Source organism: Rhinopithecus roxellana, chromosome 4 (assembly GCF_007565055.1).
Source record: "Rhinopithecus roxellana isolate Shanxi Qingling chromosome 4, ASM756505v1, whole genome shotgun sequence".
NCBI classification, from domain to species: domain Eukaryota; kingdom Metazoa; phylum Chordata; class Mammalia; order Primates; family Cercopithecidae; genus Rhinopithecus; species Rhinopithecus roxellana.
Window position 1 is genome coordinate 103,347,102 of NC_044552.1, and position 576,716 is coordinate 103,923,817.

Here is a 576,716-nt window from a genome sequence, read left to right on the forward strand (position 1 = left end):
GGCTATGCTGAGTGGAGAGCGCCGGGCATTCATTTGTCAGAGAAGTTGAAAGGTTTTCTTTGCAGGAAGCTGCCTCTTGCCTGTACAAGTGGAACTGTGGGCATGTCCCCAGTCCCATGAGTGGAGGAGATTTCTTTTATTTAAAGATACTTAACTATTTCTAGGCTCATGAAAGACGCCAACCAGTAGTAGGGGTCCTAAGCCTAAGGGCTGTGTGTCAGATCTCTCTGAAGTGAGGTTATATTGAACCAACACAATATTTTGTTTTGTTTTGATGAATTTGCAAGCTCTTGCAGTCTAAGCACGTCTTAGTTAAGCATAGTATCCACTACTCTGTATTTAGCTGGCCAACTTCATTCATTTACATTGTCTGCTGCTCCTTGAAACCAGGTGGTCTGTCATCTCTGAAAGAGTGGCTCCTATTTGCTGGGCTTTCATAGTGTGCTATACACTTTACATCTTATCCTCAAAACAGAACTGTGAGTTAGGTATTAGCATCTCCTATTTATGAGTAAACTGAGGCTTAAAGGGAAAAAATAGCCCAAGGCAAGATAACTAATAAATACCACCATTGATGACTGAGCCTTAAGCCGGTGCCCTAATAATTCTCATTTTACTTGGTTCTGTCTGTGTCATCTGGTCCCTGGACTTTTTCTAGGAAAGTCTATATAAAGGACCACTTGAGCCCATGACTTGGGCTCACTCTTTCATTTGAACAACAAGACACCTTATTGGTTTTATTACAGATGTCATCATCACCTAGCCTTCAGCGACTCAAGGTGTCATTTTTTTCTGCCTTCCTTATACCCACTGTGTTAATTTCTGGACCCCAGGTTTTCAAGCGATTGACAAATTCAGTGTGTCTATAATGTCTCCTTAGTGATTACTGAAGGAACTTGTTATGTTAGCCAAGAGAATACCTGGGGTGGTACTAGGATAATACCCACCTTCAAACAGAAGAATATTCAAGAGTGGACAAATGTCTATGGTTCCTAAGGGCAAAGCCAGGCAGAGTGAGTCCTGCAGAAAAGAATGCCCATTAATCAGGGCTGCGCAGTAATCCTAATGTCAAAACCACGCCCCAGGACCTCGATTTCTCTCCAGACACCAACTCCAAGATCCTCCACGGGGATGTGGGATTTGAGTTTAGGCGCTTGCGTCTCACTGCAGCCAGACGCCCCAGAGCCCGTCCCCAGGGACCCGCCCCCGCTCTCAGGGTCGCCGGACGCCGGACGCCGTATCCTGGCAACGCAGACGCTGAGCCTGAGCGCGCCCGCAGGCTCTTTGCTCAGAGCTCAGCCCTACATAGATCGGCGTCTGCCATGGCCTCCAAACAAACCAAAAAGAAAGAGGTGCATCGTATCAACTCGGCGCACGGATCGGATAAATCGAAAGAGTAAGGGACCTCTGCCTGCCCGTCCATCCCTTGGCCTAGTCCCTCGGCATCACCACTAGTTCTGGGGCTGCCTCCCCGTAGCAAACTCTGCCAGGGCAGAAGTTTAGTGGCCTCCTGGCAGCTTGTCTTCTCTAGTAAACCAGATCCAGGAGGTGCTTGCTCTCATACTTCTCTCTTACCTGTCTTGATTCACTTCCTTTCCCAGAACCCCTGATTTTCTTGCTTTGGATGCTCGACTCCCATGGGTGAATCTCCCACCCCTCCTCTGCTTCATAGCCCTCTCAGACAGTTAGAAAGGCCATAGCTTTCCTAAGAAAGAGGCATATCTCAAAGACTTCTGGTTAAAGCCACATCTGCATGGCCCCAGAAATGATACAGACAGAGAAGGACAGACAGACACACATGGACACATTTCACCTTAATGGTGATTTGCTAGTATGCATCTGCCCAGTCCAACGACTCCGACCTTTAATCAGATATAATCAGACATGAAGTGGCTTCAAAACCTTCAAATAGCATAAATGTATAGTTCATGCTACTAAGGTTTACTCTGAGAAAGTAGAAGTAGACCCTCGATCAGGGAATCTTTATGGTGCCTTTGTCCTGGGCTGGTGTTAGGTGGTGTGTCTTAGGATGTACTTTCCCACGTTTATTGTTTTCTTTGGTCGGTTTCCCTAGAGATATCCAGTTATCAGCAGCACAGGACTGGGGCTATTGTTTGAACTTATGCCATTTCTAACGTTCATTCCCACTTGACAATCCCAGCTGCCAACCCTGCTTCAGTGGGATCATTCATGTTCTTCACGCTCTGCCTGATGGGAAGGGTGATGCAATCAATCATTTCAAATTGAAGTTTTACATCCTTGATGCCTGTTTCTCCATTTCCTTCCCTGGCTGAAAAATTCCACATTGGACTGATCCCGAGGATTCACTGATCCCTAGGATTTAAACTCTTTCTCTTTGTGAATTCTTCTCCCAGACTCATTCCCATGTCTGTGAATCTCTAGTCTCTTAGTTCTAACCTCTCTCATAAGCAGGTTTCCAATTACCTGGCAGATAATCCACTCCTTTTACTAGCTTAAATTTTAGATATAACATATATAACTAATATTACATATAAAATTGTATATAGATATTACATGTCTAATAGGATTGCTCTACTTCTGTGTACCAAAGTCAGGTCTTTTCAGCATTGTCTAAGGGTTTCCATTCCTCTAGGTCCAAGGCCAAGGAGGCCCATCAGAATCAGGCCTCTATTACCTCTCTAACGTTACGTTCCACTAACTTCCTCTCCACTCCCTGAGTCATCTCAGGATTGTTCCCACCGCAGGCCTTTACACTTGCTGTTTCCCGTATTGGAAAGCTTTTCTGCTCAAATATCTATATGGTTTTCTCTCTCCCTTCCTTCAGTAGTTTACCTAAATATCATTTTCTCCCGTTAGCTTCTTTGGCCACATGATTTAAAATTACAACCTCTACTTCTCTGCCAAAACAAAACAAAACAAAACAAAGCTCCCTGTCTTCCTTCACTCCTTTGTTTATTTTCATTGACTTTTTTTTTCTCATTTAACATGCTATATATTTCACTTTTTAAAAACTACATTTTTTTTTCATTTGTCTTCCCAATAGGGAAGGCAGGGATTTTTCCTTTTCTATTTTATATACTGTTGAATTCTTAGTACTTAGAGTAGTTCCAAGGTCATACATAGTAGCTCTCAAAAGTATTTAGTGAATGAATGAGTGACTCTCTTAACTAGGAGACATTAAAGGATTGCAAAAGAATTTTGAATACACGCCCCCCCTCCATACACACACACAAATAACTAAGTCACTGATGTTATAAGTAATACACATTGAAGGCTCACAACTCTTTAGGAGCTTTGGGAAAATCTTGGACTTTAATGAATTTATATCCTGAAAGAGATGTGACTGTTAACTCCCATAAAGAAACTTATCAAACCAGACACCATAAAACACATTACTTATCCTGATCCTGTGATGGTTGTATTACACAATAGAAACTAGATTCCCACTGGTAAGATGCAAACTCTCTTCTTACTAAGAATTCTTATTTCTTTTTGAGATAGTAATAAATGTCTAATATGTTTTTTCTAGAAAATATGTGAATTATATCAATAAAAATGTATGCATATATTTATGAAAATAGAAGAGGAAGGGCAAAGAGTTATTTTTTAAAAGCTAAGATTTGTTAGAAACTATCTATTGAGCATCAAACACCAAATCATTAGATTTTTCTGTAGCATTAAATGATAGGATGTTAAGTTCATTATAAATCAAGTCTATCTTCTAAGTTTAACTAAAGAACTAATCACAGAACCTAAGCTCACCCATAGATGTAGGACAGACAAAGTGTCACTTAGTATGAGGCATAGAGATCAAAGTCTAGCAAGGCCCTTTATTTAAAATACACTAGGAGATTTAGAGTAAGTTTTTATGTCATTTTACCACACCTTGTGTTTACACATCCAATAAATACCACCAACTCTAACATGGTCCTGGATACAGAAATAAAAGAAAGTCTTCAGAGCCTTGAAAATGGCTATGCAATAGAATCTTATTCTCCTAGAGATGCCATCTCTGGCATCTCTCTTTTGCCCTAAAATTATGTGTCAGACTGGGAATAAGTGTCATGTTTGGCTTTTGCCTCATATGGCAACTAGCACACAAAAAAAGTCACCATGTGTTTATTAAATGAGCTCATAGTTATGTTATCCGCCTTGGTTTTCATTCCTTCTGAATTTGATTGAAGCCCAATTTTCCTTCTCTTTCCTTTTTGATCTGCCATTGGCAAAGTTCAAAAACTGAGATGTTACAACTGATTACAGTAGAATCATCTATGTTCACATTAATAAGTAAATATAACTTTGAATCACCAAGAAAAACTATTCCAGGTAACTAAGCTGTAAGTCTTTTACATTAAACAATTTCTATTTTATCTATTTCCTAGTTCTCTGTATCAGCCAGTATGAAATCACTATTCTAGGGTGATTCACTCTGGCATCAGTTTTTTGACATTGGACAAGTCATTTTCTATTCTGACATTTAGTTTTCTCTTCTTTAAAGGGGGAGCCCTTTAATTAAAGTTGCTCTTACCCCAGCATGTCCTGTTCTCCCTTCCCTGCTTTATATTTTCCTCCAGTTCTAAGTTTCCATGATTTTATCAGATAAATGTTTTAACTTCACTGGACCCATAATTGGTGAGGGGATTTTGTTACAGTGAAATGTTTAAAATCACGGTTTAATTGATTGTCCTGTTAATCATCTTTTAACATAACAATTTTTAACATAACTTTAACATAACATCACAACTGTCACAGATTTTAACTCTCGTTATCAGTATCTTAGTTCGAGCTACTGTAACAGAATACCATAGACTGGGTAGCTTAAACAACAAACATTTGTTTCCCGCAGTTCTGGAGGCTAGAAGTCAACAAGCAGAGTGCCAGCATGGTCAGGTTTGGGGAAGGCTCTTTACTTCAGGGATCCCCACCCACTGGGGCTGTGGATCAGTACCAGTCTGGTCCATGGCCTGTAAGGACCTGGGCTGCGCAGCAGGATATTACAGGCAGGGGGGTCAACATATCCACATTTCCACCTGACCTCCCCCTCCTGTCAGATTAGCAGTGGCATTAAATTCTCATAGGAGTGCAAATGCTATTGTAAACTGTGTATACAAGGGATCTAGGTTGTATGATCTTTACAAGAATCTAATGCATCCCCCTCTCCATCCGTGGAAAAAAATTGTCTTCCATGAAACTGGTCCCTGTGTGCCAAAAGGTTGGGGACGACTGCTCTACTTAACTCACAAGTATCCGTCTTTTTGTATCCTCACGTGCTAGAGAGAGAGAAGGCTGGTTAGTTCTGTTACTTTTCTTATAAGGACAATAATCGCATCATGAGGTCCCACCCTCATAACCTAATTACCTTCCAAAGACCCCATGTCCTAAAACTATTCCATTGAGAATTAACATTTTAAGATGTGTATTTTGGGAGGGGAGTCACTGATATGCAGTCTGTAATATAAACTAATAACAAGTAGCAATTATAAACACATTTAAATTAATTGATCAATCTAATTGATTTGAAAACTAATAGGTGCTACAGAGATTCATTCACCAGTTAGATGCCACTGGATTGATTTGTAGTGATATCAAGACAAAAATTTGATCTTCTTGGAAGTACTAAATATAATTCTTTGTGTATATCATAGACAACACAACAGAGACAAAAGAAGTCATGCAATTTAAGTATTGACAGTATTAATGTATAAACTTTATACACTAAAATACTTGGAACCTTAATGGGAAGTTTGAGATAGGGACACAATTTGATGTTTGTAGTCATAAAATTTTTTTCACTTCCAAAAGGACATTCAAACCAAGATTGAAAAACAGGTCATCTGTTAAACTAACAAGAACCATATAGCCTTGTAGATTTGTACTTATAAAATAATATTAAGCCTCTTTCAAAAACAGAATGAAATATATTTCATAATTTTCAAGTTATCTAACTTATGACTAAAACCAACATCTAAATTTTATAGAATTTTCAAAAATGATCAGCATGTCTCTCTATAGGAAATTTGAAAAGGATACTATTACGAACGCTGAATTCAAGATTTAGTACAATGAAAACCAACATAAAATAGAAGAATAAATATCTTGCTGTGTATTAGATTAAGTGAATTCTTTCTTGGTTGTCTGAGGCCCAAGAGGGAGATAATCCAATGAAACTATGCAACAGAGGTTGGTACCTAATATGTTCCTCTACCTGCAGCGTTCAGAAAAGAAACCTCCCCTAAGTCAACAGGACACATTAGGGAGGTCCTCTCTGTAACCCGTTCGCATAGCTCACACCAGAAGGCAGAGGTAAGAGGTGAAACTGTTAACAACCCAGGGGTCACCTGAGTCTTGTGATTTCCCCAGGTGACCTGTGTGGAACTCAACAACTATAGTCAATTAACAAATTTAAAAAGTCGGTTGGAATGAGCATCCCCCAAAGTTCTACAATATGGCCAAGGACTTTGATTGTACATTGTTCTTTTTTTAGTAGCCATTCCAAATATCGTGAGATGCATTGTTACAGGAAGTCCCTTGTCCTCCTAAAAGCCACCTCACTTCTCTCTAAGGAGAATGGCCCAGTCCTTTCCCAAGTCCACAAAGGGGAGGTGATAGCATTGCTTTCATGTAAATAATGTAATGCAACATTTTTAAAATCTTCACCTTAATACTTTTGTGTTTAGTTTTATTTTGAATCATCAGCCTTTTTGGTCCCCCTTTTTTGTCCCCCAGTTTGAGATGTATAAAGGCTTTTGCTCTCCCTGGGAGAGGGTGGAGGCAGCCAGGGCTTACCTGTACATTGACTTTAGACCAGTTGTATAAAAGTGCACCTTAAAAATGGGAAAAAAAAAAAAAAAAAAGATCAACTTCAGTGACAGAAACTTTCCCAGAGGATAGCTTATTCTTTATGCCTATTTCCCAATTATTTATTGAGCATTGCCCATGCCTAAGTCACTGGTAGGCCCTAGGTAATAAGGAATTCTGAAACATGATGCTTTCTGTCAAGGGATTTATACTCTGGGGCCAGGGAAGGGAGGATTCATATAGAAGTAACTAGGAGATACAGAGTAATGCCACATTTGACAGGAGAAACTTGTTGGAAGTCATAGAAGGAATCATGCGTTGGTGTGAGGGTAAAGTAGAGAAATCATGAGACTCCTAAAATGAGTTAGAGGAGAGGAAGAACACTTCCAACTGGGGCTGGTTTTTCATTGCCTCTGTCTAATAGCCACTCTTCCATTTCAAAAGGCATAGGTTAGTGGGGTGGTCAGTGCAGGCAACAGGAAAGTGGGGCACAGGTTATCCAAGTTGAATCATAAAGCATCTAAGATGAGTATCCAGCAGAATGACAGGGCTAGATTAAATAATTCAAACTATATATATTGGGGAAATACACATGGTTTCAAACATCAAAATGGTAATTTATGATGTACAATTTGACAATTGCATAGAATTTATGCTGGATTAGAAATCACTATAAGAAATAGTGATAGTCTGAGATAATGGGGGAATGCGTGATTCTTGATCCTCCTGACGATAGTGAGGAACATATTAAATGGGATGTGAGTGTGCACCGTGCACAGCAGATCTGTAAGATGATTGTGGTTAAAGACTATACAAGCCAAGTTTCCAGTCTCCAGTTGCAGTTTTAATATATGATGATGATGTCCAGGCCAGGATGCCATCCTGTCTGAAAAAGAAAATAAAAAATGTTTAGATAAAATTCAGTGACAGATTTCTGAATGCCTTGCCTTACTTATTTTGCATTCTCTCTAGGGCCTGAATATATATTTTATATTTTATATTATATATTTCATAAATGCATGTGTAACTTAATTGAGTTGAACAGCAAACTCAGTGCAGGAGCTAAACCATAAACCCCCTGACTCAGAACCAGAGAGAAACTGGGAGAGCCCAGAGGGAAAAGGCCCTGTCACAGTCATCTGCAGCACCCAGGACAACACTTGGCACAGATTCGGACACTTTACAAATGTCAGTTGTATGTTTTTAAGTATAAAAAACACAGCAAAATTCCATGTTTAATGAGGATACCCCTTTATTTTTAATAGGGCCCTTAGTTCTCCCTTTGAAATAGTCTCAATCTGAGCATTTGTTTAGTAATTTGGCACAATTTAAGAATTATCTCCGGTAATGAAATCTTTTCTTAATCATCCAATTGGTAGTTTTGAGGCAGAAACAATTCTGTTTATTCTGTAGAATTATTATAGAGGTAGAATTAGACTGAAAAGACTTAAATTAACAAACTAATGGAATTAGCCCTTCGTTGTTACCTAAAAACATAATCAATTTTATTCTTTGAAACTAATAACACTCTTGCTAATACTTTTAGATTAGTGGTCCCCAACGTTTTTGGCATCAGGGAGCAGGATCGGTTTTGTGGAAGATGATTTTCCACCAATGAGGGTGGGCAGGGGGGAATGCAGTATTTCTCATAAAGAGTGCACAACCTAATAGCTTCTCATAGGAGTGCACAACCTCACATGTGCAGTTCACAATAGGGTTCGTGCTCCTATGAGAATGTAATGTGTTCACTGATCTGACAGGAGGCAGAGCTCAGGCAGTAGTGCATGCTCACCCACTGCTCACTTCCTGCTGTACGGCCCAGTTCCTAACAGTCCATGACCTGTACTGGTACTGCAGTGACCTAGGGGTTGGGGAACCCTGTTCTAGATGAGCAAAATAATAGTAACTTAATCAAAAGGGGCTATGTAAAGATTTTAATTGACTTTAATATTACTTTGACACTTCTAGGTCACCAATTACGTATATCTCCTAATGCTATCCCTCCCCCCTCCCCACAATAGGACCCAGTGTGTGATGGTCCCCTTCCTATGTCCAAGTGATCTCATTGTTCAATTCCCACCTATGAGTGAGAACATGCGGTATTTGGTTTTCTGTTCTTGCAATAGTTTGCTGAGAATGATGGTTTCCAGCTGTATCCATGTCCCCACAAGGGGACACGAACTCATCCTTTTTTATGGCTGCATAGTATTCCATGGGGTATATGCCACATTTTCTTAATCCAGTCTGTCACTGATGGACATTTGGGTTGATTCCAAGTCTTTGCTATTGTGAATAGTGCCACAATAAACATACGTGTGCATGTGTCTTTATAGCAGCATGACTTATAATCCTTTGGGTATATCCCCAGTAATGGGATGGCTGGATCGAATGGTATTTCTAGTTCTAGATCCTTGAGGAATCGCCACACTGTTTTCCACAATGGTTGAACTAGTTTACAGTCCCACCAACAGTGTAAAAGTGTTCCTGTTTCTCCACATCCTCTCCAGCACCTGTTGTTTCCTGATTTTTTTAATGATTGCCATTCTAACTGGTGTGAGATGGTATCTCATTGTGGTTTTGATTTGCATTTGTCTGTTGGCAAGTGATGATGAGCATTTTTTCATGTGTCTGTTGGCTGCATAAATATCTCCTTTTGAGAAGTGTCTGTTCATATCCTTTGCCCACTTTTTGAAGGGGTTGTTTGTTTTTTTATTGTAGATTTGATTGAGTTCTTTTTTTTTTTTTTTTTTTTTTCTTTGAGACGGAGTCTTGCTCTGTCGCCCAGGCTGGAGTGCAGTGGCCGGATCTCGGCTCACTGCAAGCTCCGCCTCCTGGGTTTACGCCATTCTCCTGCCTCAGCCTCCCGAGTAGCTGGGACTACAGGCGCCCACCACCTCGCCCGGCTAGTTTTTTTGCATTTTTTAGTAGAGACGGGGTTTCACCGACTTAGCCAGGATGGTCTCGATCTCCTGACCTCGTGATCCGCCCGTCTCGGCCTCCCCAAGTGCTGGGATTACAGGATTGAGTTCTTTATAGGTTCTGGATATTAGCCCTTTGTCAGATGAGTAGATTGCAAAAATTTTCTCCCATTCTGTAGGTTGCCTGTTCACTTCGATAGTATTTTCTTTTGCTGTGCAGAAGCTCTTTAGTTTAATTAGATCCCATTTGTCAATTTTGGCTTCTGTTGCCATTGCTTCTGGTGTTTTAGACATGAAGTCCTTGCCCATGCCTATGTCCTGAATGGTATTACCTAGGTTTTCTTCTAGGGTTTTTATGGCTTTAGGTCTAACATTTAAGTCTCTAATCCATCTTGAATTAATTTTCATATAAGGAGTAAGGAAAGGATCCAGTTTCAGCTTTCTACTTATGGCTAGCCAATTTTCCCAGCACCATTTATTAAATAGGGAATACTTTCCCCATTTCTTGTTTTTGTCCACAAATTATTTAAATCAAGGAATTTGTATAATATGAAAGATTGGATAGAAACATTACTAATCTTTCTTATTTTCAACCTTGATAATGAATGTATGCATATGCTGTCATGCCATGGTACACAAGTGGCCAACAAGGTGCTTTGAAATTTTATTTTAGCATTACTTCCCAGGGTAGCTACAAGCTAATTAAGTACAGGTTTTTAAGGCTATAGCTATGTTAATTTGTATGGCTGAATAAGCACATAGTACATTTTTAAAGTAAATAAGCATATATTTATTTTTTCTTTTCTTATTTTTTGGGGTCTCTTTTTTAGTTGTTGGTGGTGTCAAAATGAAGGCCATAATCTAAATATTTTGTAATTTTTTTTCCATCTTTCTGACCTGGAGATATTAATTAATTAATATATTAAACATCAGAATTTAATACATTACTTCAGTTGGATTCTCAGAAGATTAATATGCCCATTTTACCTCTGTTTCCTCACCTCACCGTCTCCAGTTCAGCGTACTTTCGGACCGATCTGTCCACAGTTGCTTGCTTTCCAGAGATTCTCAGAGGCCAGGGTCAACCCAAAGCTATTGCTCAGCTTCTCATCAAAGTTTCTGCAGCATTTGTTTCTGAGTGGTACTATTTAGAAACTACTATTTGTGTGTGTGTGTGTGTGTGTGTGTGTGTGTGTGTGTGTGTGTGTGTGTATAGAGCCATATTCAGCGGAGCTATCTACTAAATCCAAGGGCATGATATGTATCCAGGTGAATTATTAAATTAATTAAAAAGCTACAGGTTATTAAAACTTTATGGATAGGCCGGGTGTGGTGGCTCACACCTGTAATCCCAGCACTTTGAGGGGCTGAGCCAGGCGGATCACGAGGTTAAGAGATTGAGACCATCCTGACCAACATGGCGAAACCCTGTCTCTACTTCTCTACTAAAAATACAAAAATTAGCTGGGCTTGTTGACACACGCCTGTAGTCCCAGCTACTTGGGAGGGTGAGTCAGGAGAATCGCTTGAATCAGAGAGGCAAAGTCTGCAGTAAGTGGAAATTGTGCCATTACACTCCAGCCTGGTGACAGAGCAAGACTCTCTCAAAACAAAACAAAACAGATCAAACAAAAAACCTTACGGATATAAAGGGAAAGGGACAGAAAGTAGGAAGAACTGAGAACTATTTTCCTTGCTTTTGTCCCAGGTATGAACCAGAAATACCTGGGAAAAAAACCGAGTTTAATCAGGTAAGGTTAAGGTCAAGGGTGAAGGCTGTCCTGTGCAAATTGGCAATGGGGCCCTTTCAGCATACTGAAAAATGCAAATTAATTAATTAGAAATTTGAGACAAAGCCTCATCTTTGTTCTACCTTGAGTCAGGGTCTAAGATCAATTTGGAACTACTTTGTACCACAAAGAGGTTATGAGCAAAATGGTTGGCAGTTCCTTTTTTTTTTTTTTTTTTTTGCTTCTTTACTTTTCCCTTCCAAATTTAGTTTCAATGATACATGTGCAGGTTTCTTATATGGGTAAATTGCACATTGCTGGAGTTTAGTTTACAAATTATTTCACCAACCAGGTCCTCACTACAGCATCAGATAGGTAGTTTTTCCATCCTCCTCATCCTCCAACCTCCACCCTCAAGTAGGCCCTGTTATCTATTGTTCCCTTATTTGTGTTCTATGTGCTCAGTGTTTAGCTACTATTTATAAGTGAGAACATGTAGTATTTGGTTTTCTGTTCCTGTGTTAATTCACATAGGATAATGGCATCCACTTCCATCCAGGTTGTGGCAAAGGACATAGTTTCATTTTTAATGACTGCATAGTATTCCATGTTGTATATGTACTATATTTCCTTTATCCATCCCACCGTTGATGGGCACCTTGGTTGATTCTATGCCTTTGCTATTGTGAATAATGCTACAATGAATATACACATGCATGTGTCTTTATGGTAGAATGATTTATATTCCCTTGGGTATATACCCACGAAAGGGATTTCTGGGTCAAATGATGGTCCTGTTTTAAATTCTTTGAGAAATCTCCAAATTGCTTTCTTGGAAATGGCTGAACAAATTTGCGTACCCTCCACCAATGTACAAGTATCCTCTTTTCCCTAAACTTCACCTGCATCTGTTATTTTTTGATTTTTTGTAATATCCATTCTTAATGGTGTGAGATGATTGATTGGTATTTCTCTGATGATTAGTGATGTTGAGCATTTTTTCATATGCTTGTTGGCTGTCTGTTTATGTCCTTTGTCCATTTTAAGTGGGGTTATATGTTTTTTGCTTGTTGATTTAAGTTCCTTATAGATTCTAGATATTAAACTGTTGTCAGATGCATAGTTTGCAAATATTTTCTTCCATTCTGTTGGCTGTTCATTTACTTTGTTGATAGTTTCTTTTACTTTGGAGAAGCTCTTTAGTTTAATTAAGTCCCGCTAGTCAATTTTTGTTTTGTTGCAATTGCTTTTGGAGCCTTCATCATAAAATATTTATGTCCAGAATGGTATCTCCTAGCTTTTCTTCTAGGGTGTTTTTTAAACAGTTTTACATTTTCCATTTAAGTCTTTAATCCATCTTCAGTTGCTTTACGTACATGGTGAAAGAAAGGGGTCCAGTTTCAATCTTCTATATATGGCTGGTCAGTTATCCCAGTACCATTTATTGAATAGAAAGTCCTTTCCACATTGCTTGTTATTGCTGACTTTGTCGAAGATCAGATGGTTGTAGGTAGGTAACTTTATTTCCATGTTCTGCAACCTGTTCCATTGGTCTGTGTGTCTGTTTTTGTATCAGTATCATACTGCTTCAGTCACTGTAGCCTTGTAGTATAGTTTGAAGTTGGCAAACATGATGCCTCCAGCTTTGTTCTTTTTGCATAGGATCGTCTTGGCTATTTGGGTTCCTTTTTGGTTCCATATGCATTTTATGATAGTTTTTTTTCCAATTCTGTATAAAATGACATGGGTATATTGATAGGAATAGCACTAAATATCTAAATTGCTTTGGGCAGCATGGTCATTTTAACAATATTGATTTTTCCTATCCATGAGCATGGGATGTTTTTCCATTTATTTGTGTCATCTCTGATTTCTTTAAGTAATATTTTGTAATCCTTCATGTAAAGTTCTTTCATCTCCTTGGTTAGCTGTATACCTAGGTATTCTATTCTTTTGTGGCTATTGTGAATGGGATTGCATTTTTAATTGGATCTCAGCTTGGATGTTTTTGGTGTATATAAATGCTACTGATTTTGGTACATTGGTTTTGTATCCTGAAACTTTGATGAAGTTATCAGGTCTAAGAGCCATTGGGCTGAGACTTTAGAGTTTACTATGTATAGAATCATACAGTCTACAAAGAGAGATAGTTTGACTTCCTCTATTCCTATTTGTATGCCTTTTATGTATTTTTCTTGCCTTATTGCTCTGGCTAGGACTTCCAGAGCTATTTGGAACAGGAGTGGTGAGAGTAGGCATCCTTTTCATGTTCTGGTTCTCAAAAGGAATCTTTCCATCTTTTGCCTATTCAGTATAATGCCGGCTGTAGTTTTTCATAAATGGCTCTTATTATTTTGGTGTATGTTCCTTAAATGCCTAGTTTGTTCAGTTTTTAATGTGAAGGGGGTAACAGATTTTTATCAAAAGCCTTTATTTAGTATATTGAGATGATCATGTGGTTTTTGTTTTCAGTTCTGCTTATGTGATGAATAATGTTTATTGATTTGCTTTTGTTGAACCAACCTTGCATCCCATGAATAATGCCTACTTGATTGTGGTGAATCAGCTTTTTGATGTGCTGCTGGATTTGGTTTGTTAGTATTTTGTTGAGGATTTTAGCATCTGTGTCCATCAAGAACATTGTTCTGAAGGTTTTGTTTTGGGATTTTTTACATTGTGTCTCTACCAGGATTTGGTATCAGAACGATGCTGGCTTCATAGAATGAGGTAGGGAGGGTTCCCTCCTTCTTGATGTGTTGGAGTCATTTCAGAGGGATTGGTACCAGCTCTTCTTTGTATGTCTGGTAGAATTCTGCAGTGAATCCATCTGGTTCAGAGTGTTTTCTGGTTAGTAGGGTTTTTTTTTTTTTTTATTACTGATTCAATTTTGGAACATGTCATCGGTCTTTTCAGGATTTCAGTTTCTTCCTGGTTCAAATTTGGTAGGTTGTATGTTTCTAGGAATTTATCCATTTCTTCTAGGATTTTTAGTTTGTTTGCATAGAGCTGTTTGTAATAGTCTCTGAGGGTTTTTTTTTTTTTTTTTTTTTTGTTTTTTTTGTATTTCTGTGGAGGCAGTGGTCATGTGTTTTTTTATTAGTATTAATGTAGCTAACAGTCTGTCAGTCTTATTTATTTTTTCTAACAAAATAACTTTTGGTTTTGTTGATCATTTGTATGTTTTTTTGTGTTTCCATTTCTTTCAGCATGTCTCTAACTTTGGTTATTTCTTCCCCCTTCTAGCTTTGTGGTTGGTTTGCTATTGTTTTTCTAGTTCCTCTTGTTGTGATGTTAGATTGTTAATGTGAAAAGCATCTAACTTTTTGATGTGGGCATTTAGGAATATAAAATTCCCTTTTAACACTGCTTTAGCAGTGTCCCAGAGAGTCTTATATGTTGTATCTTTGTTTTCATTAGTTTCAAAGAATTTCTTGGTTTCTGCCTTAATTTCATTGCTTACCCAAAAGTCATTTCAGGAACATGTTGTTTAATTTCAACTTAATTATATGAGTTTTAGAGATCTTGGTTTTGATTACTTCTTACAACGCTGTGGTGCAAGAGTGGTTGGTATGATTTCAAAATTTTTTCAATTTGTTGAGAATTACTTTGTTGTCTAAGACATGGTTGATTTTACAGTATGTGCCATGTGAAAATGTGAAGAATGTATATTCTGTTTTTATTGGGTGGAGTGTTCTGTAGATGTCTGTCAGGTCCATTTGGTCATGTGTCGAGTTTAGATCCTGAATATCTTTTTTAATTTTCTGCCTTGATGATCTGTCTAATACTGTCAGTGGGGTGTTAAGGTCTCCCAGTATTATTGTGTGGTTATCTAAGTCTTTTCATAGTTTTCTAGGAGCTTGCCCGATTGCCCCAGTTTTGGATGCATATGTTTAGGATAGTTAAGTCTTCTTTTTGAACTGAGCCCTTTATCATTATTTAATCGTCTTCTTTGTCCCTTTCGATTATTGTTGGCTTAAAGTCCATTTTGTCTGAAATAAGAATAGCAACTTTTGCTCTTTTTTGTTTTCTATTTGCTTGATAGATCTTTCTCTATCGCTTTACTTTGAGCATGTGGTTGTCATTGCATGTGAGATGGGTCTCCTGAAGATAGCATGAAACTATCTTAAGTTCTGCTTCTTTATCCAACTTACCACTCTGTGCCTTTTAAGTGGGATGTTTAGCCCATATATATTCAGGGTTAACAAGGTGTGGATTTGATTCTGTCATCATGTTGTTAGTTGGTTGTTATGTACACTTGTCCATGTAGTTGATTTATAGTATCAATGGTAGACTTTATTGTGTAGTTTATTTATCGTGTAAATTCCATAGCTGACTTACAGTGTCAATGTAGGTGATTTATAGCATCAATATACTTTACCGTCTTTTTGTGGTGGCCAGCAACAATCTTTCATTTCCATATTTAGCACTCCCTTAAGGACCTCTTTTAAAGGAGGTCTGGTGGTAACGAATTCCCTTAGCGTATGCTTGTTTGAAAAGGATTTTATTTCTACTTCAGTTATGAAGCTTAGTTTGGCTGGATGTGAAATTCTTGGTTGGAATTTCTTTTCTTTAAGGATATTGAATATAGGCCTCCAATTTCTTCTGGTTGTAGGGTTTCTGCTGAAAGATCTTCTGTTAGACTGATGGGATTCCCTTTTGGCAGTGAATCCATCTGGGCCAGAGCTTTTTCTGCTTGGTAGATTTTTTGATTATTTAGGCGTAGGTGACCTGCCCCTTCTCTCTAGCTGCCTTTAATATTTCTTTTGTTTGCATGAATCTTGGAGAATTTGATTACTATATGTCTTGGGGATGGTCACCTTGTGTAGCATCTCTCAGGGGTTCTCTAAATTTCCTGAATTTGAGTGTCAACCTCTCTATTGAGATTGAGGAAATTTTCATGGACAATGTCCTTAATTGTTGTTAATACTACTGATTGTGTTATGAAATTCCTGTAGTGAGTTTTTCAGCTCTGTCAGATGAGTTTGGCTTTTCCTTAAAATGGCTCTTTCATTTTTCCGCTCTCAAATCATTTTACTGGATTCCTTAAATTTGTTGGATTGGTTTTCAACTTTCTCCTGAATCTCTGCAATCTATGTTACCATCTAGAATCTGAATTTTATGTCGGTCATTTCAGTCATTTGAGTCTGGTTAAGAACCATTGCTGGGGAGCTAGTATGGTCATTTGAAGGTAAGAAGACACTTTGGCTTTTATAATTGCTGTGGTTCCTGTGCTGGTTCTTTCTCATCTGTGTGGGCTAGTATTCCTTTAATCATTGAAGTTGTTGTCATTTGGATGGAGCATTTTTCTTTTATATTCTTTGATGCCGTTGAGGGTTTGACCATGGTATAAGTTGAGTTTAGTCAACTGGCTTCATTTCTGGTTGATTTCAGGGGGACATAGCCAAGATCAGCACTCCTGGGCTGCATGCTCTAACCCTGGGTGGCTGGGACCAAGCCTGTGATTTTGTTCTCTGGCTCCTTGAAGTTAAGCACCTGCTGCATTGGAGGGGCCAAGATATTCCCAGTCAGCTAGCAACAACACTCCAATGGGGGGTGGTTCACAGTAAAAGCATTTCATTGTGGTGGTGTCACAGTGAGGTCTGCTATAAATGTGTGCTGGTGGTAAGTTGTCAAGGTCCACATGCATGTGCCCATGCTGCTGGCTGCAGGGTGGCAGGATCCATTCACACATGCACGCTGGCATGAACAGACCAGTGGCGGGGTGATGGGGTCTGCATGTGTGCTCATGCAGTGCTGGCAGTAGGGTGGCAGGGTAGAAAGGTCCACATACACCTACATATGCCAGCACATTGGTACGGTAGTCAGGGGAGGCTGCAGGTGAGTGCATGCTGGCAACATTGTGTTACGGGGGTTGTAGGCAGGCACATGCTGGTGGGGTCCCATCTGTAGGAGCTCTCTGATGGCTAGACAGGGCTTTTTGGTGAAAGTGGTCACTAGAAAGCCACCCCAGTTGAGCATCTGAGGCTGTGCTGCAAGCAGGTGAAGCCAGGCAGGGACTCTTGGAAAGACTGGTAGACAGGGAAATGCTCAGATTAGACTGTTCCCATTCAATGGGTAACATAACCCTGTTCTGTTCAGGTTCAGCTGTCAACAAAGGCCAAAACCACCTGGAGGAGCATGGCAAGTCTTGAGGGCTGGGCTCCCCTGTAGCCATTCCTGTGCCAAATTTTCTGGGCTCCTGATAGGCTGAAGTCCTGTCCTTGCCACCTCTCCAGGAAGCTCTCTATGCCAGCTCAAATGTCTGTGGGCATCGTGGGGTCTCCTGCAGCTGGGATTCTGAAAGTTCATGGCAAGAGTGGACCACTCCATGCCTATTTATCTCACTCCTTCCCCCAGGAGCTGCTCAGGGCCAGAAATGAGTCCTGGTGTTCGGCAACCCTATGTAGGGTCCCCAGCTTCCACCTCCTTCAGTGCAGGGTCTGTGTCCTCCCCCCATCTCCTCTCACTGCCCTCCTTCTGAAGATCTGTTCATAATATGTCTGGCTTCTTGATGACCTAGTCTCTTGGGCAAACCTCTTCCTGATGCATCTAGTCAGCCTCCTTGGGAATTGTTTTTAAAAGGGATTAGTTTGAGCCTGCACATGTACTAGCCTTTGGGTTCTACAGATCTATTTTTTTAACGGATTTTGATTAAAGTCTTTATGGAAACCATTTCATGTATTTGCATACTTCTTACAAATGTTAACTTTGCTGCTGAAAGGTGGCATATCCTGGGAAATGCCAAAAGCTTAAGATCTTAGTGGCCAGCATTACTTTGCTTGGAAACAGAGTAGCAGAAGCAGCCTGTGTCCCAGACTGCTCTCCTGGGTCATTGTCTCTCACAAGGATTCAGGTGCCTTCAGGGGAACATAAGGCACTGCAGCCTGATCTGGCCTCTTTTATCTTTTCCTGGAGTTTTCATCTCTCTCCCATCTGCCTCCTGCCTTGTTTTCTGTCTCTTACCTATGAAATTAAGTCATTCTCTGATGGTCTTAGTTTCTCTTCTCTCCCCTTTGATTAAAACAATTATTCTTTACTTAAGATTACTAAATTAACATCTCTGAACCTTATCATGCGATTAAGCTCATGTTCAAGTGGACAAATATATCTGGATGTGCTCCCCTACTCCAAATTAAATCAGTCTAAATGGGAGTCATCCTTTTCTCTCCCAACCATATACACACTTCTTATGTTGCTATTTTTAGAGAATATTACTTCTATCTTCCCTGTAATCTTGACTCTAGAGATCAGTCATCTTTGACCTCTCCCTCTCTTTTACCCATCACATCCACGTGGTTTCTTTGTTCTTTCAGTTGTTCACCTTGGCTCCACATTCACTTTCTTCCCTGCCATCCTCTAGTTGAGGCCCTTTTAAACTCTAGGTGGAACCACTTGAGAAAACATTCTCATTCCCTTTTCTTTAGTCAAGGCTTTTCTTATCCGAATTACTTTATATATGTAGTGCTGTCAGTAATCTTTGTAATCTACCATTTTGCTGGTAGAATGGTCCTGCTCTTTTTGAAAAAAGAAGAATGAAAGAAGGGAGACAGGGAGAGAGGGAGAGAGAAAAAGAGAGAGAGAGAGAGAGACAATGCTCTCAGCAATCAGCTCACAACTAGCTTCAGCTCCCACCTATTCTCTATATCAACTAAATGCTACCATCCTATTTATCATTATTCCACTTTTCTACTTCTACCCCCTGCCCATTTCCTTTTCTATGTTTGTAGTAACTTTTGTGCTACACCTAATTCCATCCCTATCTATGAAGCCATAAAGCCCACATTTACTTTCCAAGTTGAAAACAATTTTTCTCTCTCTTCTGTACTAATAAAGTACTTTGTTTTAAATTTTGTTATAAGTCTCTTCATTTGTGCCTTTGCATTTTAATTATTGCATTATTTATTCTCATTCATTTTATTTGAGAATAGAAACTGAATCTTTGCATTTACCCAAGCACGATCTATTGAAAAATAAATAAATGTTGAACTTTTAAAGTTAAAAGGCCATTTAAATAATTTTTGTTAAACCAAGTGAAACTCAGAATGCCCTGACCCAAAATAGTTCAATTATCTAATTCTATTCATATTCTGATTCCGTGAGGGTATTAGCTGACACTACTTAAGGCAGCATGCTGGTTGCACATTGTATGAGTAAATTGCCTCCCACTATGAATAAAATCATGTCCTTACACTGAACAGCATGCCTGAAGAAAACAATGGCAAAATTTCAGACTCTAATGTTATTGAAATTTTAACATCCCTACAGTGAATTACTTCTATGAAATAATCTAATTAAAGCAAATATATGAATGCATCAGTATGTTTATATGTGCATATAAGCAAGATTCTGCTGTGTTTCTATTGCTTCAAAGTCTGTAGTGGCTTTATGCCTTTGTACTATATACTAATTTTATTATGTATAAAGACAGTTTTCACCTTTCCCAACTCCAGATTATGTAGGATATTTGATATGCCAAGAATAGATATATATATAAAACAATATGTAGACAAAACAAATTTTATTGCATATGACTTAGGTAATCAACAATATAATAGAATGTCGATTTAAATGTAACTATTTATTAAAAGTTTAGTAACAGATATTCCTGCTATCATGAAGTGATGTTTGTAATTTCCTGAAGTTGCCTTTTAAAATCCCCAGACTTGTTTTCTTTCCCTCCCTCCCTTCCTTCCTTCCTTCCAACGGTTTTATACATTGATATACAATGCATTGCACATGTTTAAGGTATGCACTTTGATAAGTTCCGATGTGCATCTATACACATGAAACCTTCACCACTATCAAAACATAAACAGATCTATCATTTTAAAAAGTTTACTTCTGCCCTTAGTAATCTTTTCATCCTGTCCTTTACTGATATCGGTTCCCAGAAACCACTCTTCTGTTTTCTGTCATTTTATTAGTTTGTATTTTCTAGAATTTTATATAAATGGAATCAAACCTATGTACACGTTTTGTATGGCTTCTTGTAATCATAATTATTTATTTTATTTTTATTAATACATAACTGTACATATTTATAGGGTTATGTGATATTTTGGTAAATGCATACAATGTGTAATGATCAAGTCAGGGTAATTAGGATATCCGAGTTAGGCCATTGTTGCATTGCTGTAAAAGAATAATGGCTGGGTAATTAGGAAATGAGGTTGAATTGGCTCACAGTTCTGCAGAATGTACAGGAAGCATGGTGCTAACATTTGCTCAACTTCCGATGGGGCCCTCAGGAAGCTTATAATCATGGTAGAATGTGACAGAGAGCCAGCATGTCACATGCCAAGAGCAGGAGCAAGAGAGTAAATGGGGAGGTCTCAGACTCTTTTAAATAACCAGAACTCAGGTGACCTGAGTAAGAACTCACTCATCACCAAGGGGATTGTGCTAATCCATTCATGAGGGATCCACCCCCACAGTCAAATCACTTCCCACTAGGCCCCATCTTTATGACTGGGAATCACATTTCAACATGAGATTTGGAGTGGACAGACATCCAAACCATATCACCAACACCTCAAACATTTATTGTATCTTTGTGTTGAGAACACTCCAAATCTTCGCTTTCTGCTATTTTGATATATACGATAAATTATTGTTAAATATAGTCACTCTACTGTGCTATCAAACACTAGAACTTACTCCTATCTAACTGTGTTTTTGTACCCATTAACCAATATCTCTTTGCTCCCCCTAATTCTTACCCTTCTCAGCCTTTGGTAACCATCATTCTACTCTCTACCTCCATGAGATCAACTTTTTTAGCTTCCACCTATAAGTGAGAACATGGAATATTTATCTTTCCGTGTCTGACTTGTTTCACTTTATATAATGTCCTCCAGTTTCATCCCTGTTGCTGCAGATTACAGGATTTCATTTTTATGGCTAAATAGGACATTTTCTTTATCCATTCATCTGTTGATGGACATGTAGGTTGGTTCCATATCTTGGCTACTGTGAATAGTGCTGTAATAAATATGGAAGTGCATATATCCTTTTGATATACTGACTTCATTTCCTTTGGATATATATCCATTAGTGGGATTGCTATATCATATGGTTGTTCTATTTTTGTTTTTTTGAGGAAACTCTGTACTGTTTTTCATAGTAGCTGTACTAGTTTACATTCCCACCAGCAGTGTGCTAGCCTTCCTCTTTCTCAGCATTCTTGCCAGCATTTGTTATTTTTTTGTCTTTGATAATAGTCGTTTTAACTGAGGGTGTGATGGTGTCTTACTGTGGTTTTGATTTGTATATCTCTGATGATTAATGATGTTGAACATTTTTTATATACCTGTTGGCCATTTGTATGTCTTCTTTTGAAAAATGTCTATTGAGATCATTTACTCATTTTTTAATTGTATTAATTGGGGTTTTTTGGCTATTGAGTTGTTTAAGTTTTCTATATATTCTAGTTATTAATGGATAGTAAGGTAGATGGTTTGTGAATATTTTTGCCCATTCTGTAGGTTGTCTCTTTGCTCTGTTAATTTTTTCCTGTACTGTGCAGGAGCTTTTTATCTTGATATGATCTCGTGTGTCTATTTTTGCTTGTGTTGCCTGTGCTTTAGAAATCTTATTAAAATACATATATTTGCTCAAACCAATGACCTTAAGCATTTTCCCAATCTTTTTTTCTAGTAGTTTTATAGCTTCAATTCTTACATTTAAATGTTTAACCCATTTTGACTTGATTTTTGTATATGGTGAGAGGCAGGGGTCTAGTTTCATTTTTTATGCATATGAATGTCCAATTTTCCCAGTGCCATTTATTGAAAAGACTGTTCTTTCCCTCAATGTATGTTTTTGGTGCCTTTGTCAAAAATGGGTTGACTGTAAATGTGTGGATTTATTTCTGGGTCCTCTCTTCTGCTTCATTGGTTTATGTGTCTGGTTTTGTTGTTGTTGTTGTTGTTTTGCCAGAATCGTGCTTCTTTGGTTATTACAGCTTTGTAATCTATTTTGATGTCAAGTAGTGTGATGCCTCGAGCTTTGTCCTTTTTGTTCAGGATTGCTTTGGTTATTCTGTGTCATTTGAGGTTCCATACAAATTTTAGAATACTTTTTTTTTTATTTCTCTGAAGAATGACATTGATATTTTGGAAGGGATTGTATTGAGTCTGTAGATCACTGTGCCTAGTATGGATATTTTAACAATAATAATTCTTTCAATTTATAAGAATGAGAGTTTTTTTCATCTTTTTGTGTGCTTTTCAATGTTTTAGTATTTTTTCAGTTTTCAGTATTTCAGTTTTCTTTATAGAGATCATTCACTTCTTTGGTTGCATTTATTTGTAGGTATTTTGTTGTCTTTTAGCTATTGTAAATGAGATTGCTTTCTTGATTTCTTTTTCAGTTGTTCACAGTTAGTGTATGAAAATGCTATCTATTTTTGTATGCTGATTTGTGTGCTGCAACTTTCCTGAATTCGCTTTTCAGTTCTGTAATTTGGTGGAGTCGTTAGGTTTTTTCTAAATATAAGATCATGTTACCTGTGAGCAAGTATAATTGGCTTCCTTCTTTCCAATTCGGATGCCCTTTCTTTCTTTCTCTTGCCTAATTGGTTTGGCTAGGACTTCCCATACAGTGTTGAATGAAAGTGGTAAAAGCGGGCATCATTGTCTTGTTCCAGATCTTAGAGGAAAGGCTTTCAATTTTTTTTTTCCTATTCAGCGTGATGCTAGCTGTGGGTTTGTTATATGTGGCCTTCATTGTTTTCAGGCATATTCCTTCTATGCCCAGTTTATTTTTTGTCATGAAGAGTTATTAAATTTTATCAAATGCTTTTTCAGTTATCTATTGAAATAATTATATGGTTTTTCTTCTTGATTCCGTTGATGTTATGCATCTCTTTTATTGATTTGCATATGCTGAACCATCCAAGCATCCCTGGGATGAATCCCACTTGATCACAATATATGCTTTTTTTAATGTGCTGTTGAATTCGATTTGCCAGGACAGTTTTCCTTTGAACAACATGGGGCTTAGAGGCACCAACTCCTGCACAATGGAAATTTTTGTATAACTTTTGAATCCCAAAATCTTAAATACTAGTAGCTTACTGCTGAGTGAAAGCCTTACCAATAACATAAAAGTTTGATTAACACATATTTTGTGTGTCATATGTGTATGTTATATATACTGCATTCTTACAATAAAGTAACCTAGAGATAAAATGTTGTTTAGAAAATCATAAAGAAGAGAAAATATATTTACTGTTTATTAAATGAAATTGGATTATCATAAAGGCCTTCATCAGAACACCAATTTGTTGGTTTACAGTTGTCCATAATAGTCTCTAATTATCCTTTGTATTTTTGTAGTTATAATGTTTCCTTTGTTGTCTCAGATTTTGTTTATTGGGACCTTATTGTTTTTTTCTTAGTCAAGCTAAAAGTTTCTCTATTTGTTTTATCTTTTCGAAAAACAAACTTTTTATTTTGTGGCCTTTTGAATATTTTTATTCATCAGAAATAGCACTGATATTTATTATTTCTTTTCTTCCACTAATGTGGTGTTTGGTTTGTTCTTGCCTTTCTAGTTCCTTGAGGTGCATTTTTAAGATATTTGGTCTTTCTTCTTTTTTGATGAGAAGTGTTTATTCATGTAAACTTTCACCTTAGAACTGCTTTTGTCATATCCTGTAGTTCTTGTGTTTCCGTGTTTATTTGTCTCAATAAATTTTTAAATTTCCTTTTTAATTACTTCAGTTACACATTTGTTGATCGGGTGCATGTTGTTTAATTACCATGAATTTTTACAGTTTCCAACATTCCTTTTGCTTTCATTTTGTTTTATTCCATTATAGTCAGAAAAGACACTTGATGTGGTTTTGATTGTTTTAAATGTGATAAAACTTGTTTTGTGACCTAACACATGGTCTGCCCTGGAGAATGTTTCATGTTCTGTTGAGAAAATGTGTATTCTGCAGCGGATGGATGAAATGTTATGTAAATGTCTGTTAGGTCCCTTTCATCTGGAGTGCAGTGTAACTCCAGTGTTTCGTTGTTGATTTTCTGTCTTGATCATCTGTCCAATGCTGAAATCCTCTCCTGGTTTGAAATCCTCCATTATTCCTGTATTGCAGTCAATTTCTCTTTCTATGTCTATTAATATTTGCTTTATGTATCTGAGTTCTCCAGTATTAGGTGCATATATTTTCACAGTTGTTACATCCTCTTGCTGTATTTACCCCTTTATCATTATGTAATGACCATATGTATAAAGATTCTTGACTTAAAGTCTGTTTTATCTGAATAAATACAGCTATTTCTGCTCTTTTTTGGTTTTTATTTGTGTGGAATATGTTTTTCCATCTCTAAATTTTCAGTATGTATGTGTCCTTAAGGGCAAAGGGAATTTGTTATAGACAGAATATTTGGATCATTTTTTAAAAATACATTCAGCCACTCTATCTGTTAATATGATAATTTAATTAATTTACGTTCAAGGTTATTATTGATAGATAAAGTTTTACTACTGCCATTTTGATACTTGTTTTTGGGATTTTAAAACAGATCCTTTCTTCCTTTTCCCACCCTCTTACTGTATTTCTTTATAGCTAAGTAAGTTTCACTAGCAGTATGTTTTGATTCTCTGCTATTTATTTTTAGTGTATCAATTATAGGTTTTTGCTTTATGGTTACCATGAGGCATACAGAAAATAACTTACAGTTATAGCACATTATTTTAAACTGCTAATGACTTAATCTTGATCACAGTGAAAGCAAAACCAAAACGCTAAACTTCAGTATCATCCCCATCCCAACATTGTGACTTTTTCCTATTTCAATTTATGTCTTTTTCTATTTACTATTTACTAATTAACTGTTGCTGTAATTATTTTTAATACTTTTGTCTTTTAGACTTCATATTAAAGATATAAATGGTTTACTTACCCCAGTTACAGTTTTAGAATATTCTGGATGTCTGTTTTCTTATTTTACCAGTCAGTTTAATAACTGCAGATGTTTTTGTTATATGTTAGCATCCAGTTTCTCCTGTATTGAAAAACTCTCTTTTAATACTTCTTGTAAGACAAGTCTGGTGTTGGTGAATTACCTCAGTCTTTGTCTGGGAAAGTATGTCTCCTTTGAGTTTGAAAGATTGCTTTGCTGGGTATAATCTTACTCTTTGGCAGTATTTTTCCTTCAGCACTTTGAATATCACATTCCAGTATCTCCTGACTTGCGGGATTTCTGCTGAGAAGCCCCCTGAAAGTTATATCAGGACTCCATTGAATGTGATATTTTTATTTTCTCTTGCTGCTTTCATTATTCTTTGTCTTTAATTTTTGATAATTTAATTATGATGTGCCTTGGGGAATCCCTCTTTGGGTTGAATTTAATTGGTTATGTCTGAGCTTCCGGTTTTTACCTGAAGGTTGTAATCTTTCTCCAGGTTTGGGAAATTTTCAGCCATTATTTCTTTAAATATGCTTTCTAGGCATTTTTCTTCCTTGTTTCCTTCAGAAATTCCTATTACACAGAGATTAGTTCACTTGATTCTCTTATCCCATAATTCTTGTAGGTTTTCTTCACTCACTTTTATTTTTGTTTTCTTTTTGTTTCTCTGGTTGGATAATTTTATGTTCCATTTTCAAGCTTGCTAATTCTTTCTTCTGTTTGAGAATATCTGTTGTTGAAGCTTTCTAATGAGTTTTTTTTCAGGTCAGTTCTTTTATTCTTTATTGCTAAGACTTCTATTTGGTTTTTGAAAAAGTGTTTCTATTTCTTTGTCATATTTCTCATTTTGTTTTTGGATTGTTTTCAACATTTTATTTAGTTTTCTGTCAGGTATTTCTGTGATTGTCTGAACCACTTTAAGAGAATTATTCTAAATACTCTGCCAAATGTCATAGATCTTCAATTCTTCTGGGTCAATTACTGGAGCTTTGTTGGTTTATTTTCACGGTGTCATATTTCCCTGAGTTTTCACAACTCTTGCATCTTTATGTTGATTCCTGAGCATTTGATGAGACTGCCACTTCCAGTTTTTGCTGATGTTCTTTGGTGGTTTTAGACCTTTACAACTTAATATTGACTCTTAAACACTGCTCTACTCTTGCTTTCCATCCTGGGAAGAGCTTATGTTGAGCACCAGAACTGAAACACTGCACTATAATTAATATGTTGCCCTGTTACTGTTTCCTCTTTTAGAAAAAACGTACAATGAGCACCAGAACTTAAAACTTAGAACCATAACTATATTGCAACCCTGCCATTGTTTTCCAGTCTTGGGAAGACTTAAGTTAGCACTATGTATTAATCCCGATCTTTTAGTTTTTTTCCAGGCCAGGAAAATCCAGCTAAGGATTTAGGCATTCCCATGGATTGTGCCATCTGTGGTGCTATGGCACTGCCCAGTCTCTTTATTGTGGCACCCCCACTGACTGGAGCACAAGGTAGCTACCAAAATCCATGCATCAGTTACTGTGATTAGTGCCCAGTTCATCACGGGTAGTTCAGCTTTCTTGGTACACCCAATTGCTCCCCTGGAAAGGAGTCAGGGTGGGCTTCCCATGAAGATTCCAAAAGGGAGGAGATCAACCATCCACCTTTCATTTCCTCCAATCACCATGGAAACCACAGATCTAGAGAAATTCTCTTTGAGGGGTTATGCCAGCTTGGGAGAGGGGCTGGAACAGTCTAAAATGACTATTTCTCTTTCTGGTCACAATGTCTCTGCTACCCTAATGGGTTTCTCTACTTTCCCTCTTTGCTCTGGTGAATTTTGGGAGATATTCTTGTCTTTTAATAGTTTCAAGTTGAATTTCTGTGGGAGAAGTGATGATTCTTGGAATCTTCTATTCTGTCATCTTATTGTCACTCATAATTATTTTAATATTCAAAGTCCATTGAATGGATATTCCATGATATATTTTTTTTCATTTACCTGCTGTTGGGCCTTTTGGACTCTTCCCAGTTTTTTGCTATTACAGACAAAGCTGCTATGCACATTCATGTATGAGTTTTATATGTACATGCACTTTCAGTTTTCTTGAATTATCTAGGAGTAGAAGAACTACATCATATGGTATTATGTATGTTTAAACTTTTAAGAAACTATTGGACCATTTTGCCAAATTCTATATTTTACATGGCCGCTAGCACTATATGAAAGTTCCAGTTGTTCCACATCCTTTTCAACACTTGACATGGTTTATCTTTTTCATTTTAGCCATTGTAATAGGTATACAATAGTAGCTAATTTTGGTTTATTTTGAATTTCCCTAATGACTAATGATGTTGAGCACCTATTCATGTGTTTATTTGCCATTAGTATTCATTTTCTATTGCTGTAAAACATTACCAGGAACTTAGTTACATGAAACATGAGCCATTATTTTCTCACAATTCTGTAGCTCAGAAGTTCTGGTGGGCTCAGTTAGTTTCTCTTTTTAGGGCTTTACAAAGCTATTTATCAGTGTATCAGCTGGGCTGGACTCTTACCTGGAGGTTTTGGGAAGAATCCACTTTCAAGCTCAGTTACGTTTTTATGACAAGATCAGATCCACGCAGACAATCTCTATTATCTTAAGGTCAACTATCCCGTATATCATTGCATAGTCAACAATGTGACGTCATATTCACAGCTTTGATGATTAGCTGGATTTTATTTGAGAGTCCATTTTAGAATTTCTCCATGCCATACAACTCACATGTACTCTTTGTTAGAGTATCTGATCAAATCTCTTGCCAATTTTTAATTGGGCTATAGGGGTATAAACCTTTTACAAGGTATATACTTTGCAAATATTTTCTCTCAGTTTGTGGCAGTCTTTTCATTCTATTAATAGTGTCCTTTGAAAAGCAGAAATTTTCCATTTTGATGAAATCTAAACAAATTTTTTACTTAACGGATTTTGTCTTTAATGTTATATTCAATATATCTTTGGCATATCTTAGGTAACGAAGATTCCTGTTTTCTCTTAGAAGTTTTACAGTTTAAGTTTTACATTTCAGTATGTTTGAATTTGTCTTTGTAAATAATGCAAAGCATAAATTGATGTTTATTTTACATATGGATATTCAATGTTTTAGCACCATTTGTTGAAAATATATTTCTCTATTCAATTGTTTTGTTACTTTGTTGAAAAATCGGCTGTCCATATGCATGTGGGTCTATTTTGTTACTATTTTCTGTTTCTTTGATCTGTTTATGTATCTTGATGCCATTACTTTGCCCTGTTAATATGAGACTTGAACTGTTAGTCTTTGAATATGTCTCCCCTGTAACAAAGTTGTTTTGCCTATTCTAGTTTCCTTATGTATCCATATGAGATTTAGAATCAACTTGTCAAATTCTTTATATTAAAAAAGCCTGCTGGGATTTTGATTGAGATTATCTTAAATCTGTTGGTCAATTTGGGGTGAATTGATGTCTTACCTATATTGAATCTTTCAACATATGTATATGGTCTGTTTATTCACTTATTTAAGTATTTATTTAATTTAAGTAATTTATTTAATTTCTGTCACCAATGTTGTATAGTTTCAGTCTACTGATCTGGAACAAAAAATATTACATTCATTCCCAAGGATCTCATATATTTATATTATTGGAAATATTATTATTGATTTTTAATTTTGAATTCTTCTTGTCAATATGTAAAAGTTCAATTTATTTTCCTGTATTACCTTGTATCCTGAAACATGGCTAAACTCACTTATCATTTACAAAAGTTTTAATACATGACATTAGATTTTCTACATAGTTACAATCATGTCATCTGCAAATAAAGACAGTTTTTTCTCTAATTTCCAATCTGCATTTCTTCCATTTCTTTGTCTTGCCTGCATGCACTGTCTACAGCCTTCAGTAAGATATTAAATAGAGTGAGTGAGAATGTATACTCTTGTCCTATTTCTAACTAGGTGGGCAAAGCATTCAGTCTGACATCACTAAGTATGATGTCAGTTCTAGGTTTCTGTAGCTGTCCTTTATCAGGTTAAAGGAGTTGCCTTCTATTCTTTGTTTTTTGAGATCAGGATTGGCTGCTGGAATGTTTTCAAATGTTTTTTCTCCACATATTGAGATGATCATAATTTTTCATAGTTTGTTAATAGGATGAATTACATCAATTGTTTATCATATATTAATCAATGATGTATGTATCAATGATCAATGTATCAATGTATCAATGATCAATGATCATGATGTATTTTAATGCACATATTGTAGTATTTGATCTACTCTATTTGATCTGCCTAGATAATTTTTGCATCTGTGTTCATGAGAGATATTGGGTTCCAGTTCTCTTTTATTTTGATGTTTTCTCTGGTTTTCTTTTTTGGGTAATGCTGGCCCATAGAATGAATAAGGAAGTATTCCTTCTTCAATTTTCTGGATATGTTAGTGGAGAATTGGTGCATTCCTTCCTTAAATATTTAGTATACTTAACCAGTGAAGGCATCTGGGTCTGGAGTTTTCTTTGTGGAAAAGTTTTTAAATAACCAATTTGTTTTATTTAATAGATATAGAGATATTCATATCTCCAATCCAATCTATTTCTTCTTTAGTGAATATTGTTAGTTTTTATATTTCATAGAATTGATAATTTTATAAGTTATCAAATATTTGGATAAAGAATGATTTGTAATATTTTATTATCCCTTTGATGTCTGTGGGATCTGTAGTGATGTCTTCTCTTTGATTTCTGATATTGATAGTTGTGTTTTCTCTTCTATATTCTGGATCAATTTGATGAGAGGCTGTTATAAATTGTGGTCTTTGATCTGCTTTATTATTTATATACTCAAATAACTGGATGTTTGGTTACATTTATTTTTAGAGAAAAAATGTTTCTATGTTTTCTAGTCTAATGATTTCTGCTCTGATTCTTATTATTTACTTACTTTTATTTACTTTGGACTTGCTCTTTTTTTTCCTACTTAAGGTGGAAACTGCTGTATTTTGAGACTTGACTAGGTATTTTGTCCTCTAAATTTCACCCTATATGTTGCTTTAGTGGCATTCCACAAATTTTAATTTGTTGTGTTTTCATTTTTATTTTATTCAAAATGTTTTCTAACTTTTGATATCTTTTTTAATACATAGATTAATTACAGTGTGTTATTTATACTCCAAATATCTTGGAATTTTCCAGATTATTTTGTTTGTGTTTTCTAGTGTAAACCTCTTTGGTCAGAGAATGTACTTTGCATGACTTGAATATTTAAAAATTTGTTGAGACATTCTATATATTAAATTATGTTTTATCTTGATAAAAATGCTATGTGCACTTGAAAAGAATGTGTATTCTGTTGTGATAGAGTGTTTTATAAATGTTAATTAGGTGAATTTTGTTGATACTTTTCTATATTCTTTATCTTCTATAGCCTTATTGATTTTTGATTGGCTTATTCTATCAACTATTAAGAAAATCATATTGTGATTTTTTACTGTGTTTATAAATTTGCCTGTTGATTGTTGTACTTATGTTATTGTTTCATGTGTTAACAAGCTCTGCTATTAAATTCAAAAAGTTGTAGGATTATTTTATGCACCCAGTGAATTTTCTTTTTTGTCAGTATGAAATCATATTCTCTTATTACTGGTAATATTCTTTTTTTTCTGAAATCTACTTTTTATAATGTTTGTTTTGTTTAGTGTTAGCATGGCATATATTTTTTCATTCGTTTATTATTGGCATCTTTATAAAGTAGATTTTCTAGAGATAACATATAGTTGGTGGTATGGTTTGGACATTTGTCCTTTCCAAATATCATGTTAAAATGTGAGATGTTTGGGTCATGAGAGTGGGTTCTTCGTGAGTTTCTTGGTGCCTTCCTTGTGTTAATAAGTGAGTTCTTGCTCTGAATTCACATGCAATATGGTTGTTTTTAAAAGTGTAGTACCTCCTCCTCTTTCTCACTCCCTCTCTTGCCATCTGACATGCCTGATACTGCTTTGCCTTTTGCCATAAGTAAAAGCTTCCAGAAGCCAAACAGATGCCAGCACCATGCTTCCTATATAGCCTACAGAACCATGAAGCAATTAAACCTCTTTTCTTTATAAATTACCCAGTCTTCAGTGTTTGTTGATAGCAATGCAAGAATGAACTAATCCAGTTAGATCTTGTTGTTTTTTAAATCAATCTGACACTCTGTTCCATATATTGGGTTAAATTACATTTAATGTGATTATTAATATTGCTAAAACTGTTTAAATTTATCATTTTGCTGTTCATTTTCTTTTTGTCTCCCTTTCTTGCATTCTTATCATTTTATTCCTCTGCTATATTCTGGATAGATTATATTTTTAAAATTCTACTTGTCTCCTGGATTGACTTTTTGCTATATCTGTTTGTTTTGTTATTTTGGGTGTTTCTGTACAGTTTATAGTACATAACTTATCACACTCTACCCTCTTGTGATATTATATCAACTCACATAGAATGTAAAAAACTTTATAATTGTACACTTATCAACTCCAAGCACTGTACTATTATCATCATATATTTGATGTTATGTATATTATGAACCTCATATTACATCATGCATTTATGTAAGCAGTGAATTGTATTACAAAGATAGTTTTAAATAAAATAACTTGTATATTTTGAAATGTATTTACTAAATAAAATTATCTTTATTTGTTTGGCAGATCCATATTTCCATCTGCTATCATTTTTTCTGCCTTGAGGCCTCCTTTTATGTTTTTATTGTGTTAACTATTTTCTGCTGATGAATGTTTTCAGCTTTTATATGTCAGAAAATAAAGCATTTTATGTCCCTTTTGCTTTTAATAGACATTTTCAATAGCTGTAGAATTTTAGTATGACAGATTTCTTCTTATCTTTCAGTTATTCAAAGATGTCACCCATTATCTTTTCATTTGCATTATGCTTTAATGAGAACTTTGCTGTTCTTCTTTTCCTTTTTCCTCTGCATGTAATGTTTATTTTTTCCTTTAACTGTTTTTAAAATTTTCTTTTTACCACTGTTTTTAAGTTACTTCCTTATGTTGTAATTTGGCATGGCTTTTTTTCATCTTTCTCTAGTTTGAGTTTTATTAAAATTCTTATATCTGTATTTTTATGGTTTTTGCAAATTTTTTAATGACCATTATTTCTTCAAATAGTGTTTTTTGTCTTTAATCCCTTCTTGGCGACAACAATTACACTTATATTCGACTGCTTTAAGTTATGTCAGAATATACTGATGCTCTGCTTATTTCCAATTTTTTTCTTTTGAATTATTTTTTATCTTCTAAAATTCATTAATCACCTACAATGTCTAATCCATTAATACTCTTGTTGTGTGTTTTCTTCTCATTTTAGTTTTTATTTAAGGTCTTTCAACCATTTTTTTTTATCTTCCTTGTCTCTACTTAACATTTTGAAAATATGGAATACAGATACTAGTTTGGTGCAAAAGTAATTGCTATTTTTGCCACAGCAATTACTTTTGCACCAACCGAATACAATAACTATATTAGTATGATTGTAAGTTTATTCTGACACCTGTGTCGGTTATGTGTTTAAGTCAATCAATTGTTTTCGTCGTTGTTTTTTCTCTCCATTAGTCATATGTTCTTATTTTTTTATGCCTGGTAATTTTTTATTTTATGACAGACATTATGATTTTACCTTGTTGGATGCTGGATGTTTTTGTAGCCCTATAAATATCCTTGAGCTTTGAGCTAGAATACATTTAGTTGCTTAGAAACAGGTTGATTCTTTCATATCTTGCTTTTAAGATTTGTTACATGGAACCAGAATCATGTTTAATGTAGGGGCAATAATTCTCTGAATGAGGCAAAATACTTCTGCCTCTCTAGGTGAGGCAAGATACTTTTCCCAGTGTCTTGTGGGGCTGGCCACAGTAATACCAGTTCTGGTTCAGCATGAATCCTCAAATTCTCTCAGGTACTTTTTTTTCCCCTGGCTTTGGGCAGCTTCCTCATGCACATGTGCTAACAAGTACTTTGCTAAATATTTGTAGATGACTCTGTTAAGATCTCAGGAGTTGTATCTGTGAAACTCTCTCTTTTAGGATCTTGTCCTTGAAAGTCTACCTAGATGTCCCCCAGACACTCATCTCCTTCTGTATGCAAGAAATATGCTGGGATTTGCCTGTGTTACCTTGCAGTCTGAGAACTCTCTCAGGGCCGTATGCTGCGGCTGTTAAAAGGGCTCACATCATTTGTTTCTCATTTTTCAGGGGCCAATGACCTGCATCATTTCATGACCATGTCTTTAGAATCAATTTCATATATTTTGTCCAGATTTTGTATTGTCTTAGGTGACAAAAATCCAGTCCTTGTGACTCTAACTAAGATGGAAGTGATATTCCTCAGGCTTATTTTTTTAATTTTATATTTGTTTTTAAATATTAAGATGAGAGATTTTAAAGTCATATTTACAAGCATGTATTCACAACTAATATATCACAGGTTTGGATAGAAGTTTTTTATTAAATATGGAATCTCAAATTGAATGGAAGTGGCATTGTATATTATATTATTAAAAATTATTTTTTTCTTTATTAGAAACATCTCCATATAAGAATTTCCACTAGAAGAGTTTAACTTTCAGATCTGATGAAAATTACCTTAAATTGTTTTGAATTATTATCATTATTGTGCTCATTTTTAAGTTGTATTTCAATATCTGTTTTCCTCAAGTTTCATATTTGAAACCACCAGTAAATATTAAATAATATATATCTAAGAATAAAATGTTTATCTCTATATAATGAGCAAAGTCAACACTGACTAGAAAACAAAGTTCAAACTCTTCAGCAAGGCCCTCAGTGAGGAGCTGCGTGCCTACCTTTTGTTTTTCTGTAACCTTATCTCCTCTTCCCTGCGTTGAACTATAAGCTTGCATAGTACTGAACAGCTTATAGAACTCTGCACCTATTCTGCTGTTTCTTGCCTCTGCACTGTCTTGTATGCTGTTCTTTTCTCCTAGTGATGCCCTTTTCTGCCTTTTTTAACTTGGAAAATTTGTAGTTATATTTTGAGGCATGTCAGATGCTATTTTCTGTAAGAAGTTTCTCTGAATTGCCTCACACTGAGCACAATGCCCCCTCTTTATCACCTGGGAAGGCATCCATCTCTGCACACATCATTTCATATTGAAATTATCTGTCTACCTGTTTGCATTCCTAAAATATTCAAAAGCAGCTATATGTACTTATAGGCTGGTAACCCCATTATCAAGCAGAATACTTGTCACAGAACAGGTATTTAGTAGGTGGTGTTAGAAATAAAAGAACTGTTGGTTGAGTGAGATTCTTTCTCATTCTGAGTATGTATTTTTCTCAAATGTTTTAGAAAGTTTACTTGTGTGTGATTTATTTATTTGATGTACTTACTGTCTTTTCATAGTTTGAGTTTCTTCTTTTGCTTTGTAATTTTATTCTTTTAGTTCTTTTTTTGTAGATACTTTGAACTTGTGCATACTGTTCTCTGTCATGAGTTTGCATGACCTTCTAGGATGGTCAGCTTTCTACCCATTGGTGAAATGCTGTTGGTATGCACTCCTGAAAAGGACAAGTTAGTTGTTATAGTATGGAAATACTTCCTTATCAGTTTACAAGCAGTTGCTTTTTAAAACTCTCTCAAAGAATATTTCTATCCTGAACTCTGGCCTATCTCTGGGATCACCAGGAGCTATACATAATTCAGCTACTAAATAGTATTAACTATTTAATAATAGTTAATTATAATTAATAGTTATAATAATGTGTAATATATAATATAGGGCTTATTTCACTGTGTTAAAATACAAGAGCAGAGTTCTTTCTGATTACTGGGTGCATTTACCATAAACATTTTAATTTGTTAAAATATTACACTTGCCCCCATTTAAGTCTTAAGTCTTAATATTGAGAGGTTGGACACTTTTCTGCTATGCCAGAAGTGCTATCTACCACTTATGGAGGTAGAGGGTTTCCTTGATCCTCAGTTATTCTCTTTTGGCCAGCCTGTATGTTTTACTGTGAAATCACAGAAAAGTGATGCGTATACCATAAACTATGGGGGGAGTTATGCCAATCTTAGTCCTAAGCTAGGAATTTATCAGTAACTTTAACCACTTGTTCCTCCATGAAGCCTATTTCTGGCCTCCTAATATTTACAGGGTAATTATAGCTTCTTTTCTAGGATAGACAGAGACATTTAAGCTTGGCTTGCCACTTTTTCAAATCCATTTCCCAGTACCTACTTGGGGATTACCCTATTTCTGGCTCCAACCTGCCCTATAGGCTCTTTCTGTAATTAGTCCACTAATATTTGTCAATGGCTTTTCAGTCCTGATCACTTCTTTCATTTATGCTTGCTCCCTTTTGTCCAGGAGCACCTTCATATTTTATATTTCTACTCTAGAAAGCTATCTTCTTGGTAGCCATTTGAAAAATTTCCTCCCTTCAAATCTCACTTTGCTTTGGAATATCCCATATTGGTCATTTGGAATGTAGAGATTTTACATTAATTACTAACTTTTACTGTTTTGAAAAAAATGGTAACTATCCACAAATCTGTAGTATACACAGATTTCTAGTCTCTCTTGAAAGGGTTAGTGAAACTCCTGGTGCCTCAATAACATTTAAACTCACTGTATGTGGAAGGGCCTTTAACCCCATACTTTTATAAGATATTGTTTTTGACCTTTTTAATACAATTTGCAATTTTAATGAATTAAATAATTTACTAGTATCTGGACACGTTGCTATGTAAATAAATTAACTTTGTGAGTAACTCTGATTTTTCAGTTATTTCAGGTTTGAATTTTCTTAAATTCAGTAACATTTATTTCCCTGTGTTGCCAGTTCCTAAATCTTCCTGGATTACTTTCATGTTGAAAAATCATCTTATTCTCAGAATTAATGAGACCAGAATAATGCACTTTGAATACTTAAAAGATCCCAATTATGCTAGAGCAGTGCGTATATTCTGCCAGTGGACTTCAAAGGCAACGGTGCTGAGAGTTTCAAAAGCAAGACTTTACATGGTCATTTGAAGTCCACACCATATTTCACCTTGAGCTGCATTTCAGCTTTGTTTATATTGTGTGTATAACACTGTAGGTGATCTATTGGGCTAGTATGAGACACCTCTAATGAGAGTCTTTTTAAGTAATCTTCAATATAGATGGACACATATTTGATGCATTAGAAGGAAAGTAGGCCAATTAGAGATAAAGCTTAATAGCTTCAAGGAGGGAGCTGGAAGATTTACTTACACTTGACAGTGAAGAAGCAAAACATAATCTTAGTAAAACCCTTATATTTAAGAAATGATACCTTCCTTTAAATAAATAGATTTTCAGATTTTGAGCTTCACAAATGAAGTAATTTTATCCTGGTTTTGATGAACAAAATCATCAATTTCTTTTTATCTGTAGGCTTGTATCAATACTCTATAAAACACGAGATATTGTAATATGCTAATTTATGCCTTGATTTTTCCATTAATACTATGAAAAAAGCTTCATTTTTCCCTGAAAACTATTCTAGTCATCCTTACTCCTTTATAATACATTCTTACATGCTACTTAGGAACTCTCTTTAACAATGTACAAATCTTCAGACTTTCTTTTCTAGGATGATAGTAGATTAATATTTTAAAAGAATAACAATACCTATAAATGTGTGTATAAAGAAAAAAAGCTGGCTAGGTGCTGTGGCTCATGCCTGTAATCCCAGCACTTTGGGAGGCCAAGACAGGTGGATTATCTGAGGTCAGGAATTCGAGACCAGCCTGGCCAACATGATGAAACTCCATCTCTACTAAAAATAGGAAAAATAGCTGGGCATGCTGGCAGGTGCCTGTAGTCCCAGATACTCAGGAGGCTGAAGCACGAGAGTTGCTTGAACCCAGGAGGCAGAAGTTGCAGTGAGCCGAGATCACACCATTGCACTCCAGCGTGGGTGACAAGAGTGAAACTCCGTCAAAAAAAAAAAAAAAAGAGAGAGAGAGAGAGAGAGAGAGAGAAAGAAAGAAAGAAAGAAAGAAAGAAAGAAAGAAAGAAAGAAAGAAAGAAAGAAAGAAAGAAAGAAAGAAAGAAAGAAAGAAAGAGAAAAAGCTGGGCAGGATCACACATGCTTATAGTCCTATATACTTGGGAGGCCAAGGTGGAAGGATCACTTGTGCCCAGGAGTTAGAGGCCAGCCTGACAAAATACTAAGGCCATAAAAAAAAGAAAAGAATACAAATACTTATAAATATGTATATAAAGAATAAAAGCCAGGCATGTTGGCACTCCCTGCTACTTGAGAGGTTGAGGTGGGAGCATCATTTGTGCTCAGGACTTACAGACCAGCCTGGACAACATAGTGAGACACTGCTTCCTAAAAAACAAACAAACAAACAAAAGAAGAATAAGGATCTTCAGGCTCCAGAAGTGAAGAGAAAAATTGAAGATCGGAGTGCCATGGCTCTGAGGGAAGTCCTATCAGTCTTAAAAAATTGGAATCTTTTGTTTCAATATGTACAGGACATGGTCTTGTGCCCAAATGAGGAAAGGAAGTATTCTCACCTTAGATGAAAATATGGCTTTCCGAGAGTTTAATTCTCTTTAAAGAGATGAATGAGAAAATCCACCTAAACACAGAAAGATTATAAGAAAGCTAACTTTTCACTGAGACTTATGTAGGTTTGTGACTTGCTTTTACATTATCTATGGGTTCCTAGATGGCTTATTCATTTGGGGTTTCTGACAGAAGAAAACTCAATGTTATATTGGAAGAACATCTTCTCAACACAGGATTGCTTTGGAGGAAGAGGATTGGAGGAGAAGAAAACCCTGATAAGTATAAGCTCATAATTAAAGAATATACGAAATATTGGCAGAAGTCACAACAAACAAGAGAATCGAAAATTGAAAGTTTAAGACAATAGAAGAATAATCTGTAATATAGCATACAAGTGCTTATAATGATTAAAGATATGAAAGAGGAAATCCAAATCCTAAGAGTATAATTGCACTCTTTATTTGAGCCAATGCTATAGTATCAAGACACCAAATCTCATTGACTTAATACTACAAAGAATATTTCTCATTCATACCAGAGTGTGACCAGGTATGTAGTGCTGGCTTTGCATGTGCTGAATAAGAGTTCCTCACTCCTTTCATTTTGTGTTATAACCATTTTGTAAGGTGTCCTCATAGGACTCGGGCACACATTGAGCAGGAAGAGAGGGAGAAGTATCTCACAGAATGTTTATGAACCCAAAGCTGGAATACAACATAACAGTGCTAGCCAAATTGCAAAAGAAATGGAAACAGGATCGGTAGGCGTCTGGTCAATCTCTACCTACATATAAAAATTTGACAGAGTTTCAATTAGATATTATCAGAAATGTAAATTGTAGGCATTCGTTGTTTCATTTCATATAAATAGATGTTACAGAGATAGATTTATTACTTTGTCCAGGTACCATCCCAGTTACTGGCGATGGAGGAAATGAACAAAAAAATCCCATGTTCCTACCACAGTAGAGTTTACAAATCCTGCTTGTGGAGGCACACAGTGAGCACATAAAGGATTAGTGAGAGTATTGAGTGGTATAAAAATGAAGCAATATGAAATGATGCAGAGAAGTGTGCCTTGCTATAATAGGGTGTTCAGGAAAGTCCTCCTCTAGCCCTCACCTCCAGGAGGTGATATTTGAGAGACATTTCCTTGTTGCTAAATTCAACATTTAGTTGTTTTCACTTTATCGTGCTTGATCTGTTAGCTGCATTTAGGTCTCCTGCTCATGTCCTCATTTAAAAAAAAAAAAAAAGCTTCACTTGGTTTCCAAGGTATCACCTTCCACTGTGCTTTTCCTACCTCAGTATATTAGTTTCTTATGGCTGCTGGAATAAAATATCACAAACTTAATGGCTTCAAAACACACACATTCATTGATAAATTCATTTGGAATTCTCGAGGTCACAAGTCCAAAATGGGTCTCACTGAGCTACCAACAATGTTTCAGCAGGGCTGCCTTCCTTTCTGTAGGCTCTATGAGAAAATCCACTTCCTTGCCTGTCTACCTTCTGGAACTTGACCACATTCCTCGGCTTGTGGCCACTTTTCTCTGTCTTCCAAACCCAGTAATTTTCCCTTTTTGCTTTCTTCAGTAGTCACTTTTCCCTCTAATCTCCTCTGACTCCTTTTTCCACTTTTGAGCACTCTTGGGGGTTACACTGGGACCCCCAGATAATCCAGCATAATCTCCCCATGTCAAGATACTTAATCACATCTACAAACTCCCTTTTTCCATGGAGGGTAACATACCCACAGCTTCCAGGGACTAAGATATGTATGCATTTGAAGTAGGAGTTGGTGGTTATTCTGTCTACCACATTCAGTGACTGCTTTCTTTTCTCAGTGTTCAGAGTTATTTCCTCCTTATCTCTCTGACCGTCACGTATAGAGTACCAGGGCAGAAATACAAGTCTGTTGATTACTAGAATCTTGAAATATTTTTATATTCCTCGGTAGGTAGTCTTAACAATTACCAATAACTCTGAGTTCCAGACATTTCTGCCTTTTGCCCTAAGTCCCTGACTTGCCCTGAGGACTTTAAATCTCTGCTCTTGCTACATAAAATACAGAATAAATGTCTGGCTTAGTTTGAGGCTTTGAAGACACTGACCCAGCATTGTGGTCGGGGTCCATTTAGAATTGTTCTTGCTCAATCTATACAAGCTGTTAGCATCCCTGGGTGTTCCCCTTCCTTAAGTAGTTATTTTCTTGATGATTTCATCCAGTCTTAAGACTTTAAATACCACCTAGATGTTGATTACTCTCAAAGTTTCACTTGTTGTCCAATTTTTCTCCCAAACTTTAGAGTCTGACATCTAATTACCTACTCAGTATCCTCAAGGCTGTGTTTTTGGCATCTAAAGCAAAATCTCATTTATCAGTGCACTGCTGCTTTATGCCCCCTGCCTCAATTTTTCTCCATATCACGGTCTTCTGTCTGTAAGGAAATATCAACTCTGTCTGCTTTCTCTATCTTAAAGTATACACAGAATCTATTTCTTGCCTTCTCTTCAGTTACCAAGCCAATCCAAACCCCCGTTAGCTCTCTCCTCTTAATTCAAAGCCTTCTACATGGTCTCCCTTCTTCCTTTGGTCTTTCTCAACATAGCAGCAAGAATGATCATCAAATTCTAATAATATCATTTTGGACCCCTGCTCAGAACCCTCCTTTGGCTTCTTATCTCACTCAGAGTAAAGATCCTTCCCCTGGCTTAGGTAACCTTGACAATCTTCGCATGTAGTAGCTCTCTGCAATCAACTTCCATTGCTTTTCCTCCCACTCACACAGCTTAAGGCATACTGACATCCACATTACCCTTAAACTAAGTTAGGATGCCCTCTGCATCTGGAATACCCTTCCTTCCTGTATCTGAAGAATTCTTTGATGGACAGTCACATAGCTTGATCCCTCACTTTCTTTCATTATTAAAATATTACCTTACTATATAAATTTTCCTTAACCACTGTTTTAAAAATTGAGTACCATAACTCATCAGTTCGCCTGTACTGTGTTATATTTCCCCTTAAGAGTTTCATGTTTGAATACAATCACACACCTCATAACAACACTTCGGTCACTGATGGGCCTCATATATGAGAGAGGACATCTAGTAAGCTAAGGTTAATTTATTATTGAAGAAAGAAGTTGTTTTTACAAATTTAATGTACCCTAAGTGCACAATATTTATAAATTCTTCAGTAGTGTACAGTAATGTCCCAGGCCTTCACAGTCACTCTCAAATCACTGACTCATTAACAGCAACTTCCTGCAAGCTCCACTCATGGTAAGTGTGCTATACAGGTGTACCATTCTGTTTTAACTTTTATGCCATGTTTTTACTGTATTTTTCTATGTTTAGATGTGCTTGGATACACAGATGCTTACCATTGTGTTACAGCTGCCTGCAATATTCAGGACAGTAACAGCTGTAGAGGTTTATAACTTAGGAGCAATATACTGAACCATATAGCCTAGCTGTGTTGCAGGCTGTATCCATTGTGTGGTATGCTTACTAGGTCTGTATAAGCACACTCTATTGTTTGAAGAATAACAAAATTGCCTAACAATGGATATCTTAGAATGTATCCTTGTTGATAAGCAATGCGTTATTGTATATTGTATATTTTACTTAATTTAAGATATTTAATATGTATCTAGAACCCACTAGAATATAAGCTGTATAGATATTTTAGTCTGGCTTTTTAACTGCTTATCCCATGGTCTATAGGCAGTGTTCTAGCCTCACAAGTAGTTAAAAACTTGAAAATTGAATAATATTCCTATTTTACACTTTAAAAATCATGAAAATGAACAAAAAGTAACATTCAAGGTTTAGCAATATGGGAACTGTAATACACATATATTTAAAGTTGGAAACAAGCCCAACTTTTCAGTAGGAAATTAGTCAAAATCTATCACAAACCTTAAATATGCATATACTTTGGAATAGGAAGTCTCCTCATTAATATCTATCGTAACAAAATAATGTGAATGTACGCAAAGATTTTGCAGTAAGAACAACCACTATAGTCTTGTTTATAAAAGTGAAGAATTTAAAAATTTAAAAAATCGACTCCCCCAAATTTCCAAATATAGAAGCTTAGTTAAATGAAATGAAGTATATTCATACAAGAGGATCTTGTACAATCCTTAAATTAATATTTAGATAAATATTTAGAACATGAGAAATATTAACAATATGCTGATAAGTGGTACAAAGCAGTTTAAAAAGTATATGCAAAATGATTTAATTTTTGAAAAAATACATGTAGACTGATAGATACATAGACAGGATTCTACATATCAGTCTGAGAAGATAGCTATTTATCAACTATATGTTGTTTGTGTTTATGATATTTGATAATACTGTATATCATTTTTTAAAAATTCTTGCTTCAGTAAGTAGGGACTAAGACTCCACTTTAGTTTATGTGATAAACTCTTTGGGGTTATTTTAGTCTTTAGAACTTTAACATGTAGAAGCTGCCTAGCCACAAGTATGATTGTATTAAAAATGTAGTTAGTATGACTCAGCTGAGAAGACAGATTTATGTTATGCAGTTAATCCAATATTTGACCTCAGAGATTTTAATTAAACCTAATCCATCACTCTCTGTCTCTGTCTAGTTTCTATCCTTTTGGCAGTAATGTACAACCTGGTTCTATTGAACAAAAGAAGGGCAAATTCCCAATCTGGCCAGAGTGGAGTGAAGCTGACATAAATTCAGAAAAGTGGGATGCAGGCAAAGGTGCAAAAGAAAAGGACAAAACAGGAAAAAGCCCTGTATTTGTAAGTAGATGTGAATGTGACTAGGTTTCAATTTGGTTTTTAGTTTTATAATGGAATGAGATTTGTAAACATAAGAGGGTATTCATTCTTCTCCACAATCTCCATTCAAAAGGGAAATTTTTTATTTGTCTATTGGCCCCACCTCCCAACACTCCCACTCTGTTTTTCCAAGCCTTAGTCCTGAGCTTCGGTGAATCATATTTGGGTAAACTGGAAGAAAGTGATGTGACCAAAGAATCATGATGAAATAAAGGAAAAATTAAGAGAGAAGGCAAGTTAGCCAGTGGACCTTGGACAGAGTTTGGAAACAGGCATTTATAAAGAGTGGTTTAGAAAACGAAAATCCACAGTGGACTTGTAAGCTATGACCTGGAGATAATAGGAAAGATAATTTTTCAAAAGAAATGTTACTGTGAGATGAAAACTGTATTCCTCCTACTATCTCCTCAAGATATGTGAATAAAGATCCTAACTGCTCTTCTTTTACTTTTGGTCACATAAACATGGCATGTCCCTGAGATTGGCGCTAAAATGTAGAATTTCTACATTTTCCAATTATGTTACTTTAAGTTATTTTGCCTACTTAAAAATGTTTACTCTATTTCTAAAGACTTCAAAGTTGAGGCTATGGGTCTGACTTGGCATTTAAAATATGACCTACTTATTGGGTGCAAGAATTCATTTAAAAATATTTATGGAAAACAATATAAATTTCTAGACACAAACGTAAGTGCCAGAAGGGTTTAGTTGAATTTTGCATAAAGTGTTCTGAAACAGTAAATCTTAGCATGTATGTTTTGATCACAAAATACTGTCTCACAAATTGCATGATTCATATTGGTCAAGTTGTTAACAAAAGGTATTCAGTAAAAGTATTGCTAACTCCGTTAGCACCTAAACAATTTCCAAATTAGCAACATGTAAGGGAACAAATTCTTTGCACTACATCTATTTTTTATTTTTTATTTTTTAATTATACTTTAAGTTCTAGGGTACATGTGCATAACGTGCAGGTTTGTTACACATGTATACTTATGCCATGTTGGTGTGCTGCACCCATCAACTCGTCAGCACCCATCAATTCATCATTTATATCATGTATAACTCCCCAATGCAATCCCTCCCTCCTCCCCCCTCCCCCCTCCCCATGATAGGCCCCAGTGTGTGATGTTCCCCTTCCCGAGTCCAAGTGATCTCATTGTTCAGTTCCCACCTATGAGTGAGAACATGCGGTGTTTGGTTTTCTGTTCTTGCGATAGTTTGCTAAGAATGATGGTTTCCAGCTGCATCCATGTCCCTACAAAGGACGCAAACTCATCCTTTTTTATGGCTGCATAGTATTCCATGGTGTATATGTGCCACATTTTCTTAATCCAGTCTGTCACAGATGGACATTTGGGTTGATTCCAAGTCTTTGCTATTGTGAATAGTGCCGCAATAAACATACGTGTGCATGTGTCTTTGTAGTAGAATAATTTATAATCCTTTGGGTATATACCCAGTAGTGGGATGGCTGGGTCATATGGTACATCTAGTTCTAGATCCTTGAGGAATTGCCATACTGTTTTCCATAATGGTTGAACTAGTTTACAATCCCACCAACAGTGTAAAAGTGTTCCTATTTCTCCACATCCTCTCCAACACCTGTTGTTTCCTGACTTCTTAATGATTGCCATTCTAACTGGTGTGAGATGGTATCTCATTGTGGTTTTGATTTGCATTTCTCTGATGGCGAGTGATGATGAGCATTTTTTCATGTGTCTGTTGGCTGTATGAATATCTTCTTTTGAGAAATGTCTGTTCATATCCTTTCCCCACTTTTTGATGGGGTTGTTTGTTTTTTTCTCGTATATTTGTTTGAGTTCTTTGTAGATTCTGGATATTAGCCCTTTGTCAGATGAGTAGGTTGCAAAAATTTTCTCCCATTCTGTAGGTTGCCTGTTCACTCTGATGGTAGTTTCTTTTGCTGTGCAAAAGCTCTTTAGTTTAATTAGATCCCATTTGTCAATTTTTGCTTTTGCTGCTGCTGCTTTTGGTGTTTTAGACATGAAGTCCTTACCCATGCCTATGTCCTGAATGGTACTACCTAGATTTTCTTCTAGGGTTTTTATGGTATTAGGTCTAACATTTAAGTCTCTAATCCATCTTGAATTAATCTTCATATAAGGGGTAAGGAAAGGATCCAGTTTCAGCTTTCTACTTATGGCTAGCCAATTTTCCCAGCACCATTTATTAAATAGGGAATCCTTTCCCCATTTCTTGTTTCTCTCAGGTTTGTCAAAGATCAGATGGCTGTAGATGTGTGGTATTATTTCTGAGGACTCTGTTCTGTTCCATTGATCTATATCTCTGTTTTGGTACCAGTACCATGCTGTTTTGGTGACTGTAGCCTTGTAGTATAGTTTGAAGTCAGGTAGCGTGACGCCTCCAGCTTTGTCCTTTTGACTTAGGATTGTCTTGGCAATGCGGGCTCTTTTTTGGTTCCATATGAACTTTAAAGCAGTTTTTTCCAATTCTGTGAAGAAACTCATTGGTAGCTTGATGGGGATGGCATTGAATCTATAAATTACCTTGGGGAGTATGGCCATTTTCACGATATTGATTCTTCCTATCCATGAGCATGGTATGTTCTTCCATTTGCTTGTGTCCTCTTTTATTTCACTGAGCAGTGGTTTGTAGTTCTCCTTGAAGAGGTCCTTTACATCCCTTGTAAGCTGGATTCCTAGGTATTTTATTCTCTTTGAAGCAATTGTGAATGGAAGTTCATTCCTGATTTGGCTCTCTGCTTGTCTGTTACTGGTGTATAAGAATGCTTGTGATTTTTGCACATTAATTTTGTATCCTGAGACTTTGCTGAAGTTGCTTATCAGCTTAAGGAGATTTTGGGCTGAGACGATGGGGTTTTCTAAATATACAATCATGTCATCTGCAAACAGGGACAATTTGACTTCTTCTTTTCCTAACTGGATACCCTTGATTTCTTTCTCTTGCCTGATTGCCCTAGCCAGAACTTCCAACACTATGTTGAATAGGAGTGGTGAGAGAGGGCATCCCTGTCTTGTGCCAGTTTTCAAAGGGAATTTTTCCAGTTTTTGCCCATTCAGTATGATATTAGCTGTGGGTTTGTCATAAATGGCTCTTATTATTTTGAGATACGTTCCATCAATACCGAATTTATTGAGCGTTTTTAGCATGAAGGGCTGTTGAATTTTGTCAAAAGCCTTTTCTGCATCTATTGAGACAATCATGTGGTTCTTGTCTTTGGTTCTGTTTATATGCTGGATTACGTTTATTGATATGCGAATGTTGAACCAGCCTTGCATCCCAGGGATGAAGCCCACTTGATCATGGTGGATAAGCTTTTTGATGTGCTGCTGAATCCGGTTTGCCAGTATTTTATTGAGAATTTTTGCATCAATGTTCATCAGGGATATTGGTCTAAAATTCTCTTTTTTTGTTGTGTCTCTGCCAGGCTTTGGTATCAGGATGATGTTGGCCTCATAAAATGAGTTAGGGAGGATTCCCTCTTTTTCTATTGATTGGAATAGTTTCAGAAGGAATGGTACCAGCTCCTCCTTGTACCTCTGGTAGAATTCAGCTGTGAATCCATCTGGTCCTGGACTTTTTTTGGTGGGTAGGCTATTAATTGTTGCCTCAATTTCAGAGCCTGCTATTGGTCTATTCAGGGATTCAACTTCTTCCTGGTTTAGCCTTGGGAGAGTGTAAGTGTCCAGGAAATTATCCATTTCTTCTAGATTTTCTAGTTGATTTGCGTAGAGGCGTTTATAGTATTCTCTGATGGTAGTTTGTATTTCTGTGGGGTCAGTGGTGATATCCCCTTTATCATTTTTTATTGCATCTATTTGATTCCTCTCTCTTTTCTTCTTTATTAGCCTTGCTAGCGGTCTGTCAATTTTGTTGATCTTTTCAAAAAACCAACTCCTGGATTCATTGATTTTTTGGAGGGTTTTTTGTGTCTCTATCTCCTTCAGTTCGGCTCTGATCTTAGTTATTTCTTGCCTCCTGCTAGCTTTTGAATGTGTTTGCTCTTGCCTCTCTAGTTCTTTTAATTGTGATGTTAGAGTGTCAATTTTAGATCTTTCCTGCTTTCTCTTGTGGGCATTTAGTGCTATAAATTTCCCTCTACACACTGCTTTAAATGTGTCCCAGAGATTCTGGTATGTTGTATCTTTGTTCTCATTGGTTTCAAAGAACATCTTTATTTCCGCTTTCATTTCGTTATGTACCCAGTAGTCATTCAGGAGCAGGTTGTTCAGTTTCCATGTAGTTGAGCGGTTTTGATTGAGTTTCTTAGTCCTGAGTTCTAGTTTGATTGCACTGTGGTCTGAGAGACAGTTTGTTATAATTTCTGTTCTTTTACATTTGCTGAGGAGTGCTTTACTTCCAATTATGTGGTCAATTTTGGAATAAGTGCGATGTGGTGCTGAGAAGAATGTATATTCTGTTGATTTGGGGTGGAGAGTTCTATAGATGTCTATTAGGTCTGCTTGGTGCAGAGATGAGTTCAATTCCTGGATATCCTTGTTAACTTTCTGTCTCGTTGATCTGTCTAATGTTGACAGCGGAGTGTTGAAGTCTCCCATTATTATTGTATGGGAGTCTAAGTCTCTTTGTAAGTCCCTAAGGACTTGCTTTATGAATCTGGGTGCTCCTGTATTGGGTGCATATATATTTAGGAGAGTTAGCTCTTCCTGTTGAATTGATCCCTTTACCATTATGTAATGGCCTTCTTTGTCTCTTTTGATCTTTGATGGTTTAAAGTCTGTTTTATCAGAGACAAGGATTGCAACCCCTGCTTTTTTTTGTTCTCCATTTGCTTGGTAGATCTTCCTCCATCCTTTTATTTTGAGCCTATGTATGTCTCTGCATGTGAGATGGGTCTCCTGAATACAGCAGACTGATGGGTCTTGACTCTTTATCCAGTTTGCCAGTCTGTGTCTTTTAATTGGAGCATTTAGTCCATTAACATTTAAGGTTAATATTGTTATGTGTGAACTTGATCCTGCCATTAGATATTAACTGGTTATTTTGCTCGTTAGTTGATGCAGTTTCTTCCTAGCCTCGATGGTCTTTACATTTTGGCATGTTTTTGCGATGGCTGGTACCGGTTGTTCCTTTCCATGTTTAGGGCTTCTTTCAGGGTCTCTTGTAAGGCAGGCCTGGTGGTGACAAAATCTCTAAGCATTTGCTTATCTGTAAAGGATTTTATTTCTCCTTCACTTATGAAACTTAGTTTGGCTGGATATGAAATTCTGGGTTGAAAATTCTTTTCTTTAAGAATGTTGAATATTGGCCCCCACTCTATTCTGGCTTGTAGAGTTTCTGCCGAGAGATCTGCTGTTAGTCTGATGGGCTTCCCTTTGTGGGTAACCCGACCTTTCTCTCTGGCTGCCCTTAAGATTTTTTCCTTCATTTCAACTTTGGTGAATCTGGCAATTATGTGTCTTGGAGTTGCTCTTCTGGAGGAGTATCTTTGTGGCGTTCTCTGTATTTCCTGAATTTGAATGTTGGCCTGCCCTACTAGGTTGGGGAAGTTCTCCTGGATGATTTCCTGAAGAGTGTTTTCCAACTTGGTTCCATTTTCCCCCTCACTTTCAGGCACCCCAATCAGGCGTAGATTTGGTCTTTTTACGTAATCCCATACTTCTTGCAGGCTTTGCTCATTTCTTTTTCTTCTTTTTTCTTTTGGTTTCTCTTCTCGCTTCATTTCATTCATTTGATCTTCAATCGCTGATACTCTTTCTTCCAGTTGATCGAGTCGGTTACTGAAGCTTGTGCATTTGTCACGTATTTCTCATGTCATGGTTTTCATCTCTGTCATTTCGTTTATGATCTTCTCTGCATTAATTAGTCTAGCTGTCAATTCTTCCACTCTTTTTTCAAGATTTTTAGTTTCTTTGCGCTGGGTACGTAATTCCTCCTTTAGCTCTGATAAGTTTGATGGACTGAAGCCTTCTTCTCTCCTCTCGTCCAAGTCATTCTCTGACCAGCTTTGATCCGTTGCTGGCGATGGGCTGCGCTCCTTTGCAGGGGGAGATGCGCTCTTATTTTTTGAATTTCCAGCTTTTCTGCCCTGCTTCTTCCCCATCTTTGTGGTTTTATCTGTCTCTGGTCTTTGATGGTGGTGACGTACTGATGGGGTTTTGGTATAGGTGTCCTTCCTGTTTGATAGTTTTCCTTCTGACAGTCAGAAGGACTGCCTGTTGGTCTGTTGCAGATTGCTTGAGGTCCACTTCAGACCCTGTTTGCCTGGGTATCAGCAGCAGAGGTTGTCGAAGATAGAATATTGCTGAACAGCGAGTGTACCTGTCTGATTCTTCCTTTGGAAGTTTCCTCTCAGGGGTGTACTCCACCCTGTGAGGTGTGGGGTGTCAGACTGCCCCTAGTGGGGGATGTCTCCCAGCTAGGCTACTCAGGGGTCAGGGACACACCTGAGCAGGCAGTCTGTCCGTTCTCAGATCTCAACCTCCGCGTTGGGAGATCCACGGCTCTCCCCAAAGCTGTCAGACAGAGTCGTTCGCGTCTGCACCGGCTCCTGCTACTTCCCCTGTTGGTCTTCAGCTGTGCGCTGTCCCCAGAGGTGGAGACTACAGAGACAGGCAGGCTTCCTTGAGCTGCTGTGAGCTCCACCCAGTTCGAGCTTCCCAGCGGCTTTGTTTACCTACTTAAGCCTCAGCAATGGCGGGCGCCCCTCCCCCAGCCTCGCTGCTGCCTTGCGGATAGATCGCGGCAGACTGCTGTGTTAGCAGTGAGGGAGGCTTCGTGGGCGTGGGACCCTCCCGGCCAGGTGTGGGATATATTCTGGTGTGCCTGTATGCTTACAGCGCAGTATTGGGGTGGGAGTTACCCAATTTTCCAGGTGTTGTGTGTCTCAGTTCCCCTGGCTAGGAAAACGGATCCCCTTCCCCCTTGCGCTTCCAGGTGAGGTGATGCCTCGCCCTGCTTCAGCTCTCGCTGGTCAGGCTGCAGCAGCTGACCAGCACCGATTGTCTGGCACTCCCTAGTGAGATGACCCCAGTACCTCAGTTGAAAATGCAGAAATCACCGGTCTTCTGTGTCGCTCGCGCTGGGAGTTGGAGACTGGAGTTGTTCCTATTCGGCCATCTTGCTCCGCCCCCTGCACTACATCTAAAATGATTATGGGACTTCTAGATGCAGAGGGCTTTGAATTCTCTGGGTTCAAATGAAAATTGGCATATTCTATGTATTTTTTTTAGTGATTCAAAACTTACGGAGAGAAAGAAAGAGAGAGAGGGAGTTATGTATTTTTTTTAGTGATTCAAAACTTATGGAGAGAGAGAAAGAGAGAGAGGGAGTATGTGTGGGTGCGGGTGTGTGTGTGTTTAGCCTTCAGAATTTACATCAGAAAGATAGAGTGTGCAAATCCTCAGTTGAGCAGTTGAACTCTGGAAAAGTTCTAGAGATGAGTCATTCCGAAGTCTGGAGAAACTACAGACAGGGAAAGGCAAAAGTACTTGAAATTTTTGAAATAGGATATAAAAATAACATTTTAGGGAGCTTGGAGAGCAAGCATTCCTTCATCACATGACTGAAAAAGTTTTTGCAAATCCCTGGAAGGTTGGGGGTCAAATACTGGGATTTATCAGAGTTATTAAACCAAGGGCAAGTCTATTGGATGAACATTTATTGGAGGAAAATCAGAGATACTGGAGCACTAACAAGTGTGATTTCAGTGTGTTGGTCACCTGATGTCCATTTCATTTTGGGCCAGCATATGCAAATGGGGCTTCCTGACATTGGACCCTAAAGTAGATACTGTGGCCCTTGTACTAAGGAGCTTTATAAAACTACATAGTTTAAAAAAGCACTAGGCCAACTCTTGCTGTGAACAGGGCCTATCCATTAGAATGTGACAATTGAGAACCTTAACCAACATCCTGTTCTGTCACTTTAGCTTTCAAAAGTAGGAGAGCACCAGGTCAAACCAAAATGTAAAGTGGTAAAATCTAGAATAGAACCTTACTTTCCACTTCCGGTCTGTCACAATCTCACCCATGGCTCATGAAGCAGCAGTTCCTCCACTGGAGTGAGTGGTGGACAGTGTCCAAGCCTTGTGATTGCATCTGCATGAAACGGTTGCATGGTAGCTCCTAGCCCTGATTTGCAGCATCAATGTTTTACTAAGATTAATTTCCTTAAGCATCCAACTATAGCAAGAATACTTGGAGTTTTGCAGAAGGCCACTTCCCTAGATGTGAGGCTAGTCATCAGGAAATCAGCCTCAGATGAATTCACCCTTCCCTCTAAGTCCAGAGAAGGGTCTCAGTTCTTTAGCTAAGTGATGAGAACTAAAGGATGTGATGGCTGTATCAAATTGTGAATATATTATGTGGTACTGTAAGGTCATTATAAGGGACACAGTTAAAGAAAAATAATGTAGAAAGATTACCCTTAACTTCTTAATGAGGGAGGCCCAAGTCCTGGGGAAAAGAGAACCACAACAAGGTCAGTTCCACATTCACCTTGTTCTTTTTTTATTTATTTATTCCTCTCTCAAGTACATTTATTAATTCAAGACATGAAGATTAGGAATCAAGTGCAAAGTAGTGTCCTGGGACCTGTGTCAGTTTCTTGAGCTGGAGAGAGAGAGGATATTGCCTAGGACTGCTAAAGCAATCCAGACTTGAACCTAAACCCCAGGACTAATGGCAGAGAAGCGATCTGAAAATTTTGCATATAATTTTATTTCAAGATATTTACTCAACTCCTAAACTATGTATGAAGGAAAAGCTATGGAGCACATGAGTAAACAGCAGCAGCTCGAAGTTGAAGTAAAAAACGATTTAATGGTGCTTTGGAGATAAATTTAGGAACATCAAGGTAAAGGGACCCTGATAAACACTCCAGCTTTTTTAGACAGTGCACCAGACCAGCTAAGCATTCTGTATGAAGTAAGGGCAAATCAAATTTACACCAGCCCTACCAAATCCTGAAACCCAGTGGTTTTTTTTTTTTTTTTTTTCATGTTTTTATTATACTTTAAGTTCTAGGGTACATGTGCATAACGTGCAGGTTTGTTACATATATATATGTGTGCCATGTTGGTGTGCTGCACCCATCAACTCGTCAGCACCCATCAATTCATCATTTATATCATGTATAACTCCCCAATGCAATCCCTGCCCCCTCCCCCCTCCCCATGATAGGCCCCAGTGCGTGATGTTCCCCTTCCCGAGTCCAAGTGATCTCATTGTTCAGTTCCCACCTATGAGTGAGAACATGCGGTGTTTGGTTTTCTGTTCTTGTGATAGTTTGCTAAGAATGATGGTTTCCAGCTGCATCCATGTCCCTACAAAGGACGCAAACTCATCCTTTTTTATGGCTGCATAGTATTCCATGGTGTATATGTGCCACATTTTCTTAATCCAGTCTGTCACAGATGGACATTTGGGTTGATTCCAAGTCTTTGCTATTGTGAATAGTGCCGCAATAAACATACGTGTGCATGTGTCTTTGTAGTAGAATAATTTATAATCTTTTGGGTATATACCCAGTAGTGGGATGACTGGGTCATATGGTACATCTAGTTCTAGATCCTTGAGGAATTGCCATACTGTTTTCCATAATGGTTGAACTAGTTTACAATCCCACCAACAGTGTAAAAGTGTTCCTATTTCTCCACATCCTCTCCAACACCTGTTGTTTCCTGATTTTTTAATGATTGCCATTCTAACTGGTGTGAGATGGTATCTCATTGTGGTTTTGATTTGCATTTCTCTGATGGCGAGTGATGATGAGCATTTTTTCATGTGTCTGTTGGCTGTATGAATGTCTTCTTTTGAGAAATGTCTGTTCATATCCTTTGCCCACTTTGTGATGGGGTTGTTTGTTTTTTTCTTGTATATTTGTTTGAGTTCTTTGTAGATTCTGGATATTAGCCCTTTGTCAGATGAGTAGATTGCAAAAATTTTCTCCCATTCTGTAGGTTGCCTGGATAAGAGCTATTTATGACAAACCCACAGCTAATATCATACTGAATGGGCAAAAACTGGAAAAATTCCCTTTGAAAACTGGTACAAGACAGGGATGCCCTCTCTCACCACTCCTATTCAACATAGTGTTGGAAGTTCTGGCTAGGGCAATCAGGCAAGAGAAAGAAATCAAGGGTATTCAGTTAGGAAAAGAAGAAGTCAAATTGTCCCTGTTTGCAGATGACATGATTATATATTTAGAAAACCCCATCGTCTCAGCCCAAAATCTCCTTAAGCTGATAAGCAACTTCAGCAAAGTCTCAGGATACAAAATTAACGTGCAAAAATCACAAGCATTCTTATACACCAGTAACAGACAAGCAGAGAGCCAAATCAGGAATGAACTTCCATTCACAATTGCTTCAAAGAGAATAAAATACCTAGGAATCCAACTTACAAGGGATGTAAAGGACCTCTTCAAGGAGAACTACAAACCACTGCTCAGTGAAATCAAAGAGGACACAAACAAATGGAAGAACATACCATGCTCATGGATAGGAAGAATCAATATCGTGAAAATGGCCATACTGCCCAAGGTAATTTATAGATTCAATGCCATCCCCATCAAGCTACCAACGAGTTTCTTCACAGAATTGGAAAAAACTGCTTTAAAGTTCATATGGAACCAAAAAAGAGCCCGCATTGCCAAGACAATCCTAAGTCAAAAGGACAAAGCTGGAGGTGTCACGCTACCTGACTTCCAACTATACTACAAGGCTACGGTAACCAAAACAGCATGGTACTGGTACCAAAACAGAGATATAGACCAATGGAACAGAACAGAGTCCTCAGAAATAATACCACACATCTACAGCCATCTGATCTTTGACAAACCTGAGAGAAACAAGAAATGGGGAAAGGATTCCCTATTTAATAAACGGTGCTGGGAAAATTGGCTAGCCATAAGTAGAAAGCTGAAACTGGATCCTTTCCTTACTCCTTATACGAAGATTAATTCAAGATGGATTAGAGACTTAAATGTTAGACCTAATACCATAAAATCCCTAGAAGAAAATCTAGGTAGTACCATTCAGGACATAGGCATGGGCAAGGACTTCATGTCTAAAACACCAAAAGCAATGGCAGCAAAAGCCAAAATTGACAAATGGGATCTAATTAAACTAAAGAGCTTCTGCACAGCAAAAGAAACCCAGTGTTGACTGAGTCAGGTACATCTTGTACTCTGCCTGCCAAAAGGAAGTAAAATTCTCCTCTCTAGAAGAAGACATCATTATCTAGAGCCCATATTAATTTTTATACTCAGTCTATATCATTCATCAAAACTTATTGAGCATGTGAATTCTACCAGATGTACAAAGACAAGCTGGTACCATTCTTACAGAAACTATTCCAAAAAATTGAGAAGGAGATACTCCTCCCCAACCCATTCCGTGAGAACATTGTCATCCTGGTAACAAAACATGACAGAGACACAACAACAACAAAAAACTTCAGGCCAGTATCCTTGCTGGACATCGATGTAAAAATCCTCAACAAAATACTTGCCAACCAAATCCAGCAGCACATCAAAAAGCTAATCCACCATGATCAAGTAGGCTTCACTCCCAGGATGCAAGGTTGCTTCAACAGACACAAATCAATCAATGTGATTCATCACATAAACACAACTAAAGACAAAAGCCACATGATTATCTCAACAGATGCAGAAACAACTTTTGATAAAATTCAACACCCCTTGATGTTAAGCCATTTCCCATTTACAAAAAAGTGCAGCTCACTTTCTGCATTCATTTAATTTTACATAAACATACTCTTTGAGGCTGAAGAAAATCTGACTAATTTTCAATGTGAAAATAAAACATAAAAAGCTGTTCTTAGAGTTATTTCTAAACAGAACTTCTCTCTAATCTTAATGTAACAGAAATGTATATGATGATCAGTATTTAATACTTTTCTTCATGTGATAAATTTCAAAGCACAGAATAACACAAAGTGGAGCATCACATTCTGCAAAAAAACAATGTATTTCTCTCCAGATGTTATTACCGTCCTTGCTGTTGTGCAAACCTCAAACTTTGCAGTGATTACTTGGATTTCATTTCATTTCCCTGATATTGGTAGTAGGCTTTTGGGCAAAATGTCTTCCAGACAGGTGAAGATGTGTGGCATCATCAGAACATGGGTGACCTTGAAGATGTTGCTGCCCTGGGGTGTGATGCTTTTCCAGCATTCTTTTAATCAACAGGAGTCTGAGGTTTACCTGGTTAATCATGTGCTCAGGATTGTCCTTCTTGAACAGGATGTAGGAATTCAGTGCTTTGACGTTTAGAGGTGGTAAAAGAATTTCTTATACCAAACGTGTTTTATCTTGGAATAAACACTGCAACTGCAAGCACTGCTGGTGAGTATTCTTGGGTGCAAGTGGGAAATGGTTAAAAGCTCTCAATAAACTAGGTATTGAAGGAACATACCTCAAAATAAAAAGAGCCATCTATGAAAAACCCACAGCAAACATTATACTGAATGGCAAGAGCTGGAAGCATTCCTCTCGGAAACTGGCGCATGACAAAGATGTCCTCTCTCACCACTCCTATTCAACACAGTATTGGAAGTTCTAGCCAGAGAAATCAACTAAGAAAAAGGAATAAAGGGCACCCAAATAGGAAGAGAGGAAGTCAAACTATCCCTGTTTGCCGATGGCATGATTCCATATCTAGAAAACCCCATAGTCTCAGACCAAAAGCTTCTTCAGATGGTAAACAACTCCAGCAAAGTTTCAGGATGCAAAATCAGTATACAGTGCTCACTTCAGCAGTGCATATACTAAAATTGGAATGATACAGAAAAGATTTGCATGGCCCCTGCACAAGCATGGCCCCTGCACAAGCATGGCTCCTGCACAAGCATAGCACACAAATTTGTGAAGAGGTCCATATTTTTAATTAATAATCTAACTTCACAATTGAAATAATTAGAGAAGCTAGAACAAATTAATCCCAATGCTAGCAGAAGACAAGAAATAATGAAAATTAGAGCTGAACTGAAGGAAATTGAGACAGGAAAAATAATTTCAAAGATCAACAAATCCAGGAGCTGTTGTTTTGAAAAAATTAGTAAAACAGACCACTAGCTACACTAATAACAAAGAAAAGAAAGAAAATCCACATAAACACAATTAGAAATGATGAAGGGAATGTTACTACTGACCCCACAGAGATAAAAACAACTATCAGAAACTACTACAACCTCCTCTATGCACACAAGCTACAAAACCTAGAAGAGATGGATAAATTGCTGGACACATACACCCTCCTAAGACTGAGCCAGGAAGATATTGTTTTCCTGAACAAACCGATAACAAGCTCTGAAGTGGAATCAGTAATAAGGGGCCTACCAACCAAACAAAAGCCTGGCACCTGATGGATTAACAGCTGAATTCTACCATATGTAGAAAGATGAGCTGGTACCATTTCTACTGAAACTATTCTAAAAAATTGAGAAGGAGGGACTCCTCCCAAAGTGATTCTATGAGGCCAGCAACATCTTGATAACAAAATCTGGCAGAGACACAACAAAAAATGAAAACGTCAGCTCAATATTCTTGATGAACGTCGATGCAAAATTCCTCAACAAGATACTTGCAAATCAAATTCAGCAGCACATCAAAAAGCTAGTCTACCAGGATCAAGTACTCTTCATACCCAGGATGCAAGGTTGGCTCAACATATGCAAATCAATAAACGTGATTCTTCACATAAACAAAACTAAAGACAAAAACCACGTGAATATCTAAATAGATGAAGAAAAGGCTTTTGATTAAATTTGACACCCCTTCATGTAAAAACCTCTTAATAAATTAGGTATTGAAGGATCATACCTCAAAATAATAAGAACCATCTATGACAAACCCACAGTCAACATTATACTGAATGGGTAAAAGCCAGAAGCATTCCCCTTTGAAAACCACCATAAGACAAAGATGCCCTCGCTCACCAGTTCTATTTAACATAGTATTGGAAGTCCTAGCCAGAGCAATCAGACAGGAGAAAGAAATAAAGCGCATCCAAGAAGACAGGAAGTTAAACTATCTCTATTTGAAGACGACATAATTCCATATCTAGAAAACCCCATAGTCTTGTCCCAAAAGCTCCAGTAGCTGATGTTGCTATCATTCAGCAAAGTTGCTGGATACAAATTCAATGTATAAAAACCACTAGTATTCCTATACACCAACAATAGACAAAATGAGAGCCAAATCAGAAAGGCAAGCCATTCACAATTGTCACAAAAGGAAGAAAATACCTAGAAATTCAGCTAACCAGGGAGGTGAAACAAATATACAAGCAGAACTACAAAACCGCTCTAACAGAAACAAACAGGAAAACATTCCATGCTCATAGATAGGAAGAAGCAATATCATTGAAAAGGCTATACTGCCCAAAGTAATTTACAGATTCAATTCTGTCCCTATCAAACTACCAATGACATTCTTCACAGAACTAGAAAAAACGATTTTAAAGTTCATGTGACACAAAAAAAGAGCCCAAATAGTCAAGGCAATCCTAAGAAAAAAAAAAAGAAGAAGAAGAAGAATAAGCTAGAGGAATCACGCAACCTGACTTCAAACTATACTATTATACAAGGCTATAGTAACCAAAACAGCATGGTACTGATTTGAAAACAGGCACATAGAAGAATGAGGCAGAGTAGAGAGCCCATAAATAAGACCACACATCTATGACCATCTGATCTTTGACAAAGCTGACAAAAACAAGCAATGGGGAAAAGACTCCCCATTCAATAAATGGTGCTGAGATAGCTGGCTAGCCATATGCAGAAGATCGATGCTAGACCCTGTTCTTACACCATACACAAAAATCAACTCAAGGTGGAATAAAGACTTAAATGTACAACCCAAAACTATAAAAACCCTGAAAAACAACTTAGGCAATACCATAGCATCCTGGACATAGAAATGGGCAAAGATTTCTTGACAAAGCCACCAAAAGCAATTGCAACAAAAGCAAAAACTGACAAGTGGATCTGATTAAACTTAAGAGCTTCTGCACAGCAAAAGAAACTATCAACGGAATAAACAGACAAACTACAGAATAGGAGAAAATATTTGCAAACTGTACATTTGACCAAGGTCTAATATCCAGTATCTATAAGGAACTTAAACACATTTACAAGAGAAAAACAAACAACCACATTTAAAAGTGGGCAATGACATGAACAGACCTGAACTTCTCAAAAGAAGTCATACGTGCAGCCAACAAGCATGTGAAAAAAGCTCAATATTACTTATTGTTAGAGATGCCATCTCACACCTATCAGAATTTGTATTATTAAAAAGCCAAAAAAAGTAACAGATGCTGGTGAAGTTGTGGAGAAAAAGGAATGCTTATAGTTCAACCATTGTAGGAAGCACTACGTCAATTCCTCAAAGAGGTATAAGTAGAACTACCATTTGACCCAGCAATCCTATTACTGGCTATATACCCAGAGGAACATAAATCATTCTACCATAGAGATACATGCATGTGAATGTTCATTGCAGCACTATTCACAATAGCAAAAAACCTAGAAGCAACCTAAATAACCATCAATGACAGATTGAATAAAGAAAATGTGATACATATACACCATGGATACATATACACCATGTGTACGCATACACTATGAAACCATGAGAAAGAACAAGATCATGTCTTTTGTGGGAACATGGATGGAGCTGGAGGGTATTATCTTTAGCAAACTAATGCAGGAACAAAAAACCAAATACCACACATTCTCACTTCTAAGTAGGAGCTAAATCATAAGAACTTATGAACACCAAGAAGGAAACAACAGACACTGGGATCTACTTGATTAGGGAGGCTGGGAAGAAAGAGAGGAGCAGAAAAGATAACTATTAGGTAGTAGGCTTAATAACCGGCTGATGAAATAATCTGTACAACAAACCCCTGTGACATGAGTTTACCTGTGGAACAAAGTTACTTATGTACCCCCAATTATAAAATAAAAGGTTTTTTTAAAAAAATTACAAGATATGGAAAGAAACAGAACCAAGCGACTGAAAACCAAGAGGAGAAATCAAATAATAGAAATTGATCCATGAACACTTTAGATTTTGGCATTGTTAGATAAGGGACTTTAAAACAACTAAATATTTGCAATACAGGAGGGGAAAATGACGTGAGGAAACCCCAGAAGTGTAGCAACAGCTCCTGGAAATTCAGTCAATTTTTCGATGATTCACTTTTTGAGAATCTTGCCTGGATGTTGACATATGCTTTGTCTTCATTCAGATTATTCCAGTATCTTAAAGGTGACAATAAACTACATCTTAAGATAAACATATATACTTACGATGTTCAAACTGTACACAATGCCCTCAAATATAACCTGTTTCTCAGGCCACACCAGATTTAGGGTAAAAACGTGATTACTATGAAAATCACAAAACAGTATTTATTTATCCCTGTCCTTATTAACTCAGGTGAAGCTTAGTTGCTCTTTTTCCTGTACAGATGGTTTATATTCCCAAAGCAATTTCATTTATAAACTGGCAATTTTAATGTTATGTTTTATAAGAAGAACTCTTACATAGTACTTGCCTGAAGCACTTCTAACTTACTAGATTGCTAGCATTTGAGACTATGCATTTGGATATTATTCTTTCTCCAGAGCTCACTAATTGACCCATAGTAAGAGTTCAAAAATTAATGAATTAATTGCATTCTTGGGCATTTATCTTAGATAAATGAAAACTTATGTTATGCAGGTGTTCACAGCAGCTTTATTGGTAATAGCCCAACCCTGGAAACAGCCCAGATGCTCTTCAATAAACAATTGGTGAAAAAACAAATGTCTATACATGAAATATTACTCAGCAATAAACAAAAACAAACTATTGATACCTGAAACAACTTGGATGAATCTCCAGAGAATTATACTGACAGAAGCAAAACAAATCCAAAGGATTTCATACTTCCTTACAATTATACCACAAATGATGTGATTTCATCTATATAATATTACTGAATGTTATATAGACATTTAATATATAATGACAAAATTATAGAAATAGAGATCAGAGGATTGCTGCCAGGTGTTAGGGATGGGGTATGGGATGGGGAGTGGAAGCATAGGTATGGCTATGAAAAAGCATAGGAATGGTACTTGTGATGATAAAACTGTTCTATATCTTGACCATCTATGTCAATATCTTGGTTGTGATACTGCTTACAGTTTCACAAGATGTTACACTTGGAAAAATTGGGTAAAGGGAATACAAGAACCCATTGTATTATTTCATACAGCTGTATATGAATCTATAATTATCTCAAAGGAAAGAGATTAATTTTTAAAATTGATAAATGAAAATCAGGTCAAACATCCAAGTTTTATTTATATATAATCTTGTTTATGATTCCAATAGTTGAAAATTAAGTAAATATTTTTAAATCTTCTCCATTCAGGTAAAAAAATTTTTTCAACGGAGAATGTGGCCATGTCTGGCCCCTCGTAAATTGCTTTCCTGCCATATCTAATTTACTTTCCAAAGCATCTCATGCTTGTTTGGGCTACCTCATATACAATCAAAATGCAGCTCAAAAATCAATGAGCATATTACATGTAATCAATGAGTATATGTTAATTATATACATTATTGTTAAATTCAGTATTTTTAAAATACTCCATGAATTAGCTCTTACGACAAGGACACAAACTGCTCTGTAAAGGCTTATTGATTGACCAAATCAATTTGTTTCTTTTTTATTAAAATTCAGTTGTTTTTATTTTAATAAAACAATATGGAGAAAAAACTCAATTTATTTTTATATAGCATTTTTTTGAAGACCCTGAAGGAAAGATTGAGTTACCACCATCGTTGAAAATTTATTCCTGGAAACGTCCACAGGATATTTTATTTAGTCGGGTAAGAAAGTTTTTTCTATTGAATAAAATACTTACTATGTGGATGTATTATCCTAGTGATAAAAATTGCATTTTTATAATGATTTAGGGTAATTTTCTCTTGTGGTATTCAGTAAAAAAAGTAATTGCTTTTTGGCAACTAATCAAAAATAAATGTTTATCAATATAGTTTAATATTTCTTGTACTGGTTTCTGAGATATTATTGAATTTTTGTTTAGAGCCTTGATTTTTCTTCTTCTCTCCAAAACGTTACATTATCACTTAAAATGTTGTGTATGAAGTTATTCCTTAATTTCTGACTGACACACTTCTTTCTGCTTCTTTGCACGAACATTCATAGCATGGAGATCTGTTTTCTCCTGTGTTTATTAGCATTAATTTTCTGGTCCAAGAATTTTGCACTTAGATATCTCTATTTCAGGGATTCTAGAAGCATTTTCCAGAGAACGCATTTATTTCTGGATCTCACACCCAAACACTTGAATCATATTGACTGGAACATCACTCAATAAACTTTCATTTTTAAATAGCACTTATAGAGATTAAATTTTTAGACACACTGGTCTATCTTCATAACAGCTATGTTAGTTTGAATATATTTAGATTTTCCAAGGGTTAAATTACCACTAATGCCTTTGTCCTTCCTTGAATCTGCTATTATTTTCACTTAATTCATAGGAAACCAGTGGGCTAAATGATTTAGAAGTAGTCAAATGATGGTAATAAACCTGATTGTTCTGTACATTTGTGGAATCCATTAAAATTATGTATATATATAAAATTTATTTTATTTCTAAAAGTTTTAGCCTCATTAGAACTACTACTAATTCAAGAAAATATAATATATCCACCATATTTTTCAAGTACTCTTACTAGTTGAGTAAATCAGATGAATCTAAATTCAAAGATTCACTAAAACACAAAAATAATATTCTATCTGCCAGAGTATTTTTTGAATGCCTACTTATAAGATATTTGAAATAAAATAAAATATATATGAACCACACTTTTATGTTACTTATAGTACTAGATAACATTGACATGAAGAATATAAATTCTGTGATATTAATATAATGTACTTAATATTAATGTGTTACTAACAATATTCAGTCTCTGCTCAATATAAGTACATGGTTTACATTTCATACAAATAACGGGTATGAATTGCACAAGATGATGCTGTTTTAAATTTGTATAAACATAAAAGTCTTTTTCCTGAGGTTCCCTTGGTCAAGGAGGTGGGTCTGCCCAGTAAGTTGGGGAAGCCTTAGGATTTTACTTTTCAGTATATATTCCCCCTTTCCTTTTTGGGCAAGATATGCCAGAGGCAGTATCAATGGTCAAGGTTTTATTTTGGTTCATATTAATGTCAGGCTGGTGTGACTACCTGTGCCAGGCCATCATGTTCCTTGGTGGCACCCCTCTGGCCAAGGGACTTAGAGTCAAAAGACTTACAGCCGATTACCCATTTTAGGCAAGATAGGAATGGAGGTGGGCAGGTGTTTATTAATTATTAAAGCCCTTTTAAGTAATATAAGAGCCCAAAATTAAAGTCAAAAAGCAAGGGTACCAAATTGACCTGTCTTTAAGTTTTATGCATTGAGCTATCAGCTGTTTAGGCATCTGTGTGCCCAGGAGGCAAGACTCTGTAACTTAACAGCAGAATGATTAGTTAATAGCACCTGATAAGAAATCTTTCAGTGGGGTGAAGGTATTGATAGTAGTCCATGACTTGACTGGAAATTGTAAAAATATTTTACAACCTTGTAGTGATTAATTTTTATACTTTTGATAAGTTTCAGCAACAAATCTGAGACTTAATTTAGAAAAATTTAACTTTTGATGACATTTGTCAAAGACGTTAAAGGGCTCAAAACATTTGATCAAAACAGGATCACATGCTGGCTATGGTGGCTCATTCATGTAATCCCAGCACTTTGAGCACTTTGGGAGGCTGAAGTGGGTGGTTCATTGAGACCAGCTTGGTCAACATGGTGAAATTACATGTCTGCTAAAAATATGAAAATTATCCAGGTGTGGTAATGCATGTCTGTAATCCCAGCTACCCCGGAGGCTGAGGCACAAGAATCACTCGAACCTGGGAGGCAGAGTTTTCAGTGAACTGAGATTGGACCACTGCACTCCAGCCCAAGTACCAGAGCAAGACCCTGTCTCAAAAACAAACAAATAAACAATAACAGAATCATGGGCCTGATAGTTAAAAGACTTTAAAGGCAATATAAAAGGTTACATGAATGTAAAAACCTTAACTCTTTTTAATCGCAGGGTTTTATGCAATCAAAAATCTAATAATAATAATAATATAGGAATTATCTTGGTAAAATATAAAATCTTATTTTTTTAAAGCCAGTTGCCCAAAAGGCAAAGAGAAATCTTTTTTAGTGTGATTGATTTTCCTTATGGAAAACCCCTTTAGATAACCTGGAAGTCAAACGTGATGAAAAAAAAACTTTAATTGAATCAGACACCAGAAAAGTGTGTTCAAGGTTATGAGTATAGTAGGGGAATACACAATTTTTAGTAACTGCATGAGAAATTTTGTGATTTCATTGAAAAATTTAGACATATTTAAAAAGCCAAGAGTACAGAATCAAGTTATAGTTTTGGAAAACATTGCATTTACTTTATACTTTATTGTATTACATTTATTTTATTTTTAAGATAAAACATTTTAGCATCAGGCCACAACAACAACTAGAACCAGATGAAAAAAGTTACAGGATCTGATGAAAAAGCTGAAGGAGAAAGTTATCATCTCAGTCTTTCTGAAAGGGAGAAAGAGTTAAAAGCAGCAAAACAAACAACAAAGTTGAATTTTTGAGATATGATTCTGATAAGTTTTTAAAATAAACAAATAATAGAATTTAAATAAAAACTTACAGTAATTTTATTGAGTGCAAATAAATACCTTAAGAAAACCTTTTTTTTAACATAGGGGTCCAATTTTAGAAAGACTCTAGAAAATAATTTATGTACATTGTCACAACTTACACAGACCATATATGACATGTTTGGACTTTCTTGTTTTATGTGGTTTTCTTTTTTAAATAATAAGTCATTTTATTTTAGGCCAAAAGTTTACCATCTAAGTTTTTTACATAAAATTATTTTTATAACCTTTTTTAACCAAAAATATATTTTCATATTTATATAAATATCTCTCTTTTATTTACTTTTTTTTTTTTTACTTTATTTTACTTTCAGAGATAGGATCTCACTATGTTGCCCAGGCTGGTCTTGAACTCCTGTACTCCAGTGATCCTCCTGTCTTGACCTCCCAAAGTGCTAGGATTACAAACATTAGCCACTGTGTCCAGCCACTGTATTAGTCCATTCTCACACTACTATAAAGACATACCTGAGACTGGGCAGTTTATGGAGAAAAGAGGTTTAATTGACTCACAGTTCCACAGGCTATATAGGAGGCATGGCTGGGTAGATCTCAGGAAACTTACAATCACGGCAGAAAGTGAAGGGGAAGAAAGCACTTATTCACACGGTGACAGGAGAGAGGGAGAGTAAGGGGGAAGTGCATAAGCTTTTAAACCATCAAATTTCATGAGAACTCCCTCATGATCAGGAGAGCAGCAAGGAAAAAATCTGCCCCCGTGATCCAATCACCTTCCCACTGTGCTCCTCCCCCAACATTTGGAATTACAATTCAACATTAGATTTGGATGGGGACACAGAGCCAAACTATGTAAGTCACCTTTTTAAATAAAAAACTTGTAAATAACCCCTAAATTATGTAAAATTTTTTTAAAATAAGAACACAATTTATGGAATTATATATTAACAAAAATTTATATTTTTAGTAATGTTAAATTTTCATGAAAACCTAAGCAGCAAGAAATCCTTAACTGTTTATCAGATATTAGCATTTCATAAATGAAACCATTTCACAAATTTTAGAAACACGTATTTTTTATATTAAACCCTTTTTTAGTTGGAAATGACCAGATATCCAATGAGCATCCAAAATAATTTTAAAATTTTAAATTACACAAAAAATCTTCCTCCAAGCATTTATCTCATTTTTATGTACTCATTTTTTTTTTATTTTTAACAGTGTATAATAGATTAGTCTTGAAAACTGAGATATTAAACAAAGGTAGTCATCATTTAAAGTTTTTTTTCTAACCATTTATCAAGTCTGTGAACATTGGTTATTCACCTAAATAAGAATCTTAAAGTGAAATACGTAGGCATTTTGCTGATAACTCAGAAGATTTAGTCATTTTTATTGAAATAACAATATTAAGTTAGTCTTATTTGTTTACAAAAAAAAAGTCACACAAACAAAGATTGTTTTGTTTTTGGCTGGGTTGATAGTCTCACAATCTTTGTGCCAAACTCTGACACCTTAAAATAACTAGCAGAGGCAAACATAAAACATATCTAGACAAAAATGTATGCTGATGATTCTGAAGACATTTTTAGTTTTATCTTACTAATTTTATTTTTTGAGACAGGATCTCACTCTTGCCCAGGCTGGAGGGCAGTGGAATGATCATAGCTCATGACAGCCTCAACCTCCTGGGCTCAGGTGGTCCTTCTACCTTAGCCTCCCAAGTTGCTGGGACCATAGACACACACCACCATGCCCAGCTAATTTTTCTATTTTTTGTAGATACAGAGTTTTGCCATGTTGTTCAGGCTGGTCTCTTAATCCTAGATTCAAGTGATCTGCCCACCTTCACCTCCCATAGTGTTGAGATTACAAGTGTGAGCCACCTTCCCTGGCTTTATTGTACTAATAATTTTAAAACAAGTTTTGTTTACCAAAGATTCATTTGAACTTGAAAAGCATTTGGACTTATTTTATGAATACTCATTTATTCACAAGCCAGTTTGGTAGTATGTTAGACACAACAAAAAGCATAATACAGGTACATATACATAAACATATCTAAACATGTATATGTATATGTGTGTATGTATACACACACACACACACGCGTGCACACACACACACAAAGACCCAGTAGTTTTTATCTCAGGACTCTAGCCATGAGAGAACATCAAAAACTCAGTGGCCTATAAAAGATAGCTGGATCCATCTTATTTTTGAGAAAATTGAGACCTGTCCACGTGGCTAAACTTTGCTTGCCCTGGTAAGTAATCCTGTAATAGCTCTGGACCAAAATTTTGGATAAAGCCGTTTTCATTTTTAAAAACATGTTTTATCCTTTTGCCTTCAGTTTTAAATGAGTTTCCAATGTTTAAGTTTTAGCTGAAACTGGATGAACTATATAAGAAAAATAAAATGTCCGAATAACCTTGAAATCATATGTTTTATGTCAACACCATTAGCTTAATAATAGCAGATTCAAAACAGGCAGAAAAGAAAAATAGATAGAGAGCTTTAGAAGGTTCTACTTAACTCTAAAGTTGCAGGTTAAGTATTTGAGCTCTGATTCTTTTTTACTGTAATTTGCCATCAGTTTTAAAATTTTCACACAAGCAAGCCCAGTGTGTAACCAGCTGGAGTCTCAGGTAGACTAGAAAATAATTCACATGGTTTTTTTTTCCTGCACAAAGCTTGACACAGATACAATAAATACTCCTGAGTGCCCGCAAAAATCAGGGGCCAGGATTTTGGAAAGGGTTTGTTCCCTAGTGAGGAGAAGCCTGTTTTGCTGCATTCTGACAATCAGATGGACCTGGTCTTGGCTGGTGCGATTGAGACCATTCCAAAGCACCCTCAGAAGTAGGGGTCAGACTAAACAGACACAAACACGAACGGATCTGACACAGATGGAGCGCCCCAAACTGATCCCTGAAAGATGATACTGCAGAAATATCCTGAGACCTTGTCTCAAACGCAGACAGCACCACAGTTTAATTGTCCTGCATTAAGTCCAGATGTCACAGAGGCCAACACAGCAGCACAGATGACCTACACTAGGACAAAGAGCTAGAGAAACCAGATGGCAGAGACAGAGGATTTTCAGGTGCATTCCAGTTGACTTCCCCAGTTCTTGGAGCCTGTTGACTTCCCAGGTGTTGCTTTCCTTACACCAACAGAGAGTGATAGCAAGAGCTGATGCCATGAAAAGGAGGGAAGGGAAATTCCCTGAGACAAAGGCAGTCTTGGTAACTGCTGGTCCCAGGTTTGGGGACAACTAGCCATGAGCTGCTGGCATTTGCAAGCGGCCCCTGCCCTGACTGGTAGCATTAACAAATAATCCCTGGCACACTGCTGCAGGCAATTGCTCCACTCATTGGAAACCAGGCATACAGGCTGAGTCACTTGAAGCACACAGTTTTTCACAAAGGGCACCAAATTAGTAACTGACTCAAGTTTGGCTGCTCACTGCCCAGAGGCCAGAACACAAGAAACAAGATGTGGTGAAAGTAAAGTAACTGTATTCAAATGCTAGAAGTTGGGGAATGGCCAGGCTTATGCCCTTAAAAGACAATTTTTGCTTTGGGGGTTAATTGAGGGAGTTTAAGAGGGAAAACTTGGTAGGCGAAACATGTCCAGGAGGATGCAGGTCTGCAAGTCTCTTCCAATGGCTATCTTGAATATTTGCCCATCTGCAGTTCTGGTTGATATCATTGACATCATCTTGACTTTGGCCTGATAATGGTAGACTAATTGTTCATAACTCCACTTAAGCAGGAGAATTCTGCAGCTGGATCTCTATGCCTGGTTTATTTCAAAAGTAGCCCCTGGGATTTTTAAGCAAGCGCATACTTAGATAAGTGAGCACTGTGCATCGGGATGCCTGGTGGGAAAGGAGGGAAACTAAATTTTACAGAATATTTTATGGCTAACAGAAATAAAGGAAAAAAAGTTTCAAAATGCATTTTGAAGCTAAGCTACTCGATTACACTATCATAAAGTACCTTAAAATCCTGAATTTAGGATAGCAGAATAAACATGAGCCCTTCCAACCAAGAAGGTTAACAAGTTCTGATCACAGAATAATTTACCAGACTTGTTTATTTCTGAGAACTAGAAACAAGTGGCCCAGACACTTGAGTACTGAATATATTGAATAGATTAGGATGTCTGAAGATTTATCCTGCCCCAGGTACAGATATAGGTAGTAGAAGTGTGAAAATGCCATTGTAGAGACCTCTGCCTTAACATTTGTTGTATTTTACAAACTTAATTTCTACTTTTCACTTGTCAGCAGGAGGCTATCAAGACTAATACTGCAAACTTTAGGTATCTAATACTTATTAATGTATAGATTATCAACTTTGGTAATCACTGAAGTACAGGGGCATTTCAGAAGCATTCCATCACAGTCAGTCAAGCCAGAAGAAACTATGTTTATAATTTATGATCTGCAGAGTCAATTTACGCCTTTAAGGCAGTTTTAGGTAAATTTTTTTCTAACTTTTTTTATTGACTTTTCAAGATGCTACTTGTATAGATGAGTGAAAGTAATTGATGGTGTTAACTTCCTTAAAAACCTGATTCTGTAATCAAAATCATTTTCATGTTAATTTGGTATGTTAAATATATATACTTGATATGAATTATAGCTCATTTTTCAAAAGTTACAATTGGTATTTCCCTATTAGTTTTACTTTATTATTATTTATTGGTACCTGATTTAGATGTGTACTAATTAAATAATGACCATTAAAATAATTTTTTAATCTAACAGGATATTAACTTGAACTAGATTTTAAAAAGCTATCACAATCTCAAACAAAAATTTAAGACTAGCAAAATAGACAATAATCATTAAATGGGAGAAAGGCTATTAGGCTAATATTAGTCATCCAAGATGAAGATATTTTCCCTGCTATCAGATGTTAACTAAGTTTTCAGGTTTAGTTTCAGTGGTTAATTTAGATTTTAAAGCAGTGGTCCCCAACCCTGGTCCATGGACCAGTACCAATCTGTGGCCTGTTTGGAACCGGGCCACACAGCAGGAGGTGAGCGGCGGGCTAGCAAGCAAAGCTTCATCTGTACTCACTGCTGCTCCACATCACTTGCATTATCAGCTGAGCTCCGCCTCCTGTCAGATCAGCAGCAGCATTAGGTTCTCATAGCAGTGTGAACCTTATTGTGAACTGCGCATGCATGTGAGGAATCTAGGTTGTGCACTCCTTATGAAAATCTAATGCCTGATGATTTGTCACTGTCCCCAGTCACCCCCAGATGGGACTATCTAATTGCAGGAAAACAAGCTTAGGGCTCCCACTGATTCTACATTATGGTGAGTTGTATAATTATTTCATTATACATTACAATGGAATAATAGTAGAAATGAAATGCACAATAAATGTAATGTGCTTGAATCATCCCCAAACCATCCCTGACTCCTTGGTTCATGAAAAAAATGTCTTCAATCAGGTTGAATCAGGTTGGCCTATTTCCAGCACCAACCGATTTATGCCTAGCATTCCATTATTGGAACTAAGCTTGTAGGAGTTATTTATATCCTACTGCTCAAGGTCATCACCAAGGTCTGATTGCAAAAATTCAAAAATTGCAACCTCAGGCATAAATGGATTAAAACTATTTCATTAAATTACTTTTTTATTATTTTTCTTAAGAAGTAATATATACATATATATATTTTTTTTTCAGACTCCGGTAGTTGTGAAAAACGAAATAATGTTTGACTTATTTTCAGCAAATGAACATTTACTCTGCAGTGAGGTATGTACAGAACTATGAACTAAAGTCTCATCATGAATTGCCTTCCAGTCCTACTTAAACCATTCCCAGACAGTTGATTTCAACTCTCCCTTGTTCACCTTTAAGTTTTGGTATTATATATACATATATACTACTGAAAACTATATATGGGGGTTGGTGTTTGAGACAAAGTCTTGCTCTGTTGCTCAGGCTAGAGTGCAGTGGTGTGAACACAGCTCAGTGCAGTCTCAACCTCCTGGGCTAAAAATGATCCTCCCACCTCAGATTCCTGGTAGCTGGGACTACAGGGATGTGCCATCACCCCCAGCTAATTTTAAAATTTTTGGTAGAGATGAGATCACACCACATTTTCCAGGCTGGTCTCAAACTCCTGGGCTCAAGCAATCCTCCCACACGGCCTCCCAAACTGCTGGGATTACAAGCATCAGCCCCTGTTTCTGACTAAAGATTGTATATATTTAAGGTATACAACTTGATGATTTGATATACATTGTTAAACATTTATCACAATTAAGCTAATCAACATAACCATCAACTCAGTTATTATTGTGTGTATCAGTTAATACTGTGTATTATTGTGTGTGTTATTATGTATGTGTATATGTGTGTTAAGAACACTGAAGATCTATTCTCTGAGCAAATTTCAGGTATACAATACAATATTGTTAACTATAGCTGCATTGTTGCAAGTAGATCTCCATAACTTATCTTTCAGAACTAAAATTTTGTACCCCTTACCAACATCTTCCCCATATCCCCTTCCTTCCAGACCCTGGTAACCACCATTTCTCTGTCCGTTTCTTAGACTTTTGTATTTTTAGATTCCACATCTATGTGAAATCATGTAGTTGTTTGTCTTTGTTTGTCTTATTTCACTTAAGGTAACAGTATTTTACACACCAACATTCAAAAGGAAAATGAAGTCTCTTTGCCTGAGTTTAGTGAGCCTCTATTCTCCTGCCCCCAGTCTCAGAGTAGCTGTACTCTCTCCCTCTGGGCTTCTCCCCTTGGGATCCATATGACCAGCATTGGACATGAAGTGGCTGCCCATCTTGTCCTATGCCACATCAAGAGGGCGGGTACAGTGATGTTGTATGATGTGATAGTGCAAGGGAAATTGGAGTGTACTTGGATTGCAATACAGTTGTCCTACTTCTGGTGGGAACTCATCTCCCCACCTCCTACTCTCCACCTCCCCGCCCCATGTTGGGTCGGGTTTTATCCATACAAGCAGGCCTGTTCCACTCCTCTAAGTTAATTAAATCAGAAACAAGAACTTTTAAAAATTATTTTCTCCTAAGACTCAGAGGAGTGAGGCATAGTCAATATTGATTGAAATACTTTTTCTTATCTTCAATATCTTGACCAATATTAAAATCAAAATGTTATATTTCTTCAACCAGTTATACATATTAGTATGAAATTATCTCTAATATATTTTATGTTTTAGTATAAAATACACCTATTTTATGAATCCTAAACACACTTAGACTTTAGCTTTTCATTTTTCAAGGGAAGGAAAGTATAAAATATTCTACAATAAAATTTCCAGATATACAGGAGGATACTTGCTTTGTCTTTTTCTACTTTACCAAACATTAAGAATTTCCTAGATAACTCAAATTAAGAGAAACGTAAATCTTATAAGGCGAATATTAAATATTTAATTTCCTTATAAACCAGGCAATTAAACATGAGATGAATATTTCAGAAAATCAGATACTACTGAGGTAACAATGACTTTATTGAACACCCACTGTGACCTAGAGATTTCTTACATACTGCTTCTAGTCCTCACAAAAAAATGCTGAAAAATAGTTACCATTATCTACATTCTACAGATAGGAACTGCAACTTACGAGGTGGAAGCAACTTTCCCAAAAGCAGAAGGCTGTGAAGACCTGAAAGAGGATTCAAATTTTGGTCTCTGTTTCCACTCTGAAGTCCATCGACCCACCGGGTCTTCCTGCCTGTTAAAAACACTGCAAGGGGACGTTTTACTTAGAGCATTTCAACAGTTACAGATCAACCCATGACATATGGAATTTACAGTATATTTACATGTCTACCCCATTTTAATTCCTTTAGATCTCATTCCTTCTCTAATTGGTCCTATTGACATACAAGAGATAATATCCTTCTCAAATATCTCAACATTTACAAAAGAGTAGCTCACTCATTTGTCACAATTATCAGAAGATTTCTCTCTCTCTCACACATGCACACCACTGATATGAATGTCAGTGTCAAATAGAAGTCGTTGCCAAATCACCCACAGTTTACTTCAGCAGACAGCTTTCTTAGCTACGAGTATGTTTAGTATGAGACATTTTAGTTTGTATTGTGACTGTATTTCCCGAAAACAAAAGCAAGACCTATAATTTTATTCTGTAGATCAGAAATGAAAGTATGGAATACATAACATGTATAATTGGATATTATTCTTGGAAGTGGATTTCTTTTTACTGTATTTCTTCCTAAATTACAGTACTTACAACTGAAAAATAACCAATTAACACTAATGTTTTTTGTCTCTAGCTGATGAGATGGATTATCAGTGAAATCTATGCAGTGTGGAAGATCTTCAATGGAGGAATTTTGAGCAACTATTTTAAGGGGACCTCAGGAGAACCTCCTCTTCTCCCCTGGAAGCCCTGGGAACACATATACTCTCTGTGCAAGGCTGTGAAGGGTCATATGCCTTTGTTTAATAGCTATGGAAAGTATGTTGTGAAACTTTACTGGATGGTAAGTTCATTTTCACGTGCATGAAAACTCATGAGTCTTTCGTATTGAAATATACTTGGCCTGGTGTGGTGGCTCATGCCTGTAATCACAGCACTTTGGGAGGCCAAGGCTGATGGATCACCTGAGATCAGGAGTTCACAACCAGCCTGGGCAACATGGTGAAACGCTGTCGCTACTAAAAAGACAAAAAATTAGCTGGGTACGGTGGTGGGTGCCTGTAATCCCATCTACTCCGGAGGCCGAGGTGGGAGAATTGCTTGAATCTGGGAGGCAGTTTGAGTGAGCTAAGGTCACATAATTGCACTCCAGCCTGGGTAACAAGAGAGAAACTCCAGAAAAAAGAGAGAGAGAGAGAAGGAAGGAAGGAAGGAAGGAAGGAAGGAAGGAAGGAAGGAAGGAAGGAAGGAAGGAAGGAAGGAAGGTTGGTTGGTTGCCTTGCACACCATTACTTAGGCTAGTACAAGATAATGCAGTTTTTATAGGATATCAATTGTGTAGCTACAGAGAGAAACTGTCCTGAATGTGTAATTTGTCATTAATGAGAAACACAGTTGCTTCTCCTGTGATGCCAGTCCTATGGGCATTTTAAACGGGTTCTGCCTAGACCACTGAGGTATGACCACTCATTGTAGATGCTGATCTTGCCGCTGCCTCTGCACTCTCATGCTGAGGCAAGCGGGGCAGGCAGGTGGATGCACCGGGCTTCCCCCTTCCTCTTTCTTCTCTGATCTGGTGTAGGGTCATGGGCAGGAGGAAGTGCTAGCCTGTGGTCCAGTCCCTCTTCTGGCTTTTGCTGTAGCTGAGGGGCCTGATCCCATCAGCAATTTGTCCTGAACTTGAAATTTGTTTTCATGCGAACAGATCTTACTCTGAGACAGGAAGATGTTATCTCTGCCTAAAAGGAAAGCAAATGGAATAGTAGGAAGTATGAACAGGATCCAAAACCCGTTATAAATATGGCAAAGCAGACTCACACTAAATTAGCAATGCTAGATCATATCAAATGCCTTTGGGTTTTTCTTGGCCCTTGTCACTGGAAAAAAAATGTTCTCCTTGAACATTTAAAGGAATGGGAAAGTATTCAAAGTTAATAATTCCATTATATATTTATGAAAATGTGACTTTTTCTTTCATAGGCCTGAGCCATCTGTCTTCCTGGGATGGGGAATGTTGAAGGGCCAATAATGAGGAATTACTAGGATAATTACAATGGGAAGGGAGAAGGGAAAAGGGTAATATAGCTTCTAATATCCAAAACTGGATTTTTGTTTTTTAAACATTCACAGCAAGAAAATTGGCCTTGAAATTTTGTTAGGAGAGAAAATAACTTTCTAAGTTACTTTATCTTATTTATTTACCAATCGAGAGTACTATTTTCTAGACTAGACTTCAGAGTTTTAAATCTGTGCAGAGGAGCAAGCAGAAGGCTGCTGTACTAAAAAGGTGAAAAACCTAGTGGATAGTGTTAAGGGAGTATAGAAAGAAGGTATGCAGAGGAAAAGTGAGGAGGTAAAATGCCTGGGTTCCTGTCCCACATTTGTCTAAACTTGAGGTGGGAGGAAGGTCAAAACTATGAAGTGTTTTAAAACATTAAACCAACCCTGTTGATTTATTTCTCATTTTCTCTTTCTGCTTCCTGACATCCCTCCTTAGTTTTCAAATTTCCTCTTGCATAGGAGTTAACATTCATTAACATCACCTTCCATTTTGCAAAGAAAATGTGACTTATTTCTCCTTAATCATACTGATTCTTCACAAGCCCAACTCCACTTGGTTCAGAAATTTCTTTAAAAATGTATTGAGGCCACTTTGGAAACCTCAGTCTGGTCCAGTCATTTAGGCCATCTCTAGATATTTAGCCCTTTAGGGAACAGTGTGGTAGAAACTGGACCTCAGCTCCACTAGCTCCTTCTGTTTCCTCAGTGGTCTCATCAGAGGAATGCCTGTAGAGGATGCTGTGAGCACTGACATACCTGTTCCCTATGGATTATTTTGGTAGGCATGTGATAGAGAGGCGGCTGCCTGGTTTTCTGATTAGTAGAATCTGTTCTCTCTAGGCTAGGGGCAAAAATTTTTATTTCTTTCTATCTGATCCCCAGTTGGTAGGGCTGAGTCAGTATCTGCATACATATTAACATTAGTAAGAAGTTAGAGTCAATTCTTACATGAAAATACTATGTTGTTGTTGTTTTTATTATTTTCTTCCCTTTCCAGACACACACATGTGATTTTGATTTTTTTCTCCTCCAATTCTAGTTCAGCATTTGTACATGTCTGTCATTTGCTTCTGTCTGTGAATATTTGGGAAACATGTTTATAAAATATGCATTATTACTTCTACTTCTTGATTTGGTACGATACACTCCTGATTCATCTTATACCCTACATTTATTTTCTTTCCCATTTCCTATCTTGTGAGACATGATGAGTCTTCTTCTCACTGTTTTTCTTCGTTAGCTTCTTGAGGCATTCTTGCCTTTTTCTTATTAGAAATTGCTTTTTCTTCTCTGCCTTATCATAAATATTCTTCTCCCTCTTTCACTTTGTCCTGTAAAGCATTTACCTTTATCAATTATTTGAGGCAAACCAACCTCTCAGACTCTCTCTGCATGACATTTAAAATTCTGATTTTCACACCAGCTTATCAATTTTCCTGTGAAAGTATTTTCGTTATTTCCAGTTTGAATTCAAAGTAAATTGCATCAAGGGTCTTTGACCTCAGCCAGGTAAAAATGTATTGAGTAGCATTAAGAACAAGGTTATGACACAGAGCAGCTCTCTCCTCTCCTTCACCTGGTAATGATGATACTAATGCTGGGACACAGATCATCTCGTCAAGTGCCTTCCAATGGCAGCTTTCCTTTGGGCCCCTGAAAGAAGTAGGTTAGCTGTTGCTCTCCACTTGAAATATGTATTGCTGTTGGCAGCTTTTCTCTGAGTGTCTCTGTGCTTTCATTTGTCTCTGATAAACAGAGAAAACACACACATTAGGACCAATACTTTTTCCCAGTTGTCATCAATATATTTACATAAAGTATGCATTTGCTTTATCTCTGATTGAGCCTTATACTGCTTAACCATAATGTTATTGCAGAATTCAGAGTTTCCTAACTATGGGCTGCAGAAACCCCCCAACATCAACTAGCTGTGGTACCTCTTAAACATCTGCTTCCCGTGCCTCGCTCCAGACTTCATGAGTTTGAATCTCCAGGGTAGAACCTGCAATCCTGCATTATAAGTAAACTCTCTCATCCAGTGACATTTTTGTTCATTAAATTTGAGGAACAATGTTTTCAAGATATAAACTATGAGAAATTATTTTTCTATCATTCGGTTACTTTGTTCCAAAATGAAAACGCTTTATTTCATTATTTATAATATTATATATGCTTTTAATAAAGGAAATTCAAATACTATTAAAATGTTAAAAGTATGCAATGAAAGCTCCCTGTAGCTTTACCCTATTTAATCACAGCAAATGGTTTATGTATATCCTCCTAAGCTTTCTTCTATTCTTATAAACATACATACAACTATTGTATATAATTCATAACAATAGGGTCATAGAAATGTATTATTCTGTAAACTATTATTTTCCCTATACATAGGCATTTTCTATGCTAATATATATTGATCTACTTTGTACTCCATTGTATGAGATATGTAAATATAATATATATTGCTCATTTCATATTGGTTAACATTTAGGTTTGGACCAGTGTTTTACCAAAACAAACAATGCTGTAAAATTTCATCTTTATGTATATAGTCTTTGACCATTTGTAAGGACTTTTTTTAGGATTTCTACCATATGGAATTATTTCATCAAAATATTTGCAAATTCTTAATTTTTGATAAGTATATTCAAGTTATGCTTGTATTTTAATTTGTCTGTATCGAACATTCATATTTGATGTAATTAGAATTGAAGTCTGTGATTCTATTATTTGTTTATTCTTTGTTACCTTTCTTATTTTTTGTGTGTTACTTTGTATTTATTGCATTCTTAATCCAATTTCCTTTAATCCTGCATGTTTCTTGGGCATTCCTTAGGATTCCATTTTGATTGACCTATAGTGCTTTCAAGCAAATCTCTTTGCTCTTTGAATTAAAATATACATGCATAGCTTATCACAGTCAACTAATATCAGCATTTTACCACTTAAATTGGTATATAAATACTTTACCACCAGTTAGTCCCCCTTATATTCCTCCTTTTCTAGTATAACTTTCTTTTTCTTTTTTTTTTTTGAGATAGGATCTGACTCTGTCACTCAGGCTGGAGTGTGGTAGCACAATTATAGCTCACTGCAGCCTCCAACTCCTGGGCTCTAGTGATCCTCTTGCCTCAGCATCCCAAGTAGCTAGAACTACAGGCATGCCATCATCACGCCTGACTAATTTTATTTTTTATAGAGACAGAGTCTCACTATGTTGTGCAGGCTTATCTTGAACTCCTGACCTCAAGTGATCCTCCTGTCCCGGCCTCCCAAAGTGTTGTGATTACAGGTGTGAGCCACCACACCCAACCACTGATATAGTTTTCTTAAACATTTACTGTGTATACATTGATAACCTCATCATAAATTTTGCTTTTATATTCAAACACAATATAAAAAACTTGAAGAGAATATTACCACATTTAGTCATATATTTATTTTTTATTTTTTAATTTTAAGTAAATAGTTTAACAGGCATGTAAAATTTTTCCTTTATGCTTTATCATACTTGATGCTCCATTTGTCCTTTAATTCTCCTTTCTTTTTATTTCTGAAAAATTTTATTTCACCATTCCTTTCGAGTCAGTCTGATGATGACAAATTATCTTATCTTTCCTTTATCTGAGAATGTGTTTATTTTACACTTAATCCTAAATAATATTTCCCCTATGATACAATTCTGAGTTAGCAGTACTTTTTTTTTACCATTTGATACTTAGTGTGCCATTAATTTTCCAGCCTTCTGGAATTATCCTCCAGGCCAGCCAAAATTATTCTTCTGACTTCCCTGGCTCCTGGAGAGCAATCTGCCCTTCCGCTCTAACGGGTTTTCTCTTGCTGCTGGCTTTCAAGCTTTTCTTCTTTTGTCTTAATTTTTAAGAAGTTTGAATTTGATGTGTCTGGCTGTAGAATTCTTTGAGTTTATCCTATTTGGTTTAGTCTGATTTCCTTGAATTTGTAGGTTTATGACTTATGACAATTTGGGAGAGTTTTCAGCCATTATTCCTTCAAATATATTTTTAGCCCCACATTCTTTTTTTTTCAATGACTACAATGACATGAATATTATATCTTTTTGCAATATCCACACAGGTCCCTGAGCCTTATATGATTATTGATACTATATTTTCCTGTTATTCATAATTTCTATTGATCTAAATGTCTAGTTCACTAATTTCTATGCTATCTGCATTCTGCTATTGATCTCATCAACTAAGAGTTGCTTTTTAGTTTAATTTTAAGTTTAAAGTTTCTGTTTCTTTGCTGAGAGTTTCTATTTTTGAATTTATTTCAAGAGTATTCATAATTGCTTGTTGGAATATTTTTATGAGAATTGCTGTAAATTTCTCATTTAATAATTCTAATTCCTCTGTCATTTTGGTTTTGTGCTCTATTGATTATATTTTCCCATTGAAATTGAGACTTTTCTGGGTTTTGCTTATACAGTTTCCTGAATATTTGCAGTGTTATGTTTAACAACTCTGATTGCTAATTAGTTTTATATATTATCAAGTAGTCAACGTGTTTAGATTGAGAAGGCACATCCTGGCTCACATTTATAGGCTGTGTCTGAAATGCCAGTTTAGTTTATAAAGCCTCTGATGTACTATTCTGGTCTACCACTTTTGTTTGCTACCCAGATAATAAGACTTCATTCCACAATCTTCTTATATATCATATATATATATAATATATAACTTAATAATGTTATATATTGCATGTATGAATATACATGCTATAATGTATATACTATATACCTTAATCTTAACAATATATCTTGATAATAATATATACATCTTAATAATGTAGATCATAATAATCTTAATATTAAGGTCATATATGTATATAATTATGTAAATATATAATTACATTATAAAATATAATACATATAGAATTATATTATAAAATATAATAAATATAGAATTATATAAATATATAATTATATATAAAATAATATTAAGGTTTTATATATATATATATAAGTATATATAACCTTGATAATATTAGTCTTGTAACAACTAAGGCTGCTATACCAGAATACCATAGACTGGTGACTTATAAACAACAGAAATTTATTTTTTATATTTCTGGAGGCTGGGAAGTCCAAGATCAAGGCACTGGTAGATTTGGTGTCTGCCAAAGCCCTGCTCCCTGGTTCATAAATGGCTGGCCATTTTCTTGCTGTAAACTTACATGGTGGAAGAGAAAAAGTTTGATTTCTTCGGCTTCTTAAAAGGGCACAAATCACATTCATGAGGGCTTTACCCTCCTTTTTATCTAGTTATATCACATTGGGCATCAGGATTTCAACACATGAATTTTGGGAAGAAACATTCCATATGTATACACACATACACACACACAGACACACACACAAATGTATTTTTTTATGTTCAGAATAGTTATGTTATATATATATATATATATATATATATATATATATATATATATTTAGAACTCATACAGTATCCTTTTGCATCTGGCTTATCTCTCTGTAGTTTCTTGTTGATTAAGAAATTAGGCCGGGCGCGGTGGCTCAAGCCTGTAATCCCAGCACTTTGGGAGGCCGAGACGGGCGGATCATGAGGTCAGGAGATCGAGACCATCCTGGCTAACATGGTGAAACCCCGTCTCTACTAAAAATACAAAAAAACTAGCCGGGCGAGGTGGCGGGTGCCTGTAGTCCCAGCTACTTGGGAGGCTGAGGCAGGAGAATAGCGGGAACCCGGGAGGTGGAGCTTGCAGTGAGCTGAGATCCGGCCACTGCACTCCAGCCTGGGCGACAGAGCGAGACTCTGTCTCAAAAAAAAAAAAAAAAAAAAAAAAAAAGAAATTAATGAGGAGTAGCAATAATATAAGAATTGGAAGTGTAAGGTCAGTGAGGATGTATCAAGCAATAATTACTAAAGTTATATTTGGAGAATTTGTATTTTGACTATATTAAGTCATTTGATTATGTCCAAGCTTATTCATGGTTGTATAATGTTTTGGTTCTGCTACTTGAAACACCTTAATTTACTTCATTATGCAGTAAGAGGCTCCCAAGAATTTGTGCATAAGACCTCATAAATAAGGACAATATTGGTATAGACATGGGTGTGCTGTGATTATGTAAAATAAAACAATAAGCTAAAATATTCAACCAGAGTAGTATTGAAATTCAGTATCTCAGTCTTTAAGTGTAAGAAGCTAAAATAAAATTGGAAAACAGTAAATAATAATGTCAGTCATGTGCAATAATTTACGAGAGAAAAGACTGTAAGTCATTGATGGTATTACATTTCTTTCATCTTATTTTTAGGGTTGCTGGAGAAAGATAACAATTGATGACTTTCTGCCTTTTGATGAAGATAACAATCTATTGCTTCCAGCTTCAACTTACGAATTTGAACTGTGGCCAATGCTTTTGTCTAAAGCTATTATCAAGCTGGCAAATAATGAGTATGTAATGACACATTGTCACTCACATGAATAGAAAAAAGCAAACAAAAATATTAACTATACATTCATATTGCATAGCTTATTACATAACCAATGTAAATGTTCTAGTATAAAATCAAATGTGCGAAAGCCACTGATTTGTTCTATTAGCTTAACAGTAACGCAAAATTCCTCCAAGAAAAAAAATACCCAGGAATTATTTTATATTCAATGCTGACTTACTATGAATGCAAAGTTGATCATGAAAAATAATACTTCCTTTAATAGGAGAAAAAATTGTTTTGTGGAAGAAAAATATTGGTTCATCTAAAAACTGAATAATATATCCTGAAATCTAGTTAAAGTTTTAGGTTATGTATATGCAGCAATAATTTAATAATCTTGAAAAACCTGAACTTTTCTGGAAGATGTCAATGTGCACTTCATGATTTTGGTAACATTGGTCACTTTTGATATATTCATGATGAAAACTACTTATATTTTCTTCAATATTCTTGCAAAATTGGCTTCTGTCTTATATTCCTGCCTGACTTGTGCACCAACGTATATGAGACACGTCTGCTATGCTCTATTCTCTCAGCTTACACTTCCAGAGAAAAGAAGTCATATCATCCTGGCCCTAAAAATACAAAAAAGCTTTTATGATTGAGTTGGAAATGCATGGCAATTTTGCGTCATTGTTCACTGGAAGAATTTTCACATACATTGCACAGGCTGGGATTTTATACACATCCACCTCCTGCAGTTTGTCAAAGATTCTTGATATTTAATAGAACATACCCACATGCTTTAACAGTAGATGTTAGACATTTGCTCACAGCTCAGCCCCTTCCCCTTCTATAAACATTGCAATGTCATTGCAATGTCAGTCAGAAGCCAGGTCTGCTTTGTGTGGATTTTCTTTAGGCACAGTTTCATTTTTCTCTCCCAAGGCTAAAAAACAAAAACAACCATTCCTACTCCCATCCTCTTCATTTCTGTTTTTCTCTTACCAGCCCTCAGTTTTCCTTTGGGAATTAGTTTCACCCAGCTTTTAGCACTTAATTGCAATGATCTTTACAAAAACTCAGCCCAGATATTTGTAGGTAGCTGAATATCACTAAGTATTCATATTGGTGGCATGTTCATTTATTTGGGGAAAAATATGTTCTGAATGTTTCTAGTTCTCAGACATAATTTGAAGTTCTGAGAATCAGAGCCGCTAGAGCAGTGAGGCATTGAATACATGACCTGGATAATTGGAGTCATATTTTATCTTTCTTAAAGCTATAGTTCAGTAGAACTTTACAGCAACATAAGTATAGGGGTTATTATGATTTTTTTAAAAAAATCCAGTTAGTAAACAAAGCAACAAGCTAAGTGTAATACATTTCTTGGGATTTCTAGTGGAAAGTTGCCCTATGTGGAACAATTTATATTTTTCCATAATTTTTTTCAGATTTTTACAGTACATAGTGATCTGAAGTACATAGTGATATGAAGTTTAGCTTACTACATTTTCCAAATTAACACATAGTAACTTCAATGTCAATGTGAGATATGCAAACAAAAGAACATTATTTCTATTTGATTTGCAAAGTCACTTCATAAATTTATCCAATGAGGAGTTTAGACTAGTCTGGAATCTATCCCAATAGACACTTATTATCTTTGAAATAGGTAGACATATAGAAATTCGTAATCTATAAACAACAAACAGTGCACATTTTAAAGTAATGGCGCATGTGACTAAGATAGTAAGATTTCTCTCTGAAAAAAAGCACACATGTGTTGGTAATGCCATTAACACCACCATTGACATATAGTCAGCTGAAGCCGTGACTCCCGGGCAGAAGGGAGATATGGCATTTTTGTGTGTAAATGTAAATAGACTAATAACCTCTGGGGAAAAAAAAGAGGCCTGATGAGAATAGTGACATTGGTTAATCACATCCTCATTTTACTTTATGCTAAGCTGACAGTTTCACTCTTCTGTATAGGACAGAAGAGATGTTTCTGGTTTCTCCACAGTTATCTAAGGATTTCTGATGCCCATCTTGACTTGCCATAGATGAGACTGATCTAACACACAGCTTCAAAGACATCTTAAAATAATTACTGAAATCAGAATGATGAAAGAGACTGTTCTGTTTTTAAAAGAAGTCTATAAAAATGGATTATATACTAATTATATATTTTATAATACATAATGTGAATATATTTTATGTATGTAGCATTAATATTACTTTTAGATCTTAAAAAATGAAGCATATAAGTATGCTTTGCAAATACAAATGAAATTAATTATATTATAAATCCTACTTCAGTGTTTTAACAAATGATTTAGCTTCTGGGATAGTATTTTTAATGCAGATGGTAATGAATAATCAGAATATATTGCAGTTTATTAATGATCCCTAGTTCTTATATATCTTTATGTGTTTTCAAATGTTGCTACCTATAACATTATGCATTTTCTTTTTTAGCATCCATGTAGCAGACAGGAGAGAACTGGGGGAGTTCACGGTTATTCATGCACTCACAGGGTGGTTACCAGAAGTCATTTCTCTTCAGTACGTTTGATTATTAAATTGCTTATATCTAATTTTTTCTTTCTTCCCAAGACTTCTTTAAAATACTCCTAGTCTTTAAGAAAATTTCAAGAAAGGTCATGTTTTGCAAAATTTGGGGAAAAATATCATTTTATAGTATTACATAAAGTTCCTTGGGAATTTCAGGGTAAATTCTATGTCCTTATATAGGAGAAGAATGACCCCCATAGGTTCTTCATTGGAACTGACTCCTGTAACAGAATACACATTAACAAGAGAAAAACACACAGCAGCTTATTACCATGTAGATTTCCATGGGAAATATACCACAAAGAGCAGTCAATTTTTACAGAAGTGACAAGACAAAAGAAAATGACTTTGAGCCTCTACAGGTGGCAACTTGTGGGAAGGCAAATAAATGATAGATAAAGGCTAGTTAAGAAAGTTTGTTCATGTACATTCCTCTGGTACAATTTTCAGGCCAGTAAGGGTCCAAAGCTGTCTTCAGTGGTTAACATCTGTTCTCTCTGGTACAAGGCAATGAGGGGCAGGATGCCTCTCAGTTTTTGTAAATCTATGTCTTGCTTTTAGGTAAATTGAGGGAAAACAGAGTTTCTGTGTATCTGTTTCTTCATAATTGCCTGTAGCTCAGCAATCCTTCATATTTTGGGGTGGCATGTGCAGGTCTCCCACACTTATATATATACTACAAATTTAATCTTTAAATATCTGATGTACAAATATTAAAACAATGGTAATTATTTATTATAGTAAAACATTTGCAAACTTCCCTTTATACTTATAAACCTATCACACTTACTTCAATATAGAAACATAAAAGCAACTTTTAATTGGCCACATCTATATGGAAATAATCATAAGAAGACAGCTATTATGCATCAAGTAATTTAGTATATTACTTCTCATTTAAAAATCACAGTCCTGAAAGGATAGTCTCCTTTAATCATCCATATGACCCCATCAACTAGGTGTGCATCATTTCACATGAGGAAACTAAAGCTCAGAGAGGTTGAATTCCCCCAAACTAGGAACATGTAAGTCTTGCTGGTCCAAAGCCCACAGTCTTTCTTTCATATGATTCTAGATATATAGAAATTGCTTCTTTATGTCCAAAAATAGCTATTAGGTAAAGAATAGAATAGAGACATTGTTCAATTTAATACTGACTTATAATTTCACAATAGTTTTATTTAATACATAAGGAATATAGATGCACTATTTTATCATTTTACCATTGACAGTTGGAAAAAAATCAAGATAAGGTGCATAGAAAAGAATTATAACAATAGATTTGAATATACCATTAATTCAGATACTGACTTTTACAAGATGATTAAATCCACAGTACAGTTATCAACCTGGACCATCTCTGATCTTTGACTGGTAATAGGAAGCTGCAATTGCCCAGGGTCAATAGATATTAGAGGAGGTTGAAGACAGGCTCTAGTAACTTGGATTCTGCCATCTTAACCATATTTCCAGCAGGATAAACTAGGGGTTGCTTTGTTCAAATAAAAGTATTTTCAGGGGAAAAAAAAAAACTGGAGGGTAGGAACTGATCTTGTTTTTATCTTAGGAATGGCCAAGATGGCACTCTTTTTTATCTTCTATTGGAAAACCTTTTCCTAATATCTAAATGACTTCCTGACATAATGTGGACAATGTTAGTGAGAGAAATAGAGAGACAATGAGATTTTGAAAGTATGGAGCTCTCTAAATTTTTATACTTAGTGTTGATGGAATGTTTACAGTTTTTCCTGTGCAAGTGCAATTTTCTCTGTGCAATAGTTAGTAGAGACACCAGAGACATGAAATCGTCAGAATTCTACCAGAGGATGATAAAGAAACAAGATATCAGAGTAATTCACACCAAGAAAATTCATAAAATTTTACCTCTGAAAATCAAAACAGAGTATCTTCTAATTTTCCATGTAATAATAGAAGCAGAGTCAATGACATGTCTGGGTGGGAATTCGAAATCCAACCATTTCAAAGGACTCTTGTTGGCATGTGTCTCTGATGCATGGTCTGTCTGTGAACATGACACTCTGCTGCCCTGTCTTTAAGCCTAATGGTCCAAGAAGTTATATGGTCTTATTCCATGGTGTTTCAATAGGTCTTTTTCATAGTGTAGTATATTTTATATGGTAGATGGGAAATACAACCTAGATTTTGGATTCAGAAAGGTCTGTTCCTATCCTGACTCAATTATTTGCTGGTTGTGTGATGCCATACAACTTAACAACCTCCTAAACATCAGTTAAGACTGTATAACCTATGTTCCAGAGTTGTCATGGGATCAAATAAAAAAAAATAAAATGTGCTAAAGGCCACTCTACTGGGTAGTGGGGATCCAGGGATGAATAGGAGGCAGTTCAGGGAGTTGAGCAGATCAGAGATGTTCAGGGAGTTGAGCAGATGAGAGATGCACAGGGAAACAAATTATTATTTTCCAGCCACCAGTTCATTTCTCTTGTTTTCCTCAGAAAAAAAATCTAAATAAATGAGTGGTTTATACACACAGTCTTCATCTCCTCAACTCCCCATTTCTTCTCATCTGACTCTTTGACCTTCCCTCTCCACCACACCAGTGAAATGACTCTTCTTAAGGTCAACAAAGTCCTTAACGTTGTCAAATCCAGTGGTCACGTCTCCTGCCTCATTTACTTGCATCCCAGTATGTGATCCTCTTAAACGAGTTATTTCCTTTTGCAACACTTGCTTCCCTTGGTTTCCACAGCAACACACTCTCTGAGTTTTTTTCCTTCTTATTTTCTGCTCTTTCTCAGCCTTCTAGGATAGTTCCTCAACCAACGAACAGCTGCTAAGTGATGGTATGTAGCAGGGCTCCTGTCCTGTAACTTTAAATAACAAACTGTTTGACAATGACTTTCAAGTTTATGCCTGGTCAACATTGCCTGAACTCTAGACTGTGTTTATCTACAACTGCCTAAGTTACATAGCTATGAGGATTTTCAAAAGTGTATCTTAAACTCAGAATATCCAGAAAGGAACACTTGATTCTCAACCTCCCAAACTGCACCTTCCCTAGAATGCATCATCTCAGTGAATTTCACTACCATCCACATATTTATTCAAGCTAAAGAAAAAAACTTGAAGTCATCCTTCAATGCTCATTTTTCTCACCTCTCACATATAATCTCTCACTAAGCTCTGTCAACAGTACATTCTCTACTTACTCTGAACCAATTTGTTTCTCTACATCTCCATTATTAGATTTATAACTGGTCTCCCAGGGTCTATTTTACCCTCCTTTAGTTAAGTTGGTAATCAGAATAATTTTCTAAAGTATAAATCAGATCATGTCATTCTCCTTGCTTAAAACCTTTCAGCGTTTAACTGTTACGCTTGAATGAAGTTCTACAGTCTTGACCATGATCCTCAGAGATCTGCACTGTCTGATTCACACAGTCTCTGACCACATCAATGTCTTGGCAACAGTTTACTGGTCACCCAAGTCTTTTTTTCTGTTTCTGAAATATATGAAACTCACTCTACCTTGCGGTTCTTTCATGGGCTGCTCTTATTTTTATTTTGTTTTTTTCTGCCTCGAATGATCTTTCATCAGATTATTCACTTAGCTGGGTATGTCACATTTGGGTCCCACCAAGCTTAACCATCAACTCCTTAGACAGGCCTAGTTGAGCATCCAGTGTAAGTTATTCCTTCCCCAAGTTATGCCACACCTCAGCTTCCCTTATTTCATTTTCCTCATGGAAGTTATCACTGCTGTTATTCTCTCTCTCTCTCTCTCTCTCTCTCTCTCTCTCTCTCTCTCTCTGTTGTATCCATCCATTGGATGTAAAATTGTCCATAAGAACAGGGACCCTCTTTTGTTTTGCTCAATGTATTGCCTTCTGTGTAATTCCTGCAGGAGGTAATACTTGAATTGATCTCAAAGGATTAGTTGAAATGAATGAAGCTGATTGAGGTGGGAAATCCAACTCACAGAAGAAAAAATATCAAGGAAATAGAAGAAGGTAGAGTGTAGTCCCAGAAAAATACATGGTTCTGCATAACTGAATTTCATGCTATGGAATTCTAGAGGAGGAATGGGGTGTGGGACAGGAAAGGTGGATAAGAGCCGGATAGCTAGAGAGGCCTTTTATACTATGCTGAGACATTTTTACAACCTCCTTAAAATGATCAGATGTCATTAAGGGATTGTAGACAGGAGGATGACTTTATCAGACTCATGATTTTGAAAGATTGCTCAGAACCTTAGGACAGCAAATGGCAGGAGTGGAGCAGCGACACTGGCTTGTGCAGTATTCTTGCGGGGGGGGGGGGGGTCTTCTGAGGGCTTCTCCCGAGGAAGTGGTGATGAGAATGGAGAAAAGGTGATCCACTGCACTGAGAAAAGGTAGAATCCAACTGACATTGTGTTTTATTTGAAGGAAATTTTAAAGAGAGAGTCTTGTTCATTCTCAATTTTCTGCTTTGAGTACCAAGTAGAAGGTGATGCAGGGCATTTTTGTTTACTTACTTTGTTTTTTATTATTTGTTTGGGACAAATACCGATTAGGTGGTTGTATGTGTGAGTCTGGATATCAGGAGAAAGGTTTGAGCTGGAACTAATGATTTAGAGGTTACACACATTTATGGATAAACTCAAAATATGAGGAAATACTACGTAAAATGGCAAGAACACCAAGAGGAGAGCCGTGGGAGAAGACTTAAATTGTCAACAGAGAGCAGAAGAAAGGGAGTATTCCAAGGAGTCTGCAAGGAATTTCTTTAACAACAGAAAGAAAACCAGGAAAGAGGGATGTTATGGAAGCCTCAGGGAAGAGTTAAAAGAGGAGCAAGAAACAACACTGTCACATTCCACAGAGAAGCCTAGTGAGATAAGGACCTTCTGCATAAGTGATCATGCATGCGAAAGTGTCTGCCACTTAATAGATGCTCAAGGACATGTTCTTTCCCTGTCATGGTTGTTAACATGATGAGCTTCCCTGCCAGGGTGAGTGATCTCTGAGATAACACTGTGGTTTTGGTCGCTTTGATTCAGCAAAGCCCAGCACACAGTAGGCACTCAATGAAAGCTGGTTGAATGTCTAATATATAATGCTGTTTCTTTTAACCAAAAATCTGAGTAACAATTGAAATTATTCATTAAATAGCAAGTTGATTTAGCTGTCAGTAATTTCTTGCAAAGTTCAAGGAAGAAAAAAAAAACATCGTTTGGAAATTAATGTTGATTTCTTTTCTCTTAGCCCGGGCTATATGGACAAAGTTTGGGAGCTCCTGAAGGAAATATTGCCTGAGTTTAAGCTGTCAGATGAGGCCAGCTCTGAAAGCAAACTAGCAGTGTTAGATTCTAAATTAAAAGAACCAGGGAAAGAAGGGAAGGAGGGAAAAGAAATAAAGGATGGAAAGGAAATTAAAGACATGAAGGAATTCAAACCTGAAAGTTCTTTGACAACACTAAAGGCTTCTGAGAAAAGCGACAAAGTTCCAAAGGGTAAGATATTTTACATCAAAATGTGATTCAATATGGACATTACATATAAATGCCTTACAATCGTATTTAATGTGTGGCTAGAAATAGTGGTTTTGAGCCACACCCCAAGAGAGCATTCTTGATCTCACACGGTAAGGAATTCAAGACAAGTCACTGAGTCGAGTAAGAAGAGATAGTTTATTGAAATCTCCTCAGTTACAGAGTAGGGCATCCTCAGTAAGCAAAGAAATGTGCTCTCTTTTCTTTCTTTCTTTCTCTCTCTCTCTCTCTCTCTCTCTTTCTTTCTTTCTTTCTTTCTTTCTTTCTTTCTTTCTTTCTTTCTTTCTTTCTTTCTTTCTTTCTTTCTTTCTTTCTTTCTTTCTTTCTCCTTCCTTCCTTCCTTCCTTCCTTCCTTCCTTCCTTCCTTCCTTCCTTCCTTCCTTCCTTCCTTCCTTCCTTCTTTGATGTAGTTTCACTCTTGTTGCCCAGGCTGGAGTCTTGGCTTACTGCAACCTTCATCTCCCAGGATCAAGCAATTCTCCTGTCTCAGTCTCCCAAGTAGCTGGGATTACAGGCACACGCCACTACACCCGGCTCATTTTTGTGTTTTTAGTAGAGATGGGATTTCACCATGTTGGCCAGGCTGGTCTTGAACTCCTGACCTCAGGTGATCCACCTGCCTCAGCCTCCCAAAGTGTTGGGATTACAGGTGTGAGCCACTGCACGCAGCCCAGTTTTTCTTATCTAGGAATCTTATCTATGTAAAAGCCAAGCTAAGCTAAGCTGTCCTGACAGCATGACAAAATGTAGTATTCTATTGATTTAAAGCAAGTTCAACTTGACATTTTAGTGCATCAAGTACATCAAAGCATAACAATAATTATCTTGAAAGGATACATTGTTATGGGCATTGGGACATATGGACATATTGCTATGGGTATTGGCACATCTGGACATTCTGCTGTTGTAGGAGTGTGTCCCTTGCAGGTATCATTAGGCTGTATCTTCAGCTATAAACATGTAACGACGGTGGGTCATGACTGGCACGAAATGTGTCTTGTTAGTCTTAAGATGGAGGTGAACTTAAGCTGGGGTTTCTCGGGACCTCTGAGGCTCCTACTTCCCTAAGAAATACATCTTTATTGTCGTTATCCTTTCTTAAGTTTTTGTGACAACTGCCATGTAATTAAGATCTTTCTTTTCTAGGACTTTAGGACTTATAACGGTGTTTACTGTATGCTAATTATTATTCCACATTTTGCTTTCTTTGAAAATCTAAGGCAATTCTCTACTTTGATGCTACTAAATTAATCTAATATTAATTTAGGAAGATACATTAAGCTCTGAATTTCCATTAAACACATATTTCTCCTATTTAAAAAGTAAAAAGTGGCAGAACTTGACAATGATGACTGGTGGAACTGCGAGCTGCAAAGCACGATAGATGGTGGTACTGTTTAGGAGAGATCACAAAATGATTTCAAATATATTGAAATTGAGGTGCCTTTAAGACAACCTAGTTGATTTTCCATGTCAAGACTCCTAGGCTGGTGATATACACTTGGTCATTGACAAATGCATGCTAAATTAAACCAAGAATGATATTTCCCAAGGAGACGGTATAGAGTGAGCAGATGAGGGAGGCTGAGACTGAGTCCTGAAGAAGCAGAACATCTAAGAGGTTGATATAAAATGACGAGTTGCTGAATGAAGAGTAAGGACCGGCCAGGGGAGCAGGGACAATATCAGCAGAGTATTTTGGCATCGGGGCCAAAGGAAAAAGTTCCTTTGGAAAAAGTCCTTGGAAAAAGTTCCAAGAACCAGAGATTGTATTAAATATGGTGGGAAGATGAACTATGGTGAAAATTTAAATTTCTCAATTATATTTTGTGATATGGAGGTCATTGCCCACTTGTGAGTTGAAGGGAGTAGAAGAGACATTGGAGGGGAGTAAGAAGGAAGGAGGAAGTAAAATAATGTATAAACAACATTGTGTGAAGCTTGGCCTTGAGGAACAGGAAATTGCAAAGTGGAAACTGATAGGGAAAAATGTGGGATGCAGACAGAATATGTATTTGTGAATCTCGTGAAGGAGAATTGAGTTTTTTAAAGTAATGACTGAGAAGATCCCACTGAGATGACTGCAATAGTATACATTTTCTGAGATGAAGGAACAAGTTCCACACCACAGCTCCAGGGGGATTGGGCCAACCCAGGGAGAGCAATGGCTCCTCCATTCTCATAGGTGGACACAGATCATGGGGGAGTGGATACAGGTGTAGGTGGGTAAACAGGTTTGGTAGGAGAAGATGAGGACTTCAGACCAAAGACTTCTACTTTTTGTTTATATACAACCTAGTTATGAGCTGAAAGTGAGGTGGAGGTGGAAGATGTAGACTCTCGCAGAGATTTAAAATAGATGTGGCAAGGTTTGCAGAACGACAGGAGGATTGCTTCCAGTGGGACTCAGCTGCCAAGTTTATTCAGAGTGGGGTTTTGCCAGATGGGTGGGATGAAATGACAGAGGAGCAATCCTTATATAGGGTATTGGCAAAAACACATTTCGGTGAGCACTGTTGTATACTATCCAAATTTCTATGTGAGACAGTTTGATTTTCTTCTATTTATAATTTTTATTATGTATTATTTTTAAGTCACAAATTCTGAATAGAAGTTTGAAAGCTCTTGAAGTCCTATTTGAAAATTATACATGCACTCAAATATTGCTTCCTAAAATCAGTTTTATTGAATTAAGGTAATATATACAGAAAATTCACAAATAAAATTCTGATAAACTTTTAAGAACCTAAATTTCCTGGTTAAATGTTTTATCCTATGATTGAAGTTATAGTTATCTTTATTTTTATATCTAATTTCAGTGTTAAATCTACTGAAAAAGCTAAGATATGGGCTGGGCATGGTTGCTCACGCCTGTATTCCCAGCACTCTGAGAGGCTGATGCTGGCAGATCACTTGAGCCCAGGAGTTCAAGACCAGCCTGTACAACATGGTGAAACCTTGTGTCTATAAAAAAGAAAATGAAAAGGAAAATTAACAAGGTGTGGTGGTGTGCACCTGTAGTCCCAGCTATTTAGGAGGCTGAGGTGGGAGAATTGCTCGAGCCTGGGAGGTCAATGCTGCAGTGAGCTGAGACTGCGCCACTGCACTCCAGCCTGGGCAAGCAGAGTGAAAGCCTGTCAAAAAGAGAGAAAGAAAAAAAAAGCTAAGATATGAAACATGTCTATTTTGGATGTTCAGAAACATTATAAGTAATGAGCAACCTGACCAATGATGATTACAAACTCAGCAAATGATGCATAGAATGAAATGACAGAAATCTATAATTTCTGTCTCTGAATTGAGAGAGATTTGTTAGGGAATTTAAAAAATCTTTGAGAAAAGTATTTTAAGTTGAAGAAGAATGTTTTATAGATTGAGTATATGAATGAGGATTCAAATGGTGGGAATAGTTCTGGATACAAGAGCTTTATTACCCAAGCCATGTAGGCAATAAGATGCTGGTTTGGGACTTTGGTTGGAGTCTGGGCTCCACAATAAAATATTTTGGAGTCACAAAACTGTGTTTCCTATAAGTGGAGGACTCAAATAAGGAAAATCTGAGAGGGCTCTACATTTAGGACTTAACTTTCAGTACAGGCTTTGCTGTGTTTTGTTTTTATTTTTAAAATGAGAAAATTACCTTGATACTATAACCTTATATGAATAAAATATATTCAAATAATTATCTTCATGAAACAAAATTATGTGCAGTAGATAAAAGGCAATGCTGCATTTATTTCATAATATATCCAGTTTTCAAAGTTCTCCCTGGCTTTATTGTGGTGTTTCTAATTAGAGGGATCATGTTTTAGAGAAATTATGGCTATACTTTTACATTTAAATAATACTATTATTTTGGCCTTTTTTATTTAAGACAATGACTGAATAAGAAATATAGCTTGAGGTTGTCTAGTTAAAATATTTATTTTGATTTTTTTCATATGTTAGAGAAAGCAGATGCAAGAGACATTGGGAAGAAGAGAAGTAAAGATGGAGAAAAAGAAAAATTCAAATTCTCACTTCATGGTTCAAGACCCTCATCAGAAGTGCAGTACTCTGTGCAGTCCCTATCAGATTGTAAGCTCCTAATTTCTTAGAATAATAACTAATTTAGTTGTTTCTTAAAATGCTGGAAAACCTTGGAACATAGAAATACACTTTTTCTTTTGAAATAACTAAATAAACTTATTCAAGGTTGCTATAAATGCTGGGTTCTCTGATGGGTGGGTATGTTGGGCCAAAGTCCTACCAATGAGACAGAAGCCTGCTTGTCCAAATTAGAGTGCAACTGTCACGGAAGAAGTATCCACATATGGGAGAGGGTTCTGCTGTCACTTTCAGGTATTTCTCTAAAAAATACTCAGGTTAAATTTATCATTCAAATGAAGTAAATTCAAAGTTACTTGTTTGAGTGGTTAGATGCCAGCCACCAAATGAAACAAAAAGTCTACATCTGGCTCCTTGCTCACAATGGGCCTCCAGATCTTTTACTGTGTTTTAGAAAATAACTGTGAGGCTGGAGACTCTAGAAGTCATTGTTTATATCACGATACTGACCACCACACTTTTTTGTGTATCACATTGTGACTGAGTGGATGTACAAGATCTATTTATGATAGCCTCATTGTATAAAGGTCAAGTATTTTTGTGAAAATGCTCGGGTTTCTCTGTCTATCACTTAAAATCACATTGGAGATCTTTCGTTTTAATTAATATCTTTCCAATTTGGACTTACGAATTATCTCTAAAGACCCCTAGGCTACCGCACTTTTGTCCTCTGTACTACCTAAAACAGTCTAGGTATAGAAGCCTTTAAACAAATTGTATCAGGTTGAAAGAAAACATGCTGTAAAAAAATGATACCTCAACCTATTCAGGAGGAAGACTAGAGTGTCTCTTTTGAAGCTTTGTAGTCTCAGCTTTGACTCATCTATCTTGGTGCTTCCAGAGTGCAGGTTATCATTTTCACCTCATCCTTCATTAGCTACTCAAAATACGTATTTTTACATCTAGTAGTGTGCTTTATTAATAAATTTTTATATTTTTTCTTAATATATTATGATGATTTGTATGAGGACATTTTAATAATTATGGTTTTTTACTTTTACTGAAACATGCCTAGTGATGTGGATAGAAAAAAGTCACTATTGTATTTTTAATTCTACATTAAAAATCATTTTCTTTTTTTTTTTTTTTTTTTTTTTTTTTTTTTTTTTGAGACGGAGTCTCGCTCTGTCGCCCGGGCTGGAGTGCAGTGGCCGGATCTCAGCTCACTGCAAGCTCCGCCTCCCGGGTTTACGCCATTCTCCTGCCTCAGCCTCCCGAGTAGCTGGGACTACAGGCGCCCGCCACCTCGCCCGGCTAGATTTTTGTATTTTTTAGTAGAGACGGGGTTTCACCGTGTTAGCCAGGAAAAAATCATTTTCTTATATTGATATTTTAAGCAATATTTTTTGATAGTAAGAAACATTACATTAGCAGACTTACTGATGGTTCTTCATCTTTGTGAAAATGGCTAAAACTTTCTCTGACTTCTTCCTTTGTGAAAACAAAAGTAATGATGCCTCCTTTCTCCTGCTGAACTTATAGTTAGGGTCATTCCAACACATAGAATGTGGTTCGGTTTGGACTGTGGAGTCAAGCTGCTTGAGTTCAATATCTGCTTCAACACTGAGTGTATAAGTATCAGGCAAGTGATAGAGCCTCTTTAAACTCAGGATCTCTATAAATCAGCATCATTGTTTTGGTGAGGGTCCTTGTGAGAATCAAGTGTTGAATCCAGGTAAAGTGCTTAGCACTCGTTGGAAGAGTTACATTTTAGCATACTTACTGTAAAAGACTTTGCTAATTCTTGACTGTGCTAAAGGTACGGTATTAGAATGAACTCTATAGGAGTATTTTGTTTGGCATAAATAAAAGGGTGGCCATGTGAACTTCCTTCTCCCACAGAGTTAAATCTAAGTGCATTTCTGATGGTGTTATAATTCATTTCCTGCAATCAGCTGCTTTGGTTTCACTTGTAAAGGAGATAATTGATAGACAGTAAGCATTCAAGAGATAACTGAGTTACAATTCAAACTCATATGGAAAAAATAACATGACATTTATATTGTTTGTTTGTTTGTTTGTTTGTTTATTTGACACAGAGTCTTGCTGTGTCACCCAGGCTGGAGTGCAGTGGCGCAATCTCAGCTCACTGCAACCTCCACCTCCCAGGTTCAAGCAGTTCTCGTGCCTCAGCCTCCCAAGTAGCTGGGACTACAGGTGCATGCCATTACACCCGGCTAATTCTTGTATTTTTAGTAGAGATGGAGCTTCACCATGTTGGCTAGGCTGGTCTCAAACTCTTGACCTCAAGTGATCCACCCACCTTGGCCTCCCAAAGTGCTGGGACTATAGCCATGTGCCACCACGCTTGGCCTATATTCTTTATGTTTGATTTGATATTAGATGTGTTGTAATTAATTCTGATAAGTCACTTAAAATTTAATATAAAGAACCCCTGTTTTATTAATTTTTTCAAAATAGCATATTTATCACAATGGTCATTAAAATAAAATGGTACTCACAGTGTTAAATGCCATAGGAGATATAGTTTTATAATGGCAGAAGACATGCAGAGATTTATGTATATATTTATATGTCATCTAATATTATCCAATGCATACCCTAATAATGACTTGACATTTAAGATTTCATTTTCTTATTTCCAAAATAAGTGTATTCATTTAGGTACACTAGCTGGCATGCCTAACAAATGACTCTGATGTCATATATATTTCTTTCTCAATTAAAATAAAAAGACTAGTGTTAATCACTGGCAGGAAGTTATTTTCTAGATGGTATTGAAGACACCCATGCTCCTTCCATTTTATGCCTTTTATACCTCTAGCATTCTAAAGTTCTATACCAGTAGGAAGAAAAAGAGCTTTGAGGATTGCAGGAGCAAGGTGTCTGAAATCAAAAAAGCTATATTGTATATCACTCTGGTCTCATTGTATTGAAGATAATTCAGTCCAATGACCACACCTGACTTTAAGAGGAGTTGGAAAATATGGAATGTGGAATGTGCTAAAGATCGATCATTTCAGGAGAGAGAGGATGCCATTTGGTGAACAATGATCAGTCTTCACCACATTTCACTTTCCTGATCACCAGATACCCATTTCACTCTTCTTCTTACATGTATATTCAATACTTTCCAAGAGTCCCAATCCAAATTATTATCCAGTAATTGCATCTAGTTAAAATATCCAGGATCTCCAAGTCATGTACATGCACACACATGCTTACAGATACACCCATATGTATCCACTCCCATCTCTCATGTAATGTTTTCATTAATATCTTTCCGATTTGGACTAACGACCAACCTGACCAATGATGATTACAAACTCAGCAGATGATGCAGAGAATGAAATGACAGAAATCTATATAAGTCACAAATTCTGAATAGAAGTTTGAAAGCTCTTAAAGTCCTATTTGAAAATTATACACGCACTCAAATATTGCTTCCTAAAATCGGTTTTATTGAATTAAGGTAATATACATAGAAAATTCACAAATAAAATTCTGGTAATAAACTTTTTAAAAACCTAAATTTCCTAAATTTAAAAACTTTCCCATATGAAGAGGAACACAGTAACTGCAATATAAACTCCACTCATAAAACAAAATAGCAGGGGACACATTGTAGTCACTGATCATTCGCAATTCTAAAATTCGGCTGAGAAAGTCCTGTTAAGACCTCTTTCCTGGTATAGAGGGGAAGTTCTTTGGCACTGATTCTGCTCTCTTGGAGGAACTCAAAATTATAAAGTGTAAAGTGGGTTTATGAACCTACACAGTCTTACTCCAGAGTTCACACAACTACTGTGTTATCTCTCCTCTCAAAATCTATGAATGTTAATAGTTTAAACTGTAAAACTTATTGAAAACTTTTATTCTCCAAATAGCTAAATTTAAAATGTAACTTAAAAAGAAACTTTGATACAAATGATGACATTAATTACAAATACCAAAGTTTTATAAGAATGAGTAATCAGATCCTTCCAATATTTGAGATAAAATGATTATCAGAAATATTAGAGATTTGAGTTTTGCCAATAACTTATTAACTACAGGGTAAGTTAGAATTTGTGTAGTAATATAGTAATAGAGTTCAGTATCATAGTAACTTTAAAAAAATTGTTTCAAAAAAGCAAAAATCAATACCATTAGAATATGACTCAGTGTAAGCTGGATATTTTCTGACTGTGAGAAATACTGCTAGCTTTTCACAATTTCCTCCTCTTCCTAGGAACACAGTTGTGCTATATTTTCCCAGCCTCTTTTAAATGAGATGTGGCCTTCTAATTTCTAGCCCACAGGACATGAAGCAAAGTGATACATATGAGCTGTAGACTGACCTATACCATGTTCTCAATTGCAATTCCCCTTCTGTTAGCTCACTGCTGTTGAGAGCACAGTGTTAAAGATGGCAAAACCACAAGGAGGGACACAGCAGGAGTATGTGAATCACTACCTGGAGATCTGCTTGCTGGTCAAGAACGTTCATTTTGTACTTTATATGAACGAAAAGAAACTACATCATGTTTAAGTCATATTTTTTAGTGTGTTCATTATAGCAGCTACAATTACTTCATGATAAACTAACTCTTGTCAGAAGTAGAGTACTAATAACAAGATGAAATTATGTGGTGTTTGCTTAACAGTAGAGTAGAAGGCAGTGAAGAAATAGTATCTCAAACTTGAGCAAACCTGGGGATCTACCTCACACAGCTAAATATTTGGTAAAACCAGAACCTATGACAATTTTTTTTTTATTATTATACTTTAAGTTCTAGGGTACATGTGCATAACGTGCAGGTTTGTTACATATGTATACTTATGCCATGTTGGTGTGCTGCACCCATCAACTCGTCAGCACCCATCAATTCATCATTTATATCATGTATAACTCCCCAATGCAATCCCTCCCTCCTCCCCCCTCCCCCCTCCCCATCATAGGCCCCAGTGCGTGATGTTCCCCTTCCCGAGTCCAAGTGATCTCATTGTTCAGTTCCCACCTATGAGCGAGAACATGCGGTGTTTGGTTTTCTGTTCTTGTGATAGTTTGCTAAGAATGATGGTTTCCAAGATGGATTAGAGACTTAAATGTTAGACCTAATACCATAAAAACCCTAGAAGAAAATCTAGGTAGTACCATTCAGGACATAGGCATGGGCAAGGACTTCATGTCTAAAACACCAAAAGCAACGGCAGCAAAAGCAAAAATTGACAAATGGGATCTAATTAAACTAAAGAGCTTTTGCACAGCAAAAGAAACTACCATCAGAGTGAACAGGCAACCTACAGAATGGGAGAAAATTTTTGCAACCTACTCATCTGACAAAGGGCTAATATCCAGAATCTACAAAGAACTCAAACAAATATACGAGAAAAAAACAAACAACCCCATCACAAAGTGGGCAAAGGATATGAACAGACATTTCTCAAAAGAAGATATTCATACAGCCAACAGACACATGAAAAAATGCTCATCATCACTCGCCATCAGAGAAATGCAAATCAAAACCACAATGAGATACCATCTCACACCAGTTAGAATGGCAATCATTAAGAAGTCAGGAAACAACAGGTGTTGGAGAGGATGTGGAGAAATAGGAACACTTTTACACTGTTGGTGGGATTGTAAACTAGTTCAACCATTATGGAAAACAGTATGGCAATTCCTCAAGGATCTAGAACTAGATGTACCATATGACCCAGCCATCCCACTACTGGGTATATACCCAAAGGATTATAAATTATTCTACTACAAAGACACATGTACACGTATGTTTATTGCAGCACTATTCACAATAGCAAAGACTTGGAATCAACCCAAATGTCCATCTGTGACAGACTGGATTAAGAAAATGTGGCACATATACACCATGGAATACTATACAGCCATAAAAAAGGATGAGTTTGTGTCCTTTGTAGGGACATGGATGCAGCTGGAACCTATGACAATTTAGAAGTTAGCCATGTACTCAGTGCACCTGAGTCTCTAAAATAAGTGATTGAAAATCTACTATTCTAGGCAGTGTTAGTTTGTAATATCTACTGTTAGCAAGATATTTCAAATAAGAAATGAGTACAGGGAAGAATTGTCTGTTTTTCCAAAATAAATGGGGGAAAAAAAGAGATAAATTTTTGAGATCACAGAACATACAACATTGAAAAAAAGGCTATTTCTTGACCACAATTAATTGGAGATAAGGCTGGTGTTGAAGAGAGCCATGCTCCTACCTTTTTATGCCTCCTATACTCTAGCATGTGAATTCTGAAGTTCTATACCAGTGGGAAGTAAAAGAACTTGGAGGATTGCAGGTGCAAGATGTTTGAAGTAAAAACAAGCTGTATTGTTTATATCTTCTGTTCTCATTCTGTTGAAGACAGTTCAGTTCCATGGCCACACCTAAGTATTAAACAACAAAGCTCCATGATATATTTTGGATGTTTGTCCTCGCCCAAACCTCATGTTGAATTGTAATCCCCAGTGCTGAAGGTGGAGCCTGGTGGGAGTTGCTTGGGACCTGAGGGCAGATCCCTCAAGGCTTGGTGCTGTCTTCATGACAGTGAGTTCTTGCAAGATGTGGTCGTTTGAAACTGTGTAGCATCTCCCCCTACTCTCTTGCTTGCTCCCATTCTCACCATGTGAGACACCTACTCCCCCTTTTGCCTTCTGCCATGAGTAAAAGCTCCCTGAGGCCTCTCCAGAAACAGATACCAGCTCTAGGCTTCCTGTACGCCCTGCAGAACCATGAGCCAATTAAACCTCTTTTCTTTATAAATTATCCAGTCTCAGGTATTTCTTTATAGCCACACAAGTATGGCCTAATACAGTCCAGTAAAACTTAAACAACACACCTGGTTGTGTCAAAGATTGTTAAGACTGTGACCTCTTTGTTGCAGCTATCTTCAAAGTAGCCTCTATGAAGCAAAAAAGCAAAGAAATTAGCCTTGGGAATTATGCTCAAGAAAGAATATGGACATGTGGAACTGATACAACAAATAGATTAGAAGCCCACTAATATATATTTTTTAAAAACTTGAACTAAGAAATTATGGGCCTGGTATAAAAAGTGTTTTACTTTTCAGCCTTGCTTCAAATATTGGAACTGCAAACATTTTCTGGTAGGAAGTGGGCCAGAAAACACTCTAGTCATTATCCTCTTTAGATACTGCCACACAGAAAAATAGATACTAAAAAATTGCCAGAAAGACCAGGGATTACTTTATACTTCACACTTCTTAACTGTGTACTTGACATGTTACTCCACCTATCTGTAACTCAATTTACTTGCCTGAAAAAAGCTGTTAAAAATAGAATTTATTCATAGGGTTTATGTGAACTGACTCATATAAAACACTTAGGCCTTAGCACAGAGTAGGCATTTACTGAAGGTTAGCTATTCTAAATTGACTAAATATCACATCATATAAATAAAAATAAAAATCATATAATATTTAATAAATACTTCTTAAGGACTTGTAGTAATTTGGGGTTCATCTCACTGGGACTCATTTCAGGCTGAAATTGTTATAGGTTCAGACAGTAAACATTTAACATAAAATAAAATCAATGATAGAAGTGGTATTTAAGTAATCTTACATGTTTTATTGCAATCTTCTGAAATATGCTTATAGAAGGCAAAAAGAGCTGTATCACATGTAAAATAAAACATGGAAATCATACAAATGTAGCAAAAGCTTCTTTTAGGCAATAAAATATAATAAGTATGGCAGTTGTAGGCCATATAAGGCTCATAATTAATGTACAAAATATTTTAAGGCAGTTTTAGAGACTGGGGTGTAAAATTCTATCTCATTACTCAAGAGTATATTTCTTAAATTTCTTTCTCAATAATTAGACTTTATTTTATATGCAGCTGTGCTAATTCAATGAAAGTTACTCCAACTACTGGAAAGATAAAGACATTTCATGGTTTGTATCATTGATAGTTCACTGAAAGAAATCATAGAGCCCCTGGATTTAAACATTTGCCTTTAAGATCTTCTGAAAGAACTTTTATCCATATATAATAAAACCAGAAAGCATTATGAGTGTTCTAATACTGCAGAATCACACAACATATTTACAGAGAAATAATAGAACAAATAGAAATTATCCAAGGCCCTTTAGACACTTTACAAATAATTCGCATCTTTTATTGGGTAATAAACTTCTTTGAAAATCTTATAAAAATTATGAACCATCTCTGTTTTTCCAAATTCTTCGTACTCTTGGTTGAATGTGTCTTCTAAAGTCCATGTGCTAGAATTTTGATCCCCAATGCTGTTTGGGGATCAAACAGCTAACCTCCCAACACTGTTTGCTCCCCAGTGTTGGGAGGTGGGGCTAATGAGAGGTAATTAGGCCGTGAGGACAGAGGGAATGGATTAATGCCATTATCATGGGTGTGATTAGGTATCCTCGTGTGGGTTTGTTATAAAAGGGTGAGTTTGCCTATGGGATGACGTGCTTATTTGGCCATGGGATGGCACAGCAAAAAGTTCCTCACCAGATGCCAGCATCTTGATCTTGGGCTTCCTAGCCTCCAGAACTGTGGGGAAATAAACTTCTGTTCTTTATAAGTTACCCAGTCTTAAATATTTTGTTTTAGCAGTACAAAACAGACTAAAGCAGTTAGTGTGCACACAAATCTGCAGTGTTTTACGTAATAGTTCACTGAGTTCCTGGGCCCCTGAATCTCATTTATAAGATGTATAAAACATAGTTTGAAAATCTCTATTTAATAGCACATTCTTATCCAGATTTTACAGACTGATGTTTAGCTAATAGCACCAGTATAGTGTTACCAATATTTATAATCAGCTTCTAGTCTAATTAATCTGTGTCCATGCTATACCACTTATTAAATATTTAAAACTTCACCCTTGACTAAACATTGGTGTTATTTTTTAAAATTTCAACATTAAATATTACAATCTCATGTAAAATGTGTGATTATCTTAAAATTTGGAGGAACTATTTTTTGTCATCAACATCATTTCTATAATATGTCAAGACCACATTCTTTACTTCAAGTTTCTAAAGTTATTTTTTTCCAAGACCCCACCTGGAATTCCCAAGTTTCCATATATTTGATTACATAATGCTATAAAGTAAATGAGAACTTTTTTCAAAATGCTTACATCACAAACTTTATTTTTAATATCATAAGGAAAATAAAAGTTCAAAAGACTTATTAAAGATCAAGGGCAAAGTACTTAATGTGATCATATTAAATATCAAACTTTAGAAAATTTTAGGGAAGACATCAAAATTTCTAATGCATAATGTACAAATGTGGGATATAATTTGGACCAAAATACTTTTACACTTGATGATTTTTAAAACAAGATTTAGAAAAGAGTTAATGAAATGGATCATTAACTTGAAGGAGCCATGGGGTGCCCAGATATTTGGTCAAATATTATGTAGAGTGTATATTTAACATCTGGAAACTCAGCTGACTTTTGTAAAGAAGCCCAGTCCTGCTCAGTAGCCAGGCTCAGAGAGGAATCCTCACTCTTCTTCCCTCTACCTCTCATGCTTCATACTTTCCTAAGCTGTAGAGAGTCAACTGCTTAATCTTGAACCTGAAAAGTACATTTAATCTTATCCTCTTCCTTGAAAGTTCTGCAGATAGATAAAAAACTGATTTTTAAAATTTTATCCATTTTTAATATTTAGCAGTCATCACTGTCAGGAACTTTCTCTCCATTACTAGCCTTCAACTCTCAGCTGACACCTAAAGACATTTCACAATCTTTCTTTTGATTAGAGGACTTATTGGAGGGCTTCTATTACATTGATCAGTGAGAAAAGTAACTAGACTGTAAATTACTGGTCACTGCAGAGGGCATTCTGGTCAATGTGGGTATCTCAAATGGTTTTATCTGATGATAGGAGTGCATGAAAAGTATTTTCATTAACATTCATTCTTTTTAAAAGGAATAATTATTTTACTGCATCCTTAAACTTAAGATGATTATTCATACTTAAAAACATATTATTTCATACAAGTTATCACACAATACAGTGTACCTTGTACTCCACAAGGAGTAAACCAAATTATTAACCAAGCCTCTGCAGACAAACACCTTAAAAGTTAGTTGAGGAGGCAGCATCCATGGACATTAGATGATAACTAACATCATCAAAAAAAATGTAGCATAGGTAAATGAGTAATGTAGGGAAAAAGCAATCAATATGTGTTGGCAAAGTGTATGAGAAATGTAAATATTTCAATTTTGAAATGTAAAAGTATGTTTCTATAAGTTTGGCAGATTTTCATATCTCTATTGTAGAGATATACTGAGCTGACAACTAATTTATATTCTGTGGTCTTAAAGATATTATTCTTTTGTAAACATAGTATCAAATATAGTTAAATCTCAGTATGTAAATTTGTAAAAAAAATTTAATTAAAAATAAAAAGAGGCTAAAATAAATTGACTTCTATTTATTTGTCCAAAATATTTGCAGGACCAAAAATTACTGAATAAAATAATCAAATAGAATAATTTCAGGGATAAGAAAAACATAACAAACAAATAAGCAATGCTCAAAAGTAAATTCTTCCTGCATTAAACACTTCAAGCTAAATTATTTATGCCTTACTTCTTCATGGAAAAATTCATTTTACTTATGTTTTCTTTCTTTTTGAAATGACAAAGGACATAGAAACTCCTGGACTTTCTGTAAGTTCAACACAGAATAAAGATTCTATCTATGAAAGTAAAGAAATACCTCAATTTAAAAATAATTCCTTTTGAACATTCTCATTTGTGGACCATTCTATGTTGCACTGACTAATAACTAGAGTATAGTTATATAACAACTCTTGGTCATGAGGTATAATAAGGTCTTAAATTATTAAATAGTAATAATGTTAACCTTAAATGAATGAGACAGGCTGTAAAACAGATACATCTTTAAGATTTAACATCTGTTAAATTCATTTTGCATCCTTTATGTATTTTTCGCCAGCCCAAAGATAAATTCATTAAGGCAATTGAACAATCTGGAGTGAGTGACTGACAGATCGATTTTGACTAGGTTTTTCATGACATAATATATGTTTGTTTTACAGGTTCTTCTGCAATACAGACCTCTCATATGGTCGTATATGCGACATTCACACCTCTCTATTTGTTTGAAAACAAGATCTTTTCGTTAGAGAAGATGGTAAGCATTCAAGCTTAGGAAACAGTATTATTTATTTTGGGTATGTGGGTGCATGTGTGTGTGTGCACATATGTGTGGGTGATTACTTTCTGTGGTAGAAGGCACATGAAAATTTAATTAAAATTCTATCTGTGGATGTAAGTTTCCTTATCTTCAAAATTAGATACTCGACCTAAGGGATCTGACATATCCAAAATTATCTTAGATGATTGCAATAGCTCTGGCTAATTATAAAAAAGGAAAAGAAAAAATATATAGTTACATTTAATTTTTATAGATCCTTCTGTTATAAGCGAAAAGAAAGATACAGTATTTATGTATTTCAGTGAAAATCATAGAAATTATTCCTAGGTAATAATTAATGACCTTCCCATAAATAGGCCACATATGTTTTCTTAAAATAAGATGATATTAGTGAATTCATCCTCAGGCTGGAGAGATACTGCTATGACCTTTCTTGTATTATAAAATAATACAAAATAAATGCCATTTTTTAATACAATTAACAAATTGTAGAAAATTTAGAAAATGTAGTGAAAGGAAATGCAATTAAATATAGTATAAATGGTAAGGCATAGGCCCTATTAACATTTTGTCATATATACTTTGATTTTTCTTCTATACTCTATTCTGTGTTTGTATGTGTATACCTTTTTTACTGGAATCACACTTTATGTTACATTTGGAAACCAGCTTTTCACTTAACAAGATATTGTTAACATTTTTTCATGATGCTAAATTTTAATCAATATATTTAGTGCTTGCATAGTATTTATGCATTTTCATAATTTTTAAGCTATCTATTTTTCTTGGACAGAAAAACAACTTTTCTCCTTCCCTTGTGATGGCAAAGTCCATCAAGTGATTAACAATTTATTTAAACAAATGCCCTACTGCTTTTGGGGTTTTTGAATCCCAATTCTGTTTGGGGACTCTAGATATCTAACACTTTATTACTAGGATTTCATAGTCTGAAGTCACTATATTAAAGTATACAACTGCATGATGCAGCAATATGATTACATATGAATGTTCATTTAGTTAGTTAGAAAGAGCTATGTTTTAAAAACTTGAACAGAAATTGGCTTGAAACATAAATATTCCAGTTGACTGATTGTTATACTTTACTATGTGCATTACATTTGTCTTTTAGATTATGCTTGGGGGGCATGTTGCTAACATTTTTCCCCTTCTCTTTCTTCCCATTCTTTCTTCTCCACTTTTTTAGATAAAAATAATTTCTTCCAGCAAAAATTTACTATGCAATAGTGTTCACATTGTAAGAGGATAAGGTGCCATCCTGAATATGGCAGTTTCACTATTTTTAATCCAAAGTTAGAAAACATTACACATGGTTAAACAGCAGAAACAGCAATTTGGACTGAATCTAAAAACCAGCAACATTCAACAATCTAAATGTACTTCTAAAGCCTCTCCCAAGTCAAGACTCTTGCTGAGATTAGGGCTGGCCTTCTCACACCTGCCTTTCTTTTAACCTCTTTGCATGCTACTGGCCTATGTGCTGTCTCAGATATGCTAGCGAGTAAATGCTCTAACTCGTTGGACTGCTGAAGAATACCATTAATGCCCCATCAGTGGTAGACTGAATAAAGAAAGTATGGTACATATGCACCATGGAATACTATGCAGCCATAAAAAGGAATGACATCATGTCCTTTGCAGGGACATGGATGAAGCCGGAAGCCATTATCCTCAGCAAACTAATGCAGAAACAGAAAACCAAACACCACATGTTCTCACTCATAAGTGGGAGTTGAACACTGGGAACACATGGACACAGAGAGGGGAACAATACACAACAGGGCCTGGTGCGGGATGGGGTTGAGGGGAGGGAACTTAGAGAATGAGTCAATAGGGGCAGCAAACCACCATGGCACACATATACCTACGTAACAAACCTGCACATTCTGCACATGTATACTGTTTGGTTTTTTTAGAATAAATAAAGAAAAAAGAATACCAGCAATGCTTTATGGAGTGCCGTAGTCTCATGTCTGCCATGAGAAGTACTCAAACTCCCTTTAAAACCACAAAATGTAAGCAGAGGATAAAAGCATTATCCTGTGCTTTCTGTATGCCATAAAAAGAATGGGGTGCAAAATAATCCTTTTGAACTTTGGTAGTGCTACTGAGAAATTAAAATTTAAATGCTGATTATTTTTAATTTTAAAAACTAAGACTAAAGACTAAAAACTCACATCTGTTTGTTCATTGATTAATTCAACAGATTTTATGAATTATCTATTATATGCTATTCTATGGTAAACAATATGCTATGTTTTGAAGATACAGTGATAAGAAAGATTGACAAGGTCCTCCCCACAAAGCTCAGAGTCTAATGAGGAAGGCATACAATTGAGTGAACTGCAATAATACAATTAGAACAGAAGGCACACAAGGTGCCTCCCACATAGTAGGTGTAGGTGAATTAATATTTGTTGGAGGAGTAACCAAGTGAAAAAATGGTTAAATGAATGAAAGACATAACAGAAACATGCCATCCTTTCTAATGGGTAGCCAGGGAAGTCGTCCCTAAGGAAGAACTGTTTAAGCTGAGACTTTAAAGAAGTTAGGCAAGTAAATGGGATAAAGTGTGTTCAAAGCAGAGAGAATCTTATGTTGGAAAGTTTGGAGATGAAGAAGATTCCACTGGGTTCAAGGAACTACTAGATATTGAAATTATAAGGGGAGAAGACTTAAAGGCAGCTTGAGGCATGGGCGAGAGTCAAGGCATAAAGATTATTATAAATCCTCCCTTTGGGGAAGTTTAAGGCTTAAGGTGCCCAGAGGTTCTGGAATTAACCCAGTGTCTGGAACAGTAAGTGACTTCCAAGGCTGTAATGAACTGACTAGTGTGTCACCATCTTCTTGTCTTGTCTGCTGATTCTTTTAGGTTAGCATCCTGTGAGGGTGATCTGGTTTCCCTGGTAAATATGAGAACATAACAGAGATACAATGTCTTAAGAATATACCTATAGGAAACAATTTCTATCTTAATGAAATGTTGTTAAATGGAGTACATTGCTAAAAGTTACAGCCTCAAAGACAGTAAGATCAGCAGGTAAAATAAAGTCAAGAACTTACATTTATATAAAGAAGTGGTAAAAAAAAAAATACAAGAAAATCAAGAACAAAATTGAGGAAGGAGCAAGATGTTATAAATTACATTATCCAACTTCTTTCTCCTCTTGGGTATTCTAATGGTTTTAGTTTTATGTAGATCTGGGAGTTTTACTAAAGCCTCCTTCACCTGTCCAAATCCAACTCTTGCACCTTTTAGAATGTTTGAAATGAGCTGAAATAAAAAGAGTGAAAGGGTCTTAGAAAAGGAAACTTCTAATTTAAGTCTTATGCATGAATTATGCAGCATATGTATATTGAGTGCCTATGAAAAGCTCAGTGTTTCAGGCACTATTGTAAATTTCTCTCTTTCCCTAATTGTAACCTAAGGAACTTTGAAATCCTTGAACAAACTTTCTCAGCACGAAACTATGACTCTTATTAATAGCATTACTTTACATGAATCAGAAGTATTGTGTAGTACATTAAAAATAAAATGAAGTATGTAGAATTGTTGTATTTAAATTCCTTGTGCCAAAGTCATGTTAGTACTTTGGCAGATTATTCAAATTATAAATAGGTGCTAATACTGGAATTTGTTATTTGGACCAGTTCTTTACATTTCCAAATACTTTAAATCATGTTATTTTCTAATGCTCTACAGTTTAAAGAAAGGCGGCGGGGAGTTACACTAAAATTTGTTTCAATGGCAGGAAGAAATTAACTCATGTAGACCAAAAATTATGACTAGTAAAATATCTGGAACTTATTCAACTTTTAAATACTACTTTGAGTTTGACTTCTATTTTGGATATTATTCAAATGTAACTTTTGCAGTAATTCACCTTTTATAACTACTATGCCAAGGCATTTTCTTTCCATTGAAAGAATTAGTTTCAGGTATTGGCTTGACTCATGAAAACTTAAAAATTGACAGGGTTCAAGTTATAGAAAAAGGTTTATATTTAAGAATATCTATGAAAAAGTTTTTTAAGGCACTCTAAGACATAATTCTAGAGTTTTCTGAAATTTTTTAGTAGCTTGCTAAAATATACAAAAGGGATAAAAAGAAAATGACAGTTTCCTCCATTACTTCAGTGACTTAAAAACTATTGCATCACTTTTGTCTGTATTTTGAATGTTTACAATACTTTAAACCATTCTGCTGGACACACGAGTGCACTGATTAACTCCTTCTTAAAATTATTATCCTGATCTTGGAAGGACTCTCCTGTCTCACGGGTCTCCTACCTCGGGGAAGATTGAGCTCTACAGCAGAGTCATGAGAGCAAGGCAGTTTCCAGTTGAAGTGATAATTTGCTATAGGCTGATAAGTGGATTTCTGGTTCTAATTTAAGTGTCTGTTTTGTAAATTTACAATCTGGTTTGTGGCTATTGCATAGAAATCATTGAGACAACATAACTAGGAAGAAAAATAGTTATTGACAAAATCGATCAAAATTGACTTTCATATAGTTAATATTTCATCTTATTTTACTTTAAATGTTAAAGTAAGCTGTGAAAGTCAGAATTTGGCTATAGTATATATCACTTTAACATTCACATACCTTTTTATTTCCTTTGGCATGGTTCAGCCATAAATCAGTAACGTAAGTTCTAAGTAGAACTCAGGTATTATTCTGAATTATTCCAAAGCAGACTGGCTTCAGGAGGTCTTACATTAGAATATGAGAAGTATCTGCCTGGGCAGCGCCTTGATTTGGCAGGACAAAGGACAGCCTCTTCTCCCTGCTCTTCTCCGGATTCCTCCACTGCCATGTGTAATCATGGGGATCTTCTGTGGAGGAACACATTGTTAGGGGAGGAAGGGTAAAGTGTAGACAAGACAGTCACTTACCACTTTATTTACCTGAACACATTCAAGAAAGGAGCCTTTAAAAAAATTAGGTAGCACCTAAAAAGCAACGGCAGCAAAAGCCAAAATTGACAAATGGGATCTAATTAAACTAAAGAGCTTCTGCACAGCAAAGGAAACTACCATCAGAGTGAACAGGCAACCTACAGAATGGGAGAAAATTTTTGCAATCTACTCATCTGACAAAGGGCTAATATCCAGAATCTACAAAGAACTCAAACAAATATACAAGAAAAAAACAAACAACCCCATCACAAAGTGGGCAAAGGATATGAACAGACATTTCTCAAAAGAAGACATTCATACAGCCAACAGACACATGAAAAAATGCTCATCATCACTGGCCATCAGAGAAATGCAAATCAAAACCACAATGAGATACCATCTCACACCAGTTAGAACGGCAATCATTAAAAAGTCAGGAAACAACAGGTGTTGGAGAGGATGTGGAGAAATAGGAACACTTTTACACTGTTGGTGGGATTGTAAACTAGTTCAACCATTATGGAAAACAGTATGGCAATTCCTCAAGGATCTAGAACTAGATGTACCATATGACCCAGCCATTCCACTACTGGGTATATACCCAAAGGATTATAAATTATTCTACTACAAAGACACATGCACACGTATGTTTATTGCGGCACTATTCACAATAGCAAAGACTTGGAATCAACCCAAATGTCCATCTGTGACAGACTGGATTAAGAAAATGTGGCACATATACACCATGGAATACTATGCAGCCATAAAAAAGGATGAGTTTGTGTCCTTTGTAGGGACATGGATGCAGCTGGAAACCATCATTCTTAGCAAACTGTCACAAGAAGAGAAAACCAAACACCGCATGTTCTCACTCATAGGTGGGAACTGAACAATGAGATCACTTGGACTCGGGAAGGGGAACATCACACACTGGGGCCTATCATGGGGAGGGGGGAGGGGGGAGGGATTGCATTGGGAGTTATCTGACGAGTTGATGGGTGCAGCACACCAACATGGCACAAGTATACATATGTAACAAACCTGCACGTTATGCACATGTACCCTAGAACTTAAAGTATAATAAAAAAATAAATAAACAAAACAACAAAAAAAATTAGGTAGCAATGGTTAGTTTTTTTAAAATACATATTAAGCACTAGTGTTAAAGCATTAACCTGTAAAAATAATGACTGATTAATTTTGGACTAACTGATGTGCTTTTTGTGCAATCTCATACAATCTTAAGCTTTTAGAACTGAAAAGTATATTCTAGTTCCATTCCCTCATTTTGTAAATAAAGAAGCAGGGCTCCAGAAAATTTAAAAGATGGAAAGAAATACAAATGATAATAATGCTTTTATTAAGAGATTTAGAGATATTGGATGATTTTTTTCTTATTACCACCATATTGCTCTGTTGGTGATAGTACTTTCATATTGGAAAAAGTATTACTTTAAATGGAAGAGAATGCTTTTCAATCTACTTTCCATCTTTTAGGCAGATTCTGCTGAGAAACTTAGAGAATACGGGCTTTCCCACATCTGTAGCCATCCTGTGCTGGTGACCAGAAGTAGGTCTTGTCCTCTGGTAGCACCACCAAAACCACCTCCTGTACCTCCCTGGAAACTCATTCGTCAAAAAAAGGAAACCGTTATAACAGATGAAGCTCAAGGTATGTATCACATCATTTTCAAATCCTTCTAGTTAATGTATGAAAGTCTAACAGTTTCATTTGTGGTGTAAGATGTATGTCAAGGTAAATCACCCAACATTTCATCTAAAGCCTATGTTTAATTGTATGCTCAAATTTTATGTCTTTAAAGGATGAACTCTTCACATCTCAGAAGCTAAAAAGTTTGGTTAATGTCTGACTTGACCACATATATCAAGGTCATTATTTGAGTGACAGCATTGTTATTATTAGTGTGATAGAAAAATCGTTGTAGCAAAGTGCAAAAACTTCCCAGCCTTTTGTTTGTTTTTTTCCTTCCTTCCTTCCTTCCTCCTTCCTCTCTCCATCCCTCCTTCCTTCCTTCTCTCCTTCCCTCCCTTCCTTCCATCTTCTCCTTTATTGTTTCTTGAACCAAAGATCAGCATCCATTTGACACTTGAGAGGAAAACAAAATCCTTTATTTTAAAATGTTATATTTGGGTTAAATTCACAGAATTTCTTGAAACAGTTATTCATTCAGGGCATCAAGGAATAGTTGAATGAAAGGAAGAATAGTGAACATGTAGGTAACTTCTGATTTTGCTACTGATTGTTGTGTAATTCTATGTAAGCAAATACTCTTTTATAAACTGGGGTTACAAATCTAACAATCGGTAGGATGCTGTAATGTCAGTAACCTACCTAGAGGTTCTTCACATAATTTTCTTTCTAAATTGAAAATTAACAGAAAATGGGCATAGAACAGTCAAACAAAATTTACGTATTCCATGTCCCTGTCCCTTTTTTTTCCCTAATAATCACCCCTAATGTTTAATTCCATTGTTCACCATGGTAATCACGTGCTGTGTCCTTTACTCATTGAGAATTTCTTTCTTCTAGATCAGCCTCAGACTCTTTAGGAATATCCACAAATCCTCTCCTGACCTGCTGCTTTCTTTTTACCGCATGGTCATTACTTTGCTACAGTTTTGGTTCTTCCACTGCCGTATTCATATGGTAGTTCACATTTCCTTCTTATATCCTAAGCAATTGTGTTACAGAGGTTAACTAAGGGAACTTTTTTTTAGTAAAATACTTTTATAGAAACTCATTCCTGTACTTGAAATAGCAAATGCCAAGTAATAATTCTGTAAGACTTTGCTAACTTTCTCCCTTGAGACTTAATTGTTTCACATAATCTGGAAAGAAATCGAAGAGTAGACAAAAGGAATTGAGTACTGGAAAGATCTATAAACTCTTTCAATAAAAGCTTCATGTATGGTTTTACATTCCTATTTCACGCTATTGAAATTTGCTGAGTAAATAGTTAATCTAACCAGTACTGTATTAAATGTTAAATTCTGTATGCAATTCGGAAAGATTTTTTTAAATATACATCATACTTTCTAACTGCTACTTTTTAGAGTTAATAGTAAAGAAGCCTGAACAATTCCTTGAGATTTCAAGCCCATTTTTGAATTATAGAATGACTCCATTTACAATTCCAACAGAAACGTAAGTATATAACATTCTTCCTCACAAATGTGTTTTGTTACTAAATATTTTGTGATGTGTCTGGTTAAACATAACACCAAATGGGAGCATTTTGAAGAACGGTAATTTTAAAATAAGCCCAAATAGATGTAAAAACTTTAAAAGGACATTTTCTTGACCTTTTATAGATTGTAGCTACATTAATCCACTTAATTAACAAATACTTTTTGCTAATTTCTTGTGTGTGTTACGAGCTGAATGTTTGTATGCCCACTAAATTCATAGGTTAAAGTTCTGACTCACCAGTGTGGCAGCATTTGGAGATAAGGCCTCTAAGAAGGCAATTAAGGTGAAATGAGTGATAAGGCGGGGGTTACTGATCTGAGAGGATTGGTGACTTGTGAGGAGAGACACCAGAGAGTTCTCTCTCTCTTTGTCTCTTTCTCTCTCTCCAGGCACACACACAGTGGAAAGGCTATGTGAGCACACAGAGAAGGCAGCTGTTGGCAGGCAGGAAGGAGAGTCTTCATAAGAAACAAACCCTGCTGGCACCCATCCTGACTAGTCTCAGACTTCCAGTCTCCAGAAATGTGAGAAAATAGATTTTTCCTATGGAAACCACCTAGCCTGTGGTATTTTGTTATGGCAGCCCGAGCAAGCAAATACAGACTTTGGTATGGAGAAGTAGGGTGCAGCTGTAACAAATATCTGAAAGTGTGGAAGTGGCTTCCACATTTTCCTTGTTCTCTTTCAAATAGGCTTTCTCATTTTTCCCTATATGGGTGGGCTGAGAATTGTCCAAATCTATTTCTCTTTTCTAGCACTTTACTATAAGGAGTCAAGAGAAGCCACACCGCACTTTTAACACTTTGCTTAGAAATTTCCTCAATCCAATATTCAATTTCACGGCTCACAAGCTCTACCTTCCGCAAAACACTGGAACACAGAAAATTCAGCTAAAGTCTTTGCCTAACAAGGGTAGCTTTTCCTCCATGGCCCAGTAACATGTTCCTCATTTCCATGTGAGACCTCATCAAAATGGCCTTTACTATCCATATTTCTACCAGAATTCAATTCACAGACACTTATGTATTTTCTAAGAAGATTGAGGCTTTCTCTATACCTCTCCTCTTTCCTTTTTGGGCCCTTTCCAGAATAGTCTTTAAAGGTCCGTTCATGGCTTTCTTTAGCATGTACCTCAAAACTCTCCCAGCTTTTATTACCCAGTTCCAAAGCTGCTCCACACTTTTAGGTAGTTACTATCCCAATCCCACTTGTTAGCATCCATTTTCTGTCTCAGCCTGTTTGGGCTGCTATAACAAAATGCCACAGACTAGTGGCTTGTAAACAACAAAAAAAATTATCTCTCATACTTCTAGGGGCTGGAAAGTCCAAGAACTGCATGCCAGCAGAATCAATTTCTGGCAAGGATCTGCTTCCTTGTGCATGGCATCTTCTCACTGTGTACTCACATAATGGAAGGGGTGAATGAGCTCTCTGGGGGTCTTTTACAAAGACACTAATGCCCTGCATGCAGGCTTGAGTCACCTCCCAAAGGCCTCACCTCTTAATACCATTATTTCAGGGTTTAGGATCTCAACTTACAAATTTGATGGGGGAAGTGTACACATACCTGCAGATCACAGCACCTTCCTTCCCCTTCATCTAGTAAGTAGTGTGTTCTGTCGATGTGTTTTGTAATTTAATCCAGTTCTTCCCCTAAAAGGAATAATATTTAAAGTTCTGAAAATAATACATTTCAGTTTTTTTTGTTGCCTATCTACATGAAAAATCTTCAAATATTTGACAACATTTATGTATGCACCACTCCATTCTCTTATTATTAGGTTTCTAGATGTGTAAAAGAACACTGTGTAAGTTGTTTTCCAGTCCCACTGGACATTTCAGTTACAAAAACCAATGGAATTTCTATTCCTATTAAAACTACTATGAATTAGCCTTCTGTCACTTGGACACAAACAGTCCTAACTGATACTGCAATATAATAGAAATGCAATGCAATATTATCAACAGTGTCATTAATTTAGTCAAAATTTGGGTGATATTAACCACTTGTAATACACACATTATTAATATATTAAATAATGTCTTTCCTTCTGAAGTAGAGCATACTCAAAGGCTTCTTTGCTTCCTGGATGAATCATACTTAGCATTATTACTATACTGTCTTCTAACAGAGGGACCTCAAGGACTTTGAGGAACAATTACCCCAACATTCAATGACCTGAGACCACTGGGTTTTCTGGGGCTTTGTTTCAGTGATTGGCTTAGTTGCAGTTTTAATTTTGCTTTCCTAGAACTAATGATGTCTTTATCAGTTCTTAATATTGTCTGCTTCCAATAGCCTTCCCGTCTCCAAATTTGTCTCTAATTTTCTGGGTGTAATGAGAAAATTACATCACCAGATTTTTAGAATTAGTTAACGCGGGGTTGTATATACTTATAATAAAGACATTAGGGTTAGCATATGGGCTTTGTATCTACATTGTAACATTTGGATATTTAACGTAGTAACTTGGAAATCATAGGTATTAAGTAAATATTAATTGAATTGAAAATATTTTGAAGCACCTGAGTTATTCAGGATTTTAAATTATGTTCTGTCCTTTATGGTAGGCACTAGGCACATGTGGCTATATAAATTTTTTAAGTTAATTAACATTATATAAAATTACAAATTAATTTCCTTAGTTGCATTAGCCACATTTTAAGTTCTCAGTAGTCAAATGTTCTAAGTAAACATTTTTATCATTGCATAAGTTTCTTCTAAATATTAAAAGGAATGAACAAGTGACCTGCCCATAACTGTAGCATTTTACTGTAACAGTATTATTATATTATTTTTAGTTTTTATTTTAACCTATATTCATAGATTAAAATGAAAAGCTCATCCATTTATATAATACGACATAACTAAGTGGCATTTTCTTTGCCCCGTTAAGAAGACCAATTGAATGTAATTGTCCTAATACGATAGTTGAAACATTTCAACCTTTTAAATCAGTTTTATTTAATAAATAAAAATGTATGCTTTGATGACAAATATACTAAAATTTGTGTCATTGCAGTGATTATACAAAAGCAATATTTCTTAAGTTCCCTTTTATAGTAAGAAATACTTTTTTTTTTTTCCCGAAATGGAGTCTGCTCTGTTGCCCAGGCTGGAGTGCAGTGGCGCAATCTTGGCTCACTGCAACCTCTGCCTATCGGGGTCAAGCAATTCTCCTGCATCAGCCTCCCAAGTAGCTAGGTTTACAGGTGTGTGCCACCACACCTGGCTAATTTTTGTATTTTTAGTAGAGGTGGGGTTTCACCATGTTGGCCAGGCTGGTCTCTATCTCCTGACCTCAGGTGATCCACCCACCTTGGCCTCCCAAAGTGCAGGGATTACAGGCGTGAGCCACCATGCCCAGCCAGAAATACTTATTTTAAGATAAATTTTGAATTGGTTGGAATAAGGCCAACTTCAAATGTTCTTTAGCATCACAAAATTAAAAAAAAAAATTAAATGATCCCCCTTATCCCAAGGATATTTAAATAAAGGATTGAGGGGACACAGAGGATTAACTAGCAAGGGCACTGTTTTCGTGAGGAAAAATTTATTAATTAATCAATGAAAACTCTGACTGCAAAAATAAAGTGATATGAAAATATTATATGTAAAACAAAGATACTATTGAAAAATGCCCTCACTTTTCTCTTTCACATTGTCTGTTTTACTGCTTTGGTGAGATGACACAGCTGCTCAAATTATGTTCCTAAAAGGAGTAGACAATATAAGAGTATAAGCTGGTGAGAGATGAAAGGCAGTGATAAGAAGTTGGGATATTGCCTGGAGGCAGAAGAGAGCCAGAGAGGCTTGGAGTATTTCATATTTAGAAGTACTCTAATTTTTTTTCTTGTTTCTAGTAATTATGCTGATGGGAAAAATCTGTCTGGCTTTACAGATTTGGCTACTGTTTTAGAACAACAAAAAAGCATCTTATCTACTTTAATCATTAGCACTGATGAATATTTTCGGTTACTAACAGCTGATTAAATTACAAGATTAAATGATTGTCATAGAAACGTGGAAAACCGGGTGTGTCACTCTTAGGGACAAAAAAAAAAAAAAAAAAAAAAGACTAACTAAATACAACAGCAAAGACAATGAAGAACAATGAAGAGAAAGGGAGAAGGACGAGGAAGAGGAACCCAAATTCACTAATATTTGAACGTGACCATAGGGATAGAAAGAAAGACTGTGAAGTTGAATCTGAAGTTTTTATTGAATCAGAAGAACTTTACAAATAGGAATAACTGGTGTATTGGATGATATTAGTGCAGGGTATGATGGTTGCCATTAAAATTGTGGTAATTTTTAATGCAGCAATAGGTGGCTAATACATGGTTATACACATATATCAAAGACTAGCAAATTTACACTTTGAATGTGGACAATTAATTGTACTTCAATTATGCTGTAATAGAGTGGTAAAAATATAAAAAAGAAAGTATGTAAAGGGATTTAAAAAATGAAATAGAAATTCTAGAAGCAAAGAGTATAATGACTAAGACCCAGAACTCAATAGATGTGCTTAAGAACACATTAGATACAGACTAAAGGAGAATAGGCAAAATTGAAAATAGATTAGAAGATAATATCTAGACTAAAGCATGGAGACAAAAAAAAAAAAAAAATGGGGAAAAAAGTACACCTAAGACCTATGAGACACATTGAACATGAGCAGCGTACTTGCCAGTGGTTCTCAGAAGTAGAAGATAAAGAGATTTGGAAATAATTAAATCATCAAATCTTAATGGCCAAAAGAATCCCTAAAGGGAAAAGTTTAAGTCAAGATTCAGGAAGTCTTAGAAAGACTAAGTAATATAAATACAAAGAAAACTGCAGCTGAACATATCATAGTAAAACCAAAGACAAATATAATGCAATAATATAAAGCAATAAAAGTGAAATAAAGACTGCTATACAAAGCAATATGGATGAATCTCACATACACTCACAAAATTTAGACCAGATGGTACACAAAGTACATGGTTAGTTTTCAGTTATCCTATTAATATACAGTAAGAAAATAAAAATTTTAAAAAGCAATACATGGTGTTGTAAGTAACCAGTGTGGTTGTCTGTGGTGAGGAAGGTTGGCCATGATTGGGACATGCCTCTAGCAGAGTTTGTGGGTTGTTAGTGATACGAAAAACACTTGATCTGAATAATGGTGATATGACGATGTTTACTTTGTGATATTTCAGCAAGTGTATATTCACTGTTTAACAACATTTAAACATGTATTTTAAGCTTCAATAAAACTTTATTAAAATTATTGAATGGTCTGTACCATCAGTCACACATATAATGGCCATTAAATATGTTTTTAGCCTTCTCTTGGATAGACTATAATCTATGATAGGAATATAAACTGATAAGAGAAAAGCAGTCAAAATTTAGATATGTAGCATGTTCATTGTGCTTTACTACTTTTAGATACTCTTTACATCACAGGCAGTTAATTTACACTTTTATTTATTCTATTTAAGTTTATAATACTAGGGATATTCTTCAAATAATTTACCTTTAAGACTTTGTCAGTTCTATGCATCGACAAGTGAACGTTGAAAAGTGGGTAGGGAGGGAGCACTACACAGCACTACTAGACAAATATTGGCAGTTGGCAATGTCAAGCCATGCAGCACAGTTTTATAACCAGAAAAAAACATTTCCTGCTACTTTGGTTTTAAAATTTTGTCATTGTTGCAAATTAATAAATCTAGTTTTAGTCTCAAACTTTTGGGTTTTTGTTTTGTTTTGTTTTTTAAGATAGGGTCTTGCTCTGTTACCCGGCTGGTCTCAAACTTCTGAGTTCAAGTGGTGCCTCTTGCCTCAGTCTCCCAAATAGTTGGGACTACAGGCATGTTCCACCATGCCCAGCATAAAATTTGTGTTATAATTTCTAATAAATCAATGTAGTAATCTCTATAAACACTTAAATTAGTTAAATTTATTTAAATATTTTACATTGCATTTGCAACTTTACTAGTTTGTTTTCTCTTCAAGCATTTTAAAAGCCAAAAATGAAAGCAAAAAGTCTTCACAAGTATTTAAATCATTACAAAGTCAAATAATCAAAATCATGTATTTGTAGAAATTTAATTTTTCCTATACATACTATTCGTGTTTACAAACCAAAATTTTCCTACACCTTTTAACTTAAGCATATAGCTAAAATTAAATATTAAGCTATACATTTAAAGGCCTAATTTCTAGATTATATAACATGCTAAATGCTTTCAAATATTACAAAAACTCACACATGGTTTCTTAGTCTGTTCTGGCTGCTATAACAAAAATACCATACACTGGGTGGCTTATAAACAACAGAAATTTATTTCTCACAGTTCTGAAGACTGGAAGTCCAAGATCTGGCAGACACTGGCAGATTTGGTGTCTGGTGTGGGCTCACTTTCATAGATGGCTTCCTTTTCCTCTATAGCCTCACAGGGTGGAAAGGGCAAAAAATTTCTCTGTGGTCTGTTTTGTAAGGATTCTAACGCCAATCATGAGGGCTCTACCCTCGTGACCTAATAAGAGACTCCACCTCCAAATACCATCACACTGGGGATTAGGTTTCAACATCTGAATTTTGGAGGAACACAAACATTTAGTCACACACAGAATTTTTCTAAACTTAACATAAAAATGTTAATGCTTCATGATTTCTGATTAATGTTATGCTTAAGCTACCCACTGTTTTAGTCAGGGTTCTCCAGAGAGACTGAATAAATGCGGAATATAGACATCAACACAGATATAGATAAAGATATGAATATAGATATATGACAGGAGGTTCATTAGAGGAATTGGCTCACTGGTTATGGAAGCTGAGAAGACTCAAGATAGGTTGTCTGCAAGCTGGAGAACCAGGGAGGTCAGTAGCACGTGGTTCAGTCCAAAATCTAGAGGCCTCAAAACCCAGGAAGCTGATGGTGTAACTCTCAGTCTGAAGACAAAGGTACGAGAACCCAGGGAGTTGTCAGGGCAAGTCCAAGAATCCAAAGGGCAGAAGCCCTGGGCTTTTGATGTCTAAGGGCAGGAGAAGAAGGGCATCCCAGCTCCAGGAGAGAAAGTGAATTCACCTTTCCTCTGCCATTTTCTTCTGCCTAGGCCTCCAGGTAATTTGATGGCACACATCTACATTGAGGGTGGATCCTCTCTCAGTCCACCGACTCATACGCCAATCTCTGGAAGCACTCTCACAGACACACCCAGAAATAATGTTTTACTAGTCACCTTGGCAGCCCTCACGCCAGTCAAGATGGCACCTAAAATTCACCACACTCACTAAGATGATGATTTTGCTATTCAAAATAATTTTTGTTTATCTCTTCAGCTAGTTGAGTTTGCGTATCAGAGATTTTGTGGGTTGTAAGAAGTAGAACTGCAGACCTCAAGGACAAATTTTCTTACAATTTGAATAGTCATAGCCAGCCTTTTAGAATCTCTATGCCAATAGGGACCCCAAATGGGCTAGTTTCATAACCTAAATTCCCTGAGTGACTTACGTTTTCCTTTTGTCTTCTTTCAGCTGTATTACTTGATTGAAGTACGTGAAATTCTAATACCCAGATACAGGTGGCTTCATCACCTGATTGGATTCGACTTCTATTCACTGCTTGAATCTGTTATTAATTCATTTACACATTCATCTCTGACAGAGCCAAATTAGAGATATGTGAATGTCATTTCATCCTGCATGGCAGACATGCCCCTTGTCCTGCTTTGCTGTCTCAGGTCAACATAAAAGCAAACCTGTGTTTTAATGAGCCTTTGAAAGTGACTGCTGTCACGGCTTTCTATCTTAGGAACATTGTCTTTGTAGCAACACTCCGGTACTTACACATTCTTGGCTCCTGGCCATGTCTGGGAGAATTGGAGACTCACAACCAAGTTTGTGCTACCCTCTAGTGGCAGTTTTGTGTAAATCAGAGAAGTTTAGTTACAAGTGAATTTTTATATAACACTAACTGGAAAAAATACCCAAGTTGATGAAGTCTATATACATGGAATTTAATTTTATCTTTGAAACACACTTACTTAAAAAATACATATACTACAAAAATGTCTTTACGTACCTATAAAATCCTAGCAATATCAACGGCAATTTGGAGTCATACCAGCAATTACTTGAAAGGAAAGACTATATGCTTGAGTAGCTGGTATGAATGTCACAGTGATAAACTTAAGTGCTCAAGGCTCATAATTAAATTTCTGACGCTTAGTTCTGTTTCACTGATACATCACTCTGATACTTAATTAAATCAATTCCACATATCAAATTTCTGTTTTGATCATCAAAATCTAAAGTTGACCACCAAAGCTTTAAAACAAATAATGTTCTAGAATTTTTACGTCAATTTGTTGACTAATATACAATATTTTTAGTAGCATAGAAAGATATTCAATGTTTTAACATGAGATAAAAAAACATTACTGGTAGTAAAAGAATGAGAATGACAAATAGAACACAATCAGAACTTTCTATTGTTGACAAAAATGCAGTTATTTATTAATAACTATAAGCAGAAGATCAAAAACAATAGAAGTTTGGGGTTTGTTTTTCTCTTAGGCATTATGTGCGCTCCTTAATTAAGAAAGGAATACCTCCAGGATCTGATTTACCTTCTGTCAGTGAAACTGATGAAACTGCAATGCATAGCCAGACAGACTTGAGTCAAATAACAAAAGCTACATCTCAGGTAACAATGTTACTCTTACTATTGGCCCAACTCTTAATGACACAAGATTTTTTCCTTATATTGTGAAACATAGTATACATACAAAATAATGTATAACATGGATCTGAACAGTATAAAGAATAGTGTTAAAATAAATATCTTATGTATCCATCACCTAGGTTAGAAAATGGAATAATCATCTGCTATGGAAGTCCCGTGTGTGTTTCTTCTTGGTTGTATTTTCTGTCTGCCACTCAGATTTTGCTAATAAACAACTTCATACTTTTCTCATTTTGCCAATTATAACTTAACATCTTGTTTGTGAGATTCCTCCCTTTTGTTTTGTGTCTGATTCATTTCACTAATAGTATTTATTCACCAATAGTATTTATTGTATAAAATTATGCTACAGATGGTTTTTAATCTATCACAGTGTTAGTGGCTATATTAGTTGCTTCTTGTTTCTTACTATTGTAAGCAATAGTATCATGATTTTTCTCAAATATCCCTTGATATGTCCTCTAGAAACAGGTACAAGAGTGTCTTCGGTTTCAGAGTTTATAACCCTTTACATGCTATGACTTCCCTTAACAATTTTTTTAAAACTCTAGCACATTGAAAATAACTCATCTTTTTCTCCATATTAATTAACTGAGAATTGTTGTTAAGGAACATAATTAACACTGAGAGAACATACAACTTCACTATTTGGTGGCTGAATGACTACTAAGCATAGTTGCTCTAATTGTCTATCTATATAGGTCACAGGAGTATCCGTAGACAAGGAAATATGACCACATGAAATACAGCAGTAGGTCTAATACCTGCTGTAATTTCAAAGTGGTAATCAGCTTACATATTCTTGTAAGATATTTGCAACAACTATAATGTAAAATATTGTGACATTTTGTGGATAGGGTCACAGTTATTGCTCTCAACATTGTGACTGCTTGCCTGTATTGACAAATTAATAATTGAAAAACAAATGCTGAATGTCAGTCAAACATGTAATGTCTTTCTAACCATCCACATTAATGGATTCATGAAATTAAACTATGAGCTTCATTGGAGATCAGATTAGGAAACCCTGTTCTAGGATATGAATCTGGCAGTGTAGTTAATAGGACATTCATTCATCTGCTTGACCCTACAGTAAAATGCCAAACCATTTTCCGAATGGGTGTAGTAATACCCACGCCTGTCAGTACCAAGAGTTTTCTTTATGACAGCATTTGGTAATGTATGATATTTGCTAATGTGGTGGTTATAAAATGGTATTTTGCTTTTTATTAGAAATGCATAATTTATTGACATATTAACCCATATATGCCTGAGGTTGCAATTTTTCGAATTTGAAAAATCAGACCTTGGCAATGACCTTGAGCAGCAGGATGCTTAGCCTTCCAATGCAAAACAAATGTAAAGAAATCTTGCTTCCATTTATGTACCTCTCCATCCCATTTTCACCATTCTGCCCTCTGTAGGAAACTTTCAGGATTTTTTTTTTTTTTTTTTTTTTTTTGAGACGGAGTCTCGCTCTGGAGTCAGTGGTGACTCCCGGGCTGGAGTCAGTGGTGCGATCTCACTGCAAGCTCCGCCCCCCGGCTTCACGCCATTCTCCTGCCTCAGCCTCCCAAGTAGCTGGGACTACAGGCGTCCGCCACCTTGCCCGGCTAGTTTTTTGTATTTTTAGTAGAGACGGGGTTTCACCGTGTTAGCCAGGATGGTCTCAATCTCCTGACCTCGTGATCCACCCGCCTCGGCCTGCCAAAGTGCTGGGATTACAGGCGTGAGCCACCGCGCCCGGCGGAGGATTTTTTAATGTAAATGCAAAGAAACACACACACGATATTTCACAAATTCCTTTTTTTCCCCACTCAAAATTCAATAATCTTAAAACAATACTTAATATATGCTGGAGATATTTCAGTCTATACCTAAAGAGCATCTTCATTCTGAAAGCTTCAAAATTTTTTATTATGTAAATTAACCATAGTTTATTTCTATCAATTTCTATAGATGGAATCTTGGGTTGAATTTGCTCTTTTGCTATTATAAATAATACTGCTATGAATGAATTTGTACATGTAGTGGGATTGTTTGGTCAACAAATAAAATTCTATTGGAATTTTAAAATAATTATTGCTAAATATACATGATAAGATTACACCCAGGTTGTACGAATGTTTCCTTATAGCCACATGGAGTGTGTAGAAGTTTTATAAAAATTTTGCCAATCAGATTGGTAAGAAAAAGTAGTTCATTTTGCTTTTCCATTGAATTGATTGTTATTGTGACTGAACATCTTTGTATACATTTACTGCTATTTCTGTTTGTGCTGCTGTGCATGCCTACTTATGTCTTTTGCTTGATTTCCATTTGGGTTGTATGTTCCTGTTTAACCAATTCATAGACATTCTTTGTGAAATATGGAGACTTATTCTTTACTTATTCTTTATTAGCTATGTATTTCATATGTTCTAAGTTTATCTTTTCAATCTTATTTATGTCTTTTTAAAATTTATTTTTAATTGATAAAAAATTTTATATATTTAGAGTGTAAAACATGATGTTTTGAAATATATATATAGCTGAATAACTAAATTGAGCTGATTAATAAATGTATCACTTCACGTTCCTCTCATTTTTTGTTGTGAGAACACTAAAATCTTCTGTCTTAGCAATTTTCAAGAATACATTAACTATAGGCCCCATGTTGTAAACTGGATCTCTTGAATTTATCTTTACTAACTGAAACTTTGTATCTTTTGGCCAGCATTTTCCCAATCACCCACACCCAGCCCCTGGTAACTACCATTCTACTCTCCACTTCTATGAGTTCAACTGTGTTAGATTCCACATGTTAAGTGAGATTATGTGGTATCTATTTTTCTGTGTCTGGCTTATTTAACTTCACATAATGTCCTCCAGGTTTATCCTAGTTATTGCAGATGATAAAGTTTCCTTCTTTTAGAAGCTGAATAGCATTCTAATTTTTATATATACCATATTTTCCTTATTCATTCATCTGTGGATGGACAATTTGTTTGATTTCATATTTTGGCTTTGTGAATAACGCTATAATGAAGATGGGAAGGCAGGTATCTCTTTGCTTTTTGACACACTGATTTCATTTCCTTTGGATACACACTCAGAAGTGGGATTGCTGGATCATATGATTGCCCTATTAGGTTTTTTTTCAACCTCCATACTGTTTTATACAGTGACTGCACCATTCTACCTTCTCACCAGCAATATACAAGGTTTCCCTTATTTCCACATTCTTGCTAACACTTACCTTTGTCTTCTCGATAACAGCCATTTTAACAAGTGTGAAGTGATAGCTTATTGTGGTCTTAACTTATGTTCCTCGATGATTAGTGATGTTGAGCATTTTTTTTAAACATGTATGTTGTCCATTTGTATGTCTTCTCCTGAGAATTGCCTATTCAGATTCTTCGCTTATTTTTCAATTGGGTTGTTTCCTTGTTGATGAGTTGTTTGAGTTCCTTATATGTTTTGAATATTAACCTCTTATCAGATGTATGATTTGTAAATATTTTCTCCCATTCTATAGATTGTCTCCTTATAATTGTTTCCTTTGCTATGCAAAAAGAAACATTTTAGTCTGATGTAATTCCTTTTGTCTGTTTGCGATTGTTGCCTGTGCTTTAGGGATTAAAACTTGTTGCCCAGGCCAAGATCTTGGAGCTTATCCCTTATGTTTTCTTCTAGTAGTTTCATACATTCAGCATACATTCAGGTCTTACAATTAAGTTCTTAATCCATTTTGAGTTAATTTTTGTGTATGGTATGAGGTGATTTTCCTCTTTTGTAAATGGATATCCTAACATCATTTACTGAAGAGACTCTGCTTTCTTCCATTGTGTGTTCTTGTCAATCTTTTTTGACCATAATAGCTTGAATTTATTTTTGACTCTCTACTCTGTTCCACTGGTCTATTTATTTTGAAGTCAGCTAGTGCAATGCCTCCCGCTTTGTTCTTTTGCTTTGGCTATTTAGGGTCTTTCATGGTTTCACATGGATTTTAGGATGTTTTTAATATATCTGTGAAAAATCTCATCAGAATGTTGATAGATTACATTGAATCTGTACATTGCTTTGGCTCGTGCAGCCATTTTAACAATATGAATTCTTCCAATTCATGAACATGGGACATCTTTCCATTTATTTGAGTCTTATTTTATTTCATCAATATTTTATTTTATAGGATTCAGAATATAGGTTTTCACCTCCTTAGTTCAATTTATTCCTAAATATGTTTTGGTAGCTATTGTAAATGGAATTATTTTACTGATTTCTATTTTTGTTTTTTGTATGTTGATTTTGTATCCTGCAACTTTATTGAGTTTATATATTAGATCTAACAGGATTTTTTTTTTTTTTTTTTTTTTTTTTTTTTTTTTTTTTTTTGAGACAGAGTCTCGCTCTGTCACCCAGGCTGGAGTGCGGTGGTGCAATCTCAGCTCACTGCAAGCTCCACCTTCCGGGTTCATGCCATTCTCCTGCCTCAGCCTCCTGAGTAGCTGGTACTACAGGCGCTTGCCACCATACCTGGCTAATTTTTTGTGTTTTTAGTAGAGACGGGGTTTCACCATGGATCTAACAGGATTTTTATGGGATTTTAAGGGGTTCTATATATAAGATTGTATTATCTGCAAAGAGGAAAATTTCAGCTTCTTTCTTTACAATTTGAGTGCCTTTTCTTTATTTTGCCTAATTGCTCTAGTTAGGACTTTAGGTGATATGTTGAATAGAAGTGGTTATTTTCCTTGTCTTACTCTTGATCTTAGAAGTAAAGCTTTCAACTTTTCACTGTTGAGTATGTTAGCTATGAGTTTGTCATATATGGCCTTTATTGTGTTTAAGTACATTCTTTATATTAGTTGTCTTTTGAGAGTATTTTTTATCATAAAAGGATGTTGAATTTTGTTAAATGCTGTTATTACATCTATTCACATGATTGCATGTTTTTTGTCTTTTATTCTTTTAATGTGGTATATCATATTTATAGATTTGCATATGTCAAACCATCCTTGCATCTCTGGGGAAAACCCCACTTAATCATGGTAAATGATCTTTTTAATGTGCTGTTGAATTATGTTTACTAGTATTTTATTAAGGATTTTTGCATGTATGTTCATCAGGGATATTGACCTAAGGTTTATTTTCTTATAGTGTCCTTGTTTGGCTTTGGTATCAAGATAATGCTTGCCCTGTATAATTAGTTTGAAAGTATTCCCTCTTTGTGAGATTTTTTGGAAGAGTTTTAGAAGGATGGTAGTAATTCTTGTTTAAATATTTGGTAGAATTCAGCAGTGAAGCCATAAGGTCTTGGACTTTTCTTTTATAAGAGACTTTTTATTTAAAGATATAGGGTCTTTCCCTGTTGCCAAGGCTGGAGTGCAGTGGCATGATCATAACTTACTGCAGCCTTGAACTCCTGGGCTCAAGCAATCTTCCTGCCTTACCCTCCCAAGTAGCTGTTACTACAGGCATGCACCACCACACTTGGTTAATTAAAAAAAAAATTACAAATAGGGTCTTGCTATGTTGCCTAGGCTAGTCTCAAACTCTTCGCTTCAATCCTTCTGGCTTGGCTTCCCAAAGTTCTGGAATTACAGGCATAAGCATTGCACCTGGCCAACATGGGTTCAGTTTTTTGTTTTGTTTGTTTGTTTGTTTGAGATGGAGTCTCGCTCTGTTGCCAGGCTGTAGTGCAGTGGTGCAGTCTGGGGTCTCTGCAACCTCTGCCTCCTGGGTTCAAGTGATTCTCCTGCCTCAGCCTCCCATGTAGTTGGGGCTGCAGGTGCATGCCACCACACCCAGCTAACTTGTTGTATTTTTAGTAGAGATGGGATTTCACCATGTTGGCCAGGATGGTTTCGATCTCTTGACCTCGTCATCTACCTGCCTCAGCCTCCCAAAGTGCTGGGATTACAGATGTGAGCTACAGTTTTTATTACTAATGTAATCCCCTTGCTCATATTGTTCTGCTCAGATTTTATATTTTTATGATTCAGTCTTGGTAAGTTGTATATGTCTAGAAATTTGTTTCTTCTAGGTTATCCAATTGGTTGTCATGTAATTATACATAGTAGATTCTTAGGATTGTTGGTATTTTTGCAGTATCATTTGTAATGCTTCCTTTTTTATTTCTGATTGTGTTTGAGTCTTCTCTACTTTTTCTTAATTAGTCTAGCAAAAGGTTTGTCAGTTTTGTTTATCTTTTCAAAAATCAGCTCAGTTTTCTTTTTTCTTGTTTATTTCTGCTCTGAGCTTTATTATTTCCTTTCTTCTACTAATTTTAGGTTTAGTTTGCTTTCTTTTCTTCTAGTTCCCTGAGGTGTAGCCTTAGGTTTCAAATTTGAAATTCTTCTTTAAATTTCCCAATTAGAGCTTTATTTGCTGCATCCTATAAATTTTCATATGTTACTGTGTCAATTTTCATTTGTCTCAAGACATTCTAAAAATTTCCCTCTTAATATCTTGTTCAGAAGCACATTGTTTAGTTTACATGTATTTGTGAATTTTCTGAAATGCCTCCTGTTATTGATTTTTAGACTCATTCCATTGTGGTTATAAAAGGTAGCTATATGATTTCAATCTTCTTTAATTTGTTAAGACTTGTTTTGTGGCCTAACATATGAGTATCCTGGAGAATGTTCCTTGTGAGCTTGAGAAGAATGCGTATTCCACTGCTGCTAGATGCAATGTGCTGTATATATCCATTAGGTCCATTTGATCTAAAGTGTAGTTTAAGTCTGATGTTTTCTTTTTGATTTTTTGTCTGGATGAGCTATCCTTTGCTGAAAGAGGAGTATTGAAGACTCCAACTATTATTGTATTGCAGTCTCTCTCCCCCTTTGGATCTATTAATATTGCTTTATACAGTTAGGTGCTCTAATGTTGGATGCATAAATATTTATAACTTTATACAGTTAGGTGCTCTAATGTTGGATGCATAAATATTTGTATCCTGTTAAGCAATGGACACCTTTATCATTATGAAATAACCTTATTTGTCTCTTCTTTACCGTTTTTGGCTTACTGTCTATTTTATCTGATATAAATATCGCTATCCCTGCTCTCTTTTGCCTTATATTTGCACAGAATATCCTTTCCCATCTTTTTATTTTCAGTCTTTATGTGTCTTTAAAGGTGAAGTAAGTCTCCTGTAGGCAGTATATAGTTGAGTCTGTGTTTTAAATACATTCTGCCACTCTATTCCTTTTGATTGGAGAATTTAATCCATTTACATTCAAGGTGATTATTGGTAGGTAAGCACTTACTACTGTTATTTCATTATTTTTTTTTTTTCTGGTTGTTTTGTAGACCCTTTGTTCCTTCTCTTCTGTTTTCCTTTGTGATTAGGTTATGTTTTCAGTGGTTTGCTTTGATTTTGGGTATCTACTATAGGTTGTAACTTTATGAATACCATGAGGCTTACATAAAACATCTTATGGTTGTAACAGCATATTCTAAGCTGATAGCAACTTAACTTTGATCGCATACAAAAACTCTACACTTTTACTCTGTCTCTCTTATGGTTTATATTTTTGATGTAACAATTTACAATCTTTTATATTGTGCATCCCTTGACAAATTATTGCAGTTATTATTATTTTAAATATATTTTTTCTTTTAACATTCATACTAAAGATGTAAGTGATTTAAACATCACCATTACAGTATTAAAGTATTCTGAATTTGACTATGTATTTACTTTTACCAGTGAGTTTTAAACTTTCATTTTTTTAATGTTACTGATTATCATTCTTTTCTTTCAACTTGAAGAATTCCCTTTAGTATTTCTCGTAAACAGGTCTGGTGGTGATGAATTCCCTCAGCTTTTGTTTGTTTGGGAAAGTTTTTATCTCCACTTCAGTTTTGAAGGACATATTTTTAAAGTATAGTATTCTTGTTTGGTGTGATTTTTCTTCAGTACCTTGAATATATTGTCCCATTCTCTCCAAGCCTGTGAGGTTTCAACTAAGAAATTTGCTGATAAATTAGAACTCCTTATTTGCTTCATTTCTCTTGCTACTTTCAGAATCCTCTCTTTGTCTTTGATTACTGACAGTTTGATTACAGTATGTCTTGGTGTATAGTCTTATTTGGATTTTGAAGACCTTCTACCTTATTTGGATTTTGAAGACCTTCTACCTTATTTGGATTTTAATCTGATTTTGAAGACCTTCTACCTTCCTCTACCTGGATATATATAACTTTCCCCAGATTTGAGAGGTTTTCTGCTATTATTTCTTTAAGTAAGTTTCTACTCCTTTGTCTCGGTCTTCTCTTTTTTGAACTCAAATATTTGCTCTTTTGATACTGCCCCATAAACCATGTAGTCCTTTTTCATTCCTTTCCTTTTTTCCTCATTTGAGTACATATTTTCCAATAGCCTGTCTTCAGTTTTACAGTTTCTTTCTTTTGCTTATCTGCTTGATTGATTCTGCTGTTGACCTTCTCTTTCATTTTTTGTTTCATTTCATTCATTGTAATTTTCACCTCTAGAATTTGTTTAATTTGTTAAAATAATTCCAACCTCTTTGTTAAGTTTCTTGTCTTAGTTGTTCATTGTTTTCCAGATATCACTTAATTGTGTTTTGGTATTTTTTTAAGTTCACTGAGTTTCCTTAAAACAATCATTTCACATTTTTGTCAGGCAGATTATAAATCTCTATTTCATTAGAGCTGGCTTTTGGTGTTTTATTTTGTTCTTTCGGTGGGGTCATGTTTCCATTATTGTTCTTGATGCTTGTAACCATGTGTTGCTGTCTATAAATTCAAAAGAGTAGAAAATTATTCCAATTTTTGCAGACTGACTTTGTCTTTGAAAGCCCTTCACCAGTCAGATCATCTAGAGATTTCTGACAGGTTGCCCACAGGCAGGTTTGTCACTGTATTCCTTGAGCAGTCTGGTCTAATGCCTAGATCAGCAGGTGGGCAACCCTGGCACTTGGGTCTACAGAACAGGGCCTAATGTGTGTCCCTGGAAACCAGCCTGAAATCTGGGTCCACAGAGGCTAGACTTATGCTGCATAGGCTTAGAGTACCAGCTTCTGCAAGGGTGGGCCTGGGGCCTCAGTTTATGGGGGCCAGCCAGCCACTAGGGTCTACTGGGTGGCCTGGACCCTAGGCCTGGTAGGGATCTACTTTACTGCTTTACTGGTCCAGCCTGTGTTTAAGTCCAAGGCAAACTCCAGTCCTTACTTCCTTTTTTTTTCTTCTCCCAAATAGAGGGTATCTCCCTTTGCCTGGGATTGGGAGTGATGTGTGTGATGCAATACTGTCCTTCCTACCCTCTTCAATGTGTCTTATTTCTGTGCTACATTCAGTTGCTATAATCTTTCACCAAGTTTCTTTAGCTCTTATGAAGATATTTTCTTATGTGGATTATTGTTTAAATTGATGTTTTTGCAGGGGGCAAATACAGGAAAGTCCTGTTCTGCCCTATGACTGCTAAGATCTCCTGAATATTGTGTCTTTGTATAAACAAATTATTTGTATTTTTAATGTGGTTGAATTTATTTATATATTCATATACAAATCTGGTTCCTTAAACCAGATCTAGAAATCTCCATCATATATAATCATATTGCATATATATAATCATATTATGATTATATATGATGGAGATTTCTAGATCTTATTTAAGAAATTTTCCCTATTCTTAGGTCCTAAAGCTATTTTTCTAATCATCTCGTACAATGTTATAGTTTTACTTTTATAAAATCCAATTAATTTGGAACTGATTTTTGTGTGTGATATAAAATGATGAGTCCAATTTTTTTTTTCTCATATGGATACACAATTAATTGTTTTTAGAGGAATTATTATGCAACTTTCAAACTTTATAATGAAATTTCAAGCCATTACAAGATGATAATGCTTGTAAATATAATTCTAAGTTATAATAATAGATTCTTGGAGTTGAAAGGTATCCATAAACTGATGTTCCAAATCATAATAAAACTTTGAAAAACTGGTCTTTAATTGGTTTGGCTTTTATTTGTTGAATGTGATAGCATATGTGATGGTATAAGATATCTGGAGGGCACATCATCACATACAGATCAACAAAACTATTCGTGTTAATTAGAAAGTAGAGACTAATAGGTGATTGAGGAGAATGAATATCTGTCAACATTTTTTGAAGTTTTTTAAATTTAAATTATTGATTGCATTAGTTTTAAAGAGGTAAAGATCATCCAGAAGATCATCATAAAATAATAGCCAGTGTGCTCTATACCTACTCATTTTTCAATCTTCTTCTCAAGAGTCATGCACTTTTATTTTATTTAACTGTTTCTTCTGGTATGTATCTCCATAATTCTAAATAGTAGGCTTCATGAGGGCAGAGAAATTGATTTTATTATATTTTGTTTCTCCCTCAGCACCTGTAAAAATGCCTAGTATATAGCAAACACCATGACATATTTGTTGAATGACTACATGCTATTATATCTTGATCTGTTAATTTAGACGTTATCTCTTGACTTCCTGTAATGGGAGATAAAGATTTAGCACACCTGAACTCACTTACTATCCCATATCTACACTTTCGCCTGTCTTCAAGATTTTGTCATTTCATAATCTTTGGTTGAATCAACATTCTTGTTTTGTAAGGATTATTACTGCTGAAGCAAATATTATAACATTTCTTACGCAAGGTTTTATACAAGCAAATTACTGCACTGTTTCCTTTGCTCACTTTACTACAAGAAGCATTAGGCCAGGCGTGGTGATTCACGCCTGTAATCCCAGCACTCTGGGAGGCCAAGGCGGGTGGATCACAAGGTCAACACATCGAGACCACAGTGAAACCTCGTCTCTACTAAAAATACAAAAAATTAGCCGGGTGCGGTGGCGGGCGCCTGTAGTCCCAGCTACTTAGGAGGCTGAGGCAGGAGAATGGCATGAACCTGGGAGGCGGAGCTTGCAGTGAGCCCAGATTGCCTCACTGCACTCCAGCCTGGGCGACAGAGCAAAACTCCGTCTCAAAAAAAAAAAAAAAAAAAAAAAAAAAAAAAAAAAAAAAAAAAAAAAAAAGAAGCATTAGTAGGTCTTTCCAAACACTACAAAAATTAAAATATCTCTATACATCATTTTCTACATAGTCAAATACATCTAATATTTTATAAATGCCAGTTCTTTTTTCTTTTTTTTGGAAACATCACCCATGCACTCTTTTGCTGTCTTGCTTCAGTGCAAACTGAGAGAACTTTGCTCCTGGTACCACTTCCTTTTGTCTCTCTTCTCTGATGGATTTCCTATTTTTGGTCTCTCTTCTTTCATGGTTTAAACCCTAATTTTAGTGTAGCATATCTTCCAATACTTCCTCAGAAAAGATGTACAGGAAGTAAAATATATGAGAACTTGCATGCTTGAAGATGCCTACATTCCATTCTCCCACCTAATTTATATTCTGGCAGGATATAAAATTCCAATTTAGAAGTCATTTCTTCAAAATTTTAAAGGTCTTATTTAATCCCTTGTCTTCTAATTTTAAGCATTGCTCTTGATTTAAAGATGACATTCTGGGTTAGGCATGGTGTCTCACACCTGTAATCCCAGCATGTTGGTAAGCTGAGGCACGTGGCTTGCTTTAGCTAAGGAGTTTGAGACAACCTGCACAAGATGGTGAAACCCCATCTCTACAAAAACAAACAAACAAATAACAACAACAAAAACCCCACAAACATTAGCCAGGCATAGTGGGGCATGACTGTTGTCCCAGCTATATGGGAGGCTGAGGCAGCAGGATGGCTTGAGCCCAGGAGTTTGAGGCTGGAGAGAAATAAGATCATGCTACTGAACTCCAGCTTGGGCGACAGAGCCAGATCCTGTCAAAGAAAAGGCATTCTGATATTCTGGTTCCTAATCTTTTATATGTGACTCTTTTAGGACCTTATTTCCATTCTTGGCATAATGAAATTTCACTCATTGGCCTTGGTATGGGTGTTTTGTTTTGTTTGAGACATAGTCTCACTCTGTTACCCAGGCTGGAGTGCAGTGGCGCGATCTCGGCTCACTGAAACCTCCACCTCCCAGGTTCAAGTGATTCTCCTGTCTCAGCCTCCCAAGTAGCTGGGACTATAGGCACCCACCACCACGCCTGGCTAATTTTTTTTGTAGTTTTAGTAGAGATGGGGTTTGGCCACGTTGGCCAGGCCAGTCTTAAATTCCTGACCTCAGGTGATCCACCCACCTTGGCCTCCCAAAGTCCTGAGAGGCGTGAGCCACCATGCCTGGTCCCGGGTCTTTTTTTTTTTTTTTTTTTTTTTTTTTTTAACATGAATTATTCTGCATACTCCATGAAACGCTTCAACCTGAAGTCAAATTATTCAGTTCTGGAGAAATTTTTATACCACTTCCTCAATCATTTTCTCTCCTCATTTTTCTCTGCTTTGTGGATCTTCTATTATACTACCTTTCTCCCAATTCACTCTCTAATGTACTTGATTTTTTTCTCATTTATTTAAATATATTTATCCTTATTGATTTTAAATATTTTAAAACTGTTTAGTTTTAGTAAAATACACGCAACATAACATTTGCCATCTTAACCATCTTTAAGTGTGCAGTTCAGTAGTATTGAATACGTTTTCACTGTTGTACGACCAATCTCCAGAATTCTTTTCATCGTGCAAAAGTAAAACTCTATCTGCATTTAAAAGCTTCTGATTGTCCCCTCCCCACAGCTCATGAAACCCACCATTCCACTTTCTGTTCCTATAACTTTGACTATTCCGGGTACTTCACATAAGTGGAATAATAAAGTATTCCTGCTTTTGTGATTGACTTATTTCACTGGGCATAATGTTAATGTTCTCAGGCTTCACCTATGTTTGTACATGTGGCAAGATTTCTTCCCTGTTTACGACTAAATGATATTCCATTGTATGTGTATGTCACATTCTGTTTATCCAGTCATTCCTCAATTGATATTGGGTTGCATCAACCTTTTAGATATCGTGAGTAATGCTACTGTGAATTTGGGCGTACACCTATCTCCTTGAGACTGCTTTCAGTGCTTTTGGGAATATATCTAAGAGTAGAATTGCTGGATATGGTAATCGTTTGAGGAACCACCACACTGTTTTCCATAGTGACCACACCATGTCACATTCTCAACAGTGCCTCTCAAATTTCTCTACATCCTTACCAACATTTATTATTCTCTGTGTGAATTGTTTATGGTAGCCACCTTAATGGGCATGAAATGGTGTCTCATTGTAATTTTGGTTTGTATTTCTCTAATGATTCATGATATTGAAAATCTTTTCATGTGCTCTTGGCCATTTGTATGCCTTCTAGAAGGGTCTATTCAAATTCTTTGCCCATTTTTTAATTGCATTGTTTGGGTTATTTTGTTTTTGTTCTTTTTAGAAATTCTATGTGTATTATTATATTTTCATCTTATCAGATATATAATTTGCAAATATTGTCTCCCAATTTGTAAGTTGCAGTCTGACTCTGTTGATTGTGTCCTTCAGTGTACAGAAGTTTTCTTTTGTTACTTTGATGTTCAACTTACCTATTTTTTATTTGTGTTGCCAAATCCAGTGTCATGAAGCTTCCTTCTATGTTTTCTTCTACGAGTTTCGTAGTTTGTCTGTATCAGCTTCAGTGCCTAAAACTTATATTGTTTATTCCACTTATTCTATTTTTAGTTTCTAAGAGCTCTCTCATTTTTTATTTTTTGTAGAAGTTCATTATTTGATAGATGAGTATCCTCTTATTTTTCTACTATTACTAATCTTTTAAAAATTGCTCCACATAATATTGTTTCTGTTTTCTGTGAATCTTGCCACCCACAATTGTTAGCTTCTTTCTTTCATATAAGAATCTGTCCTCAATTGTTTGCCAATACTTTGTTGTACATATATATTTAAGAAATTTAAGACACCAAATAGTTGCTGATTAGAAGCAGCTCAATGGCATGGCCAGAGCTTATCAACTGTTGGCTCTAACTTAATTGAGGATGAATGAGTTTTATATGGAGGTAGGGCTGGCTGCCAAAGTGTATCTTGCAGCTTGAGCTTTTTTCCCTGACTCTGGTGAGTTTCTCCAGTTAACGGTCCTCTAAGGTTGATCACAGGGAATGATATATACTTGTCCATCCATGAAGGCCAAGCACAGGGAAGCTGAGAGTCTCAGCACTTAGCTTGTGAACTTTCACTTAATTCCTCTGTACAGTAGACTCTTCTACTTCCAGAGTATCTGTGAATTCAGATTAAGAGATTTCTCATTTAATTTCTCCACTTGAAGCAATTTCAAGTGTGCTGTTTAGGCAGAAGATTGGATGCTGAACCAGAAAGATTAGGGAGAAGAAGTGGAGTTCCTTGTATAGACATTCAACCCATGTCCATGTTTTCAGCCCATATCTCATTCTTTCCTCCTGAGATACCTACTAATCCACTCATTGCTTCTGAGGTCCTAAGGCATGGATAGGCTTTGCTTTGCACTTAGTATTTACCTGTCACTACTTTGCTATCTCTTCCATCCACTTTACATAATCAAAAAAAAAATTGACATTACCTGTAATTAGCCTGTATGAGTTTTTGCCATTTTACTTTTTACATTTATTTTTAATTGTGTTCCAGAACACAATTATTTGATATTAAATAATTAAAACAAAATTTATATACACATGAATTCAATTTAAATTCCTTGTTAAAACTTTCAGGAGTCATTTTTATAATTGAAATCAGCCTCTTTAGGTTCTGTACATTACTTGCCAGTCATAATCTTACTAATTTCTCTATATTAATGGCTGGTACCTTGTGCCAAGTAATATGTCTACTTAGGGATATTACTGTTTTAATTTAACTCTTGTTACATGATTCAGTCATTTAATAAATTAACATATTCTGTGTCTTAATGTGACAAACTTAAATACTCAGTCAATTATTTAATTCAATTCATGTCCTTTGACACTTAAAGTTAAAAACAAATTTTTTGTTGGTAGGTTTTAGCAAATTTTCACAAAAACCTATTTCTTCAAGGTTTAAGAAACTATATTAGCTCTTTTAGTAACGTTGGTGCTTTGGATAGCTGTAATGTTTTGTTGAATTCAAAATGGTTTCAAAATGTGTTTATTTTAATTCATAGGGAAATGCTGCTTCACAAGTTATACTTGGAAAAGGTAAATTAATAATTTTCCTGTGACTTTTTTCAATGTACATCAAGATACAGAGGGGTGTCTCTGCTTCTTCACAGCTTCACTTCTGGCTCTCAGCAGGCTTTCTTCAGTGTCTCCTTTGATTTGCTGAGCCTAGTCTGCTCTGGGCTTTAAAAAAAGAGATAATTTCAATTGTTAAATTGAAGCTAAAAATAAAAATAAAAGAAGATCTGATTAAAGACCCATGAATAAAGTTCATCTGTTTTAATGCTGCACCCTGAGATCAAAACACTGAAACCATTGCAAATTTCTTAGTTTCTAAATAAAAAACTTGAATTCAAAATTATATATATAATTTTGGATCCAGAAGTCTACAGGAATGCTATGCTGGCCAGGTGCGGTGGCTCACGCCTGTAATCTTAGCACTTGGGGAGGCTGAGTCGGGCAGATCAAGAGGCAGATCGAGACCGTCCTGGCCAAAATGATGAAACCCTGTCTCTACTAAAAATATAAAAATTAGCTGGACATGGTGGTGTGTGCCTGTAGTCCCAGCTACTCAGGAGGCTGAGGCAGGAGAATCGCTTGAACCAGGGAGTCAGAGGTTGTAGTGAGCTGAGATTGTGCCACTACACTCCAATCTGGCGATAGAGCAAGACTCTGTCTCAACAAAAAAAAAAAAAAAAAAAAAAAAAAAAAAAGAAAGAAAAAGAAAAATGAATAGTATGCCACATTACTTGGCAAATACAAAATAAGGCTCTAGAACCACTGACTGTGGGGAGTAATTAGATGTCTTACTGAAACACATTTGTTGCACTAGATCTTTCAAGTTTTTATTTCCCTTTCTGTTGTCTAAGCCATCCCCTGCTATAAGAATATGTCCATCAATAGCAGATTTTAAGTAAAGAATCTAGCTAATTTCTGTTGTAACTTCACAATCTCTAAAGAATCTATGAACAAATTTATCAAAGTAATTTTGAAATTTCTGAACACTCTAATATGCATAGAAATTATTATTAAATTCTCCTATGTGTATGAAGTGTGTCTCTGTGTGGACCTCCATAAATGTATGAAGCCTGGATTATCTCAGTAAATATTTTCCCAAAAATAGACTTTGATATTTAACTTTCCCTTTATCATTTTATGTATCTCAATAACTTGTTGTTTAACAATATAAGGTGTGTTTGACATGTGTGTCTTCTAGGCACAGAGGAACAAACCGACTTTGGATTGGGTGATGCCCATCAGAGTGATGGATTAAACTTGGAAAAAGATATAGTCAGCCAAACCACAGAAACACAGGAAAAATCTCAGGAAGAACTTCCAATGACAAATAATGGTGTTTCTAAAGAAATATGGTTAGATTTTGAAGATTTCTGTGTTTGTTTTCAGTAAGTATCCCAATGGGATCAATCTGACTATGTCGTAGTGGTTAAACCCTGAGCTGCATTAGTATACAAAGTCACATTAGGATTTATTGTTGCATATTTAATATAGTGGTTATACAACCTCTTAATTCTTAGCATCATTCAAAATAAGCCAATAACAGCCTAGTATTGGTATAATATCAAATAAACATTATAAAAGGGAAAATAAGTATATTGATTATCCATATAACACATTAATAGCCAAACCAATTTAGGCCAGTTTCCACTTCTCCTCAAAAGCTTGTTTCTTAATTAAAATGAAGAAATTTTATTCACAGGAATCATTCTTGTCCCTTTAGGGCAACTGACCCAATACTGTTGTTATTTTTTAACTTTCTTCTTACAATTATTTGATTATAAGAAACTTAACATGTAGTATTAATCTTTAAACTTAACATGTAGTATTAACCTATAATGACAATAACCTGTTAAAAATGTCTTTTTTTTCAGAAATATATATATTTTCCACAAGTCAAGTTCATATTGCCTTAACTTTCAAAAATCAGAATTTAAGGTAAATATATTAGAATCTTTTCTATTCTCTTTAAATTTTTGGTAGAATCACACCAGTGGGAAACATCTTCAAATTTCTCAAAACATTTCTAAACTTGTAACATAATTATATTTTTAAAAATTATTTTTTAGAGTCTCCCACTAACCCTTATTCAAACAATAAGGAAAATTCCACTAGCTCATAACCACAAATGTGGTCCTTCTGACTGTGTTGAATTCTGGCCTGAATTATTACACAAATACACATTAAGAAAAATTTGATTTATGAAAAAAATGAAGGACATGCACAAATAAATTCACTAGATTTGGTTTCAATTAGTATTTATGCTTCCTAAAACATAAGGACACTCCACCATTATGCCTGCATTTTCTCCCCCATATTATCCCTCTGCCTGGAGTTTCTACCCTTTCATCCCTGTTATCCTCTTTGCTCTTGTTCAGCTAATGCCTAGAAATCCTTCAGAATAGCATAGATGCCCTTGACACTGTGAGGCTTCCCTTCCCTTGCCATGGAGTCTTGGTTAAGAGGCTCAGCTTCACCAGCCAGACCAACATGGTGAAACCCCATCTCTACTAAAAATACAAAAATTAGCCAGGCCTGTTGGCGTGTGCCTGTAATCCCAGCTACTCAGGAGACTGAGGCAGGAGAATTGCTTGAACCTGGCAGGCAGAGGCTGCAGTGAGCTGACATTGCACCACTGCACTCCAGCCTGGGCAACAGAGTGAGACTCCATCTCAAAAAAAAAAAAAAAAAAAGAGGCTCAGCTTCATGCCCTCTGTATGCTCTATGTTCCCCTGGCATTTGCCTCCCACCCTCCCAACTTTCTGATTGCTTCTCTGTGCCCGTCCTTCCCCCTACTTACTGTTAGCATGATTAGAAGGGCTGTATCCTTTTGTTTACCAATTATAAGAACATTCCTGCCATGAGGTAGGAACTGAATTTAAAAATTGTCAATTAAGGTAATTAACAAACCACATATTGAGCAGAATTTTAAGAAAAACTAAGGCACATATTCTGGGAAACTAAACTGTACTAACATTTACATATTGTCCTTTCATAGGACAAGGCCACCCAAGCGCCTAATAATAATCTCACACCTCCATGAGCAGTACGCAGAGGTGGGGGAAGTAAGGAGTCCTTGAAACTTTTCCATTGCACTTGTAACGGATGAAAATGGGCAGAGAAACCTTTTTTTTTTTTTTTTTTTTTTTTATTATTATTATTATACTTTAAGTTCTAGGGTACATGTGCATAACGTGCAGGTTTGTTACATATGTATACTTATGCCATGTTGGTGTGCTGCACCCATCAACTCGTCAGCACCCATCAATTCATCATTTATATCTTGTATAACTCCCCAATGCAAGCCCTCCCTCCTCCCCCCTCCCCCCTCCCCATGATAGGCCCCAGTGCGTGATGTTCCCCTTCCCGAGTCCAAGTGATCTCATTGTTCAGTTCCCACCTATGAGTGAGAACATGCGGTGTTTGGTTTTCTGTTCTTGTGATAGTTTGCTAAGAATGATGGTTTCCAGCTGCATCCATGTCCCTACAAAGGACGCAAACTCATCCTTTTTTATGGCTGCATAGTATTCCATGGTGTATATGTGCCACATTTTCTTAATCCAGTCTGTGAGAAACCTTTTGATCAGACCTCAAGAGCTGCTCTGTTGCTGGCTACCTACTATGAAAATAAGAATAGTGACTGGGGGAAAGAAATCCTTCACCTAGTCCTAGAGTATGTGAAAACACCTAGAGAAATACTTTGACTTTATAGAATAACACAACAATTAATTGGGAATAGTTGAACCCAGAGTATGATATCAGCATAATGTACAGTCTACAGTTTAAATTTAGGCATAGTTCCATATTTAACCTATTGCCAATGTTGAAATGACAATGGTTTACAGATGTTGTAGGCCCTTAGGTTCTTTATTGCATTTACTCCTCATAGCAAACCCTGTGAAAGAGATATTATTCATCAAATGCTCATCATCACTCGCCATCAGAGAAATGCAAATCAAAACCACAATGAGATACCATCTCACACCAGTTAGAATGGCAATCATTAAAAAGTCAGGAAATAACAGATGCTGGAGAGGATGTGGAGAAACAGGAACACTTTTACACTGTTGGTGGGACTGTAAACTAGTTCAACCATTGTGGAAAACAGTGTGGTGATTCCTCAAGGATCTAGAACTAGAAATACCATTTGACCCAGCCATCCCATTACTGGGGATATACCCAAAGGATTATAAGTCATGCTGCTATAAAGGCACATGCACACGTATGTTTATTGCAGCACTATTCACAATAGCAAAGACTTGGAATCAACCCAAATGTCCATCAGTGACAGACTGGATTAAGAAAATGTGGCACATATACACCATGGAATACTATGCAGCCATAAAAAAGGATGAGTTTGCATCCTTTGTAGGGACATGGATGCAGCTGGAAACCATCATTCTCAGCAAACTATTGCAAGAACAGAAAACCAAATATTGCATGTTCTCACTCATAGGTGGGAATTGAACAATGAGATCACTTGGACACAGGAAGGGGAGCATCACACACTGAGTCTTATTGTGGGGAGGGGGTAGGGGGAGGGATAGCATTAGGGGATATACCTAATGTAAATGATGAGTTAATGGGTGCAGCACACCAACATGGCACATGTATACATATGCAACAAACCTGCACTTTGTGCACATGTACCCTAGAACTTAAAGTATAATAATAAAAAAAAAAAGATATTATTACCATAATTTTACATCTAAGGAAAATGAAGCAGATCAAATGTGAAATAACACATGTAAAACACATAGAAGAATGCTTATTGGTAAGTGATATTAAATGTTGGCTGTCATTTACTAAAGACAGTTGCATAGTAGCTTTTGGTACATATAACCATCCTAATTTAAAAGTGTATGTGGTAAACTGGTCAACTGTTCTTTATTCTGATCTTATTCTTATGAGGTGATGATAAGCACAGTATTTTTTTTCTCTTTTAAATGTCTCAGCTTGGTGAAATAAAATTATGACATTCCTTTTTATTTCCCTGAATTTTTTTTAAAATTAATGGTGTGAAAAAATAACTTTCTTGGAAGGCATTGTAATATAATCTTATTGGCATTTAGTATGGCCTGAAAGGAAGGATCAGCTGTGGTCTGAGGCCAGACACTCCAGACCTTAGTGGCCTGCTGAGCTGGGGACACAGAGCCCGAAGCCTGTCCTCAACACAATCCACAGATGTTCCCTTGGTGTTCAGTGAGAAGTTAGAGCAGGGTCATTTCAAAGGTGCCATGAGCTGACACCAGGGCAGAGGCCCCTGTGTGGCCTTTAGGAGCACCCCACCCTTCAATTTTCAGGCCCTTGAAAATGACAGAAAATGAGCTCCAGGCAGAAACTCCTCCTCAGGCATGCATGCCAGGCTCACAAGTCCAAGGGTCTTTCATATTTTCAGATAGTGTATATTTGAAACAACACTCTATATCATCAACATGTCACAGCTGATGGGAAACAAATAAAATAAAGTGCCAAATGAAAACAAATGGAAAATAGGGAGAGGAGTAATCATTTAAGTCATGATTACATTGTATCAAGCATTTCTAGCACTCTTTGTTATACTTGATTAAATAACAAGGCTTCCTTTTTCATAGCATTGCTACATATTTGTCTTTCATATATTAACTGGTTTTTAAATACTGTGGTAGAATATGAAAAACTTTTAAAGTATAGTATATTTCAATTAAGTTAATTGAATACGTTTAGTGTGTGCCATCCCTCACAATTATGTTGAAGCACTGAGAACTTGAAAGGCAATAATAATGTATTAGACAAGAGTGCCAGCCTTAGAGTCATGCAGATGGCTATACCTACTTTTTTCTCGCATCTTTGCTACTACAAACTCTGTGACCTTTGGTAAATAGCTTACCCTTTCTGTGTAATTAGATACATTAATGTATCTAAATAATTATATTAATTATTAAGTATTATTAAGTACTATCAATGTGTAATTAGATACATTGATAGTACTCATATAGGATGAACTGAAATTATATGCATGTAACCTTTATGCAACTATCTTTTAATGGAAGTTTTGATTTTACTAAGCACTTTATTCCATCTCCAAAATAAAAACCCACAGCCCACTGTGTCAGCAAGCAGTGGGTATTGAGTTAGTCCGTTCTCATACTGTTGTAAAGAACTATCTGAGACTGGGTAATTTATGTAGAAAAGAGATTTAATTGCCTCACAGTTCCACAGGCTGTACAGAAAGCATGGCTGGGAGGCCTCAGGAAATTTACAGTCATGGTGGAAGGCGATGGGGAAGCAAACATGTCTTACCATGGCAGAACAGGAGAGAGAGAGAGAGACAGCAAAGGGGGAAGTGCCACATGCTTTCAAACAACCACATCTCCTGAGAACTCCGTCGCTAGAAAAGCAAGGGATAAGTCTGCTCCCCTGATTCAATCACTTCCCACCAAGCCCCTCCTTCAACATGTGGGGATTACAATCCGACATGAGATTTGGGTGGAAACACAGAGCCAAACCACGGCAGGTGTGTATCTGAAGCTCCTGTGGAAAGAAGGAAGAGAGTGTTTATTTCATGCACCACCCTGTAAAATAACTTAAGACATCCAATTGGCCATTCCCATTATCTGCCACAGTTACTTACTCTGTGGCCTTCCTGCCCATCAAAGACCCATGCTTGAGTACTACTCTGCCCTGGGCTCAGTCTCTTCTCTTTCTTATTTCTGGAACAAGTGTATCCCTTTTCTTTCCTCATAGAGGAGAGCTCTGCCTCTCTCTGATATGGCGGCTAGTAGTCTAACACAGCGCTGCAATTTCCACAGAAGGTTGCCAACATTCACCCAGTATAATTTTCTTCATACAATTAGATTCATAAAGTGTTTATTTTGACACTAAGTTTCCTGTAAATTTTAGATGTTATACTATGTTTTCATTACAAGTGAAAATAATAGCATTGATCAACTGATATTAAGTATGACAACTGCTCTAATTTCTTGCAGTTTTCAGAAGAACGAGTGTCCTACTATCTATTTGTAGATAGTCTAAAACCTATTGAACTACTGGTTTGCTTTTCTGCATTGGTACGCTGGGGGGAGTATGGAGGTAAGAGGACTCTGAGAAAATGATAGCCTTAAAGCCCAGATCATGTTCAGGCTAGGGAACATGCAATAATAAGATTTTTAGAGGCCAGGTGTGGTGGCTCACACCTGTAATCCCAGCACTTTGAGAGGCTGAGGCGGGTGGATCACCTGAAGTCAGGAGTTCTAGGCCAGCCTGGCCAGCATGGTGAAACCCCGTCTCGACTAAAAATAACAAAACTTAGCAGGGCGTGATGGCAGGCGCCTGTAATCCCAGCTACTCAGGAGGCTGAGGCAGGAGAATCGTTTGAACCCAGGAGGCAGAAGTTGCAGTGAGCTGAAATCGTGCCATTGCACTCCAACCTGGGCAACAAGAGCAAAACTCTGTCTCAAAAAAAATTTTTTTTTAATTTAAAAAGATTTTTAGAAGACCATGAGTGAAGGAACTTCCTCCCTTTCCAGAGTTTCTCCAGAGTCCCACTGGACCACCTACACCACCTCCTCTGATGCTCTTACTCTGCAGACACCAAGGATTATGCTCACTCCTGCCACCCGCACCTTTTCTGGTTGTACTAATCTGTTCACTTTTTTGGTGTACTTAGTCAATCTGTTGTTGCTGTCGTTGTTGACCTGCAAATGTCATCGTTCTTAATTATTTCAACATCTATTGAAAAACAAACTATTTGTTTTCGATTTGATGTTCCAACAATCTTTTCCTCTATCCAACAATCTTTTCCTCTATCCCACCTTGGTCTCCTACTTTCATGGTTACTCTGTAGACTTTAAGGTTACTTTTTTTTTTTTTTTTTTTTTGGTGCATCATCTGAATCATCTCAATTTCAAGCACCCGACTTCCCCCCTCACTGCTTGACTCTCTAGTTCACTCTACAGAACTCCCACTCCTACAATTTTGGAAATACTGGGACTTTCATTACTCTCTACCCTGCCACTTTTTTTTCTGTCCATCACAGAGATACCCTGCACACATTTGCTCTTTTTACCCCCTCATCTAATTTTCCTGGAAAAACTTCACTATTGGTTAAACTTGATGCTATATCCAACTCGCAATTTCAAGACAGCAGTTGAATGTGATCGGAGGGGAGAAAAACAAACATACTGGCTAGCCTTGCTTAAATTTGAGGAGCGCAAATCTCAACAAGGCCTTAAGCACTGCCAGTATTTCTTTCGTTCATTTATTCTCCCACTCTTACTTATTTCTGTAGATGACTATTGCAAACCCTCAAACATGCTCTCTCTCTTCAAATATTCAACACCTACTCTTACTCTCACTCATGTTCAGCTGATGACCTTGCTGCTAATCTCACTGAAGAGACAGAAGAAATCAGAAATGATTTCTGCTTTCAGAATTTCTATCTCCCTTTCCCGCAATGAACGCTCTCAAAATCTAGGCCACCTTCCTTCTGTTCTAATGGATAGAAAATCTCTGCTCTTCTGCAACGCCAACCCTTGCATAAATATGCACACACAGGAACACACTCACAAAACTTCATTCTTTTATTCTTTGGCCTGTTTTGCTAATTTTTTTCTTTAGCTCAAATTAACAGTACATGGCACTGTAAGTGTACAATAAGTATTTCCCAAATGCTTGATACTGAATGTTTGTCAACATGTAGGGCGGGGATTTTTTTTTTAAACTGAAGTATTGTCAACGTTTTGAATGGTGTCTAATGTAGAGTAGGTGGCTAGAAAATACTTGTTGTATAATAAATTTTCCAAAATTTAGTGATCTAAGTTTAGTGCATCTACCAAACCAAAACCTCTGAAGCCACACCACATCCCAGAACATTTAAATTCTATAGGCATGAAGGCATTTCAGGTAATGTTGTGACCTTTATCCTCAATTCCAGTGTTTTCTGGAAATAGGGGAGAAAGTATTTTGCCCTCAGCCATTGATGAACAATTAGCCCGTATTATTTATCCATTTTTAAAGAAAAACTTGATATTAAATTCAAACTTTGTTAATTGCCTGCTTTCTACATAATGTCAAAGACTGAATCAAAGGTAAAAATTTTGATAAACAGGCTGGGCATGGTGTCTCACTCCTGTAATCGTAGCACTTTGGGAGGCCAAGGTGGGCAGGTCACCTGAGGTCAGGAGGTCGAGACCAGCCTGGCCAACATGATGAAACCCCGTCTCTACTAAAAATACACAAATTAGCCAGGGGTGATGGCAGGTGCCTGTAATCCCAGGTACTCCACGGACTGAGGCAGGAGAATTGCTTGAACCCAGGAGGTGGAGGTTGCAGTGAACCGAGATTGCACCACTGCACTTCAGCTTGGGTGACAGAGTGAGAATCCATCTTTAAAAAATAATTTTTTTTGATAAACAGTGAGTTTTTTTTTAGCTATTTTTATGCTGTTTTAGAGAAATCTCTTATTTTTCAAGATGTAATATGTTTTCTTCCTTTAAAATTGAATCTAGAGGGATACTGTAGTTACTACCATAGAGATAATAAAAGCGATGCTATACTACAATGAAAAATGTCCTCCTACTTCTGATTTTCCTATTCCTGGTTTCTTCACTTGAGAGGATTGTTATAAGGAAGAACATTGAGCAGGCAGGAAGACCTAAGTGTTTCTTTCTAGTAATTTACCTGGAGCAATTTCTAATGTTTTGTGAACATTCAATAATATTTCTAATGCTTGATTATTATTATTTATGTTGTTACTTAATTAAAAAAAAACAGTACTAGTGAATGCCAACTGCACTTTCACAATCAAATTTTGATACCTTTTTACTTATCTTAAAGCCTTAACGAAAGACAGTCCTCCCATAGAGCCTGGGCTTCTCACAGCTGAGACATTTTCTTGGAAATCTCTGAAACCAGGCAATCTTGTTCTGAAGATTCACACATATGCTACCAAGGCTACAGTGGTTCGTCTGCCTGTTGGGTATGAAGTGACTTCATTTTTCCCATAATAAAAATGGTTTGAAGCCTTGCAAATTGTTGGTTACTAAAGAAGTAAACAATATAGAGTCTAAGATATTGTTTCTTAAAGTAATTTCTCAAGGCATAGGTCCATCATTATTATTCGTGAGAAAAATAATTCCAAAAAACTACATTGAGAAATACTGTACAATGAATACCCCTTTGGGAGATTCATAATTGTCAAAGATTCTGGGAATATATTTAGTCAACAATACTGCGTAAGCTTGTTTAACCCAGCATTTTCTAAAATTAATTTGTAAGTATTATACACATAACACTGATAATATTTTAAATATTATGAATTTTCTCATAAATATTTCTTACAGTTTTCTCACCAATATTATAATACTTAGCAAAAACCTTGATTCTATTTAAATGCAAATTGAGAAATATGCATTTTCCGCTGCCAATCTAGATTTTCCTGTAGCTGATTTTTGTTAAATAATATTTTTAATTCAGATAAAGCTGGTTAAACACATTAGTTTCAATTTTAGAGAAAATACATATAATGGAAATGTTTTTTATTTTGATGAATAAAATTCAAAATATTACCTCAAATTTCAGATGAAATAAATATTTTCACTAGGCTTTGAAATAAACATTTTCACTAGCTTTTACTTTTTCCCAAGATCCATCATGCTTATTTTATATGATCAACAAAAAACTATGGCTTTTATGCAAAAAGCAAAGCCTCAGCAACAAATGCTAAAATAATTGTGTCAGGCATCTAGTACTTCTAGAAAATAATACATTTTGAAACTTTAACATTTCTCACATCTCCCCTTTATACTCCAGCAAATCAAATTACTCTGTCCGAGTGCTCATTCATTGAGACAACCGAGGACAAGGAATTTAATAAAGAATCTTCTTATATACGCTTTTTCCCCCACAGAACCTAAACCATCAGCATGTATGTTTTGAACATGCTCTAAATCTGCAGTCCCCAACGCCAGGGCCATGGACTGGTGCCGGTCCGAGGCCTATTAGGAACTGGGCAACACAGCAGGAGGTGAGTGGTGCCTGTGCTCTGCCTCCTGTCAGATCAGCAGCATTAGAGTCTCATAGGAGCGGGAATCCTATTGTGAACTGCACATGCAAGGAATCCAGGCTGGACGCTCCTTATAAGAATCCAATACCTGATGATCTGACGTAGAACAGTTTCATTCTGAAACCATCCCCAAACCAAGTCCATGGAAATATTGTCTTCTGTGAAACCGGTCCTTGGTGCCAAAAAGATTGGGGACTGCTGCTCTAAATGCTCAATAACTGGAGGAACTTGAATATCCCTGCTCTCACGATACAACAACCTGGTAGAGGAGACGCAATTAACATACATGAAATGATGCATTCGTGAGAAAAAGACTATGAAGCCTACACAGCTCTATACCGGCCTGAGTTCTTCTTGTTGTTAGGGAGAAATCAAGACTAGTCTTCACACCATGACTACAGTGTGTGGGAGGTCACTCCAGCGTGCACTAGAGAGAAGTTTGGCATTTAGTCTAACTATGTTTGTCCTACATAATAAGTAAAGTATAGATTTCGTGATCCTGTAGGGTTCTTATAGAGTGCAAATTCAAAGATCCTTATCTCATCTGTGTTAAAAATTGAACTCTTCACTAACCTTTGACTTTGTTTGAGTTCCAAAGTGTGAACAAGCAACTCACAGGTCAAATGCTACCACCCAGGAAGCACTCGGTTCTCATCCAGCACCCCTTCTCTTTAAGGAGACACATGCTACTCTTCAACGCATACTCCCCAGTAGGACACGCCATACACATCTGCAGCATGGTGTCATTTGTCATTGGGGATGAACACGTCGTACTACCCAACTTCGAACCAGTGAGTATTTTTGCAACAGCTATTTATTTATTTATTTATTTAGAAGTGGAGTCTCGCACTATTGCCAGGGCTGGAGTGCAGTGGCATGATCTCGGCTCACTGCAACCTCTGCCTTCCAGATTCAAGCAATTCTCCTTGCCTCAGCCTCCCAAATAGCTAGGGTTACAGGTCATGCCACCACACCCCGCAATTTTTTTTTTTTTTTTTTTTTTTTTTTTTGTATTTTTAGTAGAGACGGGGTTTCACTATGTTGGCCAGGCTAGTCTCAAACTCCTGACCTCATGATCTGTCCGCCTCAGCCTCGCAAAGTGCTGGGATCACAAGCGCGAGCCACTGTGCCCAGCAACAACTGCAATTTTTATGTGCTTTATTTTCAAAGATTTTGAACTAAACACACTTTTATTTTATATTCAACTTACTCATTTTTTACCTTTTAAAACAGTTAAGTATACTCTGCAAGAAATCCCCACACACAACCATAAAGTCTATAATGAAGTCTGAAGCCTGTAGGTATACAAGAGAAATATGTATACTTTTCTCCAACAACTGCTCTCACCTCTACTCTGTTGAATGTCTTTTCATTTCTGTTAATATCTTAGTTAGATCCCGTGGTATCATTGGTTCTTTGGGGTATAAAAGATCAGTGTAGTCGTTTTTAATACAGTTTAAAATTTTGGTCTCTTTCTCTCTTTTCATTTCTTCCTTTACCTAAGGAATTTGGAGCATGTGTCTCCAGGATTTAGCAGGGAAAGAGTAGCTCAGAAGCTTCAGTCTCTTCACCTTTGTCTCCTCTCACTCTTCTTGGTCTTTTCTCCTTGGTTTCTCTTGCTTCTCTGTTCTGATGGGGTCCGAAAGAAAAGATGAGGTCAATGGGACCAGTATGCCCCCTGAAATCTTCTCTTGGTTTTAGATGTCCTTTGTGCACGTGCATTTGGGAGAATATTTGCAGACGACCTTCCCACTGTAAAATTCCTGATGCTTCCTCAGCTCTAACCCTTTCCCACCAAAAAAAAAAAAAAAAAAAGAAAAAAGAAACAAGCAAACAAAAAACAATTCCAAATAGCACAACCTTGTATTGATGGGATTCTCTAAGCCAGCCAGCAAATTTTGTGGCAAACAGATGGCTCCTACACATGTCACACTCATGCATTCTTCCTTGTCTGAGCAGTGGCTGTGCAAGAGTTCCCAGGGCTGCCTCCTCTGTTTGCTGTACCACCTCTCACTAGTTCTCTTTCTCTCTTGCTCAACAGCCACAGCAAGATCACACCAATCAGCAAGTTCACTTTAGACACAGATGTCACTTATTTCCCTAACTAGGTTTATCTTGCTTATTTCAAATTGTGTTTTTCAAAAAAATAATTCTGCTTTATATGGTACACATTGTCAGTTTGTTGTCTCCCTTTAGATAATTTATCTCCCCGGGTGTTTATTTATTTTGGTCTGTGGGCTCACATTTCCCTGGAGATATCACTTCCTGATGTTGAAAAGATTGTTGGAGCTCAAGTCCAAGAAACAAAAAAGAATAGACTGACCCAAGGGCAGAGAGACTAAAGCTACGTAGAACCATAATTCATCCCTATCTAATATTTGACCAGAGAACTTTTCTGGTCATGGTTTCACCTTAGGGAGAGATACCACTGAGATGAAGCTTTCTGTAGGTTTTGTCAGGATTCTAAGTCAGTGTGTTCCAATAATGAGTCAGTTGCATCTGCTTTCATCAGTTTCTCACCCTAGCAAGGCATCTGTGCTCCAGGCACACTTGCTGGGCCATTCCCCAAAATTTCAGGACAGAATCGAGAATCATGTTTGCACCATGGTGCCCTCTAAGGGGAAAAAATATTTTATTTTTTTTTGTTTGTTTGTTTGTTTTCCAATTTTACTTTTTTCATGCTGCTGCCAGGCAACTCCAGGACCACCCACCATACACCAACAACAACAGCTCCAAACACCTCATAGTTTTCTCCGATTTCTTAAAATTGGTTACTTCCTGAAATTCCTGTCTCCTTCTTCCTTTATGATTTTTTTTTTTTTTTTTTTTTTTTTTTTTACAGTTTATAGCAGGAGAGAGCCACCAGCCCATGCCAGATCACCCTCTCATCTTTTTTACCTTTCTGGCTTTCTCCCTGAAATCTCTGTTTGTCAGTCCTCAAACTCCACACAGTTTTTTCTCAGGCTAATCCTAAATGTCCTCAGAACTACGTCTGGTTATTAACGTGGTGGGGAAATTTTCCATGATCCCCAATATGAGGTGAATATTCCTCCTACAGGGTTCCCACTCAGGTAAGAATTGCATTCCTTGTTTTTTATCTCTGAGATTGCAGAATTTAGTAAACTGCCTTGATGTCAAATCCTCTATAAAGAATTATTGAATCAGCCATACAGCAGAGGTTTCACATTTTAACAGACATTAATCTGTATAAACTAAATAACACTTAAGGATGAGTGAGGGTGGCTGCCATGCTTTGTCTTCACAGGAGAGCTGCCGATTTACAGAACAGTCTCTGTTGATTATGAAAGCTATTGGAAATGTGATTGCTAATTTCAAAGATAAGGGTAAACTCTCTGCAGCTTTGAAGGATCTGCAAACAGCTCACTACCCTGTCCCCTTCCATGATAAAGAACTAACTGCACAGCACTTCAGGGTAAGCTTCTTTGGAATATGATGTTCAGAAGAGGAAACTTTCTTTTTGAAATGGTATGTCTTCCATTAGGTGACCTCCCAAATCAGAGCCAGAGAAAATATTTTGGATGAAAATAATATATTTGGGAGGTGATTTCAGAAAGCAGAAATGAGGGAGTAAAAATAATGAAATGAGAAAGAGAAAGAAATTGGTTAAAGGACATGACAATTACTGCTGTGGTTACTGGGAATCAGCCGTGCAGGGTGTCCTGAGGAATTATGTGGGACATCCCTTTAAAAGTTCCCACTCAAGGATGGCAAGATGTGGTTTTCCTCCACCAACTCTTTTCCCCAATGTTAGGTGGTTGCCCTCGAGGGCTTTGACTTCCTCACACTTACAACGTGTGCCTCTGCCAGGCCAAGTAGCATTCTGGCTTCACGGGCAGCCATGAGGGGATGAAGCAAAGAGACTTTCTGGTAACCCCTTCACAAGGCACATATGGACCTGTCTACTGCAGTTGCACTAAAACCAGGTGGGCTTATGTCTGGCTTTTTAACCCTCACACTATTAACATTTTGGGTCAAATAATTATTCTCTCTCCTTCAATTTTTTTTTGGAAGAGATTTAGAAGGATTTGTATTAGTTCTTCTTTAAGTGTTTTGTAAAATTCAACAGTAAAGCCATCAGGTCATGCACTTTTGTTTGATGGGAGACTTTCTCTTTTTTCGAGAGATGAGGTCTTGCTCTGTCAACCAGGCTGGCTTGCAGAAGCATGATCATAGCTCATTACAGCCTTGAACTCCTGGGCTCAAGCTATCCTCCTGTCTTACCCTCCCAAGTGGCTAGGACTGCCGGCATGCACCACCACACCTGGCTATTAAAAACAAACAAAAATTTAAGAGATGGGGTCTCACTATATTGCCTGTGCGGGTCTTCAACTCCTGACTTCAAGCAATCCTCCTGGCTTAGCCTCCCAAAGTTCTGGGGTTAGCGGCATGAGCATTGTGCCTGGTCAACATGGGATACTTGTTATTACTAATTTAATATTGCCTCTATGTGTCTAGGAATTTGTCCTTTTCTTCTGGGTTAACCAACTTGTTGGCATATCATTTTACATAGTAGATTCTTATGATTCTTTATATTTCCACAGTTCATTTGTAATGCCCTGTAGGATGTTTAATAGCATTTCTGGTCCCCACCCTTTAAACACCAGTAGATTCCAGTTGTGACAACTGAAAAAGGCTTCAGACATTGCCAGATGCCCCTGCAGGGAGGGGTAGCATTGTCAGATTTAGTAAATACAAATACAGGACACCCAGTTAAACTGTATTTTGTGTGTAAACAAACCATATGTGCAATATTTAGGACAGAAGTATACTACTGTCCCAGTATACTTATAAAATTACTTATATAAAATTTATTTTATCCATTATTCAAAGTTGACTGGGTGTTTGGGGTTCTTGAGGAAATATAATTAGAAATAAAATCTCCCAACCTAGATGACCTGTTCACAAGGCAGAAGAGAAGGAAAACAATTTATCGTTGAATGAAGTTTAAGCCAGAAGATGATGCACATCATAGGCAATCTGCTAAGAGATTGCAAAGACAAAAAACAAACAAAAAAAAATCTTACCCCAAGCAGATACAGCCCATTTCACACAAACTGTCAAGATAAACAATATGTAGTCCTCAAGGAAAAGGACTCCATAGTACCTCTTGCCACACAACATAGTTCATCCCAAATTCACTTGGTATAGGGGTGACCATCTGTGTTAGGTAATTAGCTTTATCAAAAGAAAAATACTTGTAACACCTTCATATCAGCAAGGTACCTACCAATGCTAGTCTCCTACTCTCCCAATGAAACTGGGAAATACTGGTGTTATCTTCCATGATGATTAACATTTCAAAGAAATGGTTCTCAGGTCCTGGAGAAAAACATTCCTGGGCTGTTAAATGGGCAAGAGGCTTACTTAGCTTTTTAGAAAGATTTACCGGCCAGCGTGGTGAAATTCCATCTCTACTAAAAACAGAAAAATTAGTCACATGTGGTGGTGGGTGCCTGTAATCGCAGCTACTCGGGAGGCTGAAGCAGGAGAATCGCTTGAACCTGGGAGGCAGAGGTTGCAAAAAGCCGAGATCACGCCATTGCACTCCAGCCTGGGCAACAGGAGTGAAATTCCATCTCAAATATAAATAAATAAATAAATAAGATTTACATACATTTCTGAGAGAAAGAAAGAGTAAGAGAAAGAGAGGAAGAGAGAGAGAGAGACAGGCAGAGAGAGACAGAACTTATCATTACAAGTGTTCTGAATACAACCTCTTTCCTTCTTTTTATAGGGAGTGATTAAGTCTCTTATTTTTTGATTTGTACTTGCCCTTATAGTGTAATGTATTTAATTTGGCAATGCTGCTTGAGGGGCAGATCAACTCCAGTTGAGAACTTCTCACCTACAGCATGAGAGTAATAAACAAGAAATATTTACCATAATTCACCTGTAGAACAAGTCTGATAGTGCCCCCACATTTAAGTAAACTCTGTCATCCATACTTCAGGTTGGTAGCTGGTCACAAGGTCTAAAATTAAACAAATAAATAATTAAATCACCATATGACAAAAAAGGCTGTAGTCTCTATAGCTACCACTGGCCCTGAGGCCACAATCAGTATTCAACACCTCTCTCCTCTGCCACCCATTCTAGATTGCCTTCTTTTGCAGCCAGTTCTTCTAGTGGCTCACCGGGTGGGTGATCCAGATTCTCCATCATGATGGGTGCAGGATCTTGGCTGCCTTACTGTTAGCCAGGCCATGGTTGCTGCAATTACTCATTCACTATGGAAGCATCAAGAAATGTCCCAGCAAGTTTCAGACTAAATTCTCCCTGCTCCCTCAATGTAGCAGAAACCCTAGTACTCATGATAAGCAATGTGAATTCTCCTCCTATCCTGTTATATTAACTCCTTTTTTTCTGCTTATCTGCCAAGATGAGAGGCCCAAAGCAACTTCACATATGTCATAGTTTAGGTTTGTCGTAAATAATACCGTATTCTCTGGTAGGATTATCCCTTGTTTCCTTCCTTCAAGAAATGTGTTCTGTAATCTAGCAAACCCGTTATTGTGGGGGAATCGGGCACGGATTCTGCAAATGGGTCATGTCAGATGATGGGGAGGGAGGCCAATCTTACTTGCAACTTTTGAATCTCAGGCCTGTGTGTTTTAACTATGCAGATACAGTACCAGATACTGGTCTTTGATTTCATATGTACGTACTTCAAGTGTCATCTCCAGGCTGGCTTTTTAACTGAGCCTTCTATGTGTCATTTCAATCTACCAGGAATTTTATCAATTCTATGTATGGTATATGTTAGGACCAACATGTTCCAGACTATTCCCAGTGGTTAAATCCTTACTCTATAATGCAACTCTTGGTCCACGGGTATTTTAGCTGAATCCCATGTTTGCAAACCAGATTTTCTATAACCTCTTGGATAATGATGCTGGCCAAGGTACCAAGGACACAGAAAGCAAACTCATAGCTGAGGCAGGAGTCAATTCTTGTAAGGAATCGGTGACCCACCTAGTGGACGTCTAATCCACTGAAGCAGCTTGCCACCAAGTAAATGGCCAGACTTCTCAGGGGACAATACCATATCAAAGACCAGGGTCAGTTTCTACTGCTGATAGGTTAGATGACTGAGCCTGGATGAAAGAGAGCCCATGTGGTTGGTTCACCATTTCATGCTACCAAGATGACTCCGCATGTGCCCAATGTAGCTGGCCCTGATTTAATATGTAAAGGGTCTTGGTGAATGAATCACTTATGCAGAAGGAAGCTATTTTGGTTAAAAAAAAAAAAAAAAAAAAAAACTCCATTTTATACTTTGATAATTACACAACTATGTGACAGATGATGAAAAAGCTTTGCCTAAGTCTAAAAGAGTTTTTTTCAATATGAGATTAGTACCACTACTAAATGATTTAAAAAGCTCTAAGAAATATTTCTTCATTTTAAGTAGCATATGAAATAATAATGTGTCTTACAATGGATGGCATCTTAGAATCAATAAAATAAGCTATTTAACTTGCTTAAGCACAAGGATAATGCTATTTTTTACCTTATTCTTTACCTCCTCTACCAGTTTAATGCTGTATTTTAATTGAGCCTATATTATAAACATTGTTGTAGTGATTACATTTTATTAAATTAGAAATAATCAAATGATAATTTTGGTATCTTACTGGGTGAGTGGGACTTCAAAGAATCTTCTGTTCGGTTGTGTGTATATCTGAGAAATGGTTATTTTCTTGCTATAAAAAAATTAATGTACTTTATCTGTTTCAGGTTTTTCATCTTTCTTTATGGCGTTTAATGAAAAAAGTTCAAATAACAAAACCTCCTCCAAACTTCAAATTTGCATTCCGGGCTATGGTTTTGGACTTGGAGTTACTCAGTTCCTCCTTAGAAGAGGTTTCTTTAGGTACCCATTAACTGTATATATTTAATCAAGGAATTCCTAGTTTTAAGTAAGGTAAATAATTTGAGAAATGTGTTTGTGGAGTAAGTGGAATAGATCTCCGTGGACTGTCATGGAGTTCAAGCAATGCTCTAAAAGCTCAAGGGGCTCCGAGGACCTGCTGGGGATCCCCTACTCCTAATCCCCACCACATATACTTCCAGGGGAGCCTAGAACTTCCCTGTTTTATTTACTCCTAACCTTAAAAATATGGAAGTCACTAATCTATATGGTTTGATTTGAATAATTCTGGCAAGATCCTCTGACCCAAGTAACCCTACTTTCCTCTTCTTCCCATCATTTTGACATGTCTTTTATTTTTGAGAGAAATCTCTGGCTATATTCACACAGAAATCAATAGTAGTTCACTAAGATGTCCGTATTTTGTGTGTTTTTCCCTCCTGCAGAATACTTACATTCTAACAAGAACCACCTAGATCTGGCAATATTAAATATGATGCTAACCCTTGGAATGTAGAATTTTATATGTTGGAGGGCTTTAACAGCTAAAGGCATTGAAACTTGGGGAAGGGATTAAATATAATTTCCAGTCCAAAGTTTATTTTTCCCTTTCCAGTGGAATGGCTGGACGTTAAATATTCTATGCCCACAAGTGATAAAGAGTATTCTCCTGAGGAAGTAGCAGCAGCAATTAAAATTCAAGCCATGTGGAGAGGAACTTATGTTAGATTACTCATGAAAGCCAGAATACCAGGTATGTATGTCCAAACATTTATAAAATGACCTTGTTTATATAAGAACAAGTATTTATATGTGTTAATAAAAGTATTTTAGAGTCACCCCACTTTATGGCTCAACTAATTAATTTCAGTCCTCTAAATAATGAAATTATTTGAAATCAGGAAGTATGTCCAATACACTGAGTGTCTTGTTCTCAGGATTGGCACAGTGCCTGGTGCATCATAAGCACACAATAAATACTTGCTGAAAGAATGAGTGAAAAAATGAAAGAATGATCAGCTTAGTTTTCCCAATCTATTGCAAATTCTTTTAAAACAGGGAACTGATCTTTTTCTGTATATATCGCAACTACCTAGCACTGTCCTACCTCAGTCAGCCTCAGCTAAGTCATGATATTTTCACATTTCCAGATGATTTTTCAAATGAATGAATAATTAAGTGAATGAATAAACTAATGCATAATAAAGAAGCCACCATGTATGTCCATAGTAACATACATCTAGAAGACATAAAATGCATTTTAACTGTGTTCTTAAATTTATTAAATCAGATACATCTATGTATACGAATCAAATAGTTTTGCCAGAAGGTCTATTTTATCAGCTTAAAGTAAAACATGGCAGATGCAAAACTTATATTCAAGCATTTTCAGAGACTGAGGTGGGCAGATTTCTTGAGCTCTGGAGTTCAAGACCAGCCTGGGCAACACGGGGAAACCATGTCTCTACAAAAAATATAAAAATTAGCTAGGCATGGTGGCATGTGCCTGTAATCCCAGCTACTTGGGAGGCGGAGGTGGGAGGATTGCTTGAGCCCAGGAGGTGGTGGTTGCATTGAGCTGGAGCTGAGATCACACCACTGCATTCTAGCCTGGGTGACAGGGTGAGATCTTGTCTCAAAAAAACAAAAACAAAAACAAAACACATATATTCAGTCCTTTTCATTCTGTGGTTTTTGCTGACATTTTGATAGGAGAAGCCTTACCTCCAATAGAATTCTTTACATATATTGAAACATTTTCTTGTAAAAAAAAAAAAAAATGGATCCATTTAAAACATTTAATGATAATGTTTAAGCCATAAAAACATCAGATACACAATGGTTTAAAAACCCTAAATTACATAATGACAGTTGTCTAATATAATTTTTTTTCCTCCCATTACAAAACATATGCATTCATCAAGCTCAATATAGGATGTCTTGGTTTATTTAATGGAATACCAAAGACCAGGTTACTTATAAAGAACAGAGATTTATTTCTTACAGTTCTGAAGGCTGGAAAATCCAAAATCAAGGGCTTTGCATCTGGACAGAGTCTTTATCCCATGAGGAAGGTGGCAGGGTGAGAGAGCACATTCGTGAAAGAAAGAGAGAGAGAAAGAGGGAGATAAAGGAGGGATTGAGGGAGTCAGAACTCATCCTTTTATCAGGAAGCCACTTTTGAGATAACTAACCCACTCTTTCAATAATTACATTAATTCATTCATAAGGGCATAGCTCTCATGAGCTAATCACCTCTTAAAGATTCCACTTCTCAATACTGTTACTTTGGGAATTAAGTTTCTAACACATAAAGTTTGGGAAATACATTCAAACCATGCATATGGTACAATATGCTTTTATTGTACATATATGTTGTAAAATTTTTCATATAATGATTTTACTTCCCTTTTTAGAGACTGAAAATATGAGCAATTCAGTAATGTACTTCATAGAGTTTGTGTTCAACTACTCAAAATGTTTTTTTGAATAGTGTTTGCATTTTTTTCACTCAACATATATTTATTGAATAACTCTTGACTGCACAGCAGTGCTACATATTTTGGCCTTATAGCAGTCAATAAAACAGACAAGATTTCTACCCTGATGAATTTTGTATTCTAGTGAGAGTAAGCATATAATAGACAAGTAAATATATGAAGATATCAATTTTAGATGCTGATAAATACCATGAAGATATTAAGATAGGATAATTAGTAAAAGAATGTTAGTTTCTGATACAGTAAATTTGAGGCTCTTAATATGGATTCACATTTTCTTGGCAAATTATCTACTTTTTTTTGTTTGTTTGTTTGAGACGGAGTCTCGCTCTGTCGCCCGGGCTGGAGTGCAGTGACCGGATCTCAGCTCACTGCAAGCTCCGCTTCCCGGGTTTACGCCATTCTCCTGCCTCAGCCTCCCGAGTAGCTGGGACTACAGGCACCCGCCACTTCGCCCGGCTAGTTTTTTGTATTTTTTAGTAGAGACGGGGTTTCACCGTGTTAGCCAGTATGGTCTCCATCTCCTGACCTCGTGATCCGCCCGTCTCGGCCTCCCAAAGTGCTGGGATTACAGGCCTGAGCCACCGCGCCCGGCCGCAAATTATCTACTTTTAAACCATTTGCAGATAATGCAGTAGACAGAGCTCTAGTAAAATCCTATTAGCCATTGTTCTTTAGAAAAATTGGATGGATTACTTTTTCTGAGATAAGGCCTGTCACAAAAAATGTTTTACTGTAAACCCTTTGATGACTATCTTAAATTAGGTCAAGCAATATTTTAAGACTTTAAAGATGAAGGGAAACAGCATAATACAATGAGCAGAGCTCTTGACTAGAAGTTTGTGGCTCATATTTTAGACCTATTTTTTCTGCTAACGAAGCCTATGACTTTGAATACCATCTTAGTTGTGAGTTTCAACTTCATTTGTGAAGATGAAGACTTGGAACAAGATGATCTTTCAGGCATCTTAAAGCTTAACGTTGTTATTATTTATTATTATTTTTAGACACAAAAGAAAATATCAGTGTTGCAGATACTCTTCAAAAAGTTTGGGCTATATTGGAAATGAATTTAGAACAGTATGCAGTTTCTCTCTTAAGGTAAAGCAGTCAAATGATATTTTTATTGCAGTATATTGTCCTTTTGTCAAAGTCCAGTTTGAATACTACCATATTTGTTGAGTGCTCCCCGGTCATTGCAGCTGGAACCACACCATTACTTTGGACCTTCCACAATATTTTATCTGAAACATTTCTGTGGTACTTGTTACTTTTTCTTTATATTTTAATTGCACGGAACTAAAATTCTAAGCAGAAAACTTCTAGGAGCAGAACAAAATTTCCTTAAAACTTATGGTGCTGAGAAGACAAAATTAAAGTTTAGGACCTGGTAAGGGATGAGATCCCAGTTAACAAATAGTCAGATGAAATCCTTGGAGGGCAACACTTTCTAAACAGGGGCAAGGCCTTGGTAGATTGAACCTTAGAAAAACTGCATTCTAGCCATAACTCATGTCCAACAGTCCAGCTAACCTGAACAAAACAGAAAAAAATTACACACCCACCCACCTCCCCCCCATATATATATACACTGTACATTATGGAAAATATGTGGAACCATACCCTCTGGCAACTTAGATTTCAGAGGTGGCAGAAGAAAAAAACATCTAAACATGACTGTTATGAAAATGAGCAAGAAAATAAATAATAAAAAAGAGAAAATAGACTAAAAGTTTGAGCATTTAATTAATAAAACACAGACAAATGGAAAGTACCTCAATGAACATTTTAATAACCAAAATTAGGAACTCATTAATAAATTTAACCACAGGTTAGGCATAGTAGAAGAAGAGTTTAGTGAACTGGGTAATATATCAATAAAAAGTATCCCAAGTGAAGCTAAGAGAAAATGAGTGGAAAATAGCATAAGGGACTTGTGGGGCATTCTCAGACAGCTTAGTGTGTAAGTAATTGGAGTGACAGAAAGTACGAAGATAACAGGTGAGAACCTTCCTAAACTGATAAAAGACATCAATTTACATTTTCAAGAGACTCTGCAGACCCCATGCAGATTACTTGATTAATCTTTACTCCAGAACCCATTTCCTAAAAGGGTTCCACTTTCGCCTAATGTTTTAATTGTTTGAATGCACATAAGGAGCACAAACCCTCTTTTCCAACCTGCTTTTGTATTTTGGGGCTACCAGGAGGAGATCTGTAGGTCAGATCCTACACCAAATTTTCGTGAAAATGATGTGCTAAAAAGTGAGCGCCCCTATTAGGGAATAGTACAACAGGGAGGTGTATTTGAAACACTAGCATAATACCTTCAGGAGGTTGCTGTTCTTCTCCATGTGATCTTTCCACTACAGTCAAGACCATTTCACAGACTCTCAGCTCATATCTGATACAGAGGCCATGCTCTTTCAATGCTTTGAGTTCTACATATGCATTTCTTGGACAGATAAAACCAAAATGTCTGTTATTTAAACTCAAATGCCAGTGGCATCCAAAGCTACCTTATCCTAGCAGGCATTAATTCTTTGGTTAAGAGCACACAATTTGACACAAGACCTGAAGCTAACGCCAGCTCTATTAATTATTGTTATCTAAGATAAGATTCTTATCCTCTCTAAACTTAATTTTTATATGTAGCATAGGGATAATAATATCTACTGTCTAATACTATTCCCTCATAAATCTGTAAAGATAAATGAAGGTAGACAGGTAGACTTAGCACAATGCCACAGATTGAATCATTACAGAAAAGTAGCCATTGCAAACATTGGTATTGTCATTACTACTACATGTGGAAGTTTGAGGTTCTGAAACCTAGCCTTTCATTCGCAACTCTGAAGGGGAAGAACTTTCCCCAAGTCAACTGGGAAGACTAAGTTTACCAATTTATGATTTAGTCTTAAGATTGAATCCCATTTGAATCCCATTTCATCTTTTTTTTTTTTTTTTAGACGGAGTCTTGCTCTGTCGCCCAGGTTGGAGTGCAGTGGTACAATCTGGGCTCACTGCAAGCTCTGCCTCCCGGGTTCACACCATTCTGCTGCCTCAGCCTCCCAAGTAGCTGGGACTACAGGCTCCTGCCACCAGGCCCGGCTAATTTTTTGTATTTTTAATAGAGACATGGTTTCACTGTGTTAGGATGGTCTTGATCTCCTGACCTCGTGATCCACCTGCCTCAGCCTCCCAAAGTGCTGGGATTACAGGCGTAAGCCACCATGCCCGGCCGAATCCCATTTCATCTTAACAACCCAATCCAATTGTGTGGACACACACAGAGAGAACAGACCCTCTTGTACAAGTTACTTCTGCATTCTGAGGCCTATCATAAGAAAATACGTGGGTAATATCTTGCACCCAATTTTCTTGCAAATGATGTCTAAGAAACAAACTCTCCTATGAGGGCATTGTATCAGATAAAAATCTGACTAAATTAAAACTAATTCTTAATTAAGACTAACTCTTCCAACTCAGTCGGGTATATCACCCTAGGTCATTCAAAATATTCTATATAGTTCATCAGGATTTTGAAAGCCTTACATTCATGAAAAGGGTAGAATGTTTAACAGGAGCAGTGACATCTGGGAAGACCAGAAATCACCCTCATTTTAGAATGGTGCAGGTCCCGTTCCAGTCAATTCCCACTGTGACCAGCTTAATTCCCATGTTGGTTGAGCCAACATCCTTGTATAGATTAGGCCAGCCCTGTGTGATTTGCGGGGGTGTCCTGCATTGACAGATCTGCACTTTATAGCTCCTAGTTAGAATTATCATACCATTGATCATCCAAACTAGGACATTAACAAGAAAAGATGGAGAACTGTTAATAATTAGTCCAGTACTGTAAGTATAAACCACAGCTATCCCAGGCAAACCAGATATATGGTTACCCTATTATTTGTCCTTGTCACCATTTTAAAAGGTCTTTTAAACCCCTTCCAAGTATAATCCTGTTAGTTTCCTCCTACCAAAAGCCTATGATCAACAAAAACCTAACAAAAACCAATGATGAAATGGAGTATGTGACTTTTGTCTTCCATGAGGACCACCATGTCTTTGCTTTCCACTGACAATCAATGAAAACCTCTGCCTTCTGAAAGACAAGAACATCTCTGGCTCTGTGTACACCTCTAAAAGAGAACCATTTGCTATGGCTGTAAGACTTCCATCCCAGCTAATACCTGAGACATTGTATACAGGGCCTTATATTCCCAGTGCTACTAAGGGCACATCCAGTTTCTGGCCAAATGGGAGGGATAAGACCCGGAAAATCCATCACATCATCACTCCCATTATGTTCTGGAATATGTCACAGTCTTCTAGGGGGAAAACATGGAGAAACCTCAGCTCTATAATTAGTTTAGCAGTGTATGCTCTACTCCCTTATACCCTCAGAAATCATGCAGGAGGAAAGCCAGCACTCTCCACTTGTGCATGGCCTTAGATTTTTAAAATCTATTTTCCCAAACGTATTTCTCACTTTAAACTCCATTTCAGTCTCCATTCTCTACTTTAATTCCAGGCCCTTCAGTGACTCTCACCCAGTTTTATTGCTGGTTTGCTTGCTTCTAGTTTTTCTATCCTTATAGCTTCAACTTTGGTTCTGGTTTCCCAGCTATAAACTTTACTCCCTCAATCATGGATCATGTTCTCCTTTAAGAGCCTCAGACAACCTTGGGCACCTTTGACAGATATCTTTTGTGAGTGACCTAAAATGGGTCCCCATCCTTTGGCACCATGTCTCAGGGACTACACAGATTCCCTTTGATCAAATCTCAATCTAGCAAACAATGACTTGCAATATCTTACACTATTTTTATTTCTTTTTGTAAATAGAGTTTATCTTTAAAGTGGCTTTTGCCATTGATACTTAATTTATTTTTATATTTCTAGACTAATGTTTAAAAGCAAGTGCAAGTCTTTGGAATCTTATCCATGCTATCAAGATGAAGAAACTAAGATTGCTTTTGCGGATTATACTGTGACTTATCAAGAGCAGCCACCAAATTCTTGGTTTATAGTATTCAGGTAAGGTTATTATAGAATGACAAATATGTCTCTAAATGGCTTGCAGTATCTATATTTATCAATATTTATTTATGATAGTAGTAAAGGTATTAGCTTCTGGGTTGCTTTCATAAGTTAGTTAAAATTCTTCCACACTTGGCATTTTAAATGAGATATTATATAAATTTTTATCTATTCATCAAAATATGAAGAATGTTTACTAATTATTAGAATCTTTTAGGTTCATGATAAAAATAATATAACAAATTAATATGCTTTTAGAATAGAAAAAGATCCTTCAATTTCTAAGCAATAGCATATCTGGTAAAAGTCACAAATTACTTATAAAATTGAATTTTTTAATAGAGCTTGCATTTACTTGACAAAATAGCATATGAATAGTAATTTTGAAAAGAAAATAATATGTGTGCCTTTTAGTTATTTGGAACTTTGGAGTTTTAAAAAAAATTTCTTAGCATTAATACAAATTTCAAACTTCCTTTAAGATTTATGTCAAGGGAAAGTTCATGCTTTTGTAATTACAGAGAAACATTTTTGGTTCCTCAAGATATGATTTTGGTTCCCAAAGTATATACTACACTTCCAATCTGTATCCTACACGTTGTTAATAATGACACAATGGAGCAAGTGCCCAAGGTGTTCCAAAAAGTGGTGCCTTATCTTTATACCAAGAATAAGGTAGGTATAAACTGTATTCTCCACATATGATAGAATGGCAGTGAAAAGTCACCAGCTTGTAGAGGGTCCTGAAGGGAGGGCAGAGTTGGTTTTAATCTACTTAACAGGCAAATAAGGCCCTGATCTTTCACTATAGAAGTCTCATATATTTAACAGTAGGAGGCATTTAATGTAAATGCTAAAGCATTCTTCACCTCTCAACCCTCTTTCTTCTCCTCCCCAAAGAAAACATGGCAAAAAGAAAGCACTGGAAATTCTAATTATTGAAATTTAAGAAGCACATAAATGCTTAAAATAGAAATGAATCTAAAGAGCTCCTTTAGCCTTATCCCAAAACCAAATCAGATGATTGTCTTTGTTTCCCACTGGGTTTTTATTCTACTCCTGTATATTTCAGAAAATTGTGGTCACATAGCCACCAACCATCACCACCTCATTTTGAGGGCTACATAAATTCCTTCACCAGCCAGAGGTACTTGGGGACCTTTCTGTGGCTGAATGATAGACCCTGATCTCTGACCTTCACTCAAACCACATGCTTCTCTGTTTATTTAAATCTCATATTTGCCATTCTAACCGGTGTGAGATGGGATCCCATTGTGGTTTTGATTTTCATTTCTCTGATGGCTAGTGATGATGAGCATTTTTTCATGTGTCTGTGGCTGCATAAATATCTTCTTTTGAGAAGTATCTGTTCATATCGTTTGCCCACTTTTTGATGGGGTTGTTTTTCTCTTGAAAATTTGTTTGAGGTCTTTGTAGGTTCTGGATATTAGCCCTTTGCCAGATGAGTAGATTGCAAAAATTCTGTTGGTTGCCTGTTCACTCTGATGGTAGTTTCTTTTGCTGTGCAAAAGCCCTTTAGTTTAATAGATCCCATTTGTCAATTTTGGCTTTTGTTGTCATTGCTTTTGATGTTTTAGACGTGAAGTCCTTGCCCATGCCTATGTCCTGATTGGTATTGCCTAGGTTTTCTTTTAGGGTTTTTATGGTTTTAGGTCTGACATTTAAGTCTCTAATCCATCTTGAATTAATTTTTGTATAAGGTGTAAGGAAGGGATCCAGTTTCAGCTTTCTACATATGGCTAGTCAGTTTTCCCAGCACCATTTATTAAATAGGGAATCCTTTCCCCATTTCTTGTTTTTGTCAGGTTTGTCAAAGATCAGATGGTTGTAGATGTGTGGTATTATTTCTGAGGGCTCTGTTCTGTTCCATTGGTCTATATCTCTGTTTTGGTACGAGTACCATGCTGTTTTGGTTACTATAGCCTTGTAGTATAGTTTGAAGTCAGGTAGCGTGATGTCTCCAGCTTTGTTCTTTTGACTTAGGATTGTCTTGGCAATGCGGGCCCTGTTTTGGTTTCATATGAACTTTAAAGTAGTTTTTTCCAATTCTGTGAAGAAAGTCATTGGTAGCTTAATGGGTATGGCACTGAATCTATAAATTACCTTGGGCAGTATGGCCATTTTCACGATATTGATTCTTCCTATCTATGAGCATGGAATGTTCTTCCATTTGTTTGTGTCCTCTTTTATTTCATTGAGCAGTGGTTTGTAGTTCTCCTTGAAGAGGTCCTTTACATCCCTTGTAAGTTGGATTCCTAGGTATTTTATTCTCTTTGAAGCTATTGTGAATGGGAGTTCACTCATGATTTGGCTCTCTGTTTGTCTGTTATTGGTGTATAAGAATACTTGTGATTTTTGCACATTGATTTTGTATCCTGAGACTTTGCTGAAGTTACTCATCAGCTTAAGGAGATTTTGGGCTGAGACAATGGGGTTTTCTAAATATACAATCATGTCATCTGCAAACAGGGACAATTTGACTTCCTCTTTTCCTAATTGAATACTCTTTATTTCTCCTGCCTGATTGCCCTGGCCAGAACTTCCAACTCTATGTTGAATAAGAGTGGTGAGAGAGGGCGTCCCTGTCTTGTGCCAGTTTTCAAAGGGAATGTTTACAGTTTTTGCCCATTCAGTATGGTATTGCCTGTGAGTTTGTCAGAAAGCTCTTATTATTTAAAAGTCAGGAAACAACAGGTGCTGGAGAGGATGTGGAGAAACAGGAACACTTTTACACTGTTGGTGGGACTGTAAACTAGTTCAACCATTGTGGAAGACAGTGTGGCGATTCCTCAAGGATCTAGAACTAGAAATACCTTTTGACCCAGCCATCCCATTACTGGGTATATAACCAAAGGATTATAAACCATGCTGCTATAAAGGCACATGCACACGTATATGTATTGTGGCCCTATTCACAATAGCAAAGACTTGGAACCAACCCAGTGTCCATCAATGACAGACTGGATGAAGAAAATGTGACACATATACACCATGGAATACTATGCAGCCATGAAAAAGGATGAGTTCATGTCCTTTGTAGGGACATGGATGCAACTGGAAACCATCATTCTCAGCAAACTATCACAAGAACAGAAAACAAAACACTGCATGCTCTCACTCATAGGTGGGAATTGAACAATGAGAACACTTGGACACAGGAAGGGGAACATCACACACCAGGGCCTGTCATGGGGTGGGGGGGGAGGGGGGAGGGATAGCATTAGGAGATATACCTAATGTAGATGATGAGTTGATGATTGCAGCACACCAACATGGCACATGTATACACATGTAACAAACCTGCACGTTGTGCACATGTACCCTAGAACTTAAAGTATAATAATGAAAAAAAAAATTACACACTCTCCCCCCCCAAAAAAATGAATAAAATAAATCTCATATTTGTCTTTTCAGTCATTTCCTCTAAGAGAGAATCACACAAATAATAATGTATACCTAGCTGGATATGAAGAGGGCTGTTTTAGCTCTGATCTTCCATTCTGCTGCTTTATGTTTTTGAACCTCTTCATTTTTCTTTTTTGAGTTATGTCTGTACTTGACTTCTGAGATTCATTTCAGCCTATGATTCTATACATTATTTTATGTAAATTAAAACATACTTATCTCATGAATACTGCTTTCGTTTAAAGGAAGGATAAATTTAAAAATGTATTAACTCCATACAAATACTTTGCATACAAATCCTAATGGCTCTTTCATGCTGTCTTAGAGATTTTAGGAAACATTTTAAAAATAAGGGCAATTAAATTTTTGATGAAACTACTTAACCCCGTTGATACATATGTGTGTGTATATGTGTATATTATATAAATGTATAATCTGCTTTTTTGAAAGTTTTTAAATAATTTTATTATAATTTAAAAGTTGTATATGTTTCATTAAATCCTTAGCATGTTTTTCTATAATTTTAATAAGATAGATTTTTTATATTGCAATCAGATTTTATTAAATTTGAAGATATTAGCAAATTGTAACTTGGGCTTAAATTCCTTTTATTTTGTATTAAATTTGGCAAGTTTAACATTTACATTTTATAAGCAAATCTGATAAACATCTATATTTTTGTGTACAGTTATCTATGTTTGGAATTATACACCTAAACATAATATTTAAAAATTCACTTGATTAAAGTCAATGCATCAATATATTATTTTTACTTATTATTCTTGTTAATTACCTTGAAAGGGCATTTACATATCACTTAAAAACAGAATACTTTGCTAATAAAATTCAATTTCTGTACATCAAACATGTATTTCCAAACTTTATTTGACCCACACAATTTCCTTTTATACTATATTTATTCTTCCCTATGTCCTAACAAATGATATCTCTAAACCAAGCTTGTCCAACCCACGGCCCATAGGCTGCATGCTGCCCAGGATGACTTTAAATATATACCAACACAAATTCGTAAACTTTCTTAAAACACTATGAGACATTTTTGTGATTCTTTTTTTTTAAGCTCCTCAGCTATCGTTAGAGTTAGTGTATTTTGTGCATGGCCCAAGGCAATTCTCCCACTGTAGCCCAGGGAAGCCAAAAGATTGGACACCCCTCCTCTAAACCTGACCTTTCTGCAGCAGAACGCCTTGGGTTAAACCAAACTATAGAGCTAGTTCTTCACGAACAAATTTGTCCAAACACCAGTGGATTACTTTTTGAATGTTTGTTTTTGAAGTTTGAGCTAGACTTCCTTTTGAATAGAAACAATTTATTTAATTTGTGATTAGAATTCAAAAGTCACAAAGATTAAGAGAAAGAAGATGATTTAATTTAAAGGGAGACTCTATCAAGGTTATAGATGTCATCAAATTCTATCTATGAATTCTGTATTACTTGATAAATAGACTAATGCTAGTCTTGAATACTTCATTTTGGAAGAGATCTTTAAAGAATATTTGGTTGAGCCAAGTACGAATCTGACTGTTATTTACATCTAGCATACTTCTTTGGGTTGGGTTGGGTTTGGTTTTTGTCTTAGAAACTTCATTGTAGACCTCCCTCTCTTGATTAAGCTTGAATTTTTCAGATAGTTCTAAGTGATACATTTTGAGTCAACGATCAGAAGAACATTCTAGCTCCATTTAACTATTATTTTTAAGTTGTAAATTGAGATTGCAGCAAACATCTTCCTATCTCATATTTTATCTCTTCTATCTTCTCACTCTAGCCAGCTCTGTTTAGAAAGAAAGTTAAGGCTGGGCGCAGTGACTCATGCCCATAATCCCAGCATTTTGGTAGGCCAAAGGGTGGATCACCTGAGATCAGGAGTTCGAGACCAGCCTGGAAAACATGGCAAAACTCCATCTCTACTAATAATACAAAAATTAGCCAAGTGTGGTGGCGTGTGCCTGTAGTCCTAGTTACTAGGGTGGCTGAGGCAGGAGAATCACTTGAACCCAGAAGACGGAGGTTGCAGTGAGCCGTGATCATGCCACTGCTCTCTAGCCTGGGTGACAAGAGAGAAACTCCATCTCCAAAAAGAAAAAAAGTTAAAAGTGGAGAAATTGTGGAGGAGAATATCAAGCTGTGTGAATAGAAAAATAGCTTCAGTGGTCCCTTTTGTCCTGTAGTTTTCCTCTCTTCATAATTCGTGATCTTTGAACATTTATCCAAACAACCTTTGTGTCTGCTAAAATGTGGTTCCCAGAACTGAATGCTGCCTCTGAAAGTAATTCTGACCCACAAAATGTAAAGAGGATCATTGCTCCATTGTTTTGTACCCTGTGACTGTGTCAGTCTTTTGGTACCTACAAGGCATATTAATATGGTGGACTCAGGAGACACCTCAAGAGAGAACATCTTTGGCTGATTAGACAATGTCTAAAACACCATTGAGCAGTTATATAACTAGCAATCTTAGGTGGAAATTTTGTGGCTAATTCTGCCCAGCAGGCTCATCAAGAGGCATCCTGGCTCATATGAAATTCACCAGAGGCCTTGACATATGCCTGCATGAAATTCATAAACCCCATATCTGCAACTTTTACCTGATGTTGTGTCTTCTAATCTTATGAAAAAAGTAAATAAGTTTTTGTTCCCAATAAACTCATGTTGCTTTTAAGAATAGGTTTTATCTTTGAGGTTCACATGAGACATCCTTTCTATGAGCTACGGCAGAACTTTGATAAGCACTATTATTAAACTTACTAGTCTATGGTTTGCAGGGTATATATTCTTCTTAAGTTTGAAAAATCAGAATTGTTTACTTTATTTTTTTTCATAAATACTCAAGACCATACACTGCAATTCAGAATACTAGTCTATAGGATCCCTCAATACTCAGTACTCAATTATATAACTCTTTTACTACTGAATCCATTTAGCATAGCCAAGTTCTGTCTTGTAATCCTATCACTGATTTAGCTTTGGATTTTCACTTACCAGTATCTATCCCACCATTTAATAACTTTTTCCTTTGTAATTATTCTGAGTCGAAGCAAAAACAAAATAATTTTGCTTTGCCTCTTTAATTCATTAGTACGATAAACTCAAATAATAATAAAAATATCAACACATATGTGCATTACACTTTGCAAGTTAAAATGCTTTATTATACTTTTTTTTTAACTTGCCCCAGACATAATGTCATAAAGTCCTTGTTGGTGTTGCAATTCTCATCTCATTATAGGGATTGGAATTCCAGCTAATATTTCTAGATGCATATGAAACTTTTAAAAAATTCATTCTGGCATATATATATATATATATATATATATATATATATATATATATAATTTTTACTTCTGGAAATCTAAACCTACCAGAGAGCTATCTGTGGACAGAGTACAGCTGGAAGACAAATCTATCCTTTTATTCTTTATTAGGGGCATCTGGAATTATAATCTCAGAATTACTTTGAACATTTACATCTGTTATGATATCATGCTTTTGATTCACTGACTTCTTAGCCAGCTGTCCAATTATGTTAAACCAAGCTCTTCCCCATCATAAAGTAAGCCATCCCCAGGCTCTTGAGCTTCCCGTTTTCTGCTATCTAAAGAGCTCATCCTCAATCACACATCTGGGTTCTGTGGAAGCAAATCAGCTATTAATTTTATAGTTTTACCTGTCATATCAACAGAATACATTTCTTTGAACTCTTCTGTCTTTCTTACTTCAGTATTCCAGAAAGATGGATCTGGAAGACAGGAAAATCAAGTAAGAAGCTTTTGGGCTACTCTGGGATGGTGCAATGATAAGAATTTGCCATGGGAGGCATTAGAAGAGGACATAGTAATCATCTATTGTGGTTAAGCACTTTATTTTATAGTTAAGGAACCACACAAAGGAAAATATCAGCTTATCGTTTTCCTGAAAACTTTGTAGGATAGTGCTTTCTAAGAGAAATTCCAAACATAATCCTAGTGGCTCTATGTTTATTAAGAGATCTTGGGACCTATAGATAATATCATAATAATAAGACATTTAGTACTATTAGATATTGTACATTTGACAGAATAATAATGTAACTCATTTCTGTGTAATTTATCTTTCTTATAGAAGGGATACACTTTCGTGGCAGAAGCATTTACAGGTGACACGTACGTAGCAGCCTCACGATGGAAACTGCGTCTCATTGGTTCTTCTGCTCCACTGCCATGCCTGTCTCGAGACTCTCCATGCAACACCTTTGCTATAAAGGAAATCCGAGGTTACTACGTACCCAATGATAAGAAAATTTTATTCAGGTACAAGTATATGACAGAAGGGGAAAGGCGTTTTTTAAAAAATATTAATATTTTAGGATAAAAATAAATTCTGCAGTAAAATCCTGAGTCGGTTTTGAACTTCAAATTTTATATTCTTTTTGGAAACAATTAATTGAGTGTAATGTGATTATGTGGGTGTTATGTAAGATTAAGCCTGCATGGCTGCATATAATAGTAGTGAGATTTCCTTAGTCTTCATTCTACTTGGCTTTGATTAAAGATTCTTCATGACATGACTTCCTCTTACTACTTTCTTCCTCTTCTGCTCCATCTCTGGCTAGTATTTTGTGGGGGTTTCTTTATCAACCAACTCAGTCTTCCTTTCATGCTCACCTATGTGCAGTGTTCTCCTTAAATAGCCTAATCATAGATTCCACTGTCTTTCATTAATCAGTCTTCAATGTTCCTGCACTATGTTCAGCCCTCATTACCTTCGGTCTATAGAATTGTTTTGTTTCTGGAATCCATGACTCTATTGTATTCCCTTTTCTGCATTTAATCAGTTTTTTCTCTCTCTCCATATCCATTCACATACTCATCCTTTACTATCACAGTAATTGCCTTTCAACCACACATATTTAAACATGTGATTTGCCTGCTTTAAAACCTTTGATAACGTTCCATTGGCTACAGATCAACTCCAAAGCACATAGCATGTTATTTAGCATTCTTGAACAGATGTCTAACACAGTGCACTCTCCTGACGGAACTAACGACCACCTCCTGATATATATGCCCAGAAATTGTATTTTGCCCAAACCTTTCCTCTTGTCTCATGTGTCCTGTCACCACCTCTCCACTTAAAAAAATTTCATCACCTTTAATGATAATTTTCAGTAGTAAAATTCTTTGTGATTAAACCTTCAAATATAATTAGTTGGCTCTCGTCATGTTCCTATAGTCCTTTGTTCTCTCTGAGACTGTGACATATCAAATTCTATCTAGTTAACTTCACATTGGCCACTATGAGAATCAACATTGATTGAAGGCAAGAATCATTTATTTTCAACATAGGACCTAACACAGTGTCTGATACATAATTGGCCTCCATTAACAACGTGTTGTTATTCAACATGTTGTTGGAATACTTATCTTCTCATTTTAATATACACTTCTCTGCACAGAAAATTTGGAAAATATGTGCACTCTCAAGAAGGAAAGAAACATACCAATAACTAAAAATAGCAATTGTGATAAAATATTTTAACTACTATGATAGGAAACCATCATATCACATGGCAGGACCCCTAATAGACTAAAAAGTGACATTTAACCTACTACCTAAATGAGTCCCAGAAGCTGGGTTAAAGTCAAGCTGAGTGGTGAGGAAGGTGAACAGGGAGCTGCTTAGGTAGCACAAGTGAAAGTTCATAAATTAAAGGATATACAACCTTTTCTGGAAACTCAAGACATTGTTTTTTGTTTGCAGAGTTGGGTTTCAGCATGCTATAGTAAGAAGTAAGACCAGAATGTTAGCAAAGGCTTTCTGAGAAGAGCCTCACTGGACAAGAAGTATGGATTTTTACATTAGGAGCAAGGGGACTCTTTAAAGGATTTTAAGAAAGATTACATTATCAGATTTGTGTTAAAAATTATGTCTGCATAGCATGAATTTTAAAAAGTACATTTTATATATATATATATATATATATATATATAGTTTTTTTGAGACAGAATCTCACTCTGTCACCCAGGCCATAGTACAGCAGCATGATCTTGGCTCATTGCAACCTCTGCCTCTGGGGTTCAAGTGATTCTCATGCCTCAGCCTCCCAAGTAGCTGGGATTACAGGTGCATTCCACCAAACCTTGTTAATTTTTGTATTTTTTTTTTTGTAGAGATTGGGTCTTACCATGTTGTCCAGGCTAGTTTCAAATTCCTGGCCTCAAGTGATCCACCTGCCTCGGCCTCCCAAAGTCCTGGGATTACAGATGTGAGCAACTTCTCCCAGCCCATTAATTATATAACAGAAAAGATGTTAGAACTTTATTATTTTTAAATTATATTTAATCATAAAAGACATGGAATATGAAAAAAAGAAACTTCACTCAAGGCAGCAGTGTGTTGAATGAATGAAAGGGGAGCACAACCGGAGAGGGGGAAACCAGGTAAAAGCTTTGCAATAACCCAGGAGTGAGATTATGGTAGTCTGAAGTAGGGCAGCATATTGACCTGCGAGGACTCTGCCATAACAAAAGTCCACACGCTAGGTGGGTGGCTTCAGCAATAGACATGCATTGTTGCAGAGCTGTGGAAACTACTAACAGAAGTGTGAGATCAAAGGGTCAGCAAGATTGGTTCCAACCGAGGCTGTGGGAGACAACCTGTTTCATGACTTTTGCCTGGCTTCTTGTGGTTTGCTGGTAATCTTTGGTTATCCTTAGCTTTTAGAAGCATCACATCTATCTCTGCCATCATCTTCACGTGGTGTTTTCCCCTGTATGCCTCTGTTTCCAAATTTCCCTTTTTTTTTTTTTAGAGACAATCTTGCTTTGTTGCCCAGCTGGAGTTCAGTGGTACAATCATGACTCACTGAAAACTCTAACTCCTGCCTCAGGCAATCCTCTCACCTCACCATAGCTGGTACTATGGGCATATGCCACCATGCCCAGTTAATTACTTTTTAATTTTTTGTAGAGACAGAGTCTTGCTATGTTGACCAGGCTGGTCTCAAACTCTTGGCCTCAAGCAATCCTCCTCCCTTGGTCTCCCAAAGTGCTGGGTTTACAGGCACGAGCCACAGTGCTCAGTCCTAAATTTCCCCTTTTTAAATGAGGACACCAATCATACTGGAGTAGAGACCACTCTAATGACTTAATTTTAACTTGATTCTCTGCAAAAGACCCTATCTCCAACTAGGTGACATTGTGAAGCACTGGGGGTTAGAACTCCAACAGATCTTTGGTGGTAGGAGGGGACGCAATTCAACCCATTACAGCCAGTGACAGGGAATCTGGAGAGAAGAAAAAGGATTTTCAGATATTGAGGTAAAATTGACAGCTTTGCTGGAGTTCTAGAGTTTGGCTTGGGAAATGTTTGCATGATGTCATTTACTTAGAGGGGAGAAGCTCATTTGCAAGGTGGGCCATAGGAAGACAACTGATTCCTTTTCAGTTTTTAAATGTGGTGGTCTAGTGAAATAGCCAAGTGATACTGCATAGGTAGTTCCACTGTAGACATTGATTTGGGAGTCATGATTCTGTTACTGTTCCTGAAAGTGCCAGGAAAGTTTGTAAAATGAGAATCAGACCCAGGACAGAACATGAAGACTCTCTGATGTTTGTGGGAATGTCTGTCAATGGAAGCAAAGCAGCCCCCAAATAGGAGGGAAAGTATAAAAGTTGCTGTGCTCATAGGGGAAGAGTTTTTAAAGGAGGAGGAAATCCGGGTCCAGAGAACACTGTCAAGTTCTCCTGAGAGGTAAAAGAAGAAGAGAACCAAAGTTTCTATAGGATGGTCACAAACTCCTTGAAACCTTGGCAAGAGTAGGTTTAGCACCTGGTGTGTTAGTCCATTCTCACACTGCTATAAAGACATACCTGAGACTCGGTAATTTATGGAGAAAAGAGGTTTAATTGATTCACAGTTCTACAGTATGTACAGGAGGCATGGCTGGGGAAGCCTCAGGAATCTTACAATCATGGCAGAAGACGAAAAGGAAGCAGGAACAATCTTCACATGGCAAAGCAGGAGAGAGAGAGAGAGAGAGAGAGAGAGAGAGAGAGAGAGAGAGAGAGAGAGAGAGAGAGAGAGAGAGAAAGTGCTGTACACTTTCAAACACCCAGATCTCATGAGAACTCACTCACTATCATGAGGACAGCAAGGGGGATTTCTGTCCCCATGATCCAATCACCTTCCACCAGGCTGCTCCTCCAACACTGATTATCATAATTCAACATGAGATTTGGGTGGAGACACAGAGCCAAACCACAGCACCAGTGATGGTGATGGAGTAAGCACGTGGAAGATGGTAAGATGAGAAGAGTGGAGGCAGACAACTCTCCTTAGGTGCTGAGCTGGGAAGTTGGCAATGCAGTAGAGGCTGGACTGCAAGGTGGGCTGAAAGTTGCGTTGGTTTGTGTTTTTGCTTTGTTTTAATCTGTCTTAAAGATAGGAGAGAACTGTACTTATACACAAGCTAATTTCAAGGAGAAATAAGGGGTGGGGTCTTTTTAAGATACAGGAGAGGGCCAGGGGTAGTGGCTCATGCCCGTAATCCCAGTACTTTACAAGGCTGGGGAAGGAGTATTGTTTGAGCCCAGGAGTTCAAGAACAGCCTGGGTAACATAGTGAGATCCTGTCTCTACAAAAAATAAAAATTTAGCTGAGCATGGTGGTGCATACCTGTAGTCCCAGCTATATTGGAGTCTGAGGGAGAAATATCATTTAAGCCCAGGAGTTCGAGGTGCAGTGAGCCATGATTGCACCATTGCACTCCAGCCTGTGCAACCTTTTTCATATATATATAGAGAAAAAAGTGTCGTCTTTTAGTATCGTCATATATATGAGAGACATGATACTCAGAAAAGCAAATTTCTAGAGAAATTAAAAGTTGATCGAATCCTGAGCATTTGTGAGGAATCACCTAAAATGAGAACAAAAAGCCAACTCTTTAATTGCATTAAAAGGGGAGTTGGAAAGAATGAATTAGACTACATGTTTCCAGTCTTTTTGCAAGAGGTTTCCAAACTACTGGTGAGGGGTGAAGGTGGAGGTTGTGGCTACTACTTTAATTTCTCTGTATTTTTGTGAATCACAGAAAATGCTATTATCAGTGAAGCTCCAAAGGCTTCTGCCAGGAGTGCTTTTTGTGTAATAGGGAGGGTAGACGTGGTAGTAGTTTGCAGATCTATTAAGAGGTTTGGTGGCTTTTAGGACTATCAAGTTTTATATTTGTTTGTTTATTTTTATTAAGTTCCGGTGTACCTGTGCAAGATGTGCAGGTTTGTTACATAGGTAAACATGTGCCACGGTGGTTTGCTGCACCTGTCAACCCAACACCTAAGTATTAAGCTCAGCATGCATTAGCTCTTTTCCCTGATGCTCTCCCACCCTCAACCTCCCCCAACAGGCCCTAGTAAGTGTTGTTCCCCTCCCTGTGTCCATGTGTTCTCATTGTTCAACTCCCACTTATAAGTGAAAATATGCAGTGTTTGGTTTTCTGTTCCTGCATTACTTTGCTGAGGATAATGGCTTCCAGCTTCGTCTATGTCCCTGCAAAGGACATGATCTTGTTCCTTTGTATGGCTGCATAGCATTTCATGGTGCATATGTACCACATTTTTTAATCCAATCTATCATTGATGGCATTTTGGGTTAATTCCATGTCTTTGCTATTGTGAATACTGCTGCAGTGAACATATGCGTGCATGTATCTTTATAACAGAATAACTTATATTTATCTGGGTATATACCCAGTAATGGGATTGCTGGGTCAAATGGCATTTCTGGTTCTAAATCTTTGAGGAATCACCACACCATCTTCCAAAGTGATTGAACTAATTTACGTTCTCACCAACAGTGTAAAAGAGTTTCCATTTCTCCACAATCTCACCAGCATCTATCGTTTCCTGACTTTAATAATCGTCATTCTGACTGGCATTAAATGGTATCTCATTGTGGTTTTGATTCCCATTTCTCTAACGATCAGTGATGTTGAGCTATCTCTTAGTGTTTTTTGGCCACATGTATGTCATTTTCTGAGAAGTGTCTGTTTATATCCTTTGTATGGCTATCAAGTTTTATAAGTGACTGCTTATTACATCTAAACAAAAAGTTATATGTTTTAAATCTAGGATTTGATGATAATAGAAGTTCTATTTCCTTTTGTTTTACAGTACTATATTGGGATCCCTTGCCAAAGTCTATAACTCCAGTATTTTCAGGATGTTAGTGAACTTTACAAAGTAGTTTTACTTTTAGGTTATCATATCAGAAAATCAGACAGTTTTCCTTACTGTATTGGTCTGTTCTTGCATTGCTATAAAGGAATACCTGAGACTGGGTAATTTCTGAAGAAAAGAGGTTTAATTGGCTCACAGTTCTGCAGGCTGTACAGGAAGCATAAAGCTGGCATCTGCTTAGCTTCTAGGGAGGCCTCAGGAAGCTTCCAATCATGGCAGAAGGGGAAGGCGGATCAGGCACATCACATGGCCAGAGCAGGAGTAAGAGAGAGAGAAAGGGAGAGGGAGATACACATGTTTAAACAACCAGATCTCATGACAACTCACTCACTGTCATGTGAACGGCACCAAGTAGATGGTGCTAAACTATTCGTGAGAAACATGTCTGCAAGATCCAGTTAACCTCTCACCAGGCCCTGCCTCCAACAGTGAGGGTCACAATTTGACAGGAGATTTGGGCAGGGACATATATCCAAACTATGTCACTTACTGACTTGAGAGAAAGACCAACATACTTGCTTATAATGCTAACTCTTTTTTCTTTACAGATATTCAGTTAAAGTTCTAACACCACAACCTGCTACAATACAGGTACGCACATCCAAGCCAGATGCATTCATCAAGCTGCAGGTCCTAGAAAATGAAGAAACTATGGTGAGCTCCACTGGAAAAGGCCAAGCTATAATCCCAGCATTTAACTTCTTGAAGAGTGAGAAAGGTTTGAGCTCCCAGTGTAAGTGTGCCTTTATGAGCAGGATAGTTAGATTCATAAATGGATATTTATATTTTCATGACACTTTAAAAATGAAAATAAAGTAGCAAGTAACCACTTAAATTGTGAAATTTGATAGTACAGTAAAATATTACAAATATAGCATTTGCATGTCAAATTAGGCTCTGAAAATCAATATAGGCTTATTTTAAAGACTTTTCACCTTGGAGAAAATTTACTTTCCTGTTACATGAGCCTTCTTATTAAGAAGTCAAATTCTTATTATTTTGAAAGAATATTTTTACTTTTTAAAATTCCTAATTCATTATTTTCAGAAAATATTCTACTTACTAAAATTAACAAAAGCTAAAGTTATTACTTTCAATATACTATTCTCAATGAGTTATTAAATAAATAAAATAATTTTGAAAATAATGGTTAGCATTGCTACTCTGAGGTGTATTACTTAGTTATGTTAGTAACTTGATTCTGTAAAAGTCACACATTACCAATGTAGAATATTTGGAAAAATAGAAAATTACAAACAAGGGAATAAGAAATGCCTTATAATCATGCTACCCAGGAAAAAAAAGAAGTTAATATTTTAGCTTTTTTGCCAAAACACACTGTAAATATTTTGACTTTTCTGCCTTTATTCTCCATTTTTGTATTTAGATTTTAAGCAAAACTGGGTTCTTATCTATTTGGCCCATTGATATTTCTTCTTTCTTAAATCGTAACTTTTTTTTCCTTTTTGTGGCCTTGGCTGTGACCTTCAAACCAAGGTTAAATACGTGATGATGATGTATTTCCTTTTCTTAAGTAGGAACACTTGTGACATTTATCATTTATTATCTTTGTGGGTGGCTTCTAATAATTAGATTTTATGAAACTTGAGAAATTTTAATATTGAATGAGTTTGGAACATTATTAGTTATTTTTTGTTGTTGTTTATAGAAATCATCCAATTTTACTCCTTTGAGTTTAATAAGTTGAGTTTTAATTTTGAATCACTCTTGCATTCTTAGAATAAAACCTATTTATATAATTTTACTCAGTTTGCTGCATCATAATCATCACTTTGTATCTCTATGAGAGTTTTTTTTCCTCTCTGTGTGTGCACCCATACATTATTCTTTTCCAGTTCTCAAGCTGAAATTATAATGAATTGTTGAAATTAATTTGAGAACTTTTTAGTTTTTCTATTTTGGAGTCTTTTAAATTGTCCGGGATTCATTTCTTTTAAAAAAAAGTTATTAGCTTTGTCCCTAAAACTTTCTAAATCTGATGTTTCTGGGGGAGAGACTTGTTTTTTCTTTTTACTATTTAAGAAAATAATTTCCAAGGTTACTTTTTAACTGCCTTTCATTTTTATAGACTATATTTTTAGTGAAAGTAGAGATTAATTTAGTATTTCCAATTTATCTGCATAAATTTGCATACAAGATTTCTTTTAAAATTTTTAAATATCTTCTCAATAGGTTTGTGTAAATATATTCTTTTTTATTTATTTGTGTTATTCTTAATCAGACTTTTTTGAATTTGCTCTGTACTATTGGTCTTTTCTTGGAAAGAATTGAATTTATTATTATTCAAACCTCAATGGCTCTTTTAGATTTATAATCTACTTCATTAATATTTATATTAATCTTTTAAAACCCTTTCTCTACTTTTAAAATTTAGTCAAATGTCTTTTCCTCTAGCTTTGCTAGTTTCAATTTAGTTCATACTTTAAACCTTGTTTTTAGATAAATATACTTAATGCTATACATTTTTCTAACTCTAGCTACATATATTTTATTATATTTTATAACTTAGAATGCTATAAAGTTTTATATGTAGTGTTATGTTAGCCATGAGCTATGATTTATTTTTGACCTTTTCTTTAACCTTAGTGTTTGTAATATTTTTAGAATTCCTAAGTAATAGAATTGTTTTATTTAGCCTATTTCTGTTAATTTCAAATTGAATTCTGTGAAGTTAGAAAGTGTAGACATATTTTCTACTTTGAGGATTTGATTGGTGTTTTTCCTGTTTCCTGATTCAAATCAAGTTTGATTACTGTCCCACTGAGGTTTACAAAGAACTCTATTTTGGAGGTCGTTTGATGTCTAAATGCACACACACACTTTCATAAAAGACAAACTTGCTAATTACGATATTTAAAATGTCAAGATTATCATTTATATTTTACCTAATTGGTGTGTAAATTTGTTAGTGATGTGTATTAAGATCTTCTATTTTTATTTTTAAAAGTGTGATAACATCTCTAACTCTAATATGTTTAGTTTTACATATTTATATGCCATGTTGCTAGTTATATAAGGTTCATATTTGCTTTATATTTTTTATGTATTGTATTTTTAAAATAAACATAAAGCAACCTTCTCTTAACTTTAACAAGATTTCTTATCACTGATTCTTCCTTTTGTTATTCTTCCTTTTGTTATTATTTGCCTGTTGATGCTGTTCATTTGTTTAGTTTTCTATCCTCGACATGTTTTTGTTGTCAGTCTTTCTCCTGTAAATGGATATTTTTTCTACAAAATGATATATGGACTGGCTTTGTGCCCCACCCAAATCTCGTCTTGATTTATAATCCAAATTGTAATCTCCGCATGTTGGGAGAGGGACCTCGTGGGAGGTGATTAGACCATGGTATTTTCATGATAGTAAGTGAGTTCTTGCAAAATCTGATGGTTTAATGAGAGATTTTTTTCCCCTTCGCTCTGCACTTCTCTCTCCTGTCACCGTATGAAAAAGGATGTGTTTGCTTCCCCTTCCCCTTCTGCCATGATTGTGAGTTCTCTGAGGTCTCTTCAGGAATGCAGAACTGTGTGTCAATTAAACCTCTTTCCTTTATAAATTACCTAGTTGGGCAGTTATTTTTAGCACTGTGAAGACAGATTAATATAAAATGCAAGATTCTTGTCTCTAAAATGGGGGAATGCAGTCCATTTACATTTATTTTGATGCATATGCTTTTTTTGAATTCTTCCATCACATTGTATTTTTTAATTGATTACATCTTCTAGTTGAACTTTTCCTAAGCTATTTCATAATGAGCACCCTTCCTGAACTCTTTTTCCCAATAGTGTTTATTCTAATTAAACGTACAAGCAAATTACTAGAAATAACTGTCATTTTTCTATATGTAAAAATCTTTATATCCCTTTTCTACCTAATATCTGTACTTTTTTTTTTTGTTGTTATGTAAGTGGGCATTCCAGAGCAATACAGATTTTAGTGGTAACACTAACTTTTGACTCCCTGTCCCTATCTCCTTAACAACTACCGGCAAGTTAGGGAGTATGAGCTGAGCAACAGGTCACTGCAAATGCTTTGATATCCCATCATCTTACACAGGCTTCAATAGTGTGAGTCTCTGTCTTTTCTCAGTCCAGTGTTCTATCCAGGAAGTGCTCCTAGCTAGTGGGACGAAGGGAACCACTGAAGGTCTTATTATTTACACTAACTTGACTGGAGGCACTCAGTCTATAAAACAAATCCTTCCTATCATTCTCCCCAGAGCTTTCTGCAAGATAGACCTTGCTACATGTCGCTCTACTTCTGAGTATTTTTTCCTAAATCAGTTTTTGGTTTTGATCACTAACATCGGGTAAGAATCCCATCTCCAAGGAGACAAGGAGTACAGTTCGGGCTGTGACTTTAATCAAGATTTTAACACTGCTTTGAAATCTCTATGCGTTTTTTAATTATCTCATTATTATGATTTATAGAATGTAAAATATTATATATACATACCTCTGATTATTTTCTCCCTATTTCATTCTTTCCATATTTCTAGTCTGACTTTCAAGTTTCTTCTGATTTTATTGCATAACTCAATGTAATTGTGCTCACTAAACATAACTTCTGTCCTCCCACTGTACCAATATATTTCCCTTCTAAATGCCCCCAATAAATAGTCCTGCCCACTCGACATCAACATGTTCATCATTATTTTGTTCCTAGATTTTTAATCTTTTTTTTGAGATGGAGTCTCACTCTCTTGCCCAGGCTGTAGTGATTTCAGATCACTGCAACCTCCACCTCCTGGATTCAAGTGATTTTCATGGCTTAGCCTCCCAAGTAGCTGGGATTACAGGTGCGTGACACCACACCCAGCTAATTTTTGTATTTTAGTAGAGACAGGATTTCATTATGTTGGCCATGCTGGTCTCAAACTCCTGACCTCAACTGATCCACCTGCATCAGCTTCCCCAAGTGCTGGGATTACAGGTGTGAGCCACTGTTCCTAGATTTGTTTTGAATGCCTGTAATGATTTACTCATAATTCATCAACAAATGTGATTAAGGGAATCTGTTAAATAAAACTCTTTGTATTATATGTTGTATCATTTACAAAATTTAACTTGTAAAACATACTTACTTTTATCAAGTGTTTTTTACTATTTGGATTTCCCAATTTGATTTATAGTTATAATAAATTATATGAATATTTTCAATATTCAATAATATTTGCTATTTTAGAATAAGCCCTAGTTGATTGTGGTGTGTTATTCTTTTTTTTAAAATAGATTCAGTTTGCAATTATTTTAGTGGGAATTTTTTATACATATTCTAATTAATACGTATAGTGAACAAATATATTAATAATATATTTATTAAATGCTTATATAGATTGAATTTATCTCTGTTCCTTAACTGCTTAATTCTGCATGGGTCTTTGAACATACTCTATCTCTCTTTTAAAAATCGTATATTATATGATATCCATTTGTAGAAAAGTCTTTTGTTCCTGTTCTTTTAATTACTAGTTACTGTACAATACCCCAAATGGTCTTAGCAGGGAGTTTAACTCCAGCCTTCCATGAATAGTAAATCGAAGCTTACTTGGACAGCAAGATGCACCAAGAAGTAAGGATCCTTCTTTCCGATCCTTAGAATAATTTTAAATTATTTAAATTTAAAACTTTTAAAATGTATTTTTACTTTAAATTTAAATGTTAATGTTTTAAATACTTTTAAATGAATAAGAATCCTTAGAATGCTTTTTATTTGGAAAGAAAAATAGAAGCCCTTAAAGGAGGGCTGTCTTCATCTTGTCCTATTAACCTTGGAAACAACATGTGACTTGTTGTCATAACCGAGGGATATGCCTTTCCAATGAGACTTGGAGGAGAATTAAAGAAATATCACACTGGGATGATATAATTAGGGCACAAGTGCAGTGTTTAAGTTAGAGTGAAGTGGGAAATGCACGTACTATATTAGTAGGGTTGAGCTTGGGCAAAGCTGTAGTACTCTTTCAGTTCTTTTGAGCATGTCATCTTTTCTGCCATCACGTGTCCTTCACCCCTGAATATCTCCTGGGTTGTTTTCAGCACTTATGTTCAGCATTCCTTTGTGGTTTCTCATTCAAACTTGCCCGCACTCCATTTCTAGTTTTTTCTTTAGATATGTTAAGGCCATTAATCAGATAATGTTTTGTCAGTCGGAATGCTGTTTTTAACTCTTTAAAATGGCTATTTTCTTTACTCAGGTACATTTTACACTGGTATTATAGTTTAGTTCATAGAGGGAACTCAATTCCAAAACCTTAGTGGGCACATATGTGCAGCTCTCCTATGCTATTTGTGACCTCATGCTTTTTCTTTAATTAGCTAATTACCACCACCAATTTTCTCTGAAATGTTTAGATTCAAATTCTTGCAGGTAACACTGTTTATAGTTTGTCATCTAGTTTAATCATTGTTTCATTCAAAATTTACCATTTATAAGAGAAGCATACATAAGTGCTTAAAACCAATTTTTATAGGTTTACCTCTGGCCAAGAAAGATACAGAAAAATTGAGCGGAAGGGTAATTGGTTCAGAGATCAGAAATTGATCCAAAAGTAGAGCCAAAATCTATAATGGCTCTTATTTTACACATATTCCTATTTTACAATTAGTATTTCCAGATGAACTTTAATATAGTTTTTCAAGTTTTCTCAAAACACACAGAAATCATTGTTTTTCTTCTGACTGCTTTGAATACATAGATACCTTAATTTAAGGAAAACTGACATTGTTACAATAACGAATTTGCATGTAAGGAAAGGCTATTTGCATTTCTTCATGACCTCTTCTATGTTTCACAGAAAAGGTTGAAAGGTTTCTCCATACAGATTGATAGAACTATTATTGTGCATTAGATAATTTATTCATTTAGGCTTCAAACAGGGTGTTGTTTTAAAATTGATGCTATTAATTTGTGTTTATGAGTGATATAAGCAGACACTGAATTTAAAAATAAACATTTTTCAGTGGCTTCTCTTGGAAACAAATCCATTTATGTATCCTTTACTGTATATATTTCTGGAGTACACCCACCAAAAATAATAATACATGCAAAAACTGTGTGTGTGCGCGTGTTTTTACAGGATATGACACACTACCTTGATAAGTATTCTGTACACAAACACTCTTACCATGTGCTAAAGGAGAGGTAAACTTCATTGCAAGGATGCAGAAGTTCAAAGTCAGTCAGTCACAAAACTTAATACAGACTTCTTTAGGTTTTGTATCATATCATAGGAATTTACAGAATATCTGTATATCTTATAATTCTTCAAGAAGAAAATCCTTTTTTTTTTTTTTTTTTTTTTTTTTTTGAGACGGAGTCTCGCTCTGCCACCCAAGCTGGAGTGCAGTGGCCGGATCTCAGCTCACTGCAAGCTCCGCCTCCCAGGTTTAGGCCATTCTCCTGCCTCAGCCTCCCGAGTAGAGTAGCTGGGGCTACAGGCGCCCGCCACGTCGCCCGGCTAGTTTTTTGAATTTTTTAGTAGAGATGAGGTTTCACCGTGTTAGCCAGGATGGTCTCGATCTCCTGACCTCGTGATCCGCCCGTCTTGGCCTCCCAAAGTGCTGAGATTACAGGCTTGAGCCACCGCGCCCGGCCAGAAAATCTTATATTAACACTTACGCTATAAAGTTAATACAAAATTTGTAATTTTGAATGTTTTGTAAAGTTTGTAATTTTAAAATTGTAATTTGGGAAATTTATAATTTTTCATAAAATTTACATTCTAGATAATTGAGTATTTGGGGAAGCCCTATAGACTAGAAATAATACTGTATTTTATTTCATATGGTTATATAAGGCCTATACAGAGAATGATCTGTGATATGCCCATTCTTTAAAATTCAAGGATGACTTTTAACAAATAACCTGTGTATCTAATTTTCTGAATGTGTACGTACATATATATTAAACAAATGTTTAGAAGTAGAACTACTAGGTCAATGAATGGGTACATGCATTGTTGTTTTCTCATACATTGTCTAGTTGCCCTCTACTGAGTTTGTGTAAATTAATCCTCCTTTATCCATACTCCCCTGATTGATAGAGTTATATTTCTTGACTTTTGTCATCTGAATGCTAAAAGTATTAATTTATGTTTCATTTCTCTTTAGTGAGGTTTGAACATGTTTTTGTGTGTTATATTTCCTCTCTTTGTATTACCTTCTTTGCAAATTTTTAAGTGCTTTCCCATTTTTTTATTGAAGTTGGCTATTTTTTTCTAGTTGATTTGTAGAGTCTCATACATTAGGGAAATGTGCCCTTTTTCCTATGTGTTTCTAATTTTTTTGTAAAAAATGAGTTATGAATTAATGACTAACAGATTGATGGAAGGAAGTAAAGAACAGGACTTTTGTGTCATACATGTTTAATTTTTTATTAAAGCATAATTTATATACAGCAAAAAGTTTAAATCAATGTTTTGATAAGTACATACTTTAGTGTGACCCACACCCCTAACAAGATATAAAATATTTCTGTTAACCAGAAGATACTTCAGGCCATTTTCATTCAATTTCCTCACCCTCAAAGAGGCAATCACTGTTCACATTTCCATCACAATAGACTAGTTTGCTTGTTTTAAAACTTCATAAAATTGGAACCATATAGTATTTATCTTTTGACACTGGCTTCTTTTGCTCAGCATAATTTTTTTAAGTTATATCCATGTTATTGCATATAACACTGTTCTATTTCTATCTATGTTTCTGAGTACTAATTCCATTGTATGGAGATACCACACTTTGTCTACCCATTCTCCTTTTGGGCATACGGGTTTATTAGAGTTTTTTGATATGGTGACTCAAGCTGGTAAGGACATGCTTGTACAAATCCTTTTTTGGACTCATGTTTTCATTTTGCTTGGATCAATATTCAGGAGTTGAATTCGTATGTCAGAGTTTGACATATGTATACATTTATTTTAAAATGGCAAACAGTTTATCAAATGAATTGTATCATGTTACATTCCCAACAAGGTATAGAAGTTCTGGTTTCTCACATTTTTTCTTACATTTATTGTTGTCAATGTTTTTAATCCATCATTCCAGTGTATATATTGTACTATTTCTTGGTAGTTTAATTTGCATTTCCCTTCTGACTAATGACGTTGAGCATCTTATGTGTGCTTACTGACCATGTGTATAACTTATTGATTGCAGGATTTATTCACACATTACACACCCACATTTTTAATGAGGGTGTGTGTTATTATCAACCTGTTCATATATTCTGTATCTTCTGGATGCAAGTTCTTCATCGAATGTACGCTTTGCCAATATGATCTTTTAGTCTAAGCTTTGTCTTTTCACTTCCTTAACAGCAACTTTAGAAGAGCAAAAGCTTTTAATTTTTATAAAATTGGAGTTGTTAAAAAAACTTAGTGCTATTTGTATTTTATCTAAGAAATCTTTACTTAATCTAGGATCATGAATATTTTCTTTCATGTTTTATTCTAAAAGTTTTATAATCTTAGCATGCATGTTTAATTTAATGATGCATCTTGAAATAATATTTATGTATGTTTTAAGGTAGGCAGTCAAAATTATTTTTATTCCCATGTAGATATCCAGTTTTTCTGGCACTGTGTAATGGAAAGATGATATTTTCTCCATTGAATTATCTTGACATTTTAGTCAAAAGTCACTTAACCATGTGTGTATGGGTCTACTTTTGAACTCAGGATCAACAGATCTAAATGACTACTCTTCTTCCAACACTGCATTTTCTTCAAAATTGTAGCTTTTAATTGGAATTGGATTGCATTGAACTTGGGAAGCACTAACTTCTTAACAAAACTGAGCTTTCTGGTCCGTGAACACAGTACATCCCTCAATTTTAGTCTTCAATTTCTGTCAGCAACTTTTATACTGTGAGTCAGCAGATTGTGCATATACTTTACTATTTTCACATTTAAATGTTTTATTTTTAGTGGTGCTTTACCTAGGACTAAAAATACATACTTTATGCAATTTGATATCTGTATTCATTCTCCAGGACTGCTACGGCAAATTACATAAAGCGGATGGCTTAATACAATGAACATTCATTCTCTTACAGTTCTGGAAGGCAGAAGTCTGAAATCAACATGTTATCTAGGTCATACTGCCGTTGAAAGCTCTAGGAGAGAATCCTTCCTCCTTTCTTCTAGCTTTTGGTGGATCCTGGTTTTCCTTGTCTTGAGACAAATTAACTCTGCCTATCTCTGCCAACATCTTCACATGACCCTCTTATTTGTATGTCTCTGTGTTTTACCATTTTTCTGTGTCCTTTAAGGATACCCATCATTGGATTTAGGGTTTATCCTAATCCAGGCTAATGTCTTCTTAGGATCTTTTTCTTAATTAGAACTGCAAACACCCTTATGTCAAATAAGGTCACATTCTAAGTTATTGGGTGGACACACCTTTTTTGGGGCGTCACTATTTCACCTCCCACAATATCATACCATGAATCACTTATCCTCTTTTCATGTTTTTTTCACTCTGTGGTTCTATTTCAATCATTTCTATTGCTTGTATTCAAGTTTACTAATCTTTTCTTCTGAATTTGACAATATGTTGTTTAAGTCTATCCAGATATTTTTTATTTAAGATATAGTCAGATCTGGAATTTCATCTTGATTCTTCATATATTTCATTTTTCTGTGATACTCACCATTTGTTCACTCAGTATGTTCATCTTTTTCCATAAATCCTTAAGCACATTTTAAATAGCTTTTTTAAAGTCCTTGTTTGATGAGTCCAACATTTTTATCAGCTTTGTGTCTATTTCTGTTGACTATTTTCTCAAGTTATGGTCACATTTTCTGCTTCTTCATATATCATATTGACTGTGTGCTGTATATTGTTCGTGCTACACTGCTAAGAGTCTAGATTATGCTCTTTTAATTGAAAGAGTGTTGAATCTTGTTCTCGTGGGCAGTTCATGTATTGGCAGCTTGATCCTGGTCCTGAGTTTATTAAGTCAGTACTAGAGTTGCCATGACTCTAGTGTTAGGGTAGCTGTACTCTTAAAAAGCTTAGCCTTTCTTGGGTCTCAGGTGAATGCTCTGCATATTCATTGAATTCCCTTCATTTTGACAAGTCAGAATTTCAATGTCTCTCAACACTGTGCAACTAACAGAATCTTCATTAAGCTCAGAACCCCCCAGTAGTTATTGTCTGCCTGGTATTGTTCAGTGTTTGTACAAATGAAGTTTAGAATTCAGCTAAAGACTCAAGTGGACCCCATGTCTATTTCTGAGCTCCTTTACTGCTCATATACTCCCTTCTGGTATCCTACCTCAAATTTTAGTTGTCACAGGAGCCCCGCTCACCCATCTTTGTTTCCTAAACCTAGCAACACTGTTGTTCACTACTTTGGGCTGTACCTCCCTGTATACAGTTGGGAAGCTGCTTGCAGGCAGAAATCTTTGGAAATCAAGAGGTCACTTTGTATGTTTCCCTTGTCTCAAGGATCACAGTCCTGGGCTGTATATTTTCCAGTGGCTAAAAACAGTTGCTTTATACATTTTGTCCATTTTTATCATTTTTCGTGGTAGGAGAATAATCCCAATGTCATGGCTGGAATTAGAATATCCCTGGGTCAGTCATTTATGCTTTTTAACTACATGTTTGATGAATTAATTAATAATGTTCAACACATTTCCATTTTTAAACCTATCAGCAGTACTTATATTATCTGTTAATTAGAAAATAACTGAAAATTGAAAATTAAAGAGAAAATCTTTTATAAGTGTGATAATATATATATGTGGCATTAAACACAGAGAAAATCAGAGTGTGTGGCGTTAGCTTAGGGTCATTCAGGAGTTACAAAATAAATGAGAAATTGTTGAACTGCTATATATACTTTTAGAAATAAGTGGTTACTCAGAATATACATTGTTCTGTGCATGTCACATACTATTATAGTAGTTTTCTTTAAGATCAATAAACCAGTCATACTGTTTTTTATCTCATTAAAACAAAAATAATTGGCCTATTCCTTTGAGTGTTTTATAAAGGAATCTAACGAATTTAGTCAGTAATAACTATATATATCACATATTTTAACTTTAACTTTGTATTTCTCCTATTCAGCTAGCAAGCACATTCTTTCATTTCATTCTGCATCCAAGAAAGACCAAGAAGTGTATGTTAAGAAGAAAACTGCTCAGGGAATTCAGAAATCCCCCAAGGGTAGAGCTGTAAGTGCAACACAAGACATTGGTCTACCTCTTTTGGAGGAGGAAACTACCAGTACACCCACAACAGAAGACAGTTCCAGCACACTACCGCAGGTATATTAAAAACAATTGTTCGGTTGGACTGTTCCTAAAATCCTAACATAAAACAAAACAATATTATCCCTAAAAACAGTCAGTATATAATGTGTGGTGCTCCCAATGTATAGCCAGAATTGGAGAATAAGAGAGCCTTGAACAGTTTCTCTGTGCCAAGATCTTTAAATACATGGCAAATGTAATCATCTAATATTATAGTTGGGCTATAAGAGGCTATATAGCTTTGAGGGTCACATATTAATAAATGTCACATATTAAAGGTCATATATTAATAAAACTTAATTTGTGTGTGCTTACAATTAAAGGGATAAAGGACTATGCATGTATTTATAAAACAGCAGACAAAGGCATGACCTAGCCATTGGAAACCAAAAAGTAAAATAAATTTAAATTAAATTAAAGGAATAGAAAAGAAAATAAAATGCCAGAAATAAATGATAATATCACAGAAATTACAATAAATCCAAATAGATCAAATTAATCAACTAAAATGCTAAAATTTTAAAGTTATATAAAAATAAGATCTAACTATAAGTAGTTAAAAAGTGACAATTTTAAACAAAATGCTGCAGAAAGTTTCATAATAGAATGATAGAAAAACATACAAATATGAACCGAGAGAGCTGTGATTATAGTTGTTTTTATGTCTGTTTGTTTGTTGAGATGAAGTCTTGCACTATTGCCCAGGTTGGAGTGCAATGGCATGATCTTGGCTCACTGCAACCTCTGCCTCCTGGGTTCAAGCTATTCTCCTGCCTCAGCTCCCTAAGTAACTGAGATTACAGGTATCCGCCACCACATCTGACTAATTTTTTGTTTTTTTGGTAGAGACAGGGTTTCACCATGTTGGCCAGGCTGGTCTTGAACACCTAACCTCATGATGCACCTGTCGTGGTCTCCCAAAGAGCTGGGATTACAGGCGTGAGCCACCATGCCTGGCCTGATGATAGTTTTAATATCTCGATACATATAGAAACATTATTTTTAAAAAGGTAGAATAAATGAAGTAGATGTGGCCATAACTAATACATAGGCATGTAATTATCTAGACACAATAAATAAAAAGCAATAACTATTAGAACTACAGAGATAAAAATACAAGTAAATTTTGAATAATTGAAGATTTTAACCCATGTCTCATGGAAACTGACAGTTCAAGCTGAAAAACAAAATAAGTAAATGTAGTTGTGAGAATTTGAAAAAGAATCTAAATATAAGCTTAATCATTTAGATATCTATATGGAACACTTTACCCAATAAGCAGAGAATATACTTTTTTAGCGAACATGAGATTTTTTTTAAGTATCCTGTAATAGACAATAAATGGAAGCCTCAATAAAATCCAAACTATCCCTATCATATAGTATGTTATCTGAACATAACGCAATAAAATAGAAACCAATAATTAGCAAGGAGTTTTAAATCTTACAAACGATAAAACTAAATAAAATATACTAAATATACTAAATAATTCTTTCGTTTAAAAGAATATTAGAAAATAAATTATGAAATACACAAGATTCAATAACAATTAAAATTTGTAAACAACATCTAAAATAGTATTTGTTTACTACTACTATTTTTAGTAGTAAAAATACAATGTAGCTTTTAGATTAATTCGTTAGGAAGCAGGGATGATTAAAAACAAATGAGCTGAGCTATTGAAATCAAAATTCAAGAAAAGAACAAAAAAGTAACTCAAAGATAAAAGAAGAAAGGATTTTAATAATGATGAGAGCAGAAATCAATGAAATGTGGAATAAAAAACAAAAATTAATAAAACCCAAGCTACTTTTAAAGATTAATAAAATATACATACTTCTAGTAAAACCAAATAAGAAAAAGAGAAAAAGAGAGAGAAGATCTAAATTAATTAAATACAGAACAAAAAATAGAGTGAAGGTGTAATGACAGACAATGGGTTAAAAAAATAAGAGTATTAGAAACAGCTCTGTGCTAGCAAATTTAAAACCTACAGGGTGGTAAGGGTGAGGGGGGTGGCAGGCGCAGTGGCTCACACCTATAATTCCAGCACTTTAGGAGGCTGAGGCTGGTAGACCACTTGAGACTAGGAGTTTGAGACCAACCTGTTCAACATGGTAGAAAAACCGTTTCTTTATTAAAAAATACAAAAAATTAGCCAGGCATGGTGGCAGGTGCCTGTAGTCCCAGCTACTCCTGAGACTGAGGCATGAGAACAGCTTGAACCTGGGAGGCAGAGGTTGCAGTGAGCCGAGATTGCACCACTGCACTCCAGTCTGGGCAACAGAGCAAGACTGTCTAAAATTAAATTAAATTAAATTAAATTAAATTAAATTAAATTAAATTAAATTAAACCTGAGGGTGAGGGGGAAACACATAACTTCCTGAGGGTGGGGGAGAGGAGAAATTGCAGAGTTGATTCACAAGAAAACAGAAAATCTGAATAAAACAGTAAAGAATAATAAAATTGAAATGGTAATTCAAAGTCCTCTAAGTCTTCCCTTTCCAAAACACCATGGGCCCTTTTGGCTTTACAGGATAGGTCCAACAGACTTTTAAAAAGTAATTTGTTACAGAAAACAAACAATATAACTTTCTAATCCTTTTTAAGAAATTAATGTAAAATTTATACACATAGGTGATAAATTACAAATAACATAATAGATATCCAATTCTAGCACTGTATTAAGCAATCAAACAGAATTCTTCTCAGAAATTCAGAAATCTTTTACCATTAGAAAATCTATCAGTATTAGTCACTAAGGTAATAGACTAGATGAGAATGATTGTATAATCCTGAAACATCTGCTAAAGTTTAACACCTATTTATGGATTTCTAAAATGTGCTCTTAGCAAACTAGGCATAGGAGAGAACTTCTTCATCATAAATGTTACATGCCAAAACTTTACACTTAATGGCCAAATCTCATATACAAAACCATTATACTAATGTGGGAAGTGTAAGTGTGTTCTGATTAAAACTGGAGTCAGAAAAGAATGCTTGCTATCATTGTTAGTATTTAATACTGAAATATTTTGATAATGGAAAGCCAGACCAATGATACAAAGAACAAAATAATTAAAAGATTATTCTAAATAATCATTGAATTATTCGCAGATAATATAATCACATGCCCAAGAAAAAACAACAGAGTAAACAAACTTTAGAACTAAGAGATTTTAGCAAAATTGCCAAAGATATTAATAGTAATAACTAATAACGTATTGACTTACTTATTACTTACTATGCACCTGATCCTATGTGCTTCACACATAGATCTTTAAATCTCCTTATCAACTCTTTTCTTTTCTTTCTTTTTTTTGGTTTTGAGATGGAGTCTCACTCTATAGTCCAGGCTGGAGTGCAGTGGTGCAGTCTCAGCTCACTGCAACCTCCACCTCCTGCATTCAAGCGATTCTCCTGTCTCAGCCTCCAGAGTAGCTAGGATTACAGGGATGTGCCCCCATGCCTGGCTAATCTTTTTTTGTTTTGTTTTGTTTTGTTTTGTTTTGTTTTGTTTTGTTTTGTTTTGTTTTAGACAAACGGTTTCTCTACCATGTTGGCCAGGCTGGTCTTGAACTCCTGACCTCAGGTGACCCGCCCACCTCAGTCTCTTGAAGTAAATATTCTTATTATCTGCACTTCACAGTCAAGGAACCTGGAGGACAGGAAGCTTAAGTGACTTGCTCAAGGCCAAACAGCCGGTTTGTGCTACAGCAGGTCTTCAGCCTAGACAGCTCTAGCTCATGAGGTCATGCCCTTAATCATGATACTGTGCTGCTACCACAACTTACAAAAATCAGTAGCTTCCCTCTACACTGGCACTATGCATTAGACATCGGAATATGATGCCATTAATAATAGCAACAAAATCACAGAATACCCAGAAATTAACCAAAATTATGTCAGTTTTCCACATAGAAAAGCTTAACACTTGAATAAAGGATACAGAAAGTAGTCCAACCAACTGAAGGACAGAGATGGCTTGAATAAATAAAGAAGCATTTCATGCTTTTCAGTGAGATGGCATATCAGTATAAAGATATGTTATCCTCAATCTGTCTTTAAATTCAATGCAATCCTAATCAAAATTCCCACTGTATTTTTCCAAAATTTTCTAAAGATACTTAAAATTCATAGGAATGAATAACAATTCACAAATAGCTAAGGAAACTTGGGAATAAAAGAGCAAAGTGTGTCTTAGTGTTTCCAAAGAGAAAAAGATATAGCAGTAAAAAGAGTATTAATTAATGCATACATAGGTAAATGGAGCAATAAGAGAAAGTAAGATAGAAACAGATCCATATTTTTATGAAAATTTCATATAGAATAGAGGCAACACCATAAACCAATGAAGAAAAGATGGACTATTGAGAAGGTTGTGCCAGGAAAATTACATCTCCATGGAGACAAATAAAACTAGATCACTAGCTAACATCATACATAAAGTTGAATTCCAGATATAGTGAACATTTAACTATAAAATTTTAATCCATAAAAATAATAATAAATAATGTAGGAGACTACTTTTTGTGCCATGATCACGAAGAAGAGAAAACCCTAAAGGCCAACAGCTTTGAAAAAATACTCAAACTCTATAGTAATCTTAAAAATGCAAAATACAATAACAGTGAAATTTTATACCCACTGCACTCGCAAAAATTATAAAGTTGGGTAGTGGCAGGTGTTGGTGGGGATGTGAGGTTATTAAACTTTTATAAACTGTAGTGTTACAGGGTTTTGGAGAACATCCAGCATTATTTAACTAAATTATGACTGATCTGGAAAATTCTGCATTTATCATGTACCTAGCATAATAAATGACATTAGACACATACCATGTGTATTCTTATCATTTTTAAACGTTGCATTTTATTTCACAGAATTACAAGTATATTATACAGTGTTCGGTGTTGTATAACAGTTGGCCTCTCACTGAAAGCCAGCTGACATTTATTCAAGCACTGAAAGACTTAAAGAAAAATAATGCCAAAGGTATGTCACCCTAAATGTTTAAACATGCACTTTACATTTGAATAATATTTAAATATTTACTAATAAATTGATTAGTCATGAAAACATCATTTTATGTTTTATTACACATTATAATTATATCATTTTATGTTTTAATACACAGAAGAATATCCTGTGACATTTCCTGTTGTGTTATTTGATTATATGTTTCAATATTTTTACCGCCTGTTTTATAAGGAAAAAAATATGATTAGTTAGATGTAATGCAAGCACATTTTGTCTAGTAAATAAAAATCACTGATTATACTTTTGAACATTTCAAAAATGTATAAGAAATTTTTCTATTTATAAAATTATATTTGCCCGTATTTGTTGAGAATATATAGCATTACATAAATATTTCACAAATTCTTCAATTCCAGAAGAATAATTTTTCTTTTTTTTTTTAAATTATACTTTAAGTTCTAGGGTACATGTGCACAACGTGCAGGTTTGTTACATATGTATACATGTGCCATGTTGGTGTGCTGCACCCATTAACTCATCATTTACATTAGGTATATCTCCTAATGCTATCCCTCCCCCCTACCCCCTCCCCATGATAGGACCCAGTGTGTGATGCTCCCCTTCCTGTGTCCAAGTGATCTCATTGTTCAATTCCCACCTATGAGTGAGACCATGCAGTATTTGGTTTTCTGTTCTTGCAATAGTTTGCTGAGAATGATGGCTTCCAGCTGCATCCATGTCCCTACAAAGGACACAACCTCATCCTTTTTTATGGCTGCATAGTATTCCATGGGGTATATGTGCCACATTTTCTTAATCCAGTCTGTCACTGATGGACATTTGGGTTGATTCCAAGTCTTTGCTATTGTGTATAGTGCCGCAATAAACATACGTGTGCATGTGTCTTTATAGCAGCATGACTTATAATCCTTTGAATATATACCCAGTAATGGAATGACTGTATCAAATGGTATTTCTACTTCTAGATCCTTGGGGAATTGCCACACTGTTTTCCACAATGGTTGAACTAGTTTACAGTCACACCAACAGTGTAAAAGTGTTCCTATTTCTCCACAACCTCTCCAGCACCTGTTGTTTCCCGATTTTTTAATGATTGCCATTCTAAATGGTGTGAGATGGTATCTCATTGTGGTTTTGATTTGCATTTCTCTGATGGCCAGTGATGATGAGCATTTTTTCCTGTGTCTGTTGGCTGTATATTTATGACAAACTCACAGCCAATATCATCCTGAATGGGCAAAAACTGGAAGCATTCTCTTTGAAAAGTGGCACAAGACAGGGATGCCCTCTCTTACCACTCCTATTCAACATAGTGTTGGAAGTTCTGTCTAGGGAAATCAGGCAAGAGAAAGAAATAAAGGTATTCAGTTAGGAAAAGAAGAAGTCAAATTGTCCCTGTTTCAGATGACATGATTGTATATTTAGAAAATCCCATCATCTCAGCCCAAAATCTCCTTAAGTTGATAAGAAACTTCAGCAAAGTCTCAGGATACAAAATCAATGTGCAAAAATCACAAGCGTTCTTATACACCAGTAACAGACAGAGAGCCAAATCATGAATGAACTCCCATTCACAATAGCTTCAAAGAGAATAAAATACCTAAGAATCCAACTTACAAGGGATGTAAAGGACCTCTTCAAGGAGAACTACAAACCACTGCTCAGTGAAATCAAAGAGGACACAAACAAATGGAAGAACATACCATGTTCATGGATAGGAAGAATCAATATTGTGAAAATGGCCATACTGCCCAAGGTAATTTATAGATTCAATGCCATACCCATTAAGCTACCAATGACTTTCTTCACAGAATTGGAAAAAACTGCTTTAAAGTTCATGTGGAATCAAAAAAGACCCCACATTGCCAAGACAATCCTAAGTCAAAAGAACAAAGCTGGAGGCATCACGCTGCCTGACTTCAAACTATACTACAAGGCTATAGTAACCAAAACAGCATGGTACTGGTACCAAAACAGAGATATAGACCAATGGAACAGAACAGAGCCCTCAGAAATAATACCACACTTCTACAACCATCTGATCTTTGACAAACCTGACAAAAATAAGAAATGGGGAAAGGATTCCCTCTTTAATAAATGATACTGGGAAAATTGGCTAGCCATAAGTAGAAAGCTGAAACTGGATCCTTTCCTTACTCCTTATACAAAAATTAATTCAAGATGGATTAGAGACTTAAATGTTAGACCTAAAACCATAAAAACCCTAGAAGAAAACCTAGGTAATACCATTCAGGACATACGCATGAACAAGGACTTCATGTCTAAAACACCAAAAGCAATGGCAACAAAACACAATTTGAGAAATGGGATCTAATTAAACTAAAGAGCTTCTGCACAGCAAAAGAAACTAACACCAGAGTGAACAGGCACCCTACAGAATGGGAGAAAATTTTTGCAATCTACTCACCGACAAAGGGCTAATATCCAGAACCTACAAAGAACTCAATCAAATTTACAAGAAAAAAACAAACAACCCCATCAAAAAGTGGGCAAAGGATATGAACAGACACTTCTCAAAAGAAGACATTCATACAGCCAAGAATAATTTTTCTAGTGAAAGAGTACTCTGGTTTATTTTTTCAAAATATAAACTACTCTCAATATTCCTGGCCAGGAAGCTTATTGCTTTCAAAAAAGAGAATCAAAAGGCAATCTCCAACAGCCTGTATCTGTAAGCTTTGTAGCCTATTGGGCAATCTAATAATTGAATCTGAAAGAATGTGTATTTTCTATTTATGTTCTTTTTCAAATTTAAGCGAGATTGCCTTACCATAAAAATAATATATGCATGTTATTTTTAAAATAAAATAAACCCATGCAATACAAAAGGGCATAACATAAAATGTAAAAGCCTCCATTTCTTCCTGGGCCCCATTAACCTGAGTTCAAACACTTGAGGGTAGCCACCACCAAAGCGGGCTTTGTCATCATTCAGAATTTCTAGTGTACATACAACACACTTAGGATAAGACATAAACTCTTAGTCCTTTTCGTCCTCGAAAAAGTAGTAATTTTTATCTATTATTTATATTCCTCTATTAGAATGCAAGCCCCTGAAGACTGAGTTTTGTCCATTTTTGCCTGTTTCGTCCCTTGCACTATCCCTAGTTAGATCCCATACGCACAGTAAGCACCCCACAATATTAGCTGAATGAGTAAATGAAAGGATACACATAAGCTACTCCTATTATTATTACCCTTATTTATTAATTGCCAACAACTCTGTTCAGGTGTTTGCTTGCTTCTATTATCTGCCTGGACCTGATCAAGAAAGAGCTTAAAGAGGTTTGTGTGTATAGAAGTTAAGAGAAAACTGTTATTGCTAGGCTTACTTTATTAGAAGGTATAGATTCTATTATGTGTCTTAAAATTCAAAGAAAAGCTATAAAAATATGTGATACCAAGAGTTCCCATTTCCACTCAAATGTATTGAGTTTGCTTCCATAGCAACGCATCACAAGCAGCATCACATTGTGTGGCCTCCTCTGAGGTTGCTCTCTCATTGGGCAGGGATGTGTTCTTCCTTGATCTCATCATTGCATCTCTAGCACCAGCGGGAGATGTCAATAAGTGTTTATTGAATGAATGCATGAACATGCCACACCAGCGACCTCAGGTATGTGTAAATCCTAATGGCATCCTGGCCTGCTATGTGGGCAAGATTCTGAAGCTGTGTTCAGGCTCAACGAGGAAGTTTTGTGATCTTTTATCAATGTTCCACATAGACACAGGAAGAGAAAGTGGTAGCACAGGAGCCACAGAGTCGCCGCCTCTTTGCTGTTCATGTGTGTTATGCGGATAACTCCAGAGCAGACGCTGGGGTGGTTCGAACATTGTTTTCTGAACAAGTGGCTGTGCTACTGCTCCATAGTGTTATACATAAAAACACTTTCGCGCATTCCCTGGATAGTCACGGAATATGAATTTTGCCAAAACATCTGCCCATTCTACTTCAGCCTCCCCTCCTAAAGCCAACAGCCCCACAGCCCAGCACACTGAGAATGTCTGAAGTAGCAGACATGGCTTCGATCTCATATTCTTGCCTACTAGAAGAGAACACAATTATTCTGTGAGTAAATGTCATATGGAAGCTGAAAATTCCTTGCAGGCCACGTCTCAAGCTGAATACGCCCGAAAACGCCCGTTGATTCCCTTGTTGTGGTTGCACAGGCAGTTGGCTGTGGCAATCACTTCCTTGCAGCTTGCTCCCTGAGGCTGTGTTTCCGGCCCAATTCCCTTTTCTGGGTCTTCAGCTGTGAAGGTTTCCTGGACCCACCTAACGTTGCCTAACCCCGTGTTATGGATTATCTACTGCTCTGAATTTGAGCCCTTTGATTATTTTGCAACTGACCACCCGCATCCACCAAGTTCTAATGGAAAATAAATGAAAAAAAAAAATCTATCAGTTGTTTATGTTTATTTCTCTTTGCATGTTACCGTGTTCTCTTTCTCTATATGTTTTTTTCCCTTCAGGTTGCCACTTTTGCTCTCACTTAAAGTAACCATTACCCTATCCCTACTTCCCCTGTGGTTCAAAGCAAAATCTGTTAGCTCGTACTGTGCCCCTGCCCCTGGCCCGCACCAAATTCTCTCTCTCCTTTTTCTCTATCAATTAACAGAAACCTGTTTGAAATAATGGATGGTACAAATCATGTGGTAATTTTGTGTTCCCCTGCTGCAAAGAAGTAGATAGAGTATATACCTAATACCAGTGGAATTAAATATTTTATGCTCAAGATTTAAGTGCAAGTAAAATATCCACAATTATAGAAATGAAAGAATAAAGAAACAGCACAGTTTTGTGTGAGCTTGTGTGTTCACCAAAGCTCTTCTCATTTCCACTTTGTTCTTCAAGGATAATTTATAGGACTGGTAGATTTTACATTACATTTCTGAGAATTAAGAATTTCAATGGATCAGAGAATGACAGTCAGTTTTGATTTATTTTGTTTTGCTTTTGTTTTGAACAGTGTGGGCTTTTTCATGAGTTGCCTGTAACTCTTTATAATTCTGATTTCTATATTATAATAGTGTGTTACACCTGTCTCAATAAGCTCAAAATAGTCATGCTACTGTTGTTTAGAGTAATTATAAATTATAAACCTAGATCCATATGACAGAAAACAAATAATCTCATCATAAATCATAAAAGGAAAAATACAGAACAACCTTGCTGAATTCAGTTGAAGATCTTGCTCACAAAGAAAATCTGTTTCTGAATAATGGTTAAACGAGATTCATAAAAATGTGCAATCATAAGGAGGAGGTATTTGTGAAAAAGTTTTAAGCTTTTCAGGGAACAATAGCATCCTATAGTACAATGTTATTGACTAGAATTGCTTTCTTCCAATTCTTTAAAGTAAAGTGATGTCTAATATGGCGCAAAAGAAAAATATCTCAAAATACTCTTAAATTTAGTTAAATATATATATCATATTTATTATATATATACCACACACCTGGTTGTTGGCACAGCTAGGAATTCTAATGGAAATTAAATTCCATCAAGGGCATTTGAATGGGGAAAATAATAATATACAGTAGTACTGCTTTCATATCTTTACTTGTGTCTCTGATAGAGGGCTGTATTATGTTTTTTCTATATTAATATGTAATTATATAATATATAATAAATATAATATATATATTTATTATATATTTATTATATCATATGAAATATATTTGACTAAATGTATTTATTATATATAAAACATATATATACATAATTTAAATATCTTCGTATATTTTCTGTGATAATTAGAAATTTGGCTTCAGTACTTATATGTTGAGTGTGTTATGTAAAATTTTATAAATTTGGGATATTTAGGAAAATAAAAGAAATGACACTTTGAAATGTGTGGAGGAAGAGAGCACTTACTGGGCATCACATGTGCCTAAAGAGGGACTGATTCCTGCCAGAGAACACAACACGAGGGACAGAGCAGCAAGGAGAGCTATCTGCACGTAGCTCACTATTCAAGGCCATTCCCGTTTCCTTCTACATCAGGAATGGTGGGGAAGAGAGATTCAGAAATGTTTCCTCTCACTTTAGATCACAGAAATTCATAATTATTAATATTAAGACTTCATAATGTTAGACATTAGTGACCCTAAATTACCACCTCTCTTCAAAAATACGTAAGTGGGTAGAAGAAGAAAAAGCATACACACAGAAAAAAATAAAGATCATACATACCAATACATTAAAGTAGTTAGTTCTGGGTGTTGAAAATATTTGTAATTTTACTTTATCACTTGTATTTTAATATCTAAAAACAAGTTTTAATGAAAAATAGGTAAATGGGAAGTTTTAAATGAGCACATACAATTTTAATCAGGAAAAATATGGTACTTTTAAATTTTATAAATAAGAAAATTCTGGAGAGATCTAGAAGTTTAATTATTCTAATTATAATTGCTTGAGTGCTATTATGTCCATCTTACTCTACTTAGTAGTTTTCACTCATTCTTCTCAATTCTCACAAAATCTCTTGGAAGTAGTTATTACCATCCCAGTTTTATAGATGAAGAAATGAGCCTTAGATGCTATGAATAATTTGCCTAAGTTTGCATAGCTAGGAAGGAGCAGAGTGAAAGTTCTAACATAAGACTGATTTACTCCAAAGCCCAGAATCTTCCACTGTATTATGTAAGCTTTTTAGATACTCTAACAAGTGGTATTATCATAATAGTACTGGTGGTAGTGGTGATACTGATGGTACCGGTAGTAACTGCTAACATTTATGTCCAAGAAGGGCTTTACATATATTGACCCAATTAATCTTCCCAATAAACTTATGCAGTAGGTGTTATTACTACAGCATTGTCGTTTTACAGATGAGGGAACTGGGATACAGACAGTTTAAGAAACTTGCCCCCCGTCACACAGTTAGTGGCTGGTACAGCTAAGAATCTAATGGAAATTAAATTCCATCTAAGGCTTTGAATGGAGAAAAATAACATTATACAATAGTACTGGTTTCATATCTTTATGATGTCTCTGAGAGATGTCTTTATCTATATTACTTTAGTGAGCACAAAAGTAATATAAAGACATCTATCAGATATATATGACCCATATTATGTTTTTCCCTACATTAATGGGTAACTATTAACATTCTAGTGGAAAACTAGATAAAAACATTAATATCTGAAATGAACATAGTAGTTTAATTCATGAAATAGAGTAATGTAAATATGTAGAATTGGATAATGGTGCAAAATTAATAATGTGAATGAACACGCAACAAAATGGTATTATCATTATTATGTATTCCAAAGAAAAAATAAGTCTTCAGAAATAATTACATTTTCTTTCCTGATATCACATTTGAAAATTTTATGTGTGAATGTCCAGCTGCTAAAATCAAATTACACTTTGGATTACATAGTATGTTTGTTACTGAAAAGCAGCAAAGAAATTCAGGGTTAAATTGTATTTAAAATGAAGTAGGAAAATTTTCTATTTGAAAGAATATTTTGTCAGGCAACCTTCTTGAAAGTCAAGCAGCTTTCAAATTCAGAATATTTAAGTCTTTAATGTCATGTTTATAAATATTTAGTCAATTTGATTAAAGCATGTCAATATGTCAGCTGCTATGTATCAATTATATATACAACTCAAAATCTCCCCGCTCTAATTTGAAGTGTATGATATATTTCACACATCAGTTACTGCATACATAGAAAAATTCAGTTACTAATGTCTTTAATTTATCCACTTAGCTTACTTTGGTTTTTTTGCAACCTCCTCCTCCTGGCTGAAGGGATTCTTATGCCTCACCCTCCCAAGTAGCTAGGATTACAGATGTGCACCACCATGCCTGGCTAATTTTTGTATTTTCAGTAGAGGTGGGGTTTCACCGTGTTGGCCAGGCTAATCTCAAATTCCTGGTCTCAAGCAATCCAGTCGCCCTGGCCTCACCAAATTGCTGGGATTATAGGCATGAGCCACCATGCTCAGCCAGCTTACTTTTAAAATATAAAACTCTGTATCAAGAAGAAATTGGTTAAGGGTTTTCTGTTGTTGTTTTTTATTAGTACACTGATGACCTAAGTTAAGTTTGATATTCATCCTGAAGTCAATGTTGCCCCACTTACTTATTTAAACCCAACATTTAATTTATATGAAAAATACAATATATAATTTATTTTCAAAATTTCATGTTTTTGTAACCCATGATAAGAAAGAATAAGACCTGAAATACGGCTATGTACAACTTAGGATATTTCTATTATAAATGTTTAGAAAGCTTGGTCTGTGGTTAACATGCGGCAACAGTGCCACCTTTAGTATATTTTAATATCTAAGTTTTGGTAAAAATTGCTTACTGAGATGGTTCATGGTCACTTAAGACAATAGAAGGCTAGAGAACCTTGAGCAGATAGTACTTAGTGATGTCACCTGCCTTCATGTATAATTAATGGTGTTGTGATTTTAAATTCCTTTTGCCAATATGTTACATTTTTGTGTTGCTGGCCTGGGTCTTTGAAGTTGTAATCTATTTGTCAAAACAAATATGAACTTGTCATTCTCAAAAATATTTGGTTTCAAGTCTCATTCAATTTTATTAGCAGTATTATGACACTATTCCTTTAACTGTAATTAATATTGTACTGTTATTAATTTGTCACAATGAATGCATGGTGCAGTCAATTCAAGGTCTTTGAGGAAACCAAACATTATTAAATACATGTTATATGTATATTATTTATATATATAGACTTTTCTATTTATATTTATCAAGTATGACTGTACTAGATAAATGTATACTTTGTTCTAAACAAGTATTCTAGCTTAGAAATATGTAAATTTTCAAATTCCAACCAGATTTTACTTCTGAGATATAAACCTAAGCACTCACTTTTAATCATAAAAACAAAACCGAATTTTTACAACTTTTATATGTTTTGTTATCCACTGAAGATTTCCGTCTACTGTGTTCTGGATATATGCAGGATACTGTAAGAGGAGACCTAAAGGCATAATGTTAATGGCCTTTAGAGTTTATTTCATCAACAAGTACTCCCTGAGCACTTCCTCTCTTCCAGGGGTATATTAATTTATTCCAATGGTCATTTCCTCTAGAGGTCTTCTGATTACATAAATATGCAATGTGAAGTAACATATTTCATAATTCTCGGATTAGTAGAATGGTTTTTTCTTGCATCTTACTGCTATATGTACTCCCAACACATACATATTTCCTGTAAAGCTTTACGTGCTAAAGTTAAACAATCTGATAATGAGTGTATATTATTAGTTCAACATCATACTAGATGAAATTAGGAATTTAAAACGAGGCATATAATGATGTTCTGGCCTTCAAAGAACTTAAAATTTATGTGAGAAAAGGTAACCCTAAATAATGCCATTAAAAATTTTGGAAATTATTTTATTCTACATATTAAGAATGTAAAGAAGAAGGATGACACATGCCGCTGTGTGCCTGACACTTTAGTAGGTACTTTGTGTATGTAAAATTTAATATTATATATGTTAACTTTGGTGGAATCAAATACACCTAAATGTATTACTCAAACACTGAAAACTATGTGTAGTAAGACAAGAAAGCCCCAGAAATGCTTCATGGGGCAGCTTGAGATTCAATTTCAACTGACATTTGTTAAGCATTTAAAAAACCCAGTGGGTGTATGATACCAGATATGATCCTATTTTAAATGCTCTATATTGATTATTTTAAGCTCTCTGGGTATGGTGCTAGTATCTCCATTACACAGAGAAGGAAACTTAGAGTCAAAGGATGGAACAAACCTACAAAAGTTAACCTATTTAGCAGCTGAACCAGAATTCACCTCCAGGTCATTTGACTATTGGACCAAAGGATTTTCCCCACAGCAAGACTTCTCAGCAGCTGGGATTGTCAGCAGAAGGGCAAGTTTCCACTCTTATAGAGTTCTCACAGTACCTTTGCAGTCTGGTAGGGTGGTCTGTCCCCCAGTTTGAAAGTAGCTAATAACTGGGCACCAAGCAATGTATAAATATGGGCTATTAACAATTACTATTTTACACTGCTCATGGGGTGACTTACGAGACTGCAGTTTTGAAAGGGACTGACAGGTTCTTTGAACTTGTATTTGAATACATATTCAACTCTTATCAGTTGAGAGACTTGAGTAAATTATACAACTTCTCTGAATATAGCCTGCTGGGATGCTTGAGACTTAAAAGAGAAAGAAACACAGTAAAGATTGAATAAATATTATTTAAATAATAAATAAATACATTATTTAAATATTTTCCCCTCACCACTTCCATATTAAATTGTTAGAAAATGTTAATAAAGCATAAGGCTCATGTCCTTCATGTTGGGGAAAGGTAATTATACTTTTCTAAAAGTAAACCAGTGGTTCTCAAAGTGTGATCCTTGGATCAGCTGCCTCAGCACCATCTGGAAACTTGTGAAAAATGTACATTTTGAGGCCCTATCACAGACCTAGCAAATCAGAAACTTTAGTGTTGGTGCCCAGAAATCTGTTCTATGGTAAGCCCTTCAAGTGATTCTGACACAGGCTAAAGTTTGAGAAGTGCTCTTGTAAGGGTACCTTCGGCTTCTTTGAACCTTGTCATTGGCATGCTTCCCTTCAGCCCATCTCTTTGTAGCACTTCTCTGACAAAAGGGAAAAATGTACAGACTTCTTAAAGCAGTGTTTCTCAAAGTACAACCTACAGGCCACTTGTATCAGAATCACGCGAGGTAAATTTTAAACTGTAGATTTCTGTGCCCCTCACTGGACTACAGAGTTGGAATCTCTGAGGGGTGGACCTCAAGGTGTGCATTTTACAGGTTATCTGTATGATTTCTACACTCACCAACATTGTGAATTGTTGTGTTACAATAAGCAAAGCATTAGCAGCAATATTTTGTGACAACAAACATAGCATTATTAGATACAGACTTGTCTGGCAGCACAAAGTGAAAATAATGAGTTATTCTAGCTCAGTTTTTATGAGATTGTCTTATCTAAAAATGGGCCACAAAGAGAGCTCTAAAATTCTGTTAATCCCGCACTCTATTGGCATTGAGAGTTCTAGGACCTGGATTTTCTTGGGACCAGAAGCTGAGGTGGTAGCTGTGGCCAGTGAGGATGGTTGAAGACTGGTTACCTCATATTTGGGTTAGGATCTGAGGAGACTGAAAAGAAGCAGCACTGAGTTTGCTTTTCTGTGAAGGCAGTGTTTCTGCCACCCCAAAGTTTATGGCTGACAAAAGATGTAAAAGAATGTAAGAGAAAAAGTGTTCTCTGTAGCCTCTCCTACTTTCTATCTTGGGTTTCTGAGAAAAGTTGATTTTACTATGTGCTTTTTATAAAAATCTTTGTTTTTCTTTCTTTTTTTCTTCTTCTCTGATGTTGTTTCTAAATCTCTAATTTTAAGCCTTATCCCTTTCTCTCATTTAGATAACCTTATTCGCTTTCTGTTAACTTTTTACTCACTTTTAAATCAGTCAATATTCATTTTTCCTACCCATCACAAGCAAGAGCTGAACTGCTTAGAATGTAATCTCACCTTCCTCCACGGAGTGCTCTGTAATTCTATGCACTTGTGACAAGGCCTCCAGGCTATATGAATTTTTCCACTGTTCCAAGACCCTATCTCAGAAAAACAGCATGCACAGATCCTCAGAAGGTTTAGATAGAAAATAAATCCTGGAGAATGTCAGTGAAAATGGCAGGGTAACAACTCCAAAAATTAGTAACTCCATAAAAGCAATGAAAAACCTGGCAAAAAATTATGACAGTCAACTTCTTCAGAACTCTGGAAGCTTACAAAAGTCTGCAACAACTGAGGATTGTTTGTTCAAGGAAAAAACAGTTGGATTTCTGTAAGAGTAGGAAACTTTATGACATTTTAACTTGTCCCATTCCTCAGCTCAGCAGTAGCTTTGGAAAAACAACAACAACAACAAAAAAAAAAAAAAAAAAAAAAAAAACCAGCCAATATTCCTGGCACATATTGGCAGATACCAGAAGAAGTAAAATGGAGTTGGATTTATTTCAAGGTCTTATTCCCGAAGACTTGTCATTGTTTGACTTGTGTGATAATTTCCTGGAAGACTGCACTTACAAAGCTGAATGAAAACTACTGATTGTGCAGAGCTTTCTCCACAAAATGATAGATAAGTCTGAGATTATGCAGTCTGAGGATATAGAATGAAGAAAAAGGAAGAGATCTTCAGAGACTTGTGGGACACCATCACACACACCAGCATATACATAATGGGAACTCCAGAAGGAGAAGAAAAAGAGAAAGCAGCAGAAAGTCTATTTGAACTAATAATGGCTGAAAATGTCCAGATTTGATGGGAAACATTAATTGGCACATTCAAGAAGTTAAACAAACTCCAAATGGGACAAATTCAAAGAGACCCAGAACTAGACACCTCATAATTAAACTCTCTAAAGAGAAAGACAAGGAATCTCAAAAGCAGAAAGGGAAAAGTGGCTCATCACATACAAGGGATTCTAAATAACATTAACAGCAAATTTTTACATCAACATCTAGAGAGACCAGAAGCCAGTGAGAAGGCATATTCAAAGAACTGCAAATAAAATTATCAGCCAAGAATATTCTATCCGGAAAAGCTGTTCTTCAAAAATAAAGAAGAAATTAAGATATCCCAGGAAAACAACTGAAAATATTTTTCAATTTGTTTAGAAAACAAACCTAAGCAGTTTGTTTTGAAAACAAACCTGCCCTACAAAAGTACTAGAGGAAGGTCTTCCAGCTCCAAAAAAAAAAAAAAAAAAGACACTAAAGACACTAGGCAGTAACTTGAATCTACATGAAGAAATAAAGTGCACCAGTAAAACTACATAGATAAATATGAAAGTCGATGTAAATGTGTTTTTTTCCTTATAACTTTTTGTATTCTCCTATCTGATTTAAAAGAAAACAGCTTAAAGCAATGATCATAAGTCTGTGTTGATGGCTCAATATGTGTAAAGATGAAATTTGTAATAACAACATAAAAGGAGACAAAAATATGTGAACAAAGTTTTTGTACACTATTGAAATTAAATTGGTATTAATTCAAACTAGATTATTATAAATTAAGATTTTAATTATAATCCCCAAGCAACCACTAAGAAACTAACCCCAAAATCTATACAAACAAACAAAAAACAAAGGAATTAAAATGGTACAGCAGTAAACAGTAGTGGAGGAATTGAGAAATAAAAAATGACAAGGTGTAGTGTGTAAGAAATAATAAAAAGACAGACATAAGTCCTATCTTATTAATAATTATTTTAAATGTAAGTTAAATAAACTCTCAAGTTAAAAGGCAGAGAATGGCTGAATGGCCAACAAACACATCGCCTAATTATATGCTCTCTGTAAACAACATGCTTCAGTTTCAAAAATGCAAATAGTTTGAGAGCAAAAATATGGAAAAATCAATACCATAAAAAGAATAGCCAGAAGAGACCTGGAGTGGCTATACTAATACCAGACAAAATAGGGTCTAAAATGAAAAATGATAATAGAGACAAAAAAGGATACTTTAAAATAGTAAAAGAGTACTTCATCAAGCAATATAGCAATTATAAACATACATAAACCTAACAACAGAATTCAAAATATTTACATGAAGCAAAAACTGACAGAATTGAAAGAAGAAATAGACAATTCAATAATAATAGTTGTAAACTTTAATACCCCAATTTTAATAATAAGTAGACAAACTAAACAGAAAATTAGCAAGGAAATAGAAGGCTTGAAGAACTCTGGAAACTAATTTGACCTAACAGATACCTATAGAATACTCCACTCAACAACAGCAGAATACACATTCTTCTCAAGGGCACATGGAACATTCTGCAATATAGACCATATATAAATCAATAAATCAAGTCTAAATAAAAGTAAAACTATAGAAATCATACAAATATATTTTCTGGTCACAATTGAAAGGAAGTAGAAAGCAATAAGAAATAAATTGGAGAATTTCACAAATATGTGAAAATTAGACATCATACTCTCTTAACCAATGGATCAGAGAAGAAATCACAAGAGAAATTAAGAAATTCTTAGAAATAAATTTTTAAAAACACCAGAGGATGCAGTAAAAGTAGTGTTGAGAGAAATATATAGCTACAAATGCTTGTATTACAAAGACGTAAGATCACAAATCAGCAACTTATCTTCCATCTTAAAAAACTAGAAAACTAGAAAAAGAAAAGATAACTGTGTCTAAACCAATCAGAGGTAAGGGAATAATAAAGATTAGAGCAGAGGTAAATGAATTCCATATTGTATTACAAGTACTAGCTAACACATTTATGCAATAAATGAAATAAATGGCATCTGTATTGGAAATAAATTGTATAGTGGTGATGGTTACACAGTCTTATAAATGTACCAAAGCCCACGGGTTTGTCCACATCAATGGTGAGTGTATGGTATATGAATTATATGTAGATTTTATGAAAAGGAGTCAGACTTTTATAAAAATCTGTGTGCTTAAAAAAGTACAAATCTATTAGCTTAACCATGTTTCCCTGAGTTGATTTCCTTGTGTCCTGTGAAACTATTTTATTGTTATATTATGACTCATCATTTTTTATTTTTATGTCTCTCTAGCTTATGGTGAAAGACATGAGGAGTTAATTACCTTAGGAAGCCCAGACTCCCACACTATTAGTGAGGGACAAAAATCTTCAGTAACTTCCAAAATAACAAGGAAAGGCAAAGAAAAGTCTTCTGAGAAAGAAAAGACAGCCAAAGAAAAACAAGCACCTCGTTTTGAGCCTCAGGTGGGTGTGGAGTTTTTTGTTGTTTTTTTTTTGTTTTGTTTTTGTTTTTTTTTTCTTGAGTTACTTAATGATTTTAGGTTCATTGGATTCTTATTTGCCTATCTCATCTGAACACAAAAATGTGAAACATCCTTTCTCCCTGATTCCAGAAACCATCTAGACACCTTGAGGACATTCCTTGGACACCTTCCCCAAGCTCCCTTTTCTAGTTCAGTATCAAAAACCATCACTTAAACCTTTAGTATGTAGAACAGCCTTCATGGCACTTGGGTTTCTAAGATAAATATGATTCAGTACCAACCCTAAAAGAATTCACAGTCTAATAATGGAGGAGACTGAAGGTAAACTGAGAATTATAATGTTGAATGTTGTATGTGCAGTGGTAGAAAGGATAGGTTCTAATACAGCCTCTTCCAGGAGGAACTGAGTTCTGAACCAAGTTAATAAGTAAAGACATGATGAGGCGAAAACTCAGTCTGGTTTTTTGAAGCACTGAAGTATGAGAGATGAGGCTGGAGGGGTCAGTAAGGGTCAGCTGGAAAAGGGCATTAAAGCTTCATTGGAAGGCTGGGACTCTATACACAGTCCAGAGGTTATGAGTCTAAACTCCTTCAGGGCCAGTTAGAAAATTCCAAAGATTAGGAGTAAGGAAGAGGATGTGGATGGCAAACTTGAGGAATGCAAGCACAGGCCTGAAGATTTTCAAGTTATCTAAAAACAGTGCACTCTAAACAAAATACCTATGAGTACAAAATCTTCCCACCATTTATGCCTAGGTTAAGCAGGACTGGAACTTGGGGTATTTAAGAAACACATTAACATGATCAGATTTACATTTCAGATACCCTCGTGGCTTTTAAGGGTGTGGACTTAAAGGAGAAAAGACTGCAGAGGAAGAGAATTCAAGAAAATACTTCAGTAATCTAAGCAAAAGAGTGCAAAGTGTGTCAGGAACAGGAAAAAAGAAAGGAAGGATGGGACAGATCAAGAACTATCTAGAAAACAGAAGGTGGGGTGCAGTTATTAATCCAAAGTGGGTGTTAAAGAACAAGAAGGAGTTTCCAGTAGGAAACTCTCAGGTTTCCAGCAGGACTAGCTAAGTAAGATGTCAATACCTTTAGGAAGATAGACAATAAAGGAAAATTAACAAATAAGAAGAGATGATGACTTGTTGTTTCAGACTCCAGGAATGGTTCCTAAAGATTTCAAAGATTTTATCTCTTAGCTGAAGTCTACCCTGAAGTAAATAAGATTAACCCAATCCATAGATTCCTACAAGAAGACCTCCCTTAGTACCTTCACAGTGCTCCCTTTCCTAATCAAATCTTGATCCCAGAAAAATCTCTGATAAATTCATCTATTAAGAAATTTAAAAAATAATAAAAGCTAATGTACCCTGTGTTAAAAGGAGGAAATAAAATAATTTCAAATTGTGAAAGTCAATTCTCACCAGAATATTAGGGAAATATTGTAGAAAGCAAGGTCATTTTGGTAACACTGAAATCAAACTGCAGGTGGAAACTGTATTCAGTGGTTATATCAATCCACTCTTCCCAACTGCATTATTTATCAGTGATAATTGACATAGTCTCGACCTTATGTAAATTTCTATGTAACCACATTCGTTTCAAGCCTCTGTTCCCAGCCTATGGTCCATTCCATGCAGGTGATCCCATGAGACATTAAAATGTTGTTAATTTTCATAACGACTATATAGCAAGTATATACAGACCTGGAAATGATCAACTATCCTGCTCTCATTTTTGTGAAGAGATGCTATGAGTGAACATAATTACAATTTATAAATTAGTGTGTACAGTTTTTAAGTAAAATTTGCATACATGAGATGCACAAATCACAGTTGTAACATTCAGTGAGTTTTGATCAATGTATTCACCATGTAATCCATGCCCCTATCAAGATATAAATTATAGATTATTTCCATAAGCTCAGGAATTATCTCAAACTTCTTTGCATTCCATTTTCTAATTCTCACACCTCATCTCCTGGTAACAACTGATCTTTCAGTCACCATAGATTAGTCTTGCCTAAATTGCTCTAGAATTTTATACAAATGACATACAAGATGATGTACCCTTTTGTGCTTAACTTCTTTATCAAAGTATAATATCTGTCTGTGGTGTATATCAGTAGTTTATTACTTTTTAATATTAAGCAGAACCCAATTATATGACTATATTACAATTTGTTTATCCATTCCTTGATTGATAGACATATCTGTTGGCTTTTTGTGTGTATTATGAATAAGACTGCAATGAACATTTTTGTACAAGTCTTTTGTGAATATATGTTTTCATTTATCTCCAGGAAATACCTAATAGTGAAATTATGTATCATAAGGTAAAATATAGACCCTTTTGAAAGGAGGAAAGCATGCAACACACAGGTTTTTATTTTACTTTGTCAGATATCCACTGTTCACCCTCAACAAGAAGACCCAAATAAGCCCTACTGGATTTTGAGGTTGGTCACTGAACACAGTGAATCAGAATTATTTGAAGTGAAAAAGGATACAGAACGAGCAGATGAAATCCGAGCCATGAAACAAGCATGGGAGACAACTGAGCCAGGAAGAGCAATCAAGGTCATCTGACTTCAAAAAGCTGTCACCTTTTACTTTTCCTCCTTAGGCAGGCTCTGAAAAAAATAGTCATGCTGATAAAAACCACATAGCCTGTCCTTTAGTAATGGTATCTGAAATTTTATCAGATAGACATTGAATAACCACATTGTAAAATGTTACCCTCCTGATTACCCAAAGGACTTGCAAAAACAAAGCACATGGTGGTACCAATTATATGCCCACACTATGGGTTACCTCATTCTTTCACATAGCCCTGGCTATCTGCATGTCTGCTCTTAACACCCCCAAGTAAGAAAGCATTCAAATGTTTAATATGTGCTTTACTACACTTTGCACAGCCTTAGATGGATTAAAAACCATGCGCTGCCCCCTTGTGGAATATACACACCTAGTCTTTAGTATCTAAAGACACTAGAGAGTGTCTGACCTATCTCCTATAAAAGTGATTGCCACAGTGACACTGTTACCATGTAAGGGCTTCGTGTCACAATTCAGGGTTATTGGGGCAGACGAAAAAGATTCAGGAACCGCTGCATCTAAGATAGTATGCCCTGAAACGTATTCTTTTTAGGGCTGCTTCTTCATCTATTCTCAAAAATAACTGTCAAAATCATGGATGATTCAGAATTTGAGTTTATCTGATAATGAAGAAGAGCTGGCCTGCTTCATTTAGAATGCCCTATTTAATTCACATTTTCCTGTTTCATTTTTCGATTGAATACCATTAATATGTATTACCTGTACTGGTTGTTGCTTTTGAAGAGCTTTTAAAAAGCTGCTCATGTTTGTTCTTTAGGCTTCTCAGGCTCGTCTGCATTACCTTAGCGGGTTCATTAAGAAAACATCTGATGCTGAGAGTCCACCTATATCTGAAAGCCAAACTAAACCAAAGGAAGAAGGTCAGTGGATCCTGCCCCAGCTGCCTCAGAGCACAGAGCTGTGACTGGCACTTCTTAAAAAATAATCAGTGGGTTGTGCTTAGTAAAAAGGAGACATTTCAGAATCTCATCCCTTGAGGATCATAAAAAGTTGCACAATTTCAGATAACTATATGAACAGTGCTTCAATTTTCAAATCACTTTCACACATTTTCCCGTTTAAGTCCTACATCTCCCCCATCACACACACTGTGCAAGGAGATGTGATTTTCTCCACTTAACAAATGATAAAACCAGAAAGAATGATGCAACCTAGTTAGAAAGTAGCAGTATAAAACTTGAAGATAGGTTTATTACTATAAATCTGGCACCTTTCTAATAATAATAATAAACAATAACAAAAAGAAGTCATACATCAACCCATTTAAGTATATATTATATTATTATTCCAATTTATCAATAAGCACACAGGCGCCAGAGACCATCAGTAATATTCTAAGTTCAGAGCCAGAGACAGAATTGGCCTGCAGACAGGCCCTTCATAATGCCAGTGTCTTCTCACAGCCACTTGACCGATTGCATTATCGCCACACTGAGGTGTCCATGGAGGCAGAAGGCATTCACATCCCAAATCATGCTTTTCCATTTGCATATATTCAGGAATGTAATTCAATAATTGTTATAAAAATAGTATCTCTTAACTTTTCATATGAACAGTGTGAATAGCAAATACCATCCTAATTCTGTTATCCTGGGATAGGCAAAGCATTTTACATTTATTAGCTCACTTTAACCTATAGCAACTATGAGCTATGTATTACTTACTCTTGTCATCTTAGAGATAAAGAGACCAAAGCTCAGAGAGCCACCTTATCTTTCCTAAGTCATCCATCTCAAAAGTGATGAAGTTGGGATTTGAATATTTCTAACTCCTCAAGTACTCACTCCTCTACTGGAGTCTAATGTAATGCTAGGAAAACAAAGGTGAATAGGATTCAGTTCTTGTCCTTTAGGCTATAGATTTATTACTTTTTTATATTTTGTTTTAATGTATATGTATAAAATATTACACTGAATACATTAAAAATGACCAAAAGACTTTATTCCAGACTACTGAAGTAGGGGAGAAAGGTTGAATTCAACTGTAGATACAACAGGAACAAGTGGGGATTTAAAACCAACGGTACAGGTGAGGGAGTAGTTGGTAAATTACTAAGAGGAACTTGGTTAGACGTCAAGGGTCAGGAAAGAGGAACTTGATTAGGTATCAAGGGTGGAAGGATTCTGGATAAACTGACTTAGCAGGATTTTTTGCTAAAACTGGGGTCACCAGGCCAAGGACAAGGCCTAGTTGAGAACAGGACTCAGAGAGCCTGGCCCTGTCATAGAACACACATACAATAAAAGCCACCAATTGTAACTGTATGGCTTGATTAATTTTTGCATGTGAATACTCAGTAGCCACTGTTTAGATCAAGATTAGAAACACTTACCACATACTGAAAGTCCTGCTCATTTGTTTCCAAGTCATTTCCTCCCTCAAGGTAACAACTAGTTCGACCCCTGTCACCATCAAATAATTTTACCTATTCTTGAATTTCAATTTAGACTCATATGTACCCTGTATGTCTCACTATTTAGTTATTTTATTTCTTACTGTGCCTGGAATAGTAAGCTACATTTTATAAGAAATTTGTCGATGTTATGTAAGTTCAACTTACTGGAATAAGTTTCCTTTTTACCTCTTTTTTTTTTTCTCCTCAATCTTCTCAAGTCTTGCTCTAGGGATACATCAACTTTAATAATATTTTTAGGAAATCGACCTTTGACTACTGAATATCTGCCTTTTATTTCAACATTTCTTCATGCCCTTAAGTACTTTCCTATCGCCACCTTTCATTCAGTGCAAAACATAACATGAATTTGGTCACTTGCAACTGATAAATAGGAAAATAATGTCTATATATAATGTGGAAATTGTGGTAGGTTTTACAGTTTTTCCTAGGCTAGGGATCTGTAACACTGAATAGACTCAGAGTATCAAGAAAAAATTTCCCAGCTTTACGACATCACAAGAGAGAGCTCTGTTCAGCTCTATTTTAAGACAATTTTAAATAAAGGTCTATCCATTATGAACCATTGTCAGCATAGGGCTAGTTGTACTTCCTGCAGGGCCCACCTTCACAGCAGCCCCAATAATTCGAATATCCCATTTCCATTTATGTAGTCCCAACTTCTAAAAGCCTCTATTATGTGACATTTTAATACATGGAGGCAGTTTCCAGACACACTTTCTGCCTGGGTCAGCCTTCTAGGGTGACAGTCATTACTTTTGCTAGTGCTCTGGTTAGAAGTTATAGAGCTTTTGAGTCATCTGCTCTAAATCTGTGCTCCCATCATCAAGCCCTGTTACTCTTTGCATGTGATTTCATGGAATGCAAGCTTTTTCAGTAATGCACATGTCTTGTTGTAGTAGAAACAGCTGCAAGTGGTGTAAAAGAGCCAAACTCAAAGAATTCTGCAGGTTCAGAGAGCAGGGAGATGACACAAACAGGATCAGGGAGTGTGGCGTGGAAGAAGTGGCAATTGACCAGGGGCTTGAGGGATGTGGCAAAATCCACGAGTAGCGAAAGTGGAGGAGCATCTTCACCAGGGAAGGAAGAGCGCGAGCAGAGCACACGGAAGGAAAACATTAGTAAGTATTGCTGTCATTGGTAAGATAAACATGTATTTTCAAATAAAAATTGTGGAAAGGATTTTAACTTAAACCTAAGTGATGGCTAGGGCTATAAAAGTAGAAAAGATGTCTTTTCGATTTGTAGATTTTCATTTTACTTAACAGTTGGGAATTTGCTCAAGGACCTGATTACAAAATATTAACCAAAAGATAAAAGCAAGCAAAAGCCCCCCACACACACAAATTTGCAGGTATATTTTTTCCTGTGTATAGGCTTTCTGTGTCTACAAATGCTAAAAATAAAATGCCAGCATTTACACGTACACTTGTCGTTAAACACAGATTTTTTGTGTGTTACTGTAGCATGCTACATGATAGATTTCCTTTTTACCTTTAATAACAAATTTTAAGAATATAGTTTTTTAAATGTTGAAAATGAGCAATTTTCAGTGGTGCACAAGTCACCCTGATTTGATTCATTTCTATGTGGATTCATATCTGTTCACTAAACTGAACTAAATCCCTGATCAAAGGAAAATGCCTTTCCACACTCCTAGTTTCCATGAATTCCTAAGCAACTCCTCAACTCCTCCTGTCTTAAAGGGAACAAAATGTCCTGTTAATGTATTTGGAGAGAATAAATGAGGTTCTTCCTTCAGGTGTGAGCACTACCTAGGCTGTGCTGGAACAGTCAGTCAGCTTCAGGTGCTCATGACCCATTTGTCTCTCACATCAAGCCACATCCTCCTATTAAACCTGGATCAGTAGTATAATCTTACTCTCTATTTTTCTATGTGTTTTGAACTCAGGCAGCAAAGAAGGAAATCTTAATAAGAAGTATTCTCAGAAAAGCCAACAATGGTTCTTTTCTCAAAATTGCTAAACCATTCTGAGAATTTTAAAATTAAGAAGTGTTTAAAGCTAAAGCATGTCCTTAAGTGATTTCCATACTAAGAGGAAAATTCCAAAATTCAAAGGAATCTTTTACTATACTAACAGGAGATTCTGATATTTTTTAAACAATATATTGAAAGTATATGCCCATTCAATAGGTAATAGCTCACATGATGGTAACAGTAAAACTTATTAGAACACATTCCATTTAATATTAATATTTAATTTGTAGAGTAATTTTTCCATCTCTTATCTCACTTGAGATTACATAAATTAGAGAAAGCATATATTGCTATCTCCACTTCTAAAATGACAGGATTTGCAAATGACTCACCCAAGAGCAGGAAACTGACGCAGTTTGGGTAGAACTTGGATTTAAACCCAGCGCTTTGGTCTCCATCTATTGTGATCTCTAACTGAACACAAACATTTCCCCATCCTTAGTTAATTTAGAGACCTATAAAATAGAAAAATGTAGCCAAAACAATGCAACTTAAATTCTGATATCAAATTGCTTACTTATGTGCTAACAAAGTAATCCTTTTTGAAATTTTATTTTTAATTAGCAAATAATTATATATATTTATGAGGTACAATGGGATGTTTTGATACATGTATAGGTTATGGAATGATCAAATCGAGCTAATAAATGTATTCATTACCTAAAATACTTATTATTTCCTTGTGGTGAGATCATTTAATATCCACTCTGTTAGCTATTTTGAAACATCCAATACACTGTTAGCTGTGTTCACCAAGCTGTGCAACAGAACACCAGAACCTATTCCTGCTAGCTAACTGAAACTAACTGTACCCTTTGACAAACATTTTCCCTTTCCTTGTCCACTACACTATACCACCCCAGCCTCTGGTAACCACCATCCTAATATCTGTATGTTCAACATTTTAGATTCCACATATAAATGAGACCATGCTGTATTTGTCTCTCCGTGGCTGGCTTTTTTACTTAGCATCTTGTCCTCCAGGTTTGTCCATAACATTGCAAATAACAGAATTTTCTGTTTGTTAAAGACTAAATAGTATTCCATTGTGTCTACATACCACATTTTGAAAAATCCGTTCATCTATTGATGGGTACTTTGATCATTTCCATATGTTGGCTGTTGTGAATAATGTAATGCACATACAAGTACAGACACCTCTTTCACGTACTTGTATTAATTCCTTTGGATATATACCCACAAGTAGAATTGCTGGATCATGTGGTAATTCTACTTTTAGTTTTTCGAATAATCTCCATACTGGTTTTTCAAATGGCTTGTAATAATTCCCAATACCACCAAAGTGTACCTGAGTTTCCTTTTATCCACACTCTCACCAATGCTTGTTATCTCTCATCTTTTTTATAACAGCCAATGTAACAGGTATGAGGTAGTATCTCATTGTGGTTTTAATGTGCATTTTTCTGATGACTGGAGATGTTGATCATCTTTTTATATACGTGTTGGTCATTTGTATCTCTTCTTTGAAGTAATATCTATTCAGGTTCTTTACCCATTTTTTAATCTAGTTATTTGCTTTCTTATTATTGAGTAGCTTAAGTTCCTTGTACATATTGAATATTAGCCTCTTATCCAATGCATGATTTCTGAATATTTTAACTCAGCCCATGGGTTGACTCATCACTTTTCATTGTTTCATTTGTAAAACAAAGGTTTTTAGTTTGGTACAACCCCACTTGTCTATTTTTGCTTTTGTTTCTGTGTTCTTAGGATCATTTTCAAAGAAAATATTGCCCACACTAATATCATGGGCTGTTTCTCCTGTTTTTCTTCTAGTAGTTTTATAGTTTCTGGACTTATGTTTAAGTTTTTAATCTATTTTGAATTTATTTTTTTTGGTTTTTGTTTTATTTTTAGAGAGGTTGGAGTACAGTGGCTCAATCATGGCTCACTGCAGCCTCAACCTCCTAGGCTCAATGATCTGCCCACCTCAGCCTCCTGAGTAGCTGAGACTATAAGCACATGCCACTATTTCTGGTAAATATTTTATTTTTTATAGAGATGAGGTCTCACTATGTTGCCCAGGCTAGTCTCAAATTCCTGGGCTCAAAGAATTCTCCAGCCTCAGCCTCCTAAAGTTCTGGGTTTACAGGCATGAGCCACCCTGGCCTGAGTTGATTCTTGCATAAAGGTCCATTTTACTTCTTTTTTATGTGAATATCAGGTTTTCCAAACACCATTTATTGAAGAGATCTCCGTTTCCCATTGTGTGTTCTGTTCTATTTGTTTTCAGTTTAGTTTTTATTTTGAGACAGGGCCTTGCTCAGTCACCCAAACCGGAGTTCAGTGGCACAGTAACAGCTCAGTGCAGCCTCAACGTCCTGGGCTCAAGCAATTCTCCAAGCTCAGCTTCCTAAGTAGTTGAGACTACAGGCATGTGCCACCACACCTTGCTAATTTTTTTTTTTTTTTTTTTTTTAGAGATGAAGTCTTACCATATTGCCCAGGCTGTTATTGAATTCCTGGGCTCAAGCTATCCTCCCACCTTGGCCTCCCAAAGGGCTAGGATGACAGGCGTGAGCCACCACACTCAGCCTCTATTCCATCTGTTGATGTATCTGTTTTTGTGCCAGCACCATGTTGTTTTGATTAGTATAGCTTTGTAATGTATTTTGAAGTCTGGTGATGTCTCCCTCTTTGTTATTTTTGGTCCAGATAGCTTTGACTATATAGGGCCTTTGGGGGTTCCATACAAATTTTAGGAATGTTTTTATCTACTTCTCTGGAGAATGACATTAGAATTTTGGTAGGGATTGCATTGAATTTGTGGAATGCATTGAGTGGCATGGACATTTTAACATTAATTCTTCCAGTCTATGAACACAGGATGTTTTTCTATTTATTTATGTTACCTTCCATTTCTTTCATCAATATTTTCTCCAAGGCTGCACCAACTTCCACTCATGCAGTCTACACTGTGCTCTGAAACTAATAAGGTAATTTTTAAATTAAGAAAATTGACTGTAATCATGATTCATCAGTTTATAGCAGCCCAGGGGCAGTCACAGAACAGACTTCTTTTTTACCCAGAGTCCCAGACCAGTGTTGTAAGGCATGGAAGTTCATGCCTCAGTGTCAGCTCATCTGTTCCTAATTTATTCACACCTTTGGCCATCAGAGTCTTTGGACATGTGCAATAAAGTCTACATAGTTGTGAGCAGGTATACTTTTGCATAGAGAGGAGAAATAAGAACAGAGAGGAAAGATAAAAGTCAGCAGGAAAGGAGGACCTAGACCAAGCAGCCTATCTCCAAGCACAAAATATCTGCAAGACATTTCTCAAACACTTGAAAACATTTATTATCATTTTAATGTTTGCATGCCACTGTGTCCAGAGTTGGTTCCTTCCGGTGGGTTCGTGGTTTCCCTGACTTCAAGAATGAAGCCACGGACCTTCGCAGTGAGTGTTACAGCTCTTAAAGATGTCATGGATCCAAAGAGTGAGTGGTAGCAAGGTTTATTGTGAAGAGCAAAAGAACAAAGCTTCCCCAGCATGGAAGGGAACCCAAGCGGGTTGCTGCTGCTGGCTGAGGTGGCCAACTTTTATTCCCTTATTTGTCCCCTCCCATGTTCCATTTCTGCCCTATCAAAGTGCCCTTTTTTCAGTCCTCCCTGCGATTGGCTACTTTTAGACTCCTGATGATTGGTGCATTTTACAGAGTGCTGATTGGTGCATTCTATGGAGTGCTGATTGGGGCATTTTACAAAGCACTGATTGGTGTATTTTACAATCCTCTTGCTAGCTACAGGACACTGATTGCTACATTTTTACAGCGTGCTGATTGGTGCATTTTACAATACTCTTCTATGACAGAAAAGCTCTCCAAGTCCCCACTTGACCCAGGAAGTCCAGCAGGCTTCACCTCTTGATCCCCCCTCTAAACAGGACACCCCAACTGCTTTTGGGAATTGGGTGATGACTGCTCTAGCTACTTCCTGCTGGATGGGGGCAAAGAAGGGGCCCTGTAGTTGTAGTGTCCTCCAGAGGGGAGCTCTCTAGGCCAGTCAAAGGGACAGTGGGTCGGTCCAGGGGGCCTTAGTAGAAGTTGTGAGTTGAGCTTATTTGGGGTTCCATTTGTAAAACCATCTGTAGCTTGATGGCCTTGATCCCAGAGGAAACAAATTTGACAAGGAGGCTAAAAATACAGGGCCTGAAGGTGAGCAATAGCAAGATGGCTGTTGCAGGAACTAGAAAGGGGAGAAGCCATGTCACCCAACTCCAGAAGCTGGTATAAGAGTTTGAAAGGTGTTGTCTGATTTCAGAAGCCTTTTCCTGTAAATGCCAGGCAGCGTTTCATACTATCTCTGACTGGTTAGTGTAAAAGCAACACTCTTCCCCTAAGAAGGTGCAAAGTCCTCCTTTCTCAGCAGTGAGGAGGTCTAGGCTTCGGCGGTTTTGGAGAGTTACTGCTGCCAAAGAGTCTATTTGGGATGATAGAGTAAGCATGGATTTCATTATTTCTTGCAAACTGTCTGAGAAATCCTTTGAGAGTGTGTGGTAGTAGGATAATGAAGTAGATATACTGGCTATTCTGGTTCCTGTAGCAGTGGCCATTCCTAACCCTATAAGTAGGGATATTAATTGTATGACCCTGCACTGACAGACTTGAGCTCTGAGGGGCACTGGTAGGGTCTGATTTCCTGGGGCAATGTCAATGTTGGGACTTAGGAATACTAAGGTGCAGGTGCCTGTCCAGTTGGTAGGGAGGCAGATATAAGTTGAAGTTCCACATAAGAAGAATATGCCTTGGCTCGGTAGACAGAACTGGTTATGTATGCTAAAAAGGTGTGAGTTTGTTATTTTCATTTTCCCATACCTGTAGAGTACTTGCCAAGGCAACTCTGGTGAGTGGCTGGAAAGGGGTGTTGGGAGCAAACTGAGTGGCTCTCCGTGTTCTATTTTCCCATTGGAGAAAAAACCATTTTGTGTCTACTAGGAACCATTCAAGAGAGTGTTTGAAAGAGGGGATGAGAAGGCATTCATTAGTGGTGGGGGTGCTGCTGTAGTGGGTCCAGGGGTGAATGGTCATACAGGGAGTATGTTTGCCATTACAAAACCCAAACTGTTTGTTAAGTAGGAAGGAGGTGATGATTTTTGGAGGCCCTGAGAAGTGGACAAGCCATCTGAATGGAGCTGTTTGGGTGAGCTGGAAGTTACTATGATCAGATGGAGCTTGAAGTTGTAGGTGTAATTACACTGATGGGATAGTAGATGCCCCATGGGCAGGCCTGATAACAGGCTGTGTTGGATGCATAAAGGGGCTTGGAAAGTTAAGATGGTATTTGTAGTCACAGGGCCATGTATGGGCTTTTCATTGCTCATGTAGTAGGTGAGGTTAGAAATGTAAGAGTGTAAAAGCTGGATTGCACATCCTGTTAGGGTATTCTTGGTCTTATCAGAGATGGAGAAGTCAGCTAGTGATTGCACATTTAGAAGTTGGAAAGGGTCTTTTCCTTCATAATTGGGGTGGTAGTTTAAGTTAGTAAAGATGCAGCATTTTCTGCAGGAATGGGAGTGGCAATGTAAGCAGTGGCTGATAGAGAGATACAAAGCCAATAGTCATTTGGCAGGGAAGGATTGGACTGGTTTAACAGAGAGTGGGTTAAGTTGAGAGTCTTGTAGAGGTAATTAGGAGCTAGTAGAAGGGGAGGGGCAACTATGTGGGGTATCCAAGGAAGCAGGAGGGATAGATAGGCAAAGAGTAACTAGGAAGGTAAAGACGGTGCCCTGGAAGATGAGATCATTTTATCCAGTCTGAGTTAAAGGTAGGAGTAAATTGCTGTCAGAAGGAAGGAGGATAGAAAAAAAGGTTGACATGATTAGGATTTCTGTCCTGGCAGAAGCTACAGTATATAGTCCTACTGCATAAAGTATGGTTAGTATACTGCTTAATAATGTGATGAGACAGTAAAAGTATTCCATTAAAGGGGCAAGGAGAGGTGTTAAAGATTATACAGGTTTTCATTTATCTTTTTTAAGTAGGGAAAGGTTTTTCCTCAGGATCAGCTGTAGGAGCCTTTTTAGTCTGTGACATTTCCTTCCAGAATAGGTGACGCAAGTTCTCCAACAGTTTGCAGGTGTATCGAGGCTGGTCTGGCTGATCTTGGGACTCCTGAACTGATGGTCCTGCAGGTTCCTCAGTGGGTGTCCAAAGTTTAACTCTGGTGTGGTGAATCCAAGATTCCCCTCCTGCCACCTTAAATGCAGTGGGGATAGAAAGGATTACCAAATATGGTCCTTCCCACAAGGAATCCATGGATGGGGAGGTAGAGGAGAGGGACTTGACCAACACTATATCTCCCAGTTGGAACAACTCTGTTCCCTTGTCTCTTTGACATCCTTCAGGTAGGTTTTTAAGGCTTTGTTGATATTTTGCCAAAGAAGTTATATCCTTGACCTAGTTGGCCATTTCCTGATCAAGTAAAAAGTCATTTGTGAGAAAAGGTCATCCATACAGCATTTCATATAGGACTGAGCTCCATTTTGTGAGGAGAATTTCAGATTCCCAACAAGGCCATGGGCAAGAGAGTAGGCCATGGGAGATGAGTTTCTTGTGTTAGTTTCCTTAAGTGCCCCTTGAGTGTTTAATTTGCCTTCTCAACCTTCCCTGAGGATTGTGGCCTCCGGACACAGTGAAGGTGGTGTTGTATCCCTAGCGCCCTGGAAATACCCTGAGTTACCGTGGTTTTAAAAGCCAGACCATTGCCACTTAGTAAGCTTTAGGGAAGCCCAAATCTAGGAATTATTTCATGAATTAGGACTTTAACCACTTCCTGAGACTTCTCTGTCTTGCAGGGGAAGGCTTCTATCCAATTTATAAAGGTATCAGCACAGACCAACAAGTATTGAAATCCCCTTGACTTAGGCATGTGGGTGAAGTCTAACTGCCAGTCCTCCCTGGGATAGCGACCTATTCTTTCTTCCCCCAGAGTGGCCTTATGATGTAGCAAGGGATTATTCCTTTGGCACACCTCACAGGCTTTGACTACTTGTTGGATAGTCTGGAGGAGATTTGGCCCTGTAAATAGGGATTTGGTCATTTGATGAGTGTTCTCAATACCCATATGAAAAGTTTGGTGGAGGGCCTTAAGTATTTTCCACTGGCTGGCTTCAGATATGAGTACCTTTCCCTCTTCTGTCATTAACCACCCCAAGGGGAGAACACTATGCCCCCATGAAACTCCTCATTCTATTTTAATCAGGGAATACTGGGGCTTAATCTCTTGGAGAGGGTTGTTCCATGCCAAGGGTCCTTCCATAGGTATTTCTAATGGGAGATTCCTCCTGGAAACAATTTTGGCCTCAGTATCTGCCTCACAGTTTCCTTCTGCCTTTTCTCCTTCACCTTTTTGATGGCTTTGGCAATGTAAGACTGCCATCTCCTTGGGTTTTTGATGTGCAATAACTTCATGATTTCCTTGTGATATTTAATGGGGGTTCCCCCAGAGGTTAGGAACTCCCTTTCTTTCCATATTGAAGCATGGGCATGTAGGATTAGATAAACATACTTGATATCTGTATACACATTTATTGTTTTCTCCTTTCTCAGTTCTAAGGCTCAGGTAAGCACCACTAGTTCTGCTAACTGGGTGATGGTCCCTGGGGGAAGAAGTTTAATTTCAAGTGCTGTTACATCACTAACTATGGCATAACCAATGGCATATCCCATTCTCCACAAATCAACTTCCACCGGTATGTAAGTTAAGGTCAGGATTAGCTAAGGGGACTTCTAAGAGATCCTCTTGGGCGGCATACATCTGGGCTACAATTTGTTGGCAGTCATGCTCGACTGGTTCACCATCCTCTGGGAGAAAAGTAACAGGGTTGAGGACTGCACACATGTGTATGTGAAGCACCGATCCCTCAAGGAGTAGCACCCAGTATCTAAGCAGGCAGTTTTCTGATAGCCATAAACTGGTGACTTACAGAAACGATCCCTTTGGCACCTAATGTGCCATTTACATCATAAGTAGTCCAGACGGTGAGATCCTTTCCTTGTATTATTTTGATAGCCTCTGATACTAAGATGGCCACTGCCCACTGCTGCAACTACCCATAAAGAGTGAGGCTAGCCTTTTGCTACTGTATCAGTTTCCTTACTTAGGTATGCCACTGGTTGTGGGGTTGTCCCACAAATCTGAATAAGAACTCCCAGAGCTATTGCCTCTCTCTCCGTGACATGTAGAAAGAAGTTTTTTTCCTGTGGAAAGACTTAAGGCTGGAGCTTGTACTAGGGCCTGCTTTAAGGTTTTGAAGGCTGCTGCTGCCTCTGGTTCCCATTCTACTAGATGAGTATTCACCCTCTAGGTCTCTTTGATTAGAGTATAGAGCAGCCTGGCCATCTCGCTGTATCTGGGGATCCATAGTCGGCAAAAGTCAGTGATCCCAAGAAACTCCCGCAACTGTTTTAATGTTTTAGGGTGAGGACAAGCCAGGATAGGCTGTATTTGTTCTTTGCTGAGGGCCCCGGTTCCTCTGGCTAAGATTAGGCCTAGATATTTGATTGGTTGTAGGCAGAGCTGGGCCTTCAATTTAGACACCTTGTACTCTTTGTTAGCTAGAAAGTTCAAGAGATCTCGAGTAGCTTGCTGGCATAAGGCTTCTGAACTGGTAGCCAAAAGTAAATTATCCACATACTGAAGGACCAAAGAGCCTGGACTTGAAAAGTGGCCTAGATCTTGGGCCAGTGCCTGACCAAACAGATGAGGGATATCCCTAAATCCTTGGGGCAAGACCATACACATGAGTTGGGACGTGTGGTCTGTGGGATCCTCAAAGGCAAAGAGAAACTGGGAGTCAGAGTGCAAGGGAATGCAGAAGAAGGCATCCATGAGTTCCAAAACAGTGAGTCATTCTGCTTCCTCTGATATTTCAGAAAAAAGGGTATAGGGGTTGCTTACAACTGGATATAGAGGAATTACTGCCTCACTGATGAGTCTAAGATCTTGCACTAGTCTCCACTGACCATTTGTTTTTTGTACTCCTAGAATTGGGGTGTTGCAGGGACTGCTACATTTCCTTACTAAGGCTTGAGCTTTTAACTGTCTAACAATATTCTGTAATCCTTTATGAGTTTCAGGCCATAAGAGATATTACATTTGATAAGGAAAAGTGGTGGGGTCTTTTAGCCTGATTTGGACTGGGCAGATATTTTTTGCCCTTCCAAATTGTCCTTCCAATGCCAAGACTTCAGGGTTGATTCCCTCTTCAAGTAGGGGACAACAAATGGGTAACTTGCTCACCATATTCACATAGATAATAGCTCCAGCTCTGGCTAGTATGTCCCTCCCTAAGAAGGGTGTGAGACTTTAAGGCATAATAAGAAAGTCAAGTTAAAAGAGCAAAGTCTCCCAATTACAACTGAGGAGGTGGAAGAAATACCTGGTTATAGACTGTCCTGGGATTCCTTGGATGGTAATGGACCTTGAGCACAGCCACCCAGGACAGGAGATTAACACTGAGAAGGCCACGCCAGTATCCAAGAGGAAGTCAATTTCCTGGCCCTCAATGGTTAAACTTACTTGGGGCTCAGTGAGGGTGATGACATGAGCTGGTGCTTGCCCTGGGCACCCTCAGTCCTATTGTTGGGTCATCTGGTTGGGGGATTCTGGACCAGAGAATCTTTGTTCTCTGGGGTAGTGTGCCTTCCAGTAATTGCTTTGGCATAGTGAACATGGGCGAGGGGCAGCTTGTTTCTCACTGGGCAATCTTTCTTAAAGTGTCCTTGCAAACCACACAGATAACAAACCCTACCAGGTGATTGGCCTGCTCCATTTTCTGTCCTCTCTGAACCACCAATGTTTGTTTGTCTGAGGACCATGACTAAGGCTGTGGCCTTTCTCTGATCTTGCCTTTCCTTTTTGGCCTGTTCCTCTTGCTCCTTATTATAGAACACCAAGGTTGCCAGGTTTAATAATGCCTCCAGATTTTGTTCAGGGCCCAGGGCTCACTTTTGGAGCTTTCTTGTGATATCTGCTGCTGACTGGGTAATAAACTTGTCTTTTAGGATCAATTGACCCTCAAGGGAGTTGGGTGAGAGGGGAGTATATTTTCTTAAGGCCCACACAAGGAAGGCAGAAGGATTTTCTTCCTTTCCCTGAGTTATGGTGGACATCATTGAATAATTCATGGACTTTTTCCTAATTCTCCTTAGTCCTTCTAGAACACAGGTCAACAGATGTTTGTGACTCCAGTCCCCATGATCTGAGTCAACGTCCCACTGGGGATCCATAGTGGGGATGACTTGCTGACCGGTAGGCAATTTGTCCCTTTCTTCAGCTGTCATTCTATCATTTACTTGACTAAGATACCAGGTATCTTCAAACTCTCAGGCTGCAGCTAAAGCCACATTCTTTTCATTAAAGGCCAGGGTTTGATCTAACAATAGCATGACATCTCTCCAAATGAGGTCGAAGGTTTACCCTAGACCCTGTAGGACATCTATATACCTATCAGGATTATTTGAAAACTTCCTCAGGTATACCTTGATCTGCTTTAAATCAGAGAGGGAGAAGGGGACATGTACCCGGGTTGGGGCAAATTCCACTCCCCCTACAGCTCGAAGGGACATAACCGTTAGCCCAGGGGTTTGGTGGTCCCTTGGAGATTTCTTTGCTTATTTCCTTCTGGGTGAGGGAGATTAAAGGAGGCTTATCATTAACAGGAAGGGGAGCTGTAGGGAGGCTAGGATACGGAGGTGGGCTGAGAGGTCCTCCTGTGGAATGTAAATTGTAAGCTTTGCATAGCTGTGGATTATCCTTCAATGAAAAGAAAGCTTGGACAAAAGGTATTTCACTCCATTTGCCTTCCCTCTTGAAAGAAAAGGTCAAGCTGCAGAATACTATTGTAATTTATACTTCCCTCAGGTGGCCATTTTTCCTCAACAGAGAGAGAAAATTGGGGCCAGGCCGTAGTGCAGAAAAAGCTGCTTATTTTTCAGGGTTCGCAGGTCAAATTGGTCCCAATGTCTTAAGATGCATTTCAAGGGTGAATTTGTTGATGCGTGAGTGTTTTCCATCTGAAAGAAAAACTGCCCGCATTTTTGTTGTTTGCTTGTTTCCCTGCCCAAGAACCTGGAACAATACCTGGACCCTGCTGTTTGGAATAGTTGCACTCACTAAAGCAGCAGCAGAAACACTAGTTTTCCTCCTGGACCACCAAAAGGACCGAGGAAGGTTGGATTTAGCAGCCCTTACTGATGCATTCTCAAAAACATGCACCCTTGCCTTTCCTCTTAGACCCCAAAGAGGTCCGAGAAAAATTGGATTTAGTGACCCTTAATGACATATTCTCAAAAACTTGGTAGTTACAGTCCTAAGCATTTTTTCATGTTAGTATTGGGACCTTATCCTTATCCTATAAAGCTGATATGCCTCAAAATGGAGTGGAGGGCCATACCCTGAGGGAGGGAAGGGATCTCCAGGGTTGAAAGAGTGACACCTTTTTTCCTCACTTCTCGTCACATGAATAGGAAGGATATAATTTCTGAGACTCCTCATACCCTAGCTTCAGGAATAGCCTTTGTTAGGCCTGGTAGTCCAAGGAGGGATCCTAAAATTCCAGAGACCCTCTCCCTGACAGACTTTGGGCAAAAATTAGGTCTTTCTGATTGGTGAGGCCAGGTGCCTAAAGAAGGGAGCAGAGTCCTGAAATTTATATTAAAAAATCATCCTTAGAGGAGAAACTAGAAGAGCACCAAGGACAGGGAGTGGTTTTTAGAATCAGGACTAACCTCAGATAAGAGAGGTGGGAGGAAGTTTGTCTGACAGGCACTAGGACACAGGAGGCAAGGGTCAGGATAGATAGGCTAGATGGGTGAGCCTGGCTTGCGTGATGTAACTTTGAGAGTTCCGCTCATGGCTGCAGGCTCAACTAACTTTTTGTTGAGACCCCGGAGCTGAACGGCTTTCCTCTCTGTTGACCCTTGGCTCAGCCCATAAGTGCAGGAAAAGTGGACGCTTGTTCCAGGTAAACCAATGCTCCTGACTCCAAAGAGTTGGGGGTTGTTAGAGAGCCCTTTCCCTGAAAGCCTGATACCCATGTCTTTAGTCGAGCAGCTGCACTAGTCACTTTTAACTGGCCAACAGGTGCCCAGTGTTTAGTCCCCGAATTCTAAGGAAAAATAGGACAGAAGAGCAAGTGAAGGGGGTCTGGTGGTACTCACTGCATGGCGATATCCCAGACAAGCCCCCATGATGTCTGAAGTTTGTTCCTTCTGGTGGGTTTGTGGTCTCGCTGACTTCAAGAATGAAGCTGTGGACCTTCACAGTGAGTGTTATGACTCTTAAAGATGGTATGGACCCAGAGAGTGAGTGGTAGCAAGGTTTATTGTGAAGAGTGAAAGAAAAAGCTTCCATAGCATGGAAGGGGACCCAAGCAGGTTGCCACTGCTGGCTGGGGTGGCCAGCTTTTATTCCCTTATTTGTCCCCTCCCATGTTCCGTTTCTGTCCTATCAGAGTGTCCTTTTTTCAATCTTCCCAGCAATTAGCTACTTTTAGACTCCTGATGATTGATGCATTTTACAGAGCGCTGATTGGTACATTTTAAAGAGTGCTGACTGGTGCATTTTACAGAGAGCTGATTGGTGCATTCTACAGAGTGCTGATTGGTGCATTTTACAATCCTCTTGCTAGCTACAGAGCACTGATTGGTACATTTTTACAGAATGCTGAGTGGTGCATTTTACAATCCCCTTGCTAGCTACAGAGCACTGATGGGTGCGTTTTGCAATCCTAGCTACAGAGTGCTGATTGGTGAGTTTTACAATCCTCTTGTAAGACAGAAAAGTTCTCCAAGTCCACACTTGGCCCAGGAAGTCCAGCTGACTTCACCTCCCACCATGAAGGAAAACTGACTTCCCCTCCCTCCAAGAAGAGGTGTGCCATTGTATGATTCCAGCACTGAAACACTGCCATGTACCCCAGGGGCTATGGTTGTAGAGTAATCCAGTTTTGGAACCAAGGTTCAGATGCTGAGCTCTTTTCAGGATCTCTGTGTGTGAGCATATGTGTGCCTGCTGTTGGTAGGCCACCTCTTGGTACTTACTCCTGGAGAAGCATCACTCATGAAAGATTATAGATTATAGATCTTTTGAGAGATTTCTGTGGTTTTGCTCCTACATTGTTATAGATATTCGTAACTCCTCAAAAGTTGTCTTATTTTTCAGCTTCTTGTTTTCATGTGTTGAATCATGTAGAACAACTTCCCTTGTAAAGGGCATATAAACAATACCATTACAGATCTCACTTCTAAGCTTTGCTCCCAAACTACAAGTTGTCATCAAGAATCCAGTGATTTTGTTAGCTTTCCCTTTTACCTCTCGGTACCTTGGAATCCACCTCTTCCAGAGGTTGGAGGTAATATTGGTCTTTATTCTCAAATATTTTTCCCTGACCTCAGGACCAGTCAAATATTATTCACCATGTCTTTTGACTCTCCTACTATCACAATGAAGTTTTTTTCTATCACTCTGTTGCAAATGGAAACATTTGTAAAATACAATAAAAATGACCCAGCAATGTGTAATTGCTATAAAATATTTAAAAGTCATTCTCACTTTCAGAATTTATCCCATAAAGGACCAATTTGCAGATGGAAGATGGTACACATACACATACACAAAATTCACATTGAGCATATTATTCTAGAGGCCCAAGGACATCGTACTAGGCTCACAACCTATTCTGAAATAGCATAGCTTTGTAGATGGGTATCCAAGTAAACCTTATCTGCCTCCTTCCCTCTTTCCCTATTTAAATATAAATACTATGGAAAGATATAAGAAAAAACAAACATCTAATCAGGAAATATTTTCTTTCCAGTCAAAGTCAGCAGAACTGGTGACTTACAGAAACGATCCAAGTTTGAAATGCCAAAAATACACCCAACATAAGTAAATTCACAAGAAAGGCAAATGAATTTTAGAAATCCAAGATCTCATAAAACCATGATGAAAAAAGAAGTTATGGCCTACTGGTTTCTAAAAGAGTCATATTATTAAAATGTTAATACTTGGGGGATATTTTATTTCATGTTATAAAATGGAAAACATGAATTTTTTCTATATTTTACTAATAGATCAGTGTTGGGATTTATATTACTATTTTCTCACAAGTTTATCATGATTTTATATATTTTTGAAAAAAATGAAAAAATAATTTGGATATTATGGTTTTTTATATTTTTAAAAGTTTGTAGTAAATTACATTTCTGAATGAGTTATAACTTCTAACAAATTATAAATTAATCAATTTTCCATATTACTGTAGCCTATTACAACCACATTTACATGCAAAATTAAATAGTTAAGGAAAGGGGGCTGGGACCTGTGGAATGGGAGAGTGAGGACTTGACACAACTTCTCCCGAAAAAAGCAGGAAGCAAAAATAAACTAGAAAAAAATATATATTAAAATGTTTTAGAAACCTAAAAATGAACTGAAGGCATAAAACTAAATAAAAAATAATTACTAAAACTAAGAACAACGACAAAAAGGGAATCTAATTTTATTCATTTCCTATTGATTTTGTAACAAATAACCACAAGCTTCATGATTTAAAGTAATACAAATTTTTTATCTTGTATTTCTGAAAGGCACTAATGTTAAAATCAATGTGTTGGCAGGCCTGCATTCCTCCTAGAGGCTATAGGGAAGAATCCATTTCCTTTTCCACCTTCTAGGGCCACCTGACTTCTTGGCTGTGGCTTGATTCTCATATTCAAGGCCAGCAGGACAGCATCTTCAACTCTCTCTCTCTCTCCCTCTCTCTCTTGCCCCTTCTTCCATGCCCATTGTCTTTTCTCCTTCTTTGACTCTTCTGCTATCTCCATCTTTTCCCTATAAGGGCTCTTGTGATTATATTGTGCCCACCTGAATAATCTAGATTTTTTTTTTTCCATTTTAAGATCCTTAATCACATCTGCAAAGGTTTTGTCATATAAGGTAACACAGTCACAGGTTCCAGGGATTAGGATGTCGGCATCTTTGGGGGTGTATTAGTTCCTTTACCAAACTTGGTAGGAACAGTGGGGATCTGTGGCATATTAACGTGGGGTTCTCTCATCAGTTCCAAGGTTTATAGCACAGCAACCATGAGGACCAGCAGTCTTGATATCAATGCTAGATGGAGGCTTATCTGATTTGAGGCTTCATGAAAGTCCCCATGCCCATTGACATTGTTGAAAGCAATGGGGAACTTGATGGCAAACAACCGGGAATAGCCAACATCACAGCTGCCTGAGATTGTGATACTGGTCAAGGAGCAACAGATCAGCCAAAAATAAGACAGGGAGATCTGAGTAATGTAAGAGCCATTGTGGGCTTTGATAAGCTTCTAATATTTTGGGGCACCTGAATGGCTACATACATGTTGGGAATGTGTGCACACTCAGGAGAGACTACAGAGGGTCCATCTTATCTTCTTGTCCTTGTTTCAGTATGAGACCTTAACCCAGTGAAAGTTGGGACAGCTTTGTACGCTGCCAGAACTTTGAATGTATACTCTAAAATACATAAAGATCTCCTTGTCAAGAGTGGAAGCTATACTAAATCAAGGTGTTTAAGAGAAATCTTCGAGAAAATATTATATAACCACTATTCTGACCGATTGGTGACTCCAACGAAGCTAGGATTAAAAATAAAAAATAAAAAGTAAAGAAAATCGTTAGAAACATCATTAGCTGAAAATTGCAGGGGAAATAAGACTCTATAAGCAAATTACCAAGTAAATAAGCAACTAAACAAAGAAAAGCCACAATAATCCCCTGGGGAATCAGAATGCAGAGTAACTATAATGTATTAGATCAATTGCACATGCGAACAGGCAAAAATTTCATGACAAAGACACCTAAAAGCAATTGCAACAAAAGCAAAAATTAACAAGTAGAATCTTATTAAACTTAATAGCTTCTGCACAGTAAAAGAAACTATCAACAGAGTAAACAAACAACCTACAGAAAGGGAGAAAATTTTTGCAACTCTCCATCTTACAGGTTGTAATATTCAGCATCTATAAGGAACTTAAACAAATTTACATGAGAAAAACAATCCCATTAAAAAGTCGGCAAAGGACATGAACAGACGTTTTTCTAAAGAAGTCATACATGCAGCCAATAAGCAAATGAAGAAAAGCTCAACGTCACTGATCATTGGAAAAATATATATTACAACCACAATGAGATACCATCTCACACCAGCCAGAATGGCTATTCTTAAAAAGTCCAAAAATAATAGATGCTGGTCAGGCTGTGGAGAAAAAGGAACACTTATACATTGTTGGTGGGAATGTAAATTAGTTCAACCATTTGATCTAGCAATCCCATTACTGGGTATATACCCAGAGGAATATAAATCATTCTACCATAAAGACACATGCATGTGAATGTTTGTTGCAGCACTACTCACAAAGATATGGAAGCAACCTAAATGCCCATCAGTGACAGACAGGATAAAGAAAATGTGGTACATATGCACCATGGAAGTCAAACTGTCGCTGTTTGCTGATGAAATGATCGTATACTGAGAAAACCCTAAAGACTCATCCAAAAAGTTCCTGGATCTGATAAATGAATTCAGTAAAGTTTCAGGATGCAAAATCAATGTACATAAATAAGCAGCACTATTATACACCAGTAGCAACCAAACTGAGAAACAAATCAAGACTCAATCCCTTTCATAATAGCTGCAAAGAAAAAAAAAAAAAAAAAAAAAACTTAGGGATTTACCTAACCAAGGAGGTGAAAGAGCTCTACAAGGAAAACTATAAAACACTGCTGGAATAAATCATACATGACACAAACAAATGAAAACACATCCCATGCTCATGGATGAGTAGAATCAATATTGTCAAAATGACCATACTGCCAAATGCAATCTACAAATTCAATGCAATTCCCCTCAAAATGCCATCATCATTCTTCACAGAACCAGAAAAAAAATCCTAAAATTCATTTGGAAACAAAAAAGAGCCTACATAGTGAAAGCATGACCAATCTGCATAGCCAAAGCAAGACTAAGCAAAAAGAAAAAATCTAGAGGCATCACATTGCCCAACTTCAAACTATACTGCAAGGCTATAATTACCAAAACAGCAAAGTACTTCCATAAAAACAGACAATGGAACCGAATAGAGAACCCAGAAATTAAGTCAATTACTTACAGCTATCTGATCTTCAAAAACCAAACAAAACAGAAAGTGCAGAAAGGACATGCTATTCAACAAATGGTGCTGGGATAATTGGCAAGCCATATGTAGAAGAATGAAATTGTATCCTCATCTCTCATCTCTCATCTTATACAAAAATCAACTCAAGATGGATCAAAGACTTAAATCTAAGACCAGAAACCATAAAGACTCCAGAAGATAACATCAGAAAAACCCCTTAGGCAAAGATTTCATGACCGACCAAGAACCCAAAAGCAAATGCAACAAAAACAAAGATAAATAGATGGGACTTAATTAAACTAAAAAGCTTCTGTACAACAAAAGAAATAATCAGCAGAATAAACAGACAACTCACAGAGTGGGAGAAATTCTTCCCAAACTATGCATTTGACAAAGGACTAATATCCAAAATCTACAAGGAGCTCAAACAAATCAGCAAGGAAAAATAACAACCCCATCAAAAAGTGGGCTAAGGACATGAATAGACAATTCTCAAAATAAGATACACAGATGGCCAACAAACATATGAAAAAATGCTCAACATCACTAATTATCAGGGAAATGCAAATCAAAACCACAATGTGATACTACCTTATTCCTGCAAGAATGGCCACAATCAAAAAAACAAAAAATAATAGAGCTGGGTGTGGACATGTTGAAATGGGAGCACTTTTATACTGCTGGTGGGAATGTAAACTAGTACAATCACCATGGAAAACAATGTGGAGATTCCTTAAAGAACTAAAAGTAGAACTACCATTTGATCCACCAATACCACTACTGGGTATGTACCCAAAGGAAAAGAAGTCACTATATGAAAAAGACACTTGCACATACATGTTTATAGCAACACAATTTGCAATTGCAAAATACAGAACCAGCCCATCAACCAACCCATCAACAACCCATCAACCAACAAGTAAAGTGTGGTGTATACACACACACACACACACACACACACACACACACACACACATATATATGTATATATGCATATATGCACACACCATGGAATACTGCTCAGCCATAAAAGGAAATGAAATAATGGCATTCACAGCAACATGGATGCAGTTGGAGACCATTATTCAAAGTGAACTAACCCAGGAATGAAAAATGAAAGATTGTATGTTCTCACTTAAAAGTGGGAGCTAAGTTATGAGAACACAAAGCATAAGAATGACATAATGGACTTTGGGGACTGGGGGAAGGGTGAGAGGAAGGTGAGGGCTAAAAGAGTACACATCGGGTACAGTGTACACAGCTCAGGTGATGGGTGCACCAAAATCTCAGAAATCACCACTAAACAATTTATCCATATAAACAAGCATTACCTGGTCCCAATAAACCTATTGATAATAAATAAGTAAATAGTTGGAGATTCAGCAGTGGAAAAAAAAACCAAGTTGGATAGAAAGTAATAAAGTAGGCCTAAAGAAAGAAGAAGGAATAAAAAAATTTTAATGAGACAGAAAACAAAGGAAATAAAGAAAATTCATCAAAATTAGGCAAATTTAAACACATTCACAATAAACAAGCACGTGTTTGTGCTTGCTTGATAATTTGTTTCCAGATGATCTGCCTTAAAACAAATACTAAAGGAAGTCCTTCAGGCTGAAAGATGGTGACATCCAAAGGGAACTCATATCCACAAAGAAAGGTAATTATGTAGGTAAATTTTAGAAGACAACATAAATAGATTTTCCATTTTTTTTACGTATTTAACAAATAATTATTATAAAACTATATTGTTGGGCTTATAATGTACAAACATATATAACAATAATGCACAAACAGTGGGAGAAGGAACAAAGAAAGAAAACTCACAACAAACTGGTAATACAAGGGGATTTCCTCAGACTAATAAAGGATAATTAGGAAAAACCTATAGTAACCATCATATTTAATGGTGAACCACTGAATAATTTCAGCCTAAGGTCAAGAACAAGGCAGGATGTCTACTGTAACCACTTACATTCAACATTTTAATGGAGGTTCTTGCTAATTCAATCAAGAAAGAGAAATAAAACACGTCAATCCTAGAAACGAAGTAAAACTCTATTCTCAGACAACACTCTCCTATATGCTAAAATTCTAAGAAATCAGAAAAAGAAAAACAATGAATACGTGAGTTTGGCAGGGCCACATGATGAAAGATTAGTAAACATAAATCAATTTTATTTCTATGTATTATTGATGAACAATCAAAATTGAAATTGAGAAGAAAGTGTTATTCACAACAGCATCAATAATAAATACATGGAAATAAATTTAACCAAGTATAGAATTTATGTATTGAAAACTACAAAACATCACCAAAGGAAATTTTAAATTATCTAAATAAAGAGATCATTTATGCTTTGGACTATAAGACCTAATGTTCAGATAGTAATACCTTTCAAATTGGTATGTAGATTCAGTATAATCTCTATCAAAATCATAGTAGACATTTTACAGAATTTGATATGCTATTCCCAAAACTTACATGAAAATGCAAAAAAAAAAAAAAAAAAAAAAAAAACCAGAATGGCAAAATAATTATGAAAAAAAAAAAAGATCCAAGTGGGAGAGGAACTCACTCAACCTGATAAAGACTTTCTACAAAAAAAAACCTATGGCTAACATTAATGGTGAGGAATTGGAAGCTTTCCCACTAAGATCAGGAGCAAGCCAAAGATGTCCTCTGTTACCACTCTTTTTCAACATGTACAAGAACTCCTAGAAAATACAATGAGACAAGGAAATGAACTAAATAGATATAATAATTGGGAAGAAAGAAAGAAAACTCCTGGCCAACGTGGTGAAACCCCATGTCTACTAAAAATACAAAAATTAGCTGGGCGTGGTGGCACGTGCCTGTAATCCTAGCTACTCGGGAGGCCGAGGCAGGAGAATTGCTTGAACCAGGGAGGCAGAAGTTTCAGTGAGCCAAGGTCGCACCACTGCACTCCAGTCTGGTGACAGAGTGACACTCTGAAAAAAAAAAAAAAAAAAAAAAAAAAAAAGGAAGGAAGGAAGGAAAAGAAAGAGAGAGAAGGAGGGAGGGAAAGAAATGAAAAGAGAGAGGGAAAGAGGAAGGAAGGAAGGAAGGAAGGAAGGAAGGAAGGAAGGAAGGAAGGAAGGAAGGAAGAAAGGAAGGAAGGAAGACTGTATTTGTTTGCAGATGGTGTGATTGTGTAATAGATGTACCACTCTGGTAAGGGATGTTAATAATGGGGGAGGCTATGTGTGTATGGGAGGAAGGGGGATATGGGATATCTCTGTATGTACTTCCTGTCAATTTTACTGTGAAACGTAAAACTGTTTCTGTTGTTGTTGTTGCTGTTGTTGTTGTTGTTGTTTTCTGAGACAGAGTCTCACTCTGTCGCCCAGGCTGGAGTGCAATGGCAAGATCGTGGCTCACTGCAATCTCTGCCACCCGGGTTCAAGCGATTCTCCTGCCTCAGCCTCCCGAGTAGCTGGGATTACAGACGGCTGCCACTGTGCCCAGCTAATTTTTGTATTTTTAGTAGAGACGGGGTTTCACTATCTTGGTCGGGCTGGTCTTGAACGCCTGACCTTGTGATCCACCTGTCTTGGCCTCCCAAAGTGTTGGGATTACAGGCGCGAGCCACCGCGCCTGGCCCTAAAACTGCTCTTAAAAATGAACTCTTTTCTTTTTTAAATGAACCAAGTGGGGAGATTTTTACTATGTAATTTCAAAATTGGTCATAAAGTTAAAAATAATGATCAAAACGCCATGGTTTGACACTTTCTTTAAAAGTTAAAGAATTTTACCATATGACCCAGTAATCCACTCCTACTTACATAAAATGTCCAGGAAAGACAAATCTGTAGAGACATCAATAGATAATGATTGCCCGGAGTTTGTGGTGAGAACACAAAGTGACTATTATAGGACAAAAGAGAGATCTTATTTGAATGATGAAAATGTTTTAAAACTGGATTTTGTTGATGGTCACACAACTTGGTAAATTTACTAAGAAGTATTGAATTAGAACCTTAAAATGGTTGAATTTTATGTATGTAAATTACACTTCAGTAGTTTAAAAAAAAAAAATCAGTGGTCTGGAAATGCTGAAAAGTTAATATCGTAGACTCAAGTCTCTTAAATCTGTTTTTGTGGGCTCACTACTGGTCTATGGATTAAAAAGCTACTGCTAATTTGATTTTCAGTGTTTATCTTTTATATATTGCCTACTCCACTGGACTATAAGTTTATTGAAGGTAAAATACTATTTTCAGTATTTCAGTATAAATATGTAAAAAATCTATTTATATCCCAAGCCCAGTAGTACTTAGCATAGCATTCAGGCAAAGCCCAGTCTCATTAAATACTGGGCCATTTAACTTGTTAATAATGAAATTTTGTAACTTAACATAAGACTTGTTTTTATTAAGGGAGACTAATCCTCCTCCATTTAACTGTGATAAGAATAGTATTTTGTTAATTTTTCATTTTTGTCATCTTTATTTAACTAAAAGCATAGTAACACCAGCTAGAGGATAAACAAAATATAAGCATATAATTATATATTATTAACATTGTATTAAATAAGACAAGTCCAATCAATGGTTGTTTTACAACAGCAAATATTATTTTCAATTAAAATGAGATATAGTCATTTAGTTAGTCATTATTGATTATTTTTTAAAGCCTAGGTTTTTTGTTATGTGTGTGTGTGTGTTTTAAAGAAACAGGACCTCGTACACGATCTCCAACAATTTTGGAAACATCTCCACGACTTATTCGAAAAGCACTAGAATTTATGGATTTAAGTAAATATGTTCGGTAAGTTTTCATAAACATGATTGATGCAGACAACTGTGTGTTTTGTTAAATCAATTATTAAAATATTTAAATGTTTTCTGTAAAGATTTGATTTGAGGCCTGATTAAGTGAGATGAGCTACAGAAAATTTCTATCACACCTGCTGCCATTGTTTAATTAGATTCAATTTTTAATAACTAGATGATAGGAGTAATATAAATATATTAAGCATATTTATAAGTTTGGAAACATTGTCAAAATTACTTAGCTGCATAAATTCAAGAGGAAAACCTACAAGATATTCTTATAGTTTTGAACACAAGTTTCACAATCACCTCATCAAATGTTGAATCCAAATTTACTGATATTCTCCAAAATATTTTCCTAAAATATCAGTGAGTCAATAAATGGACCATAGCATATCCAGAAAATAACCATTTGCTTTTTTCTATCACTAATGTTTTATTTGACTCAGACCACCACATTGTTGATATGATTTAAAATTGTTTGCCGTCTAAAGTGAAGCTTATTCCAGAGTTCCCAAATGAAAATTGTATCTTTTGATGATTTTTTTGTATCAAGGAAAACAGATACAGATCCTCTACTGCAAACAGATGAATTGAATCAGCAGCAGGCAATGCAAAAGGCAGAAGAAATTCATCAGTTTCGACAGTACAGGAGCAGAGTCCTTAGCATTCGAAATATTGACCAAGAAGAGCAGTTGAAGTTAAAAGAAGAAGTCCTGGATATGTATAAGGAAATGCGGGTGAGTCTAAGAGCACATACATAGATTATAGTTGGCAAATTCTTTCATAACAGTAAAAAGAAATTATACAATTAAATAATATTTGTACAGAAAAGTCTTGAAAACCTAGGTTTTTATGATTCACAACTTCTAGGAAAATATCACAAATTTGATTCTATACATCTCGCCTCACTCCCTCCTTAAAATCCCCCTAAAATGCAGTGTTGGGAATCTATGCTCAAAGATGGGAAGAAAAGGAGAGAAGATAACAACAAAATTATTTGTTCAAATTGGAAAATAACTGGATTAAGATCACATTAACCGGCTTGAGACACACAAATCCTAAACTGGCAATGGGAAAAGTCTTAACAAACCAATTAGCTCCTCAGAATTCCTACAGAATCCTTCAAAGGCTCAGCAGTTGGTGGCACCAGGTATGTTAGGAAGTAAAAGTGACGTAGGAGGAAAATGAAAATAGCTGGGTTTGTTCAGCTTAACGCTATTTAGGAATTGCAGATCACCACTTCAACTTTTTGCATCCAGATTATTGTCAACCCTTCACCCCAGCAGAAGAATAGACGTCCGTTAGTTAGAGATGGCAACTTTATTGAAAGTGGGAGTATCATACTAGAAAAGGGCAAATTCAATAAATGTATATGGATAACTTCCCACTATGGAGAATGAGAATCTTTTTTTTCTCCTTCCTCCCTGCAACACACACGCACACACCCCTACATATTCCCAAAGTCACTAATGCCTGTAGGACATTGTAAATATTTTAGCTACAGTGAGACTGTCATTTCCAGTAATGGCTCATGTGAGGAATGCGCCCATTTGACATCTCTTCTTGTTTGTCCAGTAGGCACCTCAAACAGAACCTCTCTAAATCCAAATTCAAGAATGCTTGCCCTCCTACCCATCTCAGCGAAAACATGTCACCCCACCAAGATTCTCCAGCTCAGTCAATACCAATTACATTCTTTTAGTTGCTCAAGCAGAGACTATGGAGACATCTTTGACTTCTCTCACTCCTCACGTGCAATCAGTTGTCAGAACCTCTCAACTCTATGTTGAAAATATATCCAGAATTTGATGATTTCTTACTATCTCTGTTCCCACCATCCTAGCCTAACCTTTCATTCTTTCTTATTCAGAGGATTGCTACAGCCCAGTTACTGATCTAACTGCTTCCATCTTTGCCCCTCCGCAATGTGGTCTCTGCTTTGCCACCAAAACAATTGTACCAATCACGACAAACTAGGCTTATCCTGTGGTAATAAAACCCCCTATATCACAGTGGCTTAACATAGTGTTTGGTAAACTCATTTTCTGTAAAGGGCCAAACAGTAAATATTTATGTTGCATCTACTCAACATTGCCAATTTTGACACAAAATCACAGATAATACCTAAATAAATAGGATAATGGCAAAAGAAATAAAACTTTACTTAGAAAAACAAGCAATAAGCCAGATTTACTTTACAGGCTTAAGTTCGCTAACTCTGGCTAAAAACAGTAAAACAGTATTTCTCATTCCAGCTATGTGTCCAATGTAGTTCAATAGAGCATTCTTTTTTTTTTTTTTTTTAATTATACTTTAAGTTCTAGGGTACATGTGCATAACGTGCAGGTTTGTTACATATGTATACTTGTGCCATGTTGGTGTGCTGCACCCATCAACTCGTCAGCACCCATCAATTCATCATTTATATCATGTATAACTCCCCAATGCCATCCCTCCCTCCTCCCCCCTCCCCCCTCCCCATGATAGGCCCCAGTGCGTGATGTTCCCCTTCCCGAGTCCAAGTGATCTCATTGTTCAGTTCCCACCTATGAGTGAGAACATGCGGTGTTTGGTTTTCTGTTCTTGTGATAGTTTGCTAAGAATGATGGTTTCCAGCTGCATCCATGTCCCTACAAAGGACGCAAACTCATCCTTTTTTATGGCTGCATAGTATTCCATGGTGTATATGTGCCACATTTTCTTAATCCAGTCTGTCACTGATGGACATTTGGGTTGATTCCAAGTCTTTGCTATTGTGAATAGTGCCGCAATAAACATACGTGTACATGTGTCTTTGTAGTAGAATAATTTATAATCCTTTGGGTATATACCCAGTAGTGGGATGGCTGGGTCATATGGTACATCTAGTTCTAGATCCTTGAGGAATTGCCATACTGTTTTCCATAGTGGTTGAACTAGTTTACAATCCCACCAACAGTGTAAAAGTGTTCCTATTTCTCCACATCCTCTCCAACACCTGTTGTTTCCTGACTTCTTAATGATTGCCATTCTAACTGGTGTGAGATGGTATCTCATTGTGGTTTTGATTTGCATTTCTCTGATGGCGAGTGATGATGAGCATTTTTTCATGTGTCTGTTGGCTGTATGAATATCTTCTTTTGAGAAATGTCTGTTCATATCCTTTCCCCACTTTTTGATGGGGTTGTTTGTTTTTTTCTCGTATATTTGTTTGAGTTCTTTGTAGATTCTGGATATTAGCCCTTTGTCAGATGAGTAGGTTGCAAAAATTTTCTCCCATTCTGTAGGTTGCCTGTTCACTCTGATGGTAGTTTCTTTTGCTGTGCAAAAGCTCTTTAGTTTAATTAGATCCCATTTGTCAATTTTGGCTTTTGCTGCCGCTGCTTTTGGTGTTTTAGACATGAAGCCCTTGCCCATGCCTATGTCCTGAATGGTACTACCTAGATTTTCTTCTAGGGTTTTTATGGTATTAGGTCTAACATTTAAGTCTCTAATCCATCTTGAATTAATCTTCGTATAAGGGGTAAGGAAAGGATCCAGTTTCAGCTTTCTACTTATGGCTAGCCAATTTTCCCAGCACCATTTATTAAATAGGGAATCCTTTCCCCATTTCTTGTTTCTCTCAGGTTTGTCAAAGATCAGATGGCTGTAGATGTGCGGTATTATTTCTGAGGACTCTGTTCTGTTCCATTGGTCTATATCTCTGTTTTGGTACCAGTACCATGCTGTTTTGGTTACTGTAGCCTTGTAGTATAGTTTGAAGTCAGGTAGCGTGATGCCTCCAGCTTTGTCCTTTTGACTTAGGATTGTCTTGGCAATGCGGGCTCTTTTTTGGTTCCATATGAACTTTAAAGCAGTTTTTTCCAATTCTGTGAAGAAACTCATTGGTAGCTTGATGGGGATGGCATTGAATCTATAAATAACCTTGGGGAGTATGGCCATTTACACGATATTGATTCTTCCTATCCATGAGCATGGTATGTTCTTCCATTTGTTTGTGTCCTCTTTTATTTCACTGAGCAGTGGTTTGTAGTTCTCCTTGAAGAGGTCCTTTACATCCCTTGTAAGCTGGATTCCTAGGTATTTTATTCTCTTTGAAGCAATTGTGAATGGAAGTTCATTCCTGATTTGGCTCTCTGCTTCTCTGTTACTGGTGTATAAGAATGCTTGTGATTTTTGCACATTAATTTTGTATCCTGAGACTTTGCTGAAGTTGCTTATCAGCTTAAGGAGATTTTGGGCTGAGACGATGGGGTTTTCTAAATATACAATCATGTCATCTGCAAACAGGGACAATTTGACTTCTTCTTTTCCTAACTGGATACCCTTGATTTCTTTCTCTTGCCTGATTGCCCTAGCCAGAACTTCCAACACTATGTTGAATAGGAGTGGTGAGAGAGGGCATCCCTGTCTTGTGCCAGTTTTCAAAGGGAATTTTTCCAGTTTTTGCCCATTCAGTATGATATTAGCTGTGGGTTTGTCATAAATAGCTCTTATTATTTTGAGGTACGTTCCATCAATACCGAATTTATTGAGCGTTTTTAGCATGAAGGGCTGTTGAATTTTGTCAAAAGCCTTTTCTGCATCTATTGAGACAATCATGTGGTTCTTGTCTTTGGTTCTGTTTATATGCTGGATTACGTTTATTGATTTGCGAATGTTGAACCAGCCTTGCATCCCAGGGATGAAGCCCACTTGATCATGGTGGATAAGCTTTTTGATGTGCTGCTGAATCTGGTTTGCCAGTATTTTATTGAGAATTTTTGCATCAATGTTCATCAGGGATATTGGTCTAAAATTCTCTTTTTTTGTTGTGTCTCTGCCAGGCTTTGGTATCAGGATGATGTTGGCCTCATAAAATGAGTTAGGGAGGATTCCCTCTTTTTCTATGGATTGGAATAGTTTCAGAAGGAATGGTACCAGCTCCTCCTTGTACCTCTGGTAGAATTCAGCTGTGAATCCATCTGGTCCTGGACTTTTTTTGGTGGGTAGGCTATTAATTGTTGCCTCAATTTCAGAGCCTGCTATTGGTCTATTCAGGGATTCAACTTCTTCCTGGTTTAGCCTTGGGAGAGTGTAAGTGTCCAGGAAATTATCCATCTCTTCTAGATTTTCTAGTTGATTTGCGTAGAGGCGTTTATAGTATTCTCTGATGGTAGTTTGTATTTCTGTGGGGTCAGTGGTGATATCCCCTTTATCATTTTTTATTGCATCTATTTGATTCCTCTCTCTTTTCTTCTTTATTAGCCTTGCTAGCGGTCTGTCAATTTTGTTGATCTTTTCAAAAAACCAACTCCTGGATTCATTGATTTTTTGGAGGGTTTTTTGTGTCTCTATCTCCTTCAGTTCGGCTCTGATCTTAGTTATTTCTTGCCTTCTGCTAGCTTTTGAATGTGTTTGCTCTTGCCTCTCTAGTTCTTTTAATTGTGATGTTAGAGTGTCAATTTTAGATCTTTCCTGCTTTCTCTTGTGGGCATTTAGTGCTATAAATTTCCCTCTACACACTGCTTTAAATGTGTCCCAGAGATTCTGGTATGTTGTATCTTTGTTCTCATTGGTTTCAAAGAACATCTTTATTTCCGCTTTCATTTCGTTATGTACCCAGTAGTCATTCAGGAGCAGGTTATTCAGTTTCCATGTAGTTGAGCAGTTTTGATTGAGTTTCTTAGTCCTGAGTTCTAGTTTGATTGCACTGTGGTCTGAGAGACAGTTTGTTATAATTTCTGTTCTTTTACATTTGCTGAGGAGTGCTTTACTTCCAATTATGTGGTCAATTTTGGAATAAGTGCGATGTGGTGCTGAGAAGAATGTATATTCTGTTGATTTGGGGTGGAGAGTTCTATAGATGTCTATTAGGTCTGCTTGGTGCAGAGATGAGTTCAATTCCTGGATATCCTTGTTAACTTTCTGTCTCGTTGATCTGTCTAATGTTGACAGCGGAGTGTTGAAGTCTCCCATTATTATTGTATGGGAGTGTAAGTCTCTTTGTAAGTCTCTAAGGACTTGCTTTATGAATCTGGGTGCTCCTGTATTGGGTGCATATATATTTAGGAGAGTTAGCTCTTCCTGTTGAATTGATCCCTTTATCATTATGTAATGGCCTTCTTTGTCTCTTTTGATCTTTGATGGTTTAAAGTCTGTTTTATCAGAGACAAGGATTGCAACCCCTGCTTTTTTTTGTTCTCCATTTGCTTGGTAGATCTTCCTCCATCCCTTTATTTTGAGCCTATGTATGTCTCTGCATGTGAGATGGGTCTCCTGAATACAGCAGACTGATGGGTCTTGACTCTTTATCCAGTTTGCCAGTCTGTGTCTTTTAATTGGGGCATTTAGTCCATTAACATTTAAGGTTAATATTGTTATGTGTGAACTTGATCCTGCCATTATGATATTAACTGGTTATTTTGCTCGTTAGTTGATGCAGTTTCTTCCTAGCCTCGATGGTCTTTACATTTTGGCATGTTTTTGCAATGGCTGGTACCGGTTGTTCCTTTCCATGTTTAGGGCTTCCTTCAGGGTCTCTTGTAAGGCAGGCCTGGTGGTGACAAAATCTCTAAGCATTTGCTTATCTGTAAAGGATTTTATTTCTCCTTCACTGATGAAACTTAGTTTGGCTGGATATGAAATTCTGGGTTGAAAATTCTTTTCTTTAAGAACGTTGAATATTGGCCCCCACTCTCTTCTGGCTTGTAGAGTTTCTGCCGAGAGATCTGCTGTTAGTCTGATGGGCTTCCCTTTGTGGGTAACCCGACCTTTCTCTCTGGCTGCCCTTCAGATTTTTTCCTTCATTTCAACTTTGGTGAATCTGGCAATTATGTGTCTTGGAGTTGCTCTTCTGGAGGAGTATCTTTGTGGCGTTCTCTGTATTTCCTGAATTTGAATGTTGGCCTGCCCTACTAGGTTGGGGAAGTTCTCCTGGATGATATCCTGAAGAGTGTTTTCCAACTTGGTTCCATTTTCCCCCTCACTTTCAGGCACCCCAATCAGACGTAGATTTGGTCTTTTTACGTAATCCCATACTTCTTGCAGGCTTTGCTCATTTCTTTTTCTTCTTTTTTCTTTTGGTTTCTCTTCTCACTTCATTTCATTCATTTGATCTTCAATCGCTGATACTCTTTCTTCCAGTTGATCGAGTCGGTTACTGAAGCTTGTGCATTTGTCACGTATTTCTCGTGTCATGGTTTTCATCTCTGTCATTTCATTTATGATCTTCTCTGCGTTAATTAGTCTAGCTGTCAATTCTTCCACTCTTTTTTCAAGATTTTTAGTTTCTTTGCGCTGGGTACGTAATTCCTCCTTTAGCTCTGATAAGTTTGATGGACTGAAGCCTTCTTCTCTCCTCTCGTCCAAGTCATTCTCTGACCAGCTTTGATCCATTGCTGGCGATGGGCTTCGCTCCTTTGCAGGGGGAGATGCGCTCTTATTTTTTGAATTTCCAGATTTTCTGCCCTGCTTCTTCCCCATCTTTGTGGTTTTATCTGTCTCTGGTCTTTGATGGTGGTGACGTACTGATGGGGTTTTGGTATAAGTGTCCTTCCTGTTTGATAGTTTTCCTTCTGACAGTCAGAAGGACTGTCTGTTGGTCTGTTGGAGATTGCTTGAGGTCCACTCCAGACCCTGTTTGCCTGGGTATCAGCAGCAGAGGTTGCCGAAGATTGAATATTGCTGAACAGCGAGTGTACCTGTCTGATTCTTCCTTTGGAAGTTTCCTCTCAGGGGTGTACTCCACCCTGTGAGGTGTGGGGTGTCAGACTGCCCCTAGTGGGGGATTTCTCCCAGCTAGGCTACTCAGGGGTCAGGGACACACCTGAGCAGGCAGTCTGTCCGTTCTCAGATCTCAACCTCCGCGTTGGGAGATCCACGGCTCTCCCCAAAGCTGTCAGACAGAGTCGTTCGCGTCTGCACCGGCTCCAGCTACTTCCCCTGTTGGTCTTCAGCTGTGCGCTGCCCCCAGAGGTGGAGACTACAGAGACAGGCAGGCTTCCTTGAGCTGCTGTGAGCTCCACCCAGTTCGAGCTTCCCAGCGGCTTTGTTTACCTACTTAAGCCTCAGGAATGGCGGGTGCCCCTCCCCCAGCCTCGCTGCTGCCTTGCGGATAGATCGCGGCAGACTGCTGTGTTAGCAGTGAGGGAGGCTTCGTGGGCATGGGACCCTCCCGGCCAGGTGTGGGATATATTCTCCTGGTGTGCCTGTATGCTTACAGCGCAGTATTGGGGTGGGAGTTACCCGATTTTCCAGGTGTTGTGTGTCTCAGTTCCCCTGGCTAGGAAAATGGATCCCCTTCCCCCTTGCGCTTCCAGGTGAGGCGATGCCTCGCCCTGCTTCAGCTCTCGCTGGTCAGGCTGCAGCAGCTGACCAGCACCGATTGTCCGGCACTCCCTAGTGAGATGACCCCAGTACCTCAGTTGAAAATGCAGAAATCACGGGTCTTCTGTGTCGCTCACGCTGGGAGTTGGAGACTGGAGCTGTTCCTATTCGGCCATCTTGCTCCGCCCCCCTCCAATAGAGCATTCTTTTACTTATTAAGATCCCCAGGCTGAAGGAGCTTCCATAGAGACACTTCTACCATGATTATTGCAACAGGGGAAGAGAACATGGGGAATTGCACATTGGCTGTGACTATTTCTACCCAGAAATGGGACGTTCGTTTGCACTCATATTTCACTGATCAGATCAAGTCACATAGTCACATACAACTTCAAAGAAAGAACCTACCTTGGTGAGACCTTGATATCAAACTTATAGCATCAAGCACTGTGAGGCAATGCATTTTTGTTGTTTATTTTTTTATTTTTTATTTTTATTTTTGAGATGGAGTCTCGCTCTGTCGCCCAGGCTGGAGTGCAGTGGCCAGATCTCAGCTCACTGCAAGCTCCACCTCCCAGGTTACGCCGTTCTCCTACCTCAGCCTCCCGAGTAGCTGAGACTACAGGCGCCCACCACCTCGCCCGGCTAGTATTTTTTTTTTTGTATTTTTTAGTAGAGACGGGGTTTCACCATGTTAGCCAGGATGGTCTGGATCTCCTGACCTCGTGATCCACCCGTCTCGGCCTCCCAAAGTGCTGGGATTACAGGCTTGAGCCACCGCGCCCGGCCCCTGCATTTCTGTTGTTTAAACCCAGTTTGTGGTTCTTTGTTACAGCAGCCCCAGCAAACTAATAAAGAGGGAGGGCAATACTACCAGGTACCTGGAAGATAACCAGCAATATTTTGTGAATTACACTAATGGTTATCATAATGCATATTTAAAATGAAGGTGGAATCATTTCACTTCCCTAATGGCTTTATGTTTCGTTAAGAAAAAAGCCAAAATCTTGATTATGACTTCCAGAGCTTTCCTCTCTGTTATTTTTATCAACCTTTTGCCAAGCTGACTTTGCCTTTCCACTAACAGCAAGGCATGTTCCCACCTCTGGGCCTTTGACCTCTGGGCCTTTGACCTCTGGGCCTCTGGGCCTCTGGGCCTCTTCCTGGAATATTCTTTCCCCAAAGTGTAAAATGGTTTGCATTTTCCTTTTATGAGCTCTCTCCTCTAGGGTAACTTATTACCTATCTTCACCAGCTACTCTTTCAAAATTAGTACCCTCAAAATTTGTGTGACTGTGCCTAGCCTTATTTTTCTTTAAAGCACTTACCCTGCATGTACATTTATTTATGGGCGTATGAAAATGTAGATATAAATACTATGCTTTCATTTTTTATTGTTCTCTGCTAGAATATAGACTATATGTGGACAGATACTCTGTTTAGATTCACTGTTGTTGTCCCCAGAACTTCAGAGGAATGTCTGCTTTGCAAAAGTTTGTTTAATTAATGAATCAGTAAATCAGTGAATGGATATTAAAATTGTGTAAGTTTAATTTATCATGCGGGAAATAATTTAGATTAGATTAGAAAACAAAAGGGAATTTCAGGATTCCTGTTTGTGGTTTTTGTGTGTAATAACCAAGAAAAATGCTACAGATGGAGAGGAAGTGGGGAAAAAGTGCTAAATCAGACAGCTTCGAGTTCACACCCATTCATTTATGTGTGAGGCACAGAGAGAGCCCTAGTTTTGATTGAAGCCATTTTAAGAGAAACAGGATCGATAACATATTTCTTATCAGATAGGAGAATGAATATATTTTATACTCCTTCCTCAAGGGATTACTGATGTATATTAAACTTATTTACACAGGCTCCTGAAAATGTCCCTCTCTCCTGCTCATTCTCTTGCTCTGTCTCTCTCTCTGTCTCTTTAATGTGTCACTACTATCATCTTGTACTTGTGCAACTGGTTTTGTCAACCCAGTTTTATTATGGTAGATACAGTACTACTTTTTGCAAAAACTTCAGGAAGACTGATTCTGACATTCGGCTTTTCCAACATCTCAATAAAATTAAGCTGGTTGCAAAAAACATGGAAAATGTCTTGATAAATTCAAGGATGAAGACAAAGCAGTCATTTCTAGTAGAGTCTTTTCAGGCTAGCATTTGTGCTTTAATCCTTCTTCTTTGATTATATTATTTTTGAAACAGTAAGCAATTAATATGGCCACTTCCCTCTTAAGAGATGAAGGAGAAAAGGAGAAATCAGCAAAGGTGACTGAACAGGAGCAGCTGGTGAGACAGAAGACAATTTAAGAGCTAAGTAAAGTCAGTTGATCCAAGAGGAGAGCGCATGGTTAAGCAAGAATAAGAACAATAAATGATCTTGGATTTAGCTTCATATAAGGCCTTGGTATCCTTGATGAACACAGTTTTGCAAAAGTGGTGAGAATGAAAGTCAAGCTGACAAGAACAAAGTAACCAATGGATTTGGCCATATTATTTGGAGCTTCATCAAATACAGCTCAGATATATTTTGTCAGGGATAGCATACATATGGGAAACTAGTAATATCTTGAGCACAGTTACTTTGCAAGAGACAGTGGGCTTATTAAAATCTCATATAGATTGTATTTGAAATAATTTAAACAGAGAATACCTTTGGCAAAATATGTATGTTTTCTTTACTTTTCACTATGTTTCCTACAAATGTTTTTATTTGCCATACTGTGTTAAAATCTCACGAACCCTTTGTTGCTATGTTTTGTGTATTGATAAGCTTTTGAGACCATACACTAATTTTCATCTTCAATCGTTTTGCCTATGAATGTATGGGCATAAGGACAGGGTAAAGGAATTTCATTTTTTCTTTCTGGGAACATAAACCTTTACCTGTGGAACTTATTTGTTTGGGGTTTTGCTTTGGAACAGGACTCCTTAGATGAAGCCCGACAGAAGATTTTCGACATCCGGGAAGAGTACAGAAATAAATTGCTGGAAGCTGAGCGTCTAAAGCTGGAAGCTCTGGCTGCTCAGGAAGCCACCATGAAGCTGGAGACAGAAAAGAAGACCCCAGCTCCTGACAAACAGAAAAAAAAGAAAGGAAAGAAAAAGTAACCAGGGGATGTCCAATACTACCCTGCTTCTATAGAGACAAAAATCTATTTGTAATAATCTATAACTGCCTGCTGATAAAACAAGGTTCTGGGTCAACTGAAAATAGAAATTGTTCTTTCTTAGAAATATTTTCATGATAACTTGTTAGTTTTCCTCAAAAAGCTAGTATTTGAAGCCATTCGAGTTTAAAATGCTCTAATTTCAATAAAATAGCTTCCAAATATTTAAAATGTAATAAAATATTTGTTTGACACTCTAAACTGCCTGCATTTTTAATTAGAAGTGAAACAAGATCATAAATTAATCAACAGGATTATCTTTTAAAATTTCAACAATGAACTCATCAGCACGCATCAACTCGTCATAAATGACGAGTTGATGAGTGCCAATGGGTGCAGCACACCAACATGGCACAAGTATACATATGTAACAAACCTGCACATTATGCACATGTACCCTCGAACTTAAAGTATAATAATAAAAAAAAATTTCAACAATGAGAAAAGTGGCTTTTGTTCTTAGAAGAAATTTAGTCTCAAACTTTAAAAGTTTAAAAATACTAATAACTATGCTTCAGAATTATGCGCCCCCCCCCCCTTTTTTTTTTAAGACTGAGTCTCGCTCTGTTGCCCAGGCTGGAGTGCAGTGGTGTGATCTTGGCTTACTGCAACCTCTGCCTCCCGGGTTCAAGCGATTCTCCTGCCTCAGCTTCCTGAGTAGCTGTGATTACAGGCACCTGCCACCACGCCCTGCTAATTTTTGTATTTTTAGTACAGATGGGGTTTCACCATGTTGGCCAGGCTGGTCACGAACTCCTAACCTCAGGTAATCTGCCCGCCTCAGCCTCTCAAAGTGCTGGGAATACAGGTGTGAGCCACTGCGCCCGGCCGAATTATGCCGTTTTTAAAAACTGAACTTCAAGAAACTTCCCTCATTGACCAAGCACTACCCTGGCTCAGCCAAGTGTTAGGACTCTGGATCCTAGCAATGCATCATAGTAACCCGGGTGTAGAGAGAGGGTAATCCCAAACATACCGTATCATGCTCACCAGTGTTGTGTTTTTTGTAAGACACAGATGAAGTTGTCATACCCTAGTGTTAGAACAATGCCATGAGTGGATTAACTGAGAGGCACATAGCAGGAAATTGACTTTCTCTAAAAGCACATTTCTAATTCATGACTATCTAAAAACTCTCATAGTATTTTTTAACCAAAGCGGTTTCACTTTGACAGGTGATTTTACTTATCCTTTCTTATGTTAATCCTTGTTATTAAAAATATTTATTTATTGAGACATGGTATGGCTCTGCTCTCCAGGCTGGGGTGCAGTGGCACAAGCTCAGCTCACTGCAACCTCCACCTCCTGGACTCAAGCCATCCTCCTACCTCAGCCTCACAAGTAGCTGGGACTACAGGTGCGTGTCACCATGCCGGGTTAATTAATTAATTTATTTATTTTATTTTTTGAGATGGAGTTTCACTCTTGTTGCCCAGGCTGGACTGCAATGGCGCCATTTTGGCTCACTGCAACCTCCGCCTCCAGAATTCAAGTGATTCGCTTGCCTCAGCCTCCTAAGTAGCTGGAAATAGTGGCGCGGCTGCCACGCCCAGCTAATTTTGTATTTTTAGTAGAGACAAGGGTTTCACCATGTTGACCAGGCTGGTCTTGAACTCCTGACCTCAGGTGATCCACCCGCCTCAGCCTCCCAAAATGCTGGGATTACAGGCTGGAGCCATGGCACCCAGACAATTTTTGTATTTTTTGTAGAGACAGGGTTTTGCCATGTTTCCCAGACTGTTCTCAAACTCCTGAGCTCAAGAGATCCACCCATGTTGGCTTGTTTCACAAAATGCAGGAATTACAGGCATAAACCACCATGCCCAGCTTAAAAATATTTAATACTCCCATATATGGTCAACTAATTTTTGACAAGGGTGCCAAAAATACACATGATGAAAGAAAACCTTTTCAAAAATGATGTTGGGAAAACTAAATATCCACATGCAAAAGAATAAAATAGGACCATTATCCTATGCTATATATGAAAAAAATTAACTATAAATGGATTAAAGACTTAAATGTAAGATTGGAACTCATAAAACTCTTAGAAGATTGCATACAGAAAAATCTCCTTGACATTGGTCTTGGTAATTTCTTTTGGATATGACACCAAAAAGCACAGGCAACAAAAGCAAACATAAGTAGGACTACATAAAAATAAGATCTATTGCACAACAAAGGAAGCAACAAAATGAAAAGACAATCTATAGAATGGGAGAAAATACTTGTAAACCATAAATCTCATAAAAGGTTAATATTTAAAATATATTTTTAAAAAACTCATATAACTCAATAGCAAAAAAACAAATAACCTGGTTTTAAAAATGGGTAAAGGACTTGAACAAACACCTACCCAAAGAAGACACATGAATGACCAACAGATATACGCGAAGGTACTCAGCATCACTAATCATCAGAGAAATGCAATTCAAAACAACAATGAGGTATCACCTCACACCTATTAAGACGGCTTTTATCATAAAGACAAGAGATACGAGTTGGGGAGGGTGTGGAGAAAGGGAACCCTGTACATAAACCTTTACCCGTGGAACTTATTTGTTTGGGGTTTTGCTTTGGAACAGGACTCTGGAATAGCCATTACAGAAAACAGTATAGAAGTTTCTCAAAAAATAAAACTAGAGCTATCATATGATCCAGCAATCCCACTCCTGGGTATATATTAAAGGAAATGAAATCAGTATGTTTATGAGAGGTCTGCAACCCTCTGTTCATGGCAGCATTATTTACAATAGTGATATGGAAACAGCCCAAGTGTTCATGAATGAATGAACGAATAAAGAAAATGTGTGTGTATGTGTGTGTGTGTGTGTGTATGTGTGTGTGTATGTATGTGTGTGTGTATATATATATGTATGTATATGTGTGTGTGTGTGTGTGTGTGTGTGTATATATATATATATAATGGAATATAATTTAACCATGAAACAGTAGGGAATCCTGCCATTTGCAGCAACATAGATGAACCTGTAGGGCATTATCCTAAGTGAAATATGCCAGAAACAGAAAGACAAATAATGCATAACCTCACTTACATGTGGAATTTTAAAAGTTGAACTCATAGAAGCAGAGTGTAGGACAGTGGTTACCAGAGACTTGGGGGTGGGAGAAATGGGGAGATGGTGGTCAAAGAGTACATTTAGTTATAAGCTGACAAATTCTGGGTATCTCAGGTACAGAATGGATGGTTCCATCAGAATGAATAGTAGTAATTACATTGATTATATTAATCATTAGTCAGTGTATTCATATGTCAAATCATCATGTGGTATACTTTGAAAATATACAATGTTTATTTTTCAAAAAATTTTTTAAGGTTTACATGAAAAGTTAATTTTATACATCTGCCCACTTGTATATGTAATGTTACTTAATTTAATAAATGCAAATGTGAATTTTTACATTATCCTTTGCCTACTCTTAGCTTCACAACCCTATGATCCCCAGCTCCCAAAATACATACATAGAAACAACCTGTTTTGGATGTTTCCATACTTTTCATTCATCTCATATGTTCACACATCAATATTTTATATTATATCCTGGTTTGTTTTACAAAATGGCATTTTTTTAAATGCATAATATACTGTATCTTGCTTTTTCTCACCAAACAACACAGAATCTCTTCAAGTCACTGATAATTTATTCTTTTTAATTGCTTTGCAATATTCCATGGTATAAATGTACCATAATTTATTCATACGTAAATTTATGAATTTTATATATACATATATGTGTGTCTGCATATGTGTGTGTGTATATATATATTCAGGATATTCAAGTAGTAATACTTGTATTATATATTCTCCTTAAGTTAGATAAAAATTCATCTGCAAACTTAATTTGTCATTACAATTTAATTTGTCATTACAATTGTGTCATTACAAAGATACAATGATGTATCTTTGATCAATTACTTTCAGATCGTTTTTGCTATTATTTGATAGTTTTCACTTGCTTTCTTCTTCTTTACTTTTCTTGTTTTTTATTTATTTATTTATTTATTTATTTATTTATTTATTTATTTTATTTTATTTTTTTTTTTTTTGAGACAGAGTCTCCCTCTGTCACCCAGGCTGGAGTACAATGGTGCAATCTCAGCTCACTGCAACCTCCACCTCCCAGGTTCAAGTGATTTTCCTGCCTCGGCCTCCTGAGTAGCTGTGATTACAGGTGTGTGCCACCACGGTTAGCTAATTTTTTTTTTTTTTAGTAGAGACAGGGTTTCACCATGTTGGTCAGGCTGGTCTCGAACTTCTGACCTCGTGATCCACGGGCCGTGGCCTTCCAAAGTGCTGGGATTACAGGTGTGAGCCACCGCACCCAGCCTGCTGTGCTTTTTAAACTATTACTCTTTAAGCCTTTTCTATTTCTGATTTTTGCTATTTTTCCAAAGCTCTGATAGGTTTTTGTAGCTTCTTTTGAATCATTATGCTGCATTTTTCTTCTGATCAAAGCACACTTCTCTGGGATGTTTTCATTTTCTGCCTGAGTATTATTTGTTTCATTTTATCTCATTATCTTTAATAACAGATTTTTCCCCATTATGTAAAAGAGATTGAGTTTTACAAACTATTAGAAGCAGGTTCCTGTAAATGACAAAGAATTTAAAGGAACTCTCCCAGCTTTGTGGATGGAGGACGCCCCATAATGAGAGACTGAGGCAAGAGTTTCATCAATGGAGATTTGTTAAGCTAGAGCTTGAGGGGGTGCCCAGAAAAAAACGTGAGTCACAGAAACATCTGTGCTTGTGCTCTCTGATGGGGTTTTCAGGAAGTTCAATAGCTTCTATTCACTCAAAAAGGTGCACATTTTAATATGATCACATTTTCTGTGACAAAAGAAAAAGAAAATTAGAAAAAGATTTTGAAGTTTGTTAAATGAAGTAAAGACAATACTGGAATGTTTTTCTTAATAGGTCAGGAGATCGAGACCATCCTGGCTAACACGGTGAAACCCCGTCTCTACTAAAAAATACAAAAAAAAAAAAAAAAAAACTAGCCGGGCAAGGTGGCAGGCGCCTGTAGTCCCAGCTACTGGGAGGCTGAGGCAGGAGAATGGCGTAAACCCGGGAGGCGGAGCTTGCAGTGAGCTGAGATCCGGCACTCCAGCCCAGGCGACAGAGCGAGACTCCGTCTGAAAAAAAAAAAAGAGTTTTTTATAACATTTTGTCTGTCTTATCAGGGAGAACATTTACAGGAATACAGGTGTTTTGTATTCAGTTGTCATAGTCACTGTATGACTGACCTGTAAACCTGCAAGAAATATTTAACAATCTTTTCAATGTTTGCCGTGTGAAAAGGCATTTTCATGTCTTCATGTTTCTTACAACTTGGGATGGTCCTGAAAGTCCCGTGTTGAACTGATGAAGTACTAGACTATTATAGTCTATCAGACATATAAGTTAGGCTCATATTATTTGTAAATTTGTACATGATAATATTCAGGCATATTCTACATTGAAGAATGTAGAAACCAATTTTCCTAGCAATAGGGTGGTTTTATAATCACTATGATGATTGCAACCAGTGATGCTTTTGTAGTCATACTGCAAAATGATCACTCTCTTCTCTTTTATCCAATGTGGCTAATGTCAAAGGATGGCACACACTCTGCACCAAATTCCTTAATAAGGCATTATAAGCACTCTCACAAATATGCTTGTGGGATAATGATGAAGAGGTCCTTAAGATTGTTTTCTGAGATTCGTACTCCCTATTTAGACAGATGTACACATAAGATCATTAAATCAATTTCCCACACTGTGCCCCACCAACTCATCACTAAAATCAAGTCTGCTAAAATCCCTCTGATCAATTAGGAGAGAATGTGGTAACCAATACAAAGTTCAGTGATTTGGGAAGGTGTCTTCTAACTACTCAGCTCACTTATAACACAAATGTTCATGACATGGCCATATTGAAAGATGAAGGGTCTTCTCTTGGTCTCCATGAAAGAACCTAATAAGGATAAGTAATAACTTTCCAGGATCCCACTCTGAAATTGTTCCATGTTCACTGTTTCTGAGTATTTACTTTATGGCCTAGTCTGTTGGCTACTCCTTCATGGGCTGACCTTCTCTGATGCCATGCTGTGACTCACACATTCTATTTTGCTTCCCACTTTAAGATTGGATGGTGCAGTTCCTTAAAAAAAATTACTGGGTTCTTCTTGGGTGACCCCTTGGATGTAGAACTATGGTCTTTGAGTTTTAGAAGGTTTGTATCTGGGGAATTGAAATATTCATTTATCAGTTTCTGCAGAGTAGCTCCTCTGTATTGCACTATTGGGTAAGGAAAGTTCAGTTTGTTCTTATTGGATCTGAAAGGCAGGAAAAGGGGATGTGGGTAATGTCCTGACAGGAAGATATGGCACACTCAAATTAAGAAATTAAGGATGATTTAATGAGTATATAATTTCTTTTTTTTTCTTTTTCTTTTTAGAAGACTTGATATTTTACTGTGTTCCTTCCAGAATTTTTCTATGAATCTTTAGATATTTTTTCTCCTGCAATAATCTGAATCCCTGACCCTTTGGTCTCAACATTCTTTCTCCCCTTTCTCCAGCATTTCTCAGTTTGCTTACTTCTTCAAACGGTGTTCTCTTACATTAAGGCATGTTCTTCTGAATATTTCTGAGAGTTTCAAGTGGAATTTCATGGATTTTAGGGTCCGTTGGTGGATTTTGTGTTTTTACCAGTGCCAGCCATACAGATCTAAATGCTGAGACAATCCTGCTGATTGTCTGTATTTGGGCCACAACTACAGATGCAGAATTTTTTTTCTCGGTCACTTTGCAAGCCAGTGACCCCCAGCCAGGGAAGCCCTACCGGGGCCGCTCTCGGTGATGCTACTGTGCCCCTGCTCACCTGTGTTAAAGCTTGTACTTGTGTTTGGGGGTTCCCAAGCTCTTGTACTGCGCCCAAGAAGAATGAAGATTCACTGTGCATTGAAGGGTGAGGATGGTGGAAAAGAATGTTATTGAACGATGAAACGGCTTTTAGCGGAGAGGGGATATAGGGGTGTTTCCCCTACCTAAAGGCAGGAAAATCCCTCCCCTGTTGCTGGCTCTGGGGCCTCTTTTGGACCCAGAATGGAGAGTGCGTGCTGATTGGTTTGTGAGTATGCAAAAAAAGGTCAAAGCGAAGACATCACTGAAAGGTCGGCATGACAGTGTAGAAAACTAATTAGGAAAGGGAGGTATATGTAAAATAGGTGAAGGGTGGGGACCAATCAGAGGAAAGCATGCTGAATGGGAAGACAAATTCTCAATCAGGTCCGGGGATTTAACCTGTAGCTTGGCTTTCAGGATTTAAACTGTCTTTGGCTTCGAGGTGGGGTTTCACCAGGGACTCTCCCCTATCTGCCTAGGCATTTGGCTGCCTCCTGCCACTCTCAGTACCACTCTTGTTCATGGGAATTTCTTGTCATCTAATTTTGTTAGCAATTTATCTGAGTTTTGTTTTTTGTGGGATGTGTGTGTGTACTTCCTGTGCCATCACAATTGGATTTATAGTTTTCAGGAGGAGTTTTGAGGAAAAGCAAAAATATGATACATCATTATCCTGCCACTAGAAGTGTGTTACTTATTTCTAATTTTATTTGCTTATAATCAGACTACATGGTCCCTAGAATCTTTACTTCTAAAAAAATTATTAAGACTTCCTATGTAAGTAGAGGTTTAAATTACATAAATGTGTAGGATGATCGTAAACTTTGCATAGATATGTGTAAAAAAAATTGCTTGAAAATAATGCACATTTTAATCTTAGAAAAGCCTTCTCATTTCCAAAATTTAACCCTCGATGTGGTTTTATGGAAAATTATATATAATGTTTTTCCAGTTTATTTTAGTCAAATATATTCATTATTTAATTACTCTCTTTTTAGTTTTAATCCACTTCGTTTGTCTAGTTCTGAGAGGTATGTTGTAGAATTCAACAATATTTTTTCTTTTTTTTTTTTGTATTTGAATAATCTTTATGCTTTCAGCTGTGCTATCATTTAAAAATATACTAAGCTAAAAGTAATAAAAAGGTCAGTTACATCCAGGTGCAGTGGCTCATGCCTGTAATCTCAGCACTTTGGGATGCCAAGGTGGGCAGTCGGGAGTTCGAGACCAGCCTGACCAACATGAAGAAACCCCGTCTCTACTAAAAATACAAAATTAGATGGGCATGGTGGCGCATGCCCGTAATCCCAGCTACTCAGGAGGCTGAGGCAGGAGAATTGCTTGAACCTGGGAGGCAGAGGTTGTGGTGAGCCGAGACCACGCCATTGTACTCCAGCCTGGGCAAAAAAAAGAAAAAGGAGTCATTTACCTTTGCTCAATTAAATAGAAGGATATTTATCTAACTTAATAAAAAGCATCTCAAAATCTAGAACAACTGTCTCTGTGGTAATATTGCCTTTCCTTCACCATCACAAAATGACTGTTGCAGCTCCAGCAAAGACATGTACAAGAATATTCATAGCAGCGCAATTTACAATAGTCCAAAACTGGGGAAAACTCAAATTTCCATTCATAGTACAATAAGCACATCAACAAATCATGGTGTTTTTATATGATTAAATACTATGCAATAATCAGAATAAAGGAACCACTGCTATGCTCCATACCATGGATGATTTTAATAAATATTTTATGCATTTATGTTTCAACACCTAGGAAAGCTGATCTGTGGTGTTAAAAGTCATAATAATGGTTAAATTTAAGGAGTAAATGGTATCAGGAATTATCATTACAGGCCATTCTAGATGCTGATAATAATCTCAATCTGACATGAAAGACTGTAACACAGGTAGTTTACTTTGTAAAAAAAAAAAAAAAAGAAAAAAGAAAAAAAAAAGAAATTTAATTTTTTGAGATGAAGTCTTACTCTGTCTCCCAGGTTGGAGTGCAATGGTGTGATCTCGACTCACTGCAACCTCTGTCTCCCAGGTTCAAGTGATTCTCATGCCTCAGCCTCCCAAGTAGCTGAAATTACAGGTGCTCACCACCACACCCAGCTAATTTTTGTACTTTTAGTAGAGACAAGTTTTCACCATGTTGGTCAGGCTGGTCTCAAACTCCTGACCTCAAGTGATCTGCCCACCTCAGCCTCCCAAAGTGCTGGGGTTACAGGTGTAAGCAACTGTCCTTCTTTGTAAATATTTATGGATCAGTAAACTTAAAATTTATTTACATATCTGTGTTTATGTATCTTTCAATAAAAAGTTTATATGATAAAATGATCAATGGAAAAGTTAAAACATAAAATATTACTGGATTTAATAACTCAATAATTAAGTTTAATAGCAGATTATAGTAGTTTAGGAGACAATCATGAAGCTGTAAAGTCATCAAAAAGTAGTTAATTGACAAAACACATCAATCTATATATTAAACATAAGATTACATTTAAATGTTAATGGAATAATATTCTAATTAAATACTTAATATTTAATTAATTAGCTAACATTTAATTGGAGACACAGGATTGAGAGATGAGTGCAGGTTGGGGGGTTTGTATTTTGTAGTGGGAGAATGAAGCTCAGATCTTGTGGCTTCTTCACTTCAGCATGTTAAGGTGCCGTATTATGGGGTATCATTTTCCGAGCCCCAACAATGCAATGATTTTATTTCTGAAATATTCAATGAACATTAAAACTGTACAAAAAAATACTTCAACTTTATATGTCTCACAGAATTAGATTCTTTGATCACTAACTTACTTTTCAACCATATGAATGGTGGGCCATTCAAATCAAATAGAAGGTAACACAATTCTCTGTTGCATGTGACTCACTCAAAAATGACAGGGTAGCTAATATTCTTGGTCTTCAACCACTAAATAGCAGGTCTCTCTTTACAACCAAAAATGTCTCCATGTATTTCCTAAATATTCCCTAGAAGAGGCACTGTCTCCATGGAGAACATTATTCCCATGTAGAATAGCAGAGTGCTGAGAAGCTGAGATAGTAATGTCTACGGATCACAGTTAATAAATGACTATTGGAATACATTGCCAATATACATGTGTGCGATCATATTGAGTAAACCAGGGTATATCTATAAAGCATGTACAGTTCCTACAATCTATAGGTCATTGTCTTTGGCAACATATCTGGCCCCCCATTTGGTTTCTTTTTCTTTAGTCTCCTACCATCTACCTTTTTTCAGCCATTCAAGTACTTCAAGATCAAGCTGTCCCTTCTCTGGGCTGGTATAAGGGCAGAGGAAACAGTGTTCTTGTTCTGCAGACATAGGCCTGCCTTTGAGATGATAGAAATAATACCTGAGGCACAATTTTGGTGATAAAGAAACACCATTATATGGAATAATTTAACTCCTCATTGCATCCAACAACTCCACTAAAAAAAAGATTGTAGCTTCCCCTTTTCCACAATCAAAGTGCCCACTAAAGTGTTTTTGGAAATGTAACTGTCTTCATTTAAATGAATCTAAAAACTGCTGATAGCTTTAATAAACTTTTAACTGGATTCTAGGCATCAAGTTTTCAGACAAAACATTGAATTCTAGTCCTAGAGCCCCTCATTATATTTAGTTTGTTTGCACACAAAAAAAAATGTGTGTAAACTCTGATTCTGTTCCTATCTCATTCAAAACAAAACCTTGCATTCATTACCCTTTGAAAAACAGGGAAATAAAGGGAGAATTGGCAAAAGAAACCACATAATAATAGAACTTTTCTCAGAAAAATAAAACACATGTTACAGCCCAGTGAGGTTCTTCTTGACCACTGCATGGAAAACACTGAGACAGTAGGTGTCGCAAGAAAGAAAGAAATTTAATAATTGCAGGGCAGCTGAGTGGGAAGGATGGGCAATATCTCTCAAATTTGCCTCCCCATGAATTTGTAGGTGAGGGTTTTTAAGGATGATTTGGTGTTTGTGGGGGCTAAGGAATGGGAACCGCTGATTGATTTGGTCAGGGATGAAATCACAGGGGTGTCAAAACCGTCTCCATGTCCTGAGTCACTTCATGGGTGGGAGTCACAGAACCAGTTCAATCAAGTTCAATTTGGTATGGGTCATGGGTCTGGGTGGCATCAGGTGGTCTACCAGAATGCAAAGTCTGAAAAATATTTCAAAGACCAGTCTCAAGTTTCACAAGTTACCTGTAAGAGCAATTGGTGAAGTTATGAAATGTGTGAGCATTGGGGACAAGACTCCTGAGCAGTAAGCAATTACAAAAAAGCAAGCTAGGGAACAATGACCAGCTATTGTTTAACTATGCCTATATCTTAGCAGAATTCAAGCCCCCAACATAATTGTAACCTTGTGATATTTCATTGTCTGATATAGCCACTTTCAGTCCCCAAACAAGGAGGCAGGTAGTTTTGGGACGGAACTAGTGTCATCCTTGCTTTAAACTATAAATTGAATTCCTCCCATAGTTGGCTTGGCCTACATACAGGAATGAGAAAAGGCAGATAGCTTAAGCTTAGAAGCAAGGTAGAGTCAGTTGTGTTAGATTTTTCTTACTGTTATAATTTTGCAAAGGCAGTTTCACATGCATCTTGCCACCTCCATCCCCTGGTTTGGGCCCTACCCTGGGTGGGTTTATTTATACCAGATTAATATCAGCTTTCAGTAACCTTCATAGAATATCTCTGAAAGTAACATTATGAAGAAATTTTGTTTCAAATTGTCATAAACTATTTTGTCTAATCAATTATAAAACAGATTTTAGTCATTTTAATTTACATAAAAGTTTCCAACCACAGATGTGTTTTTATGGAATAGCTTCATTACCTATTGAATGTGCTTAGAACTGTAAGCTAAACATCCCTGTTTTTTACTTTTTTGGTCAGGCACAGATGGCAGCATTACCACATGTATGATTTATTTTTGAAGTGAACTTATATAACAAACAACCCTACTATGCATATTTTCATGACTTTAAACAACTCTAAATTCAAATAAACCAAGCATTTTTAATTTATTTTGCTAATTAGGAAAATTCACTTATCTAATTTGCAAATACCTTTTCCATTTGGTATATAACATAATGATACTCTTTATTGTCACTGTTAATCAAGCTGTTGATTTCAGAATCATCAATTCAGATAGCATCTGGGCACCTTTCATTCCTTTGTAGGTGATTGATATATTCAGATAGATACAAAGAAACCTCATAAGAAAAGTTTGACTTTGTGGAAACACTCTAAATAAATATGTCACATAATAAAGACTAATCAGTTAATATTTAAATAAATAAATAATTTAAGTCATGACTATGGCTCTTTGGTGAAAATGGGCTAACTTTGTTAACATCACTATAACATTTGAAAGAGCTTGGAAAAACTTGCTATTTTCACCAGAAAGTTTACACTTGTGCAAACGTCCAAAACCATATTAGATACAACCTGATCAATAACCATTGCATTAATAATACAAAATGGTTGCTATGAATTTATTCTAAAGGAACTCTGAAGTATTTGTATATTTCTGTATTAATTTAGCTAATTTTTAGCTCAATTACTTCTGGTGTAGCATGGGTCCAAAGTCTGCATATTTTATAATATTATGTGTGCAAAACCACCTTTGGAAAATAATATTAAAGCTTTTGTAAGAATCATCATTTCTTTAGCACATCATCTAAAGCCATTAAATTATTAACATTAGATACCATGAAAACAGTTCTTAGAATAGTCAACTAGAATGTAAAGACTAATTTCCAATTAATGAATCATACAGATTCTTTGTTTACTTTTCCTTTTTCATGTATCAACATTTAAGTCACCTCATTAGTTATTTCCGGTTCCATAAAGACAAAGATGAAGAAAACATGGGAATATTTAAAGGGCTGAATTTGTAATTTGCAGATGTGATACACACTTTCTTGAAAGAAGTTCACATTCCTAATGAGCTGCTCATAAGTCATTTGGAGATTTCAGTAGCCTTTAGTCTTCAGTACTATGGGTGCCACAATATTGGCTGATTAGTTTTATTTTTTCAATTGTGTCATTATTGTTTAACTAGATTGTCACACTAAAGACCATTTTTATAATACTTTGTATAAGATTTCATTTTAATGGGCTATAATCTCGAGTGTAAGAAATAACTATATCATAATTGTTAGGTTTTTTTCTTTCTTTTTTTTTTTTTTTTTTGAGATGGAGTCTCACTGTCACCCAGGCTGGAGTGCAGTGGCACGATCTTGGCTCACTGCAAGCTCTGCCTCCCGGGTTCATGCCATTCTCCTGCTTCAGCCTCCTGAGTAGCTGGGACTACAGGCACCCGCCACCACACCCGGCTAATTTTTTGTATTTTATTTTAGCAGAGACGGGGTTTCACTGTGTTAGCCAGAATGGTCTTGATCTCCTGACCTTGTGATCCACCTGCCTCAGCCTCCCAAAGTTCTGGGATTAAAGGTGTGAGCCACTGCACCCAGCCATCGTTAGGTTATTTTTACTCACCCATAGAATCTAGCCCAAAACCTCACAGAATAGGCTTTTAATAGGATATGGATGAATATATTATGTATTTGCATTGTTTTAACTATTAGACTGTTGTTTAAAAGGGGCTATATCAAAACTTATGGTCATTTTCAAAAATCCATCATATTGGTCTTTAAGTGAAGATATTGAAAAACACAGTTTACAGGGCTTTAGAAAAAGATTCACATTCTTAAGAGACCATGATAATACCAGATGGCAGGTTGTCAACAATGATATTTTACAATGTTTACAAAAGTCATGGATCATATTCTAGTAGAAACAGCTTTATTTTCCAAATAGGATTCTAATTTATACACTACTAAGGCAAACAGGGAGTCACTGATCTGGAAACTCATAGTCATGCCATTACAGTGAGATGTTCCTTTGGCCACAATTGTGTCTCTTTGTTTTTTACCTGCTTCCCCCACACGTATCTAACATAGAATGTTGGACCTAGGAATAAACAATACTTTCATTCAGAGAGGGGAAGAAGGGGAGACAGCACTTAGCAGTTCTGAAATCCCTCAGGGTAGACATTGTGAAGGCCCCATCGAGAGGTGGTGACAGGTTCTTGATCAGGTCTGATTCTGTATTCTAATAACTCCTCTCCATTTGGTTGATCTCCATGCCCCCATGTCCACCTTCTGAGAGTGTCTTCTTGTCTGTTATACTTACTGGTTACATTGGAAGTGGCTGTTTGAAAATATGTCCTTGGAGGCTGACCAGCCTGGTTTCTCAGAATTCATATAAGTCTGTTGTATGTAGACATAAAGTAATAAGAGGAAGGAGAATCCTTGTGGCCACAATAAAAAGATCAAAGACAGTTAAAATAACAGAAAGCAATGGTTTCCATTGTCACCTTCTCAGAAGCCTGTGACTATTTTAACAGACTTTTTTAGTTGTTGTTGCCTTCTACTTCACATCCCTTCCACTGTTTTTTTAGTAGCAGAAATGAGATGGAGTAGAGAGTCCCATTTTAGGGGCCTGCAGGCCATGCCAGCATAGAAAAGAAGGAAAATGTTGAATTCCTTCAAGGGAAGTTCCAGGTACCTAGTTAGCCCTGAGAAGTAAGTAAGTAGCCTGATTGGCAAAACGGCAATAATAGCCTCAAACAACAGCCAAGGAAGTTTGAGTCCAGAGATGTTTGGTTTCCTATAGAAACTAAATATAGCATTTTAACAAATGTCCCACAGTTGTCTTTCAGAAAACCAGTCTCCCACCGAGATCCCATAAACAGATTCACTGGCACATAAACCCTAGATAAGGAATATTGGACACTAAAATCTGACCACTGTACTTTGTTCTAAATTTCTTCCTGAGGAGTTTGGAGGGAGTCACACCCCCATGCCAGTTAATACTTTTTTTTTTCTGCTGACCCCAAATTTTTAAACAAAGCTTCTCTCTCCCTTAATAAGTCAGAAAGTTTTCAAATGTACCTACCACCTATAAGCCCCCCTTCAACATATCCCACCCTTTTAGGCCAAAACCAATGTGCAACCTCCAGCCCTCATCATGTTCTTAAAGAATATGTAACCATAAAGAATATGTAACCATATGATTTATGATTTGGTCAGTGGCTTCTACTTTCCCGAAATTTTCTCCTGCCTTTAAAAACCGCTACTACCAAACCATCAAGGAAGTCAAAATTTGAGCATTAGCTGCCTGGTCTTACTTGCTTGGTACCTGCAAATAATAATGGCTTCCTTTCTGTCTCTGCAAAAACCTCTGTGTGGATATCTGGTTTTACTGCAACTGGCAAGTGGACCCCAGTTTTGTTCTGTAAGAGCAACAAAAGAGCCAAAGCTGAGTCATGAGCAGCATCTCAAGGAGACTGCCCATTAAATTAGTATCACTTCTATCCTTTCTGGTTTGGGTGTTTTTGTGTGTTTGTTTGTTTGTTTTCTTTTTTCCAAACCTACGATTTACTCAAATATATTTCCAATGGCTTTTTTTCTTAAGTTTAACCAGAGTTTGTTTCTGTTATATAAAACAAAAGAATCAAAACTGACACACTCAAATCCAACCTTGGATTCTACTTCCTGAAATTGTCCATATTAGAGATTTTGAAACTTAAAAGAAACACCTCAAGAGTTCTGAGAAAAAACATCTATAATCCAGAGCATGGGTTCTTAACCTGGGATGAGATTCAGGTAGCACCTAAACCTCCCACAATTGTATGTATTTTCTTTTATAGAAATTCATAGCTTTCATCAGGTTCTTTTTTATGAGGGGTTGGGGGACAGTGTCTCACTCTGTCACCCAGGCTGGAGTGCAGTGGTATGATCTCGGCTCACTGCAACCTCAACCTCCCAGGCTCAAGTGATCCTCTCACCTTGCCCTCCCAAGTAGCTGGGACCACAGGTGTGCTCCACCACTCCTGGCTAATTTTTGTATTTTGTGTAGAGACAGGATTTCACCATGTTGCCCAGGCTGGTCTCACGCTGGGGTCAAGTGGTCTCCACACCTTGGTCTCTCAAAGTTACAGGTATGGGATTACAGGCATGAGCCACAGTGCCCAGCCCTCATCATGTTCTTAAAGAATATGTAACCATAAAATACTACTGTTCTGGAAATTTAGTTTTAGTTTTCAAATTGCATAAGGAAGTACAATAATAAAAGATTTTCATCTAGTGAAAAATTTTTTTTGAAGAATGGCTTAATTACTTGGAGAAATCCACTTGGAAATAATTAAAGCTATTTGATATTAGAGTGTATCTATAAACCAAAAATTAAAATTCTAAGCTCCCCAACCAATTAAATGGAACCCTCCTCTCAGTCAGGGGCATTCTTAAGTTAACCTGAAAAGCTAGTTCAGGCCATGAGGGGATGTGGGAATCAGACAAACCTCATTATACTTTCCTCCCACTGGAATTCAGGCACAGCTGACTAGCATTAACATTAAAACAGAGACCTTAAGACTTACAAAGTCAACCCTTCATAGCAATAAGATGCCAACATGACAGATAGCAGGCACTAAAAGAAATCAAAGTATTTTACCCCAAAATGTATTTCTTTGGTATATTTTGAAATGGCCCTGCAAAGCTGCCTCTTGTGGGGAAAATCTAAATTCTGTAGTGAATCTTCTTCCCTTTCCAGGTCTTTTTCCAGAAAAGAATTAACTAAGAGTCTGGCACCTTTTTAAGTCTGATAAGAAATATTTGCAATCAATTCTTCCTGAAGCCCGGCTACCTGGAGACTTCATCTACATAATAAAAGCCTCCATCTCCACAATTTCTTATCTTAACCCAGACACTCCTGTCTATTGATTCTAGGTTTTTAGAGAAACCCTTTCAACCAATGGCCAATCAGGAAATCTTTGAATTCACCCATGACCTGAAAGCCTGCCAACCAGTCCCTCTTTGAGTCCTTCCACCTTTTCAGACTAAACCAACGTACATCTTACATGTGTTGATTGATGTCTTGTGTCTTCCTAAAACATATAAAACCAAGCTGTAGCCCAACCTTGGGCACATGTTCTCAGGACCTCCTGAGTCTGTGTCATGGGGACATCCTTAACTTTGGCAAAATAAACTTCTAAATTAATTGAGATCTGTCTCAGATACATTTTGGTTTACATGTCTCCAAAAGATATTATGAAATTTATTTCTCTGAAGGTCCTGAAATATAATGTAAATTCTTTGGTTTAAATTTGTCCTCCTTGAAAAGACTGAGTTGGTTATCTTGGGAATTTTGAATACTTTCCAGTCCTATGCTTCAAAATTTCATATTGTGAACAAAAATAGGATGATATTTAAATACAAAATAATTTATCATATCAGAGCTCTAGTGCAGCAGGTTTTAAGAAGGGAATAAGAGCAAAGAGATGTTCTATAGTGAGCAGGTCTATGAAAACCTACCTCCAAGTCTAAGGAAGCTGAGAAGCTGAAGAAAGAGACTGACATATCCAGTTTCTCAGAAGAAAACATTTAAGAAGGATTTACAAACAGAAACCAGGTCTGTGTCTCAGATGGAAGCAAGACAAGATAGTGGATTCCTGCAACATTACCCACCAGACTCAGAGTTTATTTGCATGGAGAAAGAACATGTGATTCAGAAGGGATATGTAGGACAATTGAAGTACAGTAACATCAAGGTTGTTTTGACGTAAGGGCAGTACATTTAGGTAAGTACGCGCCCTCATACAAGGAATAATAGATAAACTGGCAATCTTAAAGGCCTTCTCAGGAATGTCATTAAACAAAAGGCAACATGAAAGATCAGCATCCAAAATAGAGTTGCTTTGTCCTCCACAGGTATTTAGCTGGAAAGTTTCAATAGAGAAGTAAAGGTGGAGACTCTCTCCTTCTGCAGTAGGACTGTCATGTGGGAGGTGAGAGAACTGAGGTGAGTAAAGATTCATTGGCTTGAATTAGTACACCACCCAAATGTTGCATTTGTGAATGTCAACATGAAGTTTTGTTTGTTTGTTTAGCAAACAAACCTCTTTATGTTTACAAAAGTGCTAAACAGATCCAAAAACTATGGCAAGAAAAATAAGTGTGTTTCAATCAGGGAGAAAAATAGAGTGCTTACTCAAATACACATCTTCGCAGGCTTTGGTATTCTTATAAATCTGGTGGAATAATTAATTGAAAGGTGTTTTCTCTCCAGGCAGCTTTTGGTAGAACTCAGCATCTATCTCAACGTACGCAAATGTTCTGTTCCACAAGTTAAAGACAGAACATGAAGAAATCTGCATGTGATTTACACTGCCAAGAGAATTTGGAAGTTCAGTATACTTATTTCAAACTGGAATTTAGCCCAGACTCTGTTTTTGATAAAGGGAAAAAAGAAAAAAAAAAAAAAACATTTTAATAAAATACAAGAACATTGGTTAATTGGGGATATAACACACATTTTCCAAGTAAAATTTCTGTTCAATCCTGCATAAAGGGTCAAGTGTGGCTCTTGATATACCAGTTCACCTTTTATATTTAAATAACAAGTTTCTTATCTTGATGAAAAAAGCCACAGTCTAAAATATTTGAAAAGGTTTATTCTGAGTCAAATAAGAGTGACCATGGCCCACAGCCCAGCTTCAAGAGGTCTGGAGAACATGTGCCTCAACTGGTTGAATTACAGAGGTGGTAGGTTTACAGTGCTAACAGAAGTTACATGCAAATACATATGTCAGTTCATGAAAGGTATATATTGGTTCAGCTTGGAAAGTGGATCATTGGGACATCTAAAGGGTGAAGGAGCTTACAAGTCATTGGTGGATTCAAAGATTTTCTGATTGGCAATTGATTGAAAGAGTGAAGTTTTGCCTAAGGAGTTGAAGTCAGTAGAAAGAAATGCCTGAATTAAGATAAGGGAGTTGTGGAAGCCAGGGTTTTGTTATGTTGATGAAGCCTCAGGTAGTAGGCTTCAGAGAACGTCGATGGTAAATGTCTTTTCTTAGACCATAAAAGGTGTTAGATTCTCAGTTAAATCTCTACTGGATTAGAAAAAGACCTAGAAAGGAAAGAAGATTCTCTACAATTTTCCTTACAAGAGATGACTTTGCAGAGCCATATCAAAATATGTAAAAGAAAATATATTTGGGGTAAAATACTTTGAATTGCTTCAAAGATAGGATAGGATCTCCTATCTGTCCTGTGATGCTGTACCAGTCTGGTCAGACTTTGGTATCTTATTGCTACAAACAGTCTGCTTTGTTAGTCTTATGATCTCTATTTTATTGTTAATGCTGGCCTGTTGTGCCTAAACTCCAAGTGGAGAGATTATAACAGGCATGTCCAACTGCCCCCCTTTCCTGTCATAGCCTGAATTAGTTTTTTTCAGGTTTCTTTGGCATTCCTTTGGCCAAGGGGAGTCTATTCAATTGGTTGGGGGGCTTAGAATTTTATTTTTGGTTTACACTAAACTATTTGCTTTTCCAAAAGTCATTTGATAGACTCTGACTTCCAATCTGATTTTTTAGCCTCCCCACAAATCACAATTATAAATTCTGGAAATGATGCAGCAGAAAGCCAAAGCAGAACTCTGGAAAGTGGTAAGAAGGTGAGCTGATTTTAGACCTCATGATTGGATGAACAGCACAGCAGCAGGGAGACTTGCCTTCCCCCTGCCACCCACCCAACAGACAAATGCTACCCAGATCTATTGTTTTCTGACCAGCAAAATAGCAAACGAAGGAAGCCAAGGTAGGTTTTGTCTTCTCCTGCTTAGAATGAGAGTCCTTCTGACAACATCAGGTGAACACATGCCACTGGTAATGGTGATCAATTGAGAGCCTTGCCATAAACAGGGAGCTAAGGGAAACATTAATCTTCCCTGCCTGTCCTGAGACTCCCTTTTCCCACTGAGCAAGTCAACAGAGCTGGCAGAAGGAACCCAGCTATGGCTGGTGCCTGGTCAAGGAAGCCTCTTTGTCCCCATGAACTCAAGATTCCTCTCCCACCTACAGATACAGATACTATGCAGGGAAATGAACAACTCAGTTTATAGCAAGTAGCTCTATATAGGAAATCTTTTTGTGCCTGAAGCAGGAGAGTCTTCTCCCCTGGCCAGAGATAATAGAGAAGGCAGAAGGCACTGGTAGGGGAATCCCACCATGCCCCATTCCCATTCAGAGACACCCAGCAGCTGGCCTGAAGAAACCCTATTTTGTCCAGTAGGCAGCACCAGTAGAAACCAATGTGAACTCCAGAAGCACCAGATAAACCAGGTGGATGAAAATAATACCACAAAATCTCTGACAATCAAAATGCCATTATAACCACAACCTACAAAAATAAGCAAAGATCTGTATGCTAAAACTAAGCAGTGAGACAATCTTCTAAAATAAAAGATTAAAATAAGACTCAGTGTTTCCTGACAAAATAGGGGGGAAAGTCCAGAATGAAATTTAAAATAACCTTTCATAATAAGAACCAGAAAATCACAACTTGAATGAGAAAAGGAGTTGATATCAACACTGAGATAAATCAGATGTTGAAATTGTCTCACAAAGATTTTATAGTAGTTGTCATAAAAATGCTTCAGATATAAATTATAAATTCTCTTGAAACAAATTATAAGTAGAAAATATCAGAAAAAAATAGGAGTTACTAAAAAGAGACAAATGGAAATTATAGAACTGAAAATACAATAAAAGAAATAATCTGATGGAAGGACTCATTGGTAGAGTAGAGATGACAAAGTATAGAATCAATGAATTTGAAGCAGAATAATCAAATTCACTCTTATGACAAGAACCATTGTGAACAATAGGAAGAAAACAGATTCTTTAAAATGTCAAAGCCTCAGGGACCTGTAAGATGATAACAAAAAAAATCTATCATTCATGTCAGCAGAGTCCCAGAAGAAAAGGAAAAAAAGTGAGGCTGAAAGAGTGTTTGAAGAAATAATGGCCAACGCAAGACACAAACCTATGGATCCAAGAAGCTGAGTGAATCCCAAACAGGATAAACTCAAAGAAACCTATGTCAAAATACCTAATTAAAGTTTTGAATAGTAAAAATGAGGAAAATGTCTTGAAACTAGCCAGAGAGAAATGATACATTATCTGTATGGGAACACTCATTTAAAGGATGATAGATTTCTCATCTGAAATCACAGAAGCCAGAAAGTGGCACAATATTTTCAAATGCTAAAAGAAAAAAAAAAAAATGTCAACCCAGAATTCTGGCAAAACTATCCTTCATAAATGGAAGGAAAATAAAAACATTCTCACATGAAGGAAAACTAAAAGCATTATCAGAGATATGGTGGTTAAAGGAAATGCTCAGGAAGAAAGAAAAGGATAAAAGAAGTAATGTTGCAGCATCAGGAAGGAAGAAGGAATAACAGAGCATTTTTCTCATGAACTTTATAAACTGATTGAAATTAAAAATTATCACAGCATCTTGTATCCAAGATGATAATATTTAAAGTTTGGAAAGGTAAAGGAACTCAAATGGAAGTGAGGCTTCTGTACTTCACTAGAAGTGGCAAAATGTTGATACCAGTAGACTGTTTTTTATGTATATTATATAGAGAGAGAGAAAGAGAGAGAAATAGAGAGAGAGAATATATATTTAAATATATAGTATATATGTTATGTATGTGTATATATACTATATATAATATACATATACACCTAGAGCAATCACAACAAATTATACAAAGATATACACTCAAAAACTCTAAAAATAAAATCAAGATAACATCTTAAAAATAGCTCTTCAAGTATCTTACAGGAAAGTAAGACAAAAGAAACACAGAAACAAAATCAGAAAACACCAGTAGTAAGCAAATAATAAAATGGCAGACTTAAGTGTTTAAGTATCAATAATTACTAAATGTCAATTATCTAATAGACCAATCAAAAAAGATACATTGGCAAAGTGGATAGAAAAGCACAGTTCAGGCCGGGCGCGGTGGCTCAAGCCTGTAATCCCAGCACTTTGGGAGGCCGAGACGGGCGGATCACGAGGTCAGGAGATCGAGACCATCCTGGCTAACACGGTGAAACCCCGTCTCTACTAAAAATACAAAAACTAGCCGGGCGAGGTGGCGGGCGCCTGTAGTCCCAGCTACTCGGGAGGCTGAGGCAGGAGAATGGCGTAAACCCGGGAGGCGGAGTTTGCAGTGAGCTGAGATCTGGCCACTGCACTCCAGTCCGGGCGACAGAGCGAGACTCCACCTCAAAAAAAAAAAAAAAAAAAAAAAAAAAAAAAAAAAAAAAAAAAAAGAAAAGCACAGTTCAACTGTAGTGATTACAAGGAACTTATTTTAAATTTAGCAACATGGGTAGAAAAGTAAAAGTGGGCAAAATCATGCAAATATTAACATTTAAAAAACATGAATAGCTATTTTAATATAGCAAAGAAAATTACTAGAGACAAAGAGCGATATTACATAATAATAAAGGAATTAACCCACTAGGAAGACATATCAAGCCTAAATGCATATGTACCAACTAACAGAGTTTCCACACATATGAAACAAAAATTGATAGAACTGAAAGGAGAAATAAGCACAAACATACTAGATTTCCATAGCCTCCCCCAGAAATTGACAGAACAATTAAGAAGAAAATTGGCAAGGACATAGGATATCCTAACAACACTATCAGTAGGGTCTAAGTGACACATACAGGTTGAGTACCTTTTATCCAAAATGCTTGGGACAAGATCTGTTTCAGATTTTGATATTTCTGGATTTTTAAAATATCTGCATTATACTTACTAATTGAGCATCCCTAATTTAAAAAAAAAAAAAAAAAAAAAAAAAAACCTGAAATTTAAAATGTTTCAGTGAGTATTTCTTTTGAGCATTATGTTGGTGCTCAAAAAGTTTTGGATTGCAGAGCATTTTGGATTTGGGATCTTAGATTAGAAATATACAACCTATATAGATCACTGCACCTATCAACAGCAGAATACAAAATTTTTTTTTGAGTGCCCATGAAAATTCACCAAGATAAATTATATTCTGGGTTATAAAATAAACCTTGACAAATTCTAAAAACTTGAAATTATAAGAGTGTTCTCTAACAATAATAGAGTCAAACTATATAAATCAGTAACAGAAAGAAAATCAGAAAAGTAAATACATGAAAATTAAACACACTTCAAAATAACTAATTAATATATAGGTAAAAGAGGACATCTCCACTGGAAAAAAAAATACAGAGAGCTTATAAGAAGAACAAAACCCTGAACAAACTAAATAAAAATAATAAATATAAGAGAAAAAATCAATAAAGTTTAAAATAGAAAAATAATAAAGAAAATCAATTAAATAACAATGTTGGTCTTCAAAAAATAAGTTGATAAATCTCTAGCCAGACTGACAAAAATAAGAGAGAGACACAATCACTGATATCAGGAATAAAGTAGATCCTGGAATCATCAAAGAAAAAAAAGAAAAAGATAATATTAAGAATATTTTTATGCTCACTTATTTTAAAACTTAGAATAAATGAACTGATGCCTTGACGACAGCAACTACCAAACTCAACCAAGATTAAACTGACTATCTAAATAGCCCTATGATGATACATGAAATATAACTCATAATTTAAAAGCTGCTAAGAAAGAGGTCTCCAGGCCCAGATGGTTTCACTGATGAAATCTTCCAAACATTTAATAAAGGATAACCAACAATTTTACATGATCTCTTCCAGATAATAGAGATAAGGGAATGCTTCTCAAATCATTTGGTCTGAAATCACTGATGATATCAAAACCAGACATAGCCAGTAAAACCAAGGAAAACTAAAGACCAATATCTCTCATGAACTTAGACACAAAAATCCTCTACAAAATAGTAGCAAACAAAACACAACAATGTATATTAAAAATTAAGCCCCATGATGAAATGGGAATTATTCCAGGTATCAAGGCTGATTCATCATTTGAAAATCAATGTAATCCACCATATCAACAGAATACAAGAAGAAAATTTAAATGATTACATAAATCAATGTAGAAAAAATAATGGACGGGAGGCTGAGGCAGGAGAATGGCGTAAACCCGGGAGGCGGAGCTTGCAGTGAGCTGAGATCCGGCCACTGCACTCCAGTCCGGGCGACAGAGCGAGACTCTGCCTCAAAAAAAAAAAAAAAAGAAAAAAGAAAAAGAAAAAACAATGGACAATATTCAACACATATTTATGATAAAAACTCTCAGAATCATAGAAATAGAGGAAAATGTTCAACTTGACTAAATGTATCTCCAAGAAGCCTATAGCTAACGTCACACTCAATAGTGAAAAACAATGCTTTCCATCCAAGATCATGAACAAATACTGATGTTGGCTCTCACTACTTTTATTCTACATACTATAAGTTCTAGCTACTGCAATAAAAAATAGAAAAACACCTGAAAGAAAAAGAAAGAAAGAAAGAAAGAAAGAAAGAAAGAAAGAAAGAAAGAAAGAAAGAAAGAAAGAAAGAAAGAAAGAAAGAAAGAAAGAAAGAAAGAAAGAAATCTTTATTTGAAGATGACAATGATAACTAATGTAGGAGATCTCAAGAAATCTACCAAGCAACCCTTCTAGAACTAATGCATGAGTTGAGAAAAGGTGCAAGATACAAGATTAACATGCAAAAATTAACTACATTTCCATATACTAACAGTGAACATATAGAAACCTAAAGTAACAACAGAATACTACTTACAATCCATTCCACAGAAAAAAAAAATACTTAGATATATCTTTAGCAAATTATGTACAGGACCTGTATGCTGAAATTTACAAATTGATGATAAAAGAAACTAAAGAAGATTCAACAAAATGAAAAGCCACACTGTTTATAAACTGGAGGACTCAGAAAATATGTCAGTTCTCCCCAGTCTAATCTAGAGTTTTAAGATAATCACTATTAAAACTTCACCTAAGTTTTTTTTATAGATATACACCAGCTTATTCTAAAATTTATGTGAGAAGGCACAAACCCTAGGATATCTAAAGCAATACCGATAAAGGACAATAAAGTAGGAGGAAATACTCTACCCAACATTAAGACTTACCATCTAGCTATTACAATCAAAACAGTGGGCTATTGGCAGAATGATAGACAATGGATCATGGAATAGAATAGTAAATCCAGAAATACACCCACACAAATATGCCCAATTAATTTTTAACAAAGATACAAAGCCATTTCAATGGAGGAAAACTAGCCTTTCAGTAAATGGTTCCAGAAAAAGTGAACATCCATGGGAAAAATTAAAAAGAAAAAATAACCTCAATATAAACCTCACAATTTAGACAATATTTAATTCAAAACGGATCATAGACTTATAAAACTACAAAACTTTTAGAAAAAAACATAGAATACACTATTTGGATTAGACATAATTCTTAGATTGATACCAAAAATCACAATTCATAAAAGAACAAATATCGATGAATTGGGCATCATCATAATTAAAAATTTGCTCTGTGAAACATGTGGAGAGGATGAAAAGTCAAGCTGCACTAGGAGAAAATACTTGCAAACTACATATCTGACAAAGGACTAGTATCTAGAATACACAAAGAATTCTCAAAACTCAACAACAATCAATACAATCAGAAAACTGGCAAATGACATGAACAGATGTTACTGAAGAAGATATGGGATGGTAAACCCAAAAAAGATGGTCATCATCATTAGCAATTATGGAAATGCACATTTAAATCACAATGTGATATCACTACGTACCTATCAGAAAGTCTAAAATAAATTACAGTGACAATACCAAATGCTGTGAGGACACAAAGAAGTTGAATCATTCGTGTATTGATGGTGGTAAAATGAAATGGTAAAACCACTCTGGAAAATAATTTGGTAGTTCCTTAAAAAAACCTAAGCTTGCAACTACCATATGACCCGGTAATTGAACATTTCAGTACTTATCCCAGAGAAATAAAAACTTATGTTCCCACAAAAACTTTTACAAGAATGTACATAGTTGCTTTATTTGTAATTGCCAAAAGTAAGAATCAGTTCAAAAGTATTTTCATAGTTAGATGACTAAACAAACCGTAGTGTATATATGTGTGTGGATGGATGGATGGATGGATGGAGATGGACACATAGACACATACACACACAACATGGAATAGTACTCAGCAATGAAATGGGATGAACTATTGATACATGCCACAAGTTGGATAAATCTTCTAGGAATGATTTTGAGTGAAAAAAGTCAATTACAAAGGGTTAGAGACTGTATCAACCAATTTATATAACATTGTTGAAATGACAAAATTTTAGAAATGGAGGACAGATTAGTGGTTGCCAGGGTTTGGAAGAAGGTGTGTGGTTTAGTCATAAAGGTCCACACAAGGTACCCTCGTCATGTTGGAGGTACACAGTATATTGACTGTGGTGGTGGATACACAAACCTACACGGATGATAAAATTGTATTGAACTAAATGAACTCACACTAATGAGTTCAAGTAAAACTATGGAAATCTGAGTATCATTGATGGATTGTATCAATGTCAATATCCTGGTTGTGACATTATACTATAGCAGAATGCTGACTGGCTCTGCCCCTGAGGGGCTTGGGCTCTATTGAGATTTGCCCTGACCATCTATGTTTTGCTTGCTTTATCCCTTGGCATGAATTGAATTATAGCAAGCACAAGGTCGATGTCAGGAGTCTCTGCTGCTCTCACAATGAGAAGTTCAAGGCACAAACAAGAGCTTAGGAGGGTGATGATAAATCATGAGGATGATAAAGAAACGATTGGAAAGGTGAGATTTTCCTTAAAGGCTCAAAAGAAGCACTGATTGCTCCTTGAATTCTCAACTCACATAGCAAGCATTTGAAACACATCCTCAATTATTTGAAATCAGTATATTAATCCTGGCTTTAAGAGAGAAATTAAAACTACTTAATTAGCATTTCTTTCCAAGTGACTTTTCCCATCTGTTATACTTTAATTTGGCTGGAATTTTGTGTGTTAAGACACAGAGTGAAGACAAGTTAATTATGAAATCGCTTGATGCTACATTTAAAGATCTGTTGAGGTGTGAAATGATTCCCAGGCCTCAGATGTAAGGCTGAGTAATGGAGCACCCAGAATAATCATAATCTGTAAAGACTTAAAACCAAAGAAACCCAAGGAGGAAAAAAGTTTGATGTGGCAAATTAATTTACTTCAATTCCCAGCAAAATTAAATTTCATTACATAATTTTTTTCATTAGCAAAACAGAAAATAAAAGTTGTTTGTATAAATCTGCAGTGATTCAATATCCTATCCTTAGTTCTCCCATATTCTTCCTTTTACTTTTCACCTTCTATCCATCTCCTCCTCACAATTGCTAGAAGACATACACCTGCTTATATCTCCAGGAAGGTCTGTTCACTCTGTGCTGTTTGAATACTTAATTAGACTGCACTCTCTCAAGACTTAATTAGACTGCACTCTACCAATGAGTGTTGCCACTGGGTAGTTCATCTAAGTCTATCTTGGTGTTATTTTGCTTCCCTTTAACACTCATTGATTTACCAATGAGCGCCTCCCTGTCTTCGGTCTGGCAGTGGACAGAGGCTTGCTGTCACATTTTCAGGAACTTCCCACTTCACTACTCAGCCTCATTTACCTGTATCCCTGGAAGGCAGATGTGTGGAATGAATTCAGGGTTTCCACATTAAAGCATTCCCGTGACCCAGTCTCTTCTTCCCTTAAAAATGACAACAAAGAGCAACATGAGAAGGAAACAAGAATTAATAAATGGTAGCAATATATGCCTTAGATGGAGAAAAAGATAGATTCCATTTGTCATTTTAAATTATGATGCACAAAATGAAAAGACTTACTTTACCTTGGAGTCCAAAACGAGAGAGGCATCTCTGCCAGGCAGCAGCAGGCGTGTAGAAACAGAGCTAGTGCTAGACCCCCAAATCTATGGTCCCATCAAATGAACATTTATTCAGATTTAGTCAAATGTACACATTTATTCAAATTCTCCCACTGGCAGTCGTATATAGTACAGGAAAATCTATTGCAAAAGCTCAGCACATCTTATAGCCTTAACTTTTTACAAAGTTAATACATGTTCATTTTTAAAACCTGAACAAGATAGATGATAAATTAAAGACAGATGATATATATTAACAGATAGATGATAGATAGAAATAGTAGCTGCAAAGTATAGGCTATCTACTGTATCTGGCATGACTGTCATTGATTACTACATTTAATTATCACAACGACCCTGTGAAGTAGAATATTCCTCATGTTCAGATTTTTTTTAAGCAATTTTAAGGAGTAAGGTGTTATGTTGCTCGAAGTCTTATAGTTAACAAGTTACATAGCTGGGATATGATCCTTTCCATTGTGTCTCAAGATCCTGTAATGAGTGACAAGTCTGCAACACAAACCTGGACATAATCACTATTAAAAGGGTCATATCAGATCAGCCCAGGCCTTTTTTTTTTTTTTTTTTTTTTTACAAAAGTGAGATCATACTTATATAATACTGAGCAACTTGCTCCTTCTCACTCAGTAATCATAGATCACCTTGCATGTCATTCTGCATACATCTCCTTAATACATTCGTGCTTTGCTTAACAACTGTCCTGCTTAGCAACATACCTGAAACTGTGCCACTGTGTAAAATCATTCAATTGAAAACAATATTTATATCAATTTTAGTGGGAAAAAATATAATTCCTTTCGACCCAACCTAAGACATCAAAACTATTTTCATGGAGAAAAATAGAATGACAATAAAACCAAGCTCATATAAACAATAAAAAACAATATGAAGGAAAATAAAGTCAGTTTTTCATAAATGAAATGTAATAATGCAATGAAGGCTTAGTGGACTCACTAGGAAGGAAGAGAGTGTGAGTTGTGTGGTGAAGGAAAGGCACAGGGAGTCATGTATAGAAGGCGGAGGGAGTGCAGCAATCAACTTTCAGCCAGGGAGCAGTATCTCATACCAAGGGGAGTGGGCTGCCATGAAGGATGGCAGAATCTTTCATTCCTTTTCCCTCTTCAGTCCTCTTTTATCACAACCCTCTTTTATTACATGCTTAAAGTTTTTCCTGCTTTTCTTTCTATAACATTTACTTTTTTACTGTTTGAGACACTTGGGGGCTTGGGATTATCTTTAATTCAATTCATACTTAAAGTTACAACACAGAAAGTTTAAGGCACAGAACAGAAGAGTAGGTTAAAACACTTGGAACTAGTGCATGTACATAAAATGCCAGGGTCATACAAATTGCTATGTCTTTATCCCTCTTGGTCTTGGAAAATGTCTTGGGTTCATACAAATATGACGGCAATTCAAATCTGTCCCACATCTCTTCTCTGCATAGAAATTGCGTTGAGAAAATTTCTGAGTGTGTTCTTGTCTAAAACAAAAAATATTATTTTTAGATTATATTTATTTTGTATGTTTTCAGCACAAACAAGAAGAGTCATCCAAAAAGTGGTATAAATTACCCAAAAAAGTTATGGTAAAAAATTACTAACTGAAAAATCATTTTATGGTAAGTCTGTGATTTTGGTAGCTTATAGAATTACATACAGTGAATAAACTATAAACTGTTTAACCAATCCTTATTAATGGATCTTTAAATTAGCATGATTTTATACCATTGCAGACGATGTTGAAATGTGTGCTTTCTTTTTTTTTTTTTTTTTTTTGAGATGGAGTTTCACTCTTGTCACCCAGGCTGGAGTGCAATGGTGTAATGTGATCTCAGCTCACTGCAACCTCCACCTCCCAGGTTCAAGTGATTCTCCTGCCTCAGCCTCCTGAGTAGCTGGAGGCGCCCACCACTACACCGGCTAACTTTTTGTATTTTTAGTAGAGACAGGATTTCACCTTGTTGGCCAGGCTGGTCTCAAACTCCTGACCTCAGGTGATCCACCAACCTCGGCCTTCCAATGTGCTGCGATTACAGGCATGAAACACCACACCCCACTGAAAAATGTGCTTTCTTAAACTCAGCTCCTTCTGTATGTGTGTAAGTATTTCTTTGTATGGATTTCCCAACATGGAATTGCTGAATTATAAGACATACATGGATAAAGTTTTAATATATTACATCAGATTACTTTCCACAAGGTAATTATATTTTACATTTCCTCCAATAGCATGTGCAACTGATATCTACTTTTCTATAACTTTGCTGGTTCTGAAAATTACCCATTTGAAAAATTCCTATAGTCCTGGTGGGTGAAACTTTTTACTGTTTACTGCTGAGGATAAACATCATTGTCAATTTCATTACCACCTGCATAAATATTCTGCAAATATATTTTCTCCATTTTTCTACAGGCTTTTTTTTTTTGTTATCCATTTATTGGAGCTTATTTGTCCTTTAGGGATATTAATATTTTGTAACATATTTTGTAGTTAAATATGTCATTGTTCTCTTTATGGCAGATCACTTTCTTTTCTTGCTTAAGTAGGGTGCACTTACCATCATTAGTTTATCACAAAAAGTAGCCAATATTTTCTTCTACTGTGGTTACAGTATTCTAATGTATATTTAGATGTATCTGAAACTTATTTTTATTAAGTTCTGTATCATAGAAAACACTAGTGCCCACTAATATCTGATTGACCTGTCCTGCCTAGGCATCCAGAGATAATACTTCCTGATCTCTAGGCAGATTAAAAAAAGGGCTTTTTGGCTAGTTGTGGCAAATGGATGAGAATAGATGTGATGCATGTGAGACTTCCGTGATGGAGCAGAAAACAGCTCCTTTGTGATTTCATATCCTTTGTGTATTAGTCCTGTCTCACACCACTAATAAAGACATATCCAAGACTAGGTAATTTATAAAGGAAAGAGGTTCAATTGACTCACAGTTCAGCATGGCTGGGGAGGCCTCAGAAAACTTAACAATCATGGCAGAAGGAGAAGCAAGCACGTCCTTCTTCACATGGTGGCAGGAAGGAGAAAAACGAGTGCCCAGCAAAGAGGGAAGCCCTTTATAAAACCATCAGATCTCATGAGAACTCACAATCACAATAATAGCATGGGGAAAAGTGTTACCATGATTCAATTATCTCCACTGGGTCCACCCCATGAAACATGGGGATTATAGGAACTACAATTCAAGATGAGATTTGGGTGGGGACACTGCCCCTAGCCACTCCCAAATCTCATGTCCTCACAATTCAAAACACAGTCATGCCCTTCCAACAGTCCCCCAAAGTCTTAACTCATTCCAGCATTGACTCAAAAGTCCAAGTTCACAGTCTCATCAGCGGCAAGGCAAGTCCCTTCCGCCTATGAGCCTGTAAAATCAAAAGCAAGATAGTTACTTCCTAGTTACAGTGAAGGTACAGGCATTGGGTAAATACCAAAATTCCAAACGGGAGAAATTGACCAAAACAAAGGGGCTACAGGCCCCACGCAAGTCTGAAATCCAATAGGGCAGTCATTAAACCTTCAGGTTCCAAAATGATTTCCTTTAACTCCATGTCTTACATCCAGGGCATGCTGATGCAAGAGGTGGGCTCCCACAGCCATGGGCCATTCCACTTCTGTGGTTTTATAGGGTATGGCCCCTCATCCTGGCTTCCTTTTCAGGCTGGCATTGAGTGTCTATGGCTTTTCTATGTGCACAGTGTAAGCTGTCAATGGATCTACCATTCTGGGGTCTGGAAGACAGTGACCCTCTTCTCACAGCTCTACCAGGCAGTACCCCAGTGGGGACTCTGTGTGGGGACTCCAATCCCTGCAGCACATGTCTACCTAGACATGCAAGTGTTTCCATACACCCTTAGAAATCTAGGTGGAGGCTTCTAAACCTTAATTCTTGACTTCTGTGCAGCCACAGGCCCAATATCACATGTAAGCCACCAAGGCTTGGGGGCTGCACCATCTGAAGCCATATCGCAAGCTGTACCTTGGCCAATTTTAGCCACAGCTGGAGCGTCTGGGATGCAGGGCACCAAGTCCCCAGGCTGCACATAGCAGGGAGGCCCTGGGCCTGACCCAGGAAACCATTTTCCCTCCTAGGGCTTTTGGCCTGTGAACGAAGGGGCTGCCATGAAGGTCTCTGGCATGCCCTGGAGACATTTTCCCCATTGTCCTGGCAATCAGCGTTTGGCTTCATGTTACTTATGCAAATTTCTGCTGCTGGCTTGAATTTCTCCTCAGAAAATGGGTTTTTCTTTACTACTGCATTGTCAGCCTGCAAATTTTTCAAACTTTTATCCTCTGCTTCCTCTTGAATCCCTTGCTGCTTAGAAATTTCTTCTGCCAGATACCCTAAATCATCTCTCTCAGTTCAAAGTTCCATGGATCTCTAGGGCAGGGGCAAAATGCCGTCAGTCTCTTTGCTAAAGTATAACAAGAGTCACATTTACTTCAGTTTTCAACAAGTTCCTCATCTCCATCCGAGACCACTTCAGCCTGGACTTTATTGTCCATATGACTATCAGCATTTTGGTCAAAGTCATTCCAACAAGTCTCTAAGAAGTTCCAAACTTTGCTACATTTTCCTGTCTTCCTCTGAGCCCTCCGAACTGTTCCAATCTCTGCCTGTTACCCAGTTCCCAAATCACTTCCATATCTTAGGGTATCTTTACAGCCGCACCCCACTCTACTGGTGCCAATTTACTATATTTGTCCATTCTCATGCTGCTAATACAGACATATGCAAGACTGAGTAATTTATAAAGGAAAGAGATTCAAACCTCTCACAATTCAGCATGGCTAGGAGGCCTCCAGAAAGTTATAGTCATGGTGGAAGGGAAAGCAAACATGTCCTTCTTCACATGGCAGCAGAAAGGAGAATAAGTGCCCAGCAAACAGGGAAGCTCCTTATGAAACCATCAAATTTCATGAGAACTAACTCATCATCATGAGAACAACATGAGGGAAACCTCCCCCATGATTCAATTATCTCCACTGGTTCAATTATCCCCTCCCACAACATGTGGGGATTATGAGAACTACAATTCAAGGTGAGATTTCGGTGGCGACACAGTCAAACCATATCACTTTGCTTCTCCATTGGCAGCAAATGTGGAGGCCACATATTGAAATGTCAGAACTGTGAGATCCAAGCAGTGTGGATCTCCAAATCACATTTGGAGGCCAATAACTATGAAGATTCAGCTGACCTACAAGGATTTTGTATAAATGGGAAATAAACAACTTGTGTTTATTCACTGAGATCTTCTAGGTGTTTTATTAACCTTTTGTTATTAAGATAGGCTTCATGTATCCTGGCTAATTTAATAAAATATGACTTCAAAATAAACAGTTTATTGACAGACAGACAGACAGATAGTTAGATAGCACTTTCTTCCAAGGATAATTGAATCCAAACCAAAAACATTAATATCATGAATTTAATGCTGAACAAAATGAAGACACCACAGAATGCATATTGGATGATTTCATTAATATAAAATTTGAAAACAAAACCATAGTGTTAGAAATTAGAATAGTAGTTACATTTAGGAATTAGAGAGTTTCTCAGGGAATAAAAGTAGAAATTAGAGATGATGGTATTAATATATTTTTGAGTTAAGTGATGATTATATGAGCTTTACCCATGTTTACCATGGTTTTAAAACTAAATATATATGGTGTCATTATTATATATCCTACAAAATCATTTTTTTCACTTAAATATATGTTGTAGGAATGCTGACACGCAGAGATTTCATTAGATTTAGTTCATCCAAAATTTTAGTTTTCCAAATTTTTAAACTATATTATGACTTCTTTTTGACTTAGGTATTATACAACAAGGCAAGTGAAATTTAATTTCCAAGATTTTTCTTCACTAAGCTCTTTCACATTCTAGGACAAATCGGCACTACTCTAGTACAAAACTATTCTCTTTTTCCTTAAAAACAGTAGCAAAACCACACTTGTATTTCTCTGTCACTATTGCTCCTAATACAGTCTTTATTGTAAATTTTAACCAAAATAACTGACTTTCATCTCTCAGAAAAAACTGCAGGGATGTATAATTGAAGACTGTTATATATCAGCATTTTAACAGACTAGCAAGGCTCATGAATACATACAGCTCAGCTTTTCCTGATTTGTTTAAATAATTTCCCTGCTCACTGCATTGTCTGGAATTCTACTCATTTCCTCTGGGCTGATGTTTTTCTTATATTAGTATTTAATAAGTACACCTTTCACTAATGATTTCAGTGAGAGTCCACAGCTGCAAGCTTTCTCAGACCTTTTATCACCCTTGAAGGAGAGTTTGACCACAAAGGGAACTCTGGGGAGATGGTTGAATTCGTATGGCCTTTTGAGGATATTACTTCATTGACTTTTGCCATCCATTTTTGCTGATAAGATGCCTGATGTCAGTCTAATCTTGATTGTTTTGTATATAACATGATCTTTCTCTCTCTCTGGCTGCTTTTAAGATATTACCTTCATCCTTGTTCTGCAGTTTCATTCCAATATGTATAGGTGTGAGAGAGCATTTCTGTTTATCCTGATCAGCACTCAGGATGTGCTTTTAATCTAAGAAATTAGATCTCTGTTTGCTTCTGGAAATTTCTCAGCTGATACCTCTTCAAATAGTGATTTCTTAGGCATTCTCTCAAGTGTCTAGTGTCTGAATTTCTGAGATACACATTGGAGCCCCTTTTTCAATTCACCGTGATTGTTAACATCTGCTTCATATATATTTGATTTATCTTTCCATGCCAAGTTCTAAGTAAATTACTCATTACTACTTCACCAAATAGTCCTTCAGTTATGTCTAGTTGAAGTTTATCCTCTCTTGAGGATATTTTCTTGACCATCATTTCAAAATATTTATGATTTACAATTAGTTCTTTTCTATATGCACCTATTATTATTGTCTTTCTATTAATTTCACAATTTCATATTTTAATTTCATTCTTTCTTGTTCTTGTTTATAATTTCTTGAACTTATTGCATATGTTATTTATGCACTCACAGTGACAAACTGTGAGCCCCAGAGTTAGTTCCCTAACTTCTCTGCCCTGTATCCCCATTTGTGAGATGAAGGTAATAGTAGCTACTTTATAGTGCTATTGCTTTTATCAAATGATATGATACATGTAAAGTTCTTAAAACAATGTTTATATATTAAACACAATTATTAATAGTATTATTATTACTTGAGACAGAGTCTCACTCTGTTGCCCAGACTGGAGTGCAGCGGTGCAATCTCGGCTCACTGCAACCTCTGCCTCCCAGGTTCAAGTGATTCTCCTGTCTCAACCTCCTGAGTAGCTAGGATTACAGGCGTGCACCACCACGCCCAGCTAATTTTTATGTTTTCAGTAGAGATAGGGTTTCACAAGATTGGCCAGGTTGATCTCGAACTCCTGACCTCAGGTGATCTGCCTGCCTCGGCCTCCCAAAGTGTTGGGATTACAGGCGTGAACCACCATGCCTGGCCCACAATTATGTTTTAGTATTATTCAGAGTGTTCTACTACTTGCATCTCATTGACGATAAATGGTTGGGTTTCCATGTTGATTTTGTTGGATGCCTTTCTTAGCAATATTTTTCCTTGATAGCAGTAGGACTTTCGTTTGCAGGCTTAACTTGAATGTAAATACTTTTCCCCCTCTTTCTGCCTTCACTAATCCCTGTTGGCATGGCAGTTTTACAATTTCCTTCTAACTGGCCCCAGGTCTTATCCTGTCAGCACAGTGTTCCTATCCAGAAATTATATCAGAGAGATCAGAGGTCTGTGCTTGGAGGGGGCAAGTGGCTTGTCCCAGGTACTGGTTGTACCACATTCTTCCTCCATATCTTATAGCTTCCACAAGTCATAGCCCTTGACAGTGAGCAGGCTCCTGTCTTGGCCTGATGTCGGGTGAAGGCATCTTTTACAGGAGGAAGAATTCCACCCTAGCCTCCAACTTGGCTCAATGACTTTGGCTTATATTCCCTACTTTCTGCAGGGTGTGTTTGGTCTCCATCACGCCACAGAACTCAAATGCTTGCTTCTGTTCCTCTAAGCCAATATGTCCACAGATTCCACTCTAGTTTCTACTGTGTGTTTCTGTTTCATTTCTTTCAAAGAAAATATAAATTTTGAGTGAGCAACATTCTTTTTATTTTAAAAAACTTCTTATCCATTTATCTATCATTTCTAATTACTTGGTGATCGGGAGGAAATGGTAGTGGGGATGTGTGGGAGTGCAGTAGAATTTAGCTTAATGCAGCTAAAAAGTAAATGCTAAACACCATCTTGACTAAAAAATACTCAGAAGCTTGTGACTAAGGACTTTTCTTTGTGCGGAAAAAAAAAAAAAAATCACACCAAGAAAAGAAATGTTTCATTTCATGAAGCTAAAAATCCTGACATCATTCCAGAACTATGAACCAGAGTTATGCTAACAGCGTTAGATGCAAATGTGCATGACTTACACACTTGTTTCTTGTCATGTTAATGATTTTCTCCTTTCAGTTTTTTATAGGCCTTGGTTACCTGAGACAGTTAACATGATCCTTTACTGAAGATTATTGAGTCTTCCTTTTATAAATAAAAACCTGCTGATAGGCATAATGTTCTACAATGAATCCTGTAGGTCATTTGAAATGGCTTATATATTAGAGTTTTTGTTCCTCCTATATTTTACATGTACTTGAAGTTTTAGATCACAAATTTTAAGAAATGCTGTTCTTTACTGAACACTAAAACAACTTAAGAAAATAGATAAGAATTAGACAAATGGGGTTCATACGAGCAGTTTATTAGAGAGAGGACTGAATTGAAAAGCATGGATTGATCTACATCCACAATCAGGTTACAGAAAACATCCAGCTTTCACTGAGCTTGCCAACTGAAAATCTCAGGCCTTCCCCTTGAAAGGACAGAGTGTAGCTTAGTAATCATGCTAAGATGAACAGACCATGGGGCTTCCTGAAGACAGGATACACATTGAATCTGAATGTACTTATCTCTGAGAAAACACACCCAACCTCAGCTGAGTCACGCACTCCAATGCAAACTCCTTCTCTAAAATTTGCCAGTCAACTCAATCCATCCTCCCCCAGTGAAGACAGTGTGACGGGGGGAAGAGGGATGATGACTCAGGTTGGGTTTCCTCAGAAACAGACTCAGACAGAATTTTGGAACAAATGATTGATGAGGGAGATGATTCCAGGAAGCACTGGCAGGAGAGTGGGAAGAAAGGCACAGCAGGGAAGAAAGTCAATGCAGGCATCTACTGGCAAGTTACTACTGTGGACAATTGGGGCTCCATCTTGCTGAGACCCCTGCATTACTGTGTGGAGCATGTCTTAACATTGTCCCACACACTAGCCAACCCTTTCCTTTGCTGGAGGAGAGCTGCTCCTGGAAGCTGTAACTCACCAGTACTGCTGGGGTATCCCATTCAGGTGAGCAGGCTCCTGTGGCCAGAGGAAGCTCCCAGGTGGAGAATCACAGTTGTTTGCAGAAAGAAGCAGGAGTACTGAGCAGAACAGGAAGTACTGTGGGGTATCAGTGGGGCATGGGCAGCTTCCACCAGGCACAGGCAGCTAGCTCTCCCTGGTGCTTCTCAAAAGGTGAAGTTCCTATATTATGGGTGAAGATAGAACATCAAGATCTTAACTGTGACCTCTCCTGTATCTCAATTTCTGTGAGTCAGGAATTTTGGAATAACTTAACTGAGTAGTTGTAGCTTGTGATCTCATGAGGTTGTGGTGAAGACATTGGCAGGGGCTACAGTCATCTCTGAAAGTTTGACTGGGGCTGGACAATCCATTCTCAAGGTGGCTCACTCAGAGGCTATTGCCAGGAGCCTTGGTTCCTTACCATAGGAACCTCCCCAGAGGGTTGACTGTCCTCAAGACATGGCATCTGGCTTCTCCTGGAACAAATGATCTAAAATAGAAAAAGAGAGCAAGCAAGAAGTCAAAAGGCCTTTTACCAGCTAATTTTAGAAGTCTCATACATCATTTCCTTTATATTCTCTTTGCTAAAAGCAATTTACCAAGACCAGTCTATACTCAAAGTTAAGGGAATTAGACTCTACTTCTTAAAGGGAGGAGTATAAAAGAATTATAGATATATTTTTAAATTACAGTAGGTGCCAAGCACCCTTGATATTCTAAAGTGAGGTGCTAGACCTCACTTGCAACTTGTATGATAAATAAGGTAGAAAGGTCTGGAGAACTTATCTGAAGTTAGTTTTTGTGTTGTCTGAATCCTCACAACACAGGGAAAGGGATGAATGCATTTGCCCCCACCCTGCTGCTTAAGCCCAGGTGAGAGGGGTTTGAAGGAAACTCTTGAGTCTGGCCTGCATGTTCTGGAATATGGAGAACATATAGACTAAATTGTGAGAGATATCTGAAAAGTCAAAAGGTGAGAGGTCATGTGCACAAGCCCCACACAGCAGAACGAGAGGCGTTAAAGAGCAAGGTTCCTCTCACCTCAACAGGGAAAAGGACTGAGATTTTCAGAAGTGTGAATACAGTGAGGTGTTGACATGACATAATCTAGAAAAAAGACTCACTCATGGGAAATGCCTGGAGCCACAATATGACCCTGTCTTAGTCAACTTGGGCGGCTATAACAAAATACCACATAGACTGTGTGACTTGAACCACAGAAATTTATTTCTCCCAGTTCTAGATGCTGAGAAATCAAGATGATAGAGGTGCCAGCAGATCGGATGTCTGGTGAGGACCTGCTTTCTGGTTTTCAGATGGCCATCTTTTCATTGCATCCTCACACAGTGGAGAGCAGAGAGGGAGAGCAAGGAGGCAAACTCTCTTGTGTCTGCTTCTTTTACCTCTCTATTCATTTGACTTCATTCACATTTTATTTTTTCCAGCTTTACTGAGTTATCATTGGCAAACACTGTATATATTTAAAGTGTACAACGTGATGTTTTGATATACATGTATATTGCCAAGTGTATTAGTCCATTCCGTCATTGCTATAAAGAAATAACTGAGACTGGGTAATTTACATAAAAAAAGAAGTTTAATTGACTCATGATTCTGCAGGCTGTACAGAAAGCATGGCGGCTTTTGCGGCTGGGGAAGCCTCAGGAAACTTCCAGTCATGGTGGAAGGCAAAGGGGGAGCAAGGCACCTCACATGGCAGGACCAGGAGCAAGAGAGAGATGGGGGTGGGAAGTGCTGCACACTTTTAAACAACCAGATCTCATGAGAACTCACTCACGTCTGATATGGTTTGGCTGTGTCTCCACCCAAATATCACCTTGAATTGTAATAATCCCCACATGTCAAGAGTGGGGCCGGGTAGACTGATTGAATCATGGGGGCAGTTTCCCCCATACTATTCTCATGATGATGAATAAATCTCATAAGATCAGATGGTTTTATAAATGAAAGTTCCCCAGGACAAGCTCTCTGGCCTACCGCCATATAAGATGTGACTTTGCTCTTCCCTCATCATCTTCTGCCATCATTGTGAGACCTCCCCAGCCATGTGGAACTGTGGGTGCATTAAACCTCTTTCCTTTATAAATTACCCAGTCTCTGAAATGTCTTTATTAGCAGCATGAGAACGAACTAATACATCACCACAAGAATAGCACCAAGGGGATGGTGCTAAATCATTCATGAGAATCTGCCCCCATGATCCAATTACCTCCCACCAGGCTCCACCTCCAACATTGGGGACTACAATTTGACATGAGGTTTGATGGGGACACAGATCCAAACCACATCATCAAGTGATTGTCACAATGAAGTGAATTAACATGTCCATCACCTCTCTTGGTTACCTTTTTAAAATTTGTGATGAGAATACTTAAGATCTACTCTCCTAGAAAATTTCAATTTTACCTTAACTATAGTCACCATGGTATATATTAGGCCTCTAGAACTTATTCATCTCATATCTGAAAAAATTTGTAGCCATTAACAGACATCTCCCCATTTCCTTCAGACCCCCAGCATTCCTGGCAACCACCTTCTGCTTTCTGTTTCTGTGAGTTTGACTTTTTTAGATTCAATGTATGAATAACACCATAGAGTTTTTGTCTTTCTGTATCTTTTACTTAGCATATTAGAGAGAGAGAGAGAGAGGGAGGGAGCATGCACATTTTCTTCAGTCATTCATTTATCCATCTCTTTTATAAGGGCACTAATCCCATTCACGAGGACTCTACCTTCATGACCTAATTCCTTCCCAAAAGTCCTACCTGCAAATACCATCATATTGGGGAGACTTAGGCTTCCATATATGATTCTGGGGGAACATAGACATGTAGTTCACAGCAGCTGCTAAGAGATAGGTGGAGTACTGTGAGTCCAATGGCTGAGCTGGGTGTCACACCCAACTGCCAGATGACAGGCAATACACCTTTCCCACTTCCAGGGAGCTGCTGGTCAAGAACCACCAAAGATTCACAACTAACATCTCACAGGAGACCTTTGACCATCTAGTTGGCCAGAGGGCACCAGTACTGGATGACATGTGTACCAGCCTCTAACCCTTCACTCTTTCTCCAGATTCATCTGTCACTCTGGACCTAATTCAAGAGGAATTTTTAAAAAGTAACCAGGAAATTAGGAAAGATGTGTAACCAGAAACTAGGGAGAAATCCAACTGTGCTTCCAACATCCCCTGGGTCTCTTGGGCCTGGTTAGGCCAATGCTAGGGGAAGGAAGATGCTTCGCATCATATGAGCATTCATAATTTGTATTATAACAATGGAGGAATTATGTAATAATTAGGCTGAACCAAGCTAGTAATTTTTGGCAAATTAAAGGACATGTGTGAGTATCACCAGAAGTCTCCTGCCTCCCCCAGGGTAGAAAAATAACTCTCCCAGAACTTTGGCTTTTAGCTGACAACTCCAAAGCAGTAAGCAAACCAGCTGCATTTGAAATGTTAGCTAGGGAGAGATTTGAATCTTTAGAATTATAAAGCAAACCATTGTGTAGTGGGCAATAAAATACATTTCTTTGTGCCAGCTTTGGAGAGAAACTCTGTTACTAATTCTATTTTGAATATGGAGACTCTAACAATGAGGAAAGAAATCATATTAGTTGTTTGTGAAAATTGATGAACTGAAACCCTGGAGATACAATTCCTTGAGAGCCAACCTAGTCCTACCCTGTGACTGATTTTTCTTCTGGGCATGACTTAACCACTTGGCTTCTTTCCAGCCATATCCTGGCCCAGATGGTTGCCACCTCTCACTGTATGAATCTTATACCAATTTGCAAACTTATTGAATTTGCATTCTGTCTGTGATGGTTAATATTTGAGTGTCAACTTGATTGGACTGAAGGATGCAAAGTTCCTGGGTGTGTCTGTGAGGGTGTTGCCAAAGGAAATTAACATTTGAGTCAGTGCACTGGGAGAGGCTGACCCACCCTCAATCTGGGTGGGCACCGTCAAATGAGCTGCCAGTGCAGCTAGGATAAAAGCAGACAGAGGAACATGGAAGGACTTGACTTACTGAGTCTTCCGGCCTTCATCTTTCTCCCATGCTGGATGCTTTCTGCCCTCGAACATCAGACTCCAGGTTCTTCAGCTTTTGGACTGTTGGACTTATACCAGTGGTTTGCCAGGGGTTCTCAGGCCTTCAGCCACAGACTGAAGGCTGTACTGTCAGCTTCCCTACTTTTGAGGTTTGGAAACTTGGACTCGCTTCCTTGCTCCTCAGCTTGCAGACGGCCTATTGTGGGACTTCACCTTGTGATCATGTGAGTCAATACTCCTTAATAAACTCCCTTTCACATATACATCTACCCTATTATTCCTGTCCCTCTAGAGAACCCTGACTAATACACTGTCCTTAATTTCTCTGTTGGTTCCCTTCTTGCTTATACTTATTTTAGAAGTTAGTCCCTTCCCGTATACTTGGAGAAATAGAAACTTTTCAGAAAAGGTCTGAGAAAGATATTATTTCTGGTCTCAAAGAGTTCGTCTTCTAGTTAGGGCGAGAGACTGGACTTGTCTAGACTTCTCACATAAGTATTCTTGTTCCTGAGCCTCTTCGGTGGGTTTGTGTCCTACCTTCTCCAAGTACATGGCAACCTGGTCTCTGCCTTGGTCATCCCAGGGCACTCTGAGTTCCATATGCTCTGTGTGCACAGCAGGGGCCTCTGTGGGCCTGACTCCCTGAAACATAGGCAACACTGCCATCCTCTTCTTAGTCAGTTACGTGAGTTCAAGTACTTCCCCATTGTCTGCCTCCTCCCTGTCCTGCTGTCTTCCAAAGGCAGGATTTTACCAGACCAATTCCAACAATAAACACAGGTCCCTTTGAGGCCTTTTCCCATCAATGTTAGATACTGGCCCATCCCCTTCAGCCTATCCACTGAGTGGTCCACCTCTAGTTTGGTGACTGCTATTATTGTGTGGCTCACTCTTAGTTAGTAATTAATTCATTTATCACAATTTTTTCCTATTTGTCATAAATGACTATTCATCTGTTTTTGCCCTTCCCAGTCTTCATTCACTCATTTATCTATTCACTCACTCATTCATTCATCGAACATTAATGAGCTCCTACTTTGTTTAAGGTCACACCCTACAAGCTGGGGAGACAGACGCAGGCAGTGGTTCTCAATCTTGGCTGATGATTTTAGTCATCTGAGAATCTTAAAAAAAAAAAAAAAAAAAAAAAAACAGATGCAGTACCCTGGCCCCATCTCCAGAGATTCCAAATGAATGAATCTGGGGCAGTGCCTGAGCATCGGTGATTTCTATTTAATTTTATTTATTTATTTATTTATTTATTTATTTATTTATTTATTTATTTATATATTTTTGAGACAAGTCTCGCTCTTGTTCCCCAGGCTGGAATGCAATGGTGTGATCTCGGCTCACTGCAACTTCCGCCTCCCAGGTTCAAGTGATTCTCTTGCCTCAGTCTCCCGAGTAACTGGGATTATAGGCGCCTGCCACCACACTCGGCTAATTTTTGTATTTTTAGTAGAAACGGGGTTTCACCATGTTGGCCAGGCTGATGTCAAACTCCTGACCTCAGGTGATCCACTCGCCTTGACCTCCCAAAGTGCTGGGATTACAAGCGTGAGTACCACGCCCGGCCAGCATCAGTGATTTTTGAAAGCTCCTTGGGTGATTCAAAAGTGCAGCTAAGATTGAGAACGATGAGAAGATGAGGTTTAAAAGCAAGGCCTTCCTGAACACTTCAGAGGGACTGCTCTTAGGTGAGCCTCCCAACAGGCCTGATCCCTTGGCCTGCACAGGACTGACAGCCCTTCCATCTCTGCTCATCCCCATTGACCACAAACTTAGCCGCTGCTCAGGCGAGAGATGTGGCATATCTGACTCAAACTGAGCAAAGAGAAGACGGTAGCATGACTAACTTTCTCTCAGCTGAACAAGAATGGTTCCACCTTTGTCTAGGGAGCATGCATGGTGGTTTGAGAAACTGTGAGGCTGCTGCCCACCCAAGCTCAGGAGTCCTAACGCTTGGGCAGAGAAGATTTTGAGGCAGGTCTGAATATCTCTAAAATTTGTATGGCAAGGTAAGGGTAACAGCTTACACTTCAAGGGAGGTCGATGTAATTCTAGAGATGTGACAGGCAGTTTGCTGGGATGTTTAATTAGTAAGTAGAAAATAAGGAAATTTAGGACATCCCGGCCTTCTCCGGGTCTTTCTGCTTCTGTGACAGGATGCAGAGTTAAAAGCATGAGAAGACTGCAAGTCCTGCCCCTTCACATTCCTCCACGCACTGAGAAATCCTATCTGGTCCCTCCTCTGCTTGGCCAGACTGAGGCCTGGCCTCTCCGTCCTGCAGGTGCACGACTGGAGCCCTTGTGAACAAACTGCTGAGAATCAGCCCTTCCTTCCATGGAAATCATATATTGGCTGGGGCTCCAGGGTATGCTTTGTGCTCTGAAGGTAAGGTTCCTTTCTTTTCCTTCTCTGTAGAAAATTTCCCTGTCATGGTGGCACAGGGAGAAAATAACGTCCTAAAAGTGGGGACAGCCTGGGGCAAGGAGATGGCTGCGAAGGCGCCATTTCTCTATGTGGCCAGCAGGGGGAGCCGATGACAAGCGAGCGAGCTGCGAGGCCGCACAGACTCTTATGCAATGATGAGGGCGCAGGCTCCGGGGCCAAGGATGCTGACGCAGGCCTGAGTCCGGAAAAGACCCGCACATCTAGGGCCCAAGTGGCCCATTTCCCTAGGGGGGAGCACAGACTCTCAGGAATCGTCATCCTTCCCATGAAATCCTGGAAACTACTTAGTTGAGTTTCTGATTGACTTGCCACTGCGTGCGCTGGCAGCTGCCTGTGAACCCAGTGACACTGGTTCAGTGCTGCTGTTTGTTTTCCTAAAGGGGTTGCCCTGATTTTTGTGTTTTTTTTTTTTGTTTGTTTGTTTGTTTTAAGACTAAATAATAATAGTCATCATAGGCACCCTTTCCTGAACAGCCCCTCTCTGCCTTCCCGGTGCTACGGGTTTGATGCTCATTGTGTCTGTTCCCCTGCTGTGCGTTTCATCCTCTCATCCTGCAGCAGGGAGCTCCAGGAGTGCCTCCCATCAGACCTCCCTGCTGTGCTCAATGCAACTTGCTTTTAAAAGGGAGCCAGGGAGAAAGGGACAGAAGGAGGGAAGAGGAGAGGACACCAATCCCTTCCCAGATTCATTGTACCTATCAAAGCGAGAGAAAGCTTGTGTTTAGAGAATGAACAGGAAACGATGTTATTTGATTGTCTTAAATCAGTTTCAGCTTGCTGTTATTTTACTGTTTAAGGCTTCTGTTTGTTGTGTTTTGTTTTGTTTTCAGTTTCCTTCAAATGCATCAGTGATCTCTAGAATATTTCTGTATTCTAGAGAAGATTTGTGCTTAACAGGGAGAGAAAAGGTACAATGGGATTCTTTCTGGTAGGAAAATAAGGCTGCTTTTTTAATCCCTTTGCTTTCTTAATTTTGTATAACAAAATTATACAAGAAAAATTATGAAATTATTTTTAAAAGAATTATAAGAATTCAGAATGAGGCTCCCTTCATTGAAGACATGTTTACTCAAAAATCTGGAAAACATAGATCTAGAAGAAAAAGCATAAACTACATTTACAATCTCTTAGCCAAGTAATAATTGTTATTATCATTTAATTTAGTATATCAAGTAAGGATCTTTTTCTAACAAGCTATATGCTATACTAGAAAGTGTTATAGTATTATACATAGATTAACAATCTATTGTTTTCTTAAAATATTTTGATAATTTTAAATATTTGCATGGTATTTATTATATGTCATATAAATGTAACAAATATATTCAGTTAATTTAATAAGGATGGATATTAAAGCTATTTTCACTATTTTTTTCTATTTTTCTGTTGTAAACATCACTAGGATAACTTTTACATACATTTCTATTTCCTTGGGAAAAATCCCTAGAAGAAAAATTGAAGATCAATGGATATTTAAAGCTACTCAGCATGTATTTGCAAATGTTATTCCAGAAGCACTGAGCCAATTTGCATTTTCACCAATGGTTAGGAGCCAATACCAATAGAGTTCCTTTTCATGTGCTTTGACAATGTTATAGGTTGCAGATAGTATTTTACTGTTGTTCTAATTTGCATTCCTGTGTCTTTTTCTCTTGAATTTTTCAGACTCCTTTAAAGATCTTTTCAAAGGTCTCCAATTCTGATACAAGCACCAAAGAATATGAGTAACAGCTAAAGAAACCAGGGAACTGTAGCGGCAGAGTGTAGCATTGAAAATATTTAAGACTTGATGAAACAGTGTCCCTTGCATAGACCAATGATTTTATAGGCACTCCTGACCTACAGTGGACTGTTTGTGTTCTCTGAAAATCCATACGCTGAAATCTAGTCTTCAATGTGATGGTATCAGGAGGTAAGGTTGGGAAGTAATTGGATCACAAGAGTGGAGCCCCCATGCATGAGATTAGTGCCCTTCTAAAAGAGGCCCCCCAGTGCTCCCTTGCCAGCTACTGGCTGAGGACACAGTGAGAAGACAGCTGTCTATGAACCAGGAAGTGAGCCTCACCTGACATCAATTCTGCCAGCACCTTCATTTTAAACTTCCCAGCCTCCAGATCCGTGAGAAATAACTTTCTGTTGTTTATAAGCCACTCCATGTATTTCTTTTGTTTTTGTTTTTGTTTTTTAACAGCAGCCTGAATAGATTTACAGCCAAGAAAATTAGAGAGGAGATCGAAGTTGGATTAGTCTTCAATTTGATTACTCAATTTTGATGACTAAAAGACCTACCATGCTCTGAAAGTCTGAGCACCAGAATTCTGGTGATGTTTTTTTCCCCAAGGTAGCCTAACATAAGGCAAGATTGTAGCATGAAGGAAGGGGATGACTTTTGAGATGGCTTTCTTTACCTTGGACAGAAACCCACAAAGGGGGTTGTGGATACAGGTGTACACATGTCACCTTGTGGTGTGTATATGTGTGTGCTCTTGGGAATGTAATCCCTCCTTATTTTAACTGCATGTGAAAGCAGCAGGAACCTGTGCTAGAAATCAGGGACAATTAGAAGATAGCTGTGCATTGGGGAAGCAAGTCAATTGACTGAAAAACGATTTGTGAAATTTCCAATTTGTGAAATTGTAAGGATGTTTAGAAGGTTTTCTTTTCATCTTCACCCTATGCTTTCTCTGTCCCTGTCTCTGAAGTTGGCCCCGACTATTTTGTTACAGGGGCAGGGTCATGTTCAGAAGCAGGGGTAAGAATTTAACTGAAACATAAGCAAAAACCCTCAATGAGTCAGTAAATTGGTCATTCATCAAGTTAATTTTAACAAATTGGCCTTCAACAAATTGGCCTGGAGCCCTACTTTGGCACCTTCTTCTGGAAATGTCTTCTTTTCCTTTCTCAGTCCTTTTCTGTACAACATTGTACTTCACCTAGACCTTGAGATTGTACCATTCACAATTATAATCTCAACATTCATCACTTGCCTTGGGAGGTACAGACTTAACTGTTGGCTGGCTAAACGTTTATGTGGAATCTTAGTGGACTTGTAACACTATTTAATGAAACACTCAAAACATTCAAAGTCTAAATGGGAACAGAGATTTGGAAATAACTTCCATTACCTGTTCCTACCTGTCCTCCAGCTTCATTCACGGTCATAGGGCCTTAGTTTTTGGACAGAGAGCACCACCATTTTTGGCCATGAATTCCCTTTTTTCCACAGCTCATTTATACCCATCTGGTCACCACCTGCCAATGAAAAGTAAATAACAATCACTGCTTCCTCCACTGGCTGCTGTCCCTGGGGTGAATGGCCAGGAGTTTGAGCTACTGCTGGACAAGAGCCGTTGATTGCTTGAAGGCTGGCAAGAACAGCAGAACCCTCATAGTGATCTGGCCTCTGTGGGAGAGGCAAAGGGATGAGCAGACGTGTCGCACTCAGATTAACTTCCTGCCAATTTCTCATGAATTTTCCTAAAACAAAAGTGCATTTTCTTCTCAGCCTGATTACATTTCACTAGCACAGCCTTGGTAGATGCTGGACTCTAGAGAGGATTAAAGGTGATGGGAATGGTAATGATGGTGAATCTAGGATTAAAATTGCCCTGCCACACAATGGGTCAGAGCAAATATTTGTGAAGCTTGAGTTATTTGCAGTGCGTCATTATGGTTTCTGTATGGGAAATGCCAAGTTGTACTTCGATGTGCAGGGAGATAAAAATATATTTACAAACACAGGGTGTTACGTGTTAAATGGTAAGGTGCCAGAAAACTCAAACTTGACCAGTACAAGGATGTTGTCAGAGGTGGTGTGGAAAGTAAAATTGTGAATCAGGTGCTGAAATGATTAAAGAAGATGGAAGATGGAGCTAACGACAGTGTGCATTAATTAATAGAAATGTATAGCCTGAAATGGAAAAGAGGAGATGCAGCTGAGTAACAAGTGCAACATCCTTTCATCTATCACACTGGAAATCCAGCAAAATCTGAGACCAAGTGACTATTTAAAGTCAACTCTATAGAACTCCAGAGCTGGGGATGATTTATCTGCAGGAACAAACCAGCTTTGCTCTGAGCTAAGAGTGAAAGCACATTAAATATGTAGCCTTTTAAAGAATCATATTGCTGTATCATCTATACATATACATTGCTGTATCATCTATACATACACACACACACTATTCATATATGCAATTATTAAAGCAGATCATAACATAATAAATAAATATCAAATTATTCATGTTCCTCTTTTGAGTCTTATTCTCCAGAAGGAACATTTTCACGCTTTAAAAAAGTCAGCATCTTCTCTGATCTATGAACCATTCTATTTCAAATACATCTTACTGTTACAATTTGGCCTATTGCTTGGTGGGAAAGGCCTTTCCATATTTCACTCACTGCAAAGCAATCCAGCTTTCCTGTAATACTCATGTGATGTTTATATTCATCTTTTGAAATGTAGGGGCTATTAGATCAGAAATATTCCACGAAGAAGGGAGCAAAGATTCATGTCACTGACAACTAGAGAAGAAACAGAGAAAGGGTAATAATATCAGGGACAGAATGGAGTCCCTTCCAGATCTTTGGAGGGCTAGCACCATATCCTTCCTAATCATTTATTGCAAGGCTAACTAAGGTCCTGAAGAGTGGGTACCTTCAGTCTGAGGCCATGAGATACTACCCTGATATAGACCAAACTGGGCTTAGTTTCCCTCTGGAATTACCAGAATAGCTGCACTGGTTATACTGTGTCATTTCAGAATGCTCACCTCAACCCTCAGCCCATTTGTTTGCTGACATAATAATTCTTTTTCTTTTTTCCTTTTTTCTTTTTTTTTTTTTTTAGAAAAATAAATCTTTGTACTGCAGTTAGAAATAAAGCTTAAGGAAAAATCACTGGGATTGGTGACATGTTGCTTTAAGTTAAGAAATGGCTCTACAAGGTGGGTATCCAAACCTTTGCAGCTGTTCTCCATGCCAGAAGAACAACTCAAGAGCAGCACATCATGGGCAGCTCCCAGGAAAGGGAGGAGAGAGGCTTGAGGCACCAAACCCATCCAAGCACTCAGCACTTGCAAAGGCCCTGGCCTCCTTTACTATCCAAACACCTTACACTTTCTAGGAATTCAATTCACATGGATTAAAGCCCAATTTACTAAAACTAGTTATTTAGCATTAATAATTTGAGTCTTTAAGTTTTAGCTGGTGAAGGACTATATTAGTTTTTATTTGAAAATCAAGTTTTCTTTTTCTTTCAAATCAAGTACTCATGATGTGTGACAAATGGCATGCCTCCTGCAAGAGTTACGAGTTATGTGCCTAAACAGGAAGGATCATCTCATTGCAGAATTAGGGCATCATCCAGTGGGAAGGGAGTTTCAAGGTCATTTAGTTCAGCCTTCCTGTGATACAGAAATTCTCTTTGCAGCATCCCTGTCAGGTGGCCATTAAGCTTCTACTAGTGTATTCATCCACACCTGGTCTGTCTAAAACCTTGAGAACAGCCTGTTGTACAGTTCCATAGCTCCAATTGAAGAAAAAGTGTTTTTATTTTCAGTAAACATATACCGTTGTATAACTTTGGTTGATTGGTTCCCATGTGGCAACCCAGAAAACACTGAGCTCCCTCTGACACCCATGCCCTTTGACTGAAAGTCAGCCATAAAATAGAGCACCGGAATAACTTTCCAGAGTCACAGATTTGCCCCTTCGCTCCACTGCAAATCAAATGTGTCACTTGTGTTTCAATTCAATTAGCCTTTTCCCAAGGGTTTCACTGTTTCTGTTCCTGTGAGTTTCTTTTTTAAAGATCTGCGTTTGTATATTTCAAGTGGAATTTTTTTTTGTTTTGTTTTGTTTTGTTTTTGTTTTTTTTTTGGCAAACTACAACATTTTGTTTTAAATTGAGAGATCTGGTTTTATTTTTATTTTTATTTCGGAAAATTTCAAACATACAAGGGTAGATATAGTATAGTAATGAATGCCTTAGTAATTATCACCCAGTGTAAATATATCAAATTGTGGTCAATCTTATTTCATCATTACCCTCACCCCGTCTTTCTCCTCCCTGGATTGTTTCGAAGCAAATCCCAGATACCATATAATGTCAGCTATACCTTCTCATACAAACCTGGGAGCAAATTCTCCAAACAACAGAATCGATGGAAGACATTTGGGGGACCTAGCCCTTATAGTGGGTGCTAGAGTTACAAAAGTGAATAAAATTGTGTCACATTTCGGTCTTTTGGGAAAACACTACCCCTCATGTGTCTGTAAAAACTGACTCTTCTTTTTGCGCTGACACTTCCTCTTTTGGCCAAAATCTTTCTAAAAATAGACAACAAGCCCCCTCCTGCTGCCCATTTCTTAAACTGTCCTCTTATGAAGGTGAGCTAGGATTGTACAATTAGAATGCTCTGAGAATTTCGTCTCTTTTGAGCCATCTTTACTTTTCAAAGCCTCTAGTCATGCTATTGGACCTATCTTTTCCTCTAACAATTAAAAAAAATCTCTATATTGTGTTATTCTCTCTTTTCATCCCAGTTTGCTATGATTAATGTGGTTACCGTCTCCCCAGGTACTTCCCATTCATTTACCTTTAGCATTTCATTTCATCTTGGCATTTCTTCCCAGTTGCTCAGACTTCACTTCACAATAGTAATTTTCTTTTTCTTTTTTTGTACCTTCTGAAAGGGGGTGTCTAATGACAAAGTCAGTCGATAATTGCTCAGAAGACCTGCATTCACCAGAAAGAACCTTTCTGCTGCTATTCAGAAGATCAAATTTTAAGCTCAGCATGAACCATGATCCAGTTACACTGTCTACACACACACGAGCAGAGAAAAACCACCATAGTGTGCATGAGGGAAAGATCAGACCATACAATCATTATGTGATAATGTATTAATAATAGATGGTATAATGAACCAAAAATGAGCTTGGCAACACTCCCAGGTACTTATTACAAAATAATTTCCATAACCTGCCTTGCCTATGAAGAAGGGAACACATTATCCCACAATTACCTGGGGGTGGAATGATTAGCGTGGGTCCAGGATGCAGCCCAGGGACTCTGTGCTTGGCCCTACACCTTTCCAGACAACGTCCTTGGCCTCTCCCCTACTACAGCATGTGTAGCTGTGTGTGGGACGGAGGCTAAAAGCCTGGTTATGCTCCACAGAATGAATTCTTACGTCCATGAGGTCTTCCCAGAAAACATGCAGGGAGTCTCTGCCAGCTGCAGAAGTTCAACTCCTGGGAAGAGGGGATGAATTTCTGTGTTTTATTTAAATCGTGTAGCATGAGTGTGCAGAGCCAACAGTATGAGAACTGGTGGTCCTGACATATGTCTTGGCTTCTTCATCCTGTGATATGGTCCTGAGGCTGACCAGGTGATGGAGCTGACCTTCAGAGCCCCAAATTTGGCATGAGGCATAGCCAATATCTGGGACAAAGGTCAAAATGTATGTGATCTTGGTCACAAAAGATAACCTGGGACTTTTCTGTCACTGCAGATCCTGCATGCTACAACATAGCAGTGTTTAGTGCCTGTTTAGGTTGTAAGGATCATCAGGTCTTCAGGTCTTCTAAGGAGTCACAGCATATATAGCTAAATTTTCTGAATATAAATATATGTATTAAATGAAATGACATAGCACAAGTCATGGAGAGCATAAAAGAACTGTGTTTGGAGATTCTTGAGTATTCTGGTCTGGGTATCAGAAACTTGATACAGTTTGCAACACACCCAGGAGGAAGAACCATTCAGGCATTTGGATTAAGTTGCATTGCTGACATGAAAAGCACAGTTAAAATGAAATGGATCTATTCAATGAGAAGCTCAAAACTTTAGTTGGTTTGCAGAGTGTTTTTGTCTAGCTACATGTATCATTGATTTAATATTTCAATGTTTCAAGTTCATTTCCATGAATGAGATTTCATTTACCCCCACACACTCACTTAACTTACTGAGTGGTTCTAAGTTATGAACAAACACAGCCACCAAAAAGGTGATTATTTAAGAAAGAACAGAGAAAACCTATCAGTTACATCTTTAGTTATCTTAGACTTTTAGGCAGCGTCTCTAGAAAGTGCTGAGCAGAGGTTAACATGGGAGTGAAGAAAACCAACTTATTTATCCACCTCTAAGTCACAAAGCCATTCTGCACCCAGCACTGAACTTCTGGGAATAGAAAAGCCACTTTGCAAGTTAGCAGGTGAGGTCAGAGTAGATGCATATTCTCTGGGCACATAAATTAGCCAAGGAAGAGACGACACCCCACATCATCTTCATGGGGCCTAAACCATAGAGCAGAAAAAGCAAATGCATGTTTAGATGTAACATATTTGCCAAAATGATTGGACTTTTATTACATTTCCCCTGTGACCTTAATTACCTTGTATATATTTATCTTCTAACTAGACAACATGATATTTGTGGATACGTGCTACTTACACATAGGTTTCTGTTAACACTCAAACTGAACCACTCAAAAGGGGTGTCATTTGTGAAGTCCAGGGAAAATCATCATAAAGGCAGCTCTTAACTCCTAGGTCACAGGTAGGCTTATTTGCATGAAAGAAAGGCTCATGTTACAAAGGGGTCCTTTCTGTCATTTTTGTTTGAAAACAGTCTCCTCTAAAATATGCTAATATCTGTGGAAAAGGAGCAAGAATTCCCCTCCAGAGGCTGCTCCCTGGAGAGTCACAGAGATCCTCGTATTTCTCCCATAGTATTCTTCCCAGACTGCCCATTTCAACGCAGCATTGACCAACACATTTCAAGTCCACGAGCACCTCCAAATATTGAATTAGAGAATCTCACAATAAATCCACAGATTAATCGAACTAATGATATTCATAGGCAGCCAGGATGGGTCACGTTTTTCAGCTTGTAGTTTAAATAAAATCACATCTCTTTCTCTTGTATGCCTCCCCTCTCAATTAATTTTTCAGTTCCCACAGTTTGGTTTTTAGAAAAATATCCAGTATAACCTTATTCCAGTTCCTTCTTACTGCCTTGTCCAAGAACACTATGGACTTATTCATTCCAAAGGGTTCATTCTGTACAAGAACACTAGGCAGCCGGTTGGAGAGAGAAACAACTTGAAAATCTGGTCAGTGTACTAGTTACTGATGCTGACACCAGGCTCTACTGCTAGAAACTGAATCTGCAGAATCTGAACCAGCCCTCCCTGGCTAACACTCAAAGACTTTTGGTTGCACCAAAGTCACCAGGGCAATTGACCGCATTCCTTCTTGTAGGTTTCTCCTTGGGAGACTTGGTTTCCATTCTTGCCAAGAGATCTTTAAGTCATCCAGATACAAACTATCCTAACTTCAAACACAAAGTTCAGTCCTCAGTTCCTTGCTTCCTGGAAATCCCAAGGATTCCACACCTTTTTTTTTTTTTTTTTTTTTTCGGGCACAGAGAGGGAAGCCTTCAAGTAGCAGAAGGTCCCGGTCTACTCTTTTCCCAGAACAGTTAAGTGTCTCTTCAACCTACCTAGGTATCACCAAGCTTTGGATCACCCTATGCAGAATCAAGAATCCCCACTCCAAAAAACCTCATCATAGAAGACAGCACACTTGGAAAGGATTCTGCTCCACTCAATGCCCAGTGACACCTGGCATTCTTCTGCTTTGCACACATTTCTTACAGTGAAGGGTGGAAATATCTCTGGATCATGTCTTTGCTCTAGTCTCTGTTCCTATGTTGTGACCTGAGAAAAATTATTTATTTTCTCCACTAAGAGTAGACTAGGAATTTTCTAACTTAACAGTTTAATAGATCGGACGTTTTTAAAGATTTTCTTTAGCCTCGGAATCCTTTTTATTCCCTAAGTTTTACTAGTATGAACTTTTACTATCATATTCTCGGGTGTTCCTGAGCCATAACCTTACTTTCTAAAACCAAATTTTATTTATTTTTTAAATTTTATTTTAGGTTCAGGGGTACATATGCAGGTTTGCTATATAGGTAAACTGTGTCACAGAGGTTTATTGTACAGATTATTTTGTCACCCAGATACTAAACCCAGTACACAACAGTTATTTTTTTCTGATCCTCTCCCTCCACCCATCCCCTATCCTCACATAGGCCCCAGTGTCTGTTGTTCCCCTCTTTGTGTCCCTGTGTTCTCTTCATTTAGCTCCCACTTAGAAATGAGAACACGCAGTGTTTGGTTTTCTGTTCCTGCATCAGTTTGCTAAGGACGATGGCCTTCAGCTCCATCCATGTTCCAGTAAATCACATGATCTCATTCTTCCTGAAGCCAGATTTTAACATATGACACACAACACCCAATTTTTCTTAGTAGAGAACTTAATCCAATCAATCCCATTTAAATCTTATAAAATTCGTTGATGTCTCTATCACACCGGGTTGAAAAATCAAGCACACTGAAGGCTGCTTACCATTTTCTACTTCCTCATTGTGAGAGGAGTTTTATAAAATTAGAGGGAGTATCTTAGAGGGGAGGTAGGATGCCTTATGATTTTATATTTGTATCCCTATTCTAGCAAATGTTCTGGAGTTTGTTTATAGAACCAGCTTCCCCTCTGCACACAGAGGGCTGTGCTCAACCCACCTGTCTAGTTCCCATCTCATCTGTTGTGACTTTGAATGCTTCTTCTAGAAGACCAATTGCCCAGGCCTGTAGCCCCCATTGGCCCAAGGGTAAAGAGACATGGGCCTGCCCCACTCACTCTCTGTATGGCTTTGGCAATTCATCTAATCTCTTTTGAGTTTTGGTTTCCTCACTAGTAAAATAAAGAAATAAGATGGTCTCAAATCTTCTCCCACTTTTGGAATTATACGTCTGATTAGTTATGAACACTCAGATTCTTGGATTCTTCTGAGTCCTTTAAAGCAAGCTGTATCTCTCCCTGCAAGTAAATATTAGACAATCTCAACCACTATCATTTCTGCAATTTACATGCAGTTCAAGTAGCTCTAGTATACTGGGCTTGCTGCCACTTATTGTAATCTGTTGCAGTGATCTTTGGACATAAAAGTTTTGTCTGTTTCATTCTCAAATCAACAACATGAAGTATTGCAGAGCCACAGGGTAAGAACCTGGATATGAGAATGGAACAGCACTGGAAGTCAGCCAAGCACGATTTGTATACTCATTCCAGCTCTGAAATGGACTAGACACCCCGGTTTCATCACTCCCAACCCCTGTGCCTCATTCTGATCACCTGCAAAGTGGACATACCAGTGCGTTCACTACATCCCTCAGAGGATGGTTGTGAAGTACTTAATCCCAGACCAGTCACCAGGTGCCACAGCCAGAAGGTCACCCCCATTCCAGAAAACTCTTTATTCCTGGTAGGGAGTTCTGACATCACAGAAGACTTTGAAATGCTTTTTTTTTTACCACAGCTTACTCTGTGGCTTAATCCCTTGGCTACGTTACAACACATGCTCTAGCATCCAGTTGATATAAATATATATTTATATTTGCATATATATTGTATGCATATATTTTACCTAGCACTTATCTATGTGCTAGGTCAATTTGATCTGATGCATACATATTTTACCCAGCACATAGTATAAAATGTAAGTCTGTTATTTTTATTATTACTGAAATTACTTTTAGCATCTTTACACTTTCGTTTATGCCATCGGCTCCTCCTTGAGGTCCTTTATCTTCAATGCATAATTATTCAGCAAAAATCCACACATCTTTTGTGGAAAAAAGTAAAAGCGTTTGAGCTCCTGTGTTCACATAACTCTTGTAGCAGTTTTCATATTTACTTTTATTGTGGCTATTTTCTCATGTATTATTTTTCTTATTATACCTATGCCCCTGGGGATCACCACACTGTGTATGTTTATGTAGTCCCAAAGCAACTAGCATGTAACATTTCCCATATGGAACTCAATAAATACTCAATACATTATTGATAAAGACTTAATGAAAACAGACCCAAGAGCCCAGAAATTATTTCTTGGCTGTGTAGCTTGCTTGATTTGGACTTGCCATGTGGTTTAGACAAGGCAGAGGGTATTTTCCGATCTGCCCAAAGTGGGCTTCATTATGTACCTGATGTCATTAAATCCATAGCCTATCTGCCCGAGAGTCCATTCCATTTCTGAGTGTGTCTGTTAGGCTGAAAGCAAAAGTCTTTATAATAGGATTAAACATTTTAATAGCCCCTAGAGAAATAAAAGCACTTCATGAAGGTTATTTCATTCTGAATCAAAGCAGCCTATCCATATAACGGCAAGAACATGTATAGTAATTAGAAAAGATTCCTGTTTCCCTGAAATCATAGTACTGATAAATGACATTTATCGAGTTTCTACCTTATGCCACATATCAGATGTGTTATCTTGTTTAAGCTTCACTACTGTGTGGTAGGAATCATTATTATTTGCGTTTTACAGATGAGAAACTGTAATTGAAAGGTGCCAAGTAAGTTGCTCAAGGTTCACAACTAGCAAGTGATAAAAAAATTTGGCCATCACCAGAGCGCTCTATCTAGAAAACCATGTTTGGAAAATTTCAGATCAAGATGGCTTCCCTATTCTGGGACTCTCCACCTTTGTTCTCTAGGATTTCTGAATACGAATAGCCAGGAGTTTTCATAGTCACCTGTGCAATCTCTGTTGAGTTTTGTTTTGTTTTTGAGATGGGGTCTGACTCTGTTGACCAGACTGGAGTTCAGTGGCATGATCATGGCTCACTGCACTGAACCTCCTAGGCTCAAGTGATCCTTCCACCTCAACCTCCCAAGTAGATGGGACCACAGGTGTGTACCAACATGCCCAGCTACTTTTGAATTTGTGGAGATGTGGTCTCACTATGTTATCCAGGCTGGTCTGAAACTCCTGGGCTCAAGCAATCCTCCTGCTTCAGTGTCCCAGAGTGCTAGGATTATAGGTGTGAGCCATCGCGCTCTCTGCTCAGTTCTTAAATTTTGATATCTTCTCTCCCCGTCTCTCTTCTTTTCTTTTCTCTCTCTGCCTCCCTCTCTCTCTCTCTCTCTCTCTCTCTGAAAAAAAAATAATAAACTTGGCTCCCAACAATTGTCATCAGTGGTTGCTAGAGAGGCTTTCCCAATACTCAGAAAAAACACATCCCTGTGGCTTGTTGTCAGGGACTTTCTATGCATGACTCAGGCCTCATCAGCAGTAAAAATTCAAGCAGTAAGGGTGTCTGCTGCCAAGCTGTACTGCCCCTTGGAGGATCAGGGGCTGGACTTGCTGTACTGCCCTGCTCAGTGCTTGAGGTTTCGCTGTCCTTCATGACAACAAAATTATGTCACTTTCACCTGCCAGGACAGGCACCAACAAACTCATTGGTAAAACCCCTTCCCAACAAGAGAAGCCAAGGGGCAGCAGCTAGTCAAGCCAGGTGCAGGAGAGCAGAGAATGAGAGGGGGGTGCATTGGAGGGGGATACACTGGAGGGGGATGCATTGGAGGGGGATACATTGGAGGGGGATGCATTGGAGGGGGACACATTGGAGGGGCTTACATTGGAGGAGGATGCATTGGGGGGGATACATTGGAGGGGGATGCATTGGACGGGGATACATTGGAGGAGGATGCATTGGAGGGAGATACATTGGAGGGGGATGCATTGGAGGAGGTGGCACCTGAGTAGGTGTTGCAGGGAACAAGCCCCTTCTTCCAATCATGGGGAATTTTCCTTTTTGTGAAAGGGAAATTCAGAATAGAAATTCCTATCAATGACAAGGCCATGTAAGCGATGCAGAAAACAAAAGTAGTTGTTGAGCCACTTACATGACCCAACATGTGACTGAGTGACTCTTTTTTTGAGACGGAGTCTCACTCTGTTGCCCAGGCTGGAGCACAGTGGCCCAATCTCGGCTCACTGCAACCACTGCCTCCCAGATTCAAGCAATTCTCCCGCCTCAGTCTCCTGAGTAGCTGGGATTACAGGCACACGCCACCTTGCCCAGCTAATTTTTGTATTTTGGGTAGAGATGGGGTTTCACTATGTTGGTCAGGCTGGTCTCAAACTCCTGACCTCAAGTTATCCAGCCAGCTTGGCTTCCCAAAGTGCCAGGATTACAGGTGTGAGCCACTGCACCCTGCCGACTGAGTGACTCTTAAACTATTGCAGCAGGAAAAGCTGCCCCTTCTCCTTCTATCACCTACCCTTGCTCTGAGCAGCTGAGGGTTGAATGCAGTGTGTCTACTCTCCAAGTCTCTCCAATGTAGATTACTTGTATTACAATTTTTTTTTTACTATTACTTAACAGCTTCATCTGTTATAATCCATAACAGATGCAAATTTTTGTATATTTTATGCATTTCATGGACATTGGCAGCAATTGGCATTTTCTTGTTTATGCCACTCTCAATCAGTTATTGTCTTCTGGGTTTTCTCCCCCTTACTCTAGTTCCAAGACAGATACTCCTTTCTTCTGAGAACACAGGCAAAACACACAATATTGATCTGATTGCAGCACAGAATCCTTCTGAAATCCTGAAAGCCCATTACTTCATACTGCACAGTACAGTAAATTCTAGGATAGCCTTAGAAAGGGAGTCAGTCAAGTGGTTTATAAGAAAAGAAACTATAAAAAGAGTGTTTTTCAGATTCTTCCCCTGCTATAATCCAGTCAGGTCATATTTTATCGGTACTCATTATCCAGGCAGACAGTGATAACTGTGGAAACCATGGAAACATATTATGGCCAAATTGATGCTGCTTCAAAACGCCAGTGACTCACGCTGTGGAACACTAACCATGATCCATTAAGGCGCTTCCTGGACTTTTGTCAAGAGGGCCTTCCACGTGTGCATTCCAGGTGCAAGTGCAGCCACACCTCACTTGGAGTGTGAGGGGGCTCTCCAAAATAAAATGCAACCCATCAGACTTTTCCCAGAATAAATAAGAAGATATCACAAATTGCACATTATCCTGGATCAGTTTTAATCCAATGATTCCATTAGGTTATAAGGCATATTTGAATACTCCTAAGTATTTAAGACACAGTGTGCACTCTCTAGCACACTCTCTCTCTTCTCTTCTTTAAACCTAATTATTTGCCTCCACATTTTAAAACTTCAAATAAGAATATGCATTGTCATTGTAATTATGCTCATGAAAATGTCAGATTTCCATACTCTACATCTGATAAAAATAAATACATCAGAGCAGATCATTACATTTTGTTAAAGTCCCAAAGCTATGAACACTTAAGGCCACATCCCACTTCAGAGAATGCCACACAGACAGGTTACATTAAGGATGCCTCTTTTATTTATAATCTTGAACACAAATCCTTTACTAACATATGAGATTAAAGTATAGCATTGAAGAGATAGAAATTTTCATAATGTAAACATTAATGATAGTTTTAATTTTTTTCTTTTTTCAGAATAAATTATGTAATGTGTTCAGTAATGTAAGTGTAGAAATTTTTTAAATTATCAAAGTTTATCAAAAATTATCAAATATTTATCAGCCATGTACAAGGTGTTTCTTATTCATGTTTTGCCATCTCAGTTGATGGCAAGGCTAGAATTGTGAAGTCTTGGCTAATGCACCAGTCCCTCTGAATATTTTGATCCTATTTTGTCTTGTCATCTTCTAAAACTTACCAATCATTTATGATTGCAGCAAATCAATAATCAGAAGACCTGAATTTTCTGACGTTAGCCCTGATATGAGGTTGAAGTTTCAATCATGCTTGTATAAGCATAGTTGAAATGGAATAAACTGTAATTTTTTATTTTTGTATTTTAATAACATCTTTTTAAAATAGTTACAAAAGGAATGTATGTTCAGTGCAGATAATTTTAAAAACAGAAAAACTACAAAAGAAACAAGGGTTACCTATGATCCAGCACTAATGCATAATCATCATTTATATTTTGCTGTGTGCCCTTCTACTATTTTTGTTTGTTGGTTTATTTGTACACTGTTTTAAAGAAATAGTATTGTACTCTCAGAACTTGGATTTTATTATTTGGCTCTATATTGTGAATATTGTCTCCTATCAGTATATAAGTATTTTCCTGTATCACTTTAAGTGACTAGATCTGATGCTGTAGTAGATACGTAAGAACTTTTATAATCACGTTTAGATTCCTTTGAGTTGTCCCTTTTATAGGTTATGCTGAAAAGAGCATCCTTTTATGTTGAACTTTGGCCCCATCTTTATTTACTTAGGATACATCCCTACAACTGCTTTATATAGGAATCACAAGGCCTAGGAACATCTGTTTTCAAATTTTCCTTTAGAAGTTTAATTTACTCAGAACTGTATGAAAGTTCTCAATGGCCACGTGTGGTATCTCATGCCTGTAATCCCAGCATGAGGTCAGGAATTGGAGACCAGCCTGGTCAACATGATGAAACCCCATCTCTATTATGTCTACTAAAAATACGTAAGTTAGCCGGGCATGGTGGCGTGTGCCTGTAGTCCTAGATACTTGGGAGGCTGAGACAGGAGAATCACTTGAACCTGCGAGGTGGTGGTTGCAGTGAGCAGAGATCCTGCCACTGCACTCCAGTCTGGGCAATGGAGCAAGACTCCATCTCAAAAAAAATTAAAAAAAGAAAGTTTTCAATATCTCACTCCAGCCAACCTGGGGAATTATGAATCATTTTAGCTCTACCAATTTGATACATGGTAAGAGAATCTTACTGTTTTAATTTGCATGTATTTGTTATTAATGATCTTTAACATTTTTCATAAGACAGTTTAAAAAATCATCTGTATTAATTGCCTGTTCATTGCCTTTCTCTTTTCAAAATATGTAGGTATCTACTTTTCCCTGTTGATTTGTAGAATCCTTCCACTCATTTGACACTTTGCCTGACACATTTTCCCCAGTTTGTGACTTGTCCTTTAGTTCTGAGAATCTTGTGTTATTGAGGTTCAGAAACACTCATTTTAGCTCACCAAATCTCTTTTGTTTACCTTTATAATTTCTATTTTTCATTTTATTTTCCCAAAGCCTTCCTGGGCCCAAGATATTTGTTCATATTTTCTCAAAATTTTCTTATTGTTTTATTTGCATTTTATTTTAAGTCAATTTCTAATTGATTTTAGTATATAGTAAAAGACTACTCCCTGGCTTATTTTGCATCACAGTGCACATAGAAAAATACACGTTTTCATGGCACTCTGGGGTAAATAAATGAGGCTGTTCACAGCCAGGGTTTATCAGTCACCTGGGCAACTGAGATGATCACATCCTAGCTCATCTGTAACCAAGTCCCAGCAAGCTATTGTGCTGTGGCACTTGCGGTATGAGGCAAGTGAAGACGTGACCTTTTGAAATATAAGTAACCAACCATCTAAGTTATTGAACAATTTTATTGCTTCCCCCACTTATTTGAAATGTCATTTTATTCATGTAATTAAAACTTCTATACATGAGTATTTTCCTAGTATTTCTACCCTGTTTCATTGATCTGAATGAATGTCCATCCTGACACTAATACCACACTGTTTCATGTTTTATAGATTTTTAATGTGTTCTTATCTTTGATAATGCAAGTGTCATCTTAATTTTGTTCAAAAACTTTAATTCCTACCAGTTTATTCTTGCAGATAAATTTTAGAAAATTTCTCAAAAATTCAAATGTTTGAAGATTTGAGATTGCATTAAATGTAAACATCACTTTAACATCAACAGAATATTGACATCAACAGAATATTTTTGTTTTTCCACTTGGAATGCATTTATTCAAATCATCCATGTGCCTCTCAATGAAGTTTAGTAGTTTCCTCCATACAGGTAAATACTTCTTTTCAGGTAATTCCTACATATTTGTCATATTTGTTGCTATTTTTAATGCTATATTTTTCCTATTATATTTTCTATATGATTATTATTTATAATTTTCTATATGATTTTTGGCTTAAAAGCTATAAATATTTCATTTCCAGACAGCTATCAGACCATAAAATTTGTTTGTCATATTCTGCCTGTAAAGACACTAACTATGGAGGAAAATATTGCTCTGTTACTGTCTTGGAATGTGCAGTATAAACAGAAAGAATAATTCCTAATTATTTGAGTGGCTCCTTATTTTTTAAAAATATATTTGTATAAGGGAATACTTTTGGAAGAGTCACAGAATATTCTCTGAATTTTCTCAATTTGATTTTAGCTGTCACGTCTAAAAAGTTTACTAAGATGCATTCTTTGAAAACAAAGGTATATTCAGCATACTTTCTAATTTACGGGCATTTTGGTTTTTAATAAACCTCTGTCAAATTTCCCCTAGTTACTTCCACATTCAATCACAATTTTACCAATGATGTTTGTGATGGCAGTGAAGAGATACGATTAGTTAAATGAATGGCTCTCGTACAGTACTACCAAAGTTTAAAAAAATGAAAGACTTTAATGAAACATTTTAAAGCATAAAACCAAATCCTCAAATTGGAACACAAATGAGAAGAAATATTATTTTTTCTCCCAAAAGTGTACCTAAAGAGAGAGGCGGTGATAAGAAGGTTGTGAAATGCTTTCACCATCTTGCAGAGCACTGAATACTTTCCATGCCTGCAGACAGTATGTTTTGGAGAAGGGGGGATAAATCAGCAGATCTCTGATTTTTGGAGGGACTAAACTAAGAAGATATTTAAACCCATAACACTCAGCTATTTCAGATGCATGAAAACTGCTCTTTGGCTTTATTGAATTGCTGGTTAATACACAGGAACTAAATTAGGTCTATAATTTCAGATGCCCTTTTTTAATGACTCATTTTTCTGTCAATAAAATTGACAACAGAGACCAGCACAGTTGCTTTGTCCAACTCTGATCTGCCCTGTTGAGTCATGTGACACAGTCAAGTTTGCCAGATAGAGGCTGTCACTCTCCTCTGGAGTTTTCATGGAAATAAGTTTAGAGAAATGTGGCCTGTGCAAGCCCAGGAAGGTTTTTAACAGACATGAGAGATCCATCAATCATTTCAGAAGGTCTTCCATAGGGCATTTTTATTGATTGTGCAGACTTTATTTGTGTATTCAAAGATAAAGTAAGTCCTTTTTTCTGGTAAAAGTCATCTCCTTTGGCATGAGGCTTTCTCTGCTGACCTCAGAGCCCCCTAAATGATTTAGATAGTTTATCTCACCCCCAATCCTGTGAATAGAGATTGACCTCCTGTAGTTTCCTTTGAGCCTCCTCATTTTTCTTATCTAAAAGTGGAGGAGTGCGTGTGTGTGTGTGTGTGCACATGCACATGTGTGTGTGTGAAGTAGACTATCACCAACATGGCTTTTATTCAGCATATCACTTACATGATTCCTTTGGCAAGCTGATGTATCTGTCCTTGTTAATGTCATTTAGAAGAATTTCTAAAATGAAATAAGGAAGCTAGGTTTGACAGCAAATTTAAGTCACAGAAAGAATTTGCAAAACGCAGAATGTGTTCATCACTAGGGAAAATTTTTAATGATTCTTTTCAAAGGAAAAAAATGAATAAGTCTCATCTTTATTCTTTATTCATTTTCCCTCATTGATGTCAATCTAGTCATTTATTGGCATATGTGCCCAAACTGTACTCAATAATATTTGGACATTTAATGACATTAACAAGGACAGATACATCAGCTTGCCAAAGGAATCATGTAAGTGATATGCTGAATAAAAGCCATGTTGGTGATAGTCTACTTCACACACAGACATGTGCATGTGCACACACACACACACACGCACTCCTCCACTTTTAGATAAGAAAAATGAGGAGGCTCAAAGGAAACTACAGGAGGTCAAGTATTAATGTGTCAACTGTCACTATGATAGAAATTATTAGTATATTTTAAAGCATTGTTTAAAATTTTTGATTAATTTAATTACTCACTAAATTTAAAATAAAATGAGATACTTTGAAAACTGATTCTGGCTGTTCGATGAAACAAATATCAGTGACCCTTAAACATGATAAAATGTTCATTCTCATTCAAAGTAAAAGAGAGAAAAAGTAAAACATTGAGATAACATTACACGTGGATAAAACTGGCAATGACTTTTTTAAAAAGATAACATGTTTATTGATCAGGGTTTGGAAAAACTGTCACTCCTATCCACTGTTGCTGGAATATAAGCTGGCAGAAGCTCTACAGAGAGCGATTGGCCACATCCATCAAAATTACAGATGCACCCTACCATTAACCCACCAAGTTTCCTTTTTAGGAATTGATTCTATTGATGTACTCACACTAATGCAAAATGTGTTTGAGCAAATATATTAATTGAAGCACTTCTGGTAATACAAAGAAAAGCCCTAATGTGTTCCAGCAGAAGGCTCTTAAATCTATGTCTTTAACTTATAAATATGTACAATAAAATACTCAGTATTTAAGAATGCTAAGGCAGATAAATATGTGAAAGTTCATATGGTACAAGTTTAATTATAAAACCACGTTCAGAATAATGTGCAAAATATAATTCTATTTGCATATGTATGTTTATCGGTGCATAGAATAACCCGAAAGGGATACATAAGAAACCAACAAAAGTGGCTAATATAGGGATAAAAATAGGAAAACTTTTCAATTCATAACATGTGCAGATGTTTTCCAAACTAAAAAAAAAAAATTAAATAATTCAAAAAAGAAAAAATTCTAGAAAAAGAATGAAAAAATATAAAACAATTTCCTGTGTACAGTCAATTCAACACCATGAGTAAAGCACTTACCATATAAAGGCAGTAGTAGGCCTTTATTAGTAATTATTTTCTCCATCTTTATAGGAATTTAGGACTCAATTCCAAAACTTGGACCCATGCCGGCTCCTTGTTAACTATGGGAAAGTCATTGTATCTTTTTAAACTTTTTTATCTTTCCATTGCATAGTGACTTAAGACTTCTATCTTCTTTACAAATCAAATGTAATACTGAAAGATAAACCACAGAATTGTACTTTCTTTTTTTTAGCAAACATGTTTCATAATCCTAAAAATTGTTTCTTTATTTGGGAGCCTTAGAAACAGAGTAGAATATCTTAATGTCAATCATCTTAATTCAAAGAACTAATTTTGTAAATCATTTCTTTCTCTTGTATTTTCTCTGATTTAAGTCAATATGCAATATTTTAGTTACTTCTCTTCTTTGAGTTTTTGTTGACAAGCTGTACAAACAGCATTTATTTAGCTGTTAATGCAGTGAGTTATTTAACTTTGACCTTTACTGGTCAAATCCATGTAACTATGGGTGTGCAACAGCCACTCCCTGGGTTACCCTGGGCACACTGTCCTCTTATGGTACCAATGTATTTTGCTTTCAGATTCCCACAAAACCAGGTTCTTACTCACACTGTATTAGTTTTGCTGAGGCTAGGAGCTGCTGTCAGCTCTGATTAGATTCTATTTCTTACTACAAGCATATTATGGAATGTGCTTCCATAATAAAATTTAGTCTGAAATAGACTGCGTGTTAAAGGTCAAACTATCACAGCCTTTGGCTTCCCTCTAGATTCTGAATTAATGTTCCAGTTCATGAATCTTCTCTTCTATATCTGTTGGCAGGGTGGAATAACCTTAATGGTAAAAAGTTCTGATAATCCACCAATCTGGCTCCATTGTCTTTTGGTGGTGTTACTTGGGATAGGTTAGATTCTGGGAATCTGAAATGCTTGCTACTCTAAAATTAAGCAATCAAGGTTCCTGTATCTCCTCGTCAGCGCCTCCTCTGAGACTCTTCTCTTTCTTGGATATGCTGTTTTCCTTCCCCTTAGTACACTTCCATAACTCTAATACCACAAGAGAATGGGGAAGCTGTTTACAGCATTGATTTACAAGAGATAACAAAGACCCCACTGAGCTCCCCAAAATTTTAGAATTGACTCTCAATTAATAAGTACCTATTCTTTAGCCTCAAATCATATGTAATGCAGTTGAGAAGATGAGAAGTAGACCTGTGCATAGGTAATAGAAAGCAGTAGAGAGTGATGCTAAATGAATGATACATGAATTAAAATGTCATGTGAGTGCATAATCAGATAGCATTCACTTCCCCCTGAGATAAGGATGAAAGACTTCTTGGACAGTTTCAGTTGTGTTTTAAGGGTAAGTAGGATTGGGGCAATTAAAGTGAGGGAAGAAACACTACCAATGGTGGAAAAGGCATACACCAGAGAATAAAAGCAGTAGCAAAATACAAAAATGGGTTTGGGGTGCAGTGAGTACATGCATTGGCTGGGATGGAGGTGTTTGGGATATGTAGGTCATAGGGCTGCCAAACTTAGAGACCTCTCCTTGCTAAAACTATCTAGCCCACAGCCTCTGCTAAAGAAAGAATCCCCAGCCCAGCCATTTTTTTTTGGTGGGGATGGGGAGTGGGGTGGGGACAGGGAGATAAATGATCCAGAAGGAACCCAAACTAATTAAGACTAAGGTTATGCTGTCCAGTCATGACAGTCTCTGCCCAGAAGAGGTGAGAGCAGTTAGGCAAGTTATTTATACCAACTACCTTTGGAATTTGAGGACTGGTCATGTGGCAGGCCAGGTCTCACTAATACAGGCCTTCATAACAACTCTCTCAGCACTGATGGAGTGGGTAAGTTAAATATTAAAAGTGGAAAGAGCCAGTACCCTTCTACAAAGGCTGGAATGTAACAAAAGCCCACCAAGAGTTTTGTCTAGGCCTTTCCTGGGCATGACAAGATAACACAGGAATTCTTAAAAGGACCGATTCAGGACAAACAAGTTTATTGGGGCTCTGAAGAAACTCCCCAAACCTCCATGATTTAGCCCAAGACAAGATAAGGGTAATCATCCCAGCACTTGGACCCATTTAGATCAAGTAAACTGACTGAGACTCCAGAGGAAGGTCTTCAGGACTCAGATTTTAGTTAAAGAAGAAGTTAATCACTTATGTCTATAAATGAATGCATACTTACATGTAGACATAAAGCTTAGAAGGTATATAAGGTTCTGGAAATCTTTGTAATTTTGTGTTGGTCTGGTGATAATTTCCAGGCGTTCTCCCTGTACCCAGTTGTAGAAATAAACTCCCTTCTTCCCAGTACATCTGCATCTTGTTACTGGGCCAGGAGAATAAGCAGCCCGGTCCCCAGTTTGGTCTGGGAACAGCCATGTGACAGCAAAGGGAAGCAGAGATAACTTGATAGAATGCCACATAGGACATAGTCCCTTAACCAGCCCCATTGCATCTTGAGTCTTTCTTATTTGCATCCACAAGAAGCCAGCGGTCCCAGGGGTTCACATATGAGATGGGGAGGTTAAAAGTTTGGGGACACAGCCCTTGACATCTTTTCTTCCTGAAGATTCCATATAAGCACAGTGAGTTCTGTACAATACACAGATTGTTCTTCCAGCTCTGGTCCTTACAAACTTATGTAACAGTCATTTTCATGATTAATATATGATCTGATGGCAAAAGAGTTCTGTTCAAGTATCCTGCTCATTTGAGTATTTAAAAAAAAAAAGGACTAGAATAATTTTTTTCTTTCTAAGACACTGAGCAGCAGAAAGGGTAAACTATGGGTGGGTAAACTTTTGCTGGAAAGTAGGATCCCCATGGAAGGACAGCAGTTCCAGGCAGGTACAGCAACCCTGTTCTCCTCCTCCATATAAAAATGCATTTGACTGTGCCACACAGCACATTTGGGTTGAGGGAGAACGTTGCAAGGAATGCAATTTTTTCTTTGTAAGGAAAGTTCAAGAGCTACCAATGCAGGGATTACATCAACGATAAATTTTTGGATTGACTTGTTATTTGAAATTCTCTAAAATAAAACAACAACAAAGAAATAACAGCAGCAATACCTAAAACACATGCCTCAGCAAGCTGACAATCACTGCCACCACTGTGGCACCGACTCCCTTCCAACCCACAATGGCAGGCCACAAACAGGCACCCAGAGCCCCCACAGCTCGGAGATGGAGAAAAGATGTTTCCACAAGTCTGGGAAGAAGGAGAAAAACTGGAGAGTAGACATCAGTGGTCAGCTGTTTTCCAAAGGTGACTGAGAGTGACAAGTGCTTACAAGAACACCAGCTTTTAATGCTAATCTGATTTCCAGTCTCACCTAACACCCTTCAGGCTATAATAGAACTGCCTTTCTTTCCAAGTAGTGTTTCCTCTCTCACATTCTTTCCCCAGTGGGAATCTTCTCTGATTTTAGGTCATTTTAGCCTTCTTTGGTTCCCACATGGTGAACACCTAGCAAAGCTTTCCTTCTCAGGCACATGACCCAGTGGAATGCTCCCAAAACAGCCATTGTCTTTCTCTTAACATCACAACCGAGGCAAGGTCTTTATTTCCCTGAATCTGCTCTATCTTAAAAACCTCCTTCCTCTTCTGGTTTCAATTGCTCACAATCTATTCAAAACACTTGAAAGCATCACTTTGTCATGTTCTTTCCTTTCTTAGGATCCTACAGTTACTCTTTATTGCTTCTTTAATCCAACTAAAATCCAAGACCATGGGCTTTATTGCTTTCCAGCTACTGGATTTCCTATACTCCCACGTTTGTTCAGACCCAACTGCCATATCTCCTATTAATTTACCATTCTGATGCAATCAGGAAGTTTTGTTATCCTTTCTGTCTTATCACACATACTACATTTTCCATCTGAACACATGTGCCCTGATCCTGGCCTGTATCAATTAAAATCTTCAGCATAATGACTTTCACTCAAGATTTACCTACAATGAGTTTTTCCAAACAGTAAATCATTTTTCTTCCTTCTCAATCCCTTAGAACTCCACAGTTATAAACATAGAGGAGGAGGAGGAGGAGGAGGAGGAGGAGGAGGAGGATAACTTGGATGAACACATTAATAAGAACAGCTTATATTTGGGCAGAAGTTTACAATTTGTATGGCAATTTTACATGCACATGCACACACACACACTACCTTATATTATTTTTATCATTTACTTAGAAGAAACCGTGCCCTAAACTCTTTTCTTCCCCACATCTTTCTATATGCCACATAATGCTTTGTACACATGGAATGAAAAATTGATTGATAAACTCAGTTTTTGATACATGATTTTAGAAAATAATTTCCCAATGAGTGCTTCTGTTTTCTTGCCTTACAAGCTGTGAAGATAACTAATTTACCACTCACTGACCTCTACCGGGAGAACTTTGAGGATTAATGATAGAATTATAAAAAGCCTCATTTTACCAGGTCACAAAGAGAGTAAGTAGAATTTAGGAGAATCATGGCCCCCAGAGACAGCCAAAGGGAAGCACATTCCTTCATCTTTTCTCTACTTCCATTTCACCTTTAAAGATGTGAAGTAGGCACAGCAAGAGAAAAAATATCCCAGAACCCTAGAGTGTTTATCCTAAAAATCGATAGGCACTGGCCACCAGTGAAACTGACCAGCAGCTTTGGCAGAAGTATCTTTCCATGGTATATTATCAGCTGTGCACATAATTCAGACCCCTGGGGCAACTTCCAAATAAATGCTCATCATTTCCACAGGCATTAAAACCTATTACCTTGGGGGCAAATGTTCTAAGAAAAGAAAATCATGGTTTTTCATTACTAAATCAGCACTCTGAAATAAATGTCTGTTCTATGACCATATTTATTAAGAAATTAATATTCTAGGCATTGTTTTCTCCAAGCTACTAATTTCTTCCTCTTAATTCTACAAAATATCTAATATGTCACACTATGGGATGCTCCTTGGAGAACAGGATAACCTCACAGAGCTGCCAATTATTGCCTCTCCTGGCAATTCTATAACACTCTGCCCTTTTGGTGCTTTGTTTTTTTCAGAGTCTACTTTTTTTGAGGGCAATGTAACTATATCCAAGGTATATTTAAATAACCATTAATGAGTGCTTATCATGATAGAGGAAAAGTGAAAAAGTCTAGCACAGGAAAAAGGAAGGAAGAGGACGAGGTAATCAACATGCAACTAACACAGACCTTCGACTGATGTGATGCTAGATATTTTACTTATAAATTGAAATAATAATGCAATAAAAATTTACATACTCTTCACCTATATTCACTCATGATTACTATGCTGCTTCTTGGCTTTCTCTATATATAAAAATAGATAGTATATTTTAAAGTAAGTTGTAAACATCATGATACATCACCTATAAATACTTCAGTATCTATCTCTTAGAAACAAGGATGCTCTTCCCCAAAAATCTGTGTACCATTATCAGTCTCATTATTGATGTTAAGTTTTATCACTCAGATAAGGTAGTATCTGCCTAATCTCTCAGTTGGAAGAACATATTTTCTCTTATAATTCGAAAGTAATATGGGGAGTGTTACTTTGAGATTATTCCTTTCTTCAATAATATTTTACCTAACTATTTTGATATCCATTGGTGACCCTGAATCAATTATTACATTGGCAGTTACAAAAATATTATTTCTATTTTGCTGATAAGGAAACTTAGCTTCCAATTAGTACCCTCCCCATATTAATTAGCTAGAGCATGGCTGAGTCTGGCTTCAAAACTGGTCAGGGTCTCAGACTGATCATCAGCTGCCATTTGGGATCATACTGGGACAGTCAGGTGGGAAGGGCTCCCTGGCAGAGCCTCCAGCTGACCTGTGCACTGGGAGGGGTGCATACTGGGATGGAGACACAGAAGTTCCTGCCTTTTGCAATGAGGAGGAGCCTGGCCCCTCCTCTTCCTGGGTGGAACTTGGAATTCAAGCTGCAAGGCAGGAAGTCTATACTAGAAGGATTCTCACTCTGTAGAGAGTGCTTATTTCCCCCTTTTTCTCCTTCTTGCCAGATAAATTCCATTAATCTTACCTTTCCAATTGTCTGCGAGACTAATTTTTTGTGGCGGTGAGCAAGGACCTCGTCTTTAGCTGAACTAAGGAGAGATGAGAGACAATACTGCCCTGTTAAGCTCATGGTAAGATGAGCCCTCATTCCTATAACAAACCCAGAGAGAATCCATTGGCTTTCTTAAGATTTCTGTAACATTTCCAGGATTATATTTTCATAGATCCTCCTGGCTCCACCTTCCTGGCCCTGATGAATGAGTGTTTCCTGTTCTGCACTAACCCAGATGCTTAGCTTAGGGTTTTTCTTTGATTTTTCCATACATAAAAGAGCCTCTATGTGGGCAGCAGACTTCACTAAAGGCTTGTAGTGATGTTAAAGGAAAGAAAAGCCTTACGTTGCCTCTTCACCAAAAATTTAGAATTGAGTGTTAGCCATTTTTGTTGTTAAAAGTCATTCGTCTTGCCCCATGGTTTCCAGCCTCACTCATCCCAGCTCCTCCATATTCATGCTTTTATGAACAAAAAGATTAACTTCTGTGTATATTTTTATAGCAAAAATTTCAACACTCCCCAGCCCTTACACATAACTCAGCTGTGCCTTCCTATGTGTCTTCCAGACTCAGCCAACGTTCTAAAATTATACATGGTAAGGGTTTGGTGAGGTCTTTTGTTTCCAATTCCTTCCAAACCCTTCTGAGGAGGACTGGGGCGGAAATTCTTATATAACATATTAGATCAGTCCCAGAAAAATCAATGAGTTTGCCTAAGACCCTACAATAAGTTCAGAGCTAGGCTTATCTGCCTTTGAGTTTTCATGCAGGTAAAACATTAACTGGAATTGCTCATCATGGGTGATGAGAGGCTGACCGTCTCAGTAAGGATGATGGAAGTGTTGGATTTGAGATTTACAGTCATTAGTTTGGGACTATATGTGGAGTTATTCCTTTTTATAGAAAAAGTGACCTTTGCATGTCTAAAGAGACTAAGAGAAAGGGCAACTTTTCATAGAGATACTTAAGAGTAAAGATAGATATTTGGGAAGCAGTATCAAACTAAATGAATTATTTTCTACCATTGTAAGAATCAATATAGGTTCTTGTAAGAAGAGAGGGATAACAAACATTCCCAAACCAGAACAAAACCTGATTTAACATAAGAGAAAATAGAGTCATTTTAAAAAATAGAAGAATTTGTAATAGCTGCCTTGATATTATAAATATTTTTAAAATGGTTTATAAGATTAGTTATTGTTTGAGCAGATTTTTTTCTTTATCACAAAGACTATAATTCAGAAAAAATAGCAGAACTTTGGGCAATGTCTATGCATGTTTTAAAATTTGTATGCTCATCTAGGGTAATGTTTGTGGGTGTTAAATATTAGATACATTTTATTCAAGTGATATTACCAAAATGTTCCCCTAACAGGAGCTGTTCTCCCAACAACCAACGTTCCCAAAGCAGCCACTTACTTCAGCTTTCTCTTTTACACTGTCCAGACCTTGGACATCAGACTATGGGCCATCCATTTCATTTCACACACAACTTTTCACTGCTTTGAAATTGAGAACCACAATGCCAATCTCTATATTCTGTTTCAAAATGTAAGAAAGCATGGAAGATTTTCCAATAGGCTACTGTTGTAGGACTTTCTCCTTTGTTTACCTAAAAACTGGGTCCTTGTCACACTACTCTATCCCCTTGTCACAAAAGAGCAAAACTCCAGAAAAGGGACAAGGTCCCTGGTTTTGTCTGCACAGACCTGAAAGATGCTACACCAAGATGACCTCATCATTGCTACCTGCAGCCTGTCCACACCTCCTGCTCACCTCTCCTCCCTGCTAATTCTCTTATGTCTATTTTCTTCAACACTGACTGCTTTCTGGCATGAAAGAGTTCCCTGCCCTGTGAACAGGCTGGTGCCAGGGTTAATAAAAGTTTCTCTACTGCTGAGCCTCTCTGTTGACACTGTCTCAAGAGAAATAACTCCAGCAATGACTGTTCCTCAGAGGAAAAGAAAAGCGAAGGAGAAACAAAAGAAATGTAAGTGCTGTTCTTGTGAGGATGTTCTGTTTTCTGCCAGGATCAAAATGAACTATCTCTCCCCTCCATGCCCCTCTTCTTCTCTTCATTGTGAGAACCTCTTGTGGACAGACATATTCCATTTTTGCCTATCTCTATCTTTCAGAAATTATGTGGACAATAAGGAAATGGCAGAAAAAGAGTGGTGACAAAGTCCCAGTTGAGCCAGAGGGATGACTGAAAAATTGGAGGAAAGACATAGAGAAATGTTGGTGGTTTTTCAAAGAGGAATTTCAGAAAAAGAATAGACAGATGTGGCATAAAGCTAGAGATAACAATTTTGTTGCTGTTAGTAACAAAATTCAAATGGTTCTAGGAAAACTTGGACAAGCTATTTTTTGTTCTTAATAAAGGTTATATTTACTTTCTGTGTAAAAGTAGAAACTAAAAGAAATTTTGAATATTTTTCCAAAAAATCTCAAAGGAATTCATTAGCCTGATGAAAAGATACAACTTCTTTTAATACATTTAATTATCAAACTGTGATTCCTATGAAATAATGAATGATTGCTTACAACTTTGTTACGAATGAGGCATTACTAAAGCATTTCACTTGGATCACCCCCATTTTATAGATGAGGAAACTAATACTTAGAGACAAAACAATTTGCCCAAATTTCCAAATTTACGTAATAATTAGTGAAACGCAAATCTGCACAGCCTACAGGAAAATGCCAAAAGAAATATTTAGACCCAAAAGGGATCAAGAGTTAAATAAGATCCTCCAAAATTAATTTCTGGTTAATTTCATCAGTACTACTTTTAGGGGGACTGTTACCAGAAAAGGATCTTGATCCGGATCCCAAGAGAGGGTTCTTGAGTCTCATGTAAGAAAGAATTCTGGGTGAGTTCATAAAGTGAAAGCAAGTTTATTAAGAAAGTAAAGGAATAAAAGAATGGCTATACCATAGGAAGAGCAGCCCCAAGGGCTGCTGGTTGCCTATTTTTATGGTTATTTCTTGATTATATGCTAAACATGGGGCAGATCATTCATAAGTTTCCCAGGAAAGGGGTGAACTATCCCCAGAATTGAGGGTTCCTCCCCTTTTTAGACCATATAGGTAACTTCCTGACGTTGCCATAGCATCTGTAAACTGTCATGGTGCTGGTGGGAGTGTCTTTTAGCATACAAATACATTATAATTAGCATATAATGAGCAGTGAGGACGACCAGAGGTCGGTTTCACTTTTGTTGCCATGTTGGTTTTAGTGGATTTTGGCCAGTTTCTTTACCACAACCTGTTTTATCGGAAGGTCTTTGTGACCTGTATTTTGTGCTGACCTCATATCTCATTCTGTGACTTGTAATACCTAACTTCCTAGGAATGCAGCCCTGTAGGTCTCAGCCTTATTTTATCCAGCCCCTATTCAAAATGGAGTTGCTCTGGTTCGAACGCCTCTGACAGAACCAAGTAATAATGTCAAAATGATTGCCAAAAAAATGAGTAGTGGAGTTTTTCTGGACCTAGGACATTAAGAAGTTAGCCAGTGATTCTCCCCAGCAATGAATACATTTGACCAAAAGAAATTCACAAAGATCAGGGAAAGAATGACTAAAAATTGTTTGCCTGGGAGAGAGAGAGCATTGTAAACCTGCCTGATTGCGCAAATGCTCACTTTGAGAAGGTCCCATTATAACTGCTGCAGAAAGAGAACACAGAACTCTAAGAAAAGCAAAGCTGCCTCCTTCTCCCCTAGAGAGAAGGACCTGAGGCACTTCTTGGTGCTATGCAGGTAGCAAAGAGTCTGACATTATAATTGCAGTATTAAAGTGGAAATGCTTATGGGTTCTTAATTGCTTGGAAATCTCTGCTTCATTTAAGCCTTGCAGAGTAAGTGATTCGCAGGGTAAGCGACAACAGTTTCCAATCAAACTGGCAAATATTTTATCTTTCTGTGGCTTACAGTCAACAGAAAGTTGTCATTGTGTCTTCAATATTTCAGCTGCATCAGTGTTCAGAAATGGGACCCAGGAGAATCAAGGCCCTTCACCTTGTACATTAATTCCTTTGCCTGCCCAATAGCAGAAATAACAATGCACACTCTAGGGCCTACTGAATAAATTAGCTAATGTCTATAAAGAATAATGAAGATTAAAATGGTGCATGTAGAATTGTCATGAAGAATGAACACACTGATCATATAGTACTTCCTTACTCCAAACATATATATTAAAGCTTAAGACTATGAAACCTGTGACATTGTACTACATATTGGTTCAATTTAAAAGGTAGTCCTTTTGGAAAATGGTCTACTAGCCTTAAATAGGATTTTAAGATAATTTTAATATTTTAAACTCTAAACTGTTTATTTAGGCTTCCTTTTTACATAGTCACTCATGGCCTGCCAGGGTCATTCTGAGTATTCTACAAAAGGGTTTCAAACAAAATCAGTTTTTTTGTTTGTTTTTTTTTTTCCAATCCAGCTAGTAATGACCCTTTCTTCTTGAATCAGATTTCAAAAAATTGGGAATATTAAAAAATAAACTTTAAAATCTGATTTATGGAGCTCTAACTACTTGTTAGACCTGTTAAGTCCTCCTGCAGCTGCCATTTACCCCAGCCACCAGTGTGGCCCACCTGGTATGCTTCTCTCAGCTCAGCCTTCTGGTCGGCTAGCCCCCACTTCACCACCCTAACACACCCCACTGCAAATATCTGTATCCATGATGAATCATTTAAATTTTGATGTCTAATTTACGTGACCCATCGACTAATCTATGTGACTGGATTCTAGAATTCCTACACCTAGGCCACATCATCACATTTTTACCATGGACCTCCTAACAGCATTATGTCTGTGGACATAACAGATTTTAGGCACTGTAACTGTCTTCCTGGTCTCTCCAGACTGTGGCTCCCTCAGCTCTCATCACTCCAGAGCCTACTTTATGTTCATCTCCAAACCCTCCCTTTGGGCTTCCTCAGTCCTTTATTTATTGTTGAAACTGTAACTCTGCCGTGATTGTCCCTTGACATTGTCACTGGATGAGCTTCTTCACATTGAGGCTGCTAGTTGGGAATTTTATCATTCTGAGAGACAGTCACAAAGGAGAAAGCAAGTGAGAAAGAGAAGCTCCAGTGACTCACTTCTGAACAAAATCCTGAAATAAGCAAGCTTTCCAAATGTGCATAAAATTTCTGCTGCATCTGTATGGCCAGCATGCAGCAGTGAGTTGTGTGTTCTGCTCATCTCTGGTACAATGCAGCATATTAAAGTTGGCTCTAGAGGTTCCTTCCCCACTCCAATAATATTCACAATGCCAGTGCAGTGTGGCAGGGTAGGCGTCCTTGTGGAGAAGGACACAGAAGGTCTATGGAGAGGAAACTGGAGGATCTACTCCTTGGACACCACTGCTAGGCATTTGCAAATCCAGGGCTAAACTGGGGGCAAGGAAAACAAAGCTTGACTATTACTTACATTTCATTCATGGAGGAGAAAAAACTTTCCCAAAGAAAATCTCTAGATGGAAAGGATAATCTTGGAAAGATGCTTCCTCTTCCTTAATGGTAAATGACTATTCTTAAAACAGAAATTCTTAATCTCAACTCCATGGGACCTCTGAGGGTTCATGGACAGAGTCCAAGGTGGATAATTCTACAATTGGAAGCAGAATCACATGGAGTATGTACGTGTGAGTGTATGTGTGCATGTACACACACATATCTGTATTAAGTGAAGAAAATATTTCAGAAATAAGATTCTTAAATGTCATCAGAGTCTCAAAGTATAGTTTATAAACTCAATATATTTACAAACTTGAATAAAAATTATAATCTTACAGAGACCCAAAGAGGGACATTCTGAATTACAATACGGAAGTAGTTTACCTAGGTATTGTCTTATAGAGGTATGGTAATTGATGGCCAAAGTACATGAAAGAGACTGTTTATTTTTTCTTACTTGCTATTATTTATGCCTTCCTTTCTCATCCATAATCCCAGTGAAACTGGGGTACCACGTGGTAGGAAAGGTGCTGGGATCCCAGGGAGTCATGACAACCTTTTAGCCTCTTTCTTCAACTCTACAAAAGGATTAGGTCTGATAAGACTTCAGGTGACCTTTCAACTCTAAACATCTGTGGCAGGGTCTTTTTCCATACTATGACATAAATGTTTGTCCTCAAATATACATTCAATAAAAAAAAATTAAAAATAACAAAAAACAAAAGAAAAAAAAGCACCAATTTTTTGCATTCTTCTGAAACCTCTTCAAAAATTAAGACCTTGATGTCAAGAAACACATCAGCATAACTACAGAATTTGGCACTATTTGCTTATGATTTAGTGACAGTCATTGAAAAGAGACTCGAAGTTTTTAGAATTGCCTATTTCTTGATAACTAAATACTAGCAGTAATTCCTAAACTTCAGTCTGCACCAGAGTCATCTGGAGGACTTGTTAAAATACAGGTTACTGGGCCCCACCGCCAGAATTTCTGGCTTGGTGGGTTGGTGTAGAGCCTGAGAACTTGCAACTCCACCAAGGTCCCCGGCGATGCTGATGTTCCTAGGTCACACAATACACTGCACTGAGTCTATACTAGAGGGTCGTCTGGGCTCAGGAATAACCTATTTGACTGTCACAGAAAAGGCTTAGATCTATTTGTTTATCTCTAAAAGCAGATAAATGGCATTTAGACATTCATGAAAACCTCGCTTCCTACATGTAGGTATAGACTCATTTCCTGCTAACTCATCCATTCCATTGACTTATTCCACCCTCTGGGTGGCAGCAGCTCTAATCTCTTCCATTTCCCCAAAGAGCAGAAAAGGGCCATGTAAATTTTTTTTTTTTTTTAAGTGTTCTCACAGAGCTCTAGGTCTTGACCAGACAAAAACAGAAGGCCAGCATTCCATGTCATGGCTTAGGAGGCATGAAATGAATGCTGCCTGGGGAATACCAAGTGACAGAACAGCACATGCTTGGTGTCATAAATTTACCACCTACTCATTACAACTCATTCAAAATAAATTGGGATTTGGGGGGTTGTTGCCCTGGGCGTGAACCTAATATTTTCACAGTCTGTGTTATTTAGTTCCACATGAGATGCTACCGCTTCTGAGGAGTCATGAGTGGTAGCAGATGGCGCACTGAGTGTGGGGGACTGCAGACCCAGATGGAGCTCAGGTCCTTGCTATGTGGCTTTTCTGAGTTTCCACTTCCTTGTTGGTTAAGTAATAACTACTTTGACTGACATGAGCCCTTGAGGAAAATTTTCAATTTCCTTTCCTTCCAATTCCCTATAGCTTGATCTTCACTCACCATGGGCCCTCTGACCCCTTTTAAGGGTTCCATACAGATTAGAACAGCTTAGACAATACTTAAGCATAAATTTGTCAACTTTCAGAGATTACATAAATTCTATTTTCTTTCCCATTCTAAAATGAAAATCATCATATTTATATTCTTCAACACACTGCTGAAAGTCTTAATAAAACACCTTCTAAATTTTCAGTCAAAATGTCTGGCTCTTTGACCTACCCGATTATCCAGTATTTGTTGGGCCTGCTATGTTTAAGGCATTATGCTAGACGATATAGGGCAGGGGTTCTCTGACCAGTAGCATCAACAATACCCGGAAACTGCTAGAAATGTACATTCTTGGGACTCAGACCAGAACTACCAAATGAGAAACTCTGGAGTTGCAATAAGTTGCAGCTGTAAGTTGCAGGTGTATGAGTATGACAGAGCCTGGGAGTTCCCTGGAGGGATAGAGTAGGTGGGGTTGGACTATTAGTAGGGGATTCTTGGAGGGCATGTGTCAGATCGAGGACAAAAGGGTCTTAACATACAGAGAGATGAGGAAAGGTGAACAAATTTCAGGAACAGCCTGAGCCAAGCTTTGGCAGGGAAGGTAAGTGTTGATTCAGAGAAGCTCTGGGTGATGAACCAGGACAGTGAGAAAGGTGCTCCATCATGGAGAATTTAGAACACTGTGCTAGAAATCTACTCCCAAGGAGTGTGAAGCCAGTGTAAGTTTTTGAGGAGGAACGTTACTCAAGCTGATCTGTGTTTTAAAAAATAACTCTAGCAGCAAGATGAGGGATTTGATGTAGGAGCGTTTGGAGGGAGATGATGATGTTACAGCCCCTTCTGTGAGTTCTAATTTAACATCCCCAAGATTGTTTTAAAACTGCCTCATTAATGTAAGGATTGCATGTTACGATTAAATGAGAATGTTAGCACTCTGATTGCATTCTGACATACCTCTAAACCACTGGATTAAACTAACACATGTTTATTGGAATTTGGGTTTTTTTTCTTATGTTACAAAACAAAATAAATTTTGATAGAATGGTATTCCTCTTCCTAAACTTTAAGCAAAAGTATGCTTTCAAGTTAGTGGTCTTATGCTTATGAATCAGCCTAACATCCTCTTTTCTGGTAGAATGACCCAGCCTTCCTGTTTATCATCCCATCTGGCTTGTTGGTCAGTTCCTTCCACCTTTCGTGAGGTGGGTCTGGTTTGGAGCTTCCCTAGTGTTTTTAGCCTACATGCATCTCCAGGCAGCCCATTCCACGCACCGCAGGCAGATTGCCCAAGCCCCTGTGTCTGCTTTGCTAAATACCAACCCATCCCAACCCCCAAAAGTCATTCTTCAGGTGGGAAAGCTATGCAGTCTGAAGGATCTGTCACTTCAGTGGGATCTGAAGGATAAGTAGGACTCAGGAGGCATTTGGAAGTTTTTAAACTACTTCCTGTGAGTGGAACTGCTCAGTGTTCAGCCTGTTTTTAAATCTCAGCCCAACTACTTATTGTGACGTTTGGTTTCTCATGTTCTCTCAGTTCACTCATCAAAATGGGGATGTCTACTCCTTGTGGAGAGACAAGACTAAGATGGTTAGCCCAGGAACTATTATCATTTCTGAATTGCTGCAAGCAAACTGAAGCCCATTAGCTTAAAAAGAAGTATCAATCTTGCCATTATGTTAATTAATAATGGTGAAGATACTCATGAGTTTCTTTTATAATTCAGTGATATGTATTTTATTCCATGTATTTAAAAGAATGGGGTGTAGTTTGTTTAGTAAATGAGAAAAACCTCAACTCTAGCCATGGAGTTGGAGTGCAAGAATTCTTCTTAAATAGCACTATTAACTCACTTTAATTTTTATGTTTCAAATAAAAGGAATATATCAAATTACACAGAAAGTAGATTTTATGATTTATTCTTATAAAATGAATGAGAGTCATAATTTGGTTCTAACAATACAATTTTTAAATTCCTTTCAAGTTAAATTTTACTCTAGAGTCAGAAGACTTTAATCAACACTTCTGACTGCAGTAGTAACTATTCCACTTCACACTGAAGAAGCTACAGTATCTAACTTTGAGATATACTCAGACAGAGAAGGAAGTCACTTAAGATCACATATCCCATGAGTGGGATCTCAAGCAAGAATTAAAACTGAGTCTGTGTTTCCTTAGGATCAAGTTAAGGCTGATTGGACCAAACAAGATCCGTCAGGATGGAACAGCGGCTTCAAGGAAACTTAAAGTAGACAAAGAAAAAGAGCAGAAAATTCAGTAAGAAGTCAAAGACCATTGAAGTGACCAAAGTGGGATTGTAGAACTATTTGTTGATATGTAAGAATATGAATATTAACACTAATTAATAAGTTCCATCATAGCACATGCACAATGGCTCACATAATTTCTGACACATTATAAAATAGGCAGTAGATGAGAACTACAGAGAAGAGGTTACTGTGAAATTGAAAATGAGACACATGTAATTACAAATCAATCTAATATATAAAACCACAAATCAGTCCATAATAGATTATAGCAGATGTATAAAAGTCAGCTTAAAGACCTAGAGTGATTCCCAGGCCCTCAACACTAGACAACAACCTGATCTGAACTCATACTAGACCTTCAAAACGCTCTATGAGAAGTAGGGATGAGCTTTCATGGAATCAGAGAAAAGGGAATACACATTTAGGACAACACTGAACAGACAAGACTGGGGTCGGAGACCACAGAATCTGAATGGCATAAATACACTGGGTTGTTTACTATTCACCAGAATCATCAGTTGTGAGAGGTAGGAGCAGAGAAGCTCTAGAGCTACATTGATTGGGGATTAGCTGGGCAGGTGAAATGAGAAGACAGGCAGCCAAGAACACTGAAAGAGAATGACTGAAGTGCTTGAGGTACCTACCATAGGTAACATGGGATCTAACCCCATAAGAAAGAAGAAGGAGGGGTTTGATGTACAGAGAGTTGGAGGACTAGTGGAGGGACTGAACGTTGTGACAAGGTGGATGAATGCAATCTGTGGACCTCATAGACTGAAAAAGCTAAGAATGCAGGACACTGTAATCAGAGAAGGGCCTTGGTGAGGGCAGGACCATGAGAATGAAGAGCTGAAGCAGGGAAAGGTCAAGGTTATTGGGGCCAAGAAGATCATAAATTCAAGCAGCCAGGATGTTGCATGGGTGATCCATGTGAACAGAAAAGTGGACCAGGTTAGAGATGAGGTGTAGGGAGGAGAATAAGGCTACAGGCTTGTTGTTTCCAAAGCATGAGGAGGAGATCTAGGAATCTGGTAAGGGAGTGAGACATGGATAGATGGTGGTTTAGTGAGCTATCCCAAGCCTCAGAAGAGCAAGGATTTTTGCTTCCGTGAGGAGGACTTGTGGCCTGGAAGCACCTTTGAAGATGAAAAATGTGCTGAGCTAAGTTACTGGAGCTGAGGAATTGGGCCACCTCCACGTGGGGGAAACAATGTTGTCAGAGTGAGAGAACCATCAGCTAAAGCAAGAAGGTGGAAGGAATGTTCAGTGAGGCAGCTGAGAGCATAGGAGACTTATAGGATAGGAAAGGGCATAGAAGAAACGTGTTCTGAGTGAGAGAGTGAAAAGTTGGGCAATAGGAGAAAAAGCAAAGAAGTGTTTGCAAAGAAAGGATGGAAGAGGACAGAGGAGGAAGAGCCTATTTTTGGACTGCAACCAAAGTTGGAGGGACAGGAGGCATTGGTTTCATGGGGAAGTGAATGAAAGTGAATGGGGAAGGAATGTTGTCTGGGAGCAATGGATAAAGCTCCTGTGAAAGGGGCCGGGCACGGTGGCTCACACCTGTAATCCCAGCACTTTGGGAGGCAGAGGCAGGTGGAATACCTGAAGTCAGTAGTTCGAGACCAGCCCGACCAATATGGAGAAACCCTGTTTCTGCTAAAAATACAAAATTAGCCAGGCATGGTGGTGCATGCCTATAATCCCAGCTACTTGGGAGGCTGAGTCAGGAGAAAGAGTCACTTGAACCCGGGAGGCGGAGGTTGCTGTGAGCCGAGATCATGCCATTGCACTCCAGCCTGGGTGACAAGAGTGAAACTCTGTCTCAAAAAAAAAATAATAATAATAATAATAAAAAGATTCCTATGAAAGGAATTATTTATGACCTGTATTGATGGTACTGTGAAGGGAATTGGGGAGGTAGTGTTAGATTTATCTGAGGAGAAGAGACATAAAGAGGAGAAAAGAAAGTTGGACTGGGGCAAGATACCTACCTTATATATGGTCTGACCTCTAATAACCTTTAGCCCAAAGGCATGTTGAGTTCCACTGTAAGAGAAAGTTTAGCTCCCCTCTTCCCTCCTGAGGTTCACTCAACTCAGAACATTTCCTCACATGAGTACTGTAAGCAAACTGCATGTGAAAGAAAATACATCAAAGAGCCATGCAAGAAGCAAAGAAAAGTAGGAAGCTCACAAGGTGTCCATAATGCTGTCAATATTTTAAAGGGCAGCTTCCAGGGTATTCGTGTTTTGAATTTGGGGGAAAAACACAGTGTGTTGTCACAGTGCCCCATGGAAGTGCAAAGCAGCACGTCTTCATAGACTCTGTTTTAGTGTGCCTTCAAAAAGGAGTAGTTCTTGCATCTGCTGCAGTTCCTGTCGCCTCTCTGCTTAAAACAGTATCTTGCAAACAGCAGAGTTTCTTTGAAAAGATAAGAGGATTTGTGATTCTCCAAATGCAGCCGGTACAGACTCAGGTCCTATCTGTTCAGATTCTCCTTGGCTTCATTAACTATTAAATGCTAACCTTTCCTATTTAACAAGAGGAGACTCTAATTTCCACAGCCTGATGAGAAAGATGTGGAGGTCTATCAAGGCCATGCCTTTCACATTTCTGTCTTCAAGGTACCGAAAAAAAAAGAAAAAAAAAAAAGGCTCATTAAACATTTCTAAGCACTGTTCTGACTACATTTGCCCTTCTCTTAACCTGAAGCTGGTTGGCTGAATTTGATGTTCTTTGTATCTGCAGCACCTGTGTCTGCAGTGCTTATGCGAAATGTTGGAAATAGCCCTTGTAGCAGCTCTGGCCATACAGGGCTGGTAAAGTCTTCCAAGGGATAGTTTGTCTTTGGGGGTGTCAGGGAGTTCCTGAACTATGACTCAGTCAATTGTCCTTGGTATTTTACTTATTTTACACATGCATGCTTTCCTTTGATTAGTGAATGGTTAAGACAGTCTGAGCCTGGTCATGGAACAGTATAATTCTTGAGGCAAAATGGGGCAAAATTCTTAGAGTTAGATCTTTTTAGTGGAAGTATTTCTTTACTTTCCAATATTCTGGTTATAATTTTAATTCTTGCAAACTAAGTCTTAAAACCTAGGGCTCACCTAAACAAGACAGCATGTTAATAATTTGTTGTCTCTTCAAACTAATGTTTTAAAAATATTTTCTCAGCATGCATTAAGGAGAGAGGTTATATGTTCTGTAGGGTGTGGCAGAAAAGAAGAGCTGCTCTTGGCTGTGCTGAACTGTTCTGAGCAATTTAGTCAGGATCTCAAATGTGCCAAACACTCTGTAAAATATGCCTACCCTTTCCAGACCCACCATCCTCAGAATCAGGTAGGACATTCCTCACAGTCACCTGAGCCTGAGTCCGGGAAGTCTTGTTTGTAGTGTCTTATCAAACTAATTCTTCCAACCACTTTTCCCTAGAGGAATTCTGGTAAATATGATTTCTTATACTTGTTATATTCCCATTGATGTCTTTGTAATCAGTGACATTTAGTTCCCTTCACAGATTGATGCCAAAGGCTGTCTAACCTTTGATTCAGCTCTACCAATCACTAAGGTCCCAAAATATATATAAATGGCCAATTTTGATACTGTGTCAGGGATTAAAAATACAAGGCAATAATTTTACATGTAACACAGGTACAGCCAAGATTGGAAACAAAACTAATCGATATCCTGATAAATTCAAAATGTTCTCATTCATTTAATTTGTTAATGCTTAATTCCAACTTGAGGAATTCTGATAAATTTACCAGTTAACTGAGAGGAATGTTTTTGAAATCATGTATTTTGATCCAAGGAAAACACTGGGTAAATTTTCTGCCAAATTGTGAGATGAGATGGCTGAGGCTAAGTATATGCAAGAAGATAATGCTTAGGTATTTCTTTCTTTACTTTTTATTTTGGAAAATGTCAAGCCTATATAAAAATAGACAGGACAGTAAAAACGACCCCTATGGACCTGTCATTTTAATTTCAACCATTCTCTTCACATGACTTGTTTTGTTTCAGCAGCACTGTCACCTCCTTCCACTCCAATCAAGATTCAGAAACATCTAGAAAGGCCAGGAAAATATATTGATACTAACAAGATGACATGCCATCAGCATAAATAGAAAAGTCTCCTTTTGAACATTTTTAAATGTATGCCCTTTACATTAAATTTAGTTGATTTTAAGGACAGAGAACTGGCTTTAAAAGAATTTGTGAGGAAAAGATCTTGAGCGAATGAGCTCAATATAAACCAGTTCTGGGAGAGAATTGATAAACAAGTGGACCCTATCTAAGACAGCATGAAAAGTGGGTTTCAGATAAAGGAAGGCACTATGAACTCCGGCCTCATGAGCCCCTATCTGAGATAAAATCTTTAACCCTGGACACCACATGATAAGAAAAATGATGTCCACAGACTACTTTGTGGGAGAGAGAGACAGAAAAGGTGAGGATCCTAAAAATCACCTCACTCACCCAAGGAGCAGATGAAGAAGTTCAGCATGTCACACTAGGATTAAAAATAATTAAAAACTTGTAGGACAAGAAAATTGCCTTCAATAAGCTGAATGTGCATTCATGGAAAATAGACTCAGTTTGCCAGATTTAAAAGATGATTTTTTTGATGACTCTTTGTAGGCTTTTACTGGTGTAATTTGGTGATAAACCTTAGACTCTCTCCAGTGTCCTTTATTTTAGTAAAAGCTACATATGAGGCATACTACAAACCATCTCCCAAATGCTTCCTGTTTTCAACGGATAAACAGATGAAATCTAGATTCAAAAATTACAGCCGATGGTGTGGATATGAAAAAATTTAAACACTCCTAGTAACTGATGTCATATGATTTTGCTAATGTTGTAAGAGAATTATCCTTAATGAAAAAGAAAAGAACTAGATCCTGGGCACATTGTTCCACAACTTGAACTTTCCAGAAGAGGGGGTAGGTTATCAAGGGAAAGAGAAGAGAAGCATTACTTATAACAACCGTGTAACTTCCAGAGCCAGGCATCAAGCGTGGTGGATATAGATGCTTCATAAATGCCAGCTGAACTGACAAGACACTACCTCAGCGTCTTGTCTCAGGGACAAACACTGGGAACATTCCTAAAACCCAATAGTGTTTTACTCCCACCTTCCCCAGTGTCTGGAAGTTTGACCTTGGAACCCATTCCATTACCTTTTGAGCATTGCTCATGATTAAAATGCAAACAGTTCTAGGACAGTTCATTCCCCAGGCACGAAGTGGTCACACAGTGTGTACAAAAGATGGGTTCAGTGTCTATCAGATTTGGGTTTAATTTCCAGCTCTGCTATTTTGTAGTTGTGCGACATTGGACAAATGTCTTCATCTCTCTGCATCTCTTTCATGTGTGTTGAATGTAGGATTTTTATAAGCTCGAACAATAGGAAGTATTGAAGTATCACACATACAGAAGTAATGGTAGCTATTATTGGTGTTATTTCTTATCTGAACATTTTGAGAAAAGTAGAAAGGAAAGAATCTGAGGAAAGCAGATCCCAGGGAGCGGGCCAGGAAGGCATGCCATCTAGGAGGGGAGGGAGAAGAAGCTACTTCAACTTGGTGCTTGGACCAATAGCCTTTTTGGAGCTCCTAGCTCTGTGACAGCTCATCTTCCCCATCCCTTGCCCCTTCCTTGTCACCTATCATTTTCCCTGTATCATCATGGGCCCCTTCCCCACCCATCCCACAGCTGTCAAACATCTTCCCTTTGATCACCACCTCTTCATAGAAACCATTTGGCTATAACTATGCTCATGACAGATCTTTCATGCTGAAATTCTGAATAGCCCTTTAAATGAGTAGTGATTCTTTAACTAATGATGGCTTCATTTATAAGAGATAGAAGGGGCCAGGCGCAGTGCCTGTAATCCTAGCACTTTGGGAGGCTGTGGCGAGTGGATAACCTGAGGTCAGGAGTTCGAGACCAGCCTAACCAACATGGCGAAATCCCATCCCTACTAAAAATACAAAAATTAGCTGGGCATGGTGGTGGGCACCTGTAATCCCAGCTACTCAGGAGCCTGAGGCAGGAAAATCACTTGAACCTGGGAGGCATAGGTTTCAGTGAGCCTAGATCATACCAATGCACTCCAGCCTGGGCGACAAGAGTGAAACTCCATCACAAAAAAAAAAAAAAAAAAAAAAAAGAGAGAGAGAGAGAGAGAAAGAGAGAGAATGGAGCCAATGAGTAAAAAACAGGACACATTTAACATCACTTTCTTTGTTTTTTGGCGGGGAGACAGAGTCTTGCTCTTTGTTGCCCAGGCTGGAGTGCAGTGGTGCAATCTCAGCTCACAGCAAACTCTGCCTCCCAGGTTCAAGCGATTCTCCTGCCTCAGCCTCCCTCGTAGCTGGGATTACGGGCAACCCCCTACCCCTGTACCCCACCCACCACATCCAGCTAATTTTTTGTATTTTTAGTAGAGATGGGGTTTCACCATGTTGGTCAGGCTGGTCTTGAACTCCTGACCTCAGGTGATCCACCCACCTTAGTCTCTCAAAGTGCTGGAATTACAGGCATGAGCCACCATGCCTGGTCAACTTCTATCAGTTTTTAAAACAGAGAATACAAAATGTGATTTCTAGACTTTAACATGAGTTGCACCAACCTAATATTTGGTGAATGAATAGATGTGTAATAGCAATAGGTGCAATCAGATTCTTTAGCACAACTTAATGATTTTCAAGTAGTTGATGCATTAACTTCAGAAACTATAACTATTCCTTAGCTTTTGAAAATAGGAGAAAAAATTATAAAGCCTAATTTATTAAAATATGGAAAATCAAAAGAGATTCCACACTGAAATTCTATATCTGAACTTATGAAAAGAACATAGTCTGTAGGGAAAACACCAACTGTTCTTTATAAAAAAAAATTCTAAAAATTCTAGGTATGTCCAGATCTGCCCCTAACAACATCCTTTCCTCCTGAGCCCACTATACCTCCTCACACTCCAACCTCTGAGAGATCCATTTGCTCAGTCCCTCAGCTACAAGGCTTAGTGTACAAAAATATCAAGGCCAGGTGCCAAGTTAACTTCACTACTGACCAGGTTGGGCACATTGTTCAGTCCCCTGGTGTGCTTGTTATATGCGCTTGTGAACATTTGGTTAAAGTGATTTTCTTCTCTATAAAATGGGATTTTAATCAGATTCTCCCTCACTGTGGTGAAGAGGTTATAATGAGACTAAATGTGGAGAAGAACCTGTCCCAGTGCCTGGTGCACCTGGTGCACGGATTTCTGCTTCTTGACATGCCAGGCATAGGCCTGCCATGGGCTCTTTGCTTCACTGATCCTTCTGCCTGAAGTGCTTCTGCCCAACATATTTCCAAAGCTTGCTCTCTTACCTCCTCCAAGGCTTGACTCCAGTTTCCCTTTCTCTGTGAGGCCTTCCCTTGCCACCTTATCTGAAATTACAACATTCTCTCTATCCAAGAGCCTCTCCCCACTACCTATTTATTTTTCTCCTTAATTATTGTCATCCTACAACAAATGGTATATTTATTTATTGTATTTTCCTACTAGAACATAAGTCCTTCGAGAGCAGGGAGTTTTGTCCATTCTTGCCAGTTTGATCTCTTGCATTATCCCTAGTGTGGGTGCTACATAAGCGCTCCATAATATTAAGTTGGTCCAAAAGTAATCGTGGTTTTTGCCATTAAAAGTAACCATGATTACTTTTGTACCAACCTAATATTTGGTGAATGAATACATGCAAGGATACATGCAAGCTACTTATGCTAGTAATGCCCTTTCTTACTCAGTTTCAGAAACTCAGACATTGTTACCTTTTCCAATCCTATTTGTGTAATAGCTATTAATACACTTCCTACCTCTATGCTGAGTAATGAGCTTCTATTAATGAATTGTGTTCATGTAATATTTAGCAGGACTCAGTTTTCCCACAGACTCTCACCACCCCCTGGGATATGAACCTCTATCCTTGATGATGTTTGCACGAGGAAGAAGTAAATTCTCCTTCTTGTCCATATCTACACATAACAGAGTATGAGCAGGCATTTGTCCATGTGTGCACCTCAGGCAACTGAGCCAATAGTGCATTACTATAGTCTCTAGGACTGTATGTGTAGATAGGCTAGTAGATTGGGATGCCAATTTATTGAACTGAAGTAAAAACACATGCCTTGGATTCAACTGAGCTTTTGTGCATGGACAGTCAGAGTGTGAACAATGTGATGGGATGACACTGTCGGGAGTAGCAGCTGTAATGGCATCAACTGGTCACAGCCTTAAAACACAGTGAGTCGTTGAGTCTGTTGTCATATTTCTTATAAATTGTAACAACTTTTGAGACCTTTGCCAGAGCTGGGGTTAGTAATGAATTCATTTTCTGATTCACCAAAACACCCACTCCCATGAACGCAGTTCATTCCTTAAAGCATGTCCTGGCACAAAGGAACAAGACAGCATTCATGTAGAGGACACTTATTGTTATTTACATGAAAAATCTGGAAAGGCAGGAAGAAAATATTTACTCTGAGGAATATTGGTTAGTCATTTAAAAAATGTCTGAAGTACTGACAATTTGGAAAATTTACTGGTAGGTCTCCTCTCCACGAGATGGCACTCATTGTCTTCCTCCCTTTTTATTTAAAGTTTCAATGCATTCATATTTAAGAGTATGAATATACCTACATGCATATACATATTCACATGTGTGCATAGTATATCAATGTAAATGTGTATACATATCTTAGGCTTTATAATTTGCCTAGATCATTCATATTCTTTCAATCATTCAATTGCATTTTTGACAAAATTATCATTTACTTGGAGCCCTTGGGGACATTGGGACAGACAGTATGTAGGCTGCTGTGTTGGTAGGTGTAGGGGGAGAGTCGCCATCTTCATCTTCTTCACTCCCACCCCTTGCTCTGCTTTGCCAAAAGACAAAAATACAAAGTTGCCTTGGAGCCTGGGCATCTACCCACAATAGGCAAGAATAAAGCCAGTAACCACATAAACAGAGAATAAACAGGAATGTAATAGGATGAGTTATTTATAGAAAGGCTACCTATCTAGGTTGTTAAGGGACTGAATGGCCTACTTATTTGAAAAGCTGGTAACATTTTTTAAAAAACATTGAGGTTCACTCCCCTCAGGAGGAATCTTGCTCCTGTTAGCATCCAAGGCTTGAGAATAACTCTTTTCTTTTGTTAGTAAGGTCTAATTTTAATTAAAACAAGATCTCCTTTTCTTGAGGTTCTCCCACCATGAATTCCAGTCTTGTGCTCTGGTTAGAATGCTCCACCAATAACAGACTTCAGTGTGGATTTGGAGGTCAGAGACACAATTACAGTAACTGGAGAATCAATTAGGGCTTTGGATCATTATGCAGCAATTGCATTTTTATTATGTTAGCACTAAAGTGGAGGAAAGATCAGGAACTCAGACTCTATAGAAAGGTATATCAACTCATCTACAGGGGAAATGCAAGTTTCTCAGCAACAACAACATCAACACACACTAGCAGGCTGGAAATTCAACTCAAATTGACCACGTAGGCATTCAAACCAAGTGGGCACTTGGAAGATGGAGATGAAAAAGGCCCTTAGAGGACTCACTCATTCAACATGAGTTAGACAATAGCAGCCAGTGCCTCCTGCCTTTGCAGGGGTGCCTTCCTCTTGAGGCCTCTTCCTCTCCAGAAGGAAGCGCTGCACTTCCTACTTGCATGCATTAGTTTCCCTCTATGTAAATCCCCATAGCTCATATTTATAAAGTCCTTTGTTAGTTTCGAACAGGTGACGTCTAAGAATCTTCTTTGTTCTTCTCAACCACAATGGGGAGGAGGTTGACATGTTCATCCTAATTTTACAGGTAAGTTCTGAATAGGGGTTAATGATTTGTCCAAGGCCACAAACTATGTAGAATCAGTGCCTAAAACAGAGAACTGGTCCCCAGACCTGTAGCCCACACTGCCTTTTACCTGATCACACAAAAAGCGCAAGACTGATACACCATAGGAAATAAAGGCTTTGTTTTCTTCTCTAGCATATGCAGGAGTATTGTAAGTCAAAGTTCTCTTCCCAGTGGATATTTTACATGTGACACTTTCTACCCCTAAATATTGTTTGCTATAGCCTTCTTGAGGATGGAGTCATGATCTCAGAGAAAAGGCACAGTATATTCCATTTCTCCTAGTCCCCAGACTAGATTTTCATCATGGCTACTGCCGGGTTCTTTTTTAGTACTGCCCCAGGCAGATGAGAAAGAGCTTATTTTCATGACTAGCAAGGGCATCATTCAAAAGACAATTTGAACGTGGCCTTTTATGTATTGTTTTGCAAAGCTACTATTTGGATAACCTTCAGGAAAATCTTCAAAACACTGAAAATGAAAACCATTAACAATGTGGTAGACACACATATACAGAACAACTGATAATGTTGAATGCATGTGTATATTTCTGTATACGTGTATGTGTCTGTCTGTGTGTGTGTGTGTTGAGAGATTTGTTCTCTGGGAAATAGCTGATCCAGAAACTGTCATTAATTCATAGACCAAAAAGCCAGCCTCCTATTTTGCAGCCCTTTCCCCATGGACTTAAGGAGTCTGAGGATTAAAAAAAAAAAAAAAAAAAAAAAAAAAAAAAAAAAAGTCTGAGGTATAAATACTATCATAAACATTCAAATTTGCTTTCTTCAAAGACTTTGTTCTGAGCTACCCACGACTGTCTGAGACATGTCAGATCTTTAAGAAGTGGCTGGCTCTACTCTGAGCAGCTTTCTGTTTCTGCTTGCTACCCAGGCAACCAAAATGTCAGTGTGCACATGTGCATGTGTGCATATAAATACATACACATCTCTCAACATCTTATTCTTCATATGCTACCTGTCTGTGTATATGTGTTTATATACATGTATGTGTATATATGTGTCACATGTACATTGAGAGATGTTTTTGCTATTTGAATTTTTGCTTATTTTTCTTTTTGAAGACTAACCAAGGGAAAAGTGAAGACAGCAGATTGCATTAAAAAATCAGTTTCACTGACTGGCTCTCAGATACTGTGTATATGTAATTACATGTATGCACATACAAACCTCTTCTATTCCCTCTAATTAATAGCTGCTTCCTCTTAGGTGTTTTAAAAGAGGCATTCTTAAAGAGGCATTCTTAGGCACATTTATCTGCGAAAATGTAGCGGATTCGTCTTCGAAGCTGTGACCCTGTTGATTCTGTCCACTGCCAAATTTCACATTATGAAAAAAACAGCTTAATATTGGAGTGATTAACTTCCATGGAGAGCTGACAGAATGGAGTTCTTCAAAATCTAAACTCTGCCAATTTTGATGTCCCTAATTTATTCCAGCAACCATTTAAGTCTAAATGCCTCCATTTTAATCACATTAACAGTATATTACAAAGAGACTGAACACCCAGAGGATACCAGTTGCAAAATGAATTTGGCTCTTCCTTGTCCTCTTTATGTTTGGAATGATCAAATAGCTGCTGGCGAAAATGTTCAGCTAGAGCCAGCCCTCTGGTAATTTCCCACTGACTCCCTCTGCTTCCTTAGCCAGAGGCCTGAAACTTGGCACTTGCCCAGACATCACAGAGGAAATAAACATACCTATTATCCAAGCAGCCACAAAGGTGCCTATCTGATCATTGCTGGCATTAGGTTTACCTGGACAGTTGCATTTGACTGGGACTAAAGAGAAGTAGCTTTGTGAAACTAATCCACATCAATTCCTATCAACCTGGAGGCCTGAATGGCACCACGATCTAACCAGGGAGACTGCAGCAATGGCCCTGGGGAAACTGAGTGTTCCTGGTACCCCTTTTGGGTCTCACCAGTTGAAGTATCAGGCCTTCAATGGGGCCAGTGCAGAGATTTGTTTATACCAAGCCTTCCACTGCCAGTTTGCCCATTCCTCTGGTAGTGTACTCACATAAAGCTGCAGGAAAGCTGAATATTTAATGTAGGTATTTTATTTGAAACCAAGTGCTCCTGTTCTCCAGGGTCTACTTTCTGCCACCAGCCTACATCCTAGGAAATAGAATAAACATTTTTCTGCCCTGCACAAGCCAAGCTATTTTCATATTTAGTTTCTGAACAGCCATCAACTGCGTATGTGCGCAGACTCTGAAAACTCAAATACCTCCTTACTGTTTTGACAATGTTGCATGGTGGCTATAAGCTAGGGTGTTCCTGTCAGAGAGACTGTGCTAACCTCTCAGCTCTGTCACTCATGGTATAACTTGCAGCAAGTCATTTCTGCTCTCTGAGATTGTTTTCTCAACTATTAATATGGGCAAAAGAATTGTATCTACTTCACACAGCGCTGCTTTGAGAAACAAGTGAGACAATGCACAAAATTAAGAATCTGGCCTGTAGTAAGTGCTAAATTATGGACTTCATATATGTGTATTTTATATATGTGTTTAACCAGTATTATTGATACATGAATATTACAAATATTTTCCACTTTTTAATTGCTTGAATTCAACACTACTACTCAGATACAACACAGAAAAAGAGATGAGGAGGTTACAAGTTATTCTGAGCTTGAGACAGGACTTTTTTAGAGGTTTTTGTTATTACCATTGAGCTCTTTTGGATTAGAAGATGCTAGCTTCCAGAATTTCTATTACACTATGGGCTCAGGGACTGCAATATGCTGGAAGAAAAGCTGGGGATTGTCTTAAAGTTGCATTTGCATACTAAGCCCACTCATTTTCCTTAGATTATGTGATCATTTAAGGTAGCTTGGTGATGACAGGCACTGATGGAGAAACAAGGATGCCATCTCTTGGTATCTTCACATTTACATCCTTCCTATTCTACCCCTGGGTGTTCCATGTCATCCTTATTCTGGCAATTTCATCTTCTCTGGCCATGAACAATTAAGGATCTTTTTAAAAACTTATTTTACAAAGTCCCATATTTCCACTTAAAAATCTTTGAAATAAAGACATTATGAAGACAGAATTAAACACTTAAACACAGGTTATTTTTCTCCTCTTTGTTAACCCAAGGCAGCATCTTCTAAAGCCAGGGTTCTGTTGATAACTTTGGTTGGTTTCATGACAACTTCTATAGCTAGAATCCCATGTTGAAAGATTAACTGAATGAGACAAATATGAGGTAATTGTCCTCAATCAGACAATAAAAGTGATGGGAAAACAATGTGTTTTTTAAAGTTTAATTTTTATTTATCAACACATACTTCTTTTTTTTTCTTTTGAGACAGAGTCTTGCTCTGTCACCCAGGCTGGAGTGCAATGGCACAATCTCGGCTCACTGCAACTTTCCACCTCCCGGGTTCAAATGATTCTCCTGCCTCAGCCTCCCAAGTAGCTGGGACTACAGGTGTGTGCCACCATGCCCAGCTAATTTTTTGTATTTTCAGTAGAGATGAGGTTTCATCATGTTAGCCAGGATGGTCTCAATCTCCTGACCTCGTGATCTGCCCACCTCAGCCTCCCAAAGTGCTGGGATTACCGGAGTGAGCCACCAATGCCTGGCCAATCAACACATACTTTTGAGTGATACAGAGGTGACTTTGGCATTGTGAAAGGTGAAATAGAACATTTTCGGTACTTTAAAGTAGAGGAAGTATTCACATTTCTATTCTAGCAGAAAATCTACTTTCCCTGTAGAAACCAGTAATATTCCCTAATATAGTTGTTCTCATAAGGACTAATGTTCTCGTTCAATGACTGGAGCTAGAATGGGTTATTTTCACCCCTAGACAATTGGACCTCCACAGAGAGACTCAGACTCAAAGAGAATGGATGAAACATAAGCAAATATTATAGCCAACCCTCAGCCTCCTGAAAGGGAAGAATCCTTAACCAAAGAAGAGAGTGAAGTGTTCGAGTCTCTCACCTCTCCAAGGAAGATTCTGAGGTTTACATATGAGAAGGGAAAGTAGAATTTGGGGGATACTCATGAGTCTTTGAGAAAGCAAAGTCCATTTTTATCTGTCTGGAGAAGGGACAACACTTTTGTCAGAATTCAGTAGTGCTAAGAGCTGTAGCCAGTCACTGGATGTGAATCCTGTTGCCTTCAGCTGCACTGGAATTACAGACACTGGACTTCCTTTCTTTTGGGACCAAAGAGGTATATCCTGAGTGTATTAGGTGTAACCAGGCAATCAGAGAACAATCTCTCAGTCATTTGAAGGGTAACCAGATATCTGGGTCAGGTTGCGAAAAACATCAATAGTGTTAGGGTATTTCACTGCTGCGGCTCCCTGGGGAAAATATTACTCAATGTTCATCTTTGAAGCATAGCTAAAAGCCAATCATACTTACATCACAAATAGAGCGTTGCCTGTATATTATTTGTAAATGCAACGTCAGTCAGCTATGTACCTAAGGCCTATGGGAAATAGTCTGATAACGAAAGAAAAAAACTCAGGTAGTATTTTCTTGGAGGCTCTTAGGGCCCCCAGGAACTGGAAGCCTAATACATAAGGGAAAATAAAATGTGCCATATGAATAGTATAAAACTACAAACCTCTTTATCAAATTTGAGATTCTGAGCACTAACTTTATGATTTTTTATAGCAATCTCTTTTAGGAAGCTGAGGATATTTGGAGGATTCTGTTTCCTGCAGAGTAGTTCAATTATACACAAGTAATTTCAATCTATGCACAAGAGGACATGAGTAGTAACTGGTTACCATTTGATGTTAGGATACATAGTTCAGCTCCCTCGTGACAATCTATAATAAAAATGTAGTAACACCAAGAACAAATAGAGAGAAGGGACTTTTCTCATTTACCCTTTATGACACCATTTCTGTCAAGATGGCTTCTTCATGGACATGTGCACGCTGAACTTTTAGTGTTTATTTCCTTACCAACGTTCTACATCCAGACCTGGCTATAGGTTGCTCCTCTCAATTTTTACTTCCATCTTCTTGGCACCAACTCTCTGAGACATTGACTGATCGCTTGCTGTCCTGTCATTGTCTCCGGCTTACAAAGCCTGAGTCATTTATGTGCACTTAGAGATATCTTTGGATGCAGACTTGCTAAATCACAAGGCAGTCTGATGATGAAGTACCTTACCCATTTACACTTGTATAGAGGAATATCATCCAATTATCTGCAGTGTACTTCTGAAGTACAGCAAGTTGGAGACTGGTTCCTATGTCGGCCTTTGAGTGCAATTCTCCTTTTACTCTTGTTCATTCTGGCAGCAAGTGTGTTTGACATTAAGTGCACTGCATGCAGTGTCTTTGTGCATGGTGTCTCCAAGTATTTGGAAGAATCTCAAAGTCAATGCTAGAAAAATAAATGTTTGAACCAAGTTTGAACAGAACAAATCGAAAAGTCAGTTACTTAGAGGAAAGGATGCCCACTTATAATCTGCACATTATGTACCATTGTATTTTAGAAATTTGTAGCAGACAGCACTGTGAGGAAGAAAGATCACAGTCCTCAGAGTCAGTAGACATCAGTTTTAATTCTGCCTCTGCATAGTTAATGTGTGACCTCGAACAAGCAGCAGCCACTCTGACCATAGTTCTTCCGACTGTAAAATCAAAGGTGGGCCTCGATGATTTCTTTAGTGTCTCATATAGTCACTAGATTGTCCTGAGGGAGCTAAACTATGCATCCTACCATCAAATGGTAACCAGTTACTACTCATGCCCTCCTGTGCATAGTCTGAAATTACTTGTGCTTCATTAAGTTACTCCGCAGGAAACAGAGCTCTAAAGCTCTACATTCTGAAGATATTGTTAAACATTTTCCTTTCATGGAATAACCAGAGATAGAAATTCAAAAGATGGGCTTTCCAAGTCATGGTGATATTTTGTGTCATATCACGGTGTGATCTGGTGAAAGAAGTGGTTGGCTGTCGGTTCACCTCTCCGGACATGCTTGGGCAACACACACAACTGTTGGAGGCACAAGTGAGTAGATTCTGAAGCCATCCAATAGAAGCGAGTTGTTAAGTGGTTATTTCTCAGGCTCGTTTCAATCTACTAAATGCCCATCAAACCACTATAATAAAGGATTTCAGTATGAACTTGGAGATAAATGTGTGCCAGGTCCATGGTCCAAGTAAAGCATTTAAGTGGCCAAGTGTGATGGCCGATACAGAATCAAGAATATCAAGTCAGCAATGCCTGTCTGCTGGGAGAGAAACTAAATAGTTACAGTGGTCTGAGGAGCAAACATAAATAAATGCACCTACTCTAAAGACCTTGGCACAGGCAGTACAATAATGAGTTGTTTTGACAAGTCTAAAAAATGTTTCTGTCTCTACTCTTTCCTACGATTTGGCAACTATTTTACCTTGTATCGATTTGTTCCTCATTTCCCTTCCAACAAAATTTACCCTCTTACTCTCAATATGATGTTCTTTCCACGAAGACTATTTCTAGCACCTATACTTTCTTCCTAATTGAGTTACTGCATTTTCTTTCCTGCTCTCTACTATTCCTCCCTCCACTGAAAAGCCAAAACAAAAGGGAAAAATATCACTAGCTCCTAATAAAATACTGTATATTCTCCTATTATGCAAGGAGTGAAGGCAAAATGGGTATGGAGTTCTGTGTGGACAGCTGCTTCCCTGTACAAGATGAATACTACCAGAGCTTCTTGAAACTTTAAGTCTTTGTCTCAAAGACTTTGTCTCCAAGCCTGTCTTGTAGCTGGAGTGTTTGTTAATAACTGCTCCTCCTGCATCTCCATGTCACTGTGTGTCCACACACCTCTGCCTACCGCTTCCCATCCCTGACTCTAGACACCTGTTTAGCTAGAGGAGACAAGATGCACTTCCAAAGGAAGATGTTGAATACAGGCAACAGAATGGTAAGAAAAAAGGCCCATATCATTATTGCTGTTTCATTCTTAGCACACACTTTCATTTCTAATGTTTAAATTATATGCAGTGTTTCCTGATTAGGGGTTCTGCTCCTTTTCAAGGATTCTCAGGGATCCTTTTTTTCCAAGTTGATTCTCAGGGATAGAGCATGTTACCTTCACCACAGTAAGTTCCTCACAGGTGTAGAGTCCTATTTGACTAAAAACATGTGTCTTCTCAGACAAAATGTGTGCCCTCCCTGCAGCTTGCACAGCAGGGTACCATGTCCCTCTCTGATTCTCCCTCTCCCCTGGAGGGTCATCTTTCTTATGTGGAAATTGTGATTTTTGAGAAGTTGAAGCTGAGTTGAACTATTCTCCCCTGATTCTTATCAAGGCTTAAACTATATTAAAGGAGCTACCATTTTAAAGATCTACTTATTACATTTCTTTTAGTATCATAATTTTAACACTTGTCATGTGTCCTAATCCAAATCCCATGTTTTTACAAATAATATAAGTAAGGCCTAAAGGTATAGTGACTTATCCAAGTTTACAGAGTTAATTTGTGGAGGACAGTGGAGAGTAGCCAAGGTTCGGATTTTCTGATTTTACATTCACCACTACACAAATTTTACATTCACCACCACACAAATGGAAGAATTTTGTTATACTTCCAATAGATATATATGTGAAGATCACACATACCCATTGAATATGTTTCAGTCAATCTTGATGCTGGGAATTCTTTCATATTTGGACCAGGATGGGACTTCCGTCAGAGCAGAGTAGTCTGTCAAGCCAGGAGGATCTCTTTATCCTCTAGACAGAAAAGACAGCTGACCTCAGCCCAGCATTCTACTTCATAAAAGGTGTTCACAGTCATGATGTCATTCTATCCTCACTAACCATAAGAGGTTGATAATATTGATAGTTTTACCTTATACACAAGGACCCCAAGCTTCCTCAGTAGAAATCTAGCCATTAGTTCACATCACATGACTTCACATCCAGATAGACCTTGTTCTAGCTTGGAATCCATCTGAAGTGCATTCTAAACTAGGGGAAGTGTCCATACTTTCTTAGCTGGAGTACCCTGAGGGAGAAGAGCTCTAAAGGATGAGAAGAGCAAGGACACAATCTGACCTCATGTTGCTGCCCCACCCGGCACACCCAGCCACACATATGTGCTCCCAAGTAAGTTTCGATAACAGGGTGCCTTCATAGTTAGTCCCCAAATCCTTAACATTTATGATGATGAATTCTGCATAGGGGTAGCCCATTTCTGAAATTTCAATTTGGACTCGAGTAAAAACAGATTCCCTATTAAATTATTTTTGACCAAAACATCTCATAATCAAACAAGCATATAAACAAATATTTCTTATTTTCTCTTGATGAATCATTTAAAGAATGCACATAAATCACGGCAATGTTTTTCCTTTGGATGACTTTTATTTATAGTTTTCTGTCTTTAAGAAAATTTTCAATAATTTATAATCACATTTTATAAAGTTGCCTTGCTGCTAAGAGCCAAGATAAAGATACATATGATTTAGCTTCCTAATGTTTTATTTATCTCTTCGCCCATAAGAGGTCTGGTTTCCCAAGAGAGCTGTGCTCTGTATCAGAAGATATTTTAATAATTTCATTGATGTATACAAAATATATTTCTTTTTTCTGAAATGAAAAAGGAAAATAGCAAAGGCAGTTTTCATTATACAGATTCATAGTGGTGTACTTCAGTGGTCTGTGCTCATCCTTAGAGGAGTCCTGTCGCATGGCCGCCAGATTTGAATACAAATGTAAACTCCTATTGCTCCACAGAACCCCATGCAGAAATAAGCTTACACCCAATGCATGGAGAAAATAAATAGTGTATTATTAAAAGAGCATTCTGACTTTGCGTAGAGCCATTAAAATTAATCCCATCAGCATTAACTCATGGGCACTAGAGAAATCACCTGGGAGAGCCATGGAATGATGGCAACCCACACAGATTAGGAAAAGAAGATGACACAGGCAGAACAGAGAAGGAAGTGTGGTCTGGCCCAAGCATTGCCCATGTCCCTTCCTGGCTGCCCTTCTTGTGAACACCTGGGGGTTCTGCATCTACACATTCTTGGTACCCAATCCTAAACACCACCCTGTCTTTGTTCCAGCCCTCCCTGTCTCTTGGAAGTGCTGCTTCTGAAGGCAACTGCTCTAAACCTTCTGCTTCTTTAGAATGCAGTCTGATAAAACAAAGCTTTCTGCAGGGTTCATAACTGATAAGAGGGTCAAATGATCACTTGCCCCTGATCACAGACTTCCTGCGAAATGCAACACTGTAGCCCAAAGTCTTCACCCAAAGTCACAATAACTAGGAGAGAGTTTCTGACTGATAAACTTGTTCATTGTGGGAGAGTGTGAAAGCCCTGAAAAGCCAGGAGATCTGGGTTAAAGTCCTGCCTCTACCGTCAAGTAACTCCCCTCACTCTGGGTAAGTCACTTGACCTGCCCGTGCCTTAGTTTTCTCATCTGATAAATGAAGATTTAAAGGGTGTTTTCTGAGAACTCAGTAAGATAATGAAAAGGTATATGCAAAGCAACATGGTGCTTTAAAAATGTAGCTATGACTTCACTTAGACATTTTGTGGAACAAACACACAGAGAAATGCTGTAACACAAGGATGTAGGGAAGACAAAAAGACAGACTTCATTTATTAATCATTTCCTGAGTGTTTATTGCAAGGTGGGCATTGTCTTATGCACAGTACGTGTAGGAGAGAACAAGACAGATTGTCAATTATCTACATTACTGCTAGCACTACAGGAGCTTAAAATTATCTTTCATCTCATGTATATCTATTGTGCATGGCATAAATCAGCCATACTAGTATGTGCATACTAGTATTGCTTTCAAACACCAATGATAGAAAATGTCCAAAGCAAATCAGAGTAAATTAATTTTTTGCATTAATTTCTGTTTCTTTCAAATACAAAGATTCATATGTAACTACTATCAAAGGTATTTTTTGCCTTTACAGTTGGTCAACATTTGTTAAAGAAGTCAGGAAAATGCAGACATGCAGGAATTAGGACATCCTTGCATCATGGGTCTGTTGGCCTTTTCCTTAGCCAGAGGTGGATGATCTGCACTTGAGGAGGAGGCAAGGGGCAGTCAGGCAGCCTGGAGTTTTCCTGCCCACTCTGCTGGCTCTGTTGGCTCCCCAGCCTACTTCAGCCCCAGCCTTGCAAATTCCAAACTGCTGATTCATGCTCATGATGTGAGCCTAATGACCGTGAACAAGCTCCTGTTTTTCTTCTTCAGGCACATTTTCTTGGTAACCAGGCAGATGATATGCTAATGCAAGTTGGCAGACTTGATCTCAAACTACAAAAATACGCTCTGCCACGTGGAAGGGACAAAGGAGGAAAGAGACTTCAAGGCGACCCTTTTGACTCGGGTTTCCATTTTTGTCGAGAAGGCACCCAGCAAGTGCTCAACAAGGAGATTTGGTATTCAGAGGAGACCCACAGTGACCACCAGGATTTTAAACCACATGAGCAGTAATTCTTCTCATTTAAAATCAATGTCCTCCAAGCTTTTTTAGTAACACACTTTATGAGACTCCACTAGTTTCTTGTGCTATGTCAGACAGCTCTGGGTAAGCAGGAGATGCTGAATCCAGTGAGGCAGAAAAGTCAGAATTTGCTTTTTCTCAAAATCCATCTTGGCCCCAACTTGGCTGCATCTTGCTTCTGAGTCATATAACAAGGGTTTGATGGAGGTCATCGCAGTGCCCTAGACTACTTTGGAGTTTTAATGTATTGCTGTTGAAATAATTTTTAATCTCCTCTTGTCAGCTAGCTAGATGATACAATCATATTACCCTGTGTTGCCTCACGAGTGATTAAAGAACAAGAGCACAGCAAGTCCTGCTTCCCGGCCCTCTCATAGGAAAGCACAGAGGCTTCTGCAGGAAGAACAAGCCTTCTGCAACATATAGATATTCCCAGAAAGACAACTCACAAAGCAGTTTATTAGTGCCTGTGTTTTCATGGCACTGCTGAGAGGAATGCCAGGGCCATTGGCTCCTGTTTTATTAAGGTTCTTGTCTATCTGACTCAGACTCACAAATTTTCTGGCCACAGACTTGGAATTTACTGTAAAGTGAGTCATCTGGTATGAACCAATGAAAATTCTCCAGACAAATTCAGTTCAGATTCTGAGTTGTTATTTTTATTCTAAGATGGTCTTTTTCTTTATTATCTGGGAACTCATCAGTTAGGTGAGTCTGAGTGAGTCTCTGTTAAGAGGCTAAAATTAATAAATCCGTCTCGGTAATTTCTTGCCAAAAGCCACAACCTTTGGTTGATAAAAAGGAAGATGTTTTGTTTCAATTGGAAAGGTCACAGTCGGTCTGCTAAGCTGATTTTGAAAACGATATGCTGATAAGCATAGGAAAGGGTAAAGAAATTCCTTACAAAGCAAAATGAAAATGAGAGTTTCTTTTTTCGTCACACCAGAGTAAGATTCAAATTAATGTCCTGACAGAGAGGTCACTTTGAGATACACAGAATAGGTTTTTATAATCTGCTTACAACTAGTTACTTCCTTGATCCCTTCAGCACCTAGAACCATCTTGAGACAGTGTTTACCACTTTATAATAAAAATACTAGGAATAAACATTTTATTTTATTTTCAGTACTCGGAAAAGTCAAATTTTATTTGAGCCCAAACAACTAAATTCCGACTCTATCTTTTGAAGTGCTCCAGAGACAAGACTCTAAGCCATAGAGCCTTATTGCTACAATTATGGTCATCAGATTACCTGTGGAGCTCTGTTGAATGATGGAGCCAGGAGGGAGCAGCCACTGCAATCTCTTTATCTCCGTAGAGCTGTCGCTAAGCAGTACTACAGGCAGTGTCTAAAGGCCCATCTGCAAGCCTGGAGTGTTCCAAACACCATCTATGAGAAGTCTCCAGAGCTGTGGCATCCCAGTGAGAATGGCTCTTGCATTCAGTCTCCAGCGAAAGTGTCCAGGCAGGAAGTTGAAATGGAGGACGTTATGTTAGAATGACTATCCAAATTACACAGATGAGAAAAGTGAGTCATAGAGCAAGTCAAACTCCTCCACCTCCCAACAACCAAGGAATAAACTAGAACCCATTTTTCTCTGCCTTTGTGTGTTAAGTTAGACATCCATTGGATTATGCCACTTCTTTTGAGGAAGGGAAGAATAGAAAATTGGATGACCCAGCATAACAGATGAATTCTGAGGATGAAGAAAGCAACAGGAACAAATTTCCATTGTCCTGTTATTTGAAGATGGAAAAGTAGATGTGGGTTCCAATGAAAAACCAAGAAGCAGTTCCACTGAAAAACTAGTATTTGACTCAAAGTAACCATTTTGAACAAAATTCTGAAAAGTCGACCTTAACATATATTTCCTTTTAGTAAATGACTGAGATAGCAAAGGAATGAAATTATCTGTTCTTCCCCAACAATAAACAGAAAGGGCTAATTCAGTCCATTGCAAGTATTTACCCCCACCTCAAGTGGGTGAGCAGCAATCAATGATTAGCACCAAAATGGTCAGAAGAGCAGCACATTTCTCACATGCAAAAACAACAACAACAACAACAACAACAACAACAACAAAAAAGCCAAGAAAATTATCATGGATTGAGAGCATTTTCAGAATATGTGAAAAGAAAAAGATAATAAAGGTGAAAATTAGAAAAATGTGGAAGAGATGGCAGTAAGAGAGCACAGGATAGGCCCCTAGCTCTGTCCTGGAAGCACTGACCTCTCTGACCTTGCCCTCCACAATGTTCACCTGTGACCATCTGTGTCCACCTTCAGTGAATGTGTTGTTCCCAAAAGACTCTTATTCCTGTCAGAGTACCACACAAGAGCTGTGGTCCTGCTCTGTTCAGGAACCCACAGTCCCAGTCTAGATTTCAAAAGGAAAACCAACTGCAAAAATGTAACAAATAAAACAGCCTGCTCAATAAGAGTTACTCAAGTTTAACTGTGGATGACTGACCAAGATGAGGAAAAGAGCAAGTATTTTATTGAACATTTTATTGAGCAAGTACTGTCTACCAGATATAATATCAGGAACTCTTTATCTGTTTTCTCACTGAATGTCCTTAAGAATTATATGAGATGTGGAACTATTCCCATTGTTCTAGATACCGAGAACCAAGGAAGTTCTGTTACTTCCTCAAGATTGGGATTCAGTTCCAGGTAGGCTTTAATCCTGTATGTTATTTACATCATTTCCAACTAATAAAGATGCAAGTATAATTTATGCACATCCGTATTTCAGGTGGATGTCAATTAACTAACATCTTTATTTGTTATAAAATTATAACAGGTTATCACAGACAAAATTTTCCATTAGTGTATCTATACTTTTGAGTACAGTGAAATATAGACAAGAAACTCTCAATGGGAGGAGTCAGGGAAGAGAAGCACATCAGGATTACCTAAGCAACCTGTTCAAGCACATCTCCCATTCCCCTCCTCTCCCCAATCCCCTTCCCATGTGTTAGTCAACGTTATCAGCAGAATGTGTCTGACTCATAAAAATACTGGGTTGGGGAACAACGACAACAATGTTGTGACCTCGTTTTGTGTATTTTCACACCAATGAATGTTTCTGTTTCTTTTTTTTTTTTTTTTTTGAGATGGAGTCTTGCTCTGCTGCCCAGGCTGGAGTGCAGTGGCACAATCTCGGCTCACTGCAACCTCCACGTCCCAGGTTCAAGCAATTCTCTTGCCTCAGTCACCCGAGTAACTGGGATTACAGGTGTGCACCACCACACCTGGCTTTTTTTTTTTTTTTCTTTTGGCTTATTATCCTATTTTAAGTAAAGGAATTTCTAGATAATTTTTCTCACATTATTTAGGTTGTCATGTTTTGATAGTTCATTTTCAACTTCTGCCTCCCACAATTTTACATGTAACCAATATTCTTACAAAAATATGAATGATTGACATTTTCCATTTATTTAACTGACTTACTCTGTACATATGCATACACACAGTTTCATTAATGTACTGACTTCTGATCAGATTTAAACTATAGTAAATTTCTTCATCAGAAAAGAAAAACCTCTAAGAATATTATAGGAAGTGATTTCAATGGATCAGGATGCTTTATCATCTATTCATCAATGCTGTCAACATCCAGGCACTGCTGAGTGCCTACAATATTCCAAGCAGTTGCATTTTACCAGATAAGGTAGAATCTACCCTCTTGTTGAGTTAGCCATTTACCTATGTTGGAGAAACATCCTTCAGAATAAGGATGCCCTGAACTCTTCTGTGGGCATTCAAAAATAACCAGAGTCATTGTTAATTTGCCCTTGAATGACTCTATGTTGGAGATAAAGCACTCATGCGTTTCAGGTGACACTTTCTAGATGTCAGCAATTAGTTATAATTATGAATAATTTTGGTTACTATAACTTATCATATTATGTAGGTGGAAATTTAGGCTTTGAAGAAAAATTGATTGGTTAAGACCTAGAAAACATAAACATACTGAATGGGCCCTGTACACTCTAAATACCTTCATACTATTTGAAGGAATTCATAGTAAAACTTAAATCTTTAAGTGAATCTGTACTAGTAGCCACTACTAGATTACTGTACCACCCAGGGCACCAGAAAAAATGGAAGGCATGTGAGACTGAGAACCTAAGGCCTGCATCCAAATCTCAGTTTGCAAGTTTTGGAACCGCAGAAAATTCATCTGATGTCTCTGACTTCCAGTTACTTCATCTGTAGAGCAGAGAAAATAATGGCTCTGCCCATCATCTCACTAGAATATTATCAAACGATCTCAGGTTTGTAAAAATGTTCCAGTAATTATGAAATATTTTAATATAAATCAGTTTTTAAAAACTGTTTCAGAAACTGTAAAATACTATATTAATAAAAGCATTAGTTTTGCTAGACCTCAGAATTTTATCTTTGATTTTATAATCATGCTGAAGTGTATTTAATATAATTATTTATTATAAATACTTGCTTATGGAATTTGACCATATCTCTTGGCTCGGTTGCTTCTCTGAACCTGTTACTTCATCCCTAAAGCCTATATAACAATATCTACCTTTATTAAAGGCAATAATATATGCAAAGCACTTAATCCAGTTGCTTACTAGATTCAATTAATACGAATTATTTCTGTTACAAAGTTATAGAATTTGTTCTCCCCACTAACTATAGTTACAAACGTTTACATGTCTCCAGGACTGTACTAAATTCTGCTAGTTTTGTAGTCTCCTCTTCATTTTTCTTCTTTTCTCATTTCCTCCCAATAGCAAAGGATTTACAATGACCATAATTATCATGATAAATCACTGGATGTATGATTAACAAGGTAGTGTGACAGTTATTCTTTATGTTGGAGGCTCTGTCCCACTGAGACATCTGAACAGTGAATCTGCTTTAAAAGATGAAGCCAGGGAGGGTCATGTGTGGTCAGACACAAGTTCTTGTCAAGTTGATTCTTGTCAAAGTTATAGACTCACTTTCATATGTTCTTGTTTTGTAATTTTTCTTAAAGTGAGTGTTTTGAAAATATTATCCCACCTGCAGGAACATGGTGATTGGTAACATGAAGGCCTGTCTGAGAAACAAAACACTGCTTCGAAAAATCTGATTTAACATCATGAATTTTGTTCATTTTTAGCATAGAATTTCATTGTTCATCCAGGGGTAACCTAACCTGTCATACAAAGTTGTCTTTTTGTTCATTTCAGAAAGTGCCCTGCTGTTACTGCGTGTGTGCCTTTGAAAAAAAATCAGCAGTTTAGAAGGAAGGGGCCCGATACTCTGTTCTCTTTTCCTGCCTTCTGCCCAAGTTCACTAGATTTGCCCTAAAATTTCCTCTCACAATTTTACCAATTTCATCCTGCAGATGGTATTAATGAGTGTCATATCTTAGCAACAATCATTTCATATTAAATTTAGAGTTAAGCTAATGTGGTGGAATGATCCCCAAGCCAAAACCTCTTCATTCATTTTCCAATCCTTCACGCAACTGCAGACTAGAACCAAATGCTCAAATATCCTTCTTACATAACTAAATGGAAGTGAGCGTTTCCCTGTCTCTTTATCTTCCACCCTTGTTCTCCAACTCCTTTTTTATTTATAGAACCAGCTGGAATTATAATTTACCGGTGTGCTAAGGGCACATCAGTGATTCTCCAGATGGCTCAAACTAACCTGTGAGAGTACATTTCTTTTCACATTTGATCTTAGAATAGCCAATATGTTCCTAGCAAGAACTAAGCAATTGACCCATGTATTGTAATGTTTCCTTTTACCTGTTTTCTGATGATGAATACTCATATTCCTTGATATTATCTATCCCCTATACATCTCTGTATATTTTCCTCTTTAAGATTTTTCTTTATATTTAATCTGAGGACAAGTAGGAGGGAAGCTTTTAATTTTAAAAAAATTATTTGATATTTAAGCCAGCTTTTCCTCCTAGCATATGTTTCAGCTTCTGAAATGCAGGTCTTAAACTTCATGTTGAGAATTGCAGATATTTATTCTAAAAGCATTTCTGAGAAAGTAAAAATATAACTATAAATAAATGAAGACAAAAGGAAGATGGGGAAGAGAAAGTTATGTTTAAAATGTTCTTCTAAAACCTCTGATCAAATTCTCTGCCAAATTGTACAGAATGAAGTTACATAATATCAGTTTTCTTACTGTAACCAAGTGTTCACACCATCAGCGCAGATTTTGCATTTTATTCAGTTTTAATCATCAGAGAAATGCAGATTAAAACCATAGTGCAATACCAACTTACCTGAGCCAGAATGGCCATTGTTAAGAAGTCAAAAAACAATAGATGTTGGCACACATGTACTGAAAAGCAAATGCTTTTATGCTGCTGGTAGGAATATAAATTAGTACAATTCCCATGGAAAACAGTTTGGAAATTTCTCAAGGAACTAAAAGTAGATCTACCATTTGATCCAGCAATCCCACCACTGGGTATCTACTCAAAAGAAAACAAGTCATTATATCAAAAGGACACCTGCACGTTTATGTTTATCACAGCACAATTCACAATTGCCAATATATAAAATCAACCTAAGTGTCCATCAAAATATGAGTGAATAAAGAATATCTGGTGTATATATTACCATGGAATACTACTCAGCCATAAAAATAATGAAATTATGTATTTTTCAGCAAGTTGGATAGAACTGGAGACCATTAACATAAGTAAAGTAATTTAGGAATGGAAAAACAAATACTGCCATGTTCTCACTTAGAAGTGAAAGCTAAGCTGTGGATATGCAAAGGTATATAGTGTGGTATAATGGACACTGGAAACTCAGAAGGGAGGAAGGTGGGAGGGAAGTTAGGGATGAAAAACCACCTGTTGGGTACATGTGCCCAACTATTTGGGTGATGGGTACACCCAAAGCCCAAGCTTTACCATTTTATAATTCATCCATGTAACCAAAAGCTACTTGTAACCCTAAAGCTATTAACAATAATTTTAAGACATAGACACATAGACACTTGAAGACACTAAGCCTACTAAATTCAGGCATCACTATGAAATTCACAATAATGATTCACCGAGTAAATTCAAATTTACTTGTTACTCTGTTAAAAAAAAATAAAATTTCAAAAAAATAAAATAATGAAAAGCAAGAATTCTAAAATGATCCTAAGAACTGTAAATAAACTAGCAATGAAAAATGTTCATTAGAAATTAAATGTATATATATTATATATAATATATATAAAATAAAGAGCCAAAGGAGCAATATATGATCAATGATTCTTATTCTGGTCTAAAACCAACTAGATGCAGCAAAATAATGTTTACAGTAAATGAAAATATTCTAGAGTTGTTTCAATTGTCAAAATGACTTTATTGGGCCAGATTGAGAGTAAAGATGTGTAACTATAATTAAAATATAAGCAAAATTTAAGAATATGAGAATGTTTATATTCATATAAAGTGAACCATAAAAGCGTTCCACTGCCTATTCTGAGCAGTGTTTATCCACTCATTTGTTCTCCCAACATACCCACTGTGTGCCTGTATTATGCATATTTGTCGAGAGTGAGAGTGTAGTAAGAAGCAAAACAATTAAAGAAATGTTAAGAAAATGTCAGCAACTTGTCATTCATGGTGATTGTCTTTGTTTCCCTGCAGCATAGGAAGAGGGTCGCAGCTAATATAGATCGGAGGCAGGATTCAGATGGCTTTCTTTGCTACACTCTGGAACATGGGTTTTGGAAGATGGATTTTGTCCTTTATCCATAGGTAAATGGGAAAACTGATCATTTTGAACAGATGAGGGTCGCTTATTATCAAACTTCCTCAGAAACTCACAATGGCAGCAATATGAAGGGTGTCGTGGGAGGGTATGAAACTGTAGACAAACACGCGTTAGAAGACCATCGGCAGAACAAGATGAGAGATGAGGAGGGCCTGACTAGAGAGGTGGAGTTTAAGAACTTAGTGATGTAATTTTCAGGACTTAGTGATGATTAGACAATAGGACTGAAAGAAAAAAAAAAAGACACAAGTCCAGTGTGGCTCCTGGTTTTGTGTTATGAACAGCTTGGTGAATTTCTAAAAACGAGGACTGCAGAAGGAAAAGTGGGTTTGTGGAAGATGGTGTCGGCTTAGGACACGCGAAGCATCTGAGATGCATCTCAACAGTAGACAGTTGAGACAGATAAGTCTTGAGTTCGGGAGAGGCCTGAGCAGGGTAAAAGTATTTGTCAGATTTACAAATCATCAGCATAGGTGACTGTTGAAAGCCAGAGAGTAATAAGCTTGCCTGGAGACAGGTTGTAAGAAAAAAAAAAAAAAAGTCTCAATAGCAGACTCCTGGAGAACATAAACACCTAAGTTATCATTAAAAGAAGAGAAATTAGCAAAGGAGAATTTTAAACAGGAAGGAGGACTACCAGGAGAGAGTCATGATTCAGAAGTGATGGGAAAAAAAAAAAAAAAAAGACAATTTCAAAATTAAATAAGATAAGGACTGAATGATAACGTTGTCTTTGGCCATAATTATGTCATTGGTAAACTGCCAGAGCAAATTAGCATGGTAAATTGCAGAGGCTATGACCAGTAAAATTTAATATGCACCAATCTTATCAATGATCATGTCATCAATTCTAAAAATTACATAGAAATAACTTATTCAATAGACTAAGTGTGTTTTAGAATGAGAAAGTATTTGCATATGCTACATAGAAAATTGATTTAGAAATTATATTTTCTAGAAGAAAATTCCTTCCAGTTAAAAAAATTCTGATTAAAGTAATTGTATTTTGGGGATATGAGCCCCCACTTCTGGCCTTCATGGAATAATTGATACTGGACTAACACTCCTGTTGTATACAGCTAGAAAGCTAAACAAAATATGTAAAATAATGTTTTCAGACACTGGAAAATAGGCAGCACAAGGCAGTGATCTCTGAAGAAGAGAAATAAAGAAAGATGAGCCCTGTGATCCCCCAAGCTTTCTGAGAGAGACAGGCAAAGCATAAATATCTCACTCATTAGAGCTCGGAGACAGTAAGGTATTTGGAAGAGCAGAACAGAAATGGAGAGAAGGGAGTACACAGAGCAAGTGCTCCAGAAACCTTCACAGGGCTAACCTTGAGTGGTGGAATAAAGCTGTCCGTGATGAGGGACACTTACGACTGAAGTAACTGCCAAGGAACCATAAATTCAACAACCAATGGAACTTGCACAGAGCTGGATTGCATTCACGCTCCAACCAACCAGAGTGAAGAGAACTTGATGTACACTCTGATTTTCAGTAGAGATTAGAGAATAGCCATGACTTAGGAAAAGGCCTAACCTAACAAAATAATAAAAGATACTCTAGAACAGCCCTAACTAAACTTAAAAACAAACACTGAAAAGATCAAGCTGATTCCCAAGTAAGTTGCTTTCTGACCAAAATAAACTTAATACTCTTTAAAAGAAGACAGTAAAACCCAGTCACCAATGAAACATCAAACATGTCCAGCATCCAATAAAAATTTATTTCACAAGAAAATAAGTGGGAAATCATAACCTATAATTACAAGAAAAATCAGCCAATAGAAATAAACCCAGATAGGTCAGGCACAGTGGCCCATGCCTATAATCCCAGCACTTTGGGAGGCCAAGGCAGGCAGATCATGTGAGGTCAGGAGTTTGAGACCAGCCTGGCCAACATGGTGAAACTCCATCTCTGCTAAAAACACAAAAATTAGTTGGGTGTGAAGACAGGCACCTATAATCCCAGCTTCTCAGGAGGCTAAAGCAGGAGAATTCCTTGAACCTGGGAGGCAGAGGTTGTAGTGAGCCGAGATTGTGCCACTGCACTCCAACCTGGGCAACAGACTCCATCTCAAGAAAAAAAAAAAAAAAAGAAAAGAAAAGAAATAGACCTAGTTATTATGAGAGCATGAATCAACAAGATAGGTTTTTAACTATTAAAATAGATATTTAAGCTATTATAAATATGTTCAAGGATTTAAAGGAAACGATGAATGAAATAAGAAAATTAAACCTTAAAAAAGAACCAAATTGTATGCCTAGAGCTGAAAAATGCAATATTTGAAATTAAAAATTCACTGGATCGGCTTACAAGCAGATTAGATGCCTCGGAAAAAGAGATCAGTGAACTTAAAGGCAGAAAATAGACTTTAAAGAGAAACACACTAACAGATTTAGACGAATAAATCCATTACTTTAGATGAAGTGGGAAAATTCCTTCAAAAACACAAATTGCCAAAGCTGAAATAGCCTTGTATTTATTAAAGAAATTCAACCTTAATTTAAAATCTTCCACTGACACACAAACTCAAAAATAGGTTTGTATAACTTCACAATATTGTATCAAATGTTTAAAGGTGAAATAATTCCATTACACATAATTTTTTAATACAATAGAGTCATGGGGAACACTGCTCAATAATTACAAAATAATAAAAATCATTCCAACAAAGATTCGCAAGAGTTGTAAGAGGAAAGATATTTTTCTGAATATTATGTTCAAGAATAGAGCTATGAAGAATCTGAGAGTTAACTTATAGGTAAAGGGTTTCACTAGGCAGATATACAATCATTCTATTTGGGAGGAATGATGTGGAATAATATGAAGTAAAAACGTGTATGTGCTTGGGGAAGTGGGTACAATTGGACCATCTCACTGGATTCATTTCAGAGACTTTTAGGGCTAGGTTTAGGCTTCAAAAATACATAATGTCATAACCATACAACACCTTGCATTCCAAGGAAAGGGGTTTGGATTTTTATTCCGGAAGCAGTTGGAGGGTCAAGGAAAGATTTTGAGCATGGGAGTGGCACAGTCAAACAGAAATTTTGGAATCTTGATCCGATAAAAGCTATTTGGCTTATAGAGAAGAAAGTTTAGGACAAACAAGACAGGACAATCCTGCAGTGGCCTGCTGTTCCTTGGGAATGGGAAGAATGCAGTACTCAGAGAAAGCCTCAGGGTAGATTCAAAGCACATCAGCCCCCAAACTAATCACATTCACATTCTCTAAGTAGCAAGATTTAAAATGAACAGGCTACTGCAGGCTGTCATTTCTAAGCCCCAAATGAACCTCATATGGGGTGAAATTTTATCAGTAGTACCTTACCCATGTGAGAAAATAAATATTACTTCAATTTATGCTGTGTTCTTGATCTGTTAAAGCAAACTAAATATGACCTGAGAAGGACTCTATAATTCTATAGTTGAGTCCTTGTGGATTAACTGTAAACTAGCTTAACAGACAAAATTAAAAACCTAAATTAGTAGTACACACCTGTAACAATAGCTGAGTGTTGGCCAATCCCAATGTCCATATTTCAACCACTCATAGACTGCTGAATGTTCAAGCTGTGTTCAAATAAGGCAAATGCTGAGCTGTAACCAATCTCACTGTTTCTGTACCTCACTTCTGATTCCTATATGTCACTTTACCTTTTTGGTCTATAAATTTGTTCTGACCGTGAGGCACCCCTGGAGTGTCTGTGAATCTACTGTGATTCTTGGGGCTGCCTGATTCATGAATAATTCATTGCTCAATTAAACTCCTTTAAATTTAATCCATCTGAAGTTTTTCTTTTATCAGATGGTGTCAGAAGTAGGATCTGCCACTTGTGTCCATTGATCTCTCAGAGTGGCTAGGGATCATGGGTAAACTCTCGGATTTTGGAGCTTCACGGATTTGTGTGTTGAACTCGCCAAGTTTCTATGAGCAAATTTCTGATCTAAACTGTGTTTGGAGTTGTGACAGAAACTGAACTAGGTCCAGGAACAGATATGATCTGGGAATTAACTGGCTTGGATCCAGTTAGAGAGGCCTCTTACATCTGACCGGGTTAGAAAGGAACTGGTAGTAAGCAGTAATGTTGCAGGGGTTATAAAATTTGGTTTTTGAAAATTCACAGGGATTTTTGTGTTTAATCCTTTGTTTCATTTTTCTTGCATGCCTAGGTAGGAAAAATCGTTGGCTAAGTAATTCAAGAGAACCTGAGTGTAAAGTCAGTATTTTAGGTAAAAATGGGATCCTTAATTTCTGAAAAACTGAGTTCCTTCTGGCTTATACATTAGGCCTGGGAGGCAGCAAAGTCTTACAGAAATGGCAAAATCTTACTAAAGATAATTTACAGTGGAACGTTGTGAATGAACAACAATGCACCGAAGTACGTTTAAAAAGGAGGGTTCTCAGTAAAGAGCCCTTCTGGCTAAGAACGGGTTTGGCACTATGGAATGTCAGCTGCTATTCTCTTTGGAATAATCTGCCTTGCACTCTTTTCTGATGGCAGTGGGTGACAGGATTAGGCACGTACAGGATTGTGGGACATGGGAAGCTTTTTCCTCCCCCCACCAAAAAAGGGGAAACTTGAAAGCTGATGGGACTGCTGAAAAAGATCCCTTTGCTACTAACAAGTGGCCTCCTGAACTTTTCGGTGTTGTTAAAATGAATGGGTCTTGCTCTGGTCTCCCTGAGCTCTTCAATTTCTGTACCCTGCCACAGGCAATACTTTCCTTTTTCTTCTTTTCCTTTCCTATGTTTTCTATTACTCAGGGCAACCATTTTGCCCAGAGACTAGGAGTTGAAACTCCTAGTCAGATGTTGGATTAAAAATGATGGGGCCTATTTGAGGGCAAATTTAAGCCTTGCCAGTTTGATATTGTTTGCTAAGCAGAGTAGCTAATGTCTATGTTTTATCACACGTATTTTGCTCTGCCCAGAATGAAAAAAGAGAATTTTCCTTTTTGATGTGGCTTGGCCCCCAGCACGATGGTGTGGCAAGCTAGGTCACTAGGGCCACTCAGGGAAAGGGAACCTAGAAGCCTGGCATGCTGGAAAAAGGGTGTTTCTTACCAGTCCAATTCCTGGCTTCTCTCTGTCTGTGCAAACGGTCGAATGAATGGTAAAAATCACTGTTTTTCTCCATCTTGTTTTATGTCTTTGGGAGCTTGACCCTGTAACAATGTGGCAGTACTTTCTGTTGGTCTCTACCTTCCAGGGAATAGGAATTTTAGGGTTTATGTCATAGTTAGTTCCTAAAATTATCTTGAGTAGTTAAAAGCCTTTGCAAGCTCAAAATCAACTACTCTAGATGCCTTCTGGGAAAGGTAATAAAGGCTGCCTTGTGCTGTTGCTCAACAGCTAAGGTTCTGACCTTTCATACTAGCGATCCAGGTTCAATCCCCAGTTTAGGAAATAAGTCCTTTCTGGTTTAATAACTGCATGAATTTATTTAGTGTCTTCTTCTCCATGAACTATCTTAAGTTTTTCTTACAGGTTCGATTCCATGCTTAGGAAATAAGTCCTTTCTGGCTTAATATCTACATGAACTTATTTAGTGTCTTCTCCTCCATGGACTATCTTAAGTTTTTCTCTCTGAGTACCTGGGAGGTTACCTTTGGTAAACTTTAAAAGCTGGAAATTTCAGCCATTTGACCTGGCTAAAATTAGGCAATAAGAAATTTTAAAAGGATTCTATTAAAGAGTGCTATAGTTAAAAGTCGGCTTAATTAAAAGTGAATGTTCAAGCTCTAACATTTTCTAACTCTTTGGGAAAAATGAGAGGCACCAGAAACCCCTTTCCTGGCTCCATTCTTCCAAGGACTCCACCATAAAGCCAATAACCAAGTAAGAAACTTAAAAACTGGCAAATGAAAAATCTTGCATCTACTGTAGTAATCTTCTATCTAGCTGCGTAATTATAAATGTGTTGTGTGTAGTGTTTATATAAAAGAGCTCTAATTAATTTGCTTAAACACAAATAAGCACTTAAATATTTTGAAGGCAAAAAAAAAAAAACTGCAATGCCTTTTAGTTCATGTAACTTTAGTAATCTTTAGGGAATAAAAACAGCTTCAAAGATTATTGATAAAATAAAGACATTTTGGCTAAATTATGCAGGTCAAATGTTAGGTTTGCTAAATGCTTTAAGGTCATAAACTGCTTTGACTTTTGAAAATTGTTCAATTTATTTTGGAGACATTAAATTATAAATAAGGCCTGGGGATATATGGAATTAGCCACATCCCCTAGCTTTGAAAAGAAGGTTATAAAGAAAAGAGATTTTATATAAGAAAGAGTGTTGTATGATAAATTCTTGTCCTAAAGTAAAATGACTGGTTGTTTAAAAAGAGGGATATTTAGGGCAAGTCAAAAAGTCTAAACATGTTGCAAATGGTCAGTGTAAGTCATGAAATAATTTATGAAAAGGAATTTATGCCAGAAATGTTATACAATTTAAAGGTGATCGGGCCTCCTAAATGAAAATGCCACTATGACACTTAACTGTATAGCCTTGCCTGCTTTACAGCTAGGTAAGTCTGGGATACGTGGAGTTGGATGCTAGAAAAAGTCAGACATTATCCACATTCCTCTCTGGGTCCTAGGCTCCACACCTAGTACATAATTAAAATCTCTTACTTACAAAGGTGTTCACCAAAAGTAAAAGTCACTAAGAGTTAATATTGTAATATGTAATTGAGACTACTGAAAAAACAGGTTTATAGGCAAGGTATGTAAGGAGAATGAAATGTGTTTTTTGTTAGAGATTTTAAGAAGGTATGGGAATATAAATGTTTGCCTACGTTAAAGGGTTAAAGGATTCTTTTAAATTAAATAAAACTAAAGGTTTGAACATGTTGTGGAAGATTTATAAAAATTAATTGTAAGAGATTCTATGCATGAACATATTGGCTAAATAAAATGGCATTATTCAGTTTTTTCCATAAATTGGATATTGGAATAACAGCATAAGAGAGTTTTCTTAGAATGTTATTCTCTGAGAAAAAAATTGTAAAGGGTTATAAAAGGTTTATAAAAATCTTACCTATGGTCAAACTAATTAAAACTGAATAGATTTATAAAATGCTATTTAAAACTAGCTTTAACATTAAAAAATACTAATGGAAACATAAAATTTGGTTTTCTCTTTTAAAAATGATTTTTATGTACTATTGAAAGATAATGAAAGGTTTTTGTTTACCTTTTCAGTAAACTAAAAAAGAAAAAGGGGAGGAAAGGAAAGAAACGAGACAGAGTCAGTTGGCCTCATGCTATCTTCATTGGGTCTTGTTTGGAAAGCTGAGTCTCCTCTCTATCAGAATAATGTTTTTTACTTTTAAAAATTTTTGAGTTATCATTTTGGCTAAGTGAATGACTTACGGTAACCTAAGATACTATTTTGTAATATCCAATGTTTTAAACCATTAGTATTTAACAAACCTTTCAAAATCAAGCTCTAGATTGTCATTCTACATCAACTAACACTAAAATTGTTTAAATATACAATTTGAATGAACTCCATGGTCTAAGTCAGATTACCTATGATAACCTATTAGTTATCAGCGCTATGCATGTAAATTGGAGAAACAGCTGGTATTCAAGAGGACATAAGTCCAATTCTAAGCATGGATTCATGAAGGAATCAGGCTGGCCACCTTGTCCTTCCTGAGTCTGTAAGTTTTTGTTCTGCATTCCTTAACTCATCATGGAAAAAGAAAGATAAAATAATACAAATTGAATATATTGATGTGGTGACTTATAAATTGTGGAAATAGTTTAAAACCAATGTTTGGTACCATATTCCTGGGAAGACAATCAAAGCATCAGGTACATTTGGCTACCTAATGGGCCATTTAAACATTTATAAAGGGATTTCACTCAACTGTCATTTTCGATGCTTTTTTTTTTTTTTTTTTTTTTTTTTTATCTGACAGAGTCTTGCTCTGTTGCCTAGGCTGAAGTGCAGTGGCATGATCTCAGCTCATTGGGTTCTAGCAATTCTCCTGCCTTAGCCTCCTAAGTAGGTGGGATTACAGGCACATGCCACTCCTAGCTAATTTTTTGTATTTTTGGTAGAGAGGGGGTTTCACGATGTTGGCTAGGCTGGTTTCAAACTCCTGACCCTCAAGTGATCCACCCACCTCAGCCTCCCAAAGTGCTGGGATTCTGGTTGTATAAAAGCTTTCCCATGTAAGAGGGCTGATCTTATAACAGTAGATTATTATGCTACAGTGTATTTCCACCAGGTAAAGAAAGCCTTTTATGGTTCATTGAGGACAATCCCTTCACAATCTAAAACCTGAAGATTGGATCTTCTGAGAACATCAGAGAAAGACTGTCTTTGCCATCCACACTACAGCAAATTTTAAAGCCTGGAACCTTGGGTTCATAATCTCACGACGGAGAAGGGTCCCTCCACACTCCTGGAACTGTATACCCATTGGAACCCTTCAGATAAAACTAACAAGGAAAGTTTCTCCCCAGAAGAAGATGGCGTCCTTGATGTGAACAGCTTTTCCCAAAATCACAGAACAAGACTTCTACTATCACGAGATTCTTATCTTTGAATATTTTTCCTTGTTTATGCCTCTATGAACAATACAAATGAAAAGGGGATCTATTATGTGCACTTATAAGGTATCCTTTTATTTGTGAAGGATTTTGCAGCCAGCCTTATACATGAATAACCTTTAATAGATAAAAGATGAAGGCCCAACGTAGGTGAGAAACTTTAGTGGTACATACATTGCCTCAGACTCAGTCAAAACTCCTCTTAACCACATCATGGATTAAAGACAACATTGCCAGGATGCCTTCGCTCTCCTAGAAGCACATCATTTTTCCATGTTTTACAATAAAAGAGGCAATAATTAGAAATGTCTCTATCATAATAGGCTCTATAGCAAATTCTACTTTCAAGGATATCGTTACACAACAGACTTTAAATTTTCTTGTAAAAGATATGCTAAAAAATAGAATTGGCTAAAAATAAAATTACCTGTGCAACTGCTGACACTTGTGGCCTGTGGAGAAATACATCAAATGTAGATTATAAAAATTCAGTTATAGAGGATTAATGAAAAGACACTTAGTCAAGCGAGTAGACTCTTCATCTAGCTCATTCTTTTATCTACTTAATTTTTGATGGTTTGGATTATGGGAACCCTGGGTGTGGAGCATATTCCAAACTCTTGGTATTATCCTCCCAATAGTCATAGTAATAGCCTCCCTGATGCGCTGTATTTTCTCAAAGTTTTTAAATGTTTGCGTGCAGCCATCTCTAGAATGTCAAATGGTCTCTCTTCAACAGGAATGACAAAAGCTGAAAGAAATGTGGACCATGAGGACACTGTAACACATGAATGACATGCTGAGACTGAAAACCCAAGATGATCGCAACTGAGAGTGGCACTGACATCATAAGTTTTAGTCATACTCTCACCTAAGTGAGAACCTGGCCAAAAAATGGGATTTTTTTTAAACAAAATTATGGGAGGCCATTATTTTGCACTGAGCTAACGCACAGGGCCCAACAAACCAAATAGAGTCACTCATGCTAAATGTGACATAGTCAAGCTAAACCTTTAGGAAAACACATAGATGCTAGCATGAACAGACCAGGTTTTGTTTTTCTCCTGTTAACAGAATGTTCCAGCATAAGGAGGTACCTTCTATTCAGTCCTTATTCCCTCCTTGTAAAACTCACTGTTTCACTGTTTCCCAGTGGGTTTCAAAACCATATAAGTACATTTACGATAGTGATAGTAACATCAATATCTAAGGTTTTGGTCAATCTCTCGATATTGAGAAAATGACCAAAAGGGGAGAATTGTCAGAGCAAACTAAATATGGTCTGAAAAGGACTCTGTACTTCTATAGTTGAGTCATTGTGGATGAACTGTAACCTAGCTTAATAGACAAAATTAAAAACCTAACTTAGTAGTATGCACCTGTAAAAACAGCTGAGTGTTGGTCAATCCCAGCGGTCATACTTCAACCACTCAGAAACCGTGTAATGTTCAAACTGTGTTCAAGTAAGGTGATCCCTGAGCTATAACCAGGCTCACTCTTTCTGTACCTCACTTCTGATTCCTGTATGTCACTTTTTTTTTTTTGTCCATAAATTTGTTCTGACCACGAGGCACCCCTGGATTATCTGAATCTGCTGTAATTCTGGGGGCTGCCTGATTCGTGAATCATTCATTAATCAATTAAACTCTTTTAAATTCAATTTGGCCAAAGTTTTTATTTTATTAGATCCAAATGACACTTAAATTTAGTCCCAAATGTCTGTGCATGAAATCTCTTTTAGGTAAGATCCATATAGCTCTCTGCCACAATTTTTAACACGACACTAAGTTCAAGTAAGTTTATAATGGGAAGCAATTATCTATATACGTTGTACATATATTATATTTTCTATTGACTTTAGGAAGATGAACTGATCTACCAAATTTGAAAATGATCAATGCTGATTAAATCAGATATATTTTATGTTATCTATAGTTTTATTCTTTTGCTTTCAAAATGAAACTTGACTAATGCATGTTTTTCTCTCCTCAATTAGCTAAGGTCTATGTGCACATATGTCTGAGGTAGCACTCAATCCTCTGCATTTCTCTAGTGAACATTGTCAGGGGACTAAGGCGGACAAGAATATGATATGCTGTGATTTCATAGCAGTAAATAAACCACAGCAATGAAATTTACATTGTGAATTTGTTAACAGCGCAATTGATATATGATAATTTTCATGACAATCATTGTAAAGAAAGACACTGTTTCCATTCTACTCTACTCCAAGCAAAAAATCAAAACAAACAAAAAACCATTAAGATACGAATAGTTAGTGTCACAGGAAAATTATGAATACTTTAAATACTGTTCTTTTGGGTGAATATAGAAAATATTCACTCACCCCTTCATTCATTTGTTCAACCAGCATGTGCTGAGTTTTGCTCTCCCTTGGGCACTGCAGTGGTTTGAAGTGAGTGAGATCCAGAGCCCTCCACAAGGGGAACAGGGACCAGCACTCATGTAACTCCAGCAAATTACTAAGGTAATATTGTAAGCAAAAGCTCCCCTTAAAACACTTCACAGGCTTGAAAACAATTTTCAAAATTCATGGAAATGAAAGAATGCATAAAATCCCTCACATTTCTCAAGTCTTACAGCTCCATAAGATTATGAAGTTATAAAATATTGTTTTATTTTATAATAGTTTTTAAAGTTGTAAAATATCATACTAGCAATATTTAATGCAAAAACACTCTCCTTAAGAAGTCATTTGTACACAATAAGCACTTACTGTCTGACAAAAACTGTAACAAGAGCTGTCCCTTCGCTGAAAAAGCTCACAGTCTAATAGTAGGACTCCTATTTGCATGCACCTTACAGTTTACCAAGGGATTGTTTTTTAACCCATTCGACTCTAACATCCCGTCAATTAGGGAGGCAGGTAATGTGCTATTTTTCTAGAGATCAGCTAGAATACCAAGACCTCACGTTTGTACAGTTGGTAAGTGGTGGAATGAACATGAAACATCTAACTCCTAATTCAGTGCTCTTTCAAATGCAACACACACAAACACGTATTCCCTTTCAAGTTCTCTGTCGCACATGGTCATGAAATTTGGGTTTACACCAAATGTGAAAACATTGGTTTACATTTTCTTAAGTGAAATATCTCACTATATCAGATTATGACTCTATCATCAGGTGGCTGATGTACAAGGAAAAGAGTAGGCTTTATAATTATACATGGCCAATTACATGGCGGGTCCTTTCTTACCACATTACATGTATTAAATCAATTAATCCTCAGGATAATCCTCAGGATAATTGGCAACAACTTTCTGTTGTCATCTACTGTTATTATCTTCATAATAATGGATATCCATGATTATGAGGAAACTTGTGTTATATAAGAAACACAAAAGTTAAATAACTTGTCCAAGTTGATATAACTAGAAAGTGACAGGCATTTATTAGGTTGGTGCAAAAGTAATTGCGGGTTTTGCCATTACTTTCTTTGAGATGGAGTCTTGCTCTGTTGCCCAGACTGGAGTGCATTGGTACAATCTCGGCTCACTGCAAGATGCACCTCCCGGGTTCACGCCATTCTCCTGCCACAGCCTCCCAGCAGCTGGGACTACAGTCACACACCACCACGTCTGGCTAATTTTTTGTATTTTTAGTAGAGATGGGGTTTCACTGTGTTAGTCAGGATGGCCTTGATCTCCTGACTTGTGATCCACCTGCCTCAGCCTCCCAAAGTGCTGGGATTACAGGCGTGAGCCACTGCTCCCGGCCCTTGCCATTACTTTCAATGGCAAGAAACACAATTACTTTTGCACCAATGTAATTATATGAGGCAATTTGGCTCCAGAGCTAGCCCTATAATGTATCATGTTTTTTAAGAGAGAAAGGATATTTTTCTGCTCCAAAAGATATTCGTTAGCTAGGTGCAATATCTGATATATATTTCAATAGTTACATTTTAAGGCAAATATCAGCATGTATCAGTAGTACATACAACATACACTTCGAACCACTGCCTGTAACATTTTAGCATGAATTGTTTCATTGGATTAACTAGTTACTAGTTACATAGCTTGGCTATTAGGATTGGATCACAGGATAGAAATATTTTTAAGGGAATGAATGTAGATTGATCAAAAGCATAGAAAACCTTCTAGAAGGTTGGGCTGCATGTGGGCTGGTATAAAGGTGCCCTCGGAAGTAAAGGGGACGCTATGAGAACACGGAATGCTTAAACTGAGTAGGAAGAGGGAATAATGAGTCCAAGAGAAAAAGTCAATGGTCAACGGACATCCCACAGAGTTCTCATTCTGGGGATGTAGGAAGACATGTCACCTCATTATACTATAATGAAGCATGTGTTCTCATAAAGATGTGTGCACAGTTCAGAGAAGGTCTGGAAAAACCCTGATCGACTTCAACAGAGTAGGGAGAAAGGTCAGAAGAGACATATCTGAGGAGGTAGCTCCTAAGGAATGGACAAAAGATTGCCAGGCAGAAAAGGGGTTACAGTAGGTGGCTATTGCAATGTTTTGATTTCTGCAGCATTCAAACGACAAAATGATTGAAGTATTTTAAATAAGTAGCAAAACATTTTATTTTACTACTAAAGATAATATATTTCAAAATGAGGTAGCATAATGGAATTGTCAAAATAACTGATAACAGATTCTTCTCTGTGACAAGTTTGAATAGAAAACAAACCAACCAGAAGGCACTAAATGTCATGAAAAATGGGAGAGAAGAGTCTCACTACAGGAAGTGGTGGGAGACATCGCATTGAATGAGTTCCTATGTAGTAGTTTTTTTGCTTATATCTTTTCATTGTATTTTCAAAACAAATCTACCTGATGTTATGCCCACTTACAATTGAGAAAACAGAAGTCTAGAGAAGTATCTGCCACCAGTAAGTGGAAGAACCAGAATCTGAATCCAGACAGGTATGATTCTGAAGTTCATGCTCTTTCTAGAGTATCATTTGCTCCATTCACCCTGCCTTTTTCACTCTAACCACCTTAGGAAATACAGATAACAGAGTTCCATCGAGGATCTAAAAAAGCCTCCTTCAGCAATGCCCCAGCAAACCCTTGTTTAAGGCTAGCTAGTGGAAATTTAGAGGAGGAAGAATTGGGAGAATTAGCAAAGCTTTGTTCCTTACCCTGCATGCTCTTTGCCTTGGAGCAAGGTATTCCTTTTGTTACCATATGTCTGCAGCTCTGGAGATCTGACTAGGGTCAGAAAGACCAGAGAGGACAAAGCAAAGAGGGATACTTAAGACTGGGCTGTACATAATAAGGCTTTAAAGGAAAGGAGACAGGATCTTGAGGTTCCTACATTGCCCAGTAGAGTACTCCAGGACAGAAGAGCAGAAAAGGTTTAAAGCAAAAGCCCCAGGTAGGAAAAAGGGTCCAAATGGATTCATATTAGCACCTAAGTGTACATGTAGGTGGCTGGATAAGGAACAAGTCTTAAAGAGGTGAAGTTTCCCTAATGTATGTGACCAAAGGAGAGAGAGCTGCAGCAAGGAAGTTACAGGCAGTCAGTCTTCCCAATTCTTTCTAGCATCATTAAAGAAAATAGAATGGTAGAATGTTCTTGGAAAGAACCTACTCAGTTGTAACATCAGAGGGTAGGAGACAGGGTGTGCACAGGAACCATATTGAGTAGAGATCCAAGGAGTTGGTCAATACCAAGGAAGTTCTCAGGAAGGATGACAATCCCCAGGTCAAGGGTGAATTGTGGTTAACTGTTATCTAGGATCTTCTCACTCTCCTTTATCCAGCACTCCCTTCCCTCTCCTCATACCAGGAGTATGACACTGCTCTGAAATCATCAGCAGCTTCTTTCTATTTAGGGAATGATCCACACTTCTCTGGCAGGCATTCAGTATGCCCTCTAACGTAGCCCAACTTCCCTTTCCAACCAGGTCTTCTATTCCTACTGTAGGAACCCTCCACCCTCTTAAACTGATATATGCCCCATTCCTAAACAAATGTTCTTTCCTACCTTCATGCCTTTTCTCTCTGTATTACCTCTGCCCCAGTGCCCCTCTCCTTTATTTCCTACTCTCTTGCCCACTCTGAACCTTATACACAGAGTAGAATGCACAAAAATTGTCCCATCGAGCCTATATCCAAGTTATATTTCTCTCTTATCTCCTTGATACTTTGTAAACTCTTGCAGGTCAATAAAATACCTATTTAAACTATTAACCCAAGGCATAATTCCTTATACACTACGGACAGTCAACATATAACTAATAGATGAAGATACTAAAAGAAATAATGACTATATTGACTAAGGAGACCTGGAAGGGTCATTTGCCGATATTTAGTCTAATGTCTTCATTTTAGAAATGAAGAAATTGAATCCCAAGGAAGTTGACAATCTTCATCTGCATAATAACTAGTAGAGCCACAGCCCGGACTAAGAGGAACAGCTAACATAATTTGACTATCTACCAGACACCAGGGACAGTGTAAGACTACTAATTTCAACTTAATTTATCCTTTCAACAATTCTATGAGGTAGTTCACCAGAAAGAAAGTCACACAGAAAGACTTGTAATTCATACCACATCATATTGCTTTGTAAATAGCAGAATCAAAATTTGAAATATACTCAAACTGGTGGAAAAGTACTCATGTTTAGCCATGCCTCTATTCAATTAGGGCTTCTGGTAATCTAGCCGTCATTTCACTATGCCATTGTATCTCCAGTCTGTTAGCTCAGTAGTTTATTTCATGTGCACAAAGAAGCGAACATAAAAATATGGGTTAACCACAGGTTCTTGCTATAAAATGAAAAGCTTAGAAAAAAAATCACACACGAAGGCATTTGCTGATAGCACTAATAAAGCTAATAAATAAAATGAAATTAGTTCAAGCCAATAAGTTGACTCCAGTTAAGAAACGAAGTGTAGACCCTACTTAAATTTGCTACTTAGTCGTCCTCACAGCAAGTAATAAACAGACCCATCCTTTGCCAAAACACAAGCTTGGTTATTCTGAATCCATGATCTCTTCCATTTTTATTGTCATATATATATATATTTTGTTTGTTTGTTTGTTTGTTTTGTTTTTTTGAGACGGAGTCTCGTTCTGTCACCCAGGCTGGAGTGCAGTGGCCCGATCTCAACTCACTGCAAGCTCCACCTCCCAGGTTCAAGTGATTCTCCTGCCTCAGCCTTCCAAGTAGCTGGGACTACAGGCCCCCACCACCTCGCCTGGCTAATTTTTTGTATATTTAGTAGAGACGGGGTTTCACCGTGTTAGCCAGGATGGTCTCGATCTCCTGACCTCGTGATCCGCCCGCCTTGGCCTCCCAAAGTGCTGGGATTACAGGCGTGAGCCACCGTACCCGGACTATTGTCATATATTTGAAAGAAAAAAAATTATACCGTATTGGCAGCATTCATGGAGGTTTTGGAGTTTCTGTTTTTGTTGATGATTATGGTGTGGTGGTAACAATATCTCAATTCCAAGTTTTCTCCATGTATAAGTAAGGTTATTTTCTAGAGCTTCAGAAACTAAAGACTATCTCACACAAAATGAATTCTGAATTGTTTTATGCTTAGCTTTCCCTGCTAATTAAATTCCAGTTTATAATTTATAATGGTGTTCCCTTTTATTATTCATTTTATTTCTGTGTGAGCTAGCTCCAGATTAGAATTTTGAAATGTTCTCAAGAAAATGTAAATCTTGACTTTCTGTTAATTATAAGAGGAACTGAAAGAGCAAGTGAGCAGTATTTTTTCTCCAAAGTTGCATATTTGTAGTTAAAATCCACAGTTTTGAAGGTTATCCCAACCAGACCTCCACCTATTGGGAGCATCCTCTTTACAACATCTTTGGATGGTAGATTCTCCTGTCCCAGCTCAGCCCAGTAGATCCTCCCAAAATTCAAGTGTGTCCCTGCTGCTGTGCTGCTCACAGCCCTTCTGGTTTTTTGTTGTCCACCCTCCTTAACATGACTTGCCCATTCATACCTTGGGTCTGTCCCACCCTCCAGCCTCCTCTCTCACCCCTCAGGTTCCAGCGATCTATTTACCACCATGTTGCACTTTTTGTTGTTGAAAATCTAGAGAACAAACTTAACCCTTCTTCCTCATGACCATCTCTCAAATATTTGAGTACAGCTATTGTGTACAACCGAAGTTTTATATTATTCAATTCAATCAATTGCTCCAATTCTGGTCATTCATCAATAATTATGTCCCACTCTGTCCATGTCTTTGGTAAAACCTGATAAAACTGAATACAAGATTTCAATATGGTCTACTCTGTTCAGAGAAAAATGGGCTTTTACATTCTTCATTCTGGGCACTAAACTTTCGTTTACGCAAAAGAAGATTTTGGAAGCCTTTCATCATTCACATCCAGTATGTTGTGCTAGCCAACTAATACCTTATACTAATTTTCATTAAGTTAAAATGTCTAAAATCTGTATTTTGCATTTAATGTTTTAAATATAGATATGGTTGTTTATACTCATTTCTATTGAATTGCATTTCATTAATATTTTATTCACCATTTCACCCTGTTGAGAATTTTCACCTTTCAGAATCCTATGACTATTATCATTCAGAAATTGGATAAACTGGCCATCTTTGTTTTCATTCAAGTTATTGATAAAGCTGAAAAGGACAGGGTCACATGCTTTGCTTGACGGCTGCTGCCATATTACCATCATCAAAGTCATATTTCTCCATTTCACTCATGATGAAATTTAGAGACTCAAGAGTATCTAAATAGTATTACATGTTCTTGATAAAATCCTGTGAGCTATTTGTGATTAAAAAATTCTCGTATTCCTTTTTTGGAAGTATATTAAGCATTGAAATCACATTTATAATCCCAGAATGACCTTTTCTGTTTAGAAAACATAGAAAAAATATCTTATAAACCTCTACTTTCCATATTGTTCAGATAATTTATAATGGTTCTACAATTGTATTAGCAACTTCTTCATTATAAGACAAATACACGATAATCACATCCTTACTTATGCTGGTATTTGACGTTTTTCTTAACCACAGTGACCCTACTTTTCCTAAAGTGAAAATCATTTCTTTTGATAGAAAAGACAGAAGTAGAAAATCAGTTAGAGTTCTAAAATGTGAGTTGGTTTTCATGTAATTTAATCCACACATTTCGAGATCACACTAAATAATAGCTGAAGAATGCTCAAAGTTATTGTTTTAAGAAAAAAAGCAGCCAGGGACGGTGGCTTATGCCTGTAATCCCAGCACTTTGGGAGGCCAAGGCAGGTGGATCAACTGAGGTCAGGAGTTCAAGACCAGTCTGGCCAACATGGCAAAACTCTGTTTCTACTAAAAATACAAAAATTAGCCAGGTATAGTGATGGATGCCTGTAATCCTAGCTACTCGGGAGGCTGAGGCAGGAAAATCACTTGAACACAGGAGGTGGAAGTTGCAGTGAGCCAAGATCACACCATTGCACTCCAGTCTGAGCAACAAGAGCAAGACTCTGTATCAAAAAATAAAGAAAAAAGAAAAAAAGAAAAAAGTATTTTTCTGACCCAGTCACTTTCAATAGAATTTCAGAGAGCCATAACCTGTCTTCCATCCACTCCAACTTTCCCAAGACTCATTAAGGAAGCCTTGATGGGCCTTACACTTGTGCTTCTGAATGTATGGATGAATGAGTTCCTTCATTTCCTGGTGGGCAATAGCACTCCTTTGTAGTGGCCAGGAACACTATTGTTGAAGCTTTAGCATCCTGCTTTCCATTCTGCTGCTCCCATCTATGTTGTCACAGTCCCAGATTGCCCACCCCAAAGCTCCACTCCCCTGTTGTGGGCACACCACCCAGGGTTCCATGTATCTCTGGCTCCTGACCACTCTGATGTCACCTGCTGCTTCCCTGCTATATCTCCTTGACACAGAACAGTCACTTTGCTGAAGCAGAGGGAAGCCTTTCACCCAGGACCAGCTGTGTGGGAGTGTTACTTTCTCCTCTTTTCCAAGTTCTAACACAAATTTCTGTAGTTGAGGGTTTTGATCATCTGAGTAGTACACCAAGGCATATCCCAGACTCCCCATGCCTTCTGACAGAGACCCATTGTTTTCAGCATACTCTTGGATCTAGTCTCTTTGCTACATTAGCATATGTTCTTCTCTACAGGAAACTCCTGTTCCTCATAAAAGAAGCATTTTCCCTATAGCCAAATAGCACCACTTTGCCTTTTCTTGGGTATATTCGACCCTAGAATTCTACGACACAATTAGAAGATTTCAGATTTGTGGTAACTTAACACTTTCACAAGAATACACACACACACACAGATACAGTTGAGTCTTCTTTACAGTAATTATGTTCTAGAAAGTTACATCGATCACTGAATTAGCAAATACTGAATTATTGCTCCTAGGGGAAATACAGAGTTGGTTTCATGGGAGCCTCTAGTGACATTTTATCAAGTGATCAATATATAACCTTGTTTTATGTGCATTTCTATAAAGACACCTTATTTAATATATATTACTGACTCATTAAAATTGATCTAACAGTCAATAGCACAGTAACTCAAGCCTAAATTCTCTGGGAGACACACCACAGCTTGCACGGAGGAATGCTAGACAGCACTTCACCACTATGCTTGGGGGCCATTTGAACAGCAAAATCACCAACAAAAAATACAAACATGCAAAAAGGTACCAGTGAACATACCATGAAGAGAAAGAATCCTTATTTACACTGTGACAAATGAAACAAGAAAGCAGAGGGCAGAGAGTCAACTTGTTCCATATAAGTTGGGAAGATGCACACATTGTGTGACTCAAATTTTTCATCACCCTGCATATGCCCAAAAAGGACCACAAAAGTACCAGAGTATTGATTTGGGGGTTACAAAATACAATGCGTAAGCAATTTTGTGAATCCTGAAATAATGAGGCTCTACTACATATGTACTGGCTATATATATAACCTCATTTTTTCTGGGTTTCAGTGAGTGTCGTGCCTGGGAGAAATGGCTCTCCTACTGGGCACTTCATCCCCTCCCTCCCTCCCAGCTTGCCTTTGAAACTCTAACTCACTTTCCAACCCTCATAACCACTGGGGAGGGGCCCTCTCCTCTGTACTGTTTCCTTCCTTTCATCTTTCAACTAGTAACTTTATCTCCAGTTCTGGAATTATTTTTTTATTCCCACTCTAAGTTTTGTTCTATTTTTTAAAGAATATTTTTATCTTCTTTGTTGGTATTTTAACAAATGTTACACAGGCAATATATAAATAAAAGAATGTTCAATGAATTTTACATTTCCCCCCTCACCACTGCTCCTAGTCACCTAGTTCCTTTTCTCCTTGGCAGGGGCAACCACTCCCACATTACTTACATATCTTTCCGGAGATATTCTGTTCACATCCAAGTGTAATTGTTTTATGTAAATAGTAGCCCTCTGTGTGTGTGTGTGTGTGTGTGTGTGTGTGTGTGTATACACATCTTGCTTTTTTCACTTATTGATGAATCTTGGGGATGGTTCACACCAGTATACATAATCTGCCAAACATTATGTAACCATTATCCTAGTGTTATATTGTGTGGGTAATCAATATGTTACACACAATTCATGAGATGTCTTTGATCCTTTGATACTTATGCCGTGAGTATAATCATCTTCTGCCCCGTGTAAGACTTGAACAGAGCACATGACTTGATTTATATGCCTATGATCACTTAAGTCTCAATAAAGAAATTAGAACGCCCAGTCCAAGGTATTATTCGAATGCTTGTATCTGCATTCAGAGGTTAGGCTCTCATACCAACGCATGATTTTGATGGTTGCCTGGCTGCATTGAAGCAGAGGTTATGGTGGGTGTTTCTAGCTGCTCCTTTCCCACTGGGGCAGGGATACTCTTCCTCACTGATTCTTGCAGAGGGATTAAAGCAGACTCTTTCTTTTGATGAATGCTTCCCTGAGTTCCCCAGAGAACCATTGGTGGAAAACTGTCTCTCGTATTTCCTTTCTCCGAGGCAGCTGTGAATTCTGGGCACAGCTACTGGCAACAGCTTCTGACTCCTTCCTTGTCCACCTTCCATGCTATCATGTTTCCTAGTCTAGGGGCTATGCAGAACTCCCGTATTAATTTCCTTGCTGCTCTAACAATATACCACAAACTCAGTGGCTTGAAACAACACAAATGGATTATCTTACAGTTCTAGAAGTCAGAAGTCTGACATGGGTATCACTGGGCTAAAATCAAGGTGTCTGCAGGGCTGTGTTGCTTCTGAGGGCTCTGGCAGAGAATTTATGACCTTGACTTTTCTAGAATCCAGAGTCTGGCTGCATTCCTTGGTTCATGTCTCCTTCCATCTTTAAAACCAACAATGGCCAGTTGAGTCTTTCTCATGCTGCATCTTTCTGACACTAATTCTCTTGCCTCATTTCACTTACAAGGACCCTTGTGATTACAAGGGGCCAAGGATAATCTCTCCACCTCAAAGTTGGCTGGTTACCAACTTTAATTCTATCTGCAACTTTAATTTCCTTTGCCATGTAACTTATATTCACAAGCTCCAGGAATCAGGATATGGATATCTTTGGGAGGTTGTGATCTTGTCTACTATACTCAGTATCCAGTAGGTTATATCTGTGCACAGGAAGCCTATGTCTATCTGTACATAGGTTACTATTACATTGGTTATCTGTGCATAGGTTACTCATAACCTATGCACAGATAGCCAATAACCATGCCTTGCTTGCTCTGACAAATGTAGTGCCACTGATGTCAATGCACATACCTTATGGGCTGTCACGGGCACTTGAGATTTCTTGAGCATGACCCAGCACCAAGTTCTCAGAAACACTCAACTTCAAGAAACACATTTCTGAGTGATCCTCTCCAGCAACAGTCAACCTCAAGTGCTATTATCTCTCTGCTTCTCCCTCTCAGAAATAACCATAATAACCCTTACAGATCCTCTCTCCAATCTCTAACCCTTCCTGATCATTCTTTATCCTGGCTGATGGGTCCAAGAGTCATAAAACCGTTTCCATAACATTTCCCTAGTAACCCCTGAACATGGAGATCTGTGTTACGGTTATTTAGTATCTAAAATTCACTTTATTGACATCTTAGAAATTTTATTTTTAACAACCAATTCATGGTATTTTTGAATCATGGTATTTTTGAATCATGATATTACAAATGATTTTGCAGTGAATATTTTTATACATACACTATTTCATATATGTTCAAGATGTTAGATAAGATCAAGTAGAATTTATTAATGATAGAAAGTCCCCTTTTCATTTTTGATGGATATTGCCAAATCGATGTTTATACTAGTTTACATGCCTCTATACAGACATATATACCTAATTACACTCCCAGAAGCAAACAACAGAAGGTCACTGTTTGCCCCCACAACCATTAACAGGACATAATATCTACCTATTGACTTTGCCTATTAAAGTGATGATATATACTTCATTCCATCTCTCTTCCTCCGAGTAGAAATGAACATTTTATAAACATGAACAATTTGTAATTACAGCTATTTCCTGTGTGTTTTTATATGTTTTCTAGTAATATTTAACTGACTTAAAAGTAGCACAAAGTCAAAGTACGGCTGAAACTAATTTTGAGAATCTTCCCAAGGGAAAGAAATCAGGAAAAGAGAAAGTTGGGCAACAGGAGCCAATAACCAAAGCTGCGGAGCCCCAGGCCCTATTAAATGTTCTAATTCTTCTAAATTTTGTTTTGAACATATGCAGATTGAAGAATAATCATAAAGACCTTCTTATGATTCTAGTACTATCTCTTTCTCTCCCTCTTAAGGGAGGATACAGAAGCAGTAGCTCCATTCCAAGGGATGTAGCAGAAGTCATTCTTTGATTAGAGATTTCTGGAATGAGTGCTCTTTCCTCCTAATCTTTTATACGTAGACCAGTCACCAAAACCCAAGTAGTTATCCACTGAATTTATGTCAATAAGGCTACAATGGATAAATCAAGTAATTTTTAAAAAGTTATTAAAGCAGGGCCTTGGCTTTCTGAACTATTAAACTTCTAGTGAGAAGTTTCATTTATGAAAGATAGTTTTATCGCTGTGTAATATTCTCTTAAGATAACTTTTATCTAGGACTTTACAGATAATTTTCAAAGGATTAAAACTCAGTCTTAGCTCGGTTTTATCACAGCAGAGTTAATATCATCTTTTCCCAAATGACCAATCATTCCAATGTGATGAAACTTTTTACATGTTTTCAATTAGAATTTATTTAAATATTAGAAATGGGTGAGAAACAGATGACAAAACTATTTAGGTCTACTTTCAATGTAAAAAGACTGAGAATATAAATATCAAAATAATATTGACACTTACTTTGACAACCCTAAATTGTGTGTTCCTTCTTTTCTTTCAACTATACTTCAAGTTCTGGGATACATGTGCAGAACGTGCAGATTTGTTACATAGGTACACACGTGCTATGGTGGTTTGCTGCACCCATCAACTAGTCATCTACATTAGTTATTTCTCCTAATGCTATCCCTCCCCTTGCCCCCCCACCCCACGACAAGTCCCAGTGTGTGATGTTCCCCTCCCTATGCCCATGTATTCTTACTGATCAACTCCCATTTATGAGTGAGAACATGTGGTGTTTGGTTTTCTGTTCCTCTGTTAGTTTGCTAGAATGATGGCTTCCAGCTTCATCTATGTCTCTGCAAAGGACATGAACTCATTTTTTTAATGACCTCATAGTACTCTATGGTGTATATGTGCCACATTTTCTTTATCTAATCTAACACTGATGGACATTTGGGTTGGTTTCAAGTTTTTGCTATTTTGAATAGGGCTGCAATAAACATACGTGTGCATGTGTCTTTATAGTAGAATGATTGATAATTCTTTTAGTATATACCCAGTAATGGGATTGCTGGGTCAAATGGCATTTCTGGATGTAGATCCTTGAGGAATCACCACACTGTCTTTCACAATGCTTGAACTAATTTACACTCCCACCAACAGTGTAAAAGCATTCCTGTTTTCCACATCCTCTCTAGCATCTGTTGTTTCCTGACTTTTTCTTTTTATTTAATTTAATTAATTTATTTATTTATTTTGAGATGGAGTCTCGCTCTGTCACCCAGGCTGGAGTACAGTGGCTGGATCTCAGCTCACTGCAAGCTCCGCCTCCCGGGTTTACACCATTCTCCTGCCTCAGCCTCCCAAGTAGCTAGGACTACAGGCGCCCGCCACCTCGCCAGGCTAGTTTTTTGTATTTTTTTAGTAGAGACGGGGTTTCACCGCGTTAGCCAGGATGGTCTTGATCTCCTGACCTCATGATCCGCCTATCTGGGCCTCCCAAAGTGCTGGGATTACAGGCTTGAGCCACTGCACCCGGCCGTTTCCTGACTTTTTAATAATCACCATTGTAACTAGCGTGACATGGTATCTCGTAGTTTTGATTTGCATTTCTCTAATGACGAGTGATAAGCTTTTTTTCATATGTTTATTGGTCACAAATAAATGTCTGTTTATATCCTTTGCCCACTTTCTGATTTTTTTTTTCTTATAAATTTAAGTTTCTTGTAGATTCTGGTTATTAACCCTTTGTCAGATGGATACATTGCAAAAATTTTCTCCCATTCTGTAGGTTGCCGGTTCACTCTGATGACAGTTTCTTTTGTTGTGCAGAAGATTTTTAGTTTAATTAGATCCCATTTGTCAATTTTGGCTTTTGTAGCAATTGCTACTGGTGTTTTAGTCATGAAGTCTGCCCATGCCTATGTCCTGAATGGTATTGCTTAAGTTTTCTTCTAGGGTTTTTATGGTTTTTGTCTTACATTTAAGTCTTTAATCCATCTTGAGTTAATTTTTTAATAAGGTGTAAGGAAGGGTCCTAGCTTCAGTTTTCTGCATATGGCTATCCAGTTTTCCCAATACCATTTATTAAATAGGGAATCCTTTCCCCACTGCTTGTTTTTGTCAGGTTTGTCAAAGATCAGATGGTTGTAGATGTGTGGGGTTATTTCTGAGGCCTCTGTTCTGTTCCATTGGTCTATATATCTGTTTTGGTACCAGTACCATGCTGTTTTGGTTACTATAGCCTTGTAGTATAGTTTGAAGTCAGGTAGCGTAATGCCTCCAGCTTTATTCTTTTGGCTTAGGATTGTCTTGGCTATATGGGTTCTTTTTTGGTTCCATATGAAATTTAAGGTAGTTTTTTCTAATTCTGTGAAGAAAGTCAATGGTAGCTTGATGGAAATATTATTGAATCTATAAATTACTTTGGGCAGTATAGCCATTTTCACATGAGCATGGAATGTTTTTCCACTTGTTTGTGTCCTCTCTTATTTCCTTGAGAAGTGGTTTGTAGTTCTCCTTGAAGAGGTTCTTCACATCCCTTATAAGTTGTATTCCTAGGTATTTTATTCTCTTTTAAGCAATTGTGAATGGGATTTTGCTCATGACTTGGCTGTTTTTCCATCCTTGGTGTATAGGAATGCTTGTGATTTTTGCACATTGATTTTGTATCCTGACACTTTGCTGAAGTTGCTTATCAGCTTAAGGAGTTTGGGGGCTGAGATGATGGGGTTTTCTAAATATACGATCATGTCATCTGCAAACAGAGATAATTTGACTTACTCTCTTCCTATGGGAATACCCTTTATTTCTTTCTCTTGCCTGATTACCCTGGTCAGAACGTCCACTACTATGTTGAATAGAAGTGGTGAGTGAGGGCATCCTTGTCTTGTGCTGATTTTTAAAGGGAATGCTTCCAGCTTTTGCTCATTCAGTATGATATTGACTGTGGGTCTGTCATAAATAGCTCTTATGATTTTGAGATATGGTCCATCAAAACCTAGTTTATTGAGTGTTTCTAGCATGAAAGGGTGTTGAATTTTATCGAAGATCTTTTCTGCATCTATTGAGATAACCATGTGGTTTTTGTCACTGGTTCTGTTTATGTGATGGATTACATTTATTCATTTGCATATGTTGAACCAGCCTTGCATCCCAGGGAAGAAGCTGACTTGATCATGGCGGAAAAGCTTTTTGATGTGCTCCTGGATTTGGTTTGCCAGTGTTTTACTGAGGATTTTCACATTGATGTTCATCAGGGATACTGTCCTGAAATTTTCCTTTTTTGTTGTGTTTCTGCCAGATTTTGGTATCAGGATGATGCTGGCCTCATAAAATGAGTTACAGACCAGTTCTATTGGTTGGAATAATTTCAGAAGGAATGGTACCAGCTCCTCTTTGTACCTCGGGTAGAAATTTGGCTGTGAATCTGTCTGGTCTTGGGCTTTTTTTGGTTGGTAGGCTATTAATTACTGCCTCAATTTGAGAACTTGTTATTGGTCTATTCAAGGATTTGACATCTTCCTGGTTTAGTCTTGGGAAGGTGTATGTGGAATTTACCCATTTCTTCTAGATTTTCTAGTTTATTTGCATAGAGGTGTTTATAATATTCTCTGGCAGTAGTTTGTATTTATGTGGGATCGGCGGTGATATCCCCTTTATCATTTGTTATTGTGGCTATTCGATTCTTCTCTCTTTTCTTCTTTATTGGTCTGGCTAGCAGTCTATTTTGTTAATCTTTAAAAAAAAAAATCAGCTCCTGGATTCACTGATTTTTTGAAGGTTTTTTTGTGTCTCTATCTCCTTCAGTCCTTCTCTGATAGCTACTTCTTGTCTTTTGCTAGCTTTTGAATTTGTTTTTTCTTGCTTCTCTAGTTATTTTAATTGTGATGTTAGGGTATCAATTTTAGATCTTTCCTGCTTTCTCCTGGGGGCATTTAGTGCTATTAGTGCTATAAATTTCTCTCTAATCACTGCTTTAGCTGTGTCCCAGAGATTCTGGTACATTGTGTCTTTGTTCTCATTGGTTTCCAAGAACTTATTTATTTCTGCCTTAATTTCTTTATTTACCCAGTAGTTATTCAGAGCAGGTTGTTCAGTTTCCATGTAGTTGTGCAGTTTTGAGTGAGTTTTTTAATCCTAAGTTCTAATTTGATTGTACTGTGGTCTGAGAGACTGTTGGTTATGATTTCCATTCTTTTGCACTTGCTGAAGAGTGTTTTACTTCCAATTATGTGGGTGATTTTAGAACAAGTGTTATGTGGTGCTGAGAAGAATGTATCATCTGTTGATTTGGGGTGGAGAGTTCTGTAGATGTCTATTAGGTCCACTTGGTCCAGAGCTGAGTTCAAGTCCTGAATATCCTTGTAAATTTTCTGTCTCGTTGATCTAATATTGACAGTGGGGTGTAAAGTCCCCCACTATTATTGTGTGGGAGTCTAAGTCTCTCTGTAGGTCTCTAAGGACTTGCTTTATGAATCTGGGTGCTCCTGTATTGGGTGCAGATACATTTAGGACAGTTAGCTCTTCTTGTTGCATTGATCCCTTTACCATTATGTCATGCCCTTCTTTGTCTTTTTTGATCTTTCATGGTTTAAAGTCTGTTTTATCAGTGACTAGGATTGTCACCCCTGCTTTTTTTGATTTCCATGTGCTTGGTAAATCTTCCTCCATCCCTTTATTTTGAGCCTACATGTGTCTTCACACATGAGATGGGTCTCCTGAATACAGCACACCAGTGGGTCTTGACTCTATCTAATTTGCTAGTCTGTGCCTTTTAATTGGGGCATATAGCCCATTTACATTTAAAGTTAATATTGTTATGTGTGAATTTGATTCTGTCATTATGATACTAACGGGTTATTTTGCCCATTAGTTGATGCAGTTTCTTCATAGTGTCGATGGTCTTTACAAGTTGGTATTTTTTTTGCAGTGGCTGGCACCTGTTGTTCCTTTCCATATTATTGCTTCCTTCAGGAGCTCTTGTGAGGCAGGACTGGTAGTGACAAAATCCCTCAGCATTTGCTTGTCTGTAAAGGATTTTATGTCTCCTTCACTTATGAAGTATAGTTTGGCTGGATATGAAATTCTGGGTTGAAAATTCTTTTAAGAATGTTGAATATTGGCCTCCACTCTCTTCTGGCTTATAGGGTTTCTGCAGGGAGATCTGCTGTTAGTCTGATGGGCTTCCCTTTGTGGGTAACCCAACCTTTCTCTCTGGCTGCCCTTAACATTTTTTCCTTCATTTCAACCTTGGTGAATCTGATGATTATGTATCTTGAGGTTGCTCTTTTCAAGGAATATTTTTGTGTTGTTCTCTGAATTTCCTAAACTTGAATGCTGACCTGTCTTGCTAGGTTGAGGAAGTTCTCCTGTGTAACATTCTGAAGTGTGTTTTCCAACTTGACTCCATTTTCCCCATCATTTTCTGGTACACCAATTAAACGTAGGTTTGGTCTTTTCACATAGTCCCACATTTCTTTGAGGCTGTGTTTATTCCTTTTCATTCTTTTTTCTCTAATCTTGTCTTCATACTTTATTTCATTAAGTTGATCTTCAATCTCTGATATCGTTTATTCTGCTGGATAGATTCGGCTATTGATACTTGTGTATGTTTCCCAAAGTTCTCATGCTGTGTTTTTCAGCTCCATCAGGTTATTTATGTTCTTCTTTACACTGGTTATTCTAGTTAGCAATTCCTCTAACCTTTTATCAACGTTCTTAACTTCCTTGCATTGGGTTAGAACATGCTCCTTTAGCTAGGAGGAGTTTGTTATTATCCACCTCTGAAGCCTACATTTATCAGTTTGCTTAATTCATTCTCCATCCAATTTTGTTCCCTTGCTGGCAAGGAGTTGTGATCCTTTGGAGGAAAAGAGGCATTCTGGTTTTTGAATTTTCAGCCTTTTTGTGCTGGTTTTTCCTCATCTTTGTGGATTTATCTACCTTTGGTCTGTGCTGTTGGTGACCTTCAGATGGAGTTCTTGCACGGTAGTCCTTTTTGTTGATGTTGATGCTATTACTTTCTGTTTGTTAATTTTCCTTCTAACAGTCAGGCCCCTTTTATGCAGGTCTGCTGTAGTTTGCTGGGGGTCCACTCCAGACTCTGTTTGCCTGGGTATCACTAGCAGAGTCTATGGAACAGCAAAGATTGCTGCCTGCTCCTTCCTCTGGAAGCTTCATCCCAGAGGGGCCAGATGCCAGCCAGAGCTCTCATGCATATGAGGTGTCTGTCAACCCATGCTGGGAGGTGTCTCCCAGTCAGGACACACAGGGGCCAGGGATCCACTTGAGGAGGCACTCTGTCCCTTAGCAGAGCTTGAGCTCTGTGCTTGGAGATCTGCTGCTTTCTTCAGAGCTGGCAGGCAGAAACATTTAAGTCTGCTGAAGCTGCACCCGCAGCTGCCCTTTCCCCCAGGTGTTCTGTCCCAGGGAGATGCGAGTTTCATCTATAAGCCCCTGACTGGGGCTGCTGCCTTTCTTTCAGTGATACCCTGCCCAAAGAGGAGGAATCTAGACAAGCAGTCTGGCTACAGCGGTTTGTGGCCCTGCAGTGGGCTACACCAAGTCTGAACTTCCTGGTGGCTTTTTTTGCACTGTGAGGGGAAAACCACCTACTCAAGCCTCAGTAATGGCAGACATCCCTCCCCTCACCAAGCTTGACCATCCCAGGTTGACTTCAGACTGCTGTGCTAGCAGCAAGAATTTCAAGCCAGTGGATCTTAGCTTGCTTGTTTCTGTGGGGGTGGGATTGGCTGAGCAAGACCACTTGGCTCCCTGACTTCAACCCCCTTTCCAGGGGAGTGAGCGCTTCTGTCTTGCTGGTGTTCCAGGTGCCAGTGGGGTATGAGAAAAACAACAACAAAACAAAAACTGCAGCTAACTCAGTGTCTGCCCAAATGACCACCCACTTTTGTGCTTGAAACCCAGGGCCCTTGTGGTGCAGGCATCTGAGGGAATCCCCTAGTCTATGGGTTGTGAAGACTGTGGGAAAAGCGTAGTATCTGAGCTGGATAGTACCATCCCTCATGGCACAGTACCTCACAGCTCCCCTTGGCTATGGGAGGGAGTTTCCTGACCCTTTGCACTTCCTGGGTGAGCCGACACCCCAATCTGCATTGGCTTGCCCTCTGTGGGCTGCACCCACTGTCTAACCAGTCCCAATAAGATGAATTGGGTACCTCAGTTGGAAATTCAGAAATCACCTCCCTTCTGCGTTGGTCTCACTGGGAGCCTCAGACTGGAGCTGTTCCTATTTGGCCATCTTGCCCAGGAATTTGTGTGTTCCTTCTAAAGTTGGATAAAATGACGCTAATATTCTCTGTGTTGGTTCAGAGGAACATTGGCATTCAGTGCCCTTTACCGTGGGATTTTACACATTCATATTGAGTATATAATTTATGTCTAATAATATGCTCTCTGGAACTGATGAAGGAAAAGGAAAGACACTTTCTACTTCTTCCCATGAAATATATAGGATCAGGAAATGAGAATGCTGACTTGAGGTAAATTGATCTATGTGGAGAATCTCTGATTTTGGGCAATCCAAATGAATGATGTTTTCTGACACCATTTAGTGATTAAAAGTAGCATCAAAAACATCTCGAGGACAGGAAAATTTACTATTTGTTCAAGTGAAACCTTTACTGTTTTCAAGGCAGAACAGCCTTGAACCAGCCAGTCACTTCCCCAACCAGCACAGCTATTTTCCTCAGATGATCTTTTCCACTCCTCCCATTGGGTTAGCATTGCCTGTAAAATAATGCAAGTAGTCCTCACTTTTCATGGTTGTGCAGGGCCATTATAATGATCCTGCAAGCTGAAACCATACAAAGAGATATTAATAATCTATTTTTAAAAAGCTACAACTGTTCCATGACCTTTAAATTTTTTTCTCAAAAATTAAAAAACTCTTACCATAGTTTATAAATGTACAGAAAATGCAACAAATAGTAAAACTAATGATTTTTAGTACAACAGAAATATATTGACATTACATTTTGATATTACTTTAATAGATCATTTGATATTATTGACCTATATTGATTTGGAAGTATTTTTATATTAATATATTAAAGTCCCAGTGAGTTGAAATTATTTCTTCGTACTTTCATCAAAAGTCATTTGAACAGTGTTTGCCTTCTCTTTCTCATCAATGTGTAACTTAAGATACAGAGGGAGCATTGTTCCTGCTTGGGGGAATTACTCCGCTTTCTAAGTTTTGATCAACTTCATACATGTCGTCTTTTATGCTCTCAATGTCATGAAATACCTCTGAGAGTTCTTTTAATGTAAAAATGTCATGTCATCTAGAACAGCTTTATTCTTTTTGCCACAACCTCTTTCTTCATTTATGGAGATAAATTCACCTTCATTAAGGCCCTCTGGCTGTAGATCTAGAATGTCTCAAATGGGGTCCAGTAACAGCTATTTCTTCTTAGCTCCATTTATGTTCATTCAATTCACTCCCAAATTTTGTTTCATTGTTACACTTTCACTTTTGTTGGTCAATTTACTCTGTTGATTATCCATTTGTGTAAACAGCAACACAGCTACACACTATGCTATCTGTATGTGATCTGAAAACAGATTTTTAGTGATCAATCACTGACAAGTTTTGAAAGAAGTGATATGATTGGTCAGTGATCATGATGCACATCTGTCATTTGTACAGTAGGTGTGGACAGAAGAGCTAACAGGAAGTTTGTACTTTATGTAATTATCCAGTTAATATACCACGGTAAATGTCATTGGAGCCACGTTGTTGGAGGACCATCTTAACAAACTGTGGCAACTTAAATTCATGCAAACGTGCAAAGCAAGGACTGGTTTTCTGTAAATTGGAATGATGTATGTATTTATCTATTCATAAAGACTGCCTTTTTGGAAACATTTAAATCACTCCTTTTTCTAGGTGTAGAAAATTAAGAAAATAGGAGAGAAAAGTGGAAGAAAATACTATGATCTGGTGAGAGATTACTCACATGTATGTCTCTGTATGTTACTTGATTTATCAAATCATTTATTAATTATCATGTCAGGCATTTTTCTAAGAGCTTTAAAGATATCATCTCATTTAAGCATCTTAATAACAATAAGCTAGCTATTGTTACTCTCCCCTCTTAAAGGTGAAGACATAGGCACAGAGAAGATAAGTGACTTACCTAAGGTCACACAGCTTGTAAACGGAAGAACAAGATTCCAATCCAAGCAGTTGACTTTGAAGGCTGCACTTCCAACCACTACACAGTGCTGCCATGTGTAACGGGCCCATGTTGCTAATTCTGCAAAGTTACAGTGTCCAGTTTTTGCTCCTCTTGGTAGAGTTAGGCCTACCTCATTTATTATTGGTATTATGACTACAAATACATCAGTATACAAAGCTGGCATCATCTATCACAGAGATTACTAAGGCTCCACAGAGCTTAGGAGAGAGTCCATGCCTTTCTTTCAGAACAGCCATGAATGCAAAGAGAATGTTTTGGAGGAAAGGAAATGCAATTGGTGATATGTCTCAGGATCTCAATCAATTATTTCAGAGGTCAAAGGTATGAAGCTCTTTATGGAGGTAGACGAAAACAACAATGATCATGGAATGAGTCAATTGTTTATTCAATTTTACCTATATTTCAAAGGTCTCTTTAGGGAAATATTCAAGCCAACTCTACTGAAATTTAAATGACATAAATTTGACTTTGTCTTGCAAACTACTGTCTACTCCTCTAACCACTAAACCTAAAAATTATAAATTTCAGTGACTCTGATAAACATACTAGGAGCAAAAGTAACTGTACTAACAAATACAACAGAGTACTGATAGTTCTCAAAAATAGCATTCCATTTCTCTTGTTAAAAGTCTGTTTGGGAAATACTAGTAATCAGATAACTTAATTTGAATCATTGGAGTTGCAGTTAAAGATTAAAACACTTGTTTATTTTTTAAATCTTCTTGGGTTTCATTTCCACTTCCTGAATGTCAGTTTGGTGCCTAGCAACAGCCAACCCTCCAATTTTCAGTGCTATCCTTTTCTCTCTTTGTCAAATAAAAAGAAAAAGATCAAAAGTTTATGCAGGTTGTTACTAGAAATAACTTACTTCATAAAACAATATGAATGAACTACAGTAAGCCATTCATGAGTAAAAGTTCACAAAGAGCACAGCAGGGATTCTATGTCTCACGCACTCTTTCTAATTTGAGTCCAGTTCCAGTAGCTGTGAACTTCTTTAGTCCCTATAAAGCAGATCTTGGTTCCCAAATGATTTGATTTAAAAGGGGGAAAAAAGAGAGAAGAACCAATATTAAATAAAAATTAGTGAAACCAAGCGCACGTGATGTGTAGGCAGCACAATAAAAACAGTAGCAACTAGGGACACACACCAAAGAGATTTGTGTCCCACGCAAGTGAATCAAACAATGTAGGCACCAGTTTCAATTAACAAAAAAAGAATGGAGCTAATGATATCTAAATTTACTTTAGGTTCAAAGTTCAAATAACACCATAAAAGCAGTTTAAATTATTTCAAGGTCACCCAATACAGGGTAACATCAATTGCATCACGCTACTCTGCTTCAATGCCTCCATTGCCTTCTCATTTCTCTTAGAATAGTTTTTATTCTTTGTAGGCCAGATTCCTTAGTATGGCCCCGAGCGATCTTTCACCAGTCTCCCCATGATGCACACTACTCTCCTTTCACACTGATCTTCAATTCTTCTCATTCTCTAAGTTCACGCCCATCTCTAGGCTTTTGCCTTTCCTTTCTTTCCCTTAAGTCTGGGACATTCCACATCCGAGCTTATTAGGGCTGCCTCCTTCTTGCCCTTCACTTCTTCTTCTCATAGAGGCTTTCCCTATGCCAGTGACCTAAGGGAGATTTCCTTCAATTAACCTCTATCACCTAGCCTGGTGTAATTTTTTCTATAGCACTAAACACAACATGTAATTATCTTATTCATTCACTTGCTTATTATTTGTTTTCTCCTATACAAGAGCATAAACTAAGTAAGGGCAGGAATCTCATCTTTCTTATCTTATCTTACCCAAGTTTCTCCTGGAACAGTAACTTTGCAAATGGTGGGAACTCAATACTATTTTGAGAATAAAGGAATGTTCATATGTCATTTGCTGATATATCACCAATGCAAAAGCACAATGCTTGGTATGTAGTAATCATTTAGTTAAAAAATCCCTTAATGTAACTTAATAACTCAACCAGATCATCTTCTTCACAGTGGTTGCTATAGTTTAGATGTTTGTCTCCCAAACCTCATGCTGAAATTGATCCTCAGTGATGGAAATGGGACTCAAGGGGAGATAATTGGGTCATGGGAGCAGATCCCTCAAGAATAGACTGATGTCCTCCCCCAGGGGTGAGTTCTTACTTTAGCAGTTTCTGAAAGAGCTGATTGTTAAAGAGTCTGGTACCTCCCATTCAGAGGTGGAGGTGCTTCCTCTCTCATCATGTGATCTGTGCATACACTGGCCCCGCTTCATCTTCTGCCATATGGGGAAGCAGCCTGAGGCCCTCTACAGAAGCAGATGCCACTTGTAAAGTGCTATGCTTCTCATATAGCCTGCAGAGCCATGAGTCAAATAAACTTCTTTTCTTTATAGATTATCTAGCCTTAGGTATTTCTTTACAGCAACACTGAACAGACTAAGACAGAGGTGATGGTATGAGTTACTTATTATTTTCTGTATTAGTTCCAATCCTGCTGTAAAAAAAAAAAAAAAATACAAATTTGATGGCTTAAAACAATACACATTTATTATCTGACAGTTCCGATGGTCAGAAGTCTGACATGAGTCTCACTCAGCTAAAATCAAAGTGTCAGCCAGGATACATTGCCTTTTTTAGCTTCTATAGGCTGCCTGCATTCCTTGTGTTGTAGCCTCGCACCAATCTTCAAACTCAGCAATGGCCAGTTGAGTCTTATGCTGCATCAGTCTAACACTAACTGGCCTGCCTCCCTCTTCTATTTATAAAGATCCTTATAATTACACTGGGCTCATCCAGATAATCCAGGATAACCTCTCCATCTCATGATACTGAATTTAGTAACATCTGCAAAATGTCATTTGCAATGTAACATAACATATTCACAGGTTCCAGGGATTAGGATGTGAACATCTGTAGGAGCCCATTATCCTGACTACTACCTTGTCATTTGGTATGATTCTGAGAACAATTCACCTTCGTCTTATGCAACCCCATGAAAACTCCCTCTCTTATCTTTCAAACATGTGCTACATGATCACATTCTAGAGAGAAATTCCCTATAAGTAAACTTATCTCTCATTTTCCCATCTCAGGAATGTGGCCTGAATGTGTGGGTGATGCAATTTTGTATAAATTGAGAAATGGATTTAGACTACTATCTCCTATGCAGACAAACAGCCTGAAAATAAGCAGATGTTGACATCTTTGGACAAGCTCAAAATCCATTTTGGTTGCTTATAGAAGATAATTACAAGAAGAGAAAGCACATTCTATTCTCATCACCAAAATGAGAACAACAGCACTGTATCTTGTAAGAATATAGAATTCAGGGGGAGCCAAGAAAATTGCATCATTATTAGAAGGATCTATCTTAAGCCTGGGGGTAGGGAAGAGAGACAGGATTATGGACTCTCAAATCTGCATTTAGCTAAGGCAATTTTCTTCATTTGCTTATGGTAAATCAGCCTATATAATTAAGCAAACTCAGGGGCCTAACACATTAACTTGCCATCGATATATTCTATCTGCCTTGGCACTGCTAGTGATTCTGGCATTCTTTATGAAGGCACTCTTGCTATATTTGCACAGCATGCAGCATTGTTCGTAGCAGGCTATGGATTATTGTCAATGAATAATGTCCTAGAAGCTCCTAACCCTTTGTGCTTATGTCTAATAACTAAATCAGCAATAGCTGCTTCTCTGTGTTCTGCTAAGATGATAGCACAGCCATAAATAAGCTACCAGCCTCAGGATTCATTTGGCATCAGTGAATGCCCCTACAAAGCTACAGGTTCATACTGTTCCCTGATATACTACAAACAGTGTTCATCACTAATAATTTTTTTTAAAAGTGATGAACCTTAAATATGGACATCAGAATTTTCTGAAATCTTGTTTTGCTTGAATTGTTTATCATCCAGCATATACATCAGGTCTTCTTTGGGAATTTACCTGTGAGCAATGGCAAGAACAGTGCCAGAGAAAGGAGAATTCCTCCACAGTCCCTCTTCTGTCTAAATTACTAAGAATTGCATGAGAAGTCATCTTCTAACATAGGAGCAGGGAGGGTTTTTTTTCTCCTGGAAACCTCGCTGCCTTGTCAGAGAACTTCACAAGAGTCCAGTGAATCTCAGACTTGGATTTCACAGCCCAATTTGGTAAAAAAAAAAAAAAAAAAAAAAAAAAATATATATATATATATATATATATACACATATATACACACACACACACACACACACACACACACATATACACATAGAGAGAGAGAGAGCGAGAGAGAGAGATTTCTCCTTTGCCTTTTCCCACAGGCCACATAAAAGCACTTTACCAAAATTCACAGGAGAACTGGTTCTCCTTTTGCTAAAATGCCATGAGGTCACTGTCTGTGCCGAGTAACTACTTCAATGTCTCTAGTGAGTATCTCTCAGATTCATTCAAGAAGCAAGCACTCAGAAACATGCATTAACCTCCTTTTCTTAAATGGAGGCACTGCTCAATTTAAGACTTACGACTTACAAGGACAGTATCAATCACCTGCTGCCAACACAGACAGGAAGTCAGAGCAAGTTTCCTGGATAGAGCTGTCCTGTTTCACGACCATAGTGATGAGGAACTTTGCCACTAAAAAGCACCGGGAAGCCCCTTTGTTTCCTGGACTTTACCCAGCCTTATCATCTCACCAGGCTGTATTCGTTTCCTGGGTGTGTCTAAACAAATTATCACAACTTGGGCACTTTTAACAAAACAGAAAGCTATTCTCTCACAGTTTTGGAGGCCTGAAGTCTGAAATCAAGGTGTTGGCAGGGCCACGCCTCCCCTAAAAGCTCTAGCGGGGAATCCTGCCTTGCCTCTTCTGGTTTCAAGTGGCTCCTGGTGTCCCTTAGCTTGAGGCAGCATCATTACTCCAACCTCTGCCACCATTTTCACCTGGCCTTCTATGCTGTGTGCCTCTATGTCCAAACCTTCCTCACTTTCCTCTTATAAAGACACCAGTCTGATCATTTTAACTCTGACATCCTTAAATCATTACATCTGCAAAAATTCCTATTTCCAAATAAGGTCTCATTCTGAGGTTCCAAGTGGACGTCAGTTTTCGGGGGGTATGAGGGGAGGACACTATTCAACTCACTTCACAGGGAATGGTTTCTCTGCCTGGGCTGGCCTGCTGTGAGAATTTGGATCCCCATGGCCCCCGAGATCTCCCTTCTCCTGCAGCTGCCAGTTCCCCTGGTCCTTATAGGAGTTGTAGGGAGCCTGGAGCCTAAATTAATGCAGAACAGAGCACCATACCCACAGGCTGTCATTTCCAGCCTGCGACGCATGCGCCACAGAAACCGGGCTTTCTCCCTGCAGAAGGACTCCAGGCGGGCGGGCTCCACTCGGTCTCCACCTCCTCTGGGGAGACAAGTCTCTATCTCTGAGGCGCCTTTCTTCTTTCTGGAAGATTCTTCAATCTTCCACTTAGCATTTAAACAACCTAAAGGAACTCAATTTTTTATTTAAAATATGCTTTTTTTCTGAATATAAAGGTAATTGAACTTATTATAAGATGATTTTTTAAAAAATACATCAGAATATTAAATAGATAAAATCCGCATTGGCCCCACTTCATAAAGGTAACCACTCTTACTGTGCATACATATGCCTAAACAATCTTTCTCTATTAAACATACTTTTTAAAAACGGATAGGGCAAGGTTGTACATATTGGCTCACTTGAATCTTAGGGAATTCACAGAATTCCCTGGAATTCCATGGAATTAAAGGAACTGAATTCACTCATAATTGTAATTTTATGATATAGTCAACACAATGAAAACAACATTCAAGAATTAAAATTTATTTTTAACTTGCTATTTTTGCATTATCTGCCCTAATCATTTCCTCATAACACTAAATAATCTCTAAAACACTATTTTAATGACTGCTCATTATTTCATTATTCATGCATTGCAATTATTTTAAATAACCCTACATTATGGACATACAGATCAAGTCCAGTCTTCAAAAAATAACAAAGCAATGCATAACTTTACTCCCAAACCTTCTTGAATAGCTCTAATAATTACATTAAAATACATTTCATAATCAAAAGATAAAGATATTTTACAGTTTTTGATATATAATTAAACTTCTAAAAAGCATATAATAATTTATAATTTTGCCATCTGTTTTATCATTCTCTTCAAACACTGAGCATTAAACTGTATGAACACTTACTAATTTGAAGGGCAGGCAATGCTATCTTATTGCATTTTAATTTGCATTTCTTTGATTACTAGTGAGGTTAGAGATTCTTATATTTATGAATTATTATACTTCTTTTGTAACTGCTCTTCAAACTATCTTTTTTCTAGTGTGCTATTTATCTTTTTCAATAATTCATTTGTTCATTCAACACATTTATATTGAGTGTTTATAATGTGCCAGACAGTGGGCTAGATTGAGGAAAAAGAATATTGTGGGGGTAGAGGGAGGCTTGAGAGAGAGATACCTTATTGGTTTCTGCCTTTAAGGAAAATTATATTCATTTTCTTATTAATTTACAAAATCTATGTGTTAAAGAGATCTTTTCATTTTATGTACGACAGCCATTGTTTTATGAAACTTTAGGGAGAAATCATCTATGTTTTTTGGAAGGGGTGGATGGGATGTATACTTTATCCCAAAAATATCCAGCTATTTTTTTCATTTGCTTATATTTTTACTCTTTTTGAGTCAATTTTTTATTTGGATTGTATTTTGATATATGACATGAGGTTTTATAGTTAATTATTCTCTGAGTGGTAATTAATTATCCCAGTACCATGTATTAATGATGTGTCATTCTGTCATTGTTTAGCAACTCATATTTATCATACAGTAACATTTTATAAACACCAGGCTCTAGGCTTTCTAGTCTGTTCCATTGTTCTGTCTATTCTTAGGTCAATATCACAGTCTTCATTAAAATTTTATTATATGTTTTAATATATGACAGTGGAAATCCTAGCATTTAAAAAAAATATATTGGCTGTTTTCACTATCTTCTTCTTTTTTTTTTTTTTTTTTTTTTTTTTTTTTTTTTTTTATTTGATGCAGGATCACTTTAAGACCAAACAAACCAAAAATTTCCGTTTGGCATTTTGACTGAAATTGCTGTAAGTTCCCTCTAAATTCCGTCAGATGAGGTTTCAGTCACCTCTATTCCCAGTTGCTAAGCAATTCCTCCTAATTACTTTTTACTCCATAGTCCCTTAACATACCTGACCCCAAGGCCCCACCTTACAGGACCACATTAAGCAGATCTGCCAACTCAGGTCATCTGTCTGAAACTCTGTCCCATAAACCAGGAGAGATGTGGGCCAAAGAGGAATTTACATAGAGGTCAAAAAAGAATAAATGAAGACTGAGTTTCAAGTCAAAATTTGAAGTCTAAATTAGCAGTGTGAGTAGTTTTAAATATCAGGGTAAATAAAAATCTACTTAAATTCTTTCCTTCTTATTGGTTAAAATAATACAAAGCATTTTTATATGTTTTATTGCAAATACAAAGTGTTTCAGATATTTTATAATTATTAACAGATTTGTTGGCTCGCTTTGTTCAATATAACATTGTTCCAGAGAACAGAAAAAATAAGTTTTCTAACATTCTTATTTGAAATCAATTATAAGAGATGCATTGGGTTCAGGTGGCCCTCTCCTATAGTTTTTCACTATAGACATCCATGTAAGAGTTAATTCTTCCTGGATTCTCTGCTAGTCCACACTGCTCTTGTTCTAGCTTTCTCACCTGCCGTATTTGCCACTTACTTTAGTCATCTTCGTATACCTGCTTACCAAAGACTAGGCTTAAGTACAGGATCACAAGCAAGTATATGTGTAGTTGCCTTGGAAAAATTAATAATAAAGTGGTTTGAGTTTTCCAGAGAGTATCAGCAGATAGGGAACCATCTTCACTTTCTATGAACCTTGATATAACAGAATATTAGATTGCTACATTTATCCAGTTATAAGTCAGAATAGCTTGCTTAAAACTTTTTTCAATTTATTCCAAATAACACAACTCACAAAAAGTTATGGAATCCATTAAGTGTTCATCTTTTTCTCTCTTGGCACATAAAAGTCAGCCAAATTTATTACTCAAAGGTCCAAAGAAACTTTACATACACGTTGTTTTGTTTGTTTTGTTTTCAAGAACTGGGTTGAAGCATATCGGGTACCACTTAGGTAAAGAATTCAAATTCATTCCAATGGAAAACAAAGGCCTGCACAATCCCTCTGTGGTATACAGGACGAAGGCCCTGAGACCTGAGTGAGAGGCAAGAATTTTGCTTGGCCATGTGAACAGGCAATCGCTCAGTGAGTCCTTCTATGTGATGCTACGTATTTTATATGTATTGATCTCAATTGTATCCCCTTTAGAATGGTTAGTTTCTCAATCCTAGCAACTCTGCCTCTTTGCTTATCAATAATGAGGCTAGCATTTGAAGGCTACTCTGTATATTTCCCTGGAAGCTCTTACAGTAGCACCGGGAAACCTAGTCCCATCCCAGAAGAATCATCACTAGGGATTCTCCCCTGGGTGTTAGGGCTTGAATATGCCCCTCTCATGGCTGTGAGAGGCCCTCTGCAAATGCCATTGCTGAAAAGATGTGTGTAAGAACTGAAGTTTCCCTGGGAATAGTGCACCCACAGACTCGTAAGGGGCCAAGTCCAGAAAAGCAGCATGAACCCTGTAGGCACTGGACACCAGGCCTATAGACGCAGTTGGCGTTGGTCAATAGGTTTTCAATTCTGGGTAGGTCTTCTTCAAAATTTTCTTTTCCAGACCTTTTGAAATATGTTACTGTTTTCTCCAATTTCAAGTAGCAATTACTCTATAACTGGATATAATTTCATTTATATGTAAATGGTATTATATTTTCATTTATGTTTCAACTGAAGTTGAGAAAATTTACTATGTCTGGCTGATTAAAAACTAAAAGATTGGGTAGAATGAGTCTTCTTTCATATTCCAAAGATGGAATTCTAAATTATGTTTATACTTCATCATTTAATGGCATGATTATATTGAGACATTATCTAAAATCTCTAGAGTTTTCTTTATCAGCAAATTTTTAGTCTATTTTCCTCATTAAAAGCTCTTGAGCTCATTATCTCATATTTTCTACTTTCTGATCTCATATTGATAGAGTCATCACACCTTTTCTTCGTGAATTCAAGAGATTGCTCTTTTCAGAACAGACTTATTTAATGTAAACTGTACCTGGACTTCATGAAGACATTTACCTTTGATATTGCTTTATTTATGTTAAAAATAATTTTTAAAGTTTTTAATTTTCCATGGATCTTTTTCATGGAACATTCTCATTCCCCTGGTGTGATATTATAGAGAAATTGACAAACCCGAATAACATGGAGACTCCAGTGGTTCTGTATACAGAGTCATGCAATTAAAATAGGTATAGCATGGTTTGATTAAGCAGATACTCAGGAACATATGATTAAGTTAATCCCTTTTATGCAATGAATTAATTTAAAATTGGTGACTTGAGTTTAATGTTACATATAAGCAGTCTAAATTTAACTTTTACAATAAGTAAAAATATATCCAGAAGTTTATCTGGATCTCATAAGCAAAAAATAATTAATATTTGCATAGTTTTTGTGATATTGCCAAGCACTTTATGTGTACTTGTCCATTAATCCTTACAACTTTAGGTTAGATACCATTATCCCATTTCACAGAGGAAGCAGCTGAGGTACAGGAAGGTTAAGTAATTGGTCCTAAGTTACATAACTAGCAGTGCAAAGTCAGGTTTCAAATTCATGTCACTTGACTCCAAACTCACATTCTTAACCAGTGTGCAGTAGTGCCCTTGAAGCTTTTTCCAGGCAGTGTCCCATCCAAGTGTTAACCAAGAGCTGCCCTTGTTAAACTTGTACTGCCAGATGAGTTACGACTAATTTACAGAGTTATGCAAGATGGAATCCACAGAAAGTCTCACAGTAACACCCTAAGCTGCTTCTTGCTTATAATGTAACTGATAGAAAGTTCTGATTTAAGGTTGCCAGAATTAGCAAATAAAAAATGCAGGATACCCAGGTAAATCTGAATTACAAGTAAACATAAATTTTAACATAATTTTTAACATACATATGTCTGATGCAATATTTTAGACAGACTAAGAAATTACTTGATGTTTACCTGAAATTCAGATTTCACTGAGTGTCTTGTATTTTATCTGGCAACACTATCCTGGGTTGAGTTCATTCTCAAATGTTGTTCACTGAACTGGAAGAGAACACCTATGTGAAAATTTGGCTTTCCCATCTTGAGCCAAACACCAGGGTGACCCCAAGGATTATTCAGATTCCAAAGTCATCTGTGGCTTGTGATGTGGTCACGGACCTACATCCCCACTCCTCCCCAAGCCAACCACCTACTCAGGCCCAGTGCACTGAACAGTGTGACTTAATGAGTTGAGTTACCAGAAACCCCTCTTGCCAAAAGGTTTAATTAATCTCTTTATATGTCCATTGAAGCCTGAGTCACAGAGAGTACAGTATTTGGATGACAAAGTATCAGCAAACATTGTCACAAACTCCCAGTGGTCATTCTTACTCACACTGTGTCCTGGTCCCTAATCCAAAATTTATGAAAACATTCAAAACTTCATGTTGAAAAAAGAAATGTCCTTCTCATTCTACTGCTTTCTGGGTGTTCAGTCTCAGTCATAATATGTAAAGACCAGATGAACACCGTCTTTGAACATCTGAGGACAGAATTTGTTCTTGGATGCTTTGTATCTGACAGCCTTTAAGCTTACACTGGGGATGAGGCCAAAATGCATGATTCCGTGTGAAATTACTGGGTGAGCTTCTCATTACAGAGTTCACAGTGGCCTTGAAAAATATTGTCCTTTGAGGTATGCCAAGTCAAAATCATGCAAAGTGCTATTTAATTGATGCATTGAGTTTAAAAGCAGCCAACTCTATCATATTAGCCCTGCGTTGCTCACATCAGCAAGTGCTCAATAAATAACTTGTTGACTGATTGACTGAGGGGATACTGGAAAAAAAGTAGTGAATAACTCTCTTTGCTACATGACCAGATGTCCTCTGTAAGGGTAAACACAGCAGGGCACAGCAGGGCAAAAAAAAAAGCAGTCTGAGGAGCTGCTGAAAATTATTCAGTGAGAGCAAAAAACAAGAGAAACACATTATCTGCATTTCATGCTGGATGTGTAAGCATTTGAAATGGAGTTGTCACAGCAGTAAGAATAGAGAAAACTGGCCAGGATTGGGAGTTTAGAGACTTGAATTTTGGTCCTCTGCCAATAACCACGCATGAGGCTGTGGGATCATTAATTTATATTCTTTCTGGAAGTTTGTCTAAATGTCTTCTAAGGTCACTTCCATTCTGTAATTTTCTAATTTTTGTTCTGACTCAGGTTTTTATGCATTTAAGCATCAGAAAATATTAGCCTTCGGACTCTTCTCAAGTATTGATTTGTTGCTTTTATTCCTCAGCTTTTCTAAGCAGATTACATGCTTGAAAAATGCGCTATCAATTCCTTATGAATATCCTAGCTCTAAGAGAGTTCAGCCAATTAGGTTAATCAGCATAGGCCTAGTGCTGTCATACAATCAACCTTTCTTATATTCATTCATTATTTTATTCAGTGAATATTAAAATTTTAGCCAGTATATGGTTAATATTTATTTAGAACCCACTACATAGTACTGAACCAGGCATTGATGAGAAGATCCCTACTCTCAAAGAGTTTATAGTCTAGTTAGAGAAACAGAAATGTAAACAGAGAATTTCAACCAATTGTGTTAAGTGCCGTAACAGAGGAGTTGGCAAGGAGTTATGGCAGTCTAAAGGGAAGGTGGCCATGTCTTAATTGAACCAGTCAGAGAATTCTTGACATATGAGGTTGCAAGAAGAAGTATTCTAAGCAAAAACCATGAGGTTATTCTGTTATAATACATACAACTCATATAGGCTTCATTGGAAAGGGAAGCTAAAGAGGCCAGATTTGATAGTTTAAAAATCCCAGAAGGAAAAGAGAAATGAGGAATAGAAACAGAAAACCATCATCAAAATGTATAAAATAAGTGTGTATGTTTGTGGGGTAAATGTTTGTTGAATGGAGGTTAAGAACAGAGCACCTGCCCTGTAGAAAATCATAGTAAACAGCATACACAACACCATGATCTTCCACAGGCAGGTCTCTGGAGCAAAACATTCTGTTACAGCATCAACCAATGACAATGTATTGAGTTTCTCATTTTCCCTACTACTAGTTCATCACAGACTTACTTTTTATTGACCTCAAACTAAAGTGTCCCTCACTTCCCCAGTAAGTACTCTCCACTGTGTAGTCCTGTTGATTACAACTTGAAAGCATCTTGTCTATCCATCTATTTATTGCTTTGGACTTGGAAAAGAATGTGGTTCCTTCCTGAGGGGAAACCATTTGACCTCGTGTTTCCAACCTTGAGTAAAGGGTTACTTTCTTATGGATTCCAAACCTATCAGTGCCTAGAGACAGTGTTTGGCATATCAAAGTCTGAAATCTCACATCAATATCTTGGATCAAGAACCATATTTTCTCTGTATATGGCACTGACCTTCACAACCTCTTATATTTCCAGTGGCCTTGTGACCCTTCAGACAAAAATGGTAGAATTTATTTCATATTTATATTACATTTTTTACATTAAAAAGCACTAAAATTGTCTCCTAAATCCTAAAGAAACTTATTTCTTTCTCTACTAGAATGAGTTAAGGTGCTGGAATTGAAACAGATGGAAAAAAGAGATATAATTAGGAATGAGCAGAAATTGTGGCTTTCTTATTTGTATGGCATGGTTCCTTTCACTGAATATAATGTATGAGCTTCAGTGTAACGTGGTCATCAATTTTAATTTTGCCAGCCTTTCATTTGATGGCTGCTGCCATTCCTGTCCTAATCTTCAAAAGGCACAGCCAGGATAATTATCACAGCTGCCAGATCTTTCTCCTGTAATACCACTGAATCTTCTCAACCTATTTGCCTTGAAACTTGGGATCACAGGTAGAGAGTTACTGCACTCGCTCTGACAATCACCTTTCTGCAAAAGCACAGATTTTAGAAGGATTGAAATTTCAATCACATATTCTGTTATATAACTCATTTCAGACAAATATTCTATTCTAGTCCACATTTAAATGGTTATAGCCCATAGGATTGCATGACCTTGCCTCTGCTTATTCAAAGCAGTCTTTATATCTTCAATTGAGACATAAGAAAACATTCTCAAACTTGACCATTTTATTAAAAAAAAACTCACTGATGCTTACATGTTTCTCCTTTAAACAACTGCCTCAAATGCATATAAAAGCCAGAAATTTCTTTTTTTCCTTTAAGGTTGTACTTTCACACTGCACACAAGACAAGCTAATGCAGGAATTAGTGGTTAGTGATAACATTCATGAATAAATGTGATTCCAGTCAGTTTTTTAGTTTAAGAAAGGTGTTTTTAACACAAATCTATATGGGCGGTTTTGCTAAATTACCAAGTTCAGCCAGTGGATATTTACAGTTTCAGAGTCCACTTAACATTCCCCAAGAAATAAAAACAGTCAAGGCATTTTTTTTTTAAATTGGACTGGTAGTAATTTCCTTTTCTCTATAATTTGAAGAAATTTGCATAGGTCTAAGTATAACTTTATCATCTGCAAAATGACTTCCCCTTGGAATGGCAAAAGACACAAGTGACTAATCATTATTCCAATGAAGTTATGAAGGAAAACTGTGCAAACTGATTTCTTAGTTTCTTACAATGAAGTTGAAGCTAAACATGTTTATACAAAATTTCTATTTTAGCACCCTTGCTGGCTAATTTTCACTTTACTCATTATTTACAAGCCACTGTTTTTCTCAACTAATTAAGTTACTCATGTAACTCTTAATGGTTCTCATATATATATAAACATATGCACTGCATCATTTGTACTTCTGAGATGAATTCATTAGCAATTAATAACAGTAAAAAATCCTCACCTAAATTCATACTCCTATGAATGTACTTGACAACACATGCTACACAGTTCAGTTCTTTTTAAACACACTCAGATACATGCACACATACACTAGGAGTTTATTATAAATAATGGCATTTGGCATGACAACCAATTATTTTCTGAATAATCGGTGTCCATTAATATTCTCACAGATTATTGTGTTTACAAATCACTGAAGACTAACATAACTGCAATATTCAGAACAGTAAGTCCATAGCATGAGTCCCCAACTAAAATGTTAAGCCTCACAAGTAAGGAATGGTTATTTCTGCTCACCACTGCATCCCCAATGCATAGAACAGTACCTGGATTATAGAAGAGATTTTTACAAAATATGCATTCCTTGTTAAAAAATGAATGAATAAATTACCCAGAAATAAGTGTGAGATTATATTCCTCCTTTTTAACTTAATAGCAAAGCAATATAAAGATGGATATATTTTGGATCAAGAGAAAACATCAATTAGGCCTACACAGTAGCTAGATGGCCAGGATTTAAAGAAAATACTTCTGAACTCTTTTACACCATTGGTGATAATGTAAATTAGTACAGCCTCTATGGAAAAAGGTATGGAGATTTCTCAAATAACTAAAAATAGAACTACCATTTGATCTAGCAATTCCACTACTGGGTATCTAACCAAAGGAAAAGAAATCAATATATCAAAAAGACACCTGCAATTGCATGTGTATTGCAGCGCTATTCACAATAGCAAAGATACAGAATCAGCCTAAGTGTTCATCAGTGGATGAATAGATAAACAGAATGTGGTGTATATACACAATGGAATAGCATTCAGCCATAACTGAATGAAATCATGTCGTTTGCAGCAACATGGATGGAACTGGAGGTCATTATCTTAAATGAAACAAGCCAGGAACAGCAAGACAGACATTGCATATTCTCACTCATAAATAGGAGGTAAAAAATTTGTTCACGTGGATGTAGAGAGTGGAATGATAGACATTGGACTCTCAGAAGGGTAAGGGGTTGGCGGGAAGATGAGGATAAGTTGTTAATGGGTACAATGTGTTTTACTCAGGTGATGGATACCCTACATACTCTGACTTAACCACTATAAAATCTATGCATGTAATAAAATGCACATGTACATCTTAAAGTTGAATACAAAAAAAAAAAAATAAAGTGAACACATCCCCTTTACAGAAGAATCTGTAATTACCTAAATGTTGAAAAATCCCAATGATTTGCAGTCACTGAAAAACCTTACATACAGCAAGTTGCAGTAACCAAGGAGACCATTGTGTATGAATTTACACAAGGGCAGAAATGAGTCCAGGAAGGACATGAAACCCTGTGTCTGAGGACAATATGTTTATCTACTTAGATCTAATGATCACAGACATCCCCTTGATTAGAAATAGGGAAAAGAATGCAATATGCCTAGTCCATAGGAAAATACATCCCCCCAGGCAGTGTTAACACTTGGCCAGCTATGCATCAGATCCATTACCATGGTGACACCCCATTTTCTCTATTATGCTGAAAACTTGGGAGTGTTACAGTCTTTTTTGTTGAGTGTAATCAATATTAAGACAGGATGATGGAAACATGGGGCATGTTCTAACAAGACAACTTCCTATCCAAGTAGTTTATGATATAAAACAGGAACTAGATGTTCCTGTTTATCCTGCTTACCTGTAGCCTGGCCTAAGTCAGAAGTGGAGGCGAGGTTGACTCGAGGTCTGAGCTAACTCTCTAATACATGGCCCTTCTCATTTTATAGGCCCTGCTCTAAGACTCTTGCTGAGAGTTTTGATTTGCTAATAAGAAGTTGTTCTAAATGGCTAAGGTCCACCTTTCCAATTTTTTATTAAATGAGATAATGTCTGCTTGTGGACTCAAAAATTATGATCCATCACTACTGAAGATTCCTACTACATCTTGGAACATAAAGGCAAAAGGGTAGGAAAGAAGAAAAATAATAATAAACAAAGCTAAATAAAACGGAAAAAAGCCAGAGGTTTCACACCTTTGGGGTTTTTCCATCCTCCAAGCTATTTTTTCTTGCGAACTCTGCCATCTATTCATGGATGTTGTGTTGCTGTCTGTCTTGTTTTTACACAGTGCTGGTCGTGCTGCCAGTTCCAGCATCACCTTCCCTTTGAAGCAGAGCCAGAAAGGTGTCACTGGAAATGCTGAATTATTGTACATGAAAGGCACAAAGGGAAGTATGAACTGGGACATCCAGTCTAGAAAAGGGAAGGCTAAAGAGAAGGCATGTGATGGTATTCAGACAGGTGCAAGTGCCTACCAGGCCTGCTGAACTTTGTATTGAGTCAAGAATGAACTATACAGAAACCTGAAGATTTTATTGATGGACATGACTTTAGAATTTAATCTGACCTAACATCCTCACTTTACAGCTAAGACATTAATGTTTGAGATACAGCCCTAGCAGCGCTAACCTACAAAGGAAATCAGTTCACTGAGCTAACCTGATAATCCACAGCTAACCTGCAAAGGAGATCAATGCACTGAGGACATGGCTGAACTGACACTTTCTAGGTCTATTTTCCATTATGCAAGATGATTTTAGGTGGTACAAAAGCAGAAGTATATTTTTAAAGTTATGTAATTCTTTATATATATATATATTCTTAAAAATAACATGACCACATAAATTTAGTGATATAAAATTTCCAGTAAGTAAAAGCAAGCAAATCCTACAAAGTGCCAAAAACAAATGGCTCTCTTAGAAATGTGGCCTAATGCCTTTGATCTTTATTGCACCATCTCAACCACCTCATCAGAAGTACAGTGGGGGTGGGGTGGATGCAACTGGAGCTTTTATGAGAGATCAATAATGGGGGAGCTTTTCATACCATCAGGGATTTTATTTTCAAGAGAAATCAGGTTAGTCACTGAGGTTATAGGAATTTCTCTGGGTATGTCCTTGGAGAAGATTAAATCCAGTCTTCCTTGAAACTATGAGAAATGAGATGAACTCTTCACATGGTATCCACATCCATAAGCATCTGTGACTATTTAGAAAGGGTAAAAACTGATAATGCCCCCAAAACAATAGCAATATATTTAATACCTAAAATTTATTATGTGATGAACAAGTCAGGCATAAGTTAAGACCTCAGATTATCTCAAATTATTATCACTGCTTTGGAGTTGGGTAGCAGTAAAACAGGAAAGGAATAAACTTTGAAATAATCCAGATTGGCTTTAATTTGGGGGGGGGGGATTTTTATCATTATTATTTCTATAAACTATGTGGACCGACATTCTCTCTAAGTCAATGGAAGTTTTAAACTACTATATTTCAACGTTGAGTCCCAGCTGTTTTGTGATTAGATTGAGCAGAAGAACAAGCACATCAGAATTAGGTCTTTTTTCTTTTACCAAAGCTAAGTTCAATCTAGATACAGGTAGTTGTGGCATATTTGGAGACAAGGCTCTATAAGAAAGTTAAATAAATGGACTGCTTCCTACCACTGAAGGTAGAAAGAAACCTGGCAAATTTGGACTACTCCATTTTATGGCAGCTGTAGTGTCTGTACTATATTCTTAAATCAATCTTTTTCTTCAGATGAAGAGATGCAATGGTGACATTCTGCCTAAGATTCCTCCCCGAGAACTCTTCAAGCTTGGTCAAATTAAATGACTACTTTTATGAAGCAGTATTTGATGACTGATTTTCATGAATGAATACAGGACTTTGATTTTTTGCAGTCTTGAGATTGATCATGGGTCTCAGGAGATTTTCAGGTATTCTCAGAATAAGACTACTGGTATGGTTTGAACCTGTGTCCCCACCCAAAATTCGTGTCAAATTGTAATCTCCAACGTTGGAGGTGGCGTCTAGTGGGAGTTGATTGTATAATGGGGATGGATTTTTCCCCTTGGTACTATCCTCACAATAGTGAATGAGTTCTCCAGGGATCCAGTCATTTAAAACTGTGTAGCACCTCCCCTTTCTCTCTCCCTTGCTCCTGCTCCAGCCAAGTAAGACATGCCTGTTCCCCTTCACCTTCTGCCATGATTATATTTCCTGAGCTTCCCTTCACTTTCTACAATGATTATAAGTTTTCTGAGGCCTCTTCAGAAGCAGAATCCACTCTACTTCCTGTACAGCCTGCAGAACTCTGAACTACTTAAACCTCTTTTGTTTATATATTGCCAAGTCTCAGGTATTTCTTTATAGCAGTGTGAATACAGACTAATACAGAAAATCAGTACCAAGGAGTGGGGCATTGCTAAAAAGATACCTGAAAATGTGAAAGCAGTTTTGGATTTGGGTAACTGGAAGACGTTGGAAGAATTTGGAGGGCTCAGAAGAAGAGAGAAAGCTGACGGAAAGTTTGGAACTTCCTAGAGTCTTATTGAATGGTTGACCAAAATGGTAATAGTGATGTGGAAAATGAAGTCCAGGCTGAGGAGGTCTCAGATGGAAATGAGAAACTTATTGGGAACTGGAGTAAAGTTACTCTTGTTATGCTTTAGCAAAGTGCCTGGCTGCATTGTGCCCCTGCTCTAGGAATCTGTGGAACTTTGAACTTAAGGGTGATGATTTGGGGTATCTTGTTGGAAAAATTTCCAAGAAGCAAAATGTTCAAGTATAGCCTGGCTGCATCTAACAGCATACACTCATACGTGTGAGCAAAAAAAAAAAAAAACAACAACAAAAAAAAAAAACTCAAAACTGAAACATATTTAAAAGGGAAGCACATAAATGTTTGGAAAATTTGCAGTCTAGCCATGTGGTAGGAAAAAAAAAAAAAAAAAAGTCAATTTTCAGGGTGGAATTTAATCAGGCTGCAGAAATTTGCATGAGAAAAAAGGAGTCAAGTGCTAATATTCAAGGCAAGGGGAAAAGGCCTCAAAGGCATTTCAGAGTCCTTCGCAGAAGCCCTTCCCATCACAGGCTGGGAGGCCTAGGAGGACAGAATGGTTCTGTGGGCCAGACCCAGGCCTCCACTGTCATGTGTACCCTTGGAACACTGCTCCCTGCATCCTGGCTGCTCCAGCTCCAGCCATGGCTCAAAGGGGCCCACATACTCAGGCTGCTGCTTTAGAGGGTGCAAGCCATAAGCCTTGGCAGCTTCCATGTGGTGTTAAGCCTGTGGGTGCATAGAAGTCAAGAGTTGAGACTTGGGAGCCTCTGCCTAGATTTCAGAGGATGTATGGAAAAGCTTGGATGTCCAGTCTGCTGCAGGAGCAGAGACTTCAGAAAGAGCCTCTACTGGGGCAATGCAGAGGAGAAATGTGGGGTTGGAGGCCCCACACAGAATCCCCACTGGGGCACTGCCTGGAGGAGCTGAGTACAAAGGGACATCCTTCAGACCTCAGAATGGTAGACTCGCTGACAGCTTTCACTGTGCCTGAAAAAGCCACAGGCACTCAACAGCCCTAAGAGCAGCTTCAGGGCTGTATCCCACAAAGCCACAGAGGCAGAGCTACCCAAAGCTCTGTGAGCCCACCCCTTTCACCAGTGTGCCCTGGATGTGAGACATGGAATGAAAGGAGATTATTTTGGAGCTTTAAAATTTAACAACTGCCCTCCTGGGGTTTCAGACTTGCATAGTGAATGTAACCCCTTTATTTTGGCTGATTTCTCCCTTTTGGAATGGGGGGTCTTTACCAAATGCGTGTACCCTCATTGTGTCTTGGAAGTAACTAACTTGTTTTTGATTTTACAGGCTCATATGCAGAAGGGACTTGCCTTGTCTCAGAATAGGGTTTGACTTTGGAGTTAATGATGAAATGAGCTAAGACTTTAGGAATCTAAGTCTTAATGAATTTAGCTAAGACTTTTGAAATCTGAGAAAGACATGAGATTTGGGAGGGGCCGGAAGTTGAATGATATGGTTTGGGTCTGTGTCTCTGTCCAAATCTTGTGTCAAATTGTAATTCTCAATGTTGGAGGTGAGACCTGGTGGAAGGTGATTGGATCATGGGGGCAGATTTCCCTCACAGTATTGTCCTCACAATAGTGAGTGAGTTCTCCTGAAATCTGGTCATTTAAAAGTGTGTAGCGCTCTCTCTCGCTCTCTCTGTCTCTCTCTCTCTCTTGCCACATAAGATGTGCCTGCTTCCCCTTTGCTTTCTACTATGAGTGTTTGTTTCCTGAGGCCTCCCCAGAGCAGAAGGTGCTATGCTTCCTGCACAGCCCATAGAACCATGAACCAATTAAACCTCTTTTCTTTATACATTACCCCGTTTCAGGTATTTCTTTATAGCAGTGTGAGAATAAACTAATACAACTATCAAAGTCCAAAAGTTCCTATATGGTCAATTCTCAAGAAAAACAGTTGATTTTAAAGATATATTCCACATCTCCTGACACAGGATATGCTGTCATACTATTATTTTTTAATCCTCCCTCCTCAGCCCCTCAAGTAGCTTAGATTAGAGGTGTACACCATACCACCATTATCTAGATAATTTCTTAATTTTGGGTAGAGATGAGGTCACACTATGTTGCCCAGGCTGGTCTCAAACTCCTGGGCTCAAGGAGTTCTCCTCCTCCCTCAGCCTTTCACAGTCCTGGCATTACAGGAATGAGCCACTGTGCTGACCTTGTCTTTTATTTCTTTGACTTGACACTAGTTGACATAGTTATGCACATAGACTTCAATTCTGCCTATGAATTTTATCTGTTGGGATCCTATATGCACAATTTCTGAATACTGGAATGCTGTAATTTTTAGTTCTTTGGTGATCTCTTTCAGTCCTGTTGCTTTAACTACCAACTACATATTGTCAGCTGGTAGTTATTTGGCCAGCTAGTCCTCTTTCTTAAAACACAGACCTATATGCAGTTGTTCATGTCACATCTCTACATGTATATCAGACATCTCAAATTAACATGGCCAATAAAATGGCAAATATCCACCACCAAACCTGCTCTGCCTGAAGTCATCTCCATCTCAGTTAGTAGCAACTCCATTCTTGCAAATTATAAAACCCAAATCTGTGGTTTTATCTTTGAATCATTTCTCTTACATCCTGAATTCAATTTTTAAGCAAATCCTACTGGCTTTGTCTTCAAAATATATCCATAATCTGAAAACTTTTTACGTCTATTGCTGGCAGGCTAGTCTGTGTCTCTGTTACCCGTTGCCTGGATTATTCCTATAACCTCCCATTTAGATCCTTGCTTTAATCCTTATACCTTATGATCTCTTCTTACTCTACAGCACTCAAAATAATCCTTTTAGACACTTAGATATACCATGCTCTTTGCCTCAGTCTCTTTAATGATTTTCCATGTCATTCAAAGTAATATTCAAAAATCCTGCCATGGCCTACAAGGTTCTACATGATCTATCTACATACTCTGCCCCCAATAGTTCTTCTCTGTCCTGTGACTCTAATCATTGCTGGGTTCCAGACACGACAGAATGTAAGGAAGGAGAGGAGAAATAAATGGATCAGAATCACAGTTAAAGTGTTTAGATTCTGTGAGGTTTTTCTCTCAAGCAAAGGTTTTTGCCTGGCTCATTTGTTTTGATGGGATAAGCTTGGTTGTGAAGAAAGAAACACAGCTTCCAGCCATAGCAACTGTGCACACTTTGTCTCCTACCAGGACAAAGACTGGTTGCTTTCATCTTTTGCACTGCAGAATGCTAATGCCATACCTAACACATAGTAAGAAAATTTTAAAATGTTCATTAAGTGTCAAATTGCTAGACAACACATAGTTCTTTCAATATTATCAGCAAATAGTTTGAAAAATGTCACAAAAGGCATCTTTATCAATTAATGATACACCATACTTAATATTGGTTTCCATTACACTCATGCTATATACGAATGCTTTCACTAACACCTCAACATTACCAGTGCTGTTAGTAGTTTAAGGTTGCTCTGCAGTGACCAGGACATTCGATGCCAAGATATGTGAGTAGTTTAGTGATCCCATTTCTAGGCTTCATGCTAAGAATTTCTGAATAGGAAACATTCTCAATATGGCCCTTATTTGTGTAGCAACTACACTTTATGTCTTTGAATTTATAAGTAACTTATTGGTAAAGCTTTCTAAGTCTGGGCATCTATATTTTAACAGATTTCTAAGAATTTATTAATTTCCCATACCCTACTGACTTAAGAGAGAATTATTTCTTGCATGTTAAAAATATTATTTGTGTAAATAGCTACACCTTTAATTTCTGTGACATGAAGTTATGCAGGCTTTTGACTAGAAACTTCTCCTGAGGCAATTCAAATGTCAGATTGAGGAGCATATTAGGGAGATTCAGCATGAAATATCATATCCAGTATGATCCATCATGAGGTCATTTAAGAAGCAATAGTAATGGAATGGTATTTGAAAAGGTGGTGCAGTTGTGGAATAGCATAAACATTTATCATTTTATCAGAATATAAAAGTCTCTTTATAAATTTTAACCTGAATGGTAATGGTCAATGGGGTGCCTGCACTATTTCAACAGTTTCATAAAAATAGCCACAGTCTGAGAATGGCCTGTATGTAAAGATTTTATGATGATATATATTTAGGTCCTCAAGACTAACAGAACATATGTTTTGTTTGTTTTTCTTATTTTTTCATGTGCTACTAATTTATTTTCTTCCAGGTAAAATAAAACGAATGCAAGGAATCTAAATGGATAATCTGACACCTTTCAAAAAACCCTCAAAATGACCGTTTTTATCACAGTTTCCATTTGTACCATTCCTTGCTACATTATTTTCTCTGTTTCTAATGCGTTTGCATCTTGTCCAGAGAATTTCTATATGCTTTTCAAGAATTAGTTCAGGTGCCAATCATTCTCCTGCCTTCTCTGAGGAATCGCCCATTACAGCCAGCACTAGAGAATCAATCTGCCCTTTCCTTTAAGTTTTCCAAACTTAAAGAATCTCTCATAATTTTTGGTAATATCCATCTATATCTTTCCTATCTGACTGTGACCCTCTGGATGCCAGAGACCATATCTTATTTAATTCCAAATCATCAGTGCAAAGTAAATCAAATATTAAGCAATATTTGGGATTTGAAGGAGTGAAAGCAGCTAACATTGTAATGTCTTTAGATCAGTTACTTAAACAAAGCTTCTCTTTCTCCCATAGAATCTATCCTCTGCATTCCTGAATCTCAAGTGAAATACCATTGCATCCTCAGCTACAGTCAGAATGCCTCAGCTGATGGGCATGTTATGCTCACTGTGCATTTTCTGGCATCCAGGCTGATACTGTTGTCTAGAATTCTCTACATGTGGATTGCGAAGAGCATTTATAGCAGAAGCTGTCTTACCAACATTAGTAACAAAGTACCTTTCCTCAAAGTGGAATTATCCTACATGTTCTTACCTAGAGTTCCTCAAGCAGAATCTTATCCTCATTGAGACATGGAGAAAACATAAAGGAATCATAAGCAGCCCCTTTCCCACATATTATTTTAAATGACAAAACTACCTTGAACCAACACTATTCAAATCACTGCCGTCCTCAAATCAAGGCAACTCTTCAGGTGACCAAGGAAGCTTGACCAACCACCATGCTCCCAGCACATACAGCCTCTAAAGTATTTCCTTTATAAGCATTGATCACGAAGGGCTAAACCACCAAAAGAATGGCACTGACTTGAAAAGGAGTGAAAATGAGTTTAACAGATACAGATGCTAATTTCACTAACCTCAAAAGCATTACATAGTTTCAACAAATAAACATGCCTAGTAACATGGTTCCTTGATTTGGTATCCCTGCTCCATCGGAATCATTCGTAGAGGCCACTGAAACAAGTATTTGGCAATAGAAAGGAACAGTGGCAATGGCTTTAAAATGCCTACAGCAGGAAACAGAGAGGGGATCTCTGGGTCAGGCTTCAAACTGCAGATTCGTTTGGTTGATGTGGCTGTTGCTGGGTTATGTTATAATTCTATTAGATTTGCTGGGAAGGAGAATACTGAATTTGAGGGTGGGTCTTCTTATGCTGATACTTATCACCACTGACACTTGAGCAATTTAACACGTTGGAAATTAAGTCTGTGTTTCAAACCCTCTATACTATGGAACTAAGTGTTCTCAGCTTGTTCTATTTTTGCCTTTGGACCATTTCATTTTGAAGACGCACTTGAGGTAGATGATAGCATTAATTTAGTTAACAATACTCATTTTGTTTTCATTAGTTGTTTTTGTAGTTTCATATTTTGATGCTTGATCTGATAAATGCATAATACTCAGAGGGTGCCTCTGTTTGTATTAATAACAGCAACTCATTCGCACCTCATCAGTGATAGAACAGCTTAGCTTCCCTGTCAAAGGAGCATGAATCAGAAATGTTCATGAGAAAAGGAGTATTTGTAATGCAGATGGAAACTACAGGGAGAGTGGGGATGAAGTGAGTGGGGAGGACAAGTAAACTCTGAAGTGCAAGACACTGCTTGGGGTTAATAGCTGTGTATTCTCTAAACACCTCAGTGACTTGGGCAAGTTACTAAAGCCCTCTAAATCTCAGCATAATTATCTCGAAAGTGAGTGAGGGTCAGTTTTATCATTAAAAAAATTATTCTATAATTGTATACTTATGTACATTGAAATTATAATTTTATAAGCTAATTTGTTGAGCAATGATGATCCTTGATTCCTTAACAGAACATTTTATAAGCAAGGATTATATAATACAAGTAATTTTTGGAGTCATTAATAATAATAACTACCATTTATTGAATGATTATTATGGGCATTATGTTTTCCAAATGCATGTTATATGATTAAATTATCACCACTATGCTCTTAGATGGGTATTTCATCTCTGCTTTAAAAATTAATATTTTTATTTTCAAATGGTTTCATGTAACCTTTCACACAACTAGTAAATGGCAGAACCAAAAGTCAAATCCAGGACTCTCAGACTTTCCAACATATGCATTTATCTACATGACCTCTAAGTTAAATTCCAAAACAGTCATATTTATAAAGTTTCATCTTTCAAGTGCACACTGCAATCATGTTTATCTCTATGCAACAAAAGTGACACACCATTTTGTTGTCAGCATGAATGTTTATAATATAAAGATGCACTGCTATCCTGCTCTATACAACTGATAAAGCAAGTAAAAAAACATGTAGCTTTACAAATAAAGGCTTTGGGCAACATTCTAAGTACGAAGGAATAAGTATTTGAATTTATTTTGCCAGTAGTTTATGAGTGGACTCAGAATGCCTGTATCCAGAAAAAAATATTTATACTTCTGTTATCTTTAGCATATTAAATGAAATCATCTTTTCCTGTTTGTTTTCCTAATTAGATTTGATATTTCTGAAAATAAGGGAGTAAGCCTTACTTATCTTTAAATTCCCAGTATAAAACACAATGTTATATACAGAATACACAATAAACATTGACTATATATAACTTAATTACTAATAAACATTTTCCCAAATCTATTCTGAAAATTTACCTCAGTATCTCTTCCTTTGTGGGTCTCTGAAAGACAAAAGTTAAAAGGTAGATATTTAATTTTGTTCAAGTGGGAAGGGAAAAGCTGAGACAGAAAAACAAACTGAGTATTGAAAGTGTGGTTAAACATCCACACTGAGGAGGAAAGAGTGCTATCAGCATAAACTGGATTCAACCAATAGGACAGGTAGCCTGAAAAATACTTCTAAAAATTTGTATATTCTTTATCTGATATAATTTGTAGGAGAAAAATTCTAATAGTATTTTCTAACAATGACTTATATTGGCTTCAAGTCCTTTACCCAACTATACCAAAGGGAACGTGAAAAATTAGTATTTTAGACATTGTTAAGATCCGGATGACCCAGGGAGAACTGAGCCAAGCATCACCTAAAGGAATTTGGTGCTAGAAGACAGGATCAAGCAATTTGGTCTTAAATTCTGACACGAAATCATAAACATGTGAAAAGAAACTAGTACTAAGAGCTCCACGGTCTAAGGAGAATCTTTTTCCTTGGTGGTCCTCAGGGACAGGTAGAGAATCTTGCTCTCATTCTCCTTACCCTCCTTACTTATCAGAAGCCTAAATAATATCCCAAAGTAGTCATTCATATGGAAAAGAAATCTGTAATTACTTCAGGATAGACGTCTCATATATTTAGAGAATATATCCACGTCAGTGGCCATGAGTCATACCAAATCAATGGCCATCACTTTTTAACCATGCTCTTAAAATGATGTATAAAAATAGCCACTTTACTTAAATCCCCATTGAGTCCTTTTATTGTCTTTGAATGCTGATTCTAAAGGATTATTTAGGGTTTAAAATCTTCAATGCCTTATCTCCTAGTGTTTCTCTTATTGTTTTGAATGGGAGAATAAGGAAATCTGCATCATATTGCCAGGGACTCACATTAACATAAACCATCTTCTTTTCTGTATAAAGGTTTCTATTTATTAAAAAGGAGAATAAAATCAGTCTCTTTTCCGCACAATGAGAATTTTAGGTTGGTGCAAAATTGATTGCAGTTTTGCCATTTAATGGCAATCAATTTTGCACCAACCTAATAATACCCAATAGTGATTTTTGCATACAATAATTTCATTTTAAGTGATAGTGAAATCATTAGCTAAAGTAACTGTCTTTGTATTCCTTCTGCTTTCACTGTGCCATGAAATAGACTGGGTACTTGATGGTGTCTGAGCTTGTGAAATTCAAGACTTTTGTGGTTTCCCTTCAGTTTCTCCCTGCCCCAGATCCTTTCTCCACCCTCTGATGCCTTTCTCTGTGCTCCACATTGACCCAGTACTGGTTCATGGCACCAGCCAGGCCCACTTCTGGCTACTTCCTATGGGTCCAGCCCATGGGAGGCTCTGGCATGAGATTGGATAAAGTAGGGGAGCAAGAGGCTGGGGAATTTTTCCCCTCTCCCTCCCTGACTTGGGGCAGTGCTGCTCCACAACCATAGCTTCTGCTTCACAGCTCCTTTGCACCAATCAGTTCTCGCATTCTAGGACCACCATTTTCCCCTGCTCCCCTTTGGGCTAGTGAGTAGTATCAGCAACCTACTATTGCTCCATTCTGAGTGCCCTAATATCCTTTCTGTTTCCTCACCCCGTAAGTAATTCCTTCATTAAACTCTCTTCACTGGAATGGATTCTGTTTCTCACTAGGCCTCATGAAAACAGTTGTGAACTTGATAGTACAGCAACTTAAACCTTTCCATTCCAATCCCTTAACTCTGTTGAAGTGTCTACAAAACATAACCTTTCTTCTCTTGGTATAATTGAGGATGGAATGAAACGGTTCAACAATAACGTTGGGTTTCTGTAGCCAGAAGGGATGTTTAACCCTGGTAATCAGGAAGCATGGTAGTGTTCATGAATTCTGTACACTGAAGAACCACTTCCCTTGGGACCCACTCTGGAGCCACCCTTCTTGCCAAAAGGAATGTGGTATCATACCTTTTCTTATTGCAGGGAAAGCAGAGACTAGATACAGCAGTACTCATACAGCTCTCAGAGAGCCATATGGGCATTTGAGGAAAAATTGAAAGTCAGTAACGCTGATCCCATCTTGATTTAAATTTTTGATATTTTATTAAACTGAGGATTTTTTGCATTAATTTTAATTGTAAGTATATTATGTTAAAATTGATTTATCTTGATTACTGGGATTTGGATGTCCCCTTCCTTTCCCACCCAAGGTGTCTCACTATTCTCCCCCTAGTGAAGTTCCTCTTAGAGGGAGACAGAACATTTAAACCTCTCTCAAACTGAAAGGGAGCCACAGCTAGGTTATGGTGAGTGATTAAAGATGTGAGATTGGAATTTAGGCAGGCCTAACTCTGAATGTTAATCCCACCACTTACTGGCTGCTGCCTTGGGCAAGGTTCTTAAAGTCTGTCTCTAAGCCTCTGCTTCCTCCATTGCAAGATGAAGATAATAACATAGGTCAATAAACGTAATCTGCATTGCAAAGTCCAAAATGTTCTTAGAGCCAAAAGACTTTTGGCACAAAAGCATTTGGCATATTTGGCATGCATCTGACACAAAAGCATCTGGTAGCAGATCCTGACTGAAATAAGGTAAGTCAATTCATAGCCTTTATTTAATCCTCCTATAAAGTGATTATTTATAGGGTGCTGCTTCAGACCTCACTGGAGGTGGTACAAATTAAATATATGGTACATGCACTATGCAGTTTGACTGAAATCTCAAAGTTCTGAATTGAAAAATTTATATGACCCTGAGGGTTTTGGATAATTATTGTGAACCTGTAGTAGCTCTTCCCAGGGATTCAATGAGATGATGCATGAGAGCCAGGGCACTTGGTGAATGGAAAATTGAGTGTTTCCCAGGACCCCAAAAATCTGAAAGCAGATATTTGATTCTGGGACATCCAGGCCCTGACGATGAGATGTTGCAGACACTGAATTGGGTTCAAGAGGCAAATAGATTGTTAGACAATTCCATCTAGAAAATGATGGACACCCTGAATATTAAAGGGCAGTGCCATGTCAAGAAAGACCCTTTGTGCACCTTGTATGGACAGAGTCTCTGGAAGCTGTGGGCTCCCGTTAGATTTTGGGGGCAGCCCAGGAAGTTATGCTGAGATTCGCAGCATCTGCTCTTCTCCTGTGTAGCCACCTCCCTTCTGATTAGGTTTGCATCCTTGGCTAATTAGATCAGGAACCTAATCTAACCTTGCAGTGTGTGTGTGTGTGTGTGTGTGTGTGTGTGTGTGCTCGACGGGATTGGGGGGCTCTCTTCCTGTCAATCTGTTACCTGGCTGAAGCACTGCAGTGCTCAATAAACATTGTCCATTAATGTTATTTTAACCATTATGAGTTGCTAACTGGCAACAGGCATTTTTCAGAATTGAAGCTTTCTTAGAAATCAGTTGACTTACAGTATCATCTTTGAGCAATTGCAGATGCAGAGACTAAAAATTTCACAGTAATCATGAATAAAGCTTGATTGAAGAAAGTGAAAATGTCATCCCAGTCTGGGGCAGGATATGAATGGTATCAGCAGAACATGAATGATGAAGAGACATTTAGACTGGACCATAACAGAGACAATTCCCTTAATGATACATGACTAAAGACTTTACCAATTTCCAGTAAGAGTCGGAAGTCCATCTCAAAGCCTACTTTATATTCTTCAGAGTTCCTTGTTTTTAATTTTGCCTAAATAACTTGAGAGAACAGTATAGAGTTTTTATTCCACAGCATGGGCTTAGTCATCTCATTTTTTTAATTGTCTGTTCACTGTCTTCAAAAAATAGTTTTAGATAATTAATCTGATAACAGCCTCCCTCTGTAATTTCAATCAGAACCTGGTGCCTAGAATGGGCAAAGCAGACTGGAGTCACTCTTGACTGTAGCATTGCATCTGGGGAAGCTACCATGTAAGGAGAGCCAGTGGCTGAAGATACCCGGCATTGGGCTTGCTGATATTAATGAAGAGTGTGTGTACCCCCAGAATTCCCTGACAAGATGGACAAAGAAGCAAATCACTTGACTTCCTGTGTCTCAGTTTCCTTGTTTATAAAGTCAGTAAGTTGCACTATCTTTTTTTCAAACTTTCCTTTTGCAAAAGTCTTCCCTTATATTACATTTTAAACTAGAAATTCCAAAATATAACACAAAAATAGAGGCTTTCTGTGTGAAGTGAGAGTTGAGGTGCAGAGGTCCTGTTTTCTTCCGATGTTATCCGTCTTTAGAGAGCGCTTAAGACTCTAAAGGGTCTTATGAGAATCAACAAGCCAGATGGTTTCCAATAATCCTTTCTGCCCTAGCATTCCCTAATTCCAAAAACCTACGATTCTAAGGGCTGTATTTTACTAGGTGTCTAATTCACACAAGGCTTGAATTAAGCATTTGGCACACAATATCTTATTTAAGCTTTAGAAAAACTTTACAAGATGAGGACCTTTTATCCTTTTATACAGATTAAGGAACTGAGACTCTAGAATTTAAATAGCTTTCCTAAGGTCACACAGCCAGTAAATGACTCTAGGATCCAAGCTCAGTTCCGCTGACCACAAAGTCCATATGCTCACCAGTGTGTCTGTCAAAGGATCCAGAGAAAAACACTAGCCTGCTGAAATAAATAGTCTGGCCTGAAACAAAGATTGAAAAGACTTGGGCTTCATAGTGGTGTCTTTTCCACTCTATACAAGAGCTTTCTCCTCTTCCGTCTTCTCCCCTCACCCGTCTTCTTCTCTTCTCTCCTTTCTTCTCCTCCCTCCAGACCACCTCTCTAGGACTCTAGAAATTTATACAGGAAACAAGGTCACTGACAGCTGCCAAGTTTCACAACTTATACCCTCAGAATCAAGATAGAAAATTCCCAGAGCATTTCCTAGGGGCAAGTGCCCATTTCTGCACCATTCCACTGTGGCCCCATTCCAAGGGGCAGAGTAAGGGTATAATACAGCTTTTTCTGCTACAGTTGGATAGAGAGAGCTTGAGCTGGAGAGGCACAACTACCCTGAAGAAAATGTTAGAAGCTGGGTTTATTTCACAGAAAGATGCAACTGACTAAGTAGAAAAAGATGCCTCTTATTTTTATTTTCTCATTAAAACACGTAATTATTGAGTACTTGTGTTTGTCATGCTGCATGAAGACATAAAAATCTGAAAGTCCAAGAATGTGTTTTTTTCTAGGGATTTCCACTCACTACTTGGACAACATTGAGAAAATTACTCTTCTCAGTAGTTCAGTTTGTTTATAGGTTGGTAATGCTGTTTATTTGTTGGATTTGGGGGTTTTGGTTTTTAGGTACGAAATAAAAGGATAATTTCAAAATAGTTCTCAATTACTAACATTTTCTACCTTGGCAGATCTGTCCAGAAAATATTTCTAATGCCAAATATAAAATAAAGCATTGGGGGAATCAAAACAGAAATGCTAATAACACTAATTACTTTCACATGTAGTTGCTTGAGGGTTTACACTGGCCATCTCTCTGTGACTCTGCAGGTCAGTTGGTGGTCCAGATGTCATTATGTCATTATTCTTCTATACAATGTGGAAACACATCAAGAGGTTAAATAACTTGTTCATAATCACACAAACAACACCATGCGGCCTTGAACTTAGGCATCCTGATTTAGAGTCAGTACACCCTGGACATTTGTAACAATTTCCCTGGTCATCAGAGACTCTTGATTTTAGTCATTGTCATTTCTCTGTTGTTGGTTCCTAGTTCTAATTAAATGAATACACACTTGACACTGTGGAGGTCTGACAGCCACGTTTTTTAAAGCAATTCACTCAGCATTTTCAGGTAGTGTGATCAGTGGTAGCACCTATAGAAATGCAACCTCCCTTGTGTTAGAGCATCAGTGTGCAGCTACAGAACTTATAGGGCTGGTCTGCCTGAAAGTCTGTAAAGGGAAACTATGAACACCTTATTATATTATACTCATTGTGGCTCATTGAGTTTTACAGACTTGGGAGCAGGAAAAAAATTTAAAAACCCAAAGTAGACATTGCCTCTTATTTGTAATTTGCTGTTTTCTCTTCTACTCACCTCTTTCAAACTAAACCAAAAACGTGTATTTCCTTCTAAACAAGGTTACTTGTTACAGTGAGATTGTACCTTGTATAATAAATTCTCTGCTCAAAATGGTCCTAATAGTGCAGTCTTTTCGGCTTCCAGGAGAAAAAAATTAGCCTTAGTTAGAAAAGGCATTTTTAAAATTCATTTTAAATCATTTCAGGGTTAATAACTACATATGTACCTAAGTCAATTTTTGATCAGCATTTAGGTTGCATTACTAGGAAATAATATCAGGACAATTAAATAATAGAATAAACATAACAGTAGCCCACACGGATGTGGCCCTTTTACTTCTCCCTTTTTAAAGCTTTTGTCCCTACCGCTGAAAGCTAAAATAGCATTATTCAAAGAAATTATTGCCCTCTTAATCATTCAAACTAATGGCCCCTTGATCAGCTTTTGTCATCCTTGACTCTACATAGCATCTGACTCTAGTGATCACTCCTTCTTAAAATGCTTTCTGCCCTTGACTTTGGAGGGGTAAGGCTATTGCACTAAAGTTCTTTCACCTTTCCGAAACGGCTGGTATCTTCTTCACCTGCTGCCAATGTTAATTTCCTTTTATCTGTATTTACCCCATACCTCAGACAGCAAATCCAATTTACAGTTTCAAATATCATCAATATGGTAGACCTTAAATGCAAATAACTGCCAGTTTCTTAGCAGAAACAAATGAAATGGGGAAGAAGAGGGACAGGTGCTGACTAATCCAACACTGATTGTTACCCACTGGAAAGAGAATTCATGTTTCCTGGCAAAGGGTCAGACTGACTTTGAGTTTATGAACTGTTCAAAGTTCTATTCTTGTTTGTAAAGCTAATAAAAATCCCCTTGTGCTGCTGGATTTTGGAGAAGTTTCTTTAATCCTCTTTACATAAACCTTTCCTCTTTATTTCTCCTTTCCAAAAACATAGGAATCTGTATCATCTGGATTTGATATCCATATTTATCAATACAGAAGTTACTGAATTTTGAATAATTTTTCTTCCTTTCATGCCATGCTACATAGAAACAGACTGTGCACAAAGCAAAATCTAAGCAAAAAAGTTTACAACAACTACCTTGTGTGAGAAATAATAAAGTGAGCCAGTTCATGGTAGTTTCATTGATATCTTCCTCAAACCCTGAAAACTTGTATTGGCATAAAGATTCTCCTTTTCATATGAATTGAAATTTCATGGTTACTTTGAATGAGAGAGTCCTGAGTCGAGTCTCAGACTCAGACAGAGGTTCCACCACTTACTAGTTCAACGTCAGTTTCTTTATTTGTGAAACAGAATTAGTACTGATGCCTGCTAGGGTTCTTGGGAGGATTAAAGGTAATGACGTAAGATACCTAGAAACATAGTATTCTTTCAATAAATACTGGCTCTTAAAGTAGAGTTGAGGAGAAGAATCCAGAGGCTAAAAAAATCCAAATGGCATGAAGGAAATCAGTCAGTGATTCTACAAAAACCAGGGAGCCTAGGTCAAGACAGACCAAGACACCCTGTGTCATACTTCTATTGAGAAGTAGAATAACCTACATAATTACAACTATTACCTAAGTTTTCTCATTTGTATGATAGGGGAAAGAGTTAAATGATATGGCAAAATCCAGAAGGATGGTTGAGAGCTCTGCTGAATGTGAGAGGAAAGCTTCAGAACTGTAAGGACTACCTAGATGGTTTGTTGCTCCATGCAAGGCTGTCAGATAGTTGTTCATTTACTTACTTGCTTTTATTAACTTAGATTATTTGGTCTTAGCTTTATGGAGTATATTAGTTTCTGGAATAATGGAAATAATTTAAAGGTAGATATGGGCAGAGCACAGTTTAGAAAACCTGATCAATGAACTTTGCCAGCCTAGATGCCGGAAGTAAGGTTAGTTGCTTTGGACTTGCTATTCCTGGTAGTCTACGGTATTAATATTAGGCTACATTTGCTGTACTGCCTCGGTAAGCTTTTAAAATTTCCCAAGTCTCTCTAAAACAAACTTTGAGATGAATCCTTTGTGCTCCAGCAGTTCTCTGCAGAAGCCTTGGTAGACCCAGGTTTTCATGCAGTGAAAGGATGCTTCCCTGGCTACAAAAATCAAATCAATCACCAAACATAGCAGAGGAAACTTAGGCTGCCTCATATTGGTGTCAAGCTAAAGACAAGAGAAAAAAAATCATCTTACTGTGTGGGGATGAACAATAAAATCTTGGCAACTGACCTCTGACTGAGTTGTTATCGAAAAATGCTATTTGTTTCCCTCAGCCAATTGAATCATGATACCTCCTGTGCCCTGGAAAAATATCAACTGCAGTTAGAAGAGGGGGATAAAAGGAGAACTGAACAGAATGTTTGATTAATTAATGAATTCATCTTAATCATATCTTTAGCAGACACCTGAAAGAGTAATCCTATCACAAGAGTTACAAAACAACTACCATGTTTTAGATTATTATTAGAAAACCTTGGACAAATCTAGAAAAATAATCATACTATTTCATCAGTTTTCAATTATCCAAAGGTGGATTATTGCATTTGCCATGGTTTGTACCTCTATTCTCTTTCTACTCTCTCAGGCAGACTGCCTTTTAGCTATTATATGTCTGTGTGCATTTCCAGGAGAGAATTGGCAGAAAGAGACATCAGCAAGCATATAAATTGAAAGACTCATAAATTGAGGAGACAGTGAGTACTTTGCCTAAAAAAGGCTTATGTATTATCTGTAGATCTAAAAATCTCAAGCTCTCCTGTGAAATCATATTATGATGCCCTACCAGCTAAGGACTTTATATCATCGGTCTTCAATAAATATTGGTAAAAAGAAGAGATAGCATAGTGGTAAACAGCCAGGCTGTTAGGTCACCTATGTACACATTCCATCTCTAAACTTGGGGCTGATTGACTTACTTATCATCTCCATGCCTTAGTTTCCTTATCTGCAAAGAGCATTGTGGTACATTGTATTGCTACCAAAATATGTCCTACAGGGGCAAAGTCTGAAGATGAAGATAAGGCATAGAAAAAGATTGAATTTCTGACATTTTCACAGCTCCCAATCAATAGCACTAAGGGTAGCTATCCATGGTGGAGAAAACATATTCACCTTCTGATATAGAAAGTCCATGAACCATGGAACATTTCCCCCAAGCGCTGTCAAATTAGTGTGATAAGTTGTCCCTGAAGAAGGTGACTCCACAATGGATGTCTACATCTCTGGGCAGGAAAGGATCATCTCTATCTTCTCAAACTGTACTCTGTCACCATTTTTCAAACATCAAGAAATGTTTCACAGAATTTTACCTAATTACCCAGTTGTGAGTGACAAGGTACTCAACTTCCTATCATGCTCAGGCTGCTGAATAACTGAAATATGGAATATCTGATACATGATATAGCTAAATTGTCCAACATGGACTTTAAAGGAAGGATCTTAATAATTCCCTGGAAAATAGGTAGTGATCCCAAGAATATAACTACACTATCACTGGGGAGATGGGAGATCAAACCTACATAAGCCTGTGTTATTGAAATAAAATAGAAAAGAAGATGGAGAAGCTATGCAAGAAGAATATTTCAAAATGAGAACATAAATGTAGCACACTGAAACTAGATTAAGAAGTTTGACTCTGGAATATTTTTTAGGCAGAAAATGCTCTGCACTTGAGAAAATTAAGGGAAACATAGACTTTGCAAAGCGATAGATAAGATATAAGATTACAGATTGAAATGAATTAAAGAAATAGCAGAACTAAAGAAAAATAAACAAAAAACTTCTCTTGAAAATGATCTCTCTTTAAAACCACCAGAGCAGCAAAATAATACGAGAGAGAAAATTCCATGTTCAATGAAACTAGGAAATGGCTACAATCCAACCAATATGTTTTTAACAAAATTGAGACAGAGCACAGAGTGCCAATATATCGTGATACTTCTAACCCTGAGAGATGATCTGGAGATCAAAAAGGGGAAGGAGATGAAGAAGTAGTTAGTTGTATTGCTCCCTAACAGAGTCAGCTGAGCTGAATAAATAAACACAAATTGTCAAACAAAAGATCTGAATATACAGGGCTTCCCTCAGCCACTCCTATCTCCCATGCAGCAAAGAGCATGCTCACTGTGGTAGGGCTTTTCTTTGGATTTTATACTCACCCAATCGGAGTCTTTAGGAATGGTGCCCAGGAATCTGCTTTAACAGCATCACAGAGGCTTTATGAAAAGGGAATTGAAGGATTATGCTGAGTAACATAATAATATAAAATACTAATATATGTTTATATCTATTAAATGGCAAAATACAGCATATATATGTCATTAGATACTTTATATATTGCCATAAAAATGGGGAATTCACCATAAAGCATCTGTAGATCATTAGATCACTTAGAAAATGTGATTGTATATTAACCCTCAAGGAAAACATTATAGAGACCAAAAAGTACAAATAACTTAAATTAATTTTCATCTAGAATTCCATAAACTAGCAAGTAATAGCAGAATTGAAATGTAAGAAAAACAGTCCTATCTCTTAAAAATGTAAACTGCTTCTCAGAAAATGTATTACTGAAATAAGTCAAAAGAATAATTACAAAATAATAAAAATGAAAATACTTCATTTTCAAGTATTGAAACTTGAAAACTAAGACATATGGTCAAAGCTGTACAGAGAGAAAAATTTATAGCCTGAAACACTTACAGCACTGAACAATAAGGTATTCAAGAACAGCAGCAATAAGAAAATCCCTAAGAAAGACAAAATGAAAAAATGAATAAAGAAGAACCAGAAATTAATGAATTAGATAATACAAGTTGGAATGCGTAAATACATGTGAAAGTAAATTGTCTGCAAATGGGTAGAAAAATATTTTAACAAAACAAACTACTAGCTAACCACTGACAGTTTTCTAGGAAAATATAAATTATCAAAAGAAATTCCAGAAAATAAAGAAAACCTAAACAGGACAAAAATAACAAATGAAATAAAGTTACTCCCCAAAAGAGTTACTCCCCAAAATTGCCAGTATTTATAAAAAATCTTTGCAAGCCTTTTAAAAATATTCTTATGTTATTTAAACATTTCCAGATCATGTAAAGATAAAAATCTTCCTATTATCTTTTTCAAAGCCAAAATAAGACTCATAACATAACCTGACAAAAATGTGTATACACACACACAAACACACACACAACAAAGACCACTTTTACTAATAGTCATTAATTTGGAAGAAAAGTGATATATTTCTTCCCACACTAAACAATTCAGAGGGCCGGGCGCGGTGGCTCACACCTGTAATCCCAGCACTTTGGGAGGCCGAGACGGGCGGATCACAAGGACAGGAGATCGAGACCATGGTGAAACCCCGTCTCTACTAAAAATACAAAAAATTAGCCGGGCGCGGTGGCGGGTGCCTGTAGTCCCAGCTACTCAGGAGGCTGAGGCAGGAGATGGCGTGAACCCGGGAAGCGGAGCTTGCAGTGAGCCGAGATCGCGTCACTGCACTCCAGCCTGGGCGACAGAGCGAGACTCCATCTCAAAAAAAAAAAAGAAAAAATTCAGGGGGCAGAGCAAGATGGCCAAATAGGAACAGCTCCAGTCTCCAACTCCTAGCGCGAGCGACACAGAAGACCGGTGATTTCTGCATTTTCAACTGAGGTACTGGGGTCATCTCACTAGGGAGTGCCGGACAATCAGTGCTGGTCAGTTGCTGCAGCCCGACCAGTGAGAGCTGAGGCAGGGCGAGGCATCTCCTCACCTGGGAAGCACAAGGGGGAAGGGAATCCCTTTTCCTAGCCAGGGGAACTGAGAAACACAACAACTGGAAAATCGGGTAACTCCCACCCCAACACTGCGCTTTAAGCAAATGGGCACACCAGGAGAATATATCCCACACCTGGCCAGGAGGGTCCCACGCCCAGGGAGCCTCCCTCATTGCTAACACAGCAGTCTGCGATCTAACCTCAAGGCAGCAGCGAGGCTGGGGAAGGGGCGCCCGCCATTGCTGAGGCTTAAGTAGGTAAACAAAGCTGCTGGGAAGCTCGAACTGGGTGGAGCTCACAGCAGCTCAAGGAAACCTGCCTGTCTCTGTAGACTCCACCTCTGGGGACAGGGCACAGTTAACAACACCAACAACAAAAGCAGCAGAAACCTTTGCAGACGCAAACGACTCTGTCTGACAGCTTTGAAGAGAGCAGTGGATCTCCCCACATGGAGGTTGAGATCTGAGAAGGGACAGACTGCCTGCTCAGGTGGGTCCCTGACCCCTGAGTAGCCTAACTGGGAGACATCCCCCACTAGGGGCAGTCTGACACCCCACACCTCACACGGTGGAGTACACCCCACAGAGGAAGCTTCCAAAGTAAGAATGAGACAGGTACACTCACTGTTCAGCAATATTCTATCTTCTGCAACCTCTGCTGCTGATACCCAGGCAAACAGGGTCTGGAGTGGACCTCAAGCAATCTCCAACAGACCTACAGCTGAGGGTCCTGACTGTTAGAAGGAAAACTATCAAACAGGAAGGACACCTATACCAAAACCCCATCAGTACGTCACCATCATCAAAGACCAGAGGCAGATAAAACCACAAAGATGGGGAAAAAGCAGGGCAGAAAAGCTGGAAATTGAAAAAATAAGAGCGCATCTCCCCCTGCAAAGGAGCACAGCCCATCGCCAGCAACGGATCAAAGCTGGTCAGAGAATGACTTTGACGAGATGAGAGAAGAAGGCTTCAGTCCATCAAACTTCTCAGAGCTAAAGGAGGAATTACGTACCCAGCGCAAAGAAACTAAAAATCTTGAAAAAAGAGTGGAAGAATTGACAGCTAGATTAATTAATGCAGAGAAGGTCATAAACGAAATGACAGAGATGAAAACCATGACACGAGAAATACGTGACAAACGCACAAGCTTCAGTAACTGACTCGATCAACTGGAAGAAAGAGTATCAGCGATTGAGGACCAAATGAATGAAATGAAGCGAGAAGAGAAACCAAAAGAAAAAAGAAGAAAAAGAAATGAACAAAGCCTGCAAGAAGTATGGTATTATGTAAAAAGACCAAATCTATGTCTGATTGGGGTACCTGAAAGTGAGGGGGAAAATGGAACCAAGTTGGAAAACACTCTTCAGGATATCATCCAGGAGAACTTCCCCAACCTAGTAGGGCAGGCCAACATTCAAATTCAGGAAATACAGAGAACGCCACAAAGATACTCCTCCAGAAGAGCAACTCCAAGACACATAATTGCCAGATTCACCAAAGTTGAAATGAAGGAAAGAATCTTAAGGGCAGCCAGAGAGAAAGGTCGGGTTACCCACAAAGGGAAGCCCATCAGACTAACAGCAGATCTCTCGGCAGAAACTCTACAAGCCGGAAGAGAGTGGGGGCCAATATTCAACATTCTTAAAGAAAAGAATTTTAAACCCAGAATTTCATATCCAGCCAAACTAAGTTTCATCAGTGAAGGAGAAAGAAAATCCTTTACAGATAAGCAAATGCTTAGAGATTTTGTCACCACCAGGCCAGCCTTACAAGAGACCCTGAAGGAAGCCCTAAACATGGAAAGGAACAACTGGTACCAGCCATTGCAAAAACATGAAAAAATGTAAAGACCATCAAGGCTAGGAAGAAACTGTATCAACTAACAAGCAAAATAACCAGTTAATATCATAATGGCCGGATCAAGGTCACACATGACAATATTAACCTTAAATGTAAATGGACTAAATGCTCCAATTAAAAGACACAGACTGGCAAACTGGATAAAGAGTCAAGACCCATCAGTCTGCTGTATTCAGGAGACCCATATCACATACAGAGACATACATAGGCTCAAAATAAAGGGATGGAGGAAGATCTACCAAGCAAATGGAGAACAAAAAAAAGCAGGGGTTGCAATCCTAGTCTCTGATAAAACAGACTTTAAACCATCAAAGATCAAAAGAGACAAAGAAGGCCATTACATAATGGTAAAGGGATCAATTCAACAGGAAGAGCTAACTCTCCTAAATATATATGCACCCAATACAGGAGCACCCAGATTCATAAAGCAAGTCCTTAGAGACTTACAAAGAGACTTAGACTCCCATACAATAATAATGGGAGACTTCAACACTACACTGTCAACATTAGACAGATCAACGAGACGGAAAGTTAACAAGGATATCCAGGAATTGAACTCATCTCTGCACCAAATGGACCTAATAGACATCTATAGAACTCTCCACCCCAAATCAACAGAATATACATTCTTCTCAGCACCACATCGCACTTATTCCAAAATTGACCACATAATTGGAAGTAAAGCACTCCTCAGCAAATGTACAAGAACAGAAATTATAACAAACTGTCTCTCAGACCACAGTGCAATCAAACTAGAACTCAGGACTAAGAAACTCAATCAAAACCGCTCAACTACATGGAAACTGAACAACCTGCACCTGAATGACTACTGGGTATATAATGAAATGAAGGATGAAATAAAGATGTTCTTTGAAACCAATGAGAACAAAGATACAACATACCAGAATCTCTGGGACACATTTAAAGCAGTGTGTAGAGGGAAATTTATAGCACTAAATGCCCACAAGAGAAAGCAGGAAAGATCTAAAATGGACACTCTAACATCACAATTAAAAGAACTAGAGAGACAAGAGGAAACACATTCAAAAGCTAGCAGAAGGCAAGAAATAACTAAGATCAGACCACAACTGAAGGAGATAGAGACACAAAAAACCTCCAAAAAATCAATGAATCCAGGAGTTGGTTTTTTGAAAAGATCAACAAAATTGACAGACCGCTAGCAAGACTGATAAAGAAGAAAAAGAGAGGAATCAAATAGACGCAATAAAAAATGATAAAGGGGATATCACCACCGACCCCACAGAAATACAAATTACCATCAGAGAATACTATAAACACCTCTACGCAAATCAACTAGAAAATCTAGAAGAAATGGATAATTTCCTGGACACTTACACTCTCCCAAGAATAAACCAGGAAGAAGTTGAATCCCTGAATAGACCAATAGCAGGCTCTGAAATTGAGGCAATAATTAATAGCCAACCCACCAAAAAAAGTCCAGGGCCAGATGGATTCACAGCTGAATTCTACCAGAGGTACAAGGAGGAGCTGGTACCATTCCTTCTGAAACTATTCCAATCCATAGAAAAAGAGGGAATCCTCCCTAACTCATTTTATGAGGCCAATATCATCCTGATACCAAAGCCTGGCAGAGACACAACAAAAAAAGAGAATTTTAGACCAATATCCCTGATGAACAACAATGCAAAAATCCTCAATAAAACACTGGCAAACCGGATTCAGCAGCACATCAAAAAGCTTATCCACCATGATCAAGTGGGCTTCATCCCTGGGATGCAAGGCTGGTTCAACATTTGCAAATCAATAAACGTAATCCAGCATATAAACAGAACCAAAGACAAGAACCACATGATTATCTCAATAGATGCAGAAAAGGCTTTTGACAAAATTCAACAGCCCTTCATGCTAAAAACGCTCAACAAATTCGGTGTTGATGGAACGTACCTCAAAATAATAAGAGCTGTTTATGACAAACCCACAGCCAATATCATACTGAATGGGCAAAAACTGGAAAAATTCCCTTTGAAAACTGGCACAAAACAGGGATGCCCTCTCTCACCACTCCCATTCAACATAGTGTTGGAAGTTCTGGCTAGGGCAATCAGGCAAGAGAAAGAAATCAAGGGTATTCAGTTAGGAAAAGAAGAAGTCAAATTGTCCCTGTTTCAGATGACATGATTGTATATTTAGAAAACCCCATTGTCTCAGCCCAAAATCTCCTTAAAGTGATAAGCAACTTCAGCAAAGTCTCAGGATACAAAATCAATGTGCAAAAATCACAAGCATTCTTATACACAAGTAACAGACTAACAGAGAGCCAAATCAGGAATGAACTTCCATTCACAATTGCTTCAAAGAGAATAAAATACCTAGGAATCCAACTTACAAGGGATGTCAAGGACCTCTTCAAGGAGAACTACAAACCACTGCTCAGTGAAATCAAAGAGGACACAAACAAATGGAAGAACATACCATGCTCATGGATAGGAAGAATCAATATCATGAAAATGGCCATACTGCCCAAGGTTATTTATAGATTCAATGCCATCCCCATCAAGCTACCAATGACTTTCTTCACAGAATTGGGAAAAACGGCTTTAAAGTTCATATGGAACCAAAAAAGAGCCCGCATTGCCAAGACAATCCTAAGTCAAAAGGACAAAGCTGGAGGCGTCACGCTACCTGACTTCAAACTATACTACAAGGCTACAGTAACCAAAACAGCATGGTACTGGTACCAAAACAGAGATATAGACCAATGGAACAGAACAGAGTCCTCAGAAATAATACCACACATCTACAGCCATCTGATCTTTGACAAACCTGAGAGAAACAAGAAATGGGGAAAGGATTCCCTATTTAATAAATGGTGCTGGGAAAATTGGCTAGCCATAAGTAGAAAGTTGAAACTGGATCCTTTCCTTACTCCTTATACGAAGATTAATTCAAGATGGATTAGAGACTTAAATGTTAGACCTAATACCATAAAAACCCTAGAAGAAAACCTAGGTAATGCCATTCAGGACATGGGCATGGGCAAGGACTTCATGTCTAAAACACCAAAAGCAATGGCAACAAAACCCATATTTGACAAATGGGATCTAATTAAACTAAAGAGCTTCTGCACAGCAAAAGAAAGTACCATCAGAGTGAACAGGCAACCTACAGAATGGGAGGACATTTTTGCAATTTACTCATCTGACAAAGGGCTAATATCCAGAACCTACAAAGAACTCAAACAAATTTACGAGAAGAAAACAAACAACCCCATCAAAAAGTGGGCAAAGGATATGAATAGACATTTCTCAAAAGAAGACATGCATACAGCCAACAGGCACATGAAAAAATGCTCGTTTTCACTGGCCATCAGAGAAATGCAAATTAAAACCACAGTGAGATACCATCTCACACCAGTTAGAATGGCAATCATTAAAAAGTCAGGAAACAACAAGTGCTGGAGAGGATGTGGAGAAATAGGAACACTTTTACACTGTTAGTGGGATTGTAAACTGGTTCAACCATTGTGGAAAACAGTATGGCGATTCCTCAAGGATCTAGAACTAGAAATACCATTTGACCCAGCCATCCCATTCCTGGGTATATACCCAAAGGATTATAAATCATGCTGCTATAAAGACACATGCACACGTATGTTTATTGTGGCACTATTCACAATAGCAAAGACTTGGAATCAACCCAAATGTCCATCAGTGACAGACTGCATTAAGAAAATGTGGCACATATACACCATGGAATATTATGCAGCCATAAAAAAAGATGAGCTCGTGTCCTTTGTAGGGACATGGATGCAGCTGGAAACCATCATTGTCAGCAAACTACTGCAAGAACAGAAAACCAAACACCGCATGTTCTTACTCATAGGTGGAAAGCGAACAATGAGATCACTTGGACTCTGGAAGGGGAACATCACACACGGGGGCCTATTATGGGGAGGGGGGAGGGATGGCAGTGGGAGTTATACCTGATGTCAATGACGAGTTGATGGGTGCTGATGAGTTGATGGGTGTAGCACACCAACATGGCACAAGTATACATATGTAACAAACCTGCACGTTATGCACATGTACCCTAGAACTTAAAGTATAATTTAAAATAAAAAGAAAATAAAAAAAGAAAGGGATTTAAAATCATAGACAAGACCCAGAAACATTATTTTTAAAAAGTTAGTAGGTTTTTCTGAACAAAAATGAGCTTCTTCATGGAAAATGTACATTAACAAAAAAAAAAGACAATAAACTAGGAGAACATGTATACAACACATAAAGCATATACAAACCATCAATCATATTACAATAAGTAGAAAGCAAGGACAATGTAGCAAGAAAAAGATAGGCAAACAAGCAGAAAAATGAGTAAAAGATATATGCAGAAAGTTCATTTAAAAATGTAAATAATAAATATGTGGAAAGGGGCCAATCTTACTAAAAATCAAAGCATTATCAACTAAAACAAATATGGGATATATATTTTTCAAATAGATTGGTAAAATCCTTAAAGATTGTCAAAACCCAAATTTGGAGCAGTTTTGGGACAATAAGTATATTGTATAAGTATATTCATAAATTATTGATAGGTGAGTCAATTTTACCAATTTTTTGCAGAATTTTCTTGCCATATGTTTCTCTAACAGAATTATACCCTATATAGACACTTGGAGAAGTGTGCAAAGATATATGTGCAAAGGTGATCACTGAAGCATGATTTGTAATACTGAAAATCTGGAAGCTACCTAAATATCTTGAAGAGGAGGCTCATTAAATAAGTTTTGGTAGAGTCATATATTATAAGCCATTTGTGAGAATGGATTTGTATGTACTAATTGAGATTTATATGTACTAATAAGAAATGCTATCAATGTATTATTAACTGAAAAACATACTTGGCAATATTTAGCAGAAACCTTATGCTAGGAGGTTATTCAGGAAGGGTTTATTTTTCTCCTACAACAGACTCATTCCACAATTGCTCAAGAGGCAAAAACAGAATGTCGGGAATGCAAGATCTATCTTTGTGCTCCACTGTAATCAACAAATAGATGGACCTTTGCTCTTGTATATGTCACTTCAAAGGCACAAGGTGGTGACCACACCTCCAGACTTCACATCTCTCTTTTGGGCAGAAGAAATACCTTCTCTTTTCATTTGGGAAGGGATACCCTGTTCATGCACCTTTACCTATGTCTATCTGGTAAATCAATTGCATGTGTGGACCCAATTTCTCATGCCTCTCATATTTATGCTCTTTGGTTGTGACTGCGAGCTTGGACAGGTGCCTTGATTTGACCACCAGGACAGTAGCAAACAACACAGCAAAGACTTGAAAATGAACTTGCACATTTCTGCTTTCTCACTTGGACTACTGGCACTGTCATGAGAACTCCCTCTCACTACCAGGAACTAGCTATATCGATATGAAAGACACATGAGGAAGAGCTGAATGGTCCCACCTGCAGCCCTCCAGTCCAGCCAACCTCTACTCAGCTCACCAGATGCCCACAGACACACGAATAAGGCTGGCCACGATCATGTCCAGATCAGAAGTACCCAGAAACTTTAAATATTTATTTAAGTTACCAAGTTTGTATGCCCTATAGAAATCAGAAACTGAAGCACCCTCATTGTTCAGAATTATATCCCAACATCACTCTTAATTGAAGAAAAGTAGAGAAAATTAAGTATTTTTACATAGACACATTCCCTCAAACAGGCAATTTTCTCTAAATAAGAATTAAGGGGGAAAAATGGCATTAGGAAGACCACTGACAATATTTCCCCCAGACAGGTAGAAAGATAAACGCCAATATTTTGATATCAAAAATAAATGAGCTGAGATAGAGAGACCAAAATGTTGTTAGTTTTCTCTAACTCAGGAATCAGAAGAAAAAAAAATCCGTAAAGGGCTAGACAGTAAATATTTGGGGCTTTGCAGGCCATCTGGTCTCTATCACAACTACTCTGCTCTACCATGGGTAACACAAAAGCAGCCATAGACACTGTGTAAACAAATGGGTGTGGCTAGTTTCCAATAAAACATTTTTTTAACAAAAACTTAGAGTGAGCTGGACTTGGCCTGTGAAGTGTAGTTTGCAGATCCCTGCTCTATTGCCAAGATCATGAGTGATACTTTCTTGTTCATGCTTTTCTGAATTGAGTGGATTTTTATAATGAGTAAAAAGAGATACATAAAATCCTGTGTAACTTAAAAGTAGCTAAGACATAAAATATTTATTCAAATTCAAAACCTTATGTTTTCAATAATTAAAAAAAACATAAATGACCTTACAAAAAACATAAATGAACATTCAACTCAAGTAGTTGGAAAAACACACACAGCATAAAGAAATTAATGGAAATAAAGAATAAAATCATACATTAAAAATAGATAAACCATTTACTTAACAAGTAAACATAAGTCAATGGTTTTCCTAAGAACGCAGGAATAAATTTCATAACATGAAATACATCCCAAGGTTCTCTTGAAAAGACACTGAAGTATTATCCTCCCTTTTATTTTATTTTTTATTTTATTTTTTTATTATACTTTGTGTTCTAGGGTACATCTGCACAATGTGCAGGTTTGTTACATATGCCATGTGCCATGTTGGTGTGCTGCACCCATTAACTCGTCATTTACATTAGGTATATCTCCTAATGCTATCCCTCCCCTCTCCCCCAACCCCATGACAGGCCCCGGTGTGTGATGTTCCCCTTCCTGTGTCCAAGTGATCTCATTGTTCAATTCCCACCTATGAGTGAGAACATGCAGTGTTTGGTTTTCTCTTCTTGTGATAGTTTGCTGAGAATGACAGTTTCCAGCTTCATCCATGTCCCTACAAAGGACATGAACTCATCCTTTTTTATGGCTGCATAGTATTCCATGGGGTATATGTGCCACATTTTCTTCATCCAGTCTGTCATTGATGGACATTTGGGTTGGTTCCAAGTCTTTGCTATTGTGAATAGTGCCACAATAAACATACGTGTGCATGTGTCTTTATAGCAGCATGATTTATAATCCTTTGGGTATATACCCAGTAATGGGATGGCTGGGTCAAATGGTATTTCTAGTTCTAGATCCTTGAGGAATTGCCATACTGTTTTCCACAATGGTTGAACTAGTTTACAGTCCCACCAACAGTGTAAAAGTGTTCCAATTTCTCCACATTCTCTCCAGCACCTGTTGTTTCCTGACTTTTTATGTATTTCCAACTTTTCAGTTCAGGGGTACATGTGCAGGATGTGCAGGTTTGTTACAGAGGTAAACATGTGCCATGGTGGTTTGCTGCACAGAACATCCCATCACCCAGGTATTTATCCCAGCACCCACTAGCTATTCTTCCTGATGCTCTACCTCTTCCCATCCACTACCCTTTGACAGGCCCCAGTATATGTTGTTCCCCACCATGTGTCCATGTTTTCTCACCATTTAGCTCCCACTTATAAGTGAGAACACGAGGTATTTTTGTTCCTGCATTAGTTTGCTAATGATAATGCCCTCCAGCTCCATCCATGTCCCTGCAAAAAACATGATCTCATCCCTTTTGATGGCTGCATAGTATTCCATAGTGTATATGTGCCACATTTTCTCTATCCAGTCTGTCATTGATGGGCATTTAAGTTCATTTCATGTCTTCGCTATTGTGAATAGTGCTGCAATAAACATACATGTACATATGTCTCTGGTCATATATCTAGAAAACTCCATTGTCTCAGCCCAAAAGCTTCTTTCTTTTTTTTTTTTTTTTTTTTTGAAATGGAGTCTTGCTCTGTCGCCCAGGTTAGGCTAGAGTGCAGTGGTGCGATCTCGATTCATGGCAACCTCCACTTCCTGGGTTCAAGAAATTGTCCTGCCTCAGCCTCCCAAGTAGCTGGGATTACAGGTACCCACCATTACACCTGGCTAATTTTTGTATTTTTAGAAGAGACAGGGCTTCACTATCTTGGCCAGGCTGGTCTTGAACTCCTGACCTCGTGATCCTCCTGTCTCAGCCTCCCAAAGTGCTGGGATTACAGGTGTGAGTCACTGTTCCTGGCCAAGCTTCTTAACCTGATAAGCAACTTCAGCAAAGTCTCAGAATACAAAATAAATATACAAAACTCACTAGCATTCCTATACACCAACAGGCAAGCTGAGAGCCAAATCAGGAATGAACTCCCATTCAAAATTACCGTAAAAAAATAAAATACCTTAAAAATGTGGCTTATAAGGGAAGTGAAGGACCTCTTTAAGGAGAACTACTAACCACTGCTCAAAAAAATCAGAGATGACACAGATGGAAAAACATTCCAAGCTCATAGATAGGAAGAATCAATATTTTGAAAATGGCCATCCTGCCCAAAGCAGTGTATAGGTTTAATGTGATTCCCGTTAAACTACCATTGACAATCTTCACAAAATTAGAAGAAAACTATTTTAAAATTTATATGGAACCAAAAAAGAGCTCAAATAGCCAAGGCAATCCTAAGCAAAAAGAAGAAAGCTGGAGGCCTCACACTACTGACTTCAAACTATACTACAGGGCTACAGTTAGTACAGTAACTAAAACACCATGGCACTAGTGGAAGAACAGACATATAGAGTAACAGAGCAAAATAGAGAACCCAGAAATAAGACCACACACCTACAACCATTTGATCTTCAACAAACCTGACAAAAACAAGTAATAGGGAAAAGATTCCCTATTTAATAAATGATGCTGGGAGAACTGGCTAGCCATATGCAGAAAATTGAAACTGGACCTCTTACTTACACCATATACAAAACTAAACTCCAGATGGGTTAAAAACTTAAATGTAAAACTCAAAACTAGAAAAATCCTAGAAGAAAACCTAGGCAATACCATTTAGGACATAGGCACAGGCAAATATTTCATGACAAAGATGTCAAAAGCAATTTCAACAGAAGCAAAAATTGACAAATGGGATCTAATTAAACTAAAGAGCTTCTGCACAGTAAAAGAAACAATAAATAGACAATCTATAGAATGGGAGAAAAATTTTGCAATCTATCCACCTGACAAAGGTCTAATATCCATCATCCATAAGGAACTTAAACAAATTTACAAGAAAAAAAACATTAAAAAGTGGGCAAAGGACATGAACAGTCACTTCTCAAAAGAAGACACACACGTGGCCAACAATCACATGGAAAAAAGTTCAACATCACTGATCATTAGAGAAATGCAAATCAAAACCACAGTGAGATACCATCTCATACCAGTCTGAATGGCTATTACTAAAAAGGCAACAAAAGCCAAAATAGACAAATGGGATCTAATTAAACTAAAGAGCTTCTGCACAGCAAAAGAAAGTACCATCAGAGTGAACAGGCAACCTACAGAATGGGAGAACATTTTTGCAATCTACCCATCTGACAAAGGGCTAATATCCAGAATCTACAAAGAACTTAAACCAATTTACAAGAAAAAAACAACCCCATCAAAAAGTGGGCAAAGGATATGAACAGAGACTTCTCAAAAGAAGACATTCATACAGCCAACAGACACATGAAAAAATGCTCATCATCACTGGCCATCAGAGAGATGCAAATCAAAACCACAACGAGAAACTATCTCACACTAGTTAGAACGGTGATCATTAAAAAGTCAGGAAACAACAGAAGCTGGAGAGGATGTGGAGAAATCGGAACTTTTCCACTGTTGGTGGGACTGTAAACTAGTTCGACCATTGTGGAAGACATTGTGGCAATTCCTCAAGGATCTAGAACTAGAAATACCATTTGGCCCAGTGATCCCATTACTGGGTATGTACCCTAAGAATTATAAATCATGCTACTATAAAGACACATGCACACATATGTTTATTGCGGCACTATTCACAATAGCAAAGACTTGAAACCAACCCACGTGTCCATCAATGATAGACTGGATGAAGAAAATGTGGCACATATACACCATGGAATACTGTGCAGCCATAAAACAGGATGAGTTCATGTCCTTTGCAGGGACATGGATAAAGTTGGAAACTATCATTCTGAGCAAACTATCACAAGGACAGGAAACCAAACACCGCATGTTCTCACTCATAGCGGGGAACTGAACAATGAGAACACTTGGACACAGGGCAGGGAAAGTCATACCCTGGGGCCTGTTGTGGGGTTGGGGGAGGGGGAGGGATAGCATTAGGAGATATACCTAATGTAAATGATGAGTTAATGGGTGCAGCAAACCAACATGGCACATGTATACCTATGTAACAAACCTGCATGTTGTGCACATGTACCCTAGAACTTAAAGGTATAATATAAAAAATTTATTTAAAAAGTCAAAAGCAACAGAGGCTGGCGAGGTTGCAGGGAAAAAGGAACACTTTTACACTATTGGTGGGAATGTAAATAAGTTCAACCATTGTGGAAGACAGCGTGACAATTTCTCAAAGACCTAGAGGCAGAAATATTATTCGACCCAGCAGTCCCATTACTGGATATATAAGCAAAGGAATATAAATCATTCTGTTATAAAGATATATTCTCCCTTTTCAATCCCCAAGTTTTCTTCTTCCTTCCATTATCACAAAATTACAGATTTTGTTTAGAAATAATACAGCATGCTTCTAGAATATATTCTTATCTTAAAATGCATAAAACTTCGTGTCTTAGAATTCAGCTCAGCCACATTAACATGTCAGCAGACTCGCACTAGATAAGGAGGGCTGGCATTCAAAAAGGAGCTGATGTCTGTTTTCCTGCAGCTCAGTCTGGTAGAAAAGACAAACCTATACTGACATAAATACATTTTTAGTGTAGTAAGCATGCAGCAATGGAGTTAAGGGAAAAAAATCTAACAGTAACTCATTGCTTGGCTCCCCACTGAGCTTTCCTGCTCAAGATACTTTATTATATGACAAGCTACGATAAGGAAATAGAAAATGTAGAATAATGTGATTTGAGTTACCATTATCAATATTGTAAAACCTTAGAAAAATCACTTAATCTCTTGGGGCCTCACTTTTCTCATCTTTGAAACTAGGGTAATGACTGAGTACTGAGCTCATAGGGGTGCAAGACTCAAATGAGATAATGTTCCTGAAAACCTTTAAATGTGCTATAATGCTATTTTCATTAACACCATTCGTATCAAAGTGTAAATCATTGTGAATTTCACAAGTCTATTTGAATTTTACACTTAATCCATTTGCACCAGAAACCATCTTCAGTTTACCATTTAAAAAAGTCAACCTAATCTTGAATGAGTAGTATACAAAGGATCTTGATTCACAGACATAATGGCTGCTGTTCTTCATCTGAAAGTCATAGTCATCCCCTGAAGTTAAGATCAGTATGTGATCCAGAGGGTCAAGTCCTCTGTAGCCTAAATATTGGCGGCTCTTCAGAATCTGTTGTATTTACTCTTTCAGACCATATTAATTATTTTTATATCATTTGTTAATAATGTAATTATAATTACAAAACAATAGAAGTTCTCCCAACTTACCTCTAGTAAACAGACTCCTCTTACCCATAGCTATCTGTTAAAGGATGAAAGCTCACAGCTAATATTCCTGGGATGTTGACATTCTGTTTCTAAGAGTCACTCATGCTTGTTCCCACCTCTTGCATCCAGAAGCGACATAAAATTATTCTTCATTTTGGCTCAGCATATATGGCCACTGCACTCAGGGTACCTAACTCAGTATTGAATATACAGTAAGTCTGAGTCACCACATTTTTTTTAATAAACTACTTCCAGGTAACTTTTGAAAATTTAAGATAAAGACTTAAAATTGGCATCAGTTCCTTTGTCATTTTCAGGTACTTTGCTAGAGCTGGCTACATTTGCAACTTATCTTTTTTTTTTTTTCTTTGCTTTGGACTCATCAGCCAATTTTCAAAGTAATTTGAATTCACTTTTTGTATAAGAGCCTTCGGGAAAACATTCTGTCAAGGGCCTTGGGACAATCCAGACAAATGATCCCCCTGCATTCCTGTCATACTAATCAACCATTTATGAACCTGTCTCAAAGAATGCTTTCCTGTGCCAGGCTGCCCTTTGCACAGCCCTGAAGTTGCTGCTATCTTTTCTGTCCCTGCTTCACGAGTTATCATTTTATTCTGTCTTGTTCCCCTGCCAAGCTGACATTCCTCCTGAGATTCTGTTCTCAGAGCAATTCTGCTCAAAATTTGGGATATCAGGAAGAATGAAATTACTAATCTTTTTTTGTCATCCTCCTTACTGTCAACCCAGATATTTGTATGTTTCTATTTTCCCACTTACAATTTAGATCACCTGTAAACATACATACAGTGGGGTTTTGGCAAATTTGAGCTTACCCTGTGGATTACCTTCTGGTTGCTGTCAGTGTTTTCCAAAACTCACACATAATGTGAAAGAAAAGAACAAAATTGGGCAGCAATCATTGTATGGTCCAGCCATGAAATAATGGGTTTTATAACTTCCTCTAAACTAAACTAGAATAAGAAAAAATCATAAATAAGATTACAATTTGATTGATAGCTAAGTATCAGTGATATGGTAGAAAAGAAATACCAAACAGGAAGACAGAAGCTTTGGTTTTCCATTAGCTTTTTATATTTGCTGGAACATGAAATAATGAGGGGTTTGTTACAAAAAAAATACATGAGGAAAAAAAAGCAAAGAGAATCCTTGCTAATCTTGTAACAGGTATAGTCTCGATGTCAAAGGAGAGGAAAGATGATTTAGGGTCCACAGTCATTTTACTAACAACATTAACTTGTCATTCTCTAGTTAGGCAGTCTCTTGCCAATATGATGATTCGGTTTCTCTCTGAGTCTCTACTGCTGGATATTGTTTAGTTTCTGCTTAGTCATGATGTCTGTACTTTGAACTTGAATGTACTGGCAGCCTCTAGATATTTATAGCCTCTCATGACGAATGCCATCTTAAAGTCTTTGGTATCTGTCTTCTGCGTCGTTTTCAACATCAGCCTTCACCCTTCACTATTAACTGAAACATATATATATATATGTATTTTGCATTGAAATTCTCCAAGGAAGAGAATTTGGTGTGTTAGTCACTATCGTTTAGCTTTGGCCAAGCTCTTATGCCAGACCATCTTGGGCTATTGCTAGCCAGGAGGTAGAGCATCATCAATTTCCCAACCTTAATTTGACCTAATCGGTTGCTGCTGCTGGGGCAAAATCATGTGGTAACTGGCTAGTGACCATGAGTTCATTGATTTGTCCCTTTTAAGTTCCTACTCTGTTAGGTATTATTCTAGATGTTGAGGAAACAGCAGTGAATACAACAGACCAAGAAGATAACAAGATTCTGGCAAGAATAAAAATTTACCCCAGATGCTATAAATTTAATGGTTTTGATGAAAGAGCTACTTATATATGGTAGAAAATGTTTAGGAAATAAACAGGGGAAACTGAGAGACCCCAAGACCAGCAACAGTGAGAAGCTGCTACCACGCCCAATGTTGAAGTGGCAAGCGGTACATGGTACAGAACTCAATGAGACTTTCAGATGTGGAGCAAGAGCTGCCTGGAAGTCATGAGGAATAGAGATACTGTTCAAAGACAAGAACACTGAGGGGACACACATCCCAATATCTCTCTCCTTTCTCATTCCATTCTCCAACCAGAACTTTCCATTGGAAATATGAGAGCAATATGAGAGCAAGGAGACCAAAGTGATATAGGCTTTGGCCTCTGGGTATATAGTGCAGAGCTAAGAAGTGCAGAAAATGGATATGATGGCATTAACTGAAAAATGATTTCATGGGGACCTTACCATCAAGTGGAGTAAACAGTTAAAAAAATTAAAGTACCAATATAAAAACAATACAATTTGGATGAATATAAGCACAGTAATGAAAAAGGTGGGGAAAGGGGGATAGAAAGTGATTTTCAAGAAAAATTATCTTCGAATATTGGAAAAACAGACTGGGCACAGTGGCTTATGTCTGTAATCCCAACACTTTGGGAGGCTGAGACCAGAGGATTGCTTGAACCCAGGAGTTCAAGACCAGCCTGGGCAACATAGACAAACCTTGTCTCTACAAAAAAAATGTTTTTTTAAAATCAGCTGGATGTGGTGGCATGTACCTGTATCCCTAGCTACTCAGGAGGCTGAAATGGGAGGATCACTCGAGCCTGGGAGGTAAAGGCTGCAGTGAGCTATGACCATGCCACTGTACTCCAGCCTAAGTGACAGCAAGAAACTCTATCTTTAAAAAAGAAATAAAAGAAAAAAATAGCACATGTGGACAAATTTTTGTCAATTTAATGGAGATAAAAGATTTGTGTTTCAGAATTTTATATTTTGGAATATTTGATATGCAAAAAGAATGTATAAAATATATGCAAGTTATGAACATAAAAATAAAGCAAAAAACTAAGTATCAGTGCTATTCATCATCCTTTCCTCCTTCCTCACTCTTCATCAGTAGGACCCACCAGCCTGAGTTTTCATTTTTAATCACATCTTTATGTTTCTTTTCAATATATTTTCAGTTTTGCTTATTTTTGAAATTTATAAAATTTATACCTTATATTCTTGTGTTTTGCTTTTTTTACTTAATATTACTTTTTAATATTCACCCATGTTGATTCACATTGCTGTAGTTCATCTTCACTGCTGAATAGATGTTCCAATATATGAATATTCTATAATATATTCATCAATTTTTCTAAGAACATTGTGTTATTACCAGTTTGTTGCTAATATGATGCTGATACAAATATTCCTGTACCTATCTTTAGATACAAGAGCAAGTATTTCTTTATAATATATAGCACATGCAGGAATAGAATTGCTCAGTATGGAGTTCATGAATTTTCTTTTTTTTTCCTTTTTTTGAGCCAGAGTTTTGCTCTTGTTGCCCAGACTGGAGTGCAGTGGCACAATCTCAGCTCACCTCAACCTGTCTTCCAAGTTCAAGTGATTCTCCTGCCTCAGGCTCCCGAGTAGCTGGGATTATAGGCATGTGCCACCACACCTGGCTAATTTTGTATTTTTGGTAGAGACAGGGTTTCTCCATGTTGGTCAGGCTGGTCTTGAACTCCTGACCTCAGATGATCCACCCACCTCAGCCTCCCAAAGTGCTGGGATTACAGGCATGAGCCACCATGCCCGGCCATGCATTTTCAACCTTACAAAATAGTGCCAACTTGTTTTTAAAAGTATTATTATATCTTGTGTACACTCTCTCTGGCAACATTTAAGAGTTCCCTTGATTCCCATACTTGCCATCACTACATATGGTAAGATTTTGTATATCAGTAGAGCAAATGTGTAATAATAACTAATTGCACTTTTAAATTGCACTACCATAATGAGGTTTATTGTTGTTTTATGTAATTAATGTCCATTGTGTTTCTACTTCTGTGAAATACCTCTTTATATACTTTGCTCAATTTTCTATTGGATTGTTATTTGAATTTTCTTTTTACTTCATAGGACTTCTTTATATATTCTAAATACTAATTCTTAATTTATTTCTCTGTTGCAAATATCTTAGTTTGGGGCTTTGTAGCTTTCTTGATGAAATCTTTTGAAAAATAGAGATTCTTCTTTTTAATGTTGAATTTATCAATGTTTTTGAGCTGTTTTCTTGCTTTCGCTATGCTGAGATTACAGATACTCTCTTGTATTGCCTTCTAAAACAGCAATAAGCAAACTGCAGCTCACATTTGTAAATACAGTATATGGAAACACAGCAACAACCATCCTTTTACATAATATCTATGCCACCTCCTCATTCCAAGAACAGAGCTGATAGTTGTGACCATATGGCCCACAAATTCAAAAACTTTTACTATCTGATCAGTTAGGAATAAATGTGCTGATCTTGTTCTAAAAGATTATTAGATAGTCGATCTTTTCCTCGTGGATCTAGTGTGGCAATTGTTACGTATCAAGTTTTCATACATGTGTAGGTCTCTCTATGGGCTCTCTTCTCTTCTATTGGTCTATGTGTCCATCTCTGTGTCATTCCAACACTGAGTTAACACAGCTTTATAGGAAATCTTGGCATCAGGTAAACCAAATTCTCACACTGTAATCTTCTTCAAGAGTATTTTCCCTTTACTTGGATATTCGCTCTTCTATAAAATTTTAGCTTCAGACAGTTTCATGGGAAATACAACAGGTGTTTTGATTAATATATAGATCAGGTTAATCTACAGATCAGTGTTGCCATGTTTATTACTTTGATTACTAACCATGAAGATGCTATATGTTTATGTGTTCATTTACACACACACACACAGTCTTTAATGTCTTTTAATAAGGTTTAAATTTTTTCAATAGGGTTTGTACATCTTTGATTTATTCGTATATATGTTAATTGTGTAATGCTGAAAGTTATCTCTTTAATTGATCTTTAAACACTATTGCTACTTTTAGATATTCATCTTACATCCGAGAACCTTATAAACTTGCATTATTTCTAATAATTTGTCTGTATATCCTTTTGGGTTTACTATGTACAAAAGCAATGATAGTTTTGCTTTTTCCTTTTCAATCATTTTAGATTAGATTTCCTTCTCAAATCCACAACTTACAATGTAAAGAACAATAATAAATAGAAGTAGTGATGGTGCTCAATTGTCTCATTCCTCATGTTAGTATTTCATTATTGAATATAAATGCTTACCATAGATTTCTGATAGATCCTTTTGTCAGGTTACAAAGGATGCCTTCTATTCCAAAATTTCAGGATTTTTTTTATTATGAATGAATTTTATCAAATGTTTTGCTGTAAATATTAATCATTTTCCCCTTAATCTGTTAATATATTACCTATATTACCTAATGTTAAAATACATTTGCATGACTGGGATGCATATACAAATTAAAAGTGATAGCTTATCTTTCTAAATGCACTGTTGGAGTTTATGTGGTAATGCTGCATTTATGATTCTGTGCATGTTATGGAGCTTGCCTATAATCACTCTTCTTGCAGTGTCTTTATTTGGACTTGTTGTTACCATTTGTCTAGCTTTAGAAAATGTGGTGAAAATGTGCCCTTCTTTTTACCAGGCTCTGGAATAATTTATATATTATTGCTGGTATGTATTCTTATTTGTTTTATAGATGTCACTCAGAAATCATCTTGACCTTGCATTTTCTTTTTGGGAAGATTTTTAATTATTAATTCCATTTATTTTATGGTTATAAATCTATTCAAGATTTATATTTCTTCTTGAATCAGTTTTACATTTTCCTCCTAGGTTTGTCTATTCCACCTTCAGTTTTAATTTTGAGTTTAAAGATTTTCAGTGTTCTCAAATATCTTTTAACTCTGTTTTGTCTCTAATGAGATCTCTTTTTTATATTTCATACTGTTTATCTAAGTCTTTTTTCTTTTTGCACATCAATCATGTCAATGCTTGGATGATTTCATTTTTTTTCTTTCCAAAGAAGCAGTTTTTGCTTTTATTAATTCTAAGAGATGTTTCCTTTTTCATTGACTTATACTCCTGTCTGTATTATATGCTATCCTCTATTTTGAGTTTGTTCAATTGTTCTCTTTCAAACTTTTAACACTGATTATTCAAAGATTATTTTTAATTTCTAACAGTGTGGGATTTTTGAAAATTATTCTGTAATTATTGATTTCTTAATTAACTGTGTTGTGGTCAGAAATATAGTTTGTATAATTCTGATTTATTAAAATTTGTTGAGACTGACTTGCTCTATGGTAAAAAACCTCTATCTCTATCATACAGGTCCCCTGATATTTACTGATGCTTGATTTATGGTTTTAAATATGATTTATTTCAAAAAATGTTCTTTGTGGTCTTGAAAAACATGTCTATTTTCCAACAGAAAAATATTTTGCATGTCTGCTAGATTATTTTTCTTTTGTATTATTCAAATCTTTCATATACTTGCATTGTTCAATTATCAATGACAGGGAGTGGTGTTAAAATCTCCCACTACGATCCTGGATATTTCTGTTTTTCCCTGTAATTTTGTCAATTTTTTGCTTCATATGCTTTTAATCTCTGCTACTATATTCTTAAGAAGTATTATATTCTCCTAGTGGATTCCAAGTTACGTCAATATATAATGATACTCTTTATCTCAAATGTTTCTGTCTTAATGTCTGAAGGTCTATGTTGTCTTATACTGTTACATTAGAACAATATGAAATTGCTAGTTTTTTAGGTTAATAAGAGGCAAATTTATAGAGTTCATTACAATAGCCTTGTCAGTTTTCTCCTTTTTCATTGTGTGCTTTTGTATTAGGTAAGTCTAACAACAACCTATGCCAGTTCATAGTGTTTCCCGATATATTTGGATTTCTTCTTATTGCTTTATTTTGTATTTTCTCTTTGTATCAATTTTTGTGATTTTTTTCTTCTTAAATTAAAAAGAAAAACTTTAGAGAAAATACATTTAACACAGTTTATTTGAGTAGCAGATGATTCATGCATAGGGTAGCACTCAGAACCAGAAGGAGTTCAGAGAGCTCAGTTGCAGTAGCATGGGCAGCAGGCTTTGACAGGCTGACATGGAAGGAAGGCAAAGAGAATCTATTTGATGGCTTAGAGTGGAAAATACCTAGGTAGAGGTGAGTCGGTGGCTTCTGATAGGTAAAGTCTCTAGTTTTGTTGTACTGCTTACATTGTGCATTGGTTTGCTTATGTAAAAATCTAAAATGCTGAGACTTTGTCAGTTTATTGACCCTCCAGTTAGAATTGTTTTGGCCGGGCACAGTGGCTCATGCCTGTAATCCCAACGCCTTGGGAGGCCGAGGTGGGCAGATCACAAGGTGAGGAGATCAAGACCATCCTGGCCAACATGGTGAAACCTGGTCTCTACTAAAAATATAAAAATTAGCTGGGTGTGGTGGCACATTCCTGTAATCCTAGCTACTCAGAAGGCAGAGGCAGGAGAATTGCTTGAACCTGAAAGGCAGAGATTGCAGTGAGCCGAGATCACACCACTGCACTCCAGCCTGGCAACAGAGACAGACTAGGTCTATAAAAAAAAAAAAAAAAAAAAAAAAAAAAAAAAAAAAAAAAAAAGAATTGTTCTACAATTGCCTTGTTCTAGATTGATTGGGGTTTTTCCCCCAGTTTTCTTTTTATTCTTTTATAATTTTGGAATATAAACATTCAGTTTTTCTTTGTGATTATCCTTGAAGTTTTAATATGCATACTTAGCAAAGTCTAACTGTGATCAGTATACTTACCTGCAGCCCAAGAACAAAAGAACCTTCTAAGGTAATCCCATTCATTCCCTCACTGTTTGCTGCTGTTGTTTCCCAAACATTTAGCTCTTTGTTGTGTTGTTTCTATTCTACAAGTTGGGCATTATTATTATTATTGATTTATGTATACTTCATAAATTTCTCCTTCTAGAATACTGATTAGATACCTATTTGCCATCATTTCAATATCTATGTTTATCAACCCCTCTTATTTTCCAACTTTGGCCTCTGTCTTCTGCATTCCATAAAAATTTTCCAGATCTATATTACAATTAATGAATTCTCCATTTAAATGCTTCTATTACACTATGCAACACTTTAGTTAAGTTTTACATTCATTTGTTATGGTTTTCAATTTTAAAATTTCTAGAGGTGAATGCTTTCTTAGTTATGCAGCTTAATCCTTGTAGCCTCAAAATTGGAGTTTCTTCTCCCAGTCTAATAGTGATTTCTACTCAATGTTTATGCTGTGGCCCAGAATGCAATAGGTTCAATACTTTCTACTGCTTTCATTTCCATTTATTTACTCCACCAAAATACTGGTGTGTAGTCTAACAGATAATCTGTATTTATTTGTTTAAAAGCAACCTTGAATTATAATTCTAGATAATATCAACATGATAAGCAAAGGAGATAAAAAAACTTGGCCTAACAGCTATTAAGAATAGCTACAAGTTTATTGTGCTAAGAAACGGTATGATATTGATACAAAAAGCAACAAAACTGACCTACAGACCAGGATTTCTGTGAGATAGATTTGTATCTCAGAATTTAATATGTAATAAACATGGCACTGCAAATCAGATGGTTCCATAAATTATGATAGCAAAATTGCTCATTATGGAGAAAAATTCACACCTATTACCACATAAAAGGATGGAGTTCAGATACATTAAAGAAATAAATCAAGGAAAACTATAAAGATGGAAGGTAATGTGCCCTAGGGTAAGGGAAGAACTTCTTAAAACTCCAAAAACATCAATTAATTGATTTAGTCACATCAAAATAAAGAATTTATGTGAATAAAGTTAAGAGAATGATTTCACAGAGAAATATTTTCTGTATCTAAAACCACAAGAAAAATATTACACAGAATATACATATGAGAAGAAACTCATTTTTTAAAAAGAGGCATAGGAATCTCAAATTTTAAAAACAGGGTAAGAATGTTATGAACTTGATTTCAACCAAAACTTTTTTCTCTTATTTTCTTGTATCCTTTTCTCCACCCGTTGCTTGCCAGAATTCATTGCCTCAAGGAAGGAATGCAGCAGAAAAACAGAGAAAAATACTAGGTTGGTGTCAAAAGCACAACTATGAAATACATAACTTTTAGGGCATAAAACATTTTATTTGGAAAACCAGATGAAACTCCAGGCTTCCTTGTCCTCAAACTACACAAGGGCGGCAGGCCTGCAAGGAACAAGGAAAGTCACAGCAGAAACAGAGCTTATGTGATGTCAGGCTCCTGAGTTGGGTGTTCTGTTGGAAAGTCCACAGAGAATCAGGAATTCAAGACCAGACCAAACTGAGCCCCTAACCCCAAGGGACAGTCTGGAACCAGCAAAATCTCAGTGTTCCTGTCCCTCAGCCTGGCTCCCTAAAACAGCACTACAGACAAGCCTAAGGCTACTTACCAGTGTACCTTGTAGCCCTACCAGGAACAGGAGGTTTCCTTATGCCTGAGAGCAGAGTAGAGGCAGCTGCTCCGAGAGCCCTTAGTGAGATCAAGGTAAAGGCACCAGGGGCTCATGGTCACAGTGGGAATGGGATGCTGTAGATGCATCTGTGTGAATGCAGAATGATTTCAAGGACCGGCCTCCCTCTTTCCCTTAGTCCTTGCCTTCCATTATAGACAAACCCAGAGAAAGGGAGGGGAACCCCACTAGACTAGCTGTTCTCAACAGGGAACTATTTTGCCTCTCAGCAGATATTTGGCAATCTCTGAAGGATGTGTCTGGTTGTTACAGCTGGGAGGTGCTCCTGGTATCTGGCAGACATGGGTCAGGGATGCTCCTAAATATTCTATAATACACAGTTTCTGAAAGAATTACCCAGCCCTGAATCTCAATAGTGTCAAGGCTGAGAAACTCTGCCTAAACTGAGATTAGGTTTTAATCACATAGCAAAACAAAGATTTATAACAAAAATTATGTTCATTTATTTAAAAGTAAAAAATTGCGTGGAATTTTCACTAGTTCATGGAATAAAATGTGCATCTACTTTTTTATGCAAAGGAATGTATAACTTCTCTAGTAAAAATAATCAACACTCATCATTTCTGGATTTAATGAAGAGGTTTTTGGGGCAAGAAAAGCTTAAGTAACTTTAAAGGAAGACAAAGTACTGTACCTGGCACATAAGCAGGAAAGATAAATGGAAGCAGGAAGGCAGGTGCCAGAAGCTACAATAATATCCTAAGCCGAGGAGAGGAGGAAAGCAGCGGAGAGGGAAGTTTTATGCAGCTGAGTCATCCGTGGAACATCGTTCAGAGAAGAAGTTGTTTCTAACCAACAGCAAGGGTGCCATGAGCATTTTCAGAGAGGTGAGATGGGCTCTCTTCCAAACCATACACTTAAAGTTTACTAAGAATATGGTATGAGAACCCCAACCAACGAACTGGCTAGGTCGAATATCAGTAAAGGAAAAAACGGGAAATGTTTTCAAAACTAGCATGAATGAAAGAAAGGTCAAAATCAATGAAGAGAACACAGAAAGGAGGAAGGAAAGGAGGAAAAGATCTAGAAACAATTACTATGGATAATAAGCAAATCAGTCTTATGTTAATGACATGCCCAAGTGTTCCATTTTTATGCAAAAGGAAATAACTGTGAAGTATTACCAACATAAACACTAATTAAAAGAGATTAAATGTCTTGGGATGAAATGTCATAACATAACACACTGTCAGTTTGCGGTGTTCTCAAAATGTTAATGACCTCTAACTTCAGCTGTTTCCATTACCCACGATCTCAAGGGAAAGAAACCTCAGCTGCAGGACTCCCAGGGGCGGGGAGCTCAGAGCTTTGTCCCATCTCCTCGCTGTCAGTAGATAAAGTTTCATTGAAAACAGGTCGATGACATTTGCCCATAATTCAGAAGGGACCATGTTTTCTAAAAAGGATTTTTCTCTTCCCAGAAAGTACTTGAGTTTATCTTACCATTTCAATAATGTTCCAGACCTGATTCAGTCAGTCTCAAATACCCTTTGGAATAATAGTCTTCCATTCTCTAGCAGTGACATTTCTCCAGCAACAGCGGCATCTGCAGAAAATTTTGGAAGTGAGAGTTCATCATTTTATAAATTCATTCTGGAAAAAAGTGTGAGTCAGGATGAATTTATAACTATTTTACCAGGACAGATCCCAGAATTTTTCCTGAACTGTGAATTTAGAGTATATTCTGAGTGGCCACACCTCCTCATTTACTTTAATAAAAATCATTTGTACTTCTGATCACCACAATTATTTTTACCTCCCAGCCAAATAAATTAGGCAAGCACCCTGTGGTCATTTCACAGATAAGTCATCCTCTCCTATCTATTCTACTGATCCAGTTTCTCTCACACAGCCATGACATGTGCCATCCTATCTAACCAGCAACACTTTTGAACATATGAACCTCTATGTGTATGTATCTGTTGTCCAGTAATGTATGTGTCTTTGTACATCTACAGTGCGTAAGTATGTACACGTTTATGCTTGGTACAATTTTGCCTTTTATTTGACACATGCTTATTGAGATTTTATTAAACACAAGCCCTCAAATAAGTTCCTGATTTCAGGAAATTTCTAACATTTGGGGATGCAAGGTTGGAGACAAGAGCAATAATAGGAAAAGCAATGAGGCAGTATAGATAAGTGTCACGTTTATGGTCCAATTAAAGTCCTCAGTAATTGGCCGGGCACGGTGGCTCACACCTGTAATCCCAGCACTTTGGGAGGCTGAGGCAGGTGGATCACGAAGTCAGGAGATCAAGACCATCCTGGCTAATACAGTGAATCCCCATCTCTAGTAAAAATACCAAAAAATAAAAATAAAAAAACTTTAGACGGGCGCGGTGGCAGGTGCCGGTAGTCCCAGCTACTCCACTCAGGAGGCTGAGGCAGGAGAATGGCGTGAACCCGGGAGGTGGAGCTTGCAGTGAGCCGAGATCAGGCCACTGCACTCCAGCCTGGTGACAGAGCAAGACTCCGTCTCAAAAAAAAAAAAAAAAAAAAAAAAAAAAGTCCTGAGTAATTAACAAGAAGAGGAGTCCCTTAGCTGGAAATATCCGGGAAATCTTCAGGACAGTGGGTTACACACCATGAACCTTGAACACTTTTACAGAATGTTGATTGAGATGCACAGAATAAGACATTCTGCCTGTTCTGTTAAAGTAACCATTAACTACATGTGACTATTTAACTTGAGCTGAAATAAAAGTAAAAATTCAGTCATATTATTGAGCCCATTTCAAGTGCTCAGTAGCCTCATGTAACTAATGGCTACCAAATTGCACAGTGTAGAACATTTTCATCATTGCAAAAAAAAAAAAAAAAAAAAAATCTGTTGGATTGCTCTGTTCTAACTTGAAAAAAAATGTGAAATTATCCATAGGAAACTACAGGTGTTTTACAGATACTTGGGCACCAGTAAGCATGCCACATTTGCTGGAGCACAAGGTATAAATAAATTAGTAGTGGAATGAGATTGGAAAGGGAAGTTGAAATCAAATTTCATTGGTCCTGAATGCATTCATTCAAAGTCAGAGGTTTGTTTAGACCAGAGGACTGAGATTTAGAAGGATTAATCTTTGGTTATGTGTAAAATAATCACCTGAAAAGCAACCAGACAATGGGCGTTCAGTGATCACTGCACATTAGAATCATCTGGGGAACTTTTAAAGACCTGATTGCCCAGGCCATACCCTAGATAAATTAAATCAGAATCACTGGGGGTCAACTTGTATGTCAGTATTATTTAAATCTCCCAGGTAATTCCAATATGCAAAAGTATTTAGAGACATTTGTTGTTTTTACTGTACACAGCATCCCTTTTCCCACTTCTGTCAAGAATAGCCTCTTTCTCCTGATGAGTTTCCCCTTTTTCTATCCGATCTTGATGAACTTTCCAGTCATAATAAGCTGATGCCCTGGTCACAAGACACAGCCTTGGAACCAAATCCTGGCAAATCATAATACCCCAGTTATGCTGGCTATGAGACTACATACCAGGTTTAGACGATAATCCAAATTAGGCAAGTAAGAGCCTGTTCTGAGATTTTGCATGCATTTTTCTGGTTGAAAAGACTATTTCATCTAGGAGGCCACTAAACTAAGATGATATTAGCCTTAATATTTCTGTGATACACTCTTCTCTCTGCCTCATGGCCACCATCATGCCATTGAATGATAGAAAGTCATCAACACAAGAAAATTACAAAATTCACAGACACAAGCACAGCTAAAACATTTTGTGGTAGGATGTCAGTGAAGAGACAGAAAGAAGACCTCATGACATTCCTTGGGCTCTTGGCAAAGTACCTGAGGGCAGTTCTATCTCTGGATTTCCCAGTTGCCTGAGCCAAGAAATTACCTAACTATTCTTTCTGCTGTTGCTTAAATTTGTTTGAGATGTTTTAGACCTTTTAATAGTAAAATCTGTATAGAGAGAGATGTACAATGTAGCTTTGCCAAACATGTTTGACCATAGATCCCTCTTAGAATACCTATTAACAGTTTATAAAACACTCATTTTTTTTCAAAAGTGCTACAAAGAATTGCTGAAACATGAGCACCCTGAGTATGACAACCATGGCAAGACTCACTTGTAAACCTAGAGTGAAAGATAATTGACTTAAGCTAATAGAAGCAAAGAACAACAAAGAGAATGTGTGGGAGCACAGGAGTGCCTGAAAGGTGGATCAGAAAGAGAAATGAGCCTGAAGGAAGGAACCAGGGAAGGGTAGTACAAGGAGTTCCACCATCTCCATCATTACCACATCTCCATCATCTCCACATTACCTTAGTGCCTTGTATACAAACATGAACTTAATCTATGTTGACTATACAGTTCAACCTTCAGGGTTATGCAAATAGCCTCATTCTTGTGCCAGAAGGAGGAGGTCTGTCTTAAGTGAAGACCAATAGTAACCTAGACCACTGTACTGTAGGGTAGAGGTTTAAAGTGAGGAAAGAAAACAGTCAAAGTTCATGTATCCGTGTAGTTCATTCTCTTGACTTTTCAGACTTTGGATTGCTTTTTCCTTGGTAATCCCATGGAGCATATTTATTAAGATGAACCCAGGGCCATGTCTAATTCAAAGGGGCATCTTCCCACATGATAGGCCTCACACAGCCCTGGCTAAGTCATTTGGACCTTCTGACTAAACCAAATTATGTATCTAAGAATAAGGAACCCTAAAGAACAACTCTTACTAAAAAAACTTAGCAAGACAGACAAAAAAATAACAATTCCAAAAGCAAATGCATACTCCAGTCCAATTCACTACCCCAACTATTCCTTTTATGTAACTCTCTTTTGAATCTGTTTGAAGAGTTGATCAGGCTTGGGGATTACATCTAGTTCTCAATCTCTTCTCACCTTGAAAGCACAAACAACAACCTACTCAGCTCTTTTGCCCAGCCATCCCCAGATGTGAATTAATGGGGCTTACTGTGTTTGGTGTTAATGATTTTACGTAATGACTACAGGTCAGTGAAGCAGAGAAAATATTAGAAGAAGTAATCATAATTGGCTGGTTGAAAAAACTGGGTGGGGATCAGATCTACTCACAGGAGGGGAAATAAGTCTTTTAACAGGAAGAAAATAGCTGGTAGCATAGGCATTCTTTGCACCCAGCAATCTTCCACTGCTGATATTTCCTGTCACTTTTACTTGAGGATTCAACCTTTACCTTACACTACCTCAGGCATTTTACGTAACTTAACTCAAGCAATTTTCAGATGCCAGTCTCTATAGGATGTGTTCTGTGTTTTAAAGAAATTTTACAATATATTCCTATTTATAGATATTTAAATGTAAGATTCTATGACAAATGATGAAGAAAAATCTCTTCCCTGGTAGGAGGTTGCTTGAGATGGCCTTTGTAAGACCTCTTCCAGTTCTGATAGTGAATGACAATATTCAAATGTTCAAAGATACGCACATTGTGTGAATGCCAAAAAAAAAAAAAAAAAAAAAAAAAAAAAAAAAAAAAATAGAGGATGGAGGATGGAGAGAATGTAAGGGATTTTGCTATTTTGTTTCTAAAATCAAAAAAGTTTTTTGCAGCCTCCCTTTGAGTTTGTTGTATAAACACATTTGCTAATAGAAAATTTAAGAGCCCTTTAACATTTGAGAAATTCAGCTGTTTCAATAGTCACCACGTCAAGCACACAATGACACTTTGTTTTCACCGAGCCTCATAGAATTGGATTACCCAACAATGATGAGATGAAGGTGTATGTTGTAAACAGTAACAGGCTACTTGATAATAAGAATCTTACATGTTATGCCAAGTCAGGCGGGTTCAGTCAAAGTCAAAGGGAGTTGGATGCCCTACTGGTAAAACAAATCTTTCCCATGTAGTCTGTCAATCCATTCATTTAAAAAACAAAAACAAACAAACAAAAGAACAGGGTTTGAAAAAGTATCCTATCATAACCCTGTGGATTTCAAACTGTCTTTTTCAAGTAGAAGATGTCCAAAATATGGAAACTAGATTTTAAAAAGCCTACAGGTGGTAGAAGAAAATGAGAGTCCTTTGAGCTCTCTCTAGCTCCTCCATAATCTCAGAGGTTACAGTATGCAAGGTGTGAAAACCATGATATGAAATTCTTTCCTCATTCATTGTCAAGTATGGCACCCCTTGAAGTTTTGCAACATATCAGCCCTGACTGAATGGTCTGAGAAAGCAATTGATTAATTAGAACTAGGAATCTTTTGTATCTTCTAGAGTTTCCTTTAAAAATGTAAATGTTCTTGGGAAGAGAAACATCTTAAGCAATTATGAGAGATTATTTTGTGAGTTCAATTTTGCAGCATGGAAGCTTGGCTGATAACAAAGCTTTATAGAATGGGGTACAGATAATGGAAGTTAAACAAACTAAACTAGATGTAACCAAGGGAAAACTTCTTTACTTCCTGAGGTTACACAGGATCCACCTAACCAGATATCAACAGCTTTTTTATATATAACCATAAAGATAAGTGTTTTTTTCTTTCCAAATTTTATTTTAGGTTCAAGGGTACATGTGCAGGTTTATTAGATGGGTAAATTGCATGTTGTGGGGGTTTGATGTACAGATTATTCTGTCACCCAGGTGACATAGTACCCAATAAGTAGTACCCAATAAGTACTTTTTCTATATTCACCCTCCTCTTACCATCTACTTTCAAGTAGGCCCCAGTGTCTATTGTTCCTTTGTGTCCACGTGTACTCAATGTTTAGCTCCCACTGATAAGCAAGAACATATGTGTGCATGTCTTTATGGTAGAAAAATTTATATTCCTTTGGGTATATACTCAGCAATGGGGTTGCTGAGTCAAATGGTAGCTCTGTTTTAAGTTATTTGAGAAATCTCCAAACTACTTTCTACCATGGCTGAACTTATTTACCTACTCACCAGCCGTGTAAAATATTACTTTTCTCCACAGCCTTGCTAGCATCTGTTGTTTTTTTACTTTTTAATAACACCTAGAGGAATGAGAAAAGAGCAAGCCAATCTCAAAGCTAGCAGAAGAAAATAAATAACCAAAATCAAAGCTGAATTGAATGAAATTGAGATGCAAAAAAAAAACAACAACAACAACAACAAAAAACTATACAAAAGATCAATGAAACTAAAAGTTGGTTCTTGGGGAGAATAAGATTGATAGACTGCCAGCTAGATTAATAAAGAAAATAAGAGAGAAGATCTGAAGAAACTCAATCAGAAATGACAAAGGGGACATTACCACTGACCCCACAGAAATACAAAAACCCTCAGAGACAATTACAAGAACCTCCATACACAAATACGAGAAACCTAGAAGAAATGGATAAATTCCTGGAAATATACAACCTCCCAAGATTGAACCAGGAAGAACCTGAAACCCTGAACAGATCAATAATGAGTTCCATAATTTAATCTGTAACAAAAAGCCTACCAACCAGCAAAAGCCCTGGACCAGATGGACTCATGGCCAAATTCGACCAGACATATGAAGAAGAGCTGGTACTAATCCTTTTGAAACTATTCCCCTCAAAAAAACTCGAGGAAGAGAGACTCATCTCTAAATTATTCTATGAGAACAGCATCATTCTGATACTAAAACTTGGCAGAGACACAACAAAAAGATATCAATAGTTTTTAAATAATTATTAAATGGAGAACATTTGAAATATCCTGTGCACCAGATACTCTTCCAAGTCTCACTTCATGTATTAATTTATTTTGTGTGTTTCTTTATTCTTTTATGTATTAACTTATTAATACAGTCTTTATAACAGCTATGTGATGAAAGTTCTATTTTATACTCATATTACAAATGAGGAAACTGAGGCATACGGGAGTGAAGGTCACATAGCTAAAAAGAAACAGAGCCAAGATTCAAATCTAGCTCTAGTTCTAAGGCCTGTGATAACCTTATACAATGTTTCATCTTCCAGGGGCATAGACAATTATTTCATATCTCCCCCAGCCCTCCCAAAGAATAGCCCCTTCTGAACATTAACTCTGTCACTTCAGCGATCCTCTCCAGGGTTGTTGATTGCTCCAGAGGAAATTAAAATGTTGTATTTTAGAAAACTATGTGCATATTGAGATGAGAGTTTTCCTCCAGTTTTACAGCCTAAGCTCTAGCCAGCTAAATACTTATTTTTCTTAATTGAAGCAGCCTGGTGTTTTTAGGTCTGTCATGTACTACAGCCAGGGTGTGCCACAACATTCCAGGAAAATGACACACACATAAATGTTGATGTTACTATCATCTTCTGGGGCTGAAGTATAACAAGTGGTGACCCTGGGAGTTTGGCCTTTACCTAGATCATTAAAGCAAAATACTTTATTTTGTGTTCTGCTCTGTATCTTTTATAGAGGTGCCCAAATCAGCCACTGTGTAGCCTGTTCCCTCTGACTCTCGGGAGTGTCATCTAGAGCCTGGTACACTTTGCATCCTACGAATGGGGGCTCTGCCTGGGAAAAGCTATAGAACCCCATGGAAGTGATCTAGAAAGGGTCACACTAAAATCCTCCTTTACATAAAGAGAATACTAAGGTCTAGAGAGGTAGATTCATTTACCCAATATCACAGAGGTATTAGTGGAAAATCCAGGATTTGAATCTAAACACAATGACACTGGGGTTTACGTTTATTTATTTATTTACGGCTATAAGTTAATAAACTTAGAAAGTGAATATAAAAGCTATGTGATAGGAACTGCCACATTTGGCCACATTAAAGTAATAGGGACTAGGTTTATCCATCTTCATGAAATAACCAAGAAGTTGGAATAAGACAATGATTTTTAGACATTAGAAAAGTCAACAGAGGACTATGAAGTAAATACTTCTGTAGCCTCACTTATAACCTCAGAAAAATTTCCGAGTCATGGAGGGAAACCCAAAAAGAACCTGGCAGTCTTGTAGAATTGAGAGGGTAGAATCTGGAAGTAAGGGAAGCCAGAGAAGTTAGCTTTTGTAGGGCAAAACACACACACACACAAAAAGAAACTGCAAAGAAAACACTAGAGATATACAGAGGGGGCCTGTCACATCTTTAGCTAAGTACTGATCAGCACACATATTTGAGAAAAGGAACCAGAAAAAGAATCACTAGAATGGAGTAGAGAAAACAATCCCTGAAACTCATACAGGCCTAGGAACACTGTGAGTTCCCACTAGCCAGAATGGAAAGATCTCCTAGTACAGGGGACACTAGATGCATTCGTCAGAATGATATTCCCTCAGTAGTGGGGTCAAATTAATCCAAGAAGAAAATCTGCTCTGAATCCACCACAACAAACCTTAAAGGCAAGCTTGAAATGATCTGATTGCAAGCAAACATAACTGAATCCCAAAACAAAGTCCAACATTATTTAAAGAGATACAATGAAACTTAGCACCTAATAATGTAAAACACACAAGGTCTAGCATCTAATAAAAAATTGTCAGTCATTCAAACTAGTTGAAAGATACCACCCATAATAGGAGAAAATCAATCAATAAAAAAAGACCCAGAAAGAAGACATATGATAGAATTAACAGATAAGAATATTAGAGTGACTATTAAAAATATAATCCATATATTCAAGAATGTACAAGAAACTATACATTACAAGGGAAGAAATGGAAGAGTTATTTTGAAAAGACTCAAACCAAATTTCTAAAGACATTTTAAAAACACCTAAACTAAAAAAAATCACACTGAATGAATTTGGCAATACATTAGAGACTGCTGAAGAAAAGATAAGGGAATGTGAAGATTTAGTAAGAGGAACTACACAAAATGTAACATAGATTTTTTTCAATGGAAAAATAAATAGAGCTTCAGTGAATATGGAACAGTATCTAACAGTCTGACATATGTGAACTTAGATTTATTTCCAAAAACAAAATCTGATATGGTAAGGGAGAAAAGTAATTGAGGAAACAATGATCCATCTTTTCCAAACTTGATGAAAAGTAAAACCTGCAGATCCAAAAATTTAATGAGTCTCAAGTAAAAAAGCATAAAAGGAACAGGAAGAAAACCATATATAGCCAGGGGACAAAAAGACATATTATACAGAGAAACATATACAGGGAACTTCTTATCAAAAACTATACATGCCAGAAGAAAACAGAGGACATAGTTACTGTAATGAAAGAAAAAATGCCCACATAGAATTTTACACTCAGCAAAAAATGTTTCAAAAGTGAAATTGAAATAAGGACCTTTTCAGACAGACAAAAGCAGAGAGAATTCATCTCTAACAGAATGACACTTCAAGAAATGTTAAAGGAAATTCTTCAAACAATAGGAAATGATAGCACATGAAAATTTAAATCTACCCAAAGGAATAAATAACAGTGAAAATGGTAAATGTATAGGTGAACGTAAAAAATCACTTTTTTCTCAATTTTATTAACCTCTTTAAAGGATAATTGATGACTGAAAACAAACATAATTATTTTTATGGGCTTTATTGCCTAAGTTAAATGTATGATAATAGTAGCACAAAATACTGTAAAAATAAAATGAGAGTGTAGTATTTTATATTTCTTACACAATACATGAAATGTGATATTATTATTTGAAAGTAGACAATGCTGAGTTACATAGTAAATTCTAGAGCAACAACTACTTAAAAAATGCATAACTAATGAGAAAACAATGGGGAAAAATGAATCATTAGAAATACTCAGTAAGTCCATAAGGAGGCAGGAAAATGGGAAGGGGAGGTACACATGTACCAAATAGAAAATAAATAGCAATATGATACATTTAATCAACATTGTATCAATAAGCACATTAACTCTAAATAGCCTAAACATTCCAACTGAAAGGCATGAACTTTTAGATTTAATAAATTTTTTTAATTTAAGCAAAATTTAACTACTGCCCTCTAAAAGAAACTTGCTTTAAATGTAAATACACAAAGTAAAAGAATTGAAAAAGATATGTCATGCAAATATTAATAAAACATAAAGAAAGACAATAAATAACATCAGAGATGCAAACTGCAGAGGAAAGAATATTACCAAGGTAAAGAGGGATACTCTATTACAAAATAAAATTCAATTAATCAAGATGACATAAGATTTCTAAATGTATATGACCTAGTAACAGAACTTCAAAATAAAGAAAAAAACAGAAGTGAGAAGTTTCAAATCTATACTTACAGTTGAACATTTCAAAATCTCTACCTCAATAATAGAACAAAATACATTAAATTGTTAATTTTAAAGATATGAACAACAACAGCAAACCACATAACCAAAATGACATTAATAGAGCACTTCAGGAAACAACAGCAGAATACGTATTCATTTCAAATGCACATGGAATATTTACCAAAATATGCCATAATACAATTCTAAATACATTTTAAAAGATTGAAACTGCATAAAGTATGGTTACTAATCACAATGGAATTAAATTAAAAAACAACAGAAAGATGTCTTTTAACATTCCCTAAATATTTGGAAGTTAAACAATGTATTTATAAATATCTGTAGTCAAAGAAATAAAAAACACCTTGAAATGAATAAAAACTAAAATACACAATATCAAAATCTGTGGCATGCAGCTAAAGCAATGCTTAGAATAGTACAGCATTAAACACTAATATTTAAAAAGGAGATATCTAATTAATAATCAGTTTTTTACATCAAGATAAAAAGCAAATGAAAACCAAAATAAGTCAAAAAAAAAAAAGAGAAAGAGCTGACCACCAATAGGCCCTCGTGGACATAGACATAGAAATCCTTGATGAATTATAAGCCAATTTAATTCAACAATATATTCAAAGGATAGTTACTATATCATGGCCAAATAGAATTTATTCCAGAAATACAAGATGTATTCAATGTTCACCTATCACTCAATGTAATTTACTATGTCAAAAGTATAAAAAAGAAACATGCACATCTTAATGAATGCTGAAGAAGAATTTGGAAAAAATTAAAATGTATCATGATAAAAACTCTTATCAAACTAGAATTACAGAGAACTTCCTCAACCTGAAAAAGGGCATCTGCAAACACTTAACGTTATACTGAATAGTGAAAAACTATAACTATATAATGGTTTACTTTAACATTAAGGACAAGACAAGGATGTTCACTCACATCACACTCATGAAACATCATACTGGAAGTCCTAGATACTGCAATAAGGCAAGGAAAAGATACAAAAGGAACACAAATTGGAAAGGAAGAAATAAAAATATCTGTATTTCAGAAAACATGATTGTCTATGTGTATAATCTCAAGTAGCCTACAAAAATGCTGCTATATTTAATAAGTTCTACGATGTCTCAATATTCAATATGAAGACATGAATAACAATTGCGTGCCTATAAACTAAGAAACAATGGAAACTAAATGTTGTAAATATATTATTTACTAGCACACTTCATATCCAGATCTTATTTCTAATACTATTCTTCAATAAAAGGAATTAGGACCTGGGATAAACAGCTTATTCCAAGGCAGGTATAAGAAATATACAAGATGAGTTTCAAGCATCTAATAGTGCCATAAAGTAAGGAAATGCTCAACACAAAACGAACAAAAAACCAAAACCACACAATGACAGGGTCATGCAAAGGAACATGGAATTCAAATGAAAGAGCTCCCAAATAAGTTAGAACAATTGGACAACAAAATAAAATAGTATTGGATTATAACCTAAAGAATAAAACAAATACCCCAAGTCCATACTGATATAAACAAATGTCTTAATAAATAATTAAACCAGAAAAAAGAGACAATTCTGTGCAGAAGAATTCCAAATAATTTATGTATGTTCTCTGCCCTCAAAAATGTGGAATAAAACTCCCTACTTTTTCAATATTGCCTGTGCATAGTGACTTCCTTCCGAAAGGCACATTATACAATGAAGGGGGGAAAAGGGAATAAATTTATATCGCCGGCACCGGCCTCTGAGTTCCCTTAGTATTTATTGATAATTATCTTTACCATCAAAACGATAAGGGAGTGGCTGGACAATAGGATCATTGTAGGGAGGAAACCAGCAGTAAGACATATGAACAAAAAATCCTTGTAACATGAATAAGTTTAAAGGAAAATGCTGTGCCTTGAGATGTATATGCGACATCTCCATAAACCTTTTAGCAGTATTGCTCCAGCAAGTCCCACCTTATTCCTAAAGGCGGTTTCTCCTCACTCAGTAAACAAGGCACACAATGGGTATTACCCGGAGATGTTCCATAGCCCAGGGAGGGGCAGGAGACAAATGTTTTTCTCTTTCTTGAGATTAAAGAGAATGGTGATGACCTTTAACCATAAGCAGCCTTTAGGCACTTGTTTAACAAAGCACATTCTGCACCACCCAAAATCCTTTTAACCTTAAGTCACCACAGCACATGTCTCTTGCAAGGACAAGGTTGGAGGTAAGGTCACAGTTTAACGGCATCTCAAACACAGAACTAAATGGAGTCTTTTATGTCTACTTCCTTCTATATAGACACAGTAACAGGCTGATCTCTCTTTCTTTTCCCCACAGGAAAATCTAACACTACCCTAGTCAGGTGATAAAGATAAACATCAACAATGTTAGGTCAAATTGATAGAATGTACCTTTGAAACATTGTAATGAAAATGAACTTCAGTTATGTGGTCTTCCTCCCTAAAACCCATAACCCTAATTATGGGGAAAACATCAGACAAATCTCAAGTAAGGAATATTCTACTAAATACCTGACCAACACTCCTCAAAACTATCAAGGTTATCAAAAACAAGAAAAGTCTGAGAAACTATCAGAGACAAATAGAGCCTAAGAAGACCTGATGACTAAAGAGAATATGATATCCTGGATGGGATTCTGGAACAGAAAAAGAACATTTGGTAAAAACAGGAAATCTGAATCAAATGTAGGCTTCAGTTAACAATAATATATCAATATTGGTCTCTTAACTGTAATAAATACACCATGTTAATGTAAAATGTGAATAAAGGGGAAAATTGGATGCAGATACATGAAAACTGCACTATCTTCATAATTTTTTGGTAGATCTAAAACTGTTTCAAAAATACTGTATTTTAAAATAACATTTACAATAGCATCAATAATATGAAATTTGTCAAAATATACATAAGAGCTATACACTAAGATGAGAAGGTATAGCATGTTCATGCATCAGAAGATTCAATATTTTAAAGTAATTTCCCTCAACTAATATATATTCAATACAATCCAAACTCTCACTTGGAAATTGACAATCTGATCACAAAATTTGTATAGATTAGCCAAAAAAATTTGGGAAAAGAAAAAAGTTAGAGGGCATACTAAATGTATTTCAAGATTTACTGATAAAGTAATCTTAGTGATGAAAATAACATAATATGGTATAAAAAGAGCCATGCAATGGAAACAAGTAGAGTTTAGAAACAGACCTACTCTATGTGACCATCTGATTGTCAACAATGGTGCCAAGGTAATTCAGTTGGGAAACTATAATCTTTTCAACAAATGTTAAACAATTGGACATCCAATGTCAAAAAAATTAACCTTGACCTTTACCTCACAATGCATTATAGACCTACGAATTTGGTACTAATAACTATAAAACTTCTAGAAGGAAACACAAAAGAAAATCTTTGCCAATCTTTTTTAGGCCAAGTTTCCTAAACAAGACACAAAAAGCACCAAAGAATGACAAACTGAACTTGGTGAAAATGAAAACTTCTGCTTTACAAAAATATTTAAAAAAAAAAAAAAGACAATTCACAGACTAGGAGAAAATATTTATAAAACATAGACCTAAGAAATGACTGCTATCAAGAACATATAAGAAATTCTTACAATTTAATAAGTAAACAATCCCCTTTTTAAAATAAATAAAATATTTTAAGTGAGAGTGCAACAGTGAAGATATAGAGATGGAAAATAAGCACATGAAAAGATATTCAACATAATTAGCCATCAGGGAAATGCAAATTAAAGCCACAAAACAATACCACACATCCACCAGAATGGATAAAATTTAAAAGGCTGAAATTGTCAGGTATTTGCAAGAATATGAGGCAACCGGAAACCTCATACGTTGAACATGGGAATGCATTAATATAAGACACTTTGGAAAACAGTTTGGACACTTCTTATAAGATAAATATACACTTACTCTATGACCCAGCAATTTCTAAGTACATTTACCCAAGAGAAAAGAAAGCATATGTCTACACAAAGATTTGTGTGCAAATGATCATAGTAGCTTCCTTCATAATAGTCAAAAATGGCAGGAATCCAAACACCCATAACTTGATGCATGGATAAACAAAATGTGATTTTTCTCCTACAGTAGAATACTACTCAGCAATAAAAGGAACAAGGTGTAGATACTTACAACAATATGGATAGCTTTCTAAGTCAAAAAGCCAAACACAAAGACTGCGTACTCTATGAATTCATTTTTAATTAAATTACAGAAAAAGCAAAATTGTAACTATACTAAGCAAATCAGTTGTTGCCTGGAAACAGGTGGTTAAAGAAGATAATTTACTGTAAACCAACAGTCGGCAATTTTGGTGTCACAGAAATGTTCCATATGATGGTTGGTTGTGCTACTGCATAAAATTGTTTAAATTTATTTAATTGGATACAAAATTGGTGAATTTTATTGTCTGTAGAGCAACAAACCTGAAAGAAACAAAACAAAGATGAAAAAAGAGGAATTACTTTTCTGTCATTCTTTATAAAAGAATTCTATCCTTTCCAGAAATAGAAAATTAAAAAGCAGAAGAAAATTAAGTCATGTAGGGCCAGGTGCGGTGGCTCATGCCTGTAATCCCAGTACTCTGGGAGGCCGAAGTGGGTGGATCACTTTAGGTCAGGAGTTAGAGACCAGCCTGGCCAATATAGTGAAACCCTGTCTCTATTAAAAATAAAAAAATTAGCTGGACATGAGGGCATGTGCCTGTAATCCCTACTTGGGAGGCTAAGGCAGGAGAATTGCTTGAACCTGGGAGGTGGAGGTTGCAGTAAGCCAAGATTGTGCCACTGTACTCCAGCCTGGGTGACAGAGCATGTCTTTGTCTCAAAAAATATATATATACATATAGATAGATAGATATAGATATAGATATAGATATAGATATAGATATAGATATAGATACACACACACACACACACACACACACACAATATAAGAAGAGGAAAAACTTTCCAAATAATAAACTATAGGTCATCCAAACTAATTAAACTGGCATTTCTCCTCATCAGTTAACAAACAGAAATGCAGAACTTATGCCATAACTCTATCATTTTCTAATTTTTAATTTAAAGAGACAGAAATTTCCCCTTCGTGTAAATAAAAGAGTTATTCATTTCTATGTAATTTTAAATTAATTTTTGGAGCTACCTAGACAGCAGAATCACTTATTTAGGTACCATTAGCAACGTACCCTCATGGAGAAATATGAAAGATACTTTTAAGTTATTATTTTCCCTCCAACTAGTTGCCTGGCTAGTCTTGGAGAGAGCAAGCTCATCACCTTGGGTTCCATCTGTAAAATTCATACAATATCCACTTGACAGAAGTTGGGAGTGGGGAACAGATGCATTAATAGGCATCTAAGCAACTGCAGATCTGGCATTAAAGCATTGCTACCCATGTCCTTGTGCTGCTACACGCCAAGGGCTCCTCGGCCAGGCCTTCTCATGGCTGCAGCCTCGGCGTCCTTTATCCCGGGCTCAACCCCAGCCTGAGTCCTGATGGCCTGCCAGTGCCGTCTCTGCACTCCGTTCCAACACAGACTCCCAGCCAAGCCAGAGACAAAAGGAGCTGTGCTACCTTCCACACCTTCAGTGCTCCCTTTTCAAGGTGTAAGATGCCTAAGAAACCTCAGAGAGCAACAGCAACATTGTTCACATGCAGACAAAGGTTTCTGTTTCCTGATGCACACATAATAGCAATTTCTTTTTTTAAGTATCTAAACAAAAACCTGTTCTAACATAGAACATTGACAGCCACCTGGAAATGTGCATGGAGATAAATTTTACCAACAATATTAATAATAACAAGCACGGTGAGTTTTCAAGGCCAAGAATGAAAACTATACCATTTAATCCTTCCGCCAACTCACCTAGGTAGGTGTTATTAGTCCTACTTTACAGATAAGAAACTGACTGGACTCAAAAAAGTTCACGTGTTTAGAGCTAATACAGTCAGGATTTGAACCCACGACAGAAAGAAGGACTTTGTAAATTTATTCATCATTTAGCACTACCTGAGCACAGCACAAAGGGCTAATATGAATATCTCAAAAAGGATATTGGGAACAAGTTATACCTAGAAGAGGACATGAGAAATAGGGAACCTTGACTAACTTTTTCATCTTGAGGCCATGAGCCCACATCATGGCACTAGATAAAAACAAAATGAAAGCAGAGAGGGCTGTGCTCTGGGACAAAAGGGGCACTTTCTTCTTCCTTCTCAACACCCCAAGCTCCTGGAAGACCAGTTGACACACAGCTTTCATTTCCCGCCATACGTTTCCAGCATCCACAATTCTTAATCTTCTTATGAACAGGCACATCCTCTGCCCACAACCTTCTTTTGGAAATTGATTGAGGGTAGGTAGGTGGCAAGGGGAAATCACTAAGAAGAAAAGGTAGTAAGTGGGTAGATGGGGGTCACTGGAAATAACAGAAATCAGAGATACATTTGTACTTGCTTGGAATAAATGATGAAGTAAAATAAGTGTGATCATTTGAGACAGTCAGTCATTCTGACCTTCATAAAAAGAGCAGGATGATTCCACTTTTCTCCCACTCCAAGCCATTTTAAAGCAATTGAAAAGGGTTCGCTTCTACCAGAGAACAGTGTGGTGAGATAGAGTTGTTATCTACAAAAAGGGCTTCAGAAGTGTCAGTGCATCTTTTTTTTTTAAAAAAAAAGTATGAGGTGGTGGACTGTAACAAAAATTCAGGTGCTTATTCTTGTTTAACTAATCATAAAGTAGAAGCACATATACAGGGGGAAGGGACCTTAAAGTGAAATTTGAAAGGAATGAAATAGCAAGCTGCTTCCACTTTTTTTTTTTTTTTTAATCATTTCAGCATTTTATTTCCTGCTAACCTCTGGGGGTGGAAGGCAGAGTGATATACTGAGACAGACAGGCAGTAGACTAATGTATCTCCTCAGCAGTGACCCCTTCTGAGTGAAGAAAGGAGGTGTGACTGTCTCACTTTCTCATGGAAATAGAAGATTCTCATGTAGCATATGCAAAGACGATCAGGTGTGAGGGAAATAAGCAACAAAAGTGGAGGCTGATACTTACTCACCTTAAAAGGTGGCTCACTCCTGTAATCCCAGCACTTTGGGAGGCCAAAGCGCGCAGATCATGAGGTCAGGAAATCTAGACCATCCTGGCTAACACAGTGAAACCCCGTCCCTACTAAAAATACAAAACATTAGCCAGGTGTGGTGGTACGCGCCTGTAGTCCCAGCTACTCAGGAGGCTGAGGCAGGAGAATCACTTGAACCTGGGAGGCAGAGGTTGCAGTGAGCTGAGATCATGCCACTGCCCTCCAGTCTGGGTTACAGAATGACACCCTCAAAATAAATAAATTAATTAATTAAAATAAAATAAATAAAGGTTTTCATCTCTGAGGCCAGGATTTTGTGATTTTCACCATGTGCAAAGGTTTAAGAGACTCCACAACTCATTTCTGAGAAAACAAAGGCTCCCCCTGAAGAATCATGTATCTGTCTCCTACGGCTACTATAACAAAATACCACAAACTGCATGGCTTAAAGCAACAGAAAGGTATTGTCTCACAGTACTGGAGGCCACAAGATCAAAATCAAGGTGACAGCAGGGCCATGCTCCCTCTGAAACCTGGAGGGGAGAATCCTTCCCTGCCTCTTCCAAGATTCTGGAAAAAGCCATTCGTCCTTGGAGTTCCTTGGATAGCAGCCGTATCTCTCCTGTCTCTGCCTCTGTCTTCACATGACGTTCTCCCTGTGTCTCTGTCTTCACATAACGTTCTCCCTGTGTCTCTGTATTCGCATGGTGTTTTCTTCTTGTCACAAGGACACCAGTCATGTTGGATTAGGTCCTACCCTACTGACCTGATCTTGCCTTGATTACATATACGAAGACCCTATTTCCAAATAAGGTCACATTTAAAGATACTAGGGGGTTAGAACTTTAACCTATCTTTTGTGGGGAATATAATTCAAAGTCGAAGAGAACCACAGCCGCTCACGCTCACATCTTCCATTCATTCATTCACTCTCCAAGGGGAAAGCATCTGAGCTGTGTCTGCTGCTTCCCACAGAAGGAGGACCATGTAGTGGGGAGCAGGGAGATGGGAGGCAGGTACAGGTGTTTTCAGGACAAAAAGGCTGGACAAAGAAAGGACAACAAAAGTCAGACAGGTGAGAAACAAAGAATGTGATCAAGAAATATTATCAGTTGAGCGTTACTAGAGAATAAAAGAGGAAAGGGAGTAAGTAGCAGTGTCAAATTGCTAGTAAGGTCCAATATGGCAAGATTTGAAAAGCAGCAGCAGGATGATAACTTTACCTTCTCCCCCTTTCAGTTCCAAAGTATCTATAGTTTTAATGCAAGTTTTATAGCACATCCTATCAAGGTTCATATTTTTCCATCAAAATAAAGCTGTGTATATATTACTCGATAGACCTACTCCAAAAAATGTTAAGGTATATTATATTTTAGAACAATTGGGCCAGGAAAGATAAATCACCTAAACAAAGCATTAAACTGTAAAATATTTGAAAGATCTATTTTTCAAAGATATATATTAATTAAAGTTAGCCTGATATATACTGTCTCTTCTGGGAATATGACTGGTTGAGTTGTTGCAGACTCTACTTTCACTTCAAGTATATAGAAAACCCTGGTAAGTATAACATTTTTAAAGTACAAAACTAATCCTGAAGGAAATAACAGAATTATAAATAAAGAAGTAAATGTCAAATTTGATGCCTTTATCTCTGAGAGGGAGAGAACCCATCAGGTTCCAATATAGATCTTGACAGTAAAAGGTTAGGCTTTCAATAGCTATCCAGGAACAGGAGACATTGAAATAAAGCCAGGACCCTAATAACAACCATATTTCCCATCAAAATTGGACTAGAAGTGGCAAGGAAGCATGTAGCTGATTTAAAACACTGGGTAGGGAAAAAATAAATTTCCAAAGAAAAACTAAAACAGTATATCTAACTAGGTGTGAGATCTAAATGTGCAGTATCCAACTGGTGCATGAGACTCAAATCTGTGAAATGAGATTTGAAAAGAAAATTGATCCTAGATCAATGGACACTAATATTTGTGGCAGAAGTAAACAAGCAATGAAATACACAACTAATTTATAAGAAACCAGATCACATAGACTCTCACAGATAAATGCTTGTGAAGGTGAGCTAGCTCTGTGAAATTATAAATCATATAAGGAAATGAATCACTATGAGAATGGGTCAGTAGATACAACAGGGTAATTACCATGTTAATTAAAACTTTAAAATAGTGTATTTTAAAAGTATTCCAAATTGGGTATATTTCAGGGATTAAAATTATTAAAATGTGAAATAAAGCACTAACAAAATCAATGAGACAATTTTAAGAAGCAGATTATGAAAAAGGTTAAACATAATTCTAGAATTTTTTAAAAATTATCATTAAAATCTAAAATGCACAGAATGGGTAAAACAATGCATAAACACGGCCAAAAAGCAGACATGTGTACTGGAAAATAGTTTTGAAAAAATTATCAAGAGTACCACGCAGAGCCATCAAAATAGGAAATATGAATGCAAAGTAAAGACACAAAAAATAGAGAAAATCCAACATATTTTCAAATAGGAGTTTCCAAAAGAATAATAGAGAAAATGCTGACAATGTATAAATGGAAAGATAATAGCTGATAAGTTTTCAGAACAGTAAATCATTCCACAATTTAAACAAGTATAGCAGATGCTGAGCAGAATTAAAGCATAAATTCACACCAAGGCACATCTAAATGAAACTTCAGACTACAAATCAAAAAGAAAATGTTAAAAACATCTAGGAGAAATGGAGATTACCCATAAAGAAATGACAATTAGAGGGATAGCAGATTTCACAATAGTAAAAATAGACGCCAGAAGACAATGGAAAAATATACATCAGTCTATCATTTTATACAAGCTAAATAATTATTCAAAAGATTTCAAGCAGAAACAAAAGTGCATGGTAAACAAAAGAGGTAAACTAAGAGGGTCAAAATTATTCCAAATCGGTAATCAAAAGAAATATAAATGGGTGGCAGGCGCAGTAGCTCAAGCCTATAATCTCAGTACTTTGGGAGGGCGAGGCAGGCGGATTACCTGAGGGCAGGAGTTCTAGACCAGCCTGGCCAACATGTCAAAACCCCATCTCTACTAAAAACACAAAAATGAACTGGGCATGGTGGTATGCACCCGTAATCCCAGCTACTCGGGAGGCTGAGGCAGGAGAATCATTTAAACCCGGGAGGTGGAGGTTGCAGTGAGCTGAGATCGCGCCATTGCACTCCAGCCTGGGCAACAAGAGTGAAACTGCGTTTCAAAAAAACAAAAAGAAAGAAAAAAGAAATATAAATGGGTTAAAGTTAAGAGCACAGAGATTCTAAAATAGGATTTTTTTTAAAAAATGACAGTTCTTAGCTGTTTTATAAAACATAATACTCAAATTACAGAAGTCTGACATTTAATAAATAGGAAAGAATAAACCAAGATAATACTAAAGAAACAAAAGGTATTTGTAAAAGGTGTTCACCACATTAATATCAGGCAATAGAGATTTTGAACAAAAGCCATGTTAGAAATAAAGAAAACTGTTACTTTTAATAACATAAAAGACAATTCCTCAGGAGGAAGATCCTGAATGCACCTTATAGCATTACCCTCAAAATAAATAGAACAAAAATAGACAGAAATGAAAAAAGAAATATCCCAGATAAAAGTGAATAAAATATTATCTTAAAAGCAACTTATATATGAGTTAAACTTTTATAGACATGAAAGCTAGTTATGGTTTTAAGACAAATCATCTCCACTGCCATCTTATTTATACCACACATTAGCTTCTGACACCAGAATGTAAAAAATCATTCCCTATCATAAATTATACATTTTTATTTTATTTTATTTATTTTTTTGAGATGGAGTCTTGCTCTATTGTCCAGGCTGGAGTGCAGTGGCATGATCTCCCGCTCACTGCAACCTCTGCCTCCCGGGTTCAAGCAATTCTCCTACCTCAGCCTCCCAAGTAACTGGGATTAGAGGCATGCGCCACCACGCCGGCTAATTATTGAATTCTTTTAGTACAGACAGGGTTTCAGCATGTTAGCCAGGCTGGTCTCCAACTCCTGACCTTAGGTGATCTGCCCACCTTGGTCTCCCAAAGTGCTGTGATTACAGGCATGAGCCACCATGCCCGGCCTAAATTTTTAAATAAGGAAGCTTAAGTATAAATAGTTAAGCCTCTAACTTTAAACAACCTTTAAAAAAAACAATAATCCTCTTTTGTATAGTGACTTTTATGTATAAAGAATTTTCATAAACATTGATGGAATCACACAGAATATTTAATAACTAAGGCTAAGATTATGCCTTCTAACTATAAAAATCAGTGGGTTTTTGTTGTTTGTTTTGAGACAAGGTCTCAGTCTGTCACCCAGACTTGCATGCAGTAGAATGATCATAGCTGACTGTACCCTCAAACTTCTGGGCTCAAGGTATCCTCCTGCCTCAGTCTCCTGAGTTGCTAGGACTACAGGCACATCACTATTCCAGGTAAACTTTTTAATGTTTTTTTTTAGATACAGGATATAACTGTGTTGCTCAGGCTGGTCTCAAACTCCTGGCCTCAAGAGATCCTCTTGCTTCAGCCTCCCAAGTGGAAAACCAGTGTTCTTTATGTTACCAGACTGCCTTTCAAGCATCTTAGAGTTTGTTAGAAAATATAATCATTGATGCATCTGTTTCACCCAGCATTTATTATGTGTGTATACCATCTACAATGTGTATATGGTGATGAGGCAGACGCAGAGGCTGCGTACACTCAAACGGTGATTCCTTGTCTCTCCATTTGTGGTTTTCCTCTTGTTTCTTGCTGTTACTTCTTGGTCTCCATTGTGGGCTACCCCTTCCCTGCCCAAACCTTACATCTTCTCCAGGATTCTATTCTGCTCTGTTGCATTCTTGGTCGACACTCCCTGCCTGGGCCATCTCATTCATTACTTTTATTTCAGTTCTCAAGTACTGGTCAAACCAATGACTATCAAAACCATACTTCCAAGCCCAGATCTATGTGTGGAACCCAAGAAGAGAAATCCATTGCACATCATAAACTTACTGGGATATTCTCTCTACTTCCTCAACTTCTGATTATCACTAAAGTAGATTGTGTGGCTCTGCTTCTTGGATCTTTACAAATTTATTCTCCCTTGTATTTTTTTCCTATTCCTTCCCTATTATCACCTAGTCATTAACACCACTAAAGGCATTGACCTTAAAAAGAGACTTTTCGCTGTCAGAGCAGGGGGGTGACCTTAGTTACTACTTCACAGAGAACACAGAAGTGACTGCTTAGAAACTTCCTCGACTTCCCTTTTGTCCTCTCCCAAATTCCTTACTATTCCACCCATTTCCTTTCCTTTCTTCCTGACTCCTGTTTTGGAAGTTGAGTCTCTTTCTCTTACAGAGATATTCTAGTAAGGCAGATAGGGGTGTCAGCGAGGTATTCCTTATAACTTCAAGTTTGCATGCTGGGAATGAAATTGAGAGAAATGTAATTAATGAGATTAGCCATCGATACAAGAAATGTCCCTCAGTAATGAAAGGCCAGAGTGTTTCAGAATCATCCAGGCTTGGTGCCCTCAGTGTCCTCTTGGAGAATCATTAGCCTATTTAGGACTACAGGTAATCAACTGAATCATAAAGGCATAAAATTTGGAGGCAGACATTAGTTTAAATAATCCTAGTGAAACTGCTCTTTGTATAATTTTGTTTAATTTATCTAACTTTTCTATGCCTCAGCTTTCTCATCTGTAAAATAAGTTTGGTGGTATATACTTCACATAAATTGAAGTTTAAATTAGAGAATTTACACATAACCTGTACACAGTAAGTCTCAACAATGATGGCAGTATCTGTTATATAGAAATAGTACTGATTGTGGTCATTGCTGCTTTCACTATGTAAATAAGAACAATGATCATGAAGCATAGGAAACTGATTCAAAGGGGCAGATCTAACTGTGTACTATACAGCTGTCTACCGACCAATGGATCTAAATTAGCCAGTCTCTTGATGGGTAGATTCCCTTGGACTACTATAGCTCAATACATTAAAATGATTCCATCAACTCTCATTATTCTGATTCTTTGCTCATCAACCAACCTGCTTTTGGTAATTTGACTTCTTAGGTAACTTTCCTCTAGAGAGTCATAAACATTCCAGTCCTCTTGCCAAGTATACTTCTCATTTTAAAAATGGATATTCTGGTTTACAACTCTCTTGTGAGTTGAATTGACAGACTTCATCCCTGAGAAACAGGATCTGCAGCCATATTGGCATAAAGTTCTGCCTCCAAAGAGCTGATAATCCAGCCACGGCTTAGCCTGACCTCACTGAAGTGATATCTGAGCATCCAGCCAGCTTCACGGGATGCCAAATTTATGACATCATCTTCCAAGTGCAACAAAAGTCCCCTTAGACCTGCGATGCCATCCCCATTTGCCCTTCAGTGATTCTCTCTCTCTCTCTTTTGTCAAATTGTCCTTCTCTGGTTCCTCTACCACTCCTTCCCACAAATAAATTTGTCTCTCTTTTTCTATAAATTCTTTTATTTACTAGTTTTCTCCTCAAACTACTTTTCTTTTATCATACATTCTTCTTCATTGCAAACCTTCTTAAGCAGAAATTTAAGTGAAATATGGCTGATTACACACACATGGAAACAAGATACTCTCCTCAAAATATTTAAACATAGAGAAATTTTTTAAAAATAAAATGCACCTAATTGAGTTTCAAAACCAAAAGGAGAAGCCTCCCGGTGCCATAAACAAAGGTAGATTCCACAGAGGTAAGCAAAAGATAAAACAAAAAGACTCATGAAAACTGAGACCACACATGGGCTGTAATTTGGGGGCACCGACAAAAGCAAAATGCCTGGGAGCTAAGTCTTGCACCTCACAAATAGGGGAAGGCTGAAACCTGCATGCATAGTAAGTGCCAGAAGACAAAACTGGGAAAGATTTAGAAAGTATAAAAGGTCGTCCATTGCTATAAATGACAATGGACAGATATATAAGTAAAAACTCTAAATCTGAAGAAATGTAATTAGAGAATAACATAAAAAGAACTTTGACAGTAAAATGTTTAAAATTTTCAAAGAGGTCAAAGAGGGACATGCGGTTATAAAATAAAATCAGATAATCATGAAACAAAGGCACATTGTTGTAAAATATGAAAATTATGAAAATAAAATAGTGTTCTTTAAACTGAAAATCTCAACAAATGGGTTAAATGATGGACTTAATACAGGTTAAGATAAAGTTAAAAGATAAAATTGACAATGTCTCCTATAACATTGCAAAGATAAAGAAATGAAAAATGTAGAAAGATGTAAACAATAAGGAGGATAAATCATCTCTCATATTTTTCTGATAGGTCTTTGTGAAGTAAAGAGCAGAAGAAATAAAGACCAGATGATACTAAAATAGACAGTGGCTGAGAATGTTACAGAGCTGAAAAAAAAGCCTTGATTTCCCAGATTTAAAAATCCACTGAATGCCAAGGTTCAATGAAGTTTGTTTTGAAATATAGACATCAGAACAAGCTGTATTAAAACTACAGACTATCAAAGAGGAAGAAAAATTCCCACAAGCTACCAAAAAGAAAGCAAACCTATAGAAGAAATAACAATAACACTGGGAGAAGACTCCTGTAAGCAAGAGTGGATACCAGAAGAGAGCATGGGATATACTCAAGGCACCAAGTGAAAATAAATATCAGTCTAGAATTTTATACCCATTTTTATTTACAAATCAAGAACCCTCTTTTAAAAAAGAAACATCTAGAAAGTTTATCATCTACAGGTTCCTACAGATAATACCACTGAGGAGATCCTTTACTAAGAACAATCAACCCAATGGGAAAGAATAAGATGTTAGAAGCAGATGTGACCAAATTAATTGATAGATAATTAATGTGTGATAAACCTACTATGTTGACAATAAACTGTGAAATTAGTATTTTCAGATGTATTTTGAAACAAGTATTATAGAAAAAAATGGTGTTGTGAGATAATTCTCTATATCTCTTTTTGTTTCTGCAGGTCTTGTAAGCAGAGACACTGACTACCTTGTACGTGGAATGCCTCTCTCTAGAGTAAAGGACAGTTTTCCTTACAGCCTTGGAAGACTGAGAGAGCATCTTCTCCCTGGAAAAGGACATCCATGCTTACTGCCCTTTATAAAAGATTCAAGTTTTCTAAGTTCAGAACGTTGCTCCCTGTAATGAAACCCACTGTGTTTCCAAGTATCACCTGGCCCTCCCTCTTGGTATTCCTCCTTGGGAATTGGGGCTCCAGGAACTGGGAAAGACAATGCCAATACTCTGGCTATTGCTATAACTTTGAGTAATACAAGTTCTTCATCTCTGCCCCAGGTTGTGTATTCTAGCATCCATGGAACTATAGCAAGCTAACTTGTTAGTTTGCAAGTAGAGCAAAGTCCAAGGCCCTTCACACATCTTGATAGATGGGGTAGGAAAGGGAATTTAGATAAAACTAAGAAGAGTGTTTTGGGGGAAGAAGAAGAAGAAATTAACTGTAGAATATCTTGGGAAAATATAGGCATTCTTATTAATGTATTTAAGTCACATGTCTAACTTTGAGAGTGGTATAGGAAATTAAGGGCAATTTAGTTTTCTAAATTTTTAATAATTTATTATTTCAAAGGCAAGAAATGCAGGATAAAAACAAAGAGAAGGTATAATAGAAACATGTGTAAAATGGATTGGCAAAATATACGTTCAAATATATAAACAAATAAATAAATGAGTATACCTAAAATAATTGAAGGAATGGGCTTCACTTGGTCCAGTAGGAATTTTATTACAGTTAAATATTGCTAACAAGTAGATGATGTCACTATATACATCTAGCTAGCAAAAGCCACTAAAGGAGGTAAAGTGAGGAAAAATCACACTCCAGAAGCTCTCAAATATCTTGGATGAGATGTTTGAAGAAAAAAGAAACTTAAAAGTCACGGATAAAAAGAAACATATTCTTAGATTGTGTTTTACATATCTGGTTACACGTTATTTGCAAGAGCTGGGACTGAAACAAAGTGACACAGAATGTTTAAAATTAAAGGGTCAGAAGGAATATGTACCAGGAAATTAGTAACCAAAGAAAGGTTGGGATAATGATATTTATGTCAACAACTTACCAAGAATGACTCAAAAATATAGAGAAAACCTAACTATACCAATAACCAGATATATAAATTAAGGCAGTAATCAAAATTTTCCCTTTCTTCAAGCACCCTACAAACCCATATTCCCTCATCAAGGAATCTGTCTCAAAAAACTTTATGGACAAACCTTCAAAGAACAGAGAGTCCCTTCAAGGAACAGAGAATATTATACTAGCTGTTCCAGAGAAATAAAAACAGTAATAGCCGCTCACCTGACTTTATTAAGCCAATAAAATTCTGATATTAAAACTATCTGACTACAAGAAAATAAATGCAACAGTCAATTTTACTTGTGAAAAAAATTTCTATCAATAAAATTCACAGTATTAATAGATTAAGGGAGAAAAGTCATATTACCACCTACTTTTTTTTTCACAAGAGATCATTAAGCTATACCTAAATACATGTTTTAAGTGCAAACATTTAATAAGATTCAATAATCATTCATATTTTTTTAAAACTGCTAACCTACAACTAGAAGGAAAGTGTCTTACCCTGAGTAATTATATTTACAAATATCTTTATAGCAAAGATCGTTATTAAGGATGGAACTTTAGAAGTACTCCCTCTAAAGACAGCTATAAAAGAATTATTTTAACTGCATAATATTATTTCTATCATGCATGTATTTTATTGGATAGTCAAGTCAATGCAATGATACAATAAAAGTAATAGGATAATCATAATTGTTCTTCTGTTGTTGTTGTTTACAGTTTGCATGATCACATACCCAGAAACCTGTGTGTATATGTGATTAGATGTTATAGAACTTAAAAGAACATTCAACAAGGTTGCTGGCTATATAAAAGATATATATACCTAGACACTGCTTGGGTCATACCTGCCTATGGATGAGGCCACTGTGGGAGGTAAAAGATCCTCCACCAATGTACAACTTACTTGTCTACTTCCTATTTCCCCTCTAGGCTGAGATGGGTCATCTAGCTCATCTGCCTCCCTCACCTGTGTGCCTATTTCAGCATCGTTTCAGCCCACTTTTCAAAACAGCTGGCCTTAGTGTAGTAACATTCCCAAATTTGGATTTGTGCTTAGAGAGCAGGACAGATTATCATTGCCTTTGCTATAAGCTGCACATTTCAAACAAGCCTCATCAGAAGTCAACACAAAGCACATTGGCAGTAACCCAGCTAATAAAAAATATCTGGCTTTTTATTTGTCCCTTTTGGAATTTCGAGAAAGCTAATTAGTTGAGACAAATTTGGGCATTTCTTGTTGTTATTTCTCGATATAGCTTAGTGGTATCAAAACAACACCTAATGCTCATACATATTAACTTCCTCATGTGCACTCTCATTTTGTTCATGCTGTTGCCTCGATCAAAACTAATTTCTTCCTTTCTCAATCAAGTTTGTTCCTTAGAGAGATTCTGTTCAAAAGTATTCTCCTCTATGTAACTTCCAGATACTGCCTAGTTTGAGTCAGCTCTGTGTTCTTATGTACTCATGTTTATGTCTGCGTCATGTTTACACATCTAGTTCCCCTATTGGATTGGACTGTATGTTTCACGATGGCAAGAACATGATTTGTTTCTGCATCACTGGGGGGCATCAAGCATTGTATATAGGAAATATTCTAACTATATCTGTGTGATATTTTAAAGTTGATCTCAGTGCTGTCTAAGAGTATTATTTTCAATTAACGGAAATGTTATACATTCAGTGTTCTCTAAAACTATAGCCACTATCCACATTTGGCTGATAAGCACTTGAAATATGGCTGCTTTGACTGAGGAATTTTAAATTTTATTTTTTTCTAACTAACTTAAATGAAGATAATGGAGTTTGAAAGCTTTCTTATGACAGAAAATGAAGATTATGTAAACTAATACGACATGCTATTTGCCTGAGCTGACAAATAACTGAAATAAAATTCAAATTTATTTCTAATTTCAGTTATCATCTTGGGTGCCCAGTAGCATCCACTTGCTGCTCTTTTTTGATTGTCTGTGTGGCTGGAGTGAACCTTATTGGGAAGGGTAAGCTAATGAAGATTTTGAAGGACTTGTAACCCTTGAACAATGAGTGTTGGAAACATTCCATGCACGCTTTATATTTTAAAAAATCAATTTATCTGAGGGAATATTGTAGAAAATACAGGCAAAGACCTATACTTTCTCTTGAACTTTATACCCAATCTACCCCACCTCCAATAATGTATTCAAGGATGTTGCCTAGTATTTTATTCCTTTCTCTCCAGCATTATCAATTATTTCCTCTCTTTATTGATTCCCAGTACAATATAATGAAGCTCTTATTTCTCTGATCATAAAAGGAAAAAAATCTTCTTCTGACTCCTTTTCCATCTGCAGCATGCATCTCATTCCTCTCATTTTTCAGTGATTGAGCATTTGCTTGACATTTCATCAATTAATGGGTGGCATCTGACACAATTTGAAGAGTCCAGACATTAGTATCTTGGAAAAGTCAGGGTTCAATATTCAAGAACTCTCAGGGAGTTCACAGTCCATAAGAAAGCCTTCTGGGACACCATCTCAAGCTCACTTCCCTCCTACCCATCTGGCAGCTCCTTCTTAGTCCCATTCATTAAATATGTTAGACAATTCACCCAGAGAGGTTTAACAGCTTGTCAAAAGACCATCATTAAGAATTGGAAGATTTGGAAATCAAGCTCCATTCTCCCCGACTTCCAAGAAGGTGCATATATTAATAATATTAAATACTTTAATAGAACATTGGATAGGGAAGGACCCAGAAACAGCTATTTTCTATTTGACTGTGCCCCGAGGAAGGGAAAGTACGAGGAGATTAGAGAAAGATTGCTTCTTAGATGCAGTTGCCTCATCTAAAACATTCACTTGACATAGACATTGTGTGAGATTCCCTAGTTCTCCAAATTAATAGTATGTGGTCCATTCTAGGACATAAAAACTTTATCATTGTGGTCATTTGCAACTGATATGGTCCACAGCATCAAAAAGCTAGGGGCAGGGGAGAGTTTACTTAATTGAAATGATACTTTCAGCAAGTGCACAGTGGGACTATGGGACGATTAAGTTCTCATGACCAGTAAATGGTTGTTTCTTCCCAGACATAAACAGAGTTGCAATTACCATATAAGCCACTTACACAAGGGTGTAAGCCTAACACCTGACATTTGTTTAGTACTGTTTGCTTTGAAAAATCTTGCAAAATCTTTATTCTTTCATTTAATGTAAATGGCAATGGAATAAGTTGGCATGGTAAATATTTACAGCTTGCTCAAAAATCACTTTGAAAATTTCCCACTAGTGTATCAGCTTCCCACCTGGCTCCTATAGCCTGTAAAATGATTTTCCTCAAGTCCACATCAAGGTGTTTGTCCTTAATCTGTGTGGTCCTACTAGGCTTGAAGTCTGCTGACGTTACTGTTGTTTTTCTTCCTTTCCACTGATAGAAATTTCTAGAATTGGATGTAGTGAGTTATGAAATACAGAGTTTGTTCTGTAAGGGTAATGGAGCTACAAAATCTTTTCTCTTCTGGTCCAAAGCACACAAATGAGCTACCAGTGTATGACATTAGGCAAAGTCCATCAGTTGGGTCAGGCATTTGGCCAAAAAAAAGACAAAGATTTCCTTTTTCCTGCATGGATATTTTCTTAAATTTAAGTACTCCTAGTAGAAGAGTCTGATGCTGAGAGGTGATGACAATATTGAATGCACTGAAGAATAATGTCTTTTTTTTAGTACTTTATTCCTGCATATTCCCATACTCAACCCCAACCACCAACAAGTTTTCTATGACCTTCCAAAGAGCCAGGCCCATTTTAAATGTTTCATCAGAGCTAATACAACTGGCTGGCAAGCTACACTACACATTAACAAGGTTGGACCAGGCTGTGCCAGCCATGAGCACACATAGATGCCTAAGCTCACTCCTTTGCTAGTTGTAAATTAGGTGAATATCACAGGCCTCTTAAGAATTATGTGTTTTAGTTTTCAAGTATATCTTGCAGGTTCAGCAAAAAAGCACGGAACTGGGAGAGGAACTGGGGTAGGCAGTGAAGATGGAAGTGGGGGTGGGGAACAAGCCTTTACAAACACTTTTCCATGGTTCATTCTTTAGTTTAGTTTTCTTTTATTTTCCTTTTTTCATGTTTTTCTGTTTCGCTGTTTTCAATGATGTGGGACTCCCTATTCAATAGGTGGTGCTGGGATAACTGGCGAGCCTTAGGCAGATAATTGAAACTGGGGCCCTCACTTGCACCATACAAAAAAATCAACTCAAGATAGATTAAAGACTTCAATGTAAAACCCAAAACTATAAAAACCCTGGAAGACAACCTAGGCCATACCATTCCAGACATAGGAATGGACAAAAATTGCATGACAAAGATACCAAAAGCAATTGCAAAAAAAAGCAAAACTGACAAATGAGATCTAATTAAATTAGTTTCTGCAAAGCAAAAGAAACTATCAATAGAGTAAACAGACAACCTACAGAATGGGAGAAAATGTTTGCAAACTATGCATCTGACAAAGGTCTGACACCTGGCATCTATAAGGAACTTAAACAAATTTATAAGGAAAAAACAAACAACCTCATTAAAAAGTAAGCAAAGGACATAAACAGACACTTTTCAAAAAAAGACATACATCTGGCCAACAATTATACAGAAAAAAAAGCTCAACATCAGTGATCATTAGAAAAATACAAATCACAGGAAGGGGAACATCACACACCGGGGCCTGTCAGGGGGTAGGGGCCTAGGGGAGGGATAGCACTGGGAGAGATACCTAATGTAGATGACGGGTTGATGGGTCCAACAAACTACCATGGCACATGCATACCCATGCAACAAACCTGCACGTTCTTCACGTGTACCCCAGAACTTAAATAATAAAAAAAAGAAAAATGCAAATTAAAACTATGATGAGATACCAGTCTCACACCAGTGAGAAAGGCTACTACTAAAAAGTCAAAAAAATAACAGATCCTGGCAAGGTTGTGGAGAAAAAGGAATGCATTTACACTGTTGGTGTGAGTGTAAATTAGTTCAACCATTGTAGAAAGCAGTGTGGTGATATCTCAAAGATCGAAAAACCGAACTACCATTCAACCTAGCAGTCCCATTATTGGGTACCTACCCAAAGGAATATAAAATAGTTCTATCATAAAGACACATGCATATGTATGTTCTTTGTAGCACTATTCACAATAGCAAAGACATGAAATCAACCTAAATGCTTACCAATGGTAGACTGGATAAAAAAGATATGGTATATATACACTATGGAATACTATGCAACCATAAAAAAGAACAAGATTTATGTCTTTTGCAGGAACATGGATGGAGCTGGAGGCCATTATTCTTAGCAAACCTATGCAACAACAGAAAACACTTATAAGTGGGAGCTAAATGATGAAAACACATGGACACCTAGAGGGGAACAACAAATACTGAGGCCTACTGGATGATGAAGGGTGGAGAAGGGAGAGGATTAGGAAGAATAACTAATGGGTACTAGGCTCAATACCTGTTAACAAAATAATGTATACAACAATCCTCCATGACACCAGTTTAGTTATATAACAAACCTGCACATGTACCCCTGAACTTAAAATAAATGTTAAAAAAAATATAAAAAAAGAAGGGTAGATTATTACAAAAAACTTAAGGTACTTTTAGGAAAAGATTGTATTTTCACTAAAAATAATTTTTATTTCAAGCTTTTCTTTATTAAAATATTCTTCATGTAACTGAATATTTATATTTGCCACTGGATTAATTTGTTGCATTGTTTATCTCAATATTTGATAGCAAGGGGAATGGTTCCCTTATATCCTCCAACTCTGTGCTCACAAGGCATCCTGTACTCGTGGTTACCGGCTCTATGAATGTCTTTCCTACTGTACCTACTGTACTGTAAGCTCCGGGAATACTAGGGCTGATCAGTTCCCCACTGTACACCTGCATCTGGAATAGTACCCGACACATGGTTGACATTTAATATATAAAGTTTCTTTTTGTGCATGAAGTTTGCTCATTACTCAATATTGAACATTTAGTTAATTCTTCTGCCAAAAAAAGTCTAAATTTGTATACAAATATTCACAAATGCCACAAGTACGACTCTTCAAATTTCCAATGCTAATTTCAGGACAGAAATGAAGATTAGGTGTAATGCAGCACATCACAATGCCCAACATTATAACTTGAGAAAAGCCTGAATGTATAATGTGCTGTGTTATTCTGACCATGATGAAACATGAGAATAGATTCACCTCAACTAGAAAGCAGTGTTTACCTACAATAACTAGCAGGGCATAGGCAGTATTTCTGGGAGAAGTAGAGGTGTTGCAGATTTGAAACACTAACAATATTAGTTATCACTAGATGTTATCCAAAAATGAAGAGGCACAACAGCAAAGTTGTGTCTGCAACTGAGAGGCAGGTGAATTTTGACTGAAAACTCACCCCACTCACAAACAAGAAAATTGAGCTGATAGAGAGGGAGACAGGGAGGAAAAGAGAGAGGGTGGAAGGAAGGGACAGAGGGAGGAAAGCAGAGGAGTAAAGAGGAATAAAGAAAAGGGGGCACAGGAGAAAGGAGAAAGTTATTGCCAAGGCCACTTAATACAAATCTACTTTAGCTTCTTGTTACATTAACTGGAACATAATGGCTACTGTATTTCACAAAAGGAGGCACTTTGAGCTAACATATACAGAGCTCAGGAATACCTTACCAACAATAACCTGTAGAATTAGCTCAGACCTGACTTGGGAATGCATTAAGATTTAGTCATACCTTCAGGGCAAATCTGGATTGTGGAACTCTTGTCCAGATGTTAATTTGCATGACAAATCCAAATCTCTCTTGGGTAGGAATCTGCCCTCAGGCTGAAGCAGAGGAAGCAATTTCAAGTATCACATCCTCCTGTGAGCACAGCCCCACAAGAAAAACACATCCCCATGAGGATAAGCAACAGTACTGTTGGCCAAATGCTACTTGAGCTCTATAAAATAAATTCCTTAAAGGAATCAGGCTCTACCTTTCCTCAGATATGCAGATATATCTTCAGCCTCAGAGCCCATGAAATTGGCTCAAAACTAGGATAAGTGACTCTGATAAAAGAGAAGTGTCTGACAGCCATCAGGAACACAAATGGCTCTGAACTGAATCTGGGAAGTATGTGTCCCAGAGAAAGGAGGAAGCCTTACCATTTAGTAGGACACCTGGCCCAACACCGGGCAGCAGATGATCTGCCTTCAAAGACAAGAACAGCTTCGGACTTCTCTGCAGTTGTGGCTTTGTCATCCACAAATATTGCAAAGTATAGTTTTGGCAACGGCAAGGGGCATATTCATAGAAGTTTTCCAGAATCATTCTCTCCATCATAACTCAACTGTTCCTCAGCACCATGAGACACCACTAGAGATTCCTTCAAAGGAGAACCAAGAGCTGTGTAATCCTAGGCAGACATTGTTGACCAAAAAAAGCCAAACTTTGTAAAAAAATTTGAACACATTTATTCTGAGTGAAATGTGAGGACCATTGTCAGAGGTGTTTGAGACAGAACAACTCCATCTTGAATAGGGACTGAGTGAAATAAGGCTGAGACCTACCGGGCTGCATTCCCAGATGGGTTAAGGCATTTTTAGGCACAGGATGAGATAGGAGGTCAGCACAAGATACAGGTCATGAAGACACTGCTAATAAAACCAGTTACAGTAAAAAAAAAAAGCTAGGTAAAACCTACCGAAACCAAGATGGTTAGGACAGGGACCTCTGCTCATCCTCACTTCTGTACTCCCACCAGCGCCATGACAGTTTACAAATGCCATAGCAACATCAGGAAGTTACCCTATATGGTCTTAAAAAGGAAGGCATGTATGATCCACCTCTTGTTTAGCATATAGTCAAGAAATAACCATAAAAATGGGCAACCAGCAGTCCTTGAGGTGGCTCTGTCTATGGAGTTGCCATTCTTTTATTCCTTTACTTTCCTAACAAACTTGCTTTTACTTTACAGACTCTCCCTGAATTCTTTCTTGCATGAGATCCAAGAACCCTCTCTTGGGGTCTGGATCAGGACCCCCTCTGGTAACACCATAACCTATGACACAGCCTCAAGGAGGTCCTGAGAACATGTGCCCAAGGTAGTTGGGTTATAGCTTGGTTTTATGTGTTTTAAGGAGACATAAGATACCAATCAATACATGTGAAGTAAACATGGGTTTGTCCTAGAAAGGCAGGACATCTCTAAGTAGGGTATGGGGTGTGGGAGGGATGTCTTTCAGAACATAGGTGGATTTCAAGGTTTTCTGATTGGCAATCTGTTGAAAGAGAGTTTTCTGATTGGCAATCTGTTGAATACCTTATTATCTAAAGACTTGGAATCAGTAGACATGAGTGTCTGAGTTAAAATAAGGTGTTGTGGAGACCAAGGATCTTATTACATAGATGAAGTCTCATAGGTGGCTGCCTTTAGAGACAATAGATGGCAAACATTTTCTATTTAGACTTTTAAGAGGCACCAGACACGCCAGAAAAGACCTAGTAAGGGAAATAGGTGCTCTAGAGAATGCTGATTTCTACCACAAGAGACAGCTTTGCAGGGCCATTTCAAAATATGTCAGGGAAACATATTTAGGGGTAAAATATTTTTATTTCCTTCTTTACCTGTCATGTGATTTTATACTGGAGTCAGGTTGGAATTTGGTATCTTATTGCTAGAGGACTCTGTTCTGTCAGTCTTAGAACCTTTATTTTAATGTTAATGCTGGTCAGACCTGTCTAAACTCCAAGAGAGAGGGTATAATGAGGCCTATCTGACCTACCCCCTTCCTATCATGGCCTAGACTCATTTTTCTGGTTTCTTTGGAATCCTGTTGGCCTAGAGAGTGGTCTGTTCAGTCAGTTGTGGGACTTCAAATTTTATTTTTGGTTTACAATGTGAAGTCAGAGAACACTATTTCTACACTCCTATTAATTCTTAACCAGTATTATCTGATGAAAAAATAAATAAATAAACTGCATATACTATTGAAAAAGCTAAATAACTTTAACACTTCCAAAAGACCAGTGCAAAACACTTCTTTATTTATATGCTAAATGTTTCTGGTTTTCATCTTCTGAGTCAGTGCCAAGAACAAATCATGCACACATCACATAGGACTATGAAATGAACCACAAATAAGACTTGCCAGACAGCAACTGGTTCAACTACAGACCAGCTTCACACATTACATCTTTAACATACACAGCAGCTGCACCATGAAGAACACGTGCCGACAGAAATCCTAAATAAGTGAAGAATGATAACATTGCTACTAGGATTAACTCAGGGAGATAGCTTGAGTTCCACAGTCTCAGTCTTTAATGGACTAAAAAACCTAGTAAATTATTTATATCATGAATGCCTAGGACTTTCATATAATTTTTTGAATGGGCTTCTTATTTAAAATTGGAAAAGTAAAAATTGAGGTGAATTCCACAATATCACATTTTCCACTTACATGAATAGAAATAGCTCAAGAACTCAAGCTTGAATGTCTGATGAAAGGTTAGTGGGGTTTAAGGGTTGATTATCCTATACAGGATTTCTGCATTGCTCAAATTCACTCTCCAAGATTGTATAGACCACACATTAGTACCTTTAAAAACTCAGGATATGACTAACCAGATACAATCACCACATAAAAGAAGGAACCAACAAAATGGATGTAAAAGCCTATAGTTTATTTTTTAAAGTCTATAATAATATTTTTCCCACTGATTTCACTAATTAATATCACTGTAAACTCTGGCTTTGACATTAGACACATCTGAGCCTGGGTCGGGGTCTACAAATATCTGTAGTCTCCAGGCAACTTATTATCTTCTTTAAGCAAGCTTCCTGCCTTATAATAGCAAACAAAAACACTTCATGGGGTTCTATAAGTGTAAATGAAATCATCTACATATCTTAGCTGGCACACTGCTTGGATCACAGTCATAAATGGCAGATATTACTGCTATTTCTACTTATACTCTTAACATCTACTACTTTTACTATTACTATTATTTACTACTACTGCTACTACTAAGTGATCAAAGACAAGCATTGAAATCACTGGATATGAGAGTAGTAAGTAGAGTTCATTCATTTTCAACTACAGAAATACAAGCATAAAAGTGATGACTATAAAAATACTGGATGTTGAATCATTCCTACTAAAATTTTCTCTATAAAGTACGTTACATAATTAACATTAGCTCTGCATGCTTGCAGCATTCTTTAATAAAACACAGAGGGAAACTCTTCTTTCTTTAGCCATTATCCTTTGGGAAGCTTGACCAAAAGATTCTAGAACATAAGGACCACAAAACAGCTGCAAACAACATTGACTATCTTTTTGAGATTTAAAATAGCTGGTGTTTGGCAATTAGAAACAAGAGACCAAATTGTACTAACAGCATATTTTTAAGCAGAAGGTATATTTATTAGGCTCACAGAAAGTTGTACATACTTAGACTTGTACCAAGGTGACCACATGTAAGGCAAAGTCTCTAACATCAATGAACTTATAACATATCTGACAACATAATATTATTATAGATGAAATAAAAGGAAACTGTACCAAAAAATACAGCTTCTACAAGCTGAAGATCAGCCAAGGATGAGCTCAGTGAAGACTGAAAGAGTTACAAAAAAAGTTCACTAAAGGAAACCAAGGGTGGTGATGCATAACTGGAGTCCCAGCTACTCAGGAGTCTAAGGCAAGAGGAGGCTTAAGCCTAGGAGTTTGGAACTGCATTGCACAATGATGGTCCCTGTGAATAGCCTCTGCACTCCAGTCTGGGTACCACAGTGAGACCTCCTTATACCCCAAAAAAGAAAAAGTTAACTAAGTGGTAAGAGATGTTATAACTAAGCCCTGACAGGCAGCAGAAAATAAAGGCAAGACTTTCCAGGCAAGAGCTCCATCATAAATCAAGTCATGAGAAAAGGATCGAGCTTTACACATTTTCAGGAACAATGGATCACTGGTTTGCAATGCACTTTGCAAAACAGCACAGTCTAAAACTGCATGCAAGTCAGCAAGCTCGTAACTCGAGAAAATCTCTGTAGGGAAAATTTATCTACATCAAAATGCCAGGTGATTTGTGGATGGCAAAGACAGCAGACAGGAGAAGCTTGTGGGAGGCTGTGATAATCTACATATGAGGCAAAGAGGGTTTGGGCGGGGGGTGATTGCAGAGAAGTAAAAAAGAAGAAGTAGTCATGAGAAAGAGTCTGAAGGAAGATGGGCAGGTCATATTAACTCACTGGATATGGGAAAATGTAAGCCTCTGTTGAATTAAAAAATAAAAATAAAGATTCCAAGGGTTTTAAGCCTGGATCCTTGAAAAGAATCATGAAGCCAAATAGAAACAGGGCCCAGGGATGTAGAGAATCGGACAAGAAGAGGAGAGTCGAATGTAAACTACACCAGACTGGTTGAGTTATGGCATGTGTCTGTAGGGAACATTTAGGGATGGAGCTGTTGACTGGACACCACCAGCCTTGATGTGTGTGGGAGTCATCAGAACAGAAGACAAGTAGACAAAGGAAAAGAACTTGATTGTGGAAACAGGTGATTATAACCAGAAGACATTAAGGTCACACAAGCCAATGGTGAGGCAGGGACGATGTCTTTGGTGCGGTGGCTCATGCCTGTAATCCCAGCACTTTGGGAGACTGAGGTGGGTTGATCACGAGGTCAGGTGTTCAAGACCAGCCTGGCTAACATGGTGAAACCCCATCTCTACTAAAAATACAAAAAATTAGCTGAGCTTGGTGACGTGTGCCTGTAATCCCAGCTACTCAGGAGGCTGAGGCAGGAGAATCGCTTGAAACTGGGAGGCAGAGGTTTCAGTGAGCTGAGATGGCGCCACTGGACTCCAGCATAGGTGACAGAGCAAGACTTTGTCTCAAAAATTTTAAAAAGAATGTCTCAGAAAGTATCTCTTTGAAACAACAAGCTCATCTGTTTTCTGAACTACATATATGATGAAAAGGGTAAGATATGATTTATGCAATCAATTTCCATAACATGTCTCTGTGTACCAAACGTGGTCCAGGGAATGGGGACAGAGGAGGCTAGTGAATTGGAAATGAGGATATTGGTCTCTGCCTCCTAACTACTCCGGAGGCACTGATGCTTGACCATGACAGCTCTCAGCCCCACTCAGTTCCAAAAAGAATCTACACCAATGCAATTAGTATCAGAATGATGGAACCCAGAATCTGTCTTGCTATGCAAAAGCTAATATCCGATGTTTTGAAGTTGATGCCAAGTTATATCCACAGTCAAAATTTTTCCCCTATCTTCCAAGTTTATCCTCACTCTATATTTTGATCATACAAAAATATTACCCCTGAAGACTGCAATTTTGACTACTGCTGAACTTCTCTGAATTCTGCTTTCCTCTAACTGAGTTAATCAGGCCCACATTTCTCTAAGTTCCTTAATGTCCCTACATAATGCCATTCAGAGGCATTTTTTTTTTGAGATGGAGTCTCCCTCTGTTGCCCAGACTGCGGGAGTTCACTTCATTCTCCTGCCTCAGCCTCCCGAGTAGCTGGGACTATAGGTGCCTGCCACCATGCCTGGTTAATATTTTATATTTTTAGTAGAGATGGGATTTCACTGTGTTAGCCAGGATGGTCTCGATCTCCTGACCTCATGATCCGCCCTCCTCGGCCTCCCAAAGTGCTGGGATTACAAGTGTGAGCCACTGCGCCCAGCCTCAGAGGCATTTTTAATGACACTATTTTAAAGGAGATCTGAGGGTAGTAAAGTTATACAAATATTTATCCTATTTCACATACATCTTAAGAAACATATTCACTAACAATCTCAGAAATAATCTTCGTTCTTTCAATAGAAAGGGCATCCTCAGCTTTAACTTTCTTATTGACAGCTGAGCAGGGTAGCAGGTCTTCCCACCTTCATGGAGGTCCGCAGACACTGGAATCAGTGAACTGCAATCCAGATAGCCCTCATAGAATTAAATCTTTCTTCCAGCATGGTTTGATTTCTGTGTATATCAGGGCTTACAGTCTTCCGCTCTTAGTAGCAATTGCTCTTTTTAAAATTCCATTCACTCTTTTTCAAAAATAAAATTGCAGCAGAAGTGCATGAAAAGAGATTCAAAAGAGCAAAAAACTTAAATAGTCCCAGAGTATCAAAAACCACATAAGAAATAAAAATTCCTTGCCCACATTTAGTCAGGATTTAGCCTTGCATTAAGTTTCATGATATTCCCTCAAGCTGCAAATCAGATTGCAAAATTCAAATTCCATTTATTTCATCAGTTGCTTATAGTATTATAATAACAATGAGTCTAGTTTCAGAAGACTAAAAAGTAATATACAAGAGCAATTATTTGTATTTGTGGTTTTGTCAGAAAAACATTAACTTATTCAGTAAATAGCTTTGTTTGATTTTCAGACCTAGTCTGGTTCAAAAGAAATCCAGTTCAATAAATACTTGTGCATTACTAGATACGTCAAGATGAATAAGGTTCCATGACCCTAATTTCTAGGAGTTCTATTTATTAGGTCTGTATAGAATCTTAACAAATCAGATACCAGGTTTGGCAGGAATTGAGAAGAGAGGCAGAGAGGAATGATGGCGCAAAGAGAATGAATTTTATCCTGTCTGGTTGAAGGAAGGGGTAGGCATTGAACTATTTTAAGCTGGAGCCTGATGTGATCCAATTTGCATTTTAGACAGATCACTATGGTGATGATGGGTTGGAAGGAGGCTGCTTGGGAAGCAGGGAAAATAAGGAGCTGCCGCATCAGTGGCAAAGCAAAGGAGAGGCTGCTTGGAGAGATACATGGTGAGTAGAACCTGGCTGGACATGGGTCAAAAGAAGAGAGACAGAATCTATCTCCTCTGAAAGTTCTTTTATGCTGTCCATAATATTCCCAACACCAAAGGTTCTGCACACACGAGAGAGGAAAGCTTCTCTCTGTGCAAGGCACCTCCCATTTGCCCTTGATGTTCTAAGTCCTAACAGCAGCAGGTATTCATCAACAGGAACTGGGGTGACTCAACCTCATACTCATGTGCATTCTTGTTGAATTTATATTCACTTTTCTTCACTAAGCCTGATGTAATGGAAAAGATAAAAAACCAGAGAAGTCAGGCCATCCTGGGGTTTTAGGGCTGGCTTTTTTAATAATGAGAGGTGTGACCTTGGGCAAATCATTTACCTTCTCTGAATCTGACTTAGTTAGTAAAAATATAGGGATTATGCCAGCTATAAATAAAATTCCTTCCAGATATGTGTCAGTATCTAGTATAAACAATTCTGCTTGTTTATAATCCAGTTATTGGTATAGAAGGAAAATACTGATTAATGCCCAAAGCAGTTCGGGTTCACCATATACTAGATGGCTTCTTGAAGAGGAAATTTCCTAGACCACATAATAGGCAATGAATTAGAAAAAAAAAAAAATCTTTAAATTAAAACAGAGACATAAAGAAAGCAAAACAATTCAATAAGATATGATTGCTGGAAAAGTGCTGATCTTCAATTAGATATCTAAGTATATTAAGAAAATCATCCAATGAGTTTAACCGTCTGAGACTGAAAACTAAGGAGAGGCGTGTGCCACTCCTGAACCAGTAAATCTATTCCCTAGTTGCTGAGTTGACTGCCAATTCCTTCTGAACATCTTGCAAACGGGTTCTTTCAGTAAACTCTTGCCATTTTAAAAATTGTTTTGTTTTTGTTGAGTAGGGTTCTCTTCTGAGAACAACATCCCCCACTCTCTTGGGGAACTACCCCTTTACTCTAGATCGAAGTCATGATCTGAGGGCTGCTATCTTACAATGTAACCTTCATTTTCTTGTTGCAGTGATTTGATGGCTGTTGGGCTTCTGTCCTAACATCACCAAACAGTGTTCTTTTTTAGGATTTTTCCATTTGGAGCTGAGACATAGACTCCTTTCCTTTCTGATGCTAAAGCTGGAAAGATACAGCCTCAAAGCTGTCAGTGGAAGAAGGTGTTCTGCTGAGAGAGAAAAAAAAAGATGAGAGATGGAAAGAAAAGGAACCTAGGCAGTGTTCAAACATCAGTGCCTGTTCGTTTCTGAGACTCCCGAAACTGCTCTGTTCCTTGCCTTGTAAAAATGTCTTTAACTCTTCCTTTGATCTTTATGCTAGATTTTCTGCCAAAACTAGCTCAAGTTGGGTTTCTATAATTTGCAACAAAAAGTGTCCTGAGCAATATAGTGATTTTTACCATAAGAAAGGAAAGTGGAAAGAAGTAGTTCAAAGCTCACGTCATCATCACTACTGGAAAGATAATTTATGTGCCCAAATACTAGTGGCATATCAATGATATTATCTTTAGGTATAGCAAAAAATTTATCCTATGAGTTATCGTACTTGCAGAACCACACAAACATGAGAGTGGACCTTGCCAGTAAAAGTATAATGTATAAGGTTTTGTTTTTGTTGTTGCCATCAGAATGCAATAAGGTTTGAGTTATTTGCAGGAACTTTATGAATTCCGTTTTTAAATGCTGATATTCAGTAAAACGTGGAAAAAAAAGTCCATGTGGTATAGCAAAGATGGATGTCTACACAGATTGTATCCTCACAGGACACTTTGAGGGACAGGTAGGAGAGAGGCATGTATCTACCCATCAATGAAGGCCATCTGGACTATGTCAATGGAATGCAATCAGGCTAAACCAAGATGGCTATTCTGTCTGCTTTTAACTTGACTTTGAGAATGAAAGAAATTACAATTATTTTGACCTACAGTAAAAATTGTCTTTAGCAGCTGGAAGGAAAGGGCAGGAGAAATAGAAATGAACATAACTACCAATCACTTTTCATGAGAGTCATTTACTGAACTTGAACAGCTGGGCTTTGAAAGCTCTGGGACGTATTCAACAAGCTAGTGCTAAATTCATTGTGTTCTCATTTCTGCTGTATGGTAAACCAGCTTGACCTAAATCATCTTCACAAATTGTTTTACGTATCATCAGATCAAGTGTATACATTGGGAGAAAGTGAGTTACCAAGAAAACAGGAAGGATAAAAGAAAAACTCTAAAGAAATATGGAAGAGTGGATTCACAGACAAAGGATTTTAAAGCAGGGTTCTGAACATTTTTGTTCCATAGACTGTCCCTTTGGCAGTTTTATGAATCCTATGGGGCCTTTCCCTATCTCTATAAAGGGCATCACGATTTTTTCCAGTTTTTCACATCAAACATTCAGAATTCCTTATTTCCCTAAACCACAAGCTCAAGTGTCAGCTGTTAAGTTCTGTTGGCTCTATCTTCCTCCCCAGTGCTTTCACCCTAGTCAAACCCACCTGACCTAGTTTACTGTAAAATCCTACTAACTATCCTGCATCTACTCTTTCCCCACTTCCCTGTACCTTAATCTATACATAGCAGGAAAAAAAACTATTCTGTAAAAATCTAAATCATATTAGATCACTGCCTGCCTAAAACACTTCAATGGCTTCATGGTTTAATTTAAATAAAATTGACACACTTGTCTTATGGCCTCCAAGATCCTATGTGATCTGAACCCTGAACCAGTGATATAATAATGATAACTGACATTTATTGAGCACCTACAATATTCTATGCCCTGTTCTAATTGTTTATTTTCTTATCTTTCAACAATTTCATGAGTTTATATTATTATTTATATGTGTTTTAATGATGAGGAAACTGAGACACAGCTAACTTAGATAATTTGTGAAATGACAAATAAATAATAAACACAGGTCTGTTATTTGAACCCAGAAACTATAGCTCTTAAGCCCACATTCAAACACTATGCCATTTCACTTCTCACCTCTTTCTGTTTCCTACTTTGTGTGATCCCAGGTGACTATGTGGCAAACAACCCTCTTTCTGTTTCTTGAATGTATTAAGCTAGTTCCTGCTCTCAAGGACTTGTACCTGTTGTTTACTTCTCTGAAAATTCTTCCCCCAGATCCTCATATGGTGGACACCTTCTTATTTCTTGGGATGAAGCTTACTACAGGCACTAGCAATTGCCTATCCCAATTCTTGGGAATGGGTTCTCAGAAAAATCAACACTGAAACAAAGGATCTCTCAGCAAGGCTAGTTTACTTTCTGCAGAAAGGGTGCCACTCACTAGCAATCTTGTCACGAGGGCACACACAAACAAAAGAGACAGGGTCATTTATAACCTGACATGTCTGGTTACCTACTGCTGTGTCTGGTTTCCATTGGCTGGAACCGGACCTCACATTCTGTACTTGTCCCAACTGGCTAGCAATTTAAAACTTCCTAAAAGAGGTGAAGGCAGAGGAGAACAAAAGAAAAAAGGAAGTAAGTTGTGGAACGGTGAGAGAGGCAAAAACACTTCCAAATAAGGAAAGAGGAATAAGCTATGACCTAATGCTTGCTTGGACATGTTCAGGCATACTGGGACAAATATCTAGGCTAAAATGTGGGAGCTAAGAACACAGAGTATATTGATTTCTTAATTATGGCTAGCAGATATTTAAGAATATTAGCACAGGTCTTTGAGTAAATTTTGCTTCTAAGAGAGGTTACTATCTATTCTCAATTAGACTGGGAGGAAAGTTCCTTTGAAGAGGAATGAACCTCTATTTCATTTTCTACACCAATCTATCCCCTTTTTTGTACCTAATTTTTAAATTGTTTACCCTTCTCTGTCTGTTCTTGTACTTAGGAAAAGTGATGCAAACCCAAGCTCCAGTGACTGACTCTCAATCAGTCTAACTAAAACTTAGACTCTGCATCAGTCATGGTAACATCATTCCCCATGCAAGTAACACAATTTTGGCCAATATGGTATAATATGAAGTCTCCTGGGAACAAAGATTTCTGATATGGTTTGTCTGTGTCCCCACCCAAATTTCATCTTGAATTGTAGCTCCCGTAATTCCACATGTTGTGGGAGGGACTCCGTGGGAGATAACTGAATCATGGGGATGGTTTCCCCCATACTGTTCTCATGGTAGTGAATAAGTCTCATGATAGCTGATTGTTTTACAAAGGTAAACCCCTTTTGCTTGGCTGTTATTCTCTCTTTTCTTGCCATGTAAGACATGCCTTTCACCTTCCACCATGATTGTGAGGCCTCTCCAGCCACATGGAACTCTGAGTCCATTAAACCTCTTTTTCTTTATAAATTACCCAGTCTCAGGTATGTCTTTATCAGCAACATGAAAAACAGACTAATACAATTTTTTTGCTGATTAAAAAAATAGACCTTCAGGAAGAAACTTTCTTTTTGCCTATGAACTTTGCCTAAAGTGGATGAGGACAGAATGGCTACAAGTGTCATTCCATCTTTTGAGCAAGGTGGTAGCCAGTCCACATGCTGAGATAGGCATGTAAGAACAAAAATTTCCTTACACCTTTACCCTCTGAACTATTCCCAGAGCCCTTCTACCTTAAGACGTCTTTTGTTTTCTTAAGAAATGGGGTCTTTCTTTGTTGCCCAGACTGACTTCAAATTCCTAGGCTCAAGCCATCCTCCCACTTCAGCCTCTAAAGTAGATGGGACTACAGGCACACACCACTATGCCTGGCTTAAGGCATTTTTTATGCAAGATAACAATTCCCCTATTATTTAAACTATTGTGATTTCAGTTTTCTGTTACATGCCACTGAAAACATTCTGGTGGAACCATAGTTAAACTGTCGCCTCCCCAGAGAGGCCTTCCCTGGCCATCTGATAAAAGGTATTTTCTTCTCCACTTTCTCTCTAGCAAATCCTCATGTTTTTCTTTTCATAGCACACATTTTGTCAAAGTATCTTTTTAAAATTTATTTACCATTTACTTTCCTCACTGAAATGTAAACTCCCTTAGAAGAGGAATCTTGCCCATGTTGCCCATTGCTTGATCACCAGTGCCTAGAATACTATCACATTCCTCCACTTAAAATGTTAACCTTGGAAAATTCCATATCTCTGCATCTCAGTTGGATTGTAAAGATCAAGTTAATTACTTCATGTAAAATGCCTTAGAAAGTGCCCGACACACAGTTAATGTTCAATCACAATAGCTTTTAATGTAATTGTTATTCTTATGTAGGCACTCAATAAATATTTGTTAAATCAATAAAAATATGAAACAATGAATCTCTGAAATGTGATGTGATTGCCCTCTACATTAGAACATGATAAGGGAAGAAATTGTCTTATTCAAAAGAAACAGATTTTTTTTTTTTTATTATACTTTAAGTTCTAGGGTACATGTGCATAACGTGCAGGTTTGTTACATATGTATACTTATGCCATATTGGTGTGCTGCACCCACCAACTCGTCAGCACCCATCAATTCATCATTTATATCATGTATAACTCCCCAATGCAATCCCTCCCTCCACCCCCCTCCCCATGATAGGCCCCAGTGTGTGATGATCCCCTTCCCGAGACCAAGTGATCGCATTGTTCAGTTCCCACCTATGAGTGAGAACATGCGGTGTTTGGTTTTCTCTTCTTGTGATAGTTTGCTAAGAATGATGGTTTCCAGCTGCATCCATGTCCCTACAAAGGACGCAAACTCATCCTTTTTTATGGCTGCATAGTATTCCATGGTGTATATGTGCCACATTTTCTTAATCCAGTCTGTCACAGATGGACATTTGGGTTGATTCCAAGTCTTTGCTATTGTGAATAGTGCCGCAATAAACATACGTGTGCATGTGTCTTTGTAGTAGACTAATTTATAATCCTTTGGGTATATACCCAGTAGTGGCATGGCTGGGTCATATGGTACATCTAGTTCTAGATCCTTGAGGAATTACCATACTGTTTTCCATAATGGTTGAACTAGTTTACAATCCCACCAACAGTGTAAAAGTGTTCCTATTTCTCCACATCCTCTCCAACACCTGTTGTTTCCTGACTTCTTAATGATTGCCATTCTAACTGGTGTGAGATGTTATATCATTGTGGTTTTGATTTGCATTTCTCTGATGGCAAGTGATGATGAGCATTTTTTCATGTGTCTGTTGGCTGTATGAATGTCTTCTTTTGAGAAATGTCTGTTCATATCCTTTCCCCACTTTTTGATGGGGTTGTTTGCTTTTTTCTTGTATATTTGTTTGAGTTCTTTGTAGATTCTGGATATTAGCCCTTTGTCAGATGAGTAGGTTGCAAAAATTTTCTCCCATTCTGTAGGTTGCCTGTTCACTCTGATGGTAGTTTCTTTTGCTGTGCAAAAGCTCTTTAGTTTAATTGGATCCCATTTGTCAATTTGGGCTTTTGCTGCTGTTGCTTTTGGTGTTTTAGACATGAAGTCCTTGCCCATGCCTATGTCCTGAATGGTACTACCTAGATTTTCTTCTAGGGTTTTTATGGTATTAGGTCTAACATTTAAGTCTCTAATCCATCTTGAATTAATCTTCGTATAAGGGATAAGGAAAGGATCCAGTTTCAACTTTCTACTTATGGCTAGCAAATTTTCCCAGCACCATTTATTAAATAGGGAATCCTTTCCCCATTTCTTGTTTCTCTCAGGTTTGTCAAAGATCAGATGGCTGTAGATGTGTGGTATTATTTCTGAGGACTCTGTTCTGTTCCATTGGTCTATATCTCTGTTTTGGTACCAGTACCATGCTGTATTGGTTACTGTAGCCTTGTAGTATAGTTTGAAGTCAGGTAGCGTGACGCCTCCAGCTTTGTCCTTTTGACTTAGGATTCTCTTGGCAATGCGGGCTCTTTTTTGGTTCCATATGAACTTTAAAGCAGTTTTTTCCAATTCTGTGAAGAAACTCATTGGTAGCTTGATGGGGATGGCATTGAATCTATAAATAACCTTGGGCAGTATGGCCATTTTCACAATATTGATTCTTCCTATCCATGAGCATGGTATGTTCTTCCATTTGTTTGTGTCCTCTTTGATTTCACTGAGCAGTGGTTTGTAGTTCTCCTTGAAGAGGTCCTTTACATCCCTTGTAAGCTGGATTCCTAGGTATTTTATTCTCTTTGAAGCAATTGTGAATGGAAGTTCATTCCTGATTTGGCTCTCTGCTTGTCTGTTACTGGTGTATAAGAATGCTTGTGATTTTTGAACATTAATTTTGTATCCTGAGACTTTGCTGAAGTTGCTTATCAGCTTAAGGAGATTTTGGGCTGAGACAATGGGGTTTTCTAAATATACAATCATGTCATCTGCAAACAGGGACAATTTGACTTCTTCTTTTCCTAACTGGATACCCTTGATTTCTTTTTGCCTGATTGCCCTAGCCAGAACTTCCAAGACTATGTTGAATAGGAGTGGTGAGAGAGGGCATCCCTGTCTTGTGCCAGTTTTCAAAGGGAATTTTTCCAGTTTTTGCCCATTCAGAATGATATTAGCTGTGGGTTTGTCATAAATAGCTCTTATCATTTGGAGGTACGTTCCATCAATACCGAATTTATTGAGCGTTTTTAGCATGAAGGGCTGTTGAATTTTGTCAAAAGCCTTTTCTGCATCTATTGAGATAATCATGTGGTTCTTGTCTTTGGTTCTGTTTATATGCGGGATTACGTTTATTGATTTGCGAATGTTGAACCAGCCTTGCATCCCAGGGATGAAGCCCACTTGATCATGGTGGATAAGCTTTTTGATGTGCTGCTGAATCCAGTTTGTCAGTATTTTATTGAGAATTTTTGCGTTGATGTTCATCAGGGATATTGGTCTAAAATTCTCTTTTTTTGTTGTGTCTCTGCCAGGCTTTGGTATCAGGATGATGTTGGCCTCATAAAATGAGTTAGGGAGGATTCCCTCTTTTTCTATGGATTGGAATAGTTTCAGAAGGAATGGTACCAGCTCCTCCTTGTACCTCTGGTAGAATTCAGCTATGAATCCATCTGGTCCTGGACTTTTTTTGGTGGGTAGGCTATTGATTGTTGCCTCAATTTCATAGCCTGCTATTGGTCTATTCAGGGATTCAACTTCTTCCTGGTTTAGTCTTGGGAGAGTGTAAGTGTCCAGGAAATTATCCATTTCTTCTAGATTTTCTAGTTGATTTGCATAGAGGCATTTATAGTATTCTCTGATGGTTGTTTGTATTCTGTGGGGTCGGTGGTGATATCCCCTTTATCATTTTTTATTGTGTCTATTTGATTCCTCTCTCTTTTCTTCTTTATTAGTCTTGCTAGCGGTCTGTCAATTTTGTTGATCTTTTCAAAAAACCAACTCCTGGATTCATTGATTTTTTGGAGGGTTTTTTGTGTCTCTATCTCCTTCAGTTCTGCTCTGATCTTAGCTATTTCTTGCCTTCTGCTAGCTTTTGAATGTGTTTGCTCTTGCCTCTCTAGTTCTTTTAATTGTGATGTTAGAGTGTCAATTTTAGATCTTTCCTGCTTTCTCTTGTGAGCATTTAGTGCTATAAATTTCCCTCTACACACTGCTTTAAATGTGTCCCAGAGATTCTGGTATGTTGTATCTTTGTTCTCATTGGTTTCAAAGAACATCTTTATTTCTGCTTTCATTTCGTTATGTACCCAGTAGTCATTCAGAAGCAGGTTGTTCAGTTTCCATGTAGTTGAGCGGTTTTGATTGAGTTTCTTAGTCCTGAGTTCTAGTTTGATTGCACTGTGGTCTGAGAGACAGTTTGTTATAATTTCTGTTCTTTCACATTTGCTGAGGAGTGCTTTACTTCCAATTATGTGGTCAATTTTGGAATAAGTGCGATGTGGTGCTGAGAAGAATGTATATTCTGTTGATTTGGGGTGGAGAGTTCTATAGATGTCTATTAGGTCCGCTTGGTGCAGAGATGAGTTCAATTCCTGGATATCCTTGTTAACTTTCTGTCTCGTTGATCTGTCTAATGTTGACAGTGGAGTGTTGAAGTCTCCCATTATTATTGTATGGGAGTCTAAGTCTCTTTGTAAGTCTCTAAGGACTTGCTTTATGAATCTGGGTGCTCCTGTATTGGGTGCATAAATATTTAGGAGAGTTAGCTCTTCCTGTTGAATTGATCCCTTTACCATTATGTAATGGCCTTCTTTGTCTCTTTTGATCTTTGATGGTTTAAAGTCTGTTTTATCAGAGACTAGGATTGCAACCCCTGCTTTTTTTTGTTCTCCATTTGCTTGGTAGATCTTCCTCCATCCCTTTATTTTGAGCCTATGTATGTCTCTGCATGTGAGATGGGTCTCCTGAATACAGCAGACTGATGGGTCTTGACTCTTTATCCAGTTTGCCAGTCTGTGTCTTTTAATTGGAGCATTTAGTCCATTTACATTTAAGGTTAATATTGTTATGTGTGAACTTGATCCTGTCATTATGATATTAACTGGTTATTTTGCTCATTAGTTGATGCAGTTTCTTCCTAGCCTCAATGGTCTTTACATTTTGGCATGTTTTTGCAATGGCTGGTACCAGTTGTTCCTTTCCATGTTTAGGGCTTCCTTCAGGGTCTCTTGTAAGGCAGGCCTGGTGGTGACAAAATCTCTAAGCATTTGCTTATCTGTAAAGGATTTTATTTCTCCTTCACTTATGAAACTTAGTTTGGCTGGATATGAAATTCTGGGTTGAAAATTCTTTTCTTTAAGAACGTTGAATATTGGCCCCCACTCTCTTCTGGCTTGTAGAGTTTCTGCCGAGAGATCTGCTGTTAGTCTGATGGGCTTCCCTTTGTGGGTAACCCGACCTTTCTCTCTGGCTGCCCTTAAGATTCTTTCCTTCATTTCAACTTTGGTGAATCTGGCAATTATGTGTCTTGGAGTTGCTCTTCTGGAGGAGTATCTTTGTGGCGTTCTCTGTATTTCCTGAATTTGAATGTTGGCCTGCCCTACTAGGTTGGGGAAGTTCTCCTGGATGATATCCTGAAGAGTGTTTTCCAACTTGGTTCCATTTTCCCCCTCACTTTCAGGCACCCCAATCAGACGTAGATTTGGTCTTTTTACATAATCCCATACTTCTTGCAGGCTTTGTTCATTTCTTTTTCTTCTTTTTTCTTTTGGTTTCTCTTCTCGCTTCATTTCATTCATTTGATCCTCAATCGCTGATACTCTTTCTTCCAGTTGATCGAGTCGGTTACTGAAGCTTGTGCATTTGTCACGTATTTCTCGTGTCATGGTTTTCATCTCTGTCATTTCGTTTATGACCTTCTCTGCATTAATTAGTCTAGCTGTCAATTCTTCCACTCTTTTTTCAAGATTTTTAGTTTCTTTGCGCTGGGTACGTAATTCCTCCTTTAGCTCTGATAAGTTTGATGGACTGAAGACTTCTTCTCTCATCTCGTCAAAGTCATTCTCTGACCAGCTTTGATCCGTTGCTGGTGATGGGCTGCGCTCCTTTGCAGGGGGAGATGCGCTCTTATTTTTTGAATTTCCAGCTTTTCTGCCCTGCTTCTTCCCCATCTTTGTGGTTTTATCTGTCTCTGGTCCTTGATGATGGTGACGTACTGATGGGGTTTTGGTATAGGTGTCCTTCCCGTTTGATAGTTTTCCTTCTGACAGTCAGAAGGACTGTCTGTTGGTCTGTTGGAGATTGCTTGAGGTCCACTCCAGAGCCTGTTTGCCTGGGTATCAGCAGCAGAGGTTGCCGAAGATGGAATATTGCTGAACAGCGAGTGTACCTGTCTGATTCTTCCTTTGGAAGTTTCCTCTCAGGGGTGTACTCCACCCTGTGAGGTGTGGGGTGTCAGACTGCCCCTAGTGGGGGATGTCTCCCAGCTAGGCTACTCAGGGGTCAGGGACCCACCTGAGCAGGCAGTCTGTCCGTTTTCAGATCTCAACCTCCGCGTTGGGAGATCCACGGCTCTCCCCAAAGCTGTCAGACAGAGTTGTTCGCGTCTGCACCGGCCCCCGCTGCTTCCCCTGTTGGTCTTCAGCTGTGCGCTGTCCCCAGAGGTGGAGACTACAGAGACAGGCAGTCTTCCTTGAGCTGCTGTGAGCTCCACCCAGTTCGAGCTTCCCAGCGGCTTTGTTTACCTACTTAAGCCTCAGCAATGGCGGGCGCCCCTCCCCCAGCCTCGCTGCTGCCTTGCGGATAGATCGCCGCAGACTGCTGTGTTAGCAGTGAGGGAGGCTCCGTGGGCGTGGGACCCTCCCGGCCAGGTGTGGGATATATTCTCCTGGTGTGCCTGTCTGCTTAAAGCGCAGTATTGGGGTGGGAGTTACCCGATTTTCCAGGTGTTGTGTGTCTCAGTTCCCCTGGCTAGGAAAACGGATTCCCTTCCCCCTTGCACTTCCAGGTGAGGCGATGCCTCGCCCTGCTTCAGCTCTCGCTGGTCAGGCCGCAGCAGCTGACCAGCACCGATTGTCCGGCACTCCCTAGTGAGATGACCCCAGTACCTCAGTTGAAAATGCAGAAATCACCAGTCTTCTGTGTCGCTCGCGCTGGGAGTTGGAGACTGGAGCTGTTCCTATTCGGCCATCTTGCTCCGCCCCCCTCTTCAAGAAACAGATTTTTAAGAGGAGAAGCAGACTAGTGTTACAGGTTGAAAACATTAATGCTGCATAGACATCTCCATTTCCCAAAGGCAGAGCACACTAGAAAGCACTAAGTAATAACATCACTGGCCATATGGCCCCACCACGATGCAGGAATTAGTGGTGAACAAGACAGGCAAGGTTCCTGTTCTCATCAGTAGTGTACCAAGACATCAACCAGCCATGAATATAAAAAAAAGACTTATTTAGCTAAAAGCCAACTATGTAAAAGTTTCTTGAGTATCATTAATGACAATTTAATCTCTAAAACAACAAGGAAGTAGCCAGAGGAAACAACCACTTTTGGACCTAGCTGTGACAACAAGGGGAACTTACTTGATGAAGTGAAAGTAATGTGAAATCTAAAAGAAAGTGACCACGCTATCTTGAATTTTGACTTTTCCAAGGAAAAGAAAACTGGACATCATGAGTTGTACACCCTAGACTAGATGAATGTCTGCAAAGTGTTTAAAGAAAAGATATGCATTATTCATGGCATGAGACACCTAAAGAGATTATGACTCAAAAGTGTTATGATGTTCTCAAAAATACAATTTTGAGAGCAATTGCTAAATGATAAAATGAGGAGGAAAGGGGAAAGAAAACTAAATAAAAATGTAGCCTCAGATATTTTTTAAAGAAAACAACAATTGAGAAGTATTCATGTATTTTGTATTCATCATCTTAGTAATACAGTGCTGGGAATATAGCAAATAGAATTATTAAGTGAGTGACGGAAAAAAAATGAAAGTTGAGGATAAAAATGGTAGGGCCAGTTAGATTCACATCAGAGTCACTAGAGTCCCAAATGAGATCAGATTAGGAGGAGGGAGGATTAAAAATACCAAAGTTATGGAGCAAAGGAAGGCCTGTGACTTTGAATTAATGATATAACGATGATATAAAGATAATGGTGTTCAACCTCCAAAACCCCAGCTGAACATTATTAGGAAGAAATTGAACCCCAATGAGGGTAAACACTATTGGACAGCACCTATATGTTCTAAATGAACTCATGTCTCCTTATAATGATGAATTATAAACACAGTATAAAATAGTTTGCCATTGAGATCTCTGGGTTCTAAGAGCAGTATTAGGAGAGCAAAAATAGATGAAACCGAAATCAAAAAGCTTCAGGGGGCTATATTTGTGATGGATTCCCAACAGCATTCTGAGAATATAATCACAAAGCAAATATAACCATGTTTCTTCCTTTGATACTACTATTAATCTGGTAAACTGTCTGGATTTATGCAAGAGAATTAGCATTGTTTTTTATGACTGATATGGTACCGGTATTTGTCCCCTCAAAATCTCATATTAAACTGTAATTCCCAGTGTTGGAGGTGAGGTCTAGTGGGAAGTGTTTGCATCATGGGGACGGACCCCTCTTGAATGACTCAGCCCCATCCCCTTGGTGATGAGTGAGTTCATGTGAGATCTGGTTCTTTAAAAATGTGTGGCACCTCCCTCCCCCTTGCTCCAGCTCTCGCCATGTGGCATGCTGGCTCCCTGTCACCTTCTGCCATGAGTAAGAGCTCCCCAGAAGCCAAGCCATTGCTAGCACTGTGCTTCCCATACAGCTTGAAGAACCATGGGCCAATTAGAACTCTTTTCTTTATCGATTACCCAACCTCAAGTATTTCTTTATAGCTACACAGAACAGACTAATACAATAACCTTCTTTGAGACACTCTGGAATAATAAGGTTTGGATGCCAGTTTAATGTGGCAAGTTAGCGATTGGCTGCATTCAAAGGGTAGCTAATGGATTACGTCAACCTGGAGGAAATAGTTGAGTGAGATGCCGCAGTGCTTTCTTCTTAGCTTTGTCATATTCAGCATTTTTAAATCAATCATTAAAAATGTTGAGGTTATCATCATTACATTTTCCAATGATAAGTGGCTTGGTAGTATTGCAAAAATACTCTTTGATAGAATTGGATCCAAGGGGATTTTAGGAGCTGGGGTTAATGGGCTACATTTAACAAGAGTGCGTTGAATAAGGATAAATGAATGATCCCTGAACTCAAGTCCAGAATATTAATGACACAAAAGCAGGATATAATAATGTATCTAACATCATTTTTTGATATTTGACTACTGCCATATTTTAATCCTAACCCCTCATTCTTTCCCTTTTGCCCCACCTCTGGGAAAGCTGTTAAAACAGCTTGAGTGTTTCCTTCTTTGGCTCCTGCAGGAGATACAAACCACATAAGCCCTTCCCCACACGTGGGTACCTTGACCCAGCTCCAACCTCTTTCCACAATATAAATATGGAGCCAGTATCCTTTCCTTGAGAAGCCCATCCTGATTTCTGAGACTTCTATTTTGTAAGTAATGAACCTTTTCATACCCTTGGTGTTGCAGTATAGCATTATCAGTCTTGACATCCAAACTGAATTTTAGTGGGGGTCCATCAGCCTCCACATGGTGGATATAACCCAGAGGTGGTGGGATGTAGGAGGATGCAGGTTAGGAGTAGCACACAGGAAAAAGACTCAGAGGGTAGGCTGGGAAAGTCAGAAACAGAAGGCTCAGTACAAGTCCACAGTATGGTGGAGCTACCCGGAAGACTAAAGTGATCTTAAGAGGCTTTAGTCCAAGTGGATACATAGGAGGAGAGGAAGCAGTCTGCCCAGTTCTCTGTGGGTCAACCACCCAGGAGCCCTCACGACTATCTTCTCTTCTCTTACATCACTCTCTCCCTTTTGGTGATAACCTTCAAGTTCCTCTATTTAAATCCCATCTCTGTGCAGATAATTCTCACAAGTTTATCTCCAACCCAGACTTCCACTCATGTGGCGATAGGCAGCTCGAACTTCATAGATCCAAAGCTGAACTCCTTATCATCCCCCATCAACCTGCTCCTCACTCCCTATACCCACCCTACTCAGCTCAGTAAATGGTGACTCAGGCTGAAAGTCTTGCAGTTATACTTGACACTACTTTTTTCTTTCACAACCCACTTCTGATTCACTAGCAAATCTTATCAACTCTAGCTTCAAACTGTATTCAGAATTCATCTGTTTCTCATGGATTCCACTGCTATGCCAGTCCACATGCCACCATTATGTCTTGCCTACATTATTACAGGTAGTCTCCTAGCTGGCCTCCTGATTCACTTTCTGTCTAATCAACACCAGCAGTAGCAACCAGAGTGTTTCTGCTAAAAGTTATATCAAGTCACTCCTCTGCTCCAAATGTTCCAACAGTTCCTCATTGCTCTCAGGTTCATAGCCAAAGTCCTTAATGATCTAACCCCATTGTGACTTCATCTCCTAATTTTGCTCTAGTTTTTCCTTTTCCACCATACTAGCCTCCTTGCTATTTTGCTTTCATTTTCTTAACATACCAGCTTTGCCCCACCTCAAGGCCTTTGAACTTGCTCTTTCATCTGTCTGGAACTCTCTTTCACCAAATATCCACGAACTCATTCCTTCATGTTCCTAAGTCTTTACTTAAGACTTATCTCTTCAGTGAGGCATTCCTAGGTCACCTTAACCGATGACCCTAACAACTCTCTCCCCATCTACATCTTATTATCTCTGTCCTGCTCATTTTTCCCCTAAACTCTCCTATTTTATACATTATATTATACTGTATATCTAATATATTTTCTGTCTCCTTCACTTAAGTGTAAGCTCCATGAGAATGACAGTTCTATTCTACTGTGTTCACTGCTCTATCTTTAGTATTCAGCATGGAACTCTGACTTAGTGAGTACTCAGTAAATAATTTCTTGAATGAATGAATCACTCTTAAGATACTATGCCATCATTATGATCACCAACAAGAATATGGGTATATTGGATATTTTTCAGTCAATGACAAAACTTCAAGTCATACCGCACAGAGAAAGGAAGAAGGAAATGCAGATGTTCAGCCTAGAGAAGAAGAGACATGCAGAAGAGGCGAATGGAGATTGGTTTGACATGGTAGAAAGCTTCAAACCTTTCATAGCTGTATTATGAACAGGGGTTATCCTATTTTGTTTGTGATAAATAAATGGAAACTCCAGGAAGACAAATTTCAACTCAATTCAGGATCTTTTACATAGTCCAAGCTTTCCAGTGATACCCTAGGATCCACTAAAGGAAAAGTTTCTCCTTCTTGAAGGTTTAGAATGAGTGAAAAAGTCATAGAGATGATGGTTGTACTAGATAAACAATTTTATGCCAGTCTATGATACTTTTATTCTGTGAATGAAATTGTACAGCTGACTTGTACTGAATGTATCATTTGGACAAATGGACATGGAGAAAATAACTTTTGTTTTTTTGAGATGGAATCTAGCTCTTTTTGCCCAGACTGGAGTGCAATGGTGCGATCTCAGCTCACTGCAACCTCCACCTCTGGGGTTCAAATGATTCTCCTGCCTCAGCCTCCTGAGTAGCTGGGATTACAGGCACATGCCACCATGCCCAGCTAATTTTTGTATTTTTAGTAGAGATGGGGTTTCACCATGTTGGCCAGGCTGGTCTGGAACTCCTGATCTCAGGTGATCTGCCTGCCTCTGTCTCCCAATGTGCTAGGATTACAGATGTGAGCCAACACCTCCAGCCAATAATATGTTTTAAAATGAAGTATGGGACACAACTCGATAGCTTACAAACCTAAATCTGATTTAGTAATTTTTCCAGTTTTCTAAATCAGTTTAAAATGCTTTAAGACCTATAAATATTTTATTATATTTGAAAATCCCAAATGCCATCTCTCAATTTTCTATACTAATTTTTATGCCCCTCCTTCCTCTCCTTCTTTCTCCCCAATACACACACACGCACACACACACACACTTAAGTTCTAATCACTATAAACACTACTAGCTCTGATTTTTCTAGAATTTCCTCAACCTTTGCTGAGATTCAAGTTAGAAACAGAGGATAAAGGATGCCGCTAGAATATCTCGTTTAAAAAAAAACCATTGCAGACTCAGAAAGAGTAGTATAGTCATCTAACTTCCTTTCAAAATCTAAGATTCCAAGTTAATACCTTCTCTGTCATAGAAAAGGATCACAGTGTATGAAGTAAACCCTAGACTGCAAAGGCAGAGACATGATTCTTTTGTATCTTCCCACAAGAAAAAGTGTAATGCCTTAATTTTAACTGGTACTCAATAAATGTTGACTGCCAAATATATACTTTCCTGAAAACCTGGCAGAATATGCATTCAAAAAACTTGAATTTTTCTTAGCTTCTTTGCTTTTTAAAGTTCCAAAGGATTTGTTTAAAGGGACATAAAAGATCATTTAAATAAATCAACTTATTAATAATCATGCTATGAATGAATCTCATGGGATTAGAACTGTTCTACTTCATTTAGATTGCTTTTCACAGATATGACTTTCCTCTCTACTTTTCTTGATTACCGTTCCATATCTAACACATTCAACAGCTGAGGGCTTCATACTTTTCCTTAGGTCTAGGTAAGATTGAACTAATTCCCATTCCATATCCTATTGAAAGACTAATGCAAACATTAAGAAGGCAAGGGTGAGGTAGGGATGTATGTTTGGGTTGGGAAGGGTAGGTTCTTATGCTCCATCTAGCTCCAAACCCAAGCTAAATTAACTCAGTGTCTCCACAAACTGTTTCTGTTCTGCACAATATCAATCTACCATATGAGTAATATAGTCCCTTTCCTTGATTTCCACCAAAAGCAAAATGAAAGAGACAAAAAGGAGTGTTCCAAAATCCTTTGTATGTAAAGCAGATTTTACAAAAGTTTTGGAAAGACAGAAGCAACATACACACACACACACACCCCCCTCTAAATAAGAATGTAAAATATTCCCATTCTTCATGTGTCCCTTTCCACTAGTAAGTTCCAGCTCCCAGGAAGTTCTATCTTCCTGCTTTTTCTTCATCCAAAAATCATTTCTTATATCTTACACAGAGCAGTATGGCAATATTAACATTTCTTAGAAATCCAGTGAAAAAATCTTGAGTCATCTTTGACATTTCCTTTTCTTGCATCCCCTATAACTAAACTGTCCCTAAATCTACTTTTGTCCTTTAGTTGTCACTTGGAATGAACTCCCTACATTCCCACCATCTCATCCCTAGAGCCGCCCTATGTCTTTCCAAGTTAATTTCATAATGCAGACCTCCACAACTCACAGAAAGCCCAGCAACTACCTGTACCAGACCTGAGTTTGACTATAAGAGGACGCAATTAAACATAAGACAGTTTTCTGCATTCTTGTGTGTCAAAGTCAGATTTGGGACACATAAAAGAAATAAACATACAAAAAACATACTTGAAGTGATTAGGTTTTTAACTGCTGTCTAAACAATAATTTGGCAAAGGAAGGGAAAAATTTGGGCTTGAAGTCTTCAACATGGGCATGCGATTGGGGGGCTGGTCTTCAACCATGGATAGTTGTGTACCAGACACAACTTCTGTCTCATCTTTTCTCTTGTTATGTTCACATTCTGTAGCATTCTCCTGTAAATCCCTTGTTTATTCAAATCCTACCCATGGTTGAAGACCAGCCCCCCAATCGCATGCCCATGTTGAAGACCTCAAGCCCAAATTTTTCTCTTCCTTTGCCAAATTATTGTTTAGACACAGTTAAAAACCTAATCACTTCAAGTATGTTTCTTTTATGTGTCCCAAATCTGACTTGGACACACAAGAATGCAGAAAACTGTCTTATGTTTAATTGTGTCCCCTTACATCCAAGCTCACATCTGGACAAACAAAGGCTATTTTAGTTCATTGAACAAGATCACATAATGTTTATGAATGCAGTCTGGGGTTGACTATTACTTACTTGCTGTAAGGATCTCAGGGCCAATTTCTTAACTTCTCTAGCCTTTGGTTTCCTTGTCTGAAAAATGAGGATAACGTGAGTGACAAGTGTCATGAGAAAATTAAATGTGATAATGCACATAAAGCATAATGCCCGTGGCATTTCAGTCTGGCCACTTTTAAGGATCAACCAGAAAGAGCAATTGAGGTCATCTACTCTAACACCTTCATTTTGCAAATAGGAATATTAAGTCCCAGGGAGATTAATTAAACTGGAAGACTAGAATCTGCTTCTAAGGGAATCTGTTGGTGACTTTCTCAAGGTCTTTCCTGGCTTGAGGCAGATGGAGGACTAGAGTCCCTCCAATTCCTCCAGTCTCCCTCAGCCCGATGCCCTTTCTGCAGCATTCTGATGCCACCAGAATTAATTTGAAGGTTAGAAAACCTTCAAGTGATTGAAAAACCTCTCAGTGGTTGTACTTGAGATATTACTAGAGATTCTAGAGGACAGCTTTTAAGACACCTTTAGATTGTTATGATAACAAATTAATTTTAAAACCAATAAAGAATTAAAAGATGTTATCTGTGATTCTAAACAGCAAGAGGATGCTGCTGAATCATTTCCTTCCCTTAGCAGAAAACAAAGTTGATTGTAATATTTATACCCTCAATGCTCTTACACCTAAAAGACCTCTATTATAAGTTTTTTAAAGTATATATATGTGTGTGTGTGTCCATATTTGAATAAGTCCACACAAGTGTGTGCACATGAACATATGCATCTGTTGATCGAGGTTGGAAAAGAAATCAACATGACTTCAGAATTGGAGAGACTCCCTAAGGTAGACTGGGGAAATCCAGGCAGAATCTCCAATAGAAAAACCTTCTGTGGCTCACCTTTCACCTGAAAGAATTTCAGAGACAATGGGTGACTTCAAGAGACCATCAGAGAACCAATTCTCCTATAGCACAATCTGTAGTGACTATGCCTCATCAGTCAGTGCACAATGGGGCTTTTTAGTCTCTGCTTACATCCAGCTCTATTGTCCCTGCCATCTGTGACCAGCCTTCCTTCTCCCCACCTGAACACATGCCTTCTCATATACACAAGGACACGCATACACCTCAGGGATTACCACTCTCCTTGTAGAAATTGTACAATGTTTGCTAAAGTATAGTCCCACTGGAGTTGACTCAATTCCTGGGAAATCCAAGGGTTTCTAAACAAAATAGAACCTATTTCTACCAGGCCTGAACTAACCAGAAAATTTTGGAAACTACAATTTACTGAATACTTCCCATGCTCCATCTACTTTTCTAAGGACTTCCCACAGTATTGTTACTTCTGTCATATTTACAACTCTATGACCAACTCCTCAAATAACACCCAGTAGATACGAAAAAAAAAAAAATATTTGAGGAATGAATTCACCCAAGGTCACATAGTAAGTGGCAAAACAAGAAATCAAACTAGGATGTAACTGACTCCAAAGACCATACTCTTTAGCCATTAAACTCCACTATCTTCAAACCTACACTACTTCCCCTGAGAAGTGTACTTCTTGTTATGAACTGAATGCTTATATTCCACCAAAATGTACATATTCAAGCCTTAACCTCCAGCATGACTATATTTGAAGACAGGGCCTCGAAGGAAGTCATCAAGGTTAAATGAGGCCATAAGGGTAGGGCCCTGATGCAATAGGATTAGCATCCTTATAAGAAGAGACACCAGAGCGTGCACTCTCTCCCACCAAGCATGCACTACAAAAAGGCCATATGAGGACATAGGAAGAAGGTGGTTGTATGTAAGCCAGGAAGAGAGTCTTCACCAGAAACAGAATTGGCTAGAGCCCTGATCTTGGACTTTTAGCCTCCAGAACTGTGAGAAAATAAATTTCTGACTAAGCCACCTAGCCTACGGCATTTTGTTGTGGCAGTCTGAGCAGACTCATATACTTTTAATACTAGTATTTCCCTAGCTCTGGGTTATATATAATTCTTGTGATCTGAGTTGTTCTTGTGCATGCCAGGGTATGTGCTACAAGGAAAAATAGCAAATGAAAAGTATAGGAAACAAAGGACCACCACCCATTTTAATACATAATTGTATGCAGAACCCCAGCATAGTTAAAAAGAAAAAACAAAACCTGTTTTTTTGTCAAGTTCTACCCATACCCCTCAACCAGAAACTTTAATAGGAAAGAAAGGTAGAGAGATCACAAAACACGTAGTTATTACATATTCAAAATAGTTATTAGAACATATTCACGGAGGAATGACTCATAATTCAGATGTGTGAAAGCTCAATATCAAAACAGCAGTATTCTTTTTTACCTCAAGCATTCTTCTTTATTTCTACATAGTATATAACAGAATCTACAGAGAAACATTTATAGCCACACAGCAGAGTGTGGAGTTGAGTGAGAGCCCGGAGTCCTATAAAAATACTGCAGACTTTTCCCTGGAATCTTGGAATCTTGGACAGCCCCAGAACCTGCCCAGAGATCCTGAGTAGTGCTCTCACAGCTGCTCTGATGGCCACAGTAGGAAGCCAAGGTGAGGTCAGACCCCTCTGAAAGCCTTTCAGAATGGTCTCCACCTCAGCAAAAATGTTTGAAGGGCAGGTAGCCATAATCTGGCACTCTAGTGGAAAGACTGCCTGTAGTCTGCTGGTGTGAGCCATTGCGCATCCTGCTGTATGGCTATTAGGTTCAAAATTACTTACCACTATGTCCCTGAAACCAAAATTACAGTAAAAGCCCAGTAAATCATCCTTTCCTGCATCAGCAACACCAGACTAATTGTCTACATCACAAGAAACCTGCACCTGCATAGAAAACTCTTCTTCACATTGAAGAACACGACAGTCTGAAATTAGTACCTCACTGAAATATTTCATCAGGCAGACCTAGTTTTGCGCTAAAGAAGCTACCACCCGCACTTATCTGAAACTTATTTATTCCTCCTCCAAATTGCTGGCTGGCCATAATACAGTCATCACTTCCATGTGGAAGGTTTTCAGCACAATGGAGCTCACTTCTATGCATCATCTGAAGCAATATAAGCTAAAAGGCCACAAGCTTGTAGAATGTTAGAGGTGAGAAGCAATAGATATCCAGTTCAACTCCTTCACTTTAGAGATGAGACAACTGAAGTCCAGAGAGTCAAAATAACTTAATGAAGTTCACATAAGGGAATGCATTCCATTTCTCTAGTAATTTTCTTCCTTGTACAAACTCCATCTCTGCCTACCTCCTTTCTCTTCTCTGTTCCTAGCTATTGTCTCACTGTAACCCCAGTAGACTACAAAGAAGGTGACATAACCTAGGCAGCTAGCTTTCTGCAAGCTGATTCTCACCGGAAAACTGGCACTCGGTGCTTTGGCAGAGAATGTGATAAAGCAGGAGCAGAAAAGAGTGCACCATCTGTACAGAAGGACGCTTAGTGCCAAGTGGGCCCCAGCTACGGGGAAGAAGAAGGAAAAAGGAAGGGTGTCACCTGACTGCACACATTCATTTTCCCTTTGAGGGGATTTGTTAGTAACCATGCTATTCTGAGTGGAAGCCGTTGTAGGTGGTTCTGATGGCTGACGAATATGTAGGCAAGGATGAAACAAGGTGAGTGGTAGCCAGGCAATTTGCAAACGATTGTGAGCCAGAAATAGTTGGTGGCGTCTGATTACTATGTATGAATGAAGGGATACGTCTTTGAAGGGTAAACGTATGTGTGTGTTTTCCCCCACTTACTCTCCTCTCTCTTTTTAGGAAAGTAGTAAGCACAAGATTTTCCCTGACAGTACCTAGAAAAAAATCTTACATTTAACACCACCCACTGACATTGCTCTGCTCTTGCTACATTTTAATCATACTAATATTTTCCTATGCTATGGCCACATGTCCCACCTATGAAAACCATATTCGTGTACACAGTGGTTTTCAACAGTCAATTGGAAGCATCAGAGCTGCTTCAGAGGTTCTCCTCTTAGTGATTCTAGCTTTCTATGTACAAATTGCCATTGGCAATATTTTTTAAGTAATATGCATCTTCACTATGATTTTCTGTTTTTGTTATGAAAATGGCTCTAGTGAACTATACCACATTGGAGACAGAAGTATTTTAAGTTATCTTCCCTAGTTTAAGACCAGCCTGACCAACATGGTGAAACCCCGTCTCTACTAAAAGTACAAAAAAAAAGAAAAAATAGCTGGCCGGGTGCGGTGGCTCAAGCCTGTAATCCCAGCACTTTGGGAGGCCGAGACGGGTGGATCACGAGGTCAGGAGATCGAGACCATCCTAGCTAACATGGTGAAACCCCATCTCTACTAAAAAATACAAAAAACTAGCCGGGTGAGGTGGCGGGCGCCTGTAGTCCCAGCTACTCAGAAGGCTGAGGCAGGAGAATGGCATAAACCCAGGAGGCAGAGCTTGCAGTGGGCTGAGATCCTGGCCACTGCACTCCAGCCTGGGCGACAGAGCGAGACTCTGTCTCAAAAAAAAAAAAAAAAAAAAATTGCTGGGTGTGGTGGCATGTGTCTGTAGTCCCAGACAGTCGGGAGGCTGAGGCAGGAGAATCCCACTTGAACCCGGGAGGCAGAGGTTGCAGTGAGCCAAGATCACGCCCCTGCACTCCAGCCTGGGTGACACAGCAAGACTCCATCTCAAAAAAAAAAAAAAAAAAGAGTCATGCTAAATTTTCAATAATACATCCACAATACATCATCTCCATTGTTTGGCATTTAGAGTTTACAAAGCACAACACATATATCTTGATATACTATTTTAACAATAGTAATCTGATGTTGGTACTTATTATTACTTTATAGAAATGCTCATAGGCTTACTAAACAGAACTCAGCCCCTGAGATGCCCTGTGGCAGGTGGAGTGAGCACTGACTCTAGAAGCTGATTGAGGTGGATGGATCCTGATACCTACTGTGGCCCAGAGTAAATCAGTGGAGACCTCTAAGCTTCAATGGTAGCAACCCCTGCCTGTGAGACTCACATGCTTTCAAATAAGATAAATGATGGGAAGATGCTTGGCACAGTGTGGGGGCACCTGTCCATTTCTCTTTCCTTTCTCAACTAACTCCAAGTCTCATGCTTTTCTATTACACAATAATGCCTTCTTGTTCCCCCTTTTTCATACTCCTATGACCAGTGAGACACACTCTAAGACAGCTGCATGAGACGAGAATAAAACCTATGGTGAGAACACAGCCATGTGAATAGTCAATATAAGGGGGAAAAATATTCTTCAAAATTGAGCTAACTGGCCTGATTAACACTGTCATGAATATAAAAAATGGAGGGTACATATCAATTTTTAATGTATTGAAGCTGTTATCTCCCAAACTAAATATGTTCACTTATGTTCACTTTCTTTAAAAAAAAAAAAAAAAAAAAAAAAGACGGAGAGTAGAGGACTTTTAGTCCTGTATGGTAAGTCACCAGAATATTTCTTCTTTTTTACAAGGATTTAAATTCACATTTAGTAAAAAGTAGGCTACTCATAACAAAAAAAGTCAGCCTAATAAGCTTCTTCTGAAACGATTTTTATTTTGTCTCTGTAGTAATATAAAATCTAATCACCAAGCGAAAAACAAATGCATCTGGTACAGCTGGTCCATTCAAAGTCTGTGCAAGCTGGAATGACAGCCTCCAGGCAAAACCGTCAGTACTTGGAGTATCCTCTCTGTTCGTTGGGATTCAACCTCTGTGAAATAAAATTTGATGCCTTCCATAGGTAATTCTTCTGTCAAGGAGAACTCACTGAATCCCTTCTGTTAGGAATCCATTGTGTCTTTCTTTGAATACCACCAAGGCTGCATGACTTCATAATTTCATTACTACTCAGCACAGCCCAAGTACAATTCATAAATGGCAGGCAGATCTTGGGAGAGGTTGCTTCTGCCCACCCTTAGCATTTGTTTCCATACGGAGGGTGCTCCCCTAGTGAGACACTCCTGGCCTCTCTTCTCCTCTTCACTCCTTCAAGGGAGAAAAATATCAATCCCATTGTTTTCAAGGAGAAATTTTGAAAGCATAGTCCAGCCCCACTACTCCCATTTTCTCTTCAAGAACTGGCTGTCTCACTCCATAGCCTAGACTGTGGTAGCCCTAGACTATAAGGGCACAAGAGCTGGCATTTAACCATGTAATTGCAGTATTCTATCCAAAGGTTACCATGAGCTTTATAGCTATAGTATTAGCAGTATCTAATTTTTGAAGGGGAGAAAAGTACTCAATATTTAATATATCTTCTTACATATTTATTTCATTGAATAACACCTACTATTTCAACTCCAAAATATAAAGTCCTGGTAGGGAAAAGGCCACCAATTAGAACATTTTTAATTTTTAAAACACATTCACAATATAGCTGCCCATGGTAAATATATTTATCTTTCACTTATCATTATGTAGAGATAGATGGAAATTTTGTCTATGGGATTTGAATTTCTACAAATCAGGAAGTCAGATTTTTTGTTTCAATTCTAACCGCCCAGCTGATGTTAATTAAGTACAGAGTGAGAGCATTTAAATATCAACTATAAGAAATACAGTTTATCGGTAATTATTTACAAATTGTTGAATAAATATTAAGGTTAAACTTCCAAACAAATATTTACAAAGCAAAGAAAGTGAGTCACTTTAGAAAACTTTTCATCCCCCTTATTCCTAGTACCCAAAATACCCCAGGCACATGAGTATTATGAAATACATTACGGTAAGCCCAGCACATTAGACAATGTAAAAAACTAGGCCAGAAACGTTCCCGTATGTTTAGGCACTAACTATTTTTCATGGGTGGCTGGTGGACATTTCCCTTCCTAGCCCTGGAAAATCGCCCTAAATCCAGATCATCTGATCCGCTTCTGCCAAGCTGCCTGCACTGTGCTCTGTCCACACTGCTCTTCCCGAATCATTGAACTTTTCCCTACGAGGTCACTCTCCCTAACCTTCAACCAACCATCTTTTAGGCATTGTAAGAAAACTTTCCCACATCTCCGTGAATTTCACTTTAGAGTCTCATCTAATTTCCTCCATTTATGCAGAAAATGTGGAACTTCACTATAGTTTAAAAAAGAAAGTGGGGCGGGCGCAGTGGCTCAAGTCTGTAATCCCAGCACTTTGGGAGGCCCAGACGGGCGGATCACGAGGTCAGGAGATCGAGACCATCCTGGCTAACACGGTGAAACCCCGTTTCTACTAAAAAAAAATACAAAAAACTAGCTGGGCGTGGTGGCGGGCGCCTGTAGTCCCAGCTACTCGGGAGGCTGAGGCAGGAGAATGGCGGGAACCCGGAGGCGGAGGTTGCAGTGAGCCGAGATCGCGCCACTACACTCCAGCCTGGGCGACACAGCGAGACTCCGTCTCAAAAAAAAAAAAAAAGAAAGAAAGGGAAAAACAATGTCTCCCTCATTCTTTTGGAGTATGTAGTTATGAGGTGTTGCACAGATGTAAAGAACATAGCTGGTTGACTAGCATTGCAAAGAAATTGATTAAGGAAAATGCTGTTAATTCAGACCTTACTTTGGCAGAAATGTTAAAGGGTTTGTATCCTAAATTTACCTTTATGCCATCTATTTACACACATGCTTTCCACATATTGATAGGCAGAACACAGTGGCTCAAGCCTGTAATCCCAACATTTAGAGAGGCTGAAGCAGGAGGATCATTTGAAGCCAGGAGTTCAAAAGTGACCTGAGCAACATAGGAAGACCCTGTCTCCACAAAAAAAAAAAAAAAAAAAAAAAAAAAAAAAAAAGCCAGGAGTAGTAGTATATGCCTGTAGTCCCAGCCGCTCACAAAGCTGAAATGGAGGGGAGGTTGAGGCTGCAGTGGGCTGTGATGGCACCACTGTTCTCCAGTCTTGGCAACAGAGTGAGACCCTATCTCAAAATAAATAAACAAAATAAAATATATTGAAAAGTTGGATAAGACTATTTGCCTCAAAGCAGTTGAGAAAAGCGAGTGCTTTAAGCTTCACTAAGAGACTACATAATTTTGTCTACTTGGTACATGTTTTAAGTTATTATATTCCATGTGTTGTATTATGCCTCTAATCTGGTCTTCCTATATATTTATATAGATAGGTTAGATCTTCTATTTTGTTTTAAATAAAAACATAATTATTACAAAAGTTTTGCTATAAAATGGGGCATGGAGACAGATAAAGTTGAGACCCACTACCCTATAGGACTGGATCCATGATCCCTGCCCCTGCCTGCATCTCCCCCAACTCTCGCGGTTCACTCCAGCCCCACTCCTGACCTTCTTGCTCCTCCTATACACACAAACACACATACACACTTGCCTGGAATATCACTCCCCAGTTATCCATCTGGTATACTTCCTTTGTCTGTGTTTCTGCTTGTACTGGACCATTTTCATAATGCTATGATGAAATACCTGAGACTGGGTAATTTATAAGGAAAAAAGAGCTTTAATGGACTCACAGTTTCACATGGCTGAGGAGGCATCACAATCATGGCAGAAGGCAAAGGAGTAGAAAAGGCACATTTTACATGGTGGCAGGCAAGAGAGAGTGTGCAGGGGAACTGCCCTTCGTAAAATAATCAGATCTCACGAGACTTATTCACTATCATGAGAACAGCACGTGATAGGGAAAAACATGGCCCTGTGATTCAATTATCTCCTGTGACACACAGGGATTATGGGAACTATAATTCGGGATGAGATTTGGGTGGGGATACAGCCAAACCATATCACTGCTCAAAGGTCACCTTATCAGAAAAGCTCTAGCTGATCATTTTTATAAAAGAGTTCTCCCCCACTGACCCACGTTACACTGACTACTGTCACACTTAGAGCTCTTACTCTATCTATTATGAATTGAATATATTAATATGTGTTCCCCTCAAATTCATATGCTGAAGCCCTAACCCCCGGTGTGCTCATATTTGAAGTAAGGGCCTCTAAGGACATAATTAAGGTAAACTGAGGTCATAAGGGTGGAACCTGATATTATAGAATTAATGTCCTTATAAGCAGAGACACTAGAGAGTTCTTTCCCTCTTTCTCTGTCTCTCTGGAAGCACACAAAAAAAGGGTTTCTCAGAAAACACAGAGAAAAGGCAGCCACCTACAAGCCAAAAGAAGAAACCTTAGAATGAAACCCACCTTGTCAGCACCTTAATCTTGGAATTCTTAGCCTACAGAATGGGGATAAATAAATTTCTGTTGTTTAAGCCACTCAGTTTATGATATTTTGCTATGGCAGTTCAAGAAGATTAATATGCTACCCTACCTTCATAATTGCAATAAAGAAAAATGTACCTGAAAATATATTCATAAAATATACCTTAATTGTACCTGTCATGACCTAATGCAGACTGCCTCCAGCTTACCATGGCTTGACTCCAGATTTTTTGACTTTACAATGGGGTGAAAGCCATACACATTCAGTAGAAATTGTACATCAGGTACTCATGCAGCCATTCTGTTTTTCACTTTCAGTAGGGTATTCAATAAATCACATGAGATATTCAATATTTTATAATAAAATAGGTTTTGTGTTAGATGATTTTGCCCAACTGTAGGTCAAAGTAAGTGTTAAATGCATTTTTATTTACATTTCAAGTTACTGGGACATTGCCCCATCGTAAGCTGAGGGGAATCTGTTACATTTCTGCTCATGGTGTGTTTCCCATCTAGAGAGGAAGGAAAGTGAGAGCAAGTATGTTGTCTTATGCATCACTGAATCCACAGCACACAGAGCAGTACCTGACAAAATGTAAATACTAAACTGACATTTGCTAAACAAATAAATATTAGGTAAATAAATTGTAAAGTAATATTAAGCCTGATGTTTTCTGTTATGTGGGTATCTCATCTGAAATGGCAAGATTCCTCTGAAGCAAGATCAGAGAAAATGTATCTTATGTGTTTCCTAGTTTGTAGTCATGAGACACAGCAAAAATACAAAACCTACGAGCATACCATCACCACCTGTGATATTGAAGTAAGGAATAAACAAAGAGAAAAGAGCAAAAGGGAAGCATGAAGACTTCATAAGCAAACAGGGAAGCCATTCTAATCTAAAATTATTTTGATAATGTATATAATACACTAGATGGCATGAGAAATGAGAACACAAAAATGCACCATTGCTTGTTATTTTGGTGGGGAGGACAGTTGCATCTGCTCTTGTAACTGTCAAATGTGTTCTTCTTGTGCCGCAAAGACCCATCATAGCCAGCTAGAGACTGGGGGCTGGCAGTTCTATTGATAGACTTGAGCACACACTGCAGTCTGTCAAGTCTCACATTTACATCTTAGGATCTAATCTGTTTTTCTTTCCTTCATGAAATCAATTCTGTAGCAATTAAATAACCAGCCCACAAGGTATTTTAATATCCAAAGCATTTATCTGTATATAGCCCAGAAAGGAAAAGGTAATTAGAAGTGACTTACTATCACCGGTGCTGGGGGACACATTAGAAAAATCAGTGCTTCATCATTACTTTAAAGAGGTACCTCTAAATCTACTTCATTTGTGATTCAATCCTCCTCTGTGACATGCTGCTGAGTCCTTTGATTCCTAGAGGACAGAGACTTTTAAATGGTTGTCATTATATGGGATTTTGTTTCATTTTCTGTCAATTTCAGGCATCACTGAAATAGACTCTTATTAGCTGTGGGATGGTATCATCACATGCACACAGCATTGGTTCAAGTAGGGTTTGAAAGGTGTGAAAAGGCTCAAAGAAAATGACTTTCCATGTCCTCATCCATTTGAGTGTTTTAACCTGAGTCCTGTAGGTTAGAATTTCTTGAGGAGTGATTTATGGGGAAAAAAAAAAAGCAAGGAATTTCCATAAGATCCAAGCAAATTTCATTGGTCTTCTCTTTGAAAACTGAGTTTACAATTTCAGATCAATAGCCTGAACATATGAGGAAGTTATGGGAGAGTCTAATGAGCATAGAATTTACCCTTGAAAGACAACTGTAATTCCTGGTATTGCCTCTTCTAGCTACTAGTAAAACCCCTGCACCTAGATTTCCTCATTTACGTAATGGTAATAAAACACCCTTGGTGGTTATTAGATGCACATCTCTTTCTGTATCAGCAACTGAAATTGAGGTGCATATCATCATGTATGATTGGTTTCAATACTCCACATCAGTGTTTGGGACCAAGCTGCTGCTTAGGGCTGCCCTGGTACTCCAGAAGTATCAAGCTAAGGAATCGCTGAGGTGAGAACTTGGTAATGTCTTTGTCACCACCTCCCCAGTTCTTCCTAGCTATATTCACAGTCTCTTTGTTTCAAGCCGTCTCTCTGCTGAACCTGGGTATGGAAGCCTCCAGACTCAGGAATTTAATGTGGGATGTAGCAACAAGGTAAATCTCCTTGATCTATTACCTAGTTCTTTTACCTATTTGCTATAATAATGCACCTATTAGAGGCACTTCAAGTCATAAGTCACACGGAATAATTAGGGAACTCATCTGTGGCTGAAGGGAAGATTCAAAGCACATTTATAAGAGGCATAAAATAAATTCTATAAGTGACTCAAAGTATTTTATCATGGTTAAGTAGAATTATTTTTTGCTTTCATGGTGGTACATTTTTAAAGGTACATGTATAAGCTATGGCATGTAAGATTCATAAAACAGTACCTGCGGCAAGGTCAGATGAGACCATGTGGGTAAAATGGTTTATAAATGACAAAGTCAGTACAAATGAAAAATATGAAAAAATATGATAATAATACTCTGCCAGGAATCAGTTGAAGGAAAAGCACTCCATAAATGTATTTTGTGGTTTGTAAATTATGACTTAATAAGAATAACAAGCCAGGCATGGTAGCACGTGCTGATAGTCTCAACTACTCAGGAGGCTGAGGCAGGAGGATCACTTGAGGCCAAGAGTTTGAGACCAGCCTGGGCAACATAACAAAACTCTACCTCTAAAAAAATTAAATAAATAAAAAATAATAGAGATAATCCAGCATATTCAGAACACCCTAAAACAGAATTTTACTTTGCATCCCCTAAGGAAATACACAGAAAATTTAGAGAAATTCTCAGTATAGAATTTAAAGTTCATCTTTTTATGATAGTATATAAACAAAAGCAATAGAGCATGAATTTCTATATATAACATATGTATATTGAAAACATTCATTAAGGTAACCATCAAAAGTGGTAGAAGGCTATACTGAATATGAGTTTTGTAAACACGGTTCCCTGGTGCCATATTTGGTATAGGGGCATCACAAGACATTTCAAACTCACTAGAATCAACGTAGAGAAGAATAAATCCATATAGCCCAGCAACAAACTGCCAAGGCATTCTGGACATCAAGATCCACCACAAGCATCCACTCCAGAATTTATGTGTTATTCACTCAACATACATCTACTGAGACTCTATTCAATGAAAGCAGAGGGTGAGAATCTCTGTTTTCATTCATTGTTACAGCTCAAGGTATTCATTGTTAGAGCTCAAGGACATTACTTTGCCTTTTATAATACTAACATCGAGAGTTCCACACTCTAGGAAAAAGCAAGTGCGTTCCAATGAAGTGTGTAATAGCATGTTCACCCAAAGATAGTGAGGACAGATTCCTCAATGATCTCTCTCAATGCCAACAGGAAAATATCCCAATATGGTGCATTCTATTAAATATCTCCTTAGGTGTTTCAGGTGGCTAAAAATAAATCAGTCCAAAGTGACAAGTCATGGTCATTAGTGTCTGTGAACCTTTACAACTACCATTACTTCTGCCTTTTGTGTAACTTCTTAACTCTTATTCTCATAAGTTTCTACTAAATGACCCATTGCCGCTGGGAAGCATTCCCTGAACTTCCCAGCACTGACAACTTCTTAATCGATACTAAGACAGTGTCCAGTTCCCTTCCCTTGTGGGTTGGGTTGGCTGGAGACAGTGCTGGGAGCTGAAGATGCCAGAGGGGTTACCACCCCATGGCTTCCACTATCACCACTTTAGAGGAAGAGTAAAGTGTTCCAAATAGAGCAGGACCTTGTGTCACTATGCCTCACCTCAAAGTTCAGTTTCCTTCTGATTGGTGCACTCCCTGACAAAAACCCTTCATTGCCTACTATCCACCATAGATGATAGCCAAACTCTAGAGCAGGAGTTAATAAACTAAGGCCTACTGGCCAAATCTAGCCCATGACCTGTTTGTGTAAGGTGTGCATCTAAGAATGCTCCTCACATTTTTAAAGGGTGGAGAAAATAAGATGAGTAAGATGGGACAGAAATTGTACATGGCCCACAGAGTCACACTTAAAAGGAAACATTTGCTGGCCGGGCATGGTGGCTCACGCCTATAATCCCAACACTTTGGGAGGCCGAGGCGTACAGATCACGAGGTCAAGAGATTGAGACCATCTTGGCCAACATGGTGAAACTCCGTCTCTACTAAAAGTACAAAAATTACCTGGGCATGGTGGCGGGCGCCTGTAGTCCCAGATACTCGGGAGGCTGAGGCAGTAGAATGGCGTGAACCCGGGAGGCAGAGGTTGCAGTGAGCTGAGATCGCAAGACCGCACTCCAGTCTGGTGACAGCGTGAGACTCTGTCTCAAAAAGAAAAGAAAAAAAGGAAACATTTTCTGACCCCCTATTTAGAGAGTGGTGTCGGAGACTTCTCAATTCATTCCTCCAGTGCCTTTCTGGCCTCATCTGCAGAACCCAATATTCAGCCATAGACAACTCCCTGAAATTACCCCAAAATATGTCTTGATTATAATACACCCACAGCTTTAAACATGCTATTTATTTTCCCTACCATAATATGATCAAATTCTTATTTTAGAAGATTAACTCTGTAGCTGTTTCAAAGGTGAGTTTTTGATAGGTGGTAAGGATAAGGGGTACAGGATTCTGGAAGAAGATCACAGCAATGGACCAGGAGAAAGATGATAAAAGTCTGAAAAAGTACAGAGGAGGGTGTAAAATTAGTAGATATAAAACATATAGTAAGGAAATGGATATAGAAAAAAATAGTAAAGATGTGGAACATATTTGTTAGTTGTGGAGACCAAGAAGGAGTCTAGGAAGCCAACAGAGCTCAAAATGTAGTAAGAGGAGGTTGCTATTTCCATTCACCAAAAAAAAAAAAAAAAAAAAAAAAAAAAGGCAGTTCGGGGAAGAAGATAATGGATTCAACCTCCTCGCTGTTGCATTTTCAGTTTCAGTTTCTGTGTGAAATGTCCACATATAAGAATCTTTTTTTTTTTTTTTTTTTTTTTGAGATGGAGTATCCCTCTGTCACCTGGCTGGAGTGCAGTGGTGCAATCTCTATCTCGGCTCACTGCAACCTCCACCTCCTGGGTTCAAGCATTTCTCCTGCCTCAGCCTCCCAAGTAGCTGGGACTACAGGCACGTGCCACCACACCCAGCTAATTTTTGTATTTTTAACAGAGACGGGGTTTCACCATGTTGGCCAGGATAGTCTCAATATCTCGACCTCGTGATCTGCCCGCCTCAGCCTCCCAAAGTGCTGGGATTACAGGCGTGAGCCACTGCGCCCAGCCCAGAATCTTGTAGCCGGCTAGAAAGAATATGCTGAAATTCAGGTGAGAGGTCTCAGTTGGTGCCACAGTTCTGGATGCTGGAGTTGGCACTGTGAGAGCAGATTAAATCTTTGTCAAAGCTGGAACCCAAGGAATGCTACCATGCATGGGGCAGGAGAAGTAAAACCTGGCAGCAAAGAGGACAGAAGAACTGGTTAAAATAAGAAATAACCAGAACGCAAGGGTGTCGTGGAAACCATGAGAAAACAGTGCTTCAGGATGCCACGTGATTATTCTGCAGAATAATTAAGACCAATAAAGACTGAAGAGTGGCCATGGGATTGGCAACTAGATGATGTCACTCTCCTCCCAGGTTCTGGAAAATATGGAAGTGCAAAGAACAAACATAGGCTTGCTAGGAAACTATACTACTATTGTATAAAAGGCTTTAGATTCAGACAAATCTGGCTTTAAATCCTAGTTCAGACACCTCTTTTCTGTGAGACCTAATTAACCTTTCTAAATGGCAGTTTCTCCACGTATAAAATAGAAACTACACTAATTACAAATGACTGTTATGACAAATGACTATAAAATAAAATGATAGATGTTAAAGTGCTTGATACATAGCCAATATTTAATAATCAATATGAATTATTATTGTTACCAAAACTGTGGCTTTATAAGATGATAGATAAGATTATGGCTATGGGGGCACAAGTTCAAAAGAATAACATTGTTTTTCATTTTGAAAAATGAGCCTGTTTACAGACTATAAACAGGGTTTGTATAAATAGAGGTTATAATTGATCACTCACAGTTCTGGAGGATATAGAAAAGGATGAAATTAAGAGCAGAGGTGACAAATTAGAATCCACCTTTAAATGATTAAGTTTCTAAATGTGTATGAGAGAGAGAAAGAGAGATGAGTTGGAAGTAGAGTTGAAAACAAAAGACAATGGAAGATGAGGGAGTTCCCTCCTGGTTAGTAAAATTATAAAGAAAGCCAGGTTAAAGCTTCTCAGGGGACCAATCTCTATGAGGTATAAGCATGTCACTAGAGAAAATCAGTTTTACTAGAACTTCTCAAAGAGAAACTGCAGTATTCTACATAGTAGGGAGGCAAATTCAATTGCTTCTTAAGGTGGAGAAAAGTGAAACACTCTTCCCTCTGCCAACAAGGCCCATAGTTCCCCCAGTGCCTTTCTGGCCTCATCTGCAGAACCCAATATCCAGCCGTGGACAACTACTTGAGGTTACCCAAAAACATGTTTTGATTTTAATATACCCACAGCTTTAAACATGCTATTTCTTTTGCCTACCATAACATGATCAAATTCTTTTTTTTTTTGAGATGGAGTCTCGCTCTGTCGCCCAGGCTGGAGTGCAGTGGTCGGATCTCAGCTCACTGCAAGCTCCGCCTCCCAGGTTTATGCCCTTCTCCTGCTTCAGCCTCCTGAGTAGCTGGGACGACAGGTGCCCGCCACCTCGCCCAACTAGGTTTTGTGTGTGTGTGTGTTTTAGTAGAGATGGGGTTTCACCGTGTTAGCCAGGATGGTCTCGTGATCTGCCCATCTTGGCCTGCCAAAGTGCTGGGATTACAGGCTTGAGCCACCATGCCCAGCCAACATGATCAAATTCTTATTTTAGAAGATTAACTCTGGTAACTGTTTCAAAGATGAGTTTTTGATGAGTGGTAGGGATAAGAGGCATTAGTACAGTAATAACAAAAAAAAAACAGTTACTCAACTTCTTTGTACAAGGGGAGGGGAGGCTCTGCTGATCTGCAGAACTGCTGCTTTGCAGAATGCAGTGTGCACATCTGGGGCCATAGCTGAATTGCTTAAAGTAATGTTAGAAAGGTTGATCAGTCCCTCCTTCCCCTTTAATAATTATCCAAGCCAGCAGTCCCCAATCTTTTTGGCACCAGGGATCCATTTCGTGGAAGACAATTTTCCCACAGACTGGGTAGGGGGATGGTTTTGGGATAAAACTCTTCCACCTGAGATCATCAGGCATTAGATTCTCATAAGGATTGTGCAACCTAGATCCCTCCATGTGTATTTCACAATAGGGTTTGTGCTGCTATGAGAATCTAATGACGCAGCTGATCTGACAGGAGGCAGAGCTCAGGCGGTAATGTTTGCTCAACCTCCACTCACCTCCTGCTGTGTGGCCTGGTTCCTAACAGGCCACAGACCAGTACCAGTCCCTGGCCCAGGGCTTGGGGACTGTCAGTCTAAACAACACTGGTTTGAAAGGTTCCAAGCTACCAGCCCGCCTGGGGTGCTCAAACCTTGACCTCCATTGGAAATGGAAATGAAGTTCCTGGTGATGGGGAGTGGGTCAGGGTATTTGAAGAGAGTGGAAGGGATGATAACAGATTCTGTGGGAAACCTGAAACCAACAGGTACTGAAGATAGAAACTGTGTAAGGGGCTTATAAATGAGAAAGGAGAAAAAAAATCAAGTGACTAGAACACTCTGTGAGATCATCTATACTTCTCTTGCTTTTCCCTTAATTTCTTCCCTTTTGCCAATTCCTTCTGCTGACTCACTTTGAAACTCTTTCATTTTCAATTCCCTCTTTATTCCCCTCTCCCCCGCCCCACCTCACCCTTGGTCTTTATTCTCCTGATAGTATACTCTTTGGGTAACACTGCTTTGCCACTCCACAGGTAAATCAGATTTATTTGATTTCTAGGGTATTATGCTTCCCAAAGTGGTGGGGAAGAAAAGAGAGGATACATAAATTCCAGTTTATATAAAAATAAAATGGAATCTGAGGTACTCAACTATGTTTCCCTTTTTACACATACATATTTTTTCATATTTTGCTTTACAAAATTATAATCTGTGCCTTTAATAGACTTTCCCTTATCATAGCCTCTTCAGTCCATGCAGTATAAGAATCAGACTGTTTTAAATATGCATATTCAAGTCAGAGAACTAATTTCAAAATAAGATATTTCCCAGGAATAATTACTGCTGTAATTAATGACCTGTAGCATGGTTTGGTCCATTAACTCCTCCCAGCTGGTTAATACTCCCTTAGGAAATGCCCAGTGTCTCAATCATTATTGACTAATTAATTGGGCTTTCCTGGACACAGATGTGTTTTTGTAACATCACATCTCAAGCAGGTGTATTTAGTTGTCTGCTGACCAAATGCTGTTGTCCAGTCAGATTCTTCTAGACTGATATTCAATGACGGTCTAGTTTACATTCACGAAAGTATCAAAATAAAAATGAAATCAGAAAATATACTAATGTGAAACTTCTCATACAAAATGGGTTTTTTTCCCTAAGAGAACTGTGTGCTAGCTCTGCAATACTAAGCAAGTTACTTAACCTCTCTTAAGCTTCATCTCCTCATCTCTAAAATGGGGATGATAATAGCAGCTATCATAGGAGTCTTGCAAGAACTAAGAGATAATGCAGAGTAAACATATAGGATAATGCAAGATATCAGTATTCAGGAAGTCGTCATTTTTATTTACCATTTTCTTTGAAACAAAAGTAGAGGGCAGATAGCATGGGCATAGAATATTTTGTGCCAATTGCAAGTTCACCTCAATCCCAATATTTTTGGACTTTTTCCTAAAACAAATCCTAAAGAGAATTACATAGTACTCATGGATTCTCTAAACTGAGTGGGAATACAAGAAAGGAAGAAAAGAAAATCAGGATAGATTTTTCTTCTCAATCACTCTTTGAATGTGAAAATGCTTAGCCACCAAACTCTTGATCTTTTTTTCATCAATAGTTTTTTTTTTTTTCATCAATACCTACACCAAATTCTTGATCTTTTTTTCATCAATAGCCATCCATCAAGTATAGATAGCAGCAGGAGGCAGACAAATGCCTAGGCAGATAGGGGCAGGTCCCTAGTGAAACTCCACCTCCAAACTGAAGACAATTTAAAGTCTGAAAGCCAAGCTACAAGTCAAATCCATGGACCAGATTAAAAAACTGTCTTTCTGTATGGCACACTTTACTCTGATTGATCCCAACCCTTCAGCTATTTTACATATACCTACCCTTCCTAATTGGTTTTCTACACTGCAATGCCCATCTCTGAATGGTGCCTTTGCTTTAGCCTTTCTTTGCATACTCACAAGCCAATCAGCACACACTCTCCATTCTGAATCTATAAAAAGCTCTGGACCCAGTCACACAGAGAGAAAAACCACCCTGCATCACCTCTGTGCTGAGAGCTACTATGTTGCTCAGTAAAATTCTTCTTCACTCATTCTCATCCTTCTAATTGTCTGCATCACCTCAGTCTTCTTGGATGTGAGACCAGAGCTCAGAAACCACCAAACATGGGTACAATCTGTAACATAGGTGGGCCAAGTGGGTGGGGTGCCTCCAGTGGCAGGCCCAGAGCCAAGTGAGGCCCAGGCAGGGATGCATCACTGGCCATGAAGGTCCCCAGTTGGTACAGTAGCCGAGAAATATTCTGTATCATTTCCACCACTGAAAATCATGAGTGACCCGAATGAGAGAACAAGAGGTCAAGGTTCTGATATGCTTTCAAACATCAATTTGTGCACTTTAACCAAAACATGAAAATTGCCTGGTGAGTTTGGGCTGCAGGGCTAAGAGGATGCATAGCAGCTGCTGACTGAGAGCCTCCATGCCAGCTGAGACCAGGTTTTCACCCGTGGGTGCCACAAAAGCAGCCATAGTCCCATAGGGACTGCAGCCTTGGGAATGGCAGTGCCCTTGGGAATGACAGTGCCCGTTAGAGGAGGGGAGTTGTCATCTCTGCAGAAGCTCTCTGTGTCCCTTTCCTGCCTGTCTTCTCACTCACTTTGCCTCCTGAAATCTGGTAGAACAAATGATAGCCTAGAAACTGAAAAGATTCAAACATCCTTCATCTAATGTGATCTGTTGTGTGAACCATTATGAGTCAATGGCTTGAACTTTTTTTTTTTTTAATTTTCAAAATCTCATTACATCCTCTAATAGGGTTCTTTTGTGGATAAAAATGATTCAGTGCTTTTAAGTACAAGATCTTTGCTGCTTATAAATGCTCACTGGAGTCACATAAGTGTACCAAGTTATAAATTTGCAAATGTAAAAGTAACAGGCTTCTGATTGAACCACGGGGCGTATATATTTTTTTAAACCACAAGAAGAAAAATATATAGCTTCCACTTGTTATGAATCACAATAATTTACCTGTATTAGTCCATTTTCACACTGCTAATAAAGACATACCTGAGACTAGGTAATTTACAAATAAAAGAGGTTCAATTGATTCACAGTTCTGCAGGACTGGGGAGGCCTCAGGAAACTTACAGTCATGGCAGAAGGAGAAGCAAATACATCCTTCTCACATGGAAGAAGTGCCCAACAAAGGGGAAAAAGCCTCTTATAAAACCATCATATCGGCCAGGCGCTGTGTCTCAGCCTGTAATCCAGCACTTTGGGAGGCAAAGGTGGGTGGATCACAAGGTCAGGAAATCGAGATGACCCTGGCTAACACGGTGAAACCCCGTTTCTACTAACACACACACACACACACATTAGTCAGTCATGGTGGTGGGCGCCTGTAATCCCAGCTACTTGGGAGGCTGAGGCAGGATAATGGCGTGAACCCGGAAGGCGGAACTTGCAGTGAGCCGAGATAGCGCCACTGCACTCCAGCCTGGGTGGCAGGCGAGACTGCGTCTCAAAAAAAAACCAAAATAAATAAAAATCAGATCTCCTGAGAACTCACTCACTATCACGAGAACAGCATGGGGGAAACTGCCCCCATGATTCAACTACCTCCCATAGGGTCCTTCCCATGACATGTCGGAATTACGGAAACAACAATTTAAGATGAGATTTGAGTGGAGAAACGGCCAAAACATATCATTACCCTTAGTTTGTAATTTCAATATTTTAAGCCAATGCATTAAAGGAAAACATAAGATGAAATCTTTATGCATTAATAATTAAGAATAGTGGCAATATTACTTTCACTGAGATATTTGAATATAGTCTTTCATTTAAAATTTACTCCATATCAGCTGGGCATGTTGGCTTATGCCTGTAATCCCAGCACTTTGGGAGGCCAAGACAGGGAGATCACGAGGTCAGGAGATCGAGACCACCCTGGCTAACACGGTGAAACCCTGTCTCTACTAAAAATACAAAATATTAGCCGGGAGTGGTGGTGTGCGACTGTAGTCCCAGCTATTCGGGAGCCTGAGGCAGGACAATAGCTTGGACCCAGGAGGTGGAGTTTGCAGTGAGCGGATATTGCGCCACTGCACTCCAATGTGGGCTACAGAGCAAGACTCCGTTTCAAAAAAAATTTTTTTTACTTCATATCTATATATCAGGTAGGGTCTCAGAAGAATTAATCTAATAGCAAGAGCCTTGATTCCCAATTCAATTTCTGTATGGAACTCCTGATGACTTGAAAGAAAGTGAGATCTAAAATAAGGAATGGTCCTTCTAATGGTAAAGAGTTACGCAGCATAAAATTTCAGAAAGGGAAATGCATATAATTTACTATTATAAATATTTGGAAAATCAGCATCTAACTTACTTGCTTTAGAAAGAAAGAAGACCTTGGGAAGTTGTGCTTTTATGAAGCTTTCTGCATTGCTTATCAAAATGATTTCATAGTTAGCCTTGCCATGCTAAACATGGCCTTCACTGAGAAACACCAGCCCAGGAACAAACTCATTTCCGATAAAGCTGATGCAGCTGTTTGATGCACAGAATAACTCACAAGGATTCCAGAAGCAGGAGTACTGTTTATTCAGTATGCTGGCAGAAAGGAACATTTCATTTAGAAGCTTGGAGCACATAATGAGATTTACCAAAAAGCAATGGTGGCCACAGAAACTGTCAAGATAAACACAAGGGGATATGGATTTCATTTTGTATTTAGCCGGGCCAACAACCCATGTAGGAGGCCCAGAAAACCAGACTGCTGGTACATAGAAGCATAAGCATTTCCATGATGACTCCATTGAACTCAGCCTTCCTCATCTAATAATGGACCAACAGTTTCTTCATGTGAGCAAGCCGTTTGCTTCTCTATCATTAAGAAAACTGTAGTCACTATTCCAACAGTGACTTTACTCAACTGGCAAAGGTCTTCTTCCTCTTTTTTGCTTCTTTTCTTAAACAAACATGGGCAGTTGAATGGTATTAGAGGCATATGTGGTCTGATGCACATAACAGAGTCCTGGAAACATGTCATGATTGTTCCTGATTTTGATCAAGCTGACCATCCTGCTTGAATGACAACGCTGACTCTTCAGGGTCTGAAATTTGGTATCTTTAACCAAATTTCAAACAAATTATAGGGCTCTAGTTCCCTAGATAGTGGCATGTTTTGTGGAAAATTTATATTCAAGGCTGATATGAAGAAACAGGCGTGTCTCTGAAAGAGTGAATCTTTTCTCTTTATATCAGAATGGCACAATTAAAAGGAGATCACAAGAGCTTTATTTCTTGGTCTGTACACAGAACTGTAAGGAATAGGATGCCAACGTGTAGGTCAAACTTTGTGGACCAGTACTACTTACTCCTAACCTGTGCCAGGAAGCCCCTGAAACAAAGAGCTGGAAGCTTTCTCTAAGGAAGACTTCTGACCAGCAGAAAGTTTGCTGGCAGAGTTGAAGGGCAGAAGTTGCATCTCGTCTGCCCTCAAAAGAAGTGACTTATTTATGGGAGACACCCACTCCAGCAAAGTAAGAAGTGAACCAGAACTGCAAAAATGTAAAAAGAGACACAAAGCACATTGTTTGGAAGACATTTGAAGACATTAACCTTTACAAAAAGAAAAAAAAAAGAAAAGAAGGGAGAAAGAAATAGCTTCCTTTACTCTGCAGGCCTAGAAAATTGTTACAGAAGTGTACTTTGGACAATCAGTCACTTTGAAAAGAAAGTCTCCTTTCTCAAATAAGCTTAAAAATCACCTCTCTGGGGCCAATTTATACTTCATCTTTACCATGACAGAGACCAGAACTTTGATTCTGGCTATGAAAATTTTTCTTAAATCAAATGCAAAGGATGGAAATGGGCACAACAATATAGAATTTTATACTAATTAAGGCCTCGGACAAAAACTCTGGGCCCATGCAAGGAAAGAAAGTTCTAATTGGCCAATTATTTGAAGGACTCTTGTAAAGTAAAAAAAGGGAAAGAGGGAAAAAAGAAAGGGAGAGAGAAGGTGCAATCAACTCAAAAGCAATATTCAGGAATCCTCAGAATAAATATTAATAAGAAAAAATATAAAAATAAAAACAAAAGTAAAAGTAATTTTAATTCAAAAACTTTATACCAAAGAGTCACATTTAACAATCACCTTCATTCATCTGAGGCCCTTTCTTACCTGGAGTTCCTCAGAGAATTAAGTCCTCATACTCTAGGGCATCCGTTGCATGTTAATTAAGTTCTCTCCTTGGTATCTAGAATATTCAGGTATGCAACATTCTTGGAAGAACTAAGAAACAGTGACTTACACAATTTTCTGTTTTTGTAAGATGAGGGACTCAATCTAAATCTTCAGCATAAATAATTTCTTATAACAACTCCCTCAAAACACATTCTCTTTCTCTCCCTATCTCTCCTCTACCACCCCCGTGTGTGTGTGTCGGGGCAGGGGGGTGTCTGTCTCTCTCTCTCTCTCTCTCACACACACACACACACACACACACACGGAGCCTAAATAAGGTACACTGTCTTTCAGTTCAGGGACTTGGAATTGTGTCTCCACCTATTCTCACTCTTCTTTAAGGTTTCATCTGCCCAGAAACCTCTCCTGACCTCTCTGGGGTGTTTTACACGCTCTCTGTGTTCTCCGTCCCCCATGGCACCTTTTGCTCACTTCTATTTTTTGCACTCATCATTGCATTATAATCAACTGTGGATCATTCCTTTTTCCTCTTCATTGATTTCAAGGAAAGCACCTTAGTATTTTTAAGCTCCCAATGCCTAATTTAGTTTCTAAAATAAGAGGTCCTCTATATGTGCCAATGGATTGATTTAAAACAATTTTATCTATGACACCAGCCTAAAATTATTTAATGAAAGCAGAAGCCATCATTTTGTTTGATATTCCAAATGGTAAATATCTTTATTATCTATCAAAATGTCTATCAAACTCTATTCCACAGAATGTCAAGATTCCTTGAAAGAATCTATGGTCATCTTCTATACATATTTGTTCAATAAATATTGAATGAATGAACAGATGAATGAATGAGTAAAAAATATAGAAGGAGATATGAAAAATAGCATAATTGATCCTAGGTGCTTGAAATCCTTTTCTGAAAGACTTTGAGAGTATAAACAAGGAAAACATCTTTACTTCATTATTTGTGGTTTAATTGCTTTGTTGTTTTTCATTACAAACTTGTAATTTATAATTTCCCATAATATTTTTGTCTAATAAGACTTTAAGCTCATTCAGAGCTTGGACCATGTCATAGATTATTTAATGTCCTCAAAGTTCTAAACATAACACTTAGTACAGAGCAGGTGCTTAAGAAATTCACTAAGGCAGAATTACACTGAAATACATTCATTTTTTAAATGACATTGAATAGCTTCACATATAAAGAGTATTTTGCATAAATTATATCTTCAAATCATACTTGCTATTTTGATCATTACAAATAATGTCACATCTAGAAAGTACAAGTACCAGTATTATGAAATTTTTAATTGTTCCCAAAGGTTGTATCATTTAAAATTCCTCCATTAACTTTTTTAAATAAAGGAGACAAAATTGACTGAAAAAGTAATAACATTATAAATAAATTATAAATAAAAAAAGGCAAAATGGCTTTTAACGAGCAACTCTTCAAATGTCAGGTTAGGAAATTTTGTCTTAATTGGAAGCAGGGGAGCAAGTTTTAAAAGGCTTTTAAATGAGGTTTTGCACAAAATATGTGCTTACATTCAGAAGAACCAGAAAAGTTCATTTGGCACCAACATTTCACCTAAAATCCATAAAAACATCGGTTAGCTACTACAGAAATCATGGTACACTTTACTTTCTGAGAACAAAGGTCTAGAACCACCAAACCCATTTACTAGCTAGCTAACCTTGGAAAGGCACTTAATCTCTTGGTGTCTCTATAGTTTCCCACCTCTAAAATGGGGATAATAAAGCCTGCCTCCTAGAATTATTGTGAAAATTAACTGGGATAATATGTTTTAACACATTTAGAAGTGACTAGCCCATAATACGCACATGTAGATGCTAGTAATCAATATCATAGAAGGGACATTCTATCTGAAAACTATTTTTGTATCTAATAGAAGATTAAATTCAGAGGAAAAGAGGATTTTACCATAGGAGGTGCACTGTGAATTTTCCCTAAATGCTTATTTCTCACTTCCTGTCCTCTGAAAGACTGTCTTATCTATGAACCAGGAAAACTTGAGAATAAAAATTGGAATGGGAGGTTTATTTCATGAAATCCCGACAAAAAATTATTCATAAGCATTTATAAAGAAGAAAATGATGGGAAAGCAAAACACAACCAAAATCAAAACAAAAGGTCTGCTTAGGGCAGAGCACAGAAAAAAAAAATCCATCAAGGTCCACCTCTCCTCCCTGGAGCCCTCCCTACTGCACTCTCAGGTCAGCATCCAGGCGCAGAGCATCCATCTGGAAGCCCACACTTCACAATCCAGCACTGACACCAGATGGCACGGCACGAAGACTCCATTTTTGAGTGCAAAGAATTTTGTAAGTCAGACAGTGAAACATTCTGAGGAAGCACAGCTCTCCACAGAATTCCACACACCCAAGTCTCTGACCCACAGGTCAAAGAAAGTCTCTAAAAAACTGCTATCTTGGTGCACATACTGCACATTTGGTCTCATTCCAGAACACCCTGGAGAAGCACTGGGCATGACAGTTTCCACAGTAAGAGAAGTTAGCCAGGAAATGGGGAGTAAATATGGAAAGGTTATAGCACAGTATCTCACTGCACACTGGAAAGCGCTAGACAAAGGAATTCTTTCACTAAGAAACTTTTTATTGAGAGTTTATCTTTGAGGCACAGCATATCCTAGGTAGCATGCAGAGGTGAACAGACAACCTCTGCCATTGTGGCCCATAGATTCCAGATGAGGGAAGCAACTGGGCTAATAAGTAAATGTATAATATAGCATCACAGCACATGGTGGTTGGTTGTGTCATTCTGAAGATTAAGAGAAGACATAATGTGAAAATAGTGTAGCCTCGGTAGTCAGGGTTTAGAGCTGACAGGATAAGTTCATACAAATACAGCAAGGAAAGGGTGTCAGTGGAAGAAGGGGGGAAATCAGCAGAGAATGTGTCTCAAAGGTGAGCAAGCAGCTTTTTGAATAGGGAGAGTCCTATTGATATGATTTGGCTGTGTCCCCACCCAAAATCTCATCTTGAATTATAATCCCCACATGTCAAGGGTGGGACCAGGTGGAGGTATTCTGATCACCAGGGTGATTTCCCCTGATGCTCTTTTTGTGATAGTGAGTCTCACAAGATCTGATGGTTTTATAAGCATCGGGCATTTCCCCTGCTTGTACTCATTCTGAAGAAGTGCCTTTTGTCATTATTGTAAGTTTTCTGAGGCTGCCCCAGCCATGTGGAACCCTGAGTCAATTAAACCTTTTTTCTTTATAAATTACCCAGTCTTGGGTATTTCTTCATAGTAGCGTGAGAATGGACAAATACACCTATACTCTTCATGTCTGAGCCAAAGTGCCTGGTCAGGCACAAAGCAGCCCTCAATCCATTCTTATTGGATGAATCCATTTCATAAACCCAATCTAAATCATAAGCTTCCTCAACATCTTCCTGCCCACCAAACACTTAAAGGCATTGAATACATTTTTAATGAATGGCAGCTGGAACACCATTTGGGCATCCCAAATTACAGCACCCCCCCAAAAAAAAAAACGTGCAAAAGTTTTGACTACTAAAAGTTAAGATACCTAAGCTTTCTCTCTCTCATGAGAGAGAAAAAACTGTCTACCTCACTGGCATATTCACTGTATTCTGTGTCTTGGGTTTTCTCAGTAAGAAATGGAACTGAAATTTCAATCCAGGGAGTCAGATTCCAAAAGCACAATTGAAAATCAACATTAGTAGTAAAGAAGGTATCTGAGGGAGTCTTGTGCCTAAAACAATAAATATTTAGCCCCAATAAATCAATCAACTCCTTGAAATGCCATGCCTTTGAACATAATGATTTTGCAGCACTAAGTAAAATACAGGTATATTTAATAAGTAGCTATAAATACTCTCTACACACTAAACTAAATGATATCGTGTAGCCGTAAGAAGCTTGCTTAGCTAAGAAGAAAAAATAACTTTAAAAGTTAACAGGGCCTGCAGCAGAATCAAGGACAGCACTAACACTTGAGATGCCGCTGGCACGACGGGTAAACACTGGCATCAAAGCCAAGTCAAAGTAGGTCAAGTGCTCATGGGGCTGGCCTTGTGCCCCATTGTTGGAGCCATCAACATGTCCAGCACACACCTTGTAAAGGAACACTGTGTCACTAACAGGCAGGTATAAATCCAAGAAGAGAGAAACAGGGCAACCACGCTGCACAGACTCCAGTTGCCTCCAAACTTGAGAGGAGAATGCCCATCAACGGGAACTGAACAAGTATATCCAGGAAACCAGATTGATGGGAGATTATCAGTAAAGTCTCCTGCAGTCTCTTGACCATTTGTGGTAGAAGAAACTGGTATAGGCAATGCTTTCTTAACAACACAACCAGCCTGCCCCAGGGAGACATCTCAGGGAAATGTTCCATTTGAACTAGTATTTTCTGTCCTAATTAAAAGATATTTCCAGCAAATCCCTTTGTCTTTCTTCTCATGTAAATAATAAAACCCAGGGGAGCTGCCTGGCTTCCTCTTCCAAGCAATGGCTACTTGTAACAGTAAGCCTGCCTCCTTTGGACTATAAAGTTTCATTCGGCATGTTATAGTATACACAGCACTTTCACATACATTAGGATGTTTAATCTTTCTGATAACCCTGTAAAATTATTTCGAGCTCCACTTTATAAGGAAGCTGAGGCCCCAAAATGAACTAACACGGACCAGAACTCAGATCTGGATCAATCCTTCCTCTTGCCAAAGATAATCCTCATGGCCATGTTGATTAAAAATTATAACAATTTAAAAATTCTAACCAGTTTTATTATCACTATAGGAAAATCAGCTGATTACTTTTCCTATCTACAAGTTAGGCTAGACTGTGCAGGAACCTCAGAGGAGCAATCATGAAGGAGAGAAGAGAAAGATTTGAGGTAAAGCTTGACAACCCCTAAGAACCACAGCAGAAAACAGACAAATTGTGAGCCATGGGAAATTGGAACAAACCTCCTCAACGTGAATTTGATTTGGCATGGGGCCTCTGACCCTTTCTGATTCAATCTCTGAAAGTTCTCTTTGTATTTTTCCATTTTACTTCCTGCTCACTACTTCTCTATCCAATGAATCCCTGGTGCTTGATTGCAGTGATTTACCTAAAACTGGCAATAAAAGGTGTTTATGTGCCATGTCATTTAGTATATAAGGAACAGTCAGTTATTAGAATTACTAAGAGAGTACTGATTACTAGAGCTGTAAGGTGTGAATTCCCTGTAGGGCACTGCCATTTGCAACCATCTGGGCCAATGAAGCAAAATTTGGGGAGGGGAGTGAGTATTACCTCAATAAAGCAACTCAAAATTGGAATAAACCTACACAAAGTCAAGGCTGAATCTGTGAAACTGAATCAGAGCATATTGCATTTGCTTGCTCAGAGAGCACTAATGAATACACAACTGGACTTTCATGGTATAAAGTTTCATCGGTGCTTTTAAAACAGTAGCAAAACATCTAGTGAATCTCAGAGGAACATCTGGCACAGGATGGGGTGAAAGGGCCGCCACAGCTCATTCTGGAATTCTACCTGAGGTCATGCTGAGTTGTAAGCAATGAAGTCATGTTCATAGAAAAACTTGGGGAAAGTTAGCAGTGGGCAGATGAAATTGGGGACTTTTTGAAAAGTTGGATAGGCCATCTCAATATTGTCATCAATTAGAAAGTCAATGTTAATATCAATAAGATTTAAAAAATCACAATGCAGTACTTAAGTCAACTTTAAAATTCAGCAAGGACTCAAGATTTCTACTTCAAAGAGAACTTATCTAATGTGAAAAAAGCCATGGCAACAAAATTAACAGAAATGTTGATAGAAACATAAACATATATAGTTCTCTTCTCAAAAGGCAAGGTTCCCAGTGCTTTCGAATTTTTTTTTTTTTTTTTTTTTTTTTTTTTTTTTTTTTTTTTTTGAGACCGAGTCTTGCTCTGTCACCCAGGCTGGAGTGCAATGGTGTGATCTTGGCTCACTGCAACCTCCACCTCCTGGGTTCAAGCAATTCTGCTGCCTCAACCTCCCAAGTAGCTGAGACTAAGGTGCACACCACCACACCTGGCTAATTTTTGTATTTTTGGTAGAGACAGGGTTTCACCATTCTGGTCAGGCTGGTCTCGATCTCCTGATTTCATGATCCACCCTCCTCAGCCTCCCAGAGTGCTGGGATTATTTGCATGAGCCACTGTGCCCAGCCCTACTTTTGAAAATTTTTCATCAGAAAATAACTAGTATAAAAATGAAACAGTCAATATTCCCTTGTTCAACCCTCTACATACCCAGCTCCTTAAATTTAGCTCAAACCTTACCTATGCTGCTGCTCCTTCCCTGAATTACCTCCTATAACCCTTATCTTCTCACTCAGCTGATTGTTTGAGTCACTCTTTAAAAAATAATAATGTCTTGCTTAGGACACTCCCAGTCTCTAATGGGCCAAAGCCATATTTTCTAAGAGCCTGGCAAAATAACTTACATGTGTTTAGTGTTTGAAATGTGTGGACTGTAGATCAAATTGCTTTTATTTTTAACCACAAGGAAATGAAATAAAGATTACAGAGGAACCAGAAGCTTTTGGATTTAGGGTGAAACATTGCTAAGTCAAAATGATGAATTTTATCCAAAGTCAGCATGTCAAAATGACATTCTCATCTATGATCTATAATTAGAGATGTTTGGAGAAACCAAACTCTGTTATGATTCCTTTTGCATTCTTGCTCATTTTATTCCCTAAAGTATACTAAACTGACTTTCAAATTTAGCATGATGATTATTGAGATCAACATGATTTTTAATGGTTTCAAAAACTTCAGGTGTGTAAGAGTCACAGTACATTCACTTTTGTTGTGTGTGACAGGGTCTCAATCTGTCATCCAGGCTGGAGTGTAGTGGCAGGATCATAGCTCACTCCAGCCTTGAACTTCTGAGTTCAAAGGATCCTCCCATCTCAGCCTCCTGAATAGCAGTGCCCGGCTAATTTTCTTATTTTTATTTTTGTAGAGACAGGGTCTTACTTTTTTGACCAGCTGCTTTCAAACCCCTAGGCTCAAGCAACCCTTCCACCTCAGCCTCCCAAAGTGCTAGGATTACAGGCAGGAGCCACCACACCTGACTCATTGACATCTCAAGTATTTATTGAGCCTCCATTCCCTGTGCAGAAGGCTGGATAGAATGATTAGTATTTGCATAGCACTTTAGAGTGTGCAAAGCGCTTCCCCAGACACCCTCGCCTTTGACCCTTATCGGGGGAACCTGCCCCCGATAATTCAACATATTTTCACATAGGTTCTTTTCTATTTTCCCTAAGTGTCGGCCAGTCTGAGAAATAAAGGGAAAGAGTATAAAAGGGAGAAATTTTAAAGCTGGGTGTCCAGGGGAGACATCACATGTTAGCAGGTTCCATGATGCCCCTCAAGCCACAAAACCAGCAAGTTTCTATTAGTGATTTTCAAAAGAGGAGGGAGTATACGAATAGGGTGTGGCTCACAGAGATCACATGCTTCACAAGGTGATAAAATATCACAAGGCAAATGGAGGCGGGGTGAGATCACATGACCACAGGACAGGGCAAAATTAAAATTGCTAATGAAGTTTCGGGCACGCATTGTCATTGATAACATCTTATCAGGAGACAGAGTTTGAGAGCAGACAACCAGTCTGACCAAAATTTATTAGGTGGAAATTTCCTCATCCTAATAGGCCTCAGAGTGCTACGGAGGACCGGGGCTTATTTCATCCCTTGTCTACAACCGTAAAAGACAGACATCCCCAGAGCAGCCATTTAAAGGCCTACCCCTAGGCACACATTCTCTTTCTCAGAGCTGTTCCTTGAATTCTTTTATTCAGCGATATTTCTTCTATTTGCTTTTGAAAGAAGAGAAATATGTCTCTGTTCTGTCTGGCTCTCAGGCAACCAGACCTGATGGTTATCTCCCTGTTCCCTGAACATCGCTGTTATCCTGTTCTTTTTTCAAGGTGCCCAGATTTCATATTGTTTAAACAATTTGTGCAGTTAAGGTAATCATCACAGGGTCCTGAGACAACATTCATCCTCAGCTTATGAAGATGATGGGATTAAGATATTAAAGTAAAGACAGGCACAGGAAATCACAAGAATATTGATTGGGGAAGTGATAAATGTCCATGAAATCTTCACAATTTATGTTCAGAGACTGCAGTAAAGACAGGCATAAGAAATTATAAAAGTATTAATTTGGGGAACTAATAAATGTCCATGAAATCTTCACAATTTATGTTCTTCTGCCACGGTTTCAGCCGGTCCCACCTTTCGGGATCCCTGTCTTCCCGCAACAGACCCTCACGGCCACTTTGAAAGGTAGGTAGAGCAGCTATCAACAGTGACATTTTACAGAGTAGGAAAATAAAAAAGAGATTTAATAACTTGGCCAATGTCACAGGATCTACTAACAATAGAAAGAGAATCCAGACCAGGTGCAGTGGCTCACACTTGTAATCCCAGAACTCTGGGAGGCCAAGGTGGGCAGATCACTTAAGGTCAGAAGTTCAAGACCAGCCTGGCCAACATGGTGAAACCCCATCTCTACAAAAATACAAAAATTAACTAGGCACTGTGGTGCGCAGCTGTAATCTCAGCTACTCAGGAGGCTGAGGCAGGAGAATCACTTGAACCTGGGAAGCAGAGGTTGCAGCGAGCCAAAATCGCACCATTGCACTCCAGCCTGGGTGACAGGAGCAAAACTCCATCTCAAAAAAAACAAAGAAAAGAAAGAGAATCCAAATCTCAGTCAATAGTGCACTTTCCATTTTGTCTCTGAAGAGTTAAAATCCTTCAGATTTTAAGTGATTGAGTTCTAAGAATTCTAGGAATTCACGACTTTTATTGTTTTCACATTGAAGATGTTTTGATTTGATAATTTATAGTGATGTTACCACTTATTGATGACTCACTTAGTGCTTCTTAGGCCTTTTGTGCTGCTTGTTTGACAACATTGCTTTATCACTTTCCCTGAGCTGTCAAACATCCTGCAAACCTATTTCTTGCCATGCACATGCATGAATGCTTGACTAGATTCTGTGGGCAAAAGAAGCTAAATAATGAAACATAGCATACAAAGAAGGTCAAATGTAGCCAAACCAAATTATACCACATTATTTGCACACTGTTGACTCTGTTCATTTTAATATTTTTCCAACATAAATGTACAGCATAAAGGTCATTGTGGATAGGAGTCATACTTAGCAATCTCTAAAAACTGGTTTCCCTGCATTCCTCAAAAATGACAGCTACGTGAAAGTTGTCATTCTATGGGTGGAGATTGCTTCCAAAAGAAGGACAAGGAGCAAAAGAATGACATGAAGGAACAGATAAGGTTGGAGTGGATATTAACTGATCACATTCTGGTTTTCTTTTAGTGTCCTATAACTTAAGGAGGATGGCTGTTGGTTCATCCCAGATACAGAGCAGGTAATTTATTTCCTTGTATAATCCTCTCAAAAGCTCAAGAATTCTAGAATTCCTTCAGTGGGCTTTGGCTGAATCCAATAATAAATTGTTATACGTTTAAATAACTATTTTTAAATTATGTGTTACAAGATATCTACTAGTAATTATCCAATTCTCCTAGCTATGGATCACTGTTTGATACTAATTAGTAATTTATACATACTAAAGGAAACATTTTTATTTTGAGATAGCTACAGAATAATTGACTTTCCTCTGATTTGCCTTCTTCCAATTGGTAGAGTTTGAACCTATAAGATATATAACATATTCAAAAACATTAAAAACTGTGTATTTAACTATTAATAGCAGGCACTTACCACAGTAGCACAATATTTTTCCTTGCTTTCTATCCTTTGACTTATGCTTAGAGAGAATAATTTATTGTCAATGCAACCAGTCAACTCCTGGCTCTACTGAAAATAAAATGAAGATGACACTTTGCTAAGACAATGAATCATTAAAATATTCTGCCATGTGCTGGGCACAGTGGCTCATGCCTGTAATTGTAGCACTTTGGGAGGCCGAGGCAAGCAGATCACTTGAGGTCAGGAGTTTGAAACCAGCCTGGCCAACATGGTGAAACCCAATCTCTACTAAAAATACAAAAATGAGCTGGCCATGGTGGTGGGCACTTGTAATCCCAGCTACTTGGGAGGCTGAGCAGGAGAATCAATTGAACCTGAGGGGTGGAGGTTGCAGTGAGCCAAGATCACACCACTTCTCTCCAGCCTGGGCGAAAGAGCGAAACTCCATCTAAACAAAACAAAACAAAAAAAACAAAACAAAACAAAACAAAAACAGTTCTGCCATAAAGACAGATTCAAAAGTGCTCATATTAAATAAGGAGCCAAATCATATAAGATACTTACAAATACCTAAAAATATGAGTTCAGTTTCTCTTACAAGGCCAGGAAGGTGAGTATGCATACTGTGGATACTCATGCAGCTAAATGAAGAGTACCGACCAGGAGTTGTCCCATAATCACACATGTGCAGAGTTAAAAAGTCAGCCAGCAAACCGGAAGGACTGGCTGCTGCCTCTATCTACTAAGGTCATCCTCCCTCTGAACTCTGGAAACAGTTCACCTCTCCTATGGCACTTTGGCTTTCCACCTCCTATTGGAGTGATTGGCAAACACATCTTAGGTCTTGTACTGGATTTTAAGAGCCTTGGAGGCAGGACCCATGTTTAATTGATGTCCGTGTCCCCAGCCCAAGCCCAGTATCTTGCCCCCAATTTGTGATGAGTGAATATTTGTTGACCGTCTGAAGCCTCATATAAAGGGCTTGGTGCTCCTCTTCCAAAGCCTCTCCCAGGTTCTCACTTTTGCCAGTTGGAAGTGAAAATAATAGAGAGTCCCTGTAGTTCTACACAAATTAAAAGCATCCTTCTAAATGAAGCACGCAGTTAGACAAAGGTAAGCTGTGTCTTCTTCTCAAGATCTGGGTTCCTGTGGACATCAGGGAAGCCAGAAGCACTGAGTGCACAAAGAAAGATGTTTCTATGGTTCCCAGGTTTCTCAATGATTAGCAGAGTGACTCAGACAATATTAAGTATAGGGCTCATTTCATTTCTATTATGAATCCTCCTGTATACAAGTTTTAGAGTTTCATAGTTTATCCATGTCATTTTCTCAAAATTGTAGACACACATGGCCAAATTCTGGTCTTTAATGCATACTCACAGTTGCTATTACATTAATCAAGAGTTGTGTTCATGCATTGAACTACTGAATTTACTGCCATGGAGTATTTCTTAACTTGATGCTACAGTTGCACCTATCTTAAATATTGTTGAAGCAGGACAAATGGTTCCAGTACAGAAAATATCAAGAAAGAACAAAACTAAAAACCTAAATTCATGCTCAATTATTTTAAAAACAAATTTACAATTCTTCCACAAACAAAACTGAAATATCCCTTTTGTATTGCACTTTCCTTAGATCCTAGGAATTAAGAACAAAGATAATTGCTGAGTGTTCTGGAAAAACTCACTTTAAGTTACGGATAGCAAAAAATTCACTTTAAGTTAAGGATAGCCAACACAGATGTTGCTTATCAACCTTTTGTGCTGAATCTCAAAATCATTCTCAACATAGGCTCCAAGAATCCACTATTTAAAAATGTACCTTGATGATTAAGATAAAACCTCTCTGCCGCCTTTGCTCTAGACTTGATCTTAGCTTTTTTTTTAATCAGGAACACCTGTAAAGTCTATGAACCTTGTATCCAGAAAAATTCACATATGTGAAAAACTATTATCATGCTAAAAGTTTTTATACTGTTTTAGGTAGTTTTTTGGCAATTCTGAAGCTTGTCGATTAATCTTTAGATTTGTCAACTCATGAGAAAAATATTTGCACTGGACCATTTGTTTTCTAAGAAAAAACACAAAATTCTGGAAAGTCTAAATCAAGACAACTACTTGATTTCTCACTTTCTTCCTCAAATTTCCCCTCTCATTCCCTTCCCCCTGGAAATATACCTGTATACATATCCACAGAGATATCAGCATAAACATCTAAGATTTATAGCAATTTCTTTCTAAGTGGTGACCAGCCAAAGAACAAGTCAAATTCTCCAAAAGTAGGTGAGAGTTGCTTACCATTGATATTCCCTGAAGTATCTCCCACAGTCTCATCAGAGGTGGAGGAAACCATGTGGGTGGACAACACACATTTGTGACGTTACAATGGCAATTGTGAATGACCTGGTAAATATAATTTATGGATAACAAAGATCTTCTTTTTTTGTTGCTGTTTAAATGTTATCGTAAAATATTTTTAAAATGTAAAGTAAGTGTTACCCTGGATCCAGATTTATCTTTTTTTTTTCTTTTCTTTTCTTTTTTTCTTTTTTTTAATTTTTTTTTTATTTATTATTTTTTTTTTTTGAGACGGAGTTTCACTCTTGTTGCCCAGACTGGAGTGCAATGGCGTGATCTCGGCTCCCTGCAACCTCTGCCCCCTGGGTTCAAGCAATTCTCCTGCCTCAGCCTCCCGAGTAGCTGGGATTACAGGTATGCACCACCATGCCTAGCTAATTTTGTGTTTTTAATAGAAATGGGGTTTCTCCATGTTGGTCAGGCTGGTCTCAAACTCCCGACCTCAGGTGATCTGCCCGCCTTGGCCTCCCAAAGTGTTGGGATTACAGGCATGAACCACTGTGCCCAGCCGATTTATCATTTAAAAGTATCGCAGCCAGGCACGGTGGCTCACGCCTGTAATCCCAGCACTTCGGGAGGCCAAGGAGGGTGGATCACGAGGTCAAGAGATCGAGATCATCCTGGCCAACATAGTGAAACCCTATCTCTACTAAAAATACAAAAAATTAGTGGGCCGTGGTGGCGGGCACCTATAAGCCCAGCTACTTCGGAGGCTGAGGCAGGAGAATTGCTTGAACTCGGGAGGCAGAGGTTGCAGTGAGTTGAGATCGCGCCATTGCACTACAACCTGGGCAAAAAGAACGAAACTCCGTCTCAAAAGAAAAAAAAAGTATCACAAGTGCACCAAGAAAATTCAACTGTTTTAATCTTGAGACTTTCATATGACCTTGGACCATTTCCTTGATTTGCAGGTGCTAATTAATCCATTGATAATTTCTAGCTAACAAGCAAGCTGGGGCTCTACAGACAAGCAGACATCACATTGTTGTATTGTTAGAATGTAAGCTCTGCCACAAAGCATACAGCAAATGTGGGTGCTCTTCCTTATTACTAGTTTTTGGATCATAGTGATCTATTAAGTTTCATCTGTATTAAATTTCACACAGGATACAATACTAAGTTTCATGTTAACAGCTTGACACTGCTATTTGTGGGATGTCCTAGATAATATTCTAGCTTCCTTATTTTTCTTTCCCTTCTGCTGGTGTTCCTTCTCCCTCCTCATTCCCATTCTTTTTTGTAAATCATTCTTCTGTTCTGAGCAGATGATCTTTTTTTCATATTACATTTCAGCAAGGCAATACAAATGATAGTGTGGCTTACAAGATTCACTATAACTACCAGATTTTCCCTGACTGCCAGTCAGTTACCTATGGCCTCTTGTTCCTTTTGAAACTGTCTCCATTGCCTGATAGGGTATTCCTACCTCAAAGAAGGATAGATTAAAGACAACCCAGGAAATTTTAATCCAGAGGTGTTTTAAAAATTAAATGAAATTCTAGATAGATTTTGAAGCAATCCCAGTAGAGAGTATAGTTTTGAAAGCCAAGGGGCTATCATTTGAAAGAGCCAGATATTTTTGAGAAAGTGAGAGGAGAGTTTATTGAATTTATATTTAATTCTATGTTTGGCTTTGACAATTCAAGAACAAAATATAAATTAGCAGGCAAAGGTTTATACATAAACAATAGAGTTGAAAACAAAGCAGAAAGATTAAAGGGCAGTTTGCCTGTCCAAAATGAGACAAAATTGAGAGGATATGGCTGAAGAATAGATATATAGATCAGTGGAACAGAATGGAGTGTAGAGAAATAAACATACACTCATGTCCAACTGATGTTTGATAAGAGTGCCAAGTCCATTCAGTGGGAAAAAAGTAATCTCTTCAACAAATGATGCTGGGGCAACTGACTTTCTACATGCAAAAGAAATAAGTTCTACCTCATACGATACTCAAAAATTACACAATACTCAAAATGAATCAACTAAATATAAGAGCTAAAATCATAAAAGTTTTAGAAGAAAATATAGGAATAAATGTTCATGACCTGAATTTGGCAAAACATTCTTCGATATGACATCAAAAGCATAAGCAAAAACAACAGAAATAGGTAAATTGGACTTCCTCAAAATTAAAATACTTTTGTGCAACAAAGAACATCATCAATAAAATGTACACAACCTACAAAATGGGGGAAAATATTTTCAAATCTCGTATCCGATGAGCTAATATCCAGAATATTTATTAAACTCCTAAAATACAACCAAAAAAAGAAAAAAGAAAGAAAGAGAAAGAAAAACAACCCAATTTTAAAATGGTCAAAGGACTTAAATAGATATTTCTCCAAAGAAGATATACAAATGTCCAATAAATATATGAAAAGATATTCAACATCCTCTGTCATTAGGGAAAGGAAAATTGAAACTACAATAAGATACTATTTCACATTTACTAGCATGGCAATAGTTTAAAAAACAGAAAACAAGTGTTAGTGAGGATACAGAGGAATAAAAACTCTCATACATTGCTGGTGGGAATGTAAAATAGCACAGCTGCTATGGAAAGTAGTTTGGCAGTTCCTCAAAAAGTTAAACATAGAGTTACCATAAGACTCAGCAATTCCGTTTTAGGTACAATACCCCTGAAAACCAAAAACAAAATCTCAAACAGATGCTTGTGTGTTGATATTCATTGCAGCACTATTTACAGTAGCCCAAAGGTAGAACAACCCAACGGCCATCAATAGTGCTGTGTGTGTTTGTGTGTGTGTGTGTGTATGGGTTATATATGTGTGTGTGTGTATGTGTGTGTGTGTATATATATATATATGGGATATATATATATGAAATACTTTTCAGGTATAAAAAGGAATGAAGTTCTGATACACGCTACAACATGGATAAACCTTGAGAACATTAAGCTAGGTGAAAGAAGCCAGATAAAAGCAGACAAATATTATGATTCCATTCATATGAAATATCTAAAATAGGCAAATTTATAGATACAGAAAGGATATCAGCTGCTGCTTGGTCCTAGGGTAGGAAGTAATGGGGAGTTATTGCTTGATGCCAGCAGAGTTTCTGTTCAGAGTGATGACAAGGTTTAAGAAGCAGATTGTGGTGATGCTTCCACAATAGTGTGAATATAATTAATGCCACTGAACTGAACACTAGAAAATTGTTAAAATAGCAAATATCATGTGATATAACGGTGTAGATAGCAGTGTGGTTGTACATAGAAGACACACAGTCCGACTACTTATCCATCATCTCTCAGATACCAGCCTGGATGAATATGAATGATCAAAGGCCAGTGGAGACTGCAACTCTCCCTGGAAGCCAAAGAACATGAATGCCTACACAATGGACCAGGCTCCTCTCCCTGATGCCAAGTCCTTCTCCCCTGATGTTCTGACAATACGTAATCCTTTCTCTTCTACTTTAAGAGAGGATAGAAAAGAGTGGGTGCGGAAAACCTAAATTTAACTGAGCATCAAAAATACTCTGAAATGCTAAAAATGCAAAATGAAAAAAAAATCTAAATCTCCTCCCTGGAAAGTACTGAACCATTCCAGCATCCCTAGTTTATGCAGTAAGCATTGAGCAAAGCCTAGTCTGGCAGAAGAATGTTGTAAAAGAGCTGCTAAGAGTCTTTAAAAGGCAAGATCTTCACCTTTTGCTTTGTATATAGGAATGTTGTGAATAATAATACACATCTTAATAGGCTTGTGAGGTTTTAAGAATCAGAAAAGGACAGGTAGGGGGTCAAATTGTTGCTTCAAGAGTCAAGACTTGACTATGTCTCATTGCCACTTGATCTTGACAATCTGGGGCTCAAAAGTGGGGCCATGACTCTGCAGAAAGGAAGGCTTTGGGGAGAGGACCAAGAGAGTTATGTGCTACCTTCCTGTAAAAGCTGCTGTGCCTCTTTTCTTTTTCCCTATTAAGAAAGCTGTTCAGGCCTTCATGTGTGAGTCACCTAGGAAATCTTGAATCAAAGGAGACCCTTCAGAAAAATAGTGCTCCTAGCTGAGAAAAGAGAGAACTCTACCCAAAAACCAAGTTTCCTACCTAACCCTTAATGCCAGGAACAGAAGATGAGATGATCCCACATTCATGTACTGCTCAAACTGCCTTTGCTAAAATTATGGCAGTGAGAAAATTATAATGGTGAAGGAGATCTGATCCAACCCACCTCCAACTTGCCTTTAACTCCCAAACTGCACTCAGTTATTCCTGGGCATGGGCCAAGTTAACTTTGAGAGAAATTGTTTATAGATTACATAATAACCCTTTTCAAAAACTAAACCGCCTTTGTAAAACTAAAGAAAGACCACCAGGTTAGGAGGATGAGGGGAGCTCACATCCTGCTACAGTGTCAGCTTAAATGATTGCCAGTCATTATTCCAAAAGTCACAAGATGTACAACTTCCCCAATTACTCCTGCAGATAACATCACTACTGAAGAACCTAAGATTGGCCTTTTGAGATTTTTTCAGATTTTTGCATTTCTCACTACCAATGGCTCCACCTGAACCTGCCAATTGGTTCTGTGGCCCCACCCAGAAGTGAACTCAGCCCACACAAGGACCATTTTCCACATCCTTATGATTGCACCACCAACCAATCAGCAGCACCCACTCCCTAGCAACACTCCCTCCTCCTAAGCTATCCTTGAAAAACTGTAACCTTGGGAATTTTCAAGGAGGCTGATTTGAGTAACAATAAAACTCCAAGCTCTGGTTCAGTGGGCTCTGATTGAATTAAATTCTTTCTCTATTGCAATTCTCCTGTCTTCATAAATCAGCTTTTTCTGGGCAGTGGGCAAAACAAACTCACTGGGCAGTTACCCTCCCTCATATGTGGGAGCACACATCTGGAGAAAAGAGATGCTGGACAGATACTTCAATTCAATTTTCTTGAGTGAATAATGCCTGGATTGGGTGGGAGTATTCACCCATGTTTTTCACAGGGAAAAAGACATTTAGCATGGAGTTAAGTGTGCAGAAATAAAATTCTGTGAAAACCAGGCATTTTCTTTTCAGCATTTTGCTCATTGTCCTACAACCTTTTACATACTGAATCACTTGGCATTTGTCTCCTCAGTGGAGAGATAGATGTATTTGAGAATATGAGCCAATTTAGTCTATACATAGATCTTGAAACTTAGAACAAAAACAATAGTTTTGAAAGCTAAGGTGGTTTTGACTTGCAAGAATCAAGATTTTTAAAAATAGAATAAAGGTTTTAAGTGCCAGAAGTTTGGCTTTAAACATAAAGAGCCAAAACCCTGACAGACTTGTAAGTGGAGCTGGAAAGATGATTGTCTCTTCAGTGCTTCCAACCTGTCAGAGAGAAAAGATTTCTGGGCTACTGAAGAAAAGTCTTTGGACATGGAAAAAAGAAATTAATTTAGTTAGCTTATTCTATGGTTCTCCAAGAAAGAGGGTCCTGCTCTGGCCCCCTAAAAAGACCTGAGCCTAGAGTATGGAAACATAGAAAAGCCAGGTAAGTTTGTGAGTATCTCAGAACAGAGAAGATGTGTGCCTCCCTTCCCAAACTGTAGCCTGGAGAGTCTTCAGAATTCATGAAGGAGGCCCTCCATCCAGCATGATGAGGACTAAACTCTGACCTTTTTCTTTTTTCTTGCCCAAATTCCTATCTAAGGGGTCTGCGGAGTCATGTCCTGCAAACCATAAAATCTTATTAGATGGATTATTATGATCTCTATATTATGTGGCTTACTTTTGAACCTGACTCTAGTATAGCATCACATGACAGATAGCAGACCATAAAGGAAATGAAAATATTTTACCCCAAAATGTATTTTTTGACATATTTTGAAATGGCTGTTGCAAGGCCAGCAGATTAAGGTAGGGGAAATTTGCATCTATAAAGAATCTCCATTCATACAGCCATGCTTCTCTATTCTATGACTTTCCTGGGTCTAGGAGAGACTGTGCCTTCAAAAGTTTGAAAAGAAACCCTTACCATCTATTCTCTGACAGTTGCCTCTTATGAAGCTTTATCTACACAATAAGAACCTTGGTCTCCACAACACCATTATCTTAAATCAGGCATTCTTTTCTACTGATTTCACATATTTAGACAATAGCTTAACTCTCTCAACCTTCAACTGACTAATCCCTAAAACCAACCTCTGACTTATAAGCACACCCAGCCCCACTTTGAGATGTCCTGCGGTTCTGGACTGAACCAATGTATACCTTCCATGTATTTATTTGTGATAATACCTGCAATTCCTGTCTCCCTGAAACCAGTTTGGTATTAAACCAAACTGTAATCTTATCACCACAAGCACACTTTCTCAGGATCTCTTGAGACTGTGGATCCCTGGCCTATGGTCACTCATATTGGCTCAGAATAAACCTCTTTAAATATATTTTGGCAGAAGGGGTTTTTCCATCATCAATGGCACAGGAACAGTAAAATGTCCATTGTTGACTCAGCAAGCTAGATGATGAGCGTACAAGCTGACTAGCGAAGTCATGGGCACCCCTAGAGCATTTTAAGGAAAACAGTTCCCTAGACCTCTAAGAGGAAGTCGGTCAGGTTGAGAGTGGGTCTTGCATTTCAAGGGAGGAAACTTCAGAGCACTTGGACCTGGTAATCAGAAATACAGGAAATCAGAAACAGACCAACCAACCACAAGGACCAGAGGACATACAAAGGGGACAGAGAATGCTCACAGAGCAGATCTTCCCACTTAACTAATACAGTGGTCCTGATATAAAACTCAAACACAACTCAATAAAGACCCAATAAGGGGAAGCAAAACAAACCTCGAATTGACAGAGTATATTAACAGATACTGGGTCATGACTTTGACCAAGCTCAGCTGGATGAGAGCAAATTTAGTTTCCTGCTATCTGATGAAAATGGCAACTCATGAAAAAATAAAAACCATCAGATTTCATAGAAAAATTAAAATTAAGTATGGGCTTTCCAAATTCAAGTTTTTACCTTTGAAATTTCCACCAATTACATGTACATTTTTTCTTTTATTTATTTATTGATTTATTTATTTAAAGAGACAGGATCTCCCTGTGTTGCCCAGGCTGTTCTCAAACTCCTGGGCTCAAGCAATCCTCCCACCTCAGCCTCCCAAGTTCTGGGATTGCAGGTGTGAGCCACCACACCCAGCCTATATGTACTTTCTAATCCTAATTATAACTCAGCCCTGGGATTACATCTCAGATTATTTTGGTCTGCCTTTTGTAATTATACTTGCAATCTCTTGGTTTACTTCCCCTAACAGTTAATCATATCTATTGTATGTTGATTTCACTAATTCAGTTTTATAAAATGTTGCCCAAACTATAAGAGTTACCCACTGTGTGCAATTTTTGTTTAGGATTTTGAGTGAAGATGTTGGAAAATAGCTGAACAAAGATGCCTTGTGGATAAGCAAAACCCAGGGGACAGAGAGCTCCTCCCTGGTCTACTCTTCTGCCTGCATGACTAACCTTAAGCTTAAGGAGAGAAGCTACCATACTTGTTTTTTCTTTTTGTTTTTAAGCCTTGCAGTAGTGCCTATAACAATAAATTACATATTATAGATGCTCAATTAATAGTTAAATGTAGGCCGGGCATGGTGGCTCACACCTGTAATCCCAGCACTTTGGGAGGTTGAGGAGGGTGGATCATTTGAAGTCAGGAGTTCAAGACCAGCCTGGCCAACATGGCAGAACCCCGTCTCTACCAAAAATACAAAAATGGGCAGGGTGTGGTGGTAAGTTCCTGTAGTCACAGCTACTGGGGAGGCTGAGACAGGAGAATCACTGGAACTCAGGAGGTGGAGGTTGCAGTGAGCCAAGATTATGCCACTGCACTCCAGCCCGGGTGACAGAGCAAGACTCCATCTCAAAAAAAAAAAAAAAAAAAAAAAAAAAAAATTTAAATGTAGAATTTGTGTGAAAGTAATTGAATTATTTAAATAAATTGGGGCAAGTATGACTTGTTTTCACTGCTTTTTGTACTTTGTCACTCAAATAGTATGTGTGAATGATTTACCTTCTCCAAGTTCACCAAATGAGTAAATGGCTAGGTCCAGGTATGTAGGGCATTAAGCTTAAATATTGAATATAAATACAGTGTTTTCTAGACTTTCTAGACTCTTAATCTGCAAGTGGCTTCTATATTCTAACTGTAGAATTGGTTCCTTGAAGTTCTTTTAGTCTTGACCCTTAAATCTTGCTGAGCCTCCTGTGATGTTGTGGATGTTGTAGTAGGTAAAAAGAGCACACACAGCCTTTAGGGCACCTGCGTTCAAGGCCTGCTTTCCTAAGAGTCTGACCTTGAGAAAGTTACGCTATCACTTTGAGCTTTAAGTTTTTTATCTTTAAAACTAAAATAATATTACTACTTCATTAGGATGCTGTCCACATTCGATTAAATTTAAATTTTTTTAAGTGCTTAGCATTTTAATCTGTAAAGTACATGGCAGGGCAAGCATTCGAGAGCTGGTAGCTACTGATGGCATTATTAGGCAAAAATAAAATGATCAGTTGCTATTCTTTAAATGTCTCAGAGATGAAGATTTTACTTGTCTACCTTTCCTGGGTAGATGTGAAGCAGAGGCATTTTTTCCCTCAGTTGTCATATATGTTATCATATGATACACATCTACACAGATCCTATACTATATCTAAAACTGATGGGTTTTATATTCCAAATGATTATCTAAGTGTCCCTAAAGCTATTCATGTATCATTATGCACCATACTGTCATCAAGCAGAGTCATTAAGTCAGCACACTTTTGTCCATCTCTCTGTGGACAGCACACCTTTGTCCATCTCTCTGCTATGCTTCATGGGTAAGCAGACAGAAGCCACGTTGTCTAGTGGCTTCAAATAAACTATCATACTAGTGAACACAGAAATATTTCAACAAACACTAAGTGAATAAGCAAATTTAAAAACTAAACAAGTAGAAAGCATATTAGCATGTAGAAGCATCGGGCTCAGCAAAGGGAGGTTATCTTCTAAATAGGTCAGCCTGTAGGAAATAAAAACATCTTAACATTCTCCCAGCTGGTTTAGAAAATATGCAAGGAGCAAAACGTGTGATTTGACTCTACTGAACTCCCTTCAATCCCTCTATTTCAGTTCCAAATACACTATAGACATTCAAGAAACACATAAAGAATAATTAAATAGTCAGACATGCTGTTATCATACTAATCATCTTGGAATACATGTGTACTTTTGCATTTTTTTTTTCTGGGAAAGTGTTGAAACTATGTAAAGCATTACACCAATATGAAGCATTACTATTTTTCTTATTTCATGAAATTCAGCAATCTATATGCACATGCTAGGGCTGCGAATGTTTTTACAATCCAGAAACAGACCCAGATGCTATTATTGCCTGCATCTTTGCATACATATCTCTGAGGTTGGCCTCATTTCTTAAATGTGGCAGCTACATAATGGCAGAGAAACTATATTAAAAGTGAAATTCATTCAATCTTCCAGATGTTCTCATTTGGTGACACCAAACAATGGAGTGATTGATTGATTAACTGAATCTTTCCTTTCTACTTGAATTTTTGGCATTATGTGCCACACACTTAAATTTAATCCAACAGTTTGCAACATCAGCCTTGTATCCTTTCCACAAATTTGAGGTTATCCATACATACTGAAATAGTAGTATCAATGTCACCACTTGGTTAGATACTTGTTGAAGGCATAAAGACCATGACATATTGAAAGGCTGTATTTTTCATCTTTTCTAAGTAAATTGGTGTGTCTCTTTGGGGTAATATCTTCCCGATATTCTGGCAACACAAATAAGAAAACTGATTCACCTTTGTCACCTCTTTCCCCCACACTCCTTGTAGTGGTTTTGGGCTCCATCCCCATTTTACCATTCTTGTATATAATTTTCTAGTTTAAAATCTCATAATCTCCACCTTCGACTTTTGCCTTGGTTTCATAATTTTAAGAAGCAGTTCACTGTAGCATTTAAGAGTACATATTCTGCAATCAGACAGGATGAAATCAAACCTGAGTCCACCACTTATTTGCTACAGAACCAGTATAGCTCTCTCATCTATAAAATGGGATTAATAATAATATCTACCCTGGATAAAGAAAAGGTGGTACATTTACACCATGGAATACTGTGCAGCCACACAAACAGAATGAGATCATGTCCTTTGAGGGAACATGGATGGAGCAGGAGACCATTATCCTTAGCAAACAAATGCCAGGAACAGAAAACCTAATTGTGCATCTTCTCACTTATAAGGAGAAGCTAAATGATGACAACTCATGGACACAAAGTGGGGAACAACAGACACTGGGGCCTACTTGAGGGTGGAGGGTGAGAGGAGGGAGAGGAGCAGAAAAAATAACTACTGGGTACTAGGCTTAGTACCTGGATGCCAAAATAATCTGTACAACAAACCTCCATGACACAAGTTTACCTATATGACAAACCTGCATACGTACCCCTGAACTTAAAATAAAAGTTAAAAAAAAAATAGGATCTACCTCTTAGAGTTGCTGTGAGTAGTTAATATGTGTCAAATATTTAGAACGTACTTAGGAAGTAAATACAGGCAAATGGTAGCCATTAAATTATCTTCTTTTGTTGCCATTGTCCCCATTCAATCATCTTTCCAAAATGAATTCAACTATGCTTTCCAGCTAAGAAACCTGTGATGATTCCTTGCTACTATAAATAATGTCATTCAAACTTTTCAGCTCCTTGACTTCTCCTAACATACTCGCTGTCCTTCAGCCACATTGGACTTTGCCATATTTTACCTACCCACAAGCTTCAAGTCTCCCAGATTTGCTCACATGATTCCTTTTGATTAAAATACCCTTTCTTATTCCCTAACTAGTCATAGTCCATGCATCACACAAGGCCCACTTCATATATCAAGTTCTTGGTGAAATCCTCCCTAAAATAACCCAAGCAGAAAGCATTATCCCCATGTGTGTTCTTTCATAGGATTTTGCTCATATATCAGTATGGGACTCATTCTTTTGTAAGATAGTATCGTTACTTGCTTATGAAATCGCTTTTGCCCTTAGGTTTTGTGTTCCCCGGGGACAAAGATTATGTCTCAATGATCTCTATATCGACAGTCTAGCATACTGCCTGATATAGTCTAGAAGCCAAATAAGTATTTATGAGAAAATAAAAGAGGGTTAGCATAATAAATATCATGAATAACAATCACTTATCAGAAATCTTTTCTTTCACAAGATTCACATTGAGTCCTAAGTCCTTCAAGCAACCTTTCCATCTGCTCCAGCTCAAATGGCTTCCCTGACTTTGAACTTCCCTACTGTTGATTCTATCTGCCATTTATCTGACACTTATAATATATTGTATTGTAATTTCAATTTCTTCTTTTCATGTATCATAACTCAGATGTCAGCTAGATCCTATCTACCCCTTAAGAGCTATCTGAGAGTGTCTCAAACCCCACTCCTGCCAGTCTTTGACACAAGATTCCAACGAATTCCTGGGGGAATTCTGTGCTCACAGTCATCTCTGGCTCTGAAACGCTTCTTCTGCGGACTTAATTCAGATGTGGGTCATCTTCCTCTCCTATGCATGCTGTTTCTATTATACTGCTGTTCTAATTCTGCCTCTGGTCAGTCCAGAAGTGGAACTCAGCCCCTTTCCTGATGTCTATAAAACAAAACCAACCAAATAAGCAAATAAACCCCACTCACATAAGGTTTTGTGTAAATTACAAACTTTACCAAAAATTTCAAAAACAAAAGAGATTTACATCACAGTTATACAAATGCCTAGTCAGTTGCTATTTTGTACCATATTGATTCAGAAATATGTACATATACCCTATATCAAATGAACATGTATACCTTGTAGTCACAGATCTGGATTGAACAGTCATTACTAAATAACTGAGAACACAGAGCAAGGGTCTACTTCATAGCAATTCAAAAAGTATAACACAATATTAAAATCTGGGGATTTATATTGGGGGTCTCACAGGCCATTTCACACTTTGTAGCTCCCATCTTTACTTCATTGGTTTCTCTCTCTCTGCTCTCACCCATCCCCATCTGTCATCCTCAATTCCTCCCCCTTCCCTTCTGTGACACCTACTAGAAATTCTTTTTTTTTTTTTTAATTCTGTTTGGTGGAGCAATTCAATTCCTTCCAGGTTTTAATCTCAAAATCAGCATCAGCCTTATATTTGCATATGCAAATACATCAAGGTGCTCAGCAAATTAAAATGGTGTCTCATGTAGTAGAATTCATTCTCCTTAGAAGACTGATACGTTTTAACCCAAGATTTGTTTTTCCTCTGTACCTAAGTATATTTAATTCTGCTAATTAATTTTAAATCCCTTAAGTTTCAAGCTAACCTTTGATTTCTCGAAATGTAGTTTTTTTGTTTGTTTGTTTGTTTGTTTGTTTGAGATAGGGTATCACTTTGTCACCCAGGCTGGAGTGCCGTGGCGTGATCTCCGCCTGCAACCTCCGCCTCCCAGATTCAAGTGATTCTCCTGCCTCAGCCTCCCAAATAGCTGGAACTATAGGCATGTGCCACCATGCCTGGCTAATTTTTGTATTTTTGGTAGAAATGGCGTTTCACTATGTTGGCCAGGCTGGTCTCGAACTCCTGACCTCAGGTGATCTGCCTGCCTAGGCCTCCCAAAGTGCTGGGATTACAGGCATGAGCCACCACACCTGGCCAAAATGTAGTATCTTTGAAATTATTCATTCATCTACTTGATAAATATTTGTTGAGCAGTTGCTATGGAAATGGTATTATAAAGTGAGCAATCGTCACTCTGTCTTCAAGATGCTCCTAGTAGGTAGGATCTACACATATGGAACAAAGAATTACACTGTCTTGCGGTAAGTGCCTTAAGATTGAAGTGCAGACCAGATTCTGTAGAACTACAGAGAAGGAAACCTCACTATAGTTTTCAACGTTGTGTTCATGCTAACATTTCTGTGACCCGTCACATTCCCCAAACAAGAACAGTAATTCCTTAGAGTGGAGATTCTTACCCTCAGTGGAAACCATGGGTTTGTAAGGAAAAGACACATTCTTTCTTAAAGGATATAATAGAATAGGACTGGAGTATAACATAGAATTTTAACAAAGACCAGTGATTTTGATAAATTTGGTCAAGGAGTGTGCCCTGTGAGAATCAATGGTGTAAAACCTTTAAGATAAAATCAAATTAGAATACATTTTTTCAAAAATATATGTATTCCATAAAGTGAGGTGCATGGGATGTATTTGCATATGTGAATATATGTACCAGCAACTAGTGAATATATCTGCATGGCAATCTCTGTGATGCTTGTTTAACTCACTTGAAAACGGCTTGGGGCAGATCTGTTTCAGATGCCAATGTAATGAGGTCTCCAGGGTCTGGAACTGGAAATTACTAGAGATTTCACTTGAGAATATACTGAGTTATTGTGAATTGGTTTTGCTTTATGTAATGCTCAGAATGAGATTCAAAAAAAATAATTTTATAGTGATTTTTTCCCAAATGGGAGTATAGTCTCTCAGCTATTTTTAGGTCATTATTTTAAATTCCAAATATTGTTTTATTGATGTCTTTTTCAAGAAGAACCAGATATAGGTGGAAAGTTATTTATTAAATCCTTTCTCAAAAAAAGCAGCTTGCATATATTCTCCAGAGAATAATTTACTTTCAGATTGAAATCAACTAGTAAAACCATTGGAGCAAAAGTTTGTATTTCTTTTTAGATTATCTTCCTTTGCTTTCTAAAGTAGATCATTGCAAAGACTAGAGAAGAAATCACAATTCAAATCTGGACCACCACTTGGCCATTAAAAGAGGGAACAAGATACAAACAGAAAAGAGCAAGACACTTTTGCTTGAAAGAATCTGGCAGATCTTCTGCAAGCTCACAAAGCACGTCTCTGCAGAGGACCACTCTGCTGCTCTGCCTGGGCTTCAAACCAACCACCTACAGGTGGTAACTCAAAAGTAAGCACCAGGTTAAATATGTCAGAACATGTATTGACAGTTACTGATTTATGCATACTCATTCTTGTATAGCCAAAAGACATACTAAAATTTTTATTATAAATACTAATCATTGCTCTAAAGTATGCAGCCTCTTCAGGCTATGTAATACATGGATAGTAAAGTGAAGAACTTGAAACAATTTTCTGAACAGCTTAGATCATTACAGGGATTTTTTTTTCTGCTATATCCAGAAGAAAGTAGGAGAAAGAAAATGTTACCTTGTTATTCTCTCTGCCTGGAATGTTCTTCTCCCCAGAAATGTCATGATTTGCTTCCTTCTATTTCTTAAATCTTCTCAACTATCAGCTTCTCAGTGAGGACTTTCCCAAGTAGGGCAAATTGCAACCTCCCCCTGTCCATGGCACTCTCAGCCTTCCCCGATTTCTCTCCATAGCTCTTACATTTTCTAAGGAACATGATGTACATATTTGTTTATTGCCTGTTTCTTTTTTCCAATAGAAATAAAAGTAGGAATTTATGTTTCTTTCATCCTTCTGCTCTATCTGCCGATCCCCAGCTCACAGTAGGTGCTCAAGAAACATGAGTAGTATAAATGAATGTATGGAAGGAATGATTGGCGCATCTTAGTTGGGTAAAGTTGCTGTGCCACTTGGCAGGTCTCAAATCTGTGGACGTCTTTCATCTTCCTTCTGCACACACACACACAAAATTAACTACCCTGTGTCTGATTACACTTATCCATGAATTTCTATGAACTGCCCTCGAGGGCAATATGCCTTCTTACTGTAACAGATAATGCAGTAGATGAGATTTGCAGAGTAAGTTGCCAGAGTGAAACCATCACAGATTCTCTCCCGGCACAACTAAAGACACTTACAAATTTTAGGTAAAACGAGACATAAAAAACAAATCGGGGACAGGCGTGGTGGCTCACACCTGTAATCCCAGCATTTTGGGAGGCCAAGGCTGGTAGATCATGAGGTCAGGAGTTTGAGACCAGCCTGACCAACACAGTAAACCCCATATCTACTAACAATACAAAAGTTAGCTGGACGTGGTGGCACACGCCTATAATTCCAGCTACTCAGGATGCTAAGGCAAGAGGATCACTTGAACCCGGGAGGCGGAGGTTGCAGTGAGCCGAGATTACACCACTGCACTCCAGCCTGAGTGACAGACACCATCTTAAAAAAAAAAAAAAAAAAAAAAAAAAAATTCAGTAGTCATCAAACAAAGGAAAAGATACAGTTTCTGCTCACTTTATGAGAAGCATGATCTCTATCCAGAATGTGACTCTTGTAAGGATAGCTTCCCCCTCCATAATGGTTAAGAAACCAACATGTTCAATTTACCAGTAGGTGTCTGGCTCTTTCCCTTAAAGAATGGAGCCATACTAGGAGCCCAATATTGGCCTGTGCTGTAGATAGGTTTGACATTCAGCAATAGTGATAGCCAGATTAGCCTTGGGAAGGGGAAGTCCATTCTGTTGGGCCTGTGTATAACATACATATGTGTAATACTTCCAAAACAGGAAGAAGACTAAAGGCATCCAAAGCCAAAGAAAAGAAACATAAAAAACAACCAGTGTCTCTCCAGAATCAGTAAAAAAAAATCTCCAGAGCTCATTATTTGTGTCTTTTGTTGTTGTTCTTCCTAGCTGAGAACGAAGCTGCAGACAAAATGCAGTCTATTCACAATCACCTAGAACTAATTATAGCCAAAGCGGAAGATCAAAAACAAAATATATATATATATGAACAGAAGAGAAATAGAATAAGCTCCACTGATGGTGTGAGAGGCCCAGGGTGAGAAGCACCACAAAGGACCCCAGTTGCAGTGCTACCCTCTCCCAGCAAATGATAATGTTGTGGGTTCAGCCCACAAGTTTCACCTATTTTTTGGAAGTAGGAACAGCAGTTGAGGAGACACACATGAAGAGGCAGAAGTGCATCTTGTCTCTATGCAAACCACAGTTTCCAGGCTCCACCCCAAGCTGGATATCTCCCTCGGCCTTGGACAAAACCTCAATATAGTTGTAGTAAATTCTGGTCAGGGCCTTAGTCCAACTTGGAATACTGAAAGCAAAGATCAAATTCACAAACCAAGTCCTGCTCAGTTCTCCTTTTCTTCCCTGCCCCTCTAGCAACAGAAAAGAGGCACAACCCACTTTACCCAGCCTTCATGCCAAGTCCTCAATGATACAAGCAGTCTCAAATAAGATGGTAAAGGAGTTAAACAGTTCTCACTCCCACAGTATCAGCGCAGGAAAGGTTTTCTAATACTAAAGAAAGTGATCATTTATTATTTACTGTGTGCCTGTCACTAGAGCCTTACATGTATTAATTGAGTCCACACAACCACCCCACAAGTTAGGTACTATTATTGGTAAACAATTCCATATTCAAAAACCTTAGAGCCAAATGTTTCTTGAAATTCAAATTTTTTTTCAGCTTTTAGAAAGGGAATGAGATAGATGTGCTATATAAGACATAAAATTCACAAGTCCTGAAGAAGCCCCCTGTATTCAAATATGTTAATTTTTGCAGTGAAGTCTATGAATATTCACACTATGTTGGAAAAATTAATTCCATTCATAACTCATATCAATTCAGATCAGGTCAGTTTCTGCCACCAAATGAGTTTGTGCCAAATTAACAAAAATGGTAAGGTTTTTGGAGCCTTCTGAATTTGAGACTTATGGATATGAAACTTGGACCTATAGTCACCCAGGCACAAGCGGGGAGGCTAGGGCAGAGAAAGATTCAGGATATGATTCTCCCAAGTCAAATAGGTAGAAAGTAATGGGACCTGAAGGTGAACTCAGATTCGAGTGTCTCTTAGTTAATAGTCATCAGTGGGTATTTACCTGCTCAGCAAATAGTAAGCAACTACTGTACACAATTGTGTCTGCACAAATGTCTCTATCTTAAGTCTCAGAATCTCATTTGTTCTCATCCTGGGTTCTAACTTTAACACAAGAGATTTCCAAAAGTTGTACATTTAACTAGAGTTGTAATTCTGCAACCATGTAATTCAATTTTAGGCCTAATCCTTATTCGTGTCTGTGCTGCAGCTATAGGCAATAAGGGATTCTCTTAAGGCCTCCATAGAACCTTCCTGGTTCTCTACTTTTGTCTTGAATTGAAGATAAAGCAATATATTAATATTTATCTTTATACAAGCTCTCTGGCACAGTCAAGTAACTTATACCACCTGAAACATGTGTCATCATCATTGTGACAATATCAGAGGTACAACAGCCTGGTGATTTTCCAAAGCCTTGTCCTCTGCTGGCTCTGCATCTCACACCACTAGGATGACCATTCAAGAGATGATGATGCCACATCACGTACCTACTGCTAGTGTTGTGTGTTCTCAAGAATAGAGGTCATCCATGAATTTGCCTAGGGTATTAAGCAACCTTGAGAAATCAGGGTTTATCAGAATTCTATTTTTAAGGTCATTCCTGACCCTGAGTACTGTGTCAATAAGGATCCTGACGGGTAACACAGTTCACCCCAAATACTTCAAATGAAGAAACTTTAATAAAGGCAATGCTTAGAATGTTAGTCAGGGTTAAAGGAACAAGGCCTGGCGAGGTACCCAGGGAAGAGGAGCAGTGGAATACCATTAATGTGTTTTCAGCATCTAAGGAGTACTGGATCCTTGAAAAAGTGGTCACCTCCAAGAACCATCCTCACAAGGGGTACAGTTACTCCCCAAGACAGGCACCTGAAGTGGGGAGAGATCAAGGAAATAACGCCCACTTCTCTCCTCCCACCCTCTGATTCCCTGCAAGTGCTTCCTATCGGCCAAACCTAGTTAGAAGCCAGTGGGTCAACCAAGCCAGATCATGCGAAGAACAGAGGTCAGCCTTCCCTCTGGAGTACAGAATAGGGTAGGGCAGGGCTGAGAGTGAATCTGGGGCTGAAATAGACTGGGCCAATAAACAAGAGCACATATAGATAGCCTTCTTTTAAGAATAAAGAAATTCAGACAAAGTTACTTGCTCAAGGTCACATAGTGAATGGCAAAGCTAGATTCAAACCTAAGCAGCCTCGCTACAGACCCTACACTCTCAACAACTACAGTATCCTTAGATGGAGACTCTCAAACCATTGAGAACTTAGAGGAGACAGGACCTACAGGTGCTTCTTGCAAAAAAGGATGCTGCTTAATAACCAGGTAAGAGATGACTGGAGAGTCCATGCAAAGGGATTAGTGATGAGCAGTAAATAGATGTGGGCAAAATAGGGTTATAAAGGAAATGCCAAATTTAAATAATTTAGCAATGTTTAACTTATTCAACAATAGCAATACAAAGAACTAAAAATGTGGAGTTAGTAGGAGAAGGCAGTTGAAGTCCATCAATATCTTCATCTTTCTTGTGGGCAATCAACAATGGCGAAGTTGACAAGTAACAAAAGTATGTTTTTGAATATTGCTATCATGCTAATTTTCCAATATTATGCATCTTTATTTATTTTTATCTCCCTAATTTGTCATGGGTCAAAAAAGGTGAGTTCATATTGTATCATCATTCTGCTTTTGTCCATTTCTCTTTACATTTTCTACTTTTCATGCTTCATACAATAAAGAAAAATTGGGCTGAGTATGGTGGCTCATGCCTGTAGTCCCAGCACTTTGGGAGGCCTAGGTGGGAGGATTGTTTGAGGCCAAAAGTTCAAGACCAACCTGGGCAACATAGTAGGATCCCATCTCTACAAAAAAGAATTAAAAAAAAAATTAGTTGGGCATGGTGGCATGCACTTGTGGTCCCCAACTACTAGGGAGGCTGAGGAAGAAGGATTGCTTGAGCCTGAGAGGTCAGGGCTGCAGAGAGCCATGATCCTGCAAATATACTTCAGCCTGGACAATAGAGCAAGATCCTATTTCTTAGAAAAAAGTTAAAATTCAAGAAAAAATTTGATCATTAAGAACAATATTTTTATTTGTAATGTTTGCAGGGGAGCCCAGCCTTCAGAAAAACTGAGTTTCCTGAATAGAGGAAGGAGCCAATATTTAAAGCAATAAAAAATACTCCGAAAGTTATAGTGTGTTCACTTTTCTCCTTGGTGGTGAAAGGATGTTCTCCCTCACGTGATCATCATATCTACAGGAATTACTGTATATCTTTAGATGTCAGAGATAAAGTTGGTCTCCCATGGGGTCAGAAACTTACAGGAAAGGGCCTCACAGCTTTGTTTCTTGAGGAAATTGTGTTCTTATATTGTGTGGTTTATCTAAGACAAAGCTTTGTGGTTTGGTTTTGTTTTCTCTGATCATGGTATAGGATATACACACCTCACAAAGATGGTAGAGCCTGATACCAGCTTTGGCTTCTCATTTTGGTATTTATTGCATACATTTTAAAACAGTCACATCCATTTGTGGATTTTCCACTTTATTATTCTTAAAATACACTTCTGTGTCTCATTAATACTTTTGCCCTGAGGCTCTGACGTTAATATCATAACTCCATCTTTCATTGCTTAGCATTTACTATTTTCTTTTCTGTCTTTTTAACCTCTTTGAATTACTTTGTTTTGAATATGTCTTTTGTATTAAGTACTTAGTTTGGTTTTTTTATCCAATCTGAAAATTAAGTTTATCAGGTGAATTTATAGTATTTATATGTATGGATATAACAGATAATTTAGTCTTAATAGTTCAAAATTCTGTTTTCTGATTTTTAATGCTGCCTTTTTTTGTTTGTTTGTTATTGATTAACTGAGAAGGGGAGTGTTCAGTGGTGAAAGGGTAGAAGCATTCTCACTAAAATAAGGAGCAAAAGAAAGATCCTACCAGTACCACTACTATTTGACTTCTTTAACCATTGTTTTCCAGAAGTAATAAGTTAATGCAGTGAGAGAAGAGAAAGAAATAAGAGTTAAGACAGGAACATCTAAGAGAACCAACTGAAAGAGACTATAAACAATTAGAGAATTAAATAATGTACCTAGTTAAAAACAACAGACATTAGTTCCTGTTTGTCTAAATGCAAAAAAAATGAAGAAAAATATAATAAAAGGGAAGATGCCAGTAATAACAGCAACCAGAAAATTAAAATATCTAAAAATAAGTTAATAAGAAATACACAAGATCTATATAAGAAAACCATTTAAATGCCACTAAGAAACAAAAATGACTTAAATGCGTTGAAAGACAAGTCTTGTTCTTGAATATGAAAGTTAGGTTCAGCATTGTAAAAATATCAATTATTCCTAAACTAACAGAAAAATCTTATGCAGTCAACTTTAAAATTCAATTAATTTTTTTCTGAAACTTTACAAGACAATATTTAAATTAATCAGGAAAATACACATTCCAGAAAATTCTTACAAAGAATAATAAGGTGAAATTAGCCCATTAAAACATATTGCAGAACTTCAAGGCTAATTTGGTACTGTTTTACTAATAGGGTTTAACACAGAGTTCAATAAAACACCCAAATACACGTGGAAATAGTTCACATATAAAGGTAACCTTTTTAATCCATAAATGGTATTGGTATATATTGGAAAGTAATTAGAAGCTGGACCTCAATTTTTATGCTCTGTTACTTCCAAATGTATCAAAGTACTTTTTAAAAAAGTAGATTTTAAAAACTGCCTTGTTTTTAATCTAATTGCATTGTTTAGAGATTCTAGCCTCTTTGAATTCAATTTTTTAAAACTGTAGATATTCCCTTGTGCTATGATTTTTTTCATGGTCAGTTTTTATAAACATTCAATGTAAACTCGTGTAGGAGATTTTATGTACATATGTGTATAATAATCTATACAGGTCAACCTTGTCAATTGTGTTCAGATTTGCTAATCCTCATTAAACTTTGGCATGTTTAGTCTGTTTCTGATTGATAGATAGATAGAAGATAGATAGATGGATGTAGATATAGATACAGATATATATAATCCAGGATGACTGCAGATTTGTCCATTTCTCCTCTAAATCAATTTGTACTTGGTTGCTCAAGACTATGTTACTAGAATATACAGGTTCATGATCCTACCATTTTTTTAAAAAAAATTTTTGTAGAGATGAGAGTCTCACTTTCTTGACCAGGCTGGTCTCAAACTCCTGGCCTCAAGCTATCGTCTTGCCTCAGCCTCCCAAAGTGTTGGGAGTCCTTACAAACATGAGCCATGTGTCTGGCCTATAATTCCACCTTCTTGATGGAATGTTCATTTTATCATCATTTAAAGTCATTCTGTTTCACTATTCCTTGCCTTAAATTTCTATTTTTGACTGATACTAATATTGCTGTATCGACTTTTTTTAGGTTGGTATATTCATGATGCATCTCTTTTGATCCTTGTATTTTCACCATTTTAATATAGTTTGTATTAAGTTTATCTCATAAATGATAGCTGAATTTTTTAAAACCCACTTTTATAAACTCTATATTTTAATAGAAGACTGTGATCTAGTTGCATCTATTATAAATACTAACATATTTGAACTTATGTATACTATTTTATTTTGTCTTCTGGTCACTTTTTCTTGATTTTTCCATCTTCTTTTTCATCTTCCACTGCATATATAATTTATTTTCTTCATTTTTCTTCCATTGGTTTTGAATTTATAGATTTTTGTCTTTTAGTTGCTTACTTTTACTTATCTATATTTTTTGAACAAAATCGACAATTATTCTGTTTCCATTCTCATGACTACCTTACTTACCTGAAAAAAACCAAAGCAGTCTTGGACATCTTGTCTTTGAGTATTTTGGTTTTAGCATTTTTTAAATAGTTACTTTTATATTAAATAATTAAGACAATTAATATATTTTTTATCAATTTCTGTGCTCGTTTTCTCCATCCAATGCCTAGCTTCTGGGTTGGCTTATCCGTAACATACCACTTTTGCTAGTTTTTTGTTGAGTCATTGGCAGAATGAACTCTCTTAATTTACAGAAATTTAAACTACTGAGCTATTAATTTAGATGAGGATTAGAAAAGGGGTATTTGATCTGTGTCCTGAAAACAGATGAATAGAAGTTTGCAACATTACAAAATGATGTGAGGTTCCAGACACAAAAGCAGGGGGTCACAAACTGGCCCACAAAGTGGTTTTAAAGTACATGCCAATATTTTAAACAAAGAGATATCAATAAGAAATCAGAATTTCTAGCTTCTGAAGGAAAAAAAAAAAAAAGAAAAGTTTAGACAAAACTGGACTTGCACTGCCACAGGGCTGGAGTGGAGTAGTTCTGTCCCTTTCAGTAGAGTACAGGCTCTTCTGTCCCTCAGGTCACCTGCATGTCCTCTGCAGGCCTTCATGTGACTCCTTGCAGAAAGTCCTACAGATTTCAACGATGCACAGAATGCATTTAGAAAAGGTTTTATCACAGAAGAGTGATACAGTATGATATTTGTTTAAATGAAGCAACTCTGGTGGGGCAGTGTGTGAGTGGGGGAAAAGGAAACAGTTTGAAAGCAGAGGAATCAGTTGGGAGGCTATTGCAATAGTCTGGGAGAAAAATAATCAAGTGCAAAGTGAGTCACTAACAGAACTGAAAGAGAGGATATAGAATCAGATAATTTTTAGAAGCAAAATCAGAAAGAAATGGAAATGAATGCTGTTTGTGAGGCAAAGTATGTCAAACATGATTCAAACGTTTCTAGCTTTGGGGATTGTGTGCTGCCATCAATTAAGACAGGAAGTTCAAAAGAAAGTGAAAGTTTTGATGAAAAACCAATTGTGTTTTATTTGTGACCTCTCCAGATCAGAGGTTAGATCTTAGTTATCTCTGTGTCCTCAGCTCCTAACATATCTCCTGAAAGGGGTTCAATAAATCAATGTGGAATTGAACTCAATTAAGTGTTATCGATCTGTCATTGTTTGTGGGAAGGTCATCCAGGTGGAAATGTCCAAAAGTCAATTTGTCATTTTAGAGCACAAGATATATTTACTTTCTTGCCTGATTGACACAATTTATATTTTATTAAAGCATACTTATTGATAGTATATCTTAATAAGTTTATGATTTTGTTTTTATGATTGCCACATGTATTTAATAAATTGCAATAATATGTAGATACTGATATTTTCATCATCTCTTCTCCTGTGCCTACAGCAGTATATATAACCCATAATAAAATCTTTTTCACCAGAAGATATTTCTGACAGACTCTACGATAATAAATTTAATTTCTTATAGAAACATCAAACAATGTAGAAAGAACTTAAGTATTTTAAAAACAAATATTCAACTCTAATTTGGCTAAAATTTTAAGTAGCAATTAATTTCAGGAAAAGAAGGAATATTCACAATGAGGTAGGTAATGTTATAAGCGAACATCAATAGTTCACTCAAAGATAGTATTTACACGATGAGTTTTTTTAAAAACATCAAGTAGCTATTGTTTAAACTGTTGACTTATCTTTTAGCCTAAATTTTTCATGCCCAGGAAAAAGAGAAACATGGTGTCCATTTTCACATGCACCATATACTTTCTCTCCCGGGATATCTCTATTCCACTTCCTTTAAGAAGCACGTAAGTGAGAAAACAAAAAAAGAACAAACAAAGAAATAAAAATAAAAAAATCAAAGGTAGACAGCTTTATTCACAGTTTCCTGTGGTCTTCATCATCTTTCACAGTTCCCAATGGTACTTGATCACTCAGTACTTAAAAGACCTCAAGGGAGCCCGACTCATATCTCTGCCATGTTCCCTGCCTGGAGACACAACAGAATAGTGTATTACCTTGGTGACCACTCTAGAGGAAGTCAGCATTATCCAGAGGCAAGCACTGTCAACACCTATGGTGACATGCAGGAATTCACCAGGGAGGGCTCTTTTCTATTTTCTAATTGATGTTTTTTTCTCTTCTTTTACTTTTCATTGACAAAGGAGAAAATACCAAAAAAAAAAAAAAAAAAAAAAAAAAAAAAAAAGAAAAGAAAAAAAGTAAAGTATGATGTCGCCATGCACCTGTCACCCAGCTACAAAACCCAGCTCTTGGCTCCTGCTTGTTTCATCTTTTCTCCCATCTGCTTTTTTCTTTTTCCACAAGTGGAATATTTTGAGGCAAATCTCCACTGTTATAGTATTTCATTCATAAATATTTCAATATGCACCTCAAAAAGATAAGAACTCTTTTTTTAAACACAGTCAAAATATCAAGCCAGACACAGTGGCTCACCCTTGTAATCCCAACAATGTGGGAAGATTGCTTGAGCCCAGGAGTTTGAGACCAGCCTGGGCAACATAGTGAGATCCTGTCTCTAAAAAGAATAAAAAAAAAAGCTGGGCATGGTGGTGTACATCTGTGGTCACTGCTACTTGGAAGTCTGAAGTGAGTGATTGCTAGAACCTGGGAGGTCGAGGCTGCAGTAGACTGTGATCCCACCACTGTACTCCAGCCTGGGAAACAGAACAATATCCTGTCTCAAAATTTAAAAAATAAATAAAATAAAACAAACATAGTTAAAATATTATCCTTGCTCCTCCAAGAGAAAGTAATATTTTCTAACATCATCAACTATTCATACTGCATTCAAATTTCTCTTATTGTCTAATACATGTTTGTTTGTTTGAGCTGGTTTGAATCTGAATCCAAACAAACCACATATTAGTGACAGTTTTTTATTCCTTTCCATTAAAAGGCCCTCACTCCCCCGCTTTTTTTTTTCCTGGCGATGCACTTCTTAAGGAAACCAGATCATTGATTTCTGCAGGGTTCATAATATTCTAAGATTTTGCTGCTGCCTCTCTACCATGTCATTTAATGTGTTCCTGTAAATTGGTAGTTAGACCTAAGAAGCATGACTTAATTCAGGTTGAAATTTGGGACAGAATATTTTGTAGAGGCACATCACATCCAGTTGTCCCTCTTTTGGTGGTATTACTAGTCATCAGTGATCAGTGCCTAGATCTATTATCTCATGAGGGGTTTAAAATATGGCACTATTTTGTCATCCCTTAATCATATGTTAGCTCACATACACCTACGGATGGAAATCTGTCTTCACCAGCTCTGGTTATTCTGAAGACGTTAATCAGGAAAAACAAGTTAAATGCTTGATTCTTTCACAAAGAATAAGTTTTTAGAATAATAAGTGGGTTCCCTAGCATCCTCCAAAGTTTAAATATCATTTTGTACTCATGAATTTTAATACGTGATGTGTTTTGATGTGGTTTTGATGGTTTCCTGTTGATGCTTGAATTGCCCCATCTTTGGCCAGTAGGAGCATCTTCAAGTTGGCTCCTGAGACTTTTTGATACAAACCCAATCGTCTTTGTTGATTTCTTTACTCCTTTCTGTAACAAGATAGATATCTAGTCTATTTCCTACTCCAAACTGGGAACCAGACCTTTCACCAAAATCCCCTGGCTTCTTTTAGTGGTATATGGTATTTGGAGATCAGAGTTTGGATGTAGTCTGATTATAAATGCTATAAACTGTGAGAAATACCAATCATTTAATAAACTCAGTACTCTTGATATCACAATTATTTGATGTATACTTAATTTCCTTGCTAGACTGTAATATCCATGAGGACAAGAATCACATTGATTTTTGCTCACCATTGTGTCCTGAGTGCCACACAAGTGCCTAATGCAGACCAACATTGATGAGTGTGCCCCAAAACTCATGTCTGTCTGGAACCCCAGAATGTACTTAGTTAAAAATGAGGTCACACTGGATCAAGATGGGCACAAAATCCAGTGATGATATTCTCATAAGAAAAGGAGAGGACACACACAGACAAGGGGAATAAGGCCAAGTGGAGATGGAGGCAGAGATTGGAGTTGTGCACCTCTAACCAAGGAATGCCAGGGATTGCCAGGAACCATAAGAAGCTGCAAAAGGCAAGGAAGTGTTTATTCCTAGAGTCTTCAGAGAGGGCAGGCCCTTGCTGATACGCTGATCTCAAACTTCTAGTCTTTCAGAGCTGTGAGACAATGAATTTGTGTTGTTTTAAGTCATCCAATTTCTAGTACTTTGTTATGGGACCCCTAGGAATGTAATACAGTGATGATTAGATTACATTTTAAACTGCATTGGAAAGTGTGACTGCTTAAAAATCAATGTGTGCTGGCTTGGTGGCTCACACCTGTAATCCTAGCACTTTGGGAGGCTGAGGCAGGCAGATCACCTGAGGTCAGAGGTTTGAGACCAGCCTGGCCAACATGGTGAAACCCTGTCTCTACCAAAAATACAAAAATTAGCCTGGTGTGGTGCCACATGCCTGTAATCCCAGCTACTCAGGAGGCTGAGGTAGTTGAATCACTTGAATCCAGGAGGTGGAGGTTGCAGTGAGCTGAGATTGTGCCACCGCGCTCCAGCCTGGGCGACAGAGTAAGACTCCGAGTCAGAAAACAAAACAAAACAAAACAAAAAAAACAGTGTGTCACGGAAGATAATTAATCTGAATAATCAAATCATCTTAAATCTGGTGTTCCAGATGCAGAGTTAATGGCTCATTTCCTGCTTTCCCATAAAGAGAGTCCCTTCTGACACCAGGAGCTTAACCTGCCATTTAAGAGCTCTCAAGGCTCAGCGATGGCAGCTGGAGAAGATCCATTAGTGTAGGATACAGGATAGTATACAGATTCCTGCCTGGGAAAGATTGGGATGGACATGAGTGAGGTCCACCTAAGCTGCTAGTGACAGTGAACAATTGAGGACAAAGGAGGCAAACTGCAAAGAAAAAACAATGGAACTTTAAGACAATTATGTAAAACCCTGGTGACTTGGAGTTGCTATCGGTCTTTCAGTTTGAGAACGTGCATTTTAGTGAGATCCACGCAAGATATCTTTGGTCACCAATCTACTTCTGTTATAATAATTATATTCTCTCTATTGCTATACTCACCTAGTGTGTTAGTCAAGAAAATTATATTCCCTTCCGTAAATACTTCCTTTCATAGAACCATGACTTCTCACTCATTGTGACGTAGGAGGCGGCCCTCATCTCCAGAATCAGGGCTCGGACACCAGACAAGATTGAGAACCAGCTAAACCAGGGCTCAAGTGAAAGCATCTTTTAGACAGGTATGCCAGGTCCATTTGCTGTTGCCATGGCAACACCCAGGAATTACTTCCCCTTTCCATGGCAACGACCCAATGACCCAAAAGTTACTGCCCCTTCCCTAGAAATGTCTGCATAAACTACCCCTTAATCTGCATGCAATTAAAAGTAGGTATAAATATAATGGCAACACTGCCTGGAGCTGCTACTCTGTGTCTGCTGGGTAGCCCAGCTCTGCAGGAGCCGTCATGTTGCTGTAACACTGTCTCTTAGTAATGCCTGTTCTTCTGCCTCCGGCTTGCTCTTAAATTCTGTCCTGGGCAAAGCCAAGAACTCAGCAGGCTAAGCTGCACTTTGGGGCTTCCCTGCCCTGCATCAACTGTATCATTACACAAAAACATTCCTGCTCCTCATTCATTATTGGAAATACAGTACCCTAAACAGTTAAACTCTAACATTGAGTAAATCAGTTACTGGCAGCTAAAAACAACACATTCTCACCTAAATTGTTTCAAATTAGAGAATGGAAAATATTTAATTTATAAATTATGCATGGCAACTATAAAGTTTAGTTACAACTTTACATTAATGCCTTGCTTGGTAAGTGAAAAATTGAGAACTATATACTTCCCTTTATTGTAAAAGTAGCCCAAAAGTTTTTGGAGTGGATTGTCACTGAAGATACCACCTCAAACTTTCTCCATGGTTTATATCAGGCTTGGCTTGATTGAGAGATTAGCTTCCTGTGGTAGAAACACTACTCAACTTTAAATCATAAGACCTGAATCTGAGCCCTGGCTCTGCTACTCCTAAGCTGCATAAAATTTGACATCCCACATAAGCATGATCAAAAGAGGAAGAAAAGGTATATAAGTATCTGAGGTCAGTGCCTGGTACACAGGCAGCACTTAATAAGGATGAGCAAGACATGTAGTTAGATCTACAGTGTAACGATTAGGAGTGAAGGGCTGTGGAGGGAAACAGAATGAGGTCCAAATTCCGATTCTGCCACTTTCTGGTTTGACAGTTGAACCAATTGCTTGGACTCTCTAAGCTTCAGGTTCCTCTTCTGTGGAAAAGAGGAAATAATTCCCACAACCCACGCTTCTCTTAAAAACTATAATCCATAAGAATAATTTAGCGTAGTATTTGGTACACTGTACATTCTTAATATTTTTCTCGTTATTATTATTATTTGACATTTCAAAATAGATGCTTTAACCATTCCAAGTTTTGGGATATTTTAAATACAATGATATTGAAACAAAATACTGTTTGAGTTACTTTTTTAAAAATTAAATTCAGAGTAATTCTAAATTATTGTAAGCTAAAACCTGAACTTTAAAATAATAATGGTATTAGCAAAAATAAAATGTAAAACAATTTTATCCCTAGAATGTAATACATAGAAGATGCATTCAACTGATTTGCTTTCTCTCAAAGTGTGTTTTATTGGAATACCAAGATAGATAAAGCACACTCTAATATATATATTAGAGAAAAAATATATATTTTTTCATTTTATCACTTCTGAGGCATTGGGAAATGACCTTCTCCCAGATTATCCCCTGTTCCTTTATATTCAATAGTCAACCATTAGAGATTTAATCTTTTTACTTAAAAATATGTTCCCTGGAAAGAAAACAACAAGCTATCAGATGTGAACATCTAAGTGGAAATGAGGTTATCAGAAGCATTCCAAAAGAGAGCATGAATGCATAAATATTCCAGAAACAGAAATAGCAACTTACGAAAGGGAAAAGAAAGGTGAACAGATGCTGTGAAGATAAACTTCACTTTTTTCCCAGCTAAAACTGTCTCCAAACATTGGCAGAGAAGACCAGGAACTTTTTATAGATAACAACTGCTTTTTCTTTTTTAAATCATATGTGTTCTTGCATTTCTGTAATCATGAGAAACAAATTTAATTTAAAGATGCCAAAGGCTTTAGCCTACATTTTTCTTTTATATTCTGTTGGTAATCCAGATATTTCTGATATTTACATTAAAAGAACATGATACTGCTAATAGAAAACTGCCCTATCAAAATGTTTTTACAATATCTGCTCTGGAGCTATAATTTTACTAAGAGTGACGTAACCAAATGACAAACTTTTTAAAAATCACCTATTTTTAGTCTTCTCTTACATATAAAAATATGCATTAGATTGGCAGGTCTGACTTTTGGCAACCAAAAGCACATCTTCAGAAAAGTATAATTATAAAATCACTCTAAAACGATTTTGTCATGTACTATGGCAGGTAAATAATGGTTGCTTTAGTGAGAAAGAGAAAAAGAGTGAGAGACTATTCGTGATTAAATGAGTCTAACAGACAAATGACAACTAAAGACAATAAGTGATCTTGGACTGAAACTAAGGAGCTACAAAGGACACTTTAAAAATGGTTGTTTTAATGTGAAAATTATTTTAGTAACTGGTTATGCAAATTTAGGCATTTGTTCAAGTAAAGGTTGAGACTGTGAGAGGAAATGGCTAACACCCCCTGGGAATATTCTCAACAAAGAACAAAGGAGGCATATGTTTCTTTTCTTTTGAGTAATCTAAAACAATTTACTTCTTCTTTTTTTTTGTTTTGTTTTGCTTGTTTGTTTGTTTTGAGACGGAGTCTCACTCTGTCGCCCAGGCTGGAGTGCAGTGGCGCGATCTCAGCTCACTGCAAGTTCCGCCTCACGGGTTCATGCCATTCTCCTGCCTCAGCCTCCCGAGTAGCTGGGACTACAAGCGCCCGCCACCACGCCTGGCTAATTTTTTTGTATTTTCAGTAGAGACGGGGTTTCACTGTGTTAGCCAAGATGGTCTCGATCTCCTGACCTCATGATCCGCCCACCTCGGCCTCCCAAAGTGCTGGGATTACAGGCGTGAGCCACCGCACCCTGCCTTGTTTTGTTTTTTTTGAGACAGAGTCCCCACTCTGTTGTCCAGACTGGATTGTGCAGTGGCGTGATCTCAGCTCACTTCAACCTCCACCTCCCAGGTTCAAGTGATTTTCCTGCCTCAGCTTCCAGAGCAGCTGGGATTACAGGCATCTGCCACAACCCCTGGCTAACGTTTGCATTTTCAGTAGAGACGGGGTTTTGTCATGTTAGCCAGGCTGGTCTCGAACTCCCGACCTCAAGTGATCCGCCTGCCTTGGCCTCCCAAAGTGCTGGGATTATAGGCGTGAGCCACCTTGCCTGGCAACTTACTTCTTTATTTTAAAAGTACTTTTAAAATTTCAAAAGTAAAATGTATTTGTGTTTTAAAAATTCTAATACACAAAAGTAAAAAATAAGAGTATCCTCACCTTAGCTCCTCTCTCTCAATTGTTTGTCTAGTATTCTTTGCACCTGTGCAGACATTTTACATACAAGGAGGTAACGCAGAGAGACAGAAATGTTCTTCAAACTTTATGGTCAAGGTTATCAAATACTGACACCGGGGTTTTACAACAGCTAAAGATGGGTCTTTGTAGATGAGAGAGTTTTCATAATTGGGGTCTTTTCACCATTTCACATAGGGTTTAATTGAACTGTTTGTATTATGATGAAATCTTTAGCTATTCAAATATGAATCTGGATATTTATAGCCCAGTGTTGTCCAATTTAACATTTCATGGTTCTAGCTGTTGAAGCCAGAAAAGGGCATCAGAAGGCAAACCTTTAAATGCTTTTGAAGTTCATTTTAAGTACTCCCCTCAAACTCTAGCTAGGTTTCTAAAGCTTGCTCATTTTCTAATAGATCTTGCCATCTATTAGATGTAAGCTTAGATCTACATCTGCTACATCTAATAGACGGCAAGAAGTCCAATGAGCCTCTGGATCTGGGTGAGACGAACAGCCACCTCCTATCTGTCTGCAGAGAGGGAAGCACTCTGAGAATAGACACTCCTGCAGTTTGGCACGTTGTTTTCAGCCCTAACTGAAACTAGGAAATGCAGGGAAGTGTGATCATGAAAATAACAGGATCAGAGGAGTGTAGAAATTAGCTGGCTTTTTTTTCCCCTACAAAATTCATAAAAACAGACTATCTTGAGTGTGTGGTATGATTTCTGGGTTTTATGTAAGAAGAGATGTCTTACAGCTGAAACCGTGAAACCAACAAGAGGATATCTTTCACCTCCCTGTGACTCAAGGCACATTGCAAGAGTGCTGCCTAGAAGTACATCCAACAAAACCAACCCAAAAGCATCAATGCAGGGGTGGGGTTGGAGATGGTGATTCTTTCTAATTAAAGCCCTGGCTCATGTAGTTGTGGGTATACTGTGAGACTACATACGAGTATTTAGTGCAATGCCTACTTTGTGGAAGCATTCAATACATGGTCATTGGTGCAGTGGTTGTTAAGGCTTCATTCTAAATTTCAGAGCATCCTTGTGACACTTCATTCATGGAGAGCAGTGTTTCTTTATTAACATAAATCCACATAATTCACAGTCAGTTGGGGAAATTTTTTCCTTACCATAAGAAACTTTTAAAATGACCTCTCAAGGTAGGAAGATTATATACATGTGTGTTAGACTGTAAATCCCTTGAATGAGTTTTATCTCCCCGCTCACCATGCCCAGCATAATGCATGACATGACATATAATATGACCTCAATAAATGTTGCCGTCTAGGGTAGTGGGTAAAAGCATAAACTCTGGAGCCAAGCTGTTTTATTCTTGGCTCTCCCATGTAGCTGTGTAATCATGGGCAAGTTACCTAACCTCTTCATGGTTCAGTATCCTCAACTGTACGGTAAGGAAATGAATAGTTTCTACCTCCTTGGGTTGCCATGAGGATTAAATGAATTAGGACATGTAAATTGTTCATAATAGTGCCTATGACCTTGGTATGCTATCTGTTTGCTATTATTGTTATGATGACGAAGAAGGTGATGTCCGCTCCCCACCCAAAGCACTAACTTTAGAAATACCTTACAGCTTAAGGACATGCCCTCTGCCTCCTCTCCTGGGACTTAATGACCATCTAAGAAATAGATAAGGTTGTTCTTTTTATATCTGTTAATAGCTCATGATAACAGCTGCTAAGTGAAACACTTTCTACCTGGTTATAATTTTTTTTCAAGGAAAAAATTTTTTATAACAATTTCTTTTTCAAGATGCCAGGGAAGTTATCAAGCACCTCTGCTATAATTCTCAACAGGCAAAGTTGAGTTTTTTTCTTATTATTTTGTAAGCGTCATTTGAAAAATGATTAGAACTCTGATATTTATGCTACATTTAAGAAAATGCAACTTAAGAAAATATAATATTTTCTAAATTATTGTATTATATACATTATATATACATATATACATAGATATACATAACTATATATATTAGTAGCATTGTCTAACCCTACTGGGGCTTTGGGGGGTATCAAATTAGCCTATTCAAGAGTAAATAAAGCACAATAAAACCTATTCTCTCTAAAAATCAATATATAATGCTGGTAATTTTCCTTGATTACTAGATTTGGCAGAATAATAATTGTGCCATGAAACCGACACTACAAAAAATCATTATTCTGATAAAAACAAGTAAGAACAAGCCAACGACTGAGCCGTAGAAAGAAAAAATGTGTCAGGAAGTAGTTTCTGCCATGAAATGAGAATCCAAGGCCTGTCACTGGCCTCAGGATGAGCAAAAGCAATTCTCTCTTGCAAATTGCCCTCATTGCAGCTGAATGATCATATCTCCACCTATGCAGCAATTCTTTCACCCAGTGGTTTCCATAAGCAGTGTGAAAACTGCATCTCACATTTCCTTAGTCAACTGTGCTAGTTGGTGAAACAACTGACATCAAACGGAGTGTGTACTAGATTCATTTATCATGTGGACAGGACCATCAACTAATGTCTGGATTGTATCCGACCTTATGTTCTAAAATGCTGAAGGAACAGCAGCTCTCTCCTCCAAAAGGCAGTAGTTGTTTCTAATTTCAGTTAACAAGTCCCATATGAGGCATCCCTGTTTCTCCTTTGTTTTCTGGAATCTATAACAACAGTTTAAAAGGAACAAGAGTCAAAGGCCAAAAAGGAACAAGAGTCAAAGGCCAGAGAGAGAAGATTAGGAAGAGATAGAGGCAAAGAGGGGAAGGAGGAGGTGCTGTGGAACCTAGGAGACCTACTCAGACTACAAGCTTTGCATGCCACAGGTGGAATTACAGTGAGCAAATTCCCTTCCCCTCCCCAGCCTCAGTTTCCTTAGGAAAAGGGAATGATAAAATCTTTCTACAGTTGTTCTCAGAATTTAATGAATTTAATGAAATATTAAACACCTAGCACAATGAACACAGTATTTTTAAAATTATCTTTCAAAATGAATCTTCTTCTTGGCCTTTGGTATGGAACAGAGATCTCATTGCTCCCTTGTGTAAGATAATTGAAGTCAAGCTACAGTAGACCTTGGAAGGTGAAATAAAGTCATTTGGAGTCCATAGATGACCAGGACACTGCAACTCTGAGTTTACAGGGAGGTACGATACCTGGACCACTGAGTCTCTATATTGGGAGGGAGATCATCATATGAAATTTAGTCAAGTCAGCCTAGAAGACCCTCCTTATGCTCTCCTATCTTCATCTCCTTCACTGCTTAATCAAGCAGTATCACAATCTTCACCCCTCTTACCCAAGCCATTGCAAGAAAAGGAAACTATTTCATCTAATATTGTGGCTATGGAGGCTTAGCAGGAGGCTTACAAAAGAGCTCCTCGTATTGCAAACTTCCTGACAGCTTGGAGGCTATCACCATTACATTTGCAAACCCCTTTTATGGTTACCTTAAAGGTAGAGAATGTTAAGAGCCTAGAGAAAGCATGTGCCTAGAATGTGAGTACTTGAGGCTTATTCCTATACTTACATGGGAAGGATGAGGTTATTTATTATTTACTTTGCCAACTGTTATTGTTACAGCATCTGTGCCTAACCTCTGAGTCTGAGGCATGAAATTAATAATCCACAAAAAACACAGGGAGAAAAAGAAAAAAAAATGTTTAATTTCCATGTATCCCAAGTCCAAAAATTAAAAAAAAAAAAAAAAAGAACCAGAGGGCTAAGTTATAAGCAAAGAAAAAACAAAAGTCGGGGTATGTAGTTAGAAGCAAAGAACTCTGAAGTTACACAACACCTTCTTTAGACGAAGGTGGGATCCCATATTTAGACAATATGGATCAGTTCTCTGTCTATCTCCTCTGCCCCAATAATACCCAGGGGACAGAATTTAGTGCTGTTCTAGGCAGGGAAGCAAAGGTAAGATAAAGGATTGTTTTTTTCTCTTTCACTTTCTGCCTTGGTTAAGCTCCAAGGAAAAGTGAGCTTCCAGTGGCAGGGAGCGAATGAGACTGCAGAGAGGCTTTGTTTTACCACTTTAAACTCAGTTTAATAAAATTTCTACCAGAAAACATCCTGATGATGTATCTTCAGCTAAGAGATGGACAGCTATACCTATTCACCACCAGGCAACCCACCCCTTCTCTAACCCTTCCGTCCTCTATTAAATGCCCAAGAAATACATAAGAAAGGACAGGGAGATGC

The 576,716-nt window shown here is 37.5% G+C and overlaps 1 protein-coding gene, 1 long non-coding RNA gene and 1 pseudogene across 2 annotated transcripts; 2 read left to right on the forward strand and 1 right to left on the reverse strand.

The window, feature by feature from the left end:
- The first annotated feature begins 1,258 nt into the window (after positions 1 to 1,258).
- Positions 1,259 to 247,944, forward strand: ADGB (androglobin). Its single transcript, XM_030929016.1, has 36 exons — positions 1,259 to 1,396; positions 42,557 to 42,719; positions 60,546 to 60,638; positions 69,217 to 69,288; positions 71,827 to 72,036; positions 79,558 to 79,697; positions 82,163 to 82,249; positions 87,487 to 87,734; positions 91,722 to 91,850; positions 102,923 to 103,017; positions 109,457 to 109,631; positions 111,035 to 111,125; positions 119,750 to 119,879; positions 135,003 to 135,036; positions 136,214 to 136,400; positions 136,887 to 136,950; positions 141,981 to 142,083; positions 144,829 to 144,970; positions 146,733 to 146,847; positions 149,322 to 149,489; positions 153,815 to 153,950; positions 154,564 to 154,701; positions 157,456 to 157,549; positions 161,357 to 161,491; positions 162,016 to 162,169; positions 169,043 to 169,230; positions 175,704 to 175,888; positions 187,258 to 187,457; positions 192,327 to 192,438; positions 207,071 to 207,243; positions 209,672 to 209,848; positions 210,645 to 210,747; positions 213,200 to 213,421; positions 236,177 to 236,273; positions 236,835 to 237,018; positions 247,499 to 247,944. The coding sequence occupies exons 1-36, from the start codon at positions 1,323 to 1,325 to the stop codon at positions 247,682 to 247,684; spliced, it is 5,004 nt and encodes a 1,667-aa protein (XP_030784876.1). The 5' UTR covers positions 1,259 to 1,322; the 3' UTR covers positions 247,685 to 247,944.
- On the forward strand, positions 55,493 to 55,633 carry LOC115897098 (annotated as a pseudogene).
- Positions 247,945 to 284,313: 36,369 nt separating the features above from the next.
- Positions 284,314 to 294,727, reverse strand: LOC104680850. Its single transcript, XR_004056896.1, has 3 exons — positions 294,634 to 294,727; positions 285,253 to 285,468; positions 284,314 to 285,158 (listed from the first exon to the last, which is right to left on the reverse strand). It is a non-coding gene; the product is annotated as an uncharacterized LOC104680850 (long non-coding RNA).
- Between the last annotated feature and the right edge of the window lie 281,989 nt (positions 294,728 to 576,716).

Bases quoted from the DNA above. Each gene is read 5' to 3' on its own strand.
- ADGB (XM_030929016.1), top strand. From the start codon at position 1,323: ATGGCCTCCAAACAAACCAAAAAGAAAGAGGTGCATCGTATCAACTCG. The intron at 111,126-119,749 runs GTAAGTATATAA...TTTTTCTCTTAG, and splicing joins TTTACAATTCCAACAGAAAC to GCATTATGTGCGCTCCTTAA. The intron at 175,889-187,257 runs GTAAGTGTGCCT...TCTCCTATTCAG, and splicing joins GAAAGGTTTGAGCTCCCAGT to CTAGCAAGCACATTCTTTCA.